This window comes from Hemiscyllium ocellatum, chromosome 5 (genome assembly GCF_020745735.1).
Source record: "Hemiscyllium ocellatum isolate sHemOce1 chromosome 5, sHemOce1.pat.X.cur, whole genome shotgun sequence".
In the NCBI taxonomy this organism is placed as follows: domain Eukaryota; kingdom Metazoa; phylum Chordata; class Chondrichthyes; order Orectolobiformes; family Hemiscylliidae; genus Hemiscyllium; species Hemiscyllium ocellatum.
This window is the reverse complement of record NC_083405.1, coordinates 59,251,239-59,827,954: the sequence shown is the minus strand read 5'-3', so window position 1 is coordinate 59,827,954 and position 576,716 is coordinate 59,251,239. Positions and strand designations below refer to the sequence as shown.

The 576,716-nt window shown below is 40.6% G+C and overlaps 1 protein-coding gene across 1 annotated transcript; it reads left to right on the top strand.

Moving 5' to 3' along the window:
- Positions 1-140,368: 140,368 nt before the first annotated feature.
- Positions 140,369-560,198, top strand: gabbr2 (gamma-aminobutyric acid (GABA) B receptor, 2). Its single transcript, XM_060825690.1, has 18 exons — positions 140,369-140,404; positions 140,985-141,155; positions 248,390-248,491; positions 264,000-264,065; positions 282,173-282,361; positions 282,650-282,886; positions 386,342-386,402; positions 399,329-399,409; positions 408,055-408,205; positions 428,743-428,875; positions 442,012-442,119; positions 466,196-466,318; positions 540,847-540,957; positions 541,555-541,779; positions 543,744-543,926; positions 546,289-546,418; positions 557,418-557,538; positions 559,622-560,198. The coding sequence occupies exons 1-18, from the start codon at positions 140,369-140,371 to the stop codon at positions 559,785-559,787; spliced, it is 2,394 nt and encodes a 797-aa protein (XP_060681673.1). The 3' UTR covers positions 559,788-560,198.
- Positions 560,199-576,716: the final 16,518 nt, after the last annotated feature.

Below are 576,716 nucleotides of genomic sequence, written 5' to 3'. Positions count from 1 at the left end.
AATTTTATAATCAAGGTGTTGATTGTATGGGGTCCAGTGAAGATCAGGGTGAAGGTTGTAAAAGTAAAGGATAAGAAGAGCATTGGAATAAATGAGCTGAAGCTGAGATGGAGAGGAAATATGGCTGTCTTGGTGATGGAGAGGCTGTAAGGTTTGAAACTATACTTGTGGTCTAATAGGTTCTAGTTTAGCCTGAGACAGTGGCCACCAAGAATGATGGACTTGGTCACCAGGAAACATTGCTTGTGGTGTGCCATGAGCAACAGTAAGCAAGGTCAGAAATATGGGGAGAATGAAACAAATCAGAATCTCATTGTCGCGAAAATATTTTGTGATTTTCCCCTGAATCCTTTAATGGTTTAGAACGAGAATAAACATTGAAAACCATTAGTTTGAAGGCTTCAGATTAATAATTAAGGATTGATTTTCATTTGGAAAACTCAGAAATTCAAAGTTTTTAAGGTAGTTAGGACGAGCCCTCAGCTCAGAAGTTTTTTTGTCTGAGAAAGGAGCTTTATTGGCCATTTAAGTGAATATATTACCTCAGTGGGAAAGTTTAGTTAATGGAAGTTCTAAACCAGCAGTGTTTGTTTAGAAATCTGCAGATTATTAAAAGTTGAGAAAGTTCAAGCTCTCATTCTTATAAATTTTCCTGCAAGTTCACAGAACAGAAACTGTGGACAATCTGTGAAGCAAAATTTAAAGATTTAATATGGTAATTTCTCTGGATTTGAATTTCTGTAATGTGATGCTGTTGGGAAGTAGGTTGAGAATTTTCAGTTGAATTTTATGCTTTCTTTGGTTGTCTGAGTTACATTGAGTTTTCTGCAGGCATTTGTACTACATGATTTACATGTTTTCTCACCATATCCCATCAAACTTATTCTATAAATTACCTACCCTGCCCCTATGGCACCTCTCATATCTGATTCCAGTGGAAACTTAAAATGGGCCATTGCCAGAAAAAAATTGCCAATCAATGGATGTCCCAGAATTCACTGACATCCCTCTTCACTGACATCCCTTACACTTACACCATCTTTAAAAGCCTTTTGTATACCCTGAGAACCATTATCAGTCCAGAGCTGCTTTGACATTTGCCCCACAAAAGCAAATAGCAGAAATGAGTGTTCCACTATGTAGGTTGGAACCTGGAGGTCTAGCTGGGTGGGATGATACAAAGGCAGGACTTCCTCTTCATCCAGGACCAGCAGCGGAGGCAATGATACCAGACCATGCTGTCCCACCCAAAGTTGCCAGATATGTCTTATGCCCGAAACGTTGAATTTCCTATTCCTTGGATGCTGCCTAACCTGCTGTGCTTTAATCAGCAACACATTTTCAGCTGTGATCTCCAGCATCTGCAGACCTCATTTTTTACCCGAAGATATGTAAGTGTTGTCTCAGACATCTGGAGGAATATGCACCACTGTAGGAAGAAGGACAATTGCTTACTGCACCACAATAGGTGCCACCAACTTCTCTTGGATACATCTCACTTTATCTTTGTTACTGTGTCCACTTCTCACCAAGGATCATGCTCCACCCCTCTCTCTATTGCCTCCAACATCTTATCTTAGTCATCATTACTCACCCCACCCTCTGATGGCACTAACTCGTCATGCCCCCTCTGCTGCCTATTCACTTGCTTGGGATCCTTTCCCACTTGCAGCAAATCTAACTGAATGGCTATGCTACCCCCTTTTATTACCCTTAATATCTGCCATTCCTTCATTCCAAACCCCAATAGGTCAGAAAGACTTGCTGGGTGGTGGGTTGCCCAGCATTTGGCTCCTTACCCTCTCATGACTCTGACCACTCCGATTGGCTGAATAACCATCTACAAGCACCTAGACTGGGATGGGATGTCTCCCATGACTTACTGTGTCCAGACCATCTGAGCAAAGGTTTTCCCCCCTGGACTGAGGCCTACTGACAGCCATGATAAGCTTCCTGGCTTTGTGTCTGTACAAAATGGTATAGAATTAATATGAACCTGGTATCTCTGGCTTTGGGGGCAAAAAGGCAAGGTAGAGATGCCATAAGCATCCATACAGGCTCTGAGTGAGTAAATACTATGACAGCACACAAAAAGCTCAGAGATGAAGCCGAGTCAAGTCCTTGTGTTTGGTGCATGTCCCTGAATGCCAAAGTGTCCTTTCTGCCACATTATAATGACAGTCGCTGGTGCACCCTGAGGTGCAACATTGAAGTTCAGATACGTCCAATAAGTGAATTACAAATGTGCCCAGAGGGTTCTTAGAGACTGGCATATGTTGGATGCCAATGTCTGTGGAGGTGGAGTGGGCATCAACATCACAGAACAGGCTTAATAGGCACCAGCCATGAGCACTGTCCAAGTGGAGGTACTTCAGAGCAAGTGGTGAGCTGAATTCCCTCAGTACCCACTCTGATTTCCATGTCAAGCATTCTCAATGTTTACCTTGTTTGACGAGATGAGTAAGGCAGAAAGCTGAATATTAATGATATGAGTTTTGCCATCAACAAAGTATTTAATGAGCAATAATATCCCTTAATTGGCAACTTGCTGCTGGCTTGCAAGAAACTCACAATTCCCCTTGTGAAAAGTATAAGACTCAGAGGGAGTCTGAGTCTTTGAGATAGGCCCCTTTGTCCCTGTCCATAGAGCAGAGAATGACCTTCTCTTTCCCCAGGGCCATGTTGATCATGGTCAAATGATCAAGCACGATCATGTGAGGGTCTGTTCCTGGCTGGAGTCTCTGAGGTAGTGTACAGCTTGGCTTCAAATATGCTGCTGGTAGCATGCACGCCTAAAGGTCCCAGCAATGTTCAACACCTCCACCTCTCCTGTCATGTGATTCCTGAGAAAGATGCCAAACAACCTGATTACATAATTATGAGACAAAGAACAGAAGATTGCAAGAGATATGTCACTCCAGGACATGGTCAACTGGGCACCATGAGTCTCAATCGACAAAACATTTTGACTGCATCTGGGAAAATCCCTTGCAATGACTTGCCTTCCCAATAATTGATGAGTTACGTGGCAAGTTATTGACAGTGGACATTTGATATGGCTGTGTAGAATGAGAGTACACACTGGTCCCAGATTGTGTTATCAGAAGTTATTACTAAGGGGATGCATGTAGATGAGAAATCCAGAATGAGTTATTTTTGGATCCTAGCAGCCTTTAAGGATAAAGGTGAAAGAGCAAGAAGAGAAATCAGTCCACTTAATTATCTGGCTATGACGTGACAAAAATGAAACTGTTTTGAGGGACATTCACCCCAGTGGGTGACAGAGGAAGATGGTATGGCCAAGTCAAAGGTAACACACATTTTGAGAAGGAATAATTCACCACTGTCGCCATACAAAGGATACCATTTGTAACACTGGTAGTGTTGTAACGCTGTGGCAGTGGCAGGTAGGAAGTTTTCTCCAGGTCATGTAGCTAAACCTGAAAAATAGTATTCACAATTGTTACAAAATGACATTTATGTTTAAAAGGACATATTACTTATAAAAGGCTTAGTCAATTCATTAAAGTTATAGAGTCATAGAGTCATACAGGACAGGAACAGACCCTTTGGTTCAACTTGTCTGTGCTGACCAGACATCCCAATCTGACCTAGTTCCATTTTCCAGCATTTGGCCCATATCCCTCTAAACCCTTCTTATTCATATACCCATCCAGATGCCTTTTAAATGTTGTAATTGTACTAGCCTCCACCACTTCCTCTGGCAACTTGTTCCATACATGCACCACCCTCTGCATGAAAACGTTGCCCCTCAGGTCTCTTTTAAATCTTTCCCTTTCACCTTAAACCTATGCCCTCTAGTTTTGGATTCCCCTACCCTGGGAATCAGACCATGACTATTTACCCTAACTATGCCCCTCTGTGATTTTCTAAACCTCCACAAGGTCACCCCTCAGCCTCCAAAGCTCCAAGGAAAATAGCTCCAGCCTATTTAGCCTCTCCCTATAACTCAAACCCTCTAGTTCCAGTAACATCCGTGGAATTCTTTTCTGCTCCCTCTCAAGTTTAACAATATTCTTCCTATAAAATGTTAATCAGAATTGTATGCAGTATTCTAAAAGTGGCCTCATCAATGACTTGTATACCCGCAACATGACGTCTATTTCTCTACTTCGTCTTCTGACCAATGAAGGCAAGTCTGCCAAACAACTCCGTCACTACCCTGTCTACCTGTGACTCCACTTTCATGCATCTGCACCCCTATGTCTCTTTATTCAGTAACACTCACCAGGACACTACCATTAATTGTATGAGTCCTGCCTAAGTTTGCCTTACCAAAATACAGTACCTCACATTTATCTCAGTTAAACTCTATCTGCCACTTCTCGGCCCATTGGCCCATCTGTTCAAGGTCCCATTCTACTCTGAGATCATCACCTTCACTGACCACTAAACCTCCAATTTTGGTGTCATCTGCAGACTTAGTAACCATGCCTCTTATATTCACATCCAAATGATTTATATAAATGACAAAAAGCAGTGGGCCCAGCACCAATCCTTGTGGCACATTGTTGCTCACAGGCCTCATCTGAAAAACAAGCCACTACCACCAACCTCTGTCTCCTATTTTCAAGCCAATTTTGTATCCATTTGGCTAGCTTCCCCGGATCCCATATAATCTAACCTTGCTAACCAGTCTACCATGCAGAACTTAGTCAAATATTTTGCTGGAACAATCTTCTTTGTCACCTCTTCATTGAATTAAGGTCTTGTGGAACAGTCTAGGACCAGAGGGCAAAATCTCAGTACAAGGCATGACCAGTTAGGACAGAAATGATGAGAAATTTCTTCTCTCAGAATATAGTGAATCTGTGAAATTCTTTACTGATCATTAAGTATGTTCAAGGCTGAGAGATAGTTTTTTTTAATTGGACAGGGAATCAAGGATTATAGGGTTAAGGCAGGAAATTGTTGAAGACTTTCAAGTCAGCCATGATCAGCCGTGATCTCATCAAATGACAGAACAGACTCAATGGACTTTACTTAAACTAGTTGATTTAAATTGGATTCACCCTCTGTGATTGTACTGAGGTAGTAGACATTTTCTCATCCTCAGACATGGTGCTGGATGAATGCTGTTTGCTCAGCATTTTGCTCTGAAAGATGAAGGATTGAAATGTTTCTCTTGAACATGTGTCATCTTATCCCCTGACATAAAATTAAAATCTGAAGTAACCATTTTTTTTCTGCAAACAGTTTTACTGTATGAATAACTTTAGTTAACGATTGCACAATGCGTTTAAGTTGCATGTCTGCACATTTTCATTGTCATCAATTGCTTATGCTTTTAAACACCACTATTATGTCATCTGAAGGTTCTTCATTGACAAAAGCAATGGAAAACATTTCCTGTGTATCACACATGTCCTTCCTGTCAGCAGTATGATGCCATTCTCTTATGCCAGCATTGGCAATATCAATATTTCTTTTTTGTTTGAGATTACACCATGAGTCTAGACAATGAAATCTTCTTCTACTACAAAAACAGAAATTGCTGGAAACTTTCAGCAGGTCTGTAAGCTTCTGTAGAGAGAAATCAGAGTTAATGTTTCAGGTCCAGTGACCCTTTCTCAGAACTTCTTCAAATCTTCTACTTGTTGTCTCCCAGCTGATTGTGACAACAGTTTTCTCTGGGATTAGTTGTTCTCTGATTTGGCATAATTTAGTTTCTGTTGACCTGTTCACTATTTCTTGGTTCTAATTATGGGAGGTGTTGACCAAATGTTATTGTCTCTCAACCATTAAACGAGACATTCAGATACTGTTCTGGGGATATTGACTCCCACCATGGCAAATGATGGAATTTGAATTCAATAAAATGAAATGGAGAGTCTAATGATGGCCAGTAAACCATTGTTGACTGTCAAATGTTTTTAAAAATCTGGTCAGGAATACAGGAAGGAAAATGCTCTCCTTACTGGTCTAGCCTACATGTGACTCCAGACCGACAGCAATGTGGTTGACTCTTAATTGCCTCCAGCAACTAGGGACTGACAATAAATGCTGGCCTAGCTAGTGATGCCTGTGAATGAACTTTTTAAAAAATTGAACACCTCAAGGATATTACAGTTAGGATATGTGTGAGCACAAATGTAAGATGTCATGATTTTAAATCATGTGTTGCTAAGTTGCATTTAGTACACCATTTTAATCTTGAGTGTTCATATTTGTAAGCTATTACCTTTCTTCAGCCATGGCATTTCATTCGTAAGGCAGTGACACCCATCTGTGAATCAGCCTTAACCTTAATAAGATTGACATTGACATGAACAAGTTCTGTCAAAGTTGAGTGATGTGGATCACTAACTTTGCATAGGAATGCATTAAGTCTCTTTTCTGATGCTGCTGTTTCTAACACTTTAACATCTTTGTATAAACTGGGATTTGACTTTTTTGCTGCTCTGAAACTGGCTCCTATTTCTAAATAATTTAAAGGCATCTATAGTTTTATACTTATAGTATGCTTTTGTCATATTTGAGCACTGCTCAAGCAATGTGTGGCTTTTTATCTCCATTACTATTGAAACTCTTCTCATTTTTGCTTTTCCCCCTCTCTTTGTGCTGGTTTATCACTCCTGCCTCGACAGTATTTTTGCTGAGAAGTGGATAGATTCTGTTGCTTTACTGTTATAAGGTTGTGTTTCTCAGGATTTGTTGGTGATATTTTCTGGCTTCTGCTTCTAGAACAATGGGCATAACTTTCCCCAAATTCAAATATTCTTTGAACTGTAATAAATCTGACAAAAACCCATCAATAATTATGGCAGCAATTTTGTATCTTTAAATTCTGATTTTGAAAGTTCCATAGTCACATTTTGCCAATAATCTGCAGCAATCATTCCTTAAATTGTTTGCAGATTTTCCTGGATGCTGAACTTTTTTTTGTTAAATCTTTGCCCTTTGAGAATTTCATTTGTTTTCAGATTAAAGTTGTAGTCAAAAGCTTAAAGCACACCTTCAAAACACCTGTGCTTTCATCTGTAATGGGGATTTATAAAGTAATCAGCTGTAGGTCCTACTGGGTACTATTGTGCAGTTACTTGTTGAACTTGTGAATTAGTATTTAAGTTTGAAGCAATTCTTGAATCTTAATAATTATCTTCTCCAAATGCTAAATCTGCAGGTAATATTGTTTCTTCTGAAATGTCTTCCTAATGTAATTATTTATTCCTCTTAATTAACTTTTTCTCTTTAAATTGTACTATATCTCAGGGTTGCTGTAATCTCTTTCCTTAGGGCATATGAACAAATGAGCAAGGAGTGAAAGTAAGCCCTTGACTCCTTTTTATGAAGGCTGATCTGATTATAACTTCAAAGCCAAATTCCATGTTGCCCTGTTAACATTTCATTAGCTTGTTCAAAAGAATCTATTCACGAATATTCTGCCATTACAGAAAGCCCCTCTCCAATTCTACTCTGACAAGACCTCTCCAGATTTTTTATGTTTCAATCAAGTTGCCTCTTACTCTTCTAAATTCCAGCAGGTACAAACCTAGCCTGTTCTCCTTCTTGTATGACTACCAGGCATTCCAGGTATTAGTCTGGTGAACCTTCTCTAACCTGTTTCCAATGCATATGCTCCTTATCAAAATAAGCTGCCAATTATGGTACACAACACTCCTCACCAGTGCTCCGTGTAGCTGAAACATAACCTCCCTAATTTTCTATTAAATCCCCTTACAATTAGGGATACAATTCTATTAGATTTCCTTATTACTTTCTGTACTGCATACTAGCCCTTTGTGATTCATTCACTAGCATATATATATGTCCCTCTGCATCTCAGAACATGTTACATTGGCAGTTTTCCAATCCTCCAGCAGTTTTCAAGAATTTAAGGAATCTCAGAAAATTACTACATGCATCCACTGTCTCTGTAGCTACTTCCTTTAGTATCTTAGGATGCAAGGCATCAAATCTAGGGAACTTATCATTAATTTACCTGGTACTTTTCTCTACTGATAACTATTGGATTTATTTCCTCCACATCTTGATTTTTTTTTGGGAATGCTATTAGTATCCTTTACCACGAACGCTAGTGTAAACTATTTATTCAACTCTTCTTCTATTTTCTGACTCCTCATTATTATTATTTCGATGGCCTCATTCTTGGAGGAGCCTACGTTCACTTTAGTCTGTCTCTTCCTTTTTAGATATTTAAAGAAGCTCTTAGTGTCACTTTTGTATTACTTTCGAGTTTAGCATCATAGTTTTTTTTCTCCTTTTATTCAATCATCTTTGGTTGGTTCTTAAAACATTCCTCATCCTCTGGCTTATCACATTGTGTGTTTTGTCATTCAATTTAATATTATCCTTAGCCTCCCTGATTAATGATGGTTGGTTTATCACCTTGCTAGAATTCTCCTTCCTTATTAGGATATATCTTTGCTGTGAGTCTTTAACTGCCATTGTATATCAATCATCTTTTCTGCTAAACTCCTTTTCCTATCCACTACAAAGCTACCCTAATTTCTTTGTAATTACTCTAATTTATATTTAGCACGGTTGCTTATGACCCAGATTTCTCACTCTCAAACTGAATGCTAAGTTCTGCCATATTATGGAAATTTGTTTCATACAGGATATTTGACACTGAGATCATTAACTCATCCTGCCTCGTTGCATTTTTTTCTTGTGGCTACCTTTTCAATTTGATTTTCCCAATCTACATTAATATTAAAGTGCTATCGATCATTTTTTTTCCATGCAGTCATTATCTCCTGATTTGTTCACTGTTCCAACGTGTAACTACTGTTATGAACCTTATAGACTACTCCCACCAGTGTGTTCATATCTTTGTTATTCTTTACCTCCAGTATGTGGATGCAACCTCTTGCAATCCAAGACCACTAACCAAAAAAAGAAATTGTTGGAGAACAGCTCTGGCAGCATCTGTGGAGAGAAAGCAGAGTTAATGTTTCAGATTCAGTGACCCTTCTTCAGAGCTAATTGTAGCTAGTTAGCAGTTGGTATATTTGTTCAAGATGGGATGAGGGGAGATGGGGAGGGATAAACGGTAGGTGGAGATAGAGCCCAGAGAGGAATGCTAATGGATTGGTTGTGGTAATAGTCCATATGAAGGTGTGGGATGGGACAAGTGCTTGTGGGGTAAGGACATGGAAGAAGGTGCTCAGGCCCTAAAATGATTGAATTCGATATTGAGTCCTGAAGGTCGCAGGATCCCCAAGTGGAAAATGAGATGCTGTTTGTTCAGCTTGCGCTAAGCTTTGCTAGAGTACTGCAGCAAACCTAAGATAGAGGTGTTGGCTAGGATGTATGGTGGTGTGTTGAAGGGCAGGCAACCAGAAGCTCAGGGTCATTTTTACGGACAGATCATAGATAGTCTGCGAAGTGGTTGCCCAAACTGCGATCTAGCACCCTGGTGTAGAACAGACCACATTGTGAGGAGTGAATACAGTATAGAATGTTCAGCATCGGAGAGCAGAAGGTCAGAACAAATAGTAAACACTCGCAGGGGGTGCAGTTAGGCTCATTTCTTGTTACCATACTTATATTTCATCCCATATTATCAAAACTGCACCATCATTCTGCCCTTCCTGCTTGACCTTCTGAAAATTCACATAACCCTGAATACTTACTTCCCAGATTTGATCTTCTTGAATTCATGTCTATAATAGTTATATGATCACACCCATTCATCCCTATTTGTGCTATTAACTCATTTACTTTGTTCTGAAAATAACACACATTTATGTAACAAGCCATTAGTTGTTGTGTCTTTACCATTTTCTCACCTTGAACACTTCTTTTTGTTATTTTTATAAATGTACATTCAGTCTGTTTCTGTCTCACTCTGTTTATCATCACTTATATCACTCCTCTGTAATGCTACCATATTATTTTATTTTGTAGGCATTATTTCCCCTCTCCAAACATTGACCTCTCCTGTTTAATGTTTGTCATTTTTCTAATGACATTAGATCTGAAATAGATCACTGTTTGCACATAACATTTCTGAGGCCCACTTATGACCATTGTACACCTCCTTCATACCTGCCAGTAAATGTCACAGTGAAGGGAAACAGCAAAAAGCATTACTTTGTCCACTCAATTTAGAATTTACTGGTATCTCATAATACAGAAGTGGCCTCTATGTTTGCCTGTCTAATTTCAAATCTAATTGATTTATTGTGAAGAGCTTTATGAATTACCAGAAAATGTAATAGTGTAGTATAAACAGGTTTTTCTTATTACTAAATATGTTACAGTGTATGGTTATTTCATTCTAATGAAAGGCCTTGAATATTGTCTATTCTTACTGAAGAATCGAATGTCAATGTTTCAACCTGTATTTTCAATTTGAAGGTGCCAGCGGGTCTGTTTATTTCCAGCAAGCTCTGTCCCTGATTATCATATATTTATCAATAAAGAAAAGAGCATAGAGGAACATTTCTGAATGTGAGCTTTCACAGCTGTGATTACACATTCATACAGACTCTAGTCATCATAGCTGTAGACCTCTCAGGAAAAAGGCAAATGTGTAAACTTAAATACATACGCCTGGTGTTAACAATAACAACTGACAGGTATTTCACATTTAAGTAGATTATTCCCACGTTGCCACCTGCACAATGGACAAGCATAATTAAAATGCTAATTTGTTCTGTTTCTGCATGCACTGTCACTGAGTGCAGAATAAATTATAACGTATGTAGCTATGATGATGAAATTAAAGTCATGTGAGATGTTTTTTTTTAAATAAGCTGAATTGCTTCTTTGGAAGACAATGCCTACCTTTCCTGATAAAAAAAAGTCATTGACATTCTTTCAGGTTGCTCATTGTATGATGTAAAAATAGGTCCTCAATTCCTTTCAGTTTAGGACTGACTCTAGAACAAATGTCCTTTAAATCAGATTGAGAAGAGTAATGCTTGGTGCATATTGCCAGATTTATCTCTGTAAACTTCATAATTATCCACTTAGATTAACAAAACACACATGGAACGAGTTTATGGATTACTTTTCACAAATCAGTTACGTTTATTGCTTAGCCACACAAACAACTCTCTGTTCCCCTTGTCATTCCTAACATTTTAGTTGTACAGTCTTTTTGAGAATTATATTGAACCGTACAAAAAAATCTTTGACATTAAATCCTCAATGCACTGTCATAGCACAGGAACAATGGCACCCCCTGGTGTTAAACATGAGAACAGGAAGCCCTGCGCTGTACGTGAACCAAGTGATTACATATGTATAGATGCTTGTAAGAACACAGAATTTTGATACTCCAGTACTAATAACATCAGAAATAGTGAAAAATAGGGATTATTTTTGAAACATATTGCAGTTAATTTTTCAATAAATAATGGGAGTGATTTACTTTGGTGGTTTCTGCTTCCGCTTTCAGTCAGTTGTACCCCAGTTGTATATGCTTGATGAACTTGACATGATGTTCTGAGAAGGTAGTCCTGGCAACAAGTATTCTTAATTGGAAATAAGCTAAACATTATGAAGGATTTAATGGACACATGAGGATCTGTTTCTGAGATTTCTGTAGCTGTTCCACTAAAGTTATGTGGAGAGGAGACTGCGGAAATTCATCTCTTATGTATACTTCTCTCGTTCTAAGATTTTTTCTCTCAATTTTCAACTGGAATCCTCCTGAATGTGTGCTATATACAGTACATTTCCATGGGCATTGTTTTTCATCTTCATAAAATTTTCATGTGTTAAGTGTAGTATGTATGATTAATTGAGTAAACTAGACTTAACGTTTTCATGGTTTATATATCTGAGGTGAACCTTCAAAATCAATGTTGAAAATCACCCAACACCAGGTTACAGTCCAACAGGTTTATTTGGAAGCACTGGCTTTCAGAGCACTGCTCCTTCATCAGGTGGTTGGACTATAACCTGGTGTTGTATCATTTTTAACTTTGTACACCCCAGTCCAACACTGGCACCTCCAAATCAAAATCAATGACTTTGCAAAGCGAATGTGCTAGATATGAGCTCCATATTTAACTATCAGGTCACACAATCAATAATTCCAAAGTAACTGTTCCATCTGAAAATGCCAAGGATGACAGAATCCAAATGAAAATACTGCTCACAATTGGTGTTGTTTCATACTTCACCATCCTGTGCCTCAAAGGACAGAGAAACAGAAAGGGTAATTTTGCAAAATCATTTTACTGATACAGTGCTTCCAGAATGCATATCAAAACTTCGGGTAGATACTCCCTGTCATTTCTGTTTTTTTGTCCTTGGCAAACAGCTGAATCCTTATTTTAAATACCGAAGATGCCAATTTAAAATAAAATTATAAGTATTCAACAAACCAGGAGGAATTGTGAAGAAGACTGAATCTATAATGTGGCTCCTGTAATGCCGACTTTCATTGAACCTGCGGAAATGCATCTAACGGGAAATTACAGAGTACATTTGGGAATTCTCTGCAACATTAATGCAACAATAATAGATTGTATTTATGTAGCCCATCCAACATAATAAAATATCCCAGTGAATAGGAACATTATAAAGGAAAAATTGACACTGAGTCACAAATGACAATAGTACGTAAGATGACCTAAGTCTCGGTCAGAGGGAAGCTTTAAGATCGGAAGGGCCACGAGTCAAATGGGTATTGGAAGGGAATTCCTGTGTATCAACATTAGGCAGCTGAAGGTACAGGCACAAAGTAATTAAAGTCCAAGACTTTCAAGAGGCCAGAATTGGTGAATGGCAATTTTTTTTCTAGGATTGTGGGTTGAATGGGAATTTTGAAGTGGGATGGGATGAACAGGGAATGTCATTATGGAGGGATTTAAATGCAATAATATGAATTTGAAATCACAATCACAGAAGTGTTATGCAACAGGATGAGGCTATTGGGCCCATCATGCCTGCACCAGGTCATTAAATGAGCTTCATCAGCTCGTGCCAGTCTCCTACTTTTACCAAATGGAGGCATTGCTTAACCAGGTGTTACTACAGATCAGCAAGCACAGGGGTTGCTTTGTAATAGCTTGACTTACACTCTTTTACATAATGAGAAGGATATTTGCAAGATAAAACCTGTTCTGTCATTAAATTGGTCACCTGGACCCCTGAATTGAACGATATTCCATTCAGAGCCTTCAAGGCTCCCAATTGATTCAATATTTCATTGGTTGATGATCTGCGTTACTGAAGCATGCAAATTAATAACTGCTTCTTAATAAGAGTTACATATTTCAGGGCAAAATGCTGTGCTTTGTTCTATTCAAAGAACCAGTTGACAACCCAGGAGAACAAAGCTATCTTCTGTGTACCTGAATATCAATACCCTTGCTAGGCTCCTATGAAGGTATAAGCATAACAAAATCTATAGATCCAAGAAAAATCATGCCACAAGATGTAAATGCTTTGAAGGTGAAAGAGTATATTGCAACAGAGTGTTGCCATGTTGCAAAATTATAATGTGACTGTAGTGTTGACTGTGCTTGTATTAAGTAAATATGGGAATGTGGAAGAGTGGAAATTGGACAGGAAAGGCCTTCTGCTCTATTGCTTTGCACTCATTTAATGCCTTGCCAACCAATATCTCTACAGGGTGATCTTATTGAATTTACTCAAGGGATTGATGCTTGCCTTTGCATATTTGTGATCTTCGTGATTGCAGAAAAGAAGTGTTGAGATTTTAGAAAAGTCAATAATTTACAAAGTAGTACTCAATTGCCCATTTTGCAGTCTACTGAATGCTTTAGATCATGTTGTATTAAATTATATTTGATTTTTTGGGCAATGCCCTTTTAAATTCATGGTGTATCAAAAGATTTAGGCAAATTTGTAGGTTGGCTATTTGCAGTAAATATTCAAAGGCCTTTAAGATATTCTAGCTAGAATAAAGCATGGGCTTGCATATATTAGTGAACAATTTCATGTTATCTAATGGTGGACTTACTTTGATGCTGGTCTCAGGTCTCAAACTGTAATCATATCTATAGCTACTGCATTGTTATATAATGCCTCCTCTACCCAGCTACTCTGTCTGATCTCCTGCAGCGACCGTGTCTGAAGTGCCAAACAATAGAATCGACTGTTGCCCATTTCTTCCAGAGGCATTTCCACTGCTGAATTCAGAAACCTGAATCTTCTGCTTCATTGTTGCTGCTTGCACTGTCTGAATTTTAATAGATGTGGTAAACTTTTACTTTCCAAAATGTCCTGTATTTTAAGTCACACTTCTAGGCTGCTAAAAGCCTGCAGTAACAGCAGATATTCCAACTGTGCAATAGTGAACTCATAAACACTGGAAGATAAGCTGTCATGAACTTGCTCTGAATGCACAATGAGGCCTGCTCCCTGGAAATTCTTTGGAGATTCAGTTTTGCATGCCTCACACAGGCACTACACCCACCTTCAAGTGTTTCCACTATCTCTCTTCACAATAAAAAATTTATACACCCTGATATTAGTGATCTTGTAACTATATTGTGATGATTTTCTGTCTACACTTACAATTTCACAACTGAGAATGGCAGAAATCTCCCTGTTATTCTTTTGATACCTCTAAAGTCTTAATAGTCACAGAAACCTTTCATTCTTGACTTGAGATTAGTCAACTTTAATGTTGTTCTTACATAGTTCTTACTTCTCATTCATTTGATGCATAAGTTCCCAATTTATTTGCAAAATAAGTTAGAAACTAGATGCAAAAAATGACAAAGCACTGATTACCTTACCACTCTGTTGTAAAGGCTGTGCAAAATACAGAACAATGAAAGCAATTATCAGACTTATAATTTTCATACTTGTACGCTGTGATATGATTTTGAAAACAAAAGTATTGGCAATGTGTTTCATTTCTTATAAAAATGGTGTGATTAATTGCATTGAAATAACATCTAAGTAAGTGAATGATATTTGCATTAGAAAATTTATCCTGTTTCCTAAACTGTACATACAAAATTCAGAGTTGGTCATCTTGAATACAAACATAGTCAAGCCTCCTAACAAAGCTGGAGAGGGTGAACTAACTAACTTCTTGAAAAAACTGAATATGTATTTGATTAGAAACAAAGTGCATAATATGTGTATATTTTACGTTTTTGAATCAACCTGTTCAAGCATGCTATTATACACCTGTGGAGAGGTTCGACGTGAACCCGGGTTATTGTCTAAGATGATTAAATACTTCACAATACACAAAAATGCTGTTGCAAGGATGGGTGAGCAACTGTAATTTAGGAATATTCATATAAGTATTTTGTGAATATTATAGAAAGGGCAGATTCTGTACTACAGTAGTTTCACAGCAGCAGTGGATTTGTTTTGATATAAGGGCCTCTTCCAGTCTAAGGTTTCTATGGTATTCTTGTAGAACAGCATTCACTAAAACTTCTTGATGTGAATCAAACTAAATTTGATCCAAACCCAAAATCTAAATTATCCTTGGACTTTCAGCTCTTCTATATTAAAGTCAGTTCAAACTTATTTAAATCACCAGCCTTGACACTGACAGCATAATGGGCGCTCAATCAGCATATCATTATCAGGCTCTTATCCCTTCAGTGCCACTTAGAATCTTGAAATGATGATGTAGGGGAGAAGACCATCTTGAACAGAAGAAGAAAAGAACATCTGTTTTAATGGTGTGGGTGGAAAATAATGTCAGTTTGAAGTGGGCTGTAGAGGGAGTATGGATTAATGGTGTTGGAAGAGCACAGCAGTTCAGGCAGCATCCGAGGAGCAGTAAAATCAACGTTTCGGGCAAAAGCCCTTCATCAGCAATAAAGACAGAAAGCCTGAAGGGTGCAGAGATAAGCTAGAGGAGGGTGGGGGTGGGGAGAAAGTAGCATAGGGTACAATAGGTGAGTGGGGAAGGGGATGAAGGTGATAGGTTGGGAGCGGGGGGAGGGTGGAGTGGATAGGTGGAAAAGAAGATAGGCAGGTAGGACAAGTCATGGGGACAATGCTGAGCTGGAAGTTTGGAACTAGGGTGAGGTGGGGGAAGGGGAAATGAAGAAACTGTTGAAATCCACATTGATGCCCTGGGATTGAAGAATCCTGAACCAGAATGTCATTATGATATGGTTTGGCTTAAGGGACAAGAAAATGTCTCTTTGAAAAAGGAGAAGGTCACATGGCATGAAGTGCCTTGATGAACCGAACAAGAGAAGGTTACATCTATTCAGCTGGATGGATGAGGTCAGGACCCCATTGGTTGACCCAGAGCCAGGACCCGTCTATTAACTGTCAGAGTAGGAGGAGGTGCGGGACCCACACAGTGTAACAGTCTTCAGTGCAGAGGCAGCAAGAGTGGAAACAACAGTGCCAATGGAGGCGGAAAAGAAACACGTTTCCAGGACCCTAAAGACAATGTCAGATGGTGGTGACTGGTGGAGCAGAGCAGGTGAAGTTGATGTAGGGGGAAAGGTGAACTTTTGAAGCTGTTTCAGTTTTAGTAATATCAATTTAATGTCAATTCATTTGATATTCTACAGTTTATACTATTTATCAGGAATTTGTACTGTAATTCAAGATGGTGCCAGCACATGGTGATATTATCCACTTTCCACAGTACTTAGGTAAAAGTGCCAATAAAAGGCATCTGGATGGGTATATGAATAGGAAAGGTTTAGAGGGATATGGGCCAAGTCCTGGCAAATGGGATTAGATTAGGTTAGGATATCTGGTTGGCATGGACGAGTTGGAGCGAAGATTCTGTTTCTGTGCTGTATATCTCTATGACTCCATTGTGGAGCAGTGAGTATAGTTGAGGAAATCTAAATGTCACTTAGCTATTAATATCTTTGAAAAAATGAACACATTGTTGAGAAATGCATGTATCCAAAATGAGCCATGTGTGCTCCAAATTTCTATGCATCTATGATCTATTATTGGAATTAATGTTAGAGACACCAAGTTCAGATTCTGAAGTGTTGGTGGAGCTCCAGTCATCCATTCCCATGAAGAGTATTTCATTGCATTCCTGACTTGTACATTGTAGATGCTGGGCAGACTTTCAGGAGTAGAGGTTACTCACTGGAGGTTTCTGAGCCTTCACCTTCACAAGGGCATTAAAGGTTGGGCAGCAAATAAATCCCTATAAAGAGTTTAAAAAATTCAATGGATTCACAGTGCCACTGTTATGTCTGAGCAACATGCTAAAGTATATTCCCCAATGAGATAATTCACAGCTTTCAAGCACATTCACCTTGCAGCTAAAATCCTACCTGATTTATTAATGTCTTTGAGGGAAGGAAAATTGCCATCTTTATCCAGTCTGACCTGCATGTAATTCCAGACCTACCAAAATGTGGTTAACTTTTAACTGCTATTTGAATGGACTTATAAGTTATTTGGTTGGACCAACCGCTACTGAAAAGTCAAAGAGGAGGGAAACCAATTGGACCACTGCATCAGTTTCTGCATTGAATATGATGGCCAGCAACACTAGAGTTAATAGAAATGTTAGGGTGTGTGTGTGTGTGTGTGTGTGTGTGTGTGTGTGTGTGTGTGTGTGTGTGTGTGTGTGTGTGTGTGTGTGTGTATATGTGTGTGTGGTGTGTGTGTGTGTGTGTGTGTGAGGGGGGGGGGGGGGTCTTACAGGTTAGAGTCATTCTCAATCCAAAGAAGGTTGTTGTGATGTTGAAGGCCAATCACCTCAGCCCCAGAACATTGTTGCAGGAATTTCCAAAGCTAGGGTCTGAGGCCCAACCATCTTTAGCTACGTCTCATTCATAAAGTCAAAAGTGGAGATAATTGCTGTATAGTGCTTGGTGTAACGTCTCAGATAATGAAGCAGTTTGTACTTGCATGCATCAAGGTCTGGACAACATTTGACCTTGGGTTGATGTATGGTATGAATATGATTTGCTAGTTAAGTGCCAGACTGAGAACATCTGTAACTAGACTGAATTCAACTAAACAGAACAGACTGGAAAGACTGAGAGTCTGGCAGCATCTGATGAAAAAAAAATTCTGATGAAAGGTCAGTGCATTTGAAACATTGATTCTCCTTTCACTCCACAGATGCTTCCAGACCTATTGAGTTTCTCTAACAATTTCTGTTTATGTTTCAGATTTCCAGCATCTGCAGTTCTTGATTTTGTTTTACTGAATCTGACTATTTCCCTTGATATTCAATGGCATTATCATCACTGAATCCTTCAATATCAATATCCAAACATTGATCAGAAACTGAACTCAGTCAGCCACGCAACTTCTAGAGCTACAAGAACAGGTCAGAGTTTGGAAGTTTTGCAGTTCTGTCATCTCAAAGCTTGTCCACCACCTGCAAGACAAATATCTTCCACTTGCCTGGATGAGTGCAGCTCTAATAACACTCAAGAAGCTCAACACAATCCAAGACAAAGCAGTCTGTTTGACTGGGACCTCATTTAGCATCTTCAACATTCATTCTCTCCACGAGCAGCAGACAGTGATGTCTTGCATACTGGATTCAAAATGCACGGTACTGTAGCAATTCTCAAAACCTTTTCAGTAGAACCTTCCAAACTGGAACCATTGCGGAAGGACAAGGCAGTAGACACATGGCAACATAACCACCTGTAATTTCCCCTCCATTTCACCCATCATCCTGACTTGAAGCTATATTCCTGTTCCTTCATAGGTACTGGGGTAAAATCTTGGAACTCCATCTGCCACAGTGCAACAACTTAAAAGAAGTTCATCACCAACTTCTCAAGGGTAATCCTTGTGGATGTGGGCATTTCTGGCTGGGACAGGTTTTATTAAATTTCTAACCCAGGAACAGGCCCTTTCGCCTCCAAGCCTGAGCTAATCCAAGTCCATTGTTGAAACCTATCGCCCAATTCCTAAGCATCTGTATCCCTCTGCTCCCCACCTACTCATGTATGCAGACGCATCTTAAATGAATATACCATGCCTGCTCCTACTACCTCTGCTGGCAACGTGTTCCAAGCACCTATCACCCTCTGTGTAAAGTACTTGCCGAGTATATCCCCTTAAACTTTTTACCTCTCACCTTGAATGCTTGACCTCTCTTTACTGAATCCCTCACCCTGGGAAAAAGCTTATCTCTATCTACCCTGTCTATACCCTTCATGATTTTGTAGACCTCAATCAGGTCCCCCTCAATCTCTTTTTTTCTAATGAAAACAATCCTAACCTACTCAACCTCTGTTCATAGCTAGCACCCTCCATACCAGGCAACATCCTCGTAAACCTCCTTTGCACACTCTCCAAAGCATTCATATCCTTTTGGTAATGTGGCGACCAGAACTGTACACAATATTCTAAAAGCGGCCGTATCAAAATCTTGTACAATTTAACATGATCTGCCAGCTCTTATACTCAATATCCAGTCTGATGAAGGCAAGCATACCATATGCCTTCTTGATCACTCTATCCTTCAGGGTACAATGGACCTGCACTCCCAGATCTCTCTGCTCTTCAACTTTTCCTAAGGCTCTTCCTTTACAGTATAGTTCGCTCTAGAATTAGGCTTTCCAAAATGCATCACCTCACATTTACCTGGATTGAACTCCATCTGCCACTTCTCCCCCCAGCTCTCCAGTCTATCTATATTCTCTTGTATTCTTTGACAGTCCGCTATGCTTTCTGCTACTTCACCAATCTTTATGTCATCTGCAAACTTACTGATCAGACCGACAAAGCCCTCTTCCAGATCATGTATGTACATTACAAACCACCGTGACTCCAGCACCAATTCCTGTGAACTCCACTGGTCACCTTTCTCCATTTCATGAAATTCCCTTCAACTGCTACTCTCTGTCTCCTGTTGCTCAACCAGTTCTTTATCCACCTAGCTAGAACACTCTGCACACCATGTGACTTCACTTTCTGCATTAGTTCACCATGGGGAACCTTATCAAACATCTTACTAAAGTCCTTGTATATGACATCTACAGGCCTTCCTTCATCTATCAACTTGGTCACTTCCTATTGTCTATCCCTAACACCCCTCGAAATGGTGGTGACAATCTGTCTTGAACCATTGCAATCCATTTGATGTAGGTAGATCCCCCAGTACTATTAGTAAGGGAGTTCCAAGATTTTGACCTAGTGACACTGAAGGAACAGTGATATATTTTAAAATCAGAACGGTGAATGCCTTGGATAGTGGTGTTCCCATGGGCTGAATTTTGTGTACTTTTTTAGCAAAGTGGCAATTCTGATGAATTTCATGGAGATTTTTCCTCAGCGAGTTTCCACTTCCTCGTTTCGTTACCCTGCCCCAATGATGTCCCTCATGTTTGATTCTGCAAGTATTCTACCACTGACCATTCTTAGAACAACTCTTTGCTGCCTCAATATCGTGGAATGCACATTTATCCTGAGCACTGGCACCATCTTTAAAAGGTCTTTGAACATCCAGACAAGCACTGTCACTTACCTCAGAGGTGGCAGCCAAGGGGAAATTGTTGCATTGCTTTATGAAAGGACCTGAAGGTCCTGGTGGAAATGGTGGTGCAGAGGAGGAATATCCCCGTCCCCTGGGAAAGTCAGAGAAAGCCATGTTACCACACCATGCCAGCCTGGTCTGAGCTCACCACCCAGAACAGTACAGTCTCAGCTGTCTAGAGGAATACCCAACACTTTAGGAAGAAAGTTCTCTTCTCTGCTCCACCAACATGAGTGGTACAATTTTCTCTCTGTCACCTCACAGTCACTATATCTTTGCTATTGAACCCACCTTCCACTAAGGTACATGTTCTACTGCTCTTAATATTGTATGCAAGAACGTTTATTGCTTGCTGTCACACACTCCAAACCCCCACACTGCTACTTCTGCATACCCTTTGTATCACCTTAGTGTCCATTAGTTGACTAATGAAGGAATGTATTGTTTCTGCCTCTTAAACCAGCTTATGTACCTGTCCTGCTGCCTTCAAAATGTTTGAAAGTAGGTTGATGAAGTGGTAATGCTGGGTTGGATTTGTCCTTCTGTTTGAATATCTGACATTCCTGGATAATTCTAGGAGAAAGTGAGGACTGCAGGTGCTGGAGATCAGAGCTGAAAATGTGTTGCTGGAAAAGCACAGCAGGTCAGGCAGCATCCAAGGAGCAGTAGAGTCGACGTTTGGGGCATGAGCCCTTCTTCAGGAATTCATTCCTGAAGAAGGGCTAATGCCCGAAACGTCAACTCTCCTGCTGCTTGAATGCTGCCCGACCTGCTGCGCTTTTCCAGCAACACATTTTCATACCTGGACAATTGTCCAGTTGATGACCAAGGGTGCAGCAAGTTCTGGAGCAGAAGGTGGGTAATTGGAGATGAGCAATAAATCAATAAATGTAGGCATCACCAGTGATCCTCACATAGCATTAATAAAAATCTTTCCCTTTAATTTATCATACAAGAAGTATGGTATCCAGTTTTAACAAATATTGTTGGCCCTAATCTTACAAATATGATAGTTTTATTTGCATGGGTGAGTCATGATAGCACTTGTATATCTACATGTTATTACTGCATTACTGTTTCAAAATAGAAAAGGTCACAAATTAATTCACTGACTTGATGTATAATGTGAATGACAATGAAATTTCACCAATCCATAATCTCTCATTCTCTGTTCTCGGTGGGTTGTCTAGCATTTTTCCAGTATATGTTTATATGAGAAATTTTAGGTTACGGTGCCAATCTGATTGGATATTCATCACATGAGAAATTGGGGTACAATCTATGCTAACTGCTCATCAATTTGAACTCTGATTTTTAAAAAAAATCTATGATGTTTTAACAGCAGAATGCTGTATTATGAGCAGCTTGCCATGTATTTAGTTTTACAACAGGATTTCCCTTTCCCCTAATTTGTTTATAAATATCTTTGTATGCTTTTGAATTGCTTTAATCTCTTCTCTGAGTTTGCTACATTGATAACTTTGTGAAGATGTATGCTTTAACTTGACTTTAATTGAATCAAAAGCAAATACTTTTGGAAAAACTCAGCAGGTCAAGCAGTATAAATGGAGATAAAATCGAATTAATGTTGCAGGTCCTGTGACCCTTCTTCAGAACTATCTGTTTCTGACGTCCGGTATCCACAGTTCTTTGTTTTATTGTTTGGTGGTATTGACTTCAGTTGACCTGAAAGTTCCTCTATTTCCATACCAATTTATGGATTTGGATACAGGGCACTTACTGAGATTTCCAACTACACAGCCATTCAATAAGTAAAGCTGCACAAATGGTAGTGATTATCATTATCACTATACAAGTTAAATGATTGTTAATTTATTTGAGTGTGAAACTGGCACTATCACAGGCAAATAAAGATTAGACAGACAGTGTTACATTGGTGATAAAGTGTTGTGGATTTCTTCCAACAAAAGCATATGGATACTTTAACATAAATCTTCAGTGTTAGTAAACCTGAAGAATAAGTTTTATTAATTCTTACGGAATCAAATGACTTGTTTCTAGATGAGTTACCATGTAAACTTTGTGTTAAAGGTTTGAAACAAAAAGTGGAAATCAAGTAAGTTTTGCAATATCATTGGTTCAGCAGAGAAACATTTCTTTGGTATTTTAGCTTTAACTGTGACTCTTAAGATTACCATAGTGAATGTCTGAATATTATAATATTAGAAATATGCCCAATTATTTGGCTTATGGTTCATTAATAATGTTTTAATTCAGAAGTATCTAACAAATAACAGATGTGTTCTTTGCTTCCTCCTTCAATATCTTTCAGCATTACTAATTGTACACTTATGGAGATTTTTAATTTTGAACACCATGCAGAGCTATTGTCTTACTTGTAACATTGATATTCAGAGTTTGTTTGTGGATGGTGCAATACAGGTCTCCAAACTGAAGCATTTTTCTGATAAGAGGTGTTTGTTCTTGTTCAATTATAGCCATTTATCATTGCAATATTGAAAACAAATAGATTTGCATGAGCAATGTGGCACCTTTTATGACCACTTTCACTTCTAGACTGATGTGATAAAATCTGTTTTTTTTTAAACAACAATTCTGAAGTAGTGGACCAGTTAATGTATAAATTGATATCGGCAAGCCTGTGCATGATCTGATTTACCTACTGAGAGCCAGACTTCAACAATAGTTGGAAAATGTACAGAAATGTTAGTTTTAAAAAAACACTGTGCTGAGCTTATGTAGTGCCAGTAGCTAAATTAAATTGCTGCTCCTCTTTTTGGGAGACTTTAAATAAGGGTTGGGATGTCTCCAAGAAATTCTTATAGGTCATTTTTTTTAGATCAGTACATCCAGACAGAATAATTTTATTTTGATGAGTTATAACAACATTAACAAAATAATTGTTCAAATTAGCAATGATTCTACAGATTAAAGAGTTGTAAACACCCTGATTAAATAAGCTTTAAGTCCAACCATGAATGTTTCAAAAGTAGAGTTAATAATCAATCATTAACAGCAGGTTTTAATTTGGTTATATTAGGTTGTGTTTTATAGCAAAAACAAATTGTAGGTATCAGAGTCTGGATTAATTCAATATACATGTACATTTTGAAAGTCCCTCTACAATTCTAATTATTTTAATTTTTTTCTCCAAGAGCAGCAAAAACAATGTAAGCAATGAAACAACATTTTGTGTTGCATGCATCAGGACTAGGACACAAAAGAAAATGACAAAAAGGCGTCCAGTTTATCAATCATAAAAGGGTGTAAAATAATTTTGGTTTGGAGCTCAGTGTTATTGTAAAGTTACTTCTGTATGTTTTAAACCTAATTTGAAAATACTTGAAAGTATTTTTACACATTCCAATGCACGTAAAACAAATTCAAAGCATTGCAGAAATAGTTTAACGTTGTCACCCTATTAAGTAGATCTGTGTCTATACTACTCAATGTATGTCTTAGATGTTTATCTTGTGCCACAGGTGGACAATCCAGTGTTGATTTCAGAGGGTCATTGTGCGATTCCCCCTGTCTCTCTGCAGCTTAGCCCATTCACCTCCAAGCTAAGTCTCTTTGTATCTCAGTAACCATATTGTAAAAGAGCTCTAGTTAAGTATGCTTTTCTAAAGCTCAGAGCATATTTTGGAGGTCTAAACCATGACATCATTATGATTCCAAGGAGTGATTCTCTTTCTTGTACATACGTGTTAAGAACTTGATAGCATCCAGGCTTAGGCTGTTAGGTGATAAGTAACATTCTTGCCACATAAATGAATGTGTCTAGCAGGAGATGTCTAACCCCCTCCCTTTGGCATTAAATAACATAGCTATCTCTAATACCTACCATCAATGTCTCATGAGTCAGTGTTATCCGATCTGGACCAACTGCAAAAAAATGCTGTGGCAACTGTGGTGTTCTACGTGAACGGTTTATTTCCTCAGCAGCACACCCCCTCTCATAAACACCTCACCACCTACACAACACAATTTGAGAGCTGAAGGAAAATATGCTGTACTAGTCAGCTTTAGTACAGTTACAATACTCAACCCTCAATGTTATCTTGGACAAAATAGTCCAGTTGAAGAGAATCCTATCCACCAGTTTAAAAATCTGCTCCTTCCACAAACACCACACATGGCTGTAGCAGTTGTCATGTATAGGATACATTGTGACAACTTGCCTACTTGAAAACAAATGCATAGACAGTCTGGTGGAGGATTGTAAAATATATAAGGAATGCAAGATCCCTTCCCTGGCAACAGGCTAGAAAATGAAGGTTTTGCCTTTTACAAAGTTTCTGTGGTAATCCCAATGCAAGGCAACCTGCCTGCTATTCTGCAATCATAGATGGGATAGAGGATTTTGCTAAAAATGCCTTACATAGCAAACAGGATGATTTGGTTAAATCATCATGAGAATGCTGTATCATGTCACTATCCCTATCTCCACTCCAATGTTAATCTTATCCAGTGCAAATTTGTTTTGTACAATCCAATTAACCGTGGTGTTCATAGGTTTAGTTCTCATATAATAGGGACAGCGAAGTCTCAAGATTCTAATATTTTGTACTGCATTATTTTGCTACAAGTTTCTAGCATTTCCTTACTGAGTAAATGCAAGTGCCAAAATATGATTTCTGTGCTATATTCTTCATTGTTCTGAAAATTACAATACTTCAGCGCATTGTTCTAGTTTTAATATTGTAGATAGCAGAAAATAATGGTGAAATCATATTGGTACAAAGTAAACATAAAATATTTCACTTGTCAACTCAAACTGGAACTACCATCATTGTCTGACACCCACTTGTACAATATATAGTTCTAGGCGATGACATTATGGTATTATTGCTGGAATGTTAATTCAGAGACCCAGGTAATGTTCTGGACACCTGGGTTTGAATCCCACCATGGAAGATGGTGGAGTTTGAATTCATTTTAAAAATCTGGAATGAAGAATCTAATGAAGACCATGAATTAATTGTTGATTGTTAGAAAAACCCATCTGCATCACTAATATCCTTCAGGGAAGGAAGCTGCCATCCTTACCTCGTTTGACCTACATGTGACTCCAGACCCATAGCAATGAGGTTGACTCTTAACTGTTCTCTGGGCAATTAGGGATGGGCAATAAATGCTGGCCTGGCCAGCAATACTCTCATCCCATGAATGAATGAAGAAAGAAAGATATAATGCCAATAACTGGAAGGAATTATCATCCAATTCTCTCAAGAATTTTGAGGATGACTTCTAGTGACCATTTTGGATCTTTTTCCTTGCATGGTGGCTCTTCAGAAGGATACACAACAGTCCCAGTACATGATTCTCTGAATGCAGAAACTTCTTAAACCAAACCTGCTTCCATATTTTCCCATTGCATATGGTCTGTAAACCAAGTGTTACATTCAAAATCAAATTGCTAACACCTCCTAGCAAATTGTGTTATGGAAGTAAGGCACTATGCCCCTTGATGCAGGGCAGAGGAAGTAAAATTAGTGACTGATTTGATTATATTCCACTCTGAAGTACTTTGTATTATGTTGTTTGATATGATTACCAAGGAGAAAGAAATTAACAGAGTTAATTCCCCCAAGAGATTCAAGCTAATTAAGGATAGCCAGCAGAAATTCGTAAAAGGCAAATCACACTTAATGAATCTAATTTTTTTTATGAACTAGTAGAAAAGGTCAATGAAAGGAATGAAATCAAAGTTGGGTCTGTGGATTCTGAGAAAGAGTTTGACAAGGTGCCATGTAACAGACTGGGTAACAGGATGATTTTTAAAAGCTGCAGGACATATTGAAAACAATTAGCAAAACATGGAATTTTGTAATTCGTAACACAGATATTGAGTATAAAAAGAAGGAAGTTATGTTCAGCCTTTATCAACTGTATTGGCTGTAACTAGAGAACTACATCCAGTTCTGGTTGCCATAGTTTTTAGTAGATCATTTTGAGGATGGAGGGGAGATTTACCAGAATGGTTCCAGGGATCCAGGGTTTTAGATACCATGTTGGGCCGGTGAAACCGGAGTTGGTTGGTCTCCAGCCAAGGTGAAGGTTGAGGAGAGATTTGTTAGAGGTGTGCACAATTCTGACAGGTTTATAAGGTAGACAATGGAAAAGCTATTCCAATTAACTCATGGTATAGGACTAGTGGAGACAGATTTGAGATTTTAAACAGGAGATATGGGTGGTTTGAGAGAGAATTTTTTGTTTACAGTGTAATGGGAACTTGATGGGGCACTGCAGTTTCTACTGCACCCATGTCCCTAGCCCTACTAGCACTAAGCTAAAACATTTGAAGTGTAAAGCTTTGCCTGATTTCAGTGGTTGCCCCAAAGTAATTTAATTCTGGGAGCAGTATTAATTGCTTTAATGCAATACTTCCACATCCTTTCTTGGGAGATAGTCCCAGTTTGTGTTGTTGCTGGCTAATCTGATTGATTGGACAGCAGCTCTGTATTCTTAAATTAAAAAAGATTACTGGAATGCTTGGCCAAGGCTGGGACTACAGGCAGTCACACCACGCCAAGGAGCCTAGTTATGTCTGAGGTTCAAGGCTTCACAAACAAATAAAACAAGACAACTATAACACACTATGTATGGTGACTGTTTTATAAATAAATAAACAGTCCAACAAAGCTTGTTGCTATAACCATGTTTCTAAGTTGAACAGCAAACTTCCAGAGACCCACACAATAGTGTAGTAAATTATTCCACTTATCTAATTTCACTTAATTTCTGGAATGAAGGAGAGATGGTTATCTGCAATATAATCCTTTGTCTTGATGGTAACTGCTTCTTCACACCTTCCCAAGAAGGTTTGGTCAGGTGGTCTTGATTTCTGAACTCAACTGCCTTTTAAGTGTCCAGCTTTAAAATCATAAGCTGCTCAAGAGTTAACACTATTCTACTCTATCCAACATCTAGCGACAATATCATGACCCCTAACTCTAGGCTAAAAAAGAAAAGCCTCTGGTAAATGTAAAGCAGCCAACAACTTGTATTTGTGCTGTTTGCAAATAATCAACTTTTGTTTGCCAAAGCTGTAAGGCAAAAGTTATGGTTCAGCAAAACATTCTTCAGAGTCCTTCAGAGAGATTTTTAAAAGAGACAGATCAATTCCAGAACTGTTAGATACTCCATGAACAACCCCACAAAAAATTCCAAATAACTGAATCCAATTTCAGGATTTCAAACTCCATTTAAAGCAAGGGCAGTAATAAACTAGTATATTTTATTTATTTGGTACTTAAGCTGTAGCTAATTAAATAATCTCTGTGATTTTGAATTTCATCTCTCCATTTATATGTGTGCTTGTGTTGTGAAGTATTCTCCATCATTTAAGAGCATGTGGAGTAAGCCCTTCTGCTGCTTTAATATTACAGCAGTATCATTGCAGTCCTTGCAAAGTTAGAGTTCACAAACAGTGGAAATGGGGGAAATACAGCCCACTGTTTAAGAAGGGGAGAATCACAATCAGCTTATGGACATATAGTGAGAGTAGGAAGAGATATTTGCTTTAAAATTCAGCATTTGTTCATCGCTGAGGAGGGGGAAGAGGGGGCAGTGAAGCAAGTTCAAGAAGTTGGATGAGAAGATTAAAGAAGCAGGTGACTTTTGTGGTGGTGTTGTGGGGAAGAATGCATTTGGTGTGATTATAAGATTCTGTAAAGGAGGTCCTCACTCTTACTCAAGACAAGTCCACCCAACTACAGCTGGCAGTTTTAATTTGAGACTCTTATTCGGTCATCAGTTGGAAACCTAGGGACCTCAAAAGACCCAAGGACTGTTGGATTGCCTCACAGTCTGTGTATGCTACCATCAGAACATGCTGAGTGTATGGCTTCTTTCGGAGCTTACGCAGTCTAGTGTGTGAGAGTATTGTGGGCAAGGATATGTCTAACAAGAAGAGTCTTGTAGATTAAACAAGATGTAGTTCAATGCATCTCTGCAACTATTACAGGTTCAATGAATAGGCTATTATAAAGACTGATGGGAGGAACAAGCCTTCTGTCTGTATCTGACTTTACTCCTTCACCAAGTCTTCATGATAGTACAGTGGATGGTACATTAGCTCAGTCAAGTATTCTGACTTGTAAACAACACTTTGTAAAGTTTCCACATTTTTTGGAGCAGGACGTTAGTTGGCAGAAGGGCCATACATGGGATTTTGTGTTTTGCCACCTTGAAGCCTGCTGGTGGGGAAATATGGTGATCTTGAACTCTTAGTCTAAGAGGACAGCGGGAGTGGTTTCAAAGAGCAATTCGGTAAGCAGTTGATAGAACTTGCAAGCCTAAAGGGATTAAGTAGTAGAATGGGACAGATGGTTTTGCTCCACAGTTTGCTGGCATGTACTTAATGGATAGAATGGTCATCTTCTATGCTCTTATGACTTTATTGCTTAATAGCAGCCCATATAGTTGAACAATGTACAATAGGAGAAAACAAAAGTGAAGAGTAAAGAACAAAAGTAAAATGAGATACAACAAATCCTTATCCAGACTTTTGCACCTGTGTTTAGTGAGTTCCAAATCTTAAAAATGCCATCTTGGACTTGCCCATGAGCTTGCTACTTGATAGCCATATCTAAATGAACTATAGATAGTAAAATAAGTTGGCATCTTGCGTTTCCCTTTGTCAACTCCTCCAATAGTTCCCTGTCATGGTTCTGAATAGTATGGCTTTTATTTCACAAATAGGATTTAAAATCAGCTGTTCGAATCTGCATTTTCAGCAGGAGTACACATGGTGCTTTCGTTATAAGCCAATCCATGATCACAAAGCTGTTTGCAGGCAGAGATGACTGATTTCCAAAAAAATCAGCCAGACAAATTAATGAAAATGATTTGCAACACTGTGCACAAGATTGTAATGCAATGAGTCCTTACAATGGCTGGAAATAAAAAGCAGCAACATCAAGCTATGGAATATCAAGCGAATGAGTTCATCTTCTGTGAATAACTAATGGTTGCTTAATGCTCAATGACAGATTATATTGTAAAAGGTGCAACATTTCCTTGCAGTGGCTGTTAAATTATTTTGCATCACGAGCTAAAACTTCTCACTCTTTCCCTGACTGCATACTGAAGAAAGGTGCATTGTTGGTTGTGAGGTCCATTATACCTGTCATCAGGCTGATGATGGGAGAAAATAACATATTGCTCTCCACAAGGAGCTTTTTTTGACATTGTAGAAGTTTTGATCATGTATCGCAGTGAATTATTCATTATTTTGAAAGCAGATCTTAAAAATATAAGTAAAAGGAGATTGTAACTTTGAAGTATGTTCTTAATACATTTATACTGCTGATCATCTCCTTGCTTTTTACTGAAATATCACCATAGCAACATGTCCGCTTTGTTAAATAGCACTAGATTTATTACACACTTCTCTCGCAAAGCTTTGAAACACTATTTTTCTCATAAATAATTTGAGACAGGAATTTCATCATTTTCAATCTGGGATAGATCTTTTATTGTTTTAGCTTTCTTTTCATCAGTATGATTTGTGCTATTATTTATGTGATATACAGGATATATTACAGCAGTTTTGATTTCATTTTCTCGGTGAGCATTCAGTGTTTTAAACAATTGCTTCTTTGAAGGCAAAGGGGGAAATATTAAATAATCTGTATGTAATAATTTTCAGGAATAATTACTTGAAATAAATAATGTGAATATTCAATAATAAATGAAAAATCACTTGATTTAAGATCACAACTGGTCTAGCTTTTTTTATTAAATCTATTTGAAGGAATTTCTGTGTTCCATGTTGTCATTTTTGACTGTAATCTGGAAGTTAAAAATCATATTTACTGAAATTGCCTGATTATCTAACTTCACTAATTGAATCATCACTAATATAAGGAACAGTTGATAGGTCATAGGTCAAGTGCATAGAGACTAAACATTGCACAGACATAAAATAGGTAACTTGAACTTCATTAGAATCATAGAATCACAGAATTTTGCAGTACAGAAGGAGGCCTTTCAACCCATCATGTATGTAATGGTTCCCAAAAGTGCAATGTAACTAGTCCCATTCTCTAGCCTCATCTCTGTAACCTACTAATGTACCAGTTGCAATTATATATTCAACTCTCTTTAGAAACCTTCAATGGAATCCATCTCCACCACTCTCCCAGGCAGCGTGTTCCAAATCCTAACAATTCTCTGAGTAAAGCAGCTTCTCCTCATCTCACTCCTCGCTGTCTTGCTGACAATCTTGAGTTTTTGACCCCTAGTTACGGATATATCAACTAATGGAAACAGAATACCTTTCCTTATCCTGTCAAAATTATTCATAATTTTAAACACTTTAATGAGGTCACCTCTTGATTTTCTCTGTTCCACGGAATATAAGCCCAATTTCTCTCATTTTCCATTGCATCTAAAATTCCTCATTCCGGTATCATTCTAGTAAATCTCCTTTGCACTTTCTCCAGGGCCTTAATATCCTTCTTTAAATATGGTACCCAGAACTGAACACAATATTCCAAACGTGGTCTGACCAATGATTTAAAGAGGTGGGAATTGTTTCCTTGCTTCTATACTCCATGCCTCTATTAATAAATCTAAAACCCTATAAGCTGCCTTAACATCATTCCCAAACATCTCTAATTTGCTAACCAACCTGCCATGTGGCACCATATCAAATGCTTTCTGGAAATTCAAATGTACAACTTGCACTGCATTACCCTCATCAACTGCTGCTATCGCTTTGTCAAAGAATTCAATTGAATTTGACAGACATGATCTGTCTTACACAAGATATGTTGACTCTTGAGTATTAAGTTATTTTTCTCTAAGTGCACATTTACCTTATCCTGGATTACGGCCTCCATGACTTTTCCTACGATTGCTGTCAAGCTGACTGGTCTGTAATTTTTGGGGTTATCCTTTGCCCCTTCTTAAACAGCAGAATCGCATTTACAATTCTCCCATTCCCAGGACTTATTCTGTGTTTAGAGAGGCTTGGAAAATTTTTGTGAATGGCTGTTCAATTTTCTCCTTTAATTCTCATAGCAATATAGGATGCATCCCATCTGGGCCTGATGACTTCTTTACTTGGAATGCTGCCAGTCTTTTTAACACATCTTCTTTTTCTATCACTATACTGCTCAGGTGCTCAGCACTCACATTTTCAACTGGACTATTGCCCCCATTTTCTAATTTGGTAAAGACAGAAGCTAAAGACGCATTTCATATTTCTGACATACCCTTTGCTTCAATATTATTTTATCATTTATCATTTTATCTCTCCACTCTTCTTCTGCCTGCCTCTATTCCTTATGAAGGGCTTTTGCCCGAAACATCAATTTTCCTGCTTCTTGGATGCTGCCTGACCTGCTGTGCTTTTCCAGCACCACTCTAATCCAGACCCTTTGCTTCAATATACAGCTTACCCTGCTTGCTCCTTATTGACCCCACTCTATCCTTCACTAATCTTTTCTATTAATATGTTTGAAGAACATTTTACTATTGTTTTAGTGCAGCCTGCCAATTCTTTCCTCATGCTTTCCTGCTAACCTTCCCTGTTCCAATCTTAGCATCCCTTTCCTGCATTTGAGATACTCTTCCTGATTTCTGGTATGTCTCAGGTACCTCCTTTTATTCTCATAAATATTCTTAGTCTTCCAGGATATTCGAGTTTTGGGTACCCCATTTCATTGCTCATGGGTGTGTGCCCTCTTCATCCTCCTTTTGAAATCTCCCACTTTTTTCCACCAAATGCATTTCCAATCAACCTGCTCCAGTTCACTTTCAGACCTCTAAAATTTGCTCTTTTTCCATTCTCACAAAAGGAGAACTAGCCATTTGGATACAGAACTGGCTCGAAGGTAGAAGACAGAGGGTGGTGGTGGAGGGTTGTTTTTCAGACTGGAGGCCTGTGACCAGTACAGTGCCACAAGGATTGGTGCTGGGTCCTCTACTTTTTGTCACTTACACAAATGATTTGGATGCGAGCATAAGAGGTACAGTTAGTTTGCAGATGACACCAAAATTGGAGGTGCAGTGGACAGCGAAGCAGGTTACCTCAGATTACAACAGGATCTTGACCAGATGGGCCAATGGGCTGAGAAGTGGCAGATGGAGTTTAATTCAGATAAATGCGAAGTGCTACACTTTGGGAAAGCAAATCTTAGCAGGACTTATACACTTAATGGTGAGGTCCTAGGGAATGTTGCTGAACAAAGAGACCTTGAAGTGCAGGTTCATAGCTCCTTGAAAGTGGAATCGCTGGTAAATAGGATAGTGAAGAAGACGTTTGGTATGCTTTCCTTTATTGGTCAGAGTATTGAGTACAGGAGTTGGAAGGTCATGTTGTGGCTGTACAGGACATTGGCTAGGCCACTGTTGGAATATTGCGTGTAATTCTGGCCTCCTTCCTATGGGAAAGATGTTGTGAAACTTGAAAGGGTTCAGGAAAGATTTACAAGGATGTTTCTAGGGTTGGAGGATTTGAGCTACAGGGAGAGGTTGACAGGCTGGGGCTGTTTTCCCTGGAGCGTCGGAGGCTGAGGGGTGACCTTAAATAGGTTTACAAAATTATGAAGGACGTGGATAGGGTAAATCAGCAAAGTCTTTTTCCTGGGGTTGGGGAGTCCAGAATTAGAGGGCATAGGGTTAGGGTGAAAGGGGAAAGATATAAAAGAGACTTAAGGGGCAACGTTTTCACACAGAGGGTGGTACGTGTGTGGAATGAGCTGCCAGAGGAAGTGGTGGAGGCTGGTACAATTGCAACATTTAAGAGGCATTTGGATGGGTATATAATAGGAAGGGTTTGGAGGGACATGGGTCAGGTGCTGGCAGGTGGGACTAGATTGGGTTGGGATATCTGGTTGGCATGGACAGGTTGGACCAAAGGGTCTGTTTCCATGCAGTACATCTCTATGACTCTATGACTGACCGTTATCCTTTTGCAACTTAATATTGATCACTATTTCCCAAATTTGCCCCTGCTTTGACATTCTTCACTTGGCCTGATTCATTTCCTCGGATCAGATCCAGCATAGCGTCCTTTTTGATAGGACTGCCCTTATCACTTTCTTGCCCATTTGAAGGCAACTTTTTTTTTGTTCACTACCAACAGTCAAGCATTCCCTTTGTCTTCCCCATTCCTCATCTTCTTACTTTTATTCTGTCTGGTACTTCCAAAATTAGGCCTATTATATATACTAATTTTACTCTCTCAGCCAGGAATTTAGTTCTATTTATGTTCATGTGAAGCCCATCTCATCTGAACAGCTTTTTTCCTTTCCCAGAAGTTATCTCAATGTCCCAAAAATTGAAACCCCTCCTTTCTAAACCATCCCTCAGACTATTCATTTACCTCCTTGTTCTGCCTGTTACTTTTAGTCTGTGTCAAGCCTTTTGTTATAATACTGCCAATTGACACTGAGCGGTGCAACTTAGACTGCCACTGAACATGTGCAGGAAGTGCCTCTCCTCATCTTTTGGCACAAATTAGCACAGCCTTAATTGTTAGTTATTAAAAGTAAAGTCACCACACTCCTAACTGACCACAGGGCTGCGCTCTTATTAAAGGAAGATGACTAGTGGTAATTTAACCTGAGAGTTACCATACCTAAGGTGAAAGGAGGGGTCTCCATGGTAACCTCAGCTGGTACAGGAATTGAAGCCATGTTTTTGGAAGCTCTTTGCATTGCAAACTAACTGTCCAGCCAATTGAGCTAACTAATTTCCTAGGATCATCTACAAGTTGCTAATAGGTCCTAAATCTTTGAATAGTGCTAAATTCTTTGTTAAGTGAATTAGCATATTTCTTTCTGCTAGAATATCAAGATTTCCATTTGTTTCTTTTCCCCAGTTCCCTCTTTGAAGGCAAAAAAAACTTGAACATAATATTTGCATGCAGTTGAATATCCAGGTCTGAGAACCTTCATGAAAATGCTGTATTGTAACATTTGGTGTGAACACTTAAGGCGGCTAATGGGGTGCTATTATTTAAGAAAGCCTGTCAGGAAAAGCCAGGAAACTATCGAGCAGTGGGTCTGACATCAATGGTGGGAACATTCGTGGAGAGGATTCTTAGAGACAGAATGTACGTGCATTTGGAAAAGCCACGCTTTGTGCGTGGGAAATCGTGTTTCATTAACTTGGTTGAGGCTTTTGAAGAGGTGACAATGAAGATTGATGAAGGCAGAGCGGTAGATGTCTACATGGACTTCAGCAAAGCGATCAATAAAGTTCTGCATGGCAGACAGATCATGTGATTGAGGGGGGAGTTAGTCAATTGGCTTGAAGTTAGGAGACAGAGGGTGGTGGTAGAGGGTTGTTTTTCAGACTGGAGGACTGTGACCAGTGATGTGCCACAAAGATCAGTGCTGTGCTCACTGTTTTTCTTCACTTTGTATAAATGATTTGGATATGAATATAGGAGGTATGGTTATAAGTTTGCAGATGACACCAAAATAGGTGGTGTAGTGGACAATGAAGAAAATTATCTTAGAGTATAACGGGATTTTGTTCAGATGGGCCAATGGGCCAAGGAGTGTCTGATATTGTTTAATTTAGATAAATGTGAGGTGTTGCATAGTTTTGCCCTTGTCCTGGAATGAAAACAAAACTCCTGGGTAACTGTACAACTGAGGTAGACCCTTCCCCATTGGACCGTCTGACTGCCATCATCACTACAACCCAATTCGAACATCCCCCTGACTCCCTCCACCATGTATTGCCTAGAAAGCAGTTGAAAGTCAACCATATGATACCAGGAATGAGGGAAAGTTGATACAAGGTAAGATAAGAGAAATTGTGCTTATGCATCCTGAAACAGAGAACCTTAAGAAGTGTCTTATTGAGATATTCAAAATTCTGAACAATTTTGATAGAGTAAAGAAGAATATTCTGTTTCCTGTAGTTGTTATATCAAGGGTCACCATTTCAAGATTATCAGCAAGAGAACTAGGAATGAGATGAGGGAGAAACTACTTCATTGAGAGAAATGTGAGGATTTGGAATTTACGTCCTAGTATCATTCTGGGAAATCTCCTTTGAACTATACCACTGACCTGACCCAACTACAAGCCCCAACCACTCCCCTGACCACCCCATAACCTCATCAACCTGCCAACTTAACGACCTGCTGTGCTGCCACATCATCTACCTCCCAGGCCACACTCTTATTCTTTACTTTCTCAAAGAGATTGCAGATATTTAAATGCTTTGCTTATCAGAATACAGCAGCCATAAAAAAGAGAATGATTTCTACAAAGATCCTCTGTCCTACCTCTCTGACCTTGATGAGTTCAATGGGATCTTCTTTTAGAAGAATCCAGGTACAAAAAAAATCAGAAGCAGGTAAAGCTGTAATTAATTAGTTGACCTGGGTCATAAATAGGAACTTTTGTCTCAGTCAGAAAATTTACGCTAGTTACCAGTGGGACCAACTTTTCGCACAATGTTTGTTAAACTAAACAAATGCTGAAACTTGATTTGCACTGGTTGTAATTTTTAGTTTGCATCTGATTCATCTGTGCTTGTTTGGCTGATTTTCACAGATTGTGCCATTTAAAACAGCACCATCAAACAGATATTTCAGTCCAATGTCTTTTGCCTTTAAATGGAACTGATTTGGTAATCTGGATTTGAAAGGATCATGCTACTTGGTTTGTGTCTTATATAAGTCTGAAAGGGTTAATATTGAGGCATGCTATAAGCACCACACAATATGATGTCATTATTTAGATTTCTGGGCAGAACAGCTTAGGATTTTGAAGGTGCAAGTGTCTGTAACAATGTCTATCACATCAATGTAATCTGTAACTAGTTTCTAACATCCAACAAATTATGGACTGAATTTTCCCAGCCTTTTTATGACATTGGCAATAGCGAGACAGTTGGGAAAATTGAATGAGAGTGAAAAATGAGATTCTCAAAGTTGAGGGAAGAAAGCTTGATTTTCTGCTTAAGGCTTTAATGGTGAAGTGGGAGTCTGCCTAGTGAGCAACATGGGAGCTTTTTGCATTTCTTGACATCTTATTATTACCTAATCCTACTTTATTTAGATGCAGGTGGTTATTTTCCCAGATACTGAAGATAAACTAGATGGCACCAATTGCTGAGTTGGAAGTTAAAGTAGTTACCTATTTGACTGCAGCTTGCCAGTGTCTTCTCTGTACATCCATCTTGGCCACTATTCTGCATGGACAGTAACTTACAGCACCCTCTGTCCACAGATGTTAACATCATCAAGACACTTGCCTTACCATATTAGCACGGAACATCTTTTACTAAACTTTAATGCAAATCAGCCCTTCAATACTGCAAACCGGAGCTCAGCAACATCTTACATTGCAACGTTGCAGTCAGGCCACTTTGCACACAGGATAGATACCCATCCCGTGCACAAGAGCATGGTGCATCATTCAGATCTGAGCTTGCTTTACTAGCTCTTACTCCTCTTGTGCTGACTAGAATGTTCACAAAATCGTTGCCTCACTTTGCTTTTTAGCACAGACAGAAAGATAGGCAGCTTGTCATGTTTGGGAATCATGAACAGTCAAGAGGTTAGATATGTTGGTGTATGACACAGTGCTTTGTCACTGACAGCATTTAATATCATCTTACATGGCAAATACGCTGCATGTGCTTGGTTGGGTCTAAATGTCTAAGGGAAGCAGTTCTTTATCCAGTTAAGGGGGAACTACATTCAGTCTGGAAAAGTGGTGTGGTGTCCTGACTGGGTGAGTGGGAAACATAGAGAGCAGAAAGGGTTTTCATTTTGGGCAGATGGTGTGTTTGAGAGCCATTGGATGAAGATAAACCATGAGGTATGGAACAAGTGTGAGTAATGGCAGAGTTAGATTGTAATATAATAGAGAAAAGATGGTGACACTTATTTTTGCAGAGTGCATTGGTTCAGAGTGTGGACACCACACTGACCTGGCTGCTCCATCAGACCAGGCTAGTAGCATTTGAAATAGTGCATAGCTGAGATTTAAATATGGTGCTTATGGTGTGAGCAGCAGTGAACACAAGATTGTGCTAGAGTGGGCCTGTGGAGGCATAGTGCATACTTAATGAGATTAGCAACTTAACATTACGTGAAAAACGTTGATAGGACTCATGGCATGAAACTCTCTAATGAAATTCCTAAAATTGATGCTTAGCCAAACTTCATGAAAATTAAGCCTTTTGATTTGTTAACCACAACAGACTCCATCGGTTATCTGGAAAGTGGCTTTCCTCTGCCACATTAGACCACCTTGGGCCAAGAGTGCTCCATGTAATGTATGGTGGTAGCAACCTTCCTCATAACCAGTAGTCCACACAGCATAGTGACTTGGATGGCTCATATAACAATTTATATTTGCATTCAGTTCTTTTCTGTCGGGTATCTGGATTGGTTTACCCTCCATTTGTGCGATATAGAGTCATTTTATTTTATTATATAATATTATTCTTCCTCATTCTTTCATCCCTAGAATTTGGCAGAGACGGGTCTATATTGTGGTAAAATAGAAAGCAAATAATGGAGACTGAGTCTATATTTAGGCAAAGTCATAGTATTTGTAGGTTGTATAAAATTAAAACTGTTAATGTAATGATCACTCAAATATCCAGGTATCATTAATAAATATTTAATGTTGTTAAAAAGGAATACTTCTCTATATTTTATTCATTCAAAGCATAAAAACACCATCCTGCTTGTGTTATGCTTTCCCAATATCCGCCTGATAATCCACTGAAGCAGTGCAGAAGCAGACAGAAACCCATTAATGTTTGATTGTTATAATTTCCTCCGTGATGTGAGTTGGGATTCTACAAAGAGCAGAGTGATATTGTGATGATTAAAAATGGAAACAATGCTTCTTTTAGATTGTCAGATGACGAACAAATAAAGGAATAAATTTGCCATTCAATTACAGTTCTACAGTTTATTGCTGTCCCACAGAATGATGTTCAGACTATGTCTTTGTCCTATTCCCAGAACGTACAGTTAACTTTGGATAGTTCCACATCATGACAAACATATGGTAATTTAATATCCTCAAGTGATCAATTTTAATTAATCAGAAAGCTTAACTGGATTTTTAGTACCCAAGGTCCTGTACAGCTGCAACATCACCTCACGACTCTTGAATTCAATCCCTCTGCTAATGAACGCTAATTTCCCGGGTACAACAGAGTGTTACAAGGGGACATAAATTTAAGGTGAAGGGTGGAAGGTATAGGGGGGATGTCAGGGGTAGGTTCTTTACCCAGAGAATGATGGGGGCATGGAATGCGCTGCCTGTGGCAGTGGCAGAGTCAGAATCATTGGTGACCTTTAAGCGGCAATTGAATAGGTACATGGATAAGTGCTTAAGCTAGGACAAATGTTCTGTGCTGTATTGTTCTATGTTCTATGTTCTACCCCATACAAGTAAAATAGCCAAATATTTCCTCATAAGGTCAAAAATCAAATGATACTAGGTTATAGTCTGACAGGTTTATTTGAAATTGCAAGCTTTTAGAGCTCAATTCCTTCCTCAGACATGGTATGATAGAGAGGTACAGGACATAATATTTCCTTCAACAGATTGAGAATTACATTTATGAACCATTGAAACTGCCTCCAGGTGCTGTCGGAAATAATGTGACAAAAAGATGATATGAGCAGCATTTTCAGTTGTTAACTTGAAGATAAAATGTCTTCCCAAAAAATTTTGTTTCAGCGGTTTTTAGCCATACAAACCATGTGGTTCCCACGTTGGAAGTGTGCTGTGGCAGTATAATAGTACACTGAATTTGTATCTCACAGAAAACCATTGGTTCAAGTCTAACTTCAGCAGAGGATAGTTAAAACATGAGTGTCTAACAGTTTAGTTTCTTTGTGTAAAACTTCACAGATTTGCAAAAATGTAATGTTCTGAACTGTTCTGTGATTGGCAGGATGTTCTATTGCTTTTTGTAGTGGTATTTCTTTGGTTTTGGACACTAGGAATAATAATGTACAGAAAGCAGTGAAAAAGACAAAAGGTTTTGCTTGTAAGACTGGGTAGACATCCTGGATTTGTTGTTAATTATCTTTTGAAGAAGGAGAAACCTTTAGAGATATTGGAACATTGTAACAGGAGTAAGCTATTCAGCCTGTCAAGTCTGCCTTGCCATTTAATAAGATCAATTCCTTTTACTCACTCTATCCCTGTACACCATCGGTGATCAGAAATCTGCCAATATTTTACTTAAACCTGCTCAAAGATTAAACTTCCCCCCTACTCTGGGAAAAATAATTTCGAAGATTCAGACCCTCTGATTGCAAAACATTTTCATCTTGGTCCTCATGGCACCCCCTATTTTTAAATGTGCGCCTTGGTTATAGACTCTTGATAAAGAGAAATATATTACACAGCACCTACTCTGTCTATCCCTTTCAATATTTTGTAAGCTTCAACGAGGTCAACCTCTTGTTCTTCAAAATGGTAGAGAATACAGGCCCAATCTTTCTCCATAGACAGTCCTGCCATTGCTGGAACAAATCAGGCGAATCTTTACTTCATGTCCTGTGTGACAATAATATCCTTCCCTTTGAGGAAAGAAAACCAAAACTAGATGCACAATTAGTTTTGCTACTGCAGTACACAAATCCTCAGGCATTAAAGACCAACATTCTCAGCAATAATTTGGCAAAGACAGATGAGCAAATGGTGTTTTTTTGTTCCTAACTTACTGGTGCTGCAATAACCCTCTGTTCCTTGAGATCCAATAACATGTGACTTTAGAACAAGAAGCTTCCCAACAAAAATGAGACATTGCTACCAGTTAACTTTGTTTTCTGTTAGAAACACTACTGGCAAGAACATTTCTGGATCTAATATACCAATAGGAAGAGTGCCAAGGGCCAGCACACTATTTCACTAAGGCAATACGATAAGAACAAAAGCTCAGCAGATCTGGCAATGTCTGTGGTAAGAAAGCAGAATTAATGTTTTGAATCTGGTGACTCTTCATCAGAACTAATGATGAAAATAACTACTTTGAGGGAGGGTGTTCTTTCCTTCTTGACAGGTCATTCCATCCACTTATTGTATTCAAAGGAACATAGTACCTAGGAACTGGAGTGGACCACTCTGCCTATCATGCCTGCTCTCCTCATTCAATAGTCTGGTTATGATTTCAACCAAATTTTCCTGTAATTTTAACTCAACTTTTTCCATCGTGCTTGACTACTTTGTATCACAAACATCCAACTCTGCAATGAGAAAATTCAATGACCCACTTCCACTGTTTTCTGGGAAGAAACTATGGGGTGAAGATTGTAGTACTGGAAAAGCACAGTAGGTCAGGCAGCATCTGAGGAGCAGGAGAATCGACATTTTGGGCATAAGTCCTTCATCAGGTTTTCACATCCAGAATCTGATCTCCAGCACCTGCAGTCCTCACTCTCTACTGGGAAGAATCTACCACTGTCACTTCAAGCAATCTGCAGTGAGTAACTCACCTTCTGACTCCTCAAGGTCTGTCCACTGTCTATAATGTGATGGAAATCCTCTTCACTTTCCTGATGATTGCTAACTCTCTTTAGGGTCTCCCTGCTTCTTAAATGCTTCTGAGGCACAGGTGTATGTGTTAGGCAATGGAACCGAATACCAGTCACTACTGATGGGGGGTATCAGTCTGCTATCGCTCCTATTGAACATCATCCAAGATGAAATTTCACCTGTAAAATTTATATTTCTGTCTCCAAGGTGTTCCATATACTTGAGGTGTTCCCTCTTAGTCATCTCACTTCAAAACTCAAAGTTTACACTTCCCTATGAACTAGCATGTTTGTGATATTCATAAATGTGGATGGGAATGTGGGAGGGACAAGTACGTTTGCAGATGACACAAAGATTGGCCAGGTGGTTGAAAATTGAGGAGGAAGGTTTTAGGTCACAGGTCTCAATCTAAACAGATTGGTCAGATGGTCAGATCAGTGGTATATGGAATTTAACCCTGATATGTAAGGTGATGCACTTTGGAAGAAGTAAGAAGACAAAAGAGTATTAAGTTAATGGTAAGACACCATGGAGCACAGAGAAGCAGAGGTATCTTGGGGTACTTGATGACAGATCCCCAAAGATGGCTAAACAGATTAATAGAGTAGGGAAGAAGGCATATAGGACACCTACCTCTATCAGTTGAGACATAGATTATCAGAGCAGGGAAGTTATGTTGGAGCTAGTGTAGATAGCAGTATATCTATGGTGATACAGTCTCAATGGGCCGAAGGATTTCTTCTGTCCTTTATGATTCTATCATTCTAGCATTGTGAGATGAGAGACAACTGATTGTGATTTTCTCTGCCCTGAAGATGGCAAGAGAGGCTGTAAAAGGTGAACGATGGGGTGACTTGGCATTGGAGAGAATCTTTTGCCCAAAATGTCGATTTTGCTGCTCCTCGGCTGCTGCCTGACCTGCTGTGCTTTTCCAGCGCCACTCTAATCTAGACTCTGATTTCCAACATCTGCAGTCCTTGTTTATACCTAGTTGATTTTAACCCTACTGCAAATCCTCTTGCAAGGGTGCCTGCCTTGAAGAAGTTTTCCTCTTCTCTCTACAAGAATCTCAGTGAGTCTCTCTCTCACTGATGCTACTTTCTCTCCACCCCCACCCTCCTCTCATTTATCTCTCCACTCTTCAGGCACCCTGCCTCTATTCCTGATGAAGGACTTTTACCTGAAAGGTCGATTTTCCTTCTCCTCGGAAGCTGCCTGACCTGCTGTGCTTTTCCAGCACCACTTTAATCTGGACTCTTGGAGAGAAACATACAGCTTTCTTGCCACCTCAGCAATAAAGTATTGGGCAAGAATGTTCAGCCTCTTTTTTGTTGACTTACCAGCAGTTTTGACCTTTAAGAGGTACATGAGTGGTTACTCAAAAGCTTCGGCTCACCATCATCTATCCACATCTGCCTCCCTTACAGATGAAAAAGGTGACAATTTCACCACGTACACGGTGACATTACTGTCAGCTTGTATTGGGGGTGGACTCATCATTTGCCCCAGTCTGGGGCGAAACAGATGGCTTCTGAAAGCCACCCACCAACCTTGTTTCCAACTCACCATCTTCCTGCCTGAACCTGCAAGAGGTAGAAAAAAGTATCCCTGTTTGTCTCCAAAGCTCCTGTAGAGGAAGCCTTGATTATTGGAGTTTAGAGCCTTGAATGTCCAGCAGCTTCTGGTGACCTTGGTCACTAGTATCAAGGCCGAATAGGGACAACTGCTTGCCTTCACTTCTCCATCAACTCTGAACAAATAACCAGGTTAGTTATTTTATCTGTACAAGTATTGTGTTAGTCACCACCTGACATGCTCACACCCACACTTGGAATATTATGGGAAGCTTCTATGTTTTGAGAGTAAGTCAGGTAGGCTGTTGAAGGTAATAGAATGTAAGGTTTTGGAACAGCACACATACATGGAATTATTTTGGAGATAAACATAAATACAGATTGGCTGTTTGGATTGCAGGGTCAATTTCTATGTAATACTATGTAATTGTAGCTTTTTTCGGCATTGTCATGAAGTCTTCAATCCTTTCTTGTTCCTTAGTGTTGAAAATTGGACCACAAATCCTGATTTGTGGTCTATCATTTTGATTCTATAATTCAACATTCTACTTCCTTCATCAAATAATGAGTTTATTTGAAGAAAATTATCATTGGATTTCATGTTACAAACATGACCTGCTTACAGTTCATTCTCCTCCAGCTTATGACTTCATTCAGGTGTTTCAATCAAATGTTGTTGTGTGATGCATTCAACAGAGGGAATAATAACAGTCACATTTCTTATTAAAAGACAGGAAATAGGAATGCTTTGGGTTTATTTTACCTATTTTTCTAATCAAGCTGTTCAGAGATGTTATTACACACCTCAGGAGTAGGTGAGTCTTGAATCCATTGGGACAATAAAGCTGCACCACAACAGGGCTTTGTGTTTAGTTTTATTTACCTATTTTTCTAATCAATCTGTTCAGAGATGTTACTACATACCTCTGGAGCAGGTCACAGGTGGCTGCCCATTTTACACATGTATAATGTTCCATTCCTTTGACATCAGTGGAGAGAAATCATGTGGTAAACCCACTTCACCCACTTCCACAACCAAATTATGGAAAACCTCCTCATGCTAAGCGGATGACAAAAGTTGGTAATTTGAATGAAAAACAATTTTCACCGAAAGTACTTATTGTAGTTACAGCTGTGTGCTCATTTCACCCTCAAATTTGACCATGTGTATCTAGATTGCAGCACTAGCTGTAATTGAAAGGTGGGCTAGCTGTGGATAACTGCTACAACATGATTTTTCTTTTAAAATTGCTCATTTGCAAAGCCCTTTAAAATGCTAGAATACATTCTTTGAGAACGTTGGACTTTGTTTGTTTCCCATCCTGACAACAAAGCCTAGTTTGGAAACAAGCCACAGATTTTTGTCGGCAGACTATAATGTCTCCTGGATGGAATCGTTCTGCCAGAATGATGGATGCTGGGACTAAATTGTGGATTTTAGGGGTAAAGAAATCTAGTAAAGACGAGATGTTACAACGTGAGTAGATTTGTAGGACAGATCAAGTAACTTGCACATCTTGATTTACTAAAAACAGAATTAAGAGCATGATGAAACTATTTTTCTTTTCACCTTAGAAATCTGAATCTGCACGAAGTGAGATAGACCAAAACAGAGAAATAAGAAACAGAGAGATCACAAATTCCACACTAGCCGGATGTGAGGCAGGGTGGCAAAGCAATCTTAAACTATAAATAATTTAGAGATATCGACCTAAAGCTTCAAAAGGTGACCAGGTGTGAACATCAAGGATAAATATCATGACAGTAATGCATTTTTTATGAGCTTGGCTTTTAATGTCAAAACAAGAACGATGTTTCTTGCCCAACTGTTCTAATGTATTTTTCGCTTCGCAGAATCTGAGTGTGTATGACAGCTGGCTGCCATAAGAGTTTGAGATGTATTTTAAACAAAGAAATTCAGCACAATGTCTTTTGCCGAGTCCAGTAATTTTGGTACATGAACACAAGAAAAATATTAGTTTAATTTGGAAACGACAGGGGTTTCCCCTCATCATTCTCCCTCTGCATTTCAATAAACATATAACATTGAGAGACAAGGAAAGGACTCCTGTTCATCCATATCCACAAACCCCTCAATGGCAGTGGAATCATACTTAATTAGTTTCTCCTTTCTTCACTTTCTGCTTCTGAAAGCCACCAACCAAACCCTTGGTTTTGATCCTTCTGACTCCCATTTCCCAGTGGCATGAAAGGAATAAAAAAATTTATCATCTTCAAACCAGAAACCTTCTCACTGCTGGATCCTTAAAGGAGTAAGAATCAACCAATGGTCTTTGGGATCTAGAGGCTCTCAGAAAGCAGGAAATTATAGACCAGTTAGTTTGACCTCACTGGTGGGAAAGATGCAGGAGTCTATTATAAAGGATGAAATTACGACACATCTGGATAGCAGTAACAGGATAGGTCAGAGTCAGCATGGATTTACGATGGGGAAATCATGCTTGACCAATCTTCTGGAATTTTTTGAGGATGCAACCCTGAAGATAGACAAGGGAGATCCAGTGGATGTAGCGTACCTGGACTTTCAGACTTTCAGAAAGCATTTGATAAAGTCCCACATAGGAGGTTAGTGAGCAAAATTACAGTGCATGGTATTGGGGGCAAAGTACTGACTTGGATTGAAAGTTGGTTGGCTGACAGGAAACAAAGACTAGTAATAAACAGCTCCCTTTTGGAATGGCAGGCGGTGACCAGTGGGGTACCGCAGAGAACAGTGCTGGGATTGCAGCTTTTTACAATATATATTAATGATATAGAAGATAGTATTAATAGTAACATTAGCAAATTTGCTGATGATACAAAGCTGGATGGCAGGGTGAAATGTGAGGAGGATGTTAGAAGTTTACAGGGTGACCTGGACAGGTTAGGTGAGTGGACAGATGCATGACAGATGCAGTTTAATGTGGACAAATGTATGGTTATCCACTTTGGTGGCAAGAACACGAAGGCAGATTGCTACCTCAATGGAGTCAAGTTAGGTAAAGGGGCAGTACAAAGAGATCTGGGTGTTCTTGTACACCAGTCAATGAAGGCAAGCATGCAGGTCCAGCAGGTAGTGAAGAAAGCTAATAGCATGCTGGCCTTCATAACAAGAGGGATTGAGTATAGAAGCAAAGAGGTTCCTCTGCAGCTGTACAGGGCCCTGGTGAGACTGCACCTGGAATATTGTGTACAGTTCTGGTCTCCAAATTTGAGGAAAGACATGCTGGCTATTGAGGGAGTGCAGCGTAGGTTCATGAGGTCAATTCCTGGAATGGCGGGACTATCTTATGTTGAAAGATTGGAGCGACTGGGCTTGTATACCCTTGAGTTTAGAAGACTGAGAGGGGATCTGATTGAGATGTATAAGATTATTAAAGGATTGGACACCCTGGAGGCAGGAAACATGTTTCCGCTGATGGGTGAGTCCCGAACCAGAGGACACAGCTTAAAAATAAGGGGTAGGCCATTTAGGACAGAGATGAGGAGAAACTTCTTCACCCAGAGAGTGGTGGCTGTGTGGAATGCTCTGCCCCAGAAGGCAGTGGAGGCCCAGTCTCTGGATTCATTTAAGAAAGAGTTGGATAGAGCTCTCAAAGATAGTGGAATCAATGGTTATGGAAATAAGGCAGGAACAGGATACTGATTAAGGGTGATCAGCCATGATCATAATGAATGGTGGTGCAGGCCCAAAGGGCAGAATGGCCTACTCCTGCATGTATTGTCTATTGATTTGCCAACAACTCCTGGTGATCTGGGATGCCAGCATCAAGGTTTGCAATAGGCCAAGAAATTAGCCTAAGAGCTTTTATCAGCTCTTAATCAGCACTCAACAAGTTGATCTATCTTGATTGTAAGAATGGTATAGTCATCTCCACCCAACATGCCAACACCACACAGTCACAACTAGACTGAACTAATCTCTACATTGCTGCAAATTCATCATAATGTCAGATTTTAAAAATATCAGCAATAATAATCTGGTCTCATCCTCTCTCTTTGACTCTCTTATTCTAAATTTTGATCTCTTATTTATTTTCTGTATTCACTTAATTTCTTTACTGTATTATGGACCCAACAATTATCATAAGCCTACTTTTCTACATTGTATTAGAATCATATGGCACGGAAACAGACCCTTAGGTTCAACTTATCCATGCCGACCAGACATCCCGTTCTGACCTAGTCCCCATTTGCCAGCATTTGGCCCATATCCTTTTCAACCCTTCCTATTCATGTACCTAGCCAGAGGCCTTTTAAATGTTATGATTGTACCTGCCTCCACCATTCCTTCTGGCAGCTTGTTACATGCATGCATCACCCTCTCCTTGACAAGATTACCCATCAGGTTATTTTTAAATCCTTCCCTCTCACCTTAAACCTATGGCCTCTAGTTTTGGACTCCACCATTAAGAAAAAGACCTTAGCCATTCACCATATCCATGTCCTGCATGATTTTATAAACCTCTATATGATCACATGTCAGCCAGAGATTAATCTCCATACGTTTAATCATCTAGGAAGTCTAACTTTGGATGTACTTTTTCCTTCTTCAAAGTGCTGTATCGATTCTGTCTAAAGCTGTTTTCTGTTTTGAGGCTGTTCCATTGTTCAGTTACTGATTTGTCTACTAGTTCTTGATTACAATCTTCATGGACCATTTCCATATCAAGCTCACCCAATTTGTTCCATGTCCTTTTCCACACTACTCTAAACTTGGTGGAATGATCACGAACCCCGAATGCCGCTTCACTGAAAAATACTCCAGTTCCCCATTTTGATCCCCATAACTGAGTCCAACACTGCTTCCTTCATTATTGGATCAGAAGCATGATGATAAATGATATTTTTGTGTATATTTGTCCGTGCCACACCATACTAAATGTGTGCCCCTAAATGGAAATTGGTACATATTCCACCTATAAATGCATATATAGTGCTGCTAACATTATAATCATGTACCCAATGAACATTTGGCACTTCACCAACTACCTGAGTTACTGTTCTGCTCCCAAACCTTTCAATGCCTCCATCCCATCCATTGTTCTGCTCATGAGGATCTGCAAATAGGGTAGAGAGTGAATAGAATAGGAGTGTGGCATTCAAGGTGGTAGTGAATGGGACTGCCAAATGTTGAAAATGGGACAGTAAGCAAGTCATGATCCTAGAATTTGAATTGAATTGACTTGAGTACATTTGAAGCCATTTGAAAAACAATGCATTTTAGTGGTGCTGCACTTGTTTAAATATCTTTGCATCGCTCAGTATTGTAGGTGGTCATGTTCTTTGATGCAAGAAGTTACCTGAGGTGTTGCTGGTTGTGAAAACACAAGCACTGCAACTGCATGCATTGAGAGTGCCTCCCTTTCAGTTGCAGTGACAGAAAATTCAGCCCTATCTCTATCATTCACCTTGTTTTGTCTTAATTTACAGATAAATAATTGAAGGCACCCATCTTGAAGTTCCACAGGTGGTTCACTTTTCTTCAATTAACCAATGACCTTTCTTCGATCTCCTTCCCATATAGCCAGTAGAATGTACCGAGTCATAGAGATATACAGCCCAGAAACAAATCCTTTGATCTAACTTATTCATGCCGAGCAGACATTCTAAATTAATCTAGTCCCATATACATATCAACCCTTCCTATTCATATACCCATCCAGATGCCTTTTAAATGTTGCAATTGTACTAGCCTCCATCACTTCCTCTTTCAGCTCATTCCATACACGTACCACCCTCTGTGTGAAAACGTTGCGCTTTAGGTCTCTTTTATATCTTTCCCCCTCACCCTAAACCTATTCCCCACCCCACGGAAATGACTTTGTCTATTTATCCTATTCATGCCCCTCATTATTTTATAAACCTCTACAATGTCATCCTTCAGCCTCCAACATTCCAGGGAAATCAGTGCCAGCCTATTCAACCTATCCATATTGCTCAAATCCTCCAACCCTGGCAACATCCTTGTAAATCTTTCCTGAACCCTTTCAAGTTTCACAATATCCTTCCTATAGGAGTAGGACCAAAATTGCACCGATATTCCAAAAATGACCTCGCCAATGTCCTGTACAGCCGTAACATGACCTCCCAACTCCTATACTCAGTGTTCTGGCCAACAATGAAAACCATGCCAAATGCCTTCTTCACTATCCTATCTACCTGCATCTCCACTTTCAAGGAACTATGAACCTGCACTCCAAGGTCTCTTTGTTCATCAATACTCCCCTGGACTTCACCATTATGTGTATAAGGCCTGCTAAGAATTGCTTTCCCAAAATGCAGAATCTCGCATTTATCTAAATTAAGCTCCATCTGCCACTCCTTGCTTCTATGGCCCATCTGACCTAGATCCCATTGTACTCTGTGGTAACCTCCTTCACTGTCCACTATACTTCCAATTTTGGTGTAATCTGCAAACTTACTAACTATATCTCCTCTGTTCAATTCCAAATCATTTATTTAAATGATGAAAAGCAGTAGACAAAGCATCACTCCTTGTGATACACCACTGGTCATAGACCTCTTGTCTGGAAAGCAACCCTTCACCATCACCCTCTGTCCTGTACCTTCAAGCCAGTTCTGTTTCTCTATGGATAGTTCTTCCTTTGTTCCATGTGATCTAACCTTGCTAACCAGTCTACCATGAGGAACCTTGTTGAATGCCTTACTGAAGTCCATATTGATCATGTCCACCACTCTGCCCTCATCAATCCTCTTTGTTACTTTTTCAAATATCTCTGTCAAGTTAGTGAGACATGATTTTCCATGAACAAAGACATGTTGACTATCCCTAATCTGTCCTTGCCTTTCCAAGTGCATGTAAATCTGTTTCTCAGGATTCCCTCCAACATTGCCCACCACCGATGTCAGGCTGACTGGTCTATAGTTCCCTGGCTTTTCCTTACCACCTCTCTTAAATAGTGGAACCACTTTACCCAACCTCCAGGTTTCTGGCATCTCACCTGTAACTATCGATTAGCCAAATATCTCAGCAAGTGGCCCAGCAATCACTTGCCGAGCTTCCCGCAGAGTTACAGGGTACACCTGATCAGCTCCTGGGAATTTATCTACCTTTATGCGTTTTAAGAAATCCAGAACCACCTCTGCTGTAATATGGACATTTTCCAAGATGTCACCATCTATTTCCCCACTAATCAAAATCTTGCTGGATTGGTGCAGCAGCACTAATTTGCCCAAGTACTGCTAAATAGGAAGCAATTTGCACCCATTCTTTACCTGCTGTTATTCCAGGAAGAGAACTTGTATAAGAACTACACTACTTGCAATATCCTTAATCTTACCAAAAATGTGGATGAAGTTTAAATTCGTTTGTTAAAAGATATTGATTCATGAATGCTAAACTCATCAGGCAGCTTTCAATGAAATTACGCAGAAGTGGAAGGAAATAGCCTCCTGGAGTGTTAATATTAATTATGAAAAATCCACTCTTGGTTTCCAACAGTGTGTGCTACGATATCCTTTTCACAGGCTAGTACCAAAATGCACATCAACTCCATCTAAACTGTTAATGAATTATGACTCTGACGTTTGTATCACTGCACTGTTTAGCCATGAATTGACAAAATATATTAAATATGTAACAGCTTTGCTGAGACTTTGATTTACTAAGTTTCAGATGAGTTATAATTTGGCAGTAGTCGAAGTGTATTTTTGTAGCTTGGTATGTGCACATGAAGTGCAATGTCACCACCATCCGTCCTATCACTGCTGTCATTCTGCTTAGCAACAACATTATGCGTTTAACTGGGTATGTGAACTAATGAAAGTTTCTGAATTCGGATTAACTGAGGTATTTGCCAATGCATTTGGAGAGGTGAAACAAGTTTTAAAAAGTTGATCTGTAAAATTATATTTCAAGCAAACTTAAATTGTCATTAGTTGTTTAAAAACTAATTATTATTGTTGCATCATTATCAATTGCATTTTCTACAGTATGGCTCTACTTGCCTTAAAGGTGAATTTTGAGCATTTGTAATGTAATGGAGAATGTAGTAAAATGACTGGTGACTTTTGTTTACACTTTACAAGTAATAATATTGTCTAATCCGATTTATATTGCCAGTCGTTTTAACAGACTGGTTCCACACTTGTTAACTGGATTTCTTGGAATATTGCATGCAATTCTGGGCTCCCTCCTATAGGAAGGATGTTAAAACTTGATAGGGTTCAGAAAAGATTTACAAGGATGTTGTGAGGGTTGGAGAGTTTGAACTATAGGGAGAAGCTGAATAGACGGGAGTTATTTTCCTTGGAGCATCAGAGGCTGAAGGGTGACCTTAAAGAGGTTTATAAAATCATGAGGGCCATGGACAGGGTAAATAGAAGAAGGTCTTTTCCCGTGGGTGGGGGGGGGGGGGGGGGTCCAGAAGTAGAGGGCATAGGTTTAGAATGAGAGGGGAAGGATTTAAAATGGACCGAAGGGGCAACATTTTCACACAGAAAGTGGTGCATGTATGGAATGAGCTGCCACAGGAAGTGGTGGATGCTGGTACAATTTCAACATTTAAAAGGCATCTAGATGACTATACGAATAGAAAGGGTTTGGAGGGATATGGGCCAAATGCTGGCAAATGGAACTAGATTAATTTAGGATATCTGGTTAGGATATCTAGTTGGATCAAAAGGTCTGGTTCTGTGCTATATATCTTTCTGACTCCATGACTCCAATTGCTGATTTCCCTTCATTATTCTGGAATGTATTTAGCAGTAACTGAAGAAGTCTTATATATACAGATACAAGTCATAGGTATGCACAACCACTCAAAAGTGACAGATTCAAGAAAAGTGCTTCATTGATACTCAGCTGAGAGTTCAAACCCAAGGAGTTGAATTCAACTTAAATGCCAGAGTCTTCACCCACCAGCCAGCAGAATCCCTAACAATGAGAGTTTTGTGAATGGGAAGTGTTACAGCTATGAAGGCATTTACAAGATTGACATCATGATAGCATTAAATGGAGTGCAGCATCAAGCACTAGGAAATTGAACTCACTGGATGCAGGCAGTGGTGAAGGATTGGGGTGTCGGATCTGGCCCATGTTTTAATTCATACCAACACCAAAAAAGATAATGTAGTTATTAAAGCCAATCATCACAGTCTTAGTGGTTCACTGCAGGAGTTCTAAGTGATAAGTGACTCAAAACATTCATGCTACACAAATGCTTCTCCGGCAAGAGAGAATGCAACTATCTCTGCAGTAATAGAACTGGGCGAAAGTGAGGACAGCAGATGCTGGAGATCAGAGTCGAGAGTGTGGTGCTGGAAAAGCACAGCAGGTCAGGTAGCATTTGAGGAGCTGGAGAATCAATGTTTCAGGCAAAAGCCTTTCATCAGGAATGAGGCTAGGAGCCTAGGGGGTGGAGATATAAATGGGAGGGGGGTGGTGGGGCTGGACGGAAGGTAGCTGAGAGTGTAATAAATGGATGGGGGTGGTAGTGAAGGTGTTAGGTCGGAGAGGAGGGTGGAGCAGATAGGTGGGAAGGAAGATAGACAGATGGGACAGGTCATGAGGACGGTGCTGAGCTGGAAGTTTGGAACTGGGGTAAGGTGGGGGAAGGGGGAAATGAGGAAGCTGGTGAAGTCCACATCGACACCATAGGGTTAGAGGGTCCTGAGGTGGAAGATGCAGCATTCTTTCTCCAGGCATCGGGTGGTAAGCAAGTGGCAATGGAGGAGGCCCAGTTCTTGCATGTACCTGGCAGAGTGGAAGGGGAAGTTGAAATATTCAGCCATGGGATGGTGAGGTTGATTGGTGTAGGTGTCCCGGAGGTGTTCTCTGAAGTGCTCTGCGAGTAGGCATCCAGTTTCCCCAATGTAAAGGAGAACGCATCGGGAGCAGCAGATACAGTAATTCAATTGGACCAACCGTTTAAATACTGTGCCGCAAGAACAGGTTAAAGGCTTGGAAGTTTGCAATACATAACTCTCATCTAATTTCCCAAACTTTGTTCATCATCCAGAAGGCACAGGCCAGTGGTGTGCTGGAATACTCACTATTTTCCTGGAAGAGTGCAGCTCCAACAACATTCAAAAAGCTCATCACTGTCCAAAAAAATGCTAAAAGGCAATAGTGTATACATGGAGGTCAAGGTTTAGCTGGACTATCACAATTAGTATTTATGCATACTGTACATATCTATCTCTTCTTTAACACCATTGTCACTGCCTTTGTCTTTTGGTCTGGGCTCCCTCACAATATTTTCCACTTACTCTTCCTCTCCCTTTGTCAACCATTTTGTTGCTCCTTTCAGTTCCAAAGATGATCCAAATCAGGCAAGAGTCTTTAAATCTGTTTCTATCTCCACAGACGCTGCCAGACAGAATGAGTTTTTCAAAGCAGTTTTTGTTTTTATTTTAGATGAACTGGTTGGGCGGAATGGCCTGTTTTAGTACTATAACTTTATATACTGTGATAATTGGACTCATTTGACTTTCACACTATTCCAATATACTTTAGTATACTACAGTACAGTCCAATTCCCATACCAGTTAAATCTTATCAGCTTTTACTGCAAATAGTTAGAGGAGATTACAGGAGCTACAACACAGAGCATGTTATCACTTGATATTTTATGTAATGCAATGTTTTTCATCACTCTCTGTAATATTGTTCTGGTTTTAGCCCAATCAAGCATTCTTTCAGTTTTGCTCTACTTTATTGGCAGCTGGCAAATAAAAAGGTGCCTTAGATACCAGTTTGGTGCAATCTTAACAGAACTGTTACAGAACACCAACACATGAGCAGACAATGGTTCAAGAAGGCAGCACACCAGCAATTTCTCGAGACAATTGAGGATAAACGATAATTGTTGGCATGACTAATGACATCAACAGTCCTTGACTGAAGAAAAATTGTTGATGCTGTCAGCTTTTATTTCATACATTAGTTGTGTGATATTATTAACAATCTTAGTGTAAACTTATCACATTCACTCATGACATTTATCAGGAGGAACCATTAAACAAACTTTAGGAGCACTGTCACTGAGCAATCAATGGTCTTCCACCATAATGACCAAAGACAGCTACATTTTTCTCCAAGCAACCATTTTCAAACTCTGACCATGCCATTGTCATGTATACGATGCATTTGTGGTGTGCACGACCTCACTAGTCTCTGACATATGTGAACTTAAAAAAAAAATGCAAAGTTTGCAGCCATCAGGGCTTAAAATGGCCAAATGGTGTCAGTGAATTATGCAACACAGCAATTTGGTTTGTCCCAGATAATTGATTTGAAATTTGGACTTATCTGTCAGTAACTTCTTTGCCATAAAAGATAGTGATTTCACAGCAGTTAAAAAAAAGGTTATGGAATAAAGGCACCTGCTTTAGCCAAAGGAGTTCCCATTTGTTACATTTCACTATTCTGTCTTACGTACAAGATCTCTATCTTTGATATTTATCCACCTCCATCCAGGATCTCTTGTTCCTGTTAGCCACATTTTCAATCTCTTCTTGTTTTCCCTTTTTAATTATTTTAAACTTTTTTTTGCCAGTGTTGAGTAAAAAGTGAGGTCTGCAGATGCTGGAGATCAGAGCTGAAAATGTGTTGCTGGTTAAAGCGCAGCAGGTTAGGCAGCATCCAAGGAACAAGAAATTCAACGTTTCGGGCCAAATTCCTGATGAAGGGCTCTGGCCCGAAACGTCGAATTTCCTGTTCCTTGGATGCTGCCTAACCTGCTGTGCTTTAACCAGCAACACATTTTCAGCTTTGCCAGTGTTGAGCCATTTTGCTTGTTTCTCAAGCTTGCTTTTGTTCATGTCACCTTTAAGTTCCTTGTCTCTGATGTAATACATTCACTGACACTAATTCCTGAGTTAGGCAGATACCATTACACTCTGGACTGGAAATTGAAGAAATGAGAATTCCTATTCCTATTGATCCATTTTGAATCATGATTGCAGGCAACTGTTAAAAGTGGACCACTGACATGTGATCCATATTATCACAGGAGCAAATGGAGATGAGTAAAGAAATAATGTCAAAAACTGTGTTAATTGAGCCCTGGTGAAACGAAACGATTACATTTACCAAATAGAAAACAAATTTGAAAACAAACAATTGTTTTAACATAACATTGTACCAATGATTAGACACTGATCATAGTAGTACAGTTACTTGAAGTAATTTGTCTTACAATACAAAGGCAGAGTTTAGGAAAAAAAACTCCACGTAGGATGTGAAATAATCCTTCAGAGGCCAGTATCCTGCCATGAAGTCACCCATTATTTACACACTGAGAGGACATGACACTGACCCAACTAGCTCAGAGCCAGCTCTGAGTGAACAGAATCCCGGACATTCCTGTTTATATCTGCAAACCAGGGTTGGAGCTATTAACCTGGACCAATCACAGAACTCGTGTTCTATGAGGTCCACCTGGCTGACCTCATTACAATGACAACAGAATTGTTAAGGCTTATCAAAATCAGGGTCACCTCTGTGAGATGTCACGAATGCCCGTCAAGAGATAATGGAGATTTATAGGAAACGTACGACAATATCCTGAGAGATTTAATCTCCAGGGAGATTGGGTATTTAAATTGATACAATTTACCTGGAAGATGAGTTCAGAGAGTGCAATCAGTATTTTCAAATAATATGCTCTGCAACCAGCCAGGAGAAATCAAAAACAGAAATGGTTTAGCAGGTCTGCCAGCAGGTGTGGAGAGAAAATGGAAAGGTCAGTGGACTTGAAATGTCGACTCTGCTTTCTGTCTACAGATGCTGCCAGACCTATTGAGTTTATGCAGCAGTTTCTGTTTTTAATTCTTCTTGGCTGGTTGTTTCAGATTCCAGCATCCGCATTCTTTGTTTTATTTTAGCGAAGAAGTAATTTTACATTCCCTACTCATATATGTATCCAGATGCCTTTTTAAATGTTGTAATTGTACCAGCCTCCATCACTTCCTCTGGCAGCTCATTCCATACACGGACCACCTCTGACTGAAAAAGTTACCCCTCAAATCATTTCTAAATCTTTCGCCTCTTACCTTAAATTTATGCCCCCTAGTTTTGGGCACCTTAACCTAAGAAAAAAATACCTCAGCTATTCATCCAATCCATGCCCCTCATGATTTTATAAACCTCTGCAAGGTCACCCCTCAGCCTCCCAAACAAGATGAAGTATTTTAACAAATGGAATGCACAAAGGGCATTTCCTTCTTTTCACTTGTGGGATGTAGGCTTCACTGGCTGGGCCAGCATTTCTTGCCCATCACTGATTGAACTTCAGAAGGTGGTAATAGTTGGCTTCTTCAATTGCTGCATCCAGCTGTAGATGGACCCAAAATACCAAATAAAGTTCTTGCTTTGAGTACATTTCCCTGCATTAGTTTCCTACATTAATCCTACTTCCTACATCAACCGATGACGCTTTTATCAGCCAATATTGGCCTCCTACCTAAGAAAACCTCTATCAGATGCTACTTGTTTTAATACTCTTGATCCTGCCACACATCAATTCCTTTCCCCCACCACTGATATGGTTACTACTATTTCCTTTCTGCTTGCACACTTCAAGAGTTGTTATTGTTGCAAAATCCTGACAAATTCTCGCTTCCTCTTATCTCTATCGCACATGGCTAGTCTCAGATTAGCCTAATAATCACATCAGATGCTCTCAGAGCTGTTACTTTCTCCCTGTTCTCCTGGACCCTCAGAAGCATCTTCCCAAGACAACCAATACATGTCAACTGCTTATGGATAAGCTTTTGGCACAACTGTACATGATAAAGTGAATTATACTCTCCAAACTCATTTTACTTACACTCCCTTCCCAACCATTGGCAACAAACATATTTTGGGAGATCAAGAATAAGTAATAAAATTTGCTGCACACTTAGCTTTACGAAAGGCGTACTTACTCGAATTGAAATAAAGGCATCTGCACATTTGCGAAAAACAAGCTTTGTGTAGCATGTCCCAGTATTCTCATTAAATTTTGCTAAGTTATTTTCCATTTTAAACGCATCCTACAGAAAATTCTAACATAAAAAAAAAACTAAGTATTGTACATCTATTGCATAAACTGATTAATATTGGATGTGTATGCTGCTTAATATCTTTTGGAAAGTTCATTAAAATAGGACAGAGGAATTCTCAAAGCCAATTATTAAAGTGAGGCCCACATGATTAATTACTTACATTTCAGTAAATCCTTAAAACTTGAACTAACATTAAAATTAATCAATCATAAAATTAATCATCTTGTCATCCAGTTAGCAAGCGCAGATACTTTTGAATTAATTGTTCACATTCTTTCTTAAGAATAGCAATTATTATAATATTTGTAACAATTGAAATTCAAGGAGAACCATTTCTTGATATGCAGCAAATTCTGGTCTTGCCAACAAAACCCTCATCCCATTGAAAGAACAGAAATGTTATTGAGTGGTACAGATGTGATAGAAAAAAATATTTTCCTCAAATAATTTTTAATTCAATAATGGGAGGCTATTGTTAACTGGTTCACTCATGCCCTTCAGGAGAAGAAACTTGCCATCTTTATTTGAGTTGTCTATAAGTGACTGATGAAGGGTTTATGCCCGAAACATCGATTCTCCTGCTCCTTGGATGCTGCCTGACCGTCTGTGCTTTCCCAGCACCACACTTTCGACTCTGATCTCCAGTATCTGCAGTCCTCACTTTCTCCTATAGGTGACTACAGACTTACACAAATAGAATTAACTACTAACCAATTTCTGAAGTGGCCAAGACGACCAAGGAGCTGTCTAAGACATTAAAAAAGAAATGTTGTGATGATAAATGACCATTCTTGAGTCTGCACAGTTGAAAATGTGTTGCTGGTCAAAGCACAGCAGGTTAGGCAGCATCTCAGGAATAGAGAATTCGACGTTTCGAGCATAAGCCCTTCATCAGGAATAAGAGAGAGAGCCAAGCAGGCTGAGATAAAAGGTAGGGAGGAGGGACTAGGGGGAGGGGCGATGGAGGTGGGATAGGTGGAAGGAGGTCAAGGTGAGGGTGATAGGCCGGAGTGGGGTGGGGGCGGAGAGGTCAGGAAGAGGATTGCAGGTTAGGAGGGCGGTGCTGAGTTGAGGGAACCGACTGAGACAAGGTGGGGGGAGGGGAAATGAGGAAGCTGGAGAAATCTGAATTCATACCTTGTGGTTGGAGGGTTCCCAGGCGGAAGATGAGGCGCTCCTCCTCCAGCCGTCATGTAGTTGTGTTCTGCCGGTGGAGGAGTCCAAGGACCTGCATGTCCTCGGTGGAGTGGGAGGGGGAGTTAAAGTGTTGAGCCACGGGGTGATTGGGTTGGTTGGTTCGGGCGGCCCAGAGGTGTTCTCTGAAGCGTTCCGCAAGTAAGCGGCCTGTCTCACCAATATAGAGGAGGCCACATCGGGTGCAGCGGATGCAATAGATGATGTGTGTGGAGTTGAAGCAAGCAAAGGTTTTATTTGATCAAATGCAAGGAAGAAGCTCATCTTAACTACACAAAGACTTCTCTTAAATGCTATTAAAGATATTTCAGCCCACATTCATAATTCTGAACTTCATGCAATATCCTGTTATCTCAAACTTCAGCATTGAGTTTTCTAGTTTCCATGGGAACTGAGCAGCCTTATCTGGATTTTCAGTTCCCTTGCTGCGTGTGGCAATGAATAATATGCCTACAGAGTTTGTTATTGTTACAACATGGAAGAAATTAAGCAGAGCTACTGTTGTATATTTCATAGGCCCTAGACCAGACAGGCAGAGTATCTTTAAGATAGATGGCATATGATGTTCATTCTATAGATACTCATCTTTACCCTTGGTAAAAGTTGTAGGACAAGTAATGGTAATAAGCACAGAACTCAGATTATTTGCAAGTCTGAGATATGATAGCTGTGTAAATATTTAGTGTTGTAAATAACCTGCAAGATATCCGTCTCAACGAAAAACCAAATGTCACTCAGAGGCAAAAGCCTTCTACTTTTAAAGCAGCAATAAAATGCGATATATCATAAATATTTTTATATTGACATTTTAAAGAGCAGTTAACCACAAAGAAAAATGAAAAAGGTTCATGCATGAATTGAAAATCCTCTGACACATTTCCAAAATCTCAGTTAATAGAATAAAGAATACAACATTATTTCATGGATCATCAAATAGTTAATGAAAGACAGGCAGCCAAACACCTCACTGCATTGTGAAATAACAGATTAAGAAGAATACATTCCTCAAGTATTTCTAATGATGCACTTAAAGATACTGAGATTTTTTTCTCCAACTTTTAGAAGACCAATTAAAACTCAAGTTAACTTCAGGGTACACAGGGTTGTCAGACTGGCAACAGCCAGGTAAAATTATTGACTCCTTATAGAATGGTCTCAATGCAGAAGTACAGAAAATGACTTCACCAAAGCAGATTTATCTGAAAGATTGAAGGAACGACCAATTGCCTCTGCATCTATTAAATCCTTTAGAAGCATCATTTCTGGATAAACTCATGGAACATGCCATTCATTACTAAATAAGCAATGCAAGTTCACCAACATTGTAGCAGACCATCAGCATCTCAAGTGTTTTACTGAGGATTCTTACATAGATCCCAGTCTAGCTAGGTAATGTACCTTGAAGACAGTTAGATTGCATTAGTTTTTAAGTTGGTAGACCTGTTCAAATTCTGTCCCATACAACATGATGGAAAGTATCCTTAATATCAATGTGTATATTCATCTCCACAGGAGCGTGTGGTGATAACTCCTACCAATACTACCTTAAACTGATGCATTTACCATAGGTAGATTGGTGAACACAAGTTCACATAGGTTTATTCTTTTTGGTTCTATCACCACCAGCTGGAGACCCAGTCTTACCACAATATACTTGAGCACTTGGCTAGCTCAGTCAGTGATGGTTCCGCCAAGCCTCTCTTGGTGATTTACATTGAAGTCCCAAGCCCAGTGTAGATTCTGTCCCCTTGCTACCTCAGTGCTTCCTCCACGAGGTATTCAAATATGAGTTCCTGATTGATCAGCCGAATATAGATGATAGGTGGTAATCAGCAAGACTTTTCCTTGTCTATTCTTGTCTTGATGTCGTAAGATTTCATGGAGATCAGAGTCAGGGTTGAAGTCTCCCAGGGTAAACCACTTCCAACTGTATACCACTGTGCCTAGGTGCGAAATTCATGCCATATTGTTTGGTTTCACTCCTCTGTCCAGGCTTTCAAGCAGTTTGATACATCAGAGTCAACCATATTCCTGGAGTTACGTGTAGACTAGAACAGTTGGGAAAGCTGAGTTGCTTCCTTAAAACATTCCAAGACATTAGTGAACTAGATTTGTTTTATGCCAGTTGACATTAGCTACATGGTTGCTATTGGCTGTTAAGTCCAGACTTTTATTGAACTCAATTTTTAATCATCTGCATTGGTGAGATTCAAATTCAAATTCCTAGTATATTATCCTTTAGCTTTGTTTTACCCATTCTGTGACATTACCACTCTGACACCACTTCCCTAAATGTATAACATGTCTTTTGTCACTCAGTCAGGAATGGTGTCTTCTGTTTTTACTGATGTCACAGTCACGTGATCAGTTATATTATCATCATTATATCGCATTGTTCTGAGAGGCTAGAGGGGATTTTATTTTTATGTCTCAGCTAATCAATATCACTTCTGATAGTGTATCACTTTCTCTAAATTGCAGACACGGGTCAGCCCACACTACAGATTCTAGTTCAGAATGGAATTTGAATACATAGCAACCTAACTCAAGTGAATGCACTACAACTGAGTAACTGGTAGCTGATGGACAGTTCACTTAGTCATCAATAATCTGCTCAGCCAATCCTGGGTTTGGGTTCTGCAAGAACTGTTCAGCACCAACTTTCTGTATAACCTTGATCCAAACCTGGACACAAGATGTGAGTTCCAGAACTGAATTGTGAGTGATATCCCTTGATGTCAAAGTGGCATTCAAATAATTATAGTTTCCAGAGTCCCTAATGCACCTGAAGTCAATGGAGATCATGCAGAAAATGTGTGGCTGGAGTATTGTAAGATGAAGGTTAAAGACCCATCACTTGAGCCTGAGCTGTTATTGCCCAAAATTCCTTAGTGCAATGTCCTAAACCCAAACATCTTTGGTTGTTCCATTAATAATATGTAACATGCACTTCTCTACAAAGTTGTGAAAATGAATCTAGAGGAGTCATTTAACAAAAAAAGGTGAGTGGGGGGAGCAAATTTTGTATTGTTGAGACAGGGTCAGCATCAAAAGGGGCCGGAAACTTTCCCACTGCATTGCACTAACAATAGACCTGCAGCTACACCTAATGATCCCCAAAACAGCTATCTATTACATTTTAGATGGTATTCATTATACAAATAACCTGTGACTCACCAGTTTCTATTTTAGATTGTAATTTGCCAGTGAGGTCTGAGCAAGAAAATTGTCACTGTCCAGTGTTGTGCCAATACTAATCTTGCCAGCAGCTGGGGGAGCCAAAATGTGACCAGGTTGAACCTGTCAAGCTGCATTGTGATACCAGTTCACACTGTTCAGTTTGCTGACCCATTGCTGTATTCTCAAAATCAGAGCTGCTTTTTAACACAATTAATCACAACAGTCAAAGTTGATCCTTTTTAATTTGTTCTGCGTGAATAAATATATAAAGCCTGGATTCACCTGACTTACCATATGTGACCTGTGGATTTTTGCATTTTTACTGTTAGTTCCACAATAATGCATCCCAGCGCTTATATTCCACAACCACCTGATGAAGGAGCGGTGCTCCGAAAGCTAGTGCTTCCAATTAAACCTGTTGGACTATAGCCTAGTGTTGTGTGATTTTTAACTTTGTACACCGCAGTCCAATACCAACATCTCCAAATCAGCACTGCAGGCAACTGTTTCTTGTGTGTTGTGAATATTTTTGCTTTAGTGTTCGCAGTACAAGATAGAAAAAAACACTGCAGTAACAGCTGTACGTCAAGAGGTGAAGAGAGAAAGGAATTTAGCAAATTTATAAACAAAAAGGAAGTGTTACTAAGCAAACTGATGGTGCAAATATCTCAAATATTGTGCAGTTTTGGTCTCCTTATTTAAGAAGGCATGTAAATGCATTGAGGTGATTCAGAGGAGATTTACTGCATTGACACAGAGAATGAGCAGGCACTTTTATGAAAATAACTTGGACCGACTAAGCTTACTTCCACTGGAGTTGAGAAGAGTGAGAGGTGAGTCGATTGAAGTGTACAAGATCCAAATCATCTTCACAAGGTATGGAAAGGATGTTTCCTTTTATGGTTGAGTCCAGAATTAGGAATGTTTGCCTATTCATGTGTTCTTAAGTTACCATATAACTTTCCCTGGCTCCATTCACAATTGCTGTGAATCAGCTGTGAGGCAATTGTCAATTGTAATGTGTGTTATGTGGCCTCCATTCACAGCTAGGAGTATATCAAGCAGTTTAGAGTTCTTCTCGAAGGATCAGACCTCATATACCCTTCCCTCTACATCTTGTCTTCACCTACTGCTTCACAGAGGGGAAAACCAGAACGTGAAATTCAGTGTAAGATTATATAAGTTAACATTGCTGAAAGAGAGTTTAGGATATAACCCAAGCCAGTGCAGAATCAGTTGATGAATGCAAGGTTTCTAGCTGACCTCATAACCAGTTAACATACCCAAGATCTCAAGAATGTATTGGTCTGAAAACAGTCAGGACTGAGCCCATAAAATTAATCTGCAAGGTAGTCTTCCATAGCATTATGCAAATATTATGCTGACCTCCTAAGTGATAGCTAGCTAATGATTTCTGATAAATGTATAGTTCTGTATTGAACCATATAATTATGATCGATTCATGAAGTGGCAAAAAGTGCATTATACTTAAAGCCAAGAATCTAGTCCCAATTATATAGTGCCAAAAGAAGGCCAAATTTATGCATTAAAAAAATTATTGAAAGAGCCTGGAGGTCCTTAACTGGTGTAAGAACTTGAGAAAACAGCATTTATCAGGACAAGTAAGTGTGCTCTGGATTCTCATGTTATTTATGGAGGTCTGTAGTAAACACACAAGGCTACTGTTCAGTCTATGGACATGACAGCAAAAGGATGTGTGCCTTAAAGGAGGCTTTTGTCTATTAAAAGCTACATGATAGCACCCTGATAAAAATGCATTCTTGGGAAAACTTTCCTGGTAACTAGAACATCATGTATTAAAAGTACTTGATGTAATTGACAGCATATTTTAAATTTAACTACCAACATTTTGGATTTTATTTCTGTAGTCAATCTTTTGAGTAAAATGGGATGAATTTGTGAATGAAATGGTGTTGCTGTGGCATTGCTGGAATGGTAACAGTGCAATAAGTAGTAATCCTGGTGCTCATTCAGAGCTGATGAGATATTGACAACAGTGTGCCAAGTAATTGTTGGCAGAACAAGGCAAATTGTGTAGGCGTGTAAATTGAGGGTATCTTTAGAACAAAGGTATTGGTTTTACGGTGAAGCTTCTTGTTGTTTTCAGATGGTGTGGAGCAGTTGCTTCATTAAGGCAGCAGGGATTCTTGTTCAAAGAGAAGAAATGTGACTATTCCTCAGGAGACCAACTTTCACAATGTTTGAGCTCCTTTCACTTGTACGATGTTTACATTGTTGCATGTTTAGGAGTCAAATGAAAGTTAAGGGTTGGCATTTAATTTTGGGGCATTATTTTGGAAGCAGGACCAAAAAAAAGTAGCGTAACCATGTTTGCTGTTTAAATTTTTAATACTAGTGTTACTTCTGTGGGTCTCTTTGTTAATGCCACTTATGTAAGAATTCTGTGATGATAGTTAATTACCCCAGTATGATGTACTGTTAATTCAGTTGACAACTTTCCTTCTATATACTACACATGTTGCATATTTATGTAGCGAGTTTCTTGAGCACTCATGTCTGTTAATATATTTCCTAAGTTTTTTTCCTTGTGGTATCTGCAGTGTAGGAAGTTATTGTTTTTGACCTATTCCTCAAATCTAGCTGCATAGGTAATTGTCTATTCCCCCATGATCTTACTATTTCCATCAAACTTTCAGCTCTACATCTTGCGTATTCTTTAGGCTCTTCTAATTAATGTGTTGTGTTGTCATGTTTATTTTAGAAGCTTGAGCATTTCACTTACACTTGCCATAGAAACCCATTGCCTCTGGAATTCTGGATGAATTCTAAACATTTGGGATTACTTTATGCACTGATATATTACTTGTGAGCTGTGTCTTGTATGTCTATGAGTAAGAAAATGCATTTCTTATTAATGTCTTCAGTTCAGCTATAAGACAGCTATACCCAACTGAATGTACCTATTACTTAGCTGTGATTTAATAACATACATCAGCACCAGCCCAGGGGATGCTAGAAACATATGATCAGACAAGAGGCCACCATATTATTTACCAATGGGGAAATCACACTGTAGGTGAGGACAAGAGGATATAAAGGAGATAAGGAAACAAATATAGAAAGATCTTTGAGGTGATGTTTGTGCATTTGAAACTGGATTTTATCATTTTCAAATTTTTCATTTAAAAAAAAATGTTCTAGCCATAGCTGTATTTAAGCAACAAAATGAAAGAAGTAATTAAATCACAAGTTGAAAAACAACAACTTGCAAAACATTAACAATACAGACAAAAGCCTTTTAGAATTTAGCATTTATAATTTATTTTTTACAATGGCAAAAATATCAAAGCTGATTTGTACACTGAAACTACAAACTTGCATACATAGGTGAGCATTTTGATGCTTCTCCAATGTTTAGCAGGCTTGGTGGGAAGAGGAGAAAGTGAGGACTGCAGATGCTGGAGATCAGAGCTGAAAATGTGTTCCTGGAAAAGCGCAGCAGGTCAGGCAGTATCCAAGGAGCAGGAGAATCGACGTTTCAGGCATGAGCCCTTCTTCAGGAATCTTCAGGGAAGAGGACTGAGCTGGGACTTGAGGAAAGTTAGTTCACCTAGTTTGAAGGCCCAGCTGGGAAACACAGACCAGCAGGTCAATCCTGAAGCATAAATGTAATTTTTCAAAGGATTCAGAGCCCTCCTTACCCCTGGACTGTCTTTCTTTTAAGGTAATTGCCTGGGATTGAGGATGCCTTGCTTCGACTCTGGGCTCATCAACTAACTCAAAAGCTTTTTTACCTACGTGCAATCTCTAACCTGTTACATGAAGGAAAAGAGGAGATTGCCTTACATGAATTGTTGGAAGGTTTATAGCAGTTGTACATTGCCTCCACTTCACCTCTGCCTGCTTGTGACAAAGTAATTTGATGTGTTTAGTGCTTCTCAATTAATCTTTTTTCATTTGGTCACAAACGAGAGATATTAAAACTTTCTGGTATGCTAAGAGACACCCCTGAGGCATTTCCATTGTCCTGCTAGGAACCTGTTACCACAACCAAATTTCAATTAGATCAGTGGCTTTAGGAAAGTAATTTCAGGAATACAAAGAACATATCCTGCCATTATGGCTGGTTTTGAGTAATGCTGGCTTGGGATAGGGCACTGCTCTGGTCTGTCCTACTTGCCATCAGATTTGGAGGATCTTTGAAGGTACCCCAATAGACACAAAGTGTGTCTATGATAAGAGAGCTGCGGCCACCATCAGTCTCATTGACGAGATCATGAAGAAACACTTCCACTGGCTGAACTGTTTGAGAGGAGCTCTGGACGACATCTTGGAGTAACCAGCCCCTTCCCCCTTTTAGACATAATAAAATGGAAAAGCAGCTCAACCTGCTTTGCCCCTAGCTGCTGGAGCTGATACAAACTACAAGAGGCACAAGAGCTTCAGCTGAACTAGTTTTCCCCACATCAAAACACCAATCGTTCTGGAACCGAGATAACCACCATTTAGCTACCTTCATGCATTCTACTTTATTAAGTCTTGCAATTTCTTGATTACAAATATGAACATTAGCAACTAACTCAGAGCAAGAAATTTCACTCGTGCAACTCTTTCTATATTTGTTTAACCTTTCACTTGTTGAATTGGGATTCTGCTGAGTTGAGATTCAGTTGAGTTCCACTTCAACCTTGTCATTTTCTAACCTTAATTTATTTTTCCTTTTTGTACACCGTAAATGTCCACAGATTGGGAGGTGAAAGGCTTTTGTAGTTCCATTGAGGACCTTTAAAGTGGTTTTCATGAGTTATGTGCTGGCCAGTGGATACAAAATTGGCTTAATGATAGCAAACAGAGGGAAATGGTAGAGGGTTGTTGATCATACTGGAGGTCTATAACCAGCAGTGTGCCACAAGGAACAGTGCTGGGTCCACTGTTGTTCATTATTTATATAAACAATTTGGATCAGATTATAGAAAGCATTGCTCATAACCTTAGATATAACACCAAAATTGGTGGCAAAGTGGACGGTAAAGAAGGTTATCTAAGAGCACAGCAGTATCTTGATCAACTGGCCAGTGGGCTGAATAGCAGATGGAGTTTAGTTTAGATAAATATGGGTTCAGATAAACCATGGGAGGACTTACATAGTTAATCATAGTGCCATGTGAGTGTTGTCAGACAAAGAAACCTAGGGGTGCAGGTACATTGTTCCTTGAAAGTGGTTTCACTGATAGACAGGGTAGTGAAGAAGGCATTTGGCATGCTTGCCTTTATCGGTCAGCGTATTGAGTACTGGAATTGGGATGGCATGCTGCACCTGTACAGGACATTGTTAAGGCCGCATCTGGAGTGCTGTTGACAATTCCGGTCACCCTGCTATAGGAACAATGTATTTAAACTGGAAAGGGTGTGAAAAGGATTCACATGGATATTACCTAGACTGGAGGGCTTGAATAATAAGGAGAAGTTGAATGGGCTGGGATGATTTTCCCTGGAGTGTAGGAAGCCAAGTGGGGACCTTATAGAGGTTTATAAAATCATGAGGGGTTTAGATAAGATGAATAGCCAAGGTTTTTTTTTCCCAGGGTAGGTAGTTCAAAACTAGAGGGCATAGGTTTAAGGTGAGAGGGGAAAGATTTAAAAAGGACCTGAGGGGCAACTTATTCATACAGAGGGTGGTATATGTATAGAACAAGCTGCCAGAGGAAGTAGTAGACGCAAGTACAATTACTGCATTTAAAAGACATTTGGACAGAAACATGAATCAGAAAAGATTAGAGGGATATGGGCAAAACTTAGGCAAATGAGACTAGTTCAATTTAGGAAACCTGGCTGGCATGGACAAGTTAGACGAAAGATCTGTTTCCATGCCTCTGTGAGTCCTTATGTTGAACAGTTCCAAGCCTTGAGGCCCTGGTTACAGACTGCAGCATCTCACCATTGGTCAGAGCAGTATCGTCTGACTCATTATGTGTCACATTAAATGTAATGACAAAGTGAGGAAAGGGGTATTACCTGCTCTCTGTGCAACCTCCTTGGCTGGCTGCAATAAGGAGTCTTTTTTTTAGCATTTCCCTTGAAATGTAGTTAGTTAGTTCACCATAAAGAATAAAGAGCCAAATCCAAGGTTTTGAAAATCCAAGGATGAAAAGAAGAATTTTATCACTTGTTAATTCTGTGGAAGAAAATGTGACTTACATGCATAGACACAAACACGGTACAAAGTTAAAAGGGTGATAATGTCATGTACCAAAAATATAAGAAAATCCAGTTTAAAGCCCTTAGAATGTTCTTAAAGTATTAGGTTTTAATCTGACAATACAATTGATGAGGATGTCTTAGAATAATGGCTGTCATGAAATTAGCAAGAATCTTTTAAGTTCTTAGTGTTTGGAAAATACTCTCATTTGTTTTGAAACCTGACTGATTGTAACATCTTACGATAAATGTGTATATTCTGATCAGATGATTCCTATTTATTGATGTCATCATGAAGCTTGACTCAACCAGTACTCAAATGATTACTGTAACCAAATAGAAGTCAGTGTTTTTTCTTTTTGAAATCACATGAAAGTTCTAAGATGAAAAATTGATGGACTTTGAAAATCAATGGACCATATTTTTATCACTATCATGACATGATGCCTCTAACAAAGTGGTTGGAAGAGTACAAGAATGCTGTTACCCTGCTAAATAACAACTGATGCATCACCTAAGACCCTCTCCTGTCACTTTCCATAGCCCTTCTACAATATCCATTCGCCCCAAATCACTCTTATTGTCTTCTTGTCTCCAAACACCTCAAATTTAAATTCTTAAGTCCATAAAATTACTTGACTTGCTCTTTTTCTATTATCATCCTTCCCTCTTCCATATCTCATCCCAAAATTTCTGACCGCTCACTTTATCCTGTTGTGAATCCTGCTCGTTGTACCTTGATTGGCAGTCATGCAGTTAGCCCCCAAGACTTGCCTCTTTAAACATTTCTATCATTCCCTTGAAATGCACTTTCGCAGCTCCCAAGAAAATTTAGACATCTCTTCTTCTGATCTCTATTCACCTAACTCAATATCCATATTCCATGTTCCTAGGTCTAAGTCCATTTGGCCATTTTATTTTACTAACACCAAAGACACTATAAATGTACAAACTGTTGTTCTTTAAATTGATCAAGTCAATTGAAAAGATGCATAGAGGCAGCACCATCCCTTAGATGGAAGTTTCTCGGAAAGAAGCCCTTTTTTGTATTACCAATAATTGTCTTATTGACATTAACCAGTATTTTCCCATACACTATTTTAAACATTCACCCCCTCCACACCCAGTTACAGCAGAGTGTATCATATAAAAGATGTACTGCAGAAACTGTTTGAGCCTTCAATGACATGATCTTCCAAACTTTCAAATCTGCACATTGATCACATGGAGGGAAAAGACCAACAGAGCCATAGGAATGCCACTACCTGTAAAATCTCCCCCAAAACACATACAGTCCTGATGTGGAACTGTATTGTCATTCCTTCACTGTTGCTGAATCAACATCCTGGTCCTCCCTTCCTAACAATGTTGGGGTGGCACGATGGCTCACAGTGCCAGGGACCTTGATTCGATTCCAGCCTTGGGCGACCGTCTATGTGGAGGTTGCACATTTTCCCCGTGTCTGGGTGCTTCAGTTTCCTTCCAGAATCCAAAGATGTGCAGGTCAGGTGAACTGGCCATGTTAAATTGCCCACCGTGTTAGATGCATTAGTTAGGGGTAAGTGTGGGGAATGGGTCTGGGTGGATTACTCTTTGGAAGGTCGGTGTGGACTGGTTGGGCCGAATATTCCCTACAGATTCCATACTGTAGGGAATCTAATGTACCATACCAGATGGACTGCAACAGTTCAAGAAGGCAGCTCATCATCACCTTGTTGGGAATGGATTACAAACTCTGGCCTTGCTTGTGATTCCCAAAATTCAAGAATATTCTGTTTGTTATTCAACCTTTCAAGGTGGACAACATCACATGCCCTTCATTGTACTTAATCGGTCATATTTTTTCTCACTTATTTAACGTAATCCTAAATATTTACAGATTCTTTCTGCCCTTCTCTGGCTTCTCTACCTATCTTTGTATTGTCAACAACTTCGGCTCCCATATAGCCAGTCCCTTTATCCAATTCATTTATGGAGAAAGTGAGGTCTGCAGATGCTGGAGATCAGAGCTGATGAAGGGCTTATGCCCGAAACGTGGAATTTCCTGTTCCTTGGATGCTTCCATTCCTGATGAAGGGCTTATGCCCGAAACGTCGAATTTCCTGTTCCTTGGATGCTGCCCGACCTGCTGCGCTTTTCCAGCAACACACTTTCAGCTCCAATTCATTTATATCAATCTCAACTAGCTGAGACCCCAGCAGTGGACTTGATGAACCATCATTAGTTACATCTTGTCCACCTGGGAAAAAACAAATCCCTTTCCCCCAACTCTCTGTTTCTTGTTTGTTAGCAAATCCTCTATCAATATTTTTACATCACTGCAGGCACCATGAGTCCTGAGGCAATTTCCCAAGTAACCTCCCCAGTTTTGATCAGGCAAGCAGGTTTGAAATCAATTACTGGGTTTGTTTTTTTGGATAATTTATCCAACACCCGCTAGAAATTACCTGAAGTGAGGTTGTCTAAATTAATTTTACCCAGAATTCATATAGATGACACACAGAGGAAGGAATCATTCAAGGAGTCCTGTCCAGAATCAAACTAAGGTACTCATTTAATCATCCTTCATATGTTCAAAGTTAATTATTATCTGCTTAATAACTTTGAACCTTTTTCATAAACAAATTGTATTCCATGGGCATCTGACTTTGTTGTACATGAAATATGAATCAGCTATTAAAGTTAGGGTTATTAGGAATCAATATTAATAGATTAAAGGTAGCCTGGTATTCAAGGCAATGAAGCACTTAATTGTGGAAAGCCAAAGTGGTGAGTTCTCGCTGAGATTGCTTAAGTTTGCTTAAAAAGAATTGATGAATCACAAATGGAAAAGATATTTTGGAGAAAAAGGATCTACAGATGTGAAAGTTAGCTTGAGATAGTGATTATTACATGGCAGTCATTTCAGATTTTCAAAATGTAATCAAGAGATTCTGTCAGTGTGTGTTCAGGAATTAAAAGGCATGTTGCTGAGGAACACTTTTACTGATCTGAAAGACGCACACCAATTCTGCTTCTGAACTAAATAATTGGGGAAAAACAATTTTTCTGAACAGCTACTACATTCAAGTCACAACAAAGTGAATAGAGCATTGGACACTTAGGGAAAATTAGGAGAAATAAACATTCTTCTTTTGTAAACAGTTTCTGAAGGCTTAAATTTAATGCGTAAAACCCAGTGATAATTTAGTTTAAAAATGCTGTTATCCCATATCCCTTCAACTATTTGTTTTAGTGTTTAAATTTTCAATCATTTTTCAGTTAAAAATCATTTTATTTTTAGTTACATGTTGCTGTTTTTTGATAACTTGATAACTTCAAAGCCTTTCTGAATTCTGCTTCTGAGATTAGCCCAGGAGTAAAAATGTCCCTGGACCTAGATCGTATTGAGACCATAATCCCCCTTGAACATTTATTTTTATCCAACAAGACATGCTGCCTGGTTATTTGCCTGCACTAAAAGGTAAGACAATGGCAAGGTGGAAATGCTGTGAGCATCTAAGGAGTAACCCAGTAAGTGATCACTAAGAAAACAAGAGCCCTGGGATGTATACAGGGCTGAATTTTCTCATCTTGTATTGAAGCGTTTTGTTGAGTGACATTCCTGGGATCCTGGATTGTTAAGGCTTGCAGTCACTTTTCTCACATAAACTTTGGTTCTTTATTTGGTCGATATCAGATTCTCGAATGCCGTTCTCATGGATCCTCACAGTAGAGGTGGTAGAAACGTATGTCACTGCCAGGGCCTTCCGGCATTCATATCGCTGGCACAGTATTTAAAGTGTACCGATTCAGGAACTGAAAGCCCAACACTGTTCCTTGTACCACAGTTTCAATGCTCCTGCCAGGCCGTTTTGCATACAGGGAGAAAGTGAGGCTGCAGATGCTGGACAGTCAGTTGAAAAGTGTGGTGCTGGAAAAGCCCAGCAAGTCAGGCAGCATCTGAGGAGCTGGAGAGTCAAAGTTTCTAACGTAAGCCCTTCATCAGGAATTTTTCAGACAGGTCAGGCATCCATCTCTTTCCTGGAACAGGATACATCCCAGGGCTCTTGTTTTCTTAGTGATCACTTACTGGGTTACTCCTTAGATGCCCACAGCATCTCCACCTTGCCTTTGTCTTACCTTTTAGTGCAGGCAAATAACCAGGCAGCATGTCATGCTGGATAATAATGAATAGTCAAGGGGGATTATGGTCAATCCGGGGCCGCTCCTTCAATAATCAGGAGAGGTGTCTCGATGTCCCAAGTGTGAGAGCAGGAAGCACAAAGAGGAGGAAGGGTTTATAGTTTGGGGAATAATTTGGGTGAGAGCCACTGAAGGAGGATGCTACATGCAATGTTGAGAGTGGTAAACCACGAGCCTTAGTAGGAGGTAAATGCAACATGAGAGTTAGAGTGCATGTGAGGCAGTAGAGAAAAAGATGGTGACACTTACACTCGCAGAAGACAGAGGGTCAGTAACCTTCTTGTGACATTGCTACCCATTGCAGCAGAAGACTGGACTGAATCAAGATTCTACTACAGAGCATGCTGGCAATGGTTAACATCATGGGCACTTGGGGTTTAAATGTGGTGCCTGCTGCTTGAATGCCACAAAGTCCAAACATCACCAAGTATTTTGCCACTGCAGAACGCAACATAGTGTGAGTGGTGCCCTGGTAGCATAGTGCATACATAATGAGGTGAGCTGCAGAGAATTACGTGAAATGATTCACTAGAGCTCACAGAGAGAAACCGACCATGAACCTCCCTGAAATTGACGTTTAATTAATTTCATGAATTTGCACCTTCCAGTTTCATAGAGGAGAGAGGAATTGCAAGTGGCATATCAATGATGCGAGCTGGGCTACTTATGAGCTGCAAATAAATGGAAATAATGTAGCCACTGGTCTATGGTGGGATTCTGAAGTCACTGTTTAAAGCTTAAGGGGAAATCTGGACTTTTGATATGGAGATTCCAATATTTTCATTCTCGCTGTATTGCCCACGTTGCTCAAGGGAGTGGAAGTCTGCCTTCAGAAGCCAAAACAAATTGCCCAAGTATTGGAGCCATTGAAGAAAAGGATTTTGGATTTGCGCTGATGCACAGCTTATGCAGTGAAGTCAACCTCAGGATTGTCAATTTTATACCATTCGACGCTTTAAAATACCTACTATTCATCAAGCACTACATTATAATCCAACCTCTGTGACTCTGAGAATTTTAACTGAAAAGAAAGGGCAGGTTTGCATGCATAACGTTAGAAAATATCAGTAGCACCGCATGTACTTCAGCCTGTGGATTTAAGCTTACCTTACACAAACACTTATACTAATGTCTTAAAGAATATTTTACAAATTAATATTTTTAGAAATTGTACAAAAATTGGCTGAATGTCTCATTGCAAAGGTTAGTCTTTTTCTCTTACTGATATATTTTTAACATTACTTAAGTTGTCACCAACTCTCACAACATTTTCAATTATTTTCACAACTATGCTAAGATTTTTACATGACTGAACAGACTGCACAGTACTTCACTGCAGCACTCTGGATAAAGCAATTGTGGATTGCTACTATTGCTATTTCTGTCCTGCATTCAATCTTCCAGTCAGTTTACCTCTCAGTTTTAGCAATATGCCACAGCTTCAAACAGAAAGTGACTAGTCAAGTCACCTTTATTGCTTATATTCTTACTAATGTTTGGTCAAAGATCTTGTGCTTTCAAGCATGTATACACCAAGTGGTCATTTGAGTACTATTTAATGTTTGATCCAAGAAGTGCTGCATTTAGTGCAGATTGGATTCACATCACTATTCATTCATATGACATCAAAACGATTACATTCCCTTTCATCAACAGCTACTGAGCAGAAGTTCAACATTATCCAGTTTACTGCCAAACCAAAGCTGCTCTGGATTAGTAGTGTTCCAAGTGATGTGTGTTTAATCTTTGCCACAGACTTCACAGGAAAGGCACTTACAGCAGAGGTAAAGGTCACTATAAGCCAGCCGTTCTGTAATGTTTCTCCAAATACCTGCCCTTTTCTAAAATTAAAATGCACAAAAATGCTTTCACTATCATTTGCAGTTACAAATACATTGTCAAGAGTGAACATTGCCATATCCACACATTAGTGTGTTAATTATAACTAGTTCCATTTCTATCTGTGTGTCTCATGCATGGTATATAAATTGTGCAGGTTTACTAATGGCTTGTGTGCATATTGTCAATGGCTGTTTGTCTGGTATCTATTCATTCCCAGGGTGCCATTCCTACTCCAAGAAGTGTTGTTCCTGTGCCAATTGCTGTTGCTATGGTTGCTGTTGTCACTGATCCATTTTGGTTATTGGACAGTGGTGGGTCCCTGGCGCTGATGGTAATTCTCTATTTTGTGCACTTGGTGAGACTACATCCTCCTGATCAGCTGCCTACAGTGAAGGAACATCTTCTTTCAATGGATGTAAATGTTGTTGCAAAGGTATATTTGATCATTCAGCACATACATTGGAGATAGCAGCTGCTCAGTACAGGTCCAGGTTACCACATGGACAGGCATTTTGTTCAGAGTATTGAATGATTCCACTCAGAGCTCTCCAGTGCTCAGCTCTAGCAATGACTGGGCAATTATCAAAGTGAAATTTGACTTTCTGTCATTTGACCTTGATTTTGGGTGGCACAGTGGCTTAGTGGTTAGCACTGCTGCGGTTTCCTCCCACAGTCCAAAGATGTGCAGGGTAGGTGAATTGACCATGCTAAATTGCCCATAGTGTTAGGTGCATTGGTCAGAGGGAAATGGGCCTGGGTGGGTTACTGTTTGGAGGGTCGGTGTGGACTTGTTGGGCCAAAGGGCCTGTTTCCACACTGTAGGGAGTCTAATCTAATCGAATCTTGTCACTCATGCTAATTACTACTTCTACCTCCAGTAGGTTTTCACTTCTGATAGAAAAATTAGGATGCAGTAAAACCTTACGTTTTGGATAGGACTGCTTTCCATACATTTGGTTAGTGTGCTTCTCCATTTGAGGATTGCATTATGCTAGAATCTGTGCTGCTGGATTCTCTATGATCCCTTTTCTGATTTTCCCTGCTGCTTCAGTATTTCCCTTTAATTGCACATGATGTGGAGATGGTGTACCGTATTGAATTTCCCAATCTTTTATGAAGTGGCTGAATCCTTCATTCATGAATTGTGAGCCATTGCCTGTCATTCATCACAATGTCTGGAATGCCCTAATATGAAACAATGTGCTTTCAGCATGCCATAATCTCAGGGTAGTCATTGTCATTCGCTGGTCTAACTCAGCATGATAGTCAATGGTAGCATAAGGGCCTTTGTGCCACAGTGGTAGTGCCCCTACCTCTGGCCTGTGGAGGTCTGGCCTCAAGTCACACATGCTTCAGTTGAATATAATAACATCTCTGAACAGACTGATTTTTTTAAAAATGTAGTCAACAGTGACATCATAGTCATTTCCTGTGAGAGTGAAAAGTTCTACTCCAAGCTTCATCCGTAGTCTACCTGGAGCAGCATTTGTCATCAGCAACTCTTTAGTTTGCTAAGTTTGGGAGTTTTTGCAAGTACTGTTACTGCCTGATATTGTCTTTAATCCCATTGCTCATATATGGCCAGTGGAGCACCTTTCTTGTTTTCCTCAAACTCAACTTAATGTCTTTATGGTTTACATTTCAGCATCTCTTTTCTCATATCCTTAGGGATAATTAGTATTTCAGTTTTTGCAAGGTTCCATTTTGGGTTATCATTTCAATATGCTGAACAGTTCTGTTATAGCAACAGCTGTGTCCTTGATAACTTCAGACCATCCTGTATCTTGCAACAGTTTAAGATTGCATCTTGTTATGTAGTTAGCTTGATTTTAGCAAGATGCTTGTCTTTTAGCATCTGAGTTGAAGACTTCCAGGGCACATTGAGTGTGTCTTTGAATCTGGAAGATTCCACATCTTGTCTTATCATGCTTAAGTTTCTTTATAGTAAGTGCTGTTCTTGATAATATATCCATATTTTATGTCTATCACCCTTGCCTACATCTCACATCATATGATACCTCAGTGCACAAAGCAATTTCTTTTTGCAAATGATTTTGGAACAGCTAAAAATGTTTTGAGGAAGTTACTTTGAAATGACTTTTGGTCAGATGCCATTATAATATTTTCTCCTCTAATCACTCACAATCACATTAGCCAAGCACATTTTCTGTAAGCAGAGTATCTTTCAGTTTGTGTAACATCTAAATGCAAATGTAATTGGTTAGCTTGCTGTATAACTTGACTTGTCTCATTAGTATCATAATGGAAGGTGATTACTGTGGAGGCCAGATCATTGAGTATATTTAAGACTGAGAGAGATAGGTTCTTGAGTATCAACGGGATCAAATTTTACGGGGAGAAGACAGAAGAATGGGGTTGAGAAAACTATCAGCCATGACTGAATGGCCTAATTTCTGCTCCTATATCTTATGGTCTTATGAATTTTATCACTGATCTGGTTGTACCTCTGCATGGGTGTTTCATCACATATTGCTTGAGTTTAATTAAATCGGCTATGTTTTCTCAGACACAAAAACACTACAAATATTTTGTAATAAACTTGCATGAAGGTTCAATTTCTGTTGACAAATTCAGCTTGGACTTTGCTGCATACTTTATGAATTCAATAAACCATTGCTCTGCTTTCACATCTGTTGAAACCTACATGCCTGCCACAGCTCTCAACTTGTTAGGTTCTGGTTGAAATCCTCTTGCTGTCTCCATATGGCCTATGAATTTGACTTGGGACATCTTCAATTAGATCATCTTCATGTTCAGCATCATGTTCATCTGGTGAACTTTCTAAAACAGTCACAATAAATTCTGAATGTTGTCTGCAATGATTTCTTCCATTGTACCTCCCCATCTATGGACCAGAAAATCATCCACAGTAAGTTTAAGATCATTGTCAATCTCGGTTGAAAGCATGACTACGCTTTCCAGAGTAGTGAAAATGCCAAATTACAAACAAAGCCATCTGCACCTCCCGAAGAGCATCCAAAATCCCGTTAGAAAATTCTTGTATTCATCCAACTTCACATGCCAATTAATCACATTTTATATCAAAGGTCCTTTGCTCAGGCCTGTTGTGGGAAAATCTCTTCAATGATTGTTAAGAGGTAGTGAGATCTCTTCAATGATTTATTGAAGTCCTCTGTATCTGTGCATACTCTTGATTTCCCAGGTTTCTTTTTTTACGACCATGCTTCTAAACCGATCTGTAGATGTGGTCACTTCCTTGGCTGCTTGTCTTTCAGACCAAATCTGAGGGCAGCTGGAACTCATCTCAGCAGGTTCTGTGTTGATCTCACACTCTCATCCAACCAAGAATGGTATTCACCAGGAAGACATCCAAAACCTGTGAAAATATTTTTGCAATTTTTGACACAGTCAATGTCACTACCCCACAAATTTCAAATGTGGCAAATATGGGGTTTCTATTTACAAGCATTTGATTTGCTTCAGGTTATAGTCCAATATTTTTATTTGGAAGCAGTAGCTTTTGAAGCACTGCTCCTTCAACAGGTGGTTGTGGAGGATACAATTGTAAGACACAGAATTTATAGCAGAAGTTTACAGTGTGATGCAGCCGAAATTCTATATTGAAAAAGACCTGGAATGTTTTTTAACTGTTATCAAATACCTTTTAGACTTGGACCTGGGTCTCCTGGTCTAAGAGTAGGGATACTACCACTGCACCACAACAGCCTGGGACTGAATTTTAATAGGCAAGGGAAGATATGCTGCAGGTGTGGGGCTAAACTTCTGGAAAGAGGTGTCAGATCAGGAAACTGGCATTATCCACCATGACCAGGTCTGACCCAGGCAGTTTGGAGGGAAAATGAAGAACTCCCACCCAGCTGTCAGATGAATCATTACAGTGTGCACACAGGCCACTAATCTTGCAGTTATGCTTCAAGGTAGGTCTTCCAAGATGTCTGACAGAAATGGAGTGATTGTTTTCATGAAATTGGTCTGCTGCAGGAAAACTTTAAAGTCTAATGCCAGAAAGTTTGTCATCATTGTGAATGGGTTCTGCTTGCATGATTACTTCTGATAATCTGAAATCACCATATTCGGTGTCAATTTCAACTTCTTGGACTTGCATGTATTTTGTTGCAAACACGAGGGAAAAGCCAGCAGCAGCGTTATCAGCACCAACTGTCGCCGCCTTCAGCTACATGTGGCTTCACAGGCCTCAGGGTAAATGCTGACATCCAACTCATTTTTTAAAAAAAGTTAAGGCACAGATCCACAGTCAGAACATCAGTTTTCTTGCCATTTATGAACAGCTGTGCCTCAAGAGCCTCAAAGTTTCACAGAATGTCATTACTGACATTTTCAGTCTCCTAAAATAAGGTTTCCCTTCCTGTAGACTCAGTGACATACATTCGAGAGTGTGTGGAGCTGGAAAAGCACAGCAGATCATGCAGCACCCGAGGAACTGGAAAATCGACGTTTCGGGCAGGAGCCCTTCAGAAAGGGATGATGAAGGGCCCCTACTCGAAATGTTGATTCCCCTGCTCCTCAGATGCTGCCTGACCTGCTGTGTTTTTTGAGCATCACACTCTTGACTCTGATCTCCAGCATCTGCAGTCCTCACTCTCTCCTCAGTGACACACATTTCCAGTGGTCTGTAAAATGCCTGTACCTGGTGGGAAGTATTCTACCTCCTACACCATTGCCATCCCCTTGCTTTCCTTTCCTAAGGAACATTAGTGGCACAGATGGATTCTTTCTCGCTGGAGTTGTAAGCTCTCTTCCCCTACAAAGAGAGGAAGCAGAGTGTGAGAAATTATTTGAGCGGAGAAGTGAGAAGGACTACATTAGTGACTGACATTGTGTGGGATGTGTCTGAAAAGGCAATTGGGTGAATGTTTGAGAGCGCTGGCAGCTCAGGAGGTGTAAGAGGAGGTGTTTGGAAGGAAAAGAATGAATGCAGCTTCATGGTGTGTGGTCCTCTGGCATATTGTACAGGCGAATGCTGGACATCTGGAAGGGTTATGGTACTTGTCTTTTCAGATAGATGCTATCTTCGTGGTGTACTGTGTCAAGATTGGAGGCACCATGCTTCTGTGACTTTTTCTTGGTGTGTCTATATGTGGGGACAGTCTTACCAGGTCTCCTGCTTGATTGTTGCAATTTGACAGATTCAGTCTATCATTCAGCCCTCAAATTCTAATTGGTCAGAAAACCCAGAAGGGGAATGCTAATGCCAGCAGCTTACAACAGGGTTGTAATCCACCGTAGTCCCAGCTGAAAGGGCAGATCATTGTTTGAGAATTCTGCTCAAAATGGTATTTCTCTGCGGTGTACATAGATCTAAAACCAAAGGTCTGGTGAGCAGTTAGAAGAATGCATGCAAAAATTTACCTTCAGTGTTTAGTAAATTGAAGCAACAGACAGTTGAGAATGACATGCTCATTTAAGCTAGTTCCTTGAATCTTCCAATACTTATAATTCAGATTGAATCAGTGTAATGGGAGAAGCACAAGACTTTGAACAATATTAATACCAAGGCAATGGACCTAAACATAACCAATTTAAAAAGTAGATGGTATCAAAGGTAATACAATTAAAGAAGTTGTAATTTAATGAGACAAGTAAAATCAGAATTGTTTCGTTTTGCAGCCAGTAAGTAAATGAGCAACTCTTTTCCGAAAGAGGCAAATTAAAAATCATTAGATTTACTTTCTATCTAAGAATCACAATCTAAAACAATTATTTAATCTATGATCATTTTCTTAACTGCAGCAAGCGTTTAACCATGTTAGTAGAGCAAGGGTTATTAGTGAATGTTAGATTGGAAAACAAATGTATCCTTCTTAAAAATAAATAGGAATTAGTATTAAGTTAAATATAAATGTAAGATGTTCATGTCTATTACTTGCTAAGCAATATGAAAGAACATCGCATGTGGAATGGTGATAGATTTTTTCTACAATTTATTCATAGATTTAGGGTGGCACAGTAGCTCAGTGGTTAGCACTCCTGCCTTACAATGCCAGGGATGTGGGTTCAATTCCAGCCTTAGGCAATTGTGTGAAGTTTGCACATTCTCCCTGCGTCTGCATGTGCTTCCTTTGGGTGTTCTGGTTTCCTCCCACAATCCAACGATGTGCAGGTTAGGTGGGTTGGCCATGTTACAGATGTGTAAGTTAGATGGATTAGCCATGGGAAATGCAGGCTTACAGGATAGGAGGTGTGTAGCTGTTCAGAGAGTTGGTGTGGCCTTGTTGGGCCGAATGGCCTGTTTCCACACTGTAGTGAATTTAAGATTGTCAGAATGCAGAAGCTTTCAGCAATTTAATTACTCTAAGTGAAGTGAATCAACCCTTGTCACCTGGTCTAGCCTATATGTGACTTCAGACCGTTGGAAGGTAGTGAAATCGGATTTGCCCTTTGAAATGGTGTAGTAAATCACTCGGTTGTATGTAAGAAGTTAGCTCATCACCATCAATTCCAGAAAATTTCAGAGTTAAAAATCACACAACACCAGGTTATAGTCCAACAGGTTTAATTGGAAGCACACTAGCTTTCGCTCCTTCATCAGATGATAGTCTCAACGTTTCAGAGAACACCTCTGGGACACCCGCACAAACCAACCCAACCACCCCGTGGCTGAAAACTTTAACTCCCCCTCCCACTCCTCCATTGCCAGACCATGGCAACACGACGCCTGGAGGAAGAGCGCCTCATCTTCCGCCTAGGAACCCTCCAACCACAAGGAATGAATGCAGATTTCTCCAGCTTTCTCATTTCCCCTCCCCCCACCTTATCTCAGTCCCAATCCTCGGACTCAGCACTGTCTTCTTGACCTGCAATCTTCTTCCTGACCTCTCTGCCCCCACCCCCTCTCTGGCCTATCACCCTCACCTTAACCTCCTTCCACCTATCGCATTCCCAATGCCCCTTCCCCAAGTCCCTCCTCCCTACCTTTTATCTTAGCCTGCTTGGCACACCCTCCTCATTCCTAAAGAAGGGCTTATGCCCGAAACGTCGATTTTCCTGCTCCTTTGATTCTGCCTGACCTGCTGCACTTTTCCAGCCACACATTTTTCAGCTATAACCTGGTGTTGTGTGATTTTTAACTTTGTACACCCCAGTCCAACACCGGCATCTCCAAATCAGAAAATTTCAGGGATGTGAAATAAATGCTGCATTTGGCAGTGATGCTCCTGTTCCCTGAATGAATGACGAAGAAATTGACAAATCATCACTCCATTTGCAGCACTGTTTTGGGAGTGTTTCTCAGACTGCCATTCACTTTATAGTTTTTATAAGTAAGTACACCCAGACCCCAAGTGAGGTTTCCTAACTTGTTTCAGACAAGAGATGCCAAATCACTTGGCACCTGGTGAGAGGGTTGAACTAGCTCTCCTCCTTTCCTCACCACTCCTCTCAGTTTAACGCAAAAAGATGAATTTAAAGGCAAATCCTTTCTAACAGACCTATATGAATGTGTGTTTTAAACGGAGCCAAATTAACCAAAGTCTCTTCAGCTAACAGAAGAGTAAGTCGATGAATTACTAAACACAAAAGGAATTAGTATTGAAACACACAGATGCACACAGATTAGATGTAAGATATGAGTCCAAAAAGATGAAAGCTAAGAAAAAAAGATGTTTAGATGAGTCTCTGAATTGTTCACAGAGTGCAGAAAGAATATTATAGCTATTATAGTGAAGGTTATCAGTAGCATTGACAATGATATTTGAACTGTTTGTTTTATGATCCTCAGTTTTGCAGATTGATTGACATTTTGTAGTTCTGATTTCTTCTGCTGCAATTGAACCCTAGCATTGCGTGAGATAATTATTTTGTAATCCTAGTCCTTTCTCATCTAGTGAAGCTGATTTCACATACTGAGTAAGAGAGGGTGGTTTCCTGCTGCATAGAAGTAAAAGTAAATAGTTCTTTGGCTATAACCTTCACAGACTTGTTCATATGAGAATATTCAAAGCCACTAGTATACTTCAGTTGAGTTGAAATTGGCTGTTTAATCCCTGCCATTCTCATTTTTCAAAGCAAGAAATACAAACGTGTCTGCAGTTTTGGACAAAATAGTAGGAGATTGCTAGTCAACAGCAGGCTGTAATCAGTTATCTTTGAAGTCACTGTCCAGTCTGTGACAAATTTCTTTGACACTGTTAGGTGTTACATCTCATTGGTCCCACATTGAATTTTTACCAGCCAGCCACTATATTAACATAAAACAATTATTTTGCCTCTGTATCATTCCTCATAAAAGCATATTTTGGAATGAAGGATTGAAAGCAGTCCAAATACTTGGGGATCTGACCTATTGTTATAACACTAGAGATGCATAATGGTTCCTGATAGAGCCAACATTTTAATGAATGATCTAATTGCAAAAGTAGAAGCACATTGGTAGAGTAGTCCCAGGACCATGATGGAGTTGGGCAGGGAAGGTGATAGTAGGGCAGGGAAATTTAGACAGTGGTGGATCAGGTCAGTTCCCTGATGTATTCCTACCTCTCTGGCCTTTTCCCAACAGCAGGTTTCTTGGGTTTCTTTCTGTGTGGAAATGATGGGGACCCAATTAAGAAGATTGAAAGGCTAATTAGCTCATAGTTACAATTTACAACGAGGTGTTACAGACAGAGTATAAGCACTTGCTGTCCCCAGCGTCACAGCAGGAGCTCAGATTTTGTAACTTCAAAGTTGGTTGAAGAACACACTGTAATACCCTGTCATAGCCTTTGCCATTGAGTGATAAACTCGTGGGGAAGAATATCTCTAAGAGCCACATGCAGCTAGTGAACTTTTAAATCTGCTGTACTGACATTAATGGTAGCTGCAGTGCCTCCCTTATCTTCCACGTGCCTGTCCCTCAGCAATGCACTCTACAGGTATCGAAGTGAGGGCTGCTGGTCTCCTTTGGCGTGACCTAAAATGGTCTGAGCTCCTTCCTCCGGGAGCCAAATGCCATCTCTAATTGGACAGCAAATGCAGAGGCAAACTCTTAGTTAGCTGCCTTCTGAAAGATTTCCCCAGTCAACACACCCTGATCATCTGGAGGCAAGACGAGGTAATAGCGGTAAACATGCATTTTTTTTGTCTGGGACTTTTTGCCCATTTACAACAATTTCCTTTTTTTGCTATTTTGACAGCTTATTTAAACTAATTAGGTTAATATCTCTGCTGAAATAACAAAGGGTGACTTTTGACACAAGCACATTAAGCATTAATATATTACATCCCTGACTGCAATTTACGCTCTATATGTATTCCTCTTATAAATTGCATGTTGTGATTATGGGTATGTCATGGTCTATGATAATAATAAACCCTGATAGTTTTTGTTCACCTGGGATAATGTTCTTACAACATGCAGAATGTGTAACACAAGGGGACTTCGCAAATATTCTTGGAAATACTAGAAATATTCTCGTAATGTTCTTTTTTTGTAGAAACATAGAAATCAAGAGCAGGAGGAGGCTATTTAGTGCTTTGACTCCATACCATCATTCAGTATGATCGTAACTGATTCTCTATCTCAATGCCTTATACCTGCTTTCTCCCCATTACCTTTGCTCCTTTAAAATCAAAAACTTACCTATCTCTTTTTCTCATTATATTCAATGACTTGACCTTGATAGCACTTTAAGGTAAAGAATTCCATAGGTTCACTACTCTTTGAATGAAGAACTATTTCATCATCTCATTGCCAAATAGTCTATCCCATATCCTCAGACTGTGTACCCTTGTTCCAGACTCCCCATCAAGGGAAAACATCCACCCTGCATCCAATTCGTCCAACCATGTTAGAGTTTTATACATATCATTCATATTCCCTCTCATCCTTCTAATCTCCAGTGAATACAGGCCCAGTCAAACTAATCTCTAGTCACAGGACTGTCCTGCCATTCCCCGGTATCTGGTGAGTGAACATTTCCACATTTTCTCTATGTGTATTTTTTCATAGGGAATCCAAACTGCACATAATACCCAGGGGTGTCTCACCAAGGTTCTGTGCCACTGCAGTATGACATCACAACATTTGAACTCAAATCATCTTGCAGTGAAAGCCAACAGTCCATTTTCATCTGAATTGCTTGCTGCAGCTGTTTGTCTACTTTCGTTGATGTGTGCAAGGACACCCCGATCCCTTTGTACATTCACTCTTCCCAATATGTTGCCATTTGAATAAAACTCTTCTGTTTTCACACTGAAGAATGTAATTGTACATTTGGACATGTTGCACAGCATCTGCCATGTGTTTGCCCACTCAGTCAACTTGTCTAAATTATTTTTAGGTGTCCTTGCATCCTCATCACAATTGACAATCCTTCCCAATTTTGTATAATCAGCAAACCTGGAAATGTTGTATTTGGTTCTCTCATCCAAGTCATGTATCATCAATAGATTAGTACCTAACACTTATCCTTGCGGTATCTCACAACCAGTACATGCGTCACTCAAAAAAGGCCTATTTAGTTAACTAATTTTCAATCCATGTTGATATATTAATCCTATCTAGTGCCCACTAACCTCTTATGAGGGAACTTGTCATAAGCTTTCTGAAGCTTCAAATATATCTAATCCACTCGTTTTCCCTGATGTATTCTACTGGTCATATGCTCAAGAAACTCCAGTAGATTTGCCTTCCATAAATCTTTGAAGGATTTGTCCAATCCTGTGAATGTTTTCTAAATGTTCTGATATCACATCTCTTACAATAGACTTCAGCATTTTCCCCACTACTGATATTAGACTCTCAAGCCTGTTATTTGTCTATCTCCTTTTTTAAATAGTGGGGTTATGGTTACCACCCTCTCACCTATAGGAACTGCTGTAGAGTCTATAGAATTTCAAGAGATGACCACAAATGCATCCAACATTTTCTTTAGACCTCTGAGATGTAAACCATCTGGTGCTGGTGATTTGTCAGTCTTTAAAACCATTATTTTCTCCAGCATCATTTTCTTACTAACACTAATTTCCTTCAATTCTGCCTTTTCAGTCCCAAGGTTCTCTAACATTTCCAAGAGGTTATTTGTGCCCCTGTTTTATGAATCAAAATCTGTATTGACTTCTTCTGCTATTTCTTTCTTCCCCATTATAATTTCCTCAGCTTTACTTTAAGACTGTAAGATATAGGAGCAGAATTAGGCCATTTGGCCCACGAGTCTGTTCTGCCATTCAGTCATGGATGATATGCTTCTCAAGCCCATTTTCCTGCCTCACCCTGTAACCTTTGATCCCCTTACTCATCAACAACTTATCTATCTCTGTCTTAATGACTATACGTGTCCTACATTTATCTTCATATATTTATAGATATTTTTGTGGGCAGTTTCTATGTCTCCTGCACCTTCAAATATCAGTTTTCTTTTATTTGTTTATTGAATGTGGAAATGGTTGGCTAGGTAGCATTTATTGCCCATCCCTAATTGCCCATTGGGGCATTGCTATGGATCTGGTATCATTGATAGGCCAGATTAGATGAGAATGGCAGATTTTCTTTGCTGGACATTTACAATAATCAACAATGGGTTATGTGATTGCCATTAGACTAACCTTTCATTGAATTCAAATTTCATCATTTAGATTAGATTCCCTACAGTGCGGAAACAGGCCCTTCGGCCAAACAAGGCAACACCGACTCTCCGAAGAGTAACCCACCCAGACCCATTCATCTACTCCCTACTAATGCACCTATCACTATGGGCAATTTAGCATGGTCAATTCACCTGACACACACATCTTTGGACTGTGGGAGGAAACCTGAGCACCCGGAGGAAACTCACGCAGACACAGGGATAATGTGCAAACACCACGCAGACAGTCGCCCGAGGCTGGAATCGAACCCAGGTCCCTGGTGCAGTGAGGCAGCAGTGCTAATCACTGAGCCACTGTGCTACCCATTCCATGGGGGATCCAAATGTACAACCCTGGAACACGGACCTGTGATTATTAGCCCACTGTGCCAATGCCTCACCACAAATATTAATTTTTCTGTAATTAGAGCAAATTACTGTGAATTCACTGAAATCATCGCTTTGAATTTAATCACAAACCAGCCACTACTGTTTCAGTCCAGCTGAAATGGGCAGGGAAGGGATCAGAACCTTGAAAATAGAGACTCAATCTCCATATTTCATCACATTCCCTTTTGCAATAATATTAAAGGCAATAATACAAGTCTTCAATGAATGTCCCACTAAACATAGAATACAAAACTTACAGCCCATTTTAAATCAGTGTCAACAAAACATAACATGTACAGCAAGCCAGGCAGAATCATATAGAGTGTTGCCTGGCAGCAGGATAATATAAGGAAAGTAAAAATTGGTCAGAGAGCAGCTAAGGTAAGTTTTGGACATTTTTTTCTGATCTGGGGAGCAGGAGTACTCTGCTTGGCATTCCCTGATGGATCTATCCCACAGGTACGCAGCTACAGCCTATTGCAGCCAATCACTTGCTCCCACCAGTTGATCTTGTTGTCAGTCTGCTTAAGTATTGGCTGGGATACTGTGAAGTTTTATTTAGAAGAGATCAGAATTAAAATCAGCAGAATCTCCAACCCATTGGCCTGTCTGGGTGAACCACCAATACTGAGTGTGTAAGCACTGCTTCTGAGTTCCCACCCATAAAAATTGAGAACTATCAATCAACCTGACTCAACCCAAAATGTTAACTCTGATTTCTCTCCAGCAATTTCTATTTTTGTGTGGCTGTGTGCATTTCTGTGGTTTAAAATGCATCTGTTAAATTTCAGACTTCTGACATTAGCCCAGTGCAGAATTCTGCATGCCATTTACACCATTTGATTCTCATTAAAATGTGTTGAGAGGGGAGATAAAAACTTCCATTTACACAGCATTTTCACATTACAGGATGTTGCCTTAGATTTGTTTTCACAAGTATTCACCATTGTTCAGTAAACATATTAGGCAAACAATTCATATAATGCATTCATATAATGCAAGGTCTCTTAATAGGAACGAAATAATTGTTTTAATTTAGTGTTTTGTTTGAGGGATGAAATTTGACCAGAAAATGGAAAAAACTTCCTAATTTCCTTTGAATAAGTCCACAGGGTGGTTTAATCAAATACTGTAGAACCACCAGGCAAACTCTCTGAAAGACAGAGCCTCCAACAATGTGGCTTTCCTTTCAGTACTGTGAGTTTGGGAGGAGTGCACTCCCCTAAAGGCCTGGATAATTTCCCATCTCATTATTGAAATAGCTAGAAAATCAGATGAACATCCTTGCAGGTCTGGTATTCTTATAATCACTGTGTCAAACTAATTAACCAGCCAGGGAAGGAGCCCTGAAACCACCAGCTAACAAGAATCAGTCTGAGTTGAAATCAACCTCATTATACAAGGACCTAAAATATAAAACCCAGATATAGATCTCCTAGGAGATTCATAACTTTCTGAAAATAGTAAGCAAAAGTAGAAGAGAAGTGACAAGCATCACATTGGATCAGAAGAGAAAATAATGTTAAAAGACAGAATTAAAGGTATTATATCTGAGTAAGTTTAGCATTTGCAAGAGCTTGATGATTTGAATACACATATTGAGGTAAAGGTTCAGGAATTGCTTGCAATTACAGATTTTGTGGTTACATTGTGACTACAGTTAGAATCTGAATATCCAAGTATGTTAAACATTTAAGATAGATAGCATTCTTAATAAGGGAGATCAATACACTAGCAAGAGTGGATCTTAGATTAAAAGACTGTTATGTAGAATCAGTTTGGATGGAGCTAAAATAACAGCAAGGGGAAGCAAACAGTGGTGAATGTTGTTTACTGACAACTGAAGTCTAATACAATATTGGGCATGGTATAAATCATGAAATTAAAGTTGCACAAACATTTTGGCCATGTTCAAATCACAGAGCAGACTTGATGGGCTAAATAGTCTAATTCTGCTCATTTGACTTATGGTCTCACAGTCTAATACAGTAATTATAGTTATTTGGTCATAAAGAACTTATTAACTTGACAGTTAGCAGCCAGAGTTTGTTAAATTTTAAATCTGGTAAGTTAACTCAGTTTGTAAAGGCAGTGCCCTATAGCTTCAATATTCAGTTTAACTCACTGTGAGCCCGACTGACAGTCCTAAATTATTTTTTTATTTGCTCATGGGAAATGGGCCTCTCTGGCTAGGCCAATATTTATTGCCCATTTAGGGAAGGAAATAAAGGAGATGAGTGAACCAGATGGTTTTTCTGACAGTCAACAATGACTTCATGATCATCGTTAGACTCTTGATTCCAGACCTGGATCCCAGAACATTAGGTGAGTTTCTGGATTAATAGTCAAGCGATAATACCATTAGGCCATTGCCTCAATCAGCATTAATGGGTGCATTTTCCAAGGCAATGCCGCAACCAATCACAGTCCTCTTGCAAACTAATCAGCAATCTCCTTTCATACAGGTGTAAAAGTCTGTTTTCCACTTGAATTTGTATTCTTGTTAAATACCGTGATGAGTGCAAATTGAAAAGCTTCCCAAAACATGTGTTTTGCAGCAATACACAGGCTTTGTAAAATCAAGCAACTACAGAACTGTAGCATCCATAGCAAGGTAGGGGACCACTGGGGGCTGGTTTCAAACATGCATTGGATGCTCACAGCTCTGCAGCAGTCCCTCTTTATTTCTGAAAGTAAACACTCACATTTTCTCTCACTCTCACTGTCTCCCATACTCACTCTCTCTCACACACACTCATTGTCTCTGTCTCTGTCTGTGTGTGTGTGTGTGTCTCTCTCTCTGTTGAAGGGAGTGGATTAACCCCATTCAAGATGGAGGTCAGAAAATCTCTGTGTTGGAGGTAGGCAGGTGGATTATGGGGGGAATTTAACAGGAAAAAGTAACAGAGTTTGACAGCACAGCCTTAGTGGCTACCTCGCTATTCTAATTCCATTCTCTAGCACTTGGCTTGTTGCCCCATGTGTTCTGGTATCACCAAGATATCGGGAGGTTCAGAGAGTGGGCAAATTTCTTTTACAGAGCACTTAGTGTGTGGAATGATCTTCCGGATGAAGTGGTGGATGTGGGTACAGTTACAATGTTTAAAAGTACATGATGAGTGCATGAATAAGTACATGAATAAGAAAGGTTTGGAGGGATATGGGCCAGGAGCTGGCCGGTGAGACTAGTTAAGTTTGGGATTGGAGCCAAGGGTCTGTTTCCGTGCTGTAAGACTACTTTTTTTAAAAAAAAGTAAAATTTATTGTTAAGCAGGTGATAACTGGTCATATAGAAGAGAATAGCAAAAATGGGCAGAGCCTATATGGGCTTATCGTGGAAAAATCAGATTTGACAAACCTGAATTAGTTTCTTGAGTTTATTACTTCTGGCATTTATAAAGGAGAATCGGTCTATGTGGTATTTTTGGATTTTCAGAACGATTTTGATGACGTCCCACACAAGATATTAGTAAATAAAATTAGTGTGCTTAGGATCCATTTTAATAATTTACCAGTATGAATTGAGAAGTAGCTGATGGAATGAAAGCAGAGAGTAGCAATAAGTGGATCACTCTCAGTGTGGCAAACTGTTACCAGTTGATTACCCCAGGGTCAGTGCTTTGACTGCTGCTGTTCACAATCCATGTAAATGATTTTGATGTGGGAAAGAGAAAGCCCTTGCTCTGCATTACAGAATTCAGCTGCACTGGACAATACAAGCCAGACAAGACCCAACTGACACCTAATTCCATTGGATGAGGGTTTAGTGCCACAGACTATCATGAAACATTCAATTGTCGTTGGAGGTGATACCGGCATTTGGTCTTCACTGTGGGCGCAAACTGCAGCCTCCATTTGTTTTATATGTTCACTTTATTGGTTGTAAGTTAAAGCTTATGTCTGGAATTGTCTGATTGTTTACCTGGAGGTGATGTTCCCCGACTGGACAATGATAGGCCGCAGTCTCCAGTGATGGTGACCCAAAGATGGTATTTTGATAGCATGTAGATAAGGGAAGGTAAACTATGTGGCCTTGTGCTTAGGCAGCAGTGACTATGGTGAGAGAATGGTCTTGTATGTATGAGGGAGTGTCAGCCATGTTAGTTACATACTGTGGGCAGTGTGGCTTTGTGGCTGCTGTGCCATTGGATGGGCAGTGCTGGATTGTGAACATTTGTCTGGATGTACATACCTTACAAAGATAGCATTGGTGCAAGAAACGCATATCTTTTGAGAGCTATCTGGTCAGTGAGTGGTGAGTTATTCTGGAGTTGGACTCAAATTAATGAGAGGGACATCATTGAGTTGTGGTAGGTAGTGAAAGCGGTGAATTTGGTAGCTTATGGAAAGAAATGTCTCTCGTCCTGATAGTGAGAAAAAACCTTCCAAAGGAACATGATGTAACAGGCATTTAGTTGCAAAAGGTAAGACTACTATCCAAACAAGGCAACTGAGTTAATGTCATCAAATCCACATCACATGACTTAATGGATAATAATTTCATAAATTAGGAGATGAAAAGCAGCCCTGCCAGTTAGCCAGCTTCAAAAGACAACAGTGCCAGATTCAGGAATCACACTGAACTATATTTCAACAACTGCTTTGGAGCAGCAGAGGAGAAAAAGAGAGCATGTATGGATGATCAAACCAAGGACCAAAGCATTTTTCTCTCCCTGTTCCTCATCATCATCTTGGAAGACCTCACTCAGTGAAAAAGCAAATTTGAAATATTATCGTTAATCAAGAATTCAACCAATTTTACAGATTCTGCAATTACTGAGGATACAATTGCAGTTCAAGATTAAAAATCTAGCATTTTAAGGATAGTAAGGACTTTTTAGCTGTGTAGCCTTTATCCCCTCTCTCTGCCAGATACCTATTACTCGTATTTAGAACAAGAACATAGAACAGTATAGCACAGGAACAGGCCCTTTGACCCATTCTGTCTGTGTCAACTGTGAAGCTCTTCTAAAGTCATCCCACCTGCGTACGCGTGGTCAATATCTTCCTAATCCCTATCTTTTCATGTTTGTGTCTGATGTTGCATTTTTAATATTTTTAGGGGTTATAAACTAATAACATTTCTCTTCTGTTCACTCAAGAAAGCATTATAATTGACATTCATTTTTTCACTTATTTACAATGTTTTTACTGAAGGTGTAATGTAATGATTTGTTGCGATCGACCAGAAGGCATTAAAAAAAGGGAGCTGAATCCCCTGCCTCACCTGGACATAAGCATCTTGTCTTTAAAGTTAGTGTGAAAAATCTTGGAAATGTGAGACAGGAGATGTGTGTCTTTGGAAAGAGCAAGAAACTGGAGCGCAGGATTCAAATATATACATAAATAGGCACAGTAAATTAGAAGTTGTTCTGAAGAGGTAATTGAGCTTGAGAGTGAAAAGTACAAGGATGAAAATACTTCTCGGAGTAATAAAGAGAAGCTTTGAGCCAAATCACAAGGCAAAAATAGGACTCAGACTTTCAGAGTCAGTGACTGTGACGAAGAAAGAGATTCAAGAGAGCGGAACATTGAGTGCAGAAGAGAAATGTTAAGTAACTTCAAGGATATCACCCAGAACATGCTTATTCCAGCTGGTCTATGCTCAAGCAAGATTTTTATTTCATTTTTCATTAATGAAATACATGCATTGCTCATCGCTAAATGTCCCTTTAACTAAGTAGAAAGGGCAATGAAGAGTCAATGACATTTCTGTGGGTTAGACCAGGTATGGATGGCAAATCACCTTCTCTAAAAGGTATCAGTGAAAGAGGTTGATTTTTAACAACAATTGATAGGAGATGTATAACACTATTGGTGAGACTAGTTTATATTCCAAATTTCTGAATTATATTTTTGAAGTTAAATTCCACCTGATACTGTGGGGGAATTTTATCCCTCATGTCACAGAACATTTGCTTGGTTCTTTGGATTATTAATCCCATGACATAACCACTATACTACATTCCCCATAAAATATCAACAATTGAGGCCAGTCATCATGTGGAAATGACATTTGCTCTACTCGAGAATTCCAGATACAGAAGAGGGTTCATCCAGGTTTAGTACATAGATACCAAGAGAGTCACTAAATTGTGACTTGGGATAAATAATGAGAACGCATAATGCTTTCTTTTTAGAATCTGAATTACTGTGATGTATAGCAAGATGATTGCAATCACCTAGAAAATGATTGTTCTGCAACTTGCCTCAGTGTGGTGCTGACCAGTTACTTTTTTGGAATATTAAAGATCATGGAAATGGGGAGATGGTAGGTAACCCTAAAGATTTCAGCATTAATTGTAAAATTTCATCATACTGTTTTATCCCAGGCATCTGGTGAAAAGTACTCTTCCACATTTCTTCCAAAAATCACTTAACACTGAAGTGTCATAAATGACTCACTGTTCTATTTTACTCCTGTTAGCACAGTTTTTAACCTGTTTCCAGAATCTAAATAATGTTATTGATGTAGGTCTCAATTGAAGTTCAATTTCCAGTTGTTTAACTAATCACTTCCATAACTTTTTTTGCTATTAGTACAATTAGTAAAGGTTTCATATTTTCATTCATGCTTTCAACCATTCAGCTGTAAACATAACTTCCCTCTTTGATTTAGTGTGTGCAGTTGTAATTTTATTCAGTACAATTTTCAAACCATAACATTAGAGCAAATTAGTACCTTACAGAAAACCATCATTTATAAATAAGACCAAAATAAAAATTGGACTGGTACTTGGGGAATGTTGTCCTTTAATTTCATATTTTTTTAATGGAAGTACAAGAAATCTAATGTGACCACTTGCATTTGGGGGGTCTGTGTTTTCCAGAATAATGAGCATGTCACTCATGTCTAAATAACTTAGATATGGAAATGATTTCTCATAGCAACAACTCATTTAAAATAAACTTCTCCCTTAGTCTTCCCTGGAGGCCCCAATTTCTCGGAAAATATTCAGTGAGCCAACAGCCTTTGATTTGTCATTGAAACAATTATTTTTTACAAATAGAATTCTTTGAGGAGCCATCTACTATACTGAATGAGAATAATGCAGACGATATACATTATTGTGATTCTAAAAATAGCTTTAAACATATTTTTAAAATGTTGTTCATCATGTACAACTAATAACAATAGTTAAGGCTGAGGGAATAGTGCCAAACTGTCAAGATCAATTAAGTCTTTACTCAGTATCAGAAATCTTTCTGGTAGTGTTACATGACAGAAAGTGATGGGGCAGGTAATAGGTGGATGGAAGATCGATAATGTCTAGAGAGCTTTCAAAAAGTTATGTAGATAAGATAACGTCAGACTGAAAATAAAATTATCATAAGTAATCAGTGATTGCAATCTTGTCAATATTTTGGAGATGCCAGTGTTGGACTGGGGTGTACAAAGTAAAAAATTACACAACACCAGGTTATAGTCCAACAGGTTTATTTGGAGGCACTAGCTTTCCAAGCGCTGCTTTTTCATCAAGTGGTTGCGCAGTCACTTGATGAAGAAGCAGTGCTTCAAAAGCTAGTGCCTCCAAATAAACCTGGTGTTGTGTAATTTTCAACCTTGGTCAATATTAGGCAGTCAGGCAAATTGAGTGATGACGTTTGGATGGATGCTACTGGGCAACCATGAGAATAATTTGCACATAGCTCATTCATAAGCCAATTTCTTGGTTATGCTGTAAAGTTATCAAACATTAAAATGTGTAGAACCCTGCTTTTTGAATGTGAAGTTTTCCTCTCTGAAATATTAAGAAACCTGGGTTTTTTTAAGTATGTCTACTTCAATTTTTCTGATACTATGAATAGAAATACCATAAATCACTTCATCCAGTGGTGCATAAAGTTTCTTTTAAGAAAAGCTCTTAAGGCCATCAATAATGTAGCACATTGAGAACGACAGGCTGACTTTTACACACCCTCCCATCGTACCCATATTTTCAGCCGGGGAGGATTTAATGTACGTCTGGTAACGAGTACACCCACCCTAACCCCGTCCCCATAATAAAGGTACTGGATAAATTACCCTTTAGATTGCCTGCTGTTAAGCCTATTGAGGACCTTAAACTGGCCAATAACAGCCCTTAATATGCATCCAGTGCAATAACGTGATGGGCAGACATAAGCGGGAAAGACATTAATACTGATATGAAAGCAAACTCCAGTGGATGCTAGAAACCTGATACAGAAACAGAAAGTGTTGGAGAAGCTCAGCAGGTCTGGCAGCAGCTATACAGACAAAAGCAGAGTTAACATCTTTGAAGCCAAAAGACCATTTTTCTAACACAATTGGTTAAAAGGCAGGAGGAAGGAAGGAGAACAAATAATTTGTGTGTCCTGTGTGCATCCCTCCCTGAGATGTCACCCTCTCCCTCCTTAATGTTCATTTAAGGAGAAACAAAGCATTCCATTCCCCCATCCTGTCCCAAAGTGCCTGATCCCTTTCCCCTTAAAAGCCCATGGGTTAAATCCAGTCTCCATTGCTCTTTTTACCACTGATGTGTGGCTTTGTTGGGATTAGAGCTGCTGAAAAATCAGAGTAGTTGATCACTCCTACTGAGAGATGGAACTCGCTCCCACTGAGAGGCTGAATTCCAACCCTCAGTCTTTATGACTGTTGGGTTAAATTGCACAGCTAATATATAATATACCTGTAATAGATGTGCTCACAATATCATCACCATATCATGGCATGTGACCTGGTGGTATAAAGGTGTCACAATCCATCTTACTAGGGCCACTTGCAGCATGACACGATGACACACCGAGGCAAGCAGGCTACAGCGTTTAATCAAATTAGCTAGTACTAGTCCAGGTATGAAGTGCCTGGGCTTGTAATATATGGAGCTGTCAGGAGCTATAATAAGTGTTTCTTAGATCTTTCAGTACCACATAACTCACATCTAGTTCTTATGTTATGGGAGCTACCATAAATATGTCATCAGGTATGAATACTCTGTTGAAACCCATTACTGAATCTATAGCTGATCATGGGCAAATCAGATCTAATCTTGCCCGGCATGTGTTATGGCTGAAGAGACAGCCTTGTTTGAAATCACCCAGTTTGAGACTTTTTTTTCTGAGTGCAGTGAGCTAAATGTTCCTCACAAAATCCTAGCCAACACATCTAAATTAGGTGTGAAACTGTAACAAGGGAATAGTTGTTGTTCATGTTCCAATTTTCCCTCATTTAGTCATGAAGGTGCTCATTCAACTTGTAAGCATTATAGCCAAGCCTGTCAGTATTCTCACCCAATAACCATCTTTGTACATTTTCCAGTTAGAGTAACTAAGAAACAGTTGGGAACTGGAACCAAGTCTATCCTCCCTCTAATTCAGGAGTCTAATAAGTTGCTGAAATAATCCTATTTTGGCTGATTTGAGATTGTTTAAATCACACAACCTCTTGTTGTATATAGCCCAGGAGCATTGTATTTATCAATTGAACCATGAGGAAGTAGATTGACATCAAATCTGATGTATCCATCACATACTTATACTTTCTACAATGGGATAACCAAATTTAATCTGGTCTGAGTTGATGCAATGTCAGTGTTGTGTCAGAGGATCTTAACCTCAAAAGAAAAGTGACAGCCCTACTGGGAGCTGAATGTACCATTACAGCATGAAACCCTCAACAAGAGGAACAAATGGTCGGTGGCAAGAGTGTACAAGAGCCAACAGCCCAGAGACATCAATGATGTGAGCTTTCTTCAGCATTCTCAAAACAATGAAAGAAAACATTGCTGAAAATCACAGTGTGTCAGACAGCATCTATGGAAAGAGAGCAAGCTAACATTTTGAGTCTAGATGACTGTTCATCAGAGCGAATGTGAAGCGTGGAGGAGGCAGCATTTAGGCACTTGTTGGGCAGGAATCAGTGGCGTTGAAGTGTTGGTGGAGAAAGGATGTTGGTAATTCAGATTAAGTGATGGGAAAGTGAGAATGCAGAGCAGTTGCGTGTTTAACTGCCAGGCAGTCCCATTGACATGATTGTGAAGGGGATAAAGGATTGGTCTGCCTAATTCCCAATTAATGTGGCCTCGCTGTTGCCTCAATTTATCTTGGCTCCTGAGACCAGTTTGAACTGGTTACAAATGCTCATGAGTCTGCTGATACCAGATCCAAACAGAAAATAGTGACATCATTCATGTACAGGGGGGATTTGACCTGCAGGCCTCTGCAGTCTCTTAAGTTTGCATCTTTCCTGATGGACTCAGCAATAGATTTCATACAACACAGAACCAAGGCAGTCCAGCCTTACTCTGGTTCTGATCAAGAAACTTTTCAATGCCCACTCATTGGTTGAGACTGCACTAATGATGTTGGTGTAGAGCAGTCTGATCCAATTGTGGATTCCCTCCCCAAAGTGCATTTTGGAAAGCACATTGAACATGCCAGTGCACGATATCCTGTCAGAGGCCTTCTCCTGGTCCAGGCTGATGAGGCAGGTATCCATCCCTCTGTCTTGCACATAGGCGATCGTATCCCTGAGAGCATGAGGCTCTCAGAGATCGACCTGCCTGGTACAGAACAGGCTTGGTCAGGGTCAATCATTGATCCCAGAGGAGACCTGACCCGATTAGTGATGACAGGATTTTGTAATCTGCATTCTGCAGTGAAATTGGTTGCCAATTTCTAATTTCCTCCCTCTGCCCCCTTTTGTAGATGAGGCGTATGTTAGCATTCCTCATGGATTCATACATGGTACTTGCCAGAAGCAGACTGTCATACACATCCAGCAGGACCTGCCCAATCAGGTCCCACAGAACTCAATACAACTTGGCCAGTACGCTGTTGCTTCCAGGAGTTTTATTCTTTTCAAAGTACTCGAGGGCCTTGGTCAGGTCATACAGAGATAACAGCTGATCCAGCCTCTCCCCTGTGCTGTCATGTAAGACTTACATGATAGAGGACAGGAATGACTGGGAGGCTGTGCTATCTGTGGATTTCATGTCATACAGTCTGGCATAAAAGAATTTCCTGATCCTCAGGATGCCATCTTCATCCGTCAGCCTGCTGATTGCAGAACTGTCCCAGTGCACCTTCTGGAAGAAGAAATGCGACCACGTCTCATCCTGCTCCATGGTGCAGACCCTGGACTGGAAGATTATCTTGGAGGCCTCCAAAGCAAAGTGTAAGGCTTGTTGGCACTTCACCTCCTGGACATCCTCCGTGACATCAGCCCCCATCATCTGCAACAGGGGTAGGCTTTGCATGCTTTTCTGGAGTTTGGACAATTTTCTCCATCTCTTTCCCTCTCACCTTCTGAAAACATTTGGAGATGAAGGTCCTCTTGATGTTTCCCTTGACGGTTTCCCACCAGGCTGCTGGAGACTCAGAGAAAGACTTCATTTTTCTTCACCATGTGTAGTCTCTTTTGAATTCTTCTGTGTTCTGGGGTTAACAGCTTCCGTGTTCCCTTGCTGGCCCACTGGTTATCCTTTGGTGACAGTTAGCCAGCAGGAAGCACTGGTCAGAGAACAACACCAGCTTGACATTGGCAGATCTAACCAAGAGCATGTGGGAAGTAAACAGGATATCCATCCTCGAGTGGATAGACCCATCTGGCTGCAAACAAGTATATCTACGCTGCGCTCTGTATGCAGGGATGCTGATGACATTGCGCTGCTTGGCAGCTTTAACCATTTCCATCAAGAATCTAGACGTGGCAACAATTTTGCCATCAGCCCCTCCAGATCGTCTATCCACATTGATGATGAAGTTGAAGTCTCCGGCCAGAATGACCGGCCTGGATATTGACAGCAACAATGGGAGCTGTTGCAGGACAGCCAGCCACTCACTCTAATCCACCGGGACATGCACTTTAATTAGTCTCAGGGGAGCATTTCTGTTCATGACATCTGCTATAAGGAAGCACCCACCCACCACCTCCCTAATCTTGGAAATGGTGAAATTGCCTCCTTCTGGTAGAATAGTCATAGAGCACAGAGGCAGATCCTTCACTCCAATTACTCATAGAGACCATATTTTCAAACTAAGCTAGTCCCATTTGCCTGCATTTGGCCCAAACACCTCCAAAATCTTTTCTGTTTATCTAACTGTCTTTTAAATGTTGTAACTGTATCTGCATCTAACATTTGGTCTGGCAGTTCTTTCCACATCTGAACCACTGTCTGTATAAAAACATTGCCCCCATGTCCTTTTTAAAACTTTCTCCTCTCACCTTAACAAATGCCCCCTAGTTTTGAACTCCACCACCCTCGGGAAAGGACCCTTGTTATTCACCTTAAAAAATGCCCCTCATGTTTTTATAAATCTCTACAAGGTCATCCCTCAACCTCCTATGCTTCAGTGAAAAACATCTCAGCCTATTTTAGCAAGTTAAACCCTCCACTCCTGGCAACATCCTGATAAATCTTTCATGAACCCTCTCCAATTTCATAATATCCTTCCTATAGCAGGGTGACTAGAACTGTACACAGTACTCCAGAAACGGTCTCACCAATGTCCTGTACAACCTCGTCATGATGTCTCAACTCCTATACTCCAAGCTCTGAGCTAAATACCTTCTTAACCACCCTGTCTATCTGTGACGCAAATTTCAAAGAATTATGTACCTGTACCCATAAGTCTTCCTGTTCTACAATACCACCTAGGGCCTTACTTTTAATTAAGTAAGTCCTGTCTTTGTTTGTTTTACCAAAATGCAATACCTTGCATTTATCCAAATTAAACTCCATCTGCCACTTCTTTGCCAAGGCAATTGATTTCCCTTGATCAAACCAAAGGCCCCTCACTCCATAAGATCAACCATTTCCTGTAGCTGCTGAGGTGCAGTATTGCACAGTCCTGCAGAAACAGGAGGTCTGTTCTAATGTTGGCCAGGTAAGCCAACATGAAAATCAGGTAGTAGATTTAACACAAAGCACATTAATCCTAGCAATTTTAAAACCCATGTCAAGTTTTGTTTTAGATCACCATACTGTCCAACTGAGATTTAAAATTGGTCCTATCGCTGGGTAGTCTCCTGCATTCTGATGGTATAGGTGACCTGTTACCCCCTTGCAGGCCTGAGGGAGCTGTCCTGATCCCCCTTGGGACCATTCTTCTGATCCAGTGTCATCAGGGTGGAGATGAAATCAGGGCCGTCCGGTTTCATGTCATGCTCCAATTCGGGCAGAGCTGTTGCTGTATTCTGCTCCTGGTTCAGACTGTCACTGCTCCCGGTTTCCCGGAGCTGTGTTGTGCTGCATATTTTGTGGTTTCCACCATCAGAAGGTTGGGTTTCATCGGGCCCCTCATGGTGTTCATCCCCCTCTGAGTCGGAAGGGATTCTCATTTCTCCCCCTCGACATTGACGTTTTGCCTTTTCTTCTGTTAATGGCCATCCTCCCATACGTCTTCGTTGAAAGAGGAGTCTCTGTTGTGTCCCTCACATAACTGTCAGCTTGTCTTCTGCTGATGACCTGTGCCTGCCCTGTGTGATTGTAGGGTTTTCCCTTTATGGTTTTTCCTCACCATCTGCCTTACACCCTCTGTTTGTTCACTGTCTCTCCATTGACTCTGTATTCTCAAGCAGATGCTCAATTGGTTTATCATTCTCTGGAGTGTCTTCCTTTCTTTTTCTGCAAGTCTTGCCTTCCTTCTGACTGCGTCTTTTTTTCAGTGAAGTGTTGTGCCTCACTGTGCTTTTGGGGTCTGCGGTTCACATTGCCACTTCTGGTCATTTGTGAACTTGTGCCCCCTCCTTCTTGGGCAGTCCTTCTACGGGTGGCCTGCTTCCCCACAGCTGTCTGCTCCTGGACTCTTTGCAGTCCTTCGTTTGACTTGCAATTCCTGCAGAGGGTCAGTTTGCAGTTCACTGTCATTTTCCCTAACCTCTTACAGGTTTGGCACACTCTAGACTGCCCAGCCTACATCAGATACCCTCAGCTCCCTTCAATTGCGAAGCTGGCAGGTGGATGGAGAATGTTCCCACTGGTGTCCACCTTCAGGGTCACCTTGGCCTGTCGTTTGCTGGTCTAGATCCCATAGGGATCCACTACATCAGAGCTGCTTCCTTCAAGCTGTACAGGTCAGGGCATCTGCTGCCAGCACATGGGAGTTGTGCACATCGATTGTAACAATTTGGCTTCTCTGCATGAGGTTGATGAACGATGGTACCGAAAGCAGGACAGAGAGACACTGGACCCGACCTACTTTCTCCTCCAATACCTTCATGAGATATTCATATTGCTAACATGCCACTGTCTTCCCTGAATATGATAGAGGATGTAGAGCAGCTAGTTCAAAGTGCATCAAACTAGAGTGACAGGAGGTCATCCTCAATTCCGAGTGACTGCCTTAGAAGAGATTGTTGCCAATTTGATAAAATTTGAAAGCTTGTGTCTGCATTGTAAAGCATTTCCTGTTTCTTTATAAATAATTGGGGCAACTATTACCTCACAGTATCAGTTCATTTCCACCCTTGGGTGACTGTCTATGTGGAGTTTGCACATTCTCCCTGTGTCTGTGTGGGTTTCTTCTGGGTGCTCCAGTTTCTTCCCACAGTCCAAAGATGTGCAAGGTTGGGTGGACTGGATAATAAATTGCCCATAATGTCCATGGACGTGCAGGCTATGTGGATTAGCCATGGGAACTGCAGAGTTACAAGGATAGGTTAGAGGGGTGGATCTGGGTGGGATGCCTTTTGGAAGGTTGGCATGAATTTAATGAGCTGAATGGCCTGCTTCTACACTGTAGGGATTCTATTCTATGAAATATAGTGTTGTAGCTCTGAAAGATTACAGGATTTTAGATTCTAAAGAAACCTCTGAACCAATGCAATGAATTGTGTTAGTGCAATTAATTCTGCCCAGAGATGTGTACTTTTAAAAATAAATAACAAAACTGTTCCAGTTATTTTTAGATTTCAGTGATGGCAAATTGGTTTCTGAACTACTTTGCCAAGTTCCATTATGTTTCTTTTTATATGAAATAGACAGCAGTTAATGGGTTTAATAACATGAAAAAGCTACAGTGTTGTGTAAATTTCATTACAGAAAAGTCTAATGAGGTGAGGAACAGCCCTTACGCACTATGTATTTGAGAGGAATGTTCATGCCTGTCACATTTTCACTTAAATTATTTGTAATAAGAAAACATGATTGAATTGACAGTATTGTCGGCGTTTAATGCATTTCCCAGATAATTAGGTCCAAGGCAGAAAAAGACCTCAAACTAAAGGAGTCATTCGAGAAGAAATAGAGGTTAATGTATGCTTAACGGAGTAGCAAAGAGACAGAGAACAGTTGGTTTAATTATCGATTGTTGTGTGTAATATTAAAATGATTTACCAATAGAAGCATCATTTCACAAGTTGTCTGCTGCAGAGCCAATTAAATGCCTGAAACTCTGAAGTCTTTACACTTTCAACATTGTAAGAGAAAGGTCTTTTATATCAGCTCACATGGCAAATTAGTGACATGGTAAATTACTGACATGACATTGCTGGCAGTTCTGTAATCAGGAAATGAAAGGAACCCACATGGCATTCAAATGCCATAGAAAATTACAATTGCACTGCTCCACATTGATTCCCTGAAATGCTTCAAAAACATTTGTGCAAGAATCATTTATTCTGCCAATCTAACATTTAAGACCACTTCTTTAATTATCTTGTCACATTTCTTCCACTTTAAACTTGACAATTATACATTGGCTATAGAATTATTGTGACGTTAATGTGTATGAATTTGTATTGTTTCCATATATTAAGTTAAATTTTTCTGTTTTTTAGACAAAGTGGTTTATTTGAGTGAGATTCCTGGAGACTGGCTTACCATGATCTATAGCAATCCTTCTACACATGTCTTTTGTGTTCATCTCTTTAATTCTGTAACCGGCCTTGATAGTATCTATCTCCTGAAATCACATGGCAGGACAGGCGGATGTGCTAGTTATGTCCTGGACTTGCAAAGTTCGTGTTTCTGGCACCACACTTAAACTCCAACTCTACAGTACTTCAGATGCTGCAAACAGGAGCTGGTCTTTACAGTTTGGTCCTGTACCAGTGCATTATGAGTGAGTGCTAAGCGAGCAAGCCAATAGCAGTAACATATATCCAGTGGAGATGCATGAGCTATATCTGTGTCCCAGGCATGCAAAGAGAACCTGACCAAATTGTGCAGGTGCTATACATCCCTGAGTCATAGAGTCATAGAGATGTACAGCATGGAAACAGACACTTCAGACAAACTAGTCCATGCCAACCAGTTATACTAACCTAATCTAGTTCCATTTGCTAGCCCTTGCCCCACATCCCTCGAAACCCTTCCCATTCATATACCCATCCAGATGCCTTTTAAATGTTGTATTTGTACAGCCTCTACCACATCATCTGGCACTTGTTCCATACACACAACACCCTCTGCATGAAAAAGTTGTCCCTTAGGTGCTTTGTAAATTTTTCACCTCTCACCCTAAACCTATGCCCTCTAGTTCTGGACTGCCCCATTCCAGGAAAAAGACTTTGTCTATTTATCCTATCCATACCCCTCATGATTTTACAACCTCTATAAAGTCACCCCTCAGCCTCTGACACTCCAGGGAAAACAGCCCCAGCCTATTCAACCACTCCCTACAGCTCAAATCCTCCAACCCTGGCAACATCCTTGCAAATCTTTTCTGAAGCTTTTAAAGTTTCACAACATCATTCCAAAAGGAAGGAGACCAAAAATTCATGCATTATTCCAAAAGTGGCCTAACCAATGTCCTGTACAGCTACAACATGACCTCCAAATTCCTGTACTCAATGCTCTGCCCAATAAAGGAAAGCAAATCAAATGCCTTCTACACTATCCTATCTACCTGTGACTGTACTTTCAACGAGCTATGAACCTGCACTCTAAGGTCTCTTTGTTCAGCAAAACTCCCTAGGGCCTTACCATTATGTATACAAGTCCTGCTCTGATTTGTTATTCCAAAATGCAGCACCTTGCATTGATCTAAATCAAGTCCATCTGCCACTCCTCAGCCCATTAGCCCATCTGATTAAGATCACATTGCACTCTGAGGCAACCTACTTCGCTGTCCACTATAGTGTTATTTTGGATTCTTCTGCAAACTTACTAATAATATCTCCTATGTTCACACCCAAATCATTTATGTAAATGACAAAAAGCAGTGGACTCAGCACCGATCCTTATGGCACTCCACTGGTCACAGGCCTCCAGTCTGAAAAACAACCCTCCACCACCCCCTCTGTCTTCTACCTTTGAGCAAGTTATGTATCCAAATGGCTAGTTCTCCCTGTATTCCATGAGATCTAACCTGGCCAACCAGTTCTCCATAAGGAACCTTGTCGAACACCTTACTGAAGTCCATATAGATCACATCTACTGCTCTGCCCTCACCAATTCTCTTTGTTACTTCTTCTAAAACCATTATCAAGTTCATGAGACATGATTTCCCACGCACAAAGCCATGCTGACTATCCCTAATCAGTCCTTGCCTTTCCAAAAACATGTAAGTCTTGTCCCTCAGGATTCCCTCCAACAACTTGCCCACCACCGACATCAAGCTCACCAGTCTATAGTTATCTGACTTGTCCTTACCACTCTTCTTAAACAGTAGCACCACGTTAGCCAACTTCCAGTCTTCTGGCACCTCACCTGTGCCTATCTATGATACAAATATCTCAGCAAAGGGCCCAGAAATCACTTCCCTAGCTTCCCAGAGTTCTAGGGTGCACCTGATCACCTCTTGGGATTTAACCACTTTTACGCATTTCAAGATATCCATCACTTGCTCCTCTGTAATGTGGACATTTTTCAAGATGTCACCAGCTATGTCTCCACATTCTGTATCTTCCATGTCCTTCTCCACAGCAAACACTGAGGCAAAATACTCCTTTAGTATCTCCCCCATCTCCTGCAGCTCCACACATAGGCTGCCTTGCTGATCTTTGAGGGGCCCTATTCTCTCCCTAGTTACCTTTTTGTCCTTGATGTATTTATAAACTCCATTTGGATTCTCCTTAACCCTATCTCATGTTCCCTTTTTGCCCCCCTGATTTCCCTCTAAGTATACTCCTACTGACTTTATACTCTTCTAAGGATTCACTTGACCTCTCCTGTCTATACCTGACATATGCTTCCTTCTTTTTCTTAACCAAATCCTCAATTTCTCTCATCATTCAACATTCCCTATACCTACCAGCTTTTATGTTCACCCTCACAGGAATATAATCTCTCTGGACTCTCATTATCTCAGTTTTGAAGGCTTCCCATTTTCTGTCCGTCTCTTTGCCTGAGAACATCAGCCCCAAATCAGCTGGTGAACGTTCTTGCTCAAAACTGGCCTTCCTCCAATTTAGAACTTCAACTTTCAGATCCTTTTCCATCACCATTTTTAAAACTAGTAGAATTATGGTCGCTGGCCCCAAAGTGCACCCCCATTGACACCTTAGTCATCTGCTCTCCCTTATTTCCCAAGAGTAGGTCAGGGTTTGCACCTTCTCTAGTTGGTACATCCACATACTGAATCAGAAAATTTTCTTGGACACACTTAACAAATTCCTCTCCATCTAAACCCTTAACACTATGGCAGTCCCAGTTTATATTTGGAAAGTTAAAATCTCCTACAATAACTACCCTATTATTCTTACAGATAGCTGAAATCTCCTTACAAATTTGTTTCTCAATTTCCTGCTGACTATTAGGGAGTCTATAATACAATCACAATAAGGTAATCATCCCTTTCTTATTTCTCAGTTCCACCCGAATAACTTCCCTGGATGTATTTCCAGGAATATCCTCCCTCAGTACAGCTGTAATGCTATCCCATATTAAAAACACCACTCCACTTCCTCTCTTGCCTCCCTTTCTATCCTTCCTGTAGCATTTGTATCCTGGAACATTACTCTGCCAGTCACGTCCATCCCTGAGCCACATTTCTGTAATTGCTATGATATTCTAGTCACATGTTCCTAACCATGCCTTGAGTTTATCTGCCTTCCCTGTTTGGCCTTTTGCATTGAAGTAATTGCAGTTTAATTTAGCAGCATTATGAAGATGTGGATGTACTACGGACTTGTGACTAGGTTAACAAACTGTGCAGTCTGTTTGGATGTAGTGGTCTTTAGTAAGTCCTGGAAAGATCACATGTTACAGTTGGCAGAGCTCTTTGGATGACTATGAGAAGCAAAACTGAAGATAAACTTAAAATGGAATTCACGAAAGCAGAGGTGACATTCTAAGGACAGAACATCGGTCATGGAAGGTTGACCCCACGGAACGTAAAGACAAAGGCCATCGAGGAATTTTCACAATCAACCTCGAAGAAAGAGGTGCTTTGGTTCTTAGGATTCAGCAGATTCTGTTGGAAGTTTGTTCCAAACTTCAGCAGTTTAATGTCACCGTTAACTGATTTCCTGAGGAAGAACACAAAGTTTCGGTGGACAGAACAATGCCAGGAGGCATTCGACCATTTGAAAGCTATATTAACCACCAAACCAATTTTAGCTACACCAAACTTTTCAAAATCGTTTAAAGTCATCATTGATGCTGGTGGCATAGGAATTGGAGCTGTACTCCTACAGGAATATGAGAAAAGGATTGAACTGCCCGTTGGTTACTTTTTGAAGAAGATCAACGTCCACCAGAGGAAATGCTCCACAATCGAAAAGGAACTATTGGGTTTGGTACTGGTCTTAGAGAGCTTTAGAGTGAAGTCCTGAATGCCTGAAGTGGTGTCTGAGTCACTGCAAGGCAGGCATGATAATGTGGTGAGGCTAGTGACAATGATAACTTGTTTTGGGGAAAGCATGAAAGAGAACAATTTACATGGGGTATGCAGAGACACTGCGGTGACAACGCAGCTGGATGAAGTCCGGGAGGTGCGAGTCACACACTGCTGCTGTCAGGTTACCACTTTGACCATTTCGGGTACTGGTGTCACTTAGTTTCTCAGGGATGGTGAGGAGATTTCGAAACTGCACAGAAATAAGATGAGTTGAACCATTAATTCAATGCAAATATATGGAAAGAATGTAGACTTAAGTATTAGTGTGATTCTGAAATCATAGTTTTAAACCTTTCAAGATTCTGAACTTTTCAATTTTGTTGTGTATTCCTGCATATGTCCATATTGACCACACTGCTTAGGGAGTGAAAAACGTCCACCTTTCTGTTTCTGCTCATTCTATAAACCTCATACTGAAGCTCTCTTTTAAAATCATATATGGAAACTGCATCAAAACACATTGAGGTCAATATTTGGTATGAAGTGATTAGATCTTGATTCACAATTTTTCTCCCCAATATTAGTTTAGATCGAGGGTCACTGAGCAGCTGCAGGACATACTCAGAGGACTTGGTGAACAACCAGAAGACAATCTCCAGCATGTTGCTTGGGATGAAAAGTCTCAGTTATGAGAAGAGACTGGATAGGCTGTCTTTGTTTTCTCAGCAGAGGAGCCTGAGGTGAGGATCTGATTTGAGGGATACAAAATTACGAAAGGCATAGACCGTGTAGATTGTGAGAATCTTTTTCACATGGCAGATGTATCTTAGACCAGAGGGCACAAATTTAAAGTGATGAGTAAGTGGTTTGGAGGAGAACTGAGGAAAAATATCTTCACCCAAAATGTGGTAGAAATATGGAACATGCTGCTTGAAAGGGCAGGTACTCTCACAAAGTTTTAAGAAGCATCTGGAGAAGCACATAAAATGCTTGGGTACAGCAGGTTATGGACCAAGTGCTGGTAAATTGGATTGGTGTAGTTTAGTATTCATTGGTTAGCATCGACATTGTGGGTTGAAGGGCCTGTTTTGATACTATATGATAGTTCATGACATCAGCAAGAAGAGGCTGAGTTCCTGAAGACGGAGTGTAGGCAGTCAGACAGAGATTGAAAAGAGAAACAATGCAGATAGAAGGGCTTTAAATGCCTGGGTCATTGAAACCATGTCTAGGAGAGCTGGGACCTTGACAAGCTGGGCGTGTTTCATCTTCGGAAGACCGGAACCAATATTCACACTGGAAATCCTTCGCATGGAAAAGATCCAACCAAGGTAGGCAGGGGAATGAGAAAGTTAGTGCAGATTCAGGAGAAAGAGAAGAAATCTGGAAATGGAGGACAGAAAATGAATAAGCTTGTTCGGAAATCTAAGAAAATAAATGTAGAAAGTTAATGACAAGGGAATTTGGCAGGGCTAAATGATACTTCCACACAAGAAGTCCAGGGAATTACACAGATGAGCTGAAAGCACTGACTGACACATAGCACTAAGACATTAAAGCTATTCCATGATGTGACAGAACAAAGGTAAAAATGGGCTCGACAATCCTGGTTGCAGTGTTTTCAGATAAAACTAGAGAGATGGATTAAAACAAAGAAAAGGACTAGTCTCAAAATTGATTAAAGAAATAATAATAAGAAGAATAAGAGATAGGATGATATGGGAGGAGGATCATTAAAAGAGGCCACGTGGGTTGAAAGGAAGAATTGGACAAAGAGCCACTCAAATAATTGGGATTGTACATCAGACTCCCATAAAGCCAAACAGGTAAATCTCTGAGACTAGCAAAAAAACTAAGGTAATAATGATCCTGGATTTGAACAACCTTAGTATTAATTAGAATAGAATTAGTGTGAAAGCAACAAATTAAAATACATTCAGGAGTAATTTTTCAGTCTATAAATAAAAAGCACACCAAGTTCTGGGTGTGGTTTTTAGGGTATGATGCTGGGCAGATGAAAGGGATATCATTTGATTAAATAATTCAGTGAGAGTTGGGGAAATTATGGAAAAGGAGAAAAATACGCCAGTGATTCTGGGTAATCAAAGATGGAGGACGGGAAAAATTTCTGGCTGTAACAGCTGCTCCTTTTTTGAGGTATTTTAGGTGCTGGAGGTGATTTCCTCGAATACCAGGAGCAGCAATTACTGTCTCATATGCTGTTGCATTGTTTTGGAACTTTGGAAAAAAATGTCAAAACAACAGCAGTTTTAAAAGGACAGACAAAAGGAGCACATGGTGAGGTCATTGCAGAAGAGACAGAGAGAGAAAGAAAGAAACGGACACTGCCTTTGCTGCTTGAATTCATGCATCACTGGACATCGGAGTGCGTCTGGGAAAATTCACACAGAGGGTGGTACGTGTATAGAATGAGCAACCAGAGGAAGTGGTGGTGGTTGGTACAATTGCAACATTTAAGAGGCATTTGGATGGGTATATGAATAGGAAGGGTTTGGAAGGATAATGGCCGGGTGCTGGCAGGTGAGACGAGATTGGGTTGAGATATCTGGTCGGCATGGATGAGTCGGACCGAAGGGTCTGTTTCCATGCTGTACATCTGTATGATTCTAATGAAAATCTCAACAAGAGAAGATCTAGTTTTATTTAGGGGAGGTGTGACTGAGCTAAAGAATGGACTCAAAATGGCTAATTAGAAGTAAACCTGTCAGGATTAATTGGATGCATTCAAGGAAGAAGATTAAAAATCACACAACACCAGGTTATAGTCCAATAGGTTTAATTGGGAGCACACTAGCTTTTGGAGTGACGCGCCTTCATAAGGTGGTAGTGTGATCACCTGATGAAGGAGTGTCGCTCCAAAAGCTAGTGTGCTCCCAATTAAACCTGTTGGACTATAACCTGGTGTTGTGATTTTTAACTTTGTACACCGTAGTCCAACAGCGGCATCTCTAATTTAAGGAAGAGGTAGTGAATGTTCAAAGAAAGGATGTTCTTTTAAAAAGGTAGAACTAATAAATCCAGAGTTACCTGGATGTTGTGGGGCCTTAAAGAGCCCTCACCCCCAACCCATGTTGAAAGTGGGGAATTCAGTCAAGATGATATTGTTGAATGTCAAGGTGAGATTGTTAGATTCTCTCTTGTTGGAGATTGTCATTGATTGGCACTTGTATGGTTTGAACATTACTTGCTATTTTTCAGCCCAACCCTGCATCTTGTCCAGGTCTTGCTGCATTTAGGCATGGACTACTTCAGAATCTGAGGAGTTGTGAACAGTGCTGAACACTGTGTATTGTTCCAATTACACTGAAATAGCTTGACCGGGCAATGCTAGTTGTGGGGTGTCATAATCCCATTTATATTGATCTGCACAGTCAAGTTAGCTTCTGTGTTCAGTTTCTGGCTGGGAGCTTAGCCCATGGTTGTCTGATCGAGGCAAGAGGTTTTTTTTATCCTAGTTCATGCTTATACTGTAATGATTGTGTTCAGGAGAAGAACATGGAATGACTGATCAGTGTACAATGTTAAAAAATTACTACTTTGTGTATGCACACAATATAGTGCTACCCAATTTATCTCTGCTAACATCATTAACTATTCTAACTTTACCATACACAGGAGGCATCATTTTTAAAATGTTCATTGCTGTTCTCTGTCAAGAATGTGCTTAATTTTAACTTGCCACAGTGCTAAACAGCAATTACAGTTTTATCACCACATTGAGTAATATTGTATAACTGAAATACATTTAATTAAGCTAAGGAATGATTTATAAGAATGAGTGGCAGTTACATAATGCCTCATGTTAACTTTCAGAATTATCTCAAAAAGCTTAGGTAAATTGAATTTCTTTGAAATGTACTGACTATTATTTTGTTTAAAAAAACTCACCAAAACCCTGAGTGTTTCTAGGTGGATAAACAGCACCAAGATGAATGACTGGCTGATCGATTCTTGGTGCATAAATAGCACAATGATCTTCTGAAACAGAGATTGGTCTGAACTTGGCCATAAGTAAATCAAGATTCAGTACTCCTAGGCTACAAAAATGGGGTCTCTGGGGCCACTGGTTTTGATGTTAAGGAGCTCTAAGTGGCTAAAAGAAAATGGATTCACTTGTACCACAGCTACTATGACCTTACTTTGAAAGACAGTAGTGTCTATATATGCCTCACATTGCTGCTGAATAGGCAGTTCATGACATTAGTCACTATCTCATGTGGATTTGGTACTCAACCTCTCAGTTTGCACCAGACAGGTCCTGTTAACTCCCTCTCATAAACACTCTCAGCTGAGTGTGCGTTCAGCTGCATGCAGGAGCAGCACCCCTCTCTTCTCCCCCACACCACCAGCAAAATTTAATGTTGTCAGCTTTTGGTTTGCATGGGACATGCTTTGCAATTACTTTTGCTACTTAAGAGTAAATGTAGCACTGTGCTGTAGTAAGCCAAGTTCTTTTTATTTATTATTAGTTCTTTCACTCAGAAAGAAGTGAATATGGATGTTTGCAAGGAACTGAATGGAGTTTGGAGATCTGTTAGCAGAAAGCTTGTGCTTGCTCATCACAACTATAGTTTTGGTCTTCCTTTGGTGCAGTGTGGTAAGGAGCTGACACCACGTAGAAGTAATGCAATATTTGCATAGGAAGCTCTCAGCAAATGTCTGCATCCACCTCAGGTCTTCAGAGAGCACATTTAGCTCCACTTCAGCCAGGATGAGTGTTTAGCGTGTTTACTATTCTCAAAAGAGATGGTTATAAAACTGTGTCATTTCTTCCAAACTGACCTCTAACTGCTGAACAGGGCAAGATCAGTATCACCCTTAATTTCTATATCTCACAATCATTCTGAGCTGGAGCCAAGCATATCATCAATGTCTATTAGGTCACTGTGCATCCAGGAAGCCTCCAAGGACCTATATACATGGACAGTAAACTACACTGTTTCCTTTTGAATCAGAGAAAGCAGGATGAGAGGCCATGGCAATGCCAGGGGAACAGAATGGCCCATAGTGGAGGAAATTGTTATTGAAGATTCCATCTGAGTTGAGTGATGCCGAAATCACCTATGACCCGGACCTCCAGGAAACTGATATGTGTATTTTCATTGACCACAAACTTGGCTGCAATCTATTGGAGGCCAGTGACACATAGTCTGCAGATCTTACAACCAGATTACCTTCTAAAATACATGGTCTTCCAGTATCTGAACTGGTGGCTGTGAGTATCTGATCATGTGATGGTCTTTCTTTATCATAAGTCTTGTTCTTGCCCTTTGTTACCAGAATGTACTGGCTGGCAGTTCCTGGATATTTGAATATATAAATGCACCAAGTGGAAGGTTCAGGTGAAGGATGTTAGTTCTGAATAAGAGTTAGAGGCATGTCTTCACACCACCTTCAGCTTGTTCACAAAAATCAAACTGAGACTCCCATGCAGTATTGAGAAAAGACTGCACTGAACAAGTGGCCATCTTTCATATGAGATCTAAACTGAGACCCTTCTATCTTCCCAACTTGATGTCGAAAATCGCATGGCACTATTTTGAAAAACAGCGGGGGAGTTTCCCTGTTGTCCTGGCCAACAATTAGTCCTCAGCCAACATAATAAAAGTGGATTATCTGCTCCTTATCATATGTTGTTTGCCGTGCACAAATTGGTGGCTGCATTTCCTGCACAGCAGCAGTGTCTAAACTTAAAGGTACTTAATTTGCTGTAATATGTGATATAAATTTAAGTCTTTCCTTTTGATGTGTTTGCCTATCAACGCTGAAGTAGCTGAAAATTTCAGGATGCGGTTATGGAGCTTGCAGCATTGGTAAAAGTGAAGTGGAGCATCTGAACATTAAACTTGATCAGACTGTTTGAGATAACTAATATGTGAAGAATGGGGAGGGGTTTCTGCACTGAATATGTATTAGGTGGTTAGCAGATGGGATTTAAAGATATACTCATGAATTTGTATGAGAATATTGAAATTTTATGGCAGCCAAGTCATTCAGGCTGAAATGCTTGTAGAGACCGCCATGCTTACCTGCTCTATTTCCTTCACTGTTTATCCTTGGACAGCTTGTGTAAAAGTGACATTTCTTGTCTGTTCCACCCTCTGGACTAAGGTCTTCGGCACTGCAACAGAGACGCTGAGTCCACACTCTGGCCTATTGCTCTTTTAGTCCTTTTTGAGGATCACTTTCTGAGACAGCTCCAACAGCTGCTGGCTAGCATGCAGCTTCCTTTTACTAGGTGTTGGTTTGCTTTAATTCTCATTAGTCATACGTGCACCTGAGCCCCCAACTGAGCATGTGGCCACAGCAGTAGGTTTAACACTGAGCTACAAGCAGTAATTACAGAGATGAGCAGGCAGCATGAAATTTGTGACTGTCTGTTTCATCTCACTTGGGTTTAGGTTACCGCTGCATTGCAATCCCCACATACTCAAACCAGCCGAATGTTTGACTCCATGACATTCTAGTAGATATTAACTGGGGAGATGTATTCAGTAAAAAAAAGACTCTTTTGAAATATGACAGGTACATATGTTCAAGGGATGAATCTATGGAGCATTTTTATTGAGGTCAGTTTCAAATAAGGTAACAGGATTATTGATTAAATAAACTTTCAAAGTAGATGCATCTAAGAAAAAATGTCTGTACATTTCAATTTGATTTTTTTTCCCCTCTGGTGTATGTGATGGTTCATTTATTTTTGAAACTCTTTGCATTTTTGGTGTAGACAACATTTACTTTCTACCTTCAGGGATAAGGTTGGCTGTTTTCATAAATATCAAATCACAGTTACATTTTAGCTATGCCATGAAATTCGCCTGCAGGAACTTTCTACATAACTCCTTTTCAAGTATGTGTGACAGCTTAATGACAAAATCATCTTTATTAGTTATATTTGCTAAATTCAGAAAATATATTGAACAAAGATTAACCTCAACAGAGTCCTAGGTTTCCTGTTCCATATCTTTTCATTGTATTTTTAGGTTTAAATGTTAAGAACCATTGAAAAACCTTTTTTAAAGTATAGTATTCATTACAATTATCATTAACTCACAAATGCCCCTTATGTTTATTTATGTCTGCTAATTCATTTATCAAAGGATTAAACAATCATTGTACATAGACTAATTATGATCAACTTTAAGTTTTTTGGGGCTTCTAGTGTTCCATGATGAGATTAATCTCTGAACAGTGTAACTTTTCTTTATCAGTATGAGTTGATTGTAAGTCACTCATGGAGGCAGAAATAAAGAAGAAAATGCTAAGTTAGTTGCACATTAAAGAGAGTTTTTTATTTCTTTCTAAGTTGGAAGATAATCATCAAACTGATTGTTGCTTAATGGGACAAGCCAATACAACTTGTTTTCTCATCATTATTCTCATTGTTGCTTTCAGACATCATTTGGATACATACCATATGTTTAGTAAGAACTCTGCTAACTATACGTTTTCTAGCTGACTTGTATTTCTATGATGTAGCTGCAATGCAGCTGTGATACAGAAAAGTGAACCCCCCGAATGAGTGAGCAGATATGGTAGATGGAAATGATGAAGGTGTGATGAGATTTGCAACAAACACCATGAAAAACAAAAACACCAGAAACCACTGGCACAGATAATGGAGTCAAAATAGCACAGATTAAGCATCTTGAGTGCTTAATGGCTTTTGAACATTGGTAGCTTGAAAAATTATGCTATAAGGTAGGTAAGTAATGGCAAAAATTTTAAAGAAATTTTCCACTATGATCAATAAATATGCATCTCATTGAAAATGCAACACAGGAAAAGTAGTCCATCTGTGGGTAATAAATTTCTTTAATAATTGTGTTAGATCAAAAGAAATAGCTTGTTGTATTACCAAGTATACTAAACCTCAGGACTGGGTGAACATTTAGAAAACAACAAAGAATGACCAAGAGCTGGTAAGGAGGACTGTTATAGAATCTGAAAATAAACTAGAAAGAATCTAGTTTTAAAATCTTCACAGGATAGTGAGCATGGCTTTATGCAGGGGAGATCTTACCTCACAAACTTGCTTGAAGACGGTCGATGAGGGCAATGCAGTAATTGTTGCCTATATGGACTTTACAAAACATTTGACAATGTCCCTCATGGTAGCCAGGTCTAGAAGATGGAATCCATTGTGATTTGGCAAGTTGGATACAAAATTGCCATCGAAGACAGATGGTAGTTGTGGAGAACTGCTTTTGACTGGAGGGCTGTGACTTTTGGTTACTCGCAAGGAATAGTGCTGCGACCTCTGTTGTTTGTACTATTTATGAATGATTTGGGGTCCAAGTCCATAGCTCTCTGAAAGTGACAGCACAGTGGATAAGATGGTAAAGAAGGCATACGGCATGCTTACCTTTATAGTTAGGGGCATTGTGTATAAATGTTGGCAAATCATGTTGCAATTGTATGAGACTTTGCTCAGGCAACAATTGAAATACTGTGTGCAGGTATAATCACAGCACTTTTAGGAAGGATGTGTAGGCTTTCTAGAGGGTGCGAAAGAGGTTTACGACAATGTTGCCTGGATTTAGCTAAAAGGAGAGATTGGGCAAACTTGAATTGTTTTCACTCGCAATTCGGAGTCTGAAGGGCAACCTGACAGAAACATTTAAAATTATGAGAGGCCTGGATAGGATGGATAGTTAGAGTTTCTTTCACAGGGTGAAAATGTCAAGTACTTTGGGCAGAGGTTTGAGGTGAAAATGGGGAAGTTTAAAGGAGACGTGCAAGGAGAGAGTTACATAGCGAGTAGTAGGTTTCTGGAATATACTACCAGGGGAACTGTTAAAAGATATGATAGCAAAGTTTAAGAGGCACTTAGACAGACACATGAACAAGCAGAGAACAGATGGATGTGGACCATGCACAGGCAGTTGGGATTATTTTCAAATAGCATCCTGTTTGGCACAGACATGCTGGATAAAGAGTCTGTTCATATGATGTACTGTTCTATGTTTTAAACCTATAAAATTGTAACAGGACCAATCAGGACTAGAAGGTCGTTCCCAAAGACTGGGGAGTCCAGAACCAGGGGTCTTAGTTTGAGGATATGGGCATTCAGAAATGAGATGAGAAGGAATTTCTTCACCCAGAGAGTGTGAGCTTGTTGAATTCTCTGCTACAGAAAGTGGTTGTGACCAAAACATTGAAAGTTTTCAAAAAAGAGTTAAATAGTGTTCTTGTTTTTAAATTGATCGGGGGTATGGAGAGAAAGGACAAACAGGTTCTAAGCTGGGCGATCGACTGTGATCATTTTGATTGGTGGACCAGGCTCAAAGGGCTGAATGCCTACTTTTGTGCCTCCTTTCTATGTTTCTATGGATCTTAACTGTCATCTGAAATGGGCTAGCAAGCCATTCCATTCAAGGACAATTGGAGATGGACAAAAAAATATTGATTCAATCAGTGACATCCACATCCCATAAACATATTTTAAAACCACCAAAGCCCTCAATCTCTTGTTTATCAAAAATCTATTGAACTCATCCTTGATTACTTTAAAGACTAATGCACTACTGCCTTCTGGAGAAGAGAGTGTCATATCCTAATGACCCTCTGAGAGAAAATACATTCTCCTCAGAAACAAAACATTTTCTTAAATAATGTCCCTATCTTTAGTGTCTGCCATGGTAGAAACAACCCGAAGACACTAATCCAATCAGTCCTCTGAAGATTTTATATGTTTCAATAAGATCATCTCTCATTCCTCTAAACACCAATTAATGTTAGCCCAACCTGTTCAACATTTCCTCATAAGATAAAAATGAGTCATATGTACCTTTTCTGAAGAGGCTGGCAGCCTGTCACATAGCTCTGATGACTGTACTTGGTAAGGAAGCAACACACATCACACGGAGGATGGCAGCCCAGAAGACAGTTTGGAAGTTAATGAATGCTTCCTTCCTGAACAGTGTGAAGTAGGCAGAGATGTGTAGCTTTTAAGTCAATGGTAAAGTTAGGAAGCAATAGGAAAGCAGGCAAAGAGCTACAAGAGGAATCCTGTGTAGATGCCTGTGTTATCTCTCACACAAAGCGATCTGGCAAAGGCATGCAAGCCAAAGTATTTCTGAGCTATAAAGTAAAATGTTGGAGGACTGATGTGGTGTCTGAGGGTTTGCATGGTGACTTGATGAAGGTTGGTGGCTAACATTGATTTGCTTGGATTACATGCAGGGATGTTGTCCTGAAGAAAGAGTCACATGACAAATGGGATAAACATTTAGCAAGTGGCAACTGCCAGTTACCTGCTGTCATTTACACATCAGGAATTTGCATATCTAGTTTCTCAGTAAAGGAGAGGAAAATTGGAAGTGATTTATACAGAAGGTGAGATGGGGTTGAAATGACACACAAATGCATGGAAATAAGGTAGTCACTGCTCAATGGCTTGGTTGTGAATTTAACATTTACAGCTTGAGAGGAAAATTGGAAACATTTTCTCAACTTCAGAAATCAGACTTTTCATTCTCACATTATTTTCCCAGATTTCTCGCCATTACTCTTACTACGTCACGGAGGGAAACGCTGCACAGATCCACTGCAATATTTACATTTTCAGAGTGTCTTAAACCTAATTAAGTTATGTTTGAATAATTCTGTAAATCAATAAGTTAGAGCTTGCATATACCTCTAGCTACAGGATAAATTAGCCCAACAGCAGGATATTGATCCAATATAATATGTATTTTGTGACCAGTTGACAAAATTCATGTGAGTTGTATTGAAGACAGTATGAAAAACCTAATTGTTTCCAATAGCAAGTTGGGATCTCAAGAACATCATGCTGAGAAAGTGTACAAGCACAGCACGCTTGAAATATTGCTGTGATCAACAGGATGCTGCTACCTCAGTAGCAACATCCTATTGATCACAGCATCATTTCGAGTGTGTTGTGTTTGCACACTTTCTCAAGCATCAAGAACAGAGATGTACTGCTGTGGCTGTATGAGGCTCTAGTCATTTGAAATGAACAATTTTGGGCCATGTATCCAAGGAAGGATGTGTTGGCATAGGAGGGGGGGTTAGACAAGAATGATTCTAAGGATGAAGAGTCACATGAGGAGTGATTGAGGACTTTGGGTCTGTACTCAATGAAGCTTAGAAGAATAAGGGGAAATCTGTTGAAACTTACACTCTATTCATGCCGCTAAGTAATCTGTATGTCAAGAAGATGTTTCCACTAATAGAAGGGTTTAGGGCCCAAGGGCAAAGCCTCAGAATGAAGGGATGACCATTTAGAACAAAGTTGAGGAGGAATTTCTTCAGCCAGAGGTGGTAAATCCATGGAACTCATTGCCATAGAAGACTGTGGTGGCCAAGTTGTTGAGTATATTTAATACAGAGATAGATAGGTTCTTGATTAGTAAGGAGATCAAGGGTTATGGGGAGAATGCAGGAGAATGGGGTTTAGAAACACATCACCCATGATCGAATGGTGGAGCATACTCGATGGGCCGAATGGCTTAATTCTGCTTTCTGTGTTATGTTCCCCTGAAGGTAACAAGACTGTTAGTAAAGCAGACTGTATTGTAGGCTTCATTAATAGAGGCAGACAGGAAAAGAGCAGGGAAGTTTTGCTGAACCCATATAGGACACTGGTTAGGCCTCAGTTGTACAGTTCTGGGCACCATACTTTAAGAAGTATACGAATACACTGGAGAGAATGCAAAAGAAGTTTACAAGAATGATTCCAGGGATGAGAGACTTCAGTGATGATAGATTGGAGAGCTTTGGATTATTTTTTTTGGAGAGGAAAAGGCTAAGAGGAAACTTGTGGTTTTCAAAATCATGTGGGGTCTGGAGAGAGTGGACATGGGAAAACTGTTCCCAGACTTAGCATCTAGAAGTAGACGGCACAGTTTCAAAATGTTTTCAAAAGGTAGTAAATGTCAGGGGAGAAAACTCTTTATGCTACAACCATGGAGTGCAGCTTCATAGCTCCTTGAAAGTAGAGCCACAGGCAGATAGGATAGTGAAGAAGGTGTTTGGTATGCTTTCCTTTATTGGCCAGAGTATTGAGCACAGGAGTTGGGAAGTCATATTGCGGCTGTGCAGGACATTGGTTAGGCCACTGTTGGAATATTGTGTGCAATTCTGGTCTCCTTCCAACCGGAAGAATGTTTTGAACTTGAAAGGGTTCAGAAAAGACTTACAAGGATGTTGCTAGAGTTGGAGAATTTGAGCTATAGGGAGAGGCTGAATAGGCTGGGGCTGTTTTCCCTGGAACATCAGAGGCTGAGGGGTGACCTTATAGAGGTTTATAAAATCATGAGGGGCATGAATATGATAAATAGATAAAGCCTTTTCCCTGAGGTGGGGAGTTCCAGAACTAGAGGGCATAGATTTAGGGTGAGAGGGGAAAGATTTAGAAGAGACCTTAGGGGCAACTTTTTCAAGCAGAGGGTAGAGTGTGTATGGAATGAGCTGCCAGAGGAAGTGGTGGAGGCTGGTTCAATGACAACATTTAAAAGGCATCTGGATGAGTATATGAAAAGAAAGGGTTTGGAGAGATATGGACCAAATGCTGGCAAATGGGAATAGATTAATTTAGGATATCTGGTCTGCATGGACGAGTTGGACTGAAGAGTCAGTCTCCATGCTTTACAGCTCTGACTGTGAGTGGTTTGAGTTTGGAATACACTCCTGCGAAATGGGGTGGAAGCGGTTTAATTGAGGCCTTCAGGAGGCTGCTGGATGATTATTTAAGTAGAAACTATGTACAGCGATGCAGGTAAAATGGAGGAGTTTGATAGTAATTTAAAATGCTCAGATAACTAGTGCAGACACAATGAGATGTTTGGCTTCCCTCTGCATTGAAACAATTCTGTGAATCTGCTGTTTACTACCTTGGTCCCTCAGTTGTTTTTTCCAACTTAAAAATTATGAATGCTGTAAGCCTTGATTGTCTGCCCAGAATTAAATGCACCTCCTAGCTTCTCTTTTCGGAGTGTCATGACTTGGCTTTCCACTGTCATTCTTGAGGTTAACTCAAGATCAGCTCATCATTATCCTGATAGAATCATCAATTCCTTATTAAAATTGCTCACTTTTTTGACTCACGTAAATAAACTGAGGTTATGTAGTTTTTCTTTAAAGCACGGAGGAGTGGCTTAATTGGACTCTGTAGAATCTGATTTTAGATGTAATGAGGTCCGCTCCATCTAAGATTATGTTCACTTCTGCATTTTTGATAGAAAGCACAGTGGATAGCATACTTTCAAAGGGATTAGTATAAGTGAATGTAACCTCTGTTGGCAGTATGTTAATTGGATAAGTAACAGTGTCATACGGGAAGCAATTCTGATTTTGTGCCATTCATTGCCATTTTGAAACTCCATGCTTCAACTATGTACTTATTTAAACAGCTAACCATAGCATTAGCAGCAGTGAGGATGCCCCTCCTCCTCTTCCTCCACCCCACCCCCCAACCCCACACCCCAAAACCCTACCCTCAGGACCGCTGCTATTTAAAGTGATATACAGGTTGATTGTTGGCTCAGTTCTTCTCTCAGTTGGTGGGATTCTATGAATTTCCATGAATTGCAGTTGGCTAAAATTTCAGTTGTCTACAGAGAGCTTTTTGCAGGTACTGAAATACATTTTTGCAGCCTCCCTTCCTCTTTCCCGTTGTACTGCTTGGTTTCCTGCCTGAATGCAGTGCTAGCAAGGACTGTTCCCTCATGCTGGTCAGATAATCCAGAATGCAGCACAGCACAGTAACTCTGGAGATTGCACAGCTCTTCCATTCAAGTGTTATGCTAATAAAACATGTTTGAGATTGTGGGCTTTGCTCACAACTTTGAGCCTAATTAGTAATTTCCTAATTTTAACTTGCCTGCACATTCTTAAACAGATGCCTGAAGGTTTAACCTGGAAGTTCTGTCTTCAAGAATTTCGACTGAAGCTGCAGATGATGCTGGCTGCCACACAGTGGCAAATGACAGGATGGCTCAGAGATCGAGAAAGAGTTTGCATAGGTTCTCAGATGTGGTACTGGTCGTGGAGGTCCAGGTGCATAAGAAGAGAAATGTCTCATGCACCCAGGAATAATTCACCATGTCCTCCTGTACGTCTCTCTATTTTCAGAGAATTTCACAAATAAATGTTGATAGAATGTCTCCAAACCTCCATTTGATCTGTTTCAAAAGTACTCTTCAGTCCTATTGAATGCTGTTAACTAAGCAAGTGTTTAAATAGTATTTGAAATTGTCAGATTACTTCTATTAATCTTGTTACTCTTAAGAAATAGCATTAGTTCAATAACTATCTATCAATATTACTCTCACACAGTATCTTTAGTGTGCACCAAAGGTGGCCATCAGACTCTTCACAGTCCTCAGGGTAACTGATTACCAAGATACGGCAGGGAAATGGTGACCAAATGGTATTGTCACTATGTTAGTTCTGAAGAAGAGTCACTGGACCCAAAACTTTAACTCTGCTTTCTTTCCACGGATGCTTCCACATCTCAGGGAGAGACAATTCCCTAGTAGTATTATCATTGGACTGTTAATACAGAGACTGTGGACGTTCTAGGAACCTGGGTTTGAACCCTGCCATGGCAGATAGTGAAATTTGAATTCAATAAATGTGTGCAAGTTAGAGTCTAATGATGACCGTGGATCGATTGCTGGAAAAAACCATTCGGTTCACTCATGTCCTTCAGGGAAGGATATCTATCGTCCTCAGCTGGTCTGTCCTACTTGTGATTTCAGACCTATAATAATGTGATTGACTCTTAACTGCCTTCTGGGCAATTAGGGATGAGTAATAAATGCTGGCCAAGCCAATGATGTCCGCATCCTTTAAATTAATTTTACAAAACTGTCAGACCTGCTGAGCTTTTCCAGCAATTTCTAATTTTGTTGCAGCATCTGTAGTTTTCTTTTTGTTTACAACCCATTACTAACATCCTGGAGGTTGCCATTAGCCAGAAACTGAGGTGGGTCACCATCCTGACTTGGAGATTTATTACCATTTTTTTTGCTGTCACCAGGTCAGAATCCTGGAACTGCCTCCCTGAAAGCACTGTGGATGTACTAGCCTGCAGATTTTTAATCAGTAAGTGAAACACGGGCTATGGGGAAGAAGCAGGAAGGTACAGTAGGGGATGATCTGATCAGCCATGATCTCATTGAATGGCGGACGGACTCAATGGGCTACTTTTACTCCTGTGCCTTACAGCTACAGCAGTTTGAGAAAGCAGCTGAGCACCAACACCTCCAGGGTAATTATGGATGGGTAAAGCATACTGCCCCAGCTAGCACCACTCACATCCTGTGAAACAGCAAAAGAAATCTCTCAAGATTCCTGAGAGAACAGTAACATTTTGAACAACTGGCATAGCCTCCTCTAGTGCATATTTGTTGAACTGCCGCTTTCAATGCAGTTGCCTGGAAGATAACTCCTCCCCACCCCAAAACCATGCTCTGATTAAGATAGGCTGACTGAACACGAGGAAAATATTCAGATGTTGAGAAATATCAGTAAACAAATTAAATCTGATTAAATTTTTTTGAAGAGGTGACTAATGTAGCTAATGGAGAATATTATTTGTACTGATTTCCAGAAGGTATTAGATAATATCCCTCATAAGAGGCTTTTAGCTAAAGTTGAAGCTCATGTATTTGAAAGCAAATTCTTGACCTGCTTTACAAGTTGGCTGAGTGACAGGAGACTGTGGGGTGTGGGTGGGGCTGGGGGAGGAGGAGGAGGAGGAGGAGGAATAATGTGCAGGTCCACTGATTTGCATGCTGTGACCAGTGCGATCGTATAAGAAAAAGAACTGCACTGCTGAAAGTCAGGAGAACAGAAATTGCTGGAAAAACACAGCAGGGCTGGCAGCATCTGTTTCTATCACTGAAATTACACCTTTTTGCTCAAAATTCTACTCAGGCAGTGCTGCGTATATTCCCAGCAAGCAACATTCTCATATTGAGGGTCCAATCCAGATTCTTACAAGATGCAAAAACAGAAATTGCTGGAGACACACAACAGGTCTGGCAGCATCTATGGAGAGAATGTTTTTCCAGTAATTTCTGTTTTTGTATCCTGTAAGAATGTGGATTGGACCCTCAATATGGGAACATTGCTTAATGAAATATACTCAGCACCTCCTCAGTAGAATTATGAATAAAGCGGCGTAATTTGAGTGATAGAAGCTGAGTTTTATTAGATTTTGTTTGTGAGTAGCATATTACATTATGGATGTAGTTTCATCTTGAAATGTTTCTATCTTGAAGAATATAACAATTAATGTGAGCAAATTATTTTCCTCGTTCTTTGAATGCAAAGAGCCTTAGTCTGGGGCTTTTTAAAGGCTTTTCTGTTTTCCTCGGGGTTCCTGCACAATGCAGCAGGAGATGCGTAGCTCAGTCAGCACCATTTTGAGCACAAACCACATGAGGAGAATTTAAATGGCTGATGGCAGCAAGCGAAGAAATTTCATGGCATTCCTTCACAGTGGGACAAATGCTTGTTCAATCATAATACCTCTAGCAGATATGTGTTTCTGGAAGGTCACAAGAACAGCTGAGTGTCAGTTACTGACACCAGCAGAGAGTTTGTTTGACTGGTGTGAAAGCAAATGGGACATTGCGCTCTGCGCAACTACAAAGTAATGCTTTCTCTAAAAGAAATATTGCAATTAGAAATTATTGATTGCAAATGAAGTAATCCAAAGAATAAATAGACAGAAACAATATGCTCATAAATATTACATATATATCACTAATATATATATAAAGTGTTTACACAGTAAATCTTTATGAAAATAGATCTTCAATCATTTCATAAGTATCAGTGTACAACACCATGGATAAACAAGTGATGAACAGTTTGATCATTTCAATTTCTCGAACTTCTGCCTCAGGTATAGAAATAGTCTGTACTATCAAACAACGTTCTTGAACAGCTTGCAGGGATTTATTTATTCAGTGAATGTAGGGATGGAATTTTTGTCCACTTTCTTTACTTCCAGATCAATTTTAGGATGTAGCAGAACCGTACTAAAGCTTCCTCTACTTTGCTTAGAATTTACATTAACCATACAGTGAGAATAGAGAATTGTGAAATGCTTTTAAGTTGGTGATTGTTTTGTTTGTGTGTCTACAATTCTGATATTGGACAAAAAAGACTGGACTCACACACATGTACTATGGGTGCTGGAGATCTGAAATAAAAACAAAGTGCTGAATAAACTCAGCAGGTCTGGCATTAACTGTGGAGAGAGAAGCTGTTAACATTTCAAGTCCAATATGATTTCTTTGGAAAACCTATTCATCCACATGAATTGGGACTGCATCTGAACTTGCCCATTCTACATTTCAGAAGAAGCTGGGATTGGAATTACCAGCATGAAATTTGGAACTCAGCCCTAATTTGGAAATTGGAGCAGATTGTTATTCTGACTTGGATAGCTACTCCTCAGATTATCTGGACCATAACTTTTTAAAAGAAATGTAATCTTTATAGAATTTTCCCCGTGAAAAGACTATGTTTAAGTTAAATATATCAAAATAGTGTTTTCACAAATGAATGTTTTAATCACTGTCTACAGCAGTTCTGAGTAACTTGACTTTAAATTACTCAAATTCACTTCTGAAAATAACATAAAACAATTTTCTCATTTACTGTCTGGGAGGGCATGGTGGCTCTGTGGTTAGTCCAGCTGCCTCACAGCACCAGTGTCCCAGGTTCAATTCCAGCCTTGAGCAACTGTCTGTGTGGAGCTTGCACGTTCTCCCGGTGTCTGCATGGGTTTCCTCCTGGTGCTCTGATTTCCTCCCACAATCCAAAGATGTGCAGGTTAGGTGAATTGGCCATGCTAAATTGCCCAGAGGTTCTGGGATGTGTGGGTTAAGCGAATTAGTCAGGAGTAAATGTAGAGTAATGGGGAATGGGATACTCTTTCGAGGGTCGGTGTGTACTTGTTGGTCCGAAGGGCCTATTTCCACACTGTAGGGATTCTAATTAGAGTCATAGAGTCATGGAGATGTACAGCATGAAAACAGACCCTTCAGTCCAACCCATCCATGCCAACCAGATATCCAACCCAATCTAGTCCCACCTGCCAGCACTCGGCCCATATCCCTCCAAACCCTTCCTATTCATATACCCATCCAAATGTCTCTTAAATGTTGCAATTGTACTAGCCTCCACCACATCCTCTGGCAGCTCATTCCATACATGTACCACCCTCTGCATGAAAAAGTTGTCCCTTAGGTCTCTTTTATATCTTTCCCCACTCACCCTAAACCTATGCCCTCTAGTTCTGGACTCGCCCACCTTAGGGAAATGACTTTGTCTATTCATCCTATCCATGCCCCTCATGATTTTGTAAACCTCTATAAGGTCACTCCTCAGCCTCCGACGCTCCAGGGAAAACAGCCCCAGCCTATTCAGCCTCTCCATAAAGCTCAAATCCTTCAACCCTGGCACCATCCTCGTAAATCTTTTCTGAACCCTTTCAAGTTTCATAACACCTATCTGATAGAAAGGAGATAGAATTGCATGCAATATTCCAACAGTGGCCTAACCAATGTCCTATACAGCAGCAACATGACCTCCCAAATCCTGTACTCAATACTCTTGACCAATAAAGGAAAGCATACCAAATCCTATCTAACTGCGACTCCACTTTCAAGGAGCTATGAACCTGCACTCCAAGGTCTCTTTGTTCAGCAACACTCCCTGGGACCTTACCATTAAGTGTGTAAGTCCTGCTATGATTTGCTTTCCCAAAATGCAGCACCTCGCATTTATCTGAATTAAACTACATCTGCCACTTCTCAGCCCATTGGTCCATCTGATCAAGATCCCATTGTAATCTGAGGTAAACTCCTTTGCTGTCCACTACACCTCCAATTTTGGTGTCATCTGCAAACTTACTAACTATACCTCTTATGCTCACATCCAAATCATTGAGGTAAGTTAATTAATTTCATATTAAAATAGAATTACATTTAAAAGCTATTTAAATATATCTTAAAATGTCCTTGCCCCTATTAACAAAAGCTGGCTGATGTTTCTAAAGCCTCTTTAAGGGATTGCAAATAACAGCAATTAGTGGAAACTTCCAGTCACAGTTAATTCAGCCTTGGTGTGTGGCTAATCTCATGGGCAATGTTTTTAGAACTAAGGTAAAAGATCTCAGAAACTTGAACAGAATTGAACACTATCAATCTCAGTTGTTTTACAAAGTCATAATGTAATCAGGTGAAATCTACTCAAACTACTTAAACTATATGAATGCATAGTTGCTCTAATTAATAGCTGTTTTTCAAGGCAATGTACATATTTTATTTAAAATTCCACATATTATTTTGTAAATCTGATCAGGATCTTGTATGTGGTTGGAGAACATTTTGGATGCAACGGTGGTCCTGCTCACCTCTATAGGTAGGCTAAAAAAATCAGCTCTTGCATACCCAGAGTTAATATGAGCCATTTCATGATAAAAATCACCGACTGTAAGTCATAGCTGAACAATTACGCACTGATGCTATCGAATTCAAATTCCTTGGGTCAGCTACCTTTTATGTTTATTCAAAGATTACAAATGTAGAGTTTAGGCATTTGGGGTCATACAATTCCAAATGTGTGAAATCTAAAGTAACAGAAATAAGTAAAAGAACATGAACATAGAGAACATGAAGACAAAATATCTTTGTCAGGGTTAAAAGGCCACCATAACGAATGACAGCTTTTACCATGCCTGAAGGTGCAAAAATTTCGAAGCAACAGCAAAAGTGAAATTAAAGAAAAGCCATGTGCATGCTTGAGGCTGTGACAGATTGGCCATGTAAATCCTGCCAGCTCTACCCTTTATTCACCATGGTTACAGAACATGGCACAGCTCTACAACAGGAATCGGATGAAGACCCTTTCCTGCAGTTAAGTAGCTGCAATGATATATTTAAATGTGATCAGTGACATCTTGTCAAATGTAGCCATCTCAGGTTTTGCTCGTGAGTCATTATTCTGGCACACTTTCTTGACATGCAGTGCCATGCAGAGAATGACATCTGTGATTGAAGAGTTCTGAAGAAGTATCTAGCAGAACAATGCAGGCTGTCCTCTTTATCTTTGCCATTGAATCTGCTGTCACAACCTCACTTCAAAGCTGGAACCTCAGCATGCAATAATTATCTGGAAATGCTGGATATGCTTACCTCTCACCATGGATGCCAGTGTGTCAGAATTGACAGCTAAGAACAGATAATGTCTCCTGCAGTGCAACATGGTAGACCTTTGACTTTTTTTCAGCATGGTGGAATTCCAGTGGAATTCATGTGGAATTTCAGTCAGACTTATAATAAGCTGTGGACAACTAGAAAAAAGGCTCACAAACCTATGAGAGTCTTGAGTGCCAGGAGAAAGAAACACAGTAGGAATAGCTGGCCAAAATTGCTTAAAACTGATGGATTCATGGATGTATTTTCCTTTAACGCTTCCATCTTTACTCATTTAGTTGAAAATCACACAACACCAAGTTGTAGTCTAACAGGTTTATGGTGTTGTGTGATTTTTTTACCTTTGTACACCCCAGTCTAACACTGGCTCCTCCAAATCATCTTTACTCATCTAGCAATCTGTAAATTCAACTGTCTATTAATATCAAGTATCATATCACTGGCATAAAGCAGCTCTAGTTAAATTGCAGTGAGGGAGGAAGAGCCTCTCTACAAGTTGAAATAACCCCTGAGATAAAAGAATATGGAATGATAGTTGGAGGCCAGTCATCTCACTGTTAGAACACTACTGCAAGGAGTACTCTGGCGTAACCATCCCCAGCTGTATTATCAATGACCTTCCCGCCATCAGAAGATGTTCAGTCACAATTGCACAGTGTTCAGCACCAGTCACAACTGCCCAATAATCAAGGGATGTCTCCATACTCTGCTAGATCTGCACATTATGCCACCTTGGGCTGATAGGTGGCAAATAAAATTTGTACTGAAGAAGCAACAGATAGAAGTCATTTCTATCAAAAGAGAATCTAAGCTTTTCCCTTGATATTCAACAGTACTATCAATGTTGAATTCTCCACCATCAGCATCCTGGGGGTATTGTACAAGTCAATGTTTCTAAAACATTAAATACTCATGATACATTAGATCTACCCATGCTACTGATGTCATGCACAGTCTGTAGGTGGAGACAAGGAACTCTGCTGTAACCTTCAGAACGAGCAGATTTATCTATGCTCACAACCAAAGGGTGTAATAATTATGCCAGACCCCATGTAGCTAAACTTACAGCTGTCATCCAATAAACCTTCTTGTTCTCTAAGAACATGATCTCGTTTGTAGATATTCCATCATAGTGTATGTTCTGCTTCGAATCACTAGATAGGTCCAAGATAAAGCAAAGGCAAAGGAGGATTGGTGCCAATGAACTATCTCAAATTATTCTTTCCTTGTATCACACACCAGTAGAGGTAGAAAATACCATGAAGGACCAGGGAAAGATTGGGAATTCAGCAACAATTACTTTATCACCTGATTAGATAAAATCTTTCCACCACTTTCAACATATAAGGAGTGTGATGGGATGCTTGCCACTGAATGAGGATTATGTGTTTGGGAGCTGCTGATGAATTACATGCTGCTTCTGCCATATCTCAGTGATAGAGCAAGTGAAGTGGTTAAGGTGCTAGTAGAATGGGCTGCTTGACCTGAAACAGTGTGGCTCCAAACAGAATGAAGAATCTCAACACTATTTAAGAAATGATGTGGAGGTGCTGGTATTGGACTGGGGTGGACAAAGTTAAAAAAAACATACAACACCAGGTTATAGTCCAACAGATTTATTTGAAAGTACAAGCTTTCAGAGTATTGCTCCTTCATAGGGTACACCTTAAGTGTTCATTCACCCTCTACTCAGTGCATTGTAGCTGTAGTGTGTATTTCAGCAGCAGGCCCCAGGCACACAATATTTACTATCTAGACTGAGATGTACAAGAGAACAGTACCAATTACAAGATGCTATCCATATCATACATATCTCGACTTGGAACTGCATCAACATTCCTTGACTGTTGCTTGGCTTCTCAGTACTTTGGGTGAACCTAAGCTCTACAGACTGCAGTAATTCACTGCCTTCCCCAAGACACATCAAGAATGGGCAATGAATGATGGCCTTGCTGGCTGTTTTAATGTACTGTAATGGTTCCAAAGGATTCATGTTTGAGCTGCCTACAGTCCAGGAATACTCTTGCCTAATGACACACAGTCTCTGGGTAGAGAACCATTTGGCATCTGGCACAGTCTCCTGAGGGAGACACATGTCTTCTCTACACCTTGTTAGTAATAGCTAATATGCCTAAAAGTTGATCTAATCTGTAGATTGTTACCATTTTGTAATAAACTACATCTTGTAATGAAAGACAAGTGCTTCTTTTACTAAGATGTTTTGCAATCTGTCCTCCATCACGAACTAACTGGACAGACCAGCAGAAGAAGTGGATTGGTGGCAACACTCACCACCAACCACAAACCATTAGTAGTTCATACTCAGTCATCACATCAGATTATAACATTCTGGCCATAGCAGGTACTAAATATAAAGTCCAGAAGAGATCAATAGTGCACAAAACGTGCAGTATTGCTGTTTTAGGAAAGACTGAGCTGGTCATTTAGCAGCTGAATGCATTTAAACTGATGTGAATCAGTACAGGCTCACGGAAGCACAAACTGCACTTTAGGGTGAAAGGACAGCTACACATTGGGACAAGTCCACAGTGAAGCCATCAACAGAAACAAAGCCACAGATTTTACAAAATTATTATATGAGAAGAAGGAGAGAAGGAGTAGTGGTATTTGTAGTGAAGTTAAATAAATGACTGTAAAATGGCTTAGCTAAGGGAAAAAGTCCTGGGCAGAGATGTCATATTAGGTATTGGTTCTGAAAGGATTAGTGTTTGCCTGTGCTGAGCTCTCCCCAGTCTGGTAAAGACACACAGCTTCTGGGTGGTGAATTAGTTGGAGTCTGGCATAGCCAACTGAGAGAGACATGCACCTTCAATGCCTCTTGTTAGTAATAGCTAATACACCTAAAAGTTAATGTAACCTGTACATAATTACTGTAATATACTAAGCTACAACTTGCTATGAAAGACAAGCCTTCTGAGATTTATTCACAGTCCATTCTCCACCATTTAAGCTAGCATAAGGAGATTTGTGGCTGACCTGTATCCCAGCAATAAGCTATTAGTGGTTTGTATCCAGGCATCTCATCATATTTTCACCTCACATCCTGTGAATTAGTCAGAAAAAGAACTTTCAAAGAAGATTCCTCCATTAATCCACTCAGCCCTTGAAAATGTGCCTTCTTGACAAAAGTGGAATAACAGTTGTCCAAAGCTTCTCTCATGTAACACTCCACGAAATATGACACATATGGCTGAGGAAGTATATTCTGCTGCTGCTGGCATCCTACCTCAAGATACACAAATTTTGGTGACTCTGAAGATAGTCTTACCAGGACCATTAATTCGTAGACAGCCTCAATCAGTGCATTTGCTTAGAAGATGAATTATATATTATAATATTAAAACTATTTTAATGTTAAGATTAGAAAATGATTAAGGATCAAGTTCAATCATGTTGGAAACAAACTTACCTTTAAAGTTAGTGATTGTTTTTCTGTAGCCTAAATTATTTCACAAAATAAGCTGTGTGGGTGACACTTTGCCTTTGCTAAGAGAGTTAATGGGATTGTTGTTGAATGGTTTACAAATAATGAGGAAGTAAACATTGAGTTGGCAGCAATTATTATTCTGCTTTAGTCAACACAGGAGCCGTAAAATCTGAATGCAAAGTGTCTATACATTCAACATTATGGTTGCTGTTTCAGGTCAAAATGGTACCACATTACACACACCTCTAGTGTGGTGCTTCAATTTGTTGAGGTCCGTGGCTGACCAGTTGGAGCAAACACTCCAGCTATGTAGAGTTGGAAAGTTCTGACCTCAGTCAATATGAAACAATGATTGCACGCGAGCGTATTATGCTCAACCTTAGTACTCCAGCTAGCACCCTCTCTTATCCTTACAAAACTAAGCATGCATTCAACTTGATACCCCTAATAGTGCTATTTAAAAGGATCATTAGCCATCCTTAGGTTAGGCACCAGTTGATTTATATCAGCTATCGCTCAGCTAGTTGGTTCTTTGTACTGCAATTCAACTGTAAGAGGGGTGTGACGTGTTCCAAGTGATGTATATCTAATGGTTACCACAGACATTTGCGCAAGAGGTAGAGGCCACATGACTACAGCAAGACAATATGGACATAAAGAGTACAATTGCATTTCTCCAAAAATCTTCCACCTCATAAATGAAAAGGTTGCATCGAGTCATGGTTGTAGGATAAGGGGTAGCAGATTTAAAACAGATGAGGAGAAACTATTTTTCTCAAAGGTTTTTGAATCTGACAAATTCATTATCCCAGACTATGGCGATTGATGGGACTTTGAGTACACTTAAGGAGGAGATAGACAGACTTTTAATGAAGAATGGGTTGAAGGACAATGGATACCTAGCAGTAAAGTGGAGTTGAGGCCAAGGTGAGATAAGACATGATCATATTAAATGGTGAGCAGGCTCAGGGGTGAATTGCCTATACCTGCTCTTAGTTCTTATGGTGTTATGGTTGCTGACGCCTAGGAACACATGCAGAATGCTAGAGGGAGATGCTATGCATGTGCTAATGAATGAGATTTATTGAGAAGTCTCCTTATGTGGTTCTTTGTTTTCAGAAAAATGTCTGCATTTGAACATACTTTCAGACTTTAGGTATACCTTTGAATATTTTTTGAATAGTTAGATTTAACTTTTTCATTGCTGAATATTGTGTTGAAAAGTGGCAAGTAAAGTTCATGTTACACAAGAGCCAGATGAAGACCATCTCCAACAAGAGAGAGTATAACTGTCATCCCTTGACATTCAACAGCATTACTATCACTGAATCCCCCACTGTCAACATCCTGGGGCTTATCATTGATCAGGACTGGTCTGGACTAGCCACATAAACACAATAGCTACAGGATCAATTTAGAGGTGGGGAATCCTGCAGTGATTAAATCACCATCTGACTCTCAAAGCCTCTCTACCATCAACAAGGTACAAATCAGGAGAATACTCCAGTTGCTTAGCTGGATGCAAATCCAGCAACTTTAAAGAAATTTGACACCATTCTGGGCAAAGCAACCCACTTGACTGGCACTATATCCATAAACATTCACTTCTTGCACCTCTGATACTGATTAGCACCACTGTGTGCCATCTACAAGATACATTCAGAATTTCACCAAAGCTGCTAAAAACAGAACCTTTCACACCCATTTACAAGGATAACATACAGGGGAACAACACCACATACAAGTTCCCCTCCAAGGCACTCTTCCTTCTGATAAAAATATTTTGCCATTGCCATTCCTTCAGTGTCAGAGTCAGAATCCTGGAACTCCCTCTCTAACAGCATTGTGAATGTGCCTACACCAAATGGACTGCTGCAGTTCAAGAAGAACATTCACTATCACATTCACAAGGACAACTAAAAATGAGCCATAAACGCTGGCCCAACCAACATCTTAAATTAATTTAAAAAAATTAAAATCGACTTTCTGCATACACTCTGTCTCTTGTACACACACATTCTCTTCGTCTCCCTCCCTCCCACCCACAAGCATACCTTTGCCCATTCTCTCCCATATGCACAGACACACACTCTCCATCCCTCACACACAAATCCTTTCTCTCACTCCCTTCTCTCTAACATATATAAACAGGCATATACCATCACTCCCCCTCACACAAATAAATACAGGGGGAATGGCTTAGTGGAATTCTTGCTAGGATATTAATCCAGGAAGTCGGGTAATGTTCTGGAGACCTGGGATAAAATGTCGTGATGGCAATTGGTGGAACTTAAATTAAATAAAAATTTTGAATTATGAGTCTGGTGATGTTCCCAGTGAGAAGTCACACAACTGAAAATGAGTCGCTGGAAAAGCGCAGCAGGTCAGGCAGCATCCAAGAAACAGGAAATTTGACGTTTCGGGCATAAGCCCTTCATCAGGAACCTTTCCCTTCATCCCGGCACCTTTCCCTGCAACCGCAAGAAATGCAAAACTTGCGCCCACGCCTCCTCCCTTACTTCTCTCCAAGGCCCCAAGGGATCCTTCCATATCTGCCACAAATTCACCTGCACCTCCACACACATCATCTATTGCATCCGCTGCACCCGATCTGCACAGAAGTCACACAACACCAGGTTACAGTACAACAGGTTTATTTGAAATCACAAGCTTTCGGAGTGCTGCTCCTTCGTCAGTCACCTCCATATAATAATGATCATGACATCATTGCTGATCATTTGTTAGAAAAAATCATCTGGTTCACTAATGTTTTTTAGGGAAGGAAATCTGTCATCCTTTCCTGGTCTTGCCTACATGTGACTTCAGATGTGCTGGACTGTTAACTGACATCTGGGCAAATTAGGGATGGACAATAAATGCTGGCCTAGCCAGTGATGCCCACATCCCATTAATGAATTAAAAGAAAACACACTCACACACTTGCACTGTTTCTTATGAACCATTTCTCATACATATCCACTCTCACTCTCCCACACATTTTCTCACATTCTCACTCTCCTACTTGGAACCTTCACCCTGGTGTTGGTTGTCAACCTGATCCTCAAACCACACGGAACTTCATTCCCCAGTGCCACTCACTGACACATACCCAGACCTACTCAGAGTGTGGTCCCCAGATCTGTCAAAGAGCTAGGCGAAAGTGGGTACTGCAGAGGCTGAAGGTTAGAATCAAGATTAGAGTGGTGCTGAAAAAGCACAGCAGGTCAGGCAGCATCTGAGCAGCAGGAAAATCAACGTTTCAGGCAAAAGCTCTTTATCAGGAATGAGGCTGGAAGCCTCGGGATGGAGAGTTGCAGCTTTCCTTGCCATTGTTGCTGCTAGCTCCTGGCATTCAGCCTTGGGCTGAATGAAACTGCTTACTAACAAAGCTCAATGCTCCTCCTATCAGAGACCATTTCTCGTTTGTGCTTGTCGGTGGTAAAGCTCACTGATGAGCCAATCAATAACAAACATGGGAGAAAAACAGCTTCTGGTCGGAGGAACATCTCCTGACAGAATGTTCCACATGAAGTTATCTGTATTCAGAATATCAGTCGCAGGCTGGGGGGGAGGGAATAAGCCATTTGCTGGGCAACATTCTGGCCTGTAGGCTGGCTGTTGAACAAACCTATTGAAGATATATTTCAGGGGAAATTGGGAAAGCTTATGGGTGAGAAAGGAACAGATAATTAAAGTTATAGAATCATAGAGGTATACAGCACAGAAACAGGCCCTTTAGCCCAACTTGTCCATGTTGGCCAGTTTCCTAAACTGAACTGGTCGCAATTCGCCAGTGTCACAAAGCTAGTCTCTTTTATTTTCTAAAAGCTGTTCCTTGGCTCAAGGAGACTCTGTTCTTGATTTTTCAGAGGGGTAATAAACCAGGCCAGGCTCCAATCAGTCTGGTTTGGTACAGAGATGAAAAGCATTTTGAGAGGCCTTTTGGTTATACGTAAACAGATGAGACTTCAGGCCAAAGTGGTCATGCTTTAGAAGTCACCTGTATAATGAAAGGGGAGTGGTCAGCTTTGTAACTGAGCTGAGCTGAGTTTTTTTTTAGCTCAGTTTTGAACTGGGAAGTTCAACAGGGAGCTGTGTGGAAGCTCTCTCTGCCTTCAACTTCAGCCTGTAAGTGTGTGTTCTATTTATACTGGGTTTTAAAGGGATTTTGCTTATTGGGACTGTTGTGTGTATTGGGAACAGCATAATTAAGTCTAGCTGGATAGGTTGAGTTCAGTAGTTTGTTCTTTGTGTTTCATTGTGTAGTTTTGTGAATAAAAGTTTTGTCTGTTTTAAAATTTAGTAGTCAACCTAGCTATCTAACTCTGGGTAATTTTCACTATACGCTCACCAAAACATATTGCAAAGTTAGGTCCAGGGCTGCCTGCTTAAGAATGGTTTGAGTGGTCTGGCCTAGTCCATAACATTAGCATTTGCCCATATTCCTCTAAACCTTTCCTATTCATGTACCTGTCCAGATACTTTTCAAATGTCACTTCTAACACTGGCGGCTCATTCCATATGTGCACCACTCTCTGTGTGAAAACGTTGCCCATTTGAATCAGTTTTGGATTATCCTACCCTAGGGAAAAGACCTTTGCTAATTACCCTATGCCCCTCATGATTTTATAAACTTCTATGAGACCGCCCCCTCAGTGTCCTGTGCTCCAAAGAAAAAAGTCCCAGCCTATCTAACCTCTCCTTCTAACTCAAACTTTCCAGTCTTGGGAATGTTCTTATGCACCCTTTCCAGTTCAATGTCATCCTTCCTACAGCAGGGTGACCAGAATCATATACAGTACTCAAAATGTGACTTTAATAATGATTATGATAATGGGCTTAGGTAAGGAAAAATCAGAGCAGGCTGGAGTAGAGCATAAATACTTACACATACTGGTTTGACAGTTCCTTTATTGTATGTAATCTTACGTGATCAGACAGAACTCAACTTGATTTGTCATGGGTAAGTCACGATTCATGAACTTAATCACCCTGCAAGAAGTTTAAGGAATGTGATGAATAAAAGAGTGTTAATGAATGTTATATATTTAGATTTTCAGAAGGCATTCAATATGGTTCCACACAGGAAAATGTTAATGAAGATAAAATTCAATGGAATTGGAAACAAATTATTAATGTAGCTAAGAGATTTATTAGGAGGTGGCAAAAAGGGAGCAGGGATATTGATGTACTCAAATTGACAACTAGCAGTGTTTCAAAGGGATCTGTAGTTTGGGCTTCAGTTTTCCACTACATTTTTAGACAAATGAAGGAACAAAGAATTGTATATCTCTGTTTGCTGATCATAGCAAGTTTCCATACACAGTAAACCATTTAGATTGGAATAGAAGTTGCAAAAAGGACATTGGTAGATTGAAATTGTCAATTCCTATAAACTCAATTTATATTAAGAGACTGGCAAAGCTATTGCAGATGGAGTGCAATGTGGAAAATGTGATTATCTCCACTTTCAACCTAAAAAAGATAGAATATTTTCTAAATGAGAAAATGTTGAAAAGTAGATAGGTTTAGGTGTTTAAGGACAAATCAAAAGTAGGTAGGAGACAGATACAAAAGAAATTATAAAGCTAGTGGAATGTTAATATTTTATTTTGAAGGCTTGTGACACAAAGTTACCTTGCAGCTGTATTATGGTATTGGTAGACTGGTAAATCCTCAATCACAGTATAGTATTCAGTTCTGGGCATTATATCACAAGAGGATATATTGGCCTTGGAAAGAGTGCAGATTTGGAGAGAGTACTGAAACTAAAAGAGTCTTAAGGACAAATGGCATATATTAGGAGTCTACTGCCTTGAGTGTAGAAGGTTAAAGGACGTTAGATGATGCTAGGAGCTAATAGATTATGTAGCGAGTAACTACTTCCACTCGTTGAGGCGTCTATAATAACTGGACATAGCCAATAAAATTAATGCTAAGTCATTCAGGGGTTTACGTGGAGAAATCTCTTCACATAGAAGATATTGGAAATGGAGTGTTAGAGTTGTACAGTGTAGAAACAGGCCCTCCAGCTCACCATGTCTACGCTGACCAACAAACACCAAACTACACTAATCTTATTCATTTGCATTTGGTCTATAGCATCCAGATGCTTCTTCAATGTTGTCAGAGTACCACCACCCTCTCAGGCAGCACGTTCTATATTTCTGCCTTTTGGGTAAAAAAAATTCTCAGATATTCTCGAAACCATTTACTTCTCACCTTAAACTTTTACTCTGTAGTTTGTGATATGTCAGCGATGTGGAAACAATTCTTACAATCCACCCTATTGATGCCTCTAATTTTGTATATCTCAAGCAGACTCTCCCATCCCCAACCCATACCTTGGCCTCCTCTGCTCCAAGGAAACCAAACCTAGCTTACCCAGTCTGTCCTCATAACTGAGACTTCTCATCCCAGGCAATATCCTGGTGAATCTCCTCTGCATCCCTCCAGTGCAATCACATCTTTCCAATAGTTTGGTGTCTACAGCTATATAGCATTCCGTCTGTGGCCTAGTCAATGCTTTATAAAGTTGCAACAAGACTTCTTTGCTCCTAGATTTTAAACCCCGGGTAATGAAGGCAAGCATCCTGTAAATATTCTTCATCATCATGCCTACCTGTGCTGACACCTTCAGAGATCTAGCTGGACTTTTTTTCCATGAGAAGGTCATCCAGACTAGGTCAAATGAAAGGTTCAGAACCAAGATTTTTGTCAGTTAGTGATATTGAGTGTTAGAGAACCAGAGTGTGTGGATGAAATTAATAAACAGGCAGTCTAAGATCTAACTGAATTGTGAAATAAACTTGAGGGACTGCATAGTCAATTCATATTGCCATTTTCCAATTCGAGTCCCAATATTATTTTTTTAAGTGGTTAGATTTATTTGAGTGTAAAGTTGGGAGATTTTACTATTTTACAATCTGTAAGATTTTTTCACATTGCTGTTGCTTCCTTCAAAGCAACTTAATGGTAAATTATCCCTGGAACAAATTCTTTCCTTTTGTTTGCATTGTAACCAACCATTATAACGGGTTCATTTCTTCTATGCCCCTGTATTTGATTGAATTATATGCAAACCATTTCCCAAGAAGCCGTCTTTCAACACCATCATGTTGGAACTATAATAGGATATGGCAAAACAGACTGTGTCTGTTTGCTTCACACATCAGTGCTTACACTATGGCTCACTGGCAATAGAATTGAGTTGGAATTAGAGAGTACTGTAATTTCTCAAATTACGTCAAGGTATCTGAGAACCCTCAAACAAAGTTGAAGATAATGGCTTATCAACAAATACTTGGAAGCTCCCTGCAGTTTAGTTTAGTGCACAGAAGTAAACTTCCTTGTAAACTACTTCTCAAATTGGAGGTGTCATGGACAGCGAAGAGGGTTATCTCTGATTACAACAGGATCTGGACCAGATGGGCCAATGGACTGAGAAGTGGCAGATGGAGTTTAATTCAGATAAATGCGAGGTGCTGCATTTTGGGAAAGCAAATCTTAGCAGGATTTATACACTTAATGGATAAGGACTGAGGGAGTGTTGCTGAACAAAGAGACCTTGGAGTGCAGGTTCATTGCTCCTTGAAAGTGGAGTCGCAGTTAGATAGGCTAGTGAAGAAGGCGTTTGGTATGCTTTCCTTTATTGGTCAGAGTATTGAGTACAGGAGTTGGGAGGTCATGTTCCAGCTGTACAGGACATTGGTTAGGCCACCGTTGGAATATTGTGCGCAATTCTGGTCTCCTTCCTATCGAAATGATGTTGTGAACCTTGAAAGGGTTCAGAAAAGATTTACGAGGATATTGCCAGGGTTCGAGGATTTGAGCTATAGGGAGAGGTTGAACAGGTTGGGACTGTTTTCCCTGGAGCGTCGGAGGCTGAGGGGTGACCTAATAGAGGTTTACAAAATTATGAGGGGCATGGATAAGATAAATAGACAAAGTCTTTTTCCTGGGGTCGGGGAGTCCAGAACTAGAGGGCATAGGTTCAAAGTTTGTGCGAAGATTTGTAGCTCGGGTGCGTGTTGTAGTGGTTCTGTTCGCCGAGCTGGAAGTTTTTGTTGCAAACGTTTCGTCCCCTGGCTAGGAGACATCATCAGTGCTCTGGAGCCTCCTGCGAAGCGCTTCTTTGATGTTTCTTCTGGCATTTATAGTGGTCTGTCCTTGCCGCTTCCGGGTGTCAGTTTCAGCTGTCCGCTGTATTCAACAGGGCACTATTCAAAAGAGCTACAACACACTGCAGTACACCAGAACTGCGAAAAGAGGAAGAGGAACACCTATACAAGGTATTTGCCAAAAATGGATACCCGCGCAACTTTATCAACAGATGCCTAAGAGATAGACCACGGAACAAGAACATGCCACAACCAGAAGGACTAGCCACACTACCATACATCAGGAGCATTTCAGAACTGACAGCCAGACTACTGCGACCCCTAGGACTCATAACGGCACACAAACCAACAGCCACGCTCAGACAACAACTTACTAGAACAAAGGAGCCAATACCCAACATGAGCAAAACTAATGTAGTTTATAAAATACCATGCAAGGACTGCACAAAACACTATATAGGACAAACAGGAAGACAGCTAACAATCCGCATACATGAACACCAACTAGCCACGAAACAACACGACCAGCTATCCTTAGTAGCCACACACTCAGACAACAAGCAACATGAATTCGACTGGGAAAACACTACTATCATAGGGCAAGCCAGACAGAGAACAGCCAGGGAATTCCTAGAGGCATGGCATTCATCCACAAACTCCATCAACAAACACATCGACCTGGACCCAATATACCAACCACTACAGCGGACAGCTGAAACTGACACCCAGAAGCGGCAAGGACAGACCACTATAAATACCGGAAGAAACATCAAAGAAGTGCTTCGCAGGAGGCTCCAGAGCACTGATGATGTCTCCTAGCCAGGGGACGAAACGTTTGCAACAAAAACTTCCAGCTCGGCGAACAGAACCACTACAGAGGGCATAGGTTTAGGGTGAGAGGGGAAAGATATAAAAGAGACATAAGGGGCAACTTTTTCACGCAGAGGGGGATACATGTATGGAATGAGCTGCCAGAGGATGTGGTGGAGGCTGGTACAATTGCAACATTTAAAAGGCATTTGGATGGGTATATGAATAGGGAGGGTTTGGAGGGATATAGGCTGGGTGCTGACTGGTGGGACTAGATTGGGTTGGGATATCTGGTCGGCATGGACAGGTTGGACCGAAGGGTCTGTTTCCATGATGTATATCTCTATGACTCTAAATGCAATATCAAACTTACACTCTTGACAGCTTATGATTGAAAACCTGAAGGCTTGTAACAAGTACTTAATCCTTATGGTACTCGCTCACTTCCCCTGTCTAAGTATGGTGTTGTATGACTGCTTCTCTTGTTAATCCTCTTGATGCTGCTCTCCCTGTCCTTGAGCTTTCTCAGGTTCACCCACAGCCTTACTTATTGCCTCATTCAGTGCAAGAAGCAACAAATCAGACACTGAGAAGAATAGTGCAATAGGAACAACCTTTCTCCCAAATTCAGCAAAACTAAAGAACTGATCATTGGCTTCAGAAAGAAAGGAGAAGAACATGCCCTCATCTACAACAACGCAACTGAGGTCAAGACGGTGGAGACCTTCAAGTACCTCGGAGTGACGATAACCAAAAATCTGTCTTGAACTTCCCACGTAGATGCAATGGTCAAGAAGGCACAACGATGCCTCTTCTTCCTCAGGCAGCTCAGAAAATTTGGCATGTCCATAAGAACCCTCACCAATTTCTGCAGTTGTACTTTTGAAAGCATACTGTCCTGGTGCATAACACCCTGGGATGGTAACTGTTTTGTCTAGGACCATATGAAACTATACAAGATGTCGTGCACAGCCCAGATCATCATGGAAGCCAACCTTCCATCCATTGTCTCCACTTTCAGGTTCACTGCTACACTATCAAATACCCATTGCATGGCAGTAATAATCTCCTACAACTTCTTCCATTAAGCAGAAGATACAGAAGCCTGAACACATGCACCAGCAGATTCAGGAATAGTTTCTTCCTGGCCATCATTAGAATGATGAATGGACTTTTACTCTCAAATAATGCTGATCTTGCCGATGTTTATCTTGCCTGGCACATGCCCTGTGCAATTTAACCTGTATGCTTCTAAATCCTTTTGCAACCTCTGGTCTGTACATGCTTACTTACTATGATCTGCCTGAACCGCTTGTAAATGAAGCTTTTCACTGTACTTCAGTATATGTAACAATAAATCAATCAAACAATCAATCAATCAAGGGAGGCAACAAGTGAAGTAGTGAAGGGGAAAGTGAGCTAGACATTGTGGGGAGGGTGCACAATGAATGAAATAGTGAGTGGGACAGTGAGGGGAATGTAAAAGAACTAGGTAGCAAGGGAGGCAGTGTCTAAAAGAGCAAGCATAGTGGTGAGTGCATATAACAAGTGAAATGGAGAATGTGGTGGAGACTGGGTGACAGCAACATTAAATACACAGCAATGACATCAGTGCAATGTCTTCTAGTTCCAGTGCAGAGGGAGGAGATACAATGTATTTCTATGTCTGATTGCATTGACGAGTTCTTTATCTGATTTGAAGAAGTGACCCAGAACTGTCCTCATTCGAATTTCTATGGCAACGAATAAGAGTTTTTTTTTCCTCAAGCTAATTTTATGTAAAATTGTTCAATTGTATGAGATTATCAATCTTTTATTCTGATTCATTTGGGTTCCTTTCCAATTGGGAAGTAATTTTCATAAGGAAAGATTTGGACTATTAATGTTCTGAGGTCATGAGTTTGAAATCCCCCCATGACAGATGGTGGAATTTAAATTCAATGAAACATATTTGGAATAAAAAACTGACTTAATTGTAATCACTGTCAATTGTTGTAAAAACCCATCGGTTTACTAATGATCTTTCAGCAACAAAATCTGCCTTCCTTACCCATTCTGGCCCACGTGGCACCAGATGAAAAGAAATGTGTTTAATTCCTTACAGCCAATAAATACTAGCTTAGCCAATAATGCCCGCATCCCATAAAACAAAATAAAACTTAACCAGTGAAGAAAGAAGCCTACCAGGCAAATTCAAACTTTGGCGCGTATAGCATTAGTTTAGCTAGTTTAGCTGAATCATAGGAACCATAAGCACAAGAGTTTTGATCCCTGCTCTCTGCCCAGTCATTTATTTCAGGAAAAAAATGTATAAAAGGTTTTGTTACTTGTGGACCAGTTTTTTTGATCGCTGTGATGACATTATGGCTTTAAGAGGCCTTATAATGAGGGGATATTTTGTCTTTTTTCTTAATAGAGAAAAGTCTGCTGAAATCCAATGAAATTAACAGTTATGAGGCCTTTTTTTTAAAAAAAGGTTGCGACAATAGAAGCAGCCTCAATGGGTGGGGTCAAGCTTCCAAAAAACCAGGATTTTTAGGTTTATTTTTCTGAAGTTATTGCTGGATATAGAAGCTGTTTTTCCTGTTTTTCCTCTTATAGCTAAAAGCTGGGGTGCTCTTCCTTCTGCTGGAATTGTATGTGAGGACAACCTATTTTACTGAATTTGCCTTTGCCAAGGATGTGTTTATAGGATGCTACTAAATGAGAAAAGTTTCTGTTTAGTAGTTAACAATCTATTATTCTGCAAGTTTTCTGTTAGAGTTAAATTATTCCAATTCCTGTTTTTTTTTTGCTGTCTTTTAAGATTAGCATAAGAATAAAGTGTGTTTTACTTCAAGACTGGTAGCTTGACCAATCAAATCTCATCCGGAATTCAACACCTGGCACTTGCTTTAAATTTTTTTTAAAAATTAGTATCTAGGCTATCTCCTTAACATACTTTGAGGGGTTTTGGTCTTGTCCATAGAAATACTATTTCCTCTCAGAAATATTATGTTGACATTAGGTAACAGCACAACTGAATTGCATTATGATATTCCACAGCATCTAATGACCTGCTAACACTCACTATCTAAACTAAGATATGAAGAATTACCACATGGCGAATATATTAAGGTTTCTCCACAACTATGATGTAATTTTGGCATAAATTTAAGATCAATGGTGGAAGCAACTGTTTATGTTGTTCTCCAGGAATTCTGAAAAATCTTTTGTTGTTTCTTTGATGGAAAATTGAGAAATTATGTGGAAATCTATTGTAATTATAAAATATGACAGTTCCTTCCACTGAACCACCATAATGAACTATTATGAAGAAGTGGAATAAAGATTTAGAGCCTCTTTATAATGAGTAGACTTGATATACTATGTAGCCCTTTGTTCCTATGAAAGGTTATCTTTCCACAACAGGAAAAGAACTGAGTACACATATTCATGGATTTTCCTAACGATCAAACTCATACTGCTTCACTTAGTTTTTGTTACGTAAAGACACTTTGTGAGATTGGTCTATAAACTGAAAGGCATTGAAATTGTTCAGTGTGTATTCATTGAATTGAAATCATTCCTTTTGGAGTTTGCTGTTCAGTGGCCACACACAGATATAATAATGAGATTTGTTTATTGAAACAGGATTGAGGTTCTAACAGTAAGATTTGTTCAATACAAAAGTAGCTCTAATTGAATTATTCATAATATCTGGATGTTTCTTCCAGCTTTCCTTTGCTGCAACTACCCCAGTCCTGGCTGATAAGAAGAAATATCCCAATTTCTTCCGGACAGTCCCATCAGACAATGCGGTCAATCCTGCAGTTGTCAAGTTCCTGAAGCATTTTCATTGGCGCCGGGTAGGAACGTTGACCCAAGATGTGCAGCGATTCTCTGAGGTATGTCTTCTTTACTCAAGATAAATATGCAAAAACCTAGTCAACACATGCTCAGTGTCAGCTGATGAATTTATAGATAAATATGTAATAGTGTAAGTTTATGTGGCTGTGTTGCCAGTGAGAAATTCAACACTCATGAAAATATTTATGTGATGTTGAGAAAGGTTGGTGATCTGTTCACCTTAAAAAGATGTTCTCATTTCCCTTTATTATTTCCGATTATAGTCTCTTGCATTAGTTTTTCACCTTAGATCATAAGAGATATTTTGTTGTAATTTTTATTGCAGGGACATAGAAGCACAAGGATGAATGATACCAATCGATTTTATTAATTAACAACAATCTATTAATCTGCTCCAAAACAAAATATGCACAGAAGGTACAATTTATATCAATAGATTTTCTCAGGGATATATTTCAATGGGTGAAGGTCATTTGAGTAATATTTATTCACGTGCATGAATGGCAGTGGACAATCTAACTCTGGAGAAGTTCATACTGTTTGTACATGCTGACTTTCTGTAGGAATAGCTGGGCAATCTCACCTTTGCCAAGCCTAAAGCATGGTTATGAATTCCAACCATCTTTATAGTGCCGTGACTGATTGAACTGAAGCAGTCAGTTTGTCACTATCATATTCCAAAGGTATTTAATCAGTATATATTGATATCTAGCTTAATTGTTTTGATAAATTTGCACATGAACTTGGAAAACTTTGGTCAGATCGTTTTACTTGTATTTATGTATATAGGTACATATTACATGTAATGCACACACTCCTGCAGCAAAACCAAGCTCTGCTCCAACCATTTAACAGTTAATTCTATTCAACCTACCCTCAATAAAACAAGATCAATGCTGGGAAGCCAAAAGGACATGTACAGGGTAAATCGCAGGAAACCTGTCATTTGATTGCATTAGCTTTACACTGGCATTGGAACCCAATAAAATCCATTGTCAAATTCACTTCTTTGAATTAACTGTTTTATTTGAATAAATTCTTAGCATGTCATTAACAGTGCAACATGATTGTCTATACAGCCAACAATTGGATGTGTCTATTATTACGTTATATAAATTCAAATCAGAATGCATAATATGTTTGCAAGAGTACAGAATGAGAAGGAATTTGGAGCAGAAATGAACTTAATTACTGAATGAACATAGTTCAAAACATCGTGATTGTACACTTGGTTAAATCTGAAAATTCAGAATTATTTTCCTCCATGTACAAAATAAAAAGCAATGCAACTAATACAAGCCAGTGACCACTGCCTGCAAGTGCTTAATTTCTAACAACCAATAGAACCTCTTCAAGACTTGTCCACTAAGCCTTTGTTCATTATTGAAGTTGGTACATGGGTGCGAACAGCACGTTATGGCAATATGAAGAGAACTTAACGGGGTAGAATTAGAACATAGAACATAGAACATTACAGCGCAGTACAGGTCCTTCAGTCCTCGATGTTGTGCCAATCTGTGAAACCAATCTGAAGCCTATCAAACCTATACTATTCTATTTTCGTCCATATGTCTATCCAAATACCATTTAATTGCCCTTAAAGTTGGCAAGTCTACTACTGTTGTAGGCAGTGCATTCCATGCCCCTACTACTCTCTGAGTAAAGAAACTACCTCCGACATCTGTCCAACATCTATCACCCCTCAATTTAAAGCTATGTCCCCTTGTGCTAACCTTCACCATCTTAGGAAAAAGGCTTTCACTATCCACCCTATCTAACCCTCTGATTATCTTATATGTCTCAATTAAGTCACCTCAACTTTCTTCTCTCCAATGAAAACAGCCTCAAGACCCCCAGTCTTTCCTCATAAGACCTTCCCTCCACCCCAGGCAGCATCCTAGTAAATCTCCTCTGAACCCTCCACAAAGCTTCCACATCCTTCCTACAATGCAGTGACCAGAATAGTACACATAACTCCAAGTGCGGCCACACCAGAGGTTTGTACAGCTGCAGCATGACCTCATGTTTCCAAGACTCCATCCCTATCCCAATAAAAGCTACCACCGTCTGCCTTCTTAACAAACCTATCAACCTGAGTGGCAACTTTCAGGGATCTATGTACAGGGAAATCGAGAGCCCTCTGCTGTTCTACACTATCAAGAATCTTACCATTAGTCCAGTACTCTGCATTCCTTTTGCTCCTTCCAAAGTGAATCACCTCATACTTTTCTGCATTAAGCTCCATTTGCCACCTCTCAGCCCAACGCTGCAGCTTATCTATGTCCCTCGGTAACTGCAACATCCTTCAGCACTATTCACATCTCCACCGACTTCAGTGTCATCTGCAAATTTACTAACCCATCCTTCTAAGCACTTGTCCAGGTAATTTATAAAAATGATAAGCAGCAGTGGACCCAAAACAGATCCTTGTGGTACACCACTAGTAACTGAACTCCAGGATGAACATTTCCCATCAACCACCACCCTCTGTCTTCTTTCAGCTAGCTAACTTCTGATACAAACCACTAAGTCACCTTCAATCCCATGCCTCCATATTTTGTGTAATATCAAATGCCTTACTGAAATCTATATTCACCACATCAACTGCTTTACCCTCATCCACCTCTTTGGTTACCTTCTCAAAGAACTCAATCAGGTTTGTGAGGCATGACCAACCCTTCATAAAATCATGTTGACTATCCCTGATCAACTTATTGTTTTCTAGATGATTATAAATCATATCCCTTTTAACCCTTTTCAACACTTTACTCACAATCAAAGTAAGGGTCACTGGTCTTTAATTCCCAGGGTTGTCTCTAATTCCTTTCTTAAACAAGGGGACAACATTTGCTATCATCGAGCCTTCTGGCACTATTCCTGTAGACAATGATGACATAAAGATCAAAGCCAAAGGCTCGGAAACCTCCTCCCTGGCTTCCCAGAGAATCCTAAGATAAATCCCATTCAGGCTAGGGGAATTATCTATTTTTATACTTTCCAGAATTGCTAACACCTCCTCCTCGTGAACCTCAATCCCATCCAGTCTAGTAGCCTGAGTCTCAGTTTTCACCTTGACAACATTGCCTTTTTCTGGTGCACCAGAATATATATAAATATATAAATAAATATTCATTTGGTGCTTCCCCTACATCCTCTGACTCCACACACAACTTCCACTACTATCCTTGATTGGCTCTAATATTACTCTTGTCATTCTTTTATTCCTGATAAACCTATAAAACATCTTTCCTTGATCCTATCTGCCAATGACTTTTCATGTCCCCTCCTGGACTTCTTAACTCTTTCTTTAGGTCTTTCCTGGCTAACTTGTAACTCTCTACAGCCCTAAGTGAGCCTTCACATCTCATCTTAACATAAGCTGCTTTCTTCCTCTTGACAAGAGATTCAATTTCCTTAATGAACCATAGCTCCCTCCCTCAACAAATATCTCCCTGCCTGACAGGTACATACTTATCAAGGACCCACAGTCACTGTTCCTTGAATAAGCTTCACATTTGTCTTGTGCCCATCCCCTGCAGTTTACTTCCCCATCCTATGCATCCCAAATCTTGCCTAATCACATCGTAATTGCCTTTCCCCAGCGATAACTCTTGCCCTGTGGTATATACCTATGCCTTTCCATCACTAAAGTAAACATTACCGAATCGTGGTCACTATTAACAAATTGCTCACCTACCTCCAAATCTAACACCTAGCTGGACTCATTACCCAGCATCAAATTTAATGTGACTTTGTCACTTGTTGGCCTGTCTACACACTGTGCTAGGAATCCCTCCTACACACATTTGACAAAAACTGACCCATCGAAAGTACTTGAACTATAGTATTCCAAGTTAATGTTTGGAAAGTTAAAGCCTCCTTAACAACGACCAAGTTGCTACTGCTCCTACCCAGAATTATCTTTGTTATCCTTTCATCTATGTCTCTGGAACTATTCAGAGGATGATGGAAAATTCCCAACAGGGGACCTCTCCCTTCCTGTTTCAGACCTCAGCCCATACTACCTCAGTAGATGAGTCCTCAAACAACCTTTCTGTCATCCTAATACTGTCCTTGACTAACAATGCCTCCTCCTCCTCCATCCCCCACCACCCCCACCCCCCCCCCCCCCACACACACACACACACACACATACACACAATTTACCATCTTCTCTGTTCTTACTGAAACCTCCATTCCAGTCCCTGTTCTACCCATGTCTCCCAAATGGCCACAAAACCCATGCTGCAAGTTCACCCACCTTATTCTAGGTGCTCCTGGCATTGAAGTTGACACACTTCAAACCAACTTCTTGCTTGCAGGTGCCCTCATGTGACCTTGAAAACCTATTTCGGACCTCAAAAACTTTCAACCTTCTGTATACCCGAACTACAATTTGGGTTCCCAACCCCCTGCTAAATTAGTTCAAAACCACCCTGAAAGCATTAGCAAACATCCCCCCCCCCTCTCCCCACCCCAGGATATTGGTACTTCTCTGGTTCAGGTTAATATTATCCTGATTGTAGAGGTCCCATCTACCCTTGAAAGAGCCCCAGTTATCCAAGAATCCAAAGCTCTCCCTGCTGAACCATTCCTCTAGTGACGTGTTCAATTCCTCTCTCTCCTTATTCCTTACCTCGCTAGCACGTGGCATGAGCAACAAACCAGATATAACAACTCGGTTTGTCCTAGCTCCAAGTTTCCATCCTAGCTCCCTGAACTTTTGCCTTAAATCCTATCTCTCTTCCTACTTATGCTGTTGGTGCCTATGTGAACCAAAACGTGGGGCTGGTCCCCCTCCCCCTCCCCCTCAAAGATCCCAAAAACGTGATCAGACATTACGAACCCTGGCACCTGGGGCGCAACACACCAGCTGTGAGTCTCTCTCATCTCCACAAAACCTCCTCTCTGTCCCCCTATCTATGGACTCCCCAATGACTAATGCTTTGCTCCTCTCTTCTCTTCCCTTCTGAGCAACCAGGACAGACTCTGTGCCAGAGACCTGTGCGCCATTGCTTACCCCAGTAGGTTGTTCCCCCTCAACAGTATCCAAACTTGTTGTTGAGGGGAACGGCCACAGGGGTTCCCTACACTGCCTGCCGGTTCCCTTTCCATTCCCTGATGTAGCCCATCTAATTTCTTCTTGCACTTGAAGTGTGACCTCTTCCCTGTAACTCCTTTCAGTATCCCCTTCCACCTCCCGAATGATCAGAAGTTCATCCAGCTCCAGCTTCAGCTCCCTAATGCGATTTTCAAGGAGCTGGTGTTGGGTGCACTTCCCACAGATGTAGTCAGCAGGGACACTAGTGGTGACTCTTACCTCCCACATTCTGCAGGAGGAACATTCAACCGCTCTAACTGCCATTCCCACTACTATAAATTCCCAAAGAGACTCTTGAAAATGAAAACAAAACTTGTCCACTTACTAATCTGGCACACAGATCCTTTTTTTTGTTTAGAGGAGGAGGATGGGTGGGAGGCACTACCCGAGTAGTGTTTCAGGTAAAGCAACTGCCCGAATATAAAGCCTCACTTACCCAGCAGTCCCATGTCTACTCTTGCTCAATGTCTGCCCCGCCTATACACGCGGTAAGTTTTTACACTTTAAATTTATCTGCCCGTCGGATCACTGGTCATTGCTGTAGCTCCTCCCACTTCAACTGCAGCCGAGAAAATGATGACCGCTGAACCGTCAAGGCAAGTTTGTATACCCTAAATTTACCTTCGCCTCAGGCCTCTGGTCCTTGCAGTTTCTCCTCCCACTTCAAATGCTGCTGAAAAACTTAAGGAAGATTACTATCCAAGACAGGTGTTGTGTAAAGTAATGTCCTCAGTTTGAGGATTTCCGAACCACATTGGCAGATAATGCACAGAAGAACATAAGAAAATGTGCTCAGAAGACCACAACGCCAGCCACAAGGTAGAATTCTAGTTGTCAAAATGGTAGAAAAGTAGCATTAAATTAACTGTTGGTAGTAACCATTGGATGAATTTGTTGAGTTCTCCTCAAAGATTAACTGGGCAAACCCCATCCAGCCTTCCCCCCAACTTTTACAACTTCTCTCCGTTGACTTCTAATGCATTTGCCTTTAGCTATGCATGGTTCACCAGGGTTCCCTGGTGAGTTGCCTGATTCTCACTGCCTGGCATCCATTTGTTATCTTGATGAGTATTTATCCTTCACGTAGTAAACATAAAGCCATATCATCTGCCCATTTTCTCTTGCCAATTATAGGACTTTACTGTCTAAAAACTAGAATAATGTTTGCCTTTATTTCAAGAGTCAACACTTCAAAAGTACTTCATTGGTGGTAATGCATTTCAAGAATGTAGTATGAACTATACGGTAAATCCTTTGTATCCATGAAATGACGAACCACAATTTCGTTTATCCACACCAAAATATGATTCACAACAAAAATCAAGATCAGCAGGCAGACATCACATCTCTGTGATTTTTAATCTACTTTTAAATTAGCTCAGAACTTGGAAATTTCATCAATCATAGGGTTTCTCAGGAATGGAACTCAGAGGAACGACTGTAAAATACATTTTTTGTCTGCATTGCAATCTTGGTGTCTATGAAATCCTGGGGAAGAAGCATTCAGCATCAGAATTGCATTTGTATGGATACCTTCTAGACTCTTTTTCAATTGGCATATATGTATGGTAGCCTTAAGTGGACAAAATGTATAATACAACTTTCAATGCACTACACACCTCCCTTTCTTTAAAGAAAAAAGGCAACTATTCAGAAATGTTCCATTATCCAGGGCAGGTGGGTCCTGAACCTGGGCCTTCTGTTCCAGAGAAAAAGGCATTGTACTATGAAACCCAATCAGTGCCCTTCCTAGTAAATGAGAGGCACAGCATGTTTGAGTAGCTCATTTCCAGAAGTATATACTCTACATAAATTTAAATATAAAACAAACACAAAGAACACTGGAGAAACTCAGCAGGTCTGAAATCATCTGAAGAAAGAGAAACAGAGTCAACATTTCGAATTGGGTATGACTCTTCTGCAGAGACTGTGAGTTCAGTACTATGAAGCATGTGGCAGAACAAAATCCCACCTGCACCAAAATGATCATTTGTACAATAGACAGATAGCATAAAGGGTTCCCTTCACCATCACATTCAGAGGTGTGACTTAGCTATTTCTCTGAATTCCTGGCCTTCATAGTCTAATAACCTCTTACTTGATTATTCACACAACTAATCTTGAACTTTCTTAACTTCAAATAATCTCTTCAGGATTCTAACCAAACAGTTGCATCTGCCATTTTCAAACTAAGATGCTGTTACTGAGGTAACCTATTTACAAAATCTCACCAAGTTCTCCTTTCTCCAAGAGAAACTGTTCTTCCATCTGATGTCATTCAGGTCTTCTGAGGACTGAATCAAAAGCTTTCCAATCAATGAGTTTTTTTTAACCTAAACAAAAGTACTCAATTTTTCTAAACCAAAAGCAAGCGAATGCCTTTCAATGTTTGCTCTTTCTAATTTCTTGCATTGTGAGAGTTTTACAAACTCACATTATCACTCCAGAGCAGCCCTCTGAGTCAGCTACTCTATAACACACACTGCTTTAAAACCAGGTCTCCAAAAAATTAGTTAGCAAACCCTCTCATGCACATTTACCCAGCCCCATAAGCCACTGGTTCAAAATTCAAATCCTAAAATGAATGATATTGATGTTTATATAAAAATCACACCTTGCGTCACAGCACACATGTTGGTTTAAGCTCAACAAAAGGGCAATGTCTTGACTAATCAGTCAATTAACTTGGTGTCAAATTTAGCAAAGCTTGAGAGCTAAGTAAAAAAAAACCAAAGAACTGCAGATACTAGAAATCAGACACAAAAATAGAAATTGCTGAAAACACTCAGCAGGTCTGGTAGCATCTGTGGAGAGAAAGCAGAGTTAATCTTTCAGATTCAGTGATCTTTCTTCAGTTAATATTAAGTGGTACTTTCTTCTAAATGACATTTCTACTAATCAGAGTCCATTTGTGAACCAATCAGTACTCCCATATGGTCCAAGTGTTGTTTCCCCTTTACTTTGATGCTTTTTGCAAATTGGCGTAATAAGTGCAAGATGAGAAACATTGACAAATTGTAGCTTTTTTCAGCGGTAGTCATGTGAATTGATGACCATTGATTTTAAGTAATTAAAAATTGTAACATCTATCTTTCTCCCTTTTATTTCTCCTTTGTTTGCTCATGTATTGTATGTGTCATAACTGACACCACCAGCTACTTGCCCCCAAAAAATATTTCTTGGTTTTGAACACATTATATGTGAAACCCTCCTTGAATCCTAAAGATTTGGTGTGGATCATTTTCACAAATTGAACATCAGAAAAAGTTTTTGGGACAATAAACCACTTTTGTAAAGGGAGCAGAAAGAGAAGATTAAGAAAAGTTGAAACCACCTCTGTTCTGAACAGAAGAGGAGGAACACAAAAGTAAAACTAAAATCATCTCTCCTTTTCATCCATGACATTGTACATGTCACATTTTTCAAGTTATGCACATATTTCTTGACTTCTCCATTAGCCTTGCCACTCCAGTGGGATTTTTTTGATGAGTGAAGCCCAGCTAACTTGCAAATTTACTGAACTAATCACTCTGAATGGGTTACACCGTCACTTCTCACCATTCCAATCCAGGCAAACATCTTCAAACTTTGGGTTGGCTACTTTTGTTGAATTAGATGTACTATTTCTACTCTTTCCAGATTGTCTGGTCTGTTATACGGCTATAGAAATCTTAAGTGAGCAAAATGTATAATGCCCAGTTGTTATGTAGTTTAAATTTAAATTCTGTGGGTAAAATCTTACCAGACTCGAAACAATGAGGGTCATGGTAAGATGAGGCCCAGAATTGGGAGAGATATTTGGTGAGATAGATCCCAATGTTGAGATTATGTTGCCACAACTTGTTCACTTTCTCAAGTGGCATGGTGTGATTCTTGATAAACAGCAGTGAGTTCCCAATTGATTGTTATTATTGCTCCCAATGGGTTGCAATCTTACCAAACTCGCCATACAAATTAGTCATTGAGAAAATTCAACATAGAAAACAAAGTGGGTTTCAACTCCCTGCTGTTCCAAAAGATCTCCACATTGAACACTGGGCATCAACATCTTTGGCACGTTCCATAGGCACAAGCTGTTTGCAATCCAAATTCATAGACATTGGCATCCGAAATTCAACATCCTCAAAGAACCCTCATGGTACATCTCCAACCTACTTCCAGTCTCCTGAATCACAGTGATGCACTTCGGGCTGCTGTGGTAAATATAATCATAATTTTGAGCAGGTTGCTTTGCACCCAGGGAGACACATCCAGCTCTTAGGCTTGACCAGACTGCATCTCCAGGCTCTTCACTCGCTTTCAAAGCACTCACTCACTCTGAGCCTAACCGGATGCTCACAGTTTCCTTGCCTTGCCTTTATGCACACTGCCCCTTTAGCAAGAGATACCAGGCTCATATTACTACCACCTAGTGCAGCCATTTAGTGCAGAAACAAAGTCAGGAATCTTGTCATGGTTGTCAGCAGGCCTTGAGGGATAACCTCCGATATGTGTAACTGAGGGTGGTATGGGGGCTCTGTGATTAGGTGCCTCACAGCACCAGGGACCTGGGTTCGATTCTACCCTCGGTGACTGTCTATGTAGAGTTTGCACATTCTCCCTGTGTCTGTGTGGATTTCCTCCTTGTGCTCCATTTTTCTCCCACAGTCAAAAGGTGTGCAGGCTAGGTGGATTGGCTATGCTAAATTTCCCAGAGTGTCCAGGAATGTGCAAACTAGGTGAATTAGCCATGGAGAAATTTGGAGTTATAGGAATGGGTTAGGTGTGTTGTTCTGGGTAGGATGCTCTTCAGAGGTTTGGTATGGACTCAATGGGCTGAATGGCCTGCTTCCATACTATAGGGATTCTATGATTCTATTCTATGACATGTCTACACCCTGCTTAGGATGTCAAATTGAGCATCCATTGTTTATAAGGGGGTGAGGAGTTGAATGATGAGCAGCATACTGACTCTGTTGCCTCTTTCTGCCCTATTGTGGGCTGCTTTGTTTCTTAAATGAGCAAGAGGCAGGTACTATAGGACATGTTACTAGGTGGCACAGCTAGGACTATTGATGCAATTGGGGAGATTTCCTGCGTGAGTGCATGCAGGATTAGTTGTGTCACAATTTGGGCTGGATGAAGGCTATTAGGGAACTAGTCAAAAAGCGTGACACTGGAAAAACACAGCCAGTCAGGCAGTATCTGAGGAGCAGTAGAGTCGATGTTTTGAACATAAGCTCTTCATCAGGGAAGCAGTTGTGAACATTAGTGAGAGTGGTGCAGCATGAGTCTAGGTGGGAGCTTGTCCAGTAGCAGAGAGAGATTCAGTATGAGGTATCAGAGAGAGGATGGTGTGGAGTGGAGTGAAGAGGGACATTGGCCTTCTTCTCACCATGCTGCGTATTCTCCCAGATGACTGAGACTGCTGTAACCTGGGTGATAACCTTGCAGTAGGCTGGCACTGTTGTGTGCCATGGCCTCCACTGTTGCTCCTGGGCAGAGGGGATATCCTCACTCTGCACTATTCCATTGAGCTGGAGTTCCAGGAATGTGCCCAAAAAGCGAGCCACTAATTACCCCCTGTCTGCAAACTCGGGCAAACATCAGGGACCGTGCAGAACAGTTCTGGATTGACGCCATTTGTCCTGGTGACAACAGCATTTTAAAAATAACGCCTTCAGCAGGAATTCCAGTCAATTTCAAGATCTTCAGTGAGTGAACAGTTGTTCCAGGAAAAGCACACGACAAGACGGAGCAAAAAACAGATTTGATTCCCGCCGTGAGAACTCAAATATCACTGAGTTCCACAAACTTGGGAAGACATGATGAGAAAATTTGCTCAGGGATAGCTTGACAGTGAGAATCATTCTGCTAAACCTGACATGACCTGCAGTTTGCCAAAAAAAATTGTAAGTTTCAGCTCTGTGTGTCTTTATTTAATTAAATGTACCAATTGAGATTATCGCTTTATTCAATTCATTATGTGAATTGTGACACAAATCTTCAGTTAATTCAATCCTGCTCCCTTTCAATTCATTAACTCCACATCTTTTCTTTGCTTAATGTTGTTAAGGCTCTTTTACATTATTTAGTTTGTTTCTCCCTGCCATTGCCAACTTTATTAACTTATTTAATGCAGTTCTACATTGGGTCACCTGAAGGGCATTCATATCATGCATTTATTTCAATTGTTTTAGTAAATTCCATTATTATCTCCAACCTGCTATTACCTGATTTTGCAGCCCACTTTGTGTATTTGAGTTGTCTTAATTCAAATTCTTTGTCAGGCTGCTTTGCTTCTCGGGTTGTATCTTTCATACATGGCTTCAACTATACCCTTTAACATATATTTAACTTCAACAGTTCACTTGTTTAATTGCCAAATTCTGTACTTGCATTTATTTCAGGATTTTCTGATAAAGTCACAATGAATTCATGATGTTCTCATATTAATTTCATTAAAATATTCCAATATAATCAATCGTGATTATCACAGAATGGAAGACAACAATTGAAAGTTCATCTCACAGCAGTGCAAAAGTCCTAGAATTGTCAAATGAGTATTAATAAAATTTAAATTATACAGCATTGAGAAGCACGTACCTACTAAAGCATTGCCTAACATGTAGCATAGTTCCTATTGCAAAATTGTCATTCTTTGATTCACAATCAACATTTTACAAGGGACCTGTTGGTATCCAATATATTTTGCATTTGTTTGTTGAAAAATGATCTTTGTACTAGTTTGCTACTTGGTATCATTAGCTTTTGCCTGGCTGTGATAAATCTACACTTGGGACAAGTAAAAATTGATTTTAAACACATCCAAATGACATCTGTGCTAGTTTCAGAGACAGATGCCAGTACCAAAGAGAAAAGTAGGCTAGTAAATTTAATATAAACAAAATACACATGAAGTGTGTAGAAGTTAATGAACTACAAACTGTAATGTTTAACAATAAGACAAATGCAAGCATAAATCTATGTTGACCTAGGGAGAAAACGCAAGAAGAGTATGTAACAAGAAGTTATTATGTAGAATGTTATGTTAAGACATTTAGTTTTAAATAGGTTATGGAATCACAATATACAGTCTACATGCTGACATAATTTGCATATGTATGCATATTTTTTTTGTAACATCTCCTTCAGCAAGATTCCAACATTACAATGAGAGAAGTGCAATACTATGAAAAAAAGTTCAATTATGGTCTGGGACAGGTATATGGAAGTTTTCCAAGTTAGACCATTGCTTTCATTTGGTTATTTTTGCTCATCTATTTGGAAAGTCACTTGTAATATAAAATAGGGAGCAAAATATTTGAAAGCATATGGCACTTTTAAAACCATGAGCTGAAAATAATATGAGAGAATTTTGATTGAAAAGTTGTTTATCCTGAATATTTCTTTCAGGGGAAGTGACATTGTATTGAATGAAAATCTATCAGCCACCTAGTTTTGACATTCAGTAGCAGAAAGAAGTTATTACCGAGCTCCAAAACAATTACAATTGATCCTTCTTGCATATCATACCAGTTGCTATCTAGCTAACAAAGAATGATATTTCTCAAGGAATGCATTGATATGATTTGTATCATATCTCAAATTGGACAAACTAAAGAAAAACTTGCCGAGCTGGATATTGTCCAGTCTCACCTCTATCTCAGCTTATAATTGACATGAAAAGACATTAAAACTGCATATGTTTAGCAGTCAGAGCAGTTGTTGTTAAATGTTGGATGGAATTCTTAACAACAGAAAAACATCCTTGGAGTCGAAAGTCCACTTGAGCAGTGGGGCCAAACATGTGACATTAGGTCTGCTACCACTGTATATAATATTGGCTACTTCTTTCTAATGACCGAATTCATTACTAAAGATGAATTTCTAGGATTATAAAAATGTTTACATCATTTGAGCTATGACTTGAGGGTAATGACTAAGCCAATAGGTTGTAACTTCACACACCCAAGGCGGAATTTTATTTTTTTTAGTCTACTGTATATACTCGTGTATAGGTCAATCTCACATAAGTCGACTCCTTATTTTTGGCCAAAACTCTGGTATTTTTCATATGCCTCGACCATGTCTTCCCACTGTTGCCTGCGTTTCTTAGAAGTAGGCGTTCCATACAGTTGTGCTCTGAACGCATTGTAAAACTCACTCAAATGTAATAATGACCACAATTCTTTTTCCTTTGGTTGTTTATTGTCTTATATAGAGATCTGGCTCTTGTATGTCACTTTTTTGGCTCATGCCCTGCATGAATTTCATCCCCTCAAAACAATATCTCATGCACAAGTTGACCCCCTAATTTCAGCTGAATAAAATGGTCTTCAAAACTCGACCTATACACGAGTATATATGATCAGTGTGAAGGTAGGCCTAAAACTGTGACGTTCTTCAACTTGAGGAGGCAGGGAAGTGTTTTTACGTGATTGCTTTCTTCACAGCTAATTGCAAATTCAGGCACAATGAGAGCAAGCAAATTTTTTATGGGGAGGCAAGGAGGAAGCTTTGTCCATCTAGGACTTTCTGGGCTCTGTATTTAAAAGGCAGCTGGACAGCACTTGATTCTCTGCAACCCAAGAACATCAACTCAACTCAACAGGGGAATTCTATCACATAGGAATAGCAACAAGAATGTCAAAGTCATCCTGGACAGAAGTGGCATGGGTTAGTATCCGTGGATAGTTTTAGTAGGGCAAGAGAATGAATGATCTGCTGTGCTCCACCAGGGTATGCACCACTGTCTATTCAATGTTTCTTGCCCCTATGAGTCATCATTGTTATGTTGCTACTGCTTCGGACTGTCACAAACAAGACTGGGTTTCAGGTATCTCCAGGTGCTTCATGGGTATTCAATGTCTGTCACTTCATTGCAGCTATCAATGTCGTACTACTTAGCCACAGTGCCACTACCTTTCACGCACACAACAGTGTTCATGCATGAAACACAAAAGGGTTTAAAACACTCAACACCTTACACAAAACTATCACTGATCTATCCGCAGAACTAGGAGAACGTAGGATATCTTTTCACCGAAGTTTGTATGGGACAAAGGCATAACCACAAAAGCTTGCTGTGGGATAAGCACCTCTCAGGCGCCTCAGACACACAGATATATAATGTTTTATTGTTTCTCATCAGATATAGCTCTTTGATTATACTTCAATAACTCTTAATTCAGAACCCTTTAACACCTAAAGTAACCATAGATGTACTATGGTGAGAATGAGACTATTCAACACATTGTATCTATGTTGTCTCTTCAATTGAGAATCATTACCTACTGTCAATTTCCTGTTTTGTTTTCCCTATGCATACAGCATACATTGGTCTGGAGATTGACATCTCTATCTGTATTTATTAATCTGGGCAACAAACCCATCTACTCATGTGAATATCCCCTAACGCATCTATGTTCCTGCCAGAGAAGAATGTGCACAATAAGTACAAATAAACGCAGGTAGGGGATAGTTTGGGGGGAGGTGGGAGGGAGGAATGCCTGACATAAAAACATAAAAAGGTGGAATATAAAAGGGGAATAAGCTATTCATCCCATCAAGCTTGCTTCGCCATTAAATTTGATCAAGGTAGATCATCCAATTCTTCACCCCTCTCCTGCTTTCTGCCCAGACACTTTGATCCATTTAATCCTAAGCACTATATCTATATCTTCCTTGAAAGTCTTCAATGTTTTGACATCAACAGTATATAGTACCAATGAATTATATAGGCTCACCACTTTCTTGGTGAAGAAATTTCTCCTCATCCCAGTCCTAAAAGGCTCACCCCTTATCATTAGTCTGTGAACCCTGGTTCTGGACTCCCTGATCATCAAGAACATCCTTCCTGCATCTATCTGATCAAATTCTGTTAGAATTTTACAGTTTTATATGAGATCCTTGCTCATTCTTCTTAGCTTGAGTGAATAGAGTCTGACCCAGTTTCTCCCCATACATCAACCCACCGTCCCAGGAATAAATCTGGTAAACCTTTTTGCACTCCCTCAATAGCCAGAACTTCCTTCCATAAATAAGGAGATTAAAACCACATATAATACTCTAGGGTGGTCTTATCAATGCCTTGTACAGGTGCAGCAAGCCATCCCGTTCCTGTGCTAGAATTCTTTCAATATGAAGGCCAACACACCATTTGTCTTCTGCACCTCTGCTGCACCTGCATGTTTATCTTTAGTGAGTGGTGTACAAGGACACCCAAGCCTCATTACACCATCCACTTCCCCAAGGTATCACCATACAGATAGTACTTTGCTTGTGTGTTTTTGCCACTAAAGTGGAAAATCTCACATTTATCAACATTCTACTGCAGCTGCCATGTCCTTACCAATTGACATGTCTGAATTGCACGGAGGCTTCTCTGCATCCTCCTCACATCACACCCTCCCAGACAGCATTGTGTTTTGGCAAATTTGGACATATGGCACATATTTTCCTTAACTAAACCATTCCTATATATCGTGAATAGGTGAGGTCTAAGCACTGATCCCTGCAGCGTCACACTAGTCATTGCCGGCCACTCACAAAAAGACCCACCTATTTTTACTCCTTATTTCCTGTTTGCAGACCAGTTCTCTATCTATTTCAGAACACAATCTCCAATGTGGTTTCATTTTACATGCTAATATTTTATGTTGGACCTTATTGAAAGTTTTCTGAAAATCCAAGTTAACCACAACCACTGGATCTCCCTTATCCACTCGATTAGTTACACCCTCAAAGAATTCCAGCAGATGGGTCAAGCATCACTTCCCCCTCACAAGTCCACATTGACTCTGAGAGATAAGGCTCCTGAGCCCCGCTGAGAGCAAAGGGAACATGCCAGTGTTGAAGGGGAGGTTGGATATCTACAACATCTAGTGAGAAAACCTCCAATCTGCTTCACTCTACTGCAGGTCGAGCACCATCACCTTAATGAAACTTTGGGAAGAGTGGTGGCCTGTGACTCTAAAAAATCCTAATGATCTATTAGGCAGACTGCAGATCCCACTCCCAAACCAGGAAAAAAATAAGACTCTAGAACCCTGGCCAATCTGTACCAACCCCTTAATGCACACCACTGAGGAGGAACTGTCAGTGATCCCAGGCAATGCATTTTCAAGTGCTTCCTCCCCATCTCCACAAGCAGAGACACATACCTCAGTAGATGATCTATCCAGATTGGTTCAGGGTCAGATCTTGGATTGCACAACATTGATTGCAAGTAAAGGAGAAATAAACTGTTGACATCTCTGACATTTGGAGGACTGCTGGAGATTAGGCCTCTGCTGGGTCCAGTACAAATGATGAGCTTCCAGATTCAGCTATTCATGAGTTAACATAGAGTGAAGGAGAGAGGTGTCTGGCCAAGTTGTGTCTGCTGTCTTAGATCTGGAATGATGGAATGACTGGCAGCTCCCAGGAAGTGCCAGCCTAGCAGGACAGTGAGAACCTGCCAGGCGCCCACGGGGATTTCTCTTCATTACTTAAGCCATTGATGGCTGAGTGAGAGCAGGCTGATGGACTTTTACTTCCCTCCAGTGCCTTATCTTTACCTTTCAATGCAGCTAATAGGGACTACAATACTAGATTGTGTAATCTCTCATTGGAGGCTAACACTTGGAATCCAGGTATTATCTAATAAATCAATGCTACATGCCTCCAAGGCTAACATTTTCTTAGACCGGTTACACAATACTTTGGATGTAGTCTCACCGCAGGGCTTTGTTTTCCTGAAACGTGGTTTCTACATTTATGTTCTATTCTTTTTGCTTGTGTTATTGATTATTTTCTGTTCCTGCTTATGATAGTTTTGATAAAAAAGAAAAAGCCGCCATAGTCCTACTGGATCATAGTCATGTTCTCTCATAAGGGAGAGATAATTAATGGTGGTTTAACCTGAGGGTTACCACAGCTCAGGCAAGGGAATATCCTTCCTTAGCTGATATGGGAATTGAACCCACATTGTTTGCATCACAAAACAGCCACCCAGCCAACTGAACAAACCATCATCACCACTTCCCCTCCTGACATTTTGATGATGCGTATGTGTGGACCTCTCAATTTTCTTTGGACCTACACAGTTTCTTGCATTTGAACTTTTAGAAAATATCATATTCTACCCTTTTTTAGGTTTACTGTGGGGATGTAATATCTATTTTGCCTTTTTACATCATTTATCAATACTTCCTTGTGTCTTGACACTTACGTATGGTATATTATACAATATACTTATTACAGTGTCACATTTATTTGGAACATCAGCATATTTAAATATGCAGTGTTCTGGCCAATCTTCTACATCATTAGTGATTGGTTGATGTCTTAACATGGATTCCTGTGGGACATCAAGTGCTGAATTTTAAATTGTCAGATAGAGTGAGCAGGGAAGTGGATGTATTTGAAAATTAGGTTCCCTTGAGGGTGTTTCCTGAATTGTGTTTCCTCAGAATGCAATACAATTTTTAGAAAGTGGAACTTGCTTGTCTTCATCTCACAGCCCACTATGATCATTTGGGAGCTTGTTGAAGGGCCAGTGAGAGGCTAGGGAGTCAGGAGGTGAATTTTAAGTTCAAAATAAAATCGAAATAGTGAATAGTACCGCACAATGATCAGGATTATTGAAGGAAGTGCAAAGTTACCCCCAAACTGGAAAAAGGTGTATTACCATCGATTTTGTTGTGAGATTAGGCGCAGCATTATCTAGCTGCCATTTGGGTATTCTTTGAGCTTCTGGCACTCCACATTACTGCCTGCACGTTTGTGCAAAGCAGTAGCAAATCCTCTTATGGTGGCAACTGTCTTTATTGCTCCTGCTGTAACAGGCTTCTCCCTACAGAGATTAATGCTATTCATTGGACACTGAATGCAGCTCTGGCTCAATAGGATATCAAGATTGTGTTGCATTATACCTGAACCTAATTTGAAAATCAAAACCATTTCATCACGTTACATTACCTGTCATTAACCCTATTCTCTCTTTCCTTCCACTCAGCTGATTTCCTAACCAGACCAATGATTTGCCTTCAATGCTAACAGTAACTTTACAAAATGCTTCTGGAAGTCCAAATAAAGAAGAACTAAAGGTAGTTCCCTGCTCAATACTCATGCCACCTCTTCAAAAAAAAATCAATCAAATTCATTACATATGACCTACTTCTATAAATAGTTCTGTCTATCTGAGTTGAAAATTTTCCGAAGTCCCTAGAATTATGCACTAATCATTTCCTGAAAATAGAATATTAGGCTAATTAGATCTTTAATTTTATGGTTTCCTTCTTTCACCTTTCATAAATAGTACAGTGACATACACAATGTTCCAGTCTAAAGAAACAGTTCCCAATTTGAAACAAGTTTAGAAGATCATGGTTAGGTTACAGTGTTCCTATCTGCCTCTTTAAAAGTCTTAGAATAGAAACTATCTGGATCTTGAGATTTGTTGCTGTTGCTCCATTACTACTATCCTGTTTGTGTTAATTTTGCTAAATCTTTGTCTGTAATTCAATAAGTTCCCTCAGAATGTTTGTCACATTGACATCTTCCTCTCACGTATGAAATGTTTGCTTAGCTCAGTGTGGCTGTAACAACATTGTTAAAAACAACACTATTAGTAAACAGAGCATTCAACTTGATGAATGCTTTTACAGTTAAACTCAGTATCCAGGAGCACTTTAACTGCAGTATGAAATATCTATATGATTCACAATAATAATTCAACATCTTTCACACTCCTGAACTTTACCACAAAGAAAGACAAGAATTTCAAGGATCATAAGGCACACCAGCATCTTCAGTTCTCTGGTGGCTTGAACATATCTGTTCCTTTATTGTTTCATTGCTGAGTCATACCATTGGAAGATGATTACCAATGCATCAACTATCTCTACAGTCATTTCCTTCAACACTCTGTTGAAAACTTTCTAAGAATTCTGTCTCTACACACATAATTATAGACTGGTATTTTCCAGAGAACAGATATCAGACTAAGTGGTTCTTTAATTCCCTAATGATCCTACAGAAAATACACCTGGACTTAACATTATGCAAATAAAAACAGACCTTATTTACTGGCCAGTTTTGACTGTGATTATACATAGGCAGGAATTTCACTGTGATCTTCAGGATCCTAATGTTAGGGCAAAAGGAGGCCCTAAGCCTGCAGTTAGTGTTTGTCAAACTGGCTTAGCTATCAGTCTCCCTAATTGTCTGCCATCCATCTACAGACCTTGCCAACTTTGAAGCCTCAGCAGCACCATGGCGGAGACAGGCATAGGACTTCAAACCACCAACAGATAAGTCAAAAAATGATTCAGAGGTGAGTTTCAGACAGGAAACCCTCCATGGTAATTGGTGAGGCTATGCAAGGATTCCCTTCATTTCTATGGACCATGAAGTCTCTACCTACTACAGCTCATGGGTCTGCTGTAGAGAGAACTGCTCTATTGAGTTGACAGTCTCTCTGCACTGTAGGATTGGGCAAAATGCTAGTGTCCCTATTTGTCCTCTGCTACCACCTCCTAGCCCACCACATAAGGGCTAGTAACATTTTGCCCATTGTGTCAATAAAATGAATAAATCAAAACATTGCAGGAGTAACAGTTCAGTGAAATCAGTTATGCAAGCATTCAGCTATTATTGCAAACATATGCTTCTGATGCAGCATCATATTCTTATAAAGTAACATCTCTTCACAAATCTAATTTGAACATCCAGCACCAAACAGCACAGGTTTTGATAGCAATGATAAATACTATCAATGGACTAATTCCCAGGGAGAACTGTGAATGTTGAATTCCCACAGACAGGCATTCCATAAGTGGATAACCAAGTCATGATTTCCATCATATAGCCAAGGAGCAGGAAAGTTGACATTTCAGCAGGGCTCCTGCCCAAAACGTCGATTTTTCCTTCTCCTCAGATGCTGCCTGACCTGCTGTGCTTTTCCAGCACCACTCTAATCTTGACTCTGACCTCCGACATCTGCCGTCCTCACTTTCGCTCACTTCCATCATATACGCCAAGTCTGGTTCTAGGAATGTTAGACTGCCAGAGTTATTTTGAAACAAAAACAAATTGCTGCCAATACTCAGCAGGCCGGAGGGAATTAATGGTATTGGTCAATGAAGACCTTTCATCAGAACAGGTCACAAGTTATTCTAAATATGGGTCTATATTGCATTCTTTTATTCATTAATGGGATATGATGTTGCTAACGTTTACTGCCCATCCCTAGCTGCCATTGAGAAGATGATGGTGAGCTGCCTTCTTGAACCACTGCGGTCTATTTGGTGTGATACAGCCAAAATGCTGTTAGGAAGGAAGTTCAAGGATTTTGACTCAGTGACAGTGATGGAAAGGTGATATATTTTCAAGTCAGGATGATGAATAGTTTGGAAGGGAATCTGCGATTTGAATTGTTCTCATGTATCTGCGCTGCTTTCGTTTTGGATGCAAGTGGTTGTGGGTTCAGAAGGTGCTGTCTAAGGACATTATAAAATGGTTATAATTAAAACTAAGAAGCTAAACTATTTTTTTGATGTAAAGTCTGTTGAACATACCACAATAATATATTTGCAGTTGCGTTGTATCTGTAGTCATTTTCAGTTGATGTATTCACCATGGTACACATGTTTTAAAGGAAAAGCGATAAATCAAAATGCCTGAAAGACGTACAGACAGTTCTGTAATTGAGTTAGATGGTATCAGTCTATTCAAACTCAAGTAAAGGAAGGAGATGCAGTGAATCTACCGATAAAGGCCAACCATCAACGTTTTAAGCTGACAGTCAGCTTTATAACCCATGTGTCAACCTGTCAGGATTTCATAAGATAAATTAGCTTCCTTGAAGTGAGATTTGAGGTTACCAATCATTCAGATCAGTTAGAGGATAGTAGTGCTTGCTGTCATGGTTAAACAGAATGACTGCCTATTTTAAATGACTTAATACCTCTGTTAACAGACTGTCATACAAATGTGTAATGTAATCGCTATTATCCTGAACTATTATTTCTAGTTCCATGTTTTAACGTTTTAAAAACAGAAAATTCTAGACACTCAGCAGGGTGATTGACATCTAGCAGCTGCAATTCAGGTTATTATCTCGGTATGAATCTTGATCGTATAGAAGTTCTGAGGTTCCCTTTCAATAATATTGATCACAGTTCTTACTCTGAATCTACTTAAATTTAAACGTTGTAATCAGCAAGCTAAACTGCATTTGTCTGAAGAGAGAAGAACAAAATTAATGCTTTGGTCCTGTGAACTTCCATTAGAACTGGGGACCTTTAGAGATTAAGTAAGTTTTGAGGAAGGTATGGATGGGCAAGGTCAAAATGATAATCTGTGATAGAGTGGCAAACAAGAGAGAATGGAAGACTAAGAAGATAGTCTCCAGGACTTTCCAGGTTCAAAGGGAATACAGATGGGACCAAGCACTAAACCATGGGCTGAATACTCTCGTGTTTTGGCTTAGTGTCATCTTTATTGAGTTTCTGCCTACCAGTCTCAATGAGTTTACTCAAGTGATCGCCCCAAGTTTGCTTCATTGTTTAGGCGAAAATGCGGACTGCAGATGCTGGAGATCAGGGTCAAGATTAGAGTGTGCTGGAAAAGCACAGCTGGTCAGGCAGCATCCGAGGAGCAGGAAAATCGACGTTTCAGGCAGGAGCCCTTCCTGATCAAGGGCTCCTGCCTGAAATGTCAATTCTCCTGCTCTTCGGATGCTGCCTGACCTGCCGTGCTTTTCCAGCACCGCTCTAATCTTGCCTCATTATTTACCTACCCAGCCCCTGCCGTTCTCCTCTGATCCAATGGTAGCTTAATTGTCCCACGATACAGAAGTTCTCATCACTGCATGCGGTGTTATCCTGGCAGCCTTGGCATTGGTGCCATAGTAAAAGGCTATTGGACACCCATTTAAGCAGTGGCCACCTGGAACTGCTGTCCACACAAGGGGAAGTTGACATCTCATTTTATGGAGAGGGATTTATGTAGATTCTGCTGGATAGGATGGTGCAAAGCAGAGATGCTCCCTTCTCTGTGGATCAGTAGAGGAGGTTATGGCACTAAATTCTGCCAGTCTCTATTTGCTGCTGCACATCTATGAAGGCCTCAGTTGCTGTCACCATGGGGCCCTCTCCTGACTGTGCTGGATATGTACCTGGTCTCGAGCAGTCAATCATGTGCCAGGGACCAGGGGTATTTCCCTAGAGGGAAGTGGAGGAGGGCGACACCATTGGGAGCCCATTGCTTCAGGCCTGACTGCCTCCAAGCACGTTCATGTTGGTGACTGCTGTGGAAACCTAGGTCCAGCATTCTGCTGGATTAATGCACTGAGCTGCACTCCATTTCTCCAGCCAAGACGACAGGGGATGAGGAATCTTGACCCCACATCAGATCCCTCCTCTTCAGAAGGAGACAGGGCAATGCCAGGAGGCGGAACCACTCACAGAAGCTCCCCTGCTCACCTCTGCCTCGCCCCACCGCCATCCAATGAATCCTCTTTGGACACTTCAACAAGTTTCTCCCTCCACTCTGCCTGCCAACCCCAGCCATGGAGAGTGACCTATTTCTGGGCAGGACACACCCATGAACCCTTCACACAGAAATGTGTCCCCAGTGTTGCTTGACCAAACTTTCATGGCCATTGGGCTTCATTGTAGAGCCAGATCCTTCTACTGGTGTGTGGAATCTGGGAATGCACTGAGGTGGACTAGAGGGAAATGAAAACTATGACCTTCTGAGGACACACAGGAAGCAAGGCTGAGACCTCACTGTAAATAAGGTCCTGAGACCTCATTTGTAAATATACGTTCACCTTTCACTAATCCTTAAGGTGTAGAGTTCACTAATCCTTAAGGCAGCATGATATTCAATGGTTCCAGGATATGAAGTGAGCAGCTCCTGCACCACGTTCAGGCAGTGGGTCAAACACAGGTTGCTGCTACTTTAGCAGCTCAGCTCCAGCGTTCCAGGTAGACAAACATTGCTACTGCATCACAGGCATTTAGAAGGATTCATTTGATATTTTGCATGATATGGTCAGGAAAGCTTGGAGCAAGGAGTTGGACTGCATACTGTAGGTTAATGCCTCGAGTTCACAAAGAATGTACAAGTTACTGATGTGCTTCAGCGTGACTGTATCGGTGTCTGTAGAATGCTGTTGCTCTTTGAAACACCTCACCTTGCTCGAACTTTAATCCCCAGAATGTAACTCTTACATTGCCCACTCCTAGTGCAGTCACAGCTGTTTTATCTCCACTGTCACTTGTTACTTACAGCATGAAGAAAGGCAAGTGTGATCCCCCTGCAGATAGTCAGCTTCAAGCTCTGCCCCTCCATCTTGGTGAACCACCAAACATAAACTTCCCGACTTCATGTCTCTCCCTGCCAACCCTGTAAAGGTGCTTTGGCTTTCAAGAGGTTATTTCATCCTGTTTTCTTTTGGAGCAGCTGTAAGCAGAGGTATTGAGCCAGCTACTGATAGCCACTTAAGTAAACAACTTGTGTGGTCTTGGGTGTTTTTTATTAAAGTTGGAATAATGGAAGCAGCCTGGGTCTGGCCAGCTCTCACAGACCAGGCATTTGGGTTGTTGGTTAGGTTTCAGTTTAGCTTGAGAAAAGAGTTGGAAACTTCAGTGAATGCCCCCTAGCTGCAGTGCTCTCTGAAATTTCTCTTGATGTTTTGTCTCCCTCTGGTTTAGAGAACTGCGTGTGAGAATCTGTGTCTGAATTTTCCTTTTTTGCCAAGGGGTATGTTTATGGGATGTTACTACAATGGAACAGTTAATTAGTAATAGTTACTATACTTATTATTCATTAAGTTTCCAATAGAGTTAAGTTATTCTAAATTTCTCTTTCTTTGGTTGTATGTTAACCATAGTGTTTAAATAAATTGTGTTTTGCTTAATATCGAATAGTTTGACCAGTCGCATTGCATTGGGAACAGACACTTTACATTTGCTTGTAAAATAAGAAAACATTAGGGTCTAGGCTACCTTCTTAAAAAAAATTGAGGATGCCTGATCTGGTCCATAACAATTCCATAGGCTTTAAACTTTGCAAATTCCAACACAACCTGTCTGAGTCACCATCTGACCACTTTACAACCACCCCCTCAGCCCCAGGCATATCAAGTAAACAAGACAACAGCCAGATCTGATGGGTTTGTGTCCCCTCATAGAAGCCAGAGAGATACTGACAGTCAATAGCATCCCATCCTGAATAGCTCTTTTCCCTCCCATGCCATATTGTTCCCTTCCACTTCTTAATCCCCTCTGCATCACAGCAGTCTGACTCGAATCCCCACAATTGAGTTCTCCAGTCTCCTCTCTGGAGAAATGGTCTTGATAATTCCCCCTTGACTCTTACTGGATGGACTCTTAGGACTGAACATGGCTACCCTCTTGAGCGAGTTAGCTGGACAGCTCCAAACCCTGAGTGGCCAGACCCCTGTCTGTTACCAGTACAAAACTTTACCTGTCTTCCTGTGACTCCTTGGACTAGTTACATTGGAATTATAGGACTGACCATGGCTCATTCCCCAGACTGCAGAGATATTGAAACTCTAATGATGACTGCCCTCACCAGCCATGTGACCGTGCCCAAGCCCCTGGACTGATCACAAACACTGCCCGAGACTTACTGTGCCAGGACAGAATGGTGGTTCGGTGGTGAGCACTATGCCTCAGCATCAGGGACCCAGGTTCAATTCCAGCCTTGAGTGTGGAGTTTGCATGTTCCCCCTCCATCTGTGTGGGTTTCATTCAGATGCTTTGGTTTCCTCCCACAGTCCAAAGATGTGTAGGTTAGGTGGACTGGCCATGTTAAATTTCCCATAGTGTCCAGGAGTATGCAGTCTAAGTGGATCAGCTATGGGAGATACAGGGTTACAGGGATAGGGATGGTCTTCAGAGAGTTGGTGTAGATTTGATGGACTGAATGGTCTGTGTTTGCAATGCAGTGACTCTATGATTCTATGACCTTATGACTGAGAGCTATTTCCCCTTAGAATTTGAGAGATGACCATTTGGTTGAATCATGTGCAGTGCATTTGGGACATACACAGCTGGCACATGAAGTAGGTGTGAGATTGACATGAGACTGTGTCGTTCACCCCTTTGATAGATTACTGCTGAGCAGCTTGACAAGATGACTTGGTTCATGTTTGCACAAAACAACAAAGCTAAGGGGAAGCTCTGTGAGCCTTTGAGGTGCAATTGAGGGGCAAAGTGCAAACACACAAGGCAAATCAATGTATGCATTCTGTGACCATCAGGTAAGTATGGTGAATGAACAGCAACAGAGCAAGCATTCCCAGGATACGGCCTGGTTTGGACCATGAGCTGTGTGTGTCCCTGTGTGCAAAGTGTCCTTGTAGCTCTTATCTAATGAGAGGCACTGGTGCACTTCAAAGTAGATAATTAAAGTGGATCAGATGTGTGCCACGATGGTGGAGAGAAGCTGGACAATATAAAATATGAGCATCCATAGACATGGGGTGTGTGTAGCTGCTGTCTGCAGAGTGTGTCCTGAGATGTTGGTGAATGGAAGTCCAGATGACAAAATAGCAAGATGGAGTCACTAGGTAGCTGCTCAGACTTTAATGCCAGTTTCTATCCAGTGGATAGGAGAATGTGAGAGTGAGCATTAATGAGATGAGATTCAATAGTAATGAGGTTGATATAAGTGGTAATCCTTGCCAATAGACCTCTTGCCCTTCACTAGCAAGAATCTTATCTCAGTGTCAGGGTCAGGTTGGTCATGGTGTTGAGAAAGGCCTTATTGAACACCTGATGTGATTTTGCCAAGTTTCTTGCCATTGCCAACATTCTTCAGGATTTGGGGAGAGTCCATCCAAAGAAAGAAAACGTTAACCTAGAGCAGGTGTGCTGCTAGCTGAAAGAAAAAAAAAACATGAAGCAAGTAAATAAAAAGAAAATATAATGAGGGACCAAGATTATGGTCTGAAATTATTGATGCCAGTATTGAGTCTAGAAGGGTGTATGTACCTAATTGGAAAATGTCTGTGAGGTCCATGTTGAGCCTCACTGAAATAGCAGCTGGCCAAAGACAGAGATGGCAAATTGAGAGCAAGGTGCAGAACAGGTAGCTCAGGGACAGATATGTTGCAGACAAGACAGAAGTCTTTTGCAAAATGATTACCCAATTTGAGTCTTGTCTCCCCAGTGTATCGGAAAACAGAGTTGAGGCCAAGATCAGATTCATTATGGTCTACTGCTGTTAATATTTCCATAGCAACATGATCAGCTGATGGTGTAGACTTTTCTCAAAGCCAGCATGCATTTGGTTGCCTGCCCTGTTTTGTGCAGGTGGCCACTGTTTTCATTGAGGTCGACATGAGCTCAAAAGCCTGAGACGCCATGGCACTCTGGTGGAGAGGAGCTGCTGTGAACTCTCTACCTTCAAGTGCAGGGCTGTTGGAGTGCAGACAACATTTCAGACACTTTCTGCTGCTCTTGCAGCATGGTCCTCCATCACAGATGGCACCAAAGACAGCAGTGGTATGCAGCTGAGCAGTTAGGAGATAGTGAGGACTGCAGATGTTGGTGAGTCAGAATTGATGAAAATGAGGCACTGGAGAAAGCACAGCAGGTCAGCCAGCATCTGAGAAGCAGAAGAGTTGACTTTTAGGGAAAGGATCCTTCATCAGGACAGTTCAGGGAACATCTCTGGTCCATATACACTAACCAACTCCACCTTCTGATTGCCAACCATTTTCACTCCCCCCTCCTACACTCTCGATAACACGTTTATTCTGGGCCTCCTCCACTGACTAAGCAAAACCATCCCCAAACTGAAGGAAGAACACTTCCTCGTCCATCTCGGGGAGCCTATATTCACACAGCCATAGTATTGAATTCACCAGTTTCCAATCTCCTCACCCACTCCATCCCAAATCCAGCCCTCCGACTCAGCACCACACTCTTGACCTGACCTACTTTCCACTCTTCCCACTGACCTATCACTCAACTCCTACCTGCATCCACCTATCGCCATCCCATCCACCATTCAGCTTGTAAAGTTATACTGAATTTCATACACCTGTTCGTTTTCACATTTTCACATGTAAAATGCCGATAATTTCAAAGATCAATTATATTTGGAAGTACGAAATTCTTTACATCTCACAATATAAATAACGACCCCAATTAGACAAAAAACAAAATAATTTTATTGAATATTCCTCCAGGGATCTACAGGCACTAAACTTCATACCTTCAAAATCACTATGCCACTTTAAGTCCAGTACAGCTTTGAGTTATATGTTTGAGTACATTGGTTGTTCTCCACTCCAACAAGATCTGTTGGATATTGGGTGCACTGTTAATTATGACAAACCATATTCTTCTGCACTTTAAGCCCCATGGTTGAATTATTAGTCTTGGGTGAGAGTGCAGAGTCGGGTTATTTCCTAGCACTATAAATCCAACGAGAAGAAAATTGCCCTGAAGTTGATATTATCATCCCTGTTTGGCTTCTAGGGTTAAGACTGGCGACCCCAGAATGTGTGGAGGCTCCTATGGAATGGTAGAAGACCTGTTTTGTCTGTGTTGACATTTTGAGTGCCAGACCCCTGCAAAAGCAAATGTTCAAATTGGTAGATCCAATTCAAAATGTCTGTAACCACTTGGAGTTGTCAATAAAAATGTGAATGACAAGCACTCTACTATGGCATTGAAGATTGTGAAGTCAGTCATGTAGTGCTTTTCCAGTTTTTGTACCCCTCAGGCGTATGCCAACAGACAGATCAGAGCAAGCCATGATCTATTTAAATATTCTGAACAGATTTATAATTATTTAAAGGCAAGTGTTTCAAATGATTTTGATATTTTTGATACAGCCTTTTGATACTTTTGACTTTGTCTTATAATGATGAAGCAGAGTCCTAAACTATTTATAAAGTTGTTTTTGGAATTCTGAAAGGTGTATTTTTACTAAAAAAAAGGACTATGGAATTTTTAAAAAATGGGTGCAAATTCAGTGGTAAAGTCTTATGTGAAGTCAATAAAATGTTGACCCTATAAAATGTCAGTGAAATTTCAAATGGGGAGAGACTTAACAAGAAGAGGTAGCAAGGTGATTAACTATCCACCTTTCCCTTGAGCTGTAAGCCCCATCTTGCAGGCATGTTTGTTTTACCCTCCCGGAATATATTTAAAAAATAATAACTGCACTTTCATTTGATATGTGTTATTGACCAAATGTTCCAGAGAGTGGAGTAGAGCTGTGTGAAGTCTACTGCTTTGAAAGATTTTGAGATGCTGGTGTTGCACTGGGGTGTAAAGTTAAAAATTAGAAGCACTAGCTTTCGGAGCACGACCTGATGAAGGAGCGACACTCTGAAAGCTAATGTGCTTCCAATTAAACCTTTTGGACTATAACCTGGTGTTGTGTGATTTTTAGCTTTGAAAGAAAACCATCCCAGCACTGCACTACATGAGAAAGACTCTTTCTATCAGTCTGAGAGTTAAATAGGCATCTGGACAAAGGAATGTCAATCAATCTACAAAACCAAGAGTCTCAAGATCAACTGTTCAAATGCCAGCATTAATGTTATTGGTGCCATCCAATTAATGATCACAATGTCTTTGTATCTGCTTTTAATGATCAATTCAGAGACATTTTTTTTTGTTTTTATATTTTTAGACTTGTCTCTTAGTTCTACTTTATGTTTTCCATACTACATTACTATTTTTCTCATATGTACAAATTAATAAACTCATTCTTTTTGTTCATTCAAGAAAGCCTGATTAAATTAGTTCCTTTAAAATCATATGGGTAAAAAATGAGGTCTGCAGATGCTGGAGATCACAGTTGAAAATGTGTTGCTGGTTAAAGCACAGCAGGTTAGGCAGCATCCAAGGAATAGGATGTTCATTTGTGTCTGGGACAAAGCAAGGGGTCCTTTTTAAATTAGCCTTTCACTAACAGTTCATCACTCTTTATCCCAAAGCTTAACAATTGGGTCTCGTCATAACACTTTTGACAATTCCTTTTGGCACTTTTGATAGTTGCTTTTTATAGATCCTTTTGACAGTTACAATGAACTTGAAGTTAATGAGTTTATGTACTTGTCATACTCAACCATGTCTACTTTTAACAATGTGAAAGGATAGTTTATCACTCTCAAAAGACAACTACTTCTCACAGAGTTATCTTGGAATCATAGCAAAGGAGTACTCTATTTCTCCAAAAGGGTACATTGACTACTCAAGTAAAGTGGAGTCCTGCTTCCACCACTGCTAAACTACTTGTAATGCATCTTATCTCATTCAAAATCATGCATGACCGGAGGCTGGCATTGATTTATATAGGCCACATGCCTCCACATGTCAAGCACATTTCAAATGTGACTCTCCTCGTTCCCACAAAAATTGTGAGGGCTATTTTTTGGTTGGGACTTCTGATTTTTGTACAACTTCTGTACCATTTTCAGTATAGTGGAGAGGCTCTGGATGGAGTAGCCAAAATCCAACATTTTATTTCCACTCACCTTTAAAAGGGATTAAGACTGCCAATGTTTTTGGGCAATGTCAGTGTATGCTAGTTTTTTTGGTTGGAGTATTGACATCTGTGTTTGTCTATCACTGGGATAACTTTTTTCTTGTAAATGAAGTTAGACTGCTCTTCTTGATATCCCATCAATACAGAAACTAAGCCTGCATCACAGGAAATCTTCAAGATATAGAGGTGAATTTGAACTATGCAGCTTTAGTGCTAAGCAGCCTGAGGTAGATATTATACCTGGAGAATGAGAATGGATTGGTCATCATCTGGTTTTACCTCGTGGATCTTGTTTTCAGGTTTCTGAGGTAATTGAGTTTGATGTCACAACCAATGTGGTGGTGGGAAGGTTAAAAAGGAGCTTGGACAAGAAGGATCAAAGATTTCTTGCAAAATCTGGATCCCAAGTAATTCTAACAAAAAGTCATCAAGTTAACTTACCCTTTGTTGTTCTGGTCACTTTACTTTCTCCCTCTGTTTTCTTCCTTTGATTGGTTTGATGCTAGGCCGACCCTCCCAGGAAGGTTCTTGGAAAAAAACGCATTGCAACAGCAATTGCAGAATCAGATCACAAAACATCTCAGAAAGCCAGCAGCTGTCCATAGCAAGAGACTTGACAACTTGAAAGTTGGCAATGTAGAATAAAGTAAGATAAGAATGGAATGGTCTTGGAACCAATATGTCACACCTGATTTTAAACTTCATTAGTAGAATCAACTGTTTGTCAACTACCTTCCCTGTACAGCTCATATTGGCATGCTTTGTGTAAATGTGACATTTGATATTGGAGAATACTCAAGGGAGTTGTTCAATGATGATCAACATAACTGTCTCAAGAGGCTTTTCAATTTCTCTGCCTTTTGAGAATGACTGTGGAAAACCATTCTCTTTTCTGCAGTTTACATCAAGGGTACATGTTACAGATAAGATCTCCATTGATTATCTGTTTCTCAATCCTTTACAAATAGTTGATTTATGTAAATAGCCACTTGAAAGATACCTCTCTCAAACAAAACTTCCTGAATTAACTGTACTGCTGTCACTGTGGGTGGCTCAGTGGTTAGCACTGCTGCTTCACAGTACCAAGGTCCCAGGTTCAATTCCAACCTTGGGTGACTGTCTGTGTGGAGTTTGCACATTCTCCCTTTGTCTGCGTGAGTTTCCTCCAGGTGGTCTCACAGTCCAAAGATGTGGTGGTTAGGTGAATTGACCATGCTAAATTGCCTGTAGTCTTAGCCACATTAGTGAAATGGGTCAGTGGATTCTTGTTGGGCCAAAGGGTCTGTTTCCACACTGAAGGGAATCTAATCTAATTTGAGAAGTAGTGCTGTTCATAGTTTATCTTCCTGCATGTTCCGTCTTTAATAGAGTCATAGAGATGTACAGCACAGAAATGGATCCTTCCGTTCAAATCGTCCATGCTGACCGGATATCCTAACCTAATCTAGTCCCATTTGCCAGCATGTGGCCCATATTCATCTAAACCTTTCCAAGTCATATACCCATCCAGATGCCTTTTAAATGTTGTATTTGTACTAGCCTCCATTACTTCCTCTGGCAGCTCATTCCATTCACACACCACTCCCTGTGTGAAAATGTTGCCCCATAGGTCTTTTTTATATCTTTCCCCTCTCACACTAAACCTATGCCCTCTAGTGCTACACACCCCCACCCCCCAGCAAATGATCTTGTCTATTTACCCTATCCATGTCCCTCATAATTTGATCATCCTTTATAAAGCAACCCCTCAGCCTCTGATAATCCAGGGAAAACAGCCCAACCTATTCAACTTCTCCTTGTAGCTCAAACTCTCCAAATCTAGCAACATCCTTGTAATTTTTTTCTGAACCCTTTCAAATTTTCCAACATCCTTCTCAAAGGAGGGAGACCAGAATTGCACACAATATTCCAAAAGTGGTCTAACCAATGTCTTGTACAGCTGCAACATGACCTCTCAACTTCTATACTCGATGCTCTGACCAATAAAGGAAAGCATACTAAGCACCTTCAATATTCTATCTACCTGTGACTCCAATTTCAAGGAACTATGAACCTGCATACCATGGTCTCTTTGTTCAGCAATACTCCCTAGGACCTTGCCATTAAATATATAAGTCCTGTCCTGACATGCCTTTCCAAAATGCAGCATCTCACGTTTATCTAAATTAAACTCCATCTTCCATTCCTTGGTGCACGGGCCCATCTCATCAAGATCCCTTTGTACCCTGAAGTAACCTTCTTCACTATCCACTATACCTCCAATTTTGGTGTCCACTATATCTCTATGTTCACATCCAAATCATTTATATAAATGACAAAAAGTAGTGAACCCAACACCAACCCTTGTGGCACACAACTGGTCATAAGCCTCCAGTCCGAAAAGCCAACCGTCTACCATTACCCTCTGTCTTTTACTTTTGAGCCAGATCTGTATCCAAATGGCTGGGTTTCCCTGTATTCCATGTGATCTAACCTTACTAACTAATGTACCATGAGGAATCTTGTTGAACATCTTATGAAGTCTATATAGACCATGTCCACTACTCTGCCTTCATCAATCTTCTTTGTTACTTTTTCAAAAAAAAATCAAATCAAGTTGGTGAGGCATAATTTCCCACGCACAAAGCCATGTTGATTCTCCATAATCAGTCCTTGCCTATCCAAATACATGTAAATCGTGTCCCTGAGGATTAACTCCAACAACTTGCCCACCATCAATATCAGGATCACTGGTCTATCGTTCCCTGGCTTGTCCTTACCAACCTTCTTAAACAGTGGCACCACATTAGCCAATTTCCAGTCTTCCGGCACCTCACCTGTGACCATTGATGATACAAATATCTCAGCAAAGGGGTCAACAATCACTTCCCTAGCTTCCCACTAGTTCTAGGGTACTCCTAATCAGGTCCTGGGGATTTCTCCACCTTTATGCGCTTTAAGACATCCTGCACCATGTCTTCTGTAATATGGACATTTTTCAAGATGTCACCATCTATTTCCTTACATTCTATATCTTTCATGATCTTCTGCACAGTAAACACTGATGCAAAATACTCATTTAGTATCTCCCCATCTCCTATGGTTCCACACATAGGCTACCTTGCTGATCTTTAAGGGGACCTGTTCTCTCCCTAGTTACCCTTTTGTCCTTCATGTAATTATAGCATCCCTTTGGATTCTCGTTAACCCGATTTATTATTGGACACTTCTGCCTATTTTTGTTATGCTAGCCCTGAAGATTATGCTTCAATCAACTATGGTCAATATTATCCAGCATTTCTTGTAGAAACACTTGTTGTAGAAAATAAGCACGCTTTCTTCTGATGTACGCACATTGCATTGTTATTTTTGTTGGTAAGCCTATTGCCTCAAGGTATCAAGAAATTCAATTCTTTTACCTCTCAAAAGATGTCTGCTCAAAAGATGGCTCCAGATACATTTCCCATCCACTGGGGGAATTAAAATTGGATTCTCTGCTGTTTAGTAGTGACAAATTAGTGACAAAATCAGATGGCTTCAAACTTCTGAATTGTTTCAGGTTGTGAGAATACTGCTTCATTGAACAGAAAAAAAGATCTGAAATACCTTCATTGCCAAGTCATTGTCAGGATCTCAGTTGGAAAACACTTTCTAAACCAGGTCAAGCCAAGCCGGCCCAATAATTTGAAGCAGTATTTGTGCTTTGGTTCAGTATTGTGTAAAAAGCATGACCATGTGTACCACACAGTCAGAGCTGGAGTTTGTTCCCTAAATGGGGCAACTTGCAACTGCCTGATGAACATTGGCGTTCACAGGTTGAAGATGGATGTAATGCTGTGCTTTGAAGTGTTTCTTGCAAACACATCACTTTAATATCACGTTTGCCATCAAAGCACCTTCACATTGTTTTTGTGATCTCACTGAGTCTGTTTTTTTTCAGACTTGTATCGATATTTCCATTTCCAGTAAAAATTATATGTTTGCCATTTGGTAATTGGCAATATTTTTCACCTCCTGGATACAGATGCATTCATAAATTGTGATTGAATTTTTTGACATAGAAATTAATCTACACTTTTATCTAATTGAATTAGAAGGTTAATAATAGAGAACATGTATTATAGACAACTATTAGCATATTTCAAACAAACAGACTGAGTACTGTCGATAATGGTCATTAACAGTGTCAAGGCTAGTATTAAATACTAGATAGAACAAATGTCCATTCATACAACAGTTGTCTCTGGAGCAAAAAGAAATGGGAATTTACAATTCCTCATGCAAATGTATTGAAAATATAGTATGTTCAGGACAAGATTCTGGAAGGTCCCAGATGACAAGAAAACCACAAATTTAGCACATTTTATTCAATAAATTACAGAGGCATTTAGCAAGCCCATTAAGCAAGAAGCTATAGGTTAGTTCATCAAAACATCTGTCATTGGAAAAAAAGAGCAAGAATCCATTATTAAGGAGGTAGTAACAGTATATTTATAAACTTTGCATTTAATTAAGCAGACTCAACATGGTTTTGTGAAAGAGATTAGATTAGATTCCCTACAGTGTGGAAACAGGCCCTTCAGCCTAACCAGTCCACACTGACCCTCCGAAGAGTGACCCACCCAGACCCGTTTCCTCTGACTAATGCACCAAACACTGAGCAATTTCACATGGTCAATTCACCTGACTTGCACATCTTTGGAGTGTGGGAGGAAACCAGACCACCCGGAGGAAACCCACGCTGACATAGGGAGAATGTGCAAACTCCACACAGATAGTCACCCAAGGTTGGAATCAAACCTGGGACCCTTTGCTGTGAGGCAGCAGTGGTAACCACTGAGCACCATGCTGATGTTGCGTTTGACACAATGTACTAGAGTTTTGAGTTGTAACAATCAGGGTGGATGTCGGAGAACAAGTAGTGTGTATTTGGAATTTGACCCAACAAGGTGTCAGATAAAAGGTCACTGCACAAGAGCCCATGGTACTGGGAGCTGGATTAGCATGGTTAGAGGATTGGCCAATTGATACGAAACAGTGTGTTAGAGTAAGTAGATAATTTTCAGATTGGCAAACTAATAACTAATGGAGTGTCACCTAGATCAATCTTGGGACCTCAATTATTATGATAACTATTTATTACTTGAATGAATGGACAGGCTATATCATAGTCAAATTTCTTGATGATACAAATATGAAAGCAAATTGTGAGAATACAATGAATCTGCAAAGGAACATCAATGGGTGTGAGTGGGAGAAAAATTAACAGATAAAGTATAACATTGTGATTGTCCAATTTTGCCGGGAGGATAGTAAACTAGAGTATGATTTAACTGAGAGACTGCAGGATGCACAGTATCCTGCAGAGAGAGTTTTGGACATACTTGCACGTGAATCAAAAACTTAGTATTGCACTTTGTGGCTTTCTATATGTTAGCCCATATAATATTTGTAAATAAGACTTGGTTTCTTATTTAAACAGACATCTTGATATAACGACATTAACTATTTTTGCAGTTACATTGTTATACACTTACACATTTCCTATTCCAAAAATATACTTTATTCATAAATTACCAGTTACTAAATTCAAGTCTAAAACTGACTTCCCAGAAAGTATAATAGAATTTTCTCATTAAACTTTCAATCCAATTGCAACAAAAGACATGAAAGGAAACCATTTGCATTCACATTAAAACAATGAGGAAATTGACTTACGTTTCTAAAATAATCAGTAACCCTTCCTCCACTGCTGTCTTAGAAAGAGAGTTCCAAAGACTCATGACCCTCTGAGAGAAAAATAACTTCCCATCTCCATCTTAAATGGCCTGTTTTTAAATTGTGTTCCCTTGTTCTAACTGCTTCCAAAAGACGAAACAACTTTTCAGGATTCATCCTTTCAAATCCTTTCCAGATCTTTTATGTCTCACTAAAGTCACCTCTCGTCCTTCTGAACTCCAAAGGTGCAGACCGAGCCTGTTCATCAGCTCATCATATGGTATCATCTCCACTCCTCCATATCAAACATTATCCAAGCTACATCAGTTGTGTTTATAGCCTGTCTTAAAAAAAAGTAAAACTGTACACAGTACTCCAAGTGAGGTTTCACCAGCAAACTAGCCAACTGTAGTAAAACATCATATTTATCCTTGCAATAAATGACAACCATCATTTACTATATAAGCGAACTAAGTTTATCGGATTTGTGTACCAGGACACCTAAAACACTCCTCAGAATTCTGCATACTCTCCCTGTTTAAGAAATATACTATTTTTCTTCTGAGATTCTCTTCCAAAGTGGAAAATTTTCACATGCTACCCACTATTTGCCAAAAGGAGTCTTGACAAATTATAACAGTGCACAATGTAGATGGTGCATGTTGCTACCACTGTGCCCAGTGTAACGGTGAGTGAATGGTTAAGGTGATTTGCCATCAGGATTATGTTCTCTTCCTGAGAGTTTCTGGAGCTTCAGCTATCTGGATAAGTGATGAATTCTTCATCATACTCCTGACTTGTACCTTGTAAATGGTGGACAGGCTTTGGGAAATCAAAAGGTGAGTTTTTCTTGCAATATTACGAGCCCCTAATTTGCTCTTATTTCCACAGTATTAATGTAGTTGGTTAAGTTAAATTTATGAGGTCTGCAGATGCTGGAGATCAGAGCTGAAAATGTGTTGCTGGAAAAGCGCAGCCGGTCAGGCAGCATCCAAGGAGCAGGAGATTCGATGTTTCAGGCATAAGCCCTTTTTCAGGAAGAAGGAAAGAGCTTAGACACTTTCTTGGTTGAAATGGTCATTGCTTGGCACTTATCTGGCTCAAATATTATGTTCTAATTATGAGCTCAAACTGAAACATAATCCAATATTATTGAATGCAAACACAATTACTTCAGTATCTGAGATGTGGGGCTCCTTGATGCTTCACTCTGTCAAACATTGCTTTAAATGAAAGGGTAGCCATCTCACCCTTTCTTAAAATATCTGTTCCCTTGCTCATATTTGGATCAACTAGGAGAAACTGAGGACTGCAGATGCTGGAGACCTGAGTTGAAAAATGTGGTGCTGAAAAAACATATTTGGATCAAGGCAGTAATGAGATTGAGCAATCCTTGCAAAACACAAACTGAACATTATTGCTGAGAAAGTGTTGTCTGAAAGCTGTATTAACAATGCTTTCTATCACTTTCCTGATGATTGAGAGTAAACTGATAGAGCAGTAATTGATTAGATTGGATTGGATTTGTTTCACTTTTTGTGAATGTATCTGAGCAATTTTCCGTTTAGTCATGTAGCCGTTAGTGTTGTGGCTTCACTGAACTATCTTGTGGAGAAGTATGGCTAGTTCTAGTGAACAAGATTTCAATTGTACAGCTAGGTTGTGGTTGATATATGACAGGGCCCTGCCATTGACTATCAGTTAGGAGTGCTATTCCTTTAAGAGACTCAATACCGAAATGAGCCAAGTAGCTGGATGTTCATCATGTGGCCAGGAACCACAACCACTCTGTGTTAGGCAAGGGATGTGTCTGGAGATTATTCTCTTCCATCTGTATTAGTTTAGCATTAAGTGAACCCAGCAGTGATTTTCAAGTAAGCTTAATCCATGTAGCCCAGTTATGATACGTTTAGATAACACAAGTACATACTAACTATTCCTCTCACACTGGGGATAATTTGAATTTAACCTGCTGTGTGAGGAACTGACATTAACAGTTTTATGCTCTTGTCATAGTCCACCAAATATAACATGGAAAACAAGAGTATAAGAACCAGGAGCAGGAGTAAGCCATCTGGCCCTTCGAGCCATTCAGTAAGATCATGGCTGATTTCTTTGTGGCCTCAGCTCCACTTACCTGCCCAGTCACCATAACCCTTAATTCCTTTACTGTTCAAAAACATCTATCTTAGCTTTAAAAACATTTACTGAAGTAGTGTCAACTGTTTCACTGGACAGGGAATTCCATAGATTTAAAACCCTCTGGGTGAAGAAGTCCCTTCTCAATTCAGTCCTAAATCTGCTCCCTCTAATTTTGAGGTTATGCCCTCTGGTCTGAGTTTCACCTGCGAGTGGAAATATCCTCTCTGCTTCTATCTTATCTATTCTCTGCATTATTTTATATATTTCTGTAAGGTCCCCATCATTCTTCTAAATTCCAATTAAAATAATCTTAGCCTACTCAGTGTCTCCTCATAAGCCAACCCTCTCAACTCTGGAATCAACCTGGTGAACCTCCTCTGAAACCCCTCTGGTGGCAGTAAATCCTTTCTCAAATAAGAAGACCAAAACTGCACACAGGACTCCAGGAGTGGCCTCACCAGTACCCTGTACAGTTGCCACATAATCTCCCTGCTTTTAAACTCAATCCCTTTAGCAACGAAGGACAGAATTCCATTTGCCTTCCTAATTACCTGTTGTACCTGTAGACCAACCCTCTGTGATCCATGCACAAGGACATCCAGGTCCCTCTGCATAGCAGCATGCTGCAATTCTTTTACCATGAAAATAATAGTCCTTTTTACTGTTATTTCTACCAGAATAGATTACTTCAAATTTATCAACATTGTCCTCCATCTGCCAGATCTTTGCTCACTCACTTAAACTATCCAAATCTCTCTGCAAGCTTTCAGAGTCCTCTGCACACTTTGCTCTGCCACTCATCTCAGTGTCATCCACAAACATTGATGCACTATATGTGGTCTCCAACTCCAAATCATCTACGTAAAATGTAAACAATTGCATACAAAACACTGATCCCTGAGGCACAACACAAGTCACTGATCGCCAACCAGAAAAGCACTCATTTATCTCCATTTTTTGCTTCCTGTTAGTTAACCAATCCTCTGTTCTTGCTAATACATTGTCCATTATGCTATGCATCTTTATCTTATGCAGCAGCCTTTTGTGCAGCAACTGATTGAATGCTTTCTGGAAATCCAAATACACCACATCTATAGGGTCTCTGTTGTCCACTGTGCTTGTAATGTCTTCATAGAATTCTAGTACATTAGTTAAACCAATGGGACAATCTTCATTTGGATGGCTTGCTATTTCTTCCTTGATGATAGATTCAAGCATTTTAGAATACAGAAGTTAAGCAAACTGGCCTATAATTCCCCATCTCTTGTCTACATCCTTTTTTTTAAACAATCGTGTCACATTTGCTTTTTTCCAATCTGCTGGAGCCACCCCAGAGTCCAGAGAATTTTGGAAAATTACCACAAGCGCATTTGCTCTTTCTCCTGCCATCCCTGTTAGTACCCTGGGATGCATTCCATCAGGGCCAGGATATTTGTATAACTTTAGCTCTATTAGCTTGCATAATACTACCTCTTTCATGATAATGATTGTTTCTAGGTTCTTACCTACCCTCACCTCCTTGTCATCAATTACTGGTATGTTGTTCATGTACTCCACTGTGAAGACTGACTGTTCAGTGTTTCGGCTATTTCCTCATTTCCCATTATTAAATCCCCTTCCTCATTCTCTAAAGGACCTTTGCCACTCTTTTTTTGTTTTATATATTTGTAGAAACATTTGTTATAAGACTTTATATTCTGAGCTAGTTGACTCATAATCTATCTTATTTTTCTTTATAGCTTTTTTTGTGGCTTTCAGTTGACCTTTAAAGTTTTCCCAATTTTCTACTTTCCCACTACTTTGCTATGTTGTATGCCTTATTTTACAACTTGTTACTCGCTCTTATTTTCTAAGACATCCAGGGCTGATTACCACTTTTTGTTCAGTCCTTCCACTTCACTGGTATATACTTTTGCTGAGCACTTTGAAAAAATTGTTTTGAAAGTCCTCCACTGTTCCTCAATTTCCCCACCATAATGTCTTTGCTTCCAGTCTACTTTAGCCAACTCTTCCCTCATACTATTTTAGTCTCTTTTGTTTAAGCACAGACCCATGGTATTGGATTTTATCTTCTCACTTCTCATCTGATTCTAAATTCACACTGTGATTACTCCTTCCCAGAGGATCCCTAACTATGAGATCATTAATTATTCCTGTCTTGTCACGCAGGACAAGATCCAGGAGAGCTTCCTCCCTCGTCCGTTCCATTACATACTGTTCAAGAAAACTATCGCCGATACACTCAACAAGCTTCTTCTCAAGGCTGCCTTGACCAACCCGGTTCAACCAAACAACATGTAGATTAAAACTGCCCATGATAATTTCTGTACCATTTTTACAGGCATCAGTCTTTTCTAAGATTGGACAGGTTATGAAATGAACAGCTGATTTCACCCCAGCAGCTCTTTTCCAGCCTGTTCAGATTTAGATCAACCCTATACATTTATGATAGTTGATCTGTACTTTATCTTTTTACTGTAATGGTTTAAATTGAATATTGTTTGCACATGCCATTTAAGTTATGGTAAATACAAGCCTTGTTGTATCCATATTTGCTTGCTAGTTTTTAGTGTTTACTTCTTCATTTTACAAAAGACAAAATCATATATGGAGACTTTAGAAGTGATCACCACAACCAGAACTTGGAACCTTTTCTCAACTTAATGGTTAGGTTTGAATAAGTTATGGGTTATGGATAGGTTATGGTGAAACATACATAAACAAGATCTGGAATTGCAATCATTTTTCATTTGAACTGGAACGATGATTTCAAACAATGGTCTTCCTCTGATATGTTTCCTTGGCTTGCAAATAGAAAAGTAATGTTAGTAATTTGAAGATGGCAAAGCTCAGAACCCAAAGTTCAATTTGTGTTTCAGTGAAGTTTAACATTCAATGGTCTGGTTAAAAAATTTAATAAGGTAGCTGACTGAGGGCAGCTATCAGTCAATCACCCGCAACCTGAATAAGGACTCAATGGGTGTTGATTACTATTGAAATTTAACTAATGTGAGTCATCTCAGCTGGATTTAAAAGAGGGCCTGTTGAAAGTGCATAATCATTATGCTTCGCATGGTCAGGGAGGAGAGACACATCTGGAGTGAGACACAGTCTGAGCCGGCATGCTGCATGGGAAGTCAGTGCAGAGGGGAAGAGGTGTTTATCTCTTGCTTTTTCAGCTCATGGTTGGTACAGATATATATTTTTCAACAGAGTAGAATGGGTTCTTTCTTGATTACATGTTTTTTGAGATATGTCTCTTGATTAAATTTAAAATATCAGTCACAACTATTAATTTAACCTGGGGCATTGTTTGTAGAGGAATAAGATGGTATTATTTTCTGGGTCTGTAGATTGTGAAGGACCAAAAATGGCCTTTAATAGAGTGATATGTACTTCTTGTCAAATGTGGGAGTTTAAAGAGGGTTTAAGGGTTACTGGCTATGAATCTCATCAGATCGAATGGATCAGTTGGAGAGACAGTTATAAGCAATGAGGAATTCGCAACAGTAACAGTATGTGATGGATGGCAGTTATAGGAAGGAGGGAAAGTCTCAGATACAGTCACATAGATGGGTAAACTCCAGGAAGGGTAAGAGAGGTAGGCAGCTAGTGCAGGAGTATTTTGTGGATATACCCATTTCAAACAAGTATGCTGTTTTGGAAAATGTAGGGGGTGACTGATTCTTAGGGGAACATAGCACTAACAGCCAAGTTTCTGGTATTGAGACTGGCTCTAATGCAACAAGGGGTACGTCGGCTTCCAAGAGATCAATTGTGTTAGGGGATTCTCCACTCCGAAGTACAGACAGATGTTTCTGTGGCCAGCAGCAAAAAAGCAGAATGGTGTGTTACTTCCCTGGTGCCAGGATCAAGGATGTCTCAGGGTGCAGAATGTTGTCACGGGGAGAGGGGACAGCAAGAGGCCATTGTCCACATTAGAAGCAATGACACAGGAAGGTAAAAAGTTGAGATTACAGAGAGTTCGGCAGGAATTTAAAAAGGAGGTCCTTGAGAGTAGTAATATCTGAATTACACCCGGTGCTACGAGCTAGTGAGCGGCACTGTGGCTCAGTGGTTAGCACTGTTGTCTCACAGCACCAGGATCCCAGGTTTGATTCCAGCCTCGGGTGACTGTCTGTGTGGAGTTTATACATTCTCCCTGTGTCTGGGTGGGTTTCCTCCGGGTGCTCTGGTTTCCTCCCACAGTCCAAAGATGAGCAGGTTAGGTGAACTGGCCATGATAAATTGCCCCATAGTGTTAGGTCAATTAGTCAGAGGGAAATGGGTCTGGGTGGGTTACTCTTCAGAGGGTCGATGTGGACTTGTTGAGCCGAAGGGGGCCTGTTTCCATGCTGTAGGGAATCTAATCTAATCTAGTGAGGGCAGGAATAGGAGGATAGAGCAGATGAATGCATGGCTGGGGAGTTGGTGTGTGGGCGAAGGATTCACATTTTTGGATCATTGGAATCTCTTTTGGGGTAGAAGTGACCTGTACAAGAAGGACAGATTGCACCTAAATCGGAAGGGGACTAATATGCGTGCAGGGAGATTAGCTAGAGCTGCTCGGGAGGATCTAAACTAGTAAGGTTGCCGGGGGGGGGGGGGGGAGAGAGTGGGGCAAGGTGGTAGTAGGAGTCAGTGAGATAGTGAGGAAAGAGATCAATCTGAGACTGGTGCAGTTGAGAACAGAAGTGATTCAAACAGTCAGGCCAAGCAGGGGCAAGGTAGGACTAATAAATTAAACTGCATTTATTTCAATGCAAGGGGCCTAATAGGGAAGGCAGATGAACTCATGGCATAGTTAGGAACATGGGACTAGGATATCATAACAATTACAGAAATGTGGCTCAGGGATGGGCAGGACTGGCAGCTTAATGTTCCAGGATACAAATGCTACAGGAAGGATAGAAAGGGAGGCAAGAGAGGAGAGAGAGTGGCGTTTTTGATAAGGGATAGCATTACAGTTGTACTGAGGGAGGATATTCCTGGAAATACTCACCAAGGGAAGTTATTTGGGTGGAACTGTGAAATAAGAAAGGGATGATCACCTTATTGGGATTATATTATAGACCCCCTAGTAGTCAGATGGAAATTGAGAAACAAACTTGTAAGGAGATTTCAGCTATCTGTAAGAATAATAGGGTAGTTATGGTAGAGGATTCTAACTTTCCAAACATAGACTGGGACTGCCATAGTGTTAAAGATTTAGATGGAGAGGAATTTATTAAGTGTGTCCAAGACAATTTTCTGATTCAGTATGTGGATGGACCTACTAGAGAAGATACAAAACCTGACGTACTCTTGGGAAATAAGCAGGGCAGGTGACTGAGGTGTCAGTGGGGGATCATTTTGGGGCCAGTGACCATAATTCTATTAACTTCAAAATAGTCTTGGAAATGGATAGACCAGATCTAAAAGTTGAAGTTCTAAATTGATGGAAAGCAAATTTTGACAGTATTAGGCAAGAACTTCCAAAAGCTAATTGGGGGCAGACGTTCGCAGGTAAAGGGATGGCTGGAAAATGGGAAGCCTTCAGAAATTAGATAACGAGAATCCAGAGAAAGTATATTCCTGTTAGGGTGAGAAGGAAGGCTGGTAGGCTTAGGGAATGCTGGATGACTCAAGAAATTGAGGGTTTGGTTAAGAAAAAGAAGAAGCATATGTAAGGTATCAACAGGATAAATTGAGTGAATCCTTAGAAGAGTATAAAGGAAGTAGGAGTATACTTAAGAGGGAAATCAGGAGGGCAAAACAGGGACATGAGATAGCTTTGGCAATAGAATTAAGGAGAATCCAAAGAGTTTTTACGAATACATTAAGGACAAAAGGGTAACTAGGGATAGAATAGGGATGCTCAAAGATCAACAAGGTGGCCTTTGTGTGGAGCCACAGAAAATGGGGGAGATACTAAATGAGTATTTTGCATCAGTATTACTGTGGAATGAGATATGGAAGATATACACTGTAGGGAAATAGATGGTGACATCTTGCAAAATGTGCATATGACAGAGGAGGAAGTGCTGGATGTCTTGAAATGGATAAAGGTGGATAAATCTCTCGGACCTGATCAGGGGTACCCTTGAACTCTGTGGGAAGCTAGAGAAGTGATTGCTGGGCCTCTTGCTGAGATATTTATATCATCGATAGTCACAGATGAGGTGCCAGAAGACTGGAGGTTGGCTAATATGGTGCCACTATTTAAGAAAGGTGATAAGGACAATCCAGGGAACTATAGACAAGTGAGCCTGACGTTGGTGATGGGCAAGTTGATGGAGGGAATCCTGAGGGAAAGAATGTTTATGTATTTGGAAAGACAAAGACTGATTAGGGATAGTCAACATGGCTTTGTGCATGGAAAATGATGTCTCACAAACTTGATTGAGTTTTTTGAAGAAGTAACAAAGAGGAATGATGAGGGCAGAGTGATAGATGTGATCTATATGGACTTTAGTAAGGCGTTCAACAAGGTTCCCCATGGGAGACTGGTTAGCAACGTTAGATCTTATGGAATACAGGGAGAACTAGCCATTTTGATACAGAACTGGCTCAAAGGTAGAAGACAGAGGGTAGTGGTGGAGGGTTGTTTTTTCACACTGGAGGCCTGTGATCAGTGGAGTGCCACAAGGATTGATGCTGGGTCTTCTAGTTTTTGTCATTTACATAAATGATTTGGATGCGAGCATAAGAGGTACAGTTAGTAAGTTAGCAGATGATACCAAAATTGGAGGTGTAGTAGACAGCGAAGCGGGTTACCTCAGATTACAACAGGATCTTGATCAGATGGGCCAATGGGCTGAGAAGTGGCAGATGGAGTTTAATTCACACAAATGTGAGGTGTTGCATTTTGGGAAAGCAAATCTTAGCAGGACTTATACACTTAATGGTAAGGTCCTAGGGAGTGTTTCTGAACAAAGAGACCTTGGAGTGCAGGTTCATAGCTCCTTGAAAGTGGAGTTGCAGGTAGAAAGGATAGTGAAAAAGGTATTTGGTATGCATTCCTTTATTGGTCAGAGTATTGAGTACAGGTCTTAGGAGGTCATGTTGTGGCTGTGCAGGAGATTGGTTAGGCCATTGTTGGAATATTGCGTGCAATCCTGGTCTCCTTCCTATTGTAAAGATGTTGTGAAACTTGAAAGGGTTCAGAAAAGTTTTACAAGGATGTTGCCAGGGTTGGAGGATTTGAGCTATAGGGAAAGGCTCAACAGGCTGGGGCTGTTTTCCCTGGAGCGTCGGAGGCTGAGGGGTGACCTTATAGAGGTTTACGAAATTATGAGGGGCATGGATAGGGTAAATAGGCAAAATCTTTTCCCTGGGGTTGGGGAGTCCAGAACTAGAGGGTATAGGCTTAGGGTGAGAGGGGAAAGATACCAAAGAGACCAAAGGGGCAACTTTTTCACAGAGTGGTACGTGTATGGAATGAGCTGCCAGCGGAAGTGTTGGAGGTGAGCAGAATTGCAACATTTAAGGGGCATTTGGATGGGTATATGAATAGGAAGGGTTTGATATCTGGTCGGCATGGACGGTTTGGACCGAAGTGTCTGTTTCCATGCTGTACATCTCTATGAATCTCTGACTATGAGGATAGGTTGAAGCCCAGCACAACTGCAAATGTGTTGCTGGTCAAAGCACAGCAGGTTAGGCAGCATCTCAGGAATAGAGCCCTGCTGTGCTTTGACCAGCAACACATTTGCAGCTGTGATCTCCAGCATCTGCAGACCTCATTTTTTACTGAAGCCCAGCACAAAACAAAGAATAACATCGCCAATAGTCTGTAAGTTCGTTGGTTGGTTGTCGCTGCTACTATGACTATTATTAGTTATTTTCAAATTGAAATAAATGGAAATGTTTACAGATTACAAACTAAAAGATCAATAGCCATGTTTTTAAAACAAATTAAGTAAATGAAATATATGCTGGGCCAGGCAATGTGTTGTACCTGCATAATGTGGGGGCTTGTGGACTTACTGCAGTTCATATCAGTAACAAGTGTTGGTTTCTTGAGGAAATCCTGTTGAGAGCTGTTGAGTGGAGTCTGAGCTGTGAGCACTTCAACACGTCAGGGAGGGCAAGAGTTACCTGGATAATATGTTTCAGGAGGCAGTCACGCCCCTTAGAAAGACCACCTCAAATTCAGTCAGGGACAGGGTGATATGGTTATGATGTGGAAGGTAGAGGGATCCAGGAGGTAATAGTGAAGGAGCCTCAACCTTGAACTTTTCTGAGAAGTTTCTGTTTCTTGTTCCCTATGTGGCTGGGAGTGGGGGCTGCAGGAAAGATAAGCACTGTAGTACAGGGAACCATTCAAGGGGTGGGGGGGGGGTGGGGGTGAGTGAGAATTGCAGTTGCAACCTGGGATAGTATAGTCAGGGGAATAGATAACCTTATCTGTGGCCAGGATTGAGAGTCCCAAAAGCTTTGTTGCCTGCCTAGTGCCCAGGTTCATGACACCTCATCTGAGTTGCAGAGGAATCTGGAGCGCTGGGGGAAAGATCCAGTTGTCATGGTCCACAAAGGTATCAGCAATACAAGTAGAAAGAGGAAAGAGGTTTTGCTGAGGGAATATGAGCAGCTCAGGGCTAAACTTAAAAAGCAGAACCAAAAAGGTATAAAGTGACAAGCTAATTGGCACATGGTGAACAAAATTAAAGAGTTAAAACTGTTCAAAGATTGGTATGGGTTCAAGTTTTTAACACATTGACACCAGTACTGGGATCCAATGGGATGGGCTCCACCTGAATCATGCTGGAACCAGAGTCCAGCAAATCACAGAACTGGCGCTGTACATAAGCTAAATAGTGAGAGGTGAGTTCAGTTGTGTGGAAAAATATGAAAAAGGTGAAGGGAAGGAAGGTTCAGCAGAGGTTAAAGTTTCCAGAACAAGTAATAGGACAGAGAGTATGGAAAGGGTTAGTAATTTAACTTCAGGCACAGCAGATTAAGGGACAACAGTGAGAAGAGTGACGGTCAATGCAGCACTGAAAGTGGTGCACCTGAATGTGCGCAGTATACAAAACAAGGTAAATGAGCTTGTAGTGCAGATTGAAATTGACAGGTATGATGTTTGTGGGCATCAGAGATTTGGCTGCAAGGGAATTAGGGCTGGGAACTAAATATCTAATAATACACATCTATCAAAAGAACAGGCAGAGGAGGCAGGGTTGCTCTATTTGTAAGAAATGAAATTATATTGCTTCTTGCTATCGATTTAGGATCAAAAAGCATAGAATCTGTGTGGGTAGAATTAAGGACCTGCCAAGGAAAAGAGATTCTGATGGAAGTTGTGTACAGATCTCCTAGCACTAGTCAGGGTGTGGAGGAGAAAACAAATCAAGAAATTGAAAAGGCATGTAAGAAAGGCACAATTACAATAATCTTGGGAGACTCCAATACGTAGGACAATTGGAAAAATCAGGTTGGTAGTGGATCTCAAGAAAATGGATTTGTGGAAAATCTGAGATGTTGTTTTGGAGCAGCTTGTGGTAGAGCCCACTGGGGAACAGGCAGTTCTAGATTTGGTGATGAGTAATGATGCAGACTTGATTAGGGAACTTAAGGTGAAAGAAGCCCCCGGGGGACAGTGACCATAATGTGATAGAAACTCCCTGCAGTTTGAAAGGGAGAAGTTGGAATCAGGTGTAATGATATTTCAAATTGAATAAAGCTAACTACAAAGATACGAGGGAGGGGCTGGCCAGAGTTGATTGGAAGGAACACAGTGGAGCAGCAATGGTAGAAGTTTCTGAGGGTAATTCAGGAGGCACAGCAGAAATGCATCCCCAAGAAGAAGAAACTTACTAAGGGGAGGAGGAGACAACTAAGGCTGACAAGGGAAGTCAAGGACAGCATAAAAGCAAAAGCGCACAATGTGGTGAAAATTAGTGGGAAGCCAAAAGATTGGGAAGTCTTTAAAAATCAGCAAGAGATAACTAATAAGTCAATAGCAGGGAGAAGATGAAATGAGGGTAAGCTAGCTAGTAATACAAAAGATATCAAAAGCATAAAACAGAGGCAAGAGTGGGCATTGGACCAGTGGCAAATGATTCTGGAGAAGAAGTAAATGGGGAGTAAAGGTTTGGTGGTAGGGGTGTGGGAGGGGTGGGGGTGTGCAGCAGGAATTGAATAAGAACTTTGCATCTATTTTCACAGTGGAAGGCATCAATTTATGTATTTTTTTCACCACATTGTTTGACAGCAAGCTGTTTCTATAATTTATTACACCAAGCTCCCAAATTCCAGGGAGATTCCTAGCCTGATTTTACTGAGTTTTCTGCATTTTGATCCTGAAGCATTTGAGAGTGTGAAATGTAATTGTGCAGTCTCTAAAATGCAGAGACCAAAGTGGAAAGATTCATAATTCAACAGACTGGAGAGAGTTCAAAGAAACTGAGCTATCTTTTGCAATATATTAACAACAAATTTATTGGCTTAGAAATTGTAACAAGCCCATATTGTAGCACAATCCTAGGGGAGATACAACCTACAACCACTGGCAGCACAGTGGCTCAGTGGTTAGCACTGATGCCACACAGCACCAGGGATCTTGGTTCAATTCCAGCCTTGGGTGACTGTGCATAGAGACATTTTCCCCGTATCTGCACAGGTTTCTTCCAGGTGCCCTGATTTCCTCCCACAGTATAAAAATGTGCAGGTTCTGTGGATTGGCCATGCTAAATTCCCCATAATGTCCAGAGATATGCAGGCTAGGTGAATTAGCCATGGGAAATGCAGTGATAAGGTAGGGGTCTGCATCTGGAATGCTTTTCAGAGGATCAATGTGACTTGATGGAATGAATGTGTTTCCAAATTTAGGGATTCTGTGATTTTATTGATGCTGTTGGGGATGATTTTAAATAAGGTTAGTAGGAGTGTTGAAATGAGGGGACTAACAAGATATGTGGAATAATGCAAGAGACAGCATGAGAGTAGAAAATAGTAAACTACCAGGTGAGCTGATAATAAGGACACAATTAATAAAATCTAAATGCATGCATGCAAAAGTGGATGATTGTAAATAAGATTGGTGAGATAATGGCATGCATAACTACACAAAAATACTGGTGTACCGATAATGAAAACCTGTCTCAAGGAAGAACAGGACTGCATGTTAGATATTTTCGAACTCTTGGTATTCAGGAAGATAAGAAAGGAAAGACTGAGGCAGAGGTGCCAGTATTATTTAAGAAGAACATTGAAATGCTGGTGAGAAATGATGTCCCAGAAGGGTCAAGGACTAAGGAGAACTAAGGAACAAAACACAGTATATTTACATTGCTTGGTTTACTACAAAGGCTATCAAGTAGTTGGAAAGATGTAGTGGAACAAATTTACAGTATAAGAATTAAAATGGTTGTAATGGGGGATTTCATACACTTATATTCTGGAGATGTAGTGTACAGGCACAGAGAAGCAGAAGTTCTTAGATTATGCGCAGCAGATTTTCAAATATACTATAATTAAACAAAAACGTATGTTTACAGACAATGAGGAATAAAATGGCATTGCTGGGTTTGATCCTTGGCAATGAAATGGGCCAAATGATCAAGTCGGATATTTAAGATATGATTAGATTAGATTACTTACAGTGTGGAAACAGGCCCTTCGGCCCCAACAAGTCCATACTGACCCTCTGAAGAACAACCCACCCAGATCTATTCCCCTACATTTACACCTGACTAATGCACCTAACACTATGGGGCAATTTAGTATAGCTAATTCACCTAGTCTGCACATCTTTGGACTGTGGGAGGAAACCAGAGCACCCGGAGGAAACCCACACAGACACAGGGAGAATGCATAAATTCCACACAGACAGTTGCCCGAGGCAGTAATTGAACCTGGTTCTCTGGCACTGTGAGGCAGCAGTGCTAACCACTGTACCACCCTATATGGTGGCCATTGTATCATTAGATTTAGATTAGCTATGAAAAATAACCAGGACCACCCCTGAGTACGAATATGTAACTGAGGGAAATGCAATTTGTAAATGGAGACATGGAGTATAAAAGACCGTGAGTCATGACAAACACAAATCACTGCTTTGGTCTCAGTTAGAGTGTTGCTTTCAGTTATGGGTACAACTCTTTGTGGAGGATGTTGAGTTATTAGAGAAAAGATCCACAAGTATTTTTCTGAGATGAGGAACTTCAATTATGTACAAAGATTAGAAAAAAATGAGACCATTTTCCCGGCAGAGCTAAGATTGAGAGCAGACTTAACAGAGGTATTCAAAATTTTAGGCGCTGGACAGAGGTAGAAAAAAGCTGTTTACATTGATGGAAGAATCGAGGACCAGAGAGCATAATTTTAAGGTAATTGGCATGACAAATGATGGGCGATATGAAGAAAAGTTTTTTCAAACAGCAAGTGATTAGGATCTGGAATGCACTAGTTGTGAGCATCATGGAAGTACGTTCAATCAAGGCATTCCATGAGGGAACTTGATTATCTCAAAAGAAAAAGATATGCAACATTACAGGGAAATGTCATGGAAGTGACACTGAGTGAAGCGCTCCTTCAGAAAATCAACACAGACATGACGAGCCAAATTGTCTCCCTTGCTGTAACCATTCTACTAACCTAAAGATTACACAGAGTGCAGTTTTTTTTTTAAACAAGTGAAAAATTCAACCGCTACCATTGTAAAGAGAAACTTTACTCATACAAGCAGATGAACACAGCTTTTGAGCTTTATAAAGAATTATCCCAGAGAAATGAAAGGCTTTCAATTTTGATCAATGTTATTCACCATCACTGTCAGCATGTGTATATTTCAGTTGCCAGCAATTTGTTCTGTTCACAAGACAGAAGCTGAATCAGTTCCTGTGATTCAGTAAACTAGCATTTTTAATGATTGATTCCAACTGCTTTAGAACTATCGAAAGGAAATGTTCACTGACTGAATTCTAATAAGATTTCTGATGCATAGTTGTCAGCTGTTCATTTCTTATCTCGGGATTCAGTATACATCATTCAGCTATTATCTACCATCATCAATATTAGCAGTTTTGAAGATCGATAATTCAGTATGGCCAGTCCTCACTCATGTTTGTTATGGGGCAAGTTAATCAACTTAAAATCAATAAAAATGTGAAAAGGGACCAATACAGTCAGCACATATGTTCATTAGTGAAGTAGATTATGGAATTAAAGTTAAGTTTGAATCTTTTGCTCGGACTGAGATGACTGTCTTTCAGGAAGCACAATGATTGTGATTTTCATTAACTATGATTTCAGCTACTGGAGTGTTTTCTGCTTAATCGCCTCCACTTCAGTTTGATTAGGTGTCTGTGATGCAACACTTTGATGTCAAGCAGTCAGTCTCTCCTACCCTTTGGAATTCAGCTCTTCCTTCCATGCTTGGATAAAGACTGCAATAAAGTCTAGGAGTTGATCTTTACTAGTAGAACTCAATCTGTGAACGGGGTTACCATTTAACCAGATGTTTATTTTGATTGATTCTGATTTGGATGTTGCTAAGCAGTTTAACTGTTCCAGACCAGACAGAGATGGACTTTCCAGAGTGTGTACTCTCATGATACTTATGAGTTCTCTTACTTCATTTAGGTCTGCATACTGGCAGCAACTACAATGGCTTGCCAGCCTGGATCCTAAAAAAAGTTAACCATTTGGCCAAGTCTTGGCTTTGTTTTAGGGTTTTTCTGTGGGCTGACCTGGAGTCCTTCTGTTCAGTATGTGTCCTGAGTGAAGCAATTGCCTTCACTCAAATGGTGTTTCCCCAAGCTCAGTCGGACTGGTGAGGGTGTCCACTTCCATCAGAGTATGCTACAACACATGCTGGACTTACCATATTTGCCAATGACAAAGCCAGTTGCAGTGCCTATTTGCAATTCAGTTGGGCTTCAGCTAGTAGTAACGTTTGCAAGGTTACATTATTAATCCCTCTGCCCTCATCACTGAAATAATTACAAAGAGGCCAGTATCCTGTCACCAAGTCAACCTTTATTTAGACATCCAGCATCCCTCAGAGCCAGCTATTGGAGTGAACAGGATACCTGACACTCCATATCTGTCAGCCCCCAATTGGACCAGATCAATAGCCCCAATCAGGGAACTCCTATTCTGTAAAATCCACCTGGCTGACCTTGTTATAATCACTACAACCTCCTTCTGTGCATAAAAGTCTGAGTCTATAAAACTATCTCAACAATACAAAAAATTGTCTAGAATTTGGTTAAATCCAAGTTCAGTACAATGTTCACATGACATGATCTGTGTTGCCAATGAAAATCAAGACTGGGATCAATTTTTGTTGACCCATTTAATCTACATGATTTTTGCATTACTCAAGTGGCTTCCTCTTTTTCTCTCTGGACTACACATGGTCTCTATCCATGGCTGATTCTCAAGCAACAATTTTTGACAGTCATATGATTTAAGCAGCCTGTCTCTCTCAAATGTTCACTGCCTCTATAGTGTAGGCTGCACTATATGCCTGGCAGAAAATCAGTTTTCAAGATAGTGAGGATGCACAGGGGGTGGGGGGTCCCTGTTTTAGTGACAATGCAGTCGTTATGATTCAAGGATGAAGGCAGTGTTTCTCTGGGTGGGAAAGGAAGTATAAGGTATAAGTGGAACATGAGTGGAAGATTGTAACCTGGGAGGTGAATATACAGTCTCATCCCACTGATGCAGCAACAACGTGTTGTAAAGCTCTCCGACAACATTTTCACATTACATTGTGCTCCCAGCAGACCAAAAACCATTCACTCTGCTGAATGCATCACACTATCTCACTTACTCTGCACCATTCCTCACACTCAGTCTAGATGCCCAGCTTAATCCATACATGCCTTCTAATGGTGCCTATCTCACATCAATCTCTCTGTCTCGTCCCAAACACAATGGCAGAGCCACAATCATACAAAGTCAGAGCAAGAGTAGGCTATTCAGCCCCTCTAACTTGCTCCACCATTCAATAAAATCTTGGCTGATCTAATTGGAGCCTCAAATTTACATTCCCAGTTACCTCAATAACATTTCACACTCTTGCCAACATGAATATATCTACCTCTGCCTTAAAAAAACATTCAAAGACTGTGCTTCCACCACTCTTCCAGCAAGGGAGTTCCAAAGACTCACAAACCACTCGATGGGGGAGGGAAAGTCTCATTTCTGTTTTAAATGGGTCACCCCTGATTTTTAAACAGTGGCCACTAGTTCGACAATTGTGAAATTTGAAAGGGCTCAGAACAGATTTAAAAGCGTGTTGCTAGGGTTGGAGGATTTGAGCCAGAGGGAAAGGTTGAATAGGCTAGGGCTGTTTTCCCTGGAGTGTCAGAGGCTGAGGTGTGACCTTATAGAGGTTTATAAAATCATGAGGGGCATGGATAGGATAAATAGACAAAGTTTCTTCTCTGGGGTTGGGGAGTTCAGAACTAGAGGTCATAGGTTTTGGATGAGAGGGGAAAGATATAAAAGAGACCTAAGGAGTAACTTTTCCATGCAGAAGGTGGTACATGAATGGAATGAGCTGCCAAAGGAAGTCGTGGAGGCTAGTACAATTACAACATTTAAGAGGCATTTGGATTAGTATATGAATAGGAAGGGTTTGGAGGGATATGGGCCTGGTGCTGTCAGGTGGGACTAGATTGGGTTGGGATATCTGGTCGGCATGGACAAGTTGGACCAAAGGGTCTGTTTCCTTGTTGTACCTGTCTATGACTCTATTCTCCCATATGAGAAAATATATAGCCAAAAGAGTACCGTTTGTTGTCCAGTAGTTCCCTGGAGTGGAGAAACTGCATTATGTTCTTTGCAGCCTTCAACATGTCATTGATAATGATGAACTTCTCCCTATACGAACACTTCTTGCCTTCAAACAACCAGCAAACCTCAAACAAACGAACCTTCATAGCAAACTATCCACCTTCAGAGCAGCCACTATAACATCACACAACTCTGCCATGGCAAACTCTGCAAGACAAATCCAAAGCATAACGTGTGGGAACACCACCCACCACATACACAGTAGGTACTCATGTCACTCAACCAATGTTGCCTATCATATTCACTGCAGGGAAGGATGCCCCGAGGCATGGTATATTAGCAAGACCATGCAGATGCTACGACAATGGATGAATGGATACACGCAACAGGTGGGAGTGTTCTCTCCCAGTCAGCAAATACTTCAGCGGTCAAGAACAGTCAGCCTGTGATCTTTGGATAAGCGCCCTCCAAGGTGGCCTTTGAGATACACACCAATGCAGAATTGCTTAGCAGAAACTGATAGCCAGGTTCCATACCCATGAAGATGGCATCAACCGGGATCTTGAATTCATGTCACACTACATGTAACCCCATCATACTGTTCTGTGTTTGCAAAATCTTCCTCACTGTTCTGACACCATCACCTTGATAACTTGCTTTGATCTTTTTACCTTAAGTCATTTGGATTACTTGTTACTTTGCTTAGACCCTTGTCATATGACTCTTGTGCCTATCATATTATTCCAGCTGTTTAGATTGTCTCTTGCATCATTTCATTTTTATATTTTTTGTAATTATCTCTCTGCCTTATTTAATTGGATCATAGATCATCCCTTCACTTGCTCTTTAGCTATTGACACTTTATTCACACCATTGGCACTTTTGATCACCTGCAAAGGCTTGTTATTCAGCCTCACTCACACAATTTATGATATCTTTTAATACTCTTAACTACCTAGAATGATCTTGCCATGATCTCGCTGCCTCTAAATTCTGTGCTTGTGCACTTCCCTCCATTCCACCTCATAAAGGAACAGTGTTCTGACAGTTTATGATTTCAAATAAACCTATTGGATTATAACTTGGTGTTGTGTGACTTCTGACTTTGAGGAAACATGTTCTCTCTCCGCATCTACCCTGTAGTAAAAAATGAGGTCTGCAGATGCTGGAGATCACAGCTGCAAATGTGTTGCTGGTCAAAGCACAGCAGGTTAGGCAGCATCTCAGGAATAGAGAATTCAACGTTTCGAGCATAAGCCCTTCATCAGGAATAAGAGAGAGAGAGCCAAGCAGGCTGAGATAAAAGGTAGGGAGGAGGGACTAGGGGGAGGGGCGATGGAGGTGGGATAGGTGGAAGGAGGTCAAGGTGAGGGTGATAGGCCGGAGTGGGGTGGGGGCGGAGAGGTCAGGAAGAGGATTGCAGGTTAGGAGGGCGGTGCTGAGTTGAGGGAACCGACTGAGACAAGGTGGGGGGAGGGGAAATGAGGAAGCTGGAGAAATCTGAATTCATACCTTGTGGTTGGAGGGTTCCCAGGCGGAAGATGAGGCGCTCCTCCTCCAGCCGTCGTGTAGTTGTGTTCTGCCGGTGGAGGAGTCCAAGGACCTGCATGTCCTCGGTGGAGTGGGAGGGGGAGTTAAAGTGTTGAGCCACGGGGTGATTGGGTTGGTTGGTTCGGGCGGCCCAGAGGTGTTCTCTGAAGCGTTCCGCAAGTAAGCGGCCTGTCTCACCAATATAGAGGAGGCCACATCGGGTGCAGCGGATGCAATAGATGATGTGTGTGGAGGTACAGGTGAACTTGTGGCGGATATGGAAGGATCCCTTGGGGCCTTGGAGGGAAGTGAGTGTGGAGGTGTGGGCGCATGTTTTACATTTCCTGCGGTTGCAGGGGAAGGTGCCGGGGGTGGAGGTTGGGTTGGTGGGGGGTGTGGATCTGACAAGGGAGTCACGAAGGGAGTGGTCCTTGCGGAACGCTGATAGGGGAGGGGAGGGAAATATATCCTTGGTGGTGGGGTCCGTTTGGAGGTGGCGGAAATGGCGGCGGATAATACGTTGTATGCGCAGGTTGGTGGGGTGGTAGGTGAGAACCAGTGGGGTTCTGTCTTGGTGGCGGTTGGAGGAGCGGGGCTCAAGGGCGGAGGAGCGGGAAGTGGAGGAGATGCGGTGGAGGGCATCGTCGATCACGTCTGGGGGGAATCTGCGGTCCTTGAAGAAGGAGGCCATCTGGGTTGTGCGGTGTTGGAATTGGTCCTCCTGGGAGCAGATGCGGCGGAGACGAAGGAATTGGGAATATGGGATGGCGTTTTTACAGGGGGCAGGGTGGGAGGAGGTGTAGTCCAGGTAGCTGTGGGAGTCAGTCGGTTTATAATAGATGTCTGTGTTGAGTCGGTCGCCCGAGATATCCCCCTAGTCCCTCCTCCCTACCTTTTATCTCAGCCTGCTTGGCTCTCTCTCTCTTATTCCTGATGAAGGGCTTATGCTCGAAACGTTGAATTCTCTATTCCTGAGATGCTGCCTAACCTGCTGGGCTTTGACCAGCAACACATTTGCAGCCGCATCTACCCTGCAAAGGTATCTCAAGGTCTTATTGTTTCAGTCACGTCTTACTCCAGAAGATATAAGCATCATCTGTCCAACCTCTCCTCATAAGACAATTGCTCATTCCAGATATTACTCTTCTCTGAACTTTCTCCAAAGTACGTATATCCCTCCTTAATAAGGAGACTAATATTGTGCACAATATTCCTGATGTAGTCATGCCATTGCCTATAACCGAAATATAAAATTCCTACTTTTATATGCAATTGTCCTTTCAATAAAGGATGACGTTCTAGTAACCTGCCTAATTACTTAGTGTACTTGCATATTAACATTTTATGGTTCAAGCACTAGGATTCCCAGACCACTGTCTGCATCTCACAACTCTGCAATCTCTCACCATTTGGATAATATGTTTCTTGTTTATTCTTCCTGCCAAAATGAACAACTTCATTTTCCCAGATTATACTGAATTTGCCGCATCTTTGCCCATTCACTCGACCTATTTATATCCATTTGTAGTCTCCTTACTCCTCTTTAAACCTTTTAAACCTTCCTTCTCTTCATCTAAGTCAGTTATATAAATTGTAAATAGTTGAAGTCCCAGCACTGAATGCTGTGCTACACCACTTGTTATTATGTTGCCAACCTGTAAAAACCCATTAATGCCTGCTCTCTGTTTTTTTGTCTATCTTCTTTACCTACCAATATGCACCCCTACATTATGAGCTTCAATTTTCTGCAAAACCTTTGCTCCTGAGCAAATGCCTTCTGGAAATCTCAGTACACCCATTAATTCCTCTCTATCCATGGCGGGTGTTATCTCCTCAAAGAACTGTAACAGGTTGGTGAAACATGATTTCTCTTTCACAAAACCACGTTGTCTCTGCCTGATTTACCTTGAACTTGTCAAAGTATCCTGCAATAACTTCTTTAATTCTAGCATTTTCTTTATAATAGATGAGTGACCTGTAAAATACTGGGAACATCCCTGAATCTAGGGAGTTTGGGAACATTTGAAATGAAGGCATCTACAATCTCATGAACCAATTTTAAAATGCTGCAGTGAAGTCAAACTGAACTGGGACTATTCAGCCTGCAGCTCCAACTGTTTGTTCAGTATCAGTTCTTTAGTGATAGTAATTTTCTTCAATTCCTTCATCCCTTCCACTTCTTTTAAAATTAATTCATGGGTTGTTGGCCCCGTTGACTTAAGTCAGCATTTATTAACCCACCCCTAATTGCTTAGAAGGCAGTTCAGTGTCACTCACATTGTTGTGAGTCTAGAGTCACATGTTGATTCATTTATTGTTGTCACATGTACAGAGAAAAGTGTTGTTTTGCATGCAGGTGGATCGTACCATACTGAGTTCATCAGGGTAGCAAAACAGAGTGCAAAATACAGATTTACAGCTGCAGAGAAGGTGCAGTAAGAGAGAGAGAGAGAGAGAGAGAGAGAGAGATAGAGAATCAGATTTAACATTTGAGTGGTCCATTCAGACATCTGATAACATCAGGGAAGAAGCTGGTCTTGAATCTGTTCGGACATGGATTCAAACCTTTATACCTTTTGCCCAGTGGAAGAGTGTATAACAGTGTGGGAGGGATCTTTGAGCATGTTGGTTGCTTTCCTGAGGCAGCGGGAAATATAGATGGAGTCGATGGATAGAAGGCTGGTTTGTGGTGTGGACTGGGCTGTGTTTACGACTCTCTATAGTTTCTTATGGCCTTGGGAAGAGCAGTTGCCATACCAAACTATGATGTATCCAGTTAGGATGCTTTCTATAGTGCATCTATAAAAATTGAGAAGAATCCTTGTGAACATGCTGCATCACTGAGAAGTGGAGATGTTGTTGTGCTTTCTTGACTGTTGCATTGACATGGGTGGACCAGGACAGGTTGCTGGTGATCATCACTTCCAGGAGCTTGATGCACTTCACCATTTCCATCACAGCACCATTGAAGCAAAGAGGGGCATGCCCTCCCCTCTGTCTCCTGAAGTGAATGACCAGCTCCTTTGTCTTGCTGATGTTGATCAAAAGATTGTCATCTTTACACACACTGCTAAGCACTCAATCTCTTTCCTGTTTTCTGTCTCATTGTTGTTTGAGATTCGATTTACAACATCTCATCAGCAAATTTGTAAATGGAGTTGGGGTGAAGTTTGAACACACAATCATGAGTGTATAATGAGCATAGTTGGGGACTGAGGATGTAGCTTTGCGGGACACTGATGTTGTGAATTATGGTGAAAGAGGTATTGTCACCTATTCTTACTGATTTAGGTCTCTAGGTCAGGACATCAGTGATCCAGTAACAGAGAGGGGAGCTGAGACCTCGGTGTTGGAGCTTAGAAATGAGTTTGTTTGGAATTATGGTGTTGAATATGGAATTGTAGTCAATGAGTAGGAGCCTGATGGAGGTATCCTTGTTATCCAGATGTTCCAGAGATGAATGTACGGCCAAGGAGGTGGCGTCTGCTGTGGACCTTTGCACTGGTAGGTGAATTGCAAAGGATCAAGGCAATTTAGTAGGCTGGTGTAGATGTGAGCCATGACTAACCTCTTGATGGTCATCACTGAGGCACACTGCATGATCTTTTTTCCTTTGGAACCAATATGATGGGCATCTTCTTGAAACAGGTGGGGACTTCAGATTGTAATAAGGACAGATTGAAGATATTTGACAATGCTCCTGTCAGCTGGTCCATGCAGGAACTGAGTACATGTAGGCAAGACCAAGTAAGGACATTAATTTCCTTCTCTAAAGGACATGAGTGAATCAGGCTTCTTTCCAACAATCAAAAACAGTTTCATGGTCATCATTCATCTGTTAATTCCAGGTTCTTATTGAATTCAAATTCCACCATGGTGGGATTCTAAATCAGACTCTCAGAACATTATCTGGATGTCTGGATTAATAGTTTACTGGTAACACCATTAACCTCCCCCCTACCCTCCACCCCCCAACCCTACTAATAGAATGTTATTCGTGTCTTCTCTGCTGAGACCAATACAAAATACCTGTTCAATTCCATTTGCCATCTCCTTAATTATTCATCTATTAATTCTCCGGTCTCGCTTTCTATAGATCCAACATTCACTTTATTAACTCATTTGGTCTTTAAATATTTATAGGAACTTGCAATCTGTTTTTATATTTTCTAGTCAGTTTTCACTCTTAATCTAATTTTTCTCTTCTTATTAATTTCTCTGTCATTTTTTGCCCTATCTCTGACTTGCCACTTATGTTTGCACAATCATATGCTTTATATTTTAGTTTAATACTAACTTTAACATTTTCTAGTTGACCATCAGTAGTAGGCCCATCCCTTAGAACTTTTACGTGTTGAAATGTATCTAATGTGAGATTTTCTTTTAAATATAGACTTCAATGTGTGCCCCTGCATTTTAATTGACTAATCCTTTCGAGCTGAAAGAAGCTCAAAAATGTTGGATATTTACAAAATTTTAGATTCCTGTACTCCTGCCCCTTGGGTCTCTTTACCTGCTTTACTTGTTGTAACATTCTCCTATCTGAGAACACTCAGCCACCATTTGCCCTTCCTGATGTGTTGCTATATCTGTCATAGAGTCTCCAGCTCATAGTGAACAAAAAGCTGCTTGAACTCCAAACACTTGCTGCAGACGTGGTAACTCTGGAGGAAACTGGCATCGGGGAATTCCCATATTCTGTAACTGTTACATATCATCTGTCCTGCAATCTTTAATATATTCTAAGGAATAGCTTCATTATTTTATAAAAATGTACATTTACTTTTATGGCTTTATATATCTATTGCCAATAGCTGTATTACGTTGAAACTCAGGAGCAGAATAAGCCTTAGTCACTCACCAGGTACTGAACCAAATGTCCAACATCCTTCTCTCCTATATCCTAAGTGCTAATTCCTGACGTCACCAAGTATAAGCACTCAGTCTTGACCCAGTCAGCTACATTTCTCCCTTGCAGAAGGTGGGTGTCCATAATACTAGAGTGAGAAATGAAAGGGTGGGGGAGCTTTGCTGTGCCTCTCTGTTCCCTGTGCCCCTGAAGGAGGAGGCCAGAGACAACACAGCCCATTGCATCTGGCACAACAGAGGCCACCCAGAACAATGGCAGGTGATAGCTTTAAGGTCTCTCTCAACTCCATCCTCACAATCAGCTTGAGATGTAAAATCACAAGGAAACTGAAGATCATGTGAACATAGAAGATCTGCTTTCTTACACAACATACCTCCCTCATCCTAATCTTCCCTTTCTGAGTCTCTACTTTCAGACATACCAGCCACAGATTCGGAGAAGGTGGCAAATGAATATCAAAGTTGCACTGATGAAAGCACTCTGTCACTTGATGCTGCACTTGCTGCCACCAGCTTAGATATGATTGCACATACCTTGGAGGCTTGCATAGAATTGGACCAGAATCTGGTGAATCAGCCAGACACAGGGGACAGTGCCCAAATGATGGATGATATTGATTAGTTTGCCAGTTCAGCTGCAGAGGATTCAGTAAACAACCTCAATTGACTGCACACAGCAAAGTAGTGAGAGGGCATATACTTTTGAGGTGTTACTTTTAGTGGGTGGGTGGCCTGCCAGGCAGACTCATGTCACTGTCAAGGAGCAAAGGAAGAGTCCACCTTCAACTTAACAGAAGGTATCATGCAGATGTTGCCTTCTCTGTCACCTATGCTTCATCTCCCTTTCATGCTGCAGATCCAGAGGTACTATCATTGCTGTCCTCCTCTGTTGAGCTTTATGTTCACCAGTCACTTTTTCCTCCATTATTCCGATGTGGGTTGATGCCAAATTTTTGGCAAACGGGACAATTCACCAAAACACCTCCAGAAATATTCTGAAGTAATTTCAGACATTTGACAATAGAAACTGCATTTAAAAAGTAATGTATTACTGGCATTGAGTAGACTAGATTACTATCTACTGGTAAAACACTGATATGATAAAATCGGACTGATCTTAGACTAATGTTATTCTCACACGTCGGTCCTAAACAAAATTACCCTCCATGCAGTTAGGATGCTTGGAATATAAAGTAAAATAATTGCAGGGCCCAGCTTGCAGCTTCATGCTTATTTTCAATTGTCTTTTACTGAGTAAAGAACAGAGATACTGCCTGGATATTCATTAATCAAACTGGGATCTGGGTGACACTTCAGCTGGTCGGGCCAGGTTACGTCAGCATAGACTCAAATGTCTTCTGGCGCAAGCAGAGAAGACACCTGCTTATGCCCTTACCCTGGCAGAATGCCATGCAGGAAGTGACTTGTGGCATGTGAAACCGCAGAGAGCGACATGAGACATTTTCTCACCCCATTTTTATATATTTAGACATAACCCCGTAATTTGGCTTTAAACAGCCTTTCGCGAACTGCATTAATTCATGACCAGAACAGCCAGATCTCATCATAAGATAAAGATGCTATCACTTTGCCAGCATGTTGTACTCTAATCAATGACAGTAATATTATCCTTTGCTGAAAGCCTGCTTTAGCCTTTGAAGCACTATACACAGTAACATCACAAAGCAGGAACCAAAGTTTAATGCCAAACCACGTTAAATGAGTACAAAATGGATGGATGCAATACACTGTTTCTGATAAACAAACCCTGAGCAGACTAATTAGTGGTTGTCCTTATTTTCAGATTTTGAATAGAATGGGAGAGATTCAATTGCTAATATTAATATAGGCAGTTTTTTTATTGCAGTGTCACCCTAACAATCATTAAGATGCTGCCTAGTTTTATTTTTATGTATTCATGGGAATTGGGCATCGCTTATGAGGCCACTATTTATTTACCCATTCCTAATCCCAGTTAAGTGTCAATCACATTGCTGTGGGTCTGGGGTTACATGTAACCAGACCAGGCATCAACAGTAGATTTCTTTCATGAAAGATATCAGTGAATCAGAATTTTATGTTAATCATCACTTTCACTATTCTTAGTGTGATGTAAACACATGTCGTCAGGACATTAGTGTGGAGCTTTAGATTACTAGCCCAGCGACTTGACCACTACACCACCATCTCCCAGGTATTCTAAGATTGAAACAAAAATTCTCACTTAAAGGGATTTGAAATAATTCTATATTTGTTTTACCAAGTATATCCATTTGAATAAATTTGAACAATTTTAATGTAATGATCACTCTCAATCAACCTTTGTAGACCTTTATGGGTATAAAAAAATCAGTAAATATCCTCACCTTGCTCCTTTTAAATTAATACAAAGAATATCCAAAATAGCTCATGCTTTTACCATTTCTAAGTGAATAGTTTAAAAAAAGAAGATATGGTTCTCTATTTGCATTATAGACATATATTGGTAAAATCTACACTTTGCACAGTGATGAATATTCCCAATTGATAATTCCTCATTGCAGGATAACTTTGTAGTTTCTACAATGAGACACTATGTTCATTGCCCCTGATAATTTAGATTGAACTTAGCAGCCATTATATAGTGTACATGTCTACAATGCACCAGTCCGCAATGTGGTAGAGCTGTAATCGATATTCAGTGCTCTTGTAACACTAGTTTCAGATGCTCCTATTGCAAACATATACATTGAATGAAATATCAAAGTTCAAATATATTTATGTTGTTGTAGTCTCTTAGTTAATTAAATACTAATGTGAAATAGGAAAGCACACAAAATTATTTTATGCACACTAACTGACTTAAAGAAATACTTGGTTAACTCTGGGGCTAGTGTTCTGGCAAGTTATATAACGAGTGCAACAGAGTAGTTGTGCAACTTGCAAGAACACTGGTCCCAATGCAATAGCGTGTTTTAAATTGAATAATGCAGTGTGGTGGGGAGGGTAGGTGTAGTGAGGAAAGATAATTTGAGGAAAGATGTACTCAGTTAAAATGAAAGAACAAGGCAATCGAGCAAGTTACTGAGAAGTGTGATAATTAAGCATGGGAGAAAGAAATCGGGTATAAAAAATTAAAACTGAGCCAGGAAGTAACATAGAACATTACAGCGCAGTACAGCCCCTTTGGCCCTCGATGTTGCACCGACCTGTCATACCAATCTGAAGCCCATCTAACCTACACTATTCCATGTATGTCCATATGCTTGTCCAATGACGACTTAAATGTACTTAAAGTTGGCGAATCTACTACCAGTGCAGGCAAAGCATTCCATACCCTTACTACTCTCTGAGTAAAAACTGAAGGAAGGCTCACTGGTCTGTAATTACCAGGGTTGTATCTACTCCCCTTCTTGAACAGGGGAACTACATTTGCTAACCTATAAAGGACAGAATTTGCAAAAACATTAAAAAGATAGGCTCTAAATCTGAATCTGATTCTTAGCAAAATAAATAAATTGTCAGCACAAATAAATATAAGTATGTGTGATCTGATAGCCAGTACAGAAGGCCAAAAGTGACCAATAGTGAAATCTTGAGTAGTCAAAGCTACTTGACATTTTGGATGGACAGCAAACCAAGAAGATACAGTGGACAATTCCTGTTAACTAATACAATAATGAGCAATTACCTTAACTCTAAAATTACAATGAAGAATTAATTTAAGTAGAGACAAGAAAGCAAAGCCTCACAATTGTAATTGAAAGAATTCACTGATAATCAAGCCCCACTACTTCACCTTATTATAAATGCTTTAATTCAATTACTAAAATGGTTAATTGTTTCTCTTTAGTATGAGTATCAACAATAAGAGTTAAAGGCTATCAGAATAGACAGGAAATAGAATTGAGATCACAATTAGTTGTAAAAGATTCCACACTGGTTGATGGCATTCTAAGCATTTTCATCACAGAAGTTAGGTCTCGATAGAGGGATGCAGAAACATTTTAATCAATCGTCTTCACTCACTGTGATGTACATCCACTGTTCAAGACAATGCAGTTGAGTGTATCTATAACTCATTTATTATTGGCTGAAAATTCTTGTGACCAGTGTAATTCCTTCTGCCTGATCAGTATCACCAGGTAAAGAGAGGTCATGACTCCGTCTTCCATCTTATTGCAGCATTGTTTCAGTTTCAGAAGTTGAAACAGTTCAAATATTCATCTTGCCCTCTCTATAGACTTCACTCTATCTTACTCCTCCTGTCACCATTGGCCGACATTGGTCTCAGGGTCCTGGCAGTGTGCTCAGTTTACTTCGCCACTGGTACCATGGCTTCCATGTCTGCCACCTCCAAGCTGAAAATAGTCATGCTGCACGAGTCCCGCACTTCCTCCAACGCTCATTGAGGTTACCATAAAAATCCTGTCTTCTCACCCTCACCTGAATATAAAATGTCCTTGCTTCAACTGTGTAATGATAGTTGCCAATCTGCCCTAAGATGCAATAATGAAGAACTGAGTGTACTGCAATTGGTTCAGAGATGTGCACAAGGGATTTTAGGGGCTGGAACATATTGGATGCTATTCTCTGTCAACGTGGGTGCTTTTACCATTGCATAGGAAATATGCCTTCAGTTGTTGGTGTTTGGTGTCCAATATGGATGTTGACTGGAGCAAATGGCAAGCTCAAGTCCACAGATACCCACTCTGACTTCCATGTTGACAATTCTTAGCGTCCAGTTTGCCTTCAACAGGCATTACAATAAATTAAAAGCACATATTAACAAGGCAAGATCTGCTGTTAATAAAGGTTGTTTACAAGCAATAATCCCTTTTAATTGGCAACCTACTGCTGCCTAGCGAAAATCTCACCATGATGCCCAGAGCATAGATAAAAGATACAGTGCATCGCATCTAATGTCAAGATGGGTAATGTTCGTATTTGTTGAAGTTTTTACAATCCAATGTTATATTTTTTGTTAGATATGCATTCATATCTATTCTTCCTTTCCTTGTCAGTGTTTTGATCCTCCTGTGTTGTATTCTAAAATGTTTCAATCCTCAAATTAATTCCCATTTCTGACCACTTTTAATCTTATACAGTTCTTTACTTTGTCAGCAATGATTGACCTACCTGTTTGAAGATTTTGCACCCTGAAGGAATGTAAAGTTGCTGTAAGGATCTCTACAGTAAGGAAACAGACTATTCAGCCCAACCAGTTCACACCGACCCTCTGAAGAGCATCCCACCCAGACTCCTACCCTATCCCTGTACCCCTGCATTTCTTATGACTAATCCACCCAACCTACACATCCCTTGACACTATGGGCAATTTAGCCAGGCCAATTCACCTAACCTCCACATCTTTGGACAGTGGGAGGAGATCAGAGCACTCGGCAGAATCCCACGCAGACTTGGGGAGAATGTGCAAACTCCAGTCAGTCGCCTGAGGCTGGAATTGAACCTGGGTCCCTGGTGCTGTGAGTCAGCATTGATAACCGCTGAGCCACCATTCATTAAAGACTGTCCATTGCCTGCCTTAAATTATGCCTTTTAATGTATTTCTCCTCTCCAGCTTACGCAATGTGTGCCTCCATGCTTTTATATTTTTCATTCTTCAAATTTAACATCCTTGCTTCAGATTAACTTTCAAACTGTAAAATTCTGTCACATTATGATCACTCATCTCTAAAATATTTATAACAAGATCTTTCTTTTATAACAAGATTATTAATTAATCCCTTTTCATTACATGGATTATTTACAAGATCTAAAATAGCTTGTCCTCTATCTGGTTTCTCTGCCTGTGACGACAGAAAACCATCCCCAAGACAATCCAGAAACTCGACTTTCACAGTTTTAGTGCTCATTTTTTTCCTATGCAGTGGGAAGTCACCCATGATTACTACGTTGTCCATACTGCTACCTTCTGTCTTCTCCTGAATTATACCATATCCCACCCGATTACTACTGTTGGATGATCTGTAAATAACTCCAACAACTGTCGGCTATTCCTTCGGAGTTGTGCCCAAACAGATTACCCCTATTGTTCTTTTGATCTGAGATCCTCCCGTACTAATCTTTTACACACAGGGTGTTATATGCCTGGAAAGTGCTGTCGGAGGAGATGATAGAAGCAGATACAATAGCAATGTTTAAGAGGGACCTTGACAGATACATGAGTACGCAGGGAATAGAGGGAAATGACTGCGTAGAGTCAAAAGGTTTTTAGTTTAAAAGGTGTCATGTGTTGTTGCAACCATGATGGGCTGACGGGCCTGCTCCTGTGCTTTAATGTTCTTTATTCATAACACACTTTAGACTTTCCTGTCAATCTATCTGTCTGCATTTACATTTGTCAACTCTAATCTATTCTAAATCAGCTAGTACTTTCTGCAATTCTGAATTTGTCAGCCACACTCTTCAGTACAATCCAACAACTCCATGTCCCACCATTGATTCCATCCTCCTCCTTAACTATTCGCCATTTCTAACCTAAGTGCTCACAACTTCAATGTCCTCTTGAAAGAGGAAAGAAAAAAAGACAAATCTCTCACAAAATGCACCAAAATACACCTCTGCCAGCTTCCATACATTCTTCACGCTGAAAGCTGCTGAACCCATTCAGTCCACCATCACCTCCAAGTTTAACTTCCCAAAATTTCTTCAATGACCACCTAAACTTTATCCTAGATAAAGACCAACTCTCTCAAAACTTAGGTACTGACAGCATTCCTCACACTAAGTCCCATTTGCTTACCCACAGTGATTTTCATTGCTCCCAGTCTTCCTAACACCTTGAATTAAAAATCTTTATATTTATAACTTACCCATGCTCTCATTTTACACATGCTGCCATGTAAGAATAGGGTTTATGTTTTCCTTTTCCATCTCCCATATCTTTTATATTTTGAATGCTCTCCACACATCTTCTGTCTTCAAAAGATGGAAGTCATAGGATTGAAAACTTAGGCCTTGCTAGAACAGCAAAACTATTTGCAAATTGAAAACATTGAGAAGGCATGGGAAGACAGGAGGTGAATTACTTGCCATACAATCCTCACCGTCTGACCTGGTATCATAGCCACAGTAGTGATATGGCTGGTTCAGTTCAGTTTCTGGCCATTGGTACGTCCCAGAATGTTTACAATGGGGGAATTCAGTGATGGTAATATGTTTAAATGTCAAAAGGAAGATAGTTGTATTCTGTCTGAATGAAATGATCACTGCTGGCATTTATGTGTATCGGGCAAATGTTGCTTGCCACTGAAGTTTGGATGTTGTCCAGTCCTTTCTGCACATGGATAGACTACCTCAGTATCTGAGGGCTCACAAATGGTGGAGGGCTGCACAAATGATCAGCATACATCTCCACATCTGACCTTAAGATGGTGGTATACTCATTGACAGTTGAGCTGAAGACACTACCTTGAGAAACAACTGCATTGATGTCTGGGCTGCAATGTTTGACCTCATACAACCTAAGCCATCTTCTTTTGAGCTGGGAATGACTCCAAACAGGGTAGATGTTTGTGCAGGTTCCATTAACTTTAGTTTTGCTTGGGCTCTGAATGGGATATTTGGTTAAGTACTGTCTTAATGCCAAGGGCAGTCACTTTCCCCAAAGCTCTAGAACTTGGACCAAGGCTGTAATGAGGTTGAGAGCTGAATGGTCCTGGTGGAACCCAAACTGAGTATCAGTGAGCAGGTTATTGCAGTGTAAATGGCACTTGATAATGACAGTGGCCCCTTCCCTCACTTCATTGATGTTTGAGAGTAGACACATGGGCATTAATGAGTTGGGTTCAAATTGTCCTTTTTTTTGTGCGCAAGACACACCTGGGCAAATTTTCAACATTGCCAGTAAGATACACATGCTGTACTTGTACTTGAACTAATAAAAACTTATCCATTACATTAATCTTGGCAAATTCATGTTTGCTTTGAACAAGACAAAGGCTACTGCTCAACCTATCCACCCCCATCCTAAGGTTTGCTACGAACATATCCACTCAGTTCTCCAAAAGTATACCCTGGCCATCCAAAATAAACTTACTGCAACAGATGTGTTCCAAAATGGTCTTCTGCTTTTTAATTCATTCGCAGGGTGTCAGTAATATTAGGTTAGAATTTATGGCCCGTCCTTAATTGCTCGGATCAAACAGAGGGAATACATTATTCAGATTCAAGAGAAGGTATTTTTGAATGGCCAGCTGTCTCTGGGAAACATGGACCAATCAAGTATGGGCTACCTCCAAGAAAATCAGAAATGACACATCTACGGATGGGAGTTTTAGGTCGGTATAAAGGTGGCCGTATCCCAAAGATGGCATTGAATATATATAAAATATATAAAATGTAAGTAAAGGTGTTCTGTTGATTAAAACAACAAACCCAACACTGGCAGATAAAAATCTAGAATACTTTCTAAAAATAAAGCTGGTCATCTTAACTCACATTCCTGCTATCACAGCGTGCAACACATGACAAAATTCATATTTATGAAAAATATTACCTCTGAACTATAGAATTAATGTCCCATCAGGAATGTCACTTATCCTTTCATCTCTTTTCTCACAGTCCCAATCACATTTTCGACATGAAGCAATAGTTTACTTGTACTTCTTTTGATCTAATCAATTTTCTAATCATCCTGCTCAGAGATATTATTACCCAGCTCTGGAACAGGATGGGGTTTGAACCAGGGCCTTCCACCTCAGCACTAGCACTACATCACAAGAACCCTCAGCCAAAAATGTTTTTTAATCAATTTATTCAGAAATAGGTTTACATACTCTGGAGAAGGTGGGAACCCTGGCCTCCTGGTTCAGAGGCAGTGTCACCACCACTGCACCACAAGAGCCCTTTCATGCCTCCAGAGACAATATTAAATACACCTGGAGCAGGTGGGACTTGAATCCACGGCTCCGAGTTTATTGCTACTGTACCACTAAAGTCCCCTCATACCTCCATTCTGTTGAATCGATTTCGACCTTTTAAACAGACATATCAAACCTCCCTTCAATCTCCTAAATGTGAGGGAACGTTAGTTAATTTGTACAGAATTCTGGTGATGCAGTCAATGATTCATGTCAGCCATTTTTGATATGACATTATTCCTTCCAATGGGTTTGTTCCTAATCCCAACTAAATTCTTTTTTATTCCCATTAAGCACCTTATTTTGCTCTTCACCTACATGACTTTCACACTATCATATTGAACTGAACGATTAAAAAATATAAACCCTGGAACTTAAGCCTAGTTCTGGAGTGGGCCTCACAGAAACCTTGTGAAAGGGCACCCCATCTGGAGTGGTCAGGATCCAAAGCAAACAGCAATTCTGAGAGTAAAAGTATTTTCACTTGAGAGAAAAATGTGAATGTGGAAAATCTCTAGACCATCTAGTTCACTTTCTGTGTGTTAGTCACCTCATAAAAAGGTAATCACAGCAATCAAATCTCTTCCAGTTAATCCACAGCAGAGCCTGGTATGACACTCCCTGACTTGGAAAGTTAGATAAAAGCAAAAGATGTTTACTTACTTCTCAGTGCAAACATTATCGTATGCTACATCACAGCCAGAAAGAAAAATTATCTAGGTAGAGCTGCATTTAGGAAAATGTAACTAAGGCTTCTGTTTGCTCAGGGTAGTAGCCTGTAGTGTAATTGAGACGTGCTTTCTCTATAGACTAGAGTGTATTGTACTTCACTTCCTTGTAGACATCAATGTAATGGTTAACACAGCAAATTCAGTCCCACCCCTTAGTCAACTCTGGTGCCATAATTGTATACATTTTAAAATATGGCAAATGTTTTTACATATATGGACATACAAAAACACTGTTCTTGGCTCAGCCATTTTATCCTTAAACTCTAGAGATACTAGATTAAATTCCCTACAGTGTGAAAACAGGCCCTTTGGCCCAACAAGTCCACACCAACCCTTCGAAGAGGAACTCACCCAGACCATTTCCCACATTTACCCCTGACTAATACACTTAACAGTCTGGAAAATTTAGCATGGCCAATTCACCTAACCTGCACATCCTATACTGTGGGAGGAAACCAACGCACACATTTACCCAAGGCTGGAATTGAACTCATATTACTGGCACTGTGAGGCTGTAGTGCTAACCACTGAGCCACCATATCATCCTTCAGATATTCTGAGCTTTGAGTAATTACTGCCATATTTTATTTAAATACTACATTTTTGTCAGCATAACACCAGTTATGGAAAGGTGCCAATTTGGCAACCTACTACTTTTATGTGATTGTGTTATAATTTGGATCATAAGAGACTGCTGCTTTTGTAATTGGTTTTTATTTGTTCCTGAGAAATGGGCATCACTGGCAAGGACATTTTTTATTGTCCATCCTTAATTTCCCCTGACACCAGCAAAGAGTCAGGTGAATGTTGTGTGAGTGTAATCGCACGTAGCTCAGACCCAGTAAGAACATCAAACTTTCTCCCTTAAATGACAAGAGTGAAACCAATGGGCTTTATAATCATTAATATCAATATTACTGAGGTTAGCATTCAATTCCCGATTTACTAAATAATTTCTTTAAATTTCTGCCAGGAGCTAGAGTGATGATAGCAAAACTGGAGGGTTAAAGTTATAAGGAGAGCTTGGTCAGGCTGGTGCATCAGAGTTTGAAAGATGACATTATAAATGTTTATAAAATCCTGAGAAGCACAGCTATGGTGAATAGCAAAGGTCTTTTCCCCAGAGTAGAGGAGTCCAAAACTAGAGGACGTATATTTAAGGTGAGAGGAGAAAGATTTAAAAGACACCTGAGGAGCAACTTTTTTCACACAGAGGGTGGTGCATACATGAAATGAGCTACCAGAGGAAGTGGTAGGGGTGAGTACAATTAGAATATTTAAAGACATTTGTATAGGTACATTCATAGGAAAGGTTTGAAGGAATATGAACCAAATGCAGGCAAGTGGGACTAGTTTAGTTTGGGAAACCTTGTCAGCATGGATAAGTTGGACCAAAGCGTCTTGTTTCTGTGCTGTTTGACTCAATGACTATTCACTGCTCATCCTTTACACGGTGAGGCTAAATGCAGACTGGATAACCATTTTGCAGAATATCTCCATTCTTTCTGTCACAATGACCCTGACCTTCCAATTGTTTGCTATTTCATATAGCAACCTTGTTCCAAGACAATATTCACACCCTGTAGGAGCGTTCCAGCGATGCTCAATGCACGCGAGAGAAATAGCAACCTAATTTTTCCTTTGGGCTCTTCACAGCCTTCAGGACTCAACATGGAGTTCAACATCTTCAAAACATGACATCTGCCTGCATTTTGAACACCATTCCAAAACCATCTCCCCAAACCACCCCCTGAGTTTCTCCATCCTTTTCTGTCTTTTTTTCAGAGTTCCAGCATCTGCAGTATTTCATTTCTATTTTAACAGAAATTAAGTGCTGCCCATATACTAACGAAAGGATGCACGTTCATTGTGCACATGATCCTCATGCCTGTTTTTAATGCTTGTCCAATTTAAACCCCTTCGAGACCTTTTAAGATTTGTAAAAATTTGACCTTTGATGAAAAAAAATTTGGGAACTCATATCACAGGAGACCTCCAGCTACTGCAACAAGGATATAGCCAGGCAAGGGGCACTGGAGAATAGTCAAATCTACCATCAATTATATTATTACAAGCAGGAGTCAACACTCTAGGTCAAAGCAGTCCTTTCCGCAGGGCAGACATTCATATTAATCAATTTTGCTATTCAGGCAGACAAAATATGAACAGCAGACTTTTGGCCTTTCATTTAATTAGAGGCAGACCTTTTTTTTGGAAAAAAGTCAAATTTGCATTCAACATTCCACTAATCAGAATACTAATCATTTTGACCATTTAGACGGATGAGGTGTGAGAAACAGTCTCTGCCTCTGGCTATCATTTACCTTACGAGAAACAGACAGAGTTTACAGCTCTTAACTAGTCAGCCAGAAAATCACAGGAGCAGCAGAGACCTAATGAAACTAATGAGAATCTATGATTGGGGTAGCTGGTTATTTGCTTTCCATTAGATTTAAAAGAACAAAGACTCGTATTGCAGTAAGACATCAGAAACCCAAGGAATTTCAGCCTCAGAAACTGTTTAGAGAATTCAGCTAACCAAATTCATCTTTTTAAAATTTACAGAATTTTGTTCAAATATAACAAAACATGGCTCTGCTTCTTCATTTCACCCCAGTGCAACAGCAGTTCACTTAAAAAGGTATTTTCTGAACTGAGACTTTGGGTATGTTAAGATTGTATGAAATGCAATTTCACATTATTACTACAGAATGCAGTGCACTTTGGAAACTCAGCAGTTCCAGGGATGCCTGCACCACTTAACCTGTTGTTGTGAGTAATTATATTTCCAGAATAGAATAGGCTATCTTCTCCTCCTTGCACGAGCTTAAGGATTGGCTAGAAGCACAGTGAGGCATAGCATTATGGCTGTTATGATGTTAAGTGTGTCCTTTTACCAATTAGTAACTAGAGTAAGATAATGGTAAATCAGAGAGACGACTAGAATGGTTCTCAGGATCCTCCCAATTGTCTGTACAGTCACTTGTCATTCACCCAATTGTGTAGGTCCCTGAGCCTGTAGCTGATCCATAACTGATCTTAGCTAATTGGAGATGACACCCCAATTTCAAGATACAGCAGCCAAATCCTCATGTAATCCTGCTACTTAACTAGCCCCCTAAATGAAGCCCAGGATTACATGCTTGAAAGCACATGCATTGTTTACTGTCATGAGATAACACACAGAAGTAATATGATAAGTTTGATGATTAAATATCTGTTTGTTCACCTATGTACAAAAATGAAACCAGGTAACTGTCGTGGGAGATTTGCAGAAATCTCTGATATTTAAGATACTGCAGGTAAAGGCATTTTGTGAAAGGCATTAGAAGCATCACTGGAACATATGTCCAGCTTTGGAAATGGGAGCACAGGTGACCCATTTTCATATCAACACTAGCAAAACCATTCTATATTCAAGCCATGCAGCACCTGATAAACAGGGGTTCTCTGATGATAGCCCTTTATTGAGGAATATTGCACTGTGAGCATTACAGTGTCATAGCACAATGGAGCATATGAACACTTCGGACCTTTGAGAATACTGCCACATATTAAAATTGCACAGTTATTTCCAACTACTGCTGTTTGCCTATATTCAAACAAACAAATCATGTCACAATTGTCTTATACAGCTTTGTCCTACCAATTGATCAATGGAGTTGATGTTCACAATGATATATGAAGGATTTGAAGGGATTGAAGTTAAGGACAGTTAAGACATTCATATTCATTGGCAGTGAGTCTCTGTGAAAGATAGGCTGCATGTTATTTGGCAGTTAGGATGCAATACAGTTATAGCCTCTATTGTGAATGAAATCTTGTACAAGCATTACAATCTGATATGTCAAGAGAAGTAATCACTTTCAATATGACTTCATAATACAGTAAAATTTGTGTAATGCATCAACAACTGGAATCTCTAATATCTCTCACAGGGTGGCACGGTGGCTCAGTGATTAGCCTGTTGCCTTACAGCACCAGGGTCTCAGGTTCAATTCCAGCATCGGGCGACTGTCTGTGTGGAGTTTGTACATTCTCCCCATGTCTGTGTGGGTTTCCTCCCACTTTTCAAAAGTTGAATTCAATTCAGGTGAATTGGTCATGCTAAATTGCCCATAGTGTTAGCTGCATTAGCCAGAGGGAAATGGGGCTGGGTAGGTTGCTCTTCAGAGGGTTGGTGTGGACTGGTTGGGTTGAAGGGCCTGTTTCTACACTGTAGGGAATCTAATCTAATCACTGGCAGGTTTCAATGTTACTTTATCTCAAGGAATTGTAGGTAAACTTGATAATGGTTAAAATACTTTCTATCAATGCATAAGTGAAAATAGTTAATGATGTGGGGGGCTTTATACCTCTGTAAGTTGTAGTAAACGACAAGGCATGTTTTCCATTGATTCCTACTACTAGCGGAAGTTGAGCAGGTTAACCAACATCTTTGATGTACCGGCACTACTTGATCTTGGTTTGTGCCAGATAATTCAACTTTTACTGTATTAGGGTTTTACAAACCATAATAGTTACCAAGGGGCATTGCTAACAGTCAACGTCTGAACTTTTTTCAGGACTTATCTGAGGATAGATGCAGCAATGCAATGGGCTGAAAATTCCATATTGATTTCCTGGCTGCCTGGGCATATATATGAACACAGAGCCTAGGTACAGGAGTAGGCCATTTTGATCTTCAAGCCCTCTCTACCATTTAATAAGATCTGATTAAGGCCATAGGTCTGTTTTCCTGCCTGTACTACATAGTCCCTGTTCCCTTTGTCTATTGAAAATTTACCTAACTCAACCTTGAATAAACTTAAAAACCTACCCTCCAATACTTTCTGGGGAAGTGAATTCCACATTCTAACAGTCTTCTGAGAGGAAAGAAAAAGAATTTCTCCTCATCTCTGTCATCAAGGGAGGCTACAAATCTAAACCAAGTACCCGAGTTCTAGCCTGTCTGACAAGAGGACACCAATTAACATCAATGCATTTGCTTCTACATCTGTCACTTCCTTTAAGACAGCATGAAGTCCATCTAGACCCAGGGACTTGCAGCTTCATCAAGTTTGCTTCATAACATTTCCAAGTGATTGTCATTTCCCCAAGTTCCTCTTGCCCGTCCACTTCATGCCCCTCCATGGTTACTACCAAAAGATTCCTGTTACCTTGAGAAACAGGTTTCATAACCCAACATCATCTTGTTGTATTTTCATCAATTACAAAATGAACTTTAAAATTTCACCCAACTGTACCCACTTAAATCTGAACACTCAAGGATAAAGAACTTTGACAGGAAACTGACTTTCTGGACAAAAAAAATCAATGCTCATACCTTTGATTTTTATTATTTATAGCCTCTTTCATTTTCTTTTTCTCCTTTCTTTCATGTATGTGTCTTAACATTTATCCCCTATTTTGAATGCATAAATGCTTCTCTTGTCACCCCTGAAGAACGATGGTATGAGTCATTTAAAAATTAGGCTCCACAGAATGTTTGGGGAACACACCACAGCTACTTTAACAGAAGTGAAGGACATTTTTGTAAAGTGCACTTCTGCTTATGGAGAGATGTGGAGGGGAAAAAAAAAATCAAATTACCACTGTTCCCTGTCACAAATACTAGCTAAACATGATTTCTCTTTCACAAAGCCCTGTTGCCTCTGCCTGTTCACATCATCATTTTCCATTGATCCTCCTACAAGCTAATTAATATGGATTTTAGATTCCTCTGTATGACAGATGTAAGACTATTCTATTGTTTTCTGTTTTTGCTTCTACCTTTTTGAAGAAAGGTATCACTTTTGCTATTTTTCAAATCATTGAAACTTTTTCAAAATCTAAGAAAATTTTGAAAGATTATACTTAATACATCTACTATCTTTTTTGCAACTTCTTTAAGTCACTAGGATATAGACTATGAAGTCTGAGGAAGTTAGTAACCTTTAGGCAGAGTAGTATTCGTAGACCTTTCCCATGGTGACATTGATTATTTTGGCTTTATCCCTCACTGTTCACCTCTTAATTTTCCATTTCTTGGGTGTATGTTCATTATGTCTTCTACCACGAAGACAGACACAAAACACTAACTCAAAACCTCTGCCATTTACTTGTTTTCCATTTTTAGTTCCCAGACTTTACCTGTCTAGAGATCATCACTAGCTCTTATTATTTTTGTCCTGTTCAAATACTTGCAGGAACTCTTACTATCTGCATTTATATTATTGGCTACCGTGCTCTCACTCTCTACTTCCTGCCTCTGTTGTCTTTTTAATTGTTCTGTGTTGGTTATCAAATTCTGTCTAATTCTCTGACCTACCATTAAACTTTACGGTGTATAAAGTCTATTTCTTGCTCACTGGGAAGAATCTTTGATGAGTGTTACTAAACATCCCCTTAAAAGTTCAGCACTACAACTTTACTGTCCTAACTTTTAACCTAGTTTTTTCAGTTTATAATTATCTTTCCTCAAGTTTAAAAGGCCAATTATGGACACTCAGTTCACCATTTCAGACTAAATATGAAGTTCTATTATGCTGTGATCTCCATCACCTAGGTGTTCCCTTACGGTGAGGCTATTGACAAGCCTGTCATATTGCCCATTATCAGTTCTAGAATTGTCTTTTCTCTGGTGGCTTTAGAGCACACTGTTGTAGTAAATTATTCCAAAAAGATATTAGGGAACTTATTTTCCAAGATACCTCCAACTGTCTGATTTTCCCAAACAACATGAAAGTTAAAGTTTCCTGTGACTGTGGAACATTTCTCACATACCTTACGTATTTCTCCTAGAACATTCTGCCCAACTGTGTAACTACTGTTAGCAGACTTAGAAATCACTCACTCAAGATAAGTTTTTCTCTACATCTTAATCTTTTAAGTTCAGGTTACCTTTCACTATTGAACTAATGACACGCTTAATTAGGAGACCTACCCCACCACCATTTCCCATCTTCCTCATGTTCCAGTATGTTGAATACTCTTCAATTCTCAGGTCTCAGCCTTGGTTATCTGACAACCATTTTTCTGTGGTGTCTATCATGGCATACACATTTCTGTCTGTGTGCTAACAATTTATCCCTTTGATTGTTAATGCTTCATACATTCAAATATAGGGCCTAACAGTCTGTTTTTTTTTATCATTTTGGACATCTTTGGCCTTATGTTCTGTGTATGCAAGATGTATTCACAGCTTGCCATTTACTTAAGTAAGAACCCAGCCCAAGTATTGGGTTTGCCTCATTCAAGACTCCACATTTTGGTATAGGGATTATTTCCAGACAATTTCTAGGCCCAAACTGAGTTGAAACTCAATTGTAACCCAGAGGTGTTGGTGTTAGAAAATGAGTCAAATTGGGACACCGGTAGAAATTATTCTGTGACTTCTCCTATGGTATCCTGATAATGATACACTGTGCCCAAGTCCAAATCCTCATTTATAGAGTTTGAGCTTGTTATCCAGTGGCTCACTTAACCTGATTCATTCTTTTCCTGAGTTCCATCATTAGTTTCCTAACATACAAACAAATGAAAAGCCAACAGAGGAAAAGCACAGTGGCACTAGCAGGGTGGAAAGATATTTCAGTTTAACGTTGGAATGTCACACTCTATAATTTGGAGCAACACAATAGATCCCTAGATTTGCCTTACAGGAAATGCATTCGTGCTGCGATTTACATTTTACACTGAATCAAATTGACCCTGCTGTTTCGAAGAAGCTCTTTCTTTTTAGTTTAAAAGAAAAGCTTTTCACTGAACAGGTGAGCCTCTTTAGGTTGTTGGTGTAACCTACAGCTTAGTTTGCTTCCACAAATGTCACAAATTTCAAATACATTATAAAATTTAAGACCTCACTGCACAAAGACCTGTTTCACCACAGTATAAAAAGTCTGCAGGAAATCAAAGCTTCTGCAGAGAAGGAGGTTCCTCATTTGAGCTCGACAATAGCATTACAGAAGCATCCAGTTTTTACACATACCCTGCAGACCAATACATTTTCTAACGGTTCCTACCAGCAGTAAGCATGTCGGGAAGAGGGAGAGGTCAGAAGTGAGGCAGTGATCATACCTGTCATATCTGCCTCATAATTTGTTTCCCAACAATCTCTTACTGACTGTAGTTCAGAGGTCAGGTTTAAATTAATGACAATGAATGGAGAGTTATGAATTTATGGGTTATTTCCTGTCAATCACAATGGGTAATTCACAGACAATTATTATGCCCATATGGAACAAACTCTTCAGTTAGTAGTTGTTTATCAATGGAATTTAGCATTTAAATCAAATCTGGGGCAAAGAATTGAATATTCCCCTTCACTGGGCATGATATTTTGGTTCTGACCCCAACAATCCACTGTTTTGTGAAAGTAGGGAATGTTCCACACCATTGTATATATGGTGGATAAGGTTCTTGTGGTGCAGTGGTAGTGTTCCTACCTCCAGTCCAGTCCCATCTGTCCCAGAGGTGTGTTACAACAAGTAGGAACATTTGATTACAAATTATTAAAGGGACTATATCTGGAGACAGAGGGCACAGCTGATGAAATAAGGAACTACATCAGATGGAGTGAGATCTGACTGCTGTTTCTTAGCATTCAGCCTCAGCATTCAGCAGAAATTCCAGCATCATTGGTTGGAAACTAGCCTGTGCTAATTGAAAATTTGGGTGCAACTTAAATTATGCGAAAGTGAACAAAGGCCAGAGAGAATGTTACAGACAATTTGAAATGATTAGTGGTGGTGGGGAAACACCATGTATCCACTGTGGGCCAGGAGACATGGAAAGGTCACCCACAGCATAAAGTGCAGACAGGAGGCAACCGGGTCAAATCTAGAGAGGAGGATGTGGTGACTGTCCATCAGAAATCACATGGTCTCATGTGGCTAATCAACATTCACAAATGTATCTTTAAAGGAAATCTCACGTCCATCACTAACCCCCATCACTCACATTGCTCAATATACCACACCCTCCATCACTCTCCCTGCTCAATGTACACACCCTCCATCACACTCACTGCTCAATGTACACACCCTCCATCACACTCACTGCTCAATGTACCATCACCCCATCACTCTCCCTGCTCAATCTACCACACCCTCCATCACTGTCCCTGCTCAATCTACCACACCCTCCATCACATTCACTGCTCAATACACCACACCCTCAATCACTCTCAATGTTCAATGTGCCACATCCTCCATCACTCTCACTGCTTAATGTGCACACACTCCACCACTCTCCCTGCTCAATGTACAACACCCTCTATGACTCTCACTGTTCAATGTACCACACCCTCCATCACTCTCCCTGCTCAATGTACCACACCCCCATCACTCTCACTGCTCAATACACCACACCCTCAATCACTCTCACTGCTCAATGTGACACATCTTCCATCACTCTCACTTCTCAAAGAACAAACACTCCACCACTCTCCCTGCTCACTGCACCACACCGTCCATCACTCTTACTGCTCGATGTACAAATACTCCGTCACTCTCACTGCTCAATACAACACACACTCAATCATTCTCACTGTTCAATGTGCCACATCCTCCATCACTCTCACTGCTCAATGTGCACACACTCCATCACTCTCCCTGCTCAATGTACCACACCCTCTATGACTCTCGCTGTTCAATGTACCACACCCTCCATCACTCTCACTGCTCAATGCACCACACCCCCATCACTCTCACTGCTCAATACACCACACCCTCAATCACTCTCACTGCTCAATGTGACACATCTTCCATCACTCTCACTTCTCAATGAACACACACTCCATCACTCTCCCTGCTATATGTACTACACCCTCTATCACTCTCACTGTTCAATGTATCACATCTCCCATCACTCTCACTGCTCAATACAATGCACCCTCCATCACTCTCACTGCTCAATACACCACACCCTCAATCACTCTCACTGCTCAATGTGACACATCTTCCATCACTCTCACTTCTCAATGAACACATGCTCCATCACTGTCCCTGCTCTATGTACCACACCCTCTATCACTCTCACTGTGCAATGTATCACATCCCCCATCAGTCTCACTGTTCAATACACTGCACCCTCCATCACTCTCACGACTCAATGTACCACATCCTTCATCACGCTCACTGCTCAGTTTACCACACCCTCCATCACTCTACCTGCTCAAGGTACTACACCCTCCATCACTCTTACTGCTCAATGTACCACACCCTCCATCACTCTCACTGCTCAACGTAGCATGCCTACAGCAGTTACCCAAGAGTACCCACTGATTTTTAACATGCATCTAGAGATGCTCCATCTCATCCTCAGACACCTACACCTGCTACCAGTCATCATCTACCTCCTGCTGTTTCTATATATGGGACTTCTTGAGGACTGGAAGACCTTGCAGAAGCACTGAAGCCATGCCTGAGACCCCAGTGTGAGCAGAAGATGAATTCTTATTTCAGTCATTTTGTTATTGCTTTATTTTGCCTCAAAATGGTGCCTGATTTTGGTGACAAAGTCCTTTTTAGTGTATCTTCATGATAGATCTGACAATAAATAAAGCATTCATTCATCATTCATGTATTCAGTTATTTAGTCATGGTTGTCACTGTGTCCATTATCAGTGTAACAGAATCTGGCATTCTGCTCTCTCTTGTAAGACAAAGTCATCAGATAATAGAAGGGTACAGGGTTGACTGTATCTCTTGAGATTTGCAGAGGTGATGGCTCTCCATATTGTGGGGACAGTTGCTATGCAGCTCCAAACATGCAGTTTTACTCAGAACATTGAAGATGGTGACATATTCTTATCTTGTGTCACTTCTCACTGCCAGCTCATCCTCCTCCTGAGAACTGTCATGATGACCAATCAACTCTGCTGGCCTGACATGGATGATACCTTCTCATCCAAATCCACTTCCCTGACATCAACTTATGCCCTTAGAATTTTGCTATCAGATAACCAAGAATTGTTGTCTGCACTGCCATGGGAGTTTAAAAGAATGAGGGGTGATCTCATAAAAACCTATAAAATTCTATCAGCACTACATAGGGTGAGCTGGGATAGATGTTTCAGATGACTAGGGAATCCAGAACCAACAATCACAGTCTAAGGATACGGGGTAGGCCATTTAGGAATTGTGTTGAGGAGAAATTTCTTTACCTCGAGTATGGTGAGTTTGCCACAAAGAGGCCAAAACATTGAATGTTTTCTAGAAGGAGTTAGGTATAGTTTTTAGGGCTAAAAGCATCAAAGCATATGTGGAGAAAGTGGGAACAGCAGACCAGAGTTGGATGTTCAGCCATTACCTTATTGAATGCTGGAACAGGCTTGAGAGACCAAAACCTTACCCTTGCTTCTATTTTCTATGTGTCTTCTCTGTCGATCTTCTCCAGGAGGATCTTTGAACAGCTGAATTACCTCCTTAAAATACACCTCCACCCAAATTTCCCAGATCTTCATTGTGTCTGCCAATTTCTGGTGCATTTCCAATATAAATGTGAAATATCTGAGTCTGGAAACCACTTGGTCTCCGAATATTAAGAGGGAGCTACAATGTACGTGGTGTTGCCAGGCCAGCTTGGTAAATTTAGTGATGTGGAGGCCCATTGATGTTAAAGGTGAGACCCCATTTAAATAACATTCTACAATGACTGGCCTGATGACAGCCAGCTATGTTGACTGCCTAGCTGGCTGGCAGGAAGACAAATGAGCATCCGGAAATCACAGCCTGGTCCCTTGTACTCAAGGGGAGGTCCTTCCTCAATCAGGGAGAGAGGGTACTTGGAGATAGGGTGGCCAGAGCACGCCTGCTTCTTTTGGCCACCAAGGAAACACAAAAGTAAATATAAAACATAGCTTTTATTTAACCTTTTTTTCCCCTCAGTAGTTGGGTGTTGGCAGGTTATTCCAATCAGGTGAATCTGATCAGCAAGGTCCTTCATTTAGTTTAGACACATGGGTCTGTTGAACGAAGCAATGCTAACATGTTGACATCAATTTATTACAGCTGTTATTGTGAAAAATGTATTTATTACAGCTTCAATTGAAAGTCAACAAAATGTGTGAAATTGCTATGGCAAAGACTTGCATGGTGACACATTTTTGATTTGTGGCACAGTCAGTTTATACAGCTGTCGAGATTGTTAGTTGTTTGAGCAGCTTTTCTCAACAGACTGCAATGATAATCCCTCTACCAGACAGGATGACAGAAATAGGTTACATTTAATGCCCTGCAGCAGTGAGTTGGGAGAAAGAATTGGGAAGAGTGGAGACTTTGCTGCTCGTTGCGAGCTGCTCCCTCACCTTTTCCTCTGCACCACTTCCTTGCCCCTCCAATCCCGATCAAAATTCCATCCCGCCTTACCCTCCTCACCTTTAACTTGGCTTTCCTTGCTGACCCTGGGCCTCTGCTGTGTGCCTTGCCACTCCCATGCCTGCAGTAGAGACCGGCTTCCTTTTGATCAGCCAGCAGTTCCTGTGTGTGGGAGTGGTGGTTCCACCTCATGCATTGATCTACTGTATCGACTAAATATCCTGGCCCCAAGCACAACATTCAACATTATAAAGCAAGCCTACTAATGGTGACCTGGAAGGATTCACCCCAGTTTCAATCACCTTCTAGATCTCCACTTCTTACTATGGACTATGAAATGTCCACACCATTTTACTATATACAATGCTGCCTTTCTTGGAGATCGTGGGGGTTTGCGGTGCGAGGAGAGAATTCCTTTATTGCTGCTAGATTTACTATCTGCTGCAGTATGTACACTAAAAGGCTTGAGTACCAGCCGCAATACAATGCCCATGTACAGGTATCCAACTGGCTCCTTTGTCAGAGCTTCCATGTCCCATTGCTTAAATCACTGCATTCACATAACCAAGGGGCTGCTTCATTCCTAATGTTGCCCACAGAGCTTCATTAGAACTGTGACCAATAGTTCCACACACACAAACTGTGATCGTCCCTGTGGCTGCTGCACCAAAGTCTGTTATGTGAATGCTTGATCAACATGACCAAGGCCAACATCAGTCTCCAGTGAAGACACGGGGGAACCACAAACATCAATCTTCCATGGGATGTCATGCAAATGAAAGACAGTTAGTGGCTCTATACTGTGTCCAGAAGTGGACCAATAATACAGCACTGGGGCTATCAAAGGCTCCACAATGTCTCCTCCACATCAGCTTTCCATGCAGGTCATGGGTGGGGATTTGATCATTACTGAACAGAGAAGGTCACTGCTTTGTCCTTGGAATCTCTCCTGCAGCCAATGGAGACTGTGTGATGGAGGTGATTAGATTAGATTACTTACAGTGTGGAAACAGGCCCTTCGGCCCAAAAAGTCCACACCGACCCACCGAAGTGCAACCCACCCGTTCCCCTACATTTACCCCTTACATAACACTACGGGCAATTTAGCATGGCCAATTCACCTGACCCGCACATCTTTGGACTGTGGGAGGAAACCGGAGCACCCGGAGGAAACCCACACAGACACGGGGAGAACGTGCAAACTCCACACAGTCAGTCGCCTGAGGCAGGAAATGAACCCGGGTCTTTGGCGCTGTGAGGCAGCAGTGCACACCACTGTGCCACCATGCCGCCGTGATGATCTGTGAGAGCTCAGCTTTGCACTAAAAAAGAACATGAAGATGTTCTTCAGAAGGAATAGTCCCTTCGGTATCCGCCAACACAGCACCGTCATAGGAGAGACTTATATTTGAACTACGTTCACTGGAACTAAGGTGTGTGAAGTCATTTTTCACTGTCTGTAAATGTCTTGATGCTGCTGAGATCAGCATCCCCTGTGTAATTTCAACTGCATGCAGCTGAATGTTCTGATCTTTCTATGCAGCCCATACTGTTTAATGTCAAGATTGCAAATGACTCGATTGCTCACAATAACTGAGGCTCCTTTGTTCATTCATGAAAAAGCTTCATGCTAGTATTGAGGATAGCTATTATTCAGGCAGAATGAGAACATCATGTGGTACTCAGGATGGCCTGCTTTTGTGCCTTCATCCTTGTAGCTGCAGCTAAAATAACATTTGCTCACATAGCTGATGATGAAAGTGAACGTACGTTTACAAATGTCATAATGTACTTACAATGAAATATCACCGTGCCACCTCACAAGGTGATGGCGGGAGGGTGCAGGTAGAAAGTTCAGTCCCCTCCAGAGTCTTCTAAGAGAAACCATCTTGGGACCTGTGTGTGTTTCCTCCTCTATTGGGTACCTCCTGGCACCACCCTATGTCCTTGTGAGGACTGAGTCTTTGCATATGTTTAAGGCTGAGATAGATTCTTGATCAATATTTTAATCAAGGGTTGGGGAGTAGGAGCAGCAACATGGACATGAGGAATATTGGATCGCCCATGATACTATTGAATGGCAGAACAGGCTCAAAGGACCAAATGGTCTACTTCTATTCATATTTCAAATGGTCTTAAGATTTACCAATAGCCAGAGTGATGAGTGCGTGTCTGTGTGTATCCTGACAGCATTCAGCGAGCTGGACTTGGCCCTCTATTGCAGCTACCAAACTGTCTATGGAGGCAGCATGGTGCAGATTGCATTGCTTCATTCCTCCAGTCTTGGAGTTACTGTGTCCTCTGCCTGTGACCGACCTACCTAATAGACACATGATTTTATTTAGAAGTACAAGCTTTCGAAGTGCTGCTCCTTCATCAGGTGTTGTGTGATTTTTAATTACACAAATACATATTGAGAATCAAGAGCCAGTGTGCTACCAATGCTCAAAGTGCAATAGCTGGAGAGAAATGCCAGAGAGAAAGGATTTAGGCACTGGTTTGAGATGTTTAGTTATTGCACTTTGAGTATAGGTAGCACACTGGCTCTTGATTCTCAATATGTATTTGTGTAGTTAAAAATCACACAACAGTGTGAAGAAGCAGCACTTCGAAAGCTTGTACTTCTAAATAAACCTGTTGAATATAACCTGGTGTTGTGTGATTTTTAACTTTGTCCACCCCAGTCCAACACTGGCATCTCCAAATCATGTGTCAATGTACAAATTCCAGAAAAGGAGGTGCTATGTTGTTTCCCCTTGGAGAAAGTTATTGTTTGAAATGTCCTGCATTTTCTAATATTTGTGGCATATCTAATTGGGTAAAGTAAAATAATGTTTGTTTAAAAATGAAATTAATGTTAACATGAAACAGATATCAATATGGGGTTGAAAAAACAATTTTCATTCAATTGTAGATATGGTACAGCAGACAACTTCGAATTTAAAAGCTCAGCAAATAATTTGAAACAATTACGAACAACTTTATTCAGAAATATCTCAAGCATTTTGCAGGAGGAAACAATATTTAGCTAAAGTACTTGTTTTCTTACCGCATACCTGAAAGGAACAGTTTAAATGTTCACAGCTTTACACTCTGAATAATTTTGACATTTCTTATATAGGCCAAAAATCTTCACTTTTGTTTGGCTCCCTGATCTCATAAAGTCTGCTTTCGAGGAATCTGCGTAAAATAGGAATATCTCTGCTAAGAGAAATTGGTTAGTCCTGAATGTATTTTGCAAGTATGACCATGCAACACATGATTCACTGCTTGGGTAATGGCAGTGAAGTGGACAGACATTGAGATGTTGTTTCTGCTAGCTGGGGGAATCCAAAACACAGGGATATAATTTGTTTAGTACTGATATAAAGAGAAAATTCTTCACTCAAAGCTCCATTGTTGAATATATTTCAGTCTGAGTTTGATTTATTGTTGTCTCATGTACTGATTTACAGTGAAAAGTGTACAGTGAATGTATTTAAGGTTGAGACAGATAGAGCTTTGACCTCTCAGGGAATCAAATAATATGGAGAACAAGTGGACTGTGCGTTTGAGTGACTGTCATTACTTAGAATGGTAATGAATGGTGGGACCAAATAGTCTTCTCCTCCTATCTGTTTTGTCCTTGCGTACTACATAGAAGGAGCATGGAGAGTTTGAATGGCTAAGTGCCATATTTTTTGAAGTCATGTTTCTTGTCTGAAGCACTTGTTTCTTTTCTTATTATTCATTCCAGGATGAAAGCATCACTAGCTTGGCCATCCCTAATTGCCCAAAGGGCAGTTAAAAAGTCAACCACATTGCTGTGGGTCTGGAGTCACATGTAGGCCAGATCAGGAAAGTATGACAGTTTCCTTCCCTAAAGGACATTAGTGAGCAAGTTGAGTTTTTCCAATAATCAACAATGAATTAATGGTTAATTCCAGATATTTTTTATTGAATACAAATTCCACCATTTGCTGTGGCAGGATTTGAACCCAGATCCCCAGAACATTACCTAGATCTATGGATTAACAGTCCAGCAATAATACCATTAGGTCATTGCTTCCCCCATATTTTATTGTCGTATCTACACTAATTTTTCATTTTGCAATTTGATTGTTGAAATAATGTGGTGTCCTGTTTTCATTGTAGTTTATCAATAAACATGAAGGGCATGGATAGGGTAAATAGACAAGGTCTTTTCCCTGGGGTGGGAGAGTCCAGAATGAGAGGGCATAGGTTTAGGGTGAGAGGGGAAAAGGAGACTTAAGGGGCAACATTTTCATGCAGAGGGTGGTGCTTGTATGGAATGACCTGCCAAAGGAAATGGTGAAAGCGAGTACAATGCAACATTTAGAAAGCATCTGGATGGGTATATGAATAGGGAGGGTCTGGAAGGATATGGGCCTGGTGATGGCAGGCGGGAGCACATTAATTTAGGATATCTGGTCGGCACGGACAAGTTGGACCTAAGGGTCTGTTTCTGTGCTGTACATCTCTATGACTCTAATTAGACCTTTGATAGAAATTTCAAATAATAAAATCCTCATCATATCTCACTTTGAGGAATTTTAGATGTGTTATAATTTCATTTTTTTTTCCCCACTACTATCAAAAATAATCACTTGTCTTTGAGTGGGGCAAGTGAAACAATCTATTTCAAAATTGTTATTGGCTTTGGAGAGAGATGCCCAGCTGACTCTCTATGGTGCTGTTGATTGCTTATATGCTTAGCTTAATTGTAACAGCAATTTTCTCATGACTTTGAATTGCTAATGCATAGCTTGCAGTCTTCAATTAACTTACGAACGCATCACAAGGACTCGTAAGTTCAAACTGATAAAAGACAAATTTAATACTGGTTGTCAGGAAGTGGCTAAAGGTGTGAAAAGAACAATCTGTAAGTTTGTGGATGACACAAATATAACTATTGAGTGTAAGATCATGAATAAAACAAATTCCAGTGAGGTTTAGGAGGAATGGATGAATGTATCTGGCAGCAGACTGCTTAATCTGGACAAATACTGTGATGCATTAGACTAGGTTAAGTCCAACTATGAATGTACCATGCAAAATTGTACAATAAAAATTATATTTAGTCAAAGTGGATGGAGTTGACAGCACATGAGCCATTGTAACAGTGTGATAAATGCCAAAAGGCTGTATGTGAATAATGATATGGTATAAAACCAGAACATGAAACATGTTGCTAATATATCATCCTTGGGGTTTAGTGGCAGACATTTGGATGGGAGAATAAAGCATGTCATAGCAGATTAGCTGCCATTATATACCCTACCCAAAACGCTCCAATAAAATATACTCACACTGAAATTGTGCATGCTATTCACTATCATTTCCTCAGATAGGGCACCACTTTTTTAATCCCTCCCATGATGGTGGACATTAAGTTCCTGGAAGAGATTCGAGGAGACTACTGGAGACAACCTGCTTTAGGGGTCTAAGTAGCGGATTGATGTTAGAAGGTTAGGCTTTGAGAAGCATAGGTAGTGAGTGCTGTATTCACAGATGACCACTGCCCACGCATTGTGGTATTTTCTACCTCTATCTGTATGTGGTACTACTTCAGGGTTATTTGAGGTAGTTTGCTGTCAACAATCTTCCTCCATTTTTCTTTGGCTTGAGCTCACCTAGTGATTCATGGTCAAAGATATGTCAGCATGGACTATCTACTAAAGAGGCACTGTCCTCAAAAAATGAGAAGGTTGATTGTATGCTAGCAAGAAGTAAAACTACACTTGATCAGGAACTTTTACTAGGACCTTAGGAAGATGGTACAGAGGTAACTGCTTTGTCTGAAAACTAGTATAAAACATTTTGTCTTCACCCTTGTGACATCGCTAGAGGAGGGTGGACCAAATGTATCATGAACATTAACCACAACAGAATTGTTACCTTATGCTGCATCTCCCCGATGCTTATTTCTCCATTGTTAAAATATTATATAATCTATATTATTATTTAGCACAGCCCCATCTCCTCAAAATCATTAACTTTATTACAGTTTTCTCAGAATGCACCCACTTCAAACTTGGAAAAATGGGACGTCTTTTGTTTAAGCACTTGGAGCCCTGGTTCTGATTTCTGCTGGAGCTACTTTTATCTTCCCAATTTCCCGTTCGGAGGATGTTGATTTTTGTAGACATTGTTGTTGGTCCATTTCCTTATCTGCAGGACCCTTAATCTTTTTAATTTCTCTCCTGGAGGGTAACTGCCCTGTTAAAATAAATGCTTTCTTCCATTTACTATCCAGATTTCTGGATCAAGATATTGTTTTGAAATTGGAAACAGAAGTCTCTTTTTACCAGTTTCCTGGATGGACGGTTCCTTCTTCTTGATGTGATCTGACACTGTGGGTGTTCAACTGGCTCCCTCGAGGTCATGTGCAGCTTATCTCAAGTTGTTGATCAGTGTGGGTAACTTCAGTTATCCATTATGGTTATTTGACTGGTAAAATGGAATTTTTCACACTCACAGTTGTGTTAATGAAAAGTTGCTAATCAATCAGTACTGTGTGATCATGACTGCTCATTGAGTGAATCAATTTGCTTATCAGGACAGTTTGACTCAAGTGGGCTGTACTGCTCATTCCTGTTCTCAGTATTTGCTTCTTCTCTCAAACTGTGCTGAGGTTTGATAAACTGATGTGTTCCTTGGTGACAGGAATGATTTTCAAACAATTACAGTGCACTCCTATCCTCTGAAGTCAAAATGGTACTTGCTGACATCTTCCTGGGTATTGTGGCCTGATGGCATAATTGGTTTAGTAACTTCAATTTACTTGTCAGTGTTTGCGGGACAGATGATGGAGGTCATGCTGGGGCATTCCTGGCAGAGGTCCAAGGCAGAAAGAACTTGCTGGCCAAGATAAATGCCTCTATTTAGCTTCTTCGTGGAGGACAAGAACTGCTGCTGTAGTTCTCACAAAGAAGATTCAAGCCTCCCTCATGCATTCATGATTCTTCTGACACTTTATGCTGATTTCAATATTTCCAGTTATAGAGTCATAGTCATAGAAATGTACAGTACAGAAACAGACCCTTCGGTCCAACCCATCCATGCCGAACAGATATCCCAACCCAATCTAGTCCCATCTTCCAGCACCCGGCCCATATCCCTCCAAACCCTCCTATTCACCTACCCATCAGATGTCTTTTAAATGTTGCAATTGTACCACCTCTACCACTTCCTCTTGCAGCTCATTCCATACACTTACCTCCCACTGCATGAAAAAGTTGTCCCTTCGGTCCCTTTTATATCTCTCCCCTCTCACTCCATCCACCACAGGAGAAAGACCTTGTCTATTTATCCTATCCATGCCCCTCATGATGTTATAAACCTCTATAAGGTCACCCCTTAGCCTCCAACGCTCCAGGGAAAACAGTTCTATCCTATTCCGCTTCTCTCTTTAGCTCAAATCCTCTAACCCTACAACATCCTTGTAAATGTTTTCTTAACCTTTTCAAGTTTCACAACATCATTCTGAAAGGAAGGAGACCAGAATGGCATGCAATATTCTAAAAGTGTCCTAAACAATGTCAGTACAGCCGCAACGTGACCTCCCAACACCCGTACTCTACACTCTGGCCAATAAAGGAAAGCATACCAAATGCCTTCTTCATTATCCTACCTACTTATGACTCCACTTTCAAGGAGCTGTGAACCTGCTCTCCAAGGTCTGTTTGTTCAGCTGCACCCCCTAGGACCTTACCATTAAGTGTATAAGTCCTGCTAAGATTTGTTTTCCCAAAGTGCAGCATCGCACATTTATCTAAATTGGCCCATCTGATCAAGATCCAGTTGTAATCTGAGGTAACCTTCTTTGCTGTCCACTACACCTCCAATTTTGGTATCATCTGCAAACTTACTAACTATATTTCTTATGCTCACATCCAAATCATTTATATAAATTCCTGGGATCTAGTGCCTGCTCTTCACCATGAACATGCAATCCCATCACACATCTTTCCCCCATCAAGGTGGTCTCAGGGCTCTCTGCATCTTCATTGAGAGAAGGCCTGAACCTATCTCCTTCTGGATTAGAATGGTGCTGGAAAACCCATTGTACTCTTTGCTACCTTCCCCCACCCTCCTCTCTGACCTATCACCTCCAACCACCCCCCCCCCCACCATTCACCTATTGTACTCTATGCTACTTTCTCCCCACCCCCACCCCCCTATCATTTATCTCTCCACCCTGCAGGCGCCCTGCCTCTATTCCTGACGATGGGCTTTTGCCCGAAATGTCGATTTTCTTGCTCTTCAAATGCTGCCTGGACTGCTGTGCTTTTCCAGCACCACTCTAATCCAGGATCTGGTTTCCAGCATCTGTAGTCATTGTTTTTACCTGAACCTATCTCCACCAATCTCCTTCTTCCTCTGCTTCACCAAGCTCATCCTCACATTGAACAATTTCTACTTGATTACCTCCCTACAGCTCTTTCTCTGGTACATCTATAACATCATCAGTGCTGCTTCACTCTCTCATCTGGAAGTTCTGTTTCCATTTCTGGGGATAGGCTGGTCACCAATATTGACTACAACCCCCTGACTCCCACAGTTATCTGGACTATACATTCTCATATCCGCTTTTCTGTAGCCACCCCATTCCATTCTCTCGGTTTCTCCATTGTGTCTGTTCTGATGATGCCACCTTTCACAAAAATGTTCACCTTTCCCCTCAAAAAAGGATTCCCCACTACCAAAGTCAACAGCACTTAGTCATGTCCAATTCAATTCCACTTCTACACTCTATCCTTCTCTTCCCTTCACCTACAGCTATAGGATCCCACGGGTCCTCACCTTCCACCCTACCAGCATCCACATCCAAAGGATCATTAGCTACCATCAACAGGATGTCACCACTGAACACATATTCCCCTTTCCTCTCTTGTTAGCATTCCACAGGGACCATTCCCTCCCTCCACTCCGAAAACTATACAACAACTCACAGAACCTTCCCATGTAGTTGTAGAAGTGCAACACCTCCCTGTTTACTTCATTTCTTCTCACTACCCAAGGCCCCAAACACACTTTCCAGGTGAAATAGCAATTTACCTGCACTTTCCTCAATCTAGTCTTTGTATTTGTTGTTCAAACGTGGTTGCCTCTACACTGGGTGATGAAATGCAGACTGAGTAACCACTTTGCAAAACAAATAATTTCTGTCTATAAAATGACCCTGCATTTCCAGTTGCTTGCCACTTCAACACAGCATTATAATCCCTGGCCAACATTTGTCTCAGGTTTGTAGGACTCAGCACAAGCTGAGATATACTTATCTTCCACTACACTGACTCTATTATCTCATTCAGCTCTATGGTCTAGTGCCCATTTCCTGCCTTTTCTACATATCTATGCACACTATTACCTCAAAAAAAAACACAAGTCCTCTTGAATGCCTCAATTGACCTTGCCTTCACCATATTTCTAGGCAATGCATTTCATACAACAACTACTTGCTGTGTGAAAAAAAATTCTCATATCACCCTTGCTGTGTTTGCACAACCCCTTAAAGTTATGCCCTCTCATTCATTTGCTTTACAAGCAGAAACAGCTTCATCCTATCTACTCTGTCCAGCCTGTTCATTAATTTGTAAACCTCAATCAGATCTCCTCTCAGCCTTCTTCTGCTCTAAGTAATATGTCCTAACTTCTTCATCCTGTCCTCAAAGCTGAATTTCTCACATCTGAAAGTGTTATAGTAAATAATTTCTGCATTCCCAGATCAGTGCAGTGTCAGGTATCTTAAGGAATACCCAGCACCAAGGGGAGAAGGTCAATTATCTTTTCCACTCTGCCACGGGAATTGCCATCAACTTCTCTCTGATACCTCATTGTATCTCTGCTTCTGTATCCACTTCCCACCAAGGCTCATGCTCTTCCACTCTCACTATAGCATCTTTCCTCACTCACTCTCACACCCAAAATCCTGGCTCCATTCACCCTACTGCCCTTTGTGCTACCTACTCACTTGCTTGGGACACTTTCTGACCTGCACCAAAAGTAACAGTTGTATTACTCACTTTCATCTCTTTTAATATCTGACTTTCTCTCATTCAAGGAGAACAGCCCCCCAGTAGGGAAGAGAAAGTCAAGGTAGGTGTGGGCTGCCCAAGATTCAGCTTCTTACCCCTTATGTGGAAAACATCTTGAGTCTGTCTGTCCTGAGTGACTGACTGATCATGTGCAGGTCCCTGGTATTAGAGGTTGCCCTTGACGTACTGTGCTGAGAGCCGCTGAGCATAAACTGTCATCTTTCACTTGCTGCCAACAACCAAGACAAGCTCCATACCTCTGTGTCTGCACTAAATGACACAGAAATACAGTAACACTGTGAGGCTGGTATCTCTAACTAAGCAGGCAAAGTGCAAAAATGCATAGAAGGATCGTGCATGGCACTGATGCTGTGAGCATCTGGGCAAGCTCAGAGTGAGTGCTATGACAGCAAGTGAAAGGCCAGAGATGCAGCCTGGTCCAGTGCAGATCCCTGACTCCACAGTATCCTTCCTGTAGCTTTACAATTATAGTCACCAGTATATCCTGAGTTGCAGCATTGAAGTACAGAACTGTCCCATAAGTGGATTGGAGATGTGCCATAAGGGTTCTAAGGAGCGAGCACACCCCAATCAAAAGCAATAAATGCAAACAAAAACTGAAACTGGAAGTACTCAGTCAGTCTGGCAGCATCTGTGGAGAGAAAGCAAAGTGCCAGACCACAGATGAATAACTTCTCTTTTCAATCCTCCCACTTCCTCCAAACTAAAGGAGTTGCCATGGGCACCCGCATGGGCCCCAGCTATGCCTGTCTCTTTGTAGGATATGTGGAACAGTCCATCTTCCGCAACTACACTGGCACCACCCCCCATCTTTTCCTCCGCTACATCGATGACTGTATCGGCGCTGCCTCGTGCTCCCACGAGGAGGTTGAACAGTTCATCAACTTTACTAACACCTTCCATCCCGACCTCAAATTCACCTGGACTGTCTCAGACTCCTCCCTCCCCTTCCTAGACCTTTCCATTTCTATCTCAGGTGACCGACTCAACACAGACATCTACTATAAACCGACTGACTCCCACAGCTATCTGGACTACACCTCCTCCCACCCTGCCCCCTGTAAAACCTCCATCCTATATTCCCAATTCCTTCGTCTCTGCCGCATCTGCTCCCAGGAGGACCAGTTCCAACACCGCACAGCCCAGATGGCCTCCTTCTTCAAGGACCGCAGATTCCCCCCAAACGTGATCGACGATGCCCTCCACCACATCTCCTCTACTTCCCGCTCCTCCGCCCTTGAGCCCCGCTCCTCCAACCGCCACCAAGACAGAACCCCACTGGTTCTCACCTACCACCCCACCAACCTCCGTATACAACGTATCATCCGCCGTCATTTCCGCCACCTCCAAACGGACCCCACCACCAGGGATATATTTCCCTCCCCTCCCCTATCAGCGTTCCGCAAAGACCACTCCCTTCGTGACTCCCTCGTCAGGTCCACACCCCCCACCAACCCAACCTCCACTCCCGGCACCTACCCCTGCAACTACAGGAAATGTAAAACTTGCGCCCACACCTCCTCCCTCACTTCCCTCCAAGGCCCCAAGGGATCCTTCCATATCCGCCACAAGTTCACCTGTACCTCCACACACATCATCTATTGCATCCGCTGCACCCGATGTGGCCTCCTCTACATTGGGGAGACGGGCCGCTTACTTGCGGAACGCTTCAGAGAACACCTCAGGGACGCCCGGACCAACCAACCCAACCACCCCGTGGCTCAACACTTTAACTCTCCCTCCCACTCCACCGAGGACATGCAGGTCCTTGGACTCCTCCACCGGCAGAACATAACAACACGACGGCTGGAGGAGAAGCACCTCATCTTCCGCCTGGGAACCCTCCAACCACAAGGGATGAACTCAGATTTCTCCAGTTTCCTCATTTCCCCTCCCCCCACCTTGTCTCAGTCGGTTCCCTCAACTCAGCACCGCCCTCCTAACCTGCAATCCTCTTCCTGACCTCTCCGCCCCCACCCCACTCCGGCCTATCACCCTCACCTTGACCTCCTTCCACCTATCCCACCTCCATCGCCCCTCCCCCAAGTCCCTCCTCCCTACCTTTTATCTTAGCCTGCTTGGCACACTCTCCTCATTCCTGATGAAGGGCTTATGCCCAAAACGTCGAATTTCCTAATCCTTGGATGCTGCCTGACCTGCTGTGCTTTAACCAGCAACACATTTTCAACACAGATGCCACCAGACCTGCTGAGGTTTTCCAGCAATTTCTGCTTTTGTTTCTGATTTCCAGCATCCCCACTGTTCTTTTGTTTTTTTTTCAATAAAGTACTACTGCAGTTCTTCTGTTTCAACTACAAGTTTCGATGTCACAGAAGCGAGTTGGACTCGATAATTTAAAGAAACCTCATGTTATATTCTCCAGATCTGAGTTCAAACATTTTGAAATGGTTCCTATTATTTTGGGGAATTTAAATATTCTGTTAGCTCTGCTTTATTTTGCTAACTACATGCTGCATTGGTTTTGTATACTTGCAAATGTTGGTGCCAGCATTTACTGTGGCAAAGCATGACAGACCTTGTTTCTGCACAAAATAAAATCTAAAAACATATTTTTTCTCTCTGAACAAATTATTTGACCTTAGTTTCCAAAGAAACTCTTCAATTCTATTATCCAATTTGAGTGACAGATTCCTTTGAAGAATTCAGCTTTTTACGTCAGTCACTCTTATTTTTGATCACATTAACATGAAATTGAAATAGTTCCTTGCTTATTACATCTGTAATACAGAATAACACCATCAAAATATATGAATTTGTGTGCTACACAACCATATAAATACTAAATTAAGATGAATGAATCATTAGCATCCTTTATTACCAAAATAAATTACAAATAAATAACCTTGATAAAAAAAGCCAAGTAAATGCTGAATCCAATAATTAACTTTACAGTTTTCATCCTATCTTACTTCTGGCTTCACTGCTTCTGAGTTACCAATCTTACGAAAGAATTCTCTGATACTGGGTCTCCACCCCTATAAAGTGGGAAATGAAAATGTTCTCATGTGAACCCTTAATAGGATGTCACAGTGGAGCTTGTATAGAAACATACCTATTGAAAACGGAATACAGAAATATTCAGTGCTGTTGAAAACTGATAAAAGCAAAAAGAATCCAGAGAAAATTAACAAAGAAGCAGGTTACAGCTGAAAGCACAGAGTAGGACAATAGTTGCTAATTTTCTTCTCCTGATGCCAGTTAAAATGAAAGGTAATATGAAGCAGAATGGCAGTTTCTTCCAGTTGCAATTGCAAAATTATTAAATTGTAGCAAACCAGAGCAGTTATGAGTAGCAACAGCTTATCCCCTATGTTGGGCAAAGCTACTTCAAACTGTATGCTACCTTAAGCCTCCCTAAAGAACAAAGAAAATTGACAGCAGAAATTTTGCAATCCTTGAAGTATAACAGTCAATCTAACTTACGAGTGGTATGTTGTCAATATTGGGAGCCATGTTGAAAAATAGTCAATTGAGTAACATGTGACTATATTAACACGGCTTGCAGAATAAAAGAAAATCTAATCAAAGGCAAGATTGCAATCAATATAAAAGATCTTGCAGTGAGAGCACATTTCGTAAGAGGGGAAAGCATACTCTCAGGAAAGGAATTAACGTGTGCAGAAGCAATGATATTGTGAATCGGTGACTAGAGTAGATTAGATTCCCTACAGTGTGGAAACAGGCCCTTCGGCCGAACAAGTCCACACCGGCCTCCAAAGAGCAACCCACCCAGACCCATTCCCCTACATTGACCCCTGACTAATGCACCTAACATTATGGGCAATTTAGCATGACCAATTCACTTAACCTGCACGTCTTTGGACTGTGGGAGGAAACCGGAGCACACCTGCGCAGACACAGGGAGAATGTGCAAACTCCACACAGACAGTTCCCTGAAGTGGGAATTGAACCCGGGTCTCTGGCGCTGTGAGACAGTAGTGCTAACCACTGAGCCACCCTGTCGCCATATTCATGGCAGCCAAGAGTGTGGTGCTGGAAAAGCACAGGAGGTCAGGCAGCATTCGATTTTCCTGCTCCTCGGATGCTGCCTGACATCCTGTGCTTTTCCAGCACCACACTCTTGGCTCTAAACTCCAGCATCTGCAGTACTCATTTTAGCCTATATTCATGGCAGTACAGACCAGGTCTTACATTATACTGATTAGACATTCCAAGCCAAAAGAGCAGAACAATAATGGACATAGGGCAAAATTGCAGGGCAAAATATTGCAGAGGACCCCTCAGGAAGGAAAAGCATTGAGAAAGCAGTTTCCCACTGAAAGAGGCAAACTAAAATGTAATACAAATGTTTGTCTGGGCAGAAGCAAAACAAGCAAGTACAGATGCTCAACAGAGGGATTTCAGTTGAAACTTCTGACAAATCACTGTACATCACAGAATCACCATAATCCTTATTATAGAGGGATCAGAGGGTCACCATGCCTTAGGACAGGGGAGAAGTAGAGAAGGACAGTCCTCGATGGTGAGCTCAGCAGAGGCAAGAATTGAACCAACACTGTCAGTGTCACTCTGCATAACAAACCATCCATCCAGCCAACTAAGCTAATCAATCCCTTTATAGACCATGCCTGGTTCAGTCGGGCCAATGGTTTGTGTTTGTTGGGATGATTACTGCAGAAAGAGAACATCAAGTCAATATAAAGTGTTAGAAAGACACCTGTGTATCATAGAACATAGAACTTTACAGCACAGTACAGGCCATTCAGCCCTCAATATTGCGCCGACCTGTGGAATCAATCTGCAGCCTAGCTACCCTAAACTATTCCATTTTCATCCATATGTTTATCCAATAGTCATTTAAATGCCCTTAAAGTTGGTGAGTCAACCACTGTTGCAGGCAGTGCATTTCACGCCCCTACTACTCTGTGAGTACAGAACATACCTCTGACAATTGTCCTATATCAGTCATCCCTCCATTTAAAGTTATGTCCTTTTGTGCTAGCTATCACCATCCAAGGAAAAAGGCTCTCACTGTAGATCCTATCTAACCCTCTGATTATCTTATATGTCTCAGTTAAGTCACCTCTCAACCTTCTTTTCTCTAACGAAAACAGCCTCCAGTCTCTCAGCCTTTCCTGATAAGACCTTCCCTCCATACCAGGCAATATCCTAGTAAATGTGGGTTGAGAGTGTGGTGCAAGAAAGCACAGGTAGGTTAGGCAGCATCTGAGGAGCAGAAGAATCGATATTTCAGGCTTAAGCTCTTCATCCTAGTAAATCTCTTCTGCAGCCTTTCCAAAGCTTTCACATCCTTCCTACATTGCGGTGACCAGCACTGTATGCAATGCTCCAAGTGCGGTGCACCAGAGTTTTGTACAGCTGCAGCATGACATCATAGCTCTGAAACTCAATCCCTCTACCAATAAAAGCTAACACATCATATGCCCTCTTAACCTGGGTGGCAAGGTTAAGGGATCTATGAACATAGACACCAAGATCTTTCTGCTCATCTACACTACTAAGAATTTTATTCCCGTTGCTCCTTCCAAAGTGAATCACCTCATTACTTTTCCGCATTAAACTCCATTTGCCACCTCTTAGCCCAGTTTTGCAGCTGATCTACATCTCTCTGTAACTTGCAACTTCTTTTCGCACTATCCAAAACTCTACCGACCTTAGTGTCATCTGCAAATTTACTAATCCATCTTTCTACTCCCTCATCTAGGTCATTTATGAAAATGACAAACAGCAGTGGCCCCAAAACAGATCGTTGCGGTACATCACTAGTAACTGAACTCCAGGATAAATATTTTTCATCAACCACCACCCTCTGTCTTCTTTCAGGCAGCCAAGTTCTGATCCAATGTGGCCTTGCCCCTTGTTGGCCTGTCTACATACTGTGTCAGGAAACCTTCCTGCACACATTAGACAAAGACTGACCAATCTAAAGTACTCAAACGATAGTATTCTTAGTCAATAGTTGGCAAGTTAAAGTCCTCCATAGCAACTACCCTGTTACTCTTGCTCCTATCCAGAATTATCTTTGTTATCCTTTCCTCTAAATCTCTGGAACTATTCAGAGGCCTGTAGAAAACTCCCGACAGTGTGACCTCTCCTTTCCTGTTTCTAACCTCAGCCCATACTACCTCAGTAGACCAGTCCTCAAACATCCTTTCAGTCACCATAATACTGTCCTTGACTAACAATGCCACACCTCCACCTCTTTTACCAACTTCTCTGATTTTACTGATACATCTAAATCCCGGAATCTGCAATAATCATTCCTGTTCCTGCTCTATTTATGTCTCCAAAATGGCCGTAACATCGAAGTCCCAGGTACCAACCCATGCTGCAAGTTCATACACCTTATTCTGGATGCTCCTAGTGTTGAAGTAGACACACTTGAAACCACCTTCCTGCTTGCGAGTGAACTCTTGCAACCTTGGAACATCATTTCTGACGTCACTACTCTCAAACTCCTGGAGACTGAAAGTATAATTTAGGATCCCATCTCCCTACTGAATTAGTTTAAACCCTCCCGAAGAGCATTAGTGAAATCACTCCCCCCGCCCCCCCCGGCCAAGATATTGGTATCCCTCTGGTTCAGGAGTAGACTATCCTGTTTGTAGTCCTACCCCCGAAATGAATCCCAATTATCCAGGTATCTAAAACCCTCCCTCCTTCTGCACCATCCTTGTAGCCACATATTCAAATCCTCTCTCTCCCTATTTCTTGCCCTGGCAACAAACCAGAGATAACAACTCTGTTGTATCATGCAAGATCATGACCTTCATAAACCTGTGGCTCAATGCGCAAGTTGAAAATTATGTCCTTGAAAGTAAGACTGCTTATATTGATGGTACCATACTCGCACTGAGAAGACAGAATGCCTGTAAGCCAATGCAATGACAGGAACAAAGATCTGGAGTTCCTGATCATGGATGGCAAACAAAAGCTACTCACCTCAGTCAGAGCAAGTCTAAAGCTTGAACTGGTATTCAGCAATCTGTCAGAAAAGTTTTGCAACATTTTGTAGCACACTAAATCACTTATTGCAGAACTATTCCTTGATAAGTACAACAGGTTTAGGATATCTTCCTGAAGAATATCATTTCAAAGTGGTTGTGAGAGTAAGACCAATTCAGTGTGCTGTGAGGACAATTCCAATTACCTTCAAAGCCAGTCTATAATACAATGTAGAGGTGCTGAGAAAAAAAAGAGTAATCAAGAAAGTGACAATTAATATAGTTAATTAGAAGCAAGGTAGAAATGAACAACCTGGAAAGCTGAGAGCATGCATTGACCCAAAGGATCTATACAAGTCTCTGAAGAGATTTAACTTCTTCAGACCAACCATCAAAGAAATCTTGCCACAATTTGCAAAGGCAAAATTTTCCAACATACTAGATGCAAAAGTTGGTTTCTGTCAGGTGACGCTGGATAGAAGCAACAGATTTCTTTAACTGTACTTTGAAGACTGTCCAGGAGATACAGATGATTGTGCATGCTGTTTGGAATTTCAGTGGCTCCGAAGGAGTATCAATGCAGACATCATAATATAGTCAGTGATCTTCCATAACAGCTCATGGATGCAGAGGAGTAATGGATGAAGCTATTGCCAACCATGATCAAATCCTGAGCAAAAGCTAAACAGAACTTACCAGATGCAACAAATCAAGAAAATTACAATTAAAGATGCTGAAAGTTAAATACATAGGTGATGCACAGAAGCAAGATGTCCATGTCTGAATCCTGAAAAGGTGAGAGCTAAAGTAGCGATGCAGTGATCAACAGATTCAAAAGCTATAGACTCTTCAATTATTGTCTTTTCTATTTGTTGCTGGAATGTGACCCCTTGCACTGCTCATTGCCAAGATTGTGCAATGTTATCGCAGCACAGACAAATGAGCATTAAACTCAAACAACTCATGAAGATGATGCCAGTGCTGAAATACAATGATGTAAATGACAAAATCATGTTGCAGTGTGATACCAGTAAGACAGGAATTGAACCGTACTGCAGCAAGGAAAACTGATTACATTTACAACCAGGATCTGAATGCAAACCGAACAACACAATACTGCGATCAAGAGAAAGTACCTGGTCATTGTCATTGCTTGTGAACATTTTCATTGAAACCTACTGGGAAGGGTCAAAATGCCAGTTGAGTTCAGCCGCAAGCCACTTCAAAGCATTTTTTTCAAGTTTCTGCATCCGCTTCAAAACACCTGTCAAGAATGTTATTCTGATGACAGAGATATCATCAAGAAATGTGTTACAAATAAGGGAAGTAGATGCTCATCGCTGAATTGCTTCATACTCTTTGAAAGGAATTAGAGAATGCTCCAACAAAGTTTAAAATTTTTCATACCCAACATGAAGCACCCAACTTAACATGATCTGAACATTTTGAAGAAAGCTATGAAGAAAGGTTGAGTAGGTTAGGTTTATTTTCATTAGAAAAAAGGAGATTGAGGGGGGACCTGACTGAGGTTTCCGAAATCATAAAGGGTATAGACAGATTGGATAGAGACAAGCTTTTTCCCAGGGTGAAGGATTCAATAATGAGAGGTCATGCTTTCAAGGTGAGAGGTGGAAAGTTTAAGGGGGAATACACACAGCAAGTACTTCACACAGAGGGCAGTAGGCATTTGGAACGTGTTGCCAGTAGAGGTGGTAGAGGCAGGCACGCTAGATTTGTTTAAAATGTGTCTGGATAAATGCATGAGTAGGTGGGGAGCAGAGGGATACAGATGCTCAGGAATTGACCAACAGATTTAGAGAGTACATTTGGATCGGCTCAGGCTTGGAGGGCTTGTTCTTTGTTACTAACCCAGCAGAACTATTGAACCTCGCTGACAAACACCTTCATGAATTAAACGAACTATCCAAAAAGATTCAACACTCCAAGTGTTGCATGAAGTAGTGATGATAGGGTGACTTATATATAAAAATAAAATTTGTGTTCACAAGAGAATATTAGGAATGCAGAGATGATTGGATGGTTAAAAATGTCATATATTACAAAGAAATTTGAATTATCCCAAAGGAGTTGAAGAGAGAAGCTAAAGCACATCTATGTAGCCATGACGGAATTCAGTTGTCTGAGGAAGGTAAGAGAGGTGCTCTTCAGGCTGAAAATGAACAATGAAATGAAGGACCATGTCATCACATGCAGTGCATGTAATGAGTATGAAGTTAAGAAATCTTAAAGAGCCATTGATCACAAAAGACATGCCGGACAGGTTGCAGATAAAGCCAGGAGTATATCTCTTCATTTCCACAGGAACTTGTCATAGTAAACTACTCTCATGACTACTGGGAGGTAGACCATCTGATTTTGATGATTACTAGTGAGATTATACAATGCCTGAAAGCACACTTTCATCATCACAACATTTCAGTTATTGTGATGAGCAGCAATGGCCCTTAGTTCATGAGGAAAGAAGTAGCCAAAACATTAAGAATTGGAACATTCAGCACCACACTATCAAATTCATACATTTAAATGGAAAAGCTAAGGTGGTGGTGAAAATAATTAAATGAAGCATTAAAAAAAATCAAACATGAATACATACAAGATAATGGGAAAGTGAACAAACACAACTCTCAGGCATAGAATGTAGTTCTACACAAAGACCAATAGCAGCTCATACTTAAACTATTCTTTCAATTGGCATGAAAGCTATTGAAGTCAGAAATAGTATCAGGCATGTGTGACAAAATCAAGGTGAAATTTTAAAACGCCAAATTTAGCTATCACCAGACAGCCATTGCCAGAATTGAGCATTGTTGAGTTAGTCAGGGTACAAACCTTCAAAGTCGAGAGTGTAGTTCCTTCAAACTCAAAAGGAATCAGTACAACTGGCAACTGGAGACATACATAGAACAGTTGTCTCTGCAGTCTTATGGAAGATATGAATGACCAGATATACATTTGTCAATGCAGGCATATACCCACAATTGGAGAAGCTTCACTGAAGGTAAATGATGAAGGTGATCTAAACTCATTGTGTGTGTTGACCATGGGTCAGCTATCTGACCCAATGTCTACAGCAGCCCTTCAACAAAAATAAAACATTAACAATGATCTGAATTGTGCCTTTTTTGGCTAAGTCTGACTTATGTTGAGATTTTTGGAGGGTTTTTGTTCTGAGGCATAATGAGTTTTATCTTGTATCTTCCCAAATGCATCCTATCGACTACCTAACATACGCATGGCATCCTTCATGTCTGAGTCTAGTGCCATTTTGCCGTTCAGGGGACATCCTGTGATTAACCAATATTCTGTGATTAACCAACATCCCTTGTGCTTATGTAATCTTTAAAGGCCCGTTATGTACTCGGGCAAGGACTATTAGTCAGGAGCTGCCCTGCACAATTCCTGACATTTGCCCTGATCCTGGTGGAAATCAGTGTCCTGCTTTGTGAGCAGGCTCCTGCTGGACAGGTACGGGATGACTGCTTCTCCCAGGACCAGCAATAGAGGCTACAACACCAGACCATGGCAGCCTTGGCCAAGATTACCATCTAGGTCAGTGCAGGTCTTAGCTATCTGGGGGAACACTGAATTTGTAGTAAGTAGTACAGCAACATAAAGGCCACCATTTTCTCCCTGGCTCATCACATCCACGCTCTGTTATTGTACTGTCCACCCACCCTCCTAGGCTGATGCTGTATCGTATTCACTAATGCCTGCAATACCATCCTTCACTCACACTCACCCACCCCAACCCCCAACACCATCATTCCTGGATGCCTGCTGTACTGCCTTGCTCACTCACTTGGCACACCTCTCCACTTGCACCAACAATAACAGCTGTGCCAGCCACCTCCATTTCTCTTAATACCTGCCTCTCTGTCATTTCAGGAGGAAAGTAAATCCCAATATGGCAGAGACAGTTAAGATGGGTGGTGGGCCTCCAGCTCCCTCTGAGAAGAGAATTCTGACTCTGACCACCCTGAATAGCTGACTGAGTATATTCAAGTCCTAGGGTGGAAGTATCAGAAGCTGCTTTAACATAGTGTGATGGGACCCTCTGAGCAAAGGCTATCCCAATTGATTTGAATGAGTTTCCTGGCTTTGTGTCTGCAGTAAACAACATGGCTAATGCTCCCCATGGTAGGCTAATGCTAAAACTACGGAGGTATGGCATTGAGGATACATTAGAGGTTTGGATTAGGAATTGGCTGGCTGGAAGGAGACAGAGGGTAGTAGTTGATGGACTATGTTCATCTTGGAGTGCAGTTACTAGCGGTGTACCACAAGGATCTGTTTTGGGACCATTGCTTTTTGTTATCTTTATAAATGATCTAGAGGAAGGGCTTGAAAGCTGGGTAAGCAAGTTTGCGGATGACACAAAAGTCGGTGGAGTTGTGGATAGTGAGGAAGGAAGTGGTAGGTTACAGCGGGATATAGATAAGTTGCAGAGCTGGGCAGAAATGTGGCAAATGGAATTCAATGTAGCTAAGTGTGAAGTCATTCACTTTGGTAGGAGTAACAAGAAGATGGATTACTGGGCTAATGGTAGGCTACTTGGTAGTGTGGATGAGCAGAGGGATCTTGGTGTCCATGTACACAGATCTCTGAAAGTTGCCACCCAGGTAAATAGTGCTGTGAGGAAGGCATATGGTGTACTGGGCTTTATTGGTAGAGGAATTGAGTTCCGGAGTCCTGAGGTCATGTTGCAACTGTATAAGACTCTGGTGCGGCCTCATCTGGAGTATTGTGTGCAGTTTTGGTCGCCATACTATAGGAAGAATGTGGAGGCATTGGAACGAGTGCAGAGGAGGTTTACCAGGATGTTGCCTGGAATGGTAGGAAAATCTTATGAGGAAAGGCTGAGGCACTTGGGGCTGTTCTCATTGGAGAAGAGAAGGTTTAGGGGAGATTTGATAGAGGTGTATAAGATGATTAGGGGTTTAGATAGGGTCGACACTGAGAACCTTTTACCGCTAATGGAGTCAGGTGTTACTAGGGGACACAGCTTTAAATTAAGGGGTGGTAGGTATAGGACAGATGTTAGGGGTAGATTCTTTACACAGCGGGTTGTGAGTTCATGGAATGCCCTGCCAGTAGCAGTGGTGAACTCTCCTTCTTTAGGGTCATTTAAGCAGGCATTGGATAGGCATTTGGAAGTTATTGGGCTAGTGTAGGTTAGGTAGGATTCGGTCGGCGCAACATCGAGGGCCGAAGGGCCTGTACTGCGTTGTATCTTTCTATGTTCTATGTTCTATGTTCTATGGCAAGACAGAAATAGTATGAGCCTGCAGCTCTGGCTGAGGTGGGAAAGCACACAAAAGCAATGCAAGGCAGGGATGCTGTTTGAATCCCGATAGGCTCAGAGTGAGTGAGTGCTAAGAGAACAAATGAACTGCCTGGAGATGCAGCCTGGTCTAGCCCAGGACCTGGGTGTGTGTTCCTGAGTGCCCAGTGTTCTTGCTGAACGTTGCTCATGCAGCCTAAGGTGCAGCTGTGAAGTGGAGATGGATCCGGTATTTGGATCAGAGATGTACTTTGAGAATTTTTAGAGGCATGCAAAGGTCTGTGAACATTGAGGTGCATGTTCTCAATATCCATAAAACATGCTTTGCGATGTTAGTGCCTGATTACCAACATAGAAATCATCTACAGCAAGCGATGAGTTGAAGTCACCATCTACCTGCCATGACTTCCTCATTGAGATTTCTCAACATCTAGCTTGTTCAGTGCATTTAATAAGTTGGAAAGTTGAATATTAATGAGACAAGTTGCGGCATTAAAACTCTTTTAACCAGCTATAGTCTTTCTTACTTGGTCACTCGCTGCTGTCTAGCAAGAAACTTGTCAAAGCCATAAAAGATGGTTCAGGATGCTCCTAATTTTGAGATAGGACTTGCCAGACTTCTTGCACAATTCAGTCACAGACCTCACCATAGCTTATATTATTCTGACTTCTATGTGATCTTGCCCTATATGTGGAATAAATGTGCAATAACTGATGAGAGTAACAAACTGCTTATGTATGAGATCAGTTGTGTGCATAGTGTGTAACTCATGGTGTAAATGATAATGAATACAATTCTTTATATAAGAAAAGGGGATGTTTAGAATTGAGTTGCAATATTGCACTTATACACCTCCTGGCTTGGCATTGTCATGAGGCGCTTATTATAAACATCCATTTTGTAGCCATTCAATAAAAACATGGTGAAACAAGTCTTTTACCCTGTGAGCTCATAACAATGAAATCCTTTATGTTGCCCCTAAAGATGAATTTTCTAATACTGTTTGGATGCTGTGGAATTTGCTCTATAAATTAACTGGGTAAATTTCCCCACATTTTGGACTTCCAGTGTAACATAATTTGCCAAGTTTGCAAAGCAAATTCCATCGATTCCCATCAAACACTAGATATTTATACATGTAGAATCATTTGAAAGTATTTAATCTGGACTTCATTTGAAAAAGGGTGGGAAGTACCCAGACTTTAGAAAAGTATGAAAAGTAGTGGCATGCGCTTTTAATGCTGAGCTCTAGTGATCCTTCTGCAAAGGATCCAATATTTATCAGATACTATTGCTGGTTTAAGGTCACGCCCAGGGTGTTTTCTTGGATACAGCTGTGCTACCTACTCCCATGCTGATATAAGTATCATTCTGTTTAGTGTTTAAGGGAGGTGTGATAGTTGGAAAATTAGAAAAACAACAAACAAGGTAAGTCCTAAAAGCACTTCAGCAACCTAACCTTGTAAGCCTGCCCAAACTAGCCTTTGTAGTTTTCAATTAAGAGGTGGATTGGCATTGCAGTCTTTGCAATTATATCTAATTGCCCACCTCGACTTGTGTCACAGGCATCAGAAGACCGCCATTAGGCTCAAAAGTGCATCAGAAGCATCTACTTTTGTGAAAACGGTAACTCAGCTGTAATTTTCCATGAGTTGCCTAATTATAATTCAATAAAGGTTTCATAATCTGGCTAAGGATTGCAGATAGGCTCCCAAAGCTGCTGCAGTAAATTTCCAGCTTGGAAGGAATAGAGGCTCACTTTTCAGCGATGTGAGAGAGAGGACACCCAGGATGGAGATGCCCCCATACTCATTTTTAACTTGAAGGGAAAAACAATTGACTCATGGGAGATTGGTTAGTGAGGTTAGATCACATGGAATACAGGGAGGACTAGCTATTTGGGAACTGAACTAGCTTGAAGGTAGAAGACTAAGAGTGGTGATGGAGAGTTTATTTTCAGACTGAATACCTGTAACGGTGGTGGGCTACAAGGATTGGTGCTGGGTCCACCACTTTTCATCATTTAATTCAATGATTTGGATGCGAACATAGGAGGTATGGTTAGTAAGTTTGTAGATGACACCAAAATTGGAGGTGTGGTGTAGAGCGAGGAAGGTACCTCAGAGTACAATGGGATCTTGATTAGATGGGTAATGGGCGAAGGAGTGACAGATGGAGTTTAATTTAGATATATGTGAGGTGCTGCATTTTGGAAAGGCAAATCAGGGCAAGACCTATACACTTAACGATAAGTGTCCTGGAGAGTGTTGCTGAGCAGAGACTTTGGAGTGCAGGTTCGTAGTTCCTTGAAAGTGGAGTCACAGGTAGATAGGATAGTGAAGAAGACATTTGATATGGTTTCCTTTACTGGTCAGTGCACTGAATATAGGAGTTAGGAGATCATTTGGGGCTGTACAGAATATTGGTTCAGCCGTTTTTGGAATATTGTGTGTAATTCTGGTCTCCCTCCTATAGGAAGGATGTTGTGAATGTTGGAAGGGTTCAGAAATACAATAGGGAGAGGCTGAATAGGCTGGAACTATTTTCCTTACAGCATCGAAGGCTGGACGCTGACCTTCTGGAGGTTTATAGAATCATGAAGGGCATGGATAGGGTAAATAGGCAAGGTCTTTTTCCTAAGGTGGATGAGTCCAAAAATAGAGGCCATAGGTTTAAGGGAGAGGGGAATCATATAAAAGGGACCTAAGGGGCAACTTTTCCATGAAGAGGGTAGTGTGTGTATGGAATGAGCTGCCAGAGGAAGTGGAGGCTGGTACAATTACAACATTTAAAAAGCATCTGGATGGATATATAAATAGGTAAGGTTAGGGGGGATTTGGGCTAAAGGCTGGCAAATGGGACTAGATTTATATATGATATCTACTTGGCATAAACAAGTTGGACTGAAAGGTCTGTTTCCATGCTCTATGACTGAGCAGTCAAACCATCATCATGCAACCATTTCCACATGGTTGCCTGAGTCTGGAGGGATAACAGGCAGGTGAAGTCTGACTCTTAAACATGTCACAATGGTGGTTAAAAATGGACTATCAATGTTCAACTTCCATCATCTGATTTGGTACCAGAGATCTTTCCAGGACTAAAATGCATTTCTAAAACAAAAGGAAAAGCACTGACTCAAGAAGGTCACCAGGCCAGATTAAGCTAATTCCACAAAACCATCAATAATCAAGAATCTGCCTGAACTAAACATACTTAGGTTGTTCCAGGATGACAGATTCTCCCTTGAAATGTAACACATAATGTCAGTTCAGATGTTTAATATGTTAATAGCTGAAAAGATGTGGCTGAATTTTATAAAAATTGTTCAAAGTCATTTCTGGTCTGATAACCTTTCTCTTGGCATTTTGAGTTTTGAGAAAATACTAGCATATCAATGTAAGTGTGTGTACTACATGAGAATAATATGATTGCACCAGTTCTTTATAAAGTTATTACCAATATTCCGTTTCTCTTCTGCCCTGACAGGTGAGGAATGATCTGACCAATGAGCTGGAGAAAGCAGACATTCAAATTGCAGATACTGAGAGTTTCTCTAATGATCCTTGTCTAAGCGTCAGAAAGCTTAGGGTAAGTAATGGAATATATTAATGGTACATGGTAAACCAAGACATCATGAAAACTAAATATAGATTGTTAAATAATTTCCACTACTGAGGGGTAATTGGCAGAATACTATCTCTTTATCTGTGAAAATGTTTATTCCAATTCAGCACAGTTGGGACCTCACTACCTTTCCACCTCTAGCCCAGCTGAGACCAGGTAGGAATCCCCATGGATGGCTTTCCTGTCTCACTGCTAACTGAGTCCCTTAAGTGAGCATTTAAGATCCTTATTCTCCCTATAGTGTTGTTAACTCAGCAATGATATTGCTATGCAGGAAACATGACAAGCAAACATGCAGGGTTTCTTGTGGGTTCCAGGGTTATTGATATTGGGGTGGTGATCCTTCAGTCACAGGCACTCTGGGCTTGATGAAGGGATCTGATATTGGAAACGGGAGGGTACCTGCAAGAGCCACTCTTGCTCTTTTTACCAAGCTACAGAACCTCCACCCTGCGGCCTCCCATGCTCCTGTGACTCATGTATAACCCGGGACCCGGAAACCTCAGATCAGTGTCATCCAGTAATATCCAGCCACCCCACCACCTTCCTCCTCCCTCTCCCTCCCCTTGGATTGCTGTTTAATGAGGTGCCAAAATTATCTGAAGGTCTTTGGCAATCAAATACACTCATCACATATTATTCAAGTGTCTATGAACTATTCCGAACTTTTTTCTGAGCTTAGTAAGTTGGTTTGACGGGATGAGAGATGGTCAAGAAATGATCTTGCTGTGAAAAATTATAACATCATGACTATATTCAATTTGTCCTCATGATATAACCAGAAGATAATGCTGGGATTCCAGGAGCTTATTTCACTTTGTAACTTCTGAATGATAAAAACATGAATTGAAGTAGGATGTTCACTGATGTTTCTTAGCTCGCTGAGCTTGAAGATTAGTTTTCAGACGTTTCGTCAACATACTAGATAATATCATCAGTGAGAGCCTCCGGTGAAGCACTGGTGGTATGTCCCACCTCTCTATTTATAGGGCTTGGTTTCTTAAGGTGAGTGTCCGGTTTTCTGGTTCTTTTTTCAAGGGAAGGTGGATAGGATCTAAATCGATGTGTTTATTGATGGAGTTCTTGTTAGAATGTTATGCCTCTAAGAATTCTCGTGCATGTCTTTGTTTCATTTGTCTTAGGATGTGTCTGTTGACCCAGTCAAAGTGGTGTCCTTCTTTGTCTGTATGTATGGAAACTAGTAATAGAGGGTTGTACCTTTTGGTGGCCAGTTGGTGTTCATGTATCCTGGTGGCAAGTTTCCTGCTACTTTGTCTGATGTAGAGCTTTTTACATGGTATCTTGTAAATGATGTTAGTTTTGCTGGTAGTATCTAACGGATCCTTTATGTTCGATCGCCGCTGTTTAAGTGTGTTGGTAGGTTTGTGGGCTACCATGATGCCAAGGGGTCTGAGTAGTCTGGAAGTCATTTCGGATATGTCTTTGATGTAAGGTAACGTGGCTATAATTTTTGGTTGCGATGTGTCTGCTGGTTTGGGTTTATTTCTGAGGAATCGGCGGATTGTTTTTACTTATTACCCATTTTTCTTGAAAACATTGTATAGATATTTTTCTTCTGCTTTTTGTAGTTCTTGGGTGCTGCAGTGTGATGTAGCTCATTGAACGCTCGTTGCAGCTCCGTTTCTGGGTGTTGGGATAATTGCTTCTGAAGTTCAGAAGCCAAAGACACAATCCACCATCACTAGTTTCTAACTACAGACTTATCATCAACCTGAGCTACAAATCTTCTTAAAAATTGCAAACTGATGTTTCATTGTATCCCTCCACTCACAGAGTTCCTCAACTTTCTTTGTGTAAGAATCACATTAAAATATGGTCATTGGTCATTCAACCTATTTAAGACTTAGATAGCTCACCATGAGATCAATTTTAAATTCCCTGTTAAACCTCTATCCTGCAAACTATTAAAATACCATTACTTATAACATATAGCTCTGAGCATATGCATCATTAGCTGATGGTTGTATCTGTTTGTTAGCAATGCATGCTCAGTTCCACCAACACGCCAATAAATGAGTTACAAAATCATGATTTTAAACACTGATTTGAAAAGGGGCTAGTTCCAATAGATATTATGAATAATGCTGAGGTATGTGAAAGAAATAGTTTAAACTATTAAACTGAAACTGAGATCTTTGACAGCAAATATTAGCCTGTTTCACAATTTTGTTGCTGATGCATAGTCTATTTATGAAAAAAAAAGTGTATTTTCAAATAGATCAGATAAACTAGGCTTGACTCTGTCAGTGTGGCTTTTAGTGATGTTTGGGAGGATCATAGTGACTGATTTATATGCTCTTGAGACTTTCCTTTGGAACTGAGCAGAAAGATAATTTGCTTCAAAGGACGAGATATGAGAACACTGCAGGGATGCACTGCTTGATAGCGCCATGCCTGGGAGTTCATGAGGACAATATAGTGATTTAAGAGCCGAGCCCCTAAAACTTTTACAGAGAAGAAGCTTTATACTGATTGGAAGTGTCTGCCTTTGGGTAATTATACAGTTCTGTTTCTGATAAGGACTCCTTGGGAGAAGGTGAATATTCTAAGGTAACAAAAAAATAATTAGCTGCTGATATAGTGAGCTTGAAGGTGATTGCTAAAATGTAGATCTGAAGACAACTGTCACCTTTGGTCAAAATAGCCCACACAGGTTTCCAAGATCACAAGATAGATGCATGAATACCATCCTGTCTCTTCCAGTCCTCAAACATTCCTTAGCTTATCCCAATATTTGTGACTGCACCACTCCAGAAGTCGTTTTGTATAAGGAAGTTCATCTAATAGCATAATTAGCATAATTGTGAACTCATGTCCCTTGTTTTCATTTAAATTTGAATTTGGTTTCTGGGTCTCTTTTACTCCATGTACTACCAATTGATATTGAACTCTACATTTTCCATTTAGCTTGTTAGAAGACTAAAAACCTGAAGTTTTTTCCTGTTTTATTCTGTTACCTATCTCACTAGTCTCAAGACTTCTTTCTGCAGCATTTTCAGGGTTGAGTGCCTTCCTCGTGTTTCAGAAAGCAGAATCTGAACAATTGAACTGACATTGTGTGACTAAGACTTAATGTCATTTAGGAAATACAATGTCATTTAGGAAATATGTCCTGCTATTTTGCAGCTCTTTTGCCTCCTTAGTTCAGCACTATACTTTCTTAATTGCTATGCACAGGCAATGATAGCATAGTGGTAATGTTACGATTAGTAATTTAGAGGCTGGATGCATGTTCTGAAGTCGCAAATTCAAATTCCACTGAAACAGCTCTGGGAAATTATATTTGATGAATTAATCTGAAATAAAAGGCTAGCTGTATTGTGAATCATCATAATGTTGTTGGATTGTTATTAAAAAAACAAATTTGGTTTGCTAGTGCCATTCAGGGAAGGAAACCTGCCATCTTTGATCTATCCCACATATGACTCTAGGACTACAATGAAGTAACTGACTCTTAATTGCCATCATAAATAGTGTAGCAATCCACTTAGTTGTATGAATCTGCTACCAGGAAAACAAACTATGCATATGCCTACACCACATGAATTGTAGCCATTCAAGAAAACAGTTCATCACCATCTTCTCAAGGGAAATTGGGAATGGACAATAAATTCTGCCAAGTCAGCAACATCTATCCATGGAATAAATAATAATAAAGAAAAATGATCTGATACTTCAAGCAATTTTTCAACTAATACTCATAGGTCATGATGATCCTCAGGTGACAGAGCACATTTGACCAGTTTCTTTTCCTCTAGTCAGATTATTGGTAGTACAGGTCCCCATTTCTGATCAATTCGACCAGTATTTATATATCTCAAATATGATTGTTGCAGTTTGGGTATGAAGATTCCTTGTGTTGACCACACCACAGAATAGTGGAGAGGAATAGGGAGAATTATATGGCATTGAACAAAGAGTATTGTCTAGCAGGAAGTAAACTGTTGAGTCAAATATATGTAAAGGAAAGTAATTATTTAGCCAATATTGTAGAGCTTATTTTTTCATTTGCAAAGCGAAGTTTAACTCAGGATAAACAGAGAGATTTAAAATATAATTGTATTTTATTGGGGAGTGGCTATGTATGATGCTGTCAGTGAAACTTTGCCATAAAAATGTAATTAAAGGTATTTTAGAAAAAAATATTAAAAAAATGGAGAGTCTCTTTCATTTTAGAAAGCCATTGTAATGAAAAGAAATGCTAGAAGTATCTGAAAAAAAACTTGGAAATATCACGAGATAGCAGTTTCAATATAGCCCTAGGGCTGGCCTGGAGCTGTCCTTCTGGAGATGAAAGCTGCTATTATTTTAATGAAATGATATTTGTTATTAATATAGAATTCTTTGTTTATCGAAAATGAACTTACAAAATTCATAGAGGGCTCATCAGGGCAAATGCAGAAAGGATGTCTTCCCTGGTTTCCCAAAACCAGAGAGCACAGTCTCAGAATAAGGGACAGAGCATTTAATACTGAGATGAAAAGGAATGTCTTCACACTGATGCTGGTGAATCTCTGGAATTCTAGGTCAGTCATTGAGTATGCTCATGACAGAAATTGATGGATTTATTGATAATAATGACAAGAGATTTGGGGTTGATGACAGAAAATGGCACTCAGGTAGTTGATTAACAATGATTTTGTTGAATGGTAAGTAGACTTCAGGAATTGATTAGCATATTCCTGTACCATATTCCATGTTGCTATCAAAATCCTGATGTACTTGACATTATTTCTATAGAGCCCATGATTATGGATCTTTGTAGCATCCTTTTCTGGCTTTTTAGTTTGCCTTAGGTCTATTTCATGTTGATGGGATCAGAATAGAACACAAGTTTTTGGAAATTGCTTAAGAAAACCGTACATGGTGTGATAAAATTGAATTGTGTTTGTTAAGATTATAGTTCTGATATTGCTACATCTCAAATCAATCCCTCTGCCTGACAGTAAGCTGGAAACCATTTACTCCACCAGACAGAAACCAAAATGGATGTCAAATTTCCCAGCATTATTATTTATATTTATTTCCTGAATAAGCTAGAGAAGCTGTAGACCATGAGTATTCATATAGTAATATAAATTGCAAGGCAGTCATGGAGCATTGGTTGTGCACAGCAAATTCAGAGTCAGCCAGTATTTTATTTTGCAGTATTTCTGTGCTTATTAAAATCACATTACGTGGCACTCATTACAAGAGCTACATAAAATGTTATTGATAAACATAGTTACAGATGGACTGGAACCAGAGGGTCTGTATGAATGGAGATTTGGCCAGCAGCACATAGCTGATTAGTCTCTGAAATAGTGACCCGTTATCAACCACAAAGGTTTCCTGCCAGCCAACAATGATGCCATTGGCTCCCAGATCACTAAGCAGCTTGGGGTGTGAAAGTTGAAGTTCTAATTTGGAGGAAGGCTAATGAGGGGAGTATTAGGCAAGAACGAGAGTCCAAAGACAGTATATTCCTGTTAGGGTGAAAGGAAGGGCTGGTAGGGGTAGGGAATGCTGGATGATTAGAGAAATTGAGGTTTTGGTGAAGAAAAAGAAGTATATGTCAAGTATAGACAGCAGAGATCAAGTGAATTCTTACAAGAGTATAAAGGCAGTAGGATTATACTTAAGAGGGGAATCAAGAGGGCAAAAAGAGGACATGAGATAGACAATAGACAATAGGAGTAGGCCATTCGGCCCTTCGAGTCAGCACCACCATTCATTATGATCATAGCTAATCATCCACAATCAGTATCCTGTTCCTGCCTTATCCCCATAACTCTTGATTCCACTCTCTTTAAGAGCTCTATCCATCTCCTTCTTTAAAGAATCCAGAGACTTGGCCTCCACTGCCTTCTGGGACAGAGCATTCCATACATCCACCACTCTTTGGGTGAAAAGGTTTCTCCTCAACTCTGTTCTAAATGGCCTACCCCATATTTTAAACTGTGTCCTCTGTTTGGGACTCACCCATCAGTGGAAACATGCTTCCTGTCTCCAGCATGTCAAATCCTTTAATAATCTTATATGTCTCAATCAGATCCCCTCTCATCCTTCTAAACTCAAGTTTATACAAGCCCAGTGGCTCCAATCTTTCAACGTATGATAGTCCTGCCATTCTGGGAATTGACCGCATGAACCTATGCTGCACTCCCTCAATAGCCAGAATGTCCTTCCTCAAATTTGGAGACCAAACCTTCACACAATACTCCAGGTGCTGTCTCACCAAGGACCTGTATAGCTGCAGAAGGGCCTCTTTGCTCCTATACTCAATTCCTCTTGTTATGAATGCCAGCATGCCATTAGCTTTCTTCACTGCCTGCTGTACCTGCATGCTTGCTTTCATTGACTGATGTACAAGAACACCTAGATATCGTTGTACTCCCCCTTTACTTAACTTGACTCCGTTTAGATAGTGATCTGCCTTTCTGTTCTTGCCAACAAAGTGGATAACCACACATTTATCCACATTAAACTGCATCTGCCATGCATCCATCCACTCACCTAGCCTGTCCAGGTCATCTTGTATTCTCATAACATCCTCCTCACATTTCACCCTGCCACACAATTTTGTGTCATCAGTAAATTCACTAATATAACTTTTAATACCTTCATCTACATTATTAATGATTATTGTAAACAGCTGCGGTCCCAGCACTGAAGCTTGTGGCACCCCAACTAGTCACCGCCTGCCATTTTGAAAGCAATCCGTTTATCACTACTCTTTGTTTCCTGTCAGCCAACTTAATTTTCAATCCAAGTCAATATTTTGCTCCCAATACCACGTGCCCTAATTTTCTCACTAATCTCCTATGTGGGACTTTATCAAAGGCTTTCTGAAAGTCCAGGTACACTACATCCACTGGCTGTCCCTTGTCCATCTTCAGAGTTACATCCTCAAAACCTTCCAGAAGATTAGTCAAGCACGATTTCCCCATCATAAATCCATGCTGACTCTGACCTATCATGTTGCTGCTATCCAAATGAGTCGTAATTTCATCTTATATGATTGACTCCAGCATCTTTCCCACTACTGCCATCAGGCTAACCGGTCTATAATTCCCTGTTTGCTCTCTCCCTCTTTTCTTGAAATGTGGGACCACATTAGCCACCATCCAATCCACAGGAACTGATCCTGAATCTATAGAACATTGGAAAATGATTACCAATGTGTCCACAATTTATACAGCCACCTCCTTAAATGCCCTGGGATGCAGACTCAGGTCCCAGAGACATAATAGCCTTCAGACCTAATATCTATCCACCACCACCACCATTTCCTGCCTAATATAAATTCCCTTCAGTTCATCCATTACCCGAGGTCCTTCAGCCACTATTACATCTGGGAGATTGCTTGCGTCTTCCCCAATGAAGACAGATCCAAAGTACCTATTCAACTCTTCTGCCATTCCCTTGTACCCCATAATAAATTCACTAGTGTCTGTTTTCAAAGGCCCAATTTTAGATTCAACCATGTCTTTTTCTTTTCACATACCTAAAAAAGCTTTTATTATCCGCCTTTATATTTTTGACAAGTTTGCCTTCGTATCTCATTTTATTTCTCTGTATATTCCCTTTTTAGTTATCCTCTGGTGCTCTTTAAAAGTTTCCCAGTCCTCCAGTTTCCTGCTCGTCTTTGCTATGTTATATTTCTTCTCTTTTATCTTTATACAGTCCTTAACTTCCCTCATCAGCCATGGCCGCCCCTGCATCCCTTTAGGATCTTTCTTCCTTTTTGGAATGAGCTGATCCTGCACCTTCTGCATTATACCCAGAAGTACCTACTATTGTTGTTCCACTGCCATCCCTGCAAGGGTATTGAACCATTGAACTTTGGCCAGTTCCTCCCTCATCGCTCCATTGGTCCCTTTGTTCAACTGCAATACTGACACTCCCGATCTCCCTTCTCCCTCTCAGATTGCAGAATAAAACTGATCATATTAAGGGCACTACTTCCTAATGGCTCCTTTCCTTCAAGGTCCCTGATGAAATCTGGTTAGTTGCACAACACCAGATTCAGAATTGCCTGCTCCCTGGTAGGCTTCAGCACAAGCTGTTCTGAGAATCCATCTCGGAGGCACTCTACAAACTCCCTTTCTTGGATCCAGTATCATCCTGATTCTCCCAGTCTACCTGCATGTTGAAATCCCCCATAACAACTGTAGTAATACCTTTGCGAAAGGCCAATTTCAACTCCTTATTCAACTTACACCCTACATCCAGACTACTGTTTGGGGGCCTATAGATAAGTCCCATTAGGGTCTTTCTACCCTTAGAATTTCTCAGTTCTATCCATACTAACTCGACATCTCCTGTTTCTATGACCCCCTTGCAAAGGACTGAATATCATTCCTCACCAACAGGGCCACTCCCATCCCCTTTGCCCATCAGTCTGTCCTTTTGATAGCACATATAGCCTTGAATATTCATTTCCTAGGCCCTGTCCACTTGAAGCCACATCTCAGTGATCGCAACAACATCATGCCTGCCAATTGCCAACTGAGCCTCAAGCTCATCCACCTCAATTTTTATGTGTCATGCATTCATATATAATATTTTTAATTTGTTACTCCCCTCACCTTTCCTATCAATCCTTAGCTTTGGCAAATAGGGTTAAGGAGAATCCAAAGGGTTTTTCTAAATTCATTAAGGACAAAAGGGTAACTAGAGAAAGAATAGGATAATAGAGAGTATTTTACATCAGTGTTTACTGTGGAAAAGGATATGAAAGATATGAAATGTGGGGAAATACATGGTGACCTTTTGAAAAATGTCGATATCATAGAGGAGGAGATGCTAGATGTCTTGGAACACATAAAAGTAGAAAAATCCCCAGGACCTGATCAGGTGTGCCCTAGATCTCTTTGGGAAGTGATTGCTGGGCCCCTTGCTGAGATGCTTGTATCATCAAAGGTCACAGATGAGGTTCCAGAAGACTGGAGGTTGGCTAATATGGTGCCACTGTTTAAGAAGGGTGGTAGGAACAAACCAGGGAACTATAGACCGGTGAGCCTGATGTCAGTGGTGGGCAAGTTGTTGGAGGGAATCCTGAGGAACAGGATGTGCATGTATTTGGAAAGGCAAGGACTGATCAGGGATAGTCTGCATGACATTGTGCGTGGGAAATCATGTCTCACAAACTTGATTGAAGTTTTGAAGAAGCAACGAAGAGGATTGTTGAGGGCAGAGCGGTATACGCGATCTAGATGGATGTCAGTAAGATGTTTGACAAGATTCCCCATGGGAAGCTGGTTAGATTAGATTTTTTTGATTAGATTAGATTAGACTTACAGTGTGGAAACAGGCCCTTCGGCCCAACAAGTCCACACCGACCCGCCGAAGCGCAACCCACCCATACCCCTACATTTACCCCTTACCTAACACTACGGGCAATTTAGCTTGGCCAATTCACCTGACCCGCACATCTTTGTGACTGTGGGAGGAAACCGGAGCACCCGGAGGAAACCCACGCAGACACGGGGAGAACGTGCAAACTCCACACAGTCAGTCGCCTGAGTCGGGAATTGAACCCGGGTCTACAGGCGCTGTGAGGCAGCAGTGCTAACCACTGTGCCACCGTGCCGCCCACTAAGGTTAGCAAGGTTAGATCTCATGGAATACAGGGAGAACTAGCCATTTGGATACAGAACTGGCTCAAAGGTAGAAGACAAAGGGTGGTGATGGAGGGCTGCTTTTCAGACTGGAGGCTTGTGACCATGTGAACATAGGAGGTATAGTTAGTAAGTTTGCAAATGACACCAAAATTGGGGGTGTAGTGGACAGCGAAGAAGGTTACCTCAGAGTACAATGGAATCTTGATCAGATGGGACAATAGGCTGAGAAGTGGCAGATGGAGTTTAATTTAGATAAATGTGAGGTGCTGCATTTTGGGAAAGCAAATCAGAGCAGGACGTATACACTTAATGGTAAGGTCCTGGGGAGTGTTGCTGAACAAAAAGACTTTGGAGCGTAGGTTCATAATTCCTTGAAAGTGGAGTAAATAGGATAGTGAAAAGGCATTTGGTATGCTTTCCTTTATTAGTCAGAGCATTGAGTATAGTCATTGGGAGGTCATGTAGTGGCTGTACAGGACATTGGTTAGGCCACTTTTTGGAATATTACTTGCAATTCTGGTCTCCTTCCTACCAGAAGGATGTTGTGAAATTTGAAAGGTTCAGAAAAGAATTACAAGGATGTTGCCAGGATTGGAGGATTTGAGCTACAGGAAGAGGCTGAACCGGCTGGGGCTGTTTCCACTGGAGCGTCGGAGACTGAAGGGTGACGCTTTAGAGATTTATAAAATCAGGAAGGGCTTGAATAGGGTAAATAGACAAGATCTTTTCCCTGGAGTAAGGGAGTCCAGAACTAGAGGGCATAGGCTTAGGGTAAGGGGGAAAGATTTAAAAGGTCCTAATGGGCAACTGTTTCACACAGAGGGTGGTGTGTGAATGGAATGAGCTGCCAGAGAATGTGGTGGAGGCTAGTACAATTACAACATTTAAATGGCACCTGGACTGGTATATGAATAGGAAGGGTTTGGAGGGATATGGGCTAAGTGCTGGAAAGTGGGACTAGATTAGGTTAGGATATCTGGTTGGCATGGACGTGTTGGACCGAATGGTCTCTTTCCATGCTGTACATTTCTATGATTCTGTGGCTGGTGCACCAGCATCAAAGGAGGGGCAGCTTCTGTCTCTGGATCCCATTGCATAGATTTTTTAAACAGCTCACTCTAAAGTCTTTGGACACAATTTTCTGGCTGTGAGGGAATGGGAGTCAAGACAGGGGTGGGGAGTTAAAAGTAAATGTGTAAGGGCAGCGTTGGGATGTATTCTTAGAAAATGCCATAGACAGTGGATCAGCATATGTAAGGCTCAAGTGGTTATTGTTTCCCACCCTCACTGGTGTACCATGTTTGGAGGCCATCATCTTATTGGAGATGAGCCCCTGGCTGTAATCCAGACTGTCCAAATACAACTGAAGGGGGTTTGCTGTCCATTTAGAATTTTATGCTTACTTTAGCCCTCTTTAAAAACATGATTCTTTTCAACCCTGTGGTGAGGCACCCCTGGGATTTTCTGTTTGTGTCAGCAGTGCCTAACTTACCTACTAGGACTTGAAAGAGTTAAGAGCTACCAGCCCTAGAACAGCAATTGAGGAGTTCCTTTGTGAATATAGCTGCCCTGATGTGGCTCCTAACCAGTGATCACTTCAGAACCCATTTTAGTGCTGACCTTGCAGCCCTAAAGCCCAGAATAAATCCTGTCCCCTTTCATAAAAAATTGCTTCAAGTTTTGATTTGATTCTCAATGATATGGGATAATAGTCCTTGGAGCTGCATAGATTTGCCAACATCAGTTTCATTCTATTTCATGTACGTTCTGGTCAGGGCACCGTGTTATCCTCCAGCTAAATGTATTTGAAGAAGTTTTTTTTCACAACTGTAAGAAATGATAACGATAATTCCTGTGGATTAACCTTGGGGACAAGCCAATCGCATTGTGATCGCACTAGTTATCTATTGCATCCCTGGAAGTATTTTCCCATTATTTTAATAAGGTACACTGCTGTAACTTACTTTGTTTTTGGAGCACTCGGCAGGAGTGCTATTAAAAGGGTTATTTCTTTATCAGTTTGATTACTATAAAGCTGTGTAATGTCATGGCCCCTGCTTCCTGAATTAAAGATAGGTATGTGTGAGGTGGCTGGCTGCTGTGTTCCATTAGGGTTCCTGAAAGTCTCCTCCTGTCGACTGCTCTTCAGGTGCTGCTGCTTGTGGAGCTTGGACCTGCAATTCACGGGGCTTTAATTGAGACAAGTATAATAGACCCTGAGTGAAGCAACGCCCCCAGATGAAAGCTGGTAGTGGAGATGGCACAACCCTGCTTTGAAGGAATATAGGTCTAGGTAGGCTGATCAGTGTTTTGAGTCTGGTTTGCCTTTCTGTTAAACCAATGCTGACCTGCTCTGCAACAGGAATATTGATGATAAGCAATTGGAACAGTTAAGACAGAATGAAAACATAACTCCCATTTCAGGCATTTGAAATTGAGGATAGCAAATTTTGTATCATCTGGCCTCATGAGAACAAGGTCAACAAGGAATGGGTAATAAATGCTGGCTCAGCCAGTGAAACTTTCATCCCATGACTACTTTTGTCAAAATATTTTCTTGCAATTGATGGCCCTGTTGGGTTGACAGGGCAGAAGGACAGGGGAAATGTGGGGAAGAAGAATATCTTGGTTGGGTGGAGCAAAGGTCCCTGATGTCGATAAAGGATACTCATAGGAGGCATCCTCCCATACCTGGCCACAAGGCCACTTGCTGAAAGGCAGTGGTTTGGACAGCTTGCCTTGGCCTCTTCTTGTGATGGGTAAAATCTCAATGGTAAAGTGGCAATAGAGTAGGAAAGTAGGCACTGCGAATGGTCCCACTGGCATGACACCCATCTGCCATCTCATCTCTTTTGGATAGCTCATAGATCTGCAGTTGAGGGAGAGAGAGAGAGCTGAGCAGCATTGGACCATGGTATAACCTGACAGAAGAATGACTATAAATTGACAGTGAGGTTCAGGCTTTCACTTACCTGCAGTCAGGTAGTGGGAGGGCTGAGCAGAATGGAGCCCCACTCAGCAGCTGCACTGGGTTTGAAATAAAATATAAGCATCGCAGCAAAACTGTGGGTTGATTGGTTGCTGTTCAGCTATTATTGGTCTTTAGTTTAGATAAAGTAGTGTTTAAATTTAAAGGAGCAAGTTAAGTCGCCGGTATCTATTTAACATTCTTTAAACTAGAGGAGGCAAAGATATATAGAGTGTAATATAGAGTGTAAGCTATGGTGAGGCAGTTCGAACATGTAGCGTCTCCCTGTATGTGATGTAAGAGGTTGGGAACACTCTGTGTCCATGATGACCAAGTAAACAGGAAGTGTCTCTAGCTGACACTACTTGAAATTGTCATGTTGGGTCTTGAGCAGCAACTGGAGTTGTGCACAACTAAGATCATTGCGCACAGCACAGGGGTTACAAGCAGAAAGAGAATGGTGACCCACCAGGCATGTAAGAGTACCAGTTGGGTATTGCTGGAGTACCCTGGGACCATCTCCCTCTCTAGCAGATTTTCTGTCTTTGGTACTATTGGAAGAGGTGTTTCTCAATGAATGCTACAAGAACCTGGCCCATGACACCATTAATAGCTCTGTTGTACTGGGGGCAGGGTGAGAACAAACAATGGAAGAACAATACTGATACAAGATTTCATCATACATTGAACAGGTAGACATTACTTACAGATGCAGATGTGACACCAGAATGACACCAGTCCCATACTGATTGTGGCCACTATGAAGGTCACATCTTTTCAACCTCACCCCCAAGGCAAGTTTACTCTCAGTTTAAAGTCACCAGCAGCCATCTCCTTATGGTTCTCTGCGACTCTGGTGACTTTTTCTTTACCTAATCAAGATGGTGTGTTGCCTCCCTGATGTCAGTGTGAGCTGCTGCAGGACATTCTTAAGGGGATGATCATCATCGAGACTTCATGGTCCATCTCAGAATGCAGGGAGCAAGGTAACTTGAAAGACAGTGATATTCGGATTAATCCCAGTGGCACTCACTGGGATTAGGGGAATGAACTGGATAGACACATGACTGGAGAGATGGGGTAGGAGGGAGGGATTTAGATCCTGAGGCATTTTGATTGATTCTGGGGAAGATGGGACTTCTACAATCTGGATGTCTTGTATCACAGTAAGGCCAGGACCAATATTTTCACAGTGACATTCAGCATATTTGATATTGCCTCAGATAATCCAAATATAAAATCAGTCTGACTGGAGTTGAGGAACAAAGGAGACAGAAAAAAATCACTGAGACTTGTCTATAAGTCTTCAAGCTGTAATAAGGCTGGAAACTGATTTGCAATAATGTTGAAGTGGATGAATTCTTGGAGTGTGGACAAGGTGTTGTTTTTAGACCAGTGAGTAAACTAGCCATCTAGAGAACAGAATATGATTGATTTGGTCATTTGCAACGAGAGGGGGTTAATTAATAATGTGGGGTTTTTTTCTGCGGTGTCCTTCAGGGAAGAATGACCATAACATATTCCAGTTTTTCATTGAGATGAAAACTGAAGTTGTTTTGAATTGTGAATCTAATATCTTAAATCTAAATAAATGAAACTGTAACAGTATGAGAGAAAAGTGGGTAATGGTATTTTGGGAACCTTCACTAAAGGCATCAAAGTGGATCAGCATTGGTTAATGTTTAAGAAACAAATACAAGAAATACAACAGTTTGACATTGCTTTCTATTGCAAAAAAAAGACAACAGGAGCTGTGGCCCAGTTTTGGTTAACAAAATAAATTAAAGATTGTATTCAGTTCAGAACAGGGTCACAGAAAGCTAGAAAAACTAGCAAGCCTGTGAATGAGGAGCAGTTTAGAATTCAGGAAAGGAAGTCCAGTCAAATTGCATCCTGCTTAAGGTCTCCTCTAAATTATGAAGATGAAGCACAAACTTAGTGGTCACTTTGAGGAACAGCTGCATTCTGAATGCAAAAAGACCCTGAGCTTCTAGTTGCCTGCCACTTTAACACACCACCCTGTTCCCTGGCCAACATTTCTGTCTCAGGCTTGCTCCAGTGCTCCAGCGAAGCCCAGTACAAGCTAGAAGAACAGCACATCGTTTTCCACTTGGGGACCCTTCAGCCTTCAAGAATCAGTATTGGTTCAGTAATTTTAGGGCCTGAGCACCTTTTTCCATGTCCTTTACCCATCCCCACATCCCTGTTATGATAAGAGCTGCTTCTATCATATTTTCACCCACTAATGGTCCCTATTATCAGCTTTAAAGTCCCCCCAGCTCATCGTCATCTTTCCCTTTGTCTGCCTGTCTTCACTTCCTCTGGGCTCCGTCTGCACCTATCGCATAATTTCCCACCCTTCTTCAGCAGTTATCGCACCTTTTCCTAGTTACCATCAATTCTGAAGGAGGGCCACTGGTCCTGAAACATTCTCTTTCTCTGCACAGATCAGCTGTGATTTTCCAGTAATTTCCGTTTTGTTTTCAGATTTCCAGTATCTGCTGTTGCTTATTTTATTATGACAAAGAGTAATTATTGTCCTCAGTCTAACCATCTATTTTATTTACTTTTCTGTTGGAACTCACCCTTGTAAACTGAACACCTTTAATTGACATGTGTTTCAATGTGTATTTAACAACTCATTCTGTTAGTTTGACATTTAACAGGGCCTATTAGTAAATTTGCCACCAATTCCAAGCTGGGAAAATATCCAAAGTAAACTCATTCAAAAAGCTAATAAAGTGCTGACTACTGCAAATCCTGCTTTTACTTGTTCAGTTGCCTATTGTACTTGCATTTCTCTTCAATAGTCATCTAATCTATCATGCTATATGTCATAGCTACTTTCGTAACTAAATATTACTTTCTTTCACTGCAGGATAACGATGTCCGAATTATTCTGGGGCAGTTTGATGAGAATATGGCAGCAAAGGTATTCTGCTGTGTAAGTATGAAGCAGTGATATCAGCAATAATCAGTATTCATTGTCCTGACCATTGCATCAATTGTAGAGTAAAAAGAAACAAAACATTAAGGTTGTGTTGATTTTTGCTTATTAAATGAAGCAGAATGTTAGAATGCAATGAAGTGAGGTAAGTGTAGTTGTTGCTTCATGCTGTTTTTAAGCCAAAAGTAATAAAGATGAATGTAAACCCCATGAAAAGGGTAAATTATTTGTGGAATGAAATAGTAAATAAATGTTGACAAGAAAAACTTACAGTCAGACACAAGGATATACAAAAATGTTTTGGTTTGTTTGCACCTACATAATTCAATGGATAATAAAGTCATTTTATATCTATTTAAGAAGCAGAATTTAGAGAATGATGAAGAATAAAGTGCCGGAACCAAGCATGTGCTGATACATGACACTTTTTAAAGCTAAAACCTTTTTGCCTCCACTCTGCCCGTATCCCTTGATTCCCTGTGAATTCATGTATCTGTCAAGATGTCTCTTAAACATTGCTAATGTATCTGCTTCTACCTGCTGCTCTACTAACACTTTTCTGGCACTTACCACGCTCTGTGTAAAAACCTACCTCTCACATCTCCTTTAAATAAACCCTCTTTTATCTTGAAACCATGTCCTCCAGTAATTGACATTTCAACCCTGGGAAGAAGATTCCGACTATCCATTCTATACATTCCTATCATAATTTTGTAAAGTTCTAGCAGGTCACCCATCAGCCTTGGACATTCAAGTGGAAAAAAAGCTCCATCTGTCTAATCTCCCCATATAGCTAATATCCTTCAAACCAGGCAACATCCTGATAAATCCTTTCTGTACCCTCTCCAAAGCCTCCAAATCTTTCTGATGGTGTGGCAACCAGAAGCATACACAATGTTACACATGTGGCCTCATTAATTCGATGCAACTGCAGCAATTCATGCCAATTTTTATATGCTATGCCCTGACTGATGAAGTCAAGTAAGCCATATACCTTCCTGACCACTTTATCCACTTGTGCTGCCATTTTCAGGGAACTGTGGACCTGTATGCCTGGATCTCTCTGTATGATAATGCTTCTAAGGTTCTGCCATTTATTGTATACTATCCTCCTGTATTAGACCTTTTAAAGCACATTACCTATAGAGACCTCGCATTTTTCTGGATTAAATTCCATTTGCTAATTTCTCTGTCAAAGTCTCCAGCCCAACTATGTACTGATGTATCCTTTGGCAATCTTCCTCACTTTCTGCAGCTCCCTCAATCTGCTTTGTCAGCAGACTTACTAATTACATAACCTATATTCTCCTCCAAATCATTTCTATACATACAACAAACAGCAGGGGTCCTAGCACTGATCCCTGTGGAACACCTCTGGTCACAGATCTTCAAGCAGAAAAACACCCTTCCACCAGTATTCTCTGAATTCTATAACCAAGCCAGTTCTATATCCATCTTACCAGCTCAACTTGGATCCCATTTGATATTTTTTTTGTATCAGTCCACCATTAGGACCTTGTCAAAGGCCTTGCTAAAGTCCATGTAGACAATATCCACTGTCCTGCCCTCATCAATCATTTTTGTCACTTGCTCAAAAAAAATTGAATTTGTGAGACACAACCTCCCTCGCACAACACCATGCTGTTAATAATTCCATATTTATCCAAATTTGAATAAATCATATCCTTAAGAATCTTCTTCAATAAGTTCCCAACCACAGACATAACACTCAGTGGCCTGTAATTTTCTGGATTATCCCTATTTCTGTTCTTAAAAGAAAGGAATGTCATTGGCTATTCACCAGTAGTCTAGGACCTATCCTGTAACTAAAAAGGACTCTAAGATTTTGTACAGCATCCCAACGATTTCTTCCCCTTCCTCCCTCGGTATTCTAGAGTGGATCCCATCAGTCTTGGGGATTTGTCTATCTTAAAGTTTTTCAAAACATTTTGGTAAGTCAAACTAGGGCAGGACTTGCACAGTCAATAGTCGGGCTCAAGGGAGCATTATAAAGATAAAGGAAACCATTGGATGAACTGTATTTAGATTTCCAGAACATATTTGACAAAGTGCCACATCAAAGGTTACTATACAAATTAAGAACTCATGATCTAGGGATAGCATTTTAGTATATAAAAAGGATTTGTTAATGTATAGAAAGCAGAGGTATGAATGGGGAGCAAAGAGATCTATGAATGCAGGTTCATAGCTCCTTGAAAGTGGAGTTACAGGTTGACAGACTGGTGAAGATGGCTTTTGGCATGCTTGCTTTCATCAGTCAGACACTGAGTGCTGGAGTTCGGACATCTTGTTGCAGCTAAACAAGATGTTGGTGATGCTATATTTGAAGTACCATGTGCAGTTCTGGTCACCCTACTATAGAAAGGATGTTATTAAACTAGAAATAAAGCAGAAAAGATTTATTAAGATGTTACCTAGACTGGAAGGTGTGAGTTATAAGGATATATGGCTCCCCCTGGAGCTTAGGAGCCTGAGGGGTGATCTTATAGAGGTCTATAAAATCATGCAAGCCATAGATAAGATAGATAGCCAATAGCTTTTCCCCATGGTTCAGGAGCCTAAAACTAGAAGACATAGGTTAAAGGTGAGACGGGAGATATACAAAAGAATCCAGAGGGACTTTTTTTTACAAAGAGGGTGGTGAGTATCTGGAGCCATCTGCCAGAGTTAATGGTGGTCACAAGTACAATTTTGTCATTGAAGAAACATTTAGACCGGTACATAGATGGGATTGATGGTTTATGGGATGTGGAGAGGGATATGGACCAAACATAGACAAATAGGGCTGACCTAATTGAGAAAACTAGGCAGTGTAGGCAAGTTGGGCATGCTGTAGACCTCTTTGACACTAAAACTCTATTTAACTCCACGATTTTTAATATTGATGTAAACCTAGAATATCAACATACCCCTTTCTAGATTCACCAAACTTCTGTGTTAAAAGTAGATCAGGTAGATTGAATACTTTGGGTCTATCATGGGGCTGTGAGTATAGGAGGCATGATTGTCAGGTCCCATGGAAGAGTTGGGTCAGGAAGGTGATGAGACTTTCAGCAGTGGAGATGGATCTGATCTCAGGAGAGGGTGCGGGGGTGTCACGTCCAAGGAAGAGAGATGGTGTCAGTTCCTGGTGTTGTGGCACTTCGGATTAGAATCTGTAGAGTGTTAGCTGCTTGTGGAAAGTGTTGCAATGGATTAGTTGAAGAGTGATTGAACAGTTACACAGGAGTTAGAGTCGGTGTTTAATAGTTTCACTTTTCCTGAGCCCCAACACTAAACCCTGTGGTATAGAATCCTGAAAATAAACCATTTATACCTCTGCTTACTATACACTAACAGAGCCTTTCTATATACTAAAATGTTACCGCTGGAACATGAGTTCTTAATTTGCATAGTAACTTTTGATGTGGCACTTTGTCAAATGCCTTCTGGAAATCCAAGTACAGTTCATCCAATGGTTTCCTTTATCTTTATTACTGGTTATTTCCTAAAAGCACTCTAATAATTTGGTCAAACAGGATGTCTCTTCTGGAAAACCACATTGGCTCTGCCTGATGGCATTAAGATCGTCCAAATGCTGTGTTATAGTCTCATTATTCACAGATTTCAGCATTTTCCCTGACAGAGAGACTAACCAGCCCATGCTTTGCCACTTACCGTCTTCCTCTACATTTGAAGAGGAGACACATTTGCTGTTTTCCAATCTGCTGGGACCATTTCAGAATCCAGCAAATTTTGGAAATTAAAATCAATGTGTCCATGCTCTGTGGAGACATTTCTCTTTAACAATCTAGGATGAAATTTATCAGGACCAGGGGACTTCACAGACTTTAGATCCCTCAAACTGAATGAAATTTCCAATTATATTATGATCATAGCTGCTTAGAGGGTCATTTACTGAGATGTCATTAATTTACCCTGTTTCATTGCACATTAGCAGTTAGCTCTGCAATGAGCTGCTCTAAGAAACCTTTCAGCTCCCCTTGCTAATCTGATTCATCTAATCTGTATGTAGATTAAAATCATCCATGATTGTCTTACCTTTCTCACAAACGTACACTATTTCTTCTGGTATACCCTGTCCTGTAGTGTGGTATTGATGGGTATCTATAAACCACCCCTATTAGTGGTTTTTTTTAGATTTACTATTTCTCATCTCTACTCAACCTGATTTTACAACCTGATCTCCAAAGGTCATTTCTGTTGAATGTTATTGCACAAAGGAGTTTCTCCACTTGTTACTAGCTTCCAGACCTTCCTCAGTGTCAGGTACTGTTGCATACTCAGTTCCTTGATTTTGTCATCCTGTAACCATGTCTCTATAATGGCTATCAGATTATACAAATTTACTGCAAGATTTAGACACTAATTCATTTGATATCCGAGCATGCAATTATACTTTTTTTTTCATTTCCTATTGGATTTTCTACTCTGACTTCCTTGAGATAAAAAAAAAGTTTAATTTCTCATTCTGCTTTATCAGACAAGTGCACTGATGTGGGAAGGCATGAGCCTAATAGAGTCATAAAGTCATAGAGATGTACAGCACAGAAACACACTCTTTGGTCCAAATCATCCATGCCAACCAATATCCCAACCTTATCTAGTCCCATCTGCCAGCTCCTGCCCCATATCCCTCCAAATCCTTCCTATTCATATACCCATCCAGATGCCTTTTAAATGTTGCAATTGTACCAGCCTCCACCACTTCCTCTGGCAGCTCATTCCATACACGTACCATCCGCTGTGTGAAAACATTGCCCCTTAGTTCTCTTTTATATCTTTCCCCTCTCACCCTAAACCCATGGCCTCTAGTTCTGGACGCCCCCACCCCAGGGAAAAGACTCTGAAATGTGTTGTCATTGGGATGGACTGCTTTGTGCAGTAGGGCTAGTCTAGATGAATTACTATCCCCTCAGGCTAAACATTGTGGGGTGGTTATATGTTTTAGTCTGATTGAATGCAATATTGAGAAATAAAGACAAAAGTCGACCGCTCATCTCACTGAATAAAGAGCATGTCACTTAGGGCTGAGCTGAGAAGGAATTTCTTCACTAAGAGGATGGTAAATCCTTGGCATTGTCTGCCTCAGAGATTGTGGACTCTCAGTCATTGCATAACCCTATCTGAGTTCAATACATTTCTATACATTAAAAACATTAACATATTTGGGGACAGTGCAATAAAATAGTATTGAATAGAAGTTCAGCCATGATCACCTGGAATGACAGGGTCAAATTGCTGAATGGCCTATTTCTCCCATCACTTATCTTATTATGAACCAGCTTCATCATTCAATAAAATCTTGTATTCTACCTCTAGTCTATTTTTCCATATTTCTGTATTTACTTTGCTTCCAAACAAGTGGTGGTCACTGTCTTTAATGTAATAAATGTCAGAACTTCTGGAGATCTCCAGGGCAGAGAATTCCAAGATTGAATAGAGATGTTTCTCTTACATGATCTACCCTTATTTTAAATCTGTGATCCATTTATATGTTTCAGTTATATCGCTGCTCATTCATCTAAACTCCAGGAAATATGGTTACAGATACTCATTCACTGCCTTCGCAGTACTATCATTGTGAGCCTGCTGGTACCAAACATCTTAGATGAAGAGTCCATATAGAGTCATAGAGATGTATGGCATGGAAACATACCCTTCAATTCAACTCATCCATGTTAACCAGATGTCCTAAATAAATCTAGTCCCATTTGCGAGGACTTGGCCCATATCCCTCAAAACCCTTCATATTCATATACCCATCCAGATGCCTTTTAAGTGTTGTCATTGTACCTGCCTCCACTATTTCCTCTGGCAGCTCATTCCATACAAGTATCACCCTCTGTGTAAAAAAGTTGCTCCTTAGGTTCATTTTAAATCTTTCCCCTCTCACCTTAAACCTATGCTCTTTAGTTTTGGACTCCCCCACCTCAGGGAAAAAACCTTGTCTATTTATCCTAACCATGCGCTCATGATTTTATAAACCACTATAAGTCAACCCCTTGGCCTCTGATGCTCCAGGGAAAATAGCTCCAGCCTGTTCAGCCTCTCCCTATAGCTCAACCTGTCCAACCCTGGCTAATTTCCTTGTAAATCTTCTCTGAAACATTTTAAGTTTCATAGCATCCTTCCTATAACAGGGAGACCAGAATTGCATGCAGTATTCCAAAGTTGGCCTAACCAATGTCCAGTGCAGTTGCAACATGATCTCCCAACTCCTATACTAAATGCACTGACCAATAAAGGAAAACATCCCAAACACCTTCTTCATTGTCATTTCCACCTGCAACTCCACTTTCAAGGAACTATGAACCTACACTCCAAGGTCTCTTTGTTTAGCAACACTCCCCAGGACCTTATCATTAAGTGTATAAGTCCTGCTCTGATTTGCCTTTCCAAAATGCAGCACTTCATTTATCTAAATTAAAATCCATCTGCTACTCCTCAGCCCATTGGCTCATCTGATCAAGATCCCATTGTATTCTGAGGTAGTGTTCTTTGCTGTCCTATTTTGGTGTCATCTGTAAACTTACTAACCATACCTCCGATGTCCACATGCAAATCATTTATATAAGTGATGAAAAGCAGTGGACCCAACACCAGTCCTTGCAGAACACCATTGGTCACAGGCCTCCAGTCTAAAAAGTAACCCTCCACCACCATCCTCTGATTTCTACTTTCGAACCAGTTCTGTATCCAAATAGCTAGTTCTCCCTGTATGCTATGTGATCTAAACTTCCTAACCGATCTGCCATGAGGAACCTTGTTGAATGCTTTACTGAAGTCCATATAGATCACATCTACTGCTCTGCCATTAAGAAAGGTTGTGATCTAAACTTCAGAAATTGTGTGGAAAATTGTTTTTTTTTGCCAAACTTATTTTCCATAATTTGTTCACATTGTCAACCATATAAGGTAAGATTAGAGAGGGCTGCATATGAAATTTGGCAATGCTGGCCTCAATGTCAGTGTCCAACCCTGAGTCTTTTCAAAAAGAGGATACTTTGGGATGTTATGAAGATGTGGGTGTACTGTAACTTTAAGAGAATAAAAGCTAACAGTGACAGCACCAAGTGTTCTCAATAGCACACAATTAGATCAGATTCCCTATAGTGTGGAAACAGGCCCTTCAGCCCAAACACTGACTCTCCAAAGAGTAACACAACCAGACCCATTTCCTCTGACTAATGCACCTGACACACGATGGGCAATTTACTGTGGCCAATTCACCTGACCTGCACATCTTTGGACTGTGGGAGGAAACTCGCACAGACACAGGGAGAATGTGCAAACTCCACTCAGACAGTCACCCAAGGCTGAAATCAAACCTGGCACCCCGGTGCTGTGAGGCAGCAGTGCTAACCACTGAGCCACCGTGTCACCATAGCATGTGCTCCAGCTACTGGGATAGCTGGTTGCCTTGAAATGCCAAAACAGATTCAATTTAGGCCAATCAGTTTAGATTGTACCATGAAAAGTATGAAATTCCTAGTAAGTTTGAATTGAGGAGATTGACAATCTTAAAGGCCAATGATACAATCTGATGCTTTGGCACAAATTGAATAGTTGGGAGGAGAACTGCCACCAGACCAACAGATGTCAGAACTCTCTGAGAGGTACCTGTCGAGAGAAGGAGTTTGCACAGAGAAAAACCTCAACACTGACCTGGGGAGCAAATCTACCAACAAATATGAAAAGAAGATTCAACCGCTGGCTGGTTTTAAAATATGAATTTTTCTGTAAATTTTAATTAGGAGTTTTATTGGACTAGTATTATAAAAGAGAAGGTAAAAGATCGGTTAGAGGAAGGAATTGTAAATAGTTGTGAGTTAATTATTCTTCATTAAACTTTAAGAAATAAAGTTGTTAATTTTTACTTTAAATAGTTCTTGACCACTTGAATTTTCACAGGTTACTGCACAGAATAAATCTTTCCTGTGTTGCTGGTTTTAAATTAAACAGGAAGGTTTACCCCATGTCATAACAGGGATCAGACTGGAAAGTGGCACTGTGCCAACTGAGGTCACGTAGGATTAATTAGGATTAATTACAGCTATAGCCACTGACCCCTGGAGAGATTACCCCTTCAGAATCAAAGACAGGCTGATGACACATTTTGAAAAAATAAAATGGACCTACCTGTCCTTATCCTCCACTATCTCCATGTTCACATCAGCAGCTCCTAACCTTGCCACTGCGTAAGTCAACCTTTGTGTGCAGGAGAGCCTCCTAATTAAAATTGAAAAGTAAAGTATTTTAATATTTACATGGAAAGGACCTGTGTTAATTATAAAAATGATGTTCTATAGCTAACATCATGACTTAAACAGAAAGAAAGAAGGATCATCTGCATAAGCCATACCAAATGTTTTGACATGTGAACTATTTGGGGGCAGCACGGTGGCTCAGTGCTGCTGTCTCGCATCGCCAGGGACCCAGGTTCGAATCCAGCCTCGATGACTTTCTGTGTGGAGTTTACACATTTTCCCTGTATCTGTGTGGGTTTCCTCCAGGTGCTCCGGTTTCCTCCCACGATCCAAAAATGTGCAGGTCAGGTGAATTGGCCATGGTAAATTGCCCATAGTGATAGGTGCATTAGTACAGGAATGGGTCATGGGTGGATTACTCTTCGGAGAGTCGGTATGGACTTGTGCTGAAGGGCCTGTTTTCACACTGGAGGGAATCTAATCTAATGACAAGGTTGCTCAGAGGTGAGATGGTAGGTCACATGACTGGTCAGAATAAAAAGAACAGCAGAGACTGACTAAGGATGTAATCATCATGAAAGAATGGATTAGCGCTTGAGGGGAAGCTCGCCAGAAATGTATTGGCATGAATAGAAGATTGGCTGGCTAACAGAAAGCAGACAATAGGAATAACTGGGTCTTTTCCAGGCAGGCAAGATGTCATAGTGGTGTCCCACAGGTGTCGGTGCTGAGGCCTCAACTCTTTATAGAGTTGAAGATTGTGGTGCTGGAAAAACACAGCCGGTCAGACAGCATCCAAGGATGCATAACATCAATTCTCCTGTTCCTCGGACGCTGCCGGACCGCCTATGCTTTTCCAGCACCACACTCTTCGACTCTGATCTCCAGCTTCTGCAGTCCTCAATTTCACCTCAATTCATTACAATTTGTATAAATGATCTGAATGAAGGGACCAAAAGTATGGCAGTTAACTTTGCTGATGATATAAGGGTAGATAGGCAAGTGAGTTATGAAGAAGGCAAAAGGAGCCTACAAAGTGATATGGAGGAGCTTAGTTCGTGGGTGAAGATCTGGCAAATGAAGTGCAATGTGGAAAAGTGGGAAATTGTTCATTTTGGCAGAAAGAATAAAAAATATGCATTTGATCTAAGTGGTAAGAGGTTTCAGAGCTCTGAGATGCAGAGAACCTTGTGTGCTGGAGTTTGAATAATAGGTTAGTATGCAGAAACAGCAAGCAATCTGGAAAGCTGATGGAAGGTTATGTCTTATTGTGAGGGGGACTGAATGCAAGAGTAAAGCCCATTATGCTTCAGTTATACAGGGTGTTGATGAGATGGCACCCAAGGTACTGTGTGCAAAACTGGTCACTGTACAGAAGGATGATAATGCAGAGAAAACAGTTCAGAGATTTGCTGGACTAATATTTGGAATGAGTGCCCATGACAAAGACCAGACAGGTTAAGCCTTTATACTTTACAGTTTGGAAGTGTCAGAAGTAACTTAACAGACCCTGAAGAGTCTTGACTGTGTGGATGTGGGAAGGACGTTTCCCCTTGAGGGAGAATCTAGAACTAGGGGTCATAGGTCATAGAGTCGTAGACACATACAGCACGGAAATAGACCTTCTGGTCCAACCCGTCCACACCGACCAGATATCCCAACCCAAGCTAGTCCCACCTGCCAGCATCCAGCCCATATCCCTCCAAACCCTTCCTATTCATGTACCCATCCAAATGCCTTTTAAATGTTATAATTATACCAGCCTCAACCACTTCCCCTGGCAACTCATTCCATACATGTACCACCCTCTGCACGAAAAAGTTGTCCCTTAGGACTCTTTTAGATCTTTCCTCTCTCAGTCGAAACCTATGCCCTCTAGTTCTGGACTCGCCCACCCCAGAGAAAATACTTTGTCTATTTATCCTATCCATGCCCCTCATAATTTTGTTACCTCTCAGCCTCCTATGCTCCAGGGAAAACAGAGGCTGCTTGTTCAGCCTCTCCCTGTTGCTCATATCCTCCAACCCTGGCAACATCCTTGTAAATCTTTTCTGAACCCTTTCAGTTCACAACATCTTTCCAATAGGAAGGAGACCAGAATTGCACACACTATTCCAAAAGTGTCCTAACCAATGTCCTGTACAGCTGCAATATGACCTTCCAAATCCTGTACTCAATACTCTGACCAATAAAGGAAAGCATACCAAATGCCTTCTTCACTATCCTATCTACTTGTGACTCCACTTTCAAGGAACTATGAACCTCTTCTCTAAGGTTTCTTTGTTCAGCAACACTCCCTAGGACCTTACCATTAAGTGTATAACTCCTGCTAAGATTTGCTTTCCCAAAATGTAGCACCTCGCATTTATCTGAATTAAACACCATCTGCCACTTCTCAGCCCACTGGCTCATCTGATCAAGATCCTGTTGTAATCTGAGATATCCTTCTTCGCTGTCCACTGCACCTCCAATTTTGGTGTCATCTGCAAACTTACTAACTGTACCTCTTATGCTCACATCCAAATCATTCATATAAATGACAAAAAGTAGTGGACCCAGCACTGATCCTTGTGGCACTTCACTGGTCACAGGCCTCCAGTCTGAAAAACAGCCCTTCACCACCACCCTCTGTCCTCTACCTTTGATCCAGTCCCGTATCCAAATGGCTAGTTCACCCTGTATTCCATGAGATCTAACCTTGTTCACTGGTTTCCCATGGGGAACCTTGTCGAACGCCTTACTGAAGTCCATATAGATCACATCTATTGCTCTGCCCTAATCAATCCCCTTTGTTACTTCTTCAAAAAACTCAAACGTTTGTGAGACATGATTTCCCATGCACAAAGCCATGTTGACTATCTCTAATCAGTCCTTACCTTTCCAAATACATGTACATCCTGTCCCTCAGGATTCCCTCCAACAACTTGCCCAACACCAACTTCAGACTCACTGGTCTATAGTTCCCTGGCTTGTCCTTACCATCCTTCTTAAACAGTGGCACCACATTAGACAACCTCCAGTCTTCCAGTACCTCACCTGTGTCTATCGATTGATATAAATACCTCAGCAAAAGACCCAGCAATTACTTCCCTAGCTTCCCACAGAGCTCTAGGATGAACATAGTTTGGAAATAAGGGTCTCAGTTTTAAATCAGACATGAGGCAAGTTTTTTTTTCTCATAGGACTGAGAATATTTGGAATTTTCTTAAAAGGCAGTGAATGCAAAATTTTAAAATATTTTTAAGGCAGAGGTAGATAGATTCTTGATTACCAAGAGGATGAAAGATTATTGGGAGCATGCAGGATCGTAGAGTTGAATTTAAATTCTGATCAGTCAAGATCTTCTTAAATAGCAGAGAATACTCAAAGAGCTGAGTAGCCGACTCTTACTCCTTATCTAAATAGTGATAATAACACAATTGAGTTGAATGGAGCGTTTTACAATGAAAAGCACGGATCAGCTAGTAAGTTTAGGTAAGGCCAACATTAATGAGATGGGGCAGAGACTGTGTCCCTAGTAAACTGGGAAAATATGGCAGATACATTGAATAATTACTTTTCCTCATTATTTATAGTAGCAAAGATGGATAGCCTACCTGAAGTCACAAGGATTCAGGCACAAAGTCTAAATGAAATTAATGGAAATAAAACATTGGTAATGAGGTAATTAATGAAATTAAAAAGTGATAAATCCTCAGGACCTAATCATTTCCATCCAAGGGTATTAAAGGAGGTAGGAGAGAACATTATAAGTGCGATAACTGAAACCTGTCAGAGTATCTTAGATACAGGGGTCATCCCTCTGGATTGAAAAATTGCACATGTTATTCCACTTTTTAAGAGGATGAGAGAAATATGGTGGGGAAATTGTTGGAGTCAAGGATGGGGGATCTGCACACCTTGAAAATGTTCAGTTCATCAGGGAGATATCTGTCATGGATTCATGACAGGTATCTATCTCTCACCACCTTTAAACTATTCAAAACTCTACCTCTATCAACTTCTAAGGAGGTGAAAATCCTTGTTTTTGTGGTTCCTCTGACTTTTTACATTGCCATTTTTTAAAAGTTCATTTGTAGGAAGTGGTCGTTGTTGGCTGGCTAACAATTGTAACCTGCCCCTAGTTGCACTTGAGAAGTTGGTAGTGAGCTGCCTTTTTGAACCACATTAAAAATCACACAATAATATTCCTTCAAGAGGCGGCTGGGATGGGGGAATGCAGGATCATAGGACGCAAAACTTATACTAAAAGATCAAAGTATCATGGAACTGATACAATGTATTGAACAAACCCATTGTTTCGTTTTAATCACTTAGAATGGATTGCAGTTTAGATTCATTAATATGTAAATCCCAGAACTTCTTTCAAGTCACATTCCTGAGATTACTTAAGGTTTTATAAAAAAAAGAGTGACATCTCAGCTCAGACAATGCATTAAAGGTATGAGGTTAGAGTCTGTTTGCCTACCAAACTTAAGTCAGATCAGTTCTATTTCCAAAGTAGGGATATATAAAATGTCACATGAACTGACTGCCTACATACTGTGCTTTTTGAATAAAATAGAATGTATCTACAAATATAAATCTGCACATGCAAATTCACCCCATATATGTATGTGTTTGTGTGTGTGAGGGTGAGGGAGAGTATGTGCATGTGTGTGACGGAATCGCTGCAGTCCACTTACTTTGGATTGACCCCCAATGTCAATGGGTGGGGGGAGGGAGGGAATTCCAGGATTTTGACTCAGTTTTGAATTTATGAGGTCCTTGCTACCTTTCATAATTCTAGATCAATTTTGCCACCCTATTAACATTGCCCCATTCACTCCTATTGCAGATACTGCCTGTGCCCTTTGAAATTACCAGTAAAATGTTTATTATGTGTTAGTAGCCAAGTAAAAATGGTTGTCTGCAAATAGTAAGCTGCACTAACAATCTCTTGAAATACAATGGCAAAGACAAATCAAGACAACTTAAAGAGCTTAGTGAAGGGAATTCTGTGCAAACTGATCTCATTTTTCTAAACTGCAAAGTAAGCAATCTTTGCCATTGGAATCAAAAGCAGAAATTGTTGAAGAAACTCAGCAGGTCTGGCAGAATCTGTGGAGAGAGAAGCCAGAGTTAATGTTTTGAGTCCAGTGACCCTTCAGTTTCTCTAGCAATTTTTGTTTCAGATTTCCACCATCTTTGTTTTGTCTTATTATTGAATATCTAGTGTAATCAGCAAACAGTCAGAAAGAATACACAACTTGTGCATTATCACCATAGCACTGGTGCATCATGACAGACATCAACCAACCACCTTCCATCAATGTTATGTACAGCACTTTTCTGACAGAAATCAGGACGGTCACTAGTCTTCGGATGGACCAAGCATGATACCCTTCAGTGCAACTTAATGTCAACTCTTGATGAAAATCCTGGTGTTAATCCAAGGCAAAACAATCAGCTGAAGCTCCAGTGACTGCCACCATCCAACTTGTGAAGCCAATACTCCCAATAGTATAAACAAAGCTATTTACGCACCACTAATATGCTATCTGTTCTGGAAATCTAAAATAAAAACAGAAATATTGGGATTTTTCAGATTAGGCACCATCCACGAAGAGAAACAAAGCTAGTGTTTCAAAGTCATTGCTCCTGAACCGTTAACTTTGTTTCTCTCCACAGATACTACCTGAAGCTGTGGAAAACCTGTAGTGACTTCTCCTCTGTGTGTGACTCAATCACTTAATACATAGCAGCCTGTTTTCACTGATGAAAAGCAAGGAACTGAAACAAAAATACACATACAGAAATTTGATTTGGAGATATCACCACTATTCCTACATCCAAATAAAAATGTCCATCAAACAGCCTATTAAATTGTTAATAACAGAGGCGTCCGGATGTTCATGTATTTTAATCTTATTCAAATAAATATTGGGACCTTGACAAAAAAGACCACAGGGAAAATAAACTTATTATAAGCACATAAAAATGTCAATCAAGCAATGTCAACTTTCCACTCCACCTGACAAAACAGAATCACAATCAAACTTTTACTTTTATTGGGTCCGCACTCTCCCACAATAATTACTGAATGAGTGGGTACTGTATTTCTCCTCTCAGCAGTTTCACACTCGCTATTGTGATCATATGATTCAGTGTTTATGTACACCATGTACATTAGATGAACAGGAATGGAAGTGGTGTAATTTAGCATTGATTTATTATGGAAATTATAAGGGGTCGTGCAGAGTGATTGGGGGCGTTTTGGTCTTATCTTTCCGAAATTTTCCCAACTTGAATCGGTAGTCAGGAAGAAGCTGGTCTGATGGTGCAAAAATTGTAGGAGGCGAGGAGATGTCTATCCCCACAATGGATCTGGCCAGTTCAGAAATTGAGGGTACTATCATTACCACTTACAAAAATTGAGGCTGCCGGGAATGGGGGTAGGCATTTCAGAATCGGACTGTTAGCTGGTAAGATTTTGGAGTCCACCGTATTTCTGAATACTTGGAAGTGCGTAGTAAAATAGAGCAAAGTCAGCATGGTTTCCTCAAGGGAAAACCATGTCTGACAAATCTGTTAGAAACCTTTGAGGAATTAATGAGCAGGTTAGGCCAAGGAGAGTCAATGAATGTTATCTATTTGGGCTTCAGAAGGACTTTGATAAGGTGCTGCACAGGAGGCTGCTGAGTAAGATAAGGGCCCATGGTGTTAGAGGCCAGGTACTAGCATGGATAGAAAATTGGCTCTCTGGCAGAAAGCAGAGAGTGGGGATAAAAGGGTCTTTCTCACGATGGAAGCCAATGACTAGTGTTGTTCTACAAGGGTCCATGTTGGGGCCACAACTTTTCATACTATACAATAATGATCCTGGTGAAGGAACTGGGTGCATTCTGGCTAAGTTTGCAGATGATACAAAGATAGGTGGAGGGGCAGGGAGTATTGAGGAAGTGGGGAGGCTGCAGAAAGATTTAGACAGCTTAGTAGAGTGGGGAAGGAAGTGACAGATGAAAGGCAATGGAGAAAAGTGTGAGGTCATGCACTTTGATAGGAAGAATAGAGGCATGGACTATTTTCTAAATAGGGAGAAAATTCAGAAATTGGAAGTGTAAAGGGATTTGGGAGTCCTACTCTGGCTTTCTCTTAAGATAATCTTGCTGGTTGGGTTGGTAGTTCAGAAGGCAAATAAAATGTTGCCATTTATCTCAAGAGAATATAAAAGCTGGTATGCACTTCTGAGGATTTATTAGTGTCTGGTCCAACCACATTTAGAGTATTCTAAGCAACTTTGAGCACCAAATCTAAGGAAAGATGTGCTGGCCCTGGAATAGGTCCAGAGGAGGTTCACAAGAATGACCCCAGGAATGAAAAACTTCACATGTGAAGAACATTTAAGGACTCTGGGACTGTACTTGATGGAGTTTAGAAGGATGGGAGGGGGAGGGGATGGAATCTGATTGAAACATTCAGAATATTGACCAGCTTCGACAGAGTGGATGTTGGGAAAATGTTTCCCTAGGCAGGAGAGTCGAGCACCTGAGGGCACAGCCATGGAATAAAGGGAAGACCTTTTAGAATGGAGAATAAGGAGAAATGTCTTCTGCCAGAGAGTGATGAGTCTGTAGAATTCATTGCCACAGAAGGCTGTGGAGGCGAAGTAATTGAGTATATTTAAAACAGAGATAGATACGTTCTTGATTGTCAAGGGGATCAAAAGTTAAAGGGAGAAAGTGGGAAAATGGGGTTGAAAAACCGATCAGCATGATTGAATGGTGGAGGAGACCCAATTGGCCTGTTTATGCTTATTCTCTCGATTTAAAAATAAATAACTTTTTAGTAGTAAGTTCATTGATAAATCAGTCTTTATATGAAAATGGAAGAAGCCATGTCTAAGTATTAATTTACATACATACTAATGAGAGTAATCAATGCATGATTCACGTGAAGAAACTAAACAGCTGACAAGTCAGCCTTGACTATATTGATTTCGATGTGTGGGATTTCATTGAAGGCTTAATTGGGGATTCCCTTGAGGGCTTTTATGGGTAGTTGAACAGAAAGCTGTTAATAGTATTGAGTTCTCAAATCCCATCAAGGGTGAACTGCAAACTATTCGAAGGGAATTGGATGAGGGTTGCAAATATTTACAAGAAGAAAGTAACATGCTGCATAGTAAATCAGAAAATGTATAATTTTACTAGCAGTGAATATCCCTTCCAGTTTGCAGGCTGTGTCAAGAAAATCACAGTCGTTAGTTTTATACTAGTTAAGTAACTCATATTTCTGCTCAAAAGAATGTGTAACCAATTTAATCACAACTACTCCATGATTGGCAACATTCCGCTGAACGTAGTCATTAGCTATGAACCTGACAAGAGACAAAAAATAACTTTAGGGTTTATTTGCTAATGCATTTTGGGTATAAATAATGAACTCTTAGAAAAAACAGGAAAAATAAAATTCTATTGTGTTAGAATTTGATTTGCCAATGTGAAATGTCAGTGCAGTATGACATAAGGAGATCTATAACCTGCTTTGTCTACAATACTACTTGATAAAACTTGTACAGTTTGTTCCATCTCTTTGCCTTTTTCCTGTACTTTATCCATTTTTCATTCTCAATATGTATCTATTTCCTCCCTAATTATTACAATGCCTTCTGATTTCCCTTCCAACCTCCTTTCTCACTGACAATCTCTACCTTAACTGTGTTAAAGTAATCCTCCCAATTATCCTAATTGAGATCCTAATATATTACAGATAGTTTCCAATGAACCTGTTCAGGAATGTTATTTTGAGCAGGAGGGATTTGAACCCAGGCCCCCTTGTCTAGAGGTAGGGACACATCTACTACACAACAAGAGCCAGAGATATGAAAATTCTGAATAGTATTTCATTTATAGATTTTGTTTTAAAATTCAACCTGTTCTGCAATGTTATGACACACTTCTGGTACAGGTAGGACTTGAACCAGTATCTCCTGGTCCAGAGGTAAGGACAATGCTACTGCAATAGACGAGCCTTCCCAAGAGCCCCCCCCCCCCAAGCACCCTGATATTATATTTTCTTAATCAACCTGCTATGAAATGCTATTACACAACTGTTGCACAGGTGGGTCTTGTGCCCAGATGTCATGGTCCAGAGGTAGAGACACTGCTACTGCGCTACACAAGAGCCCTGAAGGATATTTTATAATCAACCGATTAAGGACTTTTAGTACATGCCTTTGAAGCAGTGAGATTTGAAGATAGGCCTCCTGGATCAGAGATAGGGACAATATCATTATGTCACAAATGCCCACAAGGGCCTGATAGATATTTTTAATCAACCTGCCCAGATGTGTTATGGCACTCATCTGAAACAGGTGGGACTTGAACCCCAGCCTCCTGACTGTAAGGCAGGGACACTACCATTGCACCACAGAGCCGTTAAGCGTGCAAATAACTGGAAATTTTTTCCCCTGATTTATTCTTTTTATATCAATCCGCCTTTTTCATTACCTTTTTTGTATTCTCCTGCCAACAATTTTAGCAAAAAATATGTGTAAAAGGTAGGTGATCTGTCTTGAGTCTATGTAAGTTTTCTTTGCTAAATTCTATGATTCATTCTATGATTCTATGAGATCTGTTCTGATGCTTACCTGAAAGCAAGCCTGAGTTGGTTGGCTGTTAGCAATGAAAGGAGGGCCCAATTGTTTTACTGGGAAAGAGGTGCCAGATGTTTATGTTGGAGAATATCCAGTCTACCCTATCAAACCTCCTGAAAATTTTAAATGCGGGTAAAAGATCTCTGATTAGTCAGCCTTGCTCCAATGAAGATATTTAAAATTCCGTCTTCAGTCTTTAGTACAATCAATTGTGTTGGTTTGTGCTTTATTATTAGGCCTACAATGAGAATATGTATGGAATTAAATACCAGTGGATTATCCCAGGCTGGTATCAGCTAAACTGGTGGAAACCAATTGCTTCTATTTATTGCAATGAAAAACATCTTCTCACTGCCATGGAAGGATATGTAGCTGTGGATTTTGAGCCACTTAGTACAAAAGAAATCAAGACGATATCTGGGCTGGTGAGTATGGATCTTTTAATGAATATTTAGAATTGTTATACTAATATGTGGGTGAATAAGAAATAAGCCACAAGCACCAAGAATATTAACTTCATCAACAAGAATCTGTGCCAGTATACATTTCCTTCTGTCAACACTGGCTATACTACTCTGGGGATGAGGAGGGGGAAACATTGAATGACAAAAATGTGGCAGAGATAGATGAACTGACAAAATAACTGTATAGTTCACTGTCTTTTTTTTGAAACCCTAATTCTGTTTTTCTAAACTTCTCATAATCTCCTGCAGACACCTCAACAGTACAAGCAAGAGTACAATAAAATGAGAGGTAGTGCTGAGTATAGCAAATTTCATGGATTTGCATACGATGGAATCTGGGTCATTGCTACAACATTACAACGAGCAATGGATAGTTTGAAACGCCTTGGCGATCCACAAACTATCCGCGACTTCAATTATGTGAACAAAGACCTTGGTCAGATCTTCCTTGATTCCATGAACGAAACCAACTTCTTTGGGGTGACTGTGAGTATTGTCATCTTTAACTGTTTTCCTTTGAACTATTCATGTATATTTTATTCAATAATATTTGGAGAATTTTGATAGGTTGAAATGCTTATTTCTCATGATAAAAAGAAAAAAGAATACAGCACAGGTACAGGTCCTTCAACCCTCCAAACCTGCACTCCACATTTTGCCCTTCCATATTAAATCTGTCTTCACTTATGGAACCTGTATGCCTCTCTTCCACTCACATTCATGTATTCAAAATAAAACAGGGAAGATATAAGCAGAGTATGTTTTCTGTCACTGTGTTATCAAATGGAAACCTTATCATGGACAATGTTCCCTCATGAATGTATCGCACCCTGAAGGACAGGTCTCTAAATAGTGGCTATGCAAAATGTTAAAGGCCCTCACAGTTCAATGAATTGACCATGCACTATGAATAAAAATTGAGATATGTACTAAAGGCAAACATCTGATTTGGTTGGTGAATTGCAAATACACTTAGTGGAATTGGAGAGGATATGTCTGTGACCAGAAAATAACCATTTAATGTGATGAATTTCAATTATACTGGTAGAAGTAACCTCAAAGTTAACAGCCTTGCATCTCGGGATTTACTGTCAAAAACTTGAAAAGTTAGTATGAATTTCCAGAGCAAATGTCGGAAAGATTTGAAACTGATTGAAACTTTTTTTTAAATTGGTGCTTCTGCATATTTTATTAACTTGTAGATTGAGAATTTAGAAATGGTTGACTCAAATGTTTGAATTTGAGGAAAGTTTGGGATCGGCATCATCTTCTTTGTTTGTCCGATTACAACACATGCTGAAATGTTTACTGATCTTGTTGTGGAAATTAAATAACAAACTTTCAGTCACATGCTATTTTGTAATTATGTTGAAAAACTTCCAAGTATTGATCCCTACAGCCTTTTGTTTGATGTGTTGTTAAAATATTAGGCATGCACTGCACTTTAGAAATACAGTAGTATCTGACACATTCAATTCAATTCATGATAGATAATCTATTGAATTTTGCTATTAAGGGAGATATACGCACTCCGAGAAGTCTCTCATTTACCAATTGTTGCATTTTGTCAGCATTTTAGGACTGTTGCATTTTGTTAATTGATTAAGTACATTCAATAAAAGTTACACTCCTGATTCCTAGAGCGCAGATTAGAAAACTGAATATGGAATTTAACAAACCTTTCTGGGTACTAGGAACAATATAAATGAGCCCGATTGAGCTATGAAAACTGAATATGGAATTTAACAAACCTTTCTGGGTACTAGGAACAATATAAATGAGCCCGATTGAGCTATGAAAACTGAATATGGAATTTAACAAACCTTTCTGGATACTAGGAACAATATAAATGAGCCCTATTGAGCTATGAGACTGATTACTTAATTTACACTAATCAAGCTCTGTTCCACACTGGGTGACTTCTACTGCTTCCACTCTGGCCCTCAACTAAAATTGCCAAGCAGACCTTAATAACATAAAATATCAGTCCTGATTAACATATTTAGAACAAGGGACACATTCTTCCTGTGTGTTGTTCGTTATCAAAAAGAAGTCCACAATAAGAATAAAATACAGAATCATGCCAACTAGTCTTCAGTTTTCAACACAGAGAAAGTAGTTAAAATTCAGGATCTGTGATATACGTTTAGTTACCCCTATGTTTTTGTTCTTCAAAGCCAGAATGTAATACAGTAATCAACATTGTACATAATAATACAGGAAGGATCAAACACATGATTCATAAAAACTCAGATCACTTCTTGGAATGTACTGAATTACTCTGCTTATACCATCAGAGATCTTATTTGATTCCTTACTTCTGCTATACATTGGATTCTTAACTTTGAGCTATCTCTGTAGATCACTCTCTTGCACAGTGTCCTGTAGTTAACTATTGTTCCTTGGATATTACTATTGATCTCTTCTTTCCCAGCTACATTACCTTGCATTTATATGTATTAAACAATCAACTATTTGTCAATCCCTAGTCTGTCCAAATTCAGCTTCCTCCAACTGCAAAGTGATAGATCCATGTTAACTTACTTAGAGCCTGTGTCAGGAGTTAAAATCAGGCCTGATATTTCCACAGCTTATTTGAACATTCAAAAGCCCATTCCATTCAATCGTTGAATCATAGGAGACTCTTTAGATGATTAAAATCAACACTTTTTTTTTATTTTCAGTATCATCAAAAGAATGTCTGCTTGAACATTAAAAACAAAACCTGGGAGATTGAGAATGTTCAGTTACTTAAGATCCTTGACCTTATCTGGCTCCAGTTCAGATGCTGTTCTTTTGTTGTTTTGTAATTTCATTACACGGTGGTTTGATCATAGTCAATCATGTTTGTAAATCTCTATTGGAAACTGTGAATTGCAAGTGTAAGCTGTTTTTGCATATAGGTCAGCCTCCTTTTTCAGCCATGATACACTACATAAACATTGTTAGTTATTTTAAATTATTCATCCCAATAGTGCATATTTTATACACCACGTTTAGTTACCTGTGTTCAAGGAATCAAACAGACAATATGACTGTGTTGTAAAGATATGCCTGATTTCAAGACAGACCGACATTGGGGGCTGAAGACCTTTTAAAATGATGATCACACACAAACTGATGTACTCATTATACTTAGCACATAATAAGTCAATGCATTTTTGGAACAACTTTTCAAGTTTTCAAAGGTTGACTTAGACGTTGATGTCTATGCAACTTCTCTCCACATTGATTTTTTTTTTGTTTGCCACATCCTTGACATGACAAATTGTGACAGGCAGATTTAGCAGGAAGGCAGCAAGCTGAAATTTTCATTTCCATCACTTGGAAATGAAACTTCCACAACAACTTGATGAAGAAGCAGCACTCCAAAAGCGAGTGCTTCCAAATAAATCTGTTGGACTATAACACTGGTGTTGTGTGATTTCTAACATTTTCATTTCCAACATCTTTTTAGACATAGTGGCACAATGCCAGAAATAGATTGATGCAGTGAGTTACAGGTCCACCAAATTCTAAACAGCCAGAAGCAAACTTAGTTTCACTTTTACAGAAACATCTGTACAGTTAGAGGTACAAATCCTCAGTTAAAATCTGTAAAACAATATATATGTTGTTAATAAAACAAGTATTCATTAACATTACCTATAGTTGAAATGCTGTGATGAGTGAGAAGGAATAACTATGAGTTTTCTGCAGTTATGAAAGTGCAGCATCTGGATAGAACCATCTGGAGCATCCTTCACTTCATTTTGGAAAATAATTTTCCCTAAAATCTTGTGCTGCACCTTTATTGAATGGTCATTGCTGAACTGCTTTAGGACAAGCTAGCACCACCACTCCCCATTTTTGGGGCCTTTACACAAATGACTTATGCATTTGTCAAGAGTCACAAACATTGCTGTACAACACCAAGGAATATCCTCTCTATCGACAAATCACAGACTATTTGCCTTAAGCTCAGGAAATTAAGTGTTTATTGCTTTGCTCCAGAGATTTGCATTTGCTAGATAAATTTAAGAAATTGCTTCAGTGTTCCAAATAAAATTTGTCCTCAGTCAATACCAAAATCAAGTTTCTGTCAATGAATTAATTAATTATGGTGTCATGTTTTTTGATTCAGATCTAATTTAAAACCAAGTAAATTTTGATATTGAGACACAGCTATAAGAGGGTTAGCAGATTTTTATTTTCTCATTGACAGGCTATCTTTTAGGCTGGTGAGTAAGTAGCCTATTTGTGTGATGGGAACAACAAATGAAGGATCTGGTCCTGCAATGCTTAAAACATGTTAAGCATCATATAATGTACTTGCTTGATTGCTGTGTGGTAAATACACTGCTCATTGCCTGCATGCTTGTATTCTATGAAAGAAAAGCCATGAGGTTTGCATTAACAACATTTCCCTAACGAGTGACCTAGAAGAAAGACAATTCTCGTAGGCACATGACGACACCACCACTTCCAGGATTTGTTCCCCACACCTGTCCTTTATTTGACATATATTACTTTACTGCTAAAACTTTGAAACCCCCTTCCTAAAACCACTGTGACTGTATCTTCATGACATTCTACGGCAACAAATCAGGAAGGTGTTCCATCACCCCTCTCAGCATCAATTAGGGATCAACAATAAATATTGTTGAGCGCAAGCCCTTTGAATGATTAAATAGGGAAAAAAACATCTGGTTCTACATTAGCAAATATTATTCAGGGTAATAGCCTCTACGTTCAATAAAAAAGTATTGATTGGTGATTAGAATCAGATAGGCCTCTTCTCCACATTATCCAATGATCATTACTAAAGGTTACAGGTTGCAAAAACTCAATGAAAAAAGGATCGGCTTGTTAAATAGCCTGCCTTTAATTACTGTGTCTGCTCACATTTGAAGAATCACCATTTCAAAGAGGTAATAAAGAGCGCCTATAGAATGATACCTTTATTATCAGGAGTGATATGAAGAAAATTAAAATGAGCGAATCACTGGAGAAGATTTCTATTTTGTCTGGTCAAATGTATGTTCATCTACTCATACAGCATTTTTTTTTCTGCAATACGTATTTTATTCATAATTTTTTAAAGAGTACATTCCAAAAGTATTAATACAAGTGTACTGTTTAAATGGAGAAAATCTGCAGAAAGTTGCAACACAAAGGGTCTTGAGATACTTGTCCACAAAATACAAAAAGCTAGCTCACAGATGAAGCAGGTAATCAGGAAGGTTAATGGAATGTTGGCCCTTATTTCAAGGGGGTTGGTTTCAGAGTAGGGAAGTCCTACTGCAAGTACACAGTGTCCTGATGAGACCATATCTGCAATACAGTAAGTAGTTTGTTCATCCTACTTAAGGAAAGATATTTATTTGGAGGCAGTTCAGAGAAGGTTCATTAAGATGATCCTGGGTATGGAGAGAAATATCTTACGAGCAGATTGGGATTCTGTTCACTAGAGCTTAGGAGAATAAAAGGTGGTCTCATTGAAACATTCTTATGGGGCTTGACAAAGTGAATGCTGAGATGATATTTTCCCTAATGGGAGAATCTAGGAGTAGAGGTCTTAATCTCAGAATAATGAGGAGCCAATTACATACTGTGATGAGAAGTAATTTCTTTTCTCAGAGAGCTGAGAGTCTTTGGAACGCCTTGCCACCTTGTGAGAGTACAGTCCTTGTGTATATTTAAGGATGAGATAGATTGATTCTTCATCAGTGGGGAAGTCAAGAAAAGTGGATGTGAAAAATGTCAGATTAGCCATGATCCTACTGAATGCTGGAGCAGGCTTGACAGGCCAAATCATTTACTCCTGTCGTATTTCTTACAGTCTAAAACATCACTTAAGAATTAGAATTTGCAATAACATTCAACTTGTCTCCATACAACATGTTTCACTCTTAAGTGCCTCAAAATAATTGTATTGCTTTTACAAGTTATGATATATGCTGCACATTAGGCATCTTAGCCCAAGGACAAAATATTTCAGTTGAAAATTATGGCTAGAACTATGATAAAAATGTTTGCTATGCATGATGCTCTACTTTGAGGTGCCTGAATATTATTCAATAGTCTTGATGTTTACAAATGAATACCTTGTCAGACATACAGCATAAAATAGTCTATAGTTTCTATCCCATCAGTGTAAATGGTTATAAGGCCTTTGAATGTGACCTATCCCCACTGTGTTCATGCAGCAACTATCCCAAACTTCAATGCACCCCTGAACTTGTAGTCCTAGCCCTTTGGGATGTGCCAGAGTGGCACATCAGGCAGAGGACAACTCTTAATCGCAACAGGTTTTAGGCAGATCAAAGAGTATATTTCACCATGTTGATGGTCTTCTGTGCATAGCTACTGACTTGATGTGCATTCCTGGGAACAGCCCATAGGGCACAGCACAGAGTTCTACACCAACAAACCAGCTTGTGGTATACCTCAACAAAATTACTGCATTTATCTCTAGACTTTGTTTGCAAAGGCACTTTCCACGAGGAGGTGAACAATGGTCTTTTCCCCATCACAGCTATTTCAAAGGTAATATGCAGTCTTCTCTTTAAGTCAAGCTTGATATCCAAGTAGATTGAGATTCAGCCAATTTGAATTAGTTTTCACTATTTAGCCAACAATTGACAAGTCACTTCTTTTAGTTTGCTATTTTGAGAATTCTGATTAAACTATGCCTGTTCTGTTAACACAGCACAATGTAGAACTTGCAGTTTTACTCTTACATCTTAAATTTGGCATAATGTTTGGCTGCTTTATTTATGATACTCTTTGTGCCAATATAATGCAGTAAATTTTCAATAGTGTCCACAACAACTATTGGTAGGATCTAGTACCTGTATGAATGATTGATTTATAATCAAATGTATTTTACAGTAATAAAAACAGTAAATGCAGTGAAACACTTTTCCACTGACACAATGATCCAGTGCCATTTTTAAAGTTTGAAAAATTGAAAGATATAGTTTAAAGAGAGTCCTCATCATCGATGCCTTCACCACCATCCCTCCTCCACTACAGCGCTGTTGTCTACCCTGGACCCAACAAACGTTGAAGTTGCCACTCTTCGGGCGCCATCTTTACTTGTGACATTAGTTTGGACATATAGAAGCACAGGATTTTGGACAGTTGTTTTGTCACTGATTTATATTTTCTATTGAAGATGATTTATTTTCCTGCCTTAGTCAGGTTTAGTGTTTAATAGCTATGGTGCAAATGAAGAGCGGATTTAAGTGCTTCACTAGACACTGACCTGTCTGATGCTGTGTTGAATGAAGCATGGAGAGTTTTTGAGTAATGTGTGGTCGTGTTTGAGAGAGTGTTTTAAGTGCAATGTTTTTCTGTGAACAAGAGATGTTGTAGCAGGCTTGTGCTTATGCTCATTAATGTTATCTTCCTCCAATGCTACGATAGGAAACACATGAAATGTTATGTCTGACTGCAGCACATCAAGCAGTTCATCTTTTAAATGTAATGCCTTGCATAATGTAGACAATATTGAAACAGTCTTGAAATTATGTAAGTTTTCTGCTTCACTTTGTGCCCTCTAGACTAAAGTATTGCTGTTGATATGATGACACTATGCAGAGATTTCAATATATCTGTGTTAATTTATCCACCCTTCATCTTTGTCAACACAACGGGACAGCTAATAGTGCCCATCCTTATTATTCTCCCTTTCATCAAGTTCCATTGTAAATAAATGTGAATTTAAGAATCTGTTTTCTTTAAAATAGATTTTTATTGAAAAATAGATTTTTTAAAAATATTGCAACAAATACAAAGCAATATAATTCAAAACAATACAATGAAAGAACACAAAAATAAACCCAACCCGCTCTCATGTACAAATGTGTAAATATATATTTTAAAAAATTAAAAAACAGTTAACTATTTAAATAAATAATAATCAACAACAAGCTAATAAATAGCAGCTTAGCCAAACAAGACACTCATACATTCACAGTTCTTCCTTTCTAGATATTGGACTCGTAAAACACTATCGTTTCAGTTATATAAAAGCCCTTGTTAGTGTGGCAGATAAACCTGTGTCCAGGTATTCCAAAAAAAGGGCTGCCTTGTTTTATAAAAATTCTTTGTTTTGTGGTGTACCGTACTTGTGAGAAAATCGAAGTGGACAGGCTCCATAACAATCTTCCGCCAACCCAATAGGCCCAGGGAGGGGGGAGTGGGGAAGAGTTCAGATACCCAACCTAACAAGATATTTTTTCTTGCAAAGAAAGTGAGGATGTTGAAAAAGTGAGGATTTTTCTCGCACACGTCTGCAGGGAACACACTGGGTAGACCAAGAAAATGAGAGATTGGGTCCTTCTCCACCCTTACACCCAAAATCCTCTCCATTGCACCCTCCTAAGTGCTCCAGTATGTTTGAAGCCTACCACAGGACCAGAGACAATGAGTTAGAGTGCCTGTGGATCCAAGTGGAGCCAAGTGGATCCTGTCGAGAATCTTCAACTGTAAAGTGTGGGTCTATTGCAAATTGATATCTTTCTTGCGTTTTCCCAAATATCTTCCCATGCCTCTGAGGAGACCTCAGTGGCAAGCTCTCTCTCCCATACCCTGCAGAGTTGATCGAAGGGGGGCATCTGAGGGGGCACCCCCCAATTGATGATATAAAGTCCTGACAGAAAGTATACTCTTAGCACTGAGCACCCTTCTCTCTATGTCAGGTTTGTAGGAATCAGTCGAAGTGTAGTCTTTTTTCCATTTGAAAAAAGTGGAAGAGATCCCTGTTAGATAGCTCATATTTCCATGCTAACTAATCAAAGGACATCATTGTGTCTCCTTCAAATAAATCACCAATGCAAGACACACCCCTAGCAACCCAATGTTTGAATCCTGAATCTATCATCCCCGATTGAAAACCAGGCATGTCCACTCCCTCCCAGTCTGTGAGGCAATTGCAGTTTAGCTAATTTAATGAGGGCCACTTACAATGCCAAATTAAAGAGCGGAACCAGCCGTTCAGTCGCTTGAGTGTTTGTTTATTGAGAATCGGGGGGAGCATCCATATAGGATATAGCAAACAAGGAGAATATTCAGCTTAATAAGCACTATCTGATTCAACCACAAGACCAAAAGCACCTCCCATCTTTGAAGATCTTGTTTGATTTTGTCAAATAATTGAACAAAATTAGCTTTGAACAACCAATCCAGAACTGGAGTAATGACTATGCCCAAATACACAAACCGCCCCCCCCCCCGTGACCACTTAAATGGGAATCGATATTCACCCTCAAGGCCACCCATAGACATAGCCTCTGATTTAGCAAGATTAATCTTGTATCCTGAAAAGGCGCCAAATGCACTGATGCATTGTATTGGACGAAGCACCAAAACTGCTGGATTTGACAAAAAATGGACATCGTCCGCATACAGCAAAATGTTCTGTAATTTTGACCCCAAGTCTGGGGGAGCTGATATATTAGGATCCCTACAAATGGCCTCCACCAATTGTTCAATCCCCAATGTAAAAAGCAGTGGTGAGAGGGGACAGCCATGCCGGCTGACCCTAAAAATGTTAAAATTGCTTGATCGTACCCCATTGGTGATGAACACAAAGAGAAGATCACTGTAGAGAACCTTAACCCATCTTAGAAAGACTTCGCCCAGTCAAACCGCTCCAGAGTATAAAAAAGGTATGTCCACTCAACGTGGTCAAATACCTTCTCTGCATCTAGAGAAAACACCAATCCCTGTATTGGACTGGTGTTAATACGCTTGAATGACATTAAGCAACCTCCTAACATTATTGGAGGATCTACGGTCCTTTATGAAGCCCGTCTGGTTCTCTTTAACAATAGAAGGTGACACAGTCTCTAGCCTTAACGCAAGAATCTTAGAGAGGATTTTAAAGTCAACATTTAAGAGTGAAGTGGGCCTGTACCAACCACATTCCTCCGGGACCTTCCCTTTTTTTAAGAACAAGCAAAATATTGGCCTCTTTCAGAGATGGTGGGAGACAATCATTTTGAGCATCAAGCCTGACAGTATGTTTATAAATTCCTTATAGAAGTCGCAGGGAAGTCTGTCAGGACCAGACACCTTTCCACTCTGAAGCTGCTTCACAGCCTCCTGCACCTCTTGTTCTGATAAGGGGGCATTGAGAAAAGACTCCTGGTTCACACCTGGAAGCTCAAGCTCCTTGAAAAAGGAGTCCATTTTGGCCCGACCCTCCTCACAACCCTCAGATTGGTATAGCTTAGAGTAGACCCTCTGGAATTCAATGTTAAGTTTTTTGGAGTCACATGTTAGGTTCCCAGACCCTTCCCTAATCACTGTAATGGCTTGAGGGGCACTCCTTTTCCTGGCGAGATACGGTAAGTATTTGTCTGGCCTGTCACCATGCTTAGATAACTTTTGCTCTGCAAAAGTAAGCTCCTTCTTTGCCGTCTGCGTGAGCACAGAATTCAAAGCCGTCCACGAGGGCCTGTCAAAGTAAGCCTTCTCGGCTGCCTTCAACCATGCTTCGAGAGACATTGCTGCTCATCCTTCTGCCGTTTCCGACTGGCAGAGTAGGAAATAACTAACCTCCGGCGTAGGCTTTGGCAGTTTCCCAAAAAATGGATGGGCTATTAACTGAGTTAATGTCTAGGAACACCCGAAATTCCCTAGAGAAATACTCCACAAACTTATTATCCTCAAGGTTAAAGGGATCCATTTGCCAGTGCCTCAGACCCGCTGTAATGTCCTTAGTCCTAACCAACAGGTATATTGCATTGTGATCGAAGATGGTAATATTACCAATCATATAAGATGCTACCAAATTCAGGGTTGCCACGGGGGTCAGATAAAATATCATCCTGGTGTGACATCTGTGTGGATTGGAAAAGAACGTAAAATCCCTGCCTGAAAGGTGAGATGTCTCCAGACGTCCACCAACCCTAACTCCACATACAGATCCACTAATTGTTTAGTTTGTACAGAAGGTATCGGGGAGGCCTTTGGGTAACCTTTCTGCTATGAGATCCATGAGACAATTAAAATCTCCCCCTTTAATATGGCAGAACTCAAGATTGATCAATTCAGAGAACGCATCTACTAGAAATTTGAGGGGATGGGTCGGAGGGAATAAACATTTAAAACATAATATGCTTCTCCATTTAGCAGGGCTTTGAGAATTACAAACCTCCCGTGTGTGTCTTTCACACACTCTAATAACCTAAATGGGCAATTCTCCTAACCAATATAGCCGCTCTCCTAATCCTGGTATTAAAAGATGAAATGTAAACCCGATCAAAGCCATTCTGCTGTAGTTTCAAATGCTCCCTATCATCCAAGTGTGTCACCTGTAACAAAGCAATATCCACTCTTTCCTTTCCAAGACTTAAACATACCTTCTTCCTCTTAATTGGTGAGGGACTCCCCTTGATGTTCCAGGTACACCATTTAATCAAGTCATTAGCCATAACCTTCTACAGTAACATTTAAATTCAAGAGAAGAACTCAAATTACAAATCGATGAGCCTTAGTGTCACAACATCGTTGAATATAAAACTACATAAATTAAAACCACTGCAGTTAACAAACCTACAAAGTTATCCAAGATTATATACAACAAAAGCCAAAAAACAAACCAACATATAAAGCACCAATGGCGCTGAATATAGGAGAACTCATCTGCTGCCCAAAGGGGGCAACTATCCATCCCAAACCCCAATTTCCCATCCCACTGTCAAGATTGTGACCCAGGCATATAAATACCTGGTCCGGGTATAAACTGTCCATAAGTAGGCATCTGGCCATCCCAACCATTTTCCCTCCTCTTAGCTAGAGCCACATGGCAAACACAAACAGAACAGAAAGAAAAACCATGAAATAGCAATGTGAACAAATAATTATTTTTTTTAAAAGAAAGGGGTAAATAGCCAACCTATCCTTTGGTATAACTTAACTTAGAAATTGAAAGTACACATCTCAACTGCTGCCAAACATAGTTTAGGCCAGATTATTACCAATAATAAAAAAATGGAAAAGAAGGTCCCCAACTGGACTTCCTCTTTTTTTTTAAAGCAAAAATAGCAAAGACATAAACAACACCACTATTTCTAAATACTAAAATATTCATATTAAGTTAATTTGTTCACAAAGTCTCTTGCCTTCTCTGTCATGCCAAAGGGATGTACGGATCCATCTAAGGTGTTCCGAAGCACTGCCGGATACCTCAGAGAGCACTGAATCCCAAGCTCCCTCAGTCTTCTTTTGACACTGTCATAAGATTTCCTTTTCCGGATCACCATCGCTGAGAAATCCTGGAAGAACATGATCTTAGAGCCCTCATAAATTAGGGCCTTCGGATTCTTACCCTGGATTCTGGAAGCTTCCATGATTCTCTCCTTATCTCTATAATGATGAAACCGCACAAAGAGAGTTTGAGGACTTTGACCCAGACCTGACATCTGCGCCGTGACCCTGTGAGCCCTCTCGATCTTCAAGCCTCTCATTCCAGCCTCCAAGTTAAGGAATTTCAGCAACCAGTCCCTAATAAATTCCGCTGGCCGCTCACCTTCCTTACACTCCAGCAGACCGACGATCTGCAATTTTTTCTCATGCCCCTGTTCTCAAGATCATCCACTTGGTCACGCAAATTATGGACCTGCATCTCCAGGGCCTGGATCCTATCCTTGGGGGAACTGGTATCAGCTTCCACCACTGTGACTCTGGGTTCAACCTCATCCATCCTCTTTACCAGGACTCCTAGCTGCTGTTCATGTTTCTGTAGCATGATGGAGATTGGTGCCAGCTTCTCCTCTATCTGCTTACCCAGCATCTTGTGACATTTCACAAGCTCCTTCACTGGGGTTGGTAGGTAATCGTATCTGAGGATCCTGCAGGCTGGGCCATGGGCCTGGCCTGGGATGCTCCTCCTCTCTTCTTCGACATCCTTGAATGGCGAAAACCCAGGTAAGTTGGTTTTCCACAATTTCCTGGGTTTCCATGAACTTTCTAGGGTCCCAGGATATCGCAATGATCCGGGTAAGGCAGGTTAGCAGTTTGTCCCACTTGTGCTGCGGTGCAGAGCTCTGCAACGTGATCCTCCTAGATCACCGCCATCTTGGATCCCCCGAATTTAAGAATCTTGATGTTGCCCATCTGTCTAGTTTCTCAGTGAATCTGAAAATGTTTAAATTTTCAGGAATAACTTCCAAAAGGGCAGTTGGATATTTGCCAGGTGCAAAACAACTGTGGGGCTTGTACATTGCTGAAACTGGAACCACTCAAACTGTTCTATAAAGAGGATTTGGGCCTTGTTTTAATGTTGCTGGCAAACTGAAGCCTCAAGCATGCACCCTGCAACATGCAAATACTAATTTATAGTCATTATCCAGCCTCCTGCTGACCCAAACACGGATTGAAGAGGCAAATGGCTGATTCAAGTAGTGGGACACTCTACTCACCTCTTCTAAAGTGGCAAAAAGGATCCTACACTAGCGTATGCAAGTCCTCTCTTGCTGAATCAGGCATATATGCTGGGTGCTTGTGTTTTTGCAGGGTTCTCTAAATATTACGGCAAAATGACTTGACTTTGCACCATTCTGACTCTGAAACAACAAGGCTGCAAATTGACACAAGTTGATAACTGAAGCATGGTTAAGGGCAGTGAAATGGAATTAGAGACTGTCTTAACTTTATTAAACATTCTAATAATTTGTTTGTATTGTTTTCTCTATCTGGTGTCAATTGGCTACCTTGTTTACTGCCATTAGCATTTCTTTTGTTTTATTCAAACACTTTAATAATTGTCAAATAAAAGACATATTTTGTGAGGGAATCTTGAACATTCAGGTTTTGATCTCATAAGCAGAGTTTTCTTTTGTGAATAGATTTAAAACCATTTGCTCACTTTGCATACTATTTTTATTCATGACTAAGGTAAAAGAACTGTGAGTAAAATTTACAAGCAAAGAGCTAAATATCTGGAAATTAATTATTATTTAAAGTTTTTTTTCCCTTATTTCAAATATTTAGAAAGAAGCTGACTTGGTAAGTGATTCTGTATAATGAAACTTGTTTTTCCATTGGCATCTTGATTAGATGCTACTACAACTTAACACCAGGATTCAGCCCTTAGTTTTCAGAAAAGTATATAATCTTGAATGCAATGCACCCTGATTAACATGTACTAATCCATATTTTTGGTTATACTGCAGCTTTACTCCTTCCAAGTTTAAAAAACAACACAGTCAACACCTATGATTCATTCTTAACAAACCCTGCCGTGGTAGGCATTCTGGGAAAATAGCAACATAGGACTGCATGGTACTGAAAAATGGTCAAGTGACATGGAGCTCTAGTGGGTTACCTCCATATAATTCTCCACTGCCCATATCATTATGTATGCAGCATATCTCCAATGGCACTGCTCCCATGTGACCTTGTACTCTCCAGTAGCTGAAGTATTCTGGGATTCTAAAATCCTTTTTTTTTTGGATTTCTGCTACCCTGTATGGGTTAAATGCTGGCAGGCAGAAGCAGTCCTTCCCAGTACACATAATGGGAGAGAAATAAAATAAGGTCCTCTAAGGATACCTAGGTGCCACGAGTCACAGTTCATTAGAAATACAATCTCAGACTCATAAATGCACTGCCTCTTTACATCACCTATTTGATTGACTGTTATAGTAACTGTAGCTGCAAGAATTAAGCTACTGAGGCTACCTGTCCTCAGCGCTATATTATATGTTAGAAGTCTGTCTGAATGACAGCTACTCTTTCCCTATTGCCCAGCATAGCACAACATCTTCTCATTGTTCACTGTGGGAACATCACATCCTGGGAAGCCTGCAAGTAAAGGTTAACCTTAACTTCTTTTTAGTGAGGAGGTAACAAAAAACAAGTTTCCATCTGCTTCTGAGAATAAAGAGCAGCTGCTTGCCTTTTGAGCAACAATTTTACAGTCAGTGAATAATCAATTCACCTAACTCTTCTCGATTGGAAGTTTGTCAATTAGCTCTGGATTGCCTTGTTGCATCCAATACTGCACCACTCTATCATGCTGAAGATGTTCCTCATGCTTAATGTCCTTACTTTCTTCTCAGAAGGATGCTATTGCTCTCTCAGCTCTTTAGTATCCATCACATCTCCTATGTCTGCACCAGTTGTGCAGTCACAGCATGTATGGGTTATGTGGCATTGTTTGTCGATATGGACTGTACTGCCAATCCCTTCCAGACTGATCCGGACATGAGAAAGTCATCTTCAGGAAGCCTGTCATCTCATCTACCATGAGCCTAGGTGAAGGATGGTCAGCATTATATCTTGGCCTTAGTCGAGGCAAAGCAAACCAATCAACCGTGGTTGCAGAGGCTAGCCCTTGTCTCCCAGTAACCATCCTGGTAGGGATTGGAAATTAGAAGAAAGTGAGGACTGCAGATGCTGGAGATCAGAGCTGAAAATGTGTTGCTGGAAAAGTGCAGCAAGTCAGGCAGCATCCAAAGAGCAGGGGAATCGATGTTTCAGGCATGACCCCTTCTTCAGGGATTGGAAATTAAACAAGAACATAAGAGTTTACGCTCTTGCATAATCATATTCTGCATATTAGATCATTAGCATTATGATGGCTTCCAGTATATTTGTGGCAGGCTTTTAAACTGTGGTACGAATGATCGCAGATAACCTGTACATTTATGAAATGGAGCCCTTTTTTATTGATGAGTACAGTCATGTTCTGATGTGGTACTCTAAATGCAATATTATGTGTAGTCTGTAGCATCATGGATTGCGTGCTGTCTGGCAAAGTAAACATCCGGGCTATAAAACTGATCTCATTGTGACAAAACAAGATGAAGCAGTATTATCTGTCATAAATTGCATCAGGAACAGCTTCTTGCAATCATGGTTTGAGGACTGAGAGATTCCACACAGTTCCTCAGTCAATCTTTGGAAGTTGCCGATTACATAAACATTCAGTGCAGCTGCCGCCTCAATACCCTGTGAGCTGGAATGGCCAACTACTCTAGCAGATGACAGTGGCCTGGGACATCCTCAGTCTGTCACAGCAATCTGCCTCACACACAAGTCCAAAAGACCATAAGACATAGGAATGGAAGCAAGGCCATTTGGCCCATCGAGTCCACTCCGCCATTTAATAGGTGTTTCAATTCCACTTACCCGCACTCTCCCCATATCCCTTAATTACTTGCAAGATCAAGGATTGGAGTGGCACAATGGTTCAGTGGTTAGCACTGCAGCCTCACAGCACCAGGATCCCAGGTTCGATTCCAGCCTTGGATGACTGTCTGTGTGGAGTTTGCACATTCTCCCCATGTTTGCATGGGTTTCCTCCCACAGTTCAAAGATGTGCAGGTCAGGTGCATTGGCCATTCTAAATTGTCCATAGTGTAAAGTGCATTAGTCAGAGGGAAATGGGTCTGGGTGGGTTACTCTTCGGAGGGTTGGTGTGGACTGGTTGGGCCGAAGGGCCTGTTTCCACATTGTAGGGAATCTAAATCTAATCAAGAATTTATCAATCTCTGCCTTGAAAACACCCAACGTCCTGGCCTCCACTGAGCTCCGTGGCAATGAATTCCACAGGCCCACCACTCTCTGGCTGAAGAAATGTCTCCGCATTTCCGTTCGAAATTGACCTTTTTAATTTTAAGGCTATGCCCACAGGTCCTAGTCTCCCTGCCAAATGGAAACAACTTCTCAGCATCCACCCTTTCTAAGTCATGCATCATAATATAAGTTTCTATTAGATCTCACCTCAACCTTTTAAACTCTAATGAATACAATCCAAGGATCCTCAGCCGATCATCATATGTTTGACCTGCCATTCCAGGGATCAAGTGAGGTGTGGTGCCAGCCAATTTTCATCACCATTCTGCCTTTGTGATTCTGATGAGTGAATGTAACACAGGTCAGTTCTACAGCTTTGTCGTGCCGATTTTCATCATAATATACTGCTCCCATTCCTCCATCATCAAAGCCATGGTGGTGGTGACCATCTATGAGCCCTAGCGCATACAGTAACCCATGTCCTCCAATGCACAATTGTTTTCCAGCCATGAATTTGAGTTACCTCGCAATCACAATTATTATCCCCTCTGTATTCCAGCATGCTGTCTACAGCACCCATAATTGACTTCCCTGAACTTGCCTCCTATGGCATGATGTCTGATAACCCATTCAGAACTGACTGTGGCCAAACCCCTGACTGACTTGGACAGACAATCCCGACTGATGACTGACCAGATCCCTGATCGAACTTTGTGCGGCTACTTGACTGAGTGATCACTAATCCCCAGACTGGTTATGCTAGAACCATGGCCCAATCATTGCAAAGAACTGACATAGATCTAATAATCCTGGCCACCCTAAGCAGTTTGTTGATTGGTCCAAGACGCTGAACTGAAATCAGTTGTGCCCTTGCCTGACCTTGTTGAGGCCCCCTGATTGATAGTCCCCATAGACTTGACTAAGGATTATTCTCCCTAGGCCAGTGATCTCCAACTTTTTTTAAGCCAAGACCACTTCTTGAATTTAAGTGCAACCCAGGATCCATCCCAATGGAAGTATAAAACAAAGTAAGTACTGCTAGTGCTTTATAAATTGAAAATCAAATATATATAACTATTCATTTTGTCTCTCAGTGCAACAGACACTGTGTGATTGCAGATTATCTGTCAATTCCTTGAAGTTTAAGACTCCAAGTTATATAATGGCAAAAACTATATATTAGAGAACAATAGGCCTATATCATTAAACAGAGATGACGGGTGGTGGTTCAACCTGAGAGTCACCACATTTCTGGTGAGAGGAGAGGTTGAGAAAGCAGGACCTTTGTGGTGACATCAGCCATTAAACCTGCACTGTTGGTGTCACTCTGCTTCACAAACCAGCTATCTAGCCAATAGAGCTAACCAACTCCTTATATATATAGTCGATCAAATGATAGTCTGTGAGGCTAGTGTGATACTCGGATTTGATTTACATTAATTTGGAATAAGACTATTTCAGAGGTAAATAGAATAAAAGTAAGCTTTCACTTTAAAAGCACAGGATGCTTCACTGTTTACAAATCTCCAAGAAATGTTATCCCTTAATCTGACTTCCTGTTCAATATCATTTAGCACAGTAATTAACTCAATTTCAATTGATCTGTTTCCTTTAGTCAATGGGGTATAATAGTGCAACTGGCATTCATTTTACAAAGAATGGCTCATGCATCATCAATTTGGTGGAAACCAGTTTCCTGACAGGAACAAAAACAGAAATTGCTGGAAAAGCTCAGCAGGCCTGGGAGCATCTGTGCAGAGAAAGCAGAGTTAAGCTTTCAGGTCTCAGAAGGCTGCTTGCTGGTTGTTTTCAAGTGTGGAGGCACAGGAGGTAACTTCTATGGTCGTGATTTACCTCTAGGGCCCCTTGTTGACTTGCATTTCTCACATTTTGGATGTGGGGTGAGGGAGCATTCCCCATAATAAGATAAACAGCTGAATAGGAAAAACAGCACATCTACAGGACAGAGGAGGTGAACAACTATTGCAGGAGTCTGCATGGAAATGTTGGGCTGAATAGCCTCCCTAGTTTCTGGTATGCTGGCTTCACACATTATATACACACATAAGTACCAAGTATGTTACTTATTTGTTTATGTTGCCACAATAAAATTTACTTTACCCTTCAATGATAGTTCATCTGGACCAAACTAAAACATAATACAACAAGCTGGCAAAGCATTGTAGAGCATGCCCTTTTCTCTGGCCTTGTGGCATTTGAAAGGAGAAGTCATGACAATTTGTCATGCATGCAGTGATAGGACACCGCACTGACACTCTGAGATTGACTAGGCCCTCACGATCTCTGTTCGACACCACTGGCCTAGACATTGAGATATAGCCATTTGCCTAAAGACCATGCAATGTGCTGGATATGTAAGCGGCTAGCACATGCTGTTAGTATGAGGTAGACGTAGCATGGAGTCACACAAACCCATTGCCACTCCTTGAATGATCTTTACTGGTAAATACGACAAGCCACCCAGCTTGCATACCTGCACTAAAAGGCAAAGACAGACCAACTGTGAGGCTGTAGGTTCTGAATGAGTTAGCAATGCATGAAAAGCCAAGGCAGAAATGTTGTGAACATTCAAGTAAATGCAGAGAGAGCAAGAGTGCTCAGAGTCCTGAGAAGCATCCTTTCCAAAATATGTGATGGGTGATGGTCCCTTTTGTGAAGTGACCTGGTAGCAGCATTGCATGAAAGCTGTCAGTCCACTCCAAAGTTAAAAGAAATGTTGAGCTGGATTGTAAGTGAGTCTGAACAATACCATGGTGATGCCAACCTGTGCAGATGAAGAATGTGGATGGTGGGGAATGCTGACCAAGATATTAGTGTTGAACTAGATGCAGAAGCAGACCATTTGGCCCTTTGAGACTATTCTGCCATTCAATACAATCATGGTTGATCTTTTGTGTTTCAAATTGCACATTTCCATATCCCTCCAATTATTTTTGATTCTGTTGCCTAACAAGAATTTATCTGCTTCTGACTTAAAAATATTCAGCGACCCAGCCACAACCGCCTTCCCAAACAAAGAGTTCCAAACTCACCCAGCAGTCTGCAAGAAAATAAAGTTCCCCTTGTTTCAGCACTGAAGGGGCAAGCCCTAATTGTAAATAAATGTGCTGCCTGGTCTTTGACTGAGCTACAAGAGGAAAGCTCCTTTCTAAATCCAACTTGTCAAGACCTTACCAAGCTGGAGGTCCAGAGAGCAGGTGGTAAACTGGAACTCATCCCCCTCAAACTTTCATGTCAGGAAAGTTGTGTTTAATTTCTCTCTACCTTGTAAGAGAATTGCATATAAGTGAGTCAAGAACAGATACTTATGAGATGTTTATGCATGCAGTTAGGCCCCTCATCATTCTTTTGGCAAGATTCTTGTTTCACTGTCAAAAATGGAACTTTTATTTTTCAGTATTTTTTTTTTACTCTTGCTATATTTTCTCAACTGACTTACTATTGCACACATTGCTCAGGGGCTAAGAAAATTCTGCTCAGGGATACTTTGAAAATAAGGGTAGGAGAAGACCATCTGGTCTATCAAGACTACTCTACTATTCAACAGCGCTGTATTTCTTTCTCAGCACCATATGCCCATTTTCATAAGATACCTTGGTACTTTTAGTGTCTATTTATCTATTTCTTCCTTAAATATATTTAGTGACTCAACTTCCACAGCCTTGAGGTAGAGAATTCCACGGTTCACCATCCTCTGAGTGAAGACCTTTTTTCTTATTATCTTTTATTCATTCATAGATTGTGGGCATCACTAGCTGGTCCAGCATTTACAGCCCATCCATTGTTGTCCTCTGAGAAGGAGGCAGTGAGCTATGTTCTTGAACTGCTGATCCTGTATCCTGAGATTGTGAACCCCCTGTTATAGACACAAACCCTCACAATCCAGCTCAGGGAAACTTCTTCCCTGCGTCTAATCTGTTCTGTCCTTTCAGAACTTTTATATGTTTCAATGAGAAGCCAACTCAAGTGGATACAGGCCGCATTGACCAAATCTCTCTTTATATCACAACAAGGAGGTGGTGCTGTAAGGGGCATATCACTGGACTCGTAATCCAGAGCTCCACACTAATGCTCTTGGTTCCAATTCCATCATTGTGCAATTTGAATTCAACTTTAACATGACAAATGGCTTGCAGATTTTTTTTTAAATCTGCAAGTTTACTCTGTGACTGGCCTTGTCATGACCATAGAGTGTAACTTTGCTCCCCTATGGACATATTGAACTTTAATTGCATTGTGCATTGTCTCTATTAAAAGGATATGCAGCCAAAAGTTGACTGCAAGTGTAAATTCAGTGTCTGCCTGAACAGAGAAAGAGAGACTCTCGAATGTCGCAGCTGACAAGTTGTCAAAGAGTTTCAACGCGAGGAATGTGCTACAAACTGAACTTGTATTCTCCTGGGAATATATCAGACTGTAAACATGATGGCAAAAGAGATAGCAGACTGGACAATGATTTTTTTTCCCTTTCAAGAATTCACCAGGGGGCTGGGATTAAAAGCAAGCTTCAACTTTGTGTCTCTGTGTATGAGTGGCCTGACTGCCCAGTGTGTGGAATAGTGTGCTGTGAAGTTCAATGTTCCGAGGACAATCATTTAAAAATCCCTGCATGGCACGGTGAAAAAGAAAAAGAATAGTCCTCTTATGCCATGTGCTTTCAGCCTCTGTCAAAAAAAAACAAAATAAAAGGACTTCAGAATGTAGGTTTGCTCGCTGAGCTGGGAGGTTCATTTCCAGATGTTTCATCACCCTACTAGGTAACATCTTCAGTGGGCCTCAGGCGAAGCAGTGTACATGATTCCTGCTTTCTACTTATATGTTTGACTTCACTTGAGGCCCACTGAAGATGTTACCTAGTATGGTGATGAAACGTCTGGAAATGAACCTCCCAGCTCAGCGAGCAAACCTACATCCAGAACCTCAACCTGAGCTACAAATCTTCTCAAACTTCACTGAAAGAACTTCAATTAACCTGCAAAGTAAAGAACTTAAAAATAGACTGTTCATCTACCAACATGAATGCCTCTGGTAACATCCACTGCAGCAGCCATATGTTCTACAAATATCTTCACAAATGTTCCAGAGACTGAACCAAATACCTTTTAACTTTTCATTTTCTTTTTGGACTCAATTCTCCTTTTTTATTATCCGTGAATGCATGTTGCATTTGTTTTTTTCTTCTCACGCTTGGAAGTCCCTGTGTTAACTCAAGAAAACCTGGTTAAATTGGTTTCTTTTAAAATATTAATTCATTTTTCCTGGGAGAAAGGTATATGTAGAGTAGGAATCCTCTTAAAATTAGGCTTGTTGTGAGGTGGTAGTTGAATATGTTGCTTTTAGAGGCTTGAGATTGCAGTGACATAATGTAGGCAGTCTACAATTTGTATATAATTTTCTGATGTTTCATTGAATTTGTTAAGAAGCATTAGTTTAGACATGTTACACTGGTTAGATTAAAAAGAAGTATACCACCATGACAACTGGCCATGTTTCCCTGATACCAGAGGACAAACGGGCTGCTGGGAGAATGTTTTAGTCTGTTGGGGTAGTGGGGGTAGCAGCCTGCTCTCTAGCCAAGATGTGAGGGAACTCTTCCTTCAATCTTGCCTCTCTCCTTCTGGTCTGTCTTCCATCTGCCTGCTGAAAACTCATCCATAAAGACTGTTGGCTAGGGATTGCTCAATGAGAACCACTGCCTGCAAGGTCTGCTTGATGAGAACACAACAAAAACAGAACTTCTCTCTTAGTTTGAGCACTTATTGTTAGACTATATTTCTAAGGATAGATAGGGTACACTGTTCCAATCAATTTTCTGAATCACAGTCCGTGGAACAGCCACTCATAATATCAAACGATTGTTTACCCCTTGCCTGCCTTCATCCGAAGATTAGTTTGTCATTATTTCTAAGCTTATTTTTAAAAACAGCACACTGATAAAGGGTGCGTTTGTTACCAGGTGAATTGTTGATGCTAGTTCAATGTGAATTGTGATCTCCACTTTTTGAAATTATTCCCTTTATTTTTATATCGTAGAATTTTGGAAAGCTAAATACTGCTGTAATATTAGTTAAATTACATCTCATGCAACACAATAAATATGAGGAAAATTTTGGTTTGTAAGGGTTTAAAATAACAAAGCCTGTTCATCCCTCCCTACCTGGAAGCTTAATGGTTTCAGGTATCTTATCTGAAACAACATATTGAGGAACCTTGCCTGGGAGTCTGATTGTATGCGTACAGGGCCATCCAGGTCCCTTTGTACGTGAACCTCTCCCAATCTATTATCATTTAAATATTAATCTGCCATTCTATTTTTCTGACCAAAGTGGATGGCTTTAGAGTTATATCTATAAAATGCAGTACCTATCAAATGCTTGCCTACTCACTCAACTTGTGTAAATCACCTTAAAGCTTCCTTACTTCCTCCAAACCATTCACGATTGCACCTAGTTTTGTTCCATCAGCAAACTTGTAAATATTATATTTGAATCCTTCATGAAAACATTAACATATATTGTGAATATCTGGGGACCAAGCATTGATCCCTGTTGTACCCCATGAGTCAGTAACTTCCATTTATAAAAAGACCCTTTTTATTCCTCCTTTTATTCCTACTCCTTGTTCCTTGTTTCTCAATCATTTTCAATTCATGCCAGTACATTACTTACAATCTGACATGCCTTAATTTTTAACTCTTTCTCCCCTTATGTGGAATTTTATCAAAAGCTTTCTGAAAATCTAAATACACCATATTCATCAGTTCTACTTACTCCATTCTACTAGTTACATTCTCAAAAAAGTCTAGTATTGTCAAACTTGCTTTTCCTTTCATAAATCTGCACTGAATTTGTCAATCCAGTTGATACTTTCTTAGCATGCTGTTCAGCACAGGTTTTATAATAGACTGTAGCATTTTCCCAACTGCTCACATGAGGCTAACAGGTTTGCTGTTCCATTTTAACACTCCCTTTTTTAAAAGTATTGTTGTTACAATTAGGGAGGTCCCACATCCTCCTCCAGATGGAGGGAAAAGTGCCTTGCACAAAGTGAGGGATGGTCCACTGGTGCATCTACTGGTGATGGGATGTCAATTAGGAATATTAAAGAGTCACTTGAGACCGATTTATCCCTGAGCTCACCAAAATGTGATGGAAACTTGGTGATGAATGGGACTCACTGGCATTTCATAGTGACCTTGAAAGCCTCTGAACAAACTTGGTAGCCTATTCATCTCTTATTCACCACCATTCAGTAGCTGTCTCAACTGAATTCCACCTTGCAAATCAAATATTCATAGCTAGATGTAGCTCAATAATGCTCTTGGCAAAAGTACAAGAAAAAATATTGCCAATTAACAGGAAAGGGGGAAGTGCTGGTGGTAATAGTGGTGGCTTGGGTGGGTGGTGAACATTTGGAGAGTAAGCAACCTGAAAATAAAGCCATATGGTGAACTTTTAATAATAACAATAACAACTCAATTGATCATAAAGGTAACTAAAAGCGTAACATCATTCTGCCAGCCTTTGGGGATGGGTGAAAAGCAAAATACATAGCTTGCATGGAACAGCTTGGCGCAGCCCAATGAAATAATTGCTAGGGACTAATTTTAATGATGCTGTTGGAATTTCAATGTCTACTTGCAAACTGCCATGAATAAAATGTGTATACAGCTCTACACTGGAGCAGTCAGACCTAAAACACAATTTCCAATTACAGTTGCATGCCCACATTTTGGTTGACAGATCATTTTAAAGCACCTCATTCTTAACATTTTATTATTTCATGGCATATTAAATGAATAATTTTTAAATTTTTATGAAAAAATGTGAAGTGTATGTTAAAACTGATGCAAATTTATACTTGATACGTAGACCAGCTGGCAAACAGTAAGGACCAGTATTTCAGTTCCGTGATTCCTCTGAGGCTGGGGCATGGAATTTATACCAAATACATTGTCTGTTAATTATTCAATTTGAATTAGTTTCATTTCAATTTGTCTAAGTTGAACTTGTAGTCATTCTGCTTCCAGTATGATGAATAAAAAAGTACATATATTAAATTAGACACTTAATTTTCACTTTTTTAGGATTTTTCCATTACTACAGTCATCTGCTACAGTCATATTCCACCTTATTCTTCCAGCCTCATTGACAGGACAAGCATTTCTGGAATGTTAGATGTATAGCTGCTGGACCTACTTTCCCTTCCTTCTGATCCATCCCCTTGTCCAGTAAAGAAAATGAGTGTCATCCTAATCTATTTAAATTGTATTTTGTTATCTATTTGTTTATGAAATATGAATGTCACTGGCTAGGCCTTAGTGAGCTTCTGCAGTGTATCACATAATTCAAACAAACTGCTGGCACTGAGCGGTGGCGGAAGGATTGAATGTTTAAGTTGGTGGATATGGTGCCAGTCAAACAGGCTTCTTTGTCCTGGATGATGTCAAGTGTTGAGTATTATTGGAGCTGCATTCATTCCAGGCAAGTGGGGAGTATTCCAACACACTACTGACTTGGGCCTTGTGGATTGTGGACTGGCTTTGAGACATCAGAAATCATTCACGCTGCAGAGTTACAAACCTCTGATCTGCTCCAGTAGACAGAGCATTTATATGGCTAATAATTGATAATCCCTGAGATTTTGATAGTAAAGGATTCAGTGATGGTAATGCCATTAGATATCAAGAGGTGATGGTTGGATTCTCCTTTTGTTGGAGATGGTTATTGCCTATTTACTGCGTGGTGTCAGTGTAACTTGCCACTTATAAGTCCTAACCTGGATATTGTCTAAGTCTTGCTGCATTTGAACATGGACTACTTCAGTAGCTGAGGAGTTGAGTGATGCTGAACACTGTGCAAGCATTGCCAACTATTCCCACTTCTGACTTTATGATGGATGGAAGGTCATTGAAGCAGCTGAAGATGAATAGGAATGAAGATGAATAAGACTCTGAGGAACTCCTGCAGATATGTCCTGGAGCTGAGGTGACTGTCCTGCAACAATACAACCATCTTTCTATGTGTTAGACATGTCTCCAACCTATCCACTGTTTCCCCCGATTTCCATTGACACAAGTTTCATTAGGGTTTCTTGATGTGACACTCAATTAATGTGGCCTTGGCGTCAAGGGCAGTCACTCTCACTGAACTTCTATAATTCAGCTTTTTTTTCCATGTTTGAATCAAGACTATAGGGAAGTCGTGAGCTGAGTGGCCCTGGTGGAACCTAAACTGGGCTTCATTTAGTAGGTTATTGCAGAGTGCTGCTTGACAGCACTGTTGATTAAATTTTTCATCTCTATACTGATGGTCAAGAGTATGCTGATGGGTGGCAATTGGGTAATTGCCCTGTTTTGCCCGTTGCCCAATACTGGGCAATTTTCCTTATTGCTGAGTAGATGTTTGTGGGCGGCAAGGTGGCACAGTGGTTAGCACTGCTGCCTCACAGTGCCAAAGACCCGGGTTCAATTCCCACCTCAGGTGACTGACTGTGTGGAGTTTGCATGTTCTCCCCGTGTCTGTGTGGGTTTCCTCCGGGTGCTCCAGTTTCCTCCCACAGTCCAAAGATTTGCGGGTCAGGTGAATTGGCCATGCTAAATTGCCCGTAGTGTTAGATAAGGGGTATGGGTGGGTTGCGCTTTGGCGGGGCGGTGTGGACTTTTTGGGCCAAAGGGCCTGTTTCCACACTGTAAGTAACCTAATCTAATCTAATATCAGTGTTGTAGCTGCACTGGAACAGTTTGTCTAAACATGTGGCAAGTTCTGGAACTCAAGTCTTTAATACAATTCAGAATGTTTTCAGGGCCCACAGCCTTTGCGGTAATCAAAGCCTCCAACTGCTTCTTGAAATAATGTGGTGTAAATCGAATTGGCTGAAGACTGGCATCTATAATGCTGGGGACCTACCGAAGAGGCTGAAGTGGATAGACTAGTAGCTGAAGATTGCTGCATATGTTTCAGGCTTGTGTGTTCTCATGACGGTCACACACACGCACAATCACTCACTCACTTTTTGAGGATCCACCTCCTCCAGCAGCTTGTTTATTTGTCCACCACCATTCCTGGATGAATGCTGCAGGACTGGTCCATTAGTTGTGGAGTCACGTAGTTTTGTTTATCACAGGCTGCGTATCGTGGTTGACACGCAAGTATTCCTGTTTAACGTCACTAGATTGACACCTCATTTGTAGATTCAGCTTGTGTCATGCCCTCCTCCACTCTACATTGAACCAGGGTTGAGTGGGGGATATTCGGGATTAGTGGTGCTGGAAGAGTACAGCAGTTCACGCAGCATCTGAAGAGCAGTAAAATCGACGTTTCAGGCAAAAGCCCTTCATCAGAATGAATTTACAGATTATGTTGAAGTACAATTCTGCTGCTGATCATGGCCCACAGCACCTCACGGAAACCCAGTCTTGATTTTCTAGATCTGTTCGAAGTCTATTCCATTGAGCACTGATAGTGACACACAAGAAAATGGAAGGCATTATCATTGTGAAGATGGGACTTCATCTCGACAGTAATGTGTTGCGGTCACTCTTAATGATGCTGTCATGAAAAAGAAACATCTTTGTTAGGCAAGAAAGTATATTTTCCCTTTTGTTAGTTCCTTCATTTTCTGCTGTGGATGCTGTCTGCAGCTAAGTTCCTTGGAACTCAACCAGCTCAGTTAATACTGATGCAGAACCACTGTCTGGTAGACATTTGAAATCACCTCACCACTGAACATTATGCATCCTTGTGACACTCTGCTTTCTCAAAGTGTTGGATGTTCACCATCAAAGTGGGTGTGGGTGGTACATGGTAATTAGCAGGAGGTTTCTTTAGCCACGTTTAACCTGATACCATGGTACATTTGGGGCCTCCCTCCTCATAGTATATCAGTGTATCGCCATCTCTGGTGTTGACCTGCTGTAGAACAGGACATACCTATGAATAATGACACTACTGTCTTGAATATCATTTGTAATGGATGGTTCTGTGAATATGACTACATCTTGCTATTAGGAGAAAGTGGGGACTGCAGATGCTGGAAAAGCACAGTAAGTCAGGCAGCATCCGAAGAGCATTTTCCTGGTCCTCGGATGCTGCCTGACCTGTTGTGCTTGTCCAGCACTACACTCTCAACTACAACTGGCTATTGCCAGACTAATCTGTTGTCCAGCTCTCCCAATTTTGACACAAGCCCCTAGGAGTTATTTGGAGAACTTTGGAAGGTCAACAGGATTGTGTTTGCTGTAATATTTACCAACACTTCAATCAATGCCAGTTAGTCTGTCGATTTCATTTTCATTTCCTCTAGATTTTGTGGCAGTGTAATACAACTGACTGGCTGGCTTGGTTATTTCAAAGAGCAGTTAAATGTTAATCATATCTCTGTTGATCTGGAGTCACATGTAGCTCAGGTTAGGCAAAGACCCCACAGTTTCTTCACGAGAGGACTTTAATGATCCAGATGGGTTTTTGCAACAATTGACAATTTTGTGGTCACCAATACTGCGACTAGATTATATTTAATTCTTAATTAAATTTAAATTCCACTTGCTGCCATGGTGGGATTTGAATCCATTACTCCAAAAGCATTGGCCTGGATTTCTGAACTTCACTCCAGTGATGTTGTCATCATATCATCATTTACCCAATTGAATGCCTCACCATTTGGGATTAAAGTTTCACATTTCACTGAACTCAGGTAGTCTGCTGTAAGAAATACACTGTAATTTCTGCAATTCAGAAAACTTGACCAAGTTTTTATTAATTAATTAATTTCTGAATTTGTGAATTTTCTGAATGATAGAATTAATTCAGATGCCTAAGCTTGAGTATAAGATCAGAAAATACCATAAATTTTAATAATTACATGAAACAGAAAACAGTGATACAACATTAAAATGCTGCAATAAAAATTGTTTTTAATATCCAAAAACTCTCTCCTCCATTTTGTGTCCCAATGTACTGTTCTTGAATGGTGCTTTAAGTTGATTGATCTGCTCAGAAAATTTCCAAACAGCTCAAATTCTGCAAAAATCAATCTGTGGAGAAGTTACAGTGTACTGATTTGCTCATATTGATAAACTTTTCATCAAATTCATTAAATTTTAGGAAATTCAGCATAGTTGGAGGCCATTTGGAAGCTTGATACACATGAATTTTTCTTAGACACATCTTCTAATTCAACTCTTAATGCGTTTATCTGATTTATTACACTGAGTTATGATCTGAATGGCATTGCGTGAAAGTATAGTGGAAGCTGTTTCAATGGTAACAGTTTTAAAGGAAAACGACATCCATACTTAAACAATGCTGCAGAATTATGGGGTGAGAACAGGGCAAAGACAGCTAATTGATCATTCTTTCTTTCAAAAAACACTAATAAGCACATTGAGCTGATTTGACACTACCTGTGTTGGATCATTCCATGTCAGGATTCTTCTGGCTTCAAACGTCACTGTGCTAATGCATTCAATATTCCAGTCTTGTACAAAAATGTATTTTCTACCCTCAAGTGCTGGGCCGTCTTATCACTTCAATGCAAGCTCATGCCTACATTCTCCTTTCATTTCCTTCTTGCCTGTCACTTCTTCCGACCGTCCCAATTCAGTTTCTGCAAAAGCTGTCAATGGAGTGAAATGTCTTTTGAGATTATCCTGAGGCGTTAAGAATTTTTGAATCTGCCTTTTAATTAGATGGATCTTTTTGAAATATTGCAATCTGTGTCTAAGGATTTATTTTTGTTAGTTATGGAAATGAGATTGCTGAGAAAAATGTAGTGCAGGCAGTAAATTTCAGTATGAGACCTTAGCACTCATTTCAAACTATCTGGTTATATTGTGCAGGTAAACACATATCTCTGGTGTGCACATCGAATATGTTTTGTTTATTTTCTACCTGGATGCATAAGAATTACCTTTGAAATTCAGCTTTTGGAATGATCAGTAAGGCAGGCATATTTTTTAAAAATCGCAGTGAGATATTGATATTACAGGACATTGGCTCCTTAGTTGTCCTGAAAACGTGGTGGGTGCTTTTTCAAATGTTAACTGTTTTATATAATCTAGTTATTGATAAACGTCAATCACTTTGACGCAGGGCTAGACTTACATGGCAGCCAAACTGGCGAAGGACAGCAGACTTCTTCCCTTAGGAAAGACCTTGGTGGAATATGAATTGAGATTCTGTGAGTTCAGATATCTGAATTATTAATACAAAGACAGGCTATTGAAGAAATCTGTGGTACATACAGAAAATGTTGGAAGTACTCAGTAGGTCAGGCAGTATTTGTGAGGGGAGACATAGAGTTAGATTTTCAGATCTATTGCCTTTCAGTAGAACTACAATGATGTTTTATAGGCCTGTAACAACAGGGCCTGTAACTACTGCCTCCCCCCAATTGGTTTAGTATTTTCTTTTTGTGCTCGTTCTCTTCTTATTTTGTCTTCTCCTTTCCTAAATCACTGTACTTTATAATCAAATGACTGTGATTCATTTCATCTGGGCACATTTTGTTTCCATACCTGTCCCAATCTTTGCTTTTGGTACTTGCAGCACAAAATACTTGTCATTTAAACCATCCTACCCTTAAATCTTATCTTACCCCAAATCCCTGAACTACCACCACTGCAACTCCATGCCCCTTGCACTTGTTCGAAACCTATTTTGCGTTTCTAACTGTGTTCTAGTCCTGACCGGAAACATGGAGCAGAATTTGATGCTGATCAAGGGAGTGAGGAATGAGAGAGTGTGGGATTGGTATGGGTTGCTTCATGTCATTGGCTTTACATATCATGATATCTCATTATGATGGAATGTTTAGTTATTCAGTGTCATTTTGGAATTAGGCACATGGGCACCTTATGTAGGCCTGTGGCTACAATTAACCAGAAGGCCATGGCACCTTCCTGGCTGTCTGAATCTATGGACCCCTGGAAGGAGTCGCTAGCATAGAAAGTGAATGTCATTGTCACTCTTAAATTCACAAGCATTAGGGTCCCCCCAGGAAGCTCTGAATGTGCTGCACTACACCATGGAGACGGAACACCCCGAGGCCCTGTTTATTGTAACTGGTGACTTCAACCAAGCCAATCTAAGGAAGGTGTTGCCCAAGTACTACCAGAACATTATCTGCCCCATCAGGGACCTGAACATTTTACACATCTGCTACACCACTGTGAAGGACGCCTACCGCTCCAATCCCACCCTCATTTCGGGAATTCTGACCACAATTCCGTGTTTCTTCTCCAGGCTTAAGGGCAAAAGCTCAAGCAGGGGACCCCCTCGCAGATTCAGGTCTGGTGCTGATCAGAGGAGGCAGAGAATCAACTTCGATGCTGTCTGGAATCAGCTGATTGGGCCACATTCAAACAGTCCTTAGGTGCCTTGGATGAGTATGCCACCACCGTCACAGAATTTATCAGCAAGTGTAAGGAGGACTGCATACCGAGGAAGTCAATCAGGGTGTTCCCCAACAGGAAACCCTGGATGAATCAGGACATACAGAACCTGCTAAAAACCAGGCCTTTAGATCAGGAGACCCACTCAAATATAAGGAATCCAAGTATGACCTTCGCAGAGCCATTAAGACAGCCAAGGACTAATGCCGATCCAAACTAGAGACCCAGACATACATCTGGCGACTATGGCAAGGACTGAATGACATCACAGGTTCTAAAATGAGACAATGCAAGATAGCAGACAATGACACATCTGTCCCAGATTGTCTCAATGCCTTCTATGCTCGCTTTGAGCAGAATTTTGGCAGAGAGGTAACACCTATTCAGACAAGTCGTGATGAACGTTTCCCAACAGTCACTGCATCAGAGGTAAGATCAGTTTTCCTTTGTGTGAATCCAAGGAAAGCAATGGTGCCAGACAGACTACCAGGCGTGCACTCAGAGCGTGCACAGATCAACTGGCAGAGGTCTTCTCAGACATCTCCAACCTTTCCCTGCAGCAGGCCACTGTCCCTGCCTGTTTCAAGAGGGCCAACATCATCCCTGTGCCTAAGAAGGCTCATGCAGCATGTCTCAATGGCTACCGCCCAGTGACCCTAACTTCGGTGGTCATGAAGTGCTTTGAAAAGCTGTTCATTGCATTAATCAGGCATGACAGCGAATACCCTTGCCAACTTTTGTAGTTGTGCCATCGAGAGCATTCTGTCTGGATGTATACTACCTGGTATAGCAACTGTACCATTCAAGGTCAGAGATGGTTACAGAGAGCAGTAAACTCAGCCCAGACAATCAGAAAGGCCAACCTCCCATCTATAGAATCCATCTACCAGTCTTGCTGTCAAGGAAAGGCTGCCAGCATTCTCAAAGATCCATCCCACCCTGGCAATGTTTTTCTACAACCTCTACCAGCGGGGAGAAGGTACAGAAGCCTGAACACACACAGCAGCTGGTTTTGAAACAGTTTCTAACCTACTGTTGTGAATGGACTCACAAACTCTTAGCATTTTCCTGTCCCTGTGTTTTTGTTTTGCCTCTGAATACCTATTATTTACTTATCTATGCTACTTAACTCTGTGATCTGCCTGTATTGCTCGCAAGACAAAGCTTTTCACTGTGCCTTGGTACACTTGACAATAAATTCAGTTCAATTCAATTTAGCGGAGGGGGTTATCCATTTCGAAGGCATGTGATGATCAAGCCTCCTGAGCACCAGCCTACAATCTGGATCAACAGAAGAGAGTTCCACCCCATTAATGTGCAATTACAGATGCGGTCTATCTGTTTTCAATGGCTTGGTGCTTGATTTATGTGCAGTGCAACCTTTCTTCTGTGTGCTGTTTGTCAAACTTGGGTTTGCTATTGAGAAGCACAAACTAAACAGAAAACAAATAGCGGCAAGCTGTTAGCTTGGGAGAGCATGTCTTTTGAAACTAACTTATCACTAAAACTCCGGCGTGCAAATTGGATGGTGCACAATTTCTACAAATGCCCAAGGCGCACAAACAGGGTGAAAAATAATTTAAATTTGCATCATGCTTTTCTCATCTAGATCCAGCCATGCTCTGCTGGATTTCAGAGTTAAAGCCCTGCTTGCTTGTTTCGGGGATGGATAGGTTACTTGCAGCAATGCTTCTCCTACTTAGGGTTAGAGCAGAAGGCTGGCAAACATTTGATCATATTATGGAAGGCACATCTGCATTTGATGTGGCAGTCAGTGCTCTCAAAAAATATTTCAGGCAAAGAAAAGTGATGATACAATGGTATAAGTCTCATCACTGATTCCAGTAAATTCATCAAGGACAGATACAGTTTTTAAGGCTAATAAAATTGTGGAGGTCTTCATCAATCCACAGCACTACATCCAACATGAGAGGAAAAAGGTGTCAATCCCATTCAGAACCACATCATTTCACAAAGGTGCATACGTCAAAGAGAGGATGTCATCAGTTCATCACATGGGTAAATCTCTTCCCAATGTGAAGTACAGTCTGTTTGTAACATTACAGATGGTACAGTGCTGATTATAGACATTCCAGCATTGCTTCTTACTGATGTTGAATGCATCCTTTGTGTCGAAGTGTTACTTCAAAGAATTTCGCAAACATGTCACATCAAACAAATTACGTCATCATGAATACTGAACGTATTTTTTTCACCATGCAATCATTTTGTGCAGCAACCCTAAGGCAGTCAACAAAGCAATAATTCCCAGGCATGTATCCAGTCTGATAACCCAGGCATTACCATGATGCCATAGTCTTCACAAATTTTGATGTGCAATGGGGCTATCTTCAGATCCCAAGAGCAGACCAAAACCTGTGTCTCACAATTTTTCTTACTCATGGGCATATGTTTGATGCCAAAAGATGCCCTGTGGCCAAGGCTCTGCTATAGTGTGTTCCAGGAGAAAGTGAGGACTGCAGATGCTGGAGATCAGAGTCAAGACTGTGGTGATGGAAAAGCACAACAGATCAGGCAACATCTGAGGAGCAGGAGAATCGATATTCCAAGCAAGAGCCCTTCAAATCACCCCTTGTGAGTCATTATGATGATACTCAATCGACTTGATGGCAATGGATGCCCATGAAAGAGACAAAGCAAATAATGATTAGTGGAGTTGTCTTAACTTACACAACATAGTGAAACTCAACAAGAACAAATGTACAAAGCAGCATTCAAGATTTGACATACAATATTAAAATGACAGCAGTTGGACGAGAGTTTACACATGATGACATCAAAACCCATTATTTACTCCTGCTACAACTTTATGCACAGGAGTTGTCATTGTTCCTCAGTACCATCAACTTTTATGACAAATTCATCCCTAAATCCACAGAGAACAGAAAACTTCTTCAGAAACTATAACGCAAAGATGCATTAAAGAAATGGGCACTTGTGCAGCAAATAATATTTGTATTTTTAAAGCAAAGATAACTTTGCTGATGCTTGTGCATTTTCATCATGCTTGCATAAACAAGAAATGTGATGATGTTGACCCTGCCATTGAAGGAAGTGAATTACCAAGTGTTCGTGCATCACGCCCAATGTTGAGGTTTGAAGGCAAATACTAGTGAGCCAAAAACGCCAATCAACATCTACACTTGTGAACATTTGGATTATATATTTCTATAGTTCATGAATTTTGAGAGGTTTTGTAGCTTGGGTTGAAGTTCTGAATGTAAGTTTGCTCGCTGAGCTGGAAGGTTTGTTTTCAGATGTTTCATCACCATATTAGGTAACATCGTCAGTGAGCCTCCGAACGAAGTACTGGTGGTGTAGCTCGCTTTCTATTTATATGTGTGAGTTTTTTAGGGTTCGTGATGTCATTTCCTGTGGTGATATAATTTCCTGCAGTGATGTCATTTCCTGTTCCTTTTCTCAAGGGGTGGTAAATGGAATCCAAGGTAATGTGTTTGTTGGTAGACTTCCAGTTGGAATGCATGCTTCTAGGAATTCTTGTGTGTGTCTCTGTTTGGCTTGTCCTAGGATGAATGCCTTGTCCCATTCAAAGTGGTGTCCTTCCTCATCCATATGTAAGGGTACTAGTGATAGTGGGTCATGACATTTTGTGTCTAGTTGATGTTCATGCATCCTGGTGGCTAATGTTCTGCCTGTTTGCCCAATGTAGTGTTTGCTACAGTTCTTGCAAGGTATTTTGTAAATAACATTAGTTTTGCTTATTGTCTGTATAGGGTCTTTCAAGTTCATTAGCTGCTGTTTTAGTGTGTTGGTGGGTTTGTGGGCTACCATGATGCCAAGGGGTCGGAGTAGTCTGGCAGTCATTTCCGAGATGTCTTTGACATAGGGGAGAGTGGATAGGGTTTCTGGATGTGTTTTGTCTGCCTGTTTGGGTTTGTTGCTCAGAATTTAGTGCACTGTGTTCATTGGGTACCCGTTCTTTTTGAATACACTGCATAGTGTATTTCTAGAAACATGGTAATCCAACCGGAACTCTATCAACAAACACATTGACTTGGATCCCATTTACCACCCCCTGAGAAAAAGAACAGAAAATGACATCATCATAGGAAATGATGTCACCACAGGAAATGATATCACCAACCCAAGGAAACTCAAACATATAAATAGAAAGCAGGCTATACCACCAGTGCTTCATTTGGAGGCTCACTGAAAGTGTTACCTAGTCAGGTGACAAAACATTTGAAAATGAACCTTCCAGTTCAGCGAGCAAACCTACATCCATATTTCTATAGTAGCAAGTTCACAGCTCGCACTGATCCCCAAGTACAGTTTACATTGTACACCATTTGAGGATCTGATCATCAATCTCTGCATATCTAGCAATGGCTACATTGACTTCAAAGGTTCATAACCACGTAACTGAGATTCTTAACCACACTGGTATTGCACAGAACATTAGAAAAGCAGCTTAGATCATTAGATCAATGTCTTTGATGATTTTACATGAAGAATTAAGAGCATACTGCAGAAAATAAGTCAATATCTAAAAACTGCGTAACTTCCCAAAGCAGGATGAGTACTGATCCCATGGTATAGCATATGCAACAAATTTGCATCATTTGGTGACAATTTTATTGCATACAGAACTCAAACAGTTAGTCCGAGAGTGTTACCTTGCATATTGTCTATGAAGGATGTCCAGATGGTATTAAAATGAAGCAATACTCTGAAGCAGTCTGTTGATCATCCCAACAGCCTCAAGACCTCCCCTTCGCCTACTGTCCACACTCCTTCATTGTCAGCCAGTACTGTCGAGTCATTGTGCTGTCCAACCAGTTGCACCATCTCCTCTTCTGCAGGCGTGAATTCCAAATGTACTCCTCCACCTGTCTTTTCTCATTATCTGGAATTGGATGCCATTTTCTCATAAAAATGGAAAGTGAGAATGAGTCTTGGTATTTTGGACATCAAATACCCTCACCCTTCCCAGTTATCCCATTCAAACTTCCACCCTTGCTGAAACATGAGACTGCAGCTTCTCACCCATTTGTATCCATGTCTTGTGATGTATCTGCTGTTGGGTCTTGCATTTCTTTAGCTCATCTGTTCACTCCACCAGCCCTGATGTCCCACACCTATGACACTTTGCTTGTTGCTCCTTTGAGAGCCATATTGTTCTGACTCTGTGATACTCACTCTGACAACATGAAGGAGGTCACTGTCACTAAATCTGCATTAGATCCTACAGTATCTATAGACCCCATGGTTATTACATTCCATGTGAACTCTAGACTTCCTTGGTCAGGAGGGTGTGTTGTATGATACTATCAGTGAGGGAGCAACACTTCTTGCCATTGCCTGGCAGCCGGATGAAAGGGGAATGTGCAGGGATACATTTACTGAACTTTGAGCCCACTTATTGTCTGCTCTGAACCATGTGCCAAATGGACACTCCCTTCTTGATCATAGATCAGGACAGACCAGGTCTACGTGATGATCTTGGAATTCAGTGGCAGAGAGGAAAGTTGAGTCTGGAGATCCGTTTAGAGGTTGGATTCTGAACAGCCTTTGAAATACGAAAGCTACTGCCTTGCAGCCTCTACCATCTTATCCAGGGGCCATTTGAAGTGGGTGCATGGGGCCTCTGATTCCATGAGCTGACAGTGGGTTCAGAGATTTCCTTCCTGCAGCATCATGAGACTTGCTGGTGAGTCTACTTATTTATTTGCCAGCTGCTATGTAGTCACAGTCAGTCAGCAGTTCCAGCAGCAATGCCACCATTTATAGGGGACCTTGGTGAACACAATTATATTCCACCCATTGGCTTGGTCTCTATTTCTGACCTGCTGAGGTTTCTTTCAACATTGTTTCTCAGGTTTTACCAGTGAATTACTAGTTCAGTAAAATACTTTAAAATCATTCATTTGATTTCTGTACTTTGCCCAGAAATACCTCAGATTCAAAAAGGCAGCTCACCACCTCCACCACCACCCACCGCCGCCACCACCACTGCCATCACCGCTGCCACCGCTGCCACCGCTGCCACCGCCGCCGCCACCGCCGCCGCCACCACCGCTGCCACCGCCGCCGCCACCACTACCGCCACCGCCACCACCATCACCACCATCAAGAGCTCAAGGGCATGTCATCATGATGATTAAAATATGTACCACTGATTTTTGAATTCCATCATCTAATTTTAATGCCTGGAATTTTCCTGGACTGAAATAGTTTTAAAGAGGAAATTGACTTAAAATGGCTACAGAAATCAGCTGACCACACAAGTTAGCCAAAGTTTGTGATGTCTGTATCCATCACTAAAAGCGGATTGGATTGACACCATCATTACTGACTGAGCTGACTGAGTCCTAAAGGACATAGCTGCTTGTCTGGGTCTGCAGCAGATGGTAAGGGAGATAACAAGTAGGAATAACTTTTTTGACTTGATCCTCACCAACCTATCTGTCATAGATGTGCCTGTCCATGGCGATGTTGATATGAGTCAGCACAGTCATTGTGGGCACCGAATCCCATCTTCTCACTGAGGATACCTTCTTTTGTGTTCATGATTTGGAGATGCTGGTGTACACAGTTAAAAATCACACAACACCAGGTTATAGTCCAATAGGTTTAATTGGAAGCACACTAGCTTTCGGAGTGCACTAGCTTTTGTGTTATCTGATACAGCCAATGGAACACATTTCAAATCTGAGCATCCATGACGTATATTAGACCATCAGCAGCAGCATTGTATTCAGTGACCATACGTAACCTTACAGCCCAGCATATCCTGCATTCTACCATTGAATTTGAGGAAAGCAACCTTGGTTCAATGAAGAATGCAAATAGGCATACTAGAAGTCATACCGGGAAACATAAAAATGAGGTGTTAGCTTGGTGAACCTAAAATACAGGACTTCTTCGATAGCAGAAGCAGCTTTCAATAAACAGGGGTGAGCAATCTCTCTACCACTTAATCTAAATAAGTGGGCTCAAAGTTCAGTAAATGTATCCCTGCACATTCCCCTTTCATCCGGCTGCCAAAAGTAGTGTGATCATCACTCCTGCCAAAAGTAGTGTGATGATAGTAGACAATAAAACAATTTCCTGGAGGAGAAAAAGTTGTTCACAAATATCCTTATCCTCAATGATAAAGGAACTTAGCATGTCAGTGTCGAAGATTATGCTGAAGTGCTTGCTTCCATCATCAATCAGAAGTACTGAGGAGGTATTCATGTCTGCTTTCTCTGGAGGTCCTCAGCATCATAGATGTGAATCTTCAACCAATTTAAGCCACTCCACAGGCATATCAAAACATAACTAAAGGCACAGGATATTGCACAGGCGATTGGTAGAGGCTCTTGACTTCATGTCATGCACAGCATATAGCAACTTGGTATGAGTTACATTGTTACTGAGACTATGCCTACCAATGAGTCAGATCTCAACATTTTTCTGCCCACTGTTCATGTGGTATTATCGTATTGGGTACTGCCTAATGCATGTCTCAGCATTAAACATTTTCAGTTCTTATACCCTTAAACAATATCCCCTCAAGTTACATTGCCCATTATAAATATGCATTTCTATTTGGAACCACGCCAACCCTTCCCAAATGCCTTCTCACCTCAAACCAAGGCTCTGATTTCACAAATTCAGCTGGTCAGGACATTTCACTATTTTACCAGAATGTGTTTTTGTTGGATTGGAAGACTCAGATGTCTCTGGACTAAACACTTCTGGCTTTGATTCTCCCCTTGACAGTATGAGATCTGAAAAGTCCCTTGAACTCCTTTACTGGGGTGTCTTTCCAGATAATACAGGCAATTGCTCCATTGTAATATCTGGCAGACCTTTCATCACATATTTCCGTTGAAGAAGACAAATGTTCTGCAGTTTCCTGGATTTCAGGACTAAGGAATTTCTTATTGGCCATGACCTGAATCTGGTGACATTTGTCATCTTATCTCAGTGGTGGCTTCCATCAAGTTGGATGCGCTGCACCAATCATTGGGAGCAGATCTTGATCTTGAATCTACCAATAAATCTGTGCTGAAGGTGTGAATTGTTTGCTTCAAATTGTTCATGAGGTTTGGTGCTTTAAATTTGCCGACATTACATGATAGCAGGATCAAACCTGAGAAGACACCAGTTCAAACAAAACATTTTATCCCTGGAAATATAATTGCTCCAGAAAACAAGGAGCAATAAGACAAGTAGCGCAATTTCAGGACTAATCATGTTGGTTTCACCAGAAGGGTGTAAAGAAGGACCACCGAACCCAAAACATTGACTCTGATTTCTCTCCACAGATGCTGCCAGATGTGATGAATGTTTTTCAGCAATTTCTGATTTTGTTTCCACTTGCTTCAGTTAGACCTTCATTGGAGTTAGGTTTAGCCTTGTGCTTTTGAGGAGGTTGAAAAGAGGGGAGCCAATTCAACATTCCTCACCTGGTTGTACAGTATATATGAAATAAAATGTTTAAAATTACTGCATTGCATTAGACTGCATTCTTGTGGTGCACAATAGAAATTTGTACGAAGTATTTGGAAATATGCAAGTGTATTTATGTCATCAGACTTGATCTTGTTGAGAGTGGATTTCTCGCAATGGAGATGTCATTCCCTTTGCAAACATTTTCTTCAACTGCACATATTAACAAAATAATTGACTGATGAAAAGGAATGTCATGACTTTGGGTGCAGAATAATGATATTTTTGCTTGGATTAGCTGACCGTGTCTGCCATTGCATTGTTTAAATAATGTGCTTTCAATTCAACATTTTTACCTTTTTGAGATTGACCTGATTGGCACAGACTTGAGGAACATTTTGTGTCAAAATTACAAATTATTTATTATGGATTCATTTCCTTTACATCATTCTAATTAAGCTGGCCAACTTGTATAAGGGTTTTATATGCTTGTGTCAGTCATTAGCCAACTCCAAAGCTGTATGCTATTGCAAATGGCAAACAGTTTAATCTCTGGATGCAAGGGAGGAAATCTTATCAATGTGCTCAATAAAATTTCTGAACTTTGTTTTCATTTGTGGGACATGGGCATCACTGGCTGGCTAGCATTTTATTCCGGAGCTGCTCTTGAGAAGGTGGTTGTGAGCAGTCCACATGCTGTAGGTTGACCCACAATGTCATTAGAGAAGGAATTCCTGGATTCTGACCCAGCAACACTGAAGGAACTGCAATATATTTCCAAGTCAGGATTGTGAGTGGCTTGGAGGGGACCTTGCAGTTGACGATGCTCCCATGTATCAGCTCCTCTTATCTTTCTAGATGGAAGAGGTCATGGCTTAGAAGGTGTTGCCTTAGGATCTTTGGTGAATATATGCAATGCATCTTGTAGATAGTACTCAGTGCTGCTACTGAGCGTTGATGGTGGAGGGAGTGGATGTTTGTGGATATGTTGCCAATCAAGAGGACTGCTTTGTCCTGAATGTTGTCAAGCTTCTTGAGTACTTTTGGAGCTGTACCCATTGGGCAAGATAAGAGTATTCCATCACATTCCTGATTTGTACCTTGTAAATGATAGACAGGCTTTGAGGTGTCTGGAGGTGAGTTACTCGCCATAGTATTCCTAGCCTCTGACCTGCTCTTGTAGCCATTGTGTTTACATGGTGAGTCCAATTCAGTTTCCAGTCAATTGTAGCACCAAGAATGTTGATCTTGGGGGATTTAGTGATGGTAACACCATTCATTGTCAAGGGATAGTGGTTAGATTGCCTCTGATTGGTGATGATCATAGCCTGGCATTTGTGTTGCATGAATGTTACTTGCCACTTGTCAGACCAATCCTGGATATTGTACAGATCTTGTTGCATTTGGATATGACTGCTTCAGTATTTGAGGAGTCGTGAATGGTACTGAACATTGTGCCATCACCAGCGAATATCCCCACTTCTAACCTTGTGACAAAAGGAAGGTAATTGATAAAGCAGCTGAAGGTGGTTGGGCCTAGGATTCAAACCTGAGGAACTCCTACAGAGATATCTGGAGTTGAGATGACTAACCTCCAACAACCACAACCATCTTCCTATGTGCCAGGTATGACTCCAAATTGCAGAGAGTTTGCCTCCTGATACTCATTGATTCCAGTTTTGCTGGGGGTCCTTAATGCCAACTCAGTCAAATGCAGCCTTAATGTCAAAGGCAGTCACTCTCATCTCCTCTCTGAAATTCAGCTGTTTTGCCTATGTTTGAATCAAGGCTGGATTGAGGTCAGGAGCTGAGTGGTCCTGGTGAAACCCAAACTGAGCGCCACTGAGCAGGTTATTGCTGGGCATATGCTGCTTGATAGCACAGTTGGTGACACCTTCCATCACTCTACTGATGATCAAGAGTAGATTGATGGGACTATAATTGGTCAGGTTAGGATTGTCATGCTTTTTGTGTACAGAGCATGCCTGGACAACTTTCCACCTTGTTGGGTAGAAGCCAGTGTAGAATTTGTACTGGAACAGCTTGACCAGAACACAGGAAAGTTCTGGAACACAAATCTTCAGTATTATTACCAGAATGTTGTCAGAGCCCTTCGTCTTTGCAGCATCCTGCGGCTTCAACCATTCTTTGATGTCATGTAGAGTGAAGCCAATTGACTAAAGACAGATATGTAATGCTGTGGACCACTAGAGGAGGCCGAGATGGATCATCCACTTTGCACTTCTGGCTGCAGATTGCTGTGAATGCGCTGATGTGTTTGACTCTTCAATCATTGAGGATGAGGATATTTGTGGAGTCTCCTCCTCCAATTGTTTAATTGTCATCCACCATTCATGATTGGCCGTGGCAGGACTGTAGAACTTAGAACTGATCTGTTGGTTGTGGGATCACTTATCTCTGTCCATCACTTGCTACTGATGCTGTTAGGCATACAAGGGCTTACTGAGTTATTTATTGTCACATATTTCTAGAAGCATACTTTGAAAAGTGGTTTGTTGCCACAATCCAGCACCATTTTGAATACAAGAAAAATAAAAAGAAATTATATAAATAGAGAATTAATCCACTGTACAAGGTGTCTTCAAGCACAACTCCAGGGCTTCTGCAAGGTCTCTGCAAGGTTTGGAGGTCCTCAAGGATTCCCTGCTCCAGGTACAGCAATGACAACCCCTCCAAGAATCCATGCTTTAGGCATACGACAGCAGGAAGTCCCTGCTCCAGACACCACCTCCACCTTGGCGAATGACCCACTGAGTACTGCCACAGTTTCCCCATCATGTCAGAAGATGACAAAGAGAAAAACCAGTAAGAAAATGTTGAAAAGGAGAGGAAATAAAGGATACAGCCGGTCTGGAGTGGACAGGCTCAGGAGCCCAAACACTACCTACTGTGCCATCCTGTTTGGTAGCTTCACCAGGTTGACACTTCAATTTTAAGCACTGCTTCTGCTCACTTGATGGTAATGGTTGAGTGAGGAATATGGCAGGCCATTGTGCTGGAGTACAATTCTGCTGCTGTTAATGGCCCACAGCGCCTCATGGATGTCTGGTCTTATGTTCCTAGATTTGTTTGAAGCCTATCCCATTTACTACAGTGATAATGTCACACAACACAGTGGAAAGTATTCTCAGTGTGAAGGTGGGCTTTGTCTCCATGAGGGACTGCCCAGTTATCTGTCTAACTAATACTGTCATGGACAGATGCATCTGAAGCAGATTAGTAAGGATGAGGTCAGTATGTTTTCTCTCTTGTTGGTTCATCACCACCTACCACAGACCAGTCTAGCAGGCTGTATCATTTTGGACCTTATCATATTGGTCTGTAGGACTGCTGCCAAGTCATTATGTGGTAACCAGCTGGATTTGATTTGATTTGATTTATTGGTGTCACATGTATTGAGATACAGTGAAAAGTGTTGTTTTGGTTGCTCTGCAGGCAGATCATAATATACAAAAATGCATCAAGTAGCTGAACAGAGCGCACAATACAGTGTTACAGATGCAGAGAAGGTGCAGAGATGGAGAGAGAGAGACCAACATTAACATTTGAGAGGTCCATTCAAAAGTCTGATAACAGCGGGGAAGAAGCTATTCTTGAATCTGTTCATATGTGCATTCAAATTTTGATATCTTCTGCCCAATGAAAGAGGTTGGAACACAATATAACCAGAGTGGTACACGGTGTTTGATTATGTTATAGACAATAGACAATAGGTGCAGGAGTAGGTCATTCTGCCCTGCGAGCCAGCACCACCATTCATTATGATCATGGCTGATCATCCTCAATCAATATCCTGTTCCTGCCTTATCCCCATAACCCTTGAATCCACTATCCTTAAGAGCTCTATTCAACTCTTTCTTGAAAGTACAAGAGACTTGGCCTCAACAGCCTTCTGGGGCAGAGCATTCCATACACCCACCACTCTCTGGGTGAAGAAGTTTCTCCTCAACTCTGTTCTAAGTGGCCTACCCCTTATTTTTAAACTGTGTCCTATGGTTCGGGACTCACCCATCAGTGGAAACATGCTTCCTGCCTCCAGAGTGTCCAATCCTTTAATAATCTTATATGTCTCCATCAGATCCCCTCTCAGCCTTCTAAACTCAAGGGGATACAAGCCCAGTCACTCCAATCTTTCAGCATAAGATAGTCCCACCATTCCAGGAATTGTGCTCGTGAACCTACGCTGCATTCCCTCAATAGCCAGAATATCTTTCCTCAAAGTTGGAGACCAGAGCTGCACACAATATTCCAGGTGTGGTCTCACCAGGGCCTTGTACAGCTGCAGAGGGACCTCTTTGCTTCTATACTCAATCCCTCTTGTTATGAAGGCCAGCATGCTATTAGCTTTCTTCATTGCCTGCTGTACCTGTATGCTTGCTTTCATTGACTGATGTACAAGAACACCTAGATCTCGTTGTACTTCCCCTTTACCTAACTTGACTCCATTTTGGTAGTAATCTGCCTTTCTGTTCTTGCCACCAAAGTGGATAACCACACACTTATCCACATTAAACTGCATCTGCCATGCATCCGTCCACTCACCTAGCCTGTCCAGGTCACCCTGTATTCTCCTAACATTCCCTCACATTTCACCCTACCACTCAGCTTTGTGTCATCAGCAAATTTGCTAATATTACTTTTAATACCTTCATCTATATCATTAATGTACATTGTAAAAAGCTGCCGTCCCAGCACTGATCCCTGCGGCACACCACTGGTCACCGCCTGCCATTCTGAAAGGGAGTCGTTTATCACTACTCTTTGTTTCCTGTCAGCCAACCAATTTTCAATCCATGTCAGTATTTTGCCCTTAAAACCATGTGCCCTAATTTTTCTCATTAACTTCCTATGTGGGACTTTATGAAAGACATTCTGAAAATCCAAGATTACTACATCCACTGGGTCTCCCTTGTCCATCTTCAGAGTTACATCCTCAAAAAATTCCAGAAGATTAGTCAAGCATGATTTCCCTTCATAAATCCATGCTGACTCTGACCTATCCTGTTACTGCTATCCACAATGTGTCGTAATTTTGTCCTTTACAATTGACTCCAGCATTTTTCCCACCACTGAGGTCAGAGTAATTGGTCTATAATTCTCTGTTTTCTATCTCCCTCCTTTCTTAAAAAGTGGTACAACATTAGCCACCATCCAATCCGCAGGAACTGGTCCTGAATCTAATGAACGTTGGAAAATGATCACCAATGCACCCATGATTTCTAGAGCCACCTCCTTCAATACCTTGGGATGCAGATCATTAGGTCCCGGGGACTTATCAGCCTTCAGACTTAACAGTCTCTCCAATACCATTGCCTGCCTAATATAAATTCCCTTCAATTCAGGTCCTTCAGCCACTATTACATCTGGGAGATTGCTTGTGTCTTCCCCAGTGAAGACAGATCTAAAGTGCCAATCCAACTCTTCTGCCATTTCTTTGTTCCCCGTAATAAATTCACCCGTTTTTGTCTTCAAGGGCCCAATTTTAGCCTGAACCATTTTTTTTCTTTTCACATACCTAAAAAAGCCTTTACTATCCTCCTTTCTATTTTTGGCCAATTTACCTTCATACCTTATTTTTTATGTGTGTATTTCCTTTTTAGTTATCCTCTGTTGTTCTTTAAAAGCTTCCCAGTCCTCCAATTTCCCACTCATCTTTGTTATGTTATACTTTTTCCCTTTTGTTTTTATATGGTCCTTAACTTCCCTCATCAGCCACAGCCATCACTGCCTCCCCTTAGGATCTTTCTTCCTTTTTGGAATGAACTGATCCTGCATCTTCTGCATTATACCCAGAAATACCTGCCATCCCTGCTAAGGTATTGCACCATTGGCCAGCTCCTTCCTCATAACTCCATAGTTTCCCTTATTCAACTGAAATATTGTCACTTTCAATTCTATCCTCTCCGTTTCAAACTGCAGATTAAAGCTTATTGTATTGTGGTCACCACCTCCTAATGGCTCCTTTACTTGAGGTCCTTGATCAAATCCGGTTCGTTGCACAACACCAGATCCAGAATTGCCTTCTCCCTGGTAGGCTCCAGCACAAGCTGTTCTAAGAATCTATCTTGGAGGCACTTCACAAACTCCCTTTCTTGGGGTCCAGTACCATCCTGATTCTCCCAGTCTACCAGCGTGTTGAAATCCCCCATAACAACTGTAGTGATATCTTTGCGACAGGCCAATTTCAGCTCCTTATTCAATTTATACACTACATCCAGGCTACTGTTTGGGAGGCCTGTAGATAACTCCCATTAGGGTCTTTCTACCCTTAGAATTTCTCAACTCTATCCATACTGACTCTACATCCCCTGATTCTAGGCCTTCCCGCGCAAGGGACTGAATATCATTCCTTACCAACAGGGCCACCCCACTCCCTCTGCCAGTCAGTCTGTCCTTACAATAATACGTATAGCCTTGAATATTCATTTCCCTAGACCCTGTTCACTTGAAGCCAAGTCTCAGTTATCCCCACAACATTGTAACTGCCAATTTCCCAAATGAGCCTCAAGCTCATCCACCTTATTTCTAATGCTTCGTGCATTCATACATAATATCTTTAATTTGTTACTCCCCTCACCCTTCCTATCAATCCCTATTTCACTTGACGTTACAGCATGATCCTTTTTTTGAGTTTTTGCTCCATTGATTCCGTTGTCTTTCTTGACTTCTCTTGTTCTAACTTTCCCTTTAACTTCCTTCTTAAACTTCCAGTTTGTTGTTTGCTTTCCAAAGGCAGTGGGAAGTATAAGTGGAGTCAATGGATAAGATGCTGGTTGTGTGATGGACTGGGCTGTGTTCATGACTCTAGTTTCTTGCAGTCTTGAGAAGATCAGTTGCCATTCCATACTGAGATGCATACAGATAGGATGCTTTCTATGTTGCATCTATAAAAATTGGTAAGAGTCATTGTGGACATGCCACATTTCCTTAACCTTCTGAGGAAGTAGAGGCATTGTTGTGCTATTTAATTTGAAGCCATGAGACTTCATGGGGCCCAAGGTCAATGTTGAGGATTCCCAAGGCAACTCCCTCCCAAAACCATGTGCCAGCACCTCTGCTGGGTCAGTCCTGCCAGTGGGAAAGGACACATCCAGGGATGGTAATAGTGGTATCTGGGACATGATCATTCTCACAAATCATACCTTACAGAGAGTGTTAGGCTGTTGCTTGACTAGTCTGTGAGATAGGTCTCCCAATTTTGCCACTAGCCCCCATATGTTAGTGAGGAGGACTTTGCCAGGCTGACAGAGTTGTTTCTGCCATTGTTTTTTCTGATGCCTAGGTTGATGTCAGGTGATTTGTCTAGTTTCAATTCTTTGTTGAGACTTTGTAACAATTGGTACAACTGACCAGCTTGCTATGTCATTTCAGAGGGCAGTTAAGGGTCAACCACATTGTTGTGGGTCTTGAGTCACATATAGGTGAGGATGGAAGATTTCTATCCCTGAAGGACATTAGTGAGCCAGATAGGTTTTTCTGACAAGTAACAATGGTATCAGGGTCAAAAGTACATTCTAAATTTCAGGGTTTTTTTTTAATTGAATCCAAATTTGACCACCTGCTGTGGTGGGATCCATACCTGGGTCCTGAGAACATCAGCTGAGTTTCTGGATTACTGGTCTAGCGATAATGCCATGAGGCCATCGGCTTTGAAATTTCTGAAGCATTTTCATTGCATTCCAGTCATTATTATGCAGTAGAAGTAGTAACTTAAACCAAAGGAAGGCAGCTGTGTAAAGAAAATTCCCAAAACTGGAATGCTAAAGTCTTGCCTCTGTTTTGAATTTGAGAATGTACTGAAAATTGATTATTACTGGATTATATTGGACACACCAAGTGGGGAACTACCTGAAAGTCATGACATGGATTCCTGAAATCAAAACTCATTTATCCTGTAAAATTGTCTATTTTTAAATTCCTTTGTTGCTGCTCGCACTGACATGAATATTGAGCCAGAGTATTAGCCACATCCTTGCTCTATGGGGCAGCCAAGATGACTTCAACTGACTTGATGATCTGCCAGCAGTGTTTAAAGAATCTACATCATAGATGCCCAGCAAGCTAGCAATCCCCTGCAAATGCTCTCTGGCATTTAAACTGATAGAAAGACTCAAGGATTTAAAACCCTTAAGTTTGCAGACAAGGAAGACAGTGAACAATCTCTGCGTAGGTTTGAACTAATTGAAAAGAAGCGCTCTAATCTACAGAACCATTCCACAAAACACACTTTCCCCCCACCAATGTCTATTATTTTTAAAGACATTACAGCATATTTTATAACGCAAATAATGATTAATTGTTAATAACATATTAACAGTTGGCTCTTTCCTGAATTATTAACCCCAAACTGAAATAATAATCAAGATAAAATTTAGATAAAACGTAGACATGTTTGCCATAAAAGTAGGTCTGGAGCCTAAAACAATAAGTTTCTAGATGAACAAACAAAAATGCACCCTTCTTTTGGACAGTGCAAAACTCTGAGACCCGTGGAACCAGAGGCAAGCAACAAGGAGCATTTGAAATGAAATCGAGAGTCAGGGAGTCTTGCACTATGCTGAGCAAACCAAACATAGCTGAAGAAACACATGAAGAAAAGCTCAGTGCCAATAGGAAACCATGAGAAGCAGACTTCAAGACACACCTAGGCCCTGAACCATAGAGGTGGAAGGCCCATGCAAAGGTGGACAAAAAAACCATAGTAGAAAGACTATAACGGCATGCACAGCAAGCAATGAGAAAATGTTAATCAGCCACAGTGAATAAAATCATACCTTTGATCAGAGAACTTATTGGGTTGGGCAAAAATCAAATACTCTCAATTCACAAGCGACAAGCACACAACAAAATAGGGATGCAGTTGATTAAGAATCCAGGCTGGCAAGAATTCAACCCAGTTTGTTTCATAGAAGATTTTGATTACTTAGACTGAGACCATGTCTGAGCTGCAGCTGTAGCCCAGAAAAGTAAATACAGAAACAGCAGGCCATTGGTGTGCCAACAGTAGAACACACTGAGAGGCAAGGTTAATTTCTCCTGGGGGATGCGTAAGGCCCATTGCAAGATGTTGGCTCCCTGATGGCACAGAGCCACAAGGTGAATCCTGTTATGCAAATATTATGGTATATGGCAAGAAAACAAATTTTAAATTGGATGCAGTAGAGGGCATATTGATTCTTTTCATGTCTTTGTACTCTGCTGTACTGGAATAGAGATCACTGTAACCCTAAGTGTCATTCCTAACCACTATACTTCCATGTTGAATGGGGATGCCTATATTGCTTTAAACCTGTTCAGTGTCTTCAGCATTTGCTAAACAAAGATGATCTGTCATCTTGAAGCAGTCCCCAGTACAGGACCTCCAACACTCAAGTCGTTGGAAGATAGCACAGATTGTTCATTTCTGTCAAAACAGAGACTACTAATGGCAGGAAAAAACAAAGGTGCCGAAAGCAAAGATAGTCAAATAAAAGGGCATTCCAGACCTCAAGTTCCTGTTTCACAACATAGAAACAGAGAGGAAATCCATCACTAGTTGTTCATTTACTGAAAGCAGAGACATCTGACATCCACGCACTCCTGGATTTGAATGGAACTGGTCATGAAGTCTGTCTATTTTCAAGTGAGTTATCCCTTTATTAATGAAGGTAACAAAGAGATAGACTTGTCTACTACTTTCACAGAACACACCAAGGGTAGAAACAGTAACCACAACCATATTGAATGAAGAAATACCTCCCCATGATGATGGCTAAACTACTACATGCAGAAAGAAGACCTCATACTGGCTCAAATAAAATCAAAAACAAAGGAAGCTTCAATAAATTCCACAGCTAGCAAAGTCACCACAGGATGTCTCTAATTACAGAGTTAGAAAGTGATCTTCACTCATTTGTGCCATAGGTCTCATAGCTTCAACCCAGCGTCATGGATGTTGATATTTTGGTAAAGTTGACCAGGCACCACCTGCACTGGGAGAAGGCACTGTTACAGATTGTAACACACTTTTAGAATCATGCACAGAGAAAGACAGGCCAATAGGAAGTACAACATTACAGAGCGATCTTGGGGTGTTTGTCAACAGACCCCTGAAGTTGGCAGGTTGGAGCGGTACAGGAAATTGGTTGGATCACAACTAGAATACTAGGTACAGTTCTGGTTGCCTCACTACAGGAAGGATGTGATTACATTAGAGGGGGTGCAGAGGAGAATCAACAGGATAGCGCCTGGGATGGTTTTATGGACCAGATCAAACGCCCTCAAAGTATATTAAAAAGTTAGTCTAGACCCCAACCTTTTCTTATTTTTAATGTTGAGTGGAAGTTCTGGATGCAATTTGATTGGTCAAACTACCGAGCTTGAAGAAAAACACACTTTGTTTTTACACTGTAGTTAAAATACAAACAAAAGAAAGAAGAATTGGAAATAACTTAACTGTGTTGGAAAACTTACTCAGAGTAATAGGAGGTGATAAAATGAGTGTTAGGGAAACACTGATCACAATTCATGTGTTAAGAAAGTGAAAGATGAAAAATGTCATTAGAGAGTGATCCAGAGACTTGTGTAAAGATCTAGCAGCATAAGTTTAAATTTCACGTTGACTGCTGAGACCTTGTTAAATTAATTGAATAAGTCCAAATGAAAGAATTGAATAAATCTGGATTAAAGAAAGAGATGATGTCAGTAATGGTAATCATGAAATCTGGATTGTTATTAAAAACCTGCTGTGAAATAACTGTATAGAGGCTGGTGGCCTGTCACAAGGTCACCCTTTAGTTACATATGTGGACAGTACATGAGTTCAGACCAGCCAGCTCAAAGCCAGTCCTGAGACTGAGGAAATCTTCTGAATCTCAGTTTATTTTTTTTTTACAAAAAACAGTTAACATTTACAGCTGTATACAGCAGAATCTCCTGTTTATATCTGTCAGACAGGAATTCCTGATTAGCCCAGGCTAGCAAATCCAATGAAAGATCTCAAAGTCAATAAGATCCACCTGGCCCAGATTCCAATCACAACACATAGAGTAATACTCACAGAGTCACACAGCACCAGAAACAGACCCTTCAGTCCAATCAGTCAATGCCAAACATAATCTCAAACTAAACAAATTCCACCTGCCTGCTCCTGACCCATATCCCTCAACCTTTCCTATGCATGTATCTATCCAAATGTCTTTTAAATGGTGTAATTGTACCTGCATCCACTACTTCTTCAGGAAGTTCATTCCACATGTGTGAAAAATTGGTCCCATGTGTCCCCTATTGTTGAAATCCCTCTTCCAAGGGAAAAGACAACTACCATCAACTCTATCTATACTTCTCATTACTTTATACACTTTTATTAGATCGCCTTTCAATTTTCTACGCTCTAGTTAACAAACTCCCAGCCTTTCTTTACAACTCAAACCTTCCACACTCAGAAACATCCTCTTCTGACCCCTTTCCAGTTTGATCATATCCTTCCTATAATTGGGCAAGGAGAAGTGGACACAGTATTCCAGAAGAGACCTCACCAATATCCTGTACATTTTCAACATGACTTCCCAACTCCTACACTCAAAGGACTGCACAATGAAGGCAAGTGTGCCAAATGCCTTTTTAACCACCTTATGTATATGTGATGCAAACTTCAAAGAATTATGTCTCTTCACCCCTCGGTTCCTCTGTCCTACAATACTATCCAAGGCCCTATCATTAATTGTGTAAGCCTTACCCTTGTTTATTATACCAAAATGCAATACCTCACATTTATCCAGATTGAACTTCATCTGCCATTTTTTCGCTCATTGACCTACTTAATCAGGGTCCCTTTCTAATCTTCGAAAACCTTCTTCACTGTTCACTATGCCACCAATTTTGGTTCACGAAACTCCTTTAAGAAAGGAAGCTTGCCTTCCTTACCAGGTTGATAGGTGACTCCAGGCCTTCAGCCATGTGATTAATTCATAACTGCCCTGTGCAATGGCCAAGCTTGCTACATATTTGTATGAACTATCGAGCTATTCAAGAATGGAAAATAAATGCTGCTTTGCCAGTAATCTTCAAATGCCATTAATGAATTAAAAAGGTAAACTATTTGGCTTGTTCACTAAACACATAGCAGGAGGTTAAAATGATCTTTGGGGTTCAAAGCCCAAAGTAACACTGAGTGTAGCATGACTAGAACTGAAGAAAACTGCAATCATTCCGGATTATCTCATTTTAAAAAAGCCTCTTATTCCATAACAATGATGTTCAAAATGATTGGGAATGGCCTCATGTTGCTTTTAATAGTGCATTATTCTGCTAAGGGAATGTTTTGTTACCTGTTTATAATAAAACAAGCAAATAGCCCAATATATGCTATGTCAATGAAGAATTAATTCCTTCTGTTGAACATATGGTGATAATCATTCAAAACTCTAAGCTGTGCAACAGATTGCTGAAAATTGTTATCGAACACAAATGCTTTCTGAATGACAATTATTGGCTTTGTACAATAAACACCAATAACTTTGGTACATATTAAATGAACATCACGGCAGTCATGAACTTGTTTCTGGTTTTCATGAATTTCCATAAATCTGCCTCTAACCCAATCAATCAACTGCAATTCATTCTTGTGTCAATTATACTCTGAAATAATCTTTTTGAGTATGCTTCTGATGGATGAGAATTTGATATCATTCAGAGCTGTCCTTTATGTTTGATTTGTGACTATATTGAATAGGATTTGTTCAGGCCCATTTTCTGCTGAATGGTTTAATGACAACACTGAATCAGAGAACTGTGCTCATGAATCTGTCAATCAACACTACTTTCATTTTCAGTCCTGTTGTTGCGCAAAGGCTGCTTCACTATGATTATGCTACTCTCTCAAATCAAGTGTTATAGTTAACAGCTCCAAGGAGTTTTGTGAGTGAAAATCAAAGCCCTTGCAGTGCATTCTCACACAGTTTTAGCCTGCTTTGGAGTTTGTGATTAGCATGTTGATGGTAAAGTCTATTTCCAACTTGACTAGTGCAGAAGTCAGTATTGCCTTTACAGGGATTTCTACATTATTGACTGCTTCATTGTCTAAGAGTCTGAGTTTTATATACTTTATGAGGCTAGGCATCCCAGATCTTTGACTGACAGTTGAGCCCAGGCGAAGATATTAATTATTTTATTACATTTCCAAACTTGGTTGATTGTTTTGTTAATCTTGCATTTAAAGAAAAATCTGGAGAAAATCTAGTGACTGTAAGCTGACTGATTCATGCAAATTTGATGAATGTTGCAGTCAGCAAATAATAACATAGTACCTGCAAACTAGAAAATCTGTTCAAACTAATAAACTATTTTGAAGAAAATAAAACACCAATATCACCCCCAAAAGCTGATGATTCAAAAAGCAACTTAAATTAAGTGGAAGATCTGTAATTCAAGCATTCAAATTCACAACTGTTTTTGCTATTTTAAACTGAAACCTATGAATCTCTTGTACTTGTGCCATTCTTGCCTTTTAGGTCTAGAATAGGAGGGAATATAAACTATAGTTTAAATCTATAATGATCAGGTTAGACTGTATCAAAATTACTGTGCACAGTGCTGAGCAGCATGTCTTAGTAAGGATATTTTAGCATTGGAGGGAGTGCAGCCTAGATTTACCAAAATGGAATACAAAGGTTAAATTACAGAAAGAGATGACACGAACTATGATTGTATTCCCTGAAAGTCAGATGTGATTTGGTGGAAGTTTTATACACTTAATAGTAAGGTCCTAGAGAGTGTTGCTAAACAAGGAGACCTTGGAGTGCAGGTTCATAGCTCCTTGAAAGTGAAGTCGCAGATAAATAGGATTGTGAAGACAGCTTTTGGTATGCTTTCCTTTATTGGTCAGGCTATTGAATACAGGAGTTGGGAGGTCATGTTGCAGCAGTACAGGACATTGGTTAGGCTGCTGTTGGAATATTATGTGCAATTCTGGTCTCCTTCCTATCGGAAAGATGTTGTGAAACTTGAAAGGGTTCAGAAAAGATTTACAAGGATGTTGCGAATTGGAGAATTTGAGCTATAGGGAGAGGCTGAACAGGCTGGGGCTGTTTTCCCTGGAGCGTCGGAGGCTGAGAGGTGATCTTATAGAGGTTTATAAAATCATGAGGGGCGTGGATAGGATAAATAGACAAAGTCTTTTCCATGGGTGGGGGAGTCCAGAACTAGAGGGCATAGGTTTAGGGTGAGAGGGGAACGATATAAAAGAGACCTAAGAGGCAACGTTTTCACTCAGAGGGTGGTACATATATGGAATAAGGTGCCAGAGGAAGTGATGGAGGCTGGTACAATTGCAAAATTTAAAAGGCTTCTGGATGGGTATATGAATAGGAAGGGTTTGGAGGGATATGGGCCGGGCACTGGCAGATGAGACTAGATTAGGCTGGGATATTTGGTCGGCTTGGGTGAGTTGGACCGAAGGGTCTGTTTCCTGTTGTACCTCTCTATGACTCTATATTATTGGGAACAGACACATAGCTGAAGTGAAGCTATTTCCCTGATGAAAAGACTGAATCAAAGGAACCTTGTTCTAAATAGTAGGAGTGCAATTAAAAAAAGTCTCCTCACATAAGAAAAGTGGTAAAACATTTGGAACTGTTTTCTGAAAACGGCAATCGATGCTATACCAATTGTTGATTTTAAATCTGAGATTAAAGATATTTCATGAAAATTGTTGATGAATATGGAGTATAGATTCTTACGGAGGAGATAAGACAGCTACATTTGGATATTCCAAGGGATGACTTACTTTGAACCAAACTGAAACTTTATTTTCATATTTCTCAGTTCTATTGTATACCAAAAAGTAGATAGTTCTCAAATTTGAAATGTTTTCTCATCAAATGGTAGTCTTATTCTGAATAATTGTCTGAGCTTCATGAGTGGACAATGTAGAAGAAGGCAATGCTTGGCTAGCCACCATGAAGAGGGTTGCGTTCCCAGAGAGCTAAGGTGAGCCTTCTAACCAGTGCATCATGGCATCCACTGACCTCCATCATTGTAGCAAACTCCATCAATCTACAATTTATACAGGTGAAAATACTGTGGGAGTGGATAGCTGTAACTGGTTTAGGATTGGAAGATTAGATAACTGTCTAAATTGTGTGTCTAAAACAGAAAAAAGATCCAGCTCATGCAGAGTTTAAAAATATACCAGAATTATTGCAGAAAATTAGTAGGCAGGGTAAACAAGATACATACATTGAGAATTGCTTCGGTAACAATGGCAGAGATGGTGTTAAGTAGTCAGCTCTTTGAGTATAAAGAAAAATTGCTATTCAAATCTGCTATTCACATAGTCTTATAGGACTTCTCATGACTTCAATTCAGTAATTGGACATTTAAAATTGTTATGTCAGATTTTCACCCATGTTAGGTCCCAGTTGAACTTTAACTGCTTTTTCCAACAAGTAACGGAAATGGACAATTGTTTTTATAGCAGACACAAAAAACAGAGGATGAAAATTAGCTAATATTATAGACTCCCCATTATATCATTCTATTTATTAATATTATGAACTTTAATCACAACAAAAAAAAGCAACTTCCACGGTTGATTCACAATTTCCTGGAATTAGTTTAAGACTAAGTTTTAAAGGGAAGTTTAGTAATCCATTGATGTGGGTTATTTAAGAGGGTGTCAGTCACTGGATATTGGCAGGAAAAGAGGAAGATCAAGAAGATTTGTAGCGCTATGGTCAAGATCTGGTAAGTCAGAGTACCCAAAAGGGAGAAATGAAAAAGTTCTTAATGACAAGAGAGAAGAGCACAGGCAGAGCGGAGATGGGCAAAAAAAGTAGTAAAATAGTAAAGTAGAAATGGAGTGACAAGTCTGGACCTGGAACAGCAGCAGAAGTACATGTGAAAGCTGGCACGGGAAAAATTAAAGTAAGGAAGGTTAGTTATGTAGTAATAAATAGCATCTGCATTTTCTCTTGGACAACTGTTGGCAAATGAAAGAACATAGCTATTATGTAGACCAGCAGGAAATCCCTAAAGTCCAAGAGGCTTAAATAATATTCATATGATTGCATGCATGGCCATAAATAATGACAAGAGAGACAAAGATATAACATTGTCATTATGCAACTTATTCTTGACCTGCAGAATATAATTTTGCCCTGACAGCTACAATGATGCACATGTTGGAAGCAATTCAACAAATCGATCACTCCTGAATCGAAATAGGCAGTTGTCTAGATGACTCATCAGCAGTAAAGGTTATCCTTTTGACAGTGTTTGGTGATGACAGCAAAACACTTTGCTAGGAATTTGAATTTGGGAAGCACTATAATGAAATCTATTTTCTACCAGAATCGCAATTGGTCACATCATAAGCTTACTGAAAACACAATTACAATTTTTGTATTAATCTGAAGGAAATCTCATGGGTTGTGCAGTTCTGATTGTTGTACAACTAATCATTACAAAGAGATGTTGTCGAAAGAGGCTGATGGAAACCAAGTCCCTACGAACATAAAAAATAGATGCAAAAGTTTGCTATTCAGCCACTTAAGTCTGGTCCACCATTCAATAGTATTATGATTTATTTGTGCTTTGAATTCCATATTTCCATTTACCCCAATAAACCTTGATTCCCCTGCTTAACATGAATCTATCTATATCATGAATCTATTCCCGCCTCAGGCGACTGACTGTGTGGAGTTTGCATATTCTCCCCATGTCTGCGTGGGTTTCCTCCGGGTGCTCCGGTTTCCTCCCAAAGATGTGCAGGTCAGGTGAATTGGCCTTGCTAAATTGCCTGTAGTGTTAGGTAAGGGGTAAATGTAGGAGTATGGGTGGGTTGTGCTTCAGCGGGTCAGTGTGGACTTGTTGGGCCGAAGCGCCTGTTTCTACACTGTAAGTAATCTAATCTAATCTATCTTTAAAATATTCAATAAACCCCCACCTTATGAAGTATGACTTATTTCAGGTAATAATGCAATAACCACAACTCTGATGCGAGTAGATTTCTCCACTACAGTTATATAGTACACCACATTTCCCAAATAGGACCACATGGTATTCTTCTAGGTATAACCATCATGCACTCAGGGTTCCAGGCTCTCTCGCACTCTTCACTTACTAGTCAGCAATATCATCTTTCTAAGTGTCACCACCACCTGCTAAGTCATGCCTCATCTCTCAATCATTGCACTTGCCTCACCGTCTCTTGGTTGGTGGTTGATAAGGCGAGAAGGACTTGAAATACATTCTAAAAATTGCTTGAGACACCAGATGCTAAGGGGGATATAATTCTGACCAGGTTCAGAGTGGAAAAGAACAAAAAGATTAAATGTTTTCAGATATTGGACTTCATCATATTCCAAGACATTACCCAATTTCATGCATATTTGTTTTACAAACACTGTTTTAAGTGCAGCAATCTGAGATCTTGGTCATAAAGCATTTTGATCTGTGCTAGCATCCTAACTACCTGGGCCTTAATGAATAATCTCTCACTTTCCATATCCCAGCTTCTTTCGTTGTTGTACTTAGTGTATCACTGTATATATCTACAGACTAACTAATTTGTGTGAAAACATGATTAGCTGGGTTTATCACAAGATGTTTTGGATGCATGAATTCCGAAGGACATAGTTTCTTTTGTTATTCTCAATGTTGCACTACAACTTCTACAGAAAAATATAGATACTGAATTGATGTTGTTCTCAAGAATATGTAAGCTTCTTCATTGGCGGTTAGGTAGTTCTCAAGTAGAATCATTGTTCTAATGTAAAAAATAATCTTCAAGATCTGGTAAACTGCAAAGAGATAAATGATTGTGTAGTCTGTTTTCTTAATGTTGATGATTGAGGAATAAATGTTGGCCAATACAATAAGAGAGCTTTTCAGCTTTTCTCTAATTGCATAGAATATTTTAGATCCATTTAATTGGGTAGTACTTCCATTTCAGCACCGGAACATATTCCTCAGAACAGGTGGGGTTGGCATTCATGATAGTATGATTCCAAGAAGGGAGTAATACCACTGAATCATTTGGAAATAGAATAAGATTAAAAAAAAAGAGAAAACAGAGACCTGAATGTGCACTAGTTGCTAACAGTACTTTTTTCATCATCCCAAATATTCACGACATCTTGTTCTAATGGATATATGTGTGCTGAAAAATTTATTCTCAATATTGTGAGAATAAATATTGAATCCACTGTAATTATTCTTGCATTCTTTTGTCCTCCTGCTTTTTCTGGATACTGCTATTCTCCCCTGTCCTCCACTCAGCTGATTTCTCCCACTACATTATAAAGAAGTCTCCAGGCTTCATCCATGTATGCTGATGGAATCAACTTCTGATTTTGATTAAGGACTGCTTTTCAAAAAGAAATTACACAGTGCAGAGGCTATTTGTGTTCGTTATATGGAATACTAACCAGATTCCAGCAAGTATTTCATAATCAGCGTGACAGATTTAGGTCATAGTTCAGACTTTCTTTCTTCATTCAGGGGATGTGAAAATTGCTGGCTAGGCCAGAGAGCAGTTCAGAGTCAACCACATTGCTAGGTGACTGGAGTAACATGTAGGCCAGAACAGGTAAGGATGGCAGTTTCCATTCCTAAGGAACATTAGTGAAGTCTTCAGCCAGCAATTAGAGGTTCTACCATGGGGATTAAGCTGGGATCAAAGGCCTGCAGCCTATTGGAACCTTTTTGTTTCCACACATTCTCCAATCATGGACAAGGAGACAAATGGAAACATGTCATTTTTTTTCCATGTTATTGCAAATTCCTCAAAAAAAACCTGATATACTTGAAACAGGTCTTAGGATCCAGTTAAACCCATAGGAAACATCAACCAATAATTCTGACCTATTGCAGTTAAAGTAAACCAAATGATCTTAAAGTGTGTTTCTACTTTTTGAATCTAATGAAGTTTTCAAGCTTTTTGGAGACTAATTTTACAATTTTTATTGACACTAGATCATGTAATAAAACCAATTTTTGTCTTTCAGGTTATAGTGAGTGACAGACCGATCTGTTGCTTGTCCCTTCGAATTAATTTGACTTAATGTTCGAAAAGGAAAATGAAAATTATTTAAATATCCCTGACTATAAACATACCTGTTATCATTGATACTAGTGATTGTTATTTCATTTTTATTTGTATGATTTATTCCTTTGAAATTTAATGCTAGAGACTTAGAGCTGGAATTGGGGAGATCACCTTCAGTCACTTTTGTCATTGCACGAGACGTTGGTTCCAGAGTTCCCAGTAGCCTCGGGCAGGCAGATGTTGCAGCTACATCTACAAGTGGATATTTGGGGTCAGCATCTTTTCTCTTTAGCTGTCTTGAGCCAGAAACAGTATGAATTAACTGCATCTTCTGCAATTCACTCTCTGTATCTTTTTTATTAGATTCCCTACAGTGTGGAAACAGGCCCTTCGGCCCAACCAGTCCACACCGACGCTTTGAAGAGTAACCCACCCAGAGCCATTTTCCCTCTGATGAATGCACCTAACACTGTGGGCAATTTAGCACGGCCAATTCACCTGGCCTGCACATCTTTGTACTGTGGGAGGAAACCGGAGCACCCGGAGGAAACCCACACAGTCACAGGGAGAATGTGCAAACTCCACACAGTCAGTCACCTGAGGCTGGAATTGAATCTGGGACCCTGGTGCTGTGAGGCAGCAGTGCTAACCACTGAGCTACTGTGCCACCCAGTAATTGTCATTTCATTTTTATATTTCATGTTTTATATTTTCTGATATAAATGTTTGACTTCAAAGTTAGATTGCAGTGACATTCTTGTTATTGTTTGCTAATGTATGGTACTATTAGAGGCAACTCAGAACTTGCCTCATTTATTCCAGTTTTGATTCTGCTGACTTGTATAGCTTTATGTGGATTCACTCATCCAAATTACAGTAATATAGGGTGATGCTGTTGAAAGGGTAAACCTCTAGAGAACCTGACACAGTATTATCAGTCATGTAAGACTTTAATATACATGCAATTCTTCTTATAAGATTAGAATAAGTACATGTCAGTTTTCAAGCAATATTTTCTCTTCTGACATCAACTTGCTGTAAGGGAATACTTTAGTGTGCACAAAAGAGTAAAATGTAAATTATTACTGGAGATCTATTTTAAAGAAATCAATATTGTCCCTGACCACCATAAATTGTTCATTTACAACAGAATAACAAGGTTTGCTCCCCAATAGCAAGACCTCAAGTTAACAGAAAGAAAATCATGTTGTACTCTACAGAGCATGTAAATTATAAGGTACATAAAGACTGAGTGTCAATGAAATTTGGTAAATGTAATTAAAATGTTGCTGAGACAATAGACAATAGAGAACAGGTGTAGGAGTAGGCCATTCTTCCCTTCGAGCCTGCACTGCCATTCAATATGATCATGGCTGATCATCCTTAATCAGTATCCTGTTCCTGCCTTATCTCCATAACCCTTGATTCCACTATCCTTGAGAGCTCTATCCAACTCTTTCTTAAATGAATCCAGAGACTGGGCCTCCACTGCCCTCTGGGGCAGAGCATTCCACACAGCCACCATTCTGTGGGTGAAGACGTTTCTCCTCATCTCTGTCCTAAATGGTCTACCCCGTATTTTTAAGCTGTGTCCTCTGGTTCGGCACTCACCCATCAAGGAAACATGTTTCCTGCCTCCAGGGTGTCCAATCCTTTAATAATCTTATACGTCTCAGTCAGATCCCCTCTCAGTCCTCTAAACTCAAGAGTATACAAGCCCAGTCGCTCCAGTCTTTCAACGTAAAGTAGTCCCACCACTCCAGGAATTGACCTCGTGAACCTATGCTGCACTCCCTCAATCGCCAGAATGTCTTTCCTCAAATTTGGAGACCAGAAATGCATACAATAGTCCAGATGCGGTCTCACCAGGGCCCTGTACAGCTGCAGAGGAACCTCTTTGCTTATACTCAATCCGTCTTGTTATGAAGGCCAGCATGCTATTAGCCTTCTTCACTACCTGCTGTACCTGCATGCTTACCTTCATTGACTGGTGTACAAGAACACCCAGATCTCGTTGCACTGCCCCTTTACCTAACTTGACTCCATTTAGGTAGTAATCTCCCTTTCTGTTCTTGCCACCAAAGTGGATAACCATACATTTATCCACATTAAACTGCATCTGCCATGCATCTGACCACTCACCTAACCTGTCCAGGTCACCCTGTAATCTCCTAACATCCTTCTCAGATTTCACCCTGCCACCCATCTTAGCATCATCAGCAAATTTGCTAATATTATTACTAATACCATCTTCTACATCATTAATATATATTGTAAAAAGCTGCAGTCCCAGCACTGATCCCTGCGGTACCTCACTGGTCACTGCCTGCAATTCCGAAATGGAGCCAACCAACTTTCAATCCAAGTTAGTATTGCCCCCAATACCATGCACCCTAATTTTGCTCACTAACATCCTATGTGGGACTTTATCAAAAACTTTCTAAAAGTCCAGGTACACCACATTTACAGGATCTCCCTCATCCACCTTTAGAGTTACATCCTCAAAAAATTCCAGAAGATTAGTCAAGCATGATTTCCCCTTCATAAATCCACGCTGACTCTGACCTATCCTGTTAAGGCACAGTAGTACATTGACATATCTGCTAGATTTTCCCGTAAATGACAGATCTCTTTTCTTGCACAAAGCAGAGGATCCTATTCATCATTCAAACATTCCCATTTTCTTAACTGAAGTAACATTTCTAAAATAAATACAGTGATTTTTCACTCTCCAGATAATGGGTCAGAGACTGAACTTATCTGCAAAGATATATGTTGAGATGCTTCAGAAGTCCTGACCCTCTAATTCTATGGGAATTGTCTGAGAAGTTTGAACTTTCAAGGATCAATTGTCCACAGTTCCAAGACTCTGCACAGATTGGGCAGCATGGTGGCACAGTGGCACAGAACTGCTGCCTCACAGCAGCACCCTGCCAACTTACTCATTTACCTCACCCAAATTTATTCACTAATACACTGAAAGCTGTTTAAATGTTCGGAAGCTTTTCTGTGTGTTAGTGAAAGAAGGCATATTAGAACATGAAGAGGGGATGGCTTGGCTTTCCCTGCACTATGGAGAGCTGAGGTGAGAACAAATGCAGAGGGGTTGCTGTGGTTGGCAGATGAGAAGTCTGCCTCTTTTTGTAGAACATTTATGTGGTTGGCCTCCTAGTCCTTGCCTTTCTCATCTACCACCCAACTCCCAGAACCTTTCAAGCACACACTCCCCCACTGATCTTCCATAAACTTGTGACTCTTTATTGAAAGCTGGAACAGGATTAGGATATTCAGCCCATTGAAACTACTCCACCATTCAATTAGATCATCGCCAATCATCTATCTCACTGTCACTTTCCTGCACCATTTCCATATCCCTTAATATCAGTAACCTTTGGAAATTGAATGATATCTGTCTTAAATATGTCCAATGATTGAGTTTCCACAACTCTCTGATATAGAAAGTTGTTCTCACCTCAATTTTAAATGCCCTTCCCATTATCCTGAGAATACATACCCTGGTTCTAGACTAATCAGCCTAGCCACACCCAGCCTGTCACACCCTGTGTGTGTTTTGTAAGCTTTTAACAACGTCCCCTTTCATTCTTTGAAACGGTAGAATTTTTAAATTCTACTTGATGCTGACTGCCTCTTTGAGGAGAAAGTGAGGTCTGCAGATGCTGGAGTTTTTTTTTAGGAGATGACCTGGGGTGTGCAGTGAGAGAGGGACTCACTGAAATCCTTGTAGAGGAAGAGAGCTTCTTCCTGAAGAAGGGCTTATGCCCGAAACATCGAATCTCCTGTTCCCTGGATGCTGCCTGACCTGCTGCGCTTTTTCAGCAACACATTTTCAGCGCTGACTGCCTCTTTATCTTGCACTCATTTTCCTAACTGATGCTGACTCCTCCAGATATCACTTTCATTTTCTTTGCCCCCACATCTCAACTCTCATGTGTGCTCTCCATGCCACCAATTATGCCCTGTACATCTGTTATACCAAAGGAAGAGTCTTGTGACTGAAATGGAGGCTTCATCAGATGGTTGGGCAACATGCTAGAGACGTGTGCTGACTCTACAAAACAGTGACCCCCAAATCTAATCAAGCATTGGTGAGGCCAACAAGGAAACCTCACCTGGAATTAGGAACTCAAAAACACAATTCCCACCCACAGAGAGCTGCAGGCCAATCGGTGGTTGGCAGCGTGTGCAGACAGTAATGCCCTGGCAACAGCTGTGGCTAAAACCAGGTTGAGATTCAGCATGATTAGATTTCCCACAGTATGGAAACAGGCCCTTCGGCCCAACAAGTCCACATCGACCCTCCGAAGAGCAATGCATCCAGACCTATTCCCCTATACTTTCCCTGACTAATGTACCTAACACTATGGGCAATTTGGTATGGCCAATTCGCCTAACCTGCGTGAGAGAGAAAAAAAAACTGCAGATGCTGGAATCCAAGGTAGACAGGCAGGAGGCTGGAAGAACACAGTGAGCCAGACAGCATCAGGATGGAGAAGTCAACCTTTTGTGTGTAACCCTTCTTCAGGACTCAGGGTGGGTGTAAGGGGAGCTGCAGACAGAGGGTGTTGGGGGAGGAATTTGGGAGGGGAGAGGGGCAGAGTGGTGAGGCAGAGATAGCTGAACACAGGTAGAGGGTATAACGTGGTTGGTCGATGGGAGGAATGAATCCGGTTGGTAAATGGAAGGAAGGGTCGATCAGAGGAATGGAAGGGACAGGGAGGGGCTGGAAAGGGAGTTGGGGGATGGAAATGGAGCTTATTTGAAATTAGAGAACTCAATGAGGAGTCCTCCAGGCTGAAGGCTGCCCAGGCAGAAAATGAGGTGGTGTTCCTTCAATTTGCTGTCTGGTTCACTGTGGCAATGGAGGAGGCCAAGAATGGTCATGTCGGAAAGGGAATGGGAGAGAGAATTAAAATAGGTGGTGATTGGGAGGTTAGGTTGGTCCTGCGGGCCTGATTGAGATGCTCGGTGAAATTTGCCTTGAGTTTATGTTTGGTATTAGTGATGTAGAGAAGACCACATTGAGAGCATTGGATATAGTAAATTAGGTTAGAGGAAAGGCAGGTGAACCTCTGTCTCACCTGCAAGGACTGTTTGGGGCAGAGGACCTAAGAGTAAGGGAAGTGGTTTAATGACAGGGAGAGTGCATGGATTATGGGGGGATTAGGACAGGAATTGAGTAGCAATGACAGAAGGTGACTCTCAGTAGACCATCTTGTGCCCTATGACCAGTCCCTGGACTATATCATGAGCCCTGTAAGTAAAAAAATCAGAAGTTTTTGTTTCACGAGCATCTCAATCACAATAAACACTCATCTATTGAACTTCCACCTGGGGAAAAACAACTGTTCTTTTTGGAAGCTCATAAAACTGTCAAACCAAAATGCAAGATAAAATAATTCAAATTCCAACTGGAAAATAAACACCTCCTTTAAGTGCTAGTAATTCTGCTCAAAGTAACAGTGCCAACAATGTCTGCTGATACAGCCATGCACACCATTCCAGAGACGTCACCGCCAATCACATGACTGTTCCCACACATGTACCCATTCCAAAGACAATCTCTACCCCCACTCCCAACTCCTGCTCCAGCTCAACAGTAGGCCCCAGCCCCAAGCCCTGCCAGGTATTTTCCAGCCCCCCCCAGACCTCCACCTCACAGAGGACAAATGGTCAGTCCTCAGCAAAGGGTTCACCTTCATTTCACTATACCTAATTATCAATGAATTTTGCACACCTTGAGAAGTCAAATTCTTTTTCTACTGCCTCTGCCTCTGTGCCTACTTCTTTGAATGTGATTCCCATCCCCACTTTGAAGACCCCTTCTCCTGTCTCCAACAAACTCCATCCTCTTGGAAACCCTATTCTACGCTCTCTTTGTCACTTTTATCTCCAACTGCCATTGTGATATCTACTGCCTCAATCTCTCCACACCTCTCACCCACTCCAATCTCTCTCTCTCACATGGCGCAGCCCTCTGCTTCTTCTGCTCCAATCCCAGTCTCACCATTAAACCAGCTGACAAGAGGTTGGGAGCGCAGTAGTAGTTTGGGGCACTGACCTCTACCCCGCTGAGGCCAGACACCAACTTACTGACACATCCTCCTACTGCCCCCTCGATCACGACCTGACCTCTCATCACCAAACCATCATCTCCAAGACCATCAACAACCTTGGCACCTCAGGAGATCTCCCATCTACAGCCTCCAACTCTACAGTTCCCCAATGGAGCACCGTCCATTTCTGTCTCCTAACCAAAATTCACAAACCTGACTGGCTCAGTCAGCAGATTGCCTCTGCCTGCTCCTGTCCCACTGAACTCATCTTCCCCTTGTCTCGATTCGAGTCCCTTTTGGTCCAAGAACTCCCCACCTATGTTTAAGACCCCACCTATGTTCAGGACACCACTCGTGCCCACTACCACCTCCATGACTTTTAATCCCTCGTGCCCATCACCTCATCTTCATCATGGACGTCCAGTCTGTCTACCTGTATCCCTCACGAGGAAGGCTAAAAGCCCTCTGTTTCTTCCTCTGCCACAGATCCAACCAGTCCCCCTCCACTGACACTTTCATTTACTTGGCGGACCTAGTCCTCACAGTTAACAAACTTTCCTTAGAATCTTCCCACTCCCTACAAACCATAGGGGTGGCTCTGGGAACTCATATTATTCTGAGCTATGCCTGATTCTTTGTGGGTGATGTGAAACAGTCCACCTTCTGCAGTTACGCCACTACCATTTCCCACCTTTTCCTCTGCTACATAGATCACTGTATTGGTACTGTCTAGTTCTCCAGCGAGGAGCTCGGACAGTTCATCAACTTCACCCACACCTTCCACCTTGGCCTCAAATTCACCTGGACCATCTCTCCAACACCTCCCTCTCCTTCTTGGACCTCTCCGTCTCCATCTCTGGCGATTGAATCAGCACTGACGTCTATTTCAAGCCCACTGACTCCCACAGCTACCTTGACTACACCATCTCCCACCCACAATTCCGTCCCCCCCCCTTCAAAAATCTGATCACTTACTCCAATTCCTCTGCCTCTGCAGTTTCTGCTCCCAGGATGAGCAATCCCACTCCAGGGCACCCCAGAGGTCCTCTGACTTCAAGGACTGTAATTTCCCCTCCCCCATGATCAACAATGCCCAATCAATTCACATCTCCTCTATTTCCCACCCCTTTGCCCTCAATGCCAATCCCCACACCCACCACCACAACAAGGATAGAATCCCCCTGGTTCTCACATTCCATCCCCCAATCTCCAAATTCAATGCATCATCCTCCATCTTTTGAACCATCTACAATCTGACCCCACCACCAAAAAAAAATTCCATCCCCACCCCTATCCAATTTCCATTGGGACTGTTCCCTCCACAAGTCCCTCGTTAGGTCCATAGTCCCCACCAACTTCTCCACACCTGGCACCTTTTCCTGTGGCCACAGGATGTGTAACCCCTGCTCCCACACCTCTGCACTTACCTCCCTCCAAAGCCCCAAAGAATTATTCCAAGCCCGGTAGAGATTCACCTGCATTTCGTCTAACCTGACTTATTGCATCCATTGCTCCCGATGTGGTCTCTTCTACATCAGATAGACCAAGTGCAAACTCATGGAACATCTATGGTACGCACGCTCCAATCGACCCCACCTTCCAGTTGCCAGCCAGTTTAACTCCCCTTTCACTCCACGGATGATGTGGCCATACTGGATCTCCACCATCATAATAAGGCCACATGCAAACTGGAGGAAGAACACCTCATCTTCCATCTCAGGAGCTTACAACCATACGGTCTCAACATAGAATTCACCAACTTCCAATCTCCCCACCCCATCTTCACTCCAAGCCCAGCCCTCTCTCTCCACCCTGCCCCCTTGACCTGACCTTAACCTATCCATCTTCCTTCCCACCTATCTACTCCAGCCTTCCCACTGACCAATCATAATCACCTACTACCTGCCTTCACCTATTGCTATTTCACCTACCTTTTCCTCTCGCCTCATCCTTATGTTTTTGTAAGGATTGCATGATCATTTCCTGTCACTGATATTTAAGCTAACTAGTCAATAGTTCTCTGAACTTATTTCATCTAATTTTAAACATAGGAATTAAATTACTTTCCTACCCATTCTCTGGTACTATTTCAATCACTGATGTTTTTATACACATATAGTATAGAGTGTATGCCTGATGTATAGATTGCACGTTTCTTCCTCCATGAATTCACTAAGTTCCCAGTAGAGGAGGGAGTAGAGATATTAAGCTTTGGAAAAATAGAAATGGTACACAAAATACATTAGCATCACTCAGAGTCAGTCATGGACCTATATTGGAATAATCCTTGATCCCTGGGGGAAGTAAAGCTGCCAGGAGCAGAATCTCAGTCAGTCTAATATCAGTGGTGAAAACATACTAGATGCCATTGTCAAGAACGTGATTTGGATTAAATAGGAACAACCAGTGAATTTGTTAATGAAATATCATGTCTCACTATCATAAGTGATTGCTTTGATAATGCAACTGTTATTTATGTAGTTAATGTAGTACATCTTTGTATATGTGAACTTTTAATAGAAATGCAGTAAAGTAGCAATTCAAAACATGACTATATATTTTATATATATACATATATGGTGTGGGGAAGCAATGGCCTAATGGTATTATGACTGGATTGTTAATCCAGAGACCCAGGTAATGTTCTGGGGACCTGGGTTTGAATCCTGCCACTGCAGATGGCATTTGAATTCAATGTCCGGAATTAAAAAGTCTAATGATGACCATAAATCCATTGTCAACTGGCAGGAAGACCCATCTGATTCACTGATATCCTTAGGGAAGGAAACTACTATACTTACCTGGTCTGGCCTACATGTGAGTTCAAACCCACAGTAATGTGGTTGACTCTTAATTATCCTCTGGGCGATTACGGATGAGCAATAAATGCTGGTCTAGCCCTCAACCCATGATTGAATTTTAAAATATGGTAAGAAGCAGAAGATAGTAATGAATGAATGTTTTTCTGTCTGGAGGGAGAATTGCAGTGGACATTCCTAGCTGTTTGCCATTGAGGTCACCGAAGTGGACATGATGGATGGAATAAAAATTGAAAGAACTGGGGATGCTGTAAATCAGAAACAAAAACAAGTTGCTGGAAAAGCACAGCAGGTCTGGCAGCATCTGAGAAGATAAATCAAAGGTAATGTTTCAGGTTCGATGACCGTTCCGCAGAACAGAGGAAGGGTCACCAGATCTGAAATGTTAACTTTGATTTCTGTTCACGGATGATACTATCAACTATACTTGGTGGAGGGAGTGTTAGATTAAGCTTGCGTGATCATAGAACCTTGCACTGACTCAGTCTGAAGAAGGATCACCAAACCCAGAACATTAACTCTGCTTTCTCTACACAGATACTACCAACCAGCTGAGGTTTTTCAGCAGTTTCTATATTTACTCCTTGTAGAGACTGATTGTTTTAACTCTGGTGAGTGGAGCTTGTGAATCAAGTGAGATTCTTAATTCCCAGAGATAAAATTCTAGGGATAGGGCAGATATACTGTTGCAGACCATGAATACAATTATGTTGAAAGTTCTGTAAAGATCTAAGATGTTTAAATAATATAAGTAAACTGTCTGAACATATACAGTAACTCAATCCAAACACAAGAGTATAGGGAGCAGAGTTTTTTTAAAGTTTGTCAGGCTTTCTGTCATTTGCAATGGTGTTAGGTGATTAACAAGACAGTACCAGACTGCAAGATATCAACAGAATAATGAAATAGACAGACCTATGACTGATTCAAAAGAATGTGGTGAATGAAACATCTAGGGAGATATGGAGAGGCAATGCAAATGAAATGAGAACATTTTAAGGGGGTGCATGTGTATTCACAAATCTTAGTAGATGGCAGGGAAAATTATTTAGGCTTTTAAGTAAAGGAAGGAGATACTTGGTCTGTACAAAAGACAAGGGCGTCATGTTAAACATTGCAACTTACAGTTTATACGTCAGCTATTGTAGAGACCCCTAACAGAACTTGCAGATTGGGAGGGAATTTGATAGAGAATGTAAGGGAAACCTGTTTACTCTGGAAAATAGGTGATGAACCCAAGCTCAAAAATGTAAAATAATTTACAAAGAACCAGAGGGGAAAATATTTTGACAAGTTTGACAACAGAGGGTTAATCAGACCTGGAATGTACTAGTGATGAAAGCAGATTCCAAAGACTCTGTTATATCTGGAGTTAGTATGCTGTATACTTTTGTGAGATTTGCTCATGATATCACTGCATCATAATATGTGACCTGATGATGTAAAGGTCTCAGTTTCTACCTTAACTAAGTCCCCTTGAAGCATGATGTGATCTAGAAGTGTGTTCCTGTTTGTAGCTGAATGCCTTACTACTTGCCTAGACACTGAAGTGTTTGTGACTGCAATGTATGCATGCTTCAGGAACTACAATAGATACCTGTTGGATCTTTCAGTATTACATTTTCCATGCCTACTGGAACTAATGTAAGTGTTGCCTCATTGTGTACAAATACCCTCCTGGGGGGAAAAGCTCCCAGAATAGTGACAGATCAGCGTTGAATTTCAAAAGTCAATTGAGATTATAATTGAACAAAGTCAACTTGTAGAATCATGGGACTAAAAATAATTGGGCTTTATAATTATGGTATTTTTTCCAATGAACCCTACTGGAATTGTGTGATATTTGCCACCTCGTGATACTCAGTATGGGTTGGGGAAGATATTTTGCCACCATTGATCCTTCTTTGTCTTTGCTTCACCTTGCGCTTATCTAATGATTAGTGGTAGAGGCTGCATACCATCTGCAGAATAGGCATTGTTCTTGGAGAATGAAAGGTTTATTAAATGATCAATAAGTACAAATACATTTGTTCAAACAAAATGACTAGGACCTTCAGGAAGCTGCAAATCAACCGCTCCTTCCAAAACCGATAGTAGAATTGCCCGTATCCACTCACATGTGTTTGACATCAACACAATGGACGGAGTCAATATAAATTAAACATTAACTCCTTCAAGACCATTACCTTATATATAAAGGATTAAAGACAAGATGCTTTTTAAAGAGCCGACACAGACATGTATGGCTCTATCCTCCTCTCACAGCTGTAAGATCCTGTGATTTTTATTTAAAAAATCAAACTATAGCCCAAGTTTTACAAATTATGTGCGTAATTTGCATGCACAGGTTACATCAAAATTTTTCAAACTGTGCATGGATGCCATGGTATGACATAATCAGACATCCAGGAATATCATGAGCTGGAAACTCTACATATTGTATCATTTATAGCTGCTAATGATAATGACCGATTGTCATTTAGAAGATCTTGGAGGTGTGTGTGTGTGTGTGTGTGTGTGTGTGTGTGTGTGTGTGTGTGTGTGTGTGTGTGTGTGTGTGTGTGTGTGTGTGTGTGTGTGTGTGTGTGTGTGCGGGTGTCAGGGTTGGGTGGGAAATTGGAGAATTATGACACTCTTCATCAGTGAAACCATTAAGTTAAAGATTCACTGTTTCCTTTTTGGAATTGTCTCAGGCAGAGTATGCTCTAAGATTTCATTTTCTCAGTTATCATATTGGCCAGCAATAAAATTCTCCCAGCGGCAAATTCAATCTCTGCAGCACAAATAACTAATACCATTTTCAAGAGATTACTTTAACTTTGTTAATAAACGTTTTTCTGAAAATACTTTGATGCAATGTGTGCAGGTCAAATGAAAGTACGTGAATACTTCTGTTATGTTTAACAAAATTATGAAAGTATTCTTTATTAATAACATTTTCAATTTTTTACACTCCATCCACAAACCATTATTATCACATCATCAGGTGCATAATTGTATCACCTATCTATGATATTTAGCAAAATGATATCCTAATTAGATCACCTCAATAATGCCTTTTTTTAATGCAAATAAGTGTTCAGGCTTCTGTTCTAATATTTTGTTAATTGGAACAATAAGATCAAGGGAATACAAAAGGTGTTCCTATTAAGAGAAAGCTCCATTGTTTTTGATAGCTTTGGCCTATTATTATTCATATGGAAGAGGAAGCTGAATTTCTATGTTACATTTTATCAAAGAGATGGTGAGCCTCTTCCTTAAATAAAACTTGTTGGTTTACCAAGTCATTTCAGGGACTGATTAATAGTCAACCAAAGAACTGTGATTCTGGAATAAAGGGAGGGAAGGACAGCAGAATCTTTTCCTCAGCTTTTGATTCCAGATTGAGTGAGTTGACATAGCGAAAACCTGAAGAAGCCCCGAAGGTGATTTTGTCATAACATGCTGTATTCACGTCGGGAAGGAAGGCAAAAGCATTGTTCGAGAAAGCAGCTACCTCACAGTCTCAATAGGCCTGGATTTTACATGCAGAAGTGGGTGTAGCAGCTGCTTGCTCCTCGTCCTGTGGACCTGTATTGATTGAGTGTCCATTTGGACATTAATTATCTTGGGGTGAGAATTCCAACACTGTATGGGGAGGTTATCCCACCTACAAAACAGCAGGCCAATCGATGGCCAGCAGTTCTTTGGTCCAGCAGTGCCAACGGGGAAAATGGCTACTACTGGAACTATAGTTCCCAGTTCACTGTTCAAAGCAAGAGGTGTTTTTTTGTACAGGGGAGGGGTTGATGGTGGTGGCGGCAGCAGCTGTATCCCTGCAGTCAGGCAGTATGGGAGAAGAGGTATCTGGAGTTGTTGTGGAGCAGGCTTCAGAAGACAGGAACTGTGGGTGTGTTTGCAGCTTGATGCTCCTATTTTAAAAGGGGATGTGGAAATGAGGCACCAGTGATGGAGGTGGATAGTGGCCATGAATTGACCATTAATTGAAAGCTTAAGAGCCTCAATTGGTATGAGACTGGGAGGCAATCCAGTGCTTTCCTCTCCACTTGTAACATTACACACAGGGGTAAGGACAGATGTGTGGGTGCCAGGAAAGCATGCCTAGAATTTTGCAAGGTCATTTAGGGATTTCCCATTTGAAATTCAGATAAGGAGGGGTTTCTTTTATCTCTTGTAAATGGCAATTATTCTGTCCAATTCTATTCACAGACTGCAGTGGATGCTAGGTCATTGAATATATTCAAGGCTGAGCTTGACTTTTTTTTGATTGACAAGCCAGTCAAATCAAAGATTGTAAGAGGCAGACAGAAAAGTGGAATTGAAGTCACAATCAGATAAGTCACATTGAGGCTGGATAAAGGGAACTGCAAAGAACTTTAAATGAGACAGAGGGGAAAGGGATCATTGAGAGGAACACCGAGTAAATTTGAAAGAAATTATGAGGCAATAAGTCAAGGGAGCAATAAAGGTAATAATGATCGGAATATGGCAGGAAGGGACAGTTATTACAGACTTAAATATTTGCCAAAAAAAAAACAGCCAGAGTTTATTAAAATAGTATAAACATTGATTTAAAAGGGTTTGTAACGGAATGACTGCAGCATTCACAATAAAACAGTTGAATAGTCAACTGAAATAGAAATTCATATGTGTGAGCTGATAGTTATTACAAAAATGTGGCGACAGAGAAACCAAAGGAAATAACTGTAAATTAGGAAATGGAAGGGAGGGAGGAATACAAGAAAATTACTATTATTAGTGAAATGGTGCTGAGCAAATTGATGGAGCTGACCCTGACAACTTCCCAGGTCCTGATGGACTTAATACTGGGGTCGTGAACAGAATGGCTTAATGAGGTAGTTGACGCATTGATTTTAATTTTACAAAATTGGCTAGATTAGGCAAAAAGTGAGTGCTACAGCTTTCCTCAAAATAGGAGGGAGACAGTTGAAAAGTACAAGCTTACAGATGCCAGAGGGAAGATATTAGGACAGAAATTGCTGGAAAAACTCAGCAGGTTTGGCTGCATCTTTGGAAAGGAATCAGAGTTAATGTTTTGGGTCCAGTGATCCTTCTTCAGAACTGATTGCAGCTAGGAAATGGTTCGGATATATGCTGAAGATGACATGTGGGAATGGGGAGGAGTAAATGACAGGTAAAGATGGATCCAGAGAGAGAGGGGGAAAAAAAATTGGATGACAAAAAATGGGTAAAGGTCAACCTAGGGAATCAACAGCTGCTAATGGGGGCCATTAGAAGCTGACAATGGAATGGTGTGATAACAGCTCATCTGATAACCTAGTGTTTGGATTGTGGTAAGAAATGTACTGAGTCCTAAAATTATTGAACTCAATATTGTTTCCAGAAGGCTGCAGAGTCCCCAAGTAGAAAATGAGATGCTGTTCTTAAAGCTGGAGCACTGCAACAAGTCTGAGACAGAGATGGTGGCCAGCGAACATGGTGGTGTGTTGAAGTGGCAGGCCACATTAAGCTCAGGGTCTTTTTTGCAGATGGAACATAGATGTTCTGTAAAGCAGTCACACAGTCTGTGCTTTGTTTCACCAATGTGGAGGAGGCCACATTGTGAGCAGTGAATGCTGTTGCCCTCGGTTGAGTGAGTGAAGTGCACTACTTCACCTAGATGGTGTGTTTGGGGCTTAGGATAATAAGAGGAAGGAAGTAAATGGGAAGGGGTTACACCTTCTGTAGTTGCAGGGAAAGGTGCCGTGGGGCTGAGTTGGGAGTGAAGGAATAGTAGACCAGGATGTGCCAGAGGGAACAGTCCCTGCAGAAGGCTGACAAGGGAGGGGAGGGGAATATGAGTCTGGCAGTGACATCCTGCAGAAGTTAGCAGAAATGGCAGCCAATGATCCTATGGATGTGGAAGGTGGTGAGATAGTAGGTGAGAACAAGGGGAATCTATCACTGTTGTGAAATAGAGTGGCAAGGATAAGGCCTGAAGTCTGGGAGATGGATTGGACACAGCTGAGGGCCCTGTCAACTACAGTGGTGGAGAATCATCAGCTGAGGAAGAAGGTGAACATTTCGGGGGTCCCCTTTGTAGAAGCTGGTGTCATTGGAACAGATGCAACTGAAATGGAGAAACTGGGAGAATACATTAGGGTTTTTACAGGAAACAGAGTGTGAGGATTGATTTGGAGGTACTGGTGTTGGACTGGAGTATACAAAGTTAAAAATCACACAACACAGATTATCGTCCAACTTTGATGGACTATAACCTGGTGTTGTGTGATCTTTAAGAGTTTGAGGATGTGTGTAGTCAAGGTAACTGTGGGAATCAATGGGTTTGGAGTGGAATATTGATGGCCAGCCTATCTCCAGAAATTTAAACAGAGATGTCAAGGAAAGGAGGGAGGTGTCAGAGATGGGTCAGGTGAAGGTGAGGGCTGGGTGGAAATGGAATACAAAATTGATAAGGGAAGCAGAAGCAATGATGTCATAGGTATTAGAGATTTATTAGAGTTGAAGCAGGGTAATTAGAAAAATCAGGATAGGCAGAACAAATATTGTTTTGTGAAATAAACCGTGCGGATACAATTTATTGATGTTCCTTGAAGAAATTGATAAAGGACAGCCAATGGACATAGTGTCTTTCGATTGTCAGAACATTATTGATTAAGTCTTCCACAATAGGAAGAAGGATTCAAGCAGAGAGGGTAGGAAATAATATCCAGGCCCTGCATAATGATTGGCTAACAAACAGAAAACCAAGTGTATGAATAAATGGGTTATTCTCCCATTTGACCTGTGCAGTACTGCAAGGTTCAGTACTTGGCCAGTTTCTCACAGTATATATGAATTATGTGTAGGTCAGGACTAATTGTAACATTCCCAAATTTGTGGATGATACAAGGTGGGTGGAGAGGTGCATTGTGAGGAAAATGTAAAGTGGCTTCAGGAGAATTTGGACAGAGAACATGGCTAGTCATATATGTAACGTGGAAAAAATTGAGGTTATCCACTTTGGTAGAAGAACAGATGTGAGCAGTTTTCTTAAATGGTAAAATATTAGCAAGTGTAGATGTACAAAGCAATATGGGATGCCATTGTTAATAAGTCACTGAAGGCTAACATGTTGGTACACCTATTAAGAAGGCTAATGGAATGCTTGCCTTTCTTGCAAGAGGATTTACATATAGGAATAGTGAAGTCTTATTTTAATTATATAGGAACTCAATCAGACAGCACCATGAATACTGTGTGTAGTTAATTTTCATTTCCTTAACTCAGGAAAGGTATTATTGACAGAGACAGTGTACAACAAATATTCACCAGACTTGTTCCTGGGCCAGTCGGACAACCCTACAATGAGAAATTGAGTGAACTGGGCCTTTGTACTTGTGTTCCAGAGAATGAGAGGTGATCTTATTGCAATGATAAAATATTTAATACGATAGATATAGTAAATGCAGATCAGATTGTTCCCCTGGTTGGGACATCTAAAAGTAAATGGGATAGCACTGAGGTCTGAGATGAGGAGAAACTTCTTTCTCTCCAAGGATTGTGAACGTTTGGAATTCTCTATCACAAAGGGCTATTAAGGTTCAATTTAAGGTAGAGGTTAATAAATTTCTGGTTATCAGTAGCCTCCTTGATTATTGGCATTGAAGTAGAAACAGAAATAGTTGGAGGAAGTCACCAGCTCTGGCAGCATCTGCAGAGAGAAAGCAGAGTCAATGTTACAGGTCCAGTGACCCTTCTTCAGAACAGAAAGGCATGGAAATATTTGACCAGCTATGATCATAATGAATGGTGAGGTAAGCTCAACAGACTAAATGGCGTCTTCCTATTCTCATGTTCCTGACAAAAACTTAGACTAAAGAACAAGGAGGAGGTCATATCTCAGAGAATGGCTCTGGTTCCAATGAGAGATTCAATTTATCTAAGCATCTAAGCTTAGTGCCTAAATTTACTGAAGATATGTTGAAAAGTATTTGCCCTCATTTGAGAGAACAGATGAACAGTTGAAATGGCCAAAAGGTGTCTGGACCTTAATATCACAGAATGTTTTGACAGATGCAACTATGACCGTGTATGGCAGTTTGTCAGAAAAACAAACTGCAAAATATGAAACTGTCAGTGAATTTATCCCTCATCAATTAAAATTTAACACTAAAGAAAGAAAACTAGTTAGACATTTGTAGAACTTGCAAGACAAAAAATTATGCTGTAGGTTTGATGGTTTAAATCATTAAAGATGGAGAGAAGATTTGACAATGTATGGTCAGGGAGGAATTAAAAAACGGCATTCCCTCTAACTTCAGAACTTATTTATGTGACCCTCATGTATAAAAGGCCAGGGAAGCTGCAGTTCTGACAGATTACCTATCATACCTCGCACAGCTCATTGAGCTGTCAATGAACTGCAGTTTAATTCCAAACGGGTGGCATTAGTGAATCAATAGATGCATGATTAATGCAATTGTCCCTGGCAGGGCCTCACATTTTAAAAATTATACTCCGCTCCTGAAGAGAAAACAGTAACTCACTCACATACTCTGCACGTGATAGCTGCCATATTTCCACATGATTGCATAGTTGAGTATGATGCATAAATGGCATGCTTTCAGCTTCATGTCCTTGTGAACGATTTGTGAGCTCCACCTGAGAAACAGAAAGATTTCCTCCACCATACAGGTTTCCTTTTGTGCGACTGTCACTGTACCCTGATGAACCACAATCGTCTTGCTATGTGCCAGGTATGACACCAACCAATGGGGAGTTTTCTCTCTGATTTCCATTGATTCCAAGTTTCGATTCTGTCAAATGTGGCTTTGATATCGAGAGCTGTCACTCTCATATCCATGTGGTCTAATCATTGAGTCATAGAGATGTGCATCACAGAAATGGACACTGCGGTTCAACTCCCCTATGCCGACCAGATATCCTAAATTAATTTAGTCCCATTTGCCAGCATTTGGCCCATATTCCCCTAAACCCTTCCTATTCATTTACATCCAGATGCTTTTTAACTGTTGTAATTGTATCCACCTCCTCTGGTAGTTCATTCCATACAAGCACCATTCTTTTCATGAAAAATGTTGCCGCTTAGGTCCCTTTTAAATCTTAATCCTATTCCTATTTGTTATATTCTTAAATTTTTATCAAATGGAAGAGTAGGCTCAAGAGACTGATTGGCCTACTTACAGCTCTCTTATTCCTGGATCCTGGTGAGTACATCATTCTATTGCTTGATTCATGTGTCATTACTGAACAAATTAATAGTGTTACTTGATGACGCTGTTGCTGATTCCTGTTACCACTTGCTGATGAGACAGATGTAACGTTGTGGTCAGGTTAGACCTAATCTGTTTTGCAGGGTGACCTTTCAAAACAACAATTTGTAACTTCAGCATAATAGGTTGACTATGTGAATTACAAACTCTGGGCATGTCAGCAGGAATATTGTCCCAAGCAGGATCCTTGTCTTGTGGTTTATACATTGTCTGAATTTAGGTGTATTTTATGAATTCTCAGATTTCAAGGCTCATGTGCCACTATGTTTTGGTAACTAGTTCCAGTTGAAGGTAGCGCTGCCTGCCTCTAGCCTGATGTTCATCGAGAGTGTGGTGCTGGAAAAGCACGGCAGGTCAGGCAGCATCCGAGGAGCAGGGGAATCGATGTTTCGGGCAAAAGCCCTCCATCAGGATTGAGGCTGGGAGCTGAGTGGTGAGATAATTGGGAGGAGGCTGGTGCTGGGGGAAAGTTAGCTTTGAGTGCGATAGGTAGATGAAGGTGAGAGTAATGGTGATAATTTGGAAAGGAGGATGAAACGGATAGGTGGGAAGGAAGATGGACAGGTAGGACAGGTTATGAGGGCAGTGCCAAGTTGGAAGGTTGGAACTGGGATAAGGTGGGGGGAGGGGAAATGAGGAAACTGGTGAAATCCACATTGATGCCATGGGGTTGGAGGGTCCCAAAGCAGAAGATGAACCATTCTTCCTCCAGGCATCAGGTGGTTAGGGTATGGCAGTGGAGGAGACCCAGGACCTGCATGTCCTTGGCAGAGTGGGAGGTGGAGTTGAAGTGTCCAGCATGGGGCAGTGGATTTGGTTGGTGCGAGTGTTTGACCACAGGGCAATGGGGTTGGTTGGTGTGGGTGTCATCTAGTAAAAAATGAGGTCTGCAGATGCTGGAGATCACAGCTGCAAATGTGTTGCTGGTCAAAGCACAGCAGGTTAGGCAGCATCTCAGGAATAGAGAATTCGACGTTTCGAGCATAAGCCCTTCATCAGGAATAAGAGAGAGAGAGCCAAGCCGGCTGAGATAAAAGGTAGGGAGGAGGGACTAGGGGGAGGGGCGATGGAGGTGGGATAGGTGGAAGGAGGTCAAGGTGAGGGTGATAGGCCGGAGTGGGGTGGGGGCGGAGAGGTCAGGAAGAGGATTGCAGGTTAGGAGGGCGGTGCTGAGTTGAGGGAACCGACTGAGACAAGGTGGGGGGAGGGGAAATGAGGAAGCTGGAGAAATCTGAATTCATACCTTGTGGTTGGAGGGTTCCCAGGCGGAAGATGAGGCGCTCCTCCTCCAGCCGTCGTGTAGTTGTGTTCTGCCGGTGGAGGAGTCCAAGGACCTGCATGTCCTCGGTGGAGTGGGAGGGGGAGTTAAAGTGTTGAGCCACGGGGTGATTGGGTTGGTTGGTTCGGGCGGCCCAGAGGTGTTCTCTGAAGCGTTCCGCAAGTAAGCGGCCTGTCTCACCAATATAGAGGAGGCCACATCGGGTGCAGCGGATGCAATAGATGATGTGTGTGGAGGTACAGGTGAACTTGTGGCGGATATGGAAGGATCCCTTGGGGCCTTGGAGGGAAGTGAGTGTGGAGGTGTGGGCGCAAGTTTTACATTTCCTGCGGTTGCAGGGGAAGGTGCCGGGGGTGGAGGTTGGGTTGGTGGGGGGTGTGGATCTGACAAGGGAGTCACGAAGGGAGTGGTCCTTGCGGAACGCTGATAGGGGAGGGGAGGGAAATATATCCTTGGTGGTGGGGTCCGTTTGGAGGTGGCGGAAATGGCGGCGGATAATACGTTGTATGCGCAGGTTGGTGGGGTGGTAGGTGAGAACCAGTGGGGTTCTGTCTTGGTGGCGGTTGGAGGAGCGGGGCTCAAGGGCGGAGGAGCGGGAAGTGGAGGAGATGCGGTGGAGGGCATCGTCGATCACGTCTGGGGGGAATCTGCGGTCCTTGAAGAAGGAGGCCATCTGGGTTGTGCGGTGTGCATGAATCTGAACAACCTATACATTCCAGGAAGAATGTGAGGTGTCCATCTACACTTCAAAGTTCCCTTTCCTTTTCTTCTTTCAGGATGCTCTTATCTTTAGATGCATTTGAAACGTGTTAAACCTCCACTTTTTCCCAATTCTCTTCCATACGAATCACTAATCTGTTTCTCTTTCCACTGATGCTGCCAAAGCTGCTGTGTTTCTCTAGGTTTCCAGTTTTGGATTTCCAGCACCCACTATATGTTCTTCCATCAAATTTCTCTGCCTTGTCTGTATGTTGGAAAGTGCAATCTTGCTTGTGAATATATCTTTACAAAACAGGTTTCACCAATAAAGAATTCTAATTTCATCTGTCCCTGAACAAATTTCACTATCTGGTAATAAATTTTCATTACTAGGCAAGAGGAATAGTCTTCAACCTTAAAGCAATTCCCCACTGTAACTTGCAGCAGCCTGAATCCTTAAGCAAGTAATTTTTAACTCATTGTTTCGATTTATAACTGGTTCAATGGTAGTTAGTGTCATGAATAATGAGTACATCAGACAGCGTTTGTGAAGAGAGAAAACTAATGTTAAAATTCAGGTCAATGACGATATTTCAGTGTATCCTTCATATTCCCAGAAGCTTTAGCGTTCTGCTTTCAGTGTGGCATTCAGTGTTTAATCAGCAAGTTCTGAGGTTGTTGATGAATTTCTGAACGCTGTTTGGTTGACTGTTTTAGAACTCAGTTCTGAAGAAGAGTCACTGAATCAAAACATTAACTCTGCTTTCTCTCCACAGATGCTACTAAACCTGAGTTTCTCCAGAAATTTGGTTTTGTTTCAGAACTCCAATGTCTGCAATTCTTTATTTTATATTGGTCAACTGTTTCCTTGGAGCTGAGTTTGTAAAAAATTAAAGACAAACCATTCCTACAAAAAAAATATTCTTTGTCTCGGCCCAGGCCACAGTTTTGTTGGAATGCATTTAACTTGTTGATGCCATTATAATTTAAGCTGGTATTTACCAAAACAGTTTAGACATTAGTCCACCCTCTAGAGAAATGTGCAATTTATATGATATCAACTTAAACTTTGATCCTAAAAGCATATGACTTTGAAGGCAGTCTGCCTGCAGAATTGATTTGGCATTTGGAGCTCTTGCTTAGAAAAAGTAGAATATGAATGGAAATTATATTTGGGGAGTAGTGCCAAGAAATGGAGGTAAATTCTACTTTGAGTTTGAATTTTGAATGCCGTGTGGTTTAGTTGAGGTCGGTGCTAAGATATGGTCTGCCTGGGAAACTGAAGATAATGGATTAGGTTTAAGGGTGGATTAGGACTAAAAATATACCAAAAACTGGAATTTACGTACTAGTTTGAGGACTGGAAGTGAGAATTTTGCAGCTACTTAAGCACAAAAAACATGAGAAATTGGGGCATGAGATATGGCCATTGGTCTTGAGACTAGCGTTAAGAATACCAAGGAACTGACAACTGGAGGACAACAAGGCCCTCCCATCAAAATCCTTCAACAGCACATACGTTATTTCATCAGTAAAGGATGTAGAAGTTGACCTGTACATGAGCTGGCAAAGCAGGACCTGTCTTGCAGTGGCTCCACAAGGTGTAAGCATCCAATAACATCATTACAGCCAGGAAGCTGAGACTCCACACGTCCATCACAGTACAAGCTGCAACCTACTGCCAGCGACATGTGGAAGAGACAGCGTGGCCTAAATGTGATCTTGACTATCCCATTGAGAGAGCATAACCAACGAGGAAGTGCTCCAAAAGACTGAACAGAGGTGCTTGCGTGACATTGTGACAGAGAGACAACTGGCGCACAACATAATTTATCACCTGCCATTTGATCACGAGTGTGGCAGTACAATGGACACTGCAAGATGGAAAAAGAAGCTAGGGCCAGCCACAGTAGACCTGACAATGTAAATTTGAGGAGGATCTTCATGAATGGAACACCCGCTGGACTGGAATGAAAGAGATTGCAGTGGATGGATGGTGTACTCTATATGTCACTGAAGGAAAACTCTCTAAGCCATATGTAAACATTTTGTTTCTTTCTTGCTTTTATTCTCACTTTTCCTGATCCCATCAGGTTTACTTTGGATATCAATAACCTAAGACAGTCCTAACAAGAGAACATATACAATGCTATTTATTAAAGCAAACTACACTATAAAAATCCTGCAAAAATCTTGCTCACACAATCATAAGTGAACCCGATGATGTGGACTTGATCAAAGATCAGATTAGAATAGGTAATCAGCCTGCTCTGTCCCAAATTCCGGCTGTTGATCAGGTGACCTCTTTCCTGAACTCAATTATTGTGCTGTGAGCCAAGTAATACGCTTTTCATTACAAAGAAGCTGTGCATTCAGACATTTCCACTCTCTAGTCTCTGGCAAATGATCAGTTTGACCACTGACAAGCAATACAAATGTGCCAATTTACCATGTTGGTTTCATCAATTGTTTTGTTTGGATTTGATGTGTGCCCTTAGAAAGAGGACAGTGGCTTTGTGGTCAGCACTGCTGCCTCACCGAGCTAAGGTCCCAGGTTGAAGTCCTGCCTTGGGTGACTATCTGTGTGGAGTTTGCACATTCTCCCCGTGTTTACGTGGGTTTCCTCCCACAATCCAAAGGTATGCAGTTTAGGTGAATTGGCTGTGCTAAATTGTCCATAGTTTTAGGTGCATTATTCAGGGGTAAATGGTGGGGAATGGGTCTGAGCAAGTTACTCTTCAGAAGGTCGGCATGGACTTGTTGGGCCGAATGTCCTGTTTCCATGCTGTAGGGAATGTAAAAAAAGAGGCTTATCTCTTGATTTTAACAAACTTTGACCCCAGCTTTAGTTTGCTCATACTTTTCACCACTTTCATCTCATCTAATTAACTGTATGCTTTTTACATAGCACAATTCTATGACAATCACAAATAAATGCCACACCTGATTGAGTGTCTGTTTTAATGCAAAACTTCAGCTTTCACAGAGTTACTGTGAATTACAATACTCAAGCTGGGCACATTCGTTCAGCAAGACACTTTAAAACCAATGTTCTTTTTGCTTTTTAGGCCATCGTGTGAATTTTCCTTATTTCATTGAATTTCATTTAACTCCATTTCAACTAACCAAGCAAATTTGTAGTTAATATCTATGCAGTTGAATCTGATGATGACTTGCCACCATTCAATTTAAGAACAACTGGTCGGGTCACAAGCAGACTTGACTGTCTGGTGCTGGCTATTTTTGAGATGGAATAGTGGAGGAGGTGTTAAGCCCCTTACTCACATATGCCTTACACTAATATCTGTTTCAGCTAGAGGACTGGATAGCTATGTTTGCCAATACAGACGGCACATGCACTTTCAGCTCAAAATGCATACAAATCACTGCTATGTTGAATAGTTAAGTCTATAAAGTAAGCATGATGTCAGTGAACCACCAAGCCATACTTTAGTACTTGAATTGATGTTGAAGTTTTGAATTGCAAAAAGTTGTTAGATTTCTTACAGAGAAGGTCGCAGTTCTAAAACACTAATAATTTGCAAATGCACAGAAAAATATTATCAGTCATGCTACCATCAGATCTGAATGTTTTACATGGCCTGAACAGGTTATAACTGCTTAAAATGAAAACTGATTGCCAAATTAATCATAAATTGCTCTACTCAGTTCTGGGAATTTACTGCTCAGGTCATCACCAATGTGTGTCACTTATTTCTCGTTATTCTTGACCTGTTACTCCCTGCCTAGTCAAACTGTTAATCTCTCTTGTTCACAATTCACAAAATAATGGTTTGGTGCAATAGTATTGGAGGTCAAATAACAAGCTTGCAAGCAAGTATGATCCCCAATAACTAATGAGAATGAAAGAGAGCTTTCAAAAAGTAATAAATTAACCTTGTTTCTGTTTGCATCATGAGATTAATTTTCTCTGTTCTATTTTTAGTGCATTGATAAATGTTTAATTCCTGTCTGTGTTAAAATAACGCTATCATTAACTTCTTAAAAGCAGTTTTGAAACCACACAAAATATGTTGATTTGATTTTTATTGGGACTGATTTCCCCAAGTTTAAATTTCCTGTGGGGAATCTCACCCAGTTAAATTGTACATGGGCTAACAAGAGAAGTCACTAAGTATTAGTGTTAGCCTTGGCTCAGTTTGTGGTACTCTCACCATTGAACTAAAAACAGTTCTGGCTTCAAGACCCGCTGCAGAGTTTGAGTATACAAATTAAGGCTGACATTCCTGTGCATTTTTGCAATGTTGAAGATGCTGTATTTTTGATCAGATATTAAATTGAGGCCACATATGCCCGTCTGGATTATTGTAAAAAAAGCCCATGATGTTGTTTCAGAGACAAGCAAAGTAGCTATTCCCGCTGTCATTGTCAAAGTATATCCCTCAATCAACATCAGAAAATCTGGTCGCTATTACATTGTGGTATTTGGGAGGTTGCTATGAACATTTTAGTTTGCCATGTTTCCAGCATTACGACAGTGACTACATTTCAAAAAGTACTCCATTAGTTGTAAAGCACTTCTGAGACACCCAATGATCATGAAAAATGTAATTGTTTCTAACTTTTTCTTCATGGAGGAGTATCAAGAGCAGAATGTCCATAATTTTCCAATGTAGATTTATCATCATTGCAACACTGGAAAATTAGGGTTTTTTTTTAATTTCCCCAGCGGGAGATTTGATAACCAGAGGACATAGATTTATTATTATTATTGGAATAAAGAGTCAGACGGTTGATTAGCTTTCTATGATGTTGATCCAGAAAGCAATGCTTGAAACAATGATAGAAACAGATTAAATAATAGCTTTCAAAATGGAAAAAATATTGGACTATGAGAAAGGTAGCAAGACTGAGTGGATAACTTTCTCTAAGATTGAATGGAGGCATAATGGGCCTAATGAACTCTGCTCAAAACCTGAAATATGACTTGTAATTTCAAGCAAACTGAACCATTCCATTCAAGATGGATCTTTTTGACATTAGTAGGTGATTTCTGTGTGATTGAAAATTACATTAGGTACTACAAGAAGGGCCACTTAAAATAAAACAAAAACTGTGGATGATAGAGATCTGAAACAAAAAAAAACAGATAGTACTAGAGAAACTCAGCAGGTCTGGAAGAGATAAGCACAATTCTGACATAGAGTCACTGAACTTGAAACATTAACTCTAATTTTCTTTCTGCAGATGCTGCCAGATCTGTTGTGTTTACCAAGCACTTTCTGTTTTTATCCAGGAAAGACCATATTGAGCATTGGAGAAGTGTCCTTTTAATTTGAGTTTTTCCTTTGCTGCATAAAGGTTGCAACAAGCTCAACAGTTTATTACAAAGAACAAAATATGCAAAGTGGACTTCTATGCTCATCTCCAATATTCAATGAATAATTTGTCTGAATTGTCTAATTCAAACTTGAGAAGTTCAAAACCAGAATGATAATGATTCTAAATCACCCTTTATAAAAGGTACAGTAAACACAGTTTTATCATTAAGATACCCATGCTCACCCAATGTCTGACTGAATTTATCCAGTATACAATTGAGCCAAATAAGACAAAAATATTCTAAGTTTATTTCCTGGTTGGTGGTGATTGAAAGAAAAGGAAAATATACTTTCACCTTACACCTCAATCACATTATAACCATTGTAGTATCTGTGAAGTATAATGTCGGAAACATCGCAACCAATTTGCCCACAACAAGTTTTTGGAACAGTGATGTGATAGTGACCAGGTAAAGAGTTTTATTATGAGGTTAATCAGGGTCAAGTATTGCCCAAGACATCAGTGATAACTGAAGATTATGCAATGCTTTTGAAGATAATGCAATGTTATCTTTTATGCCCAACTGAGAGATAAGAGATTAGACCCTGATTTAATATCACATCTGAAAGATAGTGCCTCCAACAGTGTAGCGTTCCCTCAGCTTTACTCTACTCAGGTCCTTTGGTGGGACTTAAGTTTTCAGCCTTCTGCCTCAATGATAAGAGTAGTATCAACTGAACCACATCTGGAACTAAACTGATCTCAGCTTGGCGATTGTAGGTAAACTAAATTTATTTGTCTGTCCTTCAATTAGCCCACATCAAACTCTGTTGAATTATTATTCATAGGCTGTGAGAGCTCACACACTTATGATATCTCAAACAAACTATGGGAGGGCAACACTTGCATGTACAATAGCACCTCATGAAGGAGAGAATATATTCAGAAAAGAATAAATTGCCTGGAGAAAAATATAAATATCCCACGTTATTCATCACTGCACTATCAGGCCAATACCGTAGAGGTCTTTTTGCAAACAATATTTGTTCTATTCCTTCTCAGGTTTAAGGTTCTTTTGATTTTGTTTTATTGATTTTGAATGCCAATCATGTTTTTGATTTGTTTCTGCTTTTATCCTTTGGATGTTTAACATGATAGTTCTAATCTTGGTTTCCTCATCTTTTTAACAGCCCCTCAGTCTTTGAACATTCTGAGATTTAAAAAAATGCAATAAGTGAAACACTTGACAGGGGATGTTCCATTGATGTTAAAGAGAATCATGAGGGAAAAATGTTTCTTTCAATGTTTTCAATTCAGAAATCAAATAATTCTATTTAACATTGTACAGAATTTGTGTTTCAAGTGATTTTTTTTTGTGCTTAACCCTACCGGAGTAGTGACGTTTAATGTATTATTAGCATACTTCCCATTGTAGCCCTTGGTGATTGAAATGGTGTTTTCTGATGAGCAGCTAAGGGATGCAGTGGCTGAGTGTATTATTGCTTGACTATTAATCCAGTAGCTCAACTAATGTTCTGGGGGCCTGAGTTCAAATCCCACCATGGCAGATGGTGGAATTTGAATCCAATAAAGAATCTGGAATTGAGAGTCTCATGACCATGAGATTATTGGGATTATTGATTTTTTTCCCCCAATAATCAATCCCATTGATTATTGGGAAAAACAATCCATCTGGTTCACTAATGTCCATTTGAGAAGGAAATCTGCTGTCCTTTCATGGCCTACATTTGACTCCAGTTCCACAGCAATGTGGTTGACTCAACTGCTGACAACACACAGCAGCCTACAGAGAAAACTGGGGAAATCCATTCCAAAAACATCAATCTAATTATATCCAACCATCAATATTTTACAAACCGGCACCGTGGGGAGGAGGTGGCAGGGATGTTGATAGAAGAGGATTTGGAGGTGCAGAAACTGGGGGGAAAAAAAGGCTTCAAGGTCTGGAGGCTTTCCGCAGAATAGACTTACAGCTCTTTCTGGTGATGATCAAAATCGTGATGCAGAAAACCTATTGTGAGTGCAATATTTTAATGCATGATTTAGATAAAGTATCAAGGTGATAAATTTATCAAGATCTTTTGACATGAACTGTCACAGTCAAATATGCACAGTGTGTGAGAGATAGTTGAAGGTGTGGTTGAATGGCTGCACCTTGATGAAGTATAGAAGTAAAAAGACAAAGAAATTTAGAAGGGTAGTTTTGAATCAAGGGCTAATCAATATCTGGCAGTTCAACAAAGATGGTCTGTTGAGGTTTGGACAGTAGGGTGTACTCTTAGAGGAATGATCCAAAGGAAGACAAGAGCAGGTGTGAACTGACATTAGTAGTTCTTCTATAATGCACTGGTTGCTTTCTTATACAACACTGCATTATAGAAAAATCACACTTTAGAAACAGCATTTAAAATATTGACTAAGTAATCATGTTACAGTCAGCATGTTTTAAAACTTTGCACTTTAGAGACAGTGTTCCCAATTCGTCAATCGTTTTACAGGGAATTCACGTTAACGAAACACATATTATAGCAGAACAAGTTGAACTATAGGGTCCATTACCATGCTGTACATCTATATGATCTCTGTTGCTGAACAAAGAGACCTTGGAGTGCAGATTCATAGCTCCTTGAAAGTGGAGTTGCAGGTAGATAGGACAGTGAAGAAGGCATTTGATAAGCTTTCCTTTATTGGTCTGAGTATTGAGTACAGGAGTTGGGAGGTCATGTTGAGGCTGTACAGGTCATTGGTTAGGCCACTGTTGGAATATTGCATGCAATTCTGGTCTCCTTCCTATCGGAAAGATGTTGTGAAACTTGAAAGGGTTCAGAAAAGATTTACAAGGATGTTGCGAATTGGAGAATTTGAGCTATAGGGAGAGGCTGAACAGGCTGGGCCTGTTTTCCCTGGAGCATTAGAGGCTGAGGGGTGACCTTATAGTGGTTTACAAAATTATGCGGGGCATGGATAGGATAAATAGACAAAGTCTTTTCCCTGGGATCAGGGAGTCCAGATCTAGAGGTTTAGAGTGAGACGAGAAAAGTATAAAAGAGACCTAAGGGGCAACTTTTTCACACAGAGGGTGGTACGTGTATGGAATGAGCTGCCAGAGGATGTGGTGGAGGCTGGTACAGTTGCAACATTTAAGAGGCAGTTGGATGGATACATGAATAGGAAGGGTTTGGAGGGATATGGGCCGGGTGCTGGCAGGTGGGACTAGATTGGGTTGGGATATCTGGTCGGCATGGACAGATTGGACCGAAGGGTCTGTTTCCATGCTGTACATCTCTATGACTCTATGACTCCATGACCTCTGGGCAATTAGGGATTGGCAAATAAGTAGTGGCCTAGCCAGAGTCACCCATGTCCCATGATAGAATAAAGAAAGTTACCAACAAAGGACAGCAGAGATACAGTAGGTAGTAAATGGGACGTCAAGAGTTTGTATCAGATTCAACATTAATATAATTTAAGGTAATTGCAGGCTTTTCTTTAAAGATATTCACTATTGTTTTGAAGTGAATACTGTGTAATATGCAAGATGTATCTGCTAAATGGTGACTTTTACAAATATGCATCTTATCGGGACAAGTTGATTCTGAAGAGGCCTAGAGCTTGGAACATGCAAGTTTTTCAAATCAAATGGGTTTGATGATGAATAGTTTGTGTGATTTCTGGATAGGATAAAGAGTTGTGGGGGGATAAAATGATATCAAGCTCATGATTAATATTTCTCTGTCAATTAGGTTAAAGGCACAAATGAAATATCAATATTCATTTTAGTTAATGCTAATATTATCTCCATCTTTTCAACTAAGATCTGAATTAATGTATAGTTTTGTTTATTGTTCATTGCTACAGTTTTATTCCAGTCGTAATTTAACATTGCCATTCATCCTGCATAAAACTGAGGAATAAAATTATGAGCAATAATTATTGGATAAAGTGTTTTTAAATTGAAAGTTCACCATTTAGTGAGATTGGTCTTTCAACCAAATTCTAGATTTAAATATTATGGGATTTTCTCTATTAGGGTGCATTAAACTTTCCAACTCAGGAGAGTATATAACTTGTTGTCACATAATGTGTGGATAATTTTGAAGTCAGCTGTTACTCAATTGGCAGCACTGTCATCTCTGAGTCATTTGAGATTCTGGGTTAAAGTGTCATCCTGAGACTTAAACACAAAAATCAAAGGTGTCACTCAAGTGAAGTACTCGGAGTGTGCTGCACTGTTGAAGTACATAACTGTAGGAGACCTGAGCTTCAACATTATGTTTCGTGATTGAGTTGAACCAAGACCCCATTTGCCTGTTCTGGTGGATATTAAAAAATTCCCATGGTTCTACTTTAAAGAAGAGCAGGAGACTCATGACCCAAAATATTTCACGCAATCAACTTCACAGCAACAGATTATCTTGTGACAGTTTATTTTGAGGCAGCATCTAACACCGACACAGTATGGTACAGCCACTAGGTGGCATAAAGTTCCCACGTGCACAAATGCTGTACGTTTAAGTAAAACCTCACCAGTGGTTACAGTTCAGGCAGCTGCTAGTAAGGAAGATGGTTAATAAAATATAAATAATGTGTAAATTGTAGAATAATAGACTGTATAACCTTGTGAGATTAAGGTGCTACCAACCATTGCATGGTGGACAGCCAAATCATGAATGATTTATTGAGATGAATTAGATTGTTTATTTAGAAATTAAGCAAAATACAAAGGTGAATGAAAAATAAGTGCACAAAAACAGCATTAAAATATATTTTTACTAAAGAGCCCTTCGATATCTGGCAAGACAAACACCACTTTCAGCTCCTGAGTGGGAACATGTTTTGGTTTCATGTGGTTGAATCAGATCATCTGTGTAAATTGACTAGGGCAGAACTCAAACCTGCAATCCTCTGATAATGTCATAATTTATTACATAGAGTCAAGTCCATTATCCATTATCTTGAATCTTTTGATAAATAAAACAGTCAACATCTTGATTTCCCTGTGATATAAGATGATATCATTTATGGCCAAGTACAAACCAACACTGACAGTTTTCCACCATCAACTCTTTGAAATGATGTCAGCGATGATTCTACACATCTCTGATCTCCTGTGTATGTGCAGAGTAAGCATCAGTGGCCATCTCTACACTGATGGCAACACACACAGTGTTCTACACAAATCCTGTTGTCACTTTTCTTACATTATAACAATGACTAGCCTTTAAAGGTAATTCATTAGCTGTTAAATATTTTGAGAGATCTAGTTGTCATGAAATGTGTGACATATATTCTATGTTTTTCTTCCTTGCTTTTTTTCTTTCTCTGGCAGACCTCAATACTAGAAATGGGTTTGTTGTTGGAGTGTTAATGACATGAGATCATATCTAGGATACTGTGCCTCAAAATTACATTAGCTTACATATTTTATAACTTTTGAAAAGAAAATGCAGCAAAAATGTTCATTTTAAGTGAAATATTCAAAAGAAGTAAGAATAAATACAGACCAGAAGAAGAAGTTGCTGTGCTTTCATATAGAATATTACAGCAAACCAGATGATAGCAAGGAATAGTGAACAAAAATAAGCTTTGGAGCCAGCTTCTGAGGGCCACTACCTTTTGAAAGTACCATGCACAGGGTACTTCAGAATGTTGGACCATGTGCCCCACTCACTTTCTCCCCCCCCACTCACCTCCCTGCCTTCCCCCAACCCCTGCTCCCAACATTCCTAAATGCCTCTCCATTTTAACAGTTGGGAAACAAGAAGTGATCGACTGACAGGTCTTTCAGAAAAGGGAATCACTTTGTTATAAGCAACTCCAAGCAGGATTATTGGAAACATGTTCAGTTGGCCTGTTTTGGAAGACCAAGAAAGCATAAGTAAATTGCTCTAAAAATATATATTTGCAAGTGATGGCAATGTTGCTATTCACTGATTTTGTTTAAATAGCCAGTTTAAAGAAACATAACATAATTACACAGTATCAGCTGTAAGTTTACATTTCAATTGGTTGAATATTTAACTGTTTTATAGCTGTCATATGAATTAGGGATTTCAGAAAGATTTTAATTGGGCTTTTAACACACTGCAGACAATTCGATTCCTACAGACAGAATTGGGTTGAGCTGCCAACTAAATTACTCATCTGTCTGCAGTCTTTACTGGTCTGATAATTTTGCCCACCAATGATTGCAGACACGACGAAGCCAATCAAGGTAACTTTCAGTCTTTAGACTGAAAATCGAGCTTCTGAATTCTGTTTCCATTAATAAAAGAATATTTTCTTCCCTGAAATTTGTAATTTGGCTCAAATGAAGTTGACACCAGAAGGAAGAAGGAACTAGAGCACTAAAGGGTTCCGAAGAAGACTGACTGGACCCAAAATATTGATTTTGCTTTCTCTCCACAGATGCTGCCAAATCTGCTGAGTTTCTCCAGCAATTTTTGTTTTTATTTCTGATTTCCAGCATCCACAGATCTTTGGTTTTTTTTTTAATGAAGGGATTTGTTATTTTTCAGAGGCAGAGCTAGATCAACCAAATTTGCCTGGATTAGAGAAAGAAATGACAATGAGATAGAAGAATGATTCATTGTTTTCTGCATTCACACCAGTGATCATGCTTCAAAAATTCTTGTTGACCACAAAGCACTTTGGGAATGTGAAGGCCACAAAAAATGCTTCAGTAAAGACAAACTACCACAGATGCTAGAAATCTAAAGCAAACGGACAGAATACTAGAGAAACTCAAGTCTGGCAACACCGGTGGAGAGATAAATAACGTTAATGTTTTGAATCTGGTATGGCTATTCCTCAGAACTGCAAGGTGTTAGAAAATGTTCTCTTTTCAATGTGGAGAAGATCAGTGGGGAGCCAGAGGATTTGGAAGCCTTTAGAAATCAACAGAGGTCAACAAAAAGAGCAATAAGGGAGGAGAAGATGGAATATGAGAGTGAGTTAGCTCGTAATATAAAAGATATTTGCAAGTGTTTTCTTTAGATATCTAAAAGGTAAGAGGGTGGACATTGGACTTCTGGTAAATTGGGAATGTAGTAATGGGGAACAAAGAAATGGCAGAGGAACTAAATAGCTACTTTGCATCAGTTTTCACAGTGAAAGACACCAGCAACATACCAGAACATCAAGAGAGTCGGGGGCAGAGGTGAGTGTAGTGGCCATCACTAAGGAGAACATGCTGGGGAAGCTGAAAGATGTCTGAAAGTGGATAAAATAACCTGGAGCAGAGGCCTGTACCCTCGATTTCTGAAGGAGATAGCTGAGACAATTATTGAGGCATTAGTGGTGATTTTTCCGGAATCCCTGGAGTCAGGGAGGATCCCACAGAACTGGAAAATGACTAATGTAACACCCCTGTTTAAGAAGGGATGGAGGCAGAAATCAGGAAATTATAGGCCAGTTAGCCTGACCTCAGTCATTGGTAAGATTTTAGAATCCATTATTAAGGATGAGATTGTGAAGTACTTGGACGTGCATGGCAAATAGGGCTGAGTCAGCACGGCTTTGTCAAGGAGAGGTCATGCCTAACAAATCTATTAGAATTCTTTGAGGAGGTGACAAGCAAGTAAGACAAAGGAGAGCCAGTCGATGTGATCTATTTAGATTTTCAAAAGGCCTTTTAGTAGGTGCTGCAGAGGAAGCTGCTAAATAAAATAAGATGTTGTTGGGACAAGATATTGGCATAGATAGAGGATTGCCTGACTGACAGAAGGCAGAGAGTGACCATTGACATTTTAGCAAAATAATTTTAGTCACGGTATTAATATTTTAATTGATATCTGAAGTAGTGACTTCTATCTTTAATATTGATGAAAATAACTTCATTTTTAACAATGGCAATTTTTAAAACAAAAATAAAATTGCCCAATTATTACAAAGACTATTACTTTAAATCTACCTTACTATTTATATCTCTGTAACTGGGATTCTTGCAGAATGTTCCTAATTCTGTTGGGAGACTGAGTGTCATCAATTACCTTAATGAAGGAGTAGATAAGATATTATGGGTAATGAAAGACACTCGTCCATATGAATATTCTATTTTCATTGCATGTTCTATCCTGCAATTTAACGCATGGTTAAATTCATTGCATGTATAATGCAAATTCTATAACAACTCCTTAAATAAAATATAACCTACTCAAATAAATTTACATAACCTTTGAGACCTTGTGTCGCCCACTCCCATTTCAGCTAATCTTGCTCTAAATGAAAACCTACTGCAGATTTATCTGGCCAAACTGAAATTCGTCACCAGAGTAAGTTAACTGTCCTGTCATCTTTCCGTTCTAGTATTCCACCCTCTAAATATTTGAATCAGGACAAAATTAGGGAATAATTCAACCAAGTACAAATTTTCATCAATTGCTTATGTCCAAAATTCAGTTCTCGGCCTTCACACATCACTCCACGCTTAAACCCACCTCCAGACAGATGGGGTTCAGTGATGATTCCACACATCTCCATAGAAAACGTTCATTCTATGTATCAGCTATTCAAGGGAGTGCACTAGTATTCAAGGTTGGGAGATGGCAGCTCACATGTGGGCTATCCCTCACACTGCATCCCTCATTCTGCCAACAGAAGCTGCAAAGTGCTGCCTCCTCTCACAGATTTGTCCTATAGGATGCTCAAATATTTCAAAGCATCGGTGCAAATTCTGAAACATTGAGGCACTACCAGTGTTCAAAGGATCAAAAGGAGATACCTCAACCTGCTAATTATCACAAGAGACTTCTCTGTGCAACATTTGAATATGATATCCTGATGGAAACCTTCAGGAATGCCTAACCTTTGTACTGTGTGATGTTAGTGTACGCTATCAATAACTACTGCTTTTTCTCTTATGGTTGGTAGAATATAATGTGTAGATGCATGAAGTTAGGACCATGTGAAGGCAACAAGCATACAATCAGATGGATAAATAGATATTAAGTTACCAACACAAAAACTCAAGGACTGTAAGTGTAGACAAGGGCACATTTCCCTTGCACGAGCAGAGGCTATTTGTCAGATTGCTAAAGAACATGAAAGATTTAAGTAAATTCCAAAGCCAGGCCATTTCACCTGGAAGCAAGTTTTAATTCAGTTCTCTCTGGCCTCTTAGAATCGATGATGTATTTCTCTGGTACGTTCTCTTGTCCAGCCCTCTTAGTAAATGCCATCACCCTCTTCTTTATTCTCAGAAGATTGTTGTCATTCTCCCATTTCATCTGCATTTAGGGCAAACCACTACCTTGTTAGCTTCAGGGTATAGCATACCACAATGATGCTGCACACCCTTTCTGGTCTATACTGCAAGTCTCTTCAAGACTTGTCCAGGCATCGAAACATCATTTTAAGGAGGCTGATTGTCTTTTTCACTATGGCCTTGGTGGTACTGTGAAGAGGGTTGTATATTCATTTTGCATCAGTCAGAGTGTTTCATAAAGGTGTCCTGAACCAGGTTCGAAGTGGGTAGCATTTCTTTCCCAGCAGCCATCCCTGTATTGGCCTCAAACCCTGAAATGAGATAGGAACCTGTGACTTCTCTGGCATGTAAACATCATGATAGCTCCCACAATATCCAAAACTTGGCATCAACGCTAACATATAATTCAAACTTCAATAGATCAGAAATCTTTTGTATTAGCAAATTTCACGGGTTAGTGTTAGATCATTCTCAAAGCAACATGGGTCCAGCCAATAGCACTTAAAACTGGAAGGAGATAGTGATGGTGGAGAGTTCCACTGCCTGAGCTGGTTGGCTTTTCCCATCAAGGGAGAAGAATATGAAAGACTGTTCTTTGGAGAAAATGCCATCACTGGTGATTTGAGGATGGGATGTGGCATGCAGGGCACCAGTTGCCTTATGAAATAAGCTAATGGCATAAAAGCTCAGGGCACTGTAACCTTGACAACCAGTGGGATAGGATTGTCACCCTGTCCTCCTGAGTACAAATCCTGCTCCAGCCAAGGGCACAGTTCATCAAAGATGGGCCAAAACATCCTTAATCAGTCAAATAAAAATAAAATACAGGAAATACCAGACATCCACAAGACTGCCCGCATCTGTGAAAAGGAAGATACAGAGTTAATGCTGAGTCTGATAACTCTTCTTCAGAAAGTTCAGGAGAGCCATCCTGGACGTTAACCATTAGCCAGATCTGCTGACCTCCATCAGCACTTGCTGTTTCTATCAATCTTAATCTTCACTTGCACTGTCTTTCAGTCAGTTGAAGAAAATGACCGTAAAGTCTGAAGATACAGGGTGTCAACATTCCCCTCCACCTCCATGGTGGATCTTCCCCTCTGAAAATTCTCCTTTCTCCCTCTGGAGGCTATATTGCAGCCACTGGAAATTATTGTTTTTGTGAGCTTGCTGACAAAATAGTAATCACCGTTTCCTTCATCAATATGTTTGGAGTTTCTGAAAATCCGCAGTGATTCCAGCTGTGGTGATCTCCATGTGAGGCCCAGGAGCAGATAATCTGTGAAGACTGTCAGAAAGGTAGCGCAATTATGTTGAATTAACTCCAGAGCCCTTACATTGATGACAATGAATCCTAATGATATATCTTTACACAGTGCCGTATGGCAGCTTTCCAATGATGTCATTGTCATGCCTTCATAAGGAGCTCTATCCAACAGATAGATGCACAACTAATATTTTCATGTTATATTGGAAGTTGAATTCTACCTGTAAGCTAACATTATGGCATCCATTCCCACCCTATTCCCAATGAAAAGACTTCCTTCCACATGATAGAACATAGCTTTGCATTTACTTTCTCCTCATAGGTGTGAGGTGGCAGAGACTATATTGTGTCACTTAACCTTGCTGGAAAGGACAATTCTACTTGTTGGCAACCCCTGGACATGGTATTGACCCAGGTGATGACTTCAGACCAGGCTGGCAGTACCTGGTGGCACAGCCTTCTCTGCCACCCTTTGAAATACCCTATCCACCAGAACCTCTCGGTCCCTTTTAGAAAATCCCTATTGTGCCATCTTCCCCCTTCACCGATATGTTCAGATTCTGTCCTTTGTTACGACATTTTCAGAAATCAATGCTCGTCCAGGTGCACAGGGAGATTTTCAAGATGGCAAGGATGCAAAATAAGTAGGAATTTTCATAGAATCATGGAATCTCAACAGTGTGGAAGCAGGCCATTCAGCACTTCAAGTCCTCACCAATCTTCTGAACAGTGTCCCACACAGACCTATCACCTTATTTTATCCCTGTAATTTCCCATGACTAATCCACCTATCCTGCACATCCCTGGACACTACGGACAATTTAACATGGGCAGTGCACCGAAACCATACATCTTTGGACTGTGGGAGGCAACCAGAGCACCTGGAGGAAAATCATGCAGATACAGGGGGAATGTGGAAACTCCATACAGACAAACCCAGGACACTGGCACTGTAAGGTAACAGTGCTAACCACTGAGCCAGTGTGCCACCATTTTGTTGGAAATTCACTGAGTGACAAGTTGTGAGAATTGTTTATTGTAAAATGGGGTGGATATTGTACATGAGAGATACCATAGGGGTGGTCTAGGCAATTAGTGAGGCAAGTTAAATGAGAGAGAAGATGAGAAAGCTTGTTTGGCGACGCAGCAAAAAACCCTCCAAAAATCGTGCCAACATAAAGACTGACGTAAATATTTCAGTAGCTTGAAATTGTCCTACATGGAAAGTCTATTTTAATGGAACATTGGAGCTGTAGGAACAAATCCCAACACATGGCAATAGTTTTCAGAGCATAAGATTGTTCAGCCTTTGTAAACAGCATGATTTAATCAGAGCCAGTCACAGTCCAAAATCTTTCGTCCTCGGAGAAACATCTTTTATTACCTTCAATAAAAACTCCTTTAAAAGACACACTGTACTGGACCTCATTTTGTCTTTGTTAATTGATGACACAGTTGAACAAGGCAATCGACTTTGTGAACAGGTTTTCATATTCTTTCCTGCTATTTACAAAGAGATCATCTCTGATACTTGAATTAAGCTGAAACCTGAGCCATGCTGTTATTTTAACTGATAATGATGTTCCTGCTGGTTCTGATTCTGTTAACTTAATGCGTCGAGAAACTATTGCAACCAGCCAATTGTGATTTAACCATTGAATCCTAGAGCAGAAACTGTACACTTTTAGAGACTTTGCCGATTTAATTTCACTTGCTCGAGAAAATGCATTAATGCAAATGACAGGATAGTCAGGACGTTAAGCTAAAATTCAGAATTCTTTACTGTTTCTGAAGTCTTGAATTTACATTAGTTTTGGCACATTTGTTGTGCAAAATTCCTTTATCCACTGTTTGAATAAGTGTCACTTTTTAACCAGTCAGTAACAGTAGTATTCTTCTTAAGACACTGGCTGCATCATTGTCAGTATTAGCTTCTTCCTGAAGAGAGAATGTTAAATTGGAGCCCCCACCTGCTTATTTGTGTGGATGTGAAAGGTCAAAGTTAATATCTCTCATTCAAAATTGTGATGACGTATTTATTAGTCATTCTCCTTCTATTGTTTAGGGGATTGTATGCTGTTTCAAGTGGCTATGACATAGCTCACAGAACAATAACATCACTTCAGTTTAATAAAAGCTTGTCTTTTTATTGTTCATTCACATTTATTGATAAATAGAAAAGCTTATTTATTCTGTCACAACCACACTGGATATACCCTCAGAGTAGTTCATCAGCTGTGAATTCCTTTAGTTTGTTTCATCCCTTCTTAGTTTGTTGGGCGGAATTTTGCCCTTCTACGAGAAGCGGAGAGAGCTGACAGGAAGATGTGATTGGGTGAGTTGGCCCTGGAGAGAAACTCGTTTCCCCTTCTTGCTACTCTGCAGTTAAATGCGGTATGACCAAGTCCATGGGTGATTTTCCAAGCTGGTCAGCAACTAAAGCCCTTAAATGGTCAAGTCATGGCCACATAAGGGCCTCACCCTGCTAGCTATCCAATTACTGCCTTGCCCATGGGCTGGAAAGTTGGCAAGTTTCCTGACTGGCACATCAGGAAAAATCTACTCAACAAGCTTTGATTGTCACAATCTGAACAATTGGGTGGGGAAGGGTTTGAGCTCTGAACATTACCTCCCTCCCCTACTACTCCCACCCACCCCCGCCCCAAACCCTTCCTTCCCTGTGACCCTCTCATTACCAGAAGAAAGAAAAAGCACTAAACTTCTCACTACTGGTGATGACTATAATCTTAGGGTCCAGAATTTGCCTGACACACTAATGCAGAGTTGCCTAATCAGGCGTAACATGCAAATGATAGCAAATACTGTGTTCATGGACATGTGAAACAAAGACAGAAATGCTAGAGAATGCATGTCTGGCAGCATCTGTGGAAAGTGAAACACAGTTAATGTTTTGAGAATGACATGACTCTTTCTCAGAATATGTTGCACTAAAGACCTATGGCAGTCTCCAAAGATGCTGCTACTGAATATTCACCTATTTGACATTTACTCAAAAAAAATCCTGGACTTTAACTGTTCCCATTTAAAAAGAGTTGCAATACAGCTTTATGTTATAACCAAGATAAAATTTGGTTATTGCAAAATTACTGATTTCCATGCCTTTCGAAAGACTCATTGTGTGATGATGGGTTATTGGAATTAAAATCTCTCCCTTTGTGATTGATGGTGAGAAAACACTGTTAAACAAACTTTGATAAGACCATAAGGCCATAAGACATAGGAGTGGAAATAAAGCCATTCGGCTCATTGTGTTCACTCCACCATTCAATCATGGCTGATGGGCATTTCAACGCCACTTACCCACACTCTTCCTGTATCCCTTAATTCCTTAGCAGATTAAGAATTCATCAATCTCTGCCTTGAAGATATTTACCGTCCCGGCCTCCACTGCATGTCATAACAATGAATTCCACAGGCCCACCACTCTCCTCATTTCTGTTTTAAGTTGACCCCCTCTAATTCTAAGGCGGTGCCCACAGGTCCTAGTCTCCCCGCCTGACAGAAACAAATTCCCAGCGTCCACGTTTTCTAAGCCTTGCATTATCTTTTAAGTTTCTATTAGATCTCCCCTCAACCTTCTAAACTCTAATGAATACAATCCCAGGATCCTCGGCAGTTCATTGTATGTTAGGCCTACCATTCCAGGGATCAACTGTGTGAATCTCCGCTGGACATGCTCCAGTGCCAGTGTGTCCTTCCTGAGGTGCAGGGCCCAAAACTGGACACAGTATTATAAATGGGGCCTAACCAGAGCTTTATAAAGTCTCACATTGCTGTGTTTACATTCCAACCCTCTTGAGATAAGTGAAAACATTACATTTCGTTTCTTAACCACAAACTCAACCTGCAAGTCAACCTTTAGAGAATCCTGGACGAGCACTCCCAAATCCCTTTGTACTTTGGTTTTAGGAGTTTTCTCACCTTTTAGAAAGTAGCCCATCCCTGTATTCTTTTTCCGAAGTGCAAGACCTCACACTTCCTCACATTGAATTACATCAGCCATTTCCTGGACCACTCTCCTAAACTGTCTAAATCTTTCTGCAGCCACCCCACCACCTCAGAACTACCTGCCTGTCCACCTAACTTTGTATCATCTGTGATCTTCACCAGAATGTCTCCAGTCCCTTCATTCCGATCGTTAATATATAAAGTGAACAGCTGCGGCCCCAACACTGAACCCTGTGGGACACCACTTGACATCAGTTACCATTCCGATAAGGAACCTTTTATCTCAACTTTCTGCCTCTTGTCAGACAGCCAATCCTCAATCCATGCCAGTAGCTTACCTCGAATACCATGGGCTCTCACCTTACTCTGCAGCCTCCCGTGAGACACCTTATCAAAGGCCTTTGGGAAGACTAGGTAGATAATATCCACCGGATTTCCCTGATTTAATCTACTTGTTACCTCTTCAAAGAATTCTAACAAGTTTGTCAGGCATGACCTCCCCTTACTAAATCCATGCTGAATTGTTCTATTGCGACCATGCACTTTCTTAACGATGGATTCTAGAATTTTACGTACCACCGAGGTTAAGCTAATTGGCCTATAATTTTCCATCTTTTCTCTTGATCCTTTCTTGAACAAGGGGGTTATAACAGCAATTTTCCAATCATCCAGGACTTTCCTTGACCCCAGTGATTTTTGAAAGATCACAACCAACGTGTCCGCTATTTCCTCAGCCACCTCCCTCAGATCTCTAGGATGTAGCCATTGGGGCCAGGAGATTTATCAATTTTTAGACCTTTTAGCTTTTCTAGCACTTTCTCTTTTGTAATGGCTACCATACTCAAGTGTGCCCCTTGATTCTCCATAATTTTTGGGATATTACTCATGTCTTCCACTGTGAAGACTGAAACAAAGTATTTACTAAGTTCTTCAGCTATTTCCTTACTTCCTATCACTAGCCTTCCTGCATCAATTTGGAGCGACCCGATTATACATATGCCTCGCATTTGTTTCTTATGTATTGAAAGAAACTTTTACTATCATTTCTAATATTACTAGTTAGCTTACCTTCATATTTGATCCTCTCCTTCCTTATTTCTCTCTTTGTTATCCTCTGTTTTTGTAGTCTTCCCAATCTTCTGATTTCCCAGTGATCTTGGCCACTTTTTAGGCTCTCTATTTTTCTATGATACATTTCCTAATTTCCTTTGTCAGCCATGGCTGCCTAATCCCCACCTCCCCGCTCCCCTCCCCACCCCAGATAATCTTTTTTTTTCTTTGGGATGAACCTCTGTACTGTGTCCTCAATTATTCCCAGAAACTCCTGCCATTGTTGCTCTACTGTCTTCCCCACTAGGCTCTGCTTCCAGTCGATTTTTGTCAGTTCCTCTCTCATGCCCCTGTAATTACCTTTATTTAACTGTAACAACATTACATCCAATTTTGCCTTCTCTCTTTCAAACTGCAGTCTGAACTCTACCATATTATGATCGCTGCCTTCTAAGTGTTCCCTTACCGTAAGCTCTTTTATAAAGTCTGGCCTATTCCATATGCAGAATAGCCTGCTCACTTGTGGGCTCCATCAAAAGCTGTTCCAAAACGCCATTCTGAGAGCATTCCATGAATTCTCCTTCTTTGGATCCACCAGCAACGTTATTCACCTAGTCAACCTGCATCTTTAAGACCCCATGATCACTGTGACCTTGCCTTTTTGACATGCCCTGTCAATTTAGAGTCATAGAGATATACAGCACAGAAACAGACCCTTTGGTCCAACCCGTCCATGCAATCCAGATATCCGAACCCAATCTAGTACCACCTGCCAGCACCCGGCCCATATCCCTCCAAACCCTTCCTATTTATGCACCCATTCAAATGCCTTTTAAATGTTGCAATTATACTAGCCTCCACCACTTCCTCTGGCAGCTCATTCTATACACGTACCACCCTCTGTGTGAAAAGGTTGCCCCTCACGTCTCTTTTATATATTTCCCCTCTCACACTAAACCTATGCCCTCCACTTCTGGACTCCCCTACCTCAGGGAAAAGGCTTTGTCTATTTATCCTATCTATGCCCCTCATGATTTTATAAACATCTATCAGATCACTCCTCAGTCTCCGACGCTCCAGGGCAAACAGCCCCAGCCTATTCATCCTCTCCCTATAGCTCAAATCCTCCAACTTTGGTAACATCCTTGTAAATCTTTTCTGATCCCTTTCAAGTTTCACAACATTTTTCCGTTAGGAAGGAGACCAGAATTGCATGCAATATTCCAACAGTGGCCTAACCAATGTCCCGTACAGCTGCAGCGTGACCTCCCAACTCCTGTACTCAATACTCTGACCAATAAAGGAAAGCATACGAAACACCTTCTTCACTATCCCACTACCTGCGACTCCACTTTCAAGGAGCTGTGAACCTGCATTCCAAGGTCTATTTGTTCAGCAACACTCCTGAGGACCTTACCATTTAAGTGTATAAGTCTTGCTAAGATTTGCTTTCCCAAAATGCAACACCTCAAATTAACCTAAATTAAACTCCATCTGCCACTTCTCAGTCCATTGGCTCATCTGATCGCAATCCTGTTTTAATCTGAGGTAACCTTCTTCCCTGTCTACTACACCTTCAAGTTTGGTGTCATCTGCAAACTTACTAATTATACCACTTATGCTCACATCCAAATCATTTATATAAATGATGAAAAGTAGTGGATCCAGCACTGATTCTTGTGGCACTCCACTGGTCACAGGCCTCCAGTCTGAACAACAACCCTCCAGCACCACCATCTGTCTTCCACCTTTGAGCCAGTTCTGTATCCAAATGGCTAGTTCTCCCTGCATTCCGTGAGATTTAACCTTGCTAACCAGACTCCCATGGGGAACCTTGTCGAATGCCTTACTGAAGTTCATGTAGATCACATTGAATGCTCTGGTACATCTTGCACCCCTGGTGCTGACCATTGCTGGGCGTTCTGTAAATAACTCTCCTAAGGTTATTTTGCCTTTGTTGTTCTTCAACTTCAACCGCACAGGCTCCACATCATCAGACCCTATGTCATTCAGTGCCATAGATTTAATTTCATTCTTAACTAACAAGACAACCCCGCCCCCTCTGCCCACCTCCCTGTCTTTTTGATAAGTAATTAATCTTTGGATGCTTAACTACCAGTCCTGAACATCCTGCAACCATGTCTCTGTGTTGCCTACCACATCATAATCAATCACCATGATTATGTGCCGTTAATTCATTTACTTTGTTACAAATACTATGAGCATTTAGGTGAAGCACCTTACTGCTAATTTTCTTATCCTCATGATTTCCATCACCTCTGGTAGTATCTTCCTTTGTGCTTCATTCCAATCTGCCTCAAACTTAAACCTTGCACACATGCTAACCTGCTGCTGATTTTTCTACTTGACTCCATACTCCCTGTTGCTTTCCTTTTCCCTTCCTCCCGACTCACAAGTTTAAAGTTCTAGTGACCACCCTATTTATCCTTTTTGCCAGAATACTGGTTCCAGATTGGTTCAGGTGGAGACCGTCCCATCGGTACAGATCTCTCTGGTTCCAAAACTGATGCCAATGTCCCATGAAATGGAATCCTTCTTTCCCACAGCAATCTCTTAACCACGTGATTACTTCCCTAATTTTGTTAGCCCTTTGCCAATTAGCACATGGTTTGGGCGGTAATCCAAAGATTATGACCCTTGAGGACCTGTTCTTCAATTTCCTTCCTATTGCTTGATATTCCCCAAACAGGCCCTCCTTCCTAACCTTGTCTATGTTGTTTGTGCCAACGTAGACCAGAACAACTGGATCTTCTCCCTCCCACTCCAATATCCTTTCAAGCCAGTCGGAGATGTCCTGCACCATGATCCCCACCCAGCCACTCCACCACAGAACAGACTGTTGTCTGCTGTGATTTTCATCTTGAAAGGCCTTTATAACTTAATTTAGAACTGTTTGGAAATTATAAATTTTCAATCAGACATGTTATTTTGGAAGATCTTTTGCTTGAAAAAATTGGGCAATATCAAAACCAATTCATGATGTATACTGTTTTGACAGCTAAATTATATGTTAATATTGATGTAATTTCCAGAAACATCCTCTGATTAATACAAATGGGCGCATATTCAATGTAACATTTCGTGGATAAAATTGTAAAAAGCTGATTTCCACTTCTTCCAACTTTTATCATATAACGCTCATTTCGGCATCCCGAATTGGCTATAACATCACTGAAGAATTAGGGAACAGTATTTTGGAGAACACTTACCTCCATTGGCAATAGCATGATTCTGAGGGGGATTGATTTGCGTGCCTCATTCTGTGCATGCGCTGGTGTTCGTGCCGAAATCTCCATGCAGTTCTACAAAGTGGCATTGTCAGTGCCAGTCTTCATGCCATTCTGCACATGCGCTGATGTCAGCTGCCAACAGAGCAGCTTTCTGTGAGAGGTACTGTACAGAGAGAGCTCTCTTATATTTTCTAAATGTACTGTGTTAAATTTACTTTTGCTTCATTAATAAATACGATTTCAACCTTTATTCGAGCTGTGCTATACTTTGCATTAGATGTTTGAGTAATTTTGAGTGATTGTGACTGATAGTTTTGGCTGGTCCACGCCCAATCCCACCTTTCCCACAAGCCCCATTATTTCTATTAAGGGATTTTTCTTTTATAAATGAGGTTTCGCTGGAATGCAACTATGGCATTATAGGAGAACTACCTGTACTTTCATTTTCTCTTTTTTGCCACAATTCTTGGTCATCTTCAGTTTACATTTTGAAATAAAAATGCAGTCCAACTTATTCTAGGTAATTACATTCATAGGTTTGATTCCTGTTCTGTGCTAAAATAACTGATCTTAATCAGGATAGTGTCAGGGCACAATCAGCAATGATAGCCCTAGGTCAGGGAAAGGAAGAATTAGAAGATGCTGGAAATACGCAGCAGGTCAGGCAGTAGAGTGGAACAAGAATGTTAATTCTGTTCCTCTTTCCATAAATTCTCTCTGAACTGCTTAGTGTTTCCAGCATTTCTCTTTATTATTTATTTTTCCAATATCCACAGTAATTTGGCTGGGAACTCCTGAGACGTTGAAGGATTATAGGGACAAGACAGGAAAATGGATTTGAAGATGATTAAATCAGCCATGATCTCATTGAAGAGTAGAGCTCAGTTAATGGGCTGAATGGCCTACTTCTGCTCCCATGCATTTTAGTCTTATCATAGCCTTTAAACGGCATTAGAAATTGAGAGTCAGTTGGGAAAATGTGGCAAGATCAGTCGTAATAAAATTCTGGGTATCAAGAAAAAAGACTGATTCTGCCACCAATAAGTGATTCCAACTTTGCTTTGAAGTTACTTGCCCTAATGATGGAAACCATGTTCTCATTTATTTTGCTACTCCTGAATTTATTTTATAATTTCTCTTCAGACTTTCTGTTTCCTATTTGTCAGAGGTCAGCATGCTTATGACTTATTAATATTAAGCATATCTTTTGTCTAATGAAAACATATTGGGAAATGTTTTTGGTCATAAGTGGTCAATTAAATCCACATCAAACTTATTGGATGACTGTTTTCCTTTTCTTAACTTCCAGAAACTTTTTAGATTTTGATGTGCTCTACGTTTTTGAAACTATTTTCTCATTTTGTTGACAGGGGCAAGTTGTGTTTAGAAATGGAGAGCGAATGGGAACTATCATATTCTCACAATTTCAAGGTAAGCTGCTGGTTGTGAAATTTTGTGGATGTATTTTCATGAACAGCTTTTTCCAAAATGTTGTCATGTTCACTGGCTCCGCACACCATTTGAACTGCTATTGCTAAGGCCTGCACCAGCAGCACCTCTACCTGGGCATCTAACTTAGGCTTCCAAGCTTTACCATATCATTTTCTCTATCATCCATTGCCAGGGAGCTTTGAAATGATCTCTGCTCTAACTTTATTGTCATTCATGTGAAAAAGAAACACCTTTCTTTAGTTTTCCCTAAAGTAAATTTCCTGCCTTTCAAGACAACTTACCTTTCATTGTGCTTGGCTCTCAATTATGTATTATATTTATGACAAATGAGGACAAGAAAGATAGAATGCTGGTATGAACACATAGGGGTCCTTTATAAAAGCAAAGCAAATGTTGGAAATCTGCAAGACAGCTAGTAGTGGGGTTATTCCAGGTCTGTGAAGTTGAACAGAGTTAATGCTTCAGTTCTATATGAGTATTCTAAAGAAATCACATTCTGGGTTTTAAAGAAAAGCAATATTGCACTCTACCTGCTAACTCTCTCACAGATGCTGGTAGACTTCTTGAGTTTCTCAAGCACTTGCTTGATTATTTAGCATCCATGATACAGGCCAAAGTCCAGCAAAATAGGTGGAGAAAAATAAAACTAAAAGGTAGGGAAGAGAAATCTAACACCACATCTTACTCAAGGGTTTACAGCCATCATTATTTTAAAGATTATTACTTCTCTACCACAGAAAGGTGATGGTGATGATCTGTGCAGAAATGTGCCCAATTTCCCTGCATTTTGGCATGCTCAATCCAAGGTCAGGCATCTAGAAAGATGGCTATCTTGCTGTCCCCTTCAAAAATCAAATCTTTGAGACAAGAGAGGTTTACAATTTTGCATCATGGCAGTAAAATATCTCTGGATAATGTTAATGCCACTGTTTTAAAAAAAATCTTTAAAAAGCAACCTCTGCTTCAATTAATCTGCTCTTCAGTTTGTCTTGATTCTGCCAACTAGACCATGGAAATAATTTGTGCCCCAGTAGGAGAAGATTGTCATAAATAAAATGATTATATTTTATAGATGGTTACTAGAGGGTAACAATCAAACAAAATGGAGTCATTAACGTTCAGATTCCTTTTCTATAATTTGAAGAAATAATGCTGAAGACTTTACCAAATATGTCAGAATATTTGGGATGAGATTTTTCACATTGACAAGCCTGCAAACATACTTGTATTCAGCAACAGTCTGATGTAACAGTTGATGGTCTCCTAACCTCTGATCTGAAGTTACTCAGATGTATGAAATATGCTGTACTGGCCATTGCCGACATTTCTTTTTTTTTTGCTTTCGACCAATTCCAAGCAAGAAAGTATTCAGCTTATTTGAGCAAACCATCTCTTGACCTGTCTAAGGATTACAGCTTTAAAAGAAAGCTTACATTAATACTGTTAATGCTCAGACGTCACAGATGGAAAAAAAACACTCAACAAATCCTACTAGATAGAAAATAATCCGGGGAAAAGGAATAAGAAAGACAAGGGCATTCATTAAAGGTACCTGGGCACTCACCACAAAGGTCCCTGAGACAGCAAGTCACTTGTGGTCATGTTATTATTTTGGCATGAATATTATTGGATATTTTATGTGTGTGGGAGGCGTAGAGATTGAACACCTAAGGTCTTTTCATGGTTGGCACTCTTGTAATACTGCAACAGAAGCCTGTCTTGTGAACATTGCCAGTACTTAAGATTAGCTCACAGGTGCCATGAACTTAGTATTTCCAATTGAATTTGTTAAGTGTGTATGGTTAGAAAGTTCTGATTCAGCATAAGGATGTACCTACTGAAGAAGGTGCAAAACTTGACCTACTTTTAGGAAATAAGGCAGTGCAGGTGACTGAGGTGAAAGTTAGGGCTGCAGATGCTGGAGATCAGAGTCAAGATTAGAGTAGTGCTGGAAAAGCATAGCATGTCAGGCAGCATCCGAGGAGCAGGAAATTCGATGTTTCGGGCAGGAGCCCTTCATCAGAAATGAGGTGACTAAGGTGTCAGTGAGAGAGCACTTTGGGGCCAGCAACCATATTTCTATTAGTTTTAAAATAGTGATGGAAAAGGATAGACCGGATCTAAAAGTTGAAGTTCTAAATTGGAGGAAAGCTACTTTTGAAGGTATTAGGCAAGACTTTCAAAAACTGAATAGGGGCAGATGTTCACAGGTAAAGGGACAGCTGGAAAATGGAAAGCTTTCAGAAATGAGATAACGAGAGTCCAGAGAAAGTATATTCCTGTTAGGGTGAAAGGAAAAGTTGGTAGTTGTAGGGAATGCTGGATGACTAGAGAAATTAAGGTTTAGTTAAGAAAAAGAAGGAAGGTTGAGTGAATCCTTAAAAAAAGTATAAAAACAGGAGGAATATACTCAAGAGGGAATCAGGAGAGCAAAACAGAGACATGAGATAGCTTTGGCAAATAGAGTTAAGGAGAATCCAAAGGGTTTTTATAAATAAATTAAGGACAAAAGGGTAACTAGGGAGAGAATAGGGCCCCTCAAAGATCAGCAAGGCAGCCTATGTATGGAGTTGCAGGAGATGGGGGAGATACTAAACGAGTATTTTGCATCAGTGTTTACTATGGAAAAGGATATGGAAGATACAGAATGTGAAGAAATAGATAGTGACATCTTGAAAAATGTCCATATTACAGAGGAGGAGGAGGTGCTGGATATCTTGAAGCGCATAGAAGTGGATAAATCCCCAGGACTTAATCAGGTATACTCTCGAACTCTGTCAGAAGCTAGGGAAATGATTGGGCTCCTTGCTGAGATATTTGTATCATCGATAGGCACAGGTGAGGTGCCAGAAAACTGGAGGTTGGCTAAAGTGGTGGCACTACTTAAGAAGGGGAGTTGGGGAAAAGCCAGGGAACTATAGAAAGGTGAGCCTGACATCAGTGGTGGGCAAGTTGTTGTAGGGAATCCTGAGGGACAGGATTTGCATATATTTGGAAAGGCAAGGACTGCTTAGGGATAGTCAGCATGGCTTTGTGTGTGGGAAATTCTGTCTCACAAACTTGATTAAGTTTTTTGATGATGTAATGAAGAAGATTGATGAGGGCAGAGCACTGATGTGATCTATATGAACTTCACTAAGGTGTTCGACAAGGTTTTTCATGGTAGACTGGTTAGCAAGATTAGATTTCATGGAATGCAGGGAGAACTAGCCATTTGGATACAGAACTGGCTCAAAGGTAGAAGACAGATGGTGGTGGTGAAGGATTGTTTTTCAGACTGGAGGCCTGTGACTAGTGGAGTGCCACAAGGATCTGTGACGGGTCCACTACTTTTCATCATTTATGTAAATGATTTGGTTGTGAACACAGGAGGTATGGTTAGAAAGTTTGAGCTATAGGAAGAGGTTGAATAGCCTGGGTCTGTTTTCCCTGGAGGCTGAGGGGTGCCCTTCTAGAAGTTTATAAAATCATAAGGGGCATGGATAGGATAAATACACAAAGTCTTTCCCCTGGGGTAGGGGAGTCCAGAGCTAGAGGGCATGGGTTTAGGGTGAGAGGGGAAAGATCTAAAAGGGATCTAAGTGGAACGTTTTCATAGAAAGGGTGGTACGTGTTTGAAATGGGCTGCCAGAGGTAGTGATGGAGTCTGGTACAATTGCAACATTTGAAAGACATCTGGATGCGTATATGAATAGGAAGGATTTAGAGGGATATGGTGCAGGTGCTGGCAACCTGGACTAGTTTAGGTTAGGATATCTGGTTGGCATGGATGAGTTGGGTGTGTTTCCATGCTGTACACCTCTATGACTCTGTGACTCAATATCAAAAATTTGAATTTAGTTGTCTGGATGTTCAAATATTTTGTGAACAATGCAGTCAGTCACAATGTACTGATGTAGATATATTAATTTAAAATGAAAACAAAATTAAAAGCAAGTGCACTCATATTCTGCCTACAGAATTTTGCCGCTGACTTAGAGTTGCTCAGATGAGACTGCTGAACTGAAGGATTGCTGAGAGAATTAGATAGTGCACTATCTCGAGATAGTGCAGAGTAGAAAAACAACATCATTCTCAAACAATGGAAGCAGCTGCTTATCTAAAGATAGCATTGCAGAATATAAAATTAAGTACCTTGTAAAACATAATGAAAAGAATTTTTATTTTGATATGAAATTGATCCCTCTTTGCAACATTCCTCTTATCCTTCCACATAACTTCCTTCTCTCTCCCACTCTCGCTATGGCCTCCCAACCTTTCCCTTGTCATCCTGTCATTCCCAGGCAAAAAGGAGCCTGGACCTCAATACAGCCTATGTCCATTCCCAGACCAATCCCCAATGCAGGACATTCACACTCTTAGTCCATGTGCAAGCCTCCTTTACTGCTCCCTGCTCGCAGTGCAGACCTCCACCCCACTCCCTGTCCCTGCTCTCAGTGCTGGCCTTTGTCACTGGAGTCCCAGCCTCCCTGGCCCCTTCCCCAGCATTGCATGTAACAGTGATGACATAACTGAACACAACTTGGTGACATAATTGCTATGTGCTGATGTTTCCTTCAGCCTTCCCTACCACAATCTGTATCTGCATATACTCAATGACCATCACTCTGAATTATAACAAACTCTGTCCTGAAGCCCAAGGATAAACCACATTCCTTTTCCATATGTTGTACAATAAATTGGAATAGAATTTCTTCTTTAGTCCACTTGTCTTCCTGCATTTTCTCAATGTTAGGAACGTTGAAGCAGATCTGGTTGACAGAGGATGTAAGCTGCATTTAGAAGGGTTATTTTGTATTGCAGACCTGAGAGAAATCCATAACCAAAACAAAATATGATTGTGGATTAACATGGCAACAATCACTGATACCTCTTACAGAAAATGAAACAATTCAGAATGTTTGAATCATGATTTTTAGAAATGTACAATATAGATAAGTAGAGGTGTGAACAGATGGTTCTCAAAATTATCTACCACAGAGCACAAAAAAGGAAGCATCAAATGCTAGTTAACAGTAACACACCACTCATGAAGCATGATGAGATCTGCTGTTGCTGTGTTCAGATTTTTAGAAGATTTTATCTTTTGACAAAAATGCCTTTTAAATGTTTAGCAAATTCAGTCAACTTGGCTGCAAGAATTGGCTGTATGTTTGTATTGTATTACAGTGAATGGTCCAAAACTCAAAGCAGTTACATAACCAGGTCATCAGTCAGTGTTGTTCAGCTTGGTGCTGTGAGACACCTAGATGGGAAAGAATTGTGTCAGAATAAGGAGGTGGATTCCTATCCCAGACTTAACTGTTGAAATTGAGGAAAGCTCTTCTTACTCCTTCTCTTTGTCCCTCAATCTGTAAGTGATTTTGTTATGAAATGTTTTACACATCAACTTTAGTCCCTCTCCCTCTGTCATGATTAGGCAGTGCTTCTTGGTTGGGACCTGACCTGCTTATATTTCCAGACACTGAAATTTAAAGTGAGTACCATTCCTTGTAACCTGAGAAATAGAAATCCTTCCTGTGATGATAATGCAATAGAGATTGCTTTGCAGTGAGGAAAACTTAGAAGACACCTTCTCTTTCTGCATGTGGGGTCAATAAAACTATAGGTCCTAAACCCCAAATTTCATTTCTGGGTCAAGTGCACACAGGTGGGGGAATCCCTCACTCCGTACTGCCAACCTTTACAATGGCCACTTACACTCCCCATTTTCAGTGCAGTATGCAGATTAGAATAAAGTCAGGGTAGGCAACCAGAGCAGAAATCTTCCCTCAGCTCCAGACTGCAAATGTATTGGATGCAGTTTAGGGAAGTGGGTATGTTTTCTCAACCAACACCTGAAGTGGGTATGTTTTCTTATGAGGGCAGGTTGGACGAGGTAGACTGGAGTTTAGCAGAGTAATAGGTGACTTGATTCAAACACATAAGGACCAAAGGGATCTTGACAGGGTGGATGTAAAAAAGAATGTTTCCTTCTTTGGGAGAATCTGGAATTAGGGATAATGGATCGTCTAATTAAAACAGATAATAAGATTTATTTTCCACACAGAGGCCAGTGAGTCTTCAGAATTGTCTTCCTCAAAATTTGGGTAGAGAAGAAGAGTTTCTGAATATTTTTGAGGACGAGGTAGATAAATTCTTGATAAACAAGGGGTTGGTAGGTTATCAGGAGTAGGAATAAATGTGGAATAGTCAAAGCAACCTTTGTCCTATTGAATGGTGGAGCTAGCTCAGAGGACTGAGTGTCTGAACCCCAGCTCTTAATTTGTGTGTTTGTATGCAAATACAGGGAAAGAACTGGAGAAGTAAGCAGTCGGTCAAGTATACTTTCTCTGAACTGCTTCCAGTTTATTTTCAGCCTTCCTTAATTAAATAGGCCAATACTGTGAGCCATGGTCTCACTGATGATCTATATAACTGAAGCATAACATCAATTGTTTTGTATTTAATTTCCCTTGCAATAAAATGCCAATATTCTATATGCTTTCCTAATTGATGTATTTCATTCTATATTACTTCCCTAAATAACAGGAAGACAATCCCAGCTCAGAGTTTATATATTACTCAACCATTCTTCACTATCTATTCGACAGTTCAAAAACTTATTTAGAGAAGACATTTAGTATATCATTGGTGAAACCAAGTTAGCAATAAATTATTATGAATACACTATGGTCATAACATTCCTCTTTGTGGATCCAGAAACATTGCAGAAGAAGCTATCTCTAAGCCCAATGAAAAGGACCTGCCGAACAGCCAGCCATTCTGACAGAGCTAAACATTTGGCCTGATCCGAACATCTTGGTTAAATGAGGTAGTCAGTTTCAGGTCAGCGGTCTCAGTCCTTTGCTAAATATGAATCTGATGGAATGAATGGAAGATATATGGAGGAACTACTGACAGTGAATAACATCATTGATAAGAGCAAGGGCATGGATTTCTAAAGACTTATCTTTCAGAGCTTGAAGAATTGTCTGCAGTATTAAGTGAAACGTCCAAAAAGTTTCAACACATTGCATCAATTTTCAACAGGTAGTCTCAGCCAAAACAATGTGATTGTCAGAGTTAGGAGCCCCCTCAACTCTTAAAAGAACTGTGGAATGAGCATCTTCCTTCAAGATTTCCTGCCTAGTCAGAAGGTGTAAGTGGGATGATAAAACACTGCAAAGGAAAGATTTGTGACCCCAGCATGGGTAAGAAAGACTGAGCTCAATAAGGGTTCCTGAAGCTGTAGCAATCATGGAAATGAGGGTAGCAAGGAGAACTGGGAAGACTGCAGGTCATGATACTGGATCTGAGAGACTGCAATAAGATAAACTTTTCCAAGGTACAAGAAGTTAGCCTCTCAAACCATATAGATGTGAATGGGAATGGACAAAGGAAGTGTGATGTGTGACTTCTTCAACCTGAAGAGAGTGTACCACAAGGATTCAGGAATTCAGAATGGCAGAAACACCCTCCACAAATGTCCTGCCATCAGCGCAACACAAAATAGTGCAAACAGTCACATTTCCTGCTTTCTTTCCTTGTACAGGAAGAGAGCACAAAATGTCTGGGAGAACAGAAGGTTGGGGAGATCTGTGGGGATGGTTTTCCAGCACAGATCATTGACAGCTCAAGACTGTTTGACCATTCACTGTCTCATGCAGTCAACCCTAAAATGAGTGACAGCTTTCAACATATCTTCAATCTCTTACAGAATCTTTTATATATTAAAATGCCCAAAGACACAGCAGGACTCAATTTAATAATGTTTTACCTGTCTACTTAATATTGATAAGATTTGGAGGTGCTGGTGTTGGACTGGGGTGGACAAAGTTAAAAATCACACAAAACCAGGTTTATTTGGATGCACTAGCTTTCGAGGCATTGCCTCTTCATCAGGTGGTTGTGGAAGATGACAATACAACACAGAATTTATAGAAAAATGGATACTTTGTCATAGAATTGTAATGATATATTCAACAACATTAAGTAAAAATCACACAACACTAGGTTATAGCTCTCAAACAAATTGAGATTAAGTTTTTCATCTTTTAGAAAGGGATATGGTGGTTTTGGTTATTTAATATGTAAATCCCAGGTTACCTTCTCATGGTGGTATTAGCTTATCTAATAATAGGTGTCATCTCAGCTCAGACAGCGCATTAATTGTCTGTACCAATGTTGAGTCAATTCTATTTCTAAAGTGGGGCTTACAGAATCTTACTCAATGTTGCCATTGAGGCTGAAAATTACATTTCCTGCTTGGGCAAGATACTTGATCAAAAAAAAAGCACAATTAAAATCTGGTTCAATAACAACTGTTGTTATATAGCTGCTGACAAAACAATCAACAAGGACAGTGTCATCAAAATCAGGAGAAGATGCAAGCCAGATCTTTGGTTTATTTTGATGACATTTTGTTACATCACCCTCCCAACTCTTCTCCCAATCATTTTCAGAGAGGCTAGACGTTTAATAGCATTAGGCTGAACAGTACTGTACTATTGCAAAAACAAAGTCAGCCTAATGTGGTGGCTGATTTGGAGATTTGGTCATACAGAGTATGAGTTGCCTGAACCATGAACCGCTCAGCTGTATAGCTGCTCACAGGTCCTTGACAGTGGAAAAGGAGACACCAGATGTGGAAGCCAAGGGAGAGAAAATCACCATGGGGTCAAACATTAGTTTTTGAGATACCTATACTTCACTCAACTGTATTTTGAATGATATTAGAAAACTTTTTGTAGTATATACACTGTATTTCATTTGTAAATGTATAATGGAAAAATGTGATCTGCTGGTAAGTGCATAGAGCAAGCAGCCCAATATTGGAGATTACTACCGGAGTTGGAAATGGTTGTGTGACGCTTAGTTCAGATTTTAACATCTGCCAAAATGCTCTTGAATTTTGCCTGAAAATGATTTTTAATCAGATAATTGTCAAATTTTCTTTTGAAAATAATGATTGAATCCACCTCTAGCATAGGAGAAAGTGAGGTCTGCAGATGCTGGAGATCAGAGCTGAAAATGTGTTGCTGGAAAAGCTCAGCAGGTCAGGCAGCATCCAAGGAACAGGAAATTCGATGTTTCGGGCATAATTCCTGATGAAGGGCTTATGCCCGAAACGTCGAATTTCCTGTTCCTTGGATGCTGCCTGACCTGCTGTGCTTTTCCAGCAACACATTTTCAGCTCCACCTCTAGCATACTCTCACACAGAGCTGCTGTTAGGAAATTGATCTCAGTGAGAATTTACACCAACATTTCTGCTGCATTGAGGAATTTTATGTATAGCAGAGAGAGAGCAATGGGCAGAACTTTTAATTTAATAAAAGGAGGCAGGTGAGTCAGGTAGAGAATTGTGATTTCAAAAATCTGCACCCTGCAACAAACCTGTTTCAAGCTTAGCATTTTCTGGCTTTAACTGAAGCCAACAGGACAAAAGGAAGTGGATTCTAACCTTAAATATGTTCACGAGGCTATGACTCACATTTGTGTTCTCCATATGAGGTTTATATCATTGACTGTATTTTCGAAACATTGAGAATGCAGTCGCCACCTCAATGCAAGAACCCGTTGGATTCAGAAAGTTGATCTCACACCCACCTCCTGGTTTGAGTTACCTGCCTGAGGAATCCCCAAATGATCATGCACTCCAACCCTCCATCTCTATTAGGCTTCCTCCCTCACTTCTCCACTACTAAATAGACTATCATTGACCAGAAACCCAAACACATAAACACAATGGCTGCAACAGCAGGTGGGAGGCTAGGAATACTGCAGCAAATAACTCACCTCCTGATTCTCTAGAGCCTGTCCACCATTTGCAATGCACAAGTCAAAAGTGTGATGGGTGCATTTCAACAACACTCAAGAAGCTTGATACCATCCAGGACAGAGCAGGCTGGTTTGATTGGCACTACATTCACAAGCATCCACTCCCTCCACCACTGACAGTCAGTAGCAGCAGTATGTACCACTTATGAGATGCACAGTGGAAATTCACCAAAGATCTCTAGGTAGCACCTTCCAAACCCATGACTATTTCCATCTAGAAGGACAAGCGCAACAGATAGGGTAGCCATCACCTGTAAGTTCCTTTCCAAGCCATTTGCTGTTCCCTCACAGGTGCTGGGTCAAACTATTGAAGTTCTTTCCCTCAGGTCATTTTGGTCTATCTTCAGCACAAGGACTGCATCGGTTCAAGAAGGAAGCTCTCCACTACCTTCTCAAGGGCATTTAGGTATGGGCAATAAATACTAGTGAGCCTGCAATGCCCACGTTCTCTGAGTGAATAAATAAAAAAGACCCCCAAACCTCCCAACCATGACCAGTCATTGTACCAGCACATCTCACCCCAATGGCCCCCTTATGCCCCACTTCCTTCTATCAACTACATCCTTCTGGTTGCCATTATCCTCTCCAATTAATCCAATCCCCAGCCCCTCTCTGCCTTCTCATTCTTTTTATCTTTTACAAGGGGGAACATGTTATATTTATCCACTCTGTCCAGCCAATTCACAATTTTGTAAACCTTTATAAAATCTCCTGGTCAGTAGTCTTCTCCTCAAGGTGAACAGCTGAAACCTCTTCAATCTATCCTCATAACTGAGTGTTCTCATTCCTGGAAGCATTCTAGTAAATCTCTTATGCAGACTTTCCAATGCACTCACATCTTTCCTAAAATGTAGCATCCACAACTGTACACAATACGCCAGCTGAGATCTAACAAGTACCTTATACAGGTTCATATGTACCTTCTTACTCTTGAACTCTATCCCCCTATTAATAAAACTGAGAACACTATGCTAACTATTGTCTCCATCTATCCTGCCACCTTCAATGATCTATTCACATATACACCCGGATCCATCTGTTCTTGCATCCCCTCTAACATTGTACTCCTCCCTTTTTTTTATTGTCTTTCAGTGTTCTTCTGACTAAACCACCTCAGACTTCTCTTCTTTGAACCTTATTTGTCACCTATCTGCCCACTCCACCAACTTTCAAAGTCCTTTTGGTGTTCCGAGCTGCCCTCCTCACAGTCTACAGTTCTTCCAAGTTATGTGTCACTTGCAAACTTTGTATTTATCCCTTGCACACCAAGATCCAGATAACTAATGTACATCAGGAAAAGCAAGAGTCCCAAAACTGACCTCTGAGAACCCCACCACAAAACTTGTCTTCATAAAAGTCTAAGGAGCAGGAGAATCGACGTTTCGGGCATGAGCCCTTCTTCAGGAATGAGGAAAGTGTGCCAAGCAGGCTAAGATAAAAGGTAGGGAGGAGGGACTTGGAGGAGGGGCGTTGGAAATGTGATAGGTGGAAGGAGGTTAAGGTGAGAGTGATAGGCTGGAGTGGGGGTGGGGGCGGAGAGGTCAGGAAGAAGATTGCAGGTTAGGAAGGTCATCTCCACCCCCACCCCCACTCCGACCTATCACCCTCACCTTAACCTCCTTCCACCTATCGCATTTCCAACATCCCTCCCCCAAGTCCCTCCTCCCTACCTTTTATCTTAGCCTGCTTGGCACACTTTCCTCATTCCTGAAGAAGGGCTCATGCTCGAAACGTCGATTCTCCTGCTTGTTGGATGCTGCCTGACCTGCTGTGCTTTTCCAGCAACACAATTTCAGCTCTGATCTCCAGCATCTGCAGTCCTCACTTTCTCCTTCATAAAAGTCGAAATGAGATTCATGAAATGTTTGTACAGAAAATTAGTTAATGGCATACGAATTAATACAATAAAAAGTGTTTTAAACTTCTGATGTGGAGCTGTGGCATGAGATACTTGAGATGCACAGAACTTGCCCCATTTGGTACTCGTGATTCCAGCTCCAGAGAAAATGCAGACTGTTAGCTTGGCTCAGTATTGGAGCTTAGCCATTTGACTTGGAAATGAACGTGGTAGTAGTTAACACTACTTAAATAAGCTCCCAAATTATAATGATTATATAATGCCGTTTAGCAGGTAGACATTCTAAATTACTCCCCAGATGGACAAGTAAAATGATTCAATCCACAATATGTAAAGCAAAATTACAAGTTGGTGCAAACTGTGTTTGTGTATTATAAATAATTTTAACAGAAAATAATATATTGATGAAATGAGAGTCAGCATGGTGCCCTGTGTGTTTTTACTATTTATTCAGATCCATTGACATAAGGCCTCAAATCTCTAATAGAACGGTAAAAGGTTAATCTTTCCTTATCAGTAATACACAATAAATGCAATGACATATTCCAGAGAATCTTTTCATTGTTTCTGTCCAGGAAACAGATGTCTATTGATCAAGAGCACTTAACCATACTCTCTATCATTTTGGACACTATCTTCTGTAACGTTAAAAGAAAATCAAGTTGAAGCCCAGATTGAAACCTCCCTTGACGACAAATTGATTACATTGAAACATGATTGATTTCCTGATATATTTTCTGAGCAAAGGCCCTGCACTGGGAGCGCCTAATCATAAATACTGCAAATATATCACTAATATAACAATGATTTAGCTTAAATAATTCACTGTGTTGATTGGTTTGATCCAATCAGGAATTAATTGTAAAATATGCAGACCCAATGTTATGTTTTTGGGAGAAATTTACAACTATGTTAACTTTGCCTTGCCTAAAATGAGTAAGAAACAATCCAGCTAAAAACAATTGACACTTCTTTTGACAGACATAAGTCAGAATTTTAATGAGATCAGGTCATTTCTATTCCACGTAACAATTTAACCTGCAGGGGTTTGAACATCTGGTTACCTCATTCAGTTTGAAAAGACTTTAACTTGTGTGACGAAGAGATGATTGAACAAGTATGGAGAAACAGATCAATCAAGTGTAGATTATTGTTGTACAGATAGTACTGTTCAGGATATCAATTGTTTAGTGATTTGTGAATGTCATGTTCCCTCTTTTTTTTCAGACAAAGTAGAAGTTAAAGTTGGAGAATATAATGCCATAGCTGACTCCTTGGAACTAATTAATAACACTCTTAGGTTTCAAGGTAGGACAAATACGATGTTTACACATGATATCTTTGAAACTCCTGGGGGTGAGATCTGCAATTCAGAATTCACCTATATTCAGCGGAGCTAAATCTCCAGCATCAGTGATTGATATTTCTTGCATATGTTTAAAGCTACACTCACCCAGGCAAATGCGAGCATTTCATTAGATTTCTAACTGTGCCTGGTCTTATTCAATTTCTGATGAATGGTAACCTCCAGGATTTTAATTGTCGGCCATTTAAATGTCAAGTGAATGTGGTTAAACTTTCTCTTGTTGGTCAGTTTTAGCCAAGCACTTATGTGGTCCGAATGTTACATGCCATTTATCATTCTAAACCTTTGTTACATACAAGCACAAACTGCTTTGAGCCCATGCAAGAAATAGGAATTCAAATGGCATTTTTGATCTTTGTTGGAAAGGAATTTGGGTGCACAAATAAAGAAGTTTTCCTAAAATTGAACAGAACTTTGGTGAGACCACATCAGAAATACTGTACATAATTTTGATATCCATATTTAGGGAAGATAAACTTGCACTGGAGGCCATACAGCAAAGGGTCACTAAATCAGTTTCTGGAATGAGGCATTGCTCTAAAAAAGAAAGATACGATCTTTCTTTGTATCGTTTATCAAAGCCCAGTGTTGTATGTGTACTGGACAAATTGATAGAGGACTCCAGGAGAACAGATAACTATCATTTATTTCATACATGCATCTGGAGAAACACACAGAAGGTCAAATCAATCTACTGAGTTGTGGATCACCTTCAAGCTTTAGACAAACTACAGCGTGCCTGTTACACTTCCTACACTTCAATATCCATGTGTCAGATATTATCTTTGTTTCCCGCAGTCTCTATAAGCATAATCTGCTCCTCATCCAAGGCCTTTGTTGCCACTGCTTCTACCTATTAACCTTGACGGCCTGAATGCCTTGTGTGTTTTTTCTCATTTTCCTGTCCATCTGTAGGTTCCCACATGCTTTGCTACCTTTTCTTATTATTGACTATATAGCAAAACCGTAACTCACTTAACCCATTCCTTTCCTCCTCATTATCCCCCTGCATTTGATCCTTTTTTCTAGCCTAAGGTATCCAATACAGCAACGTTGTCTTTTTCCTTTATGCTCTGCCTCATCAACATTGAACAGGTATTCAATTTAGGATTGGAAAAGCAAGCCATCTGTACAATTTGGTCCTTCACTTGAGTTCGCCGAACTAATGCCCCATTGTGCCAATTTCTAAATCCCTACATCCACCTTCAATGTGTCCACTTCATGTGATAAATTGAGCATGTTAGAGATAAAATTAATAATCATGCAATAAAAAAGGGTTGGGAGATGATTCTTATCTGTATATTTGTTACCTGTTTGCACAATTCCTTCCACCAGGTGGTGGGTTTGAGATGGTCAATGTGGTCTGCTAAGGATCAGGCCTGTTGCTGAAGTATATACTATGTCTTATACTCTCCCTGTGCCTTGCCCCAGATTGGGCTGAAGTCATGGAGTCACAGAGTCCTACAGCACAGAGACAGACCCTTTGGCCCAAACTGGACCGTGCCAGCCAAAATGTCCATCCACGCTAACCCCATTTCCCTGCACTTGGCCCATATCTTTCCAATGTGAAAGTGAAGACTGCAGATGCTGGAGATCAGAGTGGTGCTGGAAAAGCACAGCAGGTTTGGCAGCATCCGAGGAGCAGGAAAATCGACGTTTCAGGAAAGGGCCGATGAAGGGCTTTTACTCGAAACATCGATTTTCCTGCTCCTTGGATGCTGCCTGACCTGCTGTACTTTTCCAGCACCACTCTAATCTAGACCCATATCCTTCCAAACTTTTTCTATCCATGTATTTGCCCAAATGCCTTTTAAATGTTGTTAATGTATCCATCTCAACCACTTCCGCTGGAAGCTCAGTCCATATGCGTACCACCTTTTATGTAAAAAACATTGCCCCTCAGGTTCCCTTTTATTCTTTCCCCACTAACCTTAAACTAATGCCCTTTAGTCCTCAATTCCCAACGCTGGGAAAAAGACTGAGTTCATTCACCTTATCCATGCCTCTCATGATCTTGTAAACCTCTATAAGGTCACCCCTAGTCTACTGCACTCTAAAGAAAAACATCCTAGCTTATCCAAGCCCTCTCTATAACTCAGACCATTGACTCCTGGCAACATCCTTGTAAACTTCTTCTGCACTCTTTCCAGTTTAATAGCATCCTTCCTATAGCAAGGTGACCACAACTGAACACAATACTCCAAGTGCAGCCTCACCAATGTCCTGCACAACTACAGCATAACTTCCCAATTTCTATGCTCAATGACTGATGAAGGTCAGTGTGTCAAAAGCCTTCTTCACTGCCCTGTCAACCTGTGACTCCACTTTCTGAGAACCATACACCTGAACTCCAAGATCCCTCTGTTCCATTACACTCCTTAAGGCCCTACCATTCACCATGAAACTCCTATCTGATTTGCCTCTCCAAAATGCAAGAACTCACACTTATCTATATTAAACTCCATTTGCCATTTCTCGGCTCACTTCCCCAGCTGACCAAAGTCCTGCTGCAACTTCTGATAACCTTCCTCACTGTCTGTGATCCCACCTATTTTAGGTGTCATTTGCAAACTTACTAATCATGCCTTGTACATTTTCATCCAAATCGTTGATATAGATAACAGACAGTAATAGGCACAACACTGACCCCTAAGGACTCCACTAGTCACAGGCCTCCAGTCCAACAAGCATTCTTCCACTATTACCCTCTACTTCCTACCATCAAGCCAACTGTGTATCCAATTTGCCAGATCTCTCTGAATTCCATGCAATCTAACCTTCCAGAGCATCCTATCATGCGGAACTTTATCAAAGGCCTTACTGAAATCCATATAGACTCTTGTCAACCATCCTGGTCACTTCACCAAAGAATTTGTGAGGTATGATCTCCCACTCACAAAGCCATGCTGATTACTCCTAATCAAACCCTGTCTTTCCAAATGCATGTATATCTCTCAGAATCTTCTCAAGTAACTTACCTTCCACAGATGTTAGGCTTACTGATCTATAGTTCCCAGACTTTTCTTTGCAGCGCTCCTTGATTAAGGGCACAACATTTACTACCCTCCAGTCTACCTCGCCCATGGCCACCAATGATGCAAAAACATTGGGTTAGGGTTATGTGTTTGATTACTGGTGGGATAGTGTATACAAGGACTGGATTAGTTATTACATCAGTTGTCTTTCACATTTTCCACAGTTTGTTTCTTTATATATTTCAACCAGTTATACCTTTTACAGTCTCGCTGATACCTTAGGTGCAAGTACAATGAATTGTTGTAGATGGGGCATGATCAATTGTTCCTGTATCCAAACTCCTACTGCCCCGTGATAATGCAATATTTCCCATTGCCCTGTATGCAACAGGTCGACCCTCCATTGTTGCTCATTATCATCTCTATTCAGTATATCAGATGAACATATACATCGAGTAAAAAGTGAGGTCTGCAGATGCTGGAGATCAGAACTGAAAATGTGTTGCTGGTTAAAGCACAGCAGTTTAGGCAGCATCCAAGGAACAGGAAATTGGACGTTTCGGGCCAGAGGCCTTCATCAGGACATATACATCGAACAGGCTTCTACATGAAACTAAAACAAGGAATTGCAGATCCTGGAGATCTGAAACCAAAGCAGAAATTGCTGGTGAAATTCAGTAGGTCAAACAGCCAGTTGATAGTAGAAAACAAAGTTAATGTTATCAGCACGTGCCTGGCGAAGAGTTAACAAACTCGAAACGTTAATTGATTTCTTTCCACAGATGCTGCCAGCCTATTGAATATTGCTAGCTATTTCTGTTTTTGTTTCTACACTGTCTCTATCTAAACGACTACTTATGGTATTGCAAATCTATTACATTTTTATTGCATATGGTAGTATATTACACCATCTTTAATAATAATCCTTCTTAATTACCCCATATTCTCTACCCTAAATAATGTCAAATGGCTGGTGACACTGGTAGAATTTGAATTGTCAGAACAATGCCAAACAATGTATTATTAAGTATAAAACATTCTGCATTAAAATTAACTACACTTGCTAAATCCTCGAGCTAGCAGCAGATACAGTGGTGTCTCACCCTTTTGGATTTGTCTCAGCTTTTCCCTCATCTGCTTGAGTATCCATGATTCATTAGTATAGCAGACATCGTTCCTGATCATATCATTACAGAGATTTTTCTACATCCAAATCAATTTATTAATGGGCCGAGCATGACTCTCTTGTACTGTGGCTAAGGTCTGAAGTCTCCATGTAAGATCTTGATCTGTGCTGAGCTGTCTGTCCTGATTTCCTTAAGGACTTAAAGCCTAACCTTTTGGATGTTAGCAAACCAATCAAATTTATTACTGAGGTTCTGTCCCTTTATCAATTACTGTAGCAGCATCACTGATCAGGTTGTGTTTCAGTTGACCTATTTCCGGGACTAGGATACAGTCATTTTCCACTCTCCACCTTTAAACTAAGCTGCCTACATTGTCATTGACCAAAGCTGTATACATTTCTCGAGATTGACTGGAACATCACACAAATGGCTGATATTGGAGATGTTTAGAAAAACAGGAACCGGTTCACGGTGTATATTATCTTATAAGATCCTACTGTTAATTAGCCTAAGTCAGTAATCTGAAACATGCATTTGTCTAGTTAAATTCAGTTATTTAACAAATGCCACAGTCTCTCTAAACAGTAACCACCAATCATCCATATGTATCAAATGTGTGGTTATTTGTTCTCCATTATATTCAATGTCCTATGTTGAGTGTTGCACACCACATTGTTTGTGATGTAGTGTATTCCAGTCAATAGTATGGACGTATATTGGGCAAGACTCCTCATTCCGTCTGCTAAGAATTCCAACCCTGAAAGTATTGGTGTGACAACATTCTGTAAATTAAATAAATAGCCATCTTTGCCATCGCTGATCTGCAAGTCAAAATTAAAAATTATTAAGTAAAATGCTTCAACTGTGGCCAATGTTTCCAATTTCCTTTTCCTTTTATGTCCATGCAAACACATGGATCATTGGTCAAAATTACCTCGTATGACCCCAGCCACCAAGGTGAAAACCTAATCTCCCAGAAGACATACCTCAGACTGGTCTGCTTTCACCTTTGCATCTGTATCAGACAGAACTTGCTAACCTTTAATCTCCTGTGACAGCTTGCGTAGCTTCTTGTACAGCTTCCTGACAAATCATGTAACCTTTTCACTTGCAGGTCCTACTTCCTCAATGCCAGCCACAACATTCCCTTGTCATCTCATCAACCTTCTGTCATTCACTCATATGCAGTTAATCCAGTTAATTGAGTTAATAGAATTGCTCTCAATTCTATTAGGATACAAGACAACAAATGTGCCCATTCCCACATGATCTCTTTTATGGCTTTAGCTAATGCTTACTTTAACATCCTATCCATTCATTGTACCATGTCTGAGCTCTGCAGGTGATAATTTTGTTTTGTTTACACCATCTTATATACTTCTGAAGAATATAAGAAAGAGGAACAGATGTAGGCCATTCAGCCCCTCTCAGGCCTCTGAGGAGATTTCATAGAGGCGTCAAACTCATGAATTAGCTGGATAGAATAAATAGGGTGAATATATTTCTATGAAAAAGTGGCGAAAAAAAGAGAGGCACAGATTTAATGCCCAAAATATAAAAAGATGATTTGAGAATAGCTCACTTTCATTCAGCAAATAATCAAAAACATGGAATGTACTGCTTGGAATATATGGAGTTGGGTTCAATTGAGGCATTCAAGAGAGAGGGCTTTGGATGGTTGTTTGGAAAGCAGTAATGTGCATGGATATGGAGAAAAATAAAAGATTGGCACTAGATAACGATTCCTGTTTAAAGTTCTGCTACAGGCAGATGGACCAGCTGGCCTCCTCCACACTGTAACAATTCCATGTTTTTGCAGCTATGTGCAAAAGTAGAAACATTGACTCCTTCAAGTCCCTTCAGGACCTTGTATGTTTTTAAAAACTCACCCCTTATTTTTCTAGACTGTCAGGAATAAAGGGCAAGTCTGTCTCTAATAAAGGGCACACCTGTTCTCTCATGTCAGTATATCTTTTTATATGTATACAGGATTAAAACTGTACACAGTATTCCAGGTACAGCCTCACCAACACTCTGTTTTTAAACTCCCTGATAACAAAGGCCAAGTTCCAAGTGCCTTCTTAATTTCTTGCAGAACCTTACTCACTCGCCCTGTTAAAATGTCCCTTGATCTTAATTCATCTGTCATGGTATTTTCCATCTTGATATTACTGCTTCTTACATTATTCAAACAACATTTGTCACCATCTCATTTGGACTAGGCTTCCACCCACCTTGTGACTGGGTCAACAATGACCAAACAATAGGTTTTCTCCCAAATTGGTGGAAATGGTCTTATGAAATCTAATTGTAACTGCTCCCGGCACCCTTTTGACCAGGATTGGCATGACATTGGCAGATTGACTGATATTTCCAGATCAGTTTGACAATGTTTTTCTGTGTCTCTTCCCATACTTTGCTACCAGCATCATTTGTACATCTTCCACCTCATGGCCCCCTTCCCATGATATTCACATATGTGATAGATTTTATGAGGCTATATTGTGTGCAGTGTAGTGCTACCTTCTTTTCCTCCACTCTTCAGCATCTTTTACCATTCCTTATTTTGCCCTTTGCTTTTTCCACCTCTTCTATATCCCTGTGAAACTGTACTTGATTTATTTCCTCCAAAACAATTGTAGCTGCTGCGACCTGATGCCCAGGAATTACTGCAACTACCTTCTTAGCTGCCTCTACTGCCCATCAGTATCCAACTGAATGTGATCTGTTCTATCTTGATAATGCATTAACCTTTATCACTGCTGCCTCTCCAGATACTCTAGCAGCTTCCAATTACAGTCTCATATTGAGATGATGTACCCCCTTCAACTCCATGTTACCATACAATCATGCAAAACCCTAAAGGGTTACCATCTCTCAATATAAATGTTAGCCTACTGAGAGTGGTATTACATTTTGTGCTAATCTGTACCCAGAATTTTAATTTGTTTTCAAAAGACTATATATCCTCTCCACCACAGCTGAGGATGTGGACGGTCTGTATCTAACAGTGATGATATTGTCCACCTATGGATTACCTTGCTCAACAACATTCTCTAACAGAGGTCATTGCTAAATCCTAATTGCTAACATTTAAAGACGTTTAAGCTTTAACTACTGAATCACATGAACTTAAAGATCCACAGTTCTTTTTTGCTAAACTATATCCTGCATTTAACTTGTGGGCATTTTTTATAATTCCTATGAAATGATCTCAACACAAAGGTCATTTACAGTTTCAATCTTCTTATAAATCTTAGAACTCATCCTTTGCAATATTCTTAACAACAGAAATCAATCAATTCAATTTAATCACAAGTAATAACATCTTAGAACATATTTGTTCCTTACATATACTGAAGGCCATACTGCTAAAGTTCACTAAATTGACACCTGGGATGAAACATTGTCCTCAGTGAGAAAGATGCTATCTATCTTTTTATCCTTTTCTGAATTAAGTGAATAGCTAGCCCAGTAAAAATATACCACACTATAATTCCTGCAGATTCTACAGTCTTCCTCACTCCCATATTTCTTACTTCTGTGTCATTGACAAATTTCAGGATGTTGTTTCCTCCCCCAATGTCTCAATCATTTATTTATGAAGTGAATAAAAACTGTCCACACACTGACTCCTGGCTTTCACTACTTCTAACCTTTATCTAATATAAGCAATGCTAAATTTCCCTTTCATTTCTGGCCATCAGCTAAATCTCTCGTCATGCTGCTATGTTTCATCCTGTATCAGGTAACTACAGGTTTGAAGCAAGCCTCTTGTGGTATACTTTATTAAATGACTTCTGAAAATCCAGCCACGTTACATTTACTGAATTCATTTTATCTATTCAAACAATTCCCTTGTAAGTAATTTAATTCTCTGGTCCTTGTTTTTAAAAAAATCCTTCTTTTTGACTTCTTGTTTGGTTCCAACATTTAGTTTCTTAAATATGTTTGTATCTCTTAAGATCTTTAAATAGTAAACGTTGGGAATGCCTCAAGTAAAGTTATCAGTTCTTTACAACTGTTGATGCCCAGTGCTGTTCTCAATGACCCCTATGGCACAATGCTTTAAACATCTCAACAATAAATATTGAATGAGTGGGCCTTGTATAATCACGAGAGGTTCGCTCAGTGAAATGCAAGCAAATGAGGTGCCTGATGAATGAGAAGCACTTCATCTGCCCCAGGGCATTGCTGCTTTCTGGAAACAAAATGAAATGTGTTATTTTAAATGCATAATTAAATAATGAATCCTTGGTTAGATGAGTGTGAGCTAGAGTGTGATGACTTATGCTTTTCAATGTTGATGCATGGCAGAAAGGTGCCTTTCAAGGTTGTCAAGGCAACATGTGTTTTGCTCTGAATACTGCTGTGTTTTTGATTTTGCTAATTTATTTTAATGGATTGTGCTAACTGCTTCAGTGTGAAGTTCAGTGGACTGTACTACTCATCACCTTAAATTGAAACTTTTGTTTCTGCTTTCAGGTGTTGAACCTCCAAAGGACAGAACTATTATACAGCCCCAGCTACGCAAGATCTCCCTACCACTCTACAGTATTCTTTCTGCTTTGACCGTTTTAGGAATGTTCATGTCCAGTGCTTTTCTCTTCTTCAACATCAAAAATCGAAATCAGAAGTAAGGATTTGAGTTAAATTCTTCCTTGGGGAGAAAAGATGACATAGATGTTACATATAAAAAATTGATGTCGGCAGGCAATCACAAAACATTACTCAAATTCAAGTATTTACATAATAGCACAACACCCCAAACATAACTCCAATTGATTACACTGCTCATCTAAATGACAGGTTTCAGTCCTGCCTTTGATCTGAGGCAGCTGATAATTTTGAGTATGAGTTATCAAATCCATGAAGGTATTTCTACTCAGCCAAGTCCCTGAATTTGCTAGTAGTAGTTGGCATGCTGAAGAATTAACCATTTCCATGTAACTGCTGTGATTTTCAGGAATGATCTTGATCAAATAAGTAAGGAACCTATCACTAGGAAACCTAATCATCTTACATTCTAACTATCTAAACTACTACAAAGACATTTTAAAAGAAAGATTTGCAGTCATATTGGAGTTATTATAACCACCACAATCTTAAAAGGACTTTGCAGTCCATCAAGTGTTTTTGCAGTGTAATCCCTCTGCTATTCCAGGAAGTATAACAACTACTTTGTGAACAGCAGGCTCCCATAAACGACCATGCTATAATGACTAGATAACGTTTAAAATCTGATTGAAGATTTGTAGCACTAGATAACGTGTTATGATGTTGAGTGCGGATATATATATATGTATAGATATTTATCAGGACACCATGGCTATGCCCCTGCTTTTCATTGAAATAATACCATGAGATATTTTATATCCATCTGAGAGGGTACAAACATTTAGTGCTTTATCCAAAAAAAAAGCACATCTGGCAATGCAGTATTTGCTCAGTGCAGCACTGGAACAATAGCCTTGATTTTTGTGCTCAAGTCCTGGAGTGGGACTTGAACCAAGAAGTTTGTGACTCAGAAGTGACAGTGCTTCCAATTGCACCAAGGCTGGCATATATGGTCAAATGTATTTTAGAGTGTGGAAGGATGTCATCACCAATCTTCAGTGAAAGAACTCGCCCTTTGTAATTGTTAGCTGCGTGAAAGATTCTTTGATTAGTCTGTGCAAGGTGATGCTATGGTTGATTCTATGGTCTGCATACAGTATGGTTGATTTACTTGGGAAACGAAGAGTAGAATGGCACACACCCTCTCATGTAGAGCATGTCTACGAATGTTTTAGAGAATGAGACAAAGCCAAAAAAAGCAAAACAGAACTAAAGAACATGACTGAGGGAGGGGTTAAGAGACACAATTAAGAATTTAATCAAAAATATTGGTTTTGAATAGGTTTTCAAAGATAGAGAAAGGGGATGCAACAAAGTAGTTTATGGAGGATGTTCCAATGAGTAGGACTAACATAGCTTAAGCATCTGTTAGCATCATTTAATAATGAGGAATTAAGAGGGTGAAAAGGGGTCATGAAATATCTTGAGCGGACAGGGTTAAGAAAAATCCCAAAGTATTTTATTCGTATATAAGAAGCAAGAGGGTAACTAGAGAAAGGGTTGGCCCACTCAAGGACAAAGGAGGGAAGTCATGTGTGGTGTCAGAGAAAATGGGTGAGATTCTTAATGAGTACTTTGTGTTGGTATTCATGGAGGAGAGGGACATGTTGGATGTTGAGGTGAGGGATAGATGTTTCATTACTCTAAGTCAAGTCTGCATAAGGAGGGAGCAAGTGTCAGGTATTGTGAAAGGCGTTAAGGTGGACAAGTACCCAGGTCTGGATGGGATCTATCCCAAGTTACTGAGGGAAGCGAGGGAGGAAATAACTGGGGCCTTAACAGATATCTTTGCAGCATCCTTGAACACAGGTGAGCCCCCAAAGAACTGGACAATTACTAACGTTGTCCCCTTGTTTAAGAAGTGTAGTAAGGATAATCCAAGTAATTATAGACCGGTGAGTCTGACATCAGTGATAGGGAAGCTGCTGGAGGAAACGCTGAGGGATAGGATCAATTTACTTTTGCAAGAAAATTGACTTATCAGTGAGAGGCAGCATGGTTTTGTGCAGGGAAAGTCATGTCTCAACAACTTAATAGAATTATTTGAGGAAGTGACAAAGTTGATTGATGAAGGAAGGACTGTTGATTTCACATATATGGACTTCAGTAAGATGTTTGATAAGGTTCCCCATGGTAGGCTGATGGAGAAAGTGAAGTTGCATGGGGTCCAGGGTGTTCTAGAAAACTGTCTGGGCAGCAGGAGACAGAGAGTTGTAGTGGAAGGGAGTTTCTCAAATGGAGAACTGCGACCAATGGTGTTCCACAAGGATCCATGTTGGGACCACTGTTTGTATTAGACATAAATGATTTGGAGGAAGGTGTAGGTTACCTCATTAGCAAGTTTTCAGATGACACTAAGGTTGATGGAATAGCAGATAGTGAAGGGGACTGTCAGAGAATGCAGGAGAATATAGATAGATTGGAAAGTTGGCAGAAAAATGGTAGATGAAGTTCAATCTGGACAAATGTGAGGTGATGCATCTTGGAAGATCCAATTCAAGAGCAAACTGTATGGTAAATGGAAATGCCCTGGGGAAAATTGATGTACAGAGAGATCTGGGTGTTCAGGTCCATTGTACCATGAAGGTGGTAGCACAGGTAAATAGAGTGGGTAAATAGAGTGGCATGCTTTCTTTCATCAGATGAGGCATTGAGTACAAGAGTTGGCAGGTCATGTTACTGTTGAATAGGACTTTGGTTCGGCCACGTTTGGAATACTGCATATAGTTCTGGTCACCACATTACCAAAAGGATGTGGATGCTTTGGAGAGAGTACAGAGGAGGTTCACCAGGATGCTGCCTGGTATAGAGGGTGCTAGCTATGAAGAGCAGTTGAGTAGATTAGGATTATTTTCTTTAAAAAGATGGAGGTTGAAGTGGGACTTGATGGAGGTCTACAAAACCAGGAGAGGTATAGACAGGATGGATAGCAAGGAGCTTTGTCCCAGAGTGGCAGACTCAATTACTAAGGGTGAAGAGTTCAAGTTGGAGAGGGGAAAATTTTAAAGGAGATATGCGTGCAAAGTTCTTTATGCAGAGGATGGTGGGTGCCTAAAATGTGTTGCCAGCAGTGGTGGTAGAGGTAGGCACGATAACGTTGTTTAAGACGTACCTAGACAGATACATGAACGGGCAGGGAGCAGAAAGATACAGATCCTCAGAAAATAGGCACCAGGTTGAGATAGAGAATCTGGATAGATGCAGGTTTGGACAGCTGAAGGGTCTGTTCCTGTGCTGTAACTTTCTTTGCTCTTTTTCTCTGTTCTTTGTAAAGAAAGAGGCAAAGTACAAATTAGTGGAGAGGAAGAATAAAGATTGAGGACAAACATTTGAGGCTGGGATAAGATATAGAGTTAAGCTGAGGTGAGCTACTGTTGTGGTTGGAAAATGAAGGGCAGCAATTTAAATTTGGTGATTTCCCTAAATCAGCATTTGATATAATTTACAGTGGTTAGCACTGCTGCCTCACAGCGCCAGGGACCTTATTTCGATTCAAGCCTTGGGCAGCTTTGTGGGGTTTTCACATTCTCCTCGGTGTCTGCATGGGTGTCCTTTGGATGCTCCAGTTCCTCCCACAGTCCAAAGATGTTCGGATTAGGTGGATTGGCCATGCTAAATTCCTCATAGTGTTCAGAGATGCGCAGGCGAGGTGGATTAGCCAGGGGAAATGCAGGGTTACAGGGGAAGTGTAAAAGGGGTGTGTCTGGGCAAGATGATCTTCAGAAGGTCAGTGTGATTCGATGGCCCAAATGGCCTACTTCTACACTGTTGGGATTATGTGATTTTTGAGATGCACATGTTGCATCTACACCTTGCATATAATTTTCTGCCCTTTGCACTGAGTACAAACTTCTTCAATGACCAACAATGCTCATAGACATCCAGAATTACTGACACAGAATACTGTGCATTACAAAGCTTAAAGCCTCACTAAATCAAGTCATTCAACAATTTTGGATCATATCTTCACTGAATTTCACAGAATGTACAGTACAGACACAGTATGTTTAGCTGGTCTGATCTGAATCGATGTTTATGTTCCTCAAGGTTCTCCTCTCATCTTGCTTCATCTCACCCCATCAGCATATTGTCATACTCCCTCCTCTGTCATGGACTTATCTAACTTGCCTGTAAATCTGATTATGTTATTTGCCTCAGCTGCACCTTTTGGCAGTGAATGTCACAACCTAACTATTCTTGATGTAAGAGTTTCTGGATTTATTGTTACCTATTTTTGTCACCGAGCCTCCATCTGCTCGCAATATCTTTTCTATGTCAATCTTAACAAACATCATAATTTTAAAATTATCTATTAGTCATCCCCTCCCTACTCAGCCAACCTATTCTCTTCTGGAGAAAAAAAAGCCCAAGCCCTTTCAAACAGTGCTGGTAGTTATAGCCTCTCAGTTCCTGTATCAGCCTTATAAATCATCTTCACTTTTTCCCAAATAAAATCTAAGATGGCATTTCAAATTATTCACTGCAGTCCAAGTGTGCCCCATCCGAAATGGTGCACAGTGTAAAACTTCAGAAATTGCTCAAAATATTCAGCAGGTCAGGCCTGATGAAGGGCTTTTGCCCGAAACATCGATTTCACTGCTCCTTGGATGCTGCCTGAACTGCTGTGCTCTTCCAGCACCACTAATCCAGAATCTGGTTTCCAGCATCTGCAGTCATTGTTTCTACCTAGTATCTGCAGAGTGACAAAGTTAGTGCTTCAAGTCAATGAATTTTCATTCATCTGAATTGTGATCTGCTATGCGTTTCTAGCAATTAGCTTGTTTTTCAGATTACCAGAAACTGCCTTTGTTTTTAGCTCTATTTGTGTAGAAGTGGCCTTATTAACCTGGTGTTTTATAAAATGGTGCTACTGGATCCCTTTTGCTCCTCTGTCACTTTATGGATGCTGTGATAGATGTTTTCAAGATGATGAACTGTTATAATAAGAATGGATTGTGAATAAGTGATGGATTGTCTGACTTGTCCACTGGATAGGAACAGAAGGCACTGGAGACTCTATGGGCAGAATTATTAATGAGCATAATTAATAGACTTATATTGACTGGAGAAGCTTGTGGCGAGTGGGCATCTGTTTTGCATTGAAATGGGCATTGCCGTGGTTTCAGATATCCCAATTGCAGCTTGCTTTCAGGTTCCCGACCTTTCAGAAAGGGTAGAGGTGATGGCATACGGAATGTGTCAAAAGAAGGATTCTAATTAAAGGAGCTTTATTCGAGGTCTGCATGGCTGACCTAAGGTTTGGATTCCTAAGGCTTCAAAAGCCACAGAAACAAAAACAAAAGAGACCTGGGAAGGTTTGCTCTATCTCCAACGTATGTCTCTCACTGTTGAAGAGGTCTTGCGATGAACTTTAGGGTTTGAAGAGGTAATGCTTCCAAGGAATAAGTGGCTACTTTTCAAACTATTGGATGGAAGTAGTTGAGAATATTCCTGGCGGATGCCTGATTCTTGAACTTACAGCAGTGACCCCAGAGGTTCACAGATCTCAGAAGGGCAGGAAAGGTGAGTGGTATAACATTTTCAGGTACCAAATCCCACATTTTTATTTCCCCAGCATTGTCTCATACAGCGCCCTTCAGGAAACTTCTGGGAAGCTCTCGATGTTAACAATGCACTGCTTATCAAACAGCTCAAGAGAGCTGATCTGCTGCCTGTGGACCTTATGTTTTGTGTCTTGCCTCCATTGGGCTTGATCAATGCATTCATCCCCTCCCCTATAGCATCAACTCTGTTTGCTTGTTGGGAGTTCCAAGGAGCAGAAGCTGCTCCCATGCAGCTGCGAAAGCCATCAGCAGGAAGGTGCCCATCAAAATGAGTGGAATCTAAGCCAAATGAAGTGACTTCCCGGCAGCTGGAAACTGCCTGTCAAGTAATAAAAGCATACTCTCAGAAGAAGTGCTGTGAAAACCAGCCTCTCACCTCGACTGTTCTGGACCTTTCCAACTTCACTCTTTGAAGGTTTCCTAGCCTTCAGTAAGGAACTAATAAAGCACTCTCGTTATGCACTTGCCTGGTTGACTCTTGGCGAGCTCTACAGCCTGAGAAATCTATGTGCTGGTGATTAAACTCAGAATGCTGCAGTATACCCTGGGTTAATTGGAATTTGTATATTTTAATGATTTATCTAACCCCTCCAGTGGGATTTCCTGCTCATTGCAAACACAACATGTCAAACCTGGAAGTGGAAGTAGAATATGCCAGCTTTCCAACTTGATGCCACTGTTCAGGGCTTTAGCACACCCTCATACTCACACCTGACCCTATCCCTCATGTATCCACATCTCAACATATACTCAGCCCACATGCTCCCACCGCTCCCCAAGTAGTTGAAATTCTGTCCACTGATTTCAGTGTAACTAACTTAAACTAACAAACGCATACAAAATCAACTAAAGGGAAAGTTAGCTAAAGTTTCTTTACACAAGAATAATAAGGAGTTTCATCCTCTGCCAAAAGGCATTCTTTGAAATTGATTGATGAACTTCTTTAAAAAAAATGAGAGAGATTCTTTAAACAGAATGATATAAAAGGTTTTGGAGACCATTTGATTAAAGATATTGAGAAAAAGATCAGTGTGGATTTGATGAATCAATAACCATTTCCTGTTTTCTGTCCTGCAACATTCTATATTCAACCTTTGATATTTGTAATTTAGAAAGGGACAGTTCCTGTTGATGACCTGTTTTGGTATAACATCATGATTAATGTAGTTTTTTTTATCCTTTCCTTGATATTTTGATTAATCTTTTCATGTTCCACTGCTTCTAGATAGCCTATCGATATTATCATTACACTCTTAATCCAGAGACCCAGGTAATGTTCTGAGGAGGCGAAAGCAAGGACTGCAGATGCTGGAGATCAGAGTCAGGATTAGAGTGGTGCTGGAAAAGCACAGCTGGTCAGGAAGCATCCGAGGAGCAGGGAAAGTGGCGTTTCAGGCAGGAGCCCTTCATTCCTGTGCCCGAAACATCAATTTTCCTGCACCTCAAATGCTGCCTGATCTGCTGTGCTTTCCAGCACCACTCTAATCTTGACTCATGTTCTGAAGACCCAGGTTTGAATTCCACAGCTTGTGAAATTTGAATTCAGTAAAAATCTGGATTTAAGAGTCTAATGATGACCATGAAACCATTGTCAATTATTGGAGAAAACCCAGCTAGTTCACTCATGCCCTTTTTGGAGGGAAGCTGTCATCTTTACTCGGTTTGACCTACATGTGACACCACACATACAGCTTTTTGATTGATTCTTAACAGCCCTCTCAACAATTATGGTTGGGAAGTAAATGCTGATTTGGCCAGAGATGCCCACATCCTGTGAATGAACAAAAAACCATCATGTTGGTGCATGGCAAAGTATGCAAGTACGTCAACATGACATAATCGAACCACTGCACCACAGCAGCAGACTTTCACATTCAGCCGAAAGGGCACAAAATAACAATTATGAACACAACAAAATAGAATAGACCATACCTATGACAAAATTACCATTTAAAAATGTTTGTTACTGCTATTGCTTTCTAGCAGCTGGCATGTTTATTTGAAAATGTTATTGAAGGCATGGACTCTTCAATTGGTTCTGAAATGTCATGATGGTTCACCTCATAACTGCCATGGGAGAGCAGGGGAATGTCCATAAATAGAGAATAGCATGTTAAGAGTTTGAATTACATGGCTGAAAAAAAAATGACCACAAAACTGGTGAATTGCCACAAAACAACCCCCACTTACTTTGGAGCAGAAAACTTGTCATCCTTTTTCTGAGATTCCAATCCCCACACCAAGGCAGGTGACTCTTAATTGCCCCTTCGAGTGGCCTAGCAAGCCATTCGGTTGTATAAGAGGAGTGCACACCCCTCCATCTTGGGCATGTGGGGATAAGCAATAAATGGCAGTCAACGTCACAGAAATGAATCAATTTATAATGCTTTCAGAGAGCTGTGTAGGCCAAATGTACTCCTGGTCTTTAAGTTTCAGTGATATCACTGATGAATAAGTATAAACTTAGTGATAGCTGCACACTTAATCCTGCTGGTGTTAAATGCTGCCAGTGAATCTATTCAGTCATGGCGGATATAAATTAGCAATATAAGAATGTAGTAAGCTACGTTAAAATGAAGGTACATGCTGAAAGTGAAGTATTTAATGCGGTAGGTTTCATGCTTATTTTAATTGTTGAGTAACCTTAATTATTATTGCCCCTCACCCATGCACCGAACATTAGTCTTTGTCAAAGGAAGCAGAGGTCAGGCCATTAAAAAAAATTGGAAAACACCAAATTTAAAAATAACTTCTGCTAATTATGTTGAGGAATGTCATGTTAATGATAATGGTCTATTTATTAACTACTTTTCAGGGGTTTGCACAATGGTTTAGTTTACTTAAAACAGTAAAACACAAGCTGGGCTAAATTTTCCCATTTTTAGTCTGAACTATTTTCAGGAATTTCATGGCTTGATATTGCCAAGATTCACAGTAACATCTCACAGACAGTATTCTACTGCTTGCCTCATTTGTGCATCACTCAACCTATCTTTATACCCTTGCAGGTTCTCTATGTTCTTATCACAACATGTCCTCCCACCTACTTTTGTGCTATCAACAAATTCGGATACAGTACATAGTGCCTCCTCCTCAAAATCATTATTACAGATAGTAAATAATTGACGTCCTGGAGTGTGACCCTTGAACAGGGAGGTGATGCTGGAAATATATAAAACATTGGTTGAGCCACAAGTAGAGTATTGTGTGCATTTCTGGAATCCACATTATAGGAGGAATGTGATTGCACTGGAGAGGGTGCAGAAGAGATTTATTAAGATGTTGCCTGGGCTGGAGAGTTTCAGTTATGAAGAGAGCTTGAATGGATTGGGATTGGTTTCCCGGAACAAAGGAAACTGAGTGGAGACATGATTGAGGTGTTCAAAATAATGAGAAACACAGACAGGGTAGGTGGGAAGAAACATTTTCCCTTGGTGTAGCAATCAATCACTTGGGGGCATAGGCATAAAATAATGGGCAGGAGGTTTAGAAGGGATGTGAGAAAAAATATCATCCAGCAGGTGGTGTGAATCTGAAACTCACTGCCAGTGATGGTAGTTGAGGCAGAAATCCTCATAACATTTAGATGCATCCCTGCAGTACCAAGGTATATAAGGCTTTAGGCCAAGTGCTGGAAAATGGATTAGAATAGATAGGTTATTGCTTTTGACTGGCACAGACTGGATGCAAATACATTTTAGCGGTGGCACATGATCAGGACACGTGTGATCAGGGATACCCAGTTAGCGAGGAGGAGGGTGGAAAAGATGAGTAGTTTAGGAGGATGAGATGGCTGAGGGCCATTGAGTTGAGATGCTCTATATAATGGCGTGAACTATATGCCATTAGCCTTTGTGATGTTACTTGCAATGGCAGAGTTAGAGTGAATGTGAAGCAGCAGAGAGAAGAAAGTGGCACTAAACTTTAAAGAGTGGAGAAGATTATTGACATTCTTACTAATATTCCCTCAAGTTGCACAGCTAAGGCTTAGCACACACCAATCAGCATGTTGATGTAATTCCCAGCATTCCCAGTTTTGGAAGTAATTTCCTGACACAAATCTGATAGGTCTGCACAGAAGAAAACAAAATGAGAAGAAACATATCTTCTTCCTGCCCTGCTGGGTGCTATGTTTGGCCTGAGAAATGGCACTAACCTGGTCTGCTGTCTGGGGCTAGGCTGAGGCTGATGGTGCAGCCTCCTTTTTGGGGCTACAGGGAAGGGAATGTCCATCCTTTCCAGACACATCTCTAGGCCCTCAGAGAATAAAATAGGGTGCCTGGTGCCCTTTCTGGGAATTTTCCAATGTGTTTCCAGTGAAGCAACACAATGTGATAGTCAATTTCCATTTGCAACATTGAAGCAATGAACAGCTGGGGTTTAAAAGTGGCACCATTGGTGTGAATGGTGGAAGGTTGTCAACAGCATTTCCATCTCAGATGCTGCAAGATTGCACAAAACCAGTACTTATAGAGTCTGGATGCACTTGGAGGAGAAACAGAGTATAATGTATCCTAATATGTTGATGATACAAAAATGGGTGAGAGGACATGCTGTGATAAAAACAAAGAGAATCTGCAAGGGTATAAAGATAGATTGAGTGACTGGGTAAAAATCTGACAGATGTAATTGAATGTTGGGAAGTGTAAGGTCATGCGCTTTGTTGCAAAGAATCAAAAGACAGACTATTATTTAAATGGACAGAGACCCCCAAAAAAGTTAACACAGAATGAAATGGGTGTTATTTGCATTCACTAAAGTTTAGAAGAATGAAAGGGGACTTGATCAAAACATACAAAATTCTAAAAGGGCTGGGCAGACTAGATGCAGGAACATGAGTCCCTAGTTTTGGAGCCTCGAAGGAGGAAACACAATTTCAGGATATGGGGTAGACCATTTAAGACTGAGATGAGGAAAAACTTCTTCTCTGAAAGGGTAGTGAACCTCTGAAATCCTCTACACAGTGTCTGTGGATGCCAAGTCATTGAATATATTCAAGTAAGAGATAGATACATTTCTGGATTTTGTTGGTGTCAACAGAAATGAGGAGAAAGCAGGAATATGGCATTGAAAGAGAGGATCAGCCAAGATCCTATTGAGCAATGGTGCAGGCCCAAAGGGCTGGATGGCCTACTCCTACTCTTAGTTTATATGCTTGTAGGAAAAGCAAAAAGTTAGTATGCAGATGCCAACAAGTAACTAAGAAGACAAATGGAAATCTGACCTTTATTGCTAACAGTTTAGAGTTTAAAAGTGTTGAGGTTTTGTTATACCTATATAGGGCATGGTGAGGTGACACCTGGAATATTGTGTACAGTTTTGGTCTGTACTTAAGAAAGGATATATTGGCATTGAGGCAGTTCAAAAGAGATTCTCTTGGCTAATCCTTGGGTGAACTGGTTGACTTATCAAGTGCAGATAAATAGATTAAACCTTTTTTTTCATTATAGTTTAGAAAAATGAGAGGTGGTCTTATTGAAACATACAATATTCTATTTGAGTTTAACAGGAGTTGAGGGGTTTGAGGAGCTTACTAGAGAGGGGAGTTGAGGCCTGAGCCAGACTAATCTGGCTCTGGATCAGTGGTGCTGGAAGAGCACAGCAGTTCAGGCAGCATCCAACGAGCAGCGAAATGCTGCCTGAACTGCTGTGCTCTTCCAGCACCACTGATCCAGAATCTGGTTTCCAGCATTTGCAGTCATTGTTTTTACCCAGACTAATCTGGCAGCAATCTTGTGATGGCAGCACTGACTTTATAGCCTGCTTCTGCTGCTGTTCTTGTTCTTGCGTTCTTACTACAGTGAGTTAATGAGTACTGTTACATACCAGAGGGAAAGTGTTTGCAGCCTTGAAGTGCATTAGGGTAGACAAATCCCCTGGGCCTGATCAATTCCATTCTCAGACATTGTGAGAGGCTTAGGAAGAAATTGTAGGGGCCCTTGCAGAGAACTTCCTTCATCTTTAGCTACCCTCCAGTCTTCCTGAACTTCACCACTGGCTAATGTTCCATTATTTAACAAAAGAGAAGCCAGGGAATTACAGGCCAGTAAGCCTAACATCAGTGGTAGGCAGGTTATTGCAGATGATACTAAGGGACAGGATCAATCAACATTTTGATAGTCAAGGTCTGATTAGGGATAGTCAGCATGGATTTGTGTGTGGGAAGTCATGCCTGACAAATCTCTTGGTCTTTCGAAGGGATAATCAAGAGAATAGATGAGGGTATAGCAACTGATGTTGTCTGTATGAACTTTAGTGAGGCCTTTTACAAGTTCCCACACAGCAGGCTGGTCATGACGGTTAGGTTGCTTGGGGATCCAGGGAGAGCCAGTTAATTGAATTCAAAATTGGCTCAATGATAGTAAGCATAGGATAATGGTTGAAGGTTGTTTCTCAGGCTGGAGGCTTGTGACTAGTGGTGTGCCACAAGGGTCGGTGCTGGGACCTTTGTTATTTGTTATTTACATAAATGATCTGGATGTGAACGTACAAGGCATGATTAATAAGTTTGCAGATGATACAAAATTAGGAGGTAGCATTGATAGCAAGGAAGGTTACCAAAAATTACACAGGGATCTTGATCAGAATGGGAAGAGGACTGAGGATTGGAAAATCAATTCAATACAGGTAAGTGTGAGATGTTGCACTTTGAAAAGTCAAACCAAAGTAGGAATTATACAGTAAATGGTAAGATCCTGAGGAGAGTTGTGAAACAGAGGGATATAGGAGTACAAGTACATCATTTTTTGAAAGTGGTGTCACAGGTAGATAGGATGGTGAAGAAGGTTTTTAGCTAGCTGGCCGTCATCAGTTGAGGATTTGAGTATAGGATTTGGGACATTATGTTACAGCTGTGTAAGTCAAAGGTGGGGTTGCACTTGGAGTATTGTGCATAGTTTTAGTCACCCTGTAACGGAAGAGACATAGTTAAACTAGGAAGAGTGCAAAGAAGATTTACAAGGATGTTGACAGGACTAGTAGGCCTGAATTATAGAGAGAGGTTGGCCCGGGTAGGACTTTATTCCTTGGACAAGAATGAGGTGTATAGACTCATGAGAGGTAGAGATAGGATTAATGCATTTAGTCTTTTTCCCAGGGATGGGAAATTTAAAAGTAGAGGGCATAGGTTGAAGGTGAGAAGGGAAGGATTTAAGTAGGACCTGAGGGGCAATGTCTTCACGTAGAGAATGGTGCGTAAATGGAATGGGCTGCCAGAATAAGTTGCTGAGGCAGGTGCAATAGCAACATTTAAAAAACATTTGGATAGGGACATGGATTGGAAGGATTTAAAGGGATATGGACCAAATGCAGGCACTTGGAGCTTGCTGAAGGGCCGAAGGGCCTGTTTCCATGCTGTATTACTAAATGATTCTGAGATGAATGGCACAATGAATTTCAATTAAGTTTCATCCTGAATATGTTGTTCTCTCAGAAAAAACACTTGTCCAGTGACAAATTTAATTCTGGCATATTTATTCTACATTATTTATCATATTAATTGCACTTGCTTTGAAATAAATCATTGTTGATTCAAAATTATGGTTTAAGGCATAACTTTTATGCATAGAAGCTGAAGGATACTATATCTTCGATCGACTTCACTTAGCATACTATGCACAGAATACTTTTATTTATATTAATTTCTGCTATCCAGGAATAAAAGTAGACCATTCAGCTTCTTGAAGTCTATTCCACTATTCAAGGAGATTTTGGCTGAAGTGTATTTAATTCTGTTCAGATGTTGTAGATGCACATCTTTCAATAGGCTTGGCTAACAAAAATCTGTTGAACTTAGACTTAAAATCATTAACTGAACTTGTGCTGTTTGTCAGAAAGAGTTCCACACTTCTGCCACTCTTTGTGTGAAGAGCTATATCCTTCTAAGTGGCCAGTTTCTGCTTTTATGATAATGTTCTTTGTCATTTACGATAATGTTGAAGGGCATGGAAAAATGTCATGGGCCTCAGTGTTTCTCTGGGCCCAGGCTGTGGGTTCCCAGTCTGAGCACAGCACCTCCATTCCAGTGCCAAGTACAGTGTCCACACCCCTGATAGGATAACACCAGCCCTGCCCCCACAATTATGGGCTCGAAAATAACCCCTACGTTAGGCTCTGCCTAGATCCAGAAAACCAGCTAAAACAGTACCTGGCTATCTTATCAATTCCTTTCAATTTCTTAAAGACATCTAAGTTAGATCCTTTACTTTCTACATTCAGCAAATAAGAGTTCAGTTTGCATAAACTTTCCTCAAATCAAAATCTTGGAGCTCTGTAAAATCCTGTGAATCTGTGCTACAGACCTCTAAGCTGAAAAAAGGGATTACTTTAATTTGTAGTGTTCCATAGATGTGCGTAGTACTCTAGATGTGCTCTAATCAAGGCTTTGTTTAACTGTTGCAAAACTTGTGTCTCTTCATATTCCAGCTCTCTAGGTATAAAGGTTATTGTTTACAATGTCTATAGGACAAATAGAAAAAGATCCCTTTTTTAAAACTATAACCTCTTGCTTCTATTTTCTGAAAAATTTGACACTTTGCAGAACTGAGAACATGAATACTATTGATCACTAATCCACAATTTCTGGAAAACGCTGATCAGCAGTGACCAGAGGACAAAGCTGTACACTATCTTGCTGGTATGCATGCCAGCCAAGCCAACACAAAGGGACAAGGCATCAAACTCACTCAGTTCAGAACAAAAGAGATTACTGAAAACCATTTTTGCTTAACATTGACCTCACTCCCTACCTGGCTTAGGCAGAAGCCTTCGCCATATGATCCCAATTGCTGGATTGTTTGAATTACATCTAGTTATACTGTTTTTTTTTAATACTTTAGGGAATTTGCTTGCCATTTCAATGTTTTATTTTATTTGACCTACTTTTTCTAATCAGTCTGTTCAGAGATGTTATTGGACACCTCTGAAGCAGGTGGAATTTGAACCTGGTCCCCCTGTTCCATGGATAGGATACTACCACTACCACAAAAGGGCACCAAACTTATTTAACCTATTTTTCTAATCAACCTATTCAGCATGTTATTGCATATCTCTGGAGGAAGTGGGAGTTGAACCTGGACCTCCTGGTCCAGGGATAGGGATACTATCATTACACAACAAAATTCCCCTGGGAGTTTGCTTGTAGCATTAGAAGAATAAGCACCTTCAGATATTGCTCATGCCCACCTCCTACCAGTCTGTCTGAAACATATGATTTCTGGAGAATATCTTGTATTTCACCTGGTTACAACTGCTGCATTTTTGCTTGCAATTCAATGTGATTAAGCTCCATCAAAAAGGGATTTCTGTGCACAGCCAACTGGAAGAACCTGCACTGGTTATTGATTTACTGGACTGCTTAATTCACAGGAACTAATGCTGATATCTTTGATTTTATGTAATTTGTAATTTCTCTTTTTTTTCCTTTCTACTTTCTTTCTTAGATCTGTGTGATTGTGAATGTGTGTTTTGAATGATTATCCCCGGTTTTGCATACAATAATGAGCCCTACCTTGTTTCAACCTGAAAGAATTTACTGTAGATCATTTTTAATTGGATTTCATCAACAGGTTTTGTGTCAGGACACTGCCGGCTATTTGCAATACTGAAGCGAAATACATACAATCAATCTTTTAAAACTAACCTCATTATCGACAGGAGCAGAGGACAATAAACAAAAAAGTATCATTTTCACCTCTCTGAATTGTTGTGACACATTCCATTATCTTTTTTCATTTAACCACTACATTTTAGTATTCTGTGTGAATAAATGTCAAAGTTTCATTGATGCTACAATTTTAGCATTTAATTATCAAACTATTCCATTATGATCTACAAAGATTGACTTTATGTTTACTTGCATTAAATCCCAAGGTAACCCTGCCTCTTCTAGCTTTCGCAGTGGCAGGTTCTGGAGGTTCAGGAGAGACCCCTTTGTGTCTGTTGCAAAATGCAATTGAGCCTCAAAAATAAAATTAAGAATATTTATATCCATAAATACTTTTCTTCCTGACTATGGATGTAATCTCCACAGTGTTTGTATTTCCTCAGCGGTACTGAGGCAATCGGTTACACGGTGGGAAGGGTTTATTCTGATAGACTGGGAAGCCTTTAGTAAAGTTGAAGAGCTCCAGTATTGAAAGACTGTTGTTCACAGTGCATCCCCTCTGACATTGTTCTCACGATTTGACACACGATTATAAGAACATGGAGCAGGAATAAGCTATTGAGTCGCTTGAGCCTGCTCTGCCATTTAACGCAATCAAGGCTGATCTCATTTCAGCCTCAACTCCACTTTCCTGCTCGTTTTGCATAACTGTTCCACCCATTACTATTGAAAAATCTGTGGATATCCTTCTAATATTTACTCAATGTCTGGGCACTACTGTGGGGTAGTGAATTCTACAGATTCGCAAACTTTTCAGAGAAGTAACTCCTCATTTCTGTTTTAAATCAGCTGCCTGTTACCCTAAAACTCTGGCCTTTCATCCTAGATTGAGCCACAAGAGGAGCCATCTGCTCTGTGTCTACTTTATCAATCCCTTAAAGCATCTTATATGCATCAATTATATCTCCTCTCATTCCCCTAAACTCTAGCAAGTGTAGACCCAAACAGTTCATAAGACAAACCTTTTAACCCTGGAATGAATCTGGTGAATTTCCCCTGAACAGTCTCCAATGTGACCATCCCCCTCTTCAAGTAAGGGGACCAAAATTGTAAGCAGTTCCAGGTATAATTTCAGTAATGCCTTGTACAGTTGCAGCAACCCTTCCTTATTTCCATATTGTATTCTTTCAGCAATAATTGCCAAAATTCCATTTGCCTTCCTTATTAACTACTGTACATTCATACTAGCTTTCTGTGACTCATGCATGAAGACACCCTGATCCCTCTGCACTGAAGCTCTCTGAAGTTTCTCTCTATTTAGAGAATAAGTTGTCTTTCCACTCTTGCCACCGAAATAGATAATCTCACACTTACCTGCGTTAACTCCATCTGCCAAATTTTGGTCCATTCACCTAACCTATCCATACCCATTTGTAAATTTCACATTTCTTCATTACTACTAACTTTTCCATCTATTTTAGTTCACTCTATCCCTGCATCTGAGTTACTTATATAGAATGTAACTACTGGGGCCTGAGAACTGAACCCTGTAGCACATCACGAATTCCAGCTTGCCAACCAAAAAAAGACCCATTTATTCCTATTCTCTGTTTTCTGTTGGTTAGCCAATTCTTTATCTAAGTGAATATATTACCCCTAACTCTGTGCGATCTTCCTTTTGGATTAACATTTTGCAGCACCTTATCAAATACCTTCTGGAAGAGCAGATATATTTTATCCATGGGTCCCCCCAATCCATTTTGTTTGTTACACCCTTGAAGAGCTCTAGCAAGTTAGTCAAATATGATTTACCCTTCAAAAGCATGCTGACTCTAATGGATTGCATATTGAGTTTTCAAATGTCCTGTTACTATTCCTTAAAAATGGACCATAAATGTTAAATGACTGGTCTATACCTTCCTACTTTCTGCCTTCCTCCCCTTTTTGACTAAGGGCATGACATCAGCAATTTTCCAATCCACTGGAAGGACCTTTTGTTCTACGAAGTCTGCAGTTGTCAATCGTGACCTGGCATGATAGCCGAACCTTCCTGAGACACTAGTGCTTATATGAACTGAGAGAGCTGATCTTCTGTTTCCCCTGTTTTTGGGGTCTCACCACTTTCTGCTTAATCTTGATATTAGTGTGATCTGGCCTTTGGAGGGCTATGTAGCTGAGAAGAAGGCAGCTAGTGCTGGTACTGGTACTGCAGCAGCTTCCACTGGAGGTGCCTCTACACTTGATCCTCAGCTGGATTGGATGTTGGGGGCTGTTGACATGAAGTGTTAAACACACAACAGGAAAGTTCAGCTGAAGATGAGAGAAGTAGAATACAGGATTTATGCCTTCCATGGAATTTGCAAACACAAGCTTGTTCAAAAGAGATCATTAACAATTTTGATAGCATGTCCATTAATAATGGATTCTGATAACTATTTACATAAGGAATAGCATAGTATAATGCAAATTTACAGATTTAGCTCCCATGTTAGCACATATATGGCAGTTCAACAAAACCTTTGGTGTTCCATCAGGCAAGTGTTGAGTTATACTTGCTGAGGACTTGCATTGCTTACCCGTCTTCCCAGGGGAAAGAAAAGGCAGTTCTTTTGGTTTTATAATGCTGACAGACCCATGCAACAAGAGGGTCATAGCTCAAGCACTTGTCAATCAGGAAGGGCTGAAAATGTAGAAGTTTCTGCACGTTCTAAGCTTTGCTGAGCCCTGCTGTAGAAATGGGTGTTCCCTGATTAATCAATCTCCTCTAAAATGGATCAAAGAAATATTTTTATGTTAATTTCAGAATATCAGGATAAACATAAGAACATATCATAAGAAATAGGAATAGGAGTAGGCCATTCATCCCCTCAAGCCTACCATTCTACAAGATCATGATTGAGCTGCCTAAGGCCTCAATTCCTCTTTCATGCCAGCTACTCACAGCACTCAATCCCTGATATTTAAAAAATCTGCTTGCTCTTTAAATACTTTTGATGATCTAGCCCCCACAACTCTGTGGAGTAGAGAACTCCAGGTATCCACTGTCTTCTGGGAGAGGAAATTCCTTTGCATCTCAGTTTTAACTAGGTGTCACCTTATTCTGTACCTGTGTCCCCTAGTTTGAGATTCCCCCACTAATGGAAACATCTTCTCATCATCCTCTGTCAACCTCTGTTAAAATCATATATGTTTCTTTAAGATCACCCCTCATCTTCTGAACCCAAACGAGTAAAGGCTTAACCTGTTTAACCATTCTTGATAAGTCAGTTCCATCATCTCAAGAATCAGTATAATGAATTTCTTCAGAACTGTGTCCAATAATAGTAGATCCTTTCCTAAATATGGAAACCAAGCCAGTACATAGTATTCCAGTACATTTATAAAAAAAGGCATCCATATTTTTAAACTCCAACCCTCAGCAATAAAGGTCAAAATTCTATTTACCTCCTTAATTACTTTCTGCACCTGCATGCTAACTTTTGTGTGTTTTGTGCACAAGTACCATCATCTATGTTGTATTTTTTTGAAATCACTCTCCATTTAAATCATAATATGTCTTTTGATTCGTCCGCCCAAAGTACACAACTTCACATTTTCCCACATTAAACTCCAACTGCTAATGTTTTGTTTAGCAGTCAATCTATAAAGTATCCCCTTGTAAAGTCCTTACATCCTCATCACAATATGCCCTCCTATCAATTTTGTATCTTTATCAAATTTGAATACACTACACTCTGAACCTCTTCAATGATATGGTAAATGGTAATTAATTGAAGCCCCAGTATTAATTATTGTGGCATTCCACTAATTATTGTCTTTCAAACCTGAAAAAGACCTATTCATCCTTACTCTCTGTCTGCTATGTATTAACCAATTCTCAATCTTTGCCAATACATCACACCAATGCTGTGAGCTCCTATTGTGTGGATTACCTTTTTGTGGCACCTTATCAACTGCCTTCTGGAAATCAAAATACACTACATCTACTGCTACCCCTTTGTCTACTCTAGTAAATTTGTCAAACGTGATGTTGACTCTGTTTAATTATGTGAAGCTTTGGTAACTGTTCTGCTATTTCTTGCTTAATAATAGATTCTAGCATTTCCCCAATGGCTGTTATCAGGCTAAAATTTCCTTTTTTTTTGTCTCCCCCCCCCTTTATAAAATAGGGGTGTTACATGAGTAGATTTCCAATCCACTGGAGCTCTTCTAGATCCAGCAGATTCTGAAATATTTTGACCAATGCCTACTATTATTGTAGCCACATCCTTTAAAACCCTTGGATGAATGCCATCAGGCCCCGGCAACCAATCTGCCTTTAGCCCCATTAGTTTCACAAATACTTGTCCCTTGCGATAAAGAGTGTTCTAATATCTTTCCTCCCATTAGGGCAAGGTGGGGCTTGTCCTCTGTCAACTAGCAGGCTATCTCCTTGTGCACATCATCTTACCAGTGGATCCCCAGGCAGGATTTACACACCCTCCTCCATTTGCACTGTGAACTGTGTCATGAGTAATTTTGTTTGCAATGGATTAAGGTCCTGCCCTAAAGAAGATGCTCACTAGTCAAGAAAAGAACTTTGGTTAACCTCTGACCTCAAAGTAGTTTTATTACTTCAGGATTGTTTACTTTCTGAAGTTATCAGCAAACAATAGCCTTCATAATATAATAAAAGATAAACATTTTTTAGACAAATTATTCCTTAGGAGCAATTGCACTGCTCAAAACTGCCATTGTTCATTGCATTCTCACTCTTACCGGTTTGTTTTTAGCCAGTAGGATTTGAGTAAATTTGACATTTTTAAATTTGGCATTTAACCTCATCTGATGATAGTTGCACATTTTGCACTTTCAATACTTATTCAAATTTAAATGTATACTTGGCCGCTTAAAAGGATTCAAGGATCACTGTAGCAATTAAGCTGTAAAAGGCTGGTTTTTCTTCTGGTTCCCTCTAATGTGCTATTTAGGATTCATTGCAGAATCCAGAATATTAATCAACAGTTCAGGAAGTGCAGAGCATTCTTTCACTTTGGAGGAAGAGTGAATTCCATTGCTCTGCAGATTTAGTTGTAAAACACATTCCAGTCAATTGGGTTTTGCTTCCCAGAAGTTTGGGTGTCATGGTTCCAATATTATATTTGCTTTATAGCTTGCAGTTACATGGAACTGAAACTTATTCTAAGTCTGTGTGTTTTTCTTCTACTCCACAGTGCATGTAACATATTTAATCAAATATGATAGTTTTTAATCACATTTATGCACATCATTTAAGAAGTTCTTCATGAATTATTAAAAAGAGATGGCCATTACACAATTGTTAGTTATGTAACAGAGATCATCCTTTACGACAGATGACCCTTGCTTATTGTCTATTCCTTCCTATAGGTTGATAAAGATGTCCAGTCCCTACATGAACAACCTTATTATCCTTGGGGGAATGCTTTCTTATGCATCCATATTCCTTTTTGGCCTTGATGGATCGTTTGTTGTGCCTAAAACATTTGAGACCCTCTGTACTGTAAGTATTACACAAGAAAGATTCCATTAATGCATTTTCTTTGAACAAGAATAGTGCTTAAAGTCAGTTGGTAATACAGAATTTGAATATTGCTGAAAAGAGACATATTACAGAAGTTTTGCGATTTCCATTCATCAGGACAAACCCAAGGATGCCAAATTTCAAATGATCACAGCAATCCATCTTACAGGAGAAAAAGGTGCTGATCGATTGGCAATTTATCTCTGATTTGTTGAGACCTTGCTGTGGAGAAAGTAACAAGGGACAATAGGCTCCCCAATCTTCTGATTTATTCAAAAATGTACAAGGCTTGAACATATTAATTAACTTGAATGTATATAATTTCTAGCAAGCTTAAATGAAGCACATAATGAGCTTGACTTAGTATCATAAGATGGTTGTTAGCATAGTTATTAGTGCACTCAGAATTACCCTCAAAATGCCCTGGGAAGGCAAGTCACATATCACTGCTACTATTCAGTGCATTGCAAGTAGTATTTTCAACTAAAAGAATGCTGCCATCAGTCTGAAATTTTGAAATTTGGCATTCTTGCTTGTGTCTCGATGAGTGCAAGATGAAAAGCTTCAGCAATCCACCTTTCTTTTCAGTAATAATGGTAATTCATTTAAAATAAAACATGTTCTGAGGATGAATGTGTATCTCAAATGGCCTCTGTTATTGCCTATCTCTCATCACCCTGAAAAGTTGATGGGCCTTCCCTTAGAACTACTGAACCCCTTGTCCTGATGATCTTTGGTACAGAATTCAGGATGTTAGCCAAGTGACAATGGAGAAATAACAAGCACTTCAGGAAGGTGTCCTGAATGGAAAATCATATTAAGAGTTTTCCACTGTGATGCCTCTCTTGTTTTCTCTTGGTATTAGAGAGCTTGAAGGTACTGATGAAAAAGCTGGGCAAAATGCTGCTAAACATCTACTATATAAAAGTATAAACTCATGAGGGGCATAGATAGGGTAAATAGACAGGGTCTTTTCCCTGGGGTGGGGGAATCCAGACATAGGATTAGGGCGAGAGGAGAAAGGAACCTGAGGGGCAATGAAATGAGCTGCCAAAGGAAGTGGTGGAGGCTGGTACAATGACAACACTTAAAAGGCATCTGGATGGGTATAGGAAGCATAGTTATTAGTGCACTCAGAAATAGGAAGGGTTAAGAGGAATATGGGCTGAGTGCTGACAAATGGGGCTAGATTAATTTAGGATATCTAGTTGGCATGACAAATTGAAATGAAGGGTCTGTTTCCGTGCTGTACGTCTCTATGACTCTAACAACCTCTATCAGCTAGTAATAAAGGAACTAAGTACTGAGTTCAGATTCAGGAACATCAACATTATTGTACAGGCAAAGGATACATTTAATTGTAGTACATACTGCTCATTTGTCACATCATGTCTATGACATCCCAACAGTGTGAAATTTAGAGACCATTATGTTCCTAGTAAAGTGTTTGGCTATTTTATTGTTGGATAAGAACAAACAAATCTCAGTTTCTTTATAACTAAATCATGTTCAGTGTGCTATAATTTCTTTTCAGAAATTTCCAAATTGCAATGCACCAAATTCTTGTGATGTAAATACAGACTTGATTTAAAATCTGTCTGTCGCACGGATTCAATTTATGATTTGTCAGTTTGTAGGAAACTTGATGCAAGTTTAATAATAAAATCCAGTGCAAAGTTATTTCATCTTGTGTTTGCTCTGACAGATCCATTTTAAGCTTTGTACTTACAGCGAATCGTGACTCACCTCAGGAAAGCAAATATTCCAAATCACATTTCTACAATGTATTTGCCTGATATCTTAATATTTTTACTGAAATTGAACAAAACAGGATGACCTGTAAATAGCTTAAATGGAGCCCTTTCATTTATTCTATGGTTGATTAGGTAACAAGTGTGATAGGTTCACTAATTTTCTGTCACACTGGTGGAAGAAACAAAGAAAAACACACAAGAATTGGAGTCTTTGGATGGCAGGGCAAGACATCAGCATTTCAGGTGTGAGATTCCTGCTCAAATTGAAATAACAGTCTTCGCGACTAACATTTACTTTCAAAAAATATGTGCAGAAAATGGCCAATTTATGTACTTATTGTTCACAGAGGTATTGTGTAATTGACCACATTACCAATTGTTGGTACCTTATTGCAATTTTTTAAATGAAGCAACTCCCCTCAACTTAACTATCCCAAGCAGATGAGTGCTTTCAGATGAGCATTAGTGCAATTGAGGGATTATAATTGCCATATTGAGAGGTCAAAGGAAAAAAGAGAAAGAAGTGACCAACCCCACTGAAAGTTTTCAGTGTAACAGACTATTCTCTTTGAGTTATAGAGTCATATAGTATGGAAACAGGCTTTTCAGTCCAACTATTCCAAGTTTCCCAAACTAAATTAATCCCACTTGCCTGCATTTGGCCCATATCCATTTAAATCTTTCCTACTCATTTACCTATCCAAATGTCTTCTAAATGTTGTAATTGTACTGCATCTACCATTACCTTTGGCAGCTCATTCCACACACACACCATGCTCCGTGTGAAAAATTTGCCCCTTTTAAATCTTTCTCCTCTCACCTTAAAAATATGTCCCCTTGATTTGGACTCACGCAACCTAGGAAAAAGACCTTTGCTAGTCACCTTATCTATGCTCCTCATGATCTTATAAAGCTTGATAAGATTACCCCTGAACCTCCTATGCTCCAGTGAAAGAAGTCCCACTCTACCCAGCCTCTCTCTCTAACACAAACCCTCGAGTCCTGGTAAGATGCTTGTAAATCTTTTCTCAACCCTCTCCAATTTAGTAATATCCTTCCTAAAGGGCTGACCACAACCTAATGTAGAGCTCTAAAACTGGCCTTACCAACGTCCTATACAGCCTCAACATGATGTCCCAACTGCTATACTCAATAGTCTGAGCAATGAAGGCAAATGTGCTAAATGCTTTCTTAACCACCCTCTCTACCGGTGATGCAACTGTACCTGAACCCTGAGATCTCTCTGCTCAACAACACCACTCAGGGCCCTACCATTAATTGTAGATGCCCTTGTTTGTTTTACCAAAATGCAATACCTCACATTTATCCAAACTAAACTCCACCTGACACTCCTCAGCCTATTGGCCCCAATGATCAAGATCCCTTTGTAATCTTAGATAACTTTCTTTACTGTCCACCATACCACTAATTTTGGTGTCATCCACAAACTTAATAACCACTCCTCCTAAATTCTCATCCAAATTATTAATATAATCGACAAACAAAAGTGAATCCAGCACTGGTCACTGCGGAACACCGCTAGTCACAGGTCTCCAGTCCGAAAACCAATCTTCAACCACCATCTTCAATTTGCTACTATCAAGCCAGTTTTTATTGAATTGGCAAGCTTTCCCTGAATCCCATGTGATCTAACTTCACTAATTAGTCTACCATACGGAACATTGTCAATATATTCAGCTAACAAGACCACAAGAAATGAGAGTAGGATTAAACCACATGGCCTGTCAAACGTGCTCCACCATTCAATTACCTTATGCCCTAAAGAAAACCATCTTATATATTAGTGAATGAATAAGTCTGTTTTTATACAAGATAATATCATTAATTAATGCAGACATGATGAATTTGGGATGTTTATTAACATAACATTATTAAACATAGAAAATAGGTGTTGGAGAATGCCATTTGTCCCTCCAAGCCTGCACCACCATTCAGTATGATCATGGCTGATCATGGAATCTCAGAATCTCATTCCTGCTTCTCTCCGTACCCTTTAATCTCTTTAGCTGCAAGGACACATCCAGCTCCCTCTTGAATATATCTAACGAACTAGCCCCAACAGCTTCCTATGGTAGAGAATTCCACAGGTTCACAACTCTCTGAATGAAGAAATTCTTTCTCATTTCAGATTCAGATTCTGATTCCCTACAGTGTGAAAACAGGCTCTTCGGCCCAACCAGTCCACACAGACCCTCCGAAGAGTAACGTACCCAGACCCATTTCCCTAACTTTATGGGCAATGTAGCATGGCCAATTCACCTGATCTGCACATCTTTGGATTGTGGGAGTATCTCAGTCCTGAATGGCTCACCACTTAATCTTACACTGTGACCCCTAGTTCTGGACTTCTCCAAAATCAGAAACCTTCTTCCCATATCTAGCCTGTCCAGTGTCATCAGGATTGTGTATGTTTCTGTGAGATTCACCCTCATTCTTCTAAATTCCAGCGTGTACAAGCCCAGTCAATCTAGTCTTTCCTCATATGTTAGTCCTGCCATCCTGGGAATCAGTCTGGTGAACCTTTGTTGGACTCCTTCAATAGCAAGAATATCCTTCCTCAGACTAGGAGACCAAAACTGGACACAATACTCAGGGTATGGCCTCAACGAGGCCGTGTATAACTGCAGCAAGACATCCCTACTCCTATAATCAAATCCTCTCGCTATGAAGGCCAGCATGCATTAGCCTTCCTTACTGCCTGCCACACCTGCATGCGAACCTTCAGTGACTGTTTCACATGACACCCAGGTCTCATTGTACCCACCTTTTCATAAACTGACACCATTCGGATATGATGTGAAGGAGCCGGTGTTGGACTGGGATGGACAAAATTAAAAATCCTACAGCCCCAAGTTATAGTCCAACAGATTTATTTGGAAGCACTAGCTAGTGCTTCCAAATAAACCTGTCGGACTATAACCTGGTGTTGTGTGATTTTTAAATTTGATCCCCATTCAGATAATTATCTGCCTTCCTGTTTTTGTAACCAAAGTGGCTAATCTCACATTTATCCACATTGTATTGCATTTGCCAAGCATTTGTCCATTCAGCCAGTCTGTCCAAGTCACCCTGTAGGCTCTTAGTATCTTCCTCACAAAACACACTGCCATCCAGCTTAATGTTGTCTGCAAATTTGGAGATACTACATTCAATTCCTTTGTCCAAATTGTTAATGTATTTTGTGAACAGCTGAGGTCCCAGCACTGAACCCTGTGGTACCCCATTCGTCACTGCCCGCCACGCTGAAAAGGACGTGTTTATTCCAACTCTCTGCTTCCTGTCTGCCAACCAGTTCTCTATCTATGCCAATACATTATCTCCAATACCGTGAGCTTTAATTTTGCTTTCCAATGTCTTGTTTGGGACCTTGTCAAAAGGCTTTGTTTGAAACACAGCATCTACTGATTCACATTTGTCCCCTCGACCATCACATGCACAAAAATTCCAGAAGATTTGTCAAGCATGATTTCCCTTCAGTGACTTCAATCAATTCTGTTACTGCTTTCCAAGTATCCAGTTATTACATCCTTAATAATTGACTCCAGCATTTTTCCCATCACTGACATCAGGCTAACTGGCCTGTAATTCCCTGTTTTCTGTCTCATTTCTTTTTTCAAAAATGTGTGGTTGCATTAGCTAATCTCCAATCCATACGACCTCTTCCAGAGTTGATAGAATGCTGGAAAATGATCACGAATGCATCTACTACTTCTAGGATTACTTCCTTTAGTACTCTGCGATGCAGAGCATCAGGCGCTGGAGATTTTCAGAGATTTAATTCCATCAATTTCTCAAATACTATTTCCTGACTAATGAGGATTTCCTTCAGTTCCTCCTTCATGCTTTGCTGTCTGTCCCCTAACGTTTCCAGAAGGTTATCTGTGTCTTCCTTAATGAAGACAGATCCAAAGTATTTACCTAACAGATCTGCTATCTCTTTGTTGTCCATTATAAGTTCACCTGATTCTAACTTTAAGGAACTGTATTAGCGTGAGTCACAGAATGGCGTTGAGACCTTAGACTTCATAAGAGAATTCAAATCAATAAATATCCCATTTCTCTATCACAGTAGATGATAATAATTGTCTTCTTTGTAGATATTATGCAGTTACTAATATCTAACTGAATTTGGGTTACAAGGATATAAGGTGAGATCTTAACATTGAAAACAAGAGCTATTTTGCTTTTGTCCAAAAAAATTGGTAAACATTCATGGTGAAAAATAGGATTAGCAAAGAATTTATGAAGATAGTTGACAGATAAAGTGTGAAATGAAATAGACACTTTTCCTGTTTATTTTAATGATAATTGTAGAAGATCAAGGTATTTTTGGTCAGCACAGTGGTTCAGTAGTTAGCACAGCACCAGGGACCTGGGTTTGATTCCAGCCTTGGGTGACCGTCTATGCATCCTCCTCCTTTCTGCATGGATATTGGCTGGGTACTATCAGTTTCCACCCACAGTCCAAAGATGTGCATGTTAGATGAATTGGCTATGATAGATTGCCCATAGTGTCCAGGGATGTACAGGCTAGGTGGATTAGCTATGGGTAATGCAGGGTTACAGGGATAGGGTAGAGAGGTGTGTCTGGGTAGGATGCTCTTCAGAGGGTCAGTGTGGACTCGATGAGCTGAATGGCCTGTAAATGGCCTTTCCACACTGTAGGGATTCCTGTAGTATTATTTTTGTTTCAGGAGAGAGGCAACATTTTCCTTTGTGGTAAGCTTATTTTTATATTAAACCTTAATGACCTTGTTAAAAATGTAACCGTTAATTTTGTAGAATTTTGTCTATTTCAAGCCATTGCTATCGCTGATTACTATTTTGTGTGATTAATTACACGTATATATAAAGCACTTTCCAAAACTAAATTATGGATTTAAATTTAAAATTTATTTTGCATAATATACATGAAAGTATAAGCTAAGCTTCAGACACAAATTTAAATGAATACAGTGTAATTAAAAGAACTTCTATCATGGAAATTGAACTCCCGACCTGAGGATTGCAAGTCTATAATTAAAACAATAGCTCACCAATGCCATGAAGACTCTACACAAAAGTTAGTTTTACTGCATACATAAGATATTTTTCAGTTTGAAGAAAGTTATAAGCTAATTGTGTGAAATTGGTGTTTTTCTTAAGCTCTGTGTTTTTTATGTTGTTCTCTGACCCATTTCTATTTGCTAGGCTAATGGTTTAAAAAATTCTGAATTCAAAGGGGCTCACTAAATGACAGACTAGCCCTGAACTTACCAAGAAGTTCGTTCTCCTTAAAATTGAGATTTTCACCCACCCTTCAAAACTTTAAACAAAAGAATAGAGAGATGTAAAACATAATTTTCTGGCGAGGCAAGAAAATTCCAAAGATTATGACCCTCAAAGAGACAAAATTCCTCCACATCAGTCTTAATTGGGAGACTCCTTATTTTAAACCTATGTTCCCTCATGCTAGAATCTCCCATAAGATGAAGCATCTTCTCGGCATCTATCCTGTCAAACCCCGCTCAGAATCAATATGTTTCACTAAGATCACCTTACATTCTTCTGAACTGCAGTAAGTATGGACACAAACTGCTCAATCTTCCTTCATAAGATAAATCCTGTCCCCCTTCTACAAACTGGTCTAATGAGTCTTTTCTGAAACATTTTCAATGCAAGTGTATCCCTTCTTAAATAAACAGACTAAAACTATACACTGGTGTAGTCTCACCAATAGCCTGTGCAGTTACAGCAACACCTCTCGATTTGTATACTCCATCTGTCTTGCAATAAAATCCAAAATTCCATTTGTCTTCTGATTACTTGCTGGAGGTTTTTGTAATTCGAGTCCAGAGACACCCTAATCTATCTATATCACAACATTTTGCTGTCTGTTTCTGTTTAAATAACATGCTGCTTCTCTGTTCTTCCTGCCAAAGTAGACAGGTTCACATTTTCCCAAGTTGTATTTCATCTGTCAAATGTTTCCCCACTCACTTGACCTATCTATATTGCTATGTTGATTTTTTTGTATTCTCCTCCCAGCTTACCTTCTTATCAGCCATGATATCATCAGCAAATATAACTACAATACAGTCTATTCCCTATTCTAAGTTAGTTTTACAGATTGTAAATAGTTGAAGCCTTTGCAGTGATGTTTGTGACACTCCACTATTTGCTTCCCTGAAAATAATCCATTTATCCTGACTCTTTCAAATCACTCAGTCAGTCCTCTATGTATGCCAGTTTATCTGTCTCAACAACTTAAATTTGTATCTTGTATATGTTATTCAGATGCCTTTTGGATATCCAAATAACACTACCTTTACTGCTTAGGAATTGGGGGGGTTGGGGGCTGGAGTGCAGTAAGAGGTTTTGGGATATTAGTTTTAAAATATGAGTGACTAGAAAGGAAGGGGGTGCTCTCTTCTAGGAGAGGTGCTCCCGATGGGCTAAGGGCACCCTCCAAAGATATTGCGCCGATCCTTCCTACTGTTATAAACACATTAAAAGCAAAGGGCTACCGACTTGTTCACGTGCCAATGCCAACCATCTTATGTTAAGATCAGTGTGATATAGGAGTCCATTGAGCTGCCAATTGTAGTCCAGGTCCACCCTCTGTATTGTAGAGGTAAGCTCAGGAGTGGATGGTAAGTGGCTCTGCTGAAAATCTGCCCTTTTCTACAGCTATCCCCGCCAGAAACATTCCCCTGTGGGTAAGTAATATCCAAATCAGTGAACAAACATTGATATAGTTCCACATCAGGATGGCATGGGACTTGGTAGAGAATTTGGAGATGGGAGAGTTCCATATATCTGCTGCCCTTGCCCTTCCGTTTGTTAGAGATCACAGTTTTGGAAAGTGATGTGGAAGAAGGAGCCTTGGTGAGTTGCAACAGTGTGTCATATATATAAAACACATTTCTGCTTCTCTACAATGACAGCGGAGAGAGTGAATGTTCAAGTTTCTGTGTTGCATGCCAATCAACCAGGCTGCTTTGTCCTGGATGGTGCTGATCCCCTTGAGTGCACACATTCAAGCAAGTGGAAAATGTTCCATCATAATCCTGACTAGTGCTTTATTGATGATGAACAGACTTCATGCCTCAATAGCCCAGTTAAGTTTCTTGTTAATGTTAACTCTTCAAGATGCTCATTGCCTGGCCCTTGTGTGTCACCCATGCTACTTGTTACTTCGTGGCCCAAATCTGAATATGGTCCGGGTTATTGCTGCATATTGGCACAAATGCCTTCCTTATCTGAAGTTACAAATGATACTGAATGCTGTGTAATGATGAGCAAATATCCTCACTTATGACCTTACGGTGGAATAAAGGTCACTGACGAAAATGACTGACGTGAGTTCTAAGAAACTCCTGCAGCAATGGTCTGGGACTGTGATGATTGATCTTTAATAACTACAACTATCTTCCTTTGTGCTATTGAACTCTAATCAGTGGAGACATTTCCCTGAAATTCCCAGTGACTTGCATTTTCCCAGAACTCCTTGATGCCACATTCAGTCAAATGTTTTCTTGACGTCAAGGACATTCACTCATATCACCCCTCTTGAATCAATTATTTTGTCCATGTTAGGCTATAATAAGGTTCAGAACTTGTGGTAGAACACAAACTAAGCATCATGAACTGATTATTGTTGTGTAAGTGATGCCTGATAATACTGTTGACAACACCTTCCATCTTATTACTGATGATCATCTGCAGACCAATGACATGGACATTGGTTGGATGACTTGATCCCCTTCTTTGAAGTTAGGATCTACTTGCTAATTTGCAGGTACTAATGTTCTAACTTCACTAGAATATCTCAGCTAGGAAAGTGCCTGTGAAACACTTCAAACCTTCAGATCAGATCACAACTGGATCTTGATCAGATGGGCCAATTGGCTGAGAAGTGGCAGATGGAATTTAATTTAGATAAATGCAAGGTGCTGCATTTTGGGAAAGCAAATGTTACCAGGACTTATACACTTAATGTTAAGGTCTTTGGGAGTGTTGCTGAACAAAGACACCTTGGAGTGCAGGTTTATAGCTCCTTGAAAGTGAAGTTGCAGGTAGATAGGATAGTGAAGATGGCGTTTGGTATGCTTTCCTTTATTGGTCAGAGTATTGAATACAGGAGTTGGGAGGTCATGTTGCAGCTGTATAGGACATTGGTTAGGCCATGTTGAAATATTGCATGAAATTCTGGTCTCCTGCCTATTGGAAAGATGTTGTGAAACTTGAAAGGGTTCAGAAAATATTTTCAAAGATGTTGTCAGGGTTGGAAAATTTGAGCTATAGGGAGAGGTTGAATAGGCTAGGTCTGTTTACCCTGGAGCATCAGAGGCTGAGGGGTGACCTTATAGGGGTTCATAAAATCATGAGGGGCATGGACAGGATAAATAGACAAAGTCTTTTCCCTGGGGTGGGGGAGTCCAGAACTAGAGGGCATAGGTTTAGGGTGAGAGGGGAAAGATATAAAAGAGACATAAGGCACAACTTTTTCATGCAGAAAGTGGTATGTGTGTGGAATGAGCTGCCAGAGGAAGTCATGGAGGCTAGTAATACTACAACATTTAAAAGGCATCTGGATGGGTATATGAATAGGAAGGGTTTGGAACGATATGGGCCGGGTGCTGGCAGCTGAGACTAAATTGGGTTAGGATATGTGGTCAAGTTGGACCGAAGGGTCTGTTTCCGTGCTGTACATCTCTATGACTCCATGACTCTAACTTTATTGTCATCGACAAAGCATATATTCACTGTTTGCTTTACTAAATAGATCTTTAAGAATCTGAAGATTAAATTTCCTATTTATGTTCTCAGTCTGTGTTTATTAGGCAAATCTTCACACTTTTGCCCCCCCCCCATTCTTTCCTCTTAAACTCTTGTGTGGAAGATGGTGACTCATATTTGGCTTTGGTTCAAATAGATGTCAGCAGTCTTCAGATACCTCTCCAAGTTGACTGCTGTTCATGTCTGAGGCTATTTATGTTGGTGTTTATGTTGCAAAAAGTGGCATAATAGCTGAGCCATTCTTGTTCTTAACAATTATACATATTTACACCAATGATGGCATCCATCTGCCTGGAAAGATGAGGGGGCCACTTTTGGATTGGATGTTGCCTTTTGACACCAGTTTGTAAGAAGTAGTCTCCCTGTGTAGTTGGCACACACAAATAACATTGGCCCACGACTGGATTATGCATGTTTTCTTTGTGATGGATTCCTGTCTGGAGTTGGCAGATCTATTCAAAGTCTCTTGCCTTTAGCACAGGAGGTGATGCCACACAGTTTGTGAAAATGGATCTTTGGCCTTGGAGATTTGCAGCTATGGCAGGCAGAGAGGTGAGGAAATAGTCAAGGATGTAATAATTCCTTCATCAAATGCCACAGACCCAGTCTTGCAGCAGTGACCTCAGGCCCTGACTAACTCAACCAGCAGCAGTGGTGCTGCCGAACCAATATTGGGGATGGACATTGAAGTCACACACCCAGAGTATGTTCTGCACCTTTGGCACCCTTAGAGCTTCCTTCAAGTACTACTCAACATTTAAAAGAACTGATTCATTAGCCAGGTAAAAAGGTAAAAACTAGCTGTATTCCTGATGAAGGGCTTTTGCCCGAAACGTCAATTTTACTGCTCCTCGGATGCTGCCGGAACTGCTGTGCTTTTCCAGCACCACTCTAATCTAGACTCTGATTCATCAGCCAGTTTGACAGGGGTGAGTGTAGTGGCAGGATGGTGTGGAATATGGTGATCAGCAGTAGGCTTCCTTGCCCATGTTTGACTTGATGACCTCAGACTTCATGGAGTCTTTCATCAATGTTGAGAATTCCCAGGGAAAATCCTTTTTGGACTATATACCAGTATGCTAACAGTGGGACAGGACCTACCTAGGATGGTGCTAGTATTGTCTGGAACATGAGTATGACCAACTCAGGCAGTTTTGTTGACCAGTCTTCCAGTTTTAGCACTCTCTCTCAGATGATAGTAAGAAATTCCTATTATTCTTATGATCATCTTAGGGAGTGTGCTAAAACTGGGTGACAAGTCAACCAACTGCCTGATGTAGTCATCAGTAGAATCAAATTTGCCACTGTCATTTCCAGTATCCAGGTCAGTGCTAGGCATATCATTCAGTTTCATTCTTTAAGCAGTTAGAAATAACTAAGTGGCTGGCCTGGCCATTTAGAGGGCATTTGAGAGTCTCCCATGTTGCTAAGTGTCTGGATTCACATGTAGGCCAGATCAGGTAAGGATTGCAGACTTCCTTCTCTAGAAGGCATTTTTTCTTTAATGATAATGGGCAATGTCAATGTTTTTCATGGTCTTTATTAGACTTTTCATTTCAGATTTTATTTTAATTTGAACTTCACTATCTGTCGTAGTGAGATTTGAACCTGGGGCTCTGGATTACTCACCCAGCGACATAGTCACTAAACTGTTGCCTCTTTTATTTATTATACAATTTCTGTCCATGTTCCTTGACAGGTCCTGTTTGTTGTGAAGATCTTTTCTGATGTTTCTCTTCTTGTGCAGGCTATTTACAAAATTCAACTAATGGAAATGTCTATTTTTATGTTAAATTGTTAAATAGCTCTTTTCAGAATATCCATCTCATTCTGAGATCCTATTTATTTTGTCTTTTTTGATTTTCTACTCATTGTCTGATCTGTTTTTGGTTGGAACTTGATTACAGTGCTGTAAAACAACCTCAGAGAATTACATTTGGTTTCAGTAAATGTGTTTTACCGAAGGAATATGTGAAGGTCAGAATAGAAAAGGCGCCTTCTTCCACAAGATTCACAAAACAATTCTCAGAAATATGCTAAATACCTCTGACTTTTTATTTAAATGAGAAATTAATACTTCTGAGTTCATATTGGAAGGTACCAGCATACAGCCATTTCCCTCTTCAATGAAGGCATTTATTTTTTTCTCTCTCAAAAAGACTCTGCTAAAATATTGGAGCATGCAATTTTGTTTGATAATAACCCTTAATAGAATTTTAGACCTTTCTTTTGGCCTGTCTCATAACAGATGTTTAGGACAGAACCATATTTAAAACTCACAAAAGACAAGTCAAAGGAAGAATAGCAATGCTATTGGATTACTGTTGTTACCTGTGGATGGTAAGATTTAAATGGTAACATCCACAAGGAATGATGCAAGATTTTAGGCGAAATGTGTAATTCTATATAATAATGTAAATTTTCTGAATGTTAATGGAGTGAACTACTTCAGTTTATCATAAGTAATGTTCTATGACAGTAAATGTTTTCTGCTTTTAGGGACAAATTGAAGTTTTTTTTACTCTTTGTACTCATTCAAGTCTTTCTTTTGTCATTCAGGTTAGAACTTGGATTCTTACAGTTGGCTACACCACAGCATTCGGAGCCATGTTTGCAAAAACATGGAGAGTTCATGCCATATTTAAAAATGTGAAAATGAAGAAAAAGGTAGGGAACTAAATAAATTCATCATTTATTAATACTCCATCAGATTTCTTATAATGCTATGTGTTTATAGGTTAAAAAATGTGTTGCTTTATAAGGGTGGGCAGTTTGATATGTGCTCATTCATTATTTCGCAGTTGTGTGTGCTTTGCTCTATCCCTTTAGAGCAACAGGTGTACCTGTTATAGTCACACATGCTCTTTAGGAAACCTGAGGTTAGACAGTCTTTTTTTTAATACTATGTTTGTCTCTCGGAAAGCCAAGTGGAAGATATTTCCTGTTGCTGTGGATCCTTCCTTGCACATCAGAAAACAAATAGTTACCTTTCAGTTCTACATACTTTAAGTACAGTAAACAGGTCTAAAAATGTGTGAATGTGTTTGAATTTTATAACATGCATCAAAAACTATGATGTAAGTTTTCTGTGGCTACAGTTTAAACAGGTTTTTTGGTACTTGTTGCACCTGATAAAACACAAAGACTATTTGGTGGTGACTGTTTCTGGTGTTTTAAATATGTAATGTCGTAATGCAAGCTGATAAATCTTTCCATTAGTGTTTTATCTATAGCATACATTACCCACTATTTTACCTTTTCTTTACCTATTTCTCTTATTTGGTAGGCCAGTAGGTTAACCTTAGTCTGAATTTAGTATTAAACATTTCTTCAATTTATTTTCTCCTGAACTCTTTATTTTACACTTTCTCAAATTTATACTGTCAACTAGCCTAGCCTAATTCTTCTTTCTTCCATATTGATTCATTTCATAATAAATTGTAACTTGGTCTTTCTTTCTTGCCAATTGTTTTGAAAACTGTTTGCTTTGTTCTGCACTGATGCCCCTTGCTGCGTATTTTACTCCGTCCCTCATCCTGATGAAGGGCTTATGCCCGAAACATTGATTCTCCTGCTCCTCGGATGTTGCCTGCCCTGCTGTGCTTTCCCAGCACCACACTCTCAACTCCATCCCACATCAGTCTTCCCTGACATTTCCCACCAGCACAAAGGCCAAGTCACTTCCAGCCTTCCTAGCCACTCTCCTGAGCCATACTGTCATTATTACTGTCCCAGCTCTGCCCCTTGAGCTCAGTTTTCGAGGCTTAACAGAATAAATGGGCATGTGGGTCATGGTACCTGAATCAGTCTATGCTCCTTCATTGTAATGCAGGTGAATTTCATGCTTTGTGCTCACTTCTGTGATCGCTGTTTGCTGGAGGCTGTGGAGGAAGTGGAAAATAGGAGAAAAATCTTACATTTGCTGAGACCAGGAGAAGATCCAGTCACAAGGAAAATAAGGTCATGAGTAGATAGCCATGGTAACCAATGACAGGCATTGTACTCCAATACCCTGGATGCAGTATGACAAGAAATTGAGTGCTCTCATCATAAGGTCATATCCTACCAAATGCACCACTAACTCCACACTGCTCCGTTTACCACACCCCCATCACTCATCTACCAACAATCTCTATAAATCAGAAGGCAAAACTAATATTCACTTGCTTCACCAGACCCTAATACCTGGCCTCATATCCTGAGTCCACAGCTTGTACACTCTACCAATTATTCAACCAGGACAGCTGTAGCACTCAGAGGACAAGATTGCACATAGATTCCGATGCAGAAAAGTCCACTGAGTGGTTCAATTGAGTTGCCTACAGAAAAATGCTGAGCAATATATACAACAAAATGTATACTGCATTGTTGAAACCTTCAGAAAGTCAGCTGGCACTGTCAAGAAGCATAGAGAAGTCCAGCACAATTGTAGGTACAATGCTTTGCACAGAGTTGGAGCTCATTCTCTCGAGTGTGTGGCCAACTCCTTTCACATTCGTGTCAACCGTACCATGATGTAATGTTTGATGGCTATGTAATAACTTCCATTACAGCAAAAGCAGCATTCAGAATACTGGAATAGAAGTTCAAACTGGTGTCTTCAGAAGATGATAGAGTCATAGAGGACTCCATAGCTGTAGAATATTGTTGAGTAATGGGGCTTACAGTCTGACCCATCAGTCTAGTAATGTATGTTCAAACACATGACAATCATTCTGAACAAGAATGGATGGAAAATTACAGGATGTTGCAAACAAATCTGCCTTCATTCTGCAAAGCATTAAAGATACAAAAATTCATTGCCACAGTCACTTTTACAGTCACTAATAATGCTATCTGTATCCTGCTGTAAGGATATATCAGTAGCAGTAGCAGTTGCCAGATTTGAATGGGGTCATCCTTACCTAAGCACAAGTGTTTCTCTTTTTTTTGTTGCTGAGGTTCAAGTGGGAAAATTGCTTGGTGCTAAGGCCTCCAGCTGAAAGCCCGTCCCTTCCACTCCCCCCCCCCCCCCCCCAGCCCCCCCCCCCCTCCCCCAACATTCTCCTTTCCCCTCTTCCTCATCTATACTTCCTCCTCCACCTTCAAGCAGTTTGTCCAACTCTGTTCATCCTCCCACTCATATCACACTTCAGGTACCCTTATAGTGAAGGACTGAACTGGAGTATAGTCCTTGCACAGGTCTAAGCTTTTACTTAAAGACCAATCATTACAAACATAACCTCCTGGCCCAAGCACCTCAGAATGTGCCTCCAAGTATCTCTTTTTGATGTATTCATTATTGCTCAATTGCCATATTAGGAAGGAGCACCACTTCTCCAATGTTCCTATCTAGAGAAATACAAGTAAACCCTGAGTTAGTAGCCACCACCATAGAACTAATATATAATTAACAAGTAATACTGTTTTCTGAGGAGAATGCCCATTATTGCACTCATATTTTGTTTATGTACAAATGTTGCAGAACAAAGCCTTTTGAACCCACAGAGTCATAGAGATGTACAGCACGGAAACAGAACCTTACATCCAACCAGATATCCTAACCTAATCCAATCCCATTTTAAAGTACTTGGGCCATATCCCTCTAAATGCTTCCTATTCATATACCCATCCAGATGCCTTTTAAATGTTGTTGCAGATTCACTGCTGCATCACACAGCAGTATTGGTTTCTTTCTCTGACCATGTGATCAGTGCCTTTGTCAATCTTTCTCCTTATCAAAGTGATGTTGTTTTGATCTTTTGTCCCCCAAAGAGTTCTGAGTTGGGGGCAAGGGAAAATGAAAGCGACAGGGAGTATGGAGTTAAATGGAAAGCTAAGCAACAGGATAGCAAATGTACAGGCGGATCTAAACTCGATGCTGACTGGGAATGCAGCAAAAAGGAAGGATAACTTAGGACATCTTATGACTTCCAATATCTCTAACGATAAAGTTAGCATTAAGGCACTTTACCTGAATGCTCGTAGCATTCATAACAAAGCAGATGAACTAATGGCACAGATCATAGTGAATGATTATGATGTGGTGGGCATCACGGAGACGTGGTTACAGGGGGGTCGGGACTGGCAGTTAAACCTCCAAGGAATTTCAACTTATCGAAAAGACAGGGAGGTGGGCAGAGGGGATGGCGTGGCCTTGTTAGTTAAGAACAAAATGAAATCTATGGCATTAAATGACATAGGGTCGGATGATATGGAGTCTGTGTGGGTGGAATTGAGGAACCACAAAGGCAAAAAAACCATAATTGGAGTTGTGTACAGACCTCCTAACAGTGGTCAGGACCAGGGATGCAACATGTACCGGGAAATAGAGAAGGCGTGTCAGAAAGGCAAGGTCACAGTGATCATGGGAGACTTCAATATTCAGGTGGACTGGGTAAATAATGTTGTCAGTGGATTCAAAGAAAGGGAATTCATGGAATGCTTACAGGATGGCTTTTTGGAACAGCTTGTCATGGAGCCCACAAGAGAGCAGGCTATCTTGGACCTAGTGCTTTGTAATGAACCAGACTTTATAAAAGATCTTAAAGTAAGGGAACCCTTAGGAAACAGGGATCATATTATGGTAGAGTTCAGTCTGCAGTTTGAAAGAGAGAAGGCAAAATCGGATGTAATGGTATTACAGTTAAATAAAGGTAATTATGAGGGCATGAGAGAGGAACTGACAAAAATAGACTGGAAGCAGAGCCTAGCGGGGAAGACAGTAGAGCAAAAATGGCAGGAGTTTGTGGGTATAATTGACGACACTGTACAGAGGTTCATCCACAAGAAAAGAAAGATTATCCGGGAAGGGATTAGACAGCCATGGCTGACAAAGAAAAAGAGAGATCCTATAAAGTGGCCAAGAGCAGTGGGAAATCAGAAGATTGGGAAGGCTACAAAAACAAACAGAGGATAACAAAGAGAGTAATAAGTAAGGAGAGGATCAAATATGAAGGTAGGCTAGCCAGTAATATTAGAAATTATAGTAAAAGTTTCTCTCAATACGTAAGAAACAAACGACAGGCAAAAGTAAACATTGGGCCACTTCAAACTGATGCTGGAAGACTAGTGCTGGAAGATAAGGAAATAGCAGGAGAATTTAACAAGTACTTTGCACCAGTTTTCACAGTGGAAGACGTGAGTAATATCCCAACAATTAAAGGGAGTCAGGGGGCTGAGTTGAGTATGGTTGCCATTACAAAAGAGAAAATGCTAGAAAAGCTAAAAGGTCTTAAAATTGATAAATCTCCTGGCCCTGATGGGATATATCCTAGAGTTCTGCAAGAGATGGCTGAGGAAATAGCGGAGGCATTGGTTGAGATCTTTCAAGAGTCACTGGAGTCAGGGAAAGTCCTGGATGATTGGAAGATCGCTGTTGTAACCCCCTTGCTCAAGAAAGGATCAAGAAAAAAGATGGAAAATTATAGGCCAATTCGCCTAACCTCAGTTGTTGGTAAAATTCTAGATTCCATCATTTAGGATGAGGTTTCTAAATTCTTGGAAGAGCAGAGTCTGATTAGAACAAGTCAACATGGATTTAGTAAGGGGAGGTCATGCCTGACAAACCTGTTGGAATTCTTTGAAGAGGTGACAAGTAGGTCAGACCAGGGAAACCCAGTGGATGTGGTCTATCTAGACTTCCAAAAGGCCTTTGATAAGGTTCCACATGGGAGGCTGCTGAGCAAGGTGAGGGCCCATAGTGTTCGAGGTGAGCTACTGGTATGGATTGAGGATTGGCTGTCTGACAGAAGGCAGAGAGTTGGGATAAAAGGTTCTTTTTTGGAATGGCAGCCAGTGACAAGCGATGTCCCGCAGGGTTCAGTGTTGGGGCCGCAGCTGTTCACATTATATATTAATGATCTGGATGAAGGGACTGGGGGCATTCTAGCGAAGTTTGCCAATGATACGAAGTTAGGTGGACAGGCAGGTAGTACTGAGGAAGTGGGGAGGCTGCAGAAGGATCTAGACAGGTTGGGAGAGTGGTCCAGGAAATAGCTGATGGAATTCATCGTGAGCAAATATGAGGTCTTGCACTTTGGAAAAAAGAATAAAAGCATTGATTACTTTCTAAATGGTGAGAAAATTCATAAAGCCATAGTACAAAGGGATCTGGGAGTGCTAGTCAAGGATTCTCTAAAGGTAAACATGCAGGTTGAGTCCTTGATTAAGAAAGCGAATGCAATGTTGTCACTTATCTCAAGAGGGTTGGAATATATAAGCACCGTTGTGCTACTGAGACTTTATAAAGCTCTGGTTAGACCCCATTTGGAGTACTGTGTCCAGTTTTGGTCCCTACACCTCAGGAAGGACATACTGGCACTGGAACGTGTCCAGCGGAGATTCACACTGATGATCCCTGGAATGGTTGGTCTAACATACGAGGAACGGCTGAGGATCCTGGGATTGTATTCATTGGAGTTTAGAAGATTAAGGGGAGACTTAATAAAAACTTACAAGATAGTACATGGCTTAGAAAGAGTGGATGCTAGGAAATTTTTTCCGTTAGGCGAGGAGACTAGGACCCGTGGACACAGCCTTCAAATTAGAGGGGGTCAATTCAGAACAGAAATGCGGAGACATTTCTTCAGCCAGAGAGTGGTGGGCCTGTGGAATTCATTGCCGCAGAGTGCAGTGGAGGCCGGGACGCTAAATGTCTGCAAGGCAGAGATTGATAAACCCTTGATGTCTCGAGGAATTAAGGGCTACGGGGAGAATGCGGGTAAGTGGAGTTGAAATGCCCATCAGCCATGATTGAATGGCGGAGTGGACTCGATGGGTCGAATGGCCATACTTCGACTTCTATGTTTATGGTCTTATGGTCTTAAAGTTCCAACACAATGTAACAGTATATAAAACAGTAATTGTTGCTCCTGGAATTCAAGGAAATCACCTCCAACACCTAATATACCTCAAAAAAGGAACAGCTCTTACAGCCACAAATGTTTCCTGTCCTCCATCTTGGATTACCCAAAATGCATGTGACTTTTGCAATTTTACATAACTATGTAAAAAAGTATCAAAACCATATGGGATTGTCGCAACAGCCTGAAAAAAACATCAATCCACAACTAACCTCAATGTCATTCATAATTCCTTTAAATAATGTTTGGTGGGATGAGAGTTGGTGAGGCATGGGTTTGTGCTGCTGCTCACCATATGTCCAACTATATATGACTAGAAACGTTATTAGTATGGAAGTATAATGTACTTTCCCGTTTTAAATCTAAACTTATATTATTTCTGTTTCCTCCTATTAAATAGAGCAATGTTATTGTCGGGAGTGATGTGGAGTCTGCATTGAGAGCTGGCATAGGGAGTAGAGACCAGAGACTGAGAAAAATGAATTGAAATCCAGTTTAGTGTTCAACTTTCAAAGGGACACGTTTAGATAATTGAACATTTTGAATAAGGAACAGAGAAGCTTCAAGGGTAAATTAATAGATGCTCTCCTTAGGGGTTTAAAATACCTTTGACAAAATACCATATAAAAGGCTAGTTCATAAAATTGATGTGCATTGCATAGGAGGGTCAGTGTCATCTTAGATTTTTAAAAAATGGATGAAAGACAGGCAGTAAATCATGGGAAGTAATTATTTTTTCAGATAAGGATGGCAAACATTAATGTCACTCAATTGTCAGTGATAGTTTCACAGTTACTTTTTCTGGCAAAAATATATAAATGAGTTGCATATTGGAATAAAATGCAAAAGTTTAAAATTTACTAATGAATCCAATCTAGGACGATTGAGAATGATAACAATCCAACAAAATATAGAATGGCTTGCAGACTCAGAGACGAGGGCCACATGGAATTTAATCCAGAGAAATGTGAGGAAGAGGCTATACAGACTGACTGATGCATTTGTAAGAGTTTATCAGGACAGAGCACCCCAGAGGTTTATTTGCGTAGATCTTCAAAGGTGATGGGATGTATTGAGAGAACAGTTAACAAAGCAGGCTCTTGGCTTTGTTAAAAGAAGGACTGAGAATAAAAACAGGGAAATTATACTCAAATGATATAAATCTCTTGGTAGGTCACAAATAGAGTATTGCATCCAATTCTGGCCACCACATTTTAGGGAGGATGCAAGATTCTTGAGTGATTAATATCTGAACAATTGAGAATTCAAGAATTTGAGACTCACATCAGACACAATTTAACAAATCTAACAGTTTTATTGCAAAAAAGGTTGAAGTTGAAAACAAGAGATTAATTTAGGACATACAGACTAGTTTGACTGCAGGCTAATTGGATCTGATTTGACTAGCACCTATACACTTTCGACAGGATTTCTCCCATTGATAGTTCCATTCCAAACAATCAGGAGCGCCAAAGGAGAAACCATTTCACAGCTAGCTCAACAGCACCAAAGGTTAGAAACAGATCAGACTGGTCTGTAATGTCTGAGCATTAAAGTACACTGAGGAGCAGAATGAAATCGTTTAGGTGGATATAACAGGCCCACAGTAGAATTACAGCTGACCTGATTACCCAAACTCACAAGATGAATTCTAGTTTGCAACTATCATAATTGACAACAGGAATTTTAAACTGGATTGGGGCTAGCGTAAACATTCTTTCAGATCTAATGCTCTGATGGAGGTGAAGAAAATGTCCAGCTGACCTCCTTTCAGATGGGAAGAACAAGGGATTAAAATCAAAATGAGATGGCAGATGCAGGTTGCAATTTGCTATAATGGGAGAGAAATTACCAGTACTTTATATGTCATTCCTAATCACCACTCTTCATTGTAAAGTAGGGATGTTTATATTGTTTTGAAACTTATTCATTTAGCAGTTCCAGGATAAACTGAAATTGATTTTGAAACAAAAAAAACAGAAGATGCTGGAAAAGCTCAGCAGGTCTGGCAGCATCTGTGAAGAGAAATCAGAATTAACATTTCAGGTCCAGTGACCCTTCTGCAGAACCTGAGGCAGGGTCCTGTTCTGAGGAAGGGTCACTGGACCTGACACGTTAACTCTGATTTGGCTTCACGGATGTTGCTAAATTCACCGAGCTTTTCCAGCAATTTCTGTTTTCGTTTCTGATTTATAGCATCCACAGTTCTTTCGGTTGAAATTGAAATTTATTATGCACCAGTTTCACCAGAGAACCTCCATCCTGAGGACTACTACAAGGCAATATTGATCATCTTTGTTTCTCCTGGAAGATAAGACTGCAAACAGTGGTGGCAAGAAAGTTACCAAGGATGAATGTGGCCAGTTATAAAACAGCATTCTAGATCTTAGTTTGCACTTTCAGGAATGAAGTTTCTGATGAAAGGGATAATTTAGTGGAGCAGAGGTTCTGGATTGACTGTAAACTGTGACTTATAATTAATAACTCAGAGATCATTTATAAATGTGAACCAGTTACCCTGTGCATTCTGCAAATAAGCGAAAGCATCCAGAGAATAACAATCAAGTAGCAGCAATCAGATTAGCAAAAGAATCATTTCAGCAAATCCTCTAATTCTTGTTAAGTTCAGAAACCTGGTCTGTACTTTCTCTCAACCTGGGTTTAAAAAACAAGTCAATTGGAGAATTTTGCATGCTTCAATAGAATCTTTAACTTTTGTGATGACCCTGGGGATAGCAGGATTGAACTTATAGTTCACCACCCCAGTGAAGTAATACACTACAGACAGGTAATTGGCTATGATATCTGAGAAATCTTATGGGATCTTCAAATATACAAGGAGATCTCAGGTCGTTGACAGAAATTTATGGGCATTGAAGCTTCCGATATGTTGGATAGCAGCCTAGCTCTAGCAACACAAATGCAATACATCCTTACAACAACATACATGATATATTGAAAGAAAAACTCCTAAACTCAGAACCAGCCCTACAAAGTAGTTCAACACTTTCAAACAGCTAATGAAAAGCTCACCAACGAAAAGCAGGCACTCAAGTCCAAATTGTATCAAACCAACATTGAACGTTCAGAAATTGTTAATTTGCAAAATGGTCATCTGAAGTCTACAATTGAGTTTGGATCAGCATCCGCAGAAGTCACCAAGTTTCATTTCAGTATAGTAGCAACGACCCAAACTAGACATTCTGGAGCTGAGGAGTAAAAATGTTTAAAAGGTGAAGCATGACCATGTTAAAATTAAGCAAGATTTGGAGAAGTCAAGAAGAGCCTACTAAACAAAAAGCTCAACTATTAACACTCACACAGTGCTATCAAATCTCTGACATTGGGAAATATTACAGAAAATTTCACAAGCCTTCAGAAATTAACAGTGTACTGGAATTCTTCGAAAATGGAAAAAGACTCTGAAATATCCAGGGTTCAAAGGTCCCCGTGAACTATTAGTTAATAGAAGCAGTAAATGATGAGGTTTAAATTTGAAAAAGAAACTCCTGAGAGAGGGAATTGAGATTTTCAATTTAAGTTTACAGGAAACTACCATGGAGAAGCAAGCACTCTTTATTGACAAATCGACAAGACAATGATTATTATCTTTTGAAGAAAGAATGGCAAACATATGGGAAAGAAGATACATGACAAAAGCCTTCAACACCTAACCAGTCCAAGGCCTTAGATGACATTAAGACCAGTAGGATAGTGACAGACTTTGAATATCCTCCTGTAGTCTCATCTGCCATCGAGTCTGTAGACTAGAATACTCTGCAGAAGATTCCTGTTGCACACATATACTTGCTGACCTCGATGTTTATCACTATTCTTTCATTTTTACTGGGTCATTATTTTGTCAAATATACATTAAATGTGCTGGTGCTGCTGTGTTACAGATCATTGGGTAGCCTGAGTTGCTATGCATTTAGAATCTTTTGCATTCTTATCGTAATCTGGAATATGGATAGTGATGGTAGAGGCTCCAATTTTCTTTGTATCACATGTTTTAATCATTCTCTCATACCATTAACACATGTTGGAACAATTTTCAGGTTGGTACCCAACTTGTTTAACCATGTAATGAATATACCTTACTTGGTATCAAGTCATTGCTATCAAACCCAGAGCTTCTGTTCCAGAGGCTGGGGACCACCTACTGTACCATATGATATCCATCTTAACAGTGGTAAGGGGGTACAATTGACCCTTCTGTTTGATGGCATTGGAAAGTCAGGATTTTACATCCAGTTAATCAAGTCACTCCATATACCATGTTTCTTGCCTGACGTGGTCTCAGTACTGTCCATATGTGGGTTCAACTCACTGTGTTAACTGGTAGAGTCCTTACAGGACTTTGAGTTTGCCTACAACATTTCAATTAGCCTATAAAGTTTGTTCTTGTGTAACATTATTTACAATGCATAGCAGAAAGGACCAGCGAAGCCTCGAGTTTCAGTCATGTCCCATACAGCGCTGAGGACAACTATAGACATTAGCATGAACATTCAATAAGGACCAAATTCAAAAACACAACACTTTATCTTCCATAAGAAAGGAAGTGTCCCTAATGCTCCTCTAACCATCAATGGATGCCAACCATGAGGTATACACATATGTTTAGCTCTCCGACTCAGCTAATCTCAACAAATGCTAATGTTGCACACGTGATGAAACCAACATATGAAGGATTTACAAGTAAAACTTTCTTAAAATTAAATGCCAACTCCCTGCTCTTAAAGAGCCTTGTGCTAATGGCAATAGAATGGGTCAGTAAGTTGTAACCATGACGAGGAGCCTTCATTTTGACCAGGAGTTTCTTTGATAGGCAGACTGTTAATGCTTCTTAGTATGACAATGGGTTTCACTGTGAAAAGTTTTCCCAATTATTAAATTGAATGTGTTGTATGTTCCTGCTGTTAGTATTTTGAATTTAATTATTATTGCAGTGGGGGAGGGGGGAGTGTTCTGTTGGGGTATTGGGAATGGGATAAAACAAAAATGAGAAAGTGGAAGTTGTGCAGAGTTCTGGTCATGACCTCAGAAATTTCAAATTGTTGACAAAATCAACACCATGGCAGGTTTGTAAAATTGAATTCAGTAAATCGGTAATTATTTGTCAGGGACTGGACATTTACCATGAAAATCTAAGGTCACATCACATAACATATATTAAGGAAAGCAAAGCAATTGCATGCAGATTTTAATGAAGGCTATGTCAATGGCCTTTTAATCTTGCACATTTATCTAGAATAAAATGCACTGGCCAGACATGTAATTAATTAATAACCAAAATCAAGCTAAATCTTTTTGCACTTGGGGAAATTGTGAATTGCTCCACCATTAACATTAGCATGAATATATTCACATGTACTGTAGTTATTTTGATCATCAAGTTGAAACCTTAATCCTTTCACACCTGGTCAGCATCATTTATACAACAATCTTTGTCACTTCCTTCCTCTTTTACAACCATCACAAGAGAGTGCAGGGAAATTTACAGTTAGTTTAATTAGTTTGATGTTTCAGGTGCAAATTTTGTTCAAATCTGAAAGATTAGTGTATTGTTAGAATCAGAAAAAGAGAAGAAGGAATGAATAACATGTCAATCAGAGGGGAAATTATTTGGTTGAATGACTTGCAACCTGAGAAAATAGATTAAATTAATTTAATTCTAAAGGAAGTTTCTGATTTGTATGATCTTTGTCTCCACAGATTGATGAAATTAAAGTAAATTAAATTAAATATAATGCAGGGAAGCCTGAAGTGATGTGTTTTGGAAGGAAAATATGAAGAGAGATGATCTAAAGAAAATGATATATTTTCAGAAGGCAGAGGGACCTGCAAGTTCGAATATACAAGTCTTTGGAAGGGATTCATAAGTTGAGAAGACAGCTATAAAAATTTACTAAAGATTTACTTTATTAATTAAGGAATAGAATGCAAAGTAAATGCTTATGAACCTTCAGTGAAAACATTGTGTTCAACTCTAGATACCACACTTTAGGAAGATTGTCGAAGACTTGGTAAGGCTGAAATGTTACGAGACATGAAGAGCTTCAGTTATGTGACAAGAGTTCACCTTAAAATAGAGGAGGTAAAAGGGAGATCAAAGAGAAGTGATCAAAATTTATATATGGTTTTGTTGAAGTAAATGAAGAGAAACTGATCCCTTGCAGGGGGCTCAGCAAATATTAAGAGAGTAACATTCACTGTAAAAGGAATATATAGAATTTAAGATAAATGGGAAAGAAATCTCAGGATGAAATGAGGAAAATTTATGAACGAGCAGTGAGATGTGATGATATACACCAACTGGAAAGGTGGTGAAAGCAGATTCAGGAGTGGTTTACGTACTGCCATAGGGAAGGGCAGGACATGTTACTAATCAGGTAGTCAGTGTTGACAAATGAAATATTGCACTTCATAAATAGAAGCATTGAACATAAAAGCAAAAAAATTAAGAGATTAAGGGTTACTGTGGATTATAACTGCAATAGATGCTGTTGGTTGTGAATTCTATCAGATCAAATAGATCGGTTAGAGGCAATGAGGAATTTGCAACAGCAACAGTATGTGATGGATGGCAGTTATAGGAAGGGGGGAATGTCTCAGCTACAGTCAAATAGATGGGTTAACCCAGGAAAGGTAAGAGAGGTAGGCAGGTAATGCAGCAGTCTTCTGTGTTTACCCCCGTTTTAAACAAGCATGCTGTTTTGGAAAATGTAGGGTGTGATGGATTCTCAGGGGAACGTAGCACGAACAGTCGTGTTTCTCGTATTGAGACTGGCTCTAATGCAACAAGGGGTACGTCGGTTTCAAGAGATTAATTGTGGTAGGGGATTCTCTAGTCCGAGGTACAGACAGATTTTCTGTGGCCAGCAGTGAAAAATTAGAATGGCATGTTGCTTCCCTGGTGCCAGGATCAAGGATGTCTCAGACAGGGTGCAGAATGTTCTCAAAGGAGAGAGGGGCCAGCCAGAGGTTATTTTCCACATTGGAACCAACGACTTAGGAAGGGAAGAGGTTGAGATTCTGAAGGGAGATGACAGATAGTTAGGCAGAAATTTTAAAAAGAGGTCCTCCAGAGTAGTAATATCTGGATAACTCCCGGTGCTACAAGTTAGTGAGGGCAGGAATAGGAGGATAGAGCAGATGAGGAGATGGCTGAGGAGTTGGTGTGTGGGAGAAGGATTCATATTTTTGGATCTTTGGAATGTCTTTTAGAAGTGACCTGTACAAGAAGGACTGATTGCACCTAAATTAGAAGGGGACTAATATACCAGCAGGGAGATTTGCTAGAGCTGCTCAAGAGGATTTAAACTAGAAAGGTTAGTGGGTGGGAGCCAGGGAGATAGTGAGGAAAGAGATCAATCTGGGACTGGTACAGTTGAGAACAGAAGCGAATCAAACAGTCAGGGCAGGCAGGGACAAGATAGGACTAATAAATTAAACTGCATTTATTTCAATGCAAGGGGCTGAAGAGGGAAGGCAGATGAACTCAGGGAATGGTTAGAAACATGGGACTGGGATATCATAGCAATTACAAAAACATGGCTCAGGGATGAGCAAGACTGACAGCTTAATGTTCCAGGATACAAATGCTACAGGAAGGATAGAAAGGGAGGCAAGAGAGGAGAGGGAGTGGCGTTTTTGATAAGAGACAGCATTACAGCTGTACTGAAGGAGGATATTCCTGGAAATACATCCAGGGGAGTTATTTGAGTGAAACTGAGAAATAAGGAAGGGACGATCACCTTATTGGGATTGTATTGTAGATTCCCTAATCATCAGAGGGAAACTGAGAAACAAACTTATAAAGAGATCTCAGCTATCTGTAAGAATAATAGGGTGGTTATGGTGGGGGGTTTAACTTTCCAAACATAGACTGGAACTGCCACAGTGCTAAGGATTTAGATGGAGAGGAATTTGTTGAGTGTGTACAAGAAAATTTTCTGATTCAGTATGTGGATGTATCTACTAAAGAAGGTGCAAAACTTGACCTACTCTTGGGAGATAAGGTGACTGAGGTGTCAGTGGGGGAGCACTTTGGGGCCAGCAACCATAATTCTGTTAGATTTTAAATAGTGAGGAAAAAGGATAGATCAGATCTAAAAGTTTAAGTTCTAAATTGGAGAAACGCCAATTTTGACGATATTAGGCAAGAACCTTCAAAAGCAGATTGGGGCAGATGTTCGCAGGTAAAGGGACGGCTTGAAAATGGGAAGACTTCAGAAATGAGACAACAAGAATCCAGAGAAAGCATATTCCTGGCAGGGTGAAAGGAAAAGCTGGTAGGTATAGGGAATGCTGGATGACTAACGAAATTGAGGGTTTGATGAGAAAAAGAAGGAAGCATATGTCAAGTACATACAGGATAGATCGAGTGAATCCTTAGAAGTGTATAAAGGCAGTAGGAGTATACTTAAGAGGGAAATCAGGAGGGCAAAAAGGGGACTTGAGATAGCTTTGGCAAATAGAATTAAGGAGAATCCAGAGTTTTTACAAATACATTAAGGACAAAAGGGGAACTGGGGAGAGAATGCAGCCCCTCAAATATCAGCAAGGCAGCCTTTGTGTGGAGCCGCAGAAAATGGGGGAGATACCAACAAGTATTTTGCATCAGTATTTACTGTGGAAAATGATATGGAAGATATAGAATGTAGGAAAATACATGGTGACATCTTGAAAAGTGTCCATATTACAGAGGAGGAAGTGCTGGATGTCTTGAAATGCACAAAGGTGGATAAATCCCCAGGACCTGATCAGGTGTACCCTAGAACTCTATGGGAGTTAGAGAAGTGATTGCTGGGCCTCTTGCTGAGATATTTGTATCATCAATAGTCACAGGTAAGATGCCGGAAGACTGGAGGTTTTAATGTCGTGGCACTGTTTAAGAAGGGTGGTAAGGACAAGCCAGGGAACTATAGACCAGTGAGCCTGACATCGGTGGTGGGCAAGTTGTTGGAGGGAATCCTGAGGGACAGGATATATATGTATCTGGAAAGGCAAGGACTGATTAGGGATAGTCAACATGGCTTTGTGCATGAGAAATGATGTCTCACAAACTTTATTGAGTTTTTTGAAGAAGTAACAAAGAGGATTGATGAGGGAAGAGTGGTAGATGTGATCTATATGGACTTCAGTAAGGCATTCGACAAGGTTCCCATGGGAGACTGATTAGCAAGGTTAGATCTCATGGAATACAGGGAGAACTAGCCATTTGGATACAGAACTGGCTCAAAGGTAGAAGACAGAGGGTGGTGGTGGAGAGTTGTTTTTCAGACTGGAGGCCTGTGACCAGTGGAGTGCCACAAGGATCGGTGCTGGGTCCTCTACTTTTTGTCATTTAGGTAAATGATTTGGATGCAAGCATAAGAGGTACAGTTAGTAAGTTTGCAGATGACACCAAAATTGAAGGTGTAGTGGACAGCGAAGAAGGTTACCTCAGATTAAAACAGGATCTTGATCAAATGAGCCAATGGGCTAAGAAGTGGCAGGTGGAGTTTAATTCAGATAAATGCAAGGTACTGCTTCTTGGGAAAGCAAATCTTAGCAGGACCTATACACTTAATGGTAAGGTTCTTGGGAGTTTTGCTGAACAAAGAGACCTTGGAGTGCAGGTTCATAGCTCCTTGAAAGTGGAATCGCAGGTAGATAGTATAGTGAAGAAGGTGTTTGGTGTGCTCTCCTTTATTGGTCAGAGTATTGAGTACAGGAGTTGAGAGGTCATGTTGTGGCTGTACAGGATATTCGTTCAGCCACTGTTGGAATATTGTGTGCAATTCTGGTCTCCTTCCTATCAGAAAGATGATGTGACACTTGAAAGGGTTAAGGAAAGATTTACAAGGATGTTTCCAGGATTGGAGGATTTGAGCTACAGGGAGAGGCTGAACAGGCTGGAGTTGTTTTCCCTGGAGTGTTGGAGGCTGAGGGGTGACCTTATAGACGTTTACAAAATCATGAGCAGCATGGATAGGATAAATAGACAAGGTCTTTTCCCTGGGGTGGGAGAGTCCAGAAATAGAGGGCATAGGTTTCGGGTGAGAGCGGAAAGATATAAAAGAGATCTAAGGGGCAATGTTTTCACGCAGAAGGTGGTATTTATATGGAATGAGCTGCCAGAGGAAGTGGTGGAGGCTGGTAAAATTGCAACATTTAAAAGGCGTTTGGATGGGTATATGAATAGGAGGGTTTGGAGGGATATGGGCCGGGTGCTGGCAGGTGAGACTAGATTGGGTTGGGATATCTGGTCGGCATGAACAGGTTGGACCAAAGGGTCTGTTTCCATGCTGTACATCTCTATGAATCGATGACTCAAAGCTGAACCTGGCAAGCTGGATGCTTAGTACCAGCACCCACCTCAACAGAAAAGAAAATCCCAGGGCAGTGGGTGAAGTCATTATTTGATCCCTTAAGTATGTTAATTAACCCTGGCACACAGGCCATCCATAACCTTTCCTCACTTCCTCTTCCCTACGAACAAGTTACTTGTAGGAATATGCCTGGCACCTAATTTTACAACTAGGACCCCATAAGTGACAAACCATTTGTTAATGATATGGAAATGTTATGCTCCCTTTGCATTCTTGATTATTTCAGGGAGGCTTCTGGAATTAGACAGTGAAAAGTTTAAGTTTCGTTGTCTGAATACTCATTCAAATGTTATCCTGTTTGCAGTTTTATGATCTTGTGGGGAGTACTCTGTTGTGTCTGATTAATGTTTTTCTAAAACTTACAGTAAACAAAAGCAAAGATACTGACAACAAAGTTGTAATAAATATTCATACAAGTGAGTGGAATCCTCTATTTTGGGACAGCCAATATCAATGTGATCAGAATTGCTGGTCAGTCTGCAATATTTTGTTTTGTGAACAGATCTTATTTGGGCAATTTTCCACACATTATGGAGCTATTCTAATTAAATGTCTGATCAGTGCTAACCCCTCCCTTCCCAAGATGATAACAGTAAAATATTTGATGATGGTATTGCCATTGAACATCAAGAGAAAGTAGTTTGAATCTATGTTGTTAGACACAGTCAGTGGCTGGCATTTGCTGATGGGAATTGTTTCGAGTGGTTTATTGCCCCACCTGTAAATGTAGTCAAGCAGGCATGGATTGTGTCATTATCTGAGGAATTGTTCACAATATAAAGCAAAAATTGTGAAACAATTTTCTCATTTGTTTTCCAGTTCAGTTAAAGCACAAAAAGACATCTGGCACTTTGACAAGAAAGATAAATAGTTGTATTTATTAAATGAGAATAAGTTAGAGGAAAGACCAATTTTATTTTGGACAATGACCTTAAAAATGGCAAATGATATTTCTTTAAACAGCTTTAACAGAACTTTGAAGAATATTTGAGAAAAAAATATTTCCCACCCAGAGGGTGATGGGTGTCTCAAACTCACTGCCTGAAAGGTAGTTGAGTCAGAAACTCTCTTAGCATTGAGGTGATATTTGGATATTCATTTGTGTTACCACTGCCTCCAGGGCTAGAGGCCAAGAGCTGGATAAAGGGCTTAGTGCAGTCAGAATTTTAAAGACACAAAGGGCCAAACAGCCTCTTCCTGTATTGTAAATGTCCGTAAGAGTAAACTAAGATGACACTACAGCTATTTTAAATGGATTACTGGAACACGTCGTATGTTACATATACAATATTGCTTCATTTAAGCAGTGAGCATGGCTGCTAGGTACCGCGGCTCCTCAGCTGTACATCCACAACAGTTTTGCACAGTGACAGATTTCTGATTGGATTTTCAACCCGAACTAACTGTACGTATGTTCGGGAGCACTCGTAACAACTGTTGATGAATCCGTGGGCAAGTGCCTATAGCTTTATGTTTAGGCAATACAGCAGAAACATCCAGCCCAGAAACTGTGGCATAAAATGCAGAACAGCAATAGGTCATTTGGCCTATCAAGTCTGTTCCAGCAAGTAAGATCATGGCTGACCTACTAATCCTCTTTCATGCCCTATCCCCATTAACCCTCGATTGTCTGCCCAATTAAAAAATTCTGCCTATCTCAGCCTTGAATATACTTAATGACCCAGACTCTACAGCCCTCTATAGTAAAGAATTCTATTGGTTGAGTACTCTCTGAGAGAAGAAATTTTTCCTCATCTTTGTCTTAAGTGTGTGACACCTTATTCTGAGATTATGCCCTCTGGCCCTGGACTCTCCCACATGGGGAAACAACCTTTCCACATCCACCCAGCCAAGTCCTCTCAGAATCTTGTATGTTTCAATATGACTGCCTTGCACTTTTCTATATTCCAATGAGTACAGGCTCAATCTACCCAATCTCTTCACATAAGTCCCTCCTAACCTGGTAACAGCCTAGTGAAATTTCTCTGGACTGCCTCCAGTGCTAGTATATCTTGACATAGATAAGGGACCCAAAACGATTCAAAGTGTTCCAGCTGTGGTCTGACCAATGCCTTATATAATTTTAGCAAAACTTCCCAACATTTATATTTCATTCCTTTTGAAATAAAGGTCAACATTCCACATGCCTTCCCTATTGTGCACTGAACTTAACTGTTAACATTTTTGTGATTCAGGTAAGGAAACCAAGACATGTAAAATACAGATTAGCCATGCTGTAACTAATTGTTGGCACAAGTCCTGAGGTTAACTAACTTATTTCAGTTATTAATTGTGCAGCTGAATAAGCTATGTATTGCAACATAAACCCTGAAAACCCTTATGCTTGGCATTGGATTTGGAGGGCATCAAGGTGGAATCATTAGTGTAAATGAGGGTGGACCTCAGTGACACAATGAACTGTGGCAGAACCAGTGGGATGGTAGCACTTGCTATGATTTTCACAGAAATTACTTGCTGGGCATGTACTCAACACATGCAGCAGTGGATGCAAGCCCAAAACTTGGTTCCATGGCCTGGAACACATAAAAGGTTTGTGGTTGATTTAAACTGTTCATTTCAGGTCAGTATTGTCTGTCAGTGATCAGACGCACATTTTATAACCCACCTACGTTTTCTTTAATTAAAGGTATTAGGAAGGCAAAGTGAGCAGACTCTGTCTGATCATGTTCTGATATCACTTACTTTATGGCCTTGCTAAAGTCAAATGTTCTGACATAAATGTGAAAGATTTATGACTTGAGACATAAAAATTTAAGTTTGGAAGATTCAGCTATAATATAAAAAAACTTCAGCTGCTGCCATTTTGAGGCATTCATCAAAAATCATTAAACTACTCTGTCTCTTGATTGTACAATTGATATTGTTGGAAACTGAAAACTAGTGTTCCTACTATATCACCTGTAGGAGTTTAAATATTTGGTACAATAGAGGATGTAAGTGCAGCAGTGGTTATGAGTGCACTGAATAGTAATTCCCAGGTGCTTTACATTCAGGTTGCCTTTTTATTCTTGACACATCATAAATCATTAGCTTGTTGAACTCTACATTTCTGAGCACACATTTGTCTACTTATGATTTGCCATCCCAAAACTGTGCAACAACAACTTGTTCAGCTCATGTTTGCCTCATCCAGTGTTCCAAAATGCAAATTCCTTCAGTATAAATTAGAATGGGAAAGAACACAATGCACAATGTTTGATTCCCTCTTATTTAGTGAATGTGTCATCCAATTTTTTCATTTAATGCTAGACCTGGTTATGTCTGCCACAAAGTTAAACACAAAGTATCATGGGGAGAATGAAAATCACATGCTATCTCCTCACTGATCCAGCCAAAATAGATCAACAGATATTAACTGTGCGAGCTAAAAATATTTACGTTAAAATATGTCAAACTACGTAATATAAAGGAATTCAAAAAATAGTTAGCAGATGGTCTGGCCCATCCCTCACTTGATTTAAAAGAACTGTGACATAAGAAAGGCATAATAAATGTTTCGAGGAGAAAACCTTTTGATTTTGTGTAATGGCTGGTCCAGAACCCCATCAGGAAAGTAAGCAAAGAGTTTGTTTCATAAGCTGTGGTGGAAATTAAAGGCTATAAATTGCGATATCTGGCTCTCCCTTGATGTCTTGATACTTTTTGATATTTTGCTTTAAATAAACATGATGTATGGATGGTAACCTAAGCTGTGCAATTGGATATATTAAATACTTTTCCATTATGCATCAAATATTGTGAGAAGGAAGGGCTTATATCACTTCCAATAAAAGTAAGAGCGTGTGTTTAAAGTGCCTTTTATGACCACAGGATGACATAAAAATACTTCACAGACAATGAAGTAATTTTTGAACTGTGAGACTGATGGAATGTAGAAAAACAGAGAATTAATTTGTACTCTGTGAAATGCTGTTAAAAACAGTAAGATATGGATCTTTAATCTGAGAGAACAGACAGCACTTCAGTTTAATGAGAGACAGCACCTCCAGCAATGCATTGCCTCCTGTGTACTGTGTGTCAGTCATAATATCCACTCCAATCCTGAGCCTGCTTGATTCTGAGGATAGTGTGTTCCAAATATGCTAAGGCTAACATGAGGCAACTGACAGAATAAGGATGTTTTATACAGCAGTGTGCAATGTTTCAATTATCAGATATTAGGTTAAGGAATCATAGAATTGTTACAACAGTGTGCAATGTCAAATTTATCAGTGATGTAGAATCACAAAACTGGTTCAGCAGAGTAGAAGGCCATGTGTCCATTGTGCATGCACTGGCTTTTCAAATGAAGATTATTACCTGGTGCTAATCTCCAGCTTTTCCCACATAATCTTGCACACTACTTCTATCCAACTCAAAGTTTCAATTCAATTTGCCTCAACCAAACTTTCATCGAATCCCAACAATATGGAAGCCAACCATTTGGCCATTGAGTCCACACAGAACATCCAAAGAGCTTCCCACCTAAACCAATGCTATCCCTGTAAACCTGTATTTACTTTGGCCAATCCACCTTACCAGCATATCTTTGGACTGTGTGGGTAGGTGGCGGCGGGACACAGAGCACCAGGAGGAATTTCATGCAGACATGAGGGGAATGTGCAAATTCCATACAGGGCAGTCGGCCCCAGGTGGAATTGAACCGGGGTCTCTGGCACTGTGAGGCGGCAGTGCTAACCACTGAGTCATTCTGCCACCCAGCAGGACATTCCCTAGCTGAGCCAATCACTTTGTGAAAGTTTTTGCTCATAGCACACTTATTTTTTTTGCCGCCAAAACAGAAATTGCTGGAAAGAATCAGCAGGTCAGCAGCATCTATGGAGAGAAATCAGAGCTAACATTTCAAGTCCAGTGACCTTTCTTCAAACCCGATGGTAGCCACAAAAAATGTGGATTTTGTGCAGAAAATAGTGTGGGGGTCGAGGGTAAGGCGTGAAGGATAGGTAGAGATAGAGCTCAGAGAGAGAAGAACAGTTGGATAGATGAAGGAGTGGATAACTGACATCTCAACAGAATGAATTGCTACTATTGGGGACCTCTAGTGGTTGATGTAATCAGAACAGATGTGACAGAGACAGGGGAACTGGGAGAATGGAATAGGTCTGATTGTGTGTAATAGCAGTCCATGTGACAACAAGATTTGGTGTGTGGGGGTGAGGGAAAGTATAGGGAATGTGCTCAATTCCTAAAGTTGTTGAACTAAATATTGAGTGCAGAAAGCTGTAGAGTTCCCAAAAAGAAAACGAGGTGTTGTTCTTCCAACTTGCGATGAGCTTCGCTGGAGAACTGCAGCAAGCCTAAGAAGAGATGTTGGCCAGGGAACAGGAAGCTCAGGGTCTTTTAGTGGACAGAACATGGGTGTGCTACAAAGCTGTCATGCAGTCTGTGTTTTATTTCCCCAATATAGACCTCATTTTGAGCAGTGAATGTAGTTGATTAGATTGAGTGAATGCAATAGACCACCCTCCACTCACATTCACCTAGTCCATCTCTGACTCCTCCCTTCCCTTCCTTGACATCTCTGTTTATATTTTTGGGGATGGGCTGACCGCCAATATCCACTACAAACCAACTGACCACTACAGTTACCTGGACTATGCTTCCAGTAAAGATCTATTCCATTCTCCCAGTTCCCCTGTCTCTGTCACATTTGTTCTGATGATGCCAGCTTTGATAAGGGCGTCTCCAAAATGTCCATCTCCTTCCTCAAACGAGGATTCCCCAGTACTGTAATTGATCAGCCAACTTTGATTCATCTCCCACAGTTCAGCTCTCACCCCTTTCTCTTTCCTCCCACAACAGCGATAGGGTCCCCTTTGTCCTTACCTAGCATCCCTCCAGCATCTACATCCAGAGGGTCGTTGGTCACCATTTCCGCCACATCCAGCAGGATGTCACCACCAGTCACATATTGCCTCCCCCTCCCTTGTTAGCCTTCCTTCTGGGACACCCTGGTTCGCTCCTCCTCTACTCCTAATACTCCCAACCCAAGTCCCCTCCCCCCACCATGGAACCTTTCCATGCACCCACAGAAAGTGTAACACCTGCCCATTTAGCTCCTCCCTCCTCAATATCCAAGGGCCCAAACCCAGCTTCCAGGTGAAGCAGCACTTTGCATGCTCTTACTCAATTTAGTCTATTACACTCACTGCTCACAATGTGGTCTCCTCTACACTGAGGAAATGAAGCAAAGAGGGGGTAGGAAATTCGCACAACACCTACAGTGTGTCCACTAAAAAGACCCTGAACTTCTTGTTGCCTGCTACTTCAATATACCAATGTGTTCCCTCATTTTCCACATGTAAACTCGACAGCCTTCTGCACTCAATATCGATTTCAACAATTTTAAGGCTTAAGCTCCTTTCTCACGCTTTACCCCACCCTCACCCACCAGGTCTTCTCACATTGTCTGTATTGTTGAGTCACCAGACCATTGGGGCTGCTCTCTCATGAGAGAGGGAAGTGACTGGTGCTAATTTAACCTGAGGACCATCAGACCTCAGGCAAGAGAAGAGGTTGAGAAGGAGAGTCCTTCAGGGTAACCTCAAACCAGTGAGGGGAATTGAATCCACACTGTTGGCATCACACTGCTCTATAATGCAACATCTCAGCAAACTGAGGTAAACCGATTCCCCATCATCTGTATTGTGCACAACCTATTGTCAGCCACTAATTGTCTCCATAAGGAACTGTTCATTCTCTTTGTCTGACTTTTACCTATTACTTCAATTTTTGTTTCTTTTGCATATAACTTTAAATCTTCCTTTCTTTCTGGTTTTCTTATTGTCCATCCTTCTGTCTCTCCTCCTCGTTTCCTTGCTTTCGTGTTTTCTTTCTTTCAATCTTGTTTGTTAATTTCCCATCTTTCTTTGTAGTTTTCTTCCTCATTCTTGTTCCTTTTACAAAAACATACAATTTCTTCCTATCCATTCTCTCCAGCCCGCTCACATATTTGAAAACCTCCATCTTTTCTGTCTAGTCCATGCTGATCTTTCCTATAATGAGGTCTGACAAGTGTCTTATACAAGTTCAACACCACTTTCTTGCTCTTGAACTCTTTTCACCTATTAACAAAGTTGAGGACATTGTAAGCTTTTTTAACTGCTCTCCATCTATCTTTAATGATCTGTCCACATATATAACTAGGCATGACTCCCACACCCCTTTTAGAATTGTACCCACTATTTTATTATTGTCTTTCAATGTTTTTCCTACCAAAACCCATCATCTCGACATTAAACCTCATCTAACGCCTCTCCGCCATCTCCTCCAACTTGTCAATATCTTTTTAGAGTTCCACACTATCCTCTCAGTTTACAGTTCTTCCAAGTTTCATGACATGAAATCACATAAAGTACTAAAAAATTAATTCAGTTACTTTGGTAATGTTTGAACTTTGAACTGAGCTCATTACTTGTCTTGGCATTAAACTTGGCAAAAGTGTTTATAAAATCTGTGTTTGAATGTTGGAAAACTTTATTGTTCTTTCTGTCTCATCAGATCATCAAGGACCAGAAGCTGCTTATTATTGTTGGTGGGATGTTGCTCATCGATCTCTGCATCCTGATTTGCTGGCAGGTTGTGGATCCTCTGAGGAGGACTGTGGAAGATTATCCTTTAGAGGTCAGTTAACGGGGTCTGACTGGGAATCCTAAAATCTGCATCTAAAACTGCTCTCATCTGTTTCATTTTCGTGTGTGTATATACAGTTGAGAATTTGATTTAAAAGCATAATTGACAAAAATTTAGAAACTACTTTGAAGGTAAGCTAGTTGGATAATGATTCACTGATCCTAAACCCATATGTAATCACAATAAGGAGTGAAGAAAAACAAAAAAAAAACAAAATTTAATATTAAAACTTTTTTCCAGAAAATGTGGGAGATTTAAAGAAAGATGATTTCTCATGTTGCAACATTAATTCTAATTTGTGCAACACAGGGAGATGCCAGAAATATGAAATTAAAAGCTACAAGTCTTTTCTTAATTCACATGCACAGAATTATGTATTTTCAAATAAATCATACACTAATGTGGGAAGAAAATTGCCAACACAAAAAAAATGAAAATGACCCATCTGATAAAGAAAACCACAATATCTTTCTGTTTTAAATTGGGGCAATTTATCTAAAGCTGGAAGTTGAGCAGTGAGCGCTGAGGCTTTAGCTAATTATGCAATATCATTCTAAATCATACAGATATGTTCTCAGTTATATGTGGAATGGTAGTCAAAAGGTTTTACTATGCTGGAAGCTGCAGCAGTGTCACTACATTACTTTTTGGAAAATAAATCTGATTTTTTTAATAAGAAAGTGAGAAATGTAAAGAATGAAAGAGTTGTAAAATATGGATACATCACTGAGAAGTAGGCAGTCCCTTGGTTGCAAACAGGTTCTACTCTGGAGTTTGTTTGCAAGTCAGTAGTGTGCATGTCAGAACATTATAAAGCAGCCATTCATAACTACAGGAAATGTCTTATGTTGGATCTTTAAAGTTACACCCTTATGTGGGATCGTGTTTGAAAGTACAAGGACTGAAGTATGACTTTTGTAAATCGGGCTCTCTCTCGCAACAAATATTTTATACCTTTTTAACATGCAGATATTTCACTCCTGCATAATAGAAAATGAAGCAGCCAATTATCCAGGTTATCTTGAGTGAAAGAAAGAAAAATATTATTACCAACTAACTCCCCAGAGGAAAAACATCAAATGCACAAACACAGAGATAATAAGTTTAAAAGGGAGTGTGTCTGGTGCAGACAAGGAGAATAAAGGTTCAGCATTTGCTGTTTTCAATACAGATTCCAGCATATGCAGTAATTTGCTCACAGAGAATAAAGATTACATAGTTAAAGTCCTTATGAATCTTTGGAGGTGTAGGATTCTTAATGAGAGACCACAGTTTAATTTGTCTCTTCAACAATTGAGGAAAGTATAGATTTCAGAGTTCTCAGTTTCTTTCTTGTTTAAAAGAACATTTTGGGTATTAAAAACAGATATTGGAAGTTAAAGTTTGGTAGTCCATATTTACCACTACCATAATGGATAAAATACCATAAATAAAGTTGAGGTATTCATTCTGCATATGAATATGGAAAGATAGTAATTGTAGATAGTAGCATTGCTTCAATATATGGATACAATAGTATAGGGGATATCTTCCTGGGCTAATAATCCAGAAGCCTGGAATAATGTTGGGATGTGATATGTTTAGGGAATTTCAATTCAGTTAATTAATTAAATCTGAAATAAGAAGCTGGTATTATTGATGGTAGTTATAAAATTACTTGTTTATCATTGAAACACAATTAGTTGATCAATGTCTTTTCAGGAGATAAATCTTGCATTCATTCCTGGCATGATTTATTTGTAATTCCAAATCCTCAACAATGTGTCATACAGTCATGGAGTTATACAGCACTTAAAGTGATTCTTTAAGTTGTCCACAACAAATGGGCATCAAATCTGACCTTGTCCCATTTGCCAACATTTGGACCATACTCCTCGAAACCCTTCCTGTTCATATACCCATCCAAATGCCTTCTAAATGTAATTGTACCAGCTTCAACCACTACCTCTGGCAGCTCGTTCATACATGCACCACCTTCTGCATAAGAAAGTTACCCCTCAAGTCCATTTTAAATCTTTCCTTTCTCACCAAAACCTTTAGTTTTGGGCTCTCTCTTCCGAGGAAAAACACCTTGGCTATTCACTCTATCCATGCACCTCATGATTTTATAAATCTTTAGGGTCACCCAATGCTCCAGAAAAAATAGTCCCAGCCTATTCAGCCTCTCCCTATAGCTCGAACTGTCTAGTCCCAGTAAAGTTCTTGTAAAATTTTTCAGCACCCTCTCAAGTTTCACAACGTCTTTCCCTTGGAAGGGCAACCAGAAATGTGCTGTATTCTAAAAGTGGCCTCACCAATATCCTGTACAGCCACAACATGACATCCCAACTTCCTATACTCACTGTTCTGACCAATGAAGGCACGCAAATGCCTTCTTCACCACTCTAACTGCAACTCCACTTTCAAGGAACTGTGCACCTCCACTCCTAGGTCTCTTTGTTCAGCAACACTCCCCAGGGCCCTCCCCATAACTGTATAACTGCTGCCCTTTATTGCCTTATCAAAATGCAACACCTCACATTTATCTAAATTAAGCTCTAACTGCCACTCCCCTTGGCCCATCTGACCAACGTCCCATTTTACTCTGAGATAATCTTCTTCACTGTCCATTATAACACTTATTTTGGTGCCAAGTGCAAATTTACTAACCACACCTCCTAAATTCACATCCAAATAATTTATGTAAATGATGAAAAGCAGTTGGCCCTTCACAGATCCTAGTGGCACACTGCTGGTCACAGGCCTCCAGTCCAAGAAACTGCCCTCCACCACCACCCTCTCTCTATTACCTTCAAGCTAATTTTGTATCCAATTGGCTATCTGCTCCTGGATTCCATGTGATCTAATTTTACTAACTAGGCTACCATGGGCAATCTTGTCGAACAACTTGCTGAAGTTGACATGGACAATGTTTTTCACTCTGCCTTCATCAATCTTGTTACATCTTTAAAAAAAACTCAATCAGGTAAATGAGATATGATTTCCCATGCAAAAATCTATGTTAATTATCCCTAGTATCTATACCCCTGAACATTAATCTGTCAGTTCTGCCCATTCTTGAGTCACATTTCTATAATAGTTGTGATATCCCAGTCCCATGTTTCCAACCACGTCCTAAGTTGATTAGTCTCGCCCCATTCTCTGCCAAGGTCTTGCCTGTCTGACTTACTCCCCTTAACTGTACCAGCTCAACCTTTTCTCTTTTCTCATGGTCACTTTGGCTTCCCCCACCCCTTACTAGGTTAAAGTCTCCCGTGTAGCACTAGCAAATCTCCCTGTGAAGATATTGGTTGACACTTAACTGCCTCTCAAACAGCCAAGCCACTCCGTTGTAACATAAAATCTATAACGAAAATCAAACAGGCCAGACCACTCAGCACTACTCGGGCCCTAGAAGCAGCAAAGGCATACCCAGGCCCAGTCAGTCATGCAAACTGCTCCTCAGTAACAACTAGAAATGTCTGCCAAAGGCAGTGAAGCTATACCACAGAACTAGTTGAGCAACAGTCTGACAAAGTCCTATTCACAAATTTGTACATTTCAGCCCCCATTGTCTAAGAATGCTTAGTCTCCAGGCTAAGTTCAACCCCATCCACAGGGAATATCTATTAGAGGTGGCAGCAAAATGGCATTCAGTTGGGAAGAGTCTGTAAATTCTCTGTATTTATTTTGCTCACATGATGACAAAAAAACACTTCTTGCTGAATAGCAGCCTCTCCATAACCTCAGTTGCTGGATCCGTTGACCACCACTTGGAAGAGTACTAAGGTTAGGAAAGGGAAAGAACTCTGGATGGAGGACTTCAGCCTCCAAAATCAAGAGTGGTTCAGTAACACCACTACTGACTGGACCAGCCAACCTATCTTCCAGACTGGACCTGCAGCAGATGTTGAGAGAACCAGCAGAAGGACAACCCTTACTCAGGCTCATCCTCACCAATCTGACATGGATATATCTTCCATAACATTTAAGCAGGAATGACAACTACACTAACCATGTGCAGATCAAGTTCTGTTTTCAAACTGATGCCCCACAGTGAGTTGCCTGACAGTTCCATCATGACTAATGGACAAATTCAGAACAGATCTAGAAGCTCAAACTGGCCGTGTAGTGTTGTGACCTATAAGCAGTAGTTTCATTATTAAAAATGAGGGAACAGTCAAGTAAAGCTATAGTAAAAGATGATATGCATTCTATATTGTGAAAGTAGCAGGAAATAAGACAGTGTTAATAAATTTCCAGATACAAAGGATCAAGTAAAAGCCTTGTCTACATCAAGTCATGAATTAGACAATTAAGCAAAGGAGGAGGGTCCACAAATATTCTCATGGGGAACACCAGCACATTAATACAAAAGATAAGACCAAGGCTTTTCCAACCATTTTCAGCCAGATGTACAAAGTGGAATAATCCATCCAGGACTTCCCCAGTATCTGTCTTGAGACAATTTGATTAATTCCACATAATATCAAGAAATGGTTCCAATGATCAAAAAATTGCTAAGATCTAGCCAGGCTGTTCCAGTAAAGTGAGAACACCAGCATCTGACATCTGTCACCTCTGCAAGATTTGTTCTGTTCTTCACTGCCATTTCAACAGGACTCAGTGTGGCCCAGTAGTTCTCCAGTGATCAAGCCCCTTGACTCTCACAGCTTCCATCAGCTGAACTGGTAATCTGCAATATGTCCATCAGTTTGTGACCCCAAATCAAATCAAAAATGCAATACCGACAGATGGGAGAGTATCTGTTTTGGTGAACAATGCAGGGATTTATTGTTTAACACAAAAAGGTTTGCTGTGATAGTAATTACAGAGGTATGGCGGAAAGATGAAAGAGATTGAGACCTGAATATTGAAGGTACATGGCATTTTGGAAGGACAGGAAGCAAAGAAAATGTGGAAGGACAGGCCTCTTAATTAATGATGACACTAGCACAATAGAGAGGGATGACCTAATTTCAGGAAACTAAGATAGAGAAGCTGTTCAGTAGTGTTGAGAAACAATAAAGGCAAGAAGTCACTTAGACCATAAGACATAGGAGTGGAAGTAAGGCCATTCAGCCCATCGAGTCCACTCCACAAAGAAATTATATGAAAATATACCAAATATTCCCACTTGTTAGAATGGTATACTTAATAGGAACCATAGAGTAAGATGCAGTATATAAAAAAAGTAATGGGAGCTAGACAAAGTTATAGTGGTAATCATTTTAATTAGCATATCCACTGGAATAATCAGTTGGATGAAAATAGTTTGATATTTCCATTCTGTTTATAAATGTGAATTGGATTCCTTTATTCAAAATGGAAAGGAGACATAAAGTAGGAAACTACAGGCCAGTTAGCTTTACATCTGTCATAGAAATCATATTGAAAGCCATAATTAGATTAGATTAGACTTACAGTGTGGAAACAGGCCCTTCGGCCCAACAAGTCCACACCGACCCGCCGAAGCGCAAACCCCTACATTTACCCCTTACCTAACACTACGGGCAATTTAGCTTGGCCAATTCACCTGACCCGCACATCTTTGGACTGTGGGAGGAAACCGGAGCACCCGGAGGAAACCCACGCAGACACGGGGAGAACGTGCAAACTCCACACAGTCAGTCGCCTGAGTCGGGAATTGAACCCGGGTCTACAGGCGCTGTGAGGCAGCAGTGCTAACCACTGTGCCACCGTGCCACCCTAATTAAAATGTTATTTCAGGATACTTGAAAAGAGTTCATGTTAATCAGGTAATCAACAACTTTTTAGTTAAATCATGCTTGGCCAAGTCAGTTGGAGTTCTTTGAGGGGGTCATATTTGCTGTGAATAAAGAACATGTAATGCACTTAGATTTGGATTGGATAAGGCGCCACATTAAGGTTACTGCAGAAAACTAAGGCTCATGATATAATGGCTAGGTACTTATTAGGATGGAAGATAGGCTTACTAACAGAAAATGAGTCATTTATTTGGTTGACAAAATGTAATGAGTTGTGTGCCACAGTGATCAGTGCTGCAGCCTCAATATTTTACAATTTATATAAATGATTTAGGTGAAGAGGGAAAAGATATGGTTGTTAATTTTATTGATGACATAAAGGTACGACAAAAAGTAAGTTCAGAACAGGGAATAAGAAGGTGACAGAGTGATATAGATGGGATAAATTGTGAAAGTCAAAAACAGAAATCTTCAGAACTACTGTCAACCTACATTTAACCCATTTCTGACCCAATTACTAATTGTGATGATAAATCAGATAGTGGCTGTCAGTGAGATAATCATTCCAAATTGTTCCTTTTCAGATCAATGAGCAGATTCTGGGTGCTTACTTTGTATGTGTAGCTCTCCATCAATATGACATTGAGACACAAGGTTTAATTTTGAATGAGTCTGTGAACTCCGTGTTCTGGATGTAGGATTGCTTGCTGAGCTGAAAGGGTCATTTCCAGGTGTTTTGTTACCTTACTAGGTAACATCTTCAGTGGACATCATGCGAAGCAATGCTGAAAATTCCTGCTTTCTATTTATATGTTTGGGTTTCTTTGGGTTGGTGGTCATTTCCTGTGGTGATGTTATTTCCTGTGGTGAAGTCACTTCCTGTTCCATTTCTCAGGGGGTGGTAAATGGGGTCTAACTCGATGTTTTTGTTGATAGCATTCCGGTTGGAATGCCATGCTTCTAGGAATTTTTGTGCATGTCTTTATTTGTCTTGTCCTAGGATGGATGTTATTGTCCCAGTCGAAGTGGTGTCCTTCCTCCTCCATATGTGAGGATACTAGTGAGAGAGGATCATGTCTTTTTGTTGTTAGTTGGTGTTCATGCATCCTGGTGGCTAGTTTTCTGCCTGTTTATCCAATTTACTGTTTGTTACAGTCCTTGCATGGTATTTTGCAAATGACATTAGTTTTGCTCATTGTCTGCATAGAGTCTTTCAAGTTCATTAGCTGCTGTTTTAGTGTGTTGGTGGGTTTGTGGGCTACCATGATGCCAAGGGGTCTGAGTAGTCTGGCAGTCATTTCCAAGATGTCTTTGATGTAGAGGAGAGTGGCCAGGGTTTCTGGATGTGTTTTCTTTTGTCTGATTGTTTGGGTTTGTTGCTCTGTGTCCTAGCATGTTCTTCCAGTGCACCAGTAACTTCCGAACTAAATAACAGTAAACAATTTTTAAACCTTATTTGTGGCATGAGATTCAACATATAATGGAAATAACTTAGGCCCTGTAGTATTGTGCAACTATCAAATAACATGTTGTAAGGACAAAATCTGTCAATGTTGAACAACGCACACCTGAGTTAGATACAATGCTGCGATATTCCCATAGGCATTTTTCTTAGAACTGGCTGGCTGTTAGGTGAAATCTCCTTCATGCAACTAAATTCACATTGATTTCAGTGACATATGACTGGGGATGCAGAAGATATTGTAGTAATGAGGCCTATAAATCATTTCCTGAGGGAGTCCAGTGGCAGAGGAGGACAGCTGCAACAAGAATTAAAAAGAACCTCTTGAAAATTTCTATGCGAAGGAAAATAAAAGGAGCAAAATGACTAATCACAGCAGGGAAAAACTCTGCTAGGCTGTTTTTCAAAACAGAATTTGATAATTATTCTGCTAAACTGACAGGTTATCTATAACCTGGCAGAGAGAGTTTTGAAGTCTTGACCGAGGCATGCCTGCTTGATTGTTGTTCTATTTTATTGTATAGTGTTTGGGAGCTGATTAAAGTGAGGAATCAGTGAAAGTAAAAAAGAACCAGCTGTCTAAGGACAGGAACATTATTGGACAGCTGGAATGCCGACATTTCTGTGCAGCATTGGTACAAAAAAGCAAATTAAAATAATTCCACAAGCGTATTTTATGATCCTAGAGAATTCAGCTAAAGAAGGTACCCTTCTGAGACCAGTCCCAACTTTTCCCCGATTCTGCAGGTAAAAGTAGTGCATCAGCATCATTTTATACCAATGTACTTTGGACTTCTGACAAAATTCAAATAATATGCTTTGCTGATTGCTGGCATTCAAGTAGCTAACTGAACCATTATATTCTCAATGTTGCACATTTCATTGACATTGCTAAGTAACTATTATGAATGAAACACACTGTTCTCCAATGACTATACCGTTGAGCTCCAAAAGTGGTAGTCCTTTTTAATTGTTCTTTATTCACAAAGCCATTACTGCTCTATTGCAGCCTGTCTACTCTGTCTCGTGTCACATACCGCATTGCCAAACTCCTCCCTCACTAATGCCCAAACATTCCTTTTTATATTATAAATATCAGTAATATTCATATTTAGGTTGTGATAGTTTCTTTGTTTAAGGTGAAAGCACCTACCATAGATTTGGCATGACTGTGACAAGCATAGGGTCCTTACAAATGCATTTCCCTAAACACCTTCCATTTTGTTAAAAATAAACAAAAAGTTGGCAAGCACTGTCATTTGCAGCAACAAGTTACTCAATACACATTATCTGTAAAGAAAATTATCACTCATAAATTAAAAAAAAGTTTGTTTCTTTCAATCTGTCCCACTTGCTTCCATATCTTCTCATGCAGTGAAACATAATCTTTAAAGCATTCAAGTCTTCTGATGATATACATGTACATTATTCTTGCCTCCTCATTTGGTATTTGTTTGTCTCTTGGGTGATATTGCCTGGGATTGGAGAATGAACATCATTCTGTTTGTGTTACCACACTGGATGCATTGCAACTGGTCTTTCTTGCTACACGAGAGTTGATCCAAGTCTTACTTTGCTTGTATCAAACTGCAAGGTTATTTTATCATTTCTTATTCCTGATGAAGGGTTTTTGCCTGAAACATCAATTTTACTGCTCCTTGGATGCTGCCTGTACTGCTGTGCTTTTCCAGCACCACTCTAGTCTAGACTCTGGTTTCCAGCATCTGTAGTCATTGTTTTTACCTATTTTATCATTGACCTTGTAGCATCTCAGCACTCACAGCTGTTTGTTGTACGTAAAATCTGCTTCTTGTTCTGCACCCCAAAAACACCTTCGTGGTGGGCGTGTGTGGAATTTCACACTCTGATGACAAATTAGACAAGAACTTTGCTAGATAATGCACAAATTTCTGATAACTCGTTGCACTGCTTTCAATCACAGTAACTGATCATTGCATCTCTGATACAGCTTGCCTTATTAAGTTCAAAAGTGAAGTCTTTCTGTTGTTGCATATGAACAACTTCAGGTTGTTCAGTATACTTAACTTCAGGTATTTTCAAATGCAACTTTTTCTTGTTCTGCTATAGGTTCCTCTGGTTGTTTTTTCTAGCAACCTCACTCAATTATGATTGTGCTGTGCAGTAGGTTCTTCCATATATCTCCATATCCACAAACTAGCAGATCATCCACGGTCACTTCCTGTCAGGGAAGATCACTAACTATGCTGTCTACAATGATACTTTTCTGGAGTGTGGAAATGCCCAAACAACATACATCCGTATCTCCAAAATGACATCCAGAATGTAGTCTGTGAACTACTGGTTTCATCATCATTTCCTTCATTGTGTTGTAGCAAACTTTCTTCAATTCTTGGCATGCGAGGGTGAGATCTCTTTAAAGCTTTGGTGAGATCCTTTGGATCTATGCATTCCCAGTTTTGATGATTCTTCTGCTGCTGCAATATTATTTATCCCTTATTGTTGTTTGATCTACAGTTCCTTATGTTTCAGCATAGATCTAAGTGCAGCTGAAACTCTCCTCAGCAGATGTTGAGTTGGTTTTATAATCGCTGCTGAAAATGTGTTGCTGGAAAAGCGCAGCAGGTCAGGCAGCATCCAAAGAGCAGGAGAATCGACGTTTCGGACATGAGTCCTTCTTCAGGATGCTGCCTGACCTGCTGCGCTTTTCCAGCAACACATTTTCAGCTCTGATCTCCAGCATCTGCACTCCTCGCTTTCTCCTTGGTTTCATAATCACCTATTTCAAATGGATAGTCACCAGCGAGACATCCAAGATCTGTGAAAACATCTTTGTAATTTTTTAGGATTTGTTCACCAGTCAGTGACCAGTGAAACATTCCAAATTTATTCTTGTATGCGTATGTTTACCTAACTGAGATAAATGGATTACTATCAAAAATCAATTGACACAACTCTGCAAATCTCATGACATCATATGTAGCATTATTGTTTATTTGCTTATTCACATGTACCTGAAGCTCTCCTGCAGTTATCATTCCATTGATCACAAGCCATTTATCACATTTAGAATGGGTAATGTCAATGTGTCAATGTGTGGAGTGATTCATCAGAATCATTATCTAACATCATTCCAGCAGCCATCCTTACAGGCTTTCCCTATATCTATCTAGTGAAACTCTTGAAAGGAAAATGATTCAACTTCTGTCAATTTGAGCATTAATTCCCATTCTGAACATATTTATTTTCCTTATGTGTCATGTCCAACACAATATTTACATTCTGCCATTGATCTTTCTGCCAGCTCTCCTGCAATTATTTTATTTTTTCCTCCTGATCTCTGATGTTAAATACATACCATTCTGAAGTAATGTTAGTAAAGGATTCAAAGTGGATCTTCAAGTCTTTCAATAGTCTTCCAATCTGTCTTTGCCGGCTTCAGTGAAGTCTACCTTGCAATATTGCTTGCTAGTACTGTTTTCTCAGCAAGGATTGGAGGTGCTACTTTTATTGTTGATTTTTTTTGTTCAACTCGGTGGTTATCATATAATTTTGCCATTGAAACTGGCAGGAACTCCGAATCTATCTCACATTGCTTTTAGTCTCCACAGAAGTAGTAGGATTAGGTTTCTCTTTAAGATGGCACAGACATGTTGAGCAGTTTGATTGATGTCTTTCTGCTGTAAAATTTCTATGATTATATGACTGAACAATTCAAAACTATCTTGACTCACCCAATAGTGCAGAATTCCAGACTGGTGTTTTGATTTTTCCTTGCTGTTGCTTACCATAGCTGGCTGTCTTAAAGTCAACACAATTTCTGCTGCTGACTTAAATTAGATCATCTACAGTGTGGAAACAGGCCATTCGGCCCAACAAGTACAGACTGATCCTCCAGGGAATAATCCACCCAGATACATTTCCCTCTGACAAATGTACCTAACACTATGGGCAATTTAGCATGGCCAATACACATGGCCTGCATATCTTTGGACTGTGGGAGGAAATCAGAGCACCTGGAGAAAACCCATGTAGACACAATGAGAAAGTGCAAGTTCCACACAGCCAGATTGAACCCATGTCCCTAGCACCGTGAGGCAGTAGTGTTAACCACTAAGCCATCATGCCGCCACTTCTAATACTATGTGTTGGAAAAGGAATGCTTAAACTGCAGAACAGTGAATCATGTTGCAAACAGGAGTTTAACTAGGACTTCACATTCATAAGCTTTAATAGCTTTCACAGTGCACTTACAAATATATTTTATAAACAAATAATAAATGAATTAAAATTACTTTCAGGTGCTATTAAAACAATTTTATCATCACATCATAGTGAAATGTGGGTTTAACAATGTTGAAGTGCAACACTTACAGATTATGAAGAAATTAAAAATATTTTTGAACAACCTCAGTGGTAGAAACATAATCTTTTTTAAATGTGTATGCCAGGCTAAAGAAAAGGTGCCAGGAGAAGTGACCAGAAGCATGGTTTTGAGATTAATTTTAAGCAGAAGGTGGAGAGATGAAAAGCAAATGCATTTAAGAATTACATACTTCTTTCTCGGAGGCTATGATGGGTGTCTCAGTGGCCCTATGGAGAGTATCAAGAGAGACACAGAAAAGCTGAAGGCTTGATTGAGAGACACTAAAATCTGGGAAAATAGCAGCTGCAGAAATAAGACAATTGCACACAGTTGGGGGAGACAAAAGCAGAGGAATGAAGGGTGATATAATTGATAACAGCAGGAGGAGGGAATGGGAGAGAAGGGCCAAAAGGAACCAAGAAAAATACGAATAAACTTAGATTACTGAATGGAAATCAAATGTGTTCATAAATGGATGCAAAGCAATTTGGATTACTTAAAATCTGCAAAATTCAGGAGTAGAATTTTCTGGTCACAAACAGAGGACAGGGAAAAGATCATGGAAGAGTCCAAAATTCACTTTGAGCTCCTGTGGTGGAATGAAGTACATTTGTTGAGGGTTGATTCCTGGCATCATCCCAAGTCCCATTGCCTATTCTGATCTATGCAGCAAGTTAAAAAAAAAAGAAATAATGATCATACTCTGCCCATGAAATATTTCACCAGATCCAAAAGGGACAGCCTCAGAAAAATCAATGCAACCTCAGGTGTTTCCTTCAGTACATGTAAGCTGTGTGCTTAAAGACAGAGGAATTTTTAATCACTTACTTCTCTGAAAAAGAAGCTAATTTATGGAATGTGGTGTCATTGACAATTGTATTTGTTTCACAATCCCAGTTTCCTTTGATGCTGGTTGGCCTTCTTCCTGGACTGCTGCAGTTCATTTGTTTGAATGTGCCCTCGTAAATGTGATTGAATAGAGGGTTTCAAGCTTTCAAGCATTAAAGGCAGTGCAATAATGTACGTCCAAGTTGGGAAAATGCATAACCAAGGGGGCAACTTGGAAGTACTGGTTTCCCATGCATCCATTGCTCATGTCCATGCTCTGGTTGCAAATTTGGGAGTTGCTGCCAGACAAGCACTAATAACCTGCTGCCATGCATTCATAGATAATACATAATACAGCCACATTTCTTCAGTTTGGAGAGAGAGCATAGTTAAGGCTGTGGATGAAGGAAAGAGCAAGTGAATTATTTTACAGGAAACTTGCATGTTATTAACTGGAAACTTTAAAAGAGTAGAATGGCCCATTCACAATATACGTTCATATCAAGTTTATTTAAGCATTGCTGATTAGCTATTTATTTTAAATCAGTTAACATATAAAATAACTTAAGATTTTGAACTTCATTGGCAGTTAAATAGATTATAACATTAAATAGTATGTGTAAACTTCACCAATGTATGTATTCAACTGAAATCTGCCAAATTAATACATGTAATCATGTATTAAAACTTGTAGATATGCATTTAGTGAGCATCTTTACTAATAAAGTACTAGTATGCAGCAGCTGGTTAGGATCTGGAACACACTGCTTGAGAGTGTAATGGGAGCAGATGCAATTGAGGCATTCAAAAGTGAATTAAAACATTATCTGAAAAGGAAAAATGTACAGGGCATTGAGGAAAAGCAGTGCTGAAAATGTGTTGCTGGTTAAAGCACAGCAGGTCAGGCAGCAGCCAAGGAACAGGAAATTCGACGTTTCAGGTCAGAGTCCTTCATCAGGAATGAGGAGAGGGTGCCAGGCAGGCTAAGATAAAAGGTAGGGAGGAGGGAGTTGGGGGAGGGGCGATGGAGATGTGATAGGTGGAAGGAGGTCAAGGTGAGGGTGATAGGCCGGAGTGGGGTGGGGGCGGAGAGGTCAGGAAGAGGATTGCAGGTTAGGAGGGCGGTGCTGAGTTCAAGGGAATCGACTGAGACAAGGTGGGGGGAGGGGAAATGAGGAAACTGGAGAAATCTGAGTTCATCCCTTGTGGTTGGAGGGTTCCCAGGCGGAAGATGAGGCGCTCTTCCTCCAACCGTCTTGTTGTTATGTTCTGGCAATGGAGGAGTCCAAGGACCTGCATGTCTTCGGTGTAGTGGGAGGGAGAGTTAAAGTGTTGAGCCACGGGATGGTTGGATTGGTTGGTCCAGGCGTCCCCAGAGGTGTTCCTTGAAGCGTTCTGCAAGTAGACGGCCCGTCCCCCCAATATAGAGGAGGCTACATTGGGTGCAGTGGATGCAATAGATGATGTGTGTGGAGGTGCAGGTGAATTTGTGGTGGATATAGAAGGATCCCTTGGGGCCTTGGAGAGAAGTAAGGGAGGAGGTGTGGGTGCAAGTTTTGCATTTCCTGCGGTTGCAGGGGAAGGTGCTGGGAGTGGAGGTTGGGTTGGTGAGGGGTGCGGACCTGATGAGGGAGTCACGAAGGGAGTGGTCTTTGCAGAACGCTGATAGGGGAGGGGAGGGAAATATATCCCTGGTGGTGGGGTCCGTTTGGAGTTGGCGGAAATGACGGCGGATGATACGCTGTATACGGAGGTTGGTGGGGTGGTAGGTGAGAACCAGTGGGGTTCTGTCTTGGTGGCGGTTGGAGGGGTGGGGCTCAAGGGCGGAGGAGCGGGAAGTGGAGGAGATGCGGTGGAGGGCATCGTCGATCACGTCTGGGGAGAATCTGTGGTCCTTGAAGAAGGAGGCCATCTGGGCTGTACGGTATTGGAACTGGTCCTCTTGGGAGCAGATGCGGTGGAGACGAAGGAATTGGGAATATGGGATGGAGTTTTTACAGGGGGCAGGGTGGGAGGAGGTGTAGTCCAGGTAGCTGTGGGAGTCAGTCGGTTTATAGTAGATGTCTGTGTTGAGTCGGTCGCCCGAGATAGAAATGGAAAGGTCTGGGAAGGGGAGGGAGGAGTCTGAGACAGTCCAGGTGAATTTGAGGTCGGGATGGAAGGTGTTGGTAAAGTTGATGAACTGTTCAACCTCCTCGTGAGTCATCGATGTAGCGGAGGAAAAGGTGGGGGGTGGTGCCAGTGTAGTTGCGGAAGATGGACTGTTCCACATATCCTACAAAGAGACAGGCATAGCTGGGGCCCATGCGGGTGCCCATGGCAACTCCTTTAGTTTGGAGGAAATGGGAGGATTGGAAAGAGAAGTTATTCAGGGTGAGGACTAGTTCAGTCAGTCGAAGGAGGCTGTGTTGAGTCGGTCGTCCGAGATAGAAATTGTGTTGAGTCGGTCGCCCGAGATAGAAATGAGAAAAAGCAAGTTGATTGGCTCTTGGTGAATTGTTCCTGCAGAATACCAGGTGGACACAACAGACTGAATTGCCTTTCTGTGCTGTAACCATTCTATGCTTTATGATTCTATAGGAATAGTGTAAAGGCAAACAGGGTCATAAATTAATTATTCAAAGAAATTGCAACAGTTTCCTCAATTGCATCATGGTTTGCTCTATATCTTCCCTAAATTGTCATTAACTCTGTTGCCATAATCAAAGCTGTATGAAGACTGACTGTATTGATGTTAAAACCCTGTAAATGTGAGATATTTACATTCGCAAGAACTTGAACAAATATCTCCTTAAAACTCTGTTATACTGAGATGTTATAATAATTCTCTAGACTTTCATCCTTATTGAATTTTCATGTGCAATGTGTTTGAAGATGATAATGCTTTTTAGGATTAGACTTGACAAATAAGTAATGACATCCTTACATTGCTTCTGTTTCCCATGATGGTTTAGAGATTACGGGCATTATCAATTGAAGCTGAATTAAACTTTTAAGCTGCTATGTACAATCAGGCTCCCAGTGGAAGCACTTTTCAGCTTGTGCAATTTCCCTCTTCAAGGGTAGATATGGACCCCACACTTAGGAAGAAGTAACACTTCAGCGCAGTGGTGGTTGGCAGCTCTGTAGACCCAATGATACCAGTAACACCGTGGCCAGGACTGGAGTTACAGTCCCCAGATTCAAAATCCCTGAGTCCAGGACCAGATCACTGAGGGTGGATTCAACAATGTGGGGAGGTCAGAGTGGAGATTTCGATGGGAGAAGGAGGAAAGGCAGGATATGCTGGGACTTTTTTTCCCTAGAGCGTAGGAGTCTGAGGGTTCACTACATAGAGGATTATAAAATCATGAAAGACATATATAAGATGAAGATTCAAGGTTTTTTCCCCAGGTTAGGGCAGTGCAAAACTAGATTTAAGGTGAGATTTGAAAGGGATCCGAGAGACAACTTTTTCGCACAAAGTGTAGTGCTTATATGGACCAAGGTGCCATAGGAAGTGGTAGAGGCGAGTATAATTTCAATGTTTAAAAGCCATTTGGATAGGTACATAGATAGGAAAAGTTTAGAGGGTTTTGGGATGGTGGTGACTGAGCACGTCTAAACCTCAACTGCATCACCTTAAGATGGAGGACAGTTTAAGGAAGGTGCTAGGGTGTTGGAAAGGTGATGCTGGGAATTTCACAGGCCACTCTACTGCAAACCTACAGTTGAGAAAGGGTTGGATGAACTTATGAAATGAGAAGGAGGAAGGTTGAATGCAAGTGCACGAAGTGGCTCTGAGTCAGTCCTCCACCTCTCCCTCTCCCCAAACTTCCTGATACTGAGTCCCTCTATCAAGCACTGAGTGCCTTTTGAAGAAGGAATTTCATCCACATCTTGGGAGTTTATAAAAAAAAGTACCAAGGTTTGCCTTCACAGCAACTTGTTGACTGAAGGGCCTCAATTGACAGTGGGATTGGAAGTCCATCCACAAATCTTTGCAAAGCAGAGTTATTGAAGTCATTGTGGGAAAGTGGCAGGGTCACCATCTGGAGCTTCCTGTCAGATTAAATGTCTCCCCCAAGCTTTCAAATAAATCTCGGGGCGGGCACAAAATTCCACTTAAGATATTTCCTGGTTTTGCTCCATGGAAACAGAATCAAAAGTTTTGTTCTATGACATGAGCCCATCAATGTTTGCTCCCTTGCATAAAACATCCACAAGATCTTAGCTGATTTAATTGTAAGCTCAAAACCACAATCCCAACTAACCCATAATATCTGATCCTTAACGTGACATTATCTACCTCTGCCTTAAACATAGTCAGACTCTGTTTCCACTGTCTTCTCAGGAGGAGAGTTTCTAAGAATTAATTAGAGAAAAATTTCACCTCATCTCTGGCTGAAATGGACAATCCATTATGTTTAACAGTAACTCCTAGGTCTAGATTTTCCCAGAAGAGGAAACATCTTTTCATGTCCAGCTTATCTAGATTCCTCACAATCTTATGTTTCAATCAAGTCACCTTTTACTCTTCTAAACTACAGCAGGTATAAGCACAGCTTGTCTGACCTGTCCTTACATGGCACACCACCCATTTCAGGTATTAGTCTGGTAAACCTTCTCTGAGATATTTCCAATGTATTTATACCCTTCCTTAAGTCAGGAGACTAATATTGTACACAGTACTCCAGATGTAATCTCACCAGTGCCCTGTGTAACTGAAGCATAAACTCCCTACTTTTTAATTCAATTTCCTTCCCTATAAATGATAACATTCTATTAGCTTTCCGAATTACTTGCTGTACCTGCTTACTAGCCTTTTGCAATTCATGCACCATGATGCCCAGATCTCTCTGCATCTTAGGATTCCGCAATCTCTCACCATTTATCCTTTCTGCCAACATAGACAGTTTCAAATTTTCACATATTTATGTTCCATTTGCAAGATCTCTGTCCACCCACTTAACATATCAATAGCTTTTTGCAGCTTCCTTATGTTGTAGCACTGATCCCTTTTGACACACTATTCAGCACCTCTTGTCAACATTCTGCTCTTCAGGCTCCTCCTTTGAGCAGCCACTATAAAGTCTTCCTTTGCAGACACAAGATATTCAGCCCAAATATTTAATGACACAATCAGTGACACTTGGCACAGAATCATCAATTGACTAAGGTGATAAATGACTTCCACCACATAGTATTTACACTGCACTGATCGGTCTTCAGGAATTTCTGTATGTATTATGTGTACTTTTATGGTGGCTCATAGAAAATTGGAATAAGGATTCAAGATATGAGCAAGATTAGATGAACCTGTACATTAAGCCTCATCCACTTTATGGTTATAACTGATCAATTCCACCTTACTGCAGGTCACCATACTCCTTCGTTTTGGAATCCAAAACTTTGGTGATCTGGATATTGGGTATCCTCCAAAGACTCTCAAACCTCTGAGTGAAAATATTTCCTTTCAAATTTGTGTTCCAGACCTTCCAACAGGAACATCAGCACCTATCCTGTCAAAACCTCTTAGGACCTTACATGATTCCCCTAGATCACCTTTCATTCTTCAAAACTCCAGACAGATTGGCCCATTTACTCAACTTGACTTCATAGGACAAATTCTTTCATCTCAATAATCAATCTGGAAAATATTCATATCACCCCATCTAAGGCAAGTATATCTTTGTTTGGTACTGAGACCACAATTATCTGGCTGTGATCTTATCAACATTCTGCACAATTGCAACAGGATTATTCATTATCTTGAGCTCCATATCTCTTGCAATAAAAACTAATTTACCATTTGCCTTCCTAATATCTTGTTGAAACCACGTTAACTTTATTTTTCATGTGACAAGTACATCCAAATCCCTCTGAGCATCAACACATAATTGCTTCACAACATTTCAAAAATATTTTGTTTTTCTGTTTTCCCTGGCAAACTGAATAACCTCACATATGTCCATATAATATTCCGTCTGCCACCTTCCTGATAATTTGTAACCTATTTCTATTATTTTCTGCAGTATTTGAATTCTATTCACAAACTGACTTTCCTAGCTAGATCTGTATCATCTGCATATTTGGATATAGAATATTTGGTTCCTTCATCTCACTTATGAGCATAGATTGTAAATAGCTGAAGCTCCAACATTGATCCTTTTGGCATGCACCTGAAATAGCCCTTTTATTCCTATTCTCACTGCTATGTCCTTTAACCAATCCTGTATCTGTGCTAATATAGTCCCCACACCCCCCAACCTCATGAGGCCTTATCTTGTGTTGCAGACTGACATCTTGTCAAATGACTTTTCAAAATTACTGTACATCCTGACGGTGTCAGGAAAGTGCACAGATACATTAGGTCCACATTGTGGCCCCTGGCACATAAGCAACTTTTCCTGAGACAATTTGAATGGGCAGGAGATTGGAATTTTTGTATAATACCTTGGCAATTACCTTAGTCAGGGACTGAAAGTGAACGAACACTTAATGCCCCTCGCTCATTCAGCTCTCGGTCAAAAGAGCATGCAGGGACTTTGAAAGGGAAGCAGCAGCATCTATAAAAGGGTTAAATAAATCTGCCATCCCCACACCCACACCATGCACTTAGAACTCAATAGCAAATGAAACCATAAAATAAATGGGTTTGTTTAATTTTTTTGAGTGCTGCTGTCTTCCAGCCTACATAGCTCAATTGGTAAATAATGAGCCCTTAATCCCAGTGCCATTGAATACTACAATGTATTTTTTAAATAAATTATTCCAAATACTATATTGATACTTAGCAAAGAAAAATTGCAATCACTTCTCCACAGCCTGCAAATTCATCAAAGGTTGGGAATACAATTTGCTCAAATTTTTTGATTCTATATAAATTCCATTTACTGAGTTGTCACAAATAGGGGGTCAGTTAGCTGAAAGGCTAGTTTGCAATGTAGACAGTTGCTAACAGTGTAGGTTCAATTCCTTTGTCAGCTCAGGTTACTGTGAAGGACACTCATTTTCAACCCCTTTCCTCACCGGAGGTATAGTGACAATCAAGGTAAACCACCACTAATTGTCACTCTGTAATGAGATGGCAGCCCTACAGTTGGGTAGGATTACCTGTGTCTGCATGGGTTCTTCTTAGGTGCTCCAGTTTCCCCTGACAATCCAAAAATGTTCAGGTTAGGCGGATTGGTCATGCTAAATAGTTCATAGTGTCCAGGGATATTTAGGTTAGGTGAATTAGCAATGGAAAATGCAGGGTTACAGGGATAAGGTGCGGAGAGCAGCCTGGGTATAATGCTCTTCAGAGGGTTGCTGTGGACTCAATGGGCTGAATGATCTTCTTCCACATGGTAGGGACTCTGATCTACGTAGCATGACAGCACATAGTATTCATTTTGTATTTGTAATCCCCGTACACAGTTGACAACACAGCTGCACTCTTTCCATTTGTAGACTCTAATATTAAATACATGTAAATATGAAAGCACTAAAGAATAATTGTGGACGTACAGTGCTCCCAGAATTCCAGAACTGTTACTGTGCAGAATGTGGGCTATTCAGCCTATGGCTTGTGATATAATGAGACATGTTGGCTGGGAATACCTTGAAACTGCAGCCTTTTTCTGCCTTTGCACCATACTCTTCCTTTGCCTGTTTTGCTGTTCTGGACTTTTTAGCACTTTTTATGCTGGCACTTAGAGCACTGGATTTTATCAGAGTGGTGGGGACCTCAACAATGGCTGGAAAGCTGGTGGTCACACCACCTCAGCAGTTTAGGGAACACTGAGTACATTTTTGGCCCATTCCACCGCTAATTAGCTGCCATCAGGTCTCCTGATTTTAGGCCATGGTGTCCCTTTTCCAACGTACTCCGCACCCCCCCCCCCCCCCAAAGAAAAGGTCTGCTGGCCCCCAACTCTTCAGTCTCCACACCTGCATTGGTGTTTTCAATGGTGAATCCACCTAACCTAAATATCCCTGGACAGACAGCCAAGAGGGTGCTGTGATGAATACAAGAACAAAGGATCTAGGAAATAGCAGCAAGAATAGACCATAGTGTCCCTCAGGCTTACTGTATGATTGGGCATTATTTTCTTTAGAGCAGTAAAGATTGAGAAGGAACATGACAGAGGTGTATAAGATTCTCTAACGGACATAAAGTGGAAAAGAAGGCACCTTCTTTTCCATTTGTAAAAGGGTTAATAATTGCAGGGTATATATTTAAGGGAAGAGGTGGCAGGCTAAGCAGAAAGTTGAGGGGAAATTGTTTTCATCCAGGGCGGTGAAGGTCTGGAACTCACTGTTTGAAAGGGTGCTTGAATCTGGAACGCTTGTAATGTCTATGCAGTATTTACATCCTCACTTGTGTTGCTGGAGCCTCCAGGGCTACAGGTCAATAGCTGGTAAACAGGATTAGTGCAGTAAGAGCTTTGTTGGCCAGCAGCAACATGCTGGGTCAAGTGGCCTCCTTCTGTGCTGTAAATGTCTGTGAGATCACGGCCGAATTTGTACCTCAATTCCATTTTCCACCTGCTTCCCATACCCTTGAATTTCCTGAGTGACAAACTCACTGCTTCTCTCAGTCTTAAATATGTTCACCACTGCTCCGCAGGGTAAAAGAAAAGGCCAAAGACTCTCAACCTTTGAGTAAAAGGGTTTATCCCCATCCTAGTCTGAAATGATCAGCCCATTATTCTCATGTTCCAGATGCCCCTGCCAGGACCTACCCTGTCAAGCCCCTTCAAAATCTTACATGTCTAAATAATGACTTGTTTAATGGATGTTCTGAGCTGAAAATGTGTTGCTGGAAAAGCGCAGCAGGTCAGGCAGCATCCAAGGAACAGGAGATTCGACGTTTCGGGCATAAGCCCTTCTTCAGGAATCCTGAAGAAGGGCTTATGCCCGAAACGTCAAATCTCCTGTTTCTTGGATGCTGCCTGACCTGCTGCGCTTTTCCAGCAACACATTTTCAGCTCTGATCTCCAGCGTCTGCAGACCTCACTTTCTCCTCCTGAATGGATGTTCACCGGATTTCGCAGATCCAATAGAATACTGTTGGAGGGCTTAACTCCTGAATTTTAAACAATCTGTAACAAATTCAGTTGGAGGAGTTTCATGGCACCAACAACCTGCCTTTTTCAGTCAAGGGGACTCTTACTCCCCACATAGAGTCGTAGAGATGTGCAGCACGGAAACAGACCCTCCGGTCCAACTCATCTATGCCAACCGAATATCCTAAATTAATCCAGTCCCATTTGCTAGCATTTGGCCTCTATCCCTCTAAACCCTTCCTATTTATATGATATCTTGAATTCAGGGACTTTGCCCAAGTGGTTCACCAAGGTCTCTTTCGGCTTTGGCCCTTTCTACTTCTACTTTCCAGCTTTGTAACCACAAATAATGACTTTGATTTGCATTATTCATTGCCCTGGCTCTTCAGTGCTGACCCATCAGTCTGAAACTCTGTCAACGCCTGGCACTACTCATCAGTTTTACCCTGCTCCAGTTCCACTTCCTTGTTCTGTAGTCAGCGTCAGACGCTTCCTAATCACAAATCCTGGCTTTCACTCCTTTTTTTGTGTTTTATTCGCTGCTTCTCTCTCTGACCAGCCTCCACGCCCATCTGTCAGCAAGGAGGGCCCCCAGAGGAACGAATGTACTCTCAAATACTTTTTGATTGAACCCTGCAAATGTGGAATTGCTACAGAATCTAAATTGTGGATTTGTTTACCATGATGTGCACCTAATTTAGTGAGGTGATTAAGAAAGTAATCACCACATTAAAGAGCAGCTGTCTGATGCAGTGTTCAGTGCATTGCTTTCAGAAGTGGAAGCAACGCAATTTTAGACCGTGGAATATTATTTATGGAGGTTGGATTGCAGAACCACTATTCAGAAGACATAAACATTGAGAGGACATAGGCAGGAGTCACTGCTGTTTGGACAAATGTTCCTGCTGCAATCTTGTGATATCATTCCATTCCCACCAGATATTGCTACTCATTCATTCTAAAGAAATACAGAACAATGTCACGTTCAGGCTTTGTTCAATGTCCTTGTTTTTCCAGCAGGTTTAAAGTCTGTATTAGAAAAATCATTGTCTAACTTTATTGATCAATTGAGATTTTGTTGTATAATGGATCAGCTACTAAAGCTATTTCATTTCAGATTAGAATTTTACAACATCTATTTTAAGAATAGCAAGACGGCTCTTTTAAATTCTCTCAACTGTTAGGTAATATGGCTTCTTTTAATTACCAAAATGCTGAGATTTCTGTAATTTTCCAAGCAGTGTAAGTTCTGAGAAATCCTCATTGCAGGAGATGAAGATATAAATATATTTTGTCAAAATATATAGGCACAGGAAATATTAACTGATTCCACTAAGAATTTCATTGTTAATCTTTTGAGGAATTAATTTTATAAAAATTGTGCAGAGTACAGTCATTAACCAATGCAATCTGGTCACATTGAAAGTGTATTCTCGGAGGCCTGTACTTGCTAAATAACCATCCATTAAGGAAAAGGATGGAGGAGGTTTAACAAACAACAGAGATGCATATACACATGACATATTGGGCTGTATGTTACCACAAATTTGCTCAATGCCAGTGTTGAGGTGTTTCATGAGGCTTTCTCTCCATGAACCCTAGTGACTTATCTCATGCTATTTTCTGCTGCTCACCTCATTATCTGTGCTCTACGCCTCCATGGTGATGTTCTCATGTGAGGTTGCACTCAGCAGTGGTGGAAGTACTCATCATTGCCAGAACATTCTAGAACTTCCTCCACTGGTGCCTATCTTAAATGCAAGCTGTGCACCAGTTCAAATGCTGTGAGCTAGGAAAAACCCTTCACAGTACATGTAGTGGGAGGGAAATCATAAAGAAAAGCTTCTAATAGCATAAAAGTGACATGGGTGGGACTCACTATATATGGAATCTCACATTCATAATTGTATTACCACTTCAGATCATTACATGTCTGACTGACTGTCATTGTAACTGCAGTTACAGTCATTGAGGCATACAGGCGCCCATCCTTACCACCATACTATGTTGGAATTCTGTCTAAGGGAGAGCCACGTGACATCCAGTGGAATTAGGCATCATTATTCAGGACTGACTGTGTCCCACTCTTTACTGAGATTACATGCTACTCTTGAATAACTGCAGTGGGAGCCCCTGAATGATGATAATCTATCTTGACTTCATTGAGGAAAACTGGCACCTTAGATTTGAGATGTGGCAAGGTACTTGCTGCATATGCAGTGTGTTTGCCACTAGTACATGTTCCATGTGTGAGATTGGTGCAGCATACTGCCATATAGCAACACGTCTTCTCTTTGGACTGATCATGTTGGCAAACAACAAACTGCATGGCTTTGTTTCTGCAATAAAGGACATGATAAGTCAGATGAACTGCAAGCCTGTAAGTTCTAAATGAGCTGGAAAATGGAAAAAGGGCAAGGCAAAGATGCTGTGAGCATCTAAGTAGGCACAAAGTGAGTGAGCTCGCAGCATTAAGAAAGCCAGCAAAGAGCCATGCAGTGCACTCCACTTCAATGAATGAGATGAGTGTATGTTCCTGTGAGCTGTGGTCTGGCAGCAGCATTGAACGGTACAGGTATACTGCAAAGTGCCAAATTGAAATGGTGAACTTTATTTTAAGTGAGTCAGAATTGTGCCATGATGATGTGCTGAGACTAGTGCCTGTCTGATACGCTGGATGGAGGTCCAGATAGGTGCTGTCCATTAAGCATGCTTGAGGATGTAAGAGACCTCTATCTAAGATTGAAGCCTGGAGGAGCATGCAGTTGTTGGAGCGATGAGGGACCCACTCAGACCATCTTACATCCCACTGCTGCAGGGAAAGAAAAGGTAATATTGAGATAATAATGCACGCAAATATGTCTCTTGCTACCAACTAGCAAAGTTCTGGTCTCACTGTCTCTATGTAGGGAATCTCAGTTTTCCCATCTCATCCTGTGTTTTAAATTGACTCATAGTCGTGTATTTCAGGAACTAGGAAAATTCACCTCAATCCTACAATGAGTGACTTGCCCATCTGTGGAACAGACAGTGGCAGAAACAGTATCAATTGACTTGAATGTAAATTAGATAATTTCTGAAAATAATATTTTAGGATATATTATGTGCTTAATTTGAAATATGACATGGTTATTCTAACACTTGAGAGAAACTGTTGATTTTGAATCTATGGTTCCCAAAGCTTTTACACCACTGAGGACTTCTTCACCTCAGATCTGGATCTATTGTAGACTAACAAATCAACACTGATAATGGGGTTAAGATTTACTAAAAGTTATCCTTGCATCAAAAGATTTCCTGGATGATAGCTGATGAGATTTTTTTTATTAGCGATTATGACATTATGTCAAAAGCAGAAAGAGTTAAACATGCCAATAACATTTTTCTACGTTGAGGGCTGTATATAAATGTGTTTGGTTGTTACTTCAATGGTTGTGTAAGTTTTGTGATAAAGTGTTTGTGAAGGCTCTAAGTGGTGAATTCAAGTGAATCAGTCTAGCATCTGGTTTCCAATTGATAAGTGCTTTTTTTTTGAACAACAGTTCCATCCCAATATATATTTGATGCATTTATTTAAGAGAAGGTAAGACAAATTGTATATTCTAACAAAGGAATACGTAGGGGAATTTTAAAAGTTCTGATTTTCATCATACATACTTAACATAATATGCTACTCTGCTTTAATAAGGTTGGATGTTGTAGTGATTTCTGCAATTAACTCGTAAATTAAGATTTGTAAGATGAATATCAAATGTTGTAAGTAATGAATCTTTTTTGAAGACAAGTAAATGCAAAGTGCGTCCAAACATCATAGCATCTAAGATAGGTTTTACACCAGAGATAAATATGTCTAAATAAAAATAAAGTATTTTCCTGCATTTCAAAAGAGAGAATGTTTACCTCATTTTGGAACTGAAGGTCAATCTGAATGAGGTCTGAAATCTCATCCTTCAATTGGCACGCTTGCCTCAATTCCCAGTGCTGTACAGATGGAGTCTATTATGAGTCCATTAGTCCTTAACTATTTAGCTTTTGGATCACATTTTCAGCTGTGTTTTGAGTGACTGCTTTGCTTCTTTTTCAGTACTTTACAGCATTCAAGAATTGATTTCTGGTTCAGAGGCATGTTGTGATGGGATGATTGGCTGACACCCTGTACTGTGTTGGAGCAGCTTGTGGTATACTCAACAGCCTTCACTCAGTTTGAAATTCACTGAGCTTAGTTCAGTCAGAATGGTGTGCTTTCAACATTGCTGGTTGAATTGTGGTATATCGTATGTGTTATTGACAACTCGATTGGCCTATTAAAAAAAACTAACTTAAAATATGCAAAATAAAATCATAGAGCAGTGCAGCCATCCAATGCATGAAGTGTGTACAAGTTTCCTCAAGGAATAATCTGTTTAGTCCCATTCCCTCACTAATTTCACATATTGCTGCAAAGGCTTCTGCTTCAATTGTTTATCCATTCCTTCTTGAAGGTTCCTATTCAATCTACACCCAATAATATGCTAAGTAGAACATTCCTAATAGAAAGGCAAAATACTGTGTGTGCTGGAAATCTGAAATTAAAGCAGAGAATGCAGGGAATTTTCTGGCAACATCCATAAAGTTAATGCTTCAGGTCAGGAAACTTTCATCAGAACTTTGCTGATTTATCATTAAAACCTGCTTGGAATCCTCCTCAACATTTTCACTGCCTCACAAGACATTTTATGTAATTTCTGTTTGACAGCAAGTTAACTTTATGCTGTCAGTTCAGAAATTGGTAGTGTTATGTATGTGCGAAATCATTTGGCTGAATTATCCAAGTCTGGCTACTTTCAGTAAAATGTCAGAGCTGTATAGAAAGTTATGTAGAATACAATTGCAGTTTCAATGTGCAGTGTGTTGAAACAAAATGCTTTTTAGTTAACAGAAATATCATCTGTAGAAAGCATTGCTTGTATCCACTGTTATTTTTAGTGTGGTAACGTAATTATAAATTGCGAGCCAAATTGAATGAAATATGGAATAAAAGAAAAACAACAAAAGACTATTACTTATATAGTGCTTTTCACAGCCATCAGATGTTTCAAAGTATTTTAGAGCCATTTGGATGCTTTTGAACTGACATCACTTTTGTAACAGAGCAAACATGACAACCAATATAGGCAAAGCAAACACCTACAACAGTAAAATGGTAATGTTATAATCCCAGTTGATGTTGTTGACAAGTCAGATCCCAGGCTAAAACCTGGCTTGATGGATCATATTTTATTTTATACTTTCATTTAGATGATCTCACTAAAAAAGCACACTGTTGCAGATTTTGCTTCAACAATGAAGCCAGCAGTTATTAACCAAATAAGATGAAGTTACAATAGAATAAACCACACTGTTTACTTATAAACACAAATCCAAAGATTATTAAGCACACAAGAAAAGTCTAATTCCATTCATTCAAAACCACTCCTTTATAAATTCCAACAAAAACCCACATCCTTTTTTATAATATCCAGAAGCACAATATTCACAGCAGAGAGAAAACAATTTTTTTCCTAACTTCTCAATAGGCCTAAGGTAACTATGATTTTAACTCTTAGACTGGAAAAGCTGATCGTTTTTTTCTGGATCTACTGTATAACTATTCCTAATTATACTTAGTTTCAAGAAGTCTCTTCAGGGTTTTATGTCAACATGTCTGGAACTGTCACTACTTCCTGATTTAAGATAGTTTTACAATATTCTCCTCATCTCAAGAACAATGCTGTTTATAATCATCTCCACCTAAAATCTTTATAGGCTGCCCCAAAATAAATTAAAACAAAAGTAAAAAGTCTCCCTCTTGGCTATGAATGTTTTCCATACACTTAAAAACCACTAAATTTAGAAACTTCCAATAGATCTTAAAGCAAAATGGTTCACCTTGTTAAATTGTAAGTCATTCTAAAAAAAACTCAATTGTGCTGCATCAGTACCTCCAGGAACTTTTTAAAAGAAATCACCACGGCTACAGAAACATTTACAAGTTAATTATTAACTTCAGACACACAGGAAGTCCACATGTTTCAAATTTAAAATAAATGATCCCAAAATGTATATAAATCATCATCTATCATAATAATACCGAGTAATTGGATTCTTCTGTGATGTTGTTTGATGGATAAATATTTGCTTGGACACTGAGGATAACTCCCCTCCTGCTCTTCAAAATACATATATAGACTCTTCTAAACCACTTGGGCGGATAGATTAATGTCTCATCCAAAAACATGACACCTTTGACAGTGCAGCATGGCCTCAATGCAGTGAAGTGTTGGCTTAAATTTTTGTACTTAACTGCTGACATTGGCCTTGACCATGAAACCTAGTAGCTTAAGCATGAGTGCTGTCTGTTATGGACCGAGACCAAACCCCCTCAAAACATGTCAAGGAGGCAGACTAGATACTACATTTTTCTTATATTAAAGGCAAGTTCCAGGCTTTGTATTCCAGATGCAATTCAACTGGTCAACCTATCAGGCTTGAAGCAAAACATACTTTATTCATACATTATAGTTAAAATACAGCTAAAACAAAAAAAAATGACTTAACTGTAACTCTATTCAAAAACTTAACAAAATAATAAACTATTGATTAACTATGAGTAAAAAATGAGGTCTGCAGATGCTGGAGATCACAGCTGCAAATGTGTTGCTGGTCAAAGCACAGCAGGTTAGGCAGCATCTCAGGAATAGAGAATTCGACGTTTCGAGCATAAGCCCTTCATAACTATTCCTATATAGTGACATCCCATAAACACAACCTTGTAAAAGGCAAATTCAGTAAAATAGATTCTCTTAAATGCAATTCTAGCAGTGGGAAGAGAACACCAGTTTTTAGCTGTAACTCTGGAAGGAATAAGAGTTTACACATCCTGCTTCAAGTATCCAGCATCTGCTGAAGGCTAAATTAAAGCATCCTGGTTCTGTGGGAACCTTGGCCCACCCATTCAGGCAGAGCGTATTGTTCCAAGGTCAGAGAAGAAAAACCAAGGCATCACAAGCTGTTTGTTTTATAGGGCTTGAAGCAGACTGCTCGGCTTCATTAAAAAACCAGGACAAGTCACACATCTTAGAGCCATAATATCATCACACTACCAACTGATCGAAATGCTTAAGCTGCAACCAAAATATAATTCTCAAATATAGAACAGAATGCAGTGCAAATGTTAAATGACTATTGATAGATGCTGTTGTCCACTACCATTTTTATTCCTCTTATAATTACCCAGTTATCATTTTGAGTAGGTTTCTGTTAAGGTGAGGGCAATAATTACTAGCAGCGTTATCATGCTTTAGTGCACGGAAATAAAAATGTTCAATTAATCTGTAAAGTCACTGGATAACACCAAGAGCAGTGTCATATTTTTTACCATGAATTGGAAAGTGCAACACCACTTGACAGTTGGCTTCTCTCAACAGGCTTGTTTATTTAATAGTTTCATATAGCAGAATCTCCTGACAGTAGGTGAACTGCACCTAACAAAAATAAAGGAGAATTGTTTTTAATTTGAAGAAATGGGATGTTGTAAAATTTGAAAGGGTTCAGAAAAGATTTACAAGGATGTTGCCAGGGCTGGAGGATTTGAACTACAGGGAGAGGCTGAACAGGCTGAAGCTGTTTTCCCTGAAGAGTCAGAGGCCGAGAGGTGACCTTTGTAGAGGTTTATAAAATCATGAGGGGCATGGATAGGGTAAATAAACAAGGCCTTTTCCCTGTGGTGGTGGATTCCAGACCTAGAGGGCATAGATTTAGGATGAGAGGGGAAAGATATAAAAAAAACCCAAGGGCAACTTTTTCATGCAGAGGGCGATGCGTGTGTGGAATGGGCTGCCAGAGGAAGTGGTGGAGGCTGGTATAATTGCAACATTTGAAAGGTTAATTTATTCTGGATGGGTATATGAATAGGAATGATTTAGAGGAATATGGGCTGGGTGCTGGCAGGTGGGACTAGATTCAGTTGTTACATGGTCAGCAAGGACAAGTTGGACCGAAGGATCTGTTTCCTTGCTGTACATCACTATGACTGTAAATGGAGATGGAAATTCCTTCATGAATCAATAATCAGTTGGGAAGGTGATGACCAAGCGGTATTTTATCTAGTTTATTAATCCAGGGACCCAGATAATGTTCTGGGGACCCATGGCAGATGGTGGAATTTGAATTCAATAGAAATCTGGAATTAGGAGTCGAATGATGACCATGAAACCATGGTCGATTGTTGGAAAACCCCATCTAGTTCACTAATGTTCTTCAGGGAAGGAATCTGCCATCCTCATCTGGTAGGCCTACATGTGACTCCAGACCCACAGAAATGTTGACTCTTAATTGTCCTTCAGTTGTTCCAATCACTCCAAAGTCTCAAAGAAATCAGACTTAACAGATCGCCTGGCATTGATTCAGACACTGGAAAAGACAATGATAAAAACAGCTCTGTTGACACTGCAAAGTTCTCCTCACTAACATCTGGGTAGGTGTCTCACAGACTAGTCAAATAACAGTCTGGTGCTCCAGATACCACCATCACCATCCCTGGATATGACCTGTTTCACCGGCAAGACAGACCCAGCAGAGTGGTGGCAGAGTGGGATACAGTCGGGAGGGAGTTGCCCTGGGAGTCCTCACCATTGACTCCTGACCTCATGAAGTCTCATCACTTCAGGTTAAACATGGGCAAGGAAACCTCCTATTGATTACCACATACTATCCTCCCTCGGCTGATGAATCAGTACTCCTCCATATTGCACAACACTTAGAGGAAGCACTGAGGATGGAAAAGGCACAAAGTGTACTCTGGGTGGAGGACTTCAAATTTCACCACTAAGAGTGGCTCAGCAGCAGCACTACTGATCGACCTAGTCGGGTTCTAAAGGACATAACTGTTAGACTGTGCCTGCAGTATGTGACAAAGGAACCAACAAGAGGGAGAAACATACTTGACCTTATCCTGACCAATCTGTCAACTGCAGATGCATATGTCGCTGACAGTGTCAGTAAGAGTGACCATCACATAGTCCTTGTGGAGATGGAGTCCTGCCTTCGCATTAAGAATAACCTCCACCATGCTGTGTGGTATTACCACCGTGCTAAATGGGACAGACTTCAAACAGATCTAGCAACTCAAGACTGGGCATCCATGAAGTGCTGCGGACCACAATGATCACAGAATTGTACTCCAGTGCAATTTGTAACCTCATGGTCTGGCATATCCCTGATTTACCATAAAGCCGGGGGATCAATCCTGGTTCAATGGAGAGTGCAGGAGGGCAAGCCAGGAGCAGCACCAGACATACCTGAAGATCAGTTGCCGACCTGTGACGTCACCACACAGGACCACTTGCATAAGCAGCAAGTAATAGACAGAGCTAAGCAATCCCACAACCAATGGATCAGATGTAAGCTCTGCAGTCCTGCCATACACAGTCATGAATGGTGGTGGACAATTAAACGACTCATTGACGAGGAGCCTCTACAAGTATTCCCATCCTCAATGATGGGAGAGCCCAGCACATCAGTGCAAAGATAAGGCAGAAACTTTCGCAGCAATCTTTAGCTAGAAGTGCCAAGTGGCATCTACCCGACAACACTGGCATCAACCCAAGTATATACTATATATAAAAAGCAGGACAAATCTAACGGCCAATTACAATAGACTATCGGTCTACCGTTGATCATCAGTAAAGTGATGGAAGGTGTCTTCAACATGAAATGGCCAAGGCATTAAACAGGTATTTTGTATCAGCCTTCACAGTGGAGGACAGTAATAACATGCCAGTAATTGACAAAGATGAAGGTAGGTGAGGACCTGGAAACTATCATTATTAGGGAAGAGCTCATGTTGGGCAAGCTAATGGAGATAAGGATAGACAAGTCTCCTGGCCGTGATGGAACGCATCCCAAGGTACTAAAAGAGATGGTGGGAGAAATAGCAGGTGCACTGATGGTAAATGTCCAAAATTTGCCGGACTCTGGGGCAGTCCCAGCAGATTGGAAAATAGCTAATGTGACACCACTGTTTAAAAAAGGAGGTAGACAAAAGATGGGGAATTATAGACTGGTTAACTTAACCTCTGTAGTGGAGAAGATGCCTGAGTCTATTATCAAAAAGGAAATAGCAAGACATCTAGGTAGAAATTGTCTCATTGGGAAGACACAGCATGGGTTCATGAAGGGCAGGTCATACTTAACTAATCTTTTGGAATTCTATGAAGACATTTTGAGCAAGGTGGGCAACAAGGACCCAATGGATGTGGTGTACCTGGATTTCCAAAAGGCCTTCAACAAGGTGCTGCACGTGAGGCTGCTGCATGAGATAAGGATGCATGGTGTTAGGGGTAAAGTATTAGCACGGATGGAGGATTGGTTGACTAATAGGAAGCAATGGGGCGGCACGGTGGCACAAGTGGTTAGCACTGCTGCCTCACAGCGCCAGAGACCCGGGTTCAATTCCCGACTCAGGCGACTGACTGTGTGGAGTTTGCACATTCTCCCTGTGTCTGCGTGGGTTTCCTCCGGGTGCTCCGGTTTCCTCCCACAGTCCAAAGATGTGCAGGTCAGGTGAATTGGCCAGGATAAATTGCCCGTAGTGTTAGGTAAAGGGGTAAATGTAGGGGTATGGGTGGGTTGCGCTTCGGCGGGTCGGTGTGGACTTGTTGGGCCGAAGGGCCTGTTTCCACACTGTAAGTAATCTAATCTAATCAAAGAGTGGAGATAAATGAGTGCTATTCTGGCTGCAATCAGTGACCAGTGGTGTGCCTCAGAGGTTGGGACCACAGTTATTTACAATTTGTATAGATGACTTGTGGTTGGGGACCATGAGTAGGGTGTCAAAGTTTGCAAATGACACTAAGATGAGTGGCACAGCAAAGTGTGCAGAGGATTGTGAAACTTTGCCGAAGAACATAGATACATTGAGTGAATGGTCAAAGGTCTGGCAGATGGAATACAATGTTAATAAATGTGAAGGCATCCATTTTGGTAGGAGCAACAGTAAAAAAGATTATTACTTGAATGGTGAAACATTGCAGCATGCTGCTATGCAGAGGGACCTGGGTATTCTTGTGCATGAATCACAGAGAGCTGTTCTGCAGGTACAACAAGTGATTATAAAGGCAAATGGAATGCTTCCTTTATTGCTAAAGGGGTTGAGTTTAAAAGCAGAGAAGTAATCTTGCAGCTGTACAAGGTGCTGTTGAGGCCATAACTGCATGCAGTTTTGGTCTCCTTATTTGAGAAAGGATGTACTGGCTGAGAGGGAGTGCAGAGGAGGTTCACTAGGTTGATTCCGGAGTTGAAGGCATTGGTTTATGAGGCGAGACTGAGTAGATTGGGATTATATTCATTGGAATTAAAAAGAATATGGGGGGATGTTATTCATTCCCTTCATAATTTTAAATGTTTCTGTAGATAGAAGTAGAGAGGATGTTTCCACTGGCAGGTGAAGCTAGGACAAAAGGACATAGCCTCAAAATTAGAGGGAGCAGATTTAGGACTGAACTGAAATGGAACTTCTTCACCCAGAGGGTTGTAAATCTGTGGGATTCCTTGCTCAGGGAAGTAGTTGACGCAACTTCAGTAAACATTTTAAAAGCTTAAGTTGAATTTTTTTTGAAAAATATAGGAAATAAGAGAAACGTTGAGAGCATGGGTAGATGGATCTGAGTCCACAAAAAGATCAGCCATGATCGTATTGAGTGGCGGAGCAGGCTCAAAGGGCCAGACAGCCTACCCCTGCTCCTAGCTCTTATGTTCTTATAAAACAGTGTTATCAATCAGCTCCTGCTAAGTAATAACCTGCTCAGTGATGCTCAGTTTAGGTTCCGCCAGGGCCACTCAGCTCCTGACCTCATTACAGCCTTGATTCAAACATAGATAAAAGAGCTGAGTCCCAGAGGTGAGGTGAGAATGACATCAAAGCTGTGTTTGACAAAGTGTAGCATCAAGGAACCCCAGCAAAACTGGAATTGATGGGTATCTGGGACAAACTCTGATGTGGTTAGAGTCATAGCTGACACAAAGGAAGATGATTGGGGTTGTTGGAAGTCAGTCATCTCAGCTCCAGAACATCTCTGCAGGAGTTCCTCAAGGTAGTGTCCTTGGTCCAACCCTCTTCAGCTGCTTCATCAATGACCTTCTCTCTGTTATAAGCTCAGAAGTGGGATTGCTCACCAATGATTGCTTAGTGTTCAGCACTATTCTCAACTTCTCAGATACTACCTGTGTCCAAATGCAACAAGATCTGGACAATATTCAGGCTTGGCCTGACATGTGGCAAGTGACATTTGCGCCACTCAAATGCCAGGCTGTGACCATCACCAACAATCTAACCACTGCCCCTTGACATTCAATGATGTTTTCATCAATGAATCTCTGCTATCAATATCCTGGGAATTAGCATTGATCAGAAACTTAACTGGACTCAACACAAAAACACAATGACTGCAAGAGCAGATCAGAGGCTAGGAATAATGCGACGAGTAATCACCGCCTGACTGGCCAAAGCCTGCCCAGTACACAAAAGGCACATGTCAGCATGTGATGGAATCCTCCCAACAGCAAGTTTACATTTGACATGCTGAGCAGGTTACACCAACCCATACAGTATTTTTTTTGATGGATATGTTAATGCTATAAACTACAACATTGAGGACATTGAAGGGTGATATGTCACAATTTGTCCAGAGCCTGTGTGAACATTTGCAATTGCTGAAGATAAGAAACTATGTGACTTGAGAAAGATCATTATCCAGGGACTGATCCGACAGTATTAGAAAAGGATCAGACAAGTGGTTGATAAGTCTCTTGATCCAGATGGACTTCAGCCTAAGGACTAAAAAAAGGTTGCTAATGAGGTAGTTGATGCATCACTGTTAAATTTACAAAATTCCCTCAGTTCAGGAATGGTTCCATTAAACCTAAAAGTAAAAAATATAGCCGCTGTTCAAGAAGACAGGAGGCAGGAAATAGGAAATTATAGGCCAGTTTAGCTTGATGTCAATGTTGATCTCAGAAATATAGCTGCATTCTTAGTAAAATTCAAAGTAATCCAGAAGCGATAATGTGGTTTCTTCAAAGGAAAACTATGTTGAACCAATTTACTGGAATTTGTTAAAGGAATAATGTGCTGTGAATAAATGGAGCCTGTAGACAAAACATTGATGCCATATCAAAGACTGACTTGTAAAATATATGCTAATATTGTAGGGGCTACTTAAAAATAAAAGATTGGCTGGGTGGCAGAAAAACAGCCTATATATAAAAGGGCCTTTATCTGATTGTCAGGATGTGATGAGTGGAACTTGTGCAGAGGTCTTAACTCTTCACAATGTACATCAATGATCTAGATGAATGAGTCAAGGCATAGAAACTAACTTCACAGGTGACACCAAGATGGATGAGAAAATATGTTGTGAAGAAAAAAATAAGGTTGCAGGCAGATTTAAAATATAAAAACTGAAAAACCCTTTCAGGAAGGGTCACTTGGCCTGAAATGTTAACTGTGATTTTTCTCCACAGATGCTGCCAAACCTGCTGAGCTTTTCCAGCAATTTCAATTTTCGTCACAGATTTAAAATATAATTGTGGTTCAAAGGGGAGCTTGACATAAGATGCTGAATTAATGTTTCCTCTGTGGAGAAATCTAGAACTAGAAGGCACTATTTCAAAATAAGTAGACTCTACCTTAAGACCTTGGAGGAAGAAATTTTCTCCAAGAAGACTGGCAGTATTTAGAAACCTCTACAACAGAGAGCAAGGGAGCCTATGTCATTGAATATGTTCAAGGTTGAACTAGATAAATTTCTGGCTGACAAGAGAGTCATAGCTCATGGAGGCAGAAGTGAAGTAAAGGCCACCATCAGATTTGCCACAATCTTCTTGAATGGTGGAGCAGTCTTAAGAGGCCAAATGGCTTTCTCGTACTTCCACTCATAAGATCATATGTTCCTAAATGAGAAAATCTACAGAAAGCTGCAACACAAAGGGACTTGGAAGTACTTCTGCATGAAACACAGAAAGCAAGCACACAGGTGTGGCAGATAATCAGAAGGCTAATGTAATGTTGGTCCTTACTTTAAGGAGTATGGATTATTAGAATGGGGAACTCTCACTGCAACTCTACAAGGTGCTGGTGAGACCATATCTGGAGTATTGTGAGCAGTTTTGGTTCTCTTATTTAATCAAATGTATTATTTCACTGGAGACAGTTCAAAGAAGATTCACTGGGATAATTCCTGTTATGGGGGAATGTCTTAAGAGCAAATGTTAAACAAGTTGAGTTTTCACTCACTGAAGTTCAGAGGAGTGGGAGGTGATCTCATTTAAACTTGCAGGATTCTTAAAGGGTTTAACAGAATAAGTGCTGAGAGGATGTTTCCCTTCTTGGGGGAGTGTAGTACCAGAGGGCAGAGTTTCAGAATAAAGGGGCACCAATTTAAGGCTGAGAATTTCTCAGAGGGTTGAGAGTCTTTTGAAATTGTAACCATAAGACAGCTGTGTAGGAGGAGTCCTTGTGTATATTTAAGTCTGAGAGATAGATTCTTGATCAGTAGGGGAATCAAGGGTTATGGGGAAAGGGAAGGAAAGTGAATATAGAAATGTCAGCTCAGTCATAATCCTATTGAATGGCAGAACAGGCCCGAGGGACTGAATGGCCTCCTCCTGTTCCTATTTCTTATGGTTATAGGTCAAAAACATTAATTATGTAGTTTGGATCATTTCATATTGAACGGGAACATTTTAAAAATATTATTTCAAGGGATATGGGCATCACTTGCTCAATGAAGGTTTATTGCCCTTTATTGAGAAGCAATCACATTGATGAAGTGGGTCTGACGTCACATGTAGGCTTGACCAGATAAGAATGGCAGTTTCCTTCCCTAAAGGACATTATTGAACTAGATGGGTTTCCCACAATCAATTCATGCTCATCATCAGACTCTGAATTCCAGATTTCTATTAAATTCAAATTCCACAATCTGCTCCAATGAGATTCACACCTGGGTCCCCAGAACATTATCTAGTGTCACTGGATTAATAATGCCATTAGGCCAACACCTCCCATCAGAATTAAACACACCTTCTATTTCCTTCATACTTGATATAGTTGAAAACTTCTACTTTGTTCACATCAGTATTACACATCAGTTCAAAGTTGACAGTACGTAAACTGCAAAACATATCTTTTTCTTCCAATATTGTTAGATACTCACTATATTTCAAATTGCCAATATTTGGAAAACTGTTTATATGTCAAACAATCAGCCTGAGGGACTTTTCACAGTTTCCAGCCCCAATATGTATAATAGCTGAAGGGACTTATCCAGTGACCTTTCCCTATCGTGCCTTTGTAGTGGCTGTTTTAAGCTTTATCCACAGCAGCTGATGTTTTGAGGGTGTATAATTGAGCAAATAAATTTTATGTAACATCTCTGCAGAAAGAAAATGTGATAATTAAATTCTATCTTCAAATTTGTGATCAGAGGAGAGTTAATGCAATTCCCCTACGACAACAAATGTTTGCCATTGGAGTATCCCACACTTGGCGGTGTTGCAGGTGCTAACACACTCTAAGTGCAATAGGCGTTTAGGGGGTGATATACATGCATGGAGATAGTTCAGTGAAGGTTCACGAAGTTGCTTCCTGCGATGAAGGGAAAGTCTAATAAGGGAAGGCTGAACAGGTCGCACTCGTACTCATTCGTGTTTAGAGAGTGACCTTTTAGTCCATAATGTTCAAAGGGGGATTGACAAGGTAGATGCTGAATTAATGTTTTCCTATGGGGCTATTTACAACTAGGAGGCACCATTGGAAAATAAGGGATGTCTGATTTAAGATTGAGAAGCAGAAGAGGAATATCCCAGACAATCCATTTTTTCCAAAGAAAATACGGAATATTCGTCAAGTTTATAAAAGTATATTGCTAAACATTGAGTCAGACAGAGCTGGCCTTTCTCTCCTGTCCAGTTCATGTGTTGCCTAGAACCATTTGTTGAGACCATCAAAAAGGATGTGGATATAAGAAGGCTGACAATCCCAGTTAGTAGAATATTCACCTGATGATCTATTTTAGTGTTACATTACTGTACACTTAAAATTGTCATAGGTATGATATTTAAAGTGAATAACTTTGTAACATGGCAAAATTAGGATGTCTTAAATTATTCCAAAGTAATTTCAATTTAACATTCATCCTTCCAAAATGCCAGATAATACAGATTTGTTGGAGTTGTGTCATATCCTCAACAAACATTTGAGTAGATGGAGTACTGTGTAAATCTATGCAAAGAATTATAGAGTCATAGAGTCACAGAGATGTACAGCACAGAAACAGACCATTCAGTCCAACACATTCATGCTGACCAGAGATAATAAAATGATCTAATCCCATTTGCCAGCACTTGGCCCATATCCCTTTAAACCCTTCAAATATCCATCCAGATGCTTTTTTAAATGCTGTAATTTTTCCAGTCTCCACCATTTCCTCTGGCAGCTCATTCCATACACACACCACCCTCTGAGTAAAAAAGTTGCCCTGAGATCCCTTTTAAATCTTTCCCCTCTCACACTAAATCTATGCCCTCCAGTTCTGGACTCCCCCACCCCAGGAAAAAGACCTTGACTAATTGTCCTATCCACGTCTGTCATGATTTTATACACCTCTATAAGGTTACCCCTCAGCCTCCAATGCTTCAGGAAAACAGCCCCAGCCTATTCAGCCTCTCCCTATTGCTCAAACCATCCAACCCTGGCAACATCCTTGGTAATCTTTTCAGAACCCTTTCAAGTTTTACAACATCCTTCTGACAGGACGGAAACGAGAATTGCACACAATATTCCAAAAGTGGCTTAACCAATATCCTGTATATCCTCCCAACTCCTGTTCTCAATGCTCTGACCAATAAAGGAAAGAATATAAAAAGCTTTCTTCACTATCCTCCCTACCTGAGACTCCACTTTCAAGGAACTATGAACCTGCACTCCAAGGTCTCTTTGTTCAACAACAATCCCCAGGACCTTACCATTAAGTGTATAAGTCCTGTTCTGATTTGCCTTTCCAAAATGCAGCACCTCACATTTATCTAAATTAAACTCCTTCTGCCCATCTGACCAAAATCCCGTTGTACACTCAGATAACCTTCTTCACAGTTGACTACCTCTAAATTTGGTGTCATCTACAAGCTTACTAACTATACCTCCTATGTTCGCATCCAAATCATTTATATAAATGACAAAAAGCGATGCACTCAGCACTGATCCTTGTGGCACTCCACTGGTCACAGACCTCCAGTCTTAAAGGCAACCCTCCACTACCACCCTCTGTCTTCTACCTTTGAGCCAGTTCTGTATCCAAATAGCTAATTTTCCCTGTATCCTGTGAGATCTAACCTTGCTAACCAGTCTATCATGAGGAACCTTCTTGAACGCCTTACTAAAGTCCATATAGATCACTGCTCTCTCCTCATCAATCCTCTTCATTACGTCTTCAATAAACTCAACCAAGTTAGTGAGACATGACTGCCTATGCAAAAAGCCATGCTGACAATCCCTAATCAGTCCTTGCCTTTCCAAATACATGTACATCCTGTCCCTTAGGATTCCCTCCAACAATGTGCCCACCACCGATGTCAGGTTCACCAGTCTGTAGTTTCCTGGCTTTTCCTTACCACCTTTCTTAAATAGTGGCACCAACCTCCAGTCATCCAGCATCTCACCCGTGACTATCGATGATACAAATACCTCAGCAAGGAGCCCAGCAATCATTTCCCTAGATTCCCACAGAGTTTTAGGGTACACCTGATCAGATCCTGGGGAAAATTGTAGAAGTCACATTTACGCAATGGAAGAAAAGAATGAGTTCTCAGCATGGAGCCTTGAAACATTTGAATATTAAGCTATATTTTCATGACAAAATTACTGTAGTTTCTGGAAGAAGTGTCAAAATAAATGGTGTTTCTGACCACCGTGTTGTGTAAATCAGATTATTATCACGGGCATTGTTATAGTGATTAGTCAGTCTCTTTCTGAACTGTCAAGCAATAACTAACATATAAAAAAATGACAACAAGTGAGCCTCTACAGGATTATTAAAATGCTATGAAAGAGTATGCGTTTAAAAAGTTAAGGAGGAGATATTATCTGCTTTCAAAGGATAATGTGATTTTTTTTCTTTATGAGCCCATAATGAAATTTAGAGATGATTATCGCATTCCAGCTAGTAACAAAGATAAAATTGTCTCATGAGTTTGTAAAAAGGCGTTGTGGTATCATCAAAACGATCAGTAATTAAACTGCTAACAAGCATCAATAGTGAGATATTTAACATTTAAATTTAAACAATCTCCTTTATAACACCAGAATCCTCAGGAACCTTCAAAATATTACAGAAACTACTCTTTTGCAAAGATTATCATGGAATTTATTGATATTGGATTTGGAAATGTTTGCTCTGTACGTACAAATTTTATAGATTTGCCACATACTGTATACAGGTGCAAGATAGTACAGAAAGAACAAGTGCATTTTAATCAGTTAGTGGCCTTAAAATTAATAGAATCAATGTTAGATCGATTTCATAAAATTTTACTTCAACAATTCTGGACCTAATTCCTGTTGAAAATAACCAAAAGACATTGACGTTTCAAACAACATATTGTTATCCTGAATTGAAAAGCCCAATTCTGACTCCAAAGTAATGGTACATCATGTACCTTCGCAGGCTGCTGCTCCATTTTAAATCTATTAACTCAATGGGGTGCAGCTTGCCAAAGACTTAACCTTATCAAAAGGTTTTGTCTTGGTCACATCTTAAAATGAAGCACTGCATATCACTTTATCCCTTAGATATGCTCATGCAGAAGATTAATTTGGAATCAAATGTTCTATTTTTTTTTCAAAATTGCTCCTTATTCATAACACTCAAATTATTCAATTACAAAACATTTTGACTTGAAAATTACAGAAGCGGTAACAAAGTTCAACTTTTATCCATTCACTCTTGGATGTCTCAATGCATTTGTAATAGTTTTAATACTTAAAATATACATTCCATGTCATGCATACAGCCTGAAGGCAAAACATTTCAACTTGAAAATTGCACAAGTGCAATAGAAATATGATTTTTTTGCTGCACCATGTTCCATTCTGAAGTGTCTAAATACAATTTCAATTCTCACGATATATGTTACTTGTCAGGCACATAGCCTGAGGCGATCTACAGTTTTCAGTCCCTCTGTGTATTATGGCTGACAGGTTTTATACAGTGACCTTTCCCCATTGCACTTATATGGCAGCTGGTCTCAGCTTTAGTGCATCCCTCAGCATATAGACATGGACCTCGCATGCAAGAAATAATTATTTGAGTCCCTTAAGACTTCTCTATTTAATAGTTTGAAACTAACTCCATATTGGTAAGATTTAAAATTTATTTTAAACAGGAGAGTGGGATCCTGAGAGAAGCTTCAGCAAGGAGGGTTTCACAGCCAAAATTAGAAGACACTGCAATTGAGTCAAGATGGCATAGAAATTGTAGAATTAGAATTAGTTTTATTGTCATGTGTACTCAAGTTACGAAAGAACAGGAATACAGTGAAAAATGCACAATGTCACGAACACACAGCACCATCTTAGGTACGAAGTACTGAGGTACAAATCTTAGGTACAAAAAATGGAGAAAATAAAGCAAAATTTACATTAAATTTCAGATATATAGAAAATAAACAATAAATCTGAAAAGATAGACATTACAGGCTTTCTATAAGGGCTTCCATGTGGTTTTGCTGACCTCCACTGGTTCCAATCAATAGCCATCATCACTCTGGGCCACTGGCCATTCCAGCTTCACTCCAGGCCCACTAGCCACTGTCTCCACTCTACTCCCAGCCAATGGCCATCCCTGCTTCACTCCAGGCCCACTAGCTGCTGTCCCCAATCCGGGCCACTGGCCAACCCCAATTCGCTCCCAGTCCATTGGCCTCAATCTCTGCTTCACTTTGGGTCTGCTGGCACAAGGGAGTTTGGTGAGTTTGGACAATATTTATTTTAATGCAAAGATTTCGACAAACAAGGTTAACGAGTTGAGGGCACAGATTAAAACAGGGGGCTGTGATGTCATTGCAAACACTGAGGCATGATTGAGAGAAAGTTAGAATCAGCAGCAGCTCAATATTCCAGGATAAAAGGTGTTCAGGTAAGACTGGGAAAGGCATAAAAAAGGAATGGTTATTATAATATTGTTCAGGGAATCAATTCCAGCAGTAAGGTAGAAGGACATCTTAAAAGGCTCCTCAAATGAAGGCATGTCGGCAGAACTTAAAAACCATAGAGATGCAATCACGTTGCAGTGTACTATAAACTCTCTAATGGTCCAAGAGAAAGAGAAGAGCAGATACCGAGGCAAATTTCAGAGAAGTGTAAAAGTATTAAAGTGGTGATAGTAAGGGATTTCAACTTGCCCAACATTAACAAAGGAAGTCAGAGTGTGCAAAGTTTTAGGGGAGCTGAAATTGTAAATGCATCCAAGAGAGCTTTGTAAGCCAGTATGTGGAACCTCCTAAAAGGGAGGAAGGAGCCCTGGACTTTATTTTAGGTAACAAAGTTGAGTAAGTGTTTGAAGTAGCAGTGGGGGAGCATTTTGATGAGAGCAATCATAGCTCAATACTGTTATGGAACATGGCAAGGATGGGTCTGATGGGTCTATACTGAGGGAAGGTCCATTTTAATAAGGTCAGGTGTGATTTGGCCAGAGTAGACTGGGACCAGATACTTTTAGATAAGTCTGTGTCAGAGTAATGGAGTGTCTTCAAGAAGGAAAAGGGGAGTGCATTGTGCTAAGATATTCCAATAGAGACAATGTGTGAGACTAATAAATCCAGTGATCCCTGGATGTCGAGGGACATTCAGGATTGGATAAAGAAAAAATGGGAGACTTATCGTAGATAGCAAGGGCTCAAAACAGCTTGGTCCCAGAGGAGTACAGAATGTACAAGGATGAACTTAGAAAGGAAACCATGAGAGCAAAAAGGAGGCATGAAAGAATCATGGCAGATAATAAAAAGGAAAATCATAAATTATTTACAAGTATATTAAGGATAAAAGGATAACTAGGGAAAAAAGGTTAGAGCCTATTAAGGAGCATTGTGGGAAGATCACTGAGTGTCTTGTATTGCTTGAGTTGGCGCTGTTCTGGAGCAGTACAAATGCCAAATGGACCATAAGACATGGGAGCAGATGTAGGTCGTTCAATTCATCATGTCTTCTCCAACATTCAGTGAAGTCATGGTTCAAATAGCACCTGGACCGGCTATATCCCCTGAATGTCATCCAAATGTAATTAAAAATAATTTACTTTCTTGCCATTACTCATCTTATGTGTCCAGGCTAGTAAAGATCTTCAACTTGGTATTTTGTGGCAAAGTAACATGTTGCAATTAACATTCACACTACATAAATGCCAGGCAATGACCATTTGACTCCGAGATAGAATATAGAGGGTTGTGGTGGAGGGTTGTTTTTCAGACTGGAGGCCTGTGACCAGTGGAATGCCACAAGGATCAGCACTGGATCCACTACTTTTTGTCATTTACATAAATGATTTGGATGTGAATGTAAGAGGTACAGTTAGTATATTTGCAGATGACATCAATATTGGAGGTGTAGTGGACAGCGAAGAAGGTTACCTCAGATTACCAGTAGGATCTTGATCAGATGGGCCAATGGGCTGAGAAGTGGCAGATGGAGTTAATTTAGATAAATGCGAGGAGCTGCATTTTGGGAAAGCAAATCTTCGCAGGACTTATACACTTAATGGTGAGGTCCTGGGGAGTGTTGTTGAACAAACGGAAATTAGAGTGCAGATTCTTAGCTCCTTGAAAGTAGAGTTGCAGTATAGACAGGATAGTGAAAAAGGTGTTTGGTATGCTTTCCTTTATTGGTCAGAGTATTGAGTAAAGGAGTTGGGAGGTCATGAAGTGGCTGTACAGGACATTGGTTAGGTCACTTTTGGAATATTGTGTACAATTCTGGTCTCCCTCCTGTTGGAAGGATGTTGTGAAACTTGAAAGGATTCAGAAAAGATTTCCAAGGATGTTGCCAGGGTTGGAAGATTTAAGCTATAGGGAGAGGCTGAATAGGCTGGGTTGTTTTCCCTGGAGCATCGGAAGCTGAGGTTTAGAGGTTTTCTAAGAGGTTTTAGAGGTTAATAAAATCATGAGGGGCATGGATACAATAAGTAAACCAGATCTTTTCCAGGGGTGGGAGAGTCCAGAACTAGAGGGCGTAAATTTCGGTTGAGAGGGAAAGATATAAAAGTGACCTATGGAATGAGCTGCCAAAGGAAGTGGTGGAGGCTGGTTCAATTACAGCATTTAAAAGTCATCTGGATGGACATATAAATAAGAAGGGTTTGGAGGAATATGGGCCAAGTGCTGGCAAATGGGACTAGATTTGGTTCGGATATCCGGTCAGCACGGACGAGTTGGACCGAGTCTGTTTCTGTGCTGTACATCTCTATGACTCTGTGACTCTATAATAAAAGACAATCTGACTACCACTCTTTAACATTCAGAAGCATCACTGAATTACCCACTATCAAGTTTCTGTGAGTTATGATTGACCAAACTCACCATATAAATACAGTGGCTACAAGAGCAGAATCAGAGGTGAGGAATACTGCAACGAGTATCACACGTCCTGACTCCCCCAAAGTCTGTCCACCATCTACAAGGCAGAAATCAAAATTGTGATGAAGTACTTCCCACTTTCCCAGATGGGTGCAGTACCAACAACACTTAGGAAGCTTGACATCGTTCTGAACTAAGCAGATGCTTAATTGGCACTCACTCCGCTATCAACACTCGGTTGCGGCTGTGTGTACTATCTACAAGATTCACTGCAGAAATTCAACAGGTAATCAAGCTATACTACTCTACAAGTCACACAATTAGCAAAAATGCTTTGATTTAATCACTAAAATGGCCAATTGATTTCCTTCGGTATTGTTATTCAGAATAAAAGAGACTTTCACCACGTTTCTTTAATGAACTCAAAATAACCCAATTATTATCAAATTAAAACACACTCTTAAAGACAAGTGACAAGACTGGTTAAATTACAATCCAGAATTAAAACTATATCTCATGCCTCTGTAATACAATGGAACAAGCTTTTACATTGAAGGTCTATGGTTACCTTGATGATTAATTGTTCCTGTGATCATCGTAGCTTTCATTCTTTAGTTTGATACCAGCTTTCCTTTCTCTTTTGCAATATAGAAACAGAATATTATGACAGAAGTAGACCATTTGGCATTTCAAGCCTGCTGCCACATTCATGGTGATCATGGCTAATCATTCAACTCAGTATTCTTCCCCTTCCCCACTTTCCCCCCCAAAACCTTTGATCCTTTTGGTACTAAGTACTATAACTACCTCTTTCTTGAAATCATTCAATGTTTTGGCCTCAACAGTTTCTTGTGGCGTAGAATTCTTCAGCTTCATCATTCACGGGGTGAAGAAATTCCTCCTCATCTCTGTGTTAAAAGGCCTACCCAGTATCCTTGGACAACAAGCCATTGTTCTGGACTTTCCAGTCGCAAAGAACATACTTCCTGCATCTACCATGTCCAATCCTGTTATAATATGTTTGTGTGATCCCCCTCATTCTGCCAAACTCTAATGAATAGTCTCTTCCAAACAAATTTGTAATATTTATTTATGAGATGAGGGTGTTGCTGGCTAAGCCAGCATTTATAGCCTAGAGGGCAGTTAACAGTCAACCACTTTGTTGTGGGTCTGGATCACAGATAGGCCACACCGGGTGAGGATGGCAACTTCTTTCCCTAAAGGGCAATGGTGAACCAGATAGGTTTTTCAAATAATCAGCAATGGATTCATGGTCATCATTAGACTCTTAATTCCAGATTTTTATTGATTCAAATTCCACCATCCACTATGGTGAGATTTGAACCCGGCTTTCCAAAGCATTACTTAGATCTCTGGATTAACAGTCCAACAATAATACCATTAGGCTGTCACCTCCCCAACATCAGTCCCTTCATCCCAGGAATCAGTCAGGTAAACCTTGGTTGCGCTCCCTCAGTAGCCAGAACATCCTTTCTCAGATATGGAGACCAAAATGGCACACAATACGTCAGGTGTGGCCTCATCAAGGCCCTGCATGAATGCAGCAGACACCCCTGCTCCTGTACTCGCTATGGAGGCCTACATAACATAGCAGTCCTGAAGAAGGGTTATACCTGAAATGTTGACTTCTCCACCTCCTGATGCTGCCTGGCTTGCTGTGTTCTTTCAGCCCCCTGCTTGTCTACCCAACATACCATTTGTCTGCTTCACTACCTTCTATACCTGTGTGTGTACTTTCACTGACTGGTGTCAGGTCATGGTATACTTTCACCTTTACTAATCTATTACCATTCAAATAATAACCTGCCTTCCTGTTTTTGCTAGCAAAGTGGAAAATTTCACACGTATCCACATTATACTGCATCTGCCCACTATATAATATGTCCAAACATTGTAATGGGTTTATGATTGGTCTTGTTTTCATATCCAGCTAACCCTTTTGTGCCCCATATTCTTACAGGTGGTTAGTTTGCTTCTTTTGTTAAGCCATCCACAACATATGATCGTACTCTGACTGCTTTCTTTCTCCAACTTATCAATTGTTGTGTACTAATCACATTATTTTGCCTAAGCCTTCCAATGTTTTCTTCTGTCAGAGCCTTCTCTCTCGTTCCTCTAGTTGCGAGCCTTATCTGACTTTAACTCACCTTGATATTGAAGTCTCCCTAGTTGCTAACCCTAACCTTATCCCTATTTCTAACCCGAACCATACTGCAGGTATTCTGAACATCATTTAAAGCAAATCCAGCACTCAGACATTTCACAACACCTTGACCCTGTGCAATTGTGGATATTTTGCATGCAATTTATCTTTAAAAGAATTAATTTAGTAGTATATGATGACCTAGAATTCCTCTCAGATTGGGATGTGGCATAATGGGAAAGATAGTCTGACGTAAATCCCACAATACACTGACTCTGACTTCGGCTGCTGACCTGCAAAACTTGTGGGGTGTCAGGGGGAACAACTCTTAATGAAAATACCACTGACAGATATCCTTATCGTTCAGAAGAAATGGTAATGTTGTACTTGGATGTGTCCCATTGTTTTTTTTTAAGTCTCTAAACAATGACTTGTTTCAGCCTCATTTCATTGATAGCTCTTTTATTTTTAAATCTAAAATGTGGGGGATCTAAGGTCCTCTGCGAAGGCTGGAATTTTGCTTCGGTAATGGGAAATAGGATGCAGAATTGCTTCCTGGCCTCAAATCCACTCCAAAGTATAAATAGGCAATCTTTGGGATTTTCATGGAAGCTATCCCTTAATTGACAAGGAGACAGGATTCGTGTCCAGTTAAAGCCAAAGGAAAGGCCCTGAGGTTAGAGAGTCCCAATCAAAGGCCTTCTAGCTTGAGAAAAGCAGCAACTAATGTCCTGTCACCAATTATTTTCAATAAGTGATCAACCTTCAATCAGAGTAGCAAGACAGCAAGGAAGATTTGTTTATTTGTTTAAAATGCTGTGGAAACTAATTATTTTTAAATATGTTTGGAAAGGACTTTTCAAAACTTGCTATGAAGGGATCTATTGTAAACTCCTAGAAAAGTATTCCACTGACTGGGTCCCTTGGAAATCTTCTGATCTGCTGTAGCCTGCCCTTTTACTATTTTGCCCAAGTCTTCCAACCATTTCTTCTGTCAGAGCCTTGTCTCTCTCTTTCCTCTGCTTGTGGCCTCGATCAGTCTTCAACTCACCCTGATATTGAAGTTTACCGAGTTGCTGCAATGCTTTGAATGAATACTAATGCTGAAATGCTTTATGCTGCTACAAGCATTATGTTGTTTCCATGGACCCCAGCTTGTATTGATGTTCCCTCATAGATTTTGCCTACCATGGATTCCTTAAGTATTGGGGATCTGTACTATAGAATTGTTCTCTTTTGTTTAATTGCTGCTGCTCTGAATCTGCTTCCCCCCAATTTCTGTCTCACCTTAGAATAACTCTCCCTAACTCTCAGTAAGTTCTGTGAACTTCCTTTATATTCTGATACGCAGATTGCCGGTTACAGCTCTCTATTGCTTATATTCTCTTTTTGAGTCCAGATAATATGTGTTAACATATGGGACTTGATTTCAATATAGCATCATATACAGTTAGTTGGGCTTCAGTAAGCTGTTTGATAAGATTCCCCATGGGAGACTGATTAGCAAGGTTAGATCTCATGGATTACAGGGAGAACTAGCCATTTGGATACAGAACTGGCTCAAAGGTAGAAGACCGAGGGTGGTGGTGAAGGGTTGTTTTCAGACTGGAGGCCTGTGACCAGTGGAGTGCCACAAGGATCGGTGCTGGGTCCTCTACTTTTTGTCATTTACATAAATGATTTGAATGCAAGCATAAGAGGTACAGTTAGTAAGTTTGCAGATGACACCAAAATTGGAGGTGTAGTGGACAGCGAAGAGGGTTACCTCAGATTACAACAGGATCTTGACCAGATGGGCTAATAGGCTGAGAAGTGGCAGATGGAGTTAATTCAGATAAATGCAAGGTGCTGCATTTTGGGAAAGCAAATCTTAGCATGACTTATACACTTAAAGGTCAGGTCCGAGAAAGTGTTGCTGAACAAAGAGACCATGGAGTGCAGTTACATATCTCCTTGAAAGTGGAGTCGCAGGTAGATAGGATAGTGAAGAAGGCATTTGGTATGTTTTCCTTTATTGGTCAGTGTATTGAGTACAGGAGTTGGGAGGTCATGTTGCGGCTATACAGGACATTGGTTAGGCCACTGTTGGAATATTGCATGCAATTCTGGTCTCCTTCCTATTGGAATGATGTTGTGAAACTTGAAAGGGTTCAGAAAAAATTTATAAGGATGTTGTCAGGGTTGGAGGAGTTGAGCTATAGGGAGAAGCTGAACAGGCTAGGGCTGTTTTCCCTGGAGCATCGGGGGCTGAGAGGTGACCTTATAGAGGTTTACAAAATTATGAGGGGCACGGTAGGGTAAATAGGCAAAATCTTTGCCCGGGGTCGGGAAGACCAGAACGAGAGGGCATAGGTTTAGGGTGAGAGGGGAAAGATATAAAAGAGACCTAAGGGGCAACATTTTCACACAGCGGGTGGTACGTGTATGGAATGAGCTGTGAGAGGAAGTGGTAGAGGCTGGTACAATTGCAACATTTAAGAGGCATTTGGATGGGTATATGAATAGGAAGGGTTTGGAGGGATATGGGCCGGGTGCTGGCAGGTGGGAGTAGATTGGGTTGGGATATCTGGTCAGCATGGACGGTTGGACCGAAGGGTCTGTTTCCATGCTGTACATCTCTGTGACTCTATGACTCTATGCTATAATGCAATAGTTCCATTCTTGTCCGACCCCGTGTTATAAGAAAATGACATAATAGCGATTTATGCTATTTAAACTAACGGGGCTGGAGTCGCTTTATAATCAACATACACTTTAAAAGTTTGCACTTTAGAAACAGTGTCCCAAATTAATTAATGGTGTTACAGCGAATTCGTGTTAACAAAACATACATTATAGCAGAATGACCTGTACATGGTCATTAACATTTCTTATTATACTAGACCAAGAGAGGCATTTTATTTGACCGAGGGTGGATATCAGTCTGAAAACGGTGGCAGCCTTACCAGGAAAGGGTGGAAGGGTCAGTATGTTTAGCCCAGATGTCCATGATGAAACTCAAATCAATGATGCTGGCAAGCAAGAAATACCTGACAAAACATGTTTTAAATATGATGGCAAGACCTTCGACCACTTAAGGTAATGGCAGAGTTGGTGACTTCCATGATTCGCAGTGCTCCTCACTTATACATATGTGATGAGCTGAGAACTGCATATCAGCTGAAGGCAAGTCATCAGTCCCAGAGCAGAAGTGACATCCTGATCGATACTTGCCTCCAAACCTGCACAGCAGAACAAAAAGATTCTGCCAACAGTGACACATTGTAAAGTGAATGATGTGTCAGGAGTTATATTTATTTGGCACATAGAGAATACAGTGTCCAATTTTGGTCTGCGAAGAAGATGAATGATTGCAAAGGTCAGGAAAAGATTCAATGAACAATTACTGGAAGAATCCATTGCATACGATCCAGATTTCCACGGTTCTTTTAAAAACCTTTGAGAGTGAGAGCTTTTACCCAAGGAAAACATTGATATCCACTACATTAATTGGACTGTTTAAAATAATGAATAGGCCAGTCTATGATGATGTGACTAGACAATTGTGCTGGTTAGGTTAGGAAAGTCAAGGAGTCATTCCCACAAACTGTGCAAGCATTGTTTCAATGTCAGGACTCTCTACACGAATTTTTAACACCTAAAACAAGTTGCCAGCTTGAAGATTCAATTCAGATTTGTTTTGACAGTTCAAAAAGAAATTGGAGTTTCCTTGCTGCAGCTGGTATCACTATGTATATGAAGTAGGTGAAACCTGGTCACTATAATCTCCTTAAATTTGATTTTCAATGCATTAGGAATGATGAGCAATGCTACTCACAGTGGTTTGCTACATAATAACTGTTAGGAATGGGTTCAGTGGAATTGAGTTGGTTCGTTTTCCTGTCCTGTTTACATGACCCAAAGTATTCTCTTAAACAGTGAGTTTATGGGTTCTTGTGACACATTGGTAGTGCCACTATCTCTGAGCCAGTAGACTTGGATTGATTAGAAAATATAAAATATTACTCCTCAGTACGTTCCCCGCAATGCCCACCACTTTCCACTCTTACCTTTCAAGAAGAGATTCAAGAGACAAACATAAATATATTAAAATCCACACCTTCTCAGTTCAGAGAAGGATAGCCTGACATCTTGACCCAAGATTTCTAGAGGCTGCCTCTTGCTAAATAGATTACATTGAAATCGGGTAATCCAAGTCTGAACTTTGACCTCCCAAAGAAAAGTTATAGACTACAATTTTTTTTCTCAGGAGTGGAAAAAAAGACCACTTGGCAATTTAGAAAAACATTATTTCAAGAATGATTGATTATTTGCTTATTTATGGTTTGTGCACCTTGCAGTTGTGTGTCCTTTTGTAAATGCATCACAGAACAACTTAATAACTGAACTTAAGATTGACAATGCAAAGGCTTGAATCTTACTGGCCAAACATGGACAAAAATACAAGTTGATGTATCTGTAAATGAGGGAACCATACCATCTATGTATACCCGCATATTGTCTTCATTTTCCAGGTGCCAGGGGAGTTGTCAGGTGGGCTACCCACCTATTGTTTAATCAATGCCTTTAGCTGGATGATAAATGCCAATTAAGGGTTTCATCCAACATTTACTCAAATTTACTGGCTTGAGAGGCCTACTTCCAGTGCGCAGCTGGTACTTTTAGTTCTACAGCCTACTGGTTCAACAAAGTATGGGTACTTATTTTCTGAAATTCATACATTGATCAGAGATCCCCTCCCCTACAGATTTGCTTCTGTGCATCTGATTTAGCATCACACTGTTGAAGAAACACCCTGACCACCACCCATTGCCTGCCAATGACACCAGTGAGATTCCAGGCTTACTCGAGTTAGGGACCATCCGTGATTTCTCTTCCTTCCGAGCCTATGGAATTTCTGAAATAACCACCAATGCTGTGTTCTGCAGAGCGGTTGGCCTCCAATTGGTTGATGGCTAAATCAGGTGGATCTACTCCTGGAGATGGATGCAAATGCCGTTAATTAAAGAACCATTGCCTGAGAAACCAAAACAGGATGAACCGACCAAGTGCAAGCAGGCTTGCCACTAAAATTTGTCATGCACTGTGCAGAGGGAGAAATTGAGGATTGCAGATGCTGGATATCAGAGTCAAAGAATGTGGCACTGGAAAAGCACAGCCGGTCAGGTAGCATCCAAGGAGCAGGAGAATCCACGTTTCAGGCATAAGCCCTTCATCAGGAATGAGGCATCATGAACTGTGCAGAACCTACCCTCAACATTAAATCCAGAGCGGCACTCTTACATTCTTTTCAGTATAAAATAATCCTGATATACAAATGCAACATAATGAATGGAAGTGTTGAAGTAATTGAATTTATTTGTCAGTGGCTTTAAACTAAATTAGTCCACAGTGAAATTGTAAGACAACAAACAACTGTTATAGTGAAGATACTTCTTGTACTAAAAATTATCAGCATAGGAACAGGTCCAGCAAGTTAGTTCCAGTGTTTATACTCCACTTGAGCCTCCTTCCATCTTAACTCATGTCAACCTATCAAAGTATTCTTCAATTCCTTTCTTCCGCTATCTCATTTCCCTTTAAATAGAACAAAGAACAGTACAGCTCAGGAACAGGCCCTTTGCCCACCAAGCCTGCGCTCACGCAGGATGCCTTTTTAAACTGAAAACATTTTGCCTCAATGTAGTCCATATCTCTCTATTTCCTGCCTATTCATGTATCTGTCAAGACATCTCTAAAACATTACTATTGTATGTGTTTCTATCACCTCCTCTGGCAGCGCATTCCAAGCACTTATAGAGTCAGAGCCATAGAATCATATGGAATCAGATCCTTCGCTCCTAATCGTCCACACCTACCATGTTCCCAAACTAAAGTTGTCCAACTTGCCTACATTTAACCTATATCCCTCCAAATCTTTCCCACGCATAGACTTACCCAAACATGTTTTAAATGTCATGACTGTGCCTGCGTCCACCATTTCATCTGGTAGTTCATTCCACACACTTGCTATGTAAAAGCATTGCCTTTCATGTCCTTTTCAAAACTTTTCTCCTCTCAGTTTAAAAATATGTCCCCTGGTTTTGAACTCCTCCACCCTAGGAAAAAGACATTTGCAATTCACCTTATCTAGGCTCCTCATGATATTATAAAGCTTGATATGTTCACCCCTCAACCTTCTACACCACAGTGAAAAAAGTCCCAGCCTATTTTTATAACTCAAACCCTTCAGTCCCAGCAACATGCTTGTTAATCTTTTCTGATCCCTCTCCAAGTTAATAGTATCCTTCCAAAAGCAAAGTGACCAGAACTGCACACAGTAATCCAGAAGAGACCTCACCAACATTCTGTGTGATCTCAATATAACATCCTAACTCCGATACTCAAGATCTGGGAAATGAAGGTAAGCGTGCTAAGTGCCTTCTTAATCACCCTGTCTCCCAGTGATGCAAATTTCAAAAAATTATGTGCCAGAACCCAGAGGTCTCTCTATTCTAAAGCATTGCCCAGAGCCCTATCATTAACTGTAAAAGTCCTGCCCTTATTGTTTTATCAAAATGCAATACCTCACATCTATCCAAATTAAACTCAATCTGCCACTTTCCAGCCATTGACCTAATTAGTCATAGAGTCACAGAGATGTACAGCATGGAAACAAACCCTTCGGTCCAACTCACCCATGCCGACCAGATATCCTAATCTAATCTAGTACCATTTGCCAGCACTTGGCCTATATCCCTCTAGACCCATCCTATTCATATACCCATGCTTTTAAATACTGTAATTGTACCAGCCTCCACTATTTCCTCTGGCAACTCATTCTATACACGCACCATCCTCCGCGTGAAAAAGTTGCCCCTTACGTCCCTTTTTTTTTCCCCTCTCATCCTGAACCTATGCCCTCTAGTTCTGGACTCCCTACCCCAGAGAAAAAGACCTTGTCTATTTACCTTATCTATGCACCTCATGATTTTATAAACCTCTATAAGGTCACCCCTCAGCCTCCAACGCTCCAGGGAAAACAGCCCCAGCCTGTTCAGCCTCTCCCTGTAGCTCAAATCCTCCAACCCTGACAACATTCTTGTAAATCTTTTCTGAACCCTTTCAAGTTTCACAATATTCTTCTGATAGGATTCCATTTTCAAGGAGCTATGAACCCGCATTCCAAGGTCTCTTTATTCAGCAACAGTCCCCAGGACCTTACCATTAAATGTATAAATCCTGCTCTGATTTGCTTTTCCAAAATGCAGCACTTCGCATTTATCTAAATTAAACTCCATCTGCCACTCCTTAGCCCATTGGCCGATCTGATCAAGATCTCATTGTACTCTGAAGTAACCTTCTACGCTCTCCATTACACCTCCAATTTTGGTGTCATCTGCAAATGTACTAACTATACCTCCTATGTTCCCATCCAAATCATTTACATAAATGATGAAAAGTAGTGGACCCTGCACTGATCCTTGTGGCACTCCACTGGTCACAGGCCTCCAGTCTGAAAAACAATCCTTCACCACCACCCTCTGTCTTTGACCATCAAGCCAATTCTGTATCCAAATGGCTAGTTCTTCCTGTTTTCCATGAGCTCTAACTTTGCTAACCAATTTCCCATGGGTAACCTTGTTGAAAGCCTTTCTGAAATCCATATCGATCACATCCACCACTCTGCCCACGTGAATTCCCTTTGTTACTTCTTCAGATAACTCAATCAAGTTCATAAGACATGATTTCTCACTCACAAAGCCATGCTGACTATCCCTAATCAGTCCTTGCCTTTCCAAATACAAGTAAATCCTGTCCCTCAGGATTCCCTTCAACAACCTGCCCACCACCGATGTCAGGCTCATTGATCTATAGTTCCATGGTTTTCCTTATCACCTTTCTTAAATAGCGGCACCATGTCAGCCAACCTCCAGTCTTCCGGCAGCTCACCTGTACCAAAGGGTGCAATCTCAGTTTAAAGGGGTGCCAACTTCAAACTGAGATGAGTAGGAAGTTCTTCTCTCAGAGGATTGAATCTTTGGAACTCCTTGCCACAGATAGCTTTGAGGAAAGAGTCCTTGAGTATGTATAAGATTGAGATAGATTCTTGATCAGTCGTGGAATCAAGTGTTAAGGAGGAAAATCAGGAAAACTGATGTGAGGAATGTCGGATCAACCATGATCTTGTTGAACAGTGGACCAGGCTTGAGGGCCCCAATGGTCTGCTCCTTGATACTATTTCTCAAGGTCTCATGGCTTATCAGGTAATGATGGTAATATTTTAGAAATTTGTGTTGCTATCCAAGCATTTGTATTTACATTTGCATTTCTGACCTGCATTCTCTGCCCAGTGAACAACTTCAGTAGTTCTCTACCTGCTCACTGATGATGAATCTCTTACAATCTCCTTGTCTTTAAAGAAGCAAGTCCTGTGATTTGGAATGATTATGTAGTTGGTTGCTATGTCAAATAATTAACACTTGCCTTTTGAGCGTAAGTTCTGCTGCAGAAGCTAATCTCTTCTCCATTAGCATTGCACACAATGGATGATCATTGATCATGATTTGATAGTATGCTTCAGCGAGGGTAGTGGGACGATGATGTGCCATGGGTCACTCCCACTTAGTACGTATCTTGAAATGGTTTCCCAGTGAATTGCCGTCCATTATCAGACACTATCTGAATAAACTGAAAATAGTGCTCATTGTGTGAACTATGGTTGCACTTGTATTGTTAAGTTGATGAATAATGGGAAATTTAGAGACGTAATCTGTTACAAAGATGTAATTATCCCTTGCACTCTGAATGTGTCTAATTTTACTTTTGTCCAAAATCATGTGCATCTAGAAACTCCCTTCAGTGCTGGGGTTTGTACAGTTGGCATACCTCACATGTATTCATGAGTCTCTGAACATCCTAACTTATCTTTGGCCAGTACACAGGTTCACTTGTAAGGCTTCTGGTACATACAAGTCTGAAAGTTGGAGCAGAAGTATGAGAGTTTGCCCTTGAACATTGCTCCACCATTCAACAAGTTCATGGCAGATCTACATACGTTCCAAATTCTTTATTCCCATTTACCTCTGTAACCTTTGAATCTCTTGCCTGACAATAATCTGTTGACTTCCACCTTAAAAATATTCAATGAGACCACATCCACCCCCTTGTTCAAGCAGAGTTTGAAAGTCACACACTTATTTACTTAATGTTAAAATACTCATCTTCGAAGCAGTCTTTGCCCTTTCAAACTGGATATAAAATTCAATCATATTAGGGTCACTGTTACTTGGAGGTGTCTTAACTCTGATATCTTTCTTAATCATGTCACAACTCAAAATGCTAAGTCTAGTACAGCACACTCTCTGGTTGGCTCCAGACCATGCTGCCCAATATTTCTTTTTAAATACTTAGTCCTATATCATGGTTAGTACTCAGAGACTTGTAGATTACTCCCACTGGCAACTTCTGTCCCCCCACTGTTCTTCCTTCCCACCTGAACTGATTCCACATCCCGATCTCCTGAACCAAAATCATCTCCAACTATTGCACTAATACCATATTTAATTAGCTGTGTGACCCCTCTGCCTTCATCTAGCTTTCCATTCTTCTTCAATGTCATATATTCAGAACATAATCCTTGTGATCCTGCAGCCATATGTCTGTAGTGGCTATCAGGTCATATTTATTCACTTCAAAAGTTCTCTCCCAATTCATTTACTTTGTTATGCACATTCAGGCATGCACCCTTTACTTTCACTTATCTTTGTTACCTTCATAGCATCTAATCATGACTGCTCGTATATTCTTAGTTTATTTCCTCTCTGTTCCTTCCTGTCATTTTGACTGTTATTTTTCATATTACTATTTTACTTTTCTGCTTCAACTCCATCTCTTTATTTGTTACATTTACCTAAACCTGATCCCTCACCATCATTTAGTTGAAAGACCTCTCTACTTCCCTTGTTAGGAGCCTTATAAGAACACCAGCACTCCAAGCATGGTCTAGTCAATGACATTTCAAATGGTACTATTCTTCACTGTCCACTGTACCATCAATTTTGATGTCATCCACAAACTTACATTTTATTCTCCTATATTCTCATGCAAATCATTTTTATAAATGAAAAATAAAAATAGGCCTCCAGGCCAAAAAACAACCCTGCACCAACACTCTCTGTCTCCTTCTGTCAAGCCAAATTTGTATCCAATTGGCAAACTCACCCTGAATCCCATGTGATCTAACTTAACTAATTAGTCTAATGCGAAACATTGTCAAAGGCTTTACTAAAATCTATGTAAATAACATTTGCCATTCTACCCTCATCAATCTTTTTGGCTACTTCCTCAAAAAAACTCAATCAAGTTTGAGAGTCACAATTTCCCTTGCTGACCCTCCCTCATCAGTCCTTGCCTTTCCAAATCCTAGGTTCCTGAACCTTGCCACCCTTATCTTTCATTTTCAAAGGCACATGCTGATCCTGAACTTAATCAAATGACCTTAATCAATGTTAATTGCTCTAAATGATCCATTTGACTGAGTTTCATATTCACATTATTTTGAATACAAATACTGGCCTGTAATACTTTATTAGATTTATTAATGACTATGTTAGATTTATTATCTCTAGTTTTGCACTTCTCCATTCACTTTCTATATTCAATTTAGTTTCTTTCCTACAAATTAGCTCCCTGTAAAATATTCTGCTTATTTTGTATTCTGATATTTTATTTTTTTTAATAATCATGTGGAAATGAGCACTGATTTCTCCTTTGAGCAAAACAGATCTACTCCTGACAAAGGTATGGCCCAAAAATCAAAGAGTAAAAGCTGAAGGAAGATGCTTGCCTTCCGTTATTACTAATGATTCCAGAAACTGATAAAGTGGAAAGCAAGCGATGAAATGCTGTTTACAAATAACCGTCTTTATTATATAACACCATCTCCTTGTGTAGTATGTCATATGTGGCAGAAAACATGTCACTAAAGGAATTAATGTTAAGAGTAAAGTCAAAGGAGTAGTTTCCTGAAGACTTTGCAGAGATTTAGCACCAAATCATTTTGGCAAAAGTGAGGACTGCAGATGCTGGAGATTAGAGTCAAGATTAGAGCGGTGCTGGAAATGCACAGCAAGTCAGGCAGCATCCGAGGAACAGGAAGCAGGCAGCATCCTGTTTCTCATATGCTGCCTGACCTGCTGTGTATTTCCATCACCACTCTAATCTTGACCAAATCATTTTTTTGATGCTCTGAATAATTTGTGTATTCATTTCTGGTAGCCATCAAATTGGATTGTCACGATCTCAATTCCTATTCAGTGGCATTTCATTCGCTTAGTGAAATGTTTTGTTAAGCAAGAAATCAGAATTGTTTTACTTCTGTCATCCTCTTCTGGAAAAATCTTTGCTCTGTTAAGCTGTAGTTCTTTGAGTTTGGTCAGCATCAGTAACTTTCTCAAAATGATCATATCCTTGTATATGAATTACAGATTTTGTTCCAAACACAAAAGATCCAAAATTTGAGGAGTATGTTAGATGAAATTAAGGAAGATTGGTCAGAGAGGTCAACTGTTGTGTTCCTGAGTTTACCAAATTCATTATCCCCCTTCTGCACTGCTACTGGCCACTTCACATATTGAGATGACAAAGGGGAAGCAGGGTTTGAAAATCTGTCTAATTTCTCTCCCTTTGTCACCAACAGAAGACAGTTCAAGGAGATGTGGCAAAAGGCACATTGCTAACCTTTTGACAGGATAAAGGCACTGCTGCCAATTTCAACATTCAAAGCCTAAATGAAACCTTATCACTTCAGGGCCAATTTTCCCTCCTTTAAATAAATTTCCTCCTCTTTAGTTTCTGTTCTGACTCTCCTTAACCCCTTGCAATGCAGATGGTAAAATCTGACTTCAATAAAAATCTGGAATAAACAGTTGGCATCAATCTACCTCCTGACAATTTTGTAAAACCCCATTGGTTCACTGATGCCCTTAAGGGAAGGAAATCTGCCATCCTTACCCAATCTGCCGACAATGTAACTCCAGACCCACAGCAATATAGTTTACTCTTAACTGACTTAAGTCAGTGAATTGTTCAGAACTGTGAGCTTTGCACAGTTTTTGCTCTTCTGTTTTCATAGGCAATTTCTCACCATGGAGTACTGTCCTGAGAAGGGCCAAACAGCATCTTTATCTTTGCATGTTCAGTCCATTGATACATGTCATCATCTTTTCCAATCCTGGCTTCTGTTTCATGTGTACAATCTTGGTGATTTGCTAACATTGTTTGGGGAATAACTTATGATGTGACTTACTCATAACCCAAATTGTTAATATAGCTAGAGCTAGTCATTTTCAATGTTTGGCCACTAGTGAGGGTAATGCATTTTCAGGAAGTGCAGCCACATCGAAGTTTGTGGCACCAAAGACAACTCAGCTTTAATGAAGGGGAGGAACAAGAGTGGAACAACAATCTTGATAGGGGATTCGATAGTCAGAGGATCAGACTGCAGTACTGCAACAAACAGTTAACACAATGGTGTGTTGCCTCTTTTCTGCCAAGGTCAAGAATGTCCCAAGCAACTGCAGCACATCCATCTGGGGAGGGTGAGCAGTCAGAAGTCGTTGTCCACATTGGTATGGATGACATAGGTAGAAAGAGGGATGATGTCCTGAGAGCAGGTTTTTAGAGGGAAAGAAAAGTAAAAAGCAGAATGTCAAGAACAGTAACTTCAGGATTACCAGTGTCACATGCTGGTGAGCATCGGAAGAGGAAGATCGGATTTTGAACATGTGGTTGAAGAATTGGTGTAAAAACAAGGATATCAGATTTCTGAAACATTGGGACTGGTTCTGGAGCAGGTGGGACTGTACAAGCTGAAAAGGTTACACCATCATAGTATGGGACCAATATTCTGGCAGGGAATCCTTAGGCTATTGTGGATGATTGAAATTAGCTTGGGGTCAGGGGGTGGGAAACTAGAGGAATAGCTCATATTAGACAATCATAAAGCTGGTTGCATGAAGCAGAAAAGTGGCAATTGAAATCAGGAGGCAAAACAAAAGCAACCATCAACTTAAAATGTGGAATAATATCAAAAAGATTCAAATGCTCAGGGCCTTCACAACAAAATAGCTGATTGTTGTAGATCTGGTGTCACCTACAAGCCCCCAGTTTCCTTTCCTAAAGGACATTAGTGAATCAGATGGGTTTTCTCCAACAATTAGATGTAGTTATATGGTCATAATTAGATGCTTAATCCAAATATTTATTCAATTCAAATTCCACCATACTGAAGCTGGATTCAAGCCTGCAACCTCAGAATGATGCTTGAGTTTCAGGAGTAATAGGCAAGCAACAACAGAAGAAAATCATCACCTTTCCACGAATAAAGAGTTCACCTCCTAAATCCATGTTGACTTAGCAGATAGTCACCAAGTAAAAGTAATCTGTTGCCAGTAGAATTTGCATTCACTGCCAAGTTTGGATGTAATGTTCATAATTGTAATAACAAATGTGTGTGTAAGGATCTTGGTTACTTCAAAAAAAAACCTATATAAACTTGTATGTCAGTTGAAAATATTTGAGAAATTTCTTTTGAAGAGTTTGCAGCACACAGTTAAAAATGAGATATTGGCAAAAATTGGAATTGGCTTATGATTAATATTTCACAACTTCATGCTTTTTGACCATCTACCTTATTTAAAATTAATTTGAAAGTTTAGGTTCTTATTAATTTATGAAGATTTTTTTAAAGATTTAAGCATTTGCTCAGATTTGCTTTGGTAAATGTTGCTCAGCTACAGAAAGCAACCCAGACCTCTCATACATAAGTCATGAGCATTGGTGAAAAACGTGGGAAAATACAGTGATAATGAATAAATCATATTCTCAACGCCAAGAAACATTTTTTTTACTTTCCCCGCAAGTCTTCATTGGTGACTTCACCATTGAATGGTCGTTACCTTATTTTCATGCTTTTTTAATAAAATTTGTTCACAGGATGCTGACATCATGCAGACTTCGTTGGCTGAAAATGTGTTGCTGGAAAAGCTCAGCAGGTCAGCCAGCATCCAAGGAGCAGCAGAGTCAACGTTTCGGGCATGAGCCCTTCTTCAGGGCTCCTGAAGAAAGGCTCATGCCCGAAACATCGACTCTGCTGCTCCTTGGATGCTGCCTGAACTGCTGCGCTTTTCCAGCAACACATTTTCAGTTCTGATCTCCAGCATCTGCAGTTCTCATTTTCTCCTAGAAGACTTCGTTGGCTGTCAGGGGGTAGTTAAGGATCAACCACATTGCTGTGGGTCTTGAGTCATGTACTGGTAAAATTGACAGATTTTCTTCTTTAAAGGACATTAGTGGACTGTGGTCATACAGGGCTGTTCTGTCAAAACAGTGTTGATGTAGTGGTAAGTAATTGTTAGGGGGTAAGCCTTGGAGTCATGGGGAAAGCAGGTAACTCAGGGCTGGGGATTTTATTGGGTCACAGAGAGAATGCTGTCAGTGATAGAAAGCAATTACAAGTAGTAGGGTGGGATCTTCCATTGAATAACAGGGTACTGGATTCTTCGGAAGGGAATGTTCAAACAGGTAGTGTTAACACTCCATGCCCTCTACATGTGGAGGCTGTACCACCAACAAGAGCATGGGAATTTCCAAACTTTCCAAAGCATTTCGCCTCAGCTTGTCCACATTCAAGTGGCTGCAGTCATCAATGTCTTGGCTGAAGGATCCCTGAACTATGAGGCTATCTGCTGTCAAAGATTTGATTGCTTATTAGAGATGAGCAATGTTTGCCCATTACAACTTCTTTCATCCTTGGGATGTTTGAGGAAGCTGCTCATTTCTCAGAGGAGTGTGACTTAACCATGTCAGACAGTGAAAATTATATTACAGCAGACTTTTAAATAGCAGGTAAACATAGCTTTACAAAATTATGTGCCTTCAGTAAGTTTTCTTCTTTCTGTGCTTCCTAGTAAGTGTAAGTATAGTCCCAATGTCTGCAGCTGGACCAGAGGGAGCTTGCTCTGTGGTTAGCCCTGGTCTGGAAGACTTGGATGGTTGCCTCAGATGCTTTTCAGTTCAGAGGGCCCAACCCTGATGGAGGTCTCTTGCCCAGATGCAGGCTGGAACCACTGCAGATTTATGATCCCAGGGAGTGGAGAGGCGTGTCCTAGATAGTCGCTTATGGGGCAGTTGTGTATTATTGCCTCTGTTTTGGTGCCTCCGTGAGAGGACAGGGCACCTGGAGTGAGTCCGAGATACCACATTCCCCTTGTGCCCTGCCATACTGCACATCTATGGCTGCAGTGATGGAGTCCAGATCCATGATATACAGCAGACACTGAGTGGACAGGCTTTCCCTCTCCCTGTAAGTTGCTACCCTATCCATGGAGATAAGGAGTTTCATGTATGATGGAGCCAGTTCAGTATTGATCATATTGATGGACTCCTCCATACTTCGAATCTGCTTACTGTCTGCTATTATCAATGATGTACTCACCACGTGCTATTCCTGACACTCATCGGGAAGGAGAACCCACCAAGGTGATTATCTCTAAGTGGGCCAAGGGTGCAGTTGAACCTCTTGCAAGTACATCCTCTGAGAGGTTAACAGTTTCCTGCTAAGAGTTGGTGCTGAAGATATCCAGTCCTGACCTCCTTGCAGAGATTCAATGGGAGTTGCTAGTGCCTGTGTAAGAGAAGAGGAAGAATTAGTTGCCTAATGCACATAATTCTCCACTCCCCATTTCCGCCTTCTCGTACAAAATGCCTGATGGTTCTTGACCTTTCCTTCAATAAGACACAGGTTAGGATTGTGAATGATGGAAACAGGTGGAAGAACAGTGAAAGTTAATGCAAAAGCAGAAGAACTGGTGAGTCAGTAGAGGTAGGAATTGTTAGTAGTTTGGGAGGAGGAGATAGATGAGAGCTCAGAGTCAAAAGTATGGTGCTGGAAAAGCACAGCAGATCAGGCAGCATCCGAGGAGTAGTAAAATCGACATTTTGGCCAAAAGCCCTTCATTGGGAAATGATAGATGAGTGAAATTGAGTTGACATGATGCATGCAGTAGTAAACATTGTAGTCTCTGGCCCTTCATGAGATGTGTGTGCATGGACAGAGTTAGTGTGAGCAGTGCTCCTATGAATATGAGCCCACAGAGAGAAAATCGTGGCACTTACTCCTATAAATGGTCATTCATCTTCTTCCTGAACTGACGGGTAACCTGAATAACCCTGGGCAAAACATTGCTCCAGGCTGCAGTTTGTGTCTAGACAGGCTGCATCCAGTGTCATGGCCAACTATCAGGCACAGCTGGTAAATGGGTTGCTCTTTCCTCAATTCCCCTACTCACTAACACCTCCAGGTCTCTGTCAGTGAAATGGGGAGCAATCCTTCTTTTCTTCTGGTGTATGTACTGTACCCTGTACAGTCTCGAGCACGACTATATGAGGAGTTGTACCTTGCTTGCAGCATCTGAAGTGGTGAGTAGCTGGGATTTAAAGGTGTTGCCAGAGATGCATACCCATGGAAATCCCAGAAATCTCAACTCCATTCTGTCTGGTTGCGTGACTTCCCAATAAATGCACCCGAGAGCCCAGTTTCATTGGTAGTGCAGTAAAGTGCAGAAAATTGTGTGAGAAGCTCCTCTGAGGCATGGCAAGCCCAGCGCCTTTGAATCTCACTCAAGAATTTTAATTGAAAATAGAAAGATTCGCTTGCAGTTTTTCTTGGACTTTAGAGGTAATGTATTTATTCTGAAGTCTGGTTTATAACGGAAGTGAATTAACACTTCTTTAAATGGCCTCCTCTGCTCTGCAACTGCATTCAGCTGCTTCACAGTGGAATTAAAACAGGGAGTGTCATGCTCCAGTAGCTGACAATAATTTGCTGAGTGTAAATGGGACGAAATGTGCAGCAGCTCAACAAATTATTCTTCCACTTGCTTGAGTTGGGTTTGAATCCTACAATACTAACTCGACATTCTTCTCTTCAAGGATCTTGTTTGAAATAATTGAAGAGAATGCCACAGCTGTACAGCACAGTCCTGACAGTAACTCAATAAAAAATGCATTCAGTCAGTTGGTTCTTTCAGCAAGTAGGAGGCCCTGGGAACACAGAAATAGGACAGAACAGTAAGTGCATTAATCTCGGGGACACAATTAGAAATAGGTCAGAACAGGAGGCAAACAAGGTTTTGGCAACATTGTTAATGACAGGAGAAAGCAGTGAATGCATGTGGCCCTGGAATGCAGATATGTCAGAGCAATCCTGAGTTAGTCCTTTCTCAAGATTTTCAATAATTTAAACCCAGCAGCCTTCACTTTCTCATTCTTACGTTCGCTTCTCTTGCCATTGACTTTCAGCAATCAAGACTAAATGATAATTTAAGGATTCTGGTTGTCAGCAAACGTTTGCAGTTTTGAAATGAAAAGTAATGGCAACTCATTCTATTAACGAATCTCTGGGTGCCAGAAACTGTTCATCTGCAAGTCAGACAAGACTAGAGAAACCATCTTTGTAAACATCATGCACGCTGTCAATATGGGAACAGGAAGGAGAGTGAGAAAAGCTGATCATTTACTGAAACATTAAAGATTTGGCAACTTTGGATGTGTTGTAATGGGAAGTACTAAACCAACTCATACAGTATGCCCTCACTTATAGTTGTGGTTGCATTCCTGAAAATCAAGACTTTAAGTGAATCCGCAGTTCCTATAGGGATTAATGTAAAAAGCCACGGTTGGGTACCTTGGGGCATATCTTATCTGGGGAAAAAACACGAACAAGTGCACACACTGTTCCAAACATGTGCAAAACTGTGCATTCCTAGCTGAAAAAACTTGCAAAACAAAATACATCATCAAATAAAAATAAATATAATACACAAGGAAAAAACACAGTCACCATTCAGTAATGTTAGATTGATCAGTGGTGGAACCCAGGTCTTCAGTGTTACTTCGTGAATGGGTAGGGACCTCAGATAAGAACAGAGGACGGGAGGCAAGGGTGGGAAGCAATGCTGAGACTTGCAGCTAGCAAAGCTGGGGTGGAGCAAGGCCCAAGGAACAAAGTCTGAAGGTGAAGTGAGGCTAGGGTTAAGGCAGGAGGCAAACCCAAGAACTAAGGTCAATGGGTGAGGGGGTGCGGAGGGGAGAGGAAATGTGGATGGGAGGTGAGGCATTAGGTGAATGGGTATGTGAACAGGAAATTTGGCAAATGATATTGAAGAAAAACTGACAAATGTTAGATTTTATTAACTACATTGAAATAAAGTCACATTAAGATTAGATTACTTACAGTGTGGAAACAGACCCTTCGACCCAACAAGTCCACACTAACCAGCTGAAGCGCGACCCACCCAGACCCATTCCCCTACATTTACCCCTTCACCTAACCCTTTGGACAATTTAGCATGGTCAATTCACCTAACCTGCACATTTTTGGATTGTGGGAAGAAACCAGAGCACCCGAAGGAAACCCATGCAGACGTGGGGAGAATGTGCAAACTCCACATAGACAGTCGCCTGAGGCGGGAATTGAACCCAGGTCTCTGGTGCTGTGAGGCAAAAGTGCTAACCACTGTACCACCGTGCCACCCACAAAAAAGTGAATGAATATCATGTAGGGACCTACCGTACAGTTGGAAAGGTAGGAACTTCTTCTAAATGGAACCTAACTTTCAAATAATAGTTTTTGTCACAGACACTCTCTTGCAATGCTCCCATCACTCTCTCAGGAAAGATTCATTGACTCAATGACTGGCAAACAGTATGCAACCCTGAAGAATATTTTGAGTGAGATTTTCTGAATTGTGGTCTATTATTAATGAAAATGATTTGCAAGGTTTTTTGCATTCAGTGGGATTCTTTGATTAATTTATCTTTGATTAATTTATCTTTGATTCATAAAATAAAAGCTGAAAAGTCTCAGCAAGCAGGTTTTCTGAAGAATGCAGTTTCCAAAAACATCAAGTGACATATAGATGATGGAAACTGTAGACTTCATGGCTGTAAAATTAACCATGACCTTTTATGGATTTAATAAGGTGACAATCCATTACACAGCTGTTCACAGACATTGATATTGACTAGTCAGCTGGCCATTGGCCAATGGGCTGGCTCCAGCAAAGGGCAAAGGGTTAGGGTGGATAGGATAGGGTAGGATGGTTAGATCTAAGAGGGAGCCTATTAATGAGGGATTCCTGCCATCCTGCTGCCAGCCCATGCAGGGAAAACTGTAAAAGTGGACAACTGGGCCTGGATTTTCATGGAGTTATACCAGCTCCAGAAACATTTAGAAGTGATGGATACAACGGATTCTGAGATTCTGTTCATGTACCTATTTTAGGTATGTTTTACTATTGTTGAATGATAGTATGAGTACTGCATTCCTCACCTGGCCGGTTCCATTGAGGGGTATTCATTGTGATATTTTTCCTGATTGTCACCAGTGCCACCTCATAGTATCTAACACTTCTGTCTGTATACGGCACAGGTTAAAACTCATTGGAGATGGTTCACTGCAAGCAATCCTCCCATCCAACAATCCTCATGGACCCTTGCCAGTTTCTTAAGGACTCGTGGTCTTGAGAGAAATCATAAACCATAGTTTATGGATTTGGGACTTTTGTGAAAGGTTACTTTTAAAGGTCTTACCCATAGCCCCTTTATGTCCTCCATGCTTCCAGTAACCCCCACATGCCTTCTATATACTTTCCATTGCCCCTTTGTTTTGCCCTCACATCCTCCATGCTAATTCACCCAGATTGTACAATGTACCAGATTTTTGAAGCATATACTCATAGTGACAAGTATTTGACATGCTCATGAAAGAAACACCTGAGAAAATTATTTTTTTTTAAAAAAAACTGCTGTACTCAAAAACCTTACAAAAGTGTCGATCAGACAGAGATATTCACTGTTGCATTTTTTGGATTTTAGACTAAGATCAACACAGCCAAAAGGCCAGCAAAGAAACTGAACACAAAGCTGTATTGGGAGACATTTATGTTACTGGCTGTGCAGGACTGACAAGTTCATTGGTATTATGTCACTTGCTATGTTGATGCATAAATTTACATAAACATTATTCCATTTAGTATACCTGTTGTAGCTAAAGCATTATCTTCATGTACTGATCAATATCCGGTCACAACAGCCCTTTTTCCTGAAATACAAGATCCATGTATATTTCAACATCAATATGTCCATCATTGTCCTCAATTATTGGTGTGGGCCAAAGTTCCAGATAGTTGAATTAGGACTTCTAACCAGTTCGCCTTGATACTTTCACATCCCGGTGACCATCTCCGAATTGTCTCCAACTCCATAACCTCAACAGCAAGCATCCATTTTCCTGCTGGTTCTGTCACAGTGACGACAAGGCACTTAAGTGGGCATGAATTGGCCTGGATTGGCCTGTGGATGGCAGGTTACCCGTTGTCTCACCACCCCACCTGCTGGTAAAATTTGAGCTGGGTTAGGCTGGCATTCAGTTATTAGGCACTCACTGCATTTTACGTACTCCTCCTCCCACCTTCAAACCGTGCTGTGGAGAAGCGTGACACCCAGCCCTACATGTTGTATCTCCATAAACATCCAGTTGGAAATTAAAATTTGTTCTTACTACTTCCGAACCATTTTCAGTCTTCCGAACTTGACATCCATCTGCCTTTAATGTTTACTGTGGTACTAATATCCTGTAAAAGACAGGCATCCTAAGGCCCACTGACGACTTGAGCACTCTAATAAGCAGAATATGAACATCCCCTTTCCTCAAATCTTTCACTCATTCTGCAAAGGCTTTCGAGTGCAGAATCGCAGCAAGCAAAATAAATTGATCCATTAATAAAACATGATTCCAAAATCTGATGTCTTCAAAATAATACTGAATAATTCATTTTACTCCAGATTTAATTATTCTAATGTCTGGTCCTATGAGGAAGAAGCAGTATTGAGAGCTGATGCATATTTCAGTGCAATGTTTGTTTCCTCATCAATAATAAAACTATGGTAGATGGAGAAGGCATAGGGAACTTTACCAATTAGCTGGCTGAATATCAGTGTTTCTGACAAGAAAATCTCAACATGTCGGAAAATACTAGTCAGAGAACAGAGGAAACTTTCTTGAATGAGGGAATGATACAACATAGAGTCACTCAGCCAGTCATGCTTATGCCAGCCCTTTGGGTAGCACTTACAATTTGTTCCATTCTCCTGTCCATTCCATATCACCACATCCTTCCATCTATGTAAGAGGATGGACATGCTGTAAATGAAATCCATTAGGGATGGGATAGCTTGATATGATACATATCATCAGCAGCTGAAGAAACCAATCCATGATGTGCAGACTCTGTTACAAATGCTGGATATGTTGTAAACATCAGGGTGCAGCCATGAATTACTGTTGGTGGTGTAAGCACAGGTTGTCAATTTGTTGAAGCCACTGATTGTCATGGTGGAAATCATGTGATGTCACCATTCCTCTCTGTCATCAGCTACAATAGTTGATGTTTAGGGCCTTTGTGTAATGTTTGCAACTATCCTGAAAGCAGAGTTTTGGATTCTGGTGTTACTGATCTTTTGATTCCAACTACTTCACCATACAAAAAAACCACTGGGTAGGTATTCATTGGTGTTCCATTCTGAAGATCTGCCCAAGTGAGCAAAGTCACCTCTGTTTCATTAGTCCCGTTCTATCACAGATGCACCTTTGAGGGGAGTGTTATAATATGCTATAAACAGCAAAGGTGAAAGTTGTTGAATTTCCTTCCTTGGTAACTGTAGACTTTTCATGAGCCCTTACAGTTTAGGTACTTAGATAATTTCTTTGTGAGAGTTGTCATTGAATTAACTTCCACCACCCTTTTAGGTTATTTCCCTTTGTACGTGGAATCTGTGGTAGAACTGAATGGTTTTATGAATTTATTATTTGTCACTTCAATTTTGAAAGTTTCCTGTAAAAGTAAAAGCTCTTTGCTTTTTAAGGGAATGAATAGCCTTTTACTTAAAAAAAAAGGTGGTGTACATATAAACAGTTCATTGAAAAAACCAACTGTTTGGTCTAATGTAGCTGTATTAAATAGTACTATTTGCATTACAAAATAGACAATTGTTATTGAATTTATTTGCCAATACAAGGTCAGAGTTTTGAGTTCATTAGTTGTCTGTAATTCAAATTGAAGAAGATGGTATTAAGTCTGGGCATGAATGTGCTCTACTAAGCTGCCAGCTCGTCCAGAAGTGGTACTGGGGAGCCGTGGACAAATTAACCAAAAAGCTTGGAAGTCAGCAGGAGGTGATTTCCCAACTCAATCAGACTGGGAAGTGGAAAGACACAAAAACAGAAATTGCTGGAGAAACTCAGCAGGTCTGGCAGCATCTGTGGGAAGAAAGCAGAGTTAACATTTCAAGCCCGGCAGCTCTTCTTTGGGACAGGTAGAATGCTACTGAGGACTGGAGGCATGAATTCAGATGGCCTTCAGAAGAGGTATCCAAAATAAATTGCTGTCAGGAGATGGGGAAGGGGAAGTTCATGGCAAGGCAGACTCAACTTTTCCTTTTGGCTACAGGAAAGCTTTGTCTTTGGTAAACTGACTTTGTTGGATTCTGTTCATCTTCCTGTCAGCTTTGGTACATCATCACTCACAGCTCAGGCTTCTGGTTTAAAATGCAGTCAGATCCCATTGTCTTCATCACAGTTCAATCGCTTATTTCAAGAAACTCACTGCAAGCTCCACCTTAAGACCTCTCCGCCTTAATCAATTGGTCTTTCCAAATCTCCAATGGTTTAAACATTGTGATGTATTATTGTAGTCACTAATCAATTACACTGCTTGGTTATTCATTGGAAAACTTACATTCAAACTTATTTGTAAAAACTGCATAACTTTACCTTACCAAAACCGATGTAGTGTATAGACATTCTAGGTTCACTAGTGGAAACATCTTACCTTTTGTGGTCTGGTCTTTTGGTTCTAGTTTGGTCTGTTTTGTTCCATTGTGGTCTGTTTTGTTCTGTCTTACCCCCTAAAATGTTGTTAATTCAGATGGCTGGTTCCCCTTTGTTTTGTTTGGTTTAGTTATGTTGAGTTGTTTTCGGTTTTCTTCAGTTTTTTTTTCTCTGCTCTCTTTTGTTCTGGCTTTACAGATGCCATTGAGGACAATGGAGAAGGTATTGCATTTCCTTTACTAGCTTGAAATTTATGTTTCTGGTTTTTGCACTGCCTCCTGTCTTAATTCAACAGGTGAAATCCGTGTTAGGGACTTTCAGAAATACAATGAGAAATTGTGTCCAGCTGCTATCCTTTGTTATTACTATTTATCACATGAAAAATTGTACGATATAACATAAACCACAACTGGTTCCTCTGTGAGCATTATTTAATCCTTGTTGCTAAGAAGTAAATCGAGCGAATTCTAGTTCTAATTTTTAAGTATCTGCTCAGTGCACTTGTACTGAGATGGATGGGATGGTCTGGTCTATTGTATTAGTTTTCTTATTTCAGTCTAGTGGTGTTGCACAAGGATCTGTGTTCAGGCCTGAGTTATTCACATTGACTTGGATAATAGCACATAAACTCATATATCCAAATTTGCAGTTAACACAAAGTTAAGTGGCATAGTAGACAATGTATGATAAAATCCTAAATCATAGAATTATAGAATGTGAATGATAGCATAAAATTAAAGGGATGTCATTCAACTAGATGCATGGGCAAAACTGTGGCTGATGGAGTTCAAAATAAGCAAGTGTGAGGTTATCCATTTTGCACTGAAAAAAGAACAGATCAGAGTCATTTCTAGATTAATGAAGTTAAATACATTGAATGTCCAAAGAGTCTTGGAGGTTTGACTGCTTACATCTTTAAAATGTTACAAACCGATGCAGAAAATAATCAAAGAAGCTAATGGAATGCTGGCCTTTATATCTAGGGGACTAGAGTATAAGGATGCAGAAGTGATGCTGTAGTTACACAAACCCTGGTTAGGCTCCACTTGGAGTACTGTGAGCAGATCTGAGCACCACATCTCAGGAGGGATATATTGGCTATGGAGGGAATGCAATGTAGACTTACAAGAATGATACCTGGACTTCAGGGCTTAAAGTATGAGGAGAGATTATACAAATTAGGCCCATTGATATAATCAAAATCTAAGATATAAACGGAAAAAAAAAAGATAAAGATAAACTATTTCCTCAGGTTAGGGATTCTGGAATTGGGGGCGTAGCCTGAGAATTAGGGCCAGAGCATTCAGGAGGGATGTTTGGAAGCACTTCTACACATAAAGAATGGCAGATGTTTGCATATGGCTTCCACAAAGGCAGTAGATGCTGGATCAGTTGTTAATTTTAAATCTGAAGTCGATAACTTTTTTGTTAAGCAAAGGTATTAAGAGATATGGACCAGAGATAGGTATATGGAGTTAAGCCACATCAGCCCTGATCTCATTGAATGATGGAACAGATTTGAGGAGCTAAAAGGCCTACTCCTGTTTTTTTGTCCCTACCACTGCAGAGGTAATGTTAATAATGATAGTTATAAACCAAAAGAATTCATTTTGTTAGAGTCCCTCATCTCAAAAAAATGCAATAAAAACATTTCTTTATTTAACCATTAAAGCTACACTATCAAAGGTTACATTATATCACTAGTATTGGTATGATTCTAGAATGAAGTGTGAAGTTCAGGCAGCCGACACATAATGCTGTAATTGTGATTTAAAAGTGGTTAATTGAATCCTTTGAAAGTGTATATGGATGCAAAGACAGAGCCCCGTTTTGTCATGTAATTAACATTTACTTAAAAGAGAAATTCGGTTGGATTCTTTCTGTTAAACATCAAAAATGGAGAAAAATAAATTGCCAAGATTCTCAAGAGCGCTCTTAATCCTTGCATTGAGTAGCGGTTATATCTCATGAAATAACTATACAGAGGCCAGTATCCCACCACCAAGTCAGCCTTTATTTACATGTGCACAGTACACTGGCTGTGGCCAACCAGCTCGGAATCAGTCCCTCGAGTGAGGAAACTCTCTGAGACTCCCGTTGCATCTGCCAAACAGGGCTTCCTGATTGACCCAGAATAGCAGCCCCAGTCAGGGACCTCACATTCAATGAGCTCCACCTGGCCAGCCTTGTTCAATGACTCCACTCAGTAAATTCAAGTTAGTGTAAGATAGCTAGCCTTATGTTCTTAGCAGTTCATTCACTTACCTGATACAGGATTTAAACAGTTACTTTTGTGTTAGTTGATTTGAATGCTACTACTTTGCATACTAGTACTTTCAATCAATATGGAAATTGTTCATTAACATCTGGAAAGAAATTGCAGAAATTCATCAACCCAACCTTACTCCCAGCTCTCTAAATGTAAAGTTAAAAATCGTCTTCATTCCTTGAAAATGTACCATGAATGATTTATGAGACATTATTTCCACTCAATGATTATTTGCAATGCAGCCATATCGTCTTTTTATAGACTGGGAATCCTCGCATGAGCAATATATGAATAGAACTGTTAACTCAGGATTGTCAGTGAAGTTATACAATTGTATAAAACTGGGGAATAGATTGAAGCTCCAAATCCCTGCCTCCTTCTGTTGCAGTGTGCTTGCATTAGATATCACCAAAACTATGTTTTTAAAGTCTTGCATTAATCCTTAATCCTTCTTTTTGAATGAAATATATTTAACACTCACAATTGCATATTTACAAAAGCAAATTCCAGTGAATACTGACTTCTGAAAGAAAAGCAGAAAGTGTTGGAAGAAGTACACAGCAGATTAGGCAGCCTCTACAAAGAGAATGTTGATCTTCCATCAGAATTAGGAAAACTTTAAAATATAATATATTTCAAGCAAGTGGAAGGGAAAGGAGGATAAGAGCAAGAGGGAAGGTGTATGATAGTGTGAGAGCTAGGAGAGCTCAAATGACAAAAGCTTTGGTGGTGAAGGGACAAAGAGTATAGTCATGGGACAAATGTTCCAATGAAGTTTGAAGTAAGTTCAAGTAACAGCAACTCTTCTTTTTGGCATCAATTCTTCACAGGGTAATAGTTGGGAGTGGGACTAATACAGAGCAACGTAAGGACAGTTTGAGAACTCAATATAGCTCCCTGGTTTTTTTTTTGCCAGGAAGGGCATTCAGCTCTAATGCAAGATTAAAGAGACTATCTTTTTCAGGGGAATGCTGTGAAAAGGGATTGATTCCCAATGAATGAGTGCAACTGTGTATGTGTAGCTGGAAGACTGTTTTTTTTTGTGTTGGGAACAGATTGTTTATTTGACTATGGACTCTGCTATTTAGCTTGCCAGATTCCTCAATGAATTGAACAACCTCAGACTATAATCTGTGCTCCCATTTTTTTCCTTTTACTTTGCAACTTGTTTTTCTGCTGCACTGAGAGGCATAGATTCATAGAGATGTACAGCATGGAAAAAGACCCTTTGGTCTAATTCATCCATGCCAATCAGATATCCTAACCTCATCTAGTCCCATTTGCTAGCACTTGGCCCATATCCCTCTAAAGCATTCGTATTCATGTACTCATCCAGATGACTTATAAATGCTGTAAACTTAGCAGCTTTCACCACTTCCTCTGGCAGCTCATTCCATACACGCACCACCCTCTGTGTGAAAAAGCTGCCCATTAGGTCCCTTTTATATGTTTCCCCTCTCACCCTAAACCTATGCCCTCTAGTTCTGGACTCGCCTACCCCAGGGAAAAGCCTTTGTCCATTTACCCTATTCATGCTCCTTATGATTTTATAAACCTCTATAAGGTCACCCCTCAGACTCCGATGGTCCAGGAAAAATAGTCCCAGCCTATTCAGCCTCTCCCTGTAGCTCAAACTCTCCAACTCCTGGCAATATTCTTGTAAATTATTTCTGAACGCTTTCAAGTTTCACAACATCCTTCCGATAGGAAGGAGACAAGAATTGCACGCAATGTGGCCTAACCAATGTCCTGTTCAGCCACAACATGAGCTCCCACCTCCTTTAGTCAGTGGTCTGACCAATAAAGGAAAACATACCAAACGCCTTCTTCACTATCTGACCTACCTGTGACCCCATTTGCAAGGAACAATGTACTGCACGTCAAGGTCTCTTTGCTCAGCACTACTGCCCAGGACCTTACCATTAAGTGTGTAGGTCATGCTCTGATTTGCTGTTTCAAACTGCAGCACCTCCCATTTATCTAAATTTAACTGCATCTGCCACTCAGCCCATTGGACTATCTGATCAAGATCCCATTGCACTCTGAGGTCATCTTCTCCGCTGTCCAATACACCTCCAATTTTTGGGGATTGTATTATAGACCCCCCTAATAGTCAGCGGGAAATTGAGATACAAATATGTAAGGAGATTTCATTTATGGTAGGGGATTTTAACTTTCCAAACATAGATTGGGACTGATATAGTGTTATGGCTTAGATAGAGCAAATTTGTTAAGTGTGTCCATGATTCAGTATGTGGATGTTCCAACTAGAGAAGGTGCAAAACTTGACCTACTCTTGGGAAATAAGGCAAGGCAGCTGACTGAGGTGTCAGTGGGGAGTACTTTGGGGCCAGCGACCATAATTCTATTAGTTTTAAAATAGTGATGGAAAAGGATGGACTGGGTCTAAAAACTGAAGTTCTAAATTGGATGAAGACTAATTTGATGGTATTCGGCAAGAACTTTCAAACGCTGATTGGGGGCAGGTGTTCGCAGGTAAAGGGACAGCTGGAAAATGGGAAGCCTTCAAAAATGAGATAACTAGAATCCAGAGATTGTATATTGCTGTTAGGGTGAAAGGAAAGGGTGGTAGGTGCAGGGAACGCTGGATGACTAGAGAAATTGAGGTTATTTGGAAAGGCAAAGACTGATTATATGGACTTCAGTAAGGCATTCGACAAGGTTCCTCATGATTAGCAAGGTTAGATCTCATGGAATACAAAGGATTTCTTTTTGGATGTTGGTTGTTCCCTTAATCTGTCTTTTAAGCAGATCCCAGCCAAGTCCTTCTTGCTTTTATTTGTCTCATTGATCACCCTGCTTTCCGCTTGGTACCACCTCAAGCAGAGTGTCCAATAGACGATACACATTACATTATTGATTGATTTTTCTTGCTGTAATTATCAGGACTATGACAGCCACAGTGAATGATAATTGTCATTATCTTACTTTGTACAACCATTCCCAAAAAAATTTGTAACCTCACTAATTTACATACTAATTTCACCTTGTGACCATAGACTTTCCTCTTAGTAATATTTTACCCAATCCTGACAATGTTTTCCCTGTCAGTCAATGACAGGATATGGAATATTTAAATTAGATGTGATTTGATAATAATTTTGTTTTTCTTGCAGCCGGATCCTGCTGGGAGAGATTTTGCAATCCAACCTTTACTGGAGCATTGTGAAAATTCCCACATGAGTATTTGGCTGGGCATTGTGTATGCTTATAAAGGACTTCTAATGGTAGGAATTGCACTGTTTTTATTTCAGAGAAGTTTTTGGGTGAATCACAGTGTTGTTACATATTGTACTACTTTGAATTTTCTTTTGATTTCTCTGTTATGATTGACCAAAGCCATCTGGTCAAATTGTACCAGAGTCTCCAGGTTTTAGTTTCTGATTGTGTTTCCCTTTCAAAATGTTTAGTCAGGTTCAACCTAGTGGTGTATGGGCTCAATGTTCTGCTCAATTTTTTTCTACATATTCGATTGCTTCATTTGTTTTACTTAGGTCATTAAAAAAAAAATATTTTGTCACAAAGGAAATAATTGACAAGTGTAACAAATTGAAAGACCCGAGGTACAAAAGAAGAGCTTCCTCAACGCTATTATTAAATATCCTTTCTTTGTAAGTTTTCTTCTTAATGCATACACACCTACTGTAATCATGTAACACCTTCCCCCATCCATTATTTAACAGGTGTTTTCCTGGTAATTTTAAATTGATTCACACACTCACTAAGAGTAATGAGTTTATCATTAGTTTAGCATTTGTTTAGCATTTATTAACAAATATTGCAAATAGTACTTTAACTGAATTGATATTCCTTTTCTTTTTCAGTTGTTTGGATGTTTTCTTGCTTGGGAAACGCGTAATGTGAGCATTCCAGCTCTGAATGACAGCAAGTACATCGGAATGAGTGTCTACAATGTGGGAATCATGTGCATAATAGGAGCTGCTGTTTCATTCCTAACTCGAGATCAGCCAAATGTTCAATTCTGTATTGTGGCTCTGGTGATCATTTTCTGCAGCACCATTACTCTCTGCCTGGTCTTTGTGCCAAAGGTTGGTGGAATAAGAAGTTATCAATAAAGAATATTAATATAATACTTGATTAAGATTTGGTATTGATGTTTTTTTTTTAGCTCCCAAATACATTTCAGTGCTGATCTTTTGTTGGTAGGAAACCTCACATAGTAGGCCTTGTAAATCAGGAAATTGGTGGTGTGTTGACTGGGAATACCCCACGATCTAATGGACAGTAGTGAAATGTAATATCAACAGAACATAACAGAGACTTGAATGGATAGTTAGGTAGAGCATTGAATAGATGGACAAATACATTCAAAGCTGCACTCATGAGTATATCCCCTTTCAGGCTGACAGGTGATACCTTCCTTATGAAACAAGTGCCATTTATCCAAAAGTGAGAAATTAGATTCTCACCAAAACCAACAGTACAGGACAACATAAAACCAAAAGAAATAAAACAGAAGGCTCCAAAATCAAATTTCCAAGCATGCAACCTTGTCTCCTATTACAAGGGAGACATTGCATTTCTTGCTCTTTGCAGCAGAGACGTAGAACCTTTTAAACCCTCCAGACAGAAAAGAGAGCCCTTTGGTTTAAGTTTTGATCTAAAACTTGCTATTTCTGACAGTGCAGCACCATTTCAACTAAAATTTTGCAATCAAATCTCTGGACTGAGCCTTGAATGATTGATTTGACCAACCGAGTCACAGGCAGAGGCCTTTAAAGGGTGCAAGAAATATGGAAGTGGAGGGTTCTGTCTTAAGAATCAGTCACAACATACTGTAACTTTGGTGACAGCCTGGAAGGTATGGCGCAAAATAGACAACTGACTGAAAATGATATTTGAAACCATTTTCCTGGGGTATCTACTGATCTCGCATTGCTGTTACAAAAGGAGATTAAGGTTAGCTCAGAATTTCAGAGCTTAAGTGTTTAAAGTGAATACTGGGCTAGGTCAGCATAGATATTCCACATCCAGATTCAGGTGAAGAGGTGAAATGAGTTGGTACCAGAGGTTTGGAGGAGAGTTGAAACAGACAAGATCATGATAGAAAAAAGGATAAGGGAACAGAATCAATACATATAGCACTGTTAGTAATTGCCTATAACAGTGTGTCACAAACCCATAACATATAAACATCAGCTGAAAGTGAGGTGTGGTTCCAGAACAAAAATTCTGGACTTATATCCATCTTGCTATTATCCCTCAGATATTATGAGAAATGACAGTTGCACAGAGTAACAGTAGTATTGACTCCAATTTCTGAACACAAAGGTACAGAGCCTAAAAGACCACATCTTTTCATTTTAGTTCCTGACCTAACCAAAGTTCATGGGACCAGAATGAGCCCTCTGCCATCTTGGCTATTCAAGTCATTAGAGACTTATTCAAAGTGCCGCAGTCCCAGGAAGTCTGTTGCGGATACCCATTCACAACAGACTAACTAAGGAACCTGCTCTGCCTCTGGAAAGCCACCAATGTCAGTCACAAAATTACCTGAGCACCAGGACTGACAAATTTCAGGGCAAAATTACTTTAAAGTTTCATCGTTTTGATCAATGCAAAAAGTTCACTCCTGGAAGGCAGTCATTTATAAAAAAACATTTCCATTCTGTGTGGTGAAAATAACTTTCATAAGAAGTTATTCATGTTGTGTGTACATCCAGGAAGTGTGAGCATTTACAGAGCTACAGTTGTCATTAAAATCCGTATCAGCAAGTACATCTGAACCGACCATAAGGTGAATCCCAGTGAAGGCTCATGATCCAAGGTCTGCACCTCTGACCTCCATCCTTTACTCAATGGCCTTCAAAAGGGCAGCCAGAGGCTCCACCCCAGAAAGCTTGTCACTAAGTTGGGATCTGGTGTAACTGAGTCCAGACCTAGTTGTGGCAAGAGAACCTCCTGAACAGCCAGAGAGATTTTTTTTTATAAAAAAGCCATTTGACTTAGTATGTTGCACCAAAGTAACCTTTCCTTGGAACTCTTCCTACAGCTGATTACGTTACGAACAAATCCAGATGCAGCCACTCAGAACAGGCGATTGCAATTCACCCAGAATCAGAAGAAAGAAGACTCCAAGACATCAACTTCTGTAACAAGTGTGAACCAGGCAAATACATCTCGACTTGAGGGGTTTCAGACTGATAATCATCGCTTGCGAATGAAAATCACAGAGGTGCTGAGTTTGTTTTGAATCCTATCGCTCAATATTCTTTTAGGATCACACAAACAAATTCAAACAAAGACAGCTGAAGTTTCAGTAAATATTCTTGAGAAGAAGAATTATTTTGAAACGCATGTAGGGAAATTTGAGGATTACCAACTAAATTAAAGCAGACAATGGCTACCCAGATGCCAAGCAGAATTAATTTCTTAGCTTTGTGTTACTACGTTAGACAAGTAGATAGCTCTTATTTACAAACTGGGGATTTTCATAGTCTGAAAATGAGTGAATCTTTTAGCAAATGGAAGAAATGTTTTCAGTTTCTGAATTTGTTTGCTATACTTCTCTCTCCTTATTTTCCTTCCTGTTATCCAGATTATTGATCAAGATAAATCAGGAGAGATGTTATTTACCATTTCAAAACTGTCAGAAAGTTAATACTTTTACCTTTAATATATGTTAATGGCAACCAAGGCAACTTCTCAAGGGCAAGTCTTTTTTGGGCACTGAATGTTTGCCAGGATATGCTCTTATATATTTGTTTTTTTCTGGTGATTGTCCAATGACTCTGACAATATAATTTCCACTGGGCTATTCAATCATGCCATGGGACAAGATGATATGGGTAGGAAGAGAGATGGGGATTTAAGGCAGAAATTCAGGGAGTTAGTGTGGAAGCTTAGAGCAAGAACAAACACTGTCGTTACCTCTGGTTTGTTGCCTGTGCCATGTGCTAGCAAGGCGAGGAACAGAGAAAGAGAGGAGTTGAACACATGGCTACAGGGATGGTGCAGGAGGGAGGGTCCAAAATAAGGTTTCAAGGTCGCAAGAGGTCACTGACAAGCAAAATGTTGGTTTGAAGTGTGTCTATTTCAACACCGGGAACATCCGGACTAAGGTGGGTGAACTTGCAGCATGGGTTGGTACCTAGGATTTCGATGTTATGGCCATTTCAGAGACATGGATCAAGCAGGGGCAGGAATGGTTGTTGCAGGTTCCGGGATTTAGATGTTTCCGTAAGAACAGTGAAGATGGTAAAAGTGGTGGGGGTGTGACATTGTTAGTCAAGGACAGTATTACGATTGCAGAAAGGACATTTGAGGACTCATCCACTGAGGTATATGGACTGAGATTAGAAACAGGAAAGGGGAGGTCACCCTGTTGGGAGTTTTCTGTAGGCCTCCAAATAGTTCCCGAGATTTAGAGGAAAGGATAGCAAAGATGATCCTCAATAGGAGCGAGAGTGACAGGGTAGTGGTTATGGGGGACTTCAATTCCCAAATATTGACTGGGAATACTATAGTTGAGGTACTTTAGAAGGGTCGGTTTTTGTCCATTGTATGCAGGAGGGTTTTCTGACACAATATGTAGATAGGCCAACAAGGGGTGAGGCCACATTAGATTTGGAACTGGGTAATGAACCCAACCAGGTGTTAGATTTGGAGGTAGGTGAGCATTATGGTGATAGTGACCACAATTCGGTTATGTTTACTTTAGTGATGGAAAGGGATAGGTATATACTGCAGGGCAAGAGTTACAGCTGGAGGAAAGGCAATTATGATGTGATTAGGCAAGATTTAGGATGTATAGGATGGGGATGGAGAAGGAAACCACAGGGAATGGGCACAATTCAAGGAACAGCTACTGTGTGTCCTTGATAAGTATGTACCTATCAGGCAGGGAGGAAGTGGTTGAGCAAGGGAACCATGATTTGCTTGACAGTGCCCTCTTGCAACCTTGAAACCTTATTTTGGGTTCAGAGAAGATTTACTGGGCTGTTACCTGGTATGGAGGGAAAGTCTTATGAGGAAGGGTTGAGGGACCTGAGGCTGTTTTCGTTAGAGAGAAGAAGGTTGACAGATAACTCAATTGAGACATATACAATAATCAGAGGGTTAGATAGGGTGGACAGTGCCTTTTTCCTATGATGGTGATGGCTAGCACAAGGGGACATAGCTTCAAATTGATGGGTGATAGATACAGGTCAGATGTCAGAGATAGTTTCTTTATTCAGAGAGTAGTGGGGCATGGAATGTATTGCCTACAATAGTTGTAGACTTGCTAACTGTAGGGACATTTAAATGGTCATTAGATGGGCATATGAACAAGAATGGAATCATGTAAGGGCCTGTACTGCACTGTAATGTTCTATGAGACCCATGTTTAGAATTCATGAATCTGTGGGAAACTCTAGAAAAGGGAAAATTACAACTCTTATCTACAATTTAGAGACAGCACAAATTGCAGTTAAATTCCTTGAGGTGACTGATGCTTAGAAATTTCTGTTCGCTTTTAGTTTAGAAAAGGTCACAACTCGCATTGGCATAATTGAATATAAACTGTGTTCATTGAAGGTGCACATTTCCCTTTACAGCTTGACAAAGAGCTGGAGGAGGTTACCATGCAGTTACAGGACACGCCCGAAAAGACACAGTACATTAAGCAAAACCATATTCAAGAACTCAATAACATTCTGAGCATACAGAACTTCACAGATGGAAAAGGTAGGAGCATCTGTCTGCCATACCCTTAGCAAATTTAGCAACACTTCAAAGGAGACACAGCGGTACGCTTTTGACATTGTTTAATGAGTTTTGATGTATTGCAGCAAATTATAGGCATTAATTTAAATTATCTTTGCTGCAAATTACGATATTTTAGTACATATATCCTGAATGACTCCTTTGTGGAGTTAACAATTTCCAAACCAACTTATGTAACTTTGGATGGATTACCTGAAAGATTGCAGTCTAATACAAAGATTGTTTTTCTTGGCAGTACTGTAGCTCTGGTGCTCTGATATGCAGTAAATGGAAAATGTGATCCTGAAAACGGGACTGAAGAAATATCAAAGCCAAATAGATTAGATTTTTCTGGGTGACTAGGTTTTATAGTGTTCTATTACTGAAGGAATTACATGAAGATACCTGTTCAGGACAAGTAGAGGTTACATAGGTTCTTGTTACTCTGATTTACAAGAAATAGCTAATAAAATATTAAGACAGTACGAAGAAAAGAATTAAATTATCTTCAGCCAAATATTCAAATACATTTCCTTCCAGTTTTTGTTTTGGAAAACTCAACAGGTATTAACATAGGAAATTAATTAACTTTCCCAACATGTTAAACAGTCTATATTCCCATCGGTTTAATTATAAATCTTTAATCATTATCAAGAAGGTTTGAGATCATAAGGCTTAATCGTATCATGAATTGACAGGCATTTTGATGAATATTTTTGAAGCTCTAATGACATTTCTTGGGCTAGCTTCCCAAACTCGCCTCATTACCTGTGCACCCTGCCCCCATGGTGCCCTGTTGATTGCCTGCTGATCACAGGCAGAGCTACTGGACTTGCCTGGAACCTACCAAGATTCCTGCCACTGGTACCATTTCTAAAGCCCAGCTGTGTGCTATGGATATAGTTCAGGGTGCTTGCTACCCCTTCCAGAGAGTGAGTCAGGTGATCCAGAGTGGGAGCTTTGGCTCAGTCTAGGTCTGACTGTGTAGCTGTAAAGAAGTGTAATAAATTGTTTCTGGCCCAGCTCATGGTCTATTTATAATTTATAAATTGACCCAAACATAATACTGTGCATCAGTCAAGTACTAGAAGTGGACAGTTGGTGGCTTTTGCCCGAAACATCGATTTTCCTGCTCCTTGGATGCTGCCTGACCTGCTGTGCTTTTCCAGCACCACTCTAATCTAAACCCTGGTCAGCATGGTCTGTTTTCTTTGCTGCAAACACATCAGATAAAGGGTAATTGACACCACATTTTGCTGATTAGGACCTGGACATTCTGCTGAACAGAAGGTTGTGCACATTTGCAACAGTCCTGATGCTTTGACTGCTATTGACTGAAATCCCGAAGTGAACTGGCAAGTTGGATTTGCCAAGTTACCACGCTGCCTATCAGAATGGGGAATTCTTGCTGCCTAGGTTTAATGTGCTGGGTTAAGAATGAGAAACCACAATGAGGTGGCATGACATAATAGTGGGGATGTTAATATATGCTAAAAACACTAAGTCATGCAAGAAAGCCCGTCACTGCTCAGTAGCGAGATTCCTATCTCATTGTCGATAAAGCGCGGCGTTGGAAAAAGCACAGCAGGTCAGGCAGCATCTAAGAAGCAAGCGAGTCGACATTTTGCTCTTGACCCTTCATAAGGGCTGTCTCACCACTCAATACTTGCTTGGAACTTGTGCTCTCATCAGCTGGAAGCACTTCACTGCTGATCTCACATGATTATCCAAACTTTCTCATGAAAGCCCACATCATTCAAGGCCTCGGAAGATTCCAAGTAATGTAGATTAGCAACAATCTTCCTCAGCATTCTGGAGGTTAGCAGAGGCACATATTTCACAGCCATCGACTTGTTCTAGGCACATGTGCAGCTTTTTATTTGGGTTTTAAAAACTGCATCAGCTTTTACACATTGAGACCTGTGTATCAATGGAGAAGACAGTGTAACCCTGCTACCAATTCATCCCTAGTGCTCAGTGACTCACTGGGACAATTGCTCGTGATTGTCTGTGTGCTTTGTTTGCAGAAACAAACTCCAGGTTCACGTTGAGACTCTGGCAGCAGCTATGGATCAGGAAATGATGAGCAGTCACTGAAGTTGCTGGCTACTTCCTATAATCCAAGCAACAAAGCATTAAGAACAGCCCTGGATCTTCTTCTGTCATTCAGTTAGAGCAGGGTGGATCAGTATCTGAACTGCTTTTCCCACCTTGAATCTACAATTATTAGTAACTTTATCTAACAATCAATCCCATTCTTGGAATTTTCAATTGAATTAGCCACCAAAGCTTTCTCGTTGGGACATCTGCAGCTGGTGTGAAGGATGCTTTCTCTGAATGATCCAGCTCCATTTTAAGGTTGTACTGCATTGGTTTAGACTCATCCCTTGCACGGGAGATAATTTCTCTCTGGGATGGTTTCGTGGTGCAGCACTATCATTCCTCCCTCTGAGCCAGAAACTCCATGTTCATGTCCAACTTCATATTGTGGCCTTACTGGTTGATGATCAGTTCATAAATATATCCAATACACATGTGGCAGGTGATAAGAGAGGGAGAGTTTGCTCCTCACCCAAAAACCACAGTGTAACAGCCTCCCTATGTTAAAAGACTCCATGCACAGGTTCTTGCTGTGAGCTATGTTCCCTCTAGTGTTTTTCTGCTGCTGTGTTGACCTTTGAGGTGCATGCAGAGCAGTGGTTTCTGGAACGGAAAGTCAGTGCATCCTCACACAGGTTGGCCTGCACGGTAGCAGGAATATTAACCAAGAGTAAGTGTCATCCTCATTTTGAGAAGCTATTATAAAATTGCTCTCTTTCTGCAAAATCAAGTCTATTTATCATCTTCGGTGTGTCAATTAGGTAACAGCTTAGTCTCCTATATTTACGTAAAAATGAGAAACCTCTCATTAAAAATTAGCCTTTAGCATTGTCATCATTCTGATGCATCTGCACTACATCTTCCCCAAGGCCAGAATAATCTTTCCAAGGTGTGATGTCTAGATTGAGTGAAATACTCTAGATCACCCAGAGTACCTGGAGTTCTGTAAGGCCAACAAGGATATAATATATGTGTTCCAGCGATGGCTTTGACATTCTGTTTAGCTTTGTAAACTGTGACATTTGCCCTTCAATCAGTGGATGAGTGAAAGGACATTGCTGAATACCGATGCATAAGGTGGAACTACACATGATAATCCTTGATTAGGTTTTATCAATGCCCTCTTCCCAGCCTCCCCTCTCCTCCAGAATCTCTGTCCATCTGACCATTATTTTTTTAACATCTCTTCTTCCTGTAATCTTGAGTTTTATACAATGTTAGTCTTCCCTTCACTTAACGCTGTGCCATATTAGCTGCCTTACTTATGAATGGAAAACCATTGACTTTACAAGTCTGTGGGTGTCATGGACATTGGTCGCATATGAAATTATGCTTGTCATGATGATAAGTGAAGGGGGTCTTATTCTGAAAAGAGGTGCCCTCAAAGATGACCAGAAAACTTTTTGTGGTGAAGTCATTTCAGAAGGTAACATTAAATAAATAACGTGGTTCCATGTTCTGAAAAGTTTCTCTTTGAAGCTGAAAGTTTTCATAATGAGGATGTATATTGACAGCAGAGCCTGGACATACTTTGGCTCATACTGTGAGCTCACTGAACCTCTTTAAACATGTGGTTTTTGTGGTGAAGAAGGTTTTTCTGACTGATTTTCACTGACTAATTACCTCTGCTGCTTCCCTCTCATCAGCCTACATCATAGGGCCTCCTACGCCTGCTTTCCACAGATGATCCCTTCCTTTCTACCAGCAGGAGATAGACTAATGCATCAGGTAATAAAGAAATAAACGCAGGTTTCAGCAACAGATGAGTGGTGACAGCAGCCAAGTTGGGTATTCCTGCCATCTTACTGAGAAGTGGTGTTGCCCTTTAACTGGTTAAAGTAGTTCTTTCCTTGGCGAGTTTCCAAAATAATATTTGTTCCGTTACTGGGCTCACTTATTTCTCCCACTGTAACAGTAGTCAACTTTGCTGCTGTCTCAACTCATCTGCTGGTAAAATTCGCCTTTATTTCTTCATTACCTGTGGACTTAACTGTCCCACTGCTCTGGCCTCTCACAACTCCCCTCTTTGTAAACTTGATGTCACAGAAAAGCCTGACCCTTTCTTCTGTCAACATATTATCAAAGGAGAATGTGGGCTCAGCCTGCGGCTCCTTTCAGCTACCTTGATTGTCTGTTTGCAAATAACTATCTTGTTATGGGCCAGACCAGACTCCCTCCAAATACTTTAAGATGGTAGCCTAGACTCTGATTTTTTTCTTATTTTAAAAGCAGATGTCAAGCGGATATTCCAGTCGAGATGCAACTGGTCAAACCACTTGGCTTTAAGCAAATCAGAATTTATTTAAGCACTACATTTGAAACATGAACGAAAGGAACCAAATTTAGAAGAACACAACTTTGGAAAAATTAACCGATCTAATACTATGACTATTATAATTCACTGCTCCAATGCAGTAACATCCCATAAACACACTGCTTGGCAAAAAGGTAAATTCAAGCACAGATTCTTATAGGCAGGAGGGAACAACATCCAGAGAGCAATTTCAGAAGAAGCTCAGAGGAGTTCTTTACTAAACTTCCCTGGACTCACATATCTTGTATCTGCTACAGCTTAAACAAACTAGAAAAAACCTGAACTGGGAGAAATGGCTACTCCCCTTCCATTGTTGAACTAGACCATTCCTAGACTCTTTATCACATCTGCTTTCATTACATCTCTTGGAGAAAACCAGGACAAAATCATCTTTTTAAAGTGACAATTTTCTAATCTCGATGGCACGGTGGCTCAATGGTTAGCACTGCTGCCTCACAGCACGAGGGATTTAGGTTCAATTCTAACCTCAGGCAACTGTCTGTGTAGAGTTTGCACATTTTGTGTCTGTGAGGTTTCCCTCTGGATGCTCCAGTTTCTTCCCACAGTCTAAAGATGTGCAGGTTAGGTGGATTGTCCATGCTAAATTGCCCATTGTTTCCAGGGATGTGTAGGTGAGGGGGACTAACCATGGGAAATGGAGGGTTGCAGGGATAAGATTAGTCTGGGTGGGAGAATTGGTGTGGACTTGTTGGACTCATTGGTCTGTTTCTATATTGTAGGGATTCCATGAATTCTGTCTTCTGTATTCCATTAGATAATTAGTCCTTTAATCGGGGTACATCATACCTTACATGTCTGTGTTACACCTGTTCATGTGCAATACAGATAGGAAATTCCTGCCCTTCTGATAAAGTTCTCCTTCTGTGACCAGCTATCGCTTTGCATGCCCTATTCCTTTCTCATTTCTGTATTAATATCAATAGTTTTAAACTGAGAGGTAAGCCTTGCGACCCCTCTGGTATTGGAAATGTAATTACCTTGGATATAAACCATTCTGCATAAAGAGAGGCAGTTATGAAAAAAAAGCACAAAGCTTGTTATAAACTGTTTGGTTTTATTATTAACAAAAGAATTCTGCTAGGAATTTCCTTGGAATTATTCTGATCAACTGATATTGTGTTTAATTTTGAAGATCAGTAGACACTTTGCGAAACTTCAACTGAAAATTCCTAGTATTAAAATCTTCAAATTCATTTTTCTCATTAGATTAGATTACTTGCAGTGTGGAAACAGGCTCTTCGGCCTAACAAGTCCACACCGACCCTCCGAAGAGCAACCCACTCAGACTCATTTCCCTATACCTAACACTACGAGCAATTCAGCATGGCCAATTCACCTAACCTGCACATTTTTGGACGGTGGGAGGAAACCGGAGCAAACCCACTCAGAGAGTGTGCTAACTCCACACTGACAGTTGCCTGAGGCAGGAATTGAACCCGGGTCTCTGGCACTGTGAGGTAACAGTGCTAACCACTGTGCCACCGTGCCACCCAAGCACGACTTCTGTAATGCTTCACAGTTTTGACTGTAACTTATTGAGAAGCTTCCTAACTATTTATTCCAGCTCATATTCATTAATTCAGTGCCAGTAAATCAGCATCTCATTCCTCACCCTGCTGAAATGAACTCATTCTAAAACTATTCAGCAGTTATTTGACAACATTAGTTTGTTTAAGTTATCCGTGCGAGAACTGAGCTCATTTTCTTGTTTACAGCTCCAAATTAGTTCCGTGAGCAGTATGATTGTCAGATTGTTGGTCTATCCCGTGTGTTGGGTGCCATCAATGCCCATTCACACATTCTGAACAGTTTCGACATAAGCAGCAGGATGATATAGTGTGCACTCATTGTTTATTTCTCATAATCATAGATATTGTTACAGAGTTAATATATGAATAACAAGCATGAAACTTTTACAGTAGTAGAACACTCCATCACATCACCGGCATGTTTCTCCACCCCAAGGATTATAATGATGCAGGAAGGCAGCTCATCGCCACCTTCTCTAGATAATTAGAGATGGACAATAAATGTTGGCTTAGCTAGCAATGCCTGAATGATTGAATGAAAATCAAGTATCTTTTATTCTAAGAAATAACTAATTTTAGGTAAATGTAATCTTTAAGACCACTACCGTGAGAAATACTTGCTCTTCACCTGATGAAGGAGCAGCGCTCTGAAAGCTTGTGATTTCAAATAAACCTGTTGATTATAGCTTATGACTTCTGACCTCGTCCAGCCCAGTCCAACACAGGCACCTCCACATCATGAGAGATGCTTGCATGCACGATTGATATTAATTCAGATGATCATGTTCTTTGGGAGAATGGAAATTACTTTTAAGTTCACTTTTTTACTAGTAGACATTTTTAATGTTGCTCGTGATACATCAAAGTATGTGCTGTTTTCAAACAGACAGAAACATTACTTTGATCCAAATGTGTATCTGTGCCTTTTAAAGAAATTTAAATATTGCTATTTGTAGTTCATATGTAACTCAGAGTCTGGTTAACAGTTATATTTAAGGGGGCTAATATCAACTTGAGGAACCCAAAGGATGACCATAATGATAAACAATTCAGTGTCAGGTTGGATACTTTTTGGAAGTCTGAACATTTGGAATGATGGTTCTTAAAATTGGCCCTCAAGGCAGCAATTTAACAGCCATAAAATGGGCACACCAGTGATTACTTTCAATCCTCACACAAATGCAGGAATTATTATTGAACTGTCAGTGGCATCACAACAAGACCATTGGGTGTGAAAATGAACCTGAGCCAGACTGCGGCCCACACTGTCAAAGAACTAATGGATACCATAACATTTCTCATTATTAGAACTTTAACTGAGATCAACCAAATGAAACTGGAACCTAATATCTTCAGGCTCCTTATAGCTCAACTGCTTGGACTTTAACCAACTGATTAATCCATGTTGTTTAAATAAGATGAAGATTTTACTGAGTTTTGAGAAGATTTGTAGCTTAGGTTGAGGTTTTGGATGTAGGTTTGCTTGCTTATTTGGTAACATCTTTAGTGGACCTCGTGCGAAGCAATGCTGAAAATTCCTGCTTTCTATTTATATGTTTGGGTTTCTTTGGGTTGGTGATGTCATTCTCTGTGGTGAAGTCACTTCCTGTTCCTTTTCTCAGGGGGTTGTAGATGGGGTCTAACTCGATGTGTTTGTTGATAGAGTTCCGGTTGGAATGCCATGCCATGTCCTTCCTCATCCGCATATGAGGATACTAGTGAGTATCGATTGGGACAATACATCCATCCTAGGTCAAGCCAAACAAAGACATGCATGAGAATTCGTAAAAGCATGGAATTCCAACCGGAACTCTATCAACAAACACATCGAGTTAGACCCCTCTACCACCCCCCTGAGAAAAGGAACAGGAAGTGACTTCACACAGAAATAACAGCACCACAGGAAATGACATCACCAACTGAAAGAAACCCAAACATATAAATAGAAAGCAGGAATTTTCAGCATTGCTTTGCATGAGGATGTTACCTAGTAAGGTAAAGAAATGTCTGGAAATGAACCTTTCAGCTTAGCGAGCAAACCTACACCAAAATAAAGATTCAAGATGGCTGCATTCAAGGGGAGGCAGTGGATAGTGGCAATGTCACTGGATCATTAACCTAGAAGCTAATACTCTGAGGACATTTGTTCACCCTGTAACTAATGGAATTTAAATTCAAAGGCTCTTTATTATTTTCAAGGTACAGGTTAGGAGTGTGATGGAATACTCTCCAGTTGTGTGGATGGATGCAGCTCCAACAACACTATCAAGGACAAAACAGCAATTTGATTGTCACCACATCTACTCCCTCCACCACTGACACTCAGTATCAGCAGTATGCAGTATCGACAGGGCATCCCACAGAAATTTACTAAAAGGCCTTAGACAGCACCTTCCAAACTCTCAAGCATTTGCATCTGGAATGACAAGGGGAACACCATTACCGGCAAGTTCCCCTCCAAGCCAATTATCACAGAACATAGCACAGGTACAGGCCCTTAGGACCACCATGTCTGTTCTGACTATGAAGCTATTCTAAACTCATCCCATCTGCCTGCACATGGTCCAAAATCATCTTGACTTGGAAAATGTATCATTGTCCCTTCAGTGTTGTAGGGTCAGAACCCAAATGGCATTACGGTTCAGCTACAGCACATAGACTGCAGCAGTTCAAGAAAACAGCTCAACATCAACGCCACAAGAATGATTAGGGATGGTGCAGATAGCAATGCCCACATGTCATGAGTGCATAAAAATAACTTCAAGAGTACATCTTGCAAAATTGCACCCGTTCCATTAGAGTTATTGGGAATAAACTTTGTGTGCCGGGAATGCACAATTTTGCAAAGTACCTTCCAAGTGTACACAAAGACAGTGCATCCGATTCTTTAATACTTGAACTCAACTACAGGATTGTTGACTGAAACAAGTCTGGTGATGTAGTCCTTTTGAAAAAAAGCAGAGAGGCAGATTTCCAGCAGCATCTGGCCAGTCAGCCAAATGCCAGTGGTGTAGACATCATCCATCAAAAAATTAATAAGTACTTTGAAAAATATGCAGATAAATGACAGCTAGTTCAGATTTTTAAAAATGCAAATCATGCTTGACTAGCCTGATTTGAATTATTTGATGACATAATGCAGAGGATTAATAAAAAACATAACGTATGGGACATGGTATTTCAAAAGGCATTTGCTAAAGTACTACATAATAGACTTGTTAAGCAAGCACGTGGCATTAAAGAATAAGTTAAATGAGTAGTTAAAAGGACAGAAAGTAAACAGTTGTGGTGAACTGTTTTTCAGACTGGAGGACAGTGTATACAGGTGGCCCCAGCAACTGGTACTGTGACTACAGCTCTTTTTGTTTGGACTAGACTTCGGGATGCAAAGCATAATTTCAGAGTTTGCAGTTGACGTAAAACTCAGAAATGGGTGGCATGGTGGCACTTTGGTTAGCACTGCTGCCTTACAGCGCCAGAGACCCGGGTTCAATTCCCGCCTCAGGCAACTGTCTGTATGGAGTTTGCACATTCTTCCCGTGTCTGTGTCGGTTTCCTCCCACAGCCCAAAAATGTGCAGGTTAGGTGAATTGGCCATGCTAAATTGCCCATAGTGTTAGGTGTAGGGGAATGGATCTGGATGGGTTGCCCTTCAGAGGGTCGGTGTGGACTTGTTGGGCCAAAGGCCTGTTTCCATACTGTAAGGAATCACGATAGTAACAGACCTTTCAAAGGCATAGGTAAAATAGGCTAGATTCATGATAGTTGAAATTCAAAAGTGTGAAATGATTCATTTTGGTCAGTGGAATGAATGAAGCAGTATAAATGAAGCAGTACAATTTTAATAGGGACACACAAACGGGTACTATAGTGACATATGCAGCAATGAGTGATGTGCTGTGGAGTGAGCAAAATGCCAAGCACAAGCAGTGTTCTCTTTAATATGTGCGGGTTTAAAGAGACCATCAAGCAGAAAATAAAATGGCCACACATGTAAAAGAGGAAATTGAAGGAAACATTGCTTTGAAGTATGAGTGTAGAAATCTTTGGAGGCAGCAAGAGAAGTTGAGAGAGAGTTAAAAAGGCATTACACATCCTTGGATCTATAAACAGAGTCAGAGTACAAAAGGACGATAAATAAACTATACCTTGACAGAATGTGGTTTAACCTCAGCTGGAGTATTGTGGGTTATTCTGGACATGGTCATTGACAGCTCCTCGACAGGTTTATTCTGGACGCTGTACATGAGAAATGACACCAAGGACTTAACAAAGCTGCAGAAGGAGATTTAATAGATGGGTACAGAGTCTTTGGGTTACATAGAAAAATAGATGTTGTTCTTTGAGCAGAAGAAGTTAAATGGAGGTTTGGTGGTGTTCAAAATCAGGAAAAGTTTTGATAATGTAAATCAAGGTAAACTGATTCAAGGGACAGAAAGATTCTTGATAAGCAAAGGGTACAAATTTAAAATAATTAGCAAAACAATCACAAGTGACATAAGAAAAACAACAAATACTGGAGATCACAGCCGATCAGGCAGCAGCCATGGAGAGAAAGCAAGCATCGGCTCTGATGAAGAATCATCAAGACTTGAAGCATTTGCCTGCTGTCTCTCCATGGATGTTGCCTGACCTGCTGTGATCTCCAGAATTTATTGCTTTCGGTACAGATTCAAGCATGTGCAATAATTTGTTCCAACATGAAGATAAAGCTGTTCACACAACAAGTTGTTATGTTCCAGCATAGGCTACCTGAAAAGCTAGTGGAAATGAACTCACCAATGACTTTGAGAAAATACTTGGATGAATCCTTGAAATGGAAAAATATGCAGGGCTTAGGATCAGAGCAAGGGAGTAGGACTAATTGTCTACTCTTCCAAAGATCTAGTACATGCATACTGTCATTCTATCTTTTAATTTCGCTGATGGTGAGTTTTTTTAATGATTTGCATTGAGTAATCATGTGAGGATGGAGTCCTGCAGAGCGCAAAATTCACATTATCACATTCCTTTATAGATAGTGACAAGCCTCTAATGAAAAACCAGCATGATTCGCGGTCACAGGTGCCTTGGGGTACCACACTGGAGCCTTCCAGAACAAACAAAGATGTCATAGAAGATATCAACTCTCCAGAACAGTACGTAATGTAACATGCATATCATCAACATTCAGAAGCAATTTCCCCATCATTATTGTTTTTAATGTTAAAATCAAGACTCTCCCAAAAGACATCTTCTGCTAATTTTCAAGTAATTTGGCTTATCATTTGCTCATATGATACATTTAGCTATTTGTCCTCAACTACAACTATATCTCAATGCTGTGACATTTAGCTCAGAACAATGAATAGCAGTGGCGCTATTTAATTGCTGACTAAATCACCAGTGAAGCCTTTTTCTACATCTTTGCACCTTGACAGGAACTCAAATAGCTATACAAAGATGGTTTGACAATTAAATATTATTACCTAATTCTCCAGACAAAGAAATAGATCAAAGCCTCACGTTCTTTAGCAGAGCTATCAGCTTCAGTAACATTAAGGAACTGTTCCATTTCAATGACATCCACTAGATGATCTGCATACTGATGACCTTGAAATCTCCTATTGGACCAGCCTTTCTTTCTGCCACTGTGACAGGCAAAGACAGCAATCTTTGTGGGTTCACCTTAAGATTCTTCAGTATACCCTGGTTCATATGCTGCAGCAGCGTCACACTAAGGAGAAATAGTTATTTTTGATAACCCTACTTTGGAGTTGCTGAATGCTAACACATACACTTTAATTAAGTAGCATTGGTAGAAGGTTTCCATCACTGTATACACTTCAATGTGTATCATAAGATAAGAATAAAATTATTTTATAATCAATTTGACACTCCTTACAACATTAGCCCAAGCAGTGTTATGGATAGAAAGGGCATTCAGGAAAGGATATTAATAGCATCTCTGCTGAAACATTTTTAGGGGCTAGAGGACTAAAGTCCAAGAATATCTCAGGGATGTCCAACCTAATTTTGTTATGAGAGAATTTGTATGAGGCTGCAATAAGTGAGAATGCTCTTCGTGGCTCGAGAAAAGCTTTGCTGTGGTGCCGATCTGTGCTCAATCACCTGACAGTCGATTCAGAGTCAAAAAGTGTGGTGCTGGAAAAGCACTAGCTGGTCAGGCATTATCTGAGGAGCAGGAGAGTTGACGTTTCGAGCATAAGCTCTTCATCAGGAATGTGGGACTGGGGGGGAAAGTAACTGGGAATGCAAAAGGTAGATGAAGGTGGGGGATGATGGTATTAGGTTGGAGTGGAGGGTGGAGCAGATAGGTGGGAAGGAAGATGGACCCGTAGGACAATTCAAGAGGGAGGTGATAAAGTGAAGGGAGGAGAGATCAGGAAACTGGTGAAATCAACATTGATCCCGTGTGGTTGCAGGGTCCCAAGGTTGAAAATGAAATGTTCTTCCTCTAGGCGCCGGATGGCTGGAAGTTGGTGGTGGAGGAGGCCCAGGACTTGCATGTCCTTGGCAGAGTGGGAGGGGGAGTTGAAGTGGTCGGCCATAGGGCGGTGGGGTTCAGCACAGGAGCTGACTAGTTTCCCACCAATGTTTCAGGGAAGCCTAAACCCAGAATGATAACATGATCTCAACACAACTCAGGATTCAGCCACCCCAACACTAATTTTGCATGGAAGCTGAATTCCTGCCAAGAACTTTCAGTTCCTGCCAGCCCAAAAATATTCAGAATGCATTTTAAGTGACTTGTGCACAACTTTCCCATAATTCCCAAATTAAATAATGCTCTGTTCCAAAGTGAAAAGGTAGCATTTTACCTGAGTGACCAAGAATATAATTAATAAAGGTGACTTCACTCCACTGGCAAAATAGATAACAATTTAAAGTAGCAGTAAAGGGGAAGAATGTTATTAGAACAAATGGAAAATGAAAATAAATTCAATGAAAAAGAGAAAAGGATATCATCCCTATAATAGTGGGAACATGCACATATGCACTAATGCTGGCTGCGAACACAAATTTTACCTCTGCTGTTATTGATGATCTATGTCTGCAGATAGTAATTGAAGAAGATCAAGCTGGCAAGTTTCACCATCAATGGCTTAATAGAAATTGTATCAAACAGGTTTTAACTTTATAGTTAATGATCTTACACATACTAAATTATAGCATATATTTGATAAATAATGATTAGTAACTTCTTATTCTCTTTTGCAGTATACAGCGCAGACTATCTTTGCAACTACCCATTCTTCATCATGCGTACCTGCCATCAATAGGTGGAGTTGATGCTAGTTGTGCCAGTCCATGTGTTAGTCCTAATGCCAGCCCTCGGCACAGACATGTGCAGCCATCATTTCGAGTCATGGTTTCCGGCCTGTAAAGAAGAGGTTTCGTAGCCTGAACTGAAGGGCACTCAGTGTTTGGACTGTGTACTCCACCTAGTTCTTTGCTACGTACACACCGCACGCTCTCCCTACCACAGAGGAATAGGCATTTGAAACAGACACTACTGAGTTCCTGAGCCAGTTTGTGTGGTCTTGGGGAGATGTCCTGAATCTGACCTGTAGCCTTATCTGTGAAGTTTTTGTTTCTGCATAAACTGGATGTATGTTTCCTTCCCAAAAAGAATGACAGGTTTTCTTAAGGAAGCAGGGACTGAAGGTTTATCAAAACTGCACAATGTTTTTTTTTAATGTCACAATCACAAGGTGAGAAATTTGAATTGCTATGCAAAATTTGATATTTAATAATGGTTCACACATTAAACGAAATCCAGCATATAAATTTTAATTGTAGCATAAAAGCAAATATTGTCACTATTTCTGCACCTGAACAGACAAATGAAACATCTTGGACTAAATCCCCAGGCAAATGTTGATATGGAGAATAAAACTTTTTCATAAGTACGTCCACTAGAGAAATATATCTCTATTGTAAAAACATAAGCCTGATTTTCGAAGATACATTCTGTTAAGTTGCAGGGGTCTTTGAACATGGTAAGTGGACAGTATAAAGAATGGTGTAGAAATGGTTTTCTTACCATTTTGATAAATATGAAGTTTGCCAGTTAAAAATAATACAACTTGCTTGTGTCCTAAGCCTTTGTTCTGATAAGATTTGTTATATCTTGCTCACAAGATGATTTGATGATTTGATGATTTCTGGTTTGGAGTATATTTCTAATACTACAGAGTGAAACTAGAGTGTGCTTATCAAAATCAAAACCTGAGTATTACTGCTGGACATGTAGATTCAGTCAGTTCCTGATTGAACAGAAGAGAGCAAACAAATGGTGTGTTTTCTTAGTTCAAGAACAGAAAGTGAAAGATAAACAGATGTATGTCACTCTCCTCTCTGTCTTCCTATATGCCTCCCTGCATTCTTGTTTAACTATCTCACTCTATGTACATATTCGTTATATCCTTGTTCAAAATACTACATAGGACTAATTGAAGGGCTGTCACATGTGAACAAAATGTTTTCACCATTTTCCCCTCAATTGGCATCAGCAGCCAATCTGCTGTACCCAAGCAAAGAAGAAATTATTATGTTATTGTAATACATTTGGGTAGTATCAAAAAATGAAACAAAAATTTGCTTTGAAGCTAAAATACAAGATGTAATGAGAAAAATATAATGACTGCAAGTTGAGTTTTAGCATAACTTGTGACCTTTGTTTATCATCAGCTGACAGGTGGCTGCAATATTCAAAAACCTGCCATTCTGCTTGACAATCTCCGATTGAGTCAGATATGTTCTCATAAGTAGCTTCTGTTTGTCTGATATACAGCACACATTTGGTGCCTCTAGGGTCTCACCCCATTTCCTTACACCCATAGAATTTCAAAGCAGGTGAGTAACAGCAAAGGTTTAGGGACCTCCAAATGTGTAGCTGGACTCCTTTTTTTTAAATAAGGTAGGACCTGTATTTTGTCAAAGTTGACATTAAACTTCCAATTGTTTACCAACATAAAACTGTGATAAGTTTCCAGTGATTTGTCCAGCTTGGACTATCCTTCCTGTTAGGGCAGTATTTTGCTGAATTGTCTGGATACAAATATGAAGAATCCGAATGCCTATGACAAGTATACTCCATTAGGGTCCCTTAGTGAGCTGAATTCACAGACCATGCAGTTGCAGCAATTTTGAGGATTGTGGAACTATCTGGCTCTGGTAATGAATTTCTAAGTCTGTCTCAGTGAACTAACTCTGTGTCATCTCCTGTTCCTATGAATCAGCTTGGAGTTAAATTAGATCCCTACAGGATGCTACTTACACCTCCTTCAAGAAGGATAGTGCCCAGTTGACGTCACTGACAAGTGTGGGCTTCAGCCTCATTCATAGACTACCTATAGTAGGCACTTGTCTTGACTGGTATAGAGAAGCATCTAAATGGGAGATTGGTGCTTTATTGCTACCATAGCTGTCAATGGTTGTATATCAGAACTTAGATTCTGTCTGTGTTCAAAAGGCTCCATTGAAGCTTGGGTTCGCACTCCCCTGAGCCAGATTTGTAGGTCTGTCAATGTTGCACAATCCCGTATTCATCAATGTCAAAGGAGCATGCTCAATGCACTGATAAACCAGTAATAATAAGCTTTTAATTAACATTGTGAAGAAAATGCTGTTTTCTGATATTCTGAATGGTAAAAAAATGGCTGTTAATGTGTTTCCCTGCCTCCTTAACTTTTAACCAGGTTTATTTTTGAAGACAGTTCATCATATGGAAGGAGGACTGACTACTGTATATAATGTACACACAAGTTCTCTGTAGAAATATTATTATAACATAGCAGGAAAAAAACAAAAAAAAAAGTATTGGACTTGGAGGTGAGCGTGTGTATCTGTGACTGTCTGTGAATACTGACTGTGTGCAGTTTATTAGGTTTAAACCATGCAGTACATTTCTGTCTTAATGATACCGTAGTTCTTTCCCATAAGGAAACATTTTTATTTCCTGCTAATATCAAAGACTCACAAAGTAATATAGTTATTTAATGTTTCTGTTCTTTTATACAGCAGCAAAAAAGGGTAAATTTATGGAGAAGGCTGTGACCTAATGGCATTTTCCAAAACATATTCGTGCACAAATGCTTTAAACTAGACTGGAATTGCCAGGATAAACTGTAAATGGACAGAAAGTTTCTTGTACCCTGATACTGCATGAATCAATTTTTAATAAATTGTTGCAAATCTGTTTTTATGAATAAAATACAAAAATTCAAGATTCTCGTGTACTGTTCTGTGAAATAAGCTGACTATTCCAGATCTAAGGAAGGTGCATGCTGGGGTCCTGCTGCTTCACATATTGCAACATTGCTCCTAGACTGCTGTGTGCAGTGATTACTTTCATACCGTGAGCTTCTTACAACAACCTGATTGAAACAGCCAGATCACAAAGAATAATATTCCCTCTGACAAAAATAGCTCTAGTTCCATGAAAAAATAACTGCACTTATCAAACAAATGAAGAAATTATTACAATGAAAAATCTTCAGCATTCAGAATGAATTAGTCAAATTTGAAAGTGTTATTGTTCCTCACAATACCGGTTTGAATGAACATCTGCTCCCCCCCACCCCCTCCCCCATATGGGTGACATGGTGGTTCAACGGTTAGAACTGCTGCCTCACAGCATCGGGGCCTGGGTTCAATTCCAGCCTCAGGCAACTGTCTGTGTGGAGTTAAACGTTCCCCAGGTGTCTGCATGGGTTTCTTCCAGGTGCTCTAGTTTCCTCCCACAGCTCAAAGATGTATAGGTTAGGTGGTTGCCATGCTAAATTGCCAATCATGTCAAGGGATGTACATGCTAAATGGATTAGCCATGGAAATACAGGAATGGGATAGACTATGGGGGATGCCTCTATGGGCCAAATGGCCTGCTTCCACACTGTAGGGATTCTAAACAATATTTTCAAAAATACATGTGCAACATTCCCATCAGCCAGTAAATGGCCAGGAACCAAACAGCAAGGAATGGTGAAAGATTGAGATAAAGTCTCAGTGTCCATCAGATAAGTCCTTCAGACTTATCAAGCCTGTACAGCCATTCAAAATGATTGGAGTCATAGAGATATACAGCACAGAAACAGACCCTATGGTTCAACCCGTCCATGCCGACCAGATATCCTAACATAATCTAGTCCCATTTGCCAGCACTTGGCCCATATCTCTCTAAACCCTTCCTATTCACATACCCATCCAGATGCCTTTTAAATACTGTAATTGTACCAGCCTCCACCACTTCTTCTGGCAGCTCATTCCATACATACACCACCTTCTGCATGTAAAGGTTGCCCCTGAGGTCCTTTTTATATCTTTCCCCTCTCACTCTAAACCTATGCCCCCTAGTTCTGGATTCCCCCACATTAGGGAAAAGACTTTGTCTGTTTATCCTATCCATGTCCCTCGTGATGTTATAAATCTCTATAATAAGGTCAACCCTCAGCCTCCAACACTCCAGGGAAAACAACCCTAACCTATTCGGCCTCTTCCTATAGCTCAAACTCTCCAGCCCTGGCAATACCCTTGTAAGCCTTTCCTGAACCCCTTCTAGTTTTACAACATCCTTCCGAAAAGAAGAAGACCAGAATTGCATGCAATATTCCAAAAGTCGCCGAACCAATGTCTGTACAGCCACAACATGACCTAACAAAATCCTATACTTAATGTTCTGACCAATAAAGGAAAGCACGCCAAGTGCCTTCTTCGCTATCCTAACTATCTGCAATTCTACTTTCAAGGAACTATGAACTTGCAATCCAAGGTCTCTTTGTTCAGCAACACTCCCCAGGACCTCACCATTAAGTGTATAAGTCCTGCTCTGATTTGTTTTTCCATAATGCAGCATCTCACATTTATCTAAGTTAAACTTCATCTGCCACTCCTCAGCCCATCTGATCAAGATCCCATTGTACTTTGAGGTAATCTACTTCGCTGTCTACTACACCTCCAATTTTGGTGTCATCTGCAAACTTACTAACTATACTTCCTATGTTCGCATCCAACTAATTTATACAAATGTCAAAAAGTGGTAGACCTAGCACAGATCCCTGTGGCACATTATTGGTAACAGGCCTCCAGTCTCAAAAGCGAGCCTCCACCACTACCTTTGAGCTAGTTCTGTATCCAAATGGCTAGTTCACCCTGCATTCCATGAAATCTAACTTTGCTAATCAGTCTCAATTGGGGAACCTTGTCGAATGCCTTCCAGAAGTTCATATAGGTCATGTCCATTGCTCTGCCATCATGAATCATCTTTGTTACTTTCTCAAAAAACTCAATCAAGTTTGTGAGACAGGATTTCCCACAAATCATGGAGAAAGTGAGGACTGCAGATGCTGGAAATCAGAGCTGAAAAATGTGTTGCTAGAAAAGTGCAGCAGGTCAGGCAGCATCCAAGGAGCAGGAGAATCGATGTTTCGGGCATAAGCCCTTCTTCAGGAAGTGTTCTTGGATGCTACCTGACCTGCAGCGCTTTTCTAGCAACACATTTTTCAGCTATGATTTCCAACACACAAAGTCATGTTGACTATCCTAATCAGTGCTTGCCTTTCCAAATACAGGGGAACCTCGATTATTCGAATGTGATGGGCGGGCACTACTTCGTTCGGATAATCGATTACTTGGTTAATCGATTCAATGCCTTTGTTCTGGGGCTCAGAATTTTTAACGTCTGGTCCCCGTTCAGGAGACAGCAGCAGCACACAGCGCGCGGGACCCCACCACCGGCCCCGTGCAACACCTCCCACGCCCCTGTGCAACACCGACCCTGCCCCCACCCCAACCCAACCCGTGCAACACTGCACCCCACCCCCATGCAACACTGCCCCCGCCCCTGTGCAACACCGTCCCAGCCCCCAACCCCGTGCAACACCACACTCCGCCCCCATGCAACACCGTCCCACGCCCCCGTGCAACACCACCCCCAACACTAACCCCGTGCAACACTTACCCCATCCCCGCCCCCCCCCGTGCAACACCACCCTCCCCCCGTGCAACACTGCCCCCCCCCCCCCGGCCCGGTGCAACACCGCCCCCGACACCGCCCCCCCCCCCCTCCAGCCCCGTGCAACACCCACCCCACCCCCGTGCAACACCGCCTCCGAAACCCCCCCTCCGGCCCTGTGCAACACCACCTCCGCCATCGTCCCCGTGCAAGACCACCCCCGACCGCAACACCGTGCAACACTGTCCCCAGCCCCGTGCAACATCACCCCCGCCACCGCCTCCCCTGCCCCCGTGCAACACTGCTCCCGACTCTGCACCCCGACCCCATACAACACCACGCCCGAACCCGTGCAACACTGCCCCAGCCCCCACCCCTGTGCAACACCGCCACCAACACCGCCTCCCCCGCCCCCATGCAACACCATCCCGAACCCGTGCAACACTGCCCCAGCCTCCGCCCAGTGCAACCCCACCCCCAACTCCCGTGCAACCCCGCCCCTGCCCCCAGCCCATGCAACACCGCCTCCGACTCCGCCCCCGCCCCCCTGCAACACTGCCTCCGACACCGCACCCTGCCCTGCCCCCGTGCAACACCGCACCCCGCCCCCGATCACGTGCAACACCACACTCTGCCCCTGACCCTGACATCGTGCAACACCGCCCCCCCAACCCCAAACCCGTGCAACACCGCACCCTGCAACACCACCCCCACCACCGACCCTGTGCAACATCGCCCCCGCCCATGACCCCATGCAACACTGCCACCGCCCCCGCCTCTGGCCCTGTGCAACACTGTCTCCAACACCACCCCCGCCCCAGTGCAACACCGCACCCTGCACCTGACCCCGAGCAACACTGCACCCCGCCACCATGCAACACCGCCCCGACCGCATGCAACACCGTCCCTGCCCCCGCCCCCGCACCCGCCCCCGTGCAACTCCGCCCCTGCCCCCAACCCCGTGCAACACTGAACCCCGCCCCCGTGCAACGCCGCACCCCGCCCCCGTGCAACACTGCCCCTGCCTCCGCCACCGTGCAACACCGCCCCTGCCCCCGCCTCCGTGCAACACCGCCCCTGCCCCCGCCTTCGTGCAACACCGCCCCTGCCCCCGCCCCCATGCAACGCCGCCCCCGCCCCTGACCCTGTGCAACACCGCTTCTGACACCGACCCCTGGCCCCGTGCACACCACACCCCGGCTCGACCCCGACACTGTGCAACACCGCCCTCACCTCCGACCTCGTGCAACACCGCCCCCCGCCACCGGCCCCGTGCAACATCACACCCCCAACCCAGTGCAGCCCCGCTTCTGACACTGCCCCCGGCCCCATGCAACACCGCACCCTGGCAGGACCCCGGGCAACATCGACCCCATCCGTGCAACACCGCACCCCGCCCCCGTGCAAAACCGACCTCCCGCACCCCACCCCTGACCCCGTGCAACGCCGCCCCGGCCCCATGCAACACAGCCCCCCCCCCCGCACCCTGCCCCCGATCCCATGCAACACCACCCCCGCCCCTGGCCTCTTGCAACACCGCCCCCCACTCCCCTGCAACACCACACCCTCCCCCCCACAACTCCGCCCCCCGCCCCGGCCCCATGCAACACCGCCACCAACACCACCCCCCACACAACACCGCCCCTGCCCGTGCAACCACGCCCCGCCCCATACAACATCGCCCCCGACTCTGCCCTCCCACCCCCGTACAATATTGCCCCCAACACTGACTCCGCCCCCGTGCAACTCCGCCCCGGCCCCCGCCCCCCGCCCCATGCAACACTGCACTCGCCCTCGGCCCCGTGCAACACCGCCCCTGACTCCACCCCCTGCCCCAGTGCAACACCGCCCCGGACCCCGGCCCCCGCCCCAGTGCAACACCGCAGCCAGCACCCGCCCCCGTGCAACACTGTCCCCCGCGCCCTGCCCGCGACATCGCCGCCACTACCGACAGTGTGCCACCCGCCCGCCCCGACACCGACCCCGACACCATCCCCACCCCGACACTGTGCAACACCACCTGCCCCTGCCCCCATCACCACCCCACCCCAGTGCAACACTGCCCCTGCCCCTGACATTACCCCCACCACAACCCCGTGCAACACCGCCCCCACCCCGCCCCCGTGCAACACAGACCCCGCCCCTGTCACAGCCCCCTGTCCCCGACATCGCTCCCGTGCGACACCGCTCCCACCCCCGACACCACCCATGCAACACTGTCCCTCCCACCACCAACCCCTTGCAACACCTTCCCCAACACCGACCCGCTCCCGACACTGGCCTCGCCCCGACCTTGTGCAACACCGCGCCCCCTCCCCCGCCCCGATCCTGTGCAACACTACGACCTCGCGCCCACCGCGACCCTAACAACGCCCCAGCCCACAACACTGCCCCCACCACCGACCCCATGCAACAATGACCCCCATTCCCCACCCCATGCAACGCCGTACCCCCGCCCCACCCCTGCCACCGTGCAACACCGCCCCTGCTCCCGACACCGCCCCCACCATCGACCCCGTGCAACACCACCCCCCGCCCCCGACCCCATACAACACTGTCCCCAGGCCCCGACCCCGTGCAACACCGCCCCCACCCCGCCCCACCCCACCCCCGACATCGCCCCCGCAACCGTGCAACACTGCCCCTGCTCCCGACTCCAATGAACACCACCCCTGCCGACACTGCCCCGCCCCGACACTATGCAACACCGCCCCCGCCCTCGCCCCGTCCCCATCCAACACCGCACCCCGCCCCCACCCCCGTGCAAAACCACACCCTGCCCCGTGCAACACCGCCCCGCCCCCGTCCCCATGCAATACCGCACTCCACTCCCAACACCGCCCCCAAAACCATTGCAACACCGCACCCCACCCCCACCCTGACCCCGTGCAACACTGCGCCCCACCCCCACCCTAACCCCATGCAGCACTGCTCCCCGGCCCTGACCCCGACCCCGTGCAACACCGCCCGCGACACTGGCCTCGCCCTGATCCTGTGCAACACCGTCCCCCGCTCCCGCCCCTGAGCAACGCTGCCCCCTACCCCCAACACCGCCCCCACCCCGACCCTGTGCAATACCACCCCTGCCTCCGACACCGCCCCCACCACCGACCCCATGCAACACCGCCCCCACCCTGACCCTTTGCAACACCAGCCCCTGCCCCCGACACCGCCCCCACCCCGACCCCGACCCCTTGTAACACTGCCCCCTGCCCCCGACACTACCCCCGCCCCCATGCAACACAGCCCCAGCCCCGACACCGCACCCCGCCCCCGTGCGACACCGCCCCCAACACCGCTCCCCACCTCTGACACTGCCCCCCACTCCGAACCGCCCTCCCCCTCCGAACCGCCCTCCACCTCTGACATCACCTCCCCACCCGACGCCGACCCCGTGCAACACTGCCCACCGACCCCAACCCCCCACCCCCAACACCGCTCCCCACCCCCGCCCCGACCCCGTGCATCACCACACTCCCACCCCCACCCCTGCCTCCGTCCCCATAACTGCCTCTCGCTCCCGACCCCATCCCCGGCCACACCCTAATCCCACACACACCAACAAGACTGCAGCTGCTGCTCCTTTTGAGGGGTAAGTCTCCAAATAGCACAAACACTCACACAGCCACAGCCACAGCCACACACTACTTTGAACTGCAACTTTTTGACAGGTTCTACCTTTACCCTGTACAAAACATTGTTGCAGCGATTATGTGGGGAAGGAGGGTTTAGGGTACACCCCTGTGTAGAACTCCAAGTAAAATGTGGGGAGAGAGAGAGGGCGGGCACTCAGTTGGAGAAGATGCCTGTTTAATCATTGTAAACAAAAGATGTGATCACTGTTGGAAACACATCTTTGATGTAATGGTTCCATCAGGAACTGGAGATCTTCTTCGGATAATCTGATTTTCCGATAATTGCTATTCGAATAATCGAGTTTCCTCCTTTTGTGTAAATCCTGTCCCTCAGACAACTTGCCCACTACCAACTCCAGGCTCACTGTTCCATAGTTCCCTGGCTTGTCCTTACCACCTTTCTTAAATAGAGGCACCATGTTTGCCAACCTCCAGTCTTCCGGCACGTCACCTGTGACTATCGATGACAGATTATCTCAGCAAGAGGCCCAGTAATCACTTCCCCAAGTTCATACAGAATTCTCGGGTATACCTGATCAGGTCCTGGGGATTTATCGACCTTCAAGACATCCAGCACTACCTCCTCTGCAATATAGACATCTTCCAAGATGTCATCATCTATTTCCCCACATTCTATATCTTCCATGTCCTTTTCCACAGTAAATACTGATGCAAAATATTCATTTAGTATCTTCCCCATCTCTTGTGACTCCACACATAGGCTGCCTTGCTTTGAGGGGCCCTAATCTCTCCCCAGTTACCCTTTTGTCCTTAATATATTTATAAAAGCCATTTGGATTCTCCTTAATCCTATTTGCCAAAGCTATCTCATGTCCCCTTTCTGATTTCCCTCTTAAGTATACACCTTTGCATTCTAAGGATTCACTCAATCTCTGCTGCCTATACCTGATATATGCTTCCTTCTTTTACTTAACCTAAACCTCAATTTCTCTAATCACCCAGTATTTCGTACACCTACCTAATAGAAATATACTTTCTCTGGTCTCTCGTTATCTCATTTTTGAAGGTTTCCCATTTTCCAGCCATCCATTTATCTGTGAACTTCTGCCCCCAGTCAGCTTTTGAAAGTTCTTGCTTAATACTATCAAAATTAGCCTTATCCTCCAATTTAGAACTTCAACCTTTAGATCTGGTCTATCCTTTTCCATCACTATTTTAAAACTAATAGAATTATTGTCGCTGGCCCCAAAGTGCTCCTCCACTGACACCTCAGTCACCTGCCCTGCCTTATTTCCCAAGAGTAGGTCAAATTTTGCACCTTTTCTAGTAGGTGTATCCACATACTGAATCAGAAAATGTTCTTGTGCACACTTAACGCTATGGCAGTCCCAGACAATGTTCGGAAAATTAAAATCCCCTACCATAACCACCCTATTATTCGTACAGATCTCTGAGATCTCTTTACAAATTTGTTTTTCAATTTCCCTCTGACTATTAGGGGGTCTATAATACAATCCCAATAAGATTGTCATCCCTTTCTTATTTCTCAGTTCCACACAAATAACTTCCCTGGTTGTATTTCTGGGAATACCCTCCCTTAGTACAGCTGTAACGCTATTCCTTATCAAAAATGCCACACCCCTCCTCTCTTGACCCCCCTTCTTCTATCCTTCCTGTAGCATTTATATCGTGGAACATTAAGCTACTAGTTCTGTCCATCCCTGAGCCATGTTTCTGTAATTGTTAACCCAGTCTCATGTCCCTAACCATGCCCTGAGTTCATCTGCCTTCCCTGTCAGGCCTCTTGGATTGAAATAAATGCAGTTTAATTTATCAGTCCTATTTTGTTCTCTGCTTTGTTCCTGTTTGCCCTAACTGTTTGACTCAGTCCTTTTCCCAACTGTACCAGTCTCAGATTGATCTTTTTCCTCACTATCTCCCTGGGTCCCACCCTTCCACCTTACTAGTTTAAATCCTCCCGAGCAACTCGAGCAAATCTCCCTGCCAATATATTAGTCCTTTTCCAATTCAGGCACAAGCCATCCTTCTTGTACAGATCACTTCTACCTCAGAAGAGATTCCAAAAACCCAAAAATATGAACCCTTCTCCCATGAACCAGCTCCTCAGCCATGCATTCATCTGCTCTATCGTCCTATTCCTACCCTCACTAACTCATGGCACCAGGAGTTATCCAGATATAATGATCCTCGAGAACCTTCTTTTTAAATTCCTGCCTAATTTTCTATATTCTCCCTTCAGAATCTCAACCTTTTCCCTTCCTATGTCATTGGTTCCAATGTGTAGAATGATCTCCTGCTGGATCCTTTCCCCCTTGAGAACATTCTGCACCCTCTCTAAGATAGCTTTGATCCCGGCACCAGGGAGGCAACACACCATTTTGATTTTCTGCTGCTAGCCACAGAAACATCTGTCTGTGTCTCTGACAAGAGAGTTCCCTATCACAATTAATCGCCTAGAACCTGTCTCAATACCAGAAACTTGGCTGTTTGTGCTACATTCCCCTGAGAATCCATCACCCCCCTACATTTTCCAAAACAGCATACTTGTTTAAAATGGGGATAGCCACAGGAGATGCCTGCACTACCTGCACACCCCTCCTACCTTTCTTGGAGTTAACACATCTATCTGACTATATCTGTGACTTTTCTCCCTCCTATAATCCATTACCCCCACTGGCTCTTGTAAATTCCTCATTGACTCTAACTGTTGCTTCAACTGATCCATTCAATCTGATAGGATTCGCAACTAAAGACACTTGTGCAGACATAATCCTCAGTAACATGTTAACTCTTCCTCAACTCCCATATCCGAGAGGAATAGAAGGTAGATCTTTCAATTCAACTCTACTTTCTTGCCTGCTCCCTCTATTCTTTGATTTGAGACAAAACATCTGTTTAGCTCAGCCTTAGGTATATTAAATTATGGCAATCCCTGTATCCCTCTGAGATAGAAAATTTGGAAGGTTCATAACCCATTGTGTGTAGAATGCTTTCCTAATCTCTGTCCTAAATGATCGACTTTAACCTAAAACTACGCCCCCTTTTTCTAGATTCCTCACCAATGGAAAACAAAATCTGAATGTCTACCATCAAGCCTCTTCAGAATCTTGAATATTTCAAAAACACCACAGAAAACAGACCCGGTTCATTCAACCTCTCACCATACAACAAACCCCACCCCCACCCCCCTCCCCTCAGCTCAGGGACACATCTAGTGAGCCCTTGCTGGACTGTCACCAATGTAAGTATATCCTCCCTTAAAGATAGAAGTCAAAATTGCATATTTTCAGAATATTATCCGTGATGTACTGTGCCTAAGAGAAAAAGGGCACCTTTGCTGTTTTTCTTGCTCTTTGCTGGTTTTCATGTGATTGTACCTATCCCCTGTACATTATATTTTAACTGTAATGACATGATGGAGAAGCATATCCTTGATGAAATTCACCATTACCTCCAGCTGCGGACTCCCGCCAACACCACAGGCTGCCTCAAATTGCCTGCTCCTGCTCTCACCGCCAGGGAGAACTTTGCAGAGTTCTGTTGCCTTCCTGGATTTCCTAGTCTTCGAGTCTCCCACAAGGGAATATCTTTTGTACATGTCTGGTCTGTCAACACACTCAGCATCTTCGATATTTCAATTTAGAGGCTTCTTACTCTTCTAATCTCCAGCAGATGTGAGCCTCGCCTGTCCAGTCTTATCTTAAAAGACATAAGAGTATCGTCTAGTAAACCTTTTCTTAACAGCTTCCAACACATATACATCCTTTTGAGAGAAAAGTATTATAAAGGGTGGAGACCTGAAATTAAAACGGTAAGCTGGAGAAATAGTAACAGTTGACAGAGCAAAAGAAACAGAGGGTGGAATCTGATTGGTCTCAGTGATGTCACCATGTCAAGCTGTGTCACAAAACTGGATGAGATGTTTTGGTGACGTCCAACTTGATGTTGAGAGATCTCGCTCCACCTTTTGCTATTTCATAAGTAGTGTGGTGAGATTCTCACCAGTGATGAGTCACCAATCTGAAAAAGGTTTATTGGACCCAGATCGTTTACTCTTTGTTTTCTCTCCACAGATGGTGTCAGATATGCTGAGATTTTCCAGCAATTTCTATTTTTGCTTCTTTGGATTTTTTTTTGATGAGTTAAAAATCTACTGGACTAACACCTAGGAGGCTAATCGACAGTCCAACTCACCCCATTAATATTTTGTTTCTGATCTTGCCAAACTCACCCACCGAACTAGCCCTTGGGAAGGCTTGGCTTGAAATCCAGAACTGGCACTTGGTCACATACCACTTCCACTGAACCGCCATGTTGCCGACAAGCAAACTCCAGCCAAGCCCAGGATCAATTGGTACCAGTTGCTTATACCATTCCTCCATGAACGATATCTGTTATTATCCTGCCACCTCTATGATACACTGTGTCATATGTGGGCAATGTGTCCTGGAATCGCAGACTTGTAGAATAGGCTACATCTGCAACTAGCAGTGCACATAAGTCCAGTTAACACATGGGAACGTGGCACCTAGGTCATGGCTTGGACCTGACTGTCTATCAGAGCTGCTTGCTTTCTTAGTGAGTATTCACATTGCACCTACCAGCATGCCTTGCAGTGCCAAATGGCATAACCACAAAACCATGCAGCTGCCCATGCTCAAGTGTCCTTGGGCAAAGGCATGAACATGCTGTATGCCAGTATGTCAGTGTCACGTTTGTATTGATGGCAATATTGTTCGTGACAAACTCATTGCATCTGCAGCAAGCAGTTGGCAATATCGTAACATCTTGCAGGAATATTCTTCAGTGGAGTCCATGGGGGACATTGTACAAGGGGTTGGTGGCTCTGCGCTCTAGGGAGCAAGTTTTGATCAGTCCTTTGCCTTATTAGGGGGCAGGGAAGAGTCATGGACATGCGCAGCTACCAGTCAGGATCTGGTCACAGCTTGCACCGACTCATATTGGCAGGTGTTGATTAGTGTTATGAGAATGACCTGTTGATTTCTACTCTCAGTTTTCTGCCTGTTAGCCAATCCTTACATGGATGCCAGTACATTGCCTCCTATCTCTTCTGCTTTAGCTGTGCAAACCATCCCTCTTAGGGAGACCTCATCAAAAGTATTGAGAAACCAAATATAATACATAGGACTGATCTCATTGAAACCTACAAAATACTCAAAGGGATAAACAGTGTAAACACAGTTATTTGGTTTGGCATGGTCTCAGAATACTAAGACAGGAAATTATTTCTTCACAAGTAATGGATCTTCGGAATTCTCTAACGTAGGAAGTGATGGAAGTTCAATCACTGAGCATGATCAATAACGCAAAATCAATATCATTCGCAAGGCTAATGATAAGGTAATAGTGTACGAAAGGGGCATTGAGATAGTCAGCCATGATCTAACTGAATGTTGCTGCAAGCTGCTTGGCTGAATCCTATTCCTTTGACAAGGGTTCAAGGAATCAATTAGTAGTGTCGCTAAGAAGCACTGCTTCAGAATCTGATTTCAAGAGATACTTATGGGTGGCATTGTTGCCTCACAGCACCAGGGACCCAGGTTCAATTCTAGCTTCAGGCGACTGTGTAGAGTTTGCACAGTTTCCCCTTAAATGTGTGGGTTTCCTCCGGGTGCTCTAGCTTCCTCCCACAGTCCAAAGATGTACAGGTTAGGTGGATTGGCTATGCTAAATTGCCCAGTGCGCAAGGGTGAGCAGGCTAGACGGATTAGCCATGGGAAATACAGGATTACACAGGGGTGGCTCTGGGTGAGATGCTCTTCAGAGAGTCAGTGTGGACTTGATAGGCCAAATAGCCTGCTTCCACACTGTGGGGATTCTATTACTAATTTCAGTTTTATGCTAACCATGAAAATTTTCTGAATTAAAAGTTCACACCAAAGCATTTCCTACCATATCACCACCTCCCCCAGCTTCACTAAATGATGATATCATCAACTGTTACCAGAGACTACCATGATAGTATGAAACTGAGAGAGGGAACATAAGGAAAAGCAAGAGACCATTCTGCTCCTAGGCCTGCATCTCCAGTCAAAAAGATCATGGCTGATGTGACTGTGGTCTTCACTTTACTGCCTGCCACTCCAAGCACCATCCAATCTCACAGCTACCAATAACCCCTCACGCCCCTGAAAAAAAAAGGTGGCAATCCACACAAAGTCTAACTCACAGCTGTATTAGTGAGCATGGGAAAATCAGGGCTTGTGCTGATGTTCTAAATCATGAGGAGAGTCACCTTTCAGTTTGATGGTCAGCAAAATGGAAAAGGTGAACAAAACAAAGTTCTGCAGGGCACTTGGGAGGGGGACAAAGGTTTGTGCTTTGTGAGTATGCAAAGAGGTTCAGGAATTTGGTCTTGGGTGGGGGGTGGACACATGAAATTCAATCATATGATCTTCTGCACCCAGCATCTACAATTTTAATCTTATTGGAGTGCAGGGGGAGAATAGTTTTTTCATCAGATCAACACAATTGATTTGTAACTGCTTTGATTCCCTTTTGACTTGCTCCAGCATTTCTGCCAGCAGATACAATGTAGGCTGTATCCATGGCATTTTTATGAGCTATTAATAGGTACTTCTATTTGACTTTTTTCTCTGAAATGCTAATACACTCACAATTCTTTTGAACATTGAATAACCTTTACAGCACATAGTTATTTTACATTTAATTATTTTAAAAGTTCCTTAATTTTAAGGAAAATGTAATCCATTGTGCAGCTAAGAGCCAAATTTTAGCCTGTTTCTGCAGATCATTCCCATCTGTTTACATTCAGTTGTTCAGCCTGGCTGCCGATCAGAAATATATTCTGAAATCCTGTGGTGACATCATTCCTTTGCATGGTGTACACAATTTGAGATAAGAAACTGTCAGTTTTGTTAGAGCCTGTGTTAGACTCTGAAACAATTCAAAATAAGACCAGCCTTTACCAGAACTGATACATTTTAAAAAGGTTACAAAATTTATATTACATTTTATTACTCCAAGAAAATCTGAAGTTTTGTAAATAGTAAAGATTGTCAAATAGCAAAAAACTGCATCTTTTATATGGCAAATACATTTTAGCAAATGATGGCACTTATGACAGAAGTGTAAAAAACTTATTTTTTTCAACTGGCAATAAATCAAATAGCTATAAGCAATTTATTTTGAAGGTATGTTTTTCCAAACGATGCTCACCCATTCTACTTAGAAGCTCAACATCCTTGTCATTCTTCTGCCAACAAGAGGTTTCCTGGAGATTGCACAAGTAAATCTGGGCGATTTCTTTGAAACTACTACTTGAGACTTACAAAGATTGATACACCGGAGCAATTAGTAGGTAATAAATTGCACTTTAAGAGGTCATAAACTCTGACTGTTAAACCTGAGCACATTACAACAATAATTTTATCCTGGATTACCAGAGTCACTTTTATGGGTGTAAAATATATCTCATGCTTTTTGTTGAAACAATCTTAATGTTTTAAATCTATTAGCAACCATAAAGATAGACATAACAAACTTGATACATGATGGTTGGTGGATGGAGGGATTAAAGGCTGTAATAGCTCCTACAAACAATACTTTCTAATAGGTAATGTGGTCAGTACATAGTATCAATGTCCTTCTCAGCCATCTGAGATAGAAAGCTACAATTCAGTAAAGGCCGAGTCGTATACAAGGTCACATCACACATTGGATGGGTCTGAACTGAAAGTGTCAGCAAGTCAATCAACTTTGG

Bases quoted from the DNA above. Each gene is read 5' to 3' on its own strand.
- gabbr2 (XM_060825690.1), top strand. From the start codon at position 140,369: ATGGCGAATATATTAAGGTTTCTCCACAACTATGAT. The intron at 466,319-540,846 runs GTCAGTTAACGG...TTTTTCTTGCAG, and splicing joins TGGAAGATTATCCTTTAGAG to CCGGATCCTGCTGGGAGAGA. The intron at 540,958-541,554 runs GTAGGAATTGCA...TTTCTTTTTCAG, and splicing joins CTTATAAAGGACTTCTAATG to TTGTTTGGATGTTTTCTTGC.